The sequence below is a fragment of the Lepidochelys kempii genome, chromosome 8 (genome assembly GCF_965140265.1).
Source record: "Lepidochelys kempii isolate rLepKem1 chromosome 8, rLepKem1.hap2, whole genome shotgun sequence".
Lineage (NCBI taxonomy): Eukaryota > Metazoa > Chordata > Testudines > Cheloniidae > Lepidochelys > Lepidochelys kempii.
The window spans coordinates 106705488-107266271 of record NC_133263.1 but is presented as its reverse complement, the minus strand read 5'-3'; the positions used below and the strand labels follow the sequence as shown (position 1 = coordinate 107266271).

The following is a 560784-nucleotide window of genomic DNA, read 5'->3' as shown; positions in this document are numbered from 1 at the left end:
GCAAAAGTGCTAGCATGGACATAGCCTGAAACAACAGCTTGAGACCTGTGACTTGCTCCATTCAGCCCAACAGACGTTCTCGTCCCCCTATCCCTGCTTGTCCGCACGCACAAGCTGTACCGCTTTACCAGCCTAGTTAACATGGGACAGCCACCTAGCGTGGATGGAAATGTACTGCTATAAAAGAGCTTATGCTGGTATAGCGTATTCCTGGCTGGAAAGGGGTCTAAGCACTCATATCCCAGTGTAGGAATGCATCCGAGGAAGTGAGCTGGAGCTCATGAAAGCTCATGCGCAAATAAATTGGTTAGGCTCTAGGGTGCCACAAGTCCTCCTTTTCTTGATGTCCTCATACACTCCTGGCCCAGAACTGACTGGGAATCTTGCACCAGCCTCTCTGATGTCATTGTCAGGGTGGTAGCCAATCCCTCGCATTTTAGCCTAGCCCAACACCACTGGACCTGGCTTCCCCAGCTTGAGGGACTCTCACTAGCTGCACTCACATTATCACTCTAAAAACAGCTGCGTAACCACCACTTTGAAATTGGACTTTGGCTTGGGCTCTGAGGCCCACCCCTGTTCCTGGGCCTCAGGAACCAAGCCACAACTCAAAAGTGCTGTCTATGCAGGTATTTTTAGAGCACTAACATGAACGCAGAGCCATTGACCTGGGCTGGGAGGCTCCCTGCCATGGGCTGTGTATGCATAGCCTTATGGACCAGGCGGCTGCAGCTAGCCCTCCCTGTTCAATCAGGCCTGCCTGTGCCATAATTCCCTGCCTCCTAGCCTAAGGGGGCACCCTGAAACACCTGGGCCTCATAAAACTCCGTTTGGAAGAGAGATGACAGGGAGCAACCTGGGCTTCTGCAGAAGGGCCTAACTCCAGGGGAGGAGCCTGGGGGGCCAGAGCTCTATTCCAGCACAGAGAGACTTAACGGTAGCCCAGAGGGGCTGAGTGTGAGAGGGAAACAGTCTGGGAGTCAGCACTCTATCCCAGAGCCAGAGATGACGGTAGCCCAGAAGGGACTGGGAACGCTGCCTGGAGGGCAGGAGGAAGAAGAGCCTTTCTGTTTCTTTGGATCTGGGTAACCCTGAAATGAGACTGGACACTGACACTGACCCAGATGGAGAACCGAGCCATGTGAACTGCCAGGAGAGACAAAAAGTCCTGGTAAATTGTATAAAAAGCTCATTGGGGGGGCTGTATTGTGGGACCTACTTGTTCAAACAACCCCAAATTTGGATCTCTACCCCCCATCCCTCACAAACTGCAGCAGATTACAAGATAATCTGAATGTGCATGTGGTGGTGACCCTGCCCCACTATAATGTCATTCCCCAAATTACTCCCTGCTTGCTTGACCTTTTTTAGATCCTCAGCATGTAATGCCCACCACAGAGCCTATCTGCAACTGGTCCTATGGAACAGGATGTCATGGTTTGCATTCTATACGCCTTCCCTGCCCCATGGACGGGAAGAGAGACTCTGAAATGATAGTTCTCAGCAGAGACGTGCGCTACCCCATCCCTTGCAATGGGGTGTTAATGCCAAAGTCTGATCATGACAAGGCAAAGGTTATTCATTTATGATTGTTAAGAGCAATGCTTAGCAAATGTGTTCATCTGAGGGGGCTGGATAATCAGACGATGGTTTATTCAGCACCACAGCTGAGCAGAGTGTTAAGAACCACCAACCCATAACCCTGTGCTCTGATGGGATCTTCCAGTCTATTTTTAAATATTTAACTTCCACACAGTGAAGCACTGGGGTACTGCCCTTTGTAGTCTAGTCCGCACTCCAGTGCAACTCACTCCAAAGTTTCGCCTGTTTAAAAAACAAAAAATCTTAATTTCATCTCAATACTCCTAATCCAAGATTCTAGGTGAGCCACCAGGAAAAGGAGAAAGGGATCTCACTTATCAGAAGAGGTTTGAGATGGGTCCAGTCGCCACCAAACAGGAGGGAGGCGAGCAGATGAGGTGCCAACAAAGGTGGAGATGTCTAGTTGGCAGCCGGTATCTAGCGGAGTGCCCCAAGGGTCGGTCCTCGGGCCGGTTTTGTTCAATATCTTCATAAATGATCTGGAGGATGGTGTGGATTGCACCCTCAGCAAGTTTGCAGATGACACTAAACTGGGAGGAGTGGTAGATACGTTGGAGGGTAGGGATAGGATACAGAGGGACCTAAACAAATTAGAGGATTGGGCCAAAAGAAATCTGATGATGTTCAACAAGGACAAGTGCAGAGTCCTGCACTTAGGATGGAAGAATCCCATGCACCGCTATAGACTAGGGACCGAATGGCTAGGCAGCAGTTCTGCAGAAAAGGACCTAGGGGTTACAGTGCATGAGAAGCTGGATACGAGTCAACAGTGTGCCCTTGTTGCCAAGAAGGCCAATGGCATTTTGGGATGTATACGTAGGGGCATTGCCAGCCGATCTAGGGACGTGATCGTTCCCCTCTATTCGACATTGGTGAGGCCTCATCTGGAGTACTGTGTCCAGTTTTGGGCCCCACACCACAAGAAGGATGTGGAAAAATTGGAAAATGTCCAGCGGAGGGCAACAAAAATAATTAGGGGACTGGAACACATGACTTATGAGGAGAGGCTGAGGGAACTGGGATTGTTTAGTCTGCGGAAGAGAAGAATGAGCGGGGATTTGATAGCTGCTTTCAACTGTTCCAAAGAGGATGGCTCTAGACTGTTCTCAGTGGTAGCTGATGACAGAACAAGGAGTTTCAGAGTAACAGCCGTGTTAGTCTGTATTCGCAAAAAGAAAAGGAGTACTTGTGGCACCTTAGAGACTAACCAATTTATTTGAGCATGAGCTTTCGTGAGCTACAGCTCACTTCATCGGATGCATCCGATGAAGTGAGCTGTAGCTCACGAAAGCTCATGCTCAAATAAATTGGTTAGTCTCTAAGGTGCCACAAGTACTCCTTTTCTTTTTGAGAACAAGGAGTAATGGTCTCAAGTTGCAGTGGGGGAGGTTTAGGTTGGATATTAGGAAAAACTTTTTCACTAGGAGGGTGGTGAAACACTGGAATGCATTACCTAGGGAGGTGGTGGAATCTCCTTCCTTAGATATTTTTAAGGTCAGGCTTGACAAAGCCCTGGCTGGGATGATTTAGTTGGGGATTGGTCCTGCTTTGAGCAAGGGGTTGGACTAGATGACCGCCTGAGGTCCCTTCCAACCCTGATATTCTATGATTATATGACTTGTGAGGAGTGAGGATAGGTCCTGTACCAATTTTTTTGTCACATTTTGCCCTCTGGAGGTGTCATAAATATAAAGGGAAGGGTAAACCCCTTTAAAATCCTCCTGGCCAGAGGAAAAATCCTCTCACCTGTAAAGGGTTAAGAAGCTAAAGGTAACCTCACTGGCACCTGACCAAAATGACCAATGAGGAGACAAGATACTTTCAAAAGCTGGGAGGAGGGAGAGAAAGAAAGGGTCTGTGTGTCTGTCTATATTCTGTCTTTGCCGGGGATAGACCAGGAATGGAGTCTTAGAACTTTTAGTAAGTAATCTAGCTAGGTACGTGTTAGATTATGATTTCTTTAAATGGCTGAGAAAAGAACTGTGCTGAATAGAATAACTATTTCTGTCTGTGTATCTTTTTTGTAACTTAAGGTTTTGCCTAGAGGGGTTCTCTATGTTTTGAATCTAATTATCCTGTAAGGTATCTACCATCCTGATTTTACAGGGGGGATTTCTTTATTTCTATTTACTTCTATTTTTATTTTTAGTCTTCTTGTAAGAAAACTGAATGCTTTTTCATTGTTCTTAGATCCAAGGGTTTGGGTCTGGTCACCTATGCAAATTGGTGAGGCTTTTTATCCAACATTTCCCAGGAAAGGGGGGGTGCAAGTGTTGGGAGGATTGTTCATTGTTCTTAAGATCCAAGGGTCTGGGTCTGTAGTCACCTAGGCAAATTGGTGAGGCTTTTTACCAAACCTTGTCCAGGAAGTGGGGTGCAAGGTTTTGGGAAGTATTTTGGGGGGAGAGACGTGTCCAAACAGCTCTTCCCCAGTAACCAGTATCTGTTTGGTGGTGGTAGCGGCCAATCCAAGGACAAAGGGTGGAATATTTTGTACCTTGGGGAAGTTTTGACCTAAGCTGGTAAAGATAAGCTTAGGAGGTTTTTCATGCAGGTCCCCACATCTGTACCCTAGAGTTCAGAGTGGGGGAGGAACCTTGACAGGAGGGCAATGGCTTGTGAGGGCCCTGTCCTCACTTTATATGTCTCCCAGCAACAGTAAGCAACATGCTGCCCGAACGCTGGTCCTTTGGGACTCATTTGATTTAAAGGTTGTTTTTACTGGTACATTTGTTTAATAAGAAAAGAAATGGTTGCAACATTTAGCAAGTAATCTCTCTGTTTGCTCCAGGTAGACGTTTGGCAGCTCCTTCCCGCCCAATCCCAGGGTTTTTCTTGTGCTCAGCTGCTTGCATAAACATTTTCATTTGTAAAGGTTCCCCTGACAGGGACTTTCTTTTGCCTGTTCTGATCCAGCTCACCTTTGGGAGCAGGAAACATTCTGGTCCCTTCAACTAAAGCTGCCTGCTGCCCTCTTGCTAGTTTTAATAAGCAATCTCCACCCAAGTATCAGCCATTAAATGTGTCCTCAGATTTCTCTACCTTCACGTTTAGGCTCATGGTGACTCCATACCATTTACCATGGAAAAATGGCTTGCATCCTCCGAATATTGACAAGTTGGTCCAGGATTCTAGAAATGAAACAGTGTCCCTGCCCAAATGACACACACGCTGGAACACACAGTTCTGCTTTTCTGCTATCTTGCACCCTCCCACAATATAAGAAAAGTTTTTCAAACCATATCTGTGGAGGATTTTGGGTCCCCCATCCCCCTCCCCAGGGTCCCCCAGCACCAGGGGGGCGGGGCTCCGCAGCCCCCCCCCAGCACTAGGGGGCGGGGCTCCCCCTCCCCAGGCCCCCCCCCAGCACCAGGGGGGCAGGGCTCCCCATCCCCCCAGCACCAGGGGGGCGGGGCTCCGCAGCCCCCCCCAGCACTAGGGGGTGGGGCTCCTCCTTCCCTGGGCCTCCCCATCCCCCTCCCCAGGGCCCCCCAGCACCAGGGGGGCGGGGCTCCGCAGCCCCCCCCCAGCACTAGGGGGCGGGGCTCCCCCTCCCCAGGCCCCCCCCCAGCACCAGGGGGGCAGGGCTCCGCAGCCCCCCCCAGCACCAGGGGGGCGGGGCTCCGCAGCCCCCCCCAGCACCAGGGGGGCGGGGCTCCTCCTTCCCTGGGCCTCCCCCCAGCACCAGGGGGGCAGGGCTCCCCATCCCCCCAGCACCAGGGGGGCGGGGCTCCGCAGGCCCCCCCCCAGCACTAGGGGGCGGGGCTCCTCCTTCCCTGGGCCTCCCCATCCCCCTCCCCAGGGCCCCCCAGCACCAGGGGGGCGGGGCTCCGCAGCCCCCCCCCCAGCACCAGGGGGGCAGGGCTCCCCATCCCCCCAGCACCAGGGGGGCGGGGCTCCGCAGCCCCCCCCAGCACTAGGGGGCTCCCCATCCCCCTCCCCGGGCCCCCCCCCCAGCACCAGGGGGGCGGGGCTCTCCATCCCCCTCCCCAGGCCCCCCCCCAGCAGCAGGGGGGCGGGGCTCCGCAGGCCCCCCCCAGCACTAGGGGGCGGGGCTCCCCCTCCCCAGGGCCCCCTCCCCAGCACGCCCCTTCTCGCATGGGACCTTCCGCAGCGTCGAGTCTCTTCGGGCCGGTAGTGCCCTAGCAACTGCGCCGCCCCCAGCCGGGGGCTCTGTCATCTGCCTGGCAACAACATATTCTCCTTTCTGATTGGCCAACTCCCGCCGCCCCGGCTGGGAGAGACGCTAATTCTTATTGGTTGGAATCCCAGTCTGCGCTGTGATTGGCTTAGCCCGATTGAGAGGGCGGGAGGAGCTTGTCCAGTGGAAGCCCTCTGGTGGATTCTTTAGTCGGCACTCCGAGTGGAGGGATACAGCTCACGTCGCTGTCATTTCACCTGACGTAACATCGTCGCGCGCAGCCGTATATCCATCCGCGCCGGAACTGATTTCGGGATGCAGGAGAGATTCGTTCGCGGTGGGGGCGACACAGGGGGAAGAAGAGGAAAGAGATTGGCAGGTGCGCTCAGCCAATGAGAAGGCGCGGCTGATGCGGACCCTGTGGCGATTGGCCCGCCGCGGTGCTGCCTCACCAATGGAAGCGGAGGTTGGTACGCGGGGGGCGGGCTGTTTTCCCTTTCCTTCTTCCGAGGCGTATCGTGGCGGGGCCCTGGCGGAGGCAGCCGCGAGCGCCGAGTGAGGTGAGGCCGCGGAGCGCGCGGGGGCGGGGGGGCCGCCGGTCCCGGTCTCCTCCGGCTCCGCCCGGCCCCGCCCCTGAGGCGCCGGGCCCCGGAAGCGGCGCGGCGCGCGGGGAGGGGCGCGGGGCGGCGCGGGGCGGGCTCGCCGGGCGGGCTCGCGGGGCTCGGCTGCCGTCGCGGGCTCACTGGCTTCAGCTCTCCGCCCAGGGGGCGCGGGGCCCGCGCGGGCCGGGACCATGGCCGCCGAGCTGGAGAGCCTGAACCCCGGCGCCCGCATCCTGACCTTCCGCCCCACCGCCGCGCAGTTCCGCGACTTCGGCCGCTACGTCGCCTACATCGAGGCCCGCGGCGCCCACCGGGCCGGGCTCGCCAAGGTGGGTGCGGGGCGAGGCGGGCGGGGCGGGTAAAGCGGCCCCGTTAACCCTGGGGCGGGGGGGTCGCGCCCCGGCCTCCCCCGCCGCCTGCGCGCGGGGCCCGGCGGCCGCTCCGGGACCCGCTTCTGCGGGTGAGAGACAAGCCCCGGCGCCGCGCCCGCCCTGCGCCCTCCCTCGCGCCGGCGCCGCGCCCGCCCTGCGCCCTCCGCCCTCCCTCGCGCCGGCGGAGCTCCCGGGCTTGCCTCCCGCCCGCACAGGTGGGTGCAGCGAGAGGGGCGGCCTCCCCCACCTTGTCTCTCCGGCGCCCCGGCACCCGCGCCGGCGGCCCGTGCAGGTTGGTGAACCGAACCTTCCCGTTCTTGCTCCCAAACCGCAGTTAAAAGCAGTTCTAGGAAGCTTGACGTCGCCCTGCTCCTGCTGCGCTCGCTCCTTGCTGACCGTGGCTGACCCTTGTCCTCCAGATAAAGCTCCTCTCGTAGGCGGTGTTCCCTCTGATTCGTTACATCCATGTGCAGAGCGAATTTTGGTGTCTGCACCAATACGGAAGTGATGTGCGACACATCACCTTCATACTGGTGCCCATAACCAAATTAACGTGGTGGGGGGGCGGTCTCTGGGGTGGGGCCAGGGATGAGAGGTTTGGGGTGTGGGAGGGGACTTAGGGCTGGGACAGAGGGTTGGGTGCAGGGGGTGAGGTCCCCGGCTAAAGGTCAAGGCTTCTGGGTGGGGCTGGGGATGAGGGGGCTCAGGGCTAGGGCAGAGGGTTGGGGAGTGTGGGCTCTGGGGTGGGGCCGGGGGATGAGGCGTTCGGGGTGCAGGCTGCCCTAGGGCTGCAGTGGGCCGAGAGGACTCCCCCCAGCCCTCTCTAGCCACAGCAGCTCAGGGCTGGGGGACAGGTGCCTTTCCCTGGCTGTGGCAGCTCCGGCTGGGCTGGGCCGGGCCGAGGGAGGGGCTCCTCCCTGGCTGGCCACGGCAAATCTGGGGCAGGCCCACGGTGGGGAGGGGTGCCTTTCCCTGCGGCAACCCTGAGCCCTTGCACAGGGCTTAATAGGCAGCTGTGGGGCCATGCAGCTTAAAGGAAACTTAACTCATAGGTTGAATTGCTATGTTTTCTGATCTTTGCCTTTTATTCTGTGAACCATCAGGTAATTCCCCCAAAGGAATGGAAACCGCGAACATGCTATGATGATATTGATGAACTGGTCATCCCAGCTCCAATTCAGCAGGTGGTGACTGGACAGTCTGGCCTCTTCACACAGTACAACATCCAGAAGAAGGCTATGACTGTCCGGGAATTTCGAAGAATTGCAAATAGTGACAAGTAAGAGTGTTTGTGCCTGCATTTTAACATCTGTGGGGCTTATGCATCAGTTACCATCACACAGCTTTCTCTCTATTTAGTGTATAGTTAAATGGATTCTCTTGGGTAGAGGTATTTAGCTGGTTAACCATTAAAGAACATTTTAGCGATAACAAAATTTTCTTTAAAATGACAATGCAAAAATGGCATATTAATTAACAGATCTGTCCTGCTACACTTTACTTTTGTTAGTCCTGTATGTATAGTTAGGATTATGTTTTCCCATGTGCATTACTTTGCCTTTATCAACTTGAATTTCATCTGCCATCTTGTTGCCCAGATTTGTGAAATCCCTTGGTAACACTCTGCAGTCTGCTTTCAACTTAACTATCCTGACTGATTTCTGTGTTGGCTGCAAACTTTGCCACCTGATTGTTTGTTTGATCCCTTTTCCAGGTCATTTATGAATATGTTGAACAGCACTGGTCCCAGTACAGATCCTTGGGGGACCCCGCTATTTACTTCTCCATTCTGAAAACTGACCATTTATTCCTGCCCTTTGTTTCCTGTCTTTTATCCAGTTACTGATCCATGAAAGGGCCTTCCCTCTTATCCCATGATTGTTGAGTTTGCTTATGAACCTTTGAAGTGAGACCTTGTCAAAGGCTTTCTGAAAGTCCAACTGTATTATACCTACTAGATCACCCTTGTCCACATGTTTGTTGCTTCCCTTCCCTTTCTCCTCCTTCCCCCCCCACCCCCCCCAGATAATTCTAATAGACTGGTGAGGCATGATTTCCCTTTACAAAATTTGTGTTGACTCTTCCCTGACCTATTGCGTTCATCTATGTGTCTGATAATTCTGTTCTTTGTTATAATTTTCTACCAATTTGCCTGGTACTGAAGTTAGACTTAGTAGCCTGTAACTGCCAGGATCTCCTCTGGACCGTTTTAAAAAAAAATTGACATTACATTAGGTCTCCGCCAGTCATCTGGTACAGAAGCTGATTTAAGTAATAGATTACATACCACAGTAAATAGTTCTGCAATTTCATATGAGTTCCTTCAGAACTCTTTGGTGAATGTCATCTGGTCCTGGTGACCTATTACTGTTTAATTTATCAGTTTGTTCCAAAACCTTCTCTGCTGACATCTCAATCTAGGACAGTTCCTCAGAGTTGACACCTTAAAAAGAATGGCTCAGGTGTGGGCATCTCCTTCACATCCTGTGCAGTGAAAACCAATGCAGAGAATTCATGTAGTTTCTCTTCAACTGCCTTGTCTTTCTTGAGTGCTGCTGTAGCACCTTGATTGTCCAATGGCCTCAGTGATGGTTTGGCACGCTTCCTGCTTCTGATGCACTTAATATTTTTTGTGTTTTGTTGTTAGTTGTTGTGTCTTTTAACATAAGAACGGCCATACTGGATCAGCCCAAAGGTCCATCTAGCCCAGTATCCTGTCTTCTGACAGTGGCCAATGCCAGGTGCTTCAGAGGGAATGAACAGAACAGGTCATCATCAGGTGATCCATTCCCTGTCGCCCATTCTCAGCTTCTGGCAGACAGAGGCTAGGGACACCAACCCTGCCCATCCTAGCTAATAGCCATTGATGGACCTATCTTCCATGAATGTATACAGTTCTTTTTTTAACCCTTTTTTGCTAGTTGCTCGTCAAATTCTTTTTTGACCTGCCCAATTCTATTCCATAGCTTATGCTCCTTTCTACTTTTCTTCAGTAGGATTTGATTTCCAGTTTCTAAAGGATGCTTTTTTGCCTATAACTGCCTGTTTTACTCTGTTTAGCTGTGGTGGCATTTTTTGGTCTTCTGGGATTTTTTTTTGTTTGTTTGTTTGTTTGTTTTTTAAACTGATGTACAAGAAGGAAAGGATGGAAATTGACCCGCAGGCGCTACATAGAGTTTAAGACCAGAAGAGAGCACCAGATCATCTAATACGATACCAACATCACCCAGCACTTGCTCACCGAACCTAACTGAAATTACAAGTAGTTTACAGGGCTGGAAATTAGAAACAAATGGTGTTTCATGATTAACTGAGCACCCTTGACCTTGAGGTATTGAAAGACCACAAATTTGGAACCCAACAATGTTATTTTTATAGTCACTCATAAAACTGAGTTTTAGCTATTTTATTGCCGTGTTTGAAACCTCAAAAGTTGCATTACTACACTAGTTTCTGAGATCCAGAAAGTGAAATTTTCATTAGTTTCCATTGTTCTAGCTGAGAGAAATTGAAATCTAAACTAGACTTACATGCTACTTTATGAAATAAATGTAATTGTTAGTAAATTAACTTTTTAAAAAGATATTATTCCCTCGACAAGATGTGGCTTGACGACTAAAGAAAAAACTAATTAAATGTTCATTATTTCATTTTGTTCAGTGTGGGTTGTTCGTTTAAACAGTAAAGGATAAACTATATGCTTTGTAAACTTGTAACTTGCTGGGGGAGTTATGCTGGGGATTAGTATTTCAGTAGTACCTACGGATCCCAACTAAGGTAGGGGTCCCATTTTGCCAGACACTGTACAAAAAGCGGGTGAGAAGTGAAGTGACCTGCCCACTGTCACACAACAGGTTATGGCAGAGCAGAAAATAGAGCCTGGGTCCCCTGGCTCCTAGTCCAGTGCCCTAGCTACTGAGAGATACGCTAAATGTGCCTCTTTATTCTTTCATTAACTTTTTGAATATAACCTTCTGGCTGCTTTCTTAATTCTGGGCTGTTGCTCTAAACTCTAGTGTATTGAATTGCAAAATTTTTATTGCTTAAATGAGTTGACGAAACGGCTCTTTTTTTTAAGGTACTGCACACCCCGATATACCGACTTTGAGGACCTTGAGCGGAAATACTGGAAGAACCTCACTTTCAATGCCCCCATCTATGGTGCTGATGTTAATGGCACGCTCTATGAGAAGGTGAAGGAAAATACTTTGTCTTCTAGTGGCATAATCATCCTTGTGCATCTTGATAGGGTTTATCATGTAAACTCTCTGCCCTGGAATTCAGCTTTGCGAAGTTTCAGAAGTGTTTAATGGAGTTCATAGCAGACTTCTGTCTTCTGAAATATATTACGTGAGAGATGCAATCAGTTGTACCTCTAACATATTTGTAATTAAATCAAAATTATTGAGGCTGACTAGAAGACACTGAGAGTATTCATGTGTATCCATTCATTAGTGCTTTATTGTAATACAGTTGGAAACTCCTGGGAGCCAAAATTAATTAAAAATATAAATATAGGTAAGGCACAAAGCTGACTTAATGGTGCTAATGTACTTACGAATACAAAGGAGCCTGAAATGAAGACTAGCGGGGAACACGTATCGCCTGTGTATCCTGCTGCTGTACACAATTCCGTGGGGGACTCTTTGTAGTTTTGATAACTTAATTGTGGTGTGACTCACCTTGATAGCTGTGACATGCTGATAACCATCAGAACTGAGTGCATAATCATGCAGCAACGTTTTGCCAGTAAGAGTTTGTTAGACTAGAACAGTAGTTTTCAAACTGTGGTCTGTGGACCTCTGTCTGAGATTTCCAAAGAGGTGCGCACCTCCATTCAAAAATTTGTAGGGGTCTAGTCCAATCTTTTAACAGGGGGTTTGGAAGGAAACACAATGGTAGGAAGAAAAACATGACAGTTCTGGATGCTGAAGTCCTCTTCCCATTGGACAGGACCAGTGTAGTGGGTGGTGGTGCATGCTTTCTACACCTGTGCTGCCCGTCTCTGTGGCTCACCCTGAAGTGTTTGTCTCTAGAGCAGGGGTGGGCAAACTATGGACCGTGGGCCGGATCTGGCCCATCAGGGCTTTGGATCCAGCCAGCAGGATTGCCAGCACCGTGGGCCCCGCGCTGCTCCCGGAAGCGGCCGGCACCACATCCCTATGGCCCCTGGAGAGAGGGTGGCAGGGGCAGAGGGCTCAGTGCGCTGCTCTCCACTGCGGCTACCTCCCCCGAAGCTCCCATTGGCCGGGAACGGGGAACCGCTGCTAATGGAAGCTTCGGGGGAGGTAGCTGCAGGTGAGGGCAGCACGCACAGCCCCCTGCCTCTCCCCTCTGCTGCCCTCCCCCCCCCCCCCCCCCCCCCCCGGGGCCACAGGTATGTGGTGCCAGCAGCTTCTGGGAGCAGCACAGGGCCAGGGCAGGCAGGCAGGCAGCCTGCCTGAGCTCCGCTACCACCCCGGAGCTGCTGGAGCCTGCACCCCAACCGCCTGCCTCAGCCCTACATTCATGGCCCTGCATGCAATTTCCCCACCCAGATGTGGCCCTTGGGCCAAAAAGTTTGCCCACCCCTGCTCTAGAGGCTAGGGGATTTCAGATTCATGTCACGCACGTCCCTCTTTGATTTCGGCCTTTATGCTGAGATGTTAATGAGGGGTGTGATTAGTAGCAGTTAAATACAGGCTAATAGAAAATGAGACTTGTATTTAAAAGGCGAGTGGGGGGGGGAGTCACAGGGAGGTGAAGACTTCAGATTGCTCAGCAAAATTGAAAAACAAATCTCTGTGTCCCAAAGTACAGAGTGATGTAGGGGTGAGTGTTACATAACTGATGTCTTGCTAACATGTTGCTTTTCTTGCTTAATCTGAGCTCCATGTTTTGCAGCATGTACATGAGTGGAATATTGGCAAGTTGAACACAATCCTGGACGTAGTGGAGAATGAAAGTGGCATAACCATCGAGGGAGTGAATACTCCTTACCTCTACTTCGGCATGTGGAAAACCTCCTTTGCCTGGCATACTGAGGACATGGACCTTTATAGTATTAATTACTTGCACTTTGGAGAACCCAAGTCATGGTAAGGTTTGCTAGAGTAGCCTCCAAGATTCACTAGAGAGAGAATACCATAAACTATTGGAGTCCCTCGATAAATGAGAAGGGACAGATGGGCAAACAAGGGATAACGATTACTAGGAAAATTAGTGTTTTTTTTCCTCCGTCTCCTCGGGCTCCTGCTCCTTTACTCCCCGGGAATTCTGTGCCATTGCATGTGCGCATATTCATATCCCCCCACAGATTTATTTATTTTTCCTTCCCCGCAGAAAAATTACTTCTGGCAGGGAAGCCAAGGGAAGCTATACAGGGAACTTCCCTGGCTGCCCAACCCCCATGCATCCTGACGACCCAGACCTTCCCCTCCCCCCCCCCCTTGCATCTGGAGCCCTCCTGCACCCAGACTCCCCGTGGAGCCCCACCCCTCCCTTGCATCCAGACCCCTGCTAAGCCCCCTGTGCTTGAACTCCCCACCCTACTGAACCCCAACCCAGCTGCACCCAGACTCCTATCCCACCAAGCCCCACTCCCCCACCTCCCAGACTCACCCAGCCAAGTCCCAACCACCTTCATCTGGACCCCCCTGCAGAGTTCCATTCCCCTGCACCTCCCCCCTGCGCTCCCCCCCCCCCCCCCCGAGCCCCTGTGCATCCAGATTCCCGAGACTACTCACCGAGCCCCTGTGCATCCAGATTGCCCCAACAGAATTCTCTTACCCCACACCAGATCCCCCCCCCCAGTAAGCCCCTCTGCACTTGGATCCTGCCAGGAGGAGCCTGCCCACCCCACACCTGGATTGGGGGCCAGGGCTGGGCATGCGTGTGAGACTCTGTTCCTCTTGCTTTGTATCTGGGTGCACCTAGTGTGGAGAGAGACGGCGCACCAGTAGTGTGGGAACAAAAGGATGAGAACTGTTGAGCTAAATTATACTAGTCCTATGAGAAAAGCCTCTCACCTAGGTATTTTTAAGGTCATCAATGGAAAGAGTTAATTGTGTTGCACCTTAGAACTTGATTGCAATTGGCTGTTAGGTGAACCAATGAATGGTGGAAATTCTAGCTGCTTAGTGCTATTGTTTCAGTCTGGGACAATTAATTACTGTGGTTAGAAGGGTTGGAAACGGTTTGGGGGGGGGGGGGAATAGAAAGTGTGGAGTACGTGAAAGGAATATGCAGAGACACCCCCAATCCTTAAAGTGCAAAGCTTGTAGGAGTGCTTAATCTTCCTAACCCCTTCCACACTAGTGCTATGTTCGCTAATGTAGTTCAAACTTCTCCCTTTTTGTTATGCCTTTGGCTGCACAAACATGCCGTGATTTCAAGTAGTTCAGAGACTTCTCCCCAGACTCTTGCCTAAGCAAATGAGATTTAATATTTTAGTGGAAGTGATGACCAATTATTTTAGGTAGAATGCAATAGCAACATTTGCTTGATAAAAATTGTAGTAAGAGTATTTTATCAAACTAAGCAAATGTGTAGTGAGAAGATTTAAATAAAGCGAAGCATGATGGACAGACAGTTAAACTGGTCAGTGTATTGTAATCCTCAACAGTGAGGGGGATTTTAAATTATTGTAACTTACTGTAATTTAGAAGGGTGGTGGGTCATCCTGACCTAAATGCTTTTCTTCTGCATTTGGAAGTTTCCAGTGCCTCGCAATGGGGAGCCCTCTCACACTGGAGGAACTGTGCGTTTCCAGTACAAGGCTACGGGAGAGTTGGGTAGTACTTAGAGTGTATGGTTCCAAATGCCTTAGAAATAATGGAGTCCTTAGGGTTGCAGTTTGGTACCCTTGTCAAGCATGGCATTTTCTGCAGTGCAGAGACAGCATGAAGTTGGATACTTTTCAGTGACAGATATCTGCCAGGAAGGGCACCTATAGCAGAGGTGAAATTAAACATTGCTTTTTTTCTCTGTTTAGGGTGAATCCAGGTGGGAAACTGGCTTTTCCAGTGGGGAGAATAGTCTATATGGGGAGGTCCTCTGGGAGACTCATGGGCTCTCTTGTATGACCAGTGTTTCAAACCATGTTCTCCCAGCAATCTGTCTGCAACTAACAGGAGGCTCAAATGCCAGTTTGAACTAACAGGTACATTTCCCAACTTGTTCATGCTGGAAAGCAGCTGTTTGAGCTTCCAGGCTGTTGAAGAGAGAGAAATAGATGGAATTTTCCTGTATGTAACAGGGTCAAATCAATACTGTATCGCTGGCCTAACCAATCATTTCACCAGTAGTTCTCTCGTCCGTCCTTAGAGAAAAGAGAAAATTGAGTGAGCTAATATAGGTTAGTGGAATAAGTAGGCAATCTATATCTTGCTGACCATTCTATATTTGAAGTTGTAAATGGATTTTTTTTAAAAGAACCAAACTTTCTTGTCCCCTTTTTACTGGTTTGCTCTTGTGACTGCAGGTATTCCATCCCTCCAGAGCATGGGAAGCGACTGGAGCGACTTGCCAAAGGTAATCATTCAACTCTTCTCTGTCCTGATCCTATATTCTGCCTCTTACATGGGGTAGGGGGATAATTACGATAGGCTTCAGGTCTCTGCCAGACTGTAACATGCTTACGTGTTCACGTGGGTGTGGACCATAGTTCTGTATGTGGTGATACAATTGTTTTCATAACTTGTCACTTGATAATATGAGGTTATTTTTGTGTTTCTTGCTATAAGAGGAACACTCAAGACAAAAATGTTTTATAAATTAAAACTAAGGCTATAAAAACTACTCACTCCACTATTCATGTTCAAGTTTTTGCCCTTAGTTTAGCTTGGACTATGGAATTAGACTTGTTAATCTTGTATTCTGCCTGATGCACAACTGTGCTATTGCTTATGGGTTTTAATAATACAAGATTATCATTAAAGCCCCATGAGCTGTCTTCTTTGACTCTTACTAAAATTACAACACCTGTTCTGTTCGTAGTGGTTTTGTTGAACTTCTTTAAAAGGCTGCATTTTGAACATAAACTACTTGTTGCCATGTATTAAAAACTTACTTAATTTTCCAAAATAGGAAGTTACCCATCTGTTGCTGTCACTTGAATTTGCTTAAAAGGCAGGAAAAGAATATGCAGATGGTCTTTGCTCTTTTGATAAAGGTTTCTGTTGACTCGGGGAAGGTAACTGCACCCCATCCCCTATATTGTAGAGAAGGCCTCTTTAAGGCCTGCAGCTATATCTGCTTAGGTCACCAATCTGATTTCTGACCATGTCTTCCTTACATAGTACAGGTTTGTACGGTCCAGAATGGAATACACCTATTCTAGGCCAGAAGGGAGTTACTTTGTGTGGGCAGTAACTTTCCTAGTAGAGTACTGATTAATTAACTTATTCTTTCCTGGTTTCAGCAGCAGAGCATTCAACTTCTCTCCATACCCTTCTTTAAACAGGCTTCTTTCCAGGAAGTGCCCAGAGTTGTGAAGCTTTTCTCCGTCACAAGATGACCCTCATCTCTCCATTGATATTGAAGAAATATGGCATCCCATTTGATAAGGTGAAGGAAAAAGGCCTGGGATACTTTTAAGTATAGCAAGTCCAGTCAAAGGGTTCCCAGAATGTCCGCTTGGAGAGACGGTGGGGATTTCTGAGGAGGGCAGATGGGAAGGGATTTTTTTAAGCTAATCAACAAAAGAAAATGTTTAAAATGTAAATTCTTATGATGCACATGTGAGTAGGACTTCTAGAAGCATGCACTCTAACCTGTATCTTCTGTGGTCTTGGAGTGTCTGACTACGTCTGTTTATGCAGGTGAATTGCTGAGAACCTGAGTTTTGCCAACAGTTTTCTGCTGTATATTTAATACTGTACTATCTTGAGTTTTGGACTGTAGTTCATTGCACTGCAGTAGGGGACCTGAGTAGGGCATGAATCTATTTGCTTGCCTGGCCAGCATAGCTTGAAATAAACATTCTAAGTCCTTTTGTCTTCACTGCAATTTTACCAGCTACTGCTGAGTGAGTGTCTCCAGCATGTTAAGGAAACAGTGAAAATCCTTGCATAAGAGGAGAGCAAAGGCAGCTTATATGTCAAACCCAGGAGAATGAGAACTGTTTTGTGAACCAGTTAACAGTCTTTATGGACTTCCTTTCTTCTAGGTGACACAGGAAGCTGGAGAATTCATGATAACATTCCCTTATGGTTATCATGCTGGCTTTAATCATGGGTTTAATTGTGCTGAATCTACCAACTTTGCTACGCTTCGGTGGATTGAATATGGAAAGCAGTCTGTGTTAGTAAGTGGTCTACTGTCCTTTTTTTATTGCATATGAAAAAAAATCTGCTTTGGTGTATTTTTGACGTCTGGTTCTTTGACTGATCCTCTAGAACAAACCATTGTTCCTATCTCCTATAACTACAGGCAGCAGAGTCAAATGAGCCTCTTATCTAGGGTTTTGGTGCCCATTTCGACTCTGGGCAGCAAATGATGGAACACCGATCCCATCTGAGATATCCAGAGGAAGAGATCATGTTAAGGGTTTAGAGCATAAGAGATTAGACTGTAACTGCTGGGTAAGACTGAGCAGGTACTGGAAGGTTGCACATTATGGCAGGGTCTTAGGTTTTGTACCAACTGTAGCTGTTTCGCTTAGAGATGTTTTTGTACTGAGGTAATTAAATTTGCACAACCCCTAGTGGGACATAGTTATATCATTACAAAGGTGCTTTATACTAGTATAACTTATTCTGCTCCCCTTAGGGGAATAGGCTACATTGGTGTAAACCCCTTTATACCGATATAACTGGTGGTACAGCCCTACCTCTGCTAGGATAGTTAAAGCGATACAACTTGTGTGTAGACAAGCCCACAAGCAACAGACTGCTGTTTGCCAGAGAACTCAACTAAAAGTCTATTTATGAAGTGCTAGAACCTGTTCAGTCCAAATGATCGCTCCCTCTCACCACCATGCAAGGCCATCCTTACTTTCCCACCCTGGACACACACATTAAGATTTGCTAGCCCCGGAAGTGTAACTCTGGGCAAGAGGAGTCTAGAAGCTAAAGACCTGTCTCTGGACCCAACTGCATTGTCGTATAAGCTGCAGATATTATTTAAGCTTCATTTCTGCAATGTAAAGATCAGAGGGCCCAGAACAGAAATTTCTGTAAATAGGGAGGAGTTCAAACAATCTGCAAATGGGTTGGTGCTCTTAACTATGTGGATAACTCCGCCAATAGGTCGATGCACTCTGGTGTGGCTTTTCTTTCTGGCTAGCTACCTGCTCGCTCTCCTTGTTTCTGTTCTGTCATGTATGCTGACTTCCTTACGTGATCTTGTACAAGCCATTTAATCTTTGTCCTCACTGATTCCCCAGTTATAATAGGTGGATAATCCTGACAAGGGAGATTTTAGATGTATGAGTCTCACCACTTGGAGGTATTTTGGATCAGTTGAGATACAAAAGAACAAAGTGGTATTGGGTTGGAAAATAAAATGCTTATGTAATTGGCCTAGTGTCTTCTGTGTAACTGCAGTGCTCATGTCGGAAGGATATGGTGAAGATCTCCATGGATGTTTTTGTGAGGAAATACCAGCCAGATCGCTACAAGCTCTGGAAAGCTGGGAAAGATGTGACTGCCATTGACCACACACTTCCCACACCAGAGGCAGCAGAGTTCTTCAAGGGGGAGCTCTTCCAGAAAGTCAAGAATGGGAAGCAGTGCAGTGAGGAAATAGAAACTGGGGAGGCATGTAAAGAGGATGTGGACATGGATGAGAAGAAGAGGTATGTCATGTAGTGGTGAATGCTTCCCTGTTCAATGACAAGCCAGTGTAACCTGCTGCACTGGAATGCTTTACATTCCAATGGAACATAAGCAGCTGGGATTGGGCTGGTTCCTGTCTCAGGAAGAGGATTTGCTCTTTGCTAAAGTGGTTAGGTCCAAGCTGATGTGTATCTGTCAGGGGATAAATGGCAGGGAGCCATACAACAGCACTAGCTTGATCCACCATGGTTTGCCTACTTAGGTCATTGCTGCCCAAAGCCTGAAGTTGGGGAGGAGTGCTGTATGTTGGAGACAAGAACGAAGAAGCATTTTGTTGGGATTGTGTAAACATTCTCCATGGCCAAATTCCAGCAGCGTCAATGCTGGAGTTGCCATGATAGTACACAATTCCTATTCATTGTTGCTTAAGGAATAGTTTAACAGTGATGTCTAAGCTGGTGGTCTTGAATTTTATGTGAGGGGAGCCAATGTACTCCGGCATCTTTTAATTGTACATTGTGGGGCTGAGGGAATCTAAGGATGAGTGGTACTACACAAGGCTATTTTGAAATAGCTGAGAGTGCATGGCTTGCCCAGTGCTGGTTTCTAAAATTCCTGGCATCTGGCATATGACCCAAACCAGGCATTTCTTGAGGGTACTGACCTGAGATTTCACCTAAGTAATTCTGTGTGATCAACCACTTGTGGGTTTGTTTTCTGCAGTCTGCCCAAGCATCGCATAGGAACCAAGAGGCACAGGGTCTGCCTCGAGGTGCCACAAGAGGTGAGTCAGAGCGAAGCCTTTCCTAAGGAGGAGCTGAGCTCTGTGCAGTATGAGGTGGAAGTGGCAGAGCCTCCTGTCAGACCCTCTAGTGAGCTTGTGCAGCAGGGTGAAGATGGACTCCCAGTTTCAGGTAATTGCTTCTCAAGTTCTATCTTACTGTATAGTATGATAAGTTTTGTGTTTTAAAGGTCAGACCAGAGGCACTAGTGCTGAATCCCGGTCATCCCCTCTTATTTAAGAGGCCATTTGAGTTTGACAGCGTGTCACAAAGGCCTGTTTGAACCTTGACAAGCAGAGTGTTTGGAATATTCATGTGCCTTGGGGTTTCCTTCTCCAGAGTCCCTCTTTAGGAGGCTTTCAATTTATTGGCCTCCGCTCCTGGGTGTGTGGCATTTTTGACTGCACTACTGGTTCATATGGAGACCACTGCTTGCCTAAATGACTTTGTTAGCACCCGACATGTAGGTGGCACTTCTAGTTAAGAACAGGAGGAGGAGGAGACCAATATGAGCAGGGTGGAGGGAGGGGAAGAACAAGGGTGCAGACAACTGTCTTGTGGCTGCTTGGATGATGGAAAATGTCCTTGGAGCTTCTTATTTCCAAGGAGTCTCAAAGGAAAGAGGAAGTGTTTGAGATTTCTGTAAAAAAGCTGGCCCTTCTAGCTTCTAGAATTTTCTAGTCTTTCCACTTCATCATTTCCCTCTGTCTAGAAACATACTGGATGCTTCAACAGTCCTGGCCAGAGAGCTTCTATGACATTAGACAAGTGACTAGACAGAGAGGAAAAGGGCAAGGGTCAGTCGCTCAGTAAAGCACGTGCCTATCTTACCGTGGGTTCCTTCCTGCTAAGCAGTGTGTGAACTACCTGACAGGATGTTTGAACAAATCAGCTACTGTTTCCTGATTGTGCATTCCGTTTCTTTTGCACAGCCAGGAGCCTCCTATCTAGTGGTTGTCTTCTCCATCATTTCATGGTGCCTAATTCAAGGCAGTCTCCAAGCTGCCCTGACTTCATCAACAATCTGTCTTTGTTTCAGATTATGTGGATTCTTCAGAAGTCAAATTTGAAGAACTGAAAAATGTGAAACTGGAAGAGGAGGAGGAGGAGGAGGAAGAGCAAGAGGCAGCTGCGCTGGATCTTTCCATTCCTCATTCAATCAGTTCCACCTCAGCCCTCACTGCTTCTAAGCCGAGTTCAGCTTTCAGCCTTCAGTCCAGCTCTCCAGCATATTCTTCTACTTCAGACTCTGAGTCAGCTGAACTCTTGCCCAGAAGAACTCTTGGCCAAGCTGGGGTTCTTACTGTCCATAGCTATGCTAAAGGAGATGCCAATGGGGCTGACAGTGAACATGCCTCAGGGAAGAAAGCCAGCATTACAGCCAGTGTGAATGAACAGGAACTTGCAGAGGTATGAATGGCAGCTGTTGATGGGGAAAGTTCAGAACTGCATTAAGCTGTGGTGAATTTGGTGGGTCTGTTAAATTGTAAGTGTCCATCTATTGCACTCGTGCTTTCGATTCTACTGGTGTCAGTACAACAGGTCTCCTTACTTGGTAATTTCTCTGTCATTTAATCTTTACAATGGAAACCTGACTGTAATTTTAATTTAAATTAATCATTCAGACCATCAATGTATCGGTACTGTCACCTCACAAACTGGATCGAGAGAAACCTTTTTCGTTTGGATGTATAATACTACCAGGGACACAAGTCAAAAAGTCACACATTTTGAAAAACAAATTTCTTTATCACCTCAAATCTCTAAAAGTAAACATTTCAAAAATTTGTCAGATTGATAAAAGGTGTCTTGGGACCAACAACATACAAGGTATTAGTTAAAACCTTGTTTTATTCATGTCAAGTTATTGCTGGCTTACATTAAAACTTGTTACATTTTTACTAAACTCACAGAATATATATAAATAAATATAACGATAAGGTCTAAATTAGCTGTTACCACTCAAGAAAGATCTTTGAGTGTTTGTGGATAGATCTCTGAAAACATCCACTCAGTGTGTAGCGGCAGTCAAAAAAGCTAACAATGTTGGGAATCATTAAGAAGGGGATAGATAATAGCATAGAAAATATCACATTGCCTCCGTATCAATCCATAGTCCACCCACATCTTGAATACTTCATCCAGATGTGGTCACCCCATCTCAAAAATGATATATTGGAATTGGAAAAGGTTCAGAAAAGGGCAACATAAATTATTAGGGGTATGGAACAGCTTTTGTATGAAGAGAGATTAATAAGACTGCAACTTTTTAGCTTGGAAAATAAACTAAGGGGGGATACGAAGGAGGTCTATAAAATCATGACTGGTGTGGAGAAAGTAAATAAGGAAGCGTTTACTCCTTCTAACACAGGAAGTAGGGGGTCACCAAATGAAATTAATAGGCAGCAGATTTAAAACAAAAGGAAGTATTTCTTCACATAACACAGTCAGTCTGAAACTCTTTGCCAGAGGATGTTGTGAAGGCCAAGACTATAACAGGGTTCAAAAAAGAACTAGATAAATTCATGGAGGATAGGTCCATCAATGGCTGTTAGCCAGGATGGGCAGGATTGGTGTCCCTAGGCTCTGTTTGTCAGAAGCTGGGAATGGGTGACAGGAGATGGATCACTTGATTACCTGTTCTGTTCATTCCCTCCGGGGCACCTGACATTGGCCAGTGTCAGAAGACAGGGCTAGATGGACCTTTGGTCTGACCTAGTATGGCTGTTCTTACGTTCTATAAAAAATTGAAATTAAAATGAAAGCCGGTCAGCTTCTCTTGTTCCACTTCCCTTTTGTTGGATAGTCTTTTATAGTAAGAAACCCTTTCTTTAGTCTTCCTAAATGGTTTTACTGGTTGTATTTTAGGGGGGAGATTTTTAGCTCAGGTAGCTTTGAGGTGGTGGTGCTGAAACAGGCTCAATGTCCCTTTAAAACAAAATATCACAGATTGATCAAGAGAGCATGACTTGATCAGTCTGCGTGAACCCAAAAAATATAAAATCCAAACTGGTAATACATATACTTTGCTGTCTTTAAAGGGCCAGATTTACAAAACTAAAAAGTTATGAATCCAGTCAGGAACTGTATAAATGATATTGGTCCATTACTAGATGGAAATGGTGGAATTGTCGGTAGTGCTGAAGTGTTCATTTAAATATTTCTGTTCTGTATTTGGGGTGGAGCAGGGGAGTCAGATGTGTGCGTACATCACAATGAAATACTTCTCATTCCAGTAATAACTCAGGAGGATGTTAAACAGCAGCTACTAAAGGTAGACCTCTTTAAATCAGCAGTTCCAGATAACTTGCTTCTGAGTTTATTAAAAGAGCTGGCCAAGGAGCGTTCTGGACCATTAATGTTGATTGGTCAGTAACCCTTGGAATACTTGGGAAGTGCCGGAGGACTGGAGGAAAACTAGGTAAATGGGATGACCGTGATAATTATAGGTCTATCGGTCTGATATTGACCCTGGTCACAAAAATGTAACTTCTGATACAGGACTTGATTAATGAAGAATTAAAGGAGAGTAATTAATGCCAGTTAACAAGGGTTTATGGAAAATAGATTGTCAAACTTTTTTTTTTTTTAAGGAGAGTACATTTGGTAAAGATAATAGTGTGGATGTAATATACATAGGCTTTGGTAAGGCATTTGATTTAGTACCACATGACAGTTTGAATAAAACTAGAACAGTACAAAATCAACATGACACAAATTACGTAGATTGAGAACTGGTTAACTGACAGGTCTCAAAATGTAATTGTAAATGGGGAATCATTAAGCAGTTGTGTTTCTAGTGGGGTTCTGCAGAGATCAGTTCTTGGCCCTATACTATTTAATACATTTATCAGTGGTCTGGAAAAAAATATGCATTCATATGCAAAACTTTATTTGTAATGACCCAAAGATTGGGAGAGTGATAAATAATTAATAGGACAAGGCACTGATACAGAGCTGTCTGGATTTCTCTTAAACTGGGTGCAGGCAAATATGTGATTCAGTACAGCCAATGTAAGGTCATACTTAGAGGATGGTGGACTCTATTCTGGGAAGCAGTGACTCTGAAAAGAACTTGGGTTATGGTTGATGGTTGGTTGAACATATGTTCAACCCTGTATGATGCTGTGGCCTGAAGGGCTAGTTCAACCCTTGGATGTACAAAGTGGAATCTTGAATAGGAATAGTTATATCTGTGTTTGGACCTGGTGTGACTACTACTTGAATACTGTGTCCTGTTCTGGTGGCCACAATTCAAGGATGATGATAAATCAGAGAGGGTTCACAGAAGAGCCATGAGAATGATTAAAGGATTGGAAATATGCTTTATAATGAGAGAGTCCAGGAGCTCAGTCTCTTCAGTTTAACCAAGAGAAGGTTAGGGTGTGATTTGATCAGTATATAAGTACCTGTGTGGGGAACAGAAATTTGATGATAGAGGGCTCTTCAGTCTCACAGAGAAAGTTACAAGAAGATCCAATGACTGGAAGTTGAAGCTAGCCAAATTCAGACAGAAATAAGGCTCATATTTTTAACAGTTGAGGTAATTAACAATTGGAACCATTTTCCAAGGGTTGTGGTGGATCCTCCATTACTGGAAATAGTTAAATCAAGATTTGATGTTTTTTCTAAAACAGATTCTCTAGTTCAAACAGGAATTAATTCAGGAAAGTACTACTGTCTGTTATACAGGAAGTCAAACTGGAGGATTACAGTGGATCTTCTGGCTTTATAATCCATGAAACTTTGGAAAGGGGAGAGAAATCTTCTTCTATTTGCATCCTAGCTGCAGAGAAATTACAGACCTCGCATGTGGGCTTATCAGCCACATAGAGATTTGGTTTCAGAGTAACAGCCGTGTTAGTCTGTATTCGCAAAAAGAAAAGGAGTACTTGTGGCACCTTAGAGACTTCCTCAGAGGAAGTGAGCTGTAGCTCACGAAAGCTTATGCTCTAATAAATTGGTTAGTCTCTAAGGTGCCACAAGTACTCCTTTTCTTTATAGAGATTTGGCAAACTTTCACCAGTGTCAGGTTGTTTAAGGCATTGCTTTTAGCTCCCTTTCTGATCCCAGGCTCGTAGTAATGTTGCAAAAGTTGGAGTTATCTGAGCAAGCTAAGCCAAATTCTTGTCAGGAGGGGAAAAGGAGCAATAAGGTGGGCAAGAAGAAAAACGGAAGAAGGTGGATGACAGTAGGAACCTTGGGGTTATACTTCAGAAGTTCAGGATTTTAGCCAAAGCTAGAAGTGATGTAGTGAGGTAATCTGGTTACTTCTCTCTGGTTTGATCTAATCAGGACATCTTTTAGGATCAATATGGCAGCAGTGCGGGGCAGCACCAGTTCTAACAGCAACGCTCATTCCTTCCAGTCCATGCATCCTGCTGACTTTTTCAGCATCATGCACTTATCCCCCCAGATAAGCAATATCCAGAAGATCGTGGCAGCCTCAGCCTTTACCTCATCAAAACACACTTAAGTGACTTCAACTGGAAATGTTTTCTCCCATTTCTAGAATCTTTCAGCATGTCTTCATATTAACCCAGGACTTTACCTGGAACTCTGAAGACCCCTTATCACTGTTTTTAACTTAAACAATCCAGTTTGGGAGTGTGTCTTCAGCTTTAGCTTGCCTTATGTAAACAAACTTATATAATGGGCTGAGTTAGGATTTGTCCAGCGTAGATTACACAACAGATCTAACTTACTTTTCGCCATTAACTGGTGACTGTTTAACTTTGTGCATTTCACTCAGCTTGAACAATGAAAATGGTCACTTTTGCTGTCTGGCTATCCTATAGCAGTACAATGCTAAAATACTTGGGTTTCCAATACTTTCAGAAGCATAAATCCAAATTTTAATATACCTTACGGAAATATTTCTTTGTTTTAGTGTCTTGTAAGAATGCCCGCTTTTTAAACTTGTCAGATCCATTTTGGCCCAAAACTGGCTGTAACATGATTATTGCTGAGTTGCTGCTTTGCCTTGTCCAGGTGGCAGCGGAGTACCTGAGATCAATGAAAGAGAGTAAAAAGTCAAAGGGTCGTCGCCAGCCCTTGAGCAAACTTCCTCGTCATCATCCTCTTGTGGTTAAAGACTGCATCAGTGATGATGGTAAGTTCTACATACTTTAGTCGGGTGGAATTCAGCTATCTGGGGAGGCCTTGGATGGGAACGTGGAGAGTGCTCCAGATGTATGAGGGCAATATGGTATGTTCCATGAGGTAACTGAAGATATATGGGAGGCATCTAGGCATGTGACTTCTCTCCAGCCTAGGAGAGGTTCTTAGTTCTGCTTGGAATTCTTGCTTCGTTCTACAGTGCACGGCCTCGGCAGTGGAATTGTTTCACCCCCAGGTGTTTACCCTTTCCCACTACTTTCTTTGGAATCTGAATATTTTTTCCAGTCACAGAAAGTCACAACTGTACATACCAGTCAAATTCTAAATGTAGCTGAACTTCATTTCTGTATTCCACAGTTGATGTTTCCTTGGCGCTTTCCAATAATCCACTAAATATCCATATTTTTTTAAAACATGCACATTCTTGACTGACCATTTAGCCTGTATATGCTTTGGATCTGATTAAATTGTAGGCTTCTTGAAGCAGTATGAAGGGGTTCACCTCACTACAGGTGCTCCTCCTTGTAATTTGGGTTTGAGAATTAGCTTTCACTTCATGGATTGCTTGCACTGTGAGCTCCCCTCTCTCTCTCTCTGACTCAATGTGGTCCCTCTTTGTGACTTGGCCCTCCAGCTAAGTCACTATATAGTCCGTCCTGCCTTCTGGGATAAGAGTCCCACTAGACAAGCTGTCCAGACACTATCACAGACAGTCTTCCTTTCCAAGTCTGCTGGTCCTGTACCACTTTCAGATCCCTGGTAGGGGAACCCAGGCCCTCCCTCTACACTGGGTTCCACCACGGGGACCCTGTAACCAGCAGCCCAGGTCTCTGCAGTCCCACTCCTTGCTGCTGTTTCCCTGGGCTTCTTCCTATCCCACCTCTATCTCCTTGCTGATCTCTGGCTTGCCACTAGAGATTCCTCTGCTCCCTATTGCTGCTTCTCCATTCTCTGCCTCTTGTTGGACTCCCCACCCTAGGGCAGGAACCCAGGTTTACTATCCCCCTGGATCCCCTTTTTGTCCCTAGCTAACTCCCTTTCCCTCCAGGGAGTGACTGCAGACCTCTTCCCTGCAGTCCCTTCGTGCTCTCACTTCCTGGCTTATAATCCTGTCCCAGCTCCTTCCCCATATGAATTTCATTTGCCATTCCAACCAGTCCTTGGTTACCCTCCAGATGCAGCATATAAGGTTAATTGGCCCCTTCTAGCCCCTGTTCAGAGCTTGTGTGGGTTGGTCACCCCATTGTAAGCAGGAACAGGATCATGCATGCCTATACTTTTCATTTGTATGAATTTCTTTGTGGTGTACTCAGGTCATGTTTCTGCTAAATTCCCTTGTGTTTCTTCAGAAGGAAATAAACAATTTCTCACCATTCCTGGCATGTGCATACTTCCCACTGTCAGAGATTGAAGCCCCTCTCCTTACCATTCTTCATCTTGGTGGTTATCATAAGCTCTCCTTGCAACACAGTGGCAGCAGTAGGACATATCGCTAACACTAATGAAACCATTTCTTGTTGCAGAGATGTCAGAGCACCTAACTCCTGAAGAAGAGGCTGAGGAGACAGAGGCTTGGGCCAAACCACTTAGCCAGCTGTGGCAAAATCGCCCTCAGAATTTTGAGGCAGAGAAAGAATATAATCAGACCATGGCTCAGCAGCCCCCTCACTGTGCTGTATGCATGCTCTTCCAGACATACCAGGTAAGCATCCTGGACTTCTCCCAGAGCTGTTCTTTGTATGGCAGAAGCTGAGGGAGAAGGTAGCTGCCACATTCCTCAGGATTTTGTAAACTAGTAGGTTGTAAATTTATTTTAGAATAATGTTGTTTCAGTGTGTTGCTAAATAAGCCTGCAGATCTGTGTGATCCAGTAAATAGTATTGCTCTTCCCTTTACAACCTCAGGTTGCATCAGACTTCCTTGTTTGTTTCACAGCTGCATATATTTTGAAACTTCCCTCCTTAGCTCTGGCTGAGCTCAAACTTGTTAAATTCCTATCAAAGTTATATGCATAGCACCTCACTTTCAGATTAATTCTTTCCTGAAAACTAAATTTTAGAGACCCACCTTAATCTGCTTCCTGATGGCAGGGATCGGGAAAGAACATTCCCATAGTTTAAAATAAAAGGAGAGGACTGGATATAACCCGATGGCTGTCTAAGTACGTGCAAAAGCAGAAGCTTTCTTCTCTCAGGCATCTAGGGTGAAGGAGGACTGATGGGCTAAACCTATAATGGTTTTTGGGACCACCATGATTGTGTTAGATCTAGAAACTAATATGTTCACTTCTGTATTGGAAAGGAAAATTAGATGTTTTGGGCAGGTCCTTATTGAGGTTATGTATCCTAGGATGATCACTCTGAGTTTTTTTGAGAAGCATATAGAGCAGTGCATTCAGAGGGCTAAAATGTAAAGGAAAAAATAATCTCAAACAGGCATCTCTAAATTCGGCCTTGAAGAAGTTGGTTGCCCCAGGTCAGGTGCGAGGAGACTGTTCATGTTTGGCTCTTGTACTCGTTTTGATAACTGTGGACAACAAAATGCACAGGGATTTTAACTCCTGCAACACATACAGTCACCCATTTGCGCAGATAACGCCAGTTATTGTCATCTCGTCTTGATTTGTAAATGGCATAAACAGATACTTGGGCAAAAATAGTTGAGCAAAGGAGCAGCTAGAGGTGTCTGTTTACACTAGGCAGCGAAGTTTTTCCAGAGGACTGAACCTGAGAATGGGAGTTGCGAATGCCTGAGTTATCAGTGCTTGACCTCAGTTACCTAGTCCTCCAGAAGTTGGAGTCATAGTCCATTAGAACTGCATTAAATTTTAATTTGTAATGTTGCAGCCTGAAGAAGAGCTCTATGTAACTTGGAATCTTGCCTTTCACCAACAGAACTTGGTCCAATAAAAGAGATTCTCACCCATCTTGTCCCTTTAAATTTTAATTGGTGTCTAATTTGACATTGAGTTTATAAGTCTCTTGGTTTTTCAGTGGAGAGATGCATTTCCAGGTCTACCTGCCTAACAACAAATATCTGTTTGAGACAGTAGTCTTGTTCACAACTAGGCTAGATGGCTTGTCGAATACAGACGCTGCACATCTAGCTAGCATGGGTATAAATAGCCGTGTAAATGGTGAGACACTGCTTAGGCGAATAGAATACAGACACACCAGAACCTTAAGATATGTATCCTGCGCAGCTCTGTGTATGCCCAAGCAGTGCCTCCCATGTCTACACTGCTCTTTTTAGCAGTGTAGTGTCTCGCTGCCACCCTGCTGCCGGAGCCTTTCCCAGCCACCATGAAAAGCTCCGGCATGGGGGAGGTAGAAGGGAAGGGTTCCAGCAGCCCTCCCCTGCTTCCTCCACCCCCAGAGCCTGCCACTGCTGTGTAGCTACACACTGCTGTGTGGACACAGCCTAGTTTTCACTGCAGCATATCACTGCATGTACCCTACACACTGTTGCAAGTGTAGACAAGGCCCTAGAGTATGAAACAGCTATGGGGATGTTTAAACATGTTTGTATAAGTCTTTAGAATCATAGGCTATGTCTACACTACACAGCTTTTAGCGACATGGCTGTGTCACCACAGCCATGCTGGTAAAAGTAACGCAGTGTAGCCGCTGTTTGCCAGCTCTCCTGCTGACAGGACTTCTACCCGCAACAAGTGGCATTTGCGTTGTCAGCAGGAGAGCGCTTCTGCTGACGAGCTGTTCACACTGGCACTTGTGGCAAAACTTTTGTCTTTCGGGGGGATGGCAGGAAGGTAACACCTCTGAATGACAAAATTTTTGTTATTCAATTGCCAGTGTAGACATAGCGTAAGAGATCGGAGGATATAACTAAATGAACAGTACTCATATAGTAGCACTGCAGTCGTCTGACTCTGCATCTGTAAAAGTCTAGGCATTGTAAAGGTGTGCCACAGATACCCTTCTTGGGGAAGGGACAGACCTTGTGATTCCAGGGGGCACATACAGACAAATATATCTCATAGACTCATAGACATTAAGGTCAGAAGGGACCATTATGATCATCTAGTCTGACCTCCTGCACAATGCAGGCCACAGAATCTCACCCACCCACTCCTGCAATAAACCTCTCACCTATGTCTGAGCTATTGATGTCCTCAAATCATGGTTTAAAGACTTCGAGGTGCAGAGAATCCTCCAGCAAGTGACCTGTGCCCCAATCTGCCCTGGAGGAAAATTCCTTCCCAACCCCAAATATGGCCATCAGCTGAACCCTGAGCATGTGGGCAAGATTCACCAGCCAGATACCCAGGAAAGAATTCTCTGTAGTAACTCAAATCCCATCCCATCACAGGCCATTGGGCCTATTTACCATGAATAGTTAAAGATCAATAATTGCCAAAATCATGTTATCCCATCATACCATCTCCTCCATAAACTTAATCAAGTTTAATCTTGAAGCCAGATACATCTTTTGCCCCCACTGCTTCCCTTGGAAGGCTATTCCAGAACTTCACTCCTCAGATGGTTAGAAACCTTCGTCTAATTTCAAGTCTAAACTTCCCGATCGCCAATTTATATCCATTTGTTCTTGTGTCCACATTGCTACTGAGCTTAAATAATTCCTCTCCCTCTCCGGTATTTATCCCTCTGATACATTTATAGAGCAGTCATATCTCCCCTCAACCTTCTTTTGGTTAGGCTAAACAAACCAAGCTCCTTGAGTCTCCTTTCATAAGACAGGTTTTCCATTCCTCGGATCATCCTAGTAGCCCTTCTCTGTACTGTTCCAGTTTGAATTCATCCCTCTTAACATGGGAGACCGGAACTGCATACAATATTCCAGATGAGGTCTCTTGCTGCTTGTCACAGAACAATGTGTTTCAAACACCTTCAGTCTTACTCTAGATAGAATGGGAATACCTCTAGATTTGAAGCTGCTCTCGCTGAGAACTCTGTGGGCCCTGGGAGAGTATGGAACACTAGTAGAGTTTACTGAATTTTGTTTCTTCACACAAATGTGACTTGATTTTTCAGAAGCATGAAGTCCCAGCTGACACCAATTTTTAAAAAAAGGCTCCAGGGTGATCTCATTAATTACAGGCCAGTAAGCCTAACTTCAGTACCAGGCAAATAGGTTGAAACTATAGTAAAGAACAGAATTATCAGATGCATGGATGAACACGATTTGGTGTGGAAGAGTCAACGTGGCTTTTGTAAAGGGAAATCGTGCCTCACCAATCTATTAGAATTCTTTAAGGGGGTCATCAAACGTGGGCAAGAGTGATCCACTGGATATAGTGTACTTAGACTTTCAGAAAGCCTTTGACAAGGTCCCTCACCAAAGGCTCTTAAGCGAAGCAAGTGGTCATGGGATAAGAGGGAAGGTCCTCTCATGGGTCGGTAACTGGTTAAAAGATAGGAAACAAAGAGTAGGAATAAATGGTTGGTTTTCAGAATGGAGAGAGATATATTCATATATGATCTGGAAAAAGGAGTCAAGAGTGAGGTGGCAAAATTTGCAGATAATACAAAACTACTCAAGATAGGTAATTCCAAAGCAGACTGAAGAGTTACAAAAGGATCTCACAAAACTGGGTGACTGGGCAACAAAATGGCAAATGAAATTCAGTATTGAAAAATGCAAAGTAATGCACATTGGAAAACAACATCCCAACTATGCATACAAACTGATGGTGTCTTAAAATCAAGAAAGTTCTTGGAGTCGTGGATATTTCTCTGAACACATCTGCTCAATGTGTAGCAGCAGTCAAAGTTAACAATGTTAGGAACTATCAGGGAAAGGATAGATAAGACAGAAAAAATCATAATGCCACTATATAAATCCATGACCTGCTCACATCTTGAATACTGTGTGCAAATCTGGTCACCCCATCTCAAAAAAGATGTATGGGAAAAGTACAGGGAAGGGCAACTAAAATACTTAGGCGTACGGAACAGCTTCCATATGAGGAGAGATTAAAAAGACTGGGACTTTTCAGCTTGAAAAAGAGACGACTAATTGGCGGGTATGGTAGCAGTCTATAAAATCTTGTCTGGTGGGGAGAAAGTGAATAAGGAAATGTCATTTACTCCTTCTCATAACACCAGAACATGGGGCCACAAATGAGATTAACAGGCAGCAGGTTTAAAACAAACAAAAGGAAGTACTACTTCACACAAGGCACAGTCGACCTGTGGAACTCTTTGCCGGGGATGTTGTGAAGGCCAAGACACTAACAGAGTTCAAAACAGAACTAGATAAGTTCATGGAGGATAGGTCCATCAGTGGCTATTAGCCAAGATGATCAGGGATCCAACACTATGTTCTGAGTGTCCCTAGCTTCTGTTCGCCAGAAACTGGGCTTGGACGACAGGGGATGGATCACTTGATTTCCTGTTCATTCCCTCTGAAGCACCTGGCATTGGCTTCTGTTGGAAGACAGGATACTGGATGGACCATTGGTCTGACCCAGTATGACCGTTCTTATGGCTTGTACTTCTCTTTAAAGATGGGATCATGTTCTGAATGACGCAGGAAGTAAAGTTTATCTGGTCATTAGCTTGCTGTTGTGTAGTAGTTATCCTTGCCTGATGAAGCTGGTGGTAAGAATAATAATGTGAGAGGGAAATCTGAGGTTTTCAATATTCCCAGTAAAATTTACCTATGCTCCCCACCTCACTTTCATAGGTAGAATGTGGAGGCCATGGTCAGAGCTCTGGAGTTGCTCCAAGTACTGCCACCAGGAAGGTACGAACCAAACCTCTGATTCCTGAGATGTGCTTCACTGCAACTGGCTGCAGCACTGACCTCAATCTGTCAACCCCTTACCTGGAGGAAGATGGAACTAGTGTCCTGATCACCTGCAAAAACTGCAGTGTCTGTGTTCATGCTAGTGAGTACAGCCAGACCCCACTCCTAGGCACTAACTTGCCCTGCAGTCTGATCTTGTACATTGTAACAATTCCACCTACCAACCCCTGTTAGCTGTAATAAAGAACTGAGTCCGTTCCTCAGTTGGATCATGGAGATGGCCTTGTGAATGGTGGGGCAAGGGTGGTGTACGAGCAAACCTGAGGTGTATGGAACCCTCACGTGGGGATTGTGAAGTGGAGCCAAGGGCTGTAATTTTCATATTCCCTCTTTGACCTCCAAGGTGAGAGATCTGTAAGATTAGGCCAGTGCTGTTTCCATTATAGGTTGTTATGGTGTGTCCCCTGACAAGGCCACTGAAGACTGGATGTGCTCCAGGTGTACAGCCAATGCTTTAGAAGAGGTAAGAAAATTGCTTGTACAAGCCTCACTTCACTTTCTCTTTAAGGACTCAGGAGGATCCTATTAGTCGGGTATCCAAGCTGTGGGGAGCCCATGGGAGGGCAGGGGGAAAGGTGAGATGAAGGCTAGTTACAGAGCTCTTCCTGAAACCTTGCGTTATGCCATGTCTGCTCCCCTTTTGTGGTAAGGCTGTAATTTAGAGAACACCTCCAGAGTGTAATTCTCTTCCATTTGGCCTTTTGATTTAATGTCTTCTGGCTTAAAGAACCAGCTGCCCAGTGCAGTGATTCGGGCTGTTGTGGCGGTCAGAAATGGAGAAGGGAAGTTCTGCAGGAATGTGGTGGTCTCTCCTTGTATATGACGCCTTCTGCTCTACAAAATGCAGCTAACTTGTTGCTTAGCTGTGGCTGCAGTGGGAGAGGATACTGAAATCTAACTCATTGAGGAGGAAAGTGGCTCAGAGTAGAGGGGTTCTTTCAGAAAGTGTCATGGGCTCTCCACCAATAGAGTGGACCGCTACATCTCTTCCAGGGGCCAGCCCCTTGAATTGCATCCACCAGCTGGTTTGTTCCCAGCTTCAGCTATGCTGAGTTGGGAAAGGATTTTGTTTCTCTGGTCTGAGCTCACAACATTGGCTCTCAGTATTTTTCCCACCCATCTTCAGAGTAGCTCTCCTTAGTTTACTCCACCTCTGAGTATCTAGAGAACTATGAGGTGGGTCCATTTCTCAAAAGCAGAAGCCAGTTGATAACTCTTAATTAGGCTGTCCTCTGCAAAGTAATTGTATCTGTGGGGCTAATTGGCAACAAAGAGCTATTCCTCTAAATATGTGTTGTCACAGTGAGGCTCTCTGGCACAAGCTTACTGCTTCATTGACAGATAACATGGTTCCTCATTTTCTTCTTTGTGGCAGGACTGCTGCTTGTGTTCATTACGAGGAGGCGCACTGCAGAGAGCCAATGACGACAAGTGAGTATTCCAGCTTTTTCATTCTCTGTGGAGCAGCTTTTCTTGTAAGGTTGTTAAAAGTGCATTGCTTAGTGTGAGTGTGCTGCAGGGATGATGTCGTGTCCAAGGGCATCTGCCAGATGGATTGACAGGATGGATGCAGAGGGTTGTAAACATATATAACATAGTTCAGGATGTGACCACATGGTGCCTTATGCACCAGGACTTGGGTGAGTGGTGCAGTATCACAGAAACCCACAGCCAGTCACTGACTTCCCAGGGAGTTCCCCATCCCAAGGTGGTGATAGCTATTAACTGCGAAGTTTCTTATTAAGTAAAATTGTCTTTGGTTCCCAGAGCCACCTCGGGGGCCAGGAACTCTGAATACCAGGGTACAGAGAGATCATGCCCCATACAGCAACCAAAGGCTCCACATACCTCATCTCTGCCAGTAGACTGTCTAAATTTACACTGCTATTGTCTTCAGCTTGGGGCTTGGCTGGAGGCGTCTGCATCACAGGACAGCCACAAAGCTTCCTTTACTTTTCCCAAACAACACTTCACTGACTTGGGGAGGTGGGGCCCTCCTGCAGTGCAGCATGTTCTGGCTCAAGGCTGACTTGGGCAGCTGCAGCATGTGCGACTGTTAATGGACAAGGACACAGATTAACTTGGCTGGTATGTCTAAAGTTCTCGGATGCAAAATACATTGGTATTTAGTATCCAAACCTTAACTTGCAATGCCAAGGCGTAAACTATGGGAACTTGGCCTGAAGACTCTGGGAGTGGCCTTTGACCTCTAGGTCACTGTTTCAAAACCAGGTCAGTAGTGACTGTAAATAGTTATTATCTGACAGGTCCGTGGCCTGAGTGAAATAAGCTTGTAGGGCACATGTGCCTGCAGCATAAATACCAGCAGCACAAGTCTCACTCAATCGCTCCCTTGTTCACTTCAGTGGAAAGGCCAAGAACTAAATGGAATGAAGTCTAGTTTTGCTCCTAGATGTCTCCTTTATCAGGGCTAGTGTGAGGGAGGCTTGCACTACTTGAGTTCCAGTCTGCTGTATGGTTCAACAAAGGACTCCATTTTTAGGGCTGGAGGGATTGCCAATCTGCTACGCTTCGTTAGCACTAAACTGACTTAAATTCTCAACTGTCTTTTTCTTCCGTGTGTACTGATTTTTTTTTTCTCATCTCCAATTCTGGCAGGTGGGTCCATGTGATGTGTGCTGTAGCTGTACTGGAGGCAAAATTTGTGAATATTGCAGAGCGCAGTCCAGTGGATGTTGGCAAAATCCCTCTGCAGCGCTTCAGACTGGTAAGACATCTGGGATTCACTGTTAGGCTTATTGGTTTCATTGAAGTCCTATCTGTGGGGTCTTCTAGTCTCCTCCTGAAGGAGACAACTTCCCTCTATTAAATAGAGGTCTGAGAAAATCTGAACTCTGATGGTTGGGAGGTGGTTTGTTAAATAAATCCAGTTAGAGTACTCCCTACTCTCTGAAACCTAGCTTTGTTCTTAGGTATTAACACAGAGCATGATAATTACTTGAAGTTAGAATTAACAAAGGGGTCAGTATGGAGTCTTGTTATAGTTTAGCTAGTGATTTGAATTGCATAATACAGTAATACGTTGGTATCTTATGCAGGAATCTCTAGGCACTTTAAATAAAATAAAAGCTGGGTCTGTTTAGCTTGTCTACAAACTCAGTTTAAAGAATGTTAGACTCCCCCTTCCTCCTCTTCTATCTAAAGGAGTGAGTTTCCCGCAATCCAGAAGGAGAGAACTGAGCTTTGTATGGTTATATCGCATCATACCTTGCTATTAACTACCCAAGCCTGCAATCCAGTGCAGCACTAGCAGAAGAAATGGGGTGGGATTTGACCAGTGGACTTGGAGCCTCTGGAAAAGCAGCATAATAGAGGGGAGACCACTGCCAAGAGCATTCTCAGTCATTGAAGAGTCTGAGATGACAGCGATGAGCCTATTCTGCACGAGTCCTTGCTAACTGGCCTGAGTCCTGGGCGGCTTTATCATTTTTAGTGTTCTCTCTTTAAGGATTTCTACAGTCTAGCCACTCCATGAGTCTCAGACTGATGGAAGTAGGAGAAGGTGCAAATACTTAATGCGTAGTCCTTATATATTTTCATCAGCTGATCTCAAAGTGCTTCACAATCATTTAATTTATTCTCAAAACCCCTGTACCTAAAAATGACAATGGACTGAACCACTTCGTTGTTTAAAAAAAACCTTCAGTATTTCGGGGCAAACAAGGTGAGAACTATTAAATAAAAAGCTGTATGTTGACTTTAGCTGTAAGATATGGGACTTCCTGGCTGGCACGACTAATTTTTAGAAATACTTACATTTTAGAGCCTTTTCCTCCATTTGCTCAATCCTGCTCTACAGATATAAACCAGTGTTTGTGACATCCATCAGTTACGCCAAATCTGCTGGCCCAAATCTAGCTTTCTGCCTTTAGGGTAAGGGTATGGAATCTGCATCTGTACAAATTCTACTCAGTTCTCCTCCCTTCTGAAGTTCTGTCTCTGGTTCTGTGAAACCCTTTGGGTATAATGTTACTCTAGGCCTCTGGCCTGTTTCTGTCCTTGTATAACTACAGGCAGGAGTTGCAGTGGGCCATTGACTTTTGTCATTGCTGAAATGTGGTAGAATGACTCGTGTCCAGGTCACCTTCCCTTGCGGACATTTCAGTTCACATGTTTTGCTGTTAAGCTTGTTGGATTGGTATATTATGAACACTTAACTTTTTTTGCCTGTGTCCCTGTTTGTAACTCCTGAGATTCCTGCCCGGTTATGAAATAAAACAAGTGCCCTTCTCTCTCTAGACTATGATAAAGCATGGTGCCTTTCTGGGATAAAGAGTAGTTGCAATAATGTAGTAATGAAAAAAGGTATTTCTAGTAACACCTGGGGAGCCTGTCAGTCTTCTGTACTTGGGGAAAGCCAGTGCTGAGCAGTAATCTGTAGCTTCCTGTCTGCAGAAATGCATCTTCTGTAAGAAGCGGAGGAAGAGAATTGCAGGTTGCTGTGTGCAGTGCTCTCATGGTCGCTGTCCTACGTCCTTTCATGTCAGCTGTGCTCAAGCAGCTGGAGTCATGATGCAGCCTGATGACTGGCCATTCGTTGTCTTCATTACCTGCTTTAGGCATAAGATTCCATCCCAGGCAGAGGTGAGTATTTGGGACACAACTAGGATTTGTTCTGGAATAGGCCAGAGTATCAAGGGAAACTGGAAAAGCTTTTGGCTGTGCTAGAGAGATAAGGTGGATGAGTTTAATGTCTTTGACAGATTCATACCAATAAAAGAATTCCCTGTGCATTTTGGCCAGCATAGTCTAATGACCTTGGCTCCCATCCCATGCCAAGAGCTGAGCCCTGATGTTAGTCCTGCTGCTGACTGCATATGACCTTCAGCCAGTCACTTTTCCCTACTTTCTATAAAGTGACTGAGAACCACCTCCCCCCTGGAGCTGTTGTGAGAAGGAATAGCTAACGTGTGTGAAGTAAGTGATACTAATGTGCAGAGTTAGTACTGCGATCCCAGTGGAATGTCCTGTTCTGTTGACCAACCAGTGGATAATGTTCCCATGTAGCCCTTCTGCCAAATGAACTGCAGTATTCTGCTCGAGATGGGCCTGTAGAGGGCTTGCTGCAAAGTCCTCAAACTGTCTTGAGGAACCTACTCTAAAGACGGAGCGCTTGTAAGTCCCTAGGTGGCCTGAGCTATGCACTGCACTGTCTTGGTCGCTGCCGCTGACTGGTTTGGTTTTTAAGCATTTAAAGCACTCTGGGGGAAAACTCTTTTAAAGATTGACTTCAGATCACTGGTGGATCCTACGTTTAATTAAGAACTCTTGGCAGCAATGTAGTTCTGTCTCTTCTTATCTGCCAAGGCCCATGTTCAGTACCAGTATACTGACCTTCATTTTAGCTGTCTAACAAGAGCTCTTCTCCTCTCAGCGAGCTAAAGCTGCTCTTCAAGATCTCTCAGCTGGGCAAATGGTAATCAGCAAGCACAAGAACGGTCGTTTCTATCAGTGCGAAGTGGTCAGTCTTACAAAGGAAACCTTCTATGAAGTCAACTTTGATGATGGCTCCTTCAGCGACAACCTCTATCCAGAGGACATTGTGGTATGTTGTGAAATAAGGGAGCTACTCCACTAGAGGGCATGTGGTACAAGGAAACTGCATCACCATTGTGGGAGCAAATGTGTCTGTCTGCTAACATCTCTAGGAGGTTAATGACCGCTCATAAGGAGGGAAGTACTCTCATCTGAGCAAAGAATTTCTTACAGCTTTTTAGATTTTTTTTCCCGCTTAAAAACCTGTTATTGTCTAATTTAATGCTTTGGTTGCAAAGTGCCTGTATTGATCTTCTTTCAGACTTATGAACAGTTGTATTCATTAAAAAGAACAGGAGTACTTGTGGCACCTTAGAGACTAACAAATTTATTAGAGCATTAGCTTTTGTGGGCTACAGCCAACTTCATCGGATGCATAGAATGGAACATATAGTAAGAAGAAATATATATACATACAGATAAGTTGGAAGTTGCCATACAAACTGTGAGAGGCTAATTAGTTAAGATGAGCTATTATCAGCAGGAGAAAAAAACTTTTGTAGTGATAATCAAGATGGCCCATTTAGACTGACAAGAAGGTGTGAGGGTACTTAACATGGGGAAATAGATTCAATATTGTCATGACCCAGCCACTCCAGTCTCTATTCAAACCCCAAAAAAGAACAGGAGGACTTGTGGCACCTTAGAAACTAACAAATTTATTAGAGCATAAGCTTTCATGAGCTACAGCTCACTTCATTGGGTGCATTCAAACCCAAGTTAATGGTATCTAGTTTGCATATTAATTCAAGCCATGTGGCTAATACGCAGGGCTGGGTGGTGAAGGGCAAATGACAAGGCAATTCATTTGCACAGTTGTCACTGAGGGTGCAGATTGTGTTCAGGGTCTCTGTAATGAGCTGAGCCAGGAGAAGGAAAGGATCCAAGAAGCTTGACTTTGAAATTGCAGACCATTTGAAATAGCTGGGAGCAGGAAACACCCTGTGTTTGTGAACTAATGGTTTAGTTGTGGAACCCTGTGGCTCAATTTCCCTGCCTCTAGGTGGTAATATGCACCTATCTCAAGGGCTGTTCGTAAGGTGCTTTGGTACTCTGATGGAAAGCCCTTTAAAAATTGGATGGATCTCTGGGCCTGCTGAATCTTTATGCAAATATAAAGAAGTTGTTACTGCTCACTTCTCCACATCTCCCAACTTTCTTTCTTGTCCCATCAGAGTCGAGACTGTCTTCAGCTGGGTCCTCCTGCTGAAGGAGAGGTCGTGCAAGTCAGATGGACAGATGGGCAAGTTTATGGAGCCAAATTTGTGGCATCACATGCCATCCAGATGTACCAGGTACCGAGCTCCTACTCCTTACCGCTGCCCTCCACCTCTCACTAATTAGATAAAATGCTCATCACAGTAGTATCTAGACATCTCCCCACTGTCTATTTTAGAAGACCTTTTGTAGAACTGTGGTACTACTGGCAAACCAAGTCCTAGGACCCTCTTTAACTCCTGCAATTAAATCCACTCCAGAAGGGTTGGGGGCGGTTATGGGGTTTGTTCCTGGTATATTGGAAGGAAAGCTGCATAGAGAAGAGATTATTATATTTTTATGGCAGTAAAAATCTAAGCCTTTAGTCTGGATGGAGCATAAATGCTGAATAACTGGGTGCTGAGGACCCTGCTCTAGCCTAGATGTCCTTGGTGACCCACCGTTTTATAGCCAGGTACAGATGTGTGGGCTATTCATCCCTTCCCTTCTGCACTAGAAATACAGATCCATGGGATATACAGAGAAGTGATTCCATGCAGCGGGTTGTAGGAAAAAGTGGCATCTAGTCAGTGTCTGTACCGTGAGCTAAGCCCTTCTGCCACCCCCCCTCAGCAGTGAGTCCTGCGAGTGCGACTGTTGAGCTTCCAGATGTCCTGGGGGTCATGCTGAGCCTGCACAATATGGGCAGGTTCAGACTCGGGTGTGAAAAGAGCCTCGTTTTCGGAGGTGGGGAGCACCAGCAGCGCCACTGAAATCAGCAGCATTAGGGGTGGCTCATCACCTCTGAAACTCAGGCTGCTTCTATCTGGCTGCCTAGCTGTAGGCACCAATGTTCCCTCTAATTTTTAACAGGCCGTGTGCGCAAACTATTTCTTCCGTGCCACTGCCAAAGCGCCCAAAAAAAAAAAAAAGCCGGAGCGCACGCGATGTTTCGCGGGGTTTAAAATCCATGTGCATGCGTGCACAGCTTAGAACCGTGGTAGGCGCCCGTATTTGAAAATGGGCCCCAATATTTAAGCTCCTGTAACTGAATCTGGCTGAAGCAAAGTTTTATTTACAAAAAAAACCTTGAATTTTAGAGTACTCGTGTACACCTTGTCCTAGTCTCCCAACCCTGCTGCTCAGGTAATATCCAGAGTGGCATTGAAGCACCCAGTTTGCCTGATGAGTAAAAATCCCCAGTGAGGGGCTGGCTTATTGCAAAGTGTTGTGAGAATATTCCTAACAATGGTCATTCCCTTGACCCTAGGCAGATTGGGCCGTGCAACTTCCTGCTCCGCTCAGGATTGTTGCTTGTATAAAGTCTGTTCCCAGTACTAGATATAAAACTAGCTGCTGCTACCCCCCCTCATTTACACATGACCCCATGCTATGCCAGAAAGTACACGTATATTGAAAGCTCACTTAGAGAGCCGGGAACTGAACAGGGAGACTCTGTAGTAGTGTGGGGGTCTGGCTCTTGTGACTTCGGGCAGTACAGTATGATTTGTGTGTTAGGTGGAATTTGAAGATGGATCCCAGCTGATGGCGAAGAGAGATGATGTGTACACTCTTGATGAGGAGCTTCCAAAGAGAGTCAAATCAAGGCTGGTAAGTAGTGGGGGTGTGCATACGTACTAAATGTCCACTGCATAACCGTGATGTCCACGTGGCTTCCCCTGAGAGTAGCCTGCCTTCATGGGAGCAAACCCATTGAAGTGCACAGCAAGGGCACTGCAAGGTGAGACTTGCTCTGGGAGTTTGTTTGCATTCCTTGGCTGATCTCTCTCTTTCTGTAGATACATTACTTCAGCTCACCTCTAGCTGAGGTCTGTAGCCCTTCATTGCTTGCTAACTGACAATTTATGGGACTTAAATAGTGAAATCCTGCCTCTCTGAAATAGTGAGGTACACCAGGAAGTGCCTTGGTGTCCTTGGCCTGTATCGCTCCAGTAGGCCTCACATAGTAAGGCATTAGCTCCACGACCATTCACAACCCAGGTGCATTGCTGACCTGAGAGACAGGTCCTGTGCACCCATCTGACCTAGCTCAGTTGCAACACTCGTTAATAAGCATGCAGTGTGTCTGAGTCCAGGAAGGATAGGGTGGGACGTTCATGCTGAGTGGGTGTTTAAATCTGCCTGTCTCAGTAGAGCAGAGCATGCTGCAGACATCCCGGGTGTTTAGTTTGATCTTTGAACTGACTCCTTTAAGTCTCCTTCACGCTTGGCATTGAGCTAGAATCCTTTGGCCCTCAGTGTTGTTTTTCCCATTAATAATTTCAGTGGGTCTAGTGACTGCAGGTTTGTTAAGCTGTTTCTCTCTCCATGCAGCAGTGTCACTTGGGTTTGTACATAACAGTCCCCGCGCCCCAAGTGATTTCTCTGCCATGTGGGACCGCTTGTAGGTGAGGGGTAATGAGTTAATCTGAATGGCGCTGTGGGTGTCTAACCCTGCTTTACTCTTGCAGTCAGTAGCTTCAGATATGCGCTTCACAGAAATCTTCACAGAGAAGGAGGTCAAACAAGAGCGGAAGAGACAAAGAGTGATCAACTCACGCTATCGGGAGGATTACATTGAACCTGCACTGTACCGGGCCATCATGGAGTAAGCACTGCCTATGGTAGAGAAGGAGAGATGCCAGCCTCCCAATGGATTCTAACACTCCAGTGCAACAGAGGCCAAACTTGGACATTTCAAATCCATGGGTTTTTTTTAAAAAAGGAAGCTATGATACTGTACCCTGCAGTAGCTGAAAGGAGATGGTTGGATGGTGGAACCGTTCAGCGTTGCAACAGTGGGTGGATGCCTGCCTGCAGGCTCCTCACCTGAAGTTGTCTCCACCAAACAAAGATCCAGCAAGCCAGCTTGGGAGTTCTGCCTTCCGCAGCTTATCTCCTCAAACAGTCTTTTTGTTTCTTCTTGTCTGAGCCAAAATTGACAGGTGGCAAACTCTTCTGGGGACTTCACCCAGGAATCTTGGCAGCTGCAGGAGGATACAAAGTGTGTTGTTTTTGTTGAATAATGTTCCTGATTCTGGGAGTCTCTCCCCAATGGCCACGCCTGCACCGAGCAGGCAGTATTACTGGTGCTTGACATTGAACCTCTTTTTATATTTATACCTGTGTGTTTTGTCTGGAGCAGCTTCAGTTTCTTCTTTCTCAGCATCTCCCCTCTGAGGGTGGAGCCTCAGGCTGTGCAGAGCCAAGTGGATTGGAGGCGTTTGTGTGAAGAGATGAAATGTGAAAATCAAATCCTATTGGATGAGCTATTTAACTCTCTATTTAGTTTTTTGTTCTGATTTTGATATTTTGAGACTTACTCGTGTTTAACTGTAATGGTCTGTGCCTACGTATAAATAGGAATCTGTCTGGAGCCTCCTGCAGTGCAGCCCTCTAACAAGAATGTTCATTCAGCCCCCAAAGAGTACTTGAGTGTACACTTCACTAAGGCAATAAAGTCCAAAGGGTCCTCCCTGGAGAGCCAGACACCACAGTATTGGAGATGACAGGGCAGCAGTATTTGTAGCAATCCAGCAGCTTGTCTGTGGCCATGCTGCCACAGGCTCTTACCTAGGATAATTAGATCTGAGCATAGGACCCAGTTACAAGATGCACTGAACTGTACTTGTTAATGAATGGTGGTGTAGTGCCACTCAGAAGCTGAAGTACTGCCACGTTGTTCTGTCTGGCCACAGCTGGTAGAGCATCTGTTTTTAAATCCTGTGTAGAGCATTAATTGGCCACACTCTTAGTTGCATCGGAGAGACTTGACTATCCCAACAATGGAAAGCTGTCAGTTCAGGAGCCATGCATTGCGTGTATCCTGAAGATGTTCTGACATGCTCCTAGTAAAGCATTAACAAGTTAAAGCAGCAATTGTATAAGGATGTGGGGCTTTCCCACCCCCTGGGAAAGGGATTTTAGACTGTGGGCAGACTGGCTGCCTTCCAGCTGAATGGAGTGACTTGGGTAGTTTCCCTTTGAGAAAAACATCGTACAGATGTATTCAGTTATTTTCTTTTAATCCTCTTCACTGACACAGACCCATTGCTGTAGTAAAGGGACCTTGTATACACAAGACCCTGATTTATAGCAGTTTCCTCTTTGTTTAAAAAAACCCTATAAACCAAATTATTTTGAAATCTGGTGCATCAATTTGTGATTAGCAATAAAATGTAGTGTTGTGCAGTGACTTTTTATTACTTTGCTGATTAAGAGTCAAACAACAAGCTTTTTTGAAAAATGATCCTCTGTTTATACCAAAACTCGTCTGGGATCAGGATGCTGATGTGACTAGTGACAGTACAAATTTCTAGTGCTCAGGCTTGCTCTTGTGTCCTTCTCTTACAATGTGTGGGAGAAGCCCCTGTCAATCAGCATTTGGACAGATTCCTGAAAGGGACAGAGCCTTCACTTCCCAGTAACTTAATTCATTGTGGTTGGTTTCAAATGATGATGAATCATTCTGGTGAGCATTGGAATTGCTAACATGTAGAACTGGGACATTGTGAAATTGTCACAGTATCTGCAAGCGTGCAGGGTTATGAAACGAGAATCTGTTAGAGCTGCAAGTAGACAACTCCCCTCCTTTCGTTAGCCACAAGAAATGGTATCAAAAGGAAACTGCCAGCATCTCTCTGAATCTGCCCTCTAGTCTTCTAATGTACCTGGGATTCACTTTAATTCCCTCTAGACTGAATGCTGTCCTGTTCATCACTGGAAAACCTATTCTCTATTCTGCTTCCCCACCCCCAAAATGGTACCAGTTTAACTGTCTGGATGATGTACAGGCTTCCTACCCAATCTGCTATATTACCTGCATGGACTGAGTTTCCATTCTAGGGGGTGATACTACATGTCTGGTATAAATACCTATCTACAAAGAAGGCTCCCACCCTAAAATGAAAATGTAGTGCAAGGCAGCTGGGCTTGTGCCCTGCAAGCGTTCCAGTTCAGTTACGACATGCTTTGTCACCTGCCGCTCCCAGGACTGAGTGACTTTCAGGAGAGTTTCCATGCTCGGTGTTAGTTCTGGTCAGGGAGCTCTGACTTGATGTGACCCAAAGTGTTCTCTGTAAACAGACTTCAGACTGAGGGTCTTGTCGGCTGTCTGCACTGTCTTGGAAACCACTGCCATCCTTGCTGAGTTTCCTGCATCATTGGTTAAAGGAAGATTGTCCCATTTCTCATAAACTACATTGTTAAATGTAGTTAAATAAACATATATAGATGTAAATCTCATTTCAGGGAGTCCATATAATTTTTTGACTCCAAGTAAAATCTTTAAATTTTTAGACCGATTCTGTAGGCACATCCATTAATGTGCTTAAAATATAAGGGGCAGAAAATTCCCTTCCTCTGGATTCCTTCCAATCTCAGGACAAGTGTCATTAGGATGTCAGTTGGGCAGGTGCTTTTGGAATATATTTAAAATAGGATGTTACTTCTAGAAAAGTCTTCAAAACACAAATGTTGATGCTAATCCACCCCGCAGGGAAGCTCTGGGTGAGAGCTATTCATTCGCTCCATTTGCTGTGGCATTGCAGATCATGGGCTGCTTCCCCTCATGCTAAGTCTGATTTTTGGTTCAGGGTGGAGTCTTCGCAAACTGTAGAATGGAACTGTCTGGATGTAATCCTGGGAAAGATTGGCAAATCAGTTTTCCTTTTCCGAACAAGGAAGCAAGTGTCCTGTTTTGCGAACTACTTATTGTAGATCCCTCTTTGTCTCCAGACTTCTAGGAGAACTCCTGATCCACAAGCAGGGCTTTCTGACAGGCAGGGAAAGTAGTTTCAATGGTTACACCCATTTTCTAAGATCATCCTTCCCAATTTCTGAATGAGACAGAGCTCCGATCTGGGGCTAAATGAGTTCTGTATTGGCATGATCAGGGATGCCTGGGATGAGAGGGGTCTCACCCTTCTCTGGCCACCCAGCCTGAGGCTTCCATATGTATCTACAGTTCCCATGCGCCACTTGGGCTCCTGTTGTCTGACCTGTCTACAGCTGTGCTTTGTTTTTTTTAATGCGAACATGGGGAGAAATAAGACTCCAGCAGCCTCTGTATTTTTAATTTGATCTAGTAATAAACATAATTAACTTCAAAACAGAGAATCTCTGGACTGATTTTAAATCTTTAACAATTTTACTTGGAAATCCTCACAAGGCTTTTAATTTGTCTAGTCTTACTACCTATTAACCTCCTCCTAATCGTCCATTACACCCTCTCCTTGCATGTCTGTCCAGTGGTCACATGAAAATTTGGGTACCTTCAGTAAGAATGGGTGGTGGTTGCTGCCATTCCGGGGTTCATTCAAACTGCACTATGATCAAAGAAGCTAAAGGTAGGGACGAAAGCTGTGTACCCTTAACAGTTCACCACTGTCTGGGGGTTTTTTTGTTTTTCCTGGAAGAATAATACAATGAGACGAGATTCATTCTGCCATTGTTGTAACCAGTTCAGAATCCAATATGCTGGTAAAATGCTTAGTTTTATTTAACATATGAGTAAGTTATTGTGGTCTCCAAAGCCTCTTTTCTTACCTGCCATCTCCACCCCTCAGCAAAAGGGAACCAGTCACTCAGCCCAAGCTGTTCAGCAGTCTCCTTCCTCGGGAGCAGTGTGCCTAAGCACCATGCTGGGCAGCCAGCAGGAAAGGCCCTCTGAATGCTGGAACAAACAACCCAGTTCTTTGAGTGATTGCCCATGTCTCTTCCACTGGAGATGCGTGCACACCTCATGCACAGTTGTTAGAGAACTCCCCCCGCGTGGTACCTGTTGGGGTGGCTCGAGTGCTCTGTCACTACATACCCCGATGTGCTAGTATGAGGGTGGAGGTGCCCCAACCCCCTCTTAGTTCCTTCTTAACAACAGTGACCGTTGTTGAAGTACTTCCAGTCTTGTGATCTCAAGCTAGTGGTCCTCGTTCAGTGTACAATCAGATTCTTTTTTCATTGTTAGATAGAGTGCATCTGTAGGTTTTAGTTTTTACATCCTATTTGGACCAAATTTAATTCTCAGGACTGGAGTCATGCCTTGATCTCCTGGGATCAAATCCTGTCAGTTGTGTGCCAGACCGATGTTGGTCAGTGACCTACACCCCAGCTGCCTAAAATGTTTGGAAGAGCCCACATCCAGGGCAAGTATCATGTTTGTAGACAGTTTAAGCAGGGGTGGGCAAACTTTGACCCGAGGGCCACATTGGGGTTGCAAAACTGTACGGAGGTCTGGGTAGGGAAGGCTCTGCCTCCCCAGACAGCCTGGCCCCTGCCCCCTATCTGACCCCTCCCAGTTCCTGCCCCCTTCAGAACTCCCCACCCATCCAAACTCCCCTGCTCCTTGTCATAGAATCATAGACTATCACCGTTGGAAGGGACCTCAGGAGGTCACCTAGTCCAACCCCCTGCTCAAAGCAGGACCAATCCCCAACTAAATCATCCCAGCCATGGCTTTGTCAGGCCTGACCTTGAAAACCTCAAAGGAAGGCGATTCCACCACCAGCCTAGGTAACCCATTCCAGTGTTTCACCACCCTCCTAGTGAAAAAGTTTTTCCTAATATCAACCTAAACCTACCCCACTGCAACTTGAGACCATTACTCCTCATTCTGTCATCTGCTACCACTGAGAACAGTCTAGATCCATCCTCTTTGGAACCCCCTTTCAGGTAGTTGAAAGCAGCTATCAAATCCCCCCTCATTCTTCTCTTCCGTAGACTAAACAATCCCAGTTCCCTCAGCCTCTCCTCATAAGTCGTGTTCCAGTCCCCTAATCATTTTTGTTGCCCTCTGCTGGACGCTTTCCAATTTTTCCACATCTTTGTAGTGTGGGGCCCAAAACTAGACACAGTACTCCAGATGAGGCCTCACCAATGTCGACTAGAGGGGAACGATCACCTTCCTCGATCTGCTGGCAATGCCCCTACTTATACATCCCAAAATGCAATTGGCCTTCTTGGCAACAAGGGCACACTGCTGACTCCTATCCAGCTTCTCGTGCACTGTAACCCCTCGGTCCTTTTCTGCAGAACTGCTGCTGAGCTATTTGGTCCCTAGTGTGTAGTGGTGCCTGGGATTCTTCCGTCCTAAGTGCAGGACTCTACACTTTTGGCCCAATCCTCTAATTTGTCTAGGTCCCTCTGTACCCTATCCCTACTCTCCAGCGTATGTACCTCTCCTCCCAGTTTAATGTCATCTGCAAACTTGCTGAGGGTGCAATCCACACCGTCCTCCAGATCATGAATGAAGATATTGAACAAAACCGGCCCCAGGACCGACCCTTGGGGCACTCCACTTGATACCGGCTGCCAACTAGACATGGAGCCATTGATCACTACCCGTTGAGCCTGACAATCTAGCCAGCTTTCTATCCACCTTATAGTCCATTCATCCAGCCCATACTTCTTTAACTTGCTGGCAAGAATACTGTGGAAGACTGTGTCAAAAGCTTTGCTAAAGTCAAGGAATAACACATCTACTGCTTTCCCCTCATTCACAGAGCCAGTTATCTCGTCATAGAAGGCAATTAGATTAGTCAGGTATGACTTGCCCTTGGTGAATCCATGCTGACTGTTCCTGATCACTTTCCTCTCCTCTAAGTGCTTCAGAATTGATTCCTTGAGGACCTGCTCCATGATTTTTCCAGGGACTGAGGTGAGGCTGACTGGCCTGTAGTTCCCAGGATCCTCCTCCTTCCCTTTTTTAAAGATGGGCACTACATTAGCCTTTTTCCAGTCGTCCGGGACTTCCCCCAATCGCCATGAGTTTTCAAAGATAATGGCCAATGGCTCTGCAATCACATCCGCCAATTCCTTTAGCACTCGGATGCAGCGCATCCGGCCCCATGGACTTGTGCTCGTCCAGCTTTTCTAAATAGTCCCGAACCACTTCTTTCTTCACAGAGGGCTGGTCACTTCCTCCCCATGCTATGCTGCCCAGTGCAGTAGTCTGGGAGCTGATCTTGTTCGTGAACACAGGCAAAAAAAGCATTGAGTACATTTAGCTTTTTCCACATCATCTGTCACTAGGTTGCCTCCCTCGTTCAGTAAGGGGCCCACCACTTTCCTTGACTTTCTTCTTCTTGCTAACATACCTGAAGAAACCCTCCTTGTTACTCTTAACATCTCTTGCTAGCTGCAACTTCAGGTGTGATTTGGCCTTCCTGATTTCACTCCTGCATGCCTGTGCAATATTTTTATACTCTTCCTTGGTCATTTGTCCAATCTTCCACTTCTTGTAAACTTCTTTTTTGTGTTTAAGATCAGCAAGGATTTCACTGTTAAGCCAAGCTGGTCGCCTGCCATATTTACTATTCTTTGCACACATCAGGATGGTTTGTCCCTGTAACCTCAATAAGGATTCTTTAAAATACAGCCAGCTCTCCTGGATTCCTTTCCCCCTCATGTTGGTCTCCCAGGGGATCCTGCCCATCAGTTCCCTGAGGGAGTCAAAGTCTGCTTTTCTGAAGTCCAGGGTCCGTATTCTGCTGCTCTCCTTTCTTCCCTGTGTCAGGATCCTGAACTCGACCATCTCATGGTCTCTGCCTCCCAGGTTCCCATCCACTTTAGCTTCCCCTACTAATTCTTCCCTGTTTGTGAGCAGCAGGTCAAGAAGAGCTCTGCCCCTAGTTGGTTCCTCCAGCACTTGCACCAGGAAATTGTCCCCTACCCTTTCCAAAAACTTCCTGGATTGTCTGTGCACCGCTGTATTGCTCTCCCAGCAGATATCAGGGTGATAGTTTGTCCACCTCTGGTTTAAGCCTTGCTCTAAAAAAGATGGAGCAAGGAGACTTGTATCTCCTTGCTCTCCATCAGCACTGTTGGGCTCAGAGTGGGCTCCAAGCAAGGCACCATGAGTACAGAGTATGCCTCCTGAGACATCTCTGGCACTGTGTCCTGGCGTCCCCGGGCGATGCTCTGGAACTGCTCCCTACGAAGCCAGTCAGGACTCTGGGGAAGTCTCCTCTCTGTGAGCAGCCTGTCTACAGGACACACAGCTCACCCAGCTTCCACCTTCCTGGGTCTGACCTCGGAGCATTCAGCCTCCTCTGCCCCTCCGTGCGCTTCCCACAGCGAGTCCGCCCAGGCAGGCTCCTGGGGAAGCCAGAGGGTCCTGCCCCCCAATGCCGCAGTCAGACATGACTCTCAGCCAGCCAGTAAAACAGAAGGTTTATTAGGCGACAGGAACATGGTCTAACACAGAGCTTGTCAGTGCAGAGAACAGGACCCCTCAGCCGGGTCCATTTTGGGGGGCAGTGAGCCAGACAACCACGTCTGCCCTTCACTCCATGTCCCCAGCCAGCCCCAAACTGAAACTCCCTCCAGCCCCTCCTCCTCTGGGCTTTGTCCCTTTCCTGGGCCAGGAGGGCACCGGATTCCTTTGTTCTCCAACCCTTTAGCTCTCACCTTGCAGGAGGGAAGGGCCCAGGCCGTCAGTTGCCAGGAAATAGGGTGTTGGCCATTCTCTGTGTCCAGACCCCTGCACACACCTGCCCTCTAGGGCTCTGCAACGATCATACACTCTTATCCCGCCACCTAGATATATAAGAACTGCAGAGGGGAAACTGAGGCACCTCCACACTATTCAGAGGAAACATTAAGAACAGTTTTGTCACATCTCTCACCCTGTTGAGACCAAACTGAGCAGGGTCACTTTAGTCGATGGCCTGGGGAAGTTCGAAGCCACCAACATTCCCATGGATGCCCCAGCATCTCTCCCATTCCTTGGTGGGAGTTACACCAGGCCTTTCCAGTTTCACACCCTCCCTTAGGTCGGGGTGGTCCATAGTACTCGCATGCCGCATGTTGGAAGGTTTATGCGGCCTGTGCCCTTTTGCCACCCCAAAACCCCCAGGGGTCAAACTGGGATCAGGTCTTCTCCCAGCGCTTCAGTCTGGAGGGCTGCAATTCGGGCTCTCTTAGTTAAGAGCCCCCTCTTGACCTGGGCCACATACTGTTCACTTACAGAACTAGCATGGAGACATCCCTTTCTCAACAACCTTGTCTCCCCAACAAGCTGGCCAAACACAGCCACTTGGTTATAGGACTGTTTAACTTTCTTAACAGCTTTCACTTCATCTGAGACCTTCTCAAAGCTACCACACGGGATCTTTCAACAGGAGAGTCAGTGGATCCATTCACAACTGAAAATTTCTGGCTGTTAGGAACTGAAGCTTGTTTCTTAAATCACTTTCACACCCTTCAGCTGCAGTAAACTGCTTGCAAAGACTCCATGAGGATTCCTTTCCCTAGGGGCTTTTCTATGCAACAAATCACCCTTCACAGAAATTCTGCTCTTACCCTTTTTACCTAGGGCTTGCTCTAGAGAAACACTTTCCTGAGCAACAACAGACTTTCTGGGTCTCACTTACATCCAGAATTACCTCTGGCCCGTCTGGCGGATTCCTACACAATCCCCTTTCAGGCAAACTTACAGACTTCCTAGATAAAAGGTCAGAAGCATTCTCCTTCCCTTTGCCACACACAAGTTCAGGAATCTTTTCCTTCTTGTTATAGGCTTCCACACCCTCAGTAGGTAACACAATCACTTCATGCTCTCCTTGTGCCCTGGCTAGGATCTCACCCTGATTAGACACAGTTGCTACACCCTTTCCCAACAGCACACTAGCAACAGGCAAAATACAAGCACCAGGATTGTCCGGTCTCTGGGATTTTATATAGACACTAACTGGATGCGACCTAGTTACAGGGCCATTCTCCCGAGCAGACACAAACTTAGGACCCTTCCCCTCCTGGGCTTTAGCTGAATCCAGAACCAGCTCTGAGACAACTGCACGACCCTCAACCATCACAGGCTGAAAGGCCCCTTCTGTCTGCTCCACAGACGAAGAAGAACCAGACACACTTTCTCCTTTCCCAGACACACAGCTTGGGATCTCATTCCCCTGGTCCCAGCACACAGGGCTGGTCACAGACAACTGCTTGGAGACCGGGGTAGCTCCCTCCCTGGGCAAGTCAACACCCCTGGCAGACACAGGCACGTTTCCCTGGCAGCGTAGGAAGGGTTGCTGTTGGTACTGGCAACTGTGGTCCCCACGCCAGCTCTGCAAGAGCATGCAGTACCGAGGCCGGTTCCTGTACCGAGGAGGCCGGTACGTTCCAGGCGCAAGCCACCATTAACATCCCCAGTACCACCATCTCTGGGTTCAGCTAACCTATCTCCTGTCCACACTAGTTCTGCTCCACCAGGAGACTGATCCGCTTCATTAGATGTGTAAAAGGATTTGTGCCTTGTAGCAGATGGGAAGCTTCTCCTCCATCTGAGACGGGGGCGGGGGAGGGTCCATGGATGTCACAGCAGTTGGCACATCACAAAAGGCAATGGCCTGTGCAACCAGGGGGCCCCCCACCACCACACCAGTGGCCTTTCTGGGCCCTGTGGGGTGTCCCGTCCCCTGCAAGGACATCTTACCTGTCTGAGATGACTTCCTTAAAGGTGCACTGAGATCAGCACCATGCACCATGTTCTCTAACATCCAGTACCAGGACCTAGTCACTGGAAGTTGCTCAGACAGCTCAACCACGGCAAGAGGCAGACCAGCCATTGCCTCAGCATCCTGGTGCATCTTCTTCCTCCTCACCGGACAAGGCTGTAGAATTGATGAATGATTCACCACCACCAGAGGATTACAAGACTCACCAAGAATTGCTTAAGAGGGTGGCCTCAGTTTTAGATGTTGAAGTGGAAGAGGTCTGTAGGAAATGCCAAGACCTAGTGGACATTTTAGCATTTGTAGGGCCCTACCGAGAGGCGCTTCGAAATAACAAAGAATTTCTGGAATCGGTTAAAACGCTGGTAAGCCCCTTCTTCCTTCTCACCCATGGCTAAATGGGCAGAGGGCATACTATGTCCCTTCTAAAGGCTTCGAACACTTCTACTCCCCCACCTCCAGGCTCTTTGTTGGTGATAGCAAATGAGTGGGGGAGGCATGGACACCAAGCATTGACACCAAAGAGTAACGAATCAGAGACTGGACTTGTTTGGCCATAAACTATTTGACAGGAGGCCTACAGCTAAGAATTGCTAACAAGCTCTCCTAAGTTGCTAAAACTTAGTACTCTGAGAAAACATTGTGAAGTTGAAAGGCTACCGGAGGACTTCAGGAAGGAATAAGCTTTCATGGTAGAGGAGGGCAAGCTGGTGGCAAGGACAGCTCTTCAGGATAGTTTGGCTGTGGCTGACTCAGCAGCTCGATCCATGGCATCCACCATATCTATGATGAGGTGTTTGTGGCTGCAATCTTCCAATCTCCTTCCTGAAGTACAGCAGACAGCCAGGACTTGCCATTTCAGGGACTGTCCTTTTCAGAAAAGACAGATGTCAGGCTGCATAGCCTGAAAGGTACCAGGGCAGTACTGAATTTGCTTGGAATTTACACATTGGTGACAGAGGAAGCAATTTTGGCCTTAGCAGGCTCACAAATATCGGAGCTTTATTTTTCTGTCCCAAGACCTGCAAAGAAGAAGGGGCAGGAATTACATGAGGGGACCACTCATCTGCTACGACAGGTTCCTTTCACCCAGTGTCCCGGTCTAAAAACTTGCATTTTTGACAGGTTTGTCAAGGGCAGTATGCCCATACTTGCAGAACACCTTGTTCCTACCTGTATTTTTTGCCAACTGATTGTCCCACCTCCCCTGTGCTTGGATTTGCATCACATCAGATCCCTGGGTCCAAAGCATGGTGGATATGGGACATTCCCTTTCATTTGTTTCTATCCCCCCTTCTCACCCTCTTCCCCACACTCACAAGGCCATTCTTCAGCAGGAGATCCAGTCTCTCCTGGCAGGAGCCATAGAGGAAATTCCTCTACCTCGGGTGGGGGAAAGGCTTTTATTCCTGCTATTTCCTTATTCCCAAATTTTGGGATGTATAAGTAGGGGCATTGCCAGCAGATTGAGGGATGTGATCGTTCCCCTCTATTCGACATTGATGAGGCCTCATCTGGAGTACTGTGTCCAGTTTTGGGCCCCACACTACAAGAAGGATGTGGAAAAATTGGAAAGAGTCCAGCGGAGGGCAACAAAAATTATTAGGGGACTGGAACACATGACTCATGAGGAGAGGCTGAGGGAACTGGGGATGTTTAGTCTGCAGAAGAGAAGAATGAGGGGGGATTTGATAACTGATTCAACTACCTGAAAGGGGGTTCCAAAGAGGATGGCTCTAGACTGTTCTCAGTGGTAGCAGATGACAGAACAAGGAGTAATGGTCTCAAGTAGCAGTAGGGGAGATTGAGGTTGGATATTAGGAAAAACTTTTTCACGACGAAGGTGGTGAAACACTGGAATGCGTTACCTAGGGAGGTGGTGGAATCTCCTTCCCTAGAAGTTTTTAAGGTCAGGCTTGACAAAGCCCTGGCTGGGATGATTTAGTCGGGGATCGGTCCTGCTTTGAGCAGAGGGTTGGACTAGATGACCTCTTGAGGTCCCTTGCAATCCTGATATTCTATGAAAGCAAAAGGCAGTTTCAGACCTATTTTTGGATCTAAGAATTAAATACCTGAAATAAACACAATTCCACATGGTTATCCTAACTTTCATCATTCCTTCTCTGGAACAGGGTGTCTGGTTTGCTGCCCTTGACTTAAAGGATAGTTACGTCCATGTAGTGATCCATCCAGACTCCACCGCAGGTTTCTCAGGTTCATAGTGAATGGAACTCCTTACCAATTCACAGTATTTCCATTTGCTTTATCAGCAAAGTACCTGGCCTTGATGACTCTATATCTGAGGGAACTGGAAATCAATGTTGTCATAAATATAAAGGGAAGGGTAAACCCCTTTAAAATCTCTCCTGGCCAGAGGAAAAATCCTCTCACCTGTAAAGGGTTAAGAAGCTAAAGGTAACCTCCCTGGCACCGGACCAAAATGACCAATGACGAGACAAGATACTTTCAAAAGCTGGGAGGAGGGAGAGAAACAAAGGGTCTGTGTCTGTCTGTATGCTGCTTTTGCCGGGGATGGAACAGGAATGGAGTCTTAGAACTTTTAGTAAGTAATCTAGCTAGGTATGTGTTAAATTATGATTTCTTTAAATGGCTGAGAAAGGAACTGTGCTGAATAGAATGACTATTCCTGTCTGTGTGTCTTTTTTTGTAACTTAAGGTTTTGCCTAGAGGGATTCTCTTTGTTTTGAATCTAATTACCCTGTAAGGTATCTACCATCCTGATTTTACAGAGGGGATTTCTTTACTTCTATTAAAAGTCTTCTTGTAAGAAAATTGAATGCTTTTTCATTGTTCTCAGATCCAAGGATTTGGACCTGTGGTCACCTATGCAAATTGGAGAAGATTTTTACCAAACCTTTCCCAGGAAGTGGGGGTGCAAGGGTTGGGAGGATTTGGGAGGGAAAGACGTGTCCAAACTACGTTTCCCAGTAAACCCAGTTAGAGTTTGGTGGTGGCAGTAGAGATCCAGGGCCAAAGGATAAAATTAATTTGCACCTTGGAGAAGTTTTGACAAATGTCAAACCTTGACAAATGTGTTCCCCTACCTGGATGACTAGTTGGTGAGGGGTCCATCCCCGTCTCAAGTGCTGTCCTGTATGGCTGCCATTCAATCCACTATCAATGCACTGGGGCTTTTATTCAATGTGGAAAATCAATTCTGAATCCTGAGCGAAGAATAATTTCAGAGCACTCCTGGATGCTACACAAACCAGAGCGTTTCTGCCCCAGTCAAGATTCCAAATGCTCTGAGACCTTGTACTGGATCTAAAAGCATATTCCATTACTACACTGCTCACTTCCCTCAGACTTCTGGTGCACATGGCAGCATGTACCTACGTGGTACAACATGCCAAACTACATTTCAGGAGGCTTTAGGGGTGGCTACCTTGGTGTATCTCTCTTGTCAACATGGTGTAGACTGAGGTAATTTTGTCCTCCCTGGTCTGGTGGACAGACCTTCAGAACGTTTGTGCAGGAGTTCCCTTCATTTTGCTGCAGCCAATGCTCGTGTTGGTCACAGATGCCTTGTCCCTGGGATGGGGAGGCATACTTCAGAACCCTGCAGACTCGCGGGTTGTGGTCCTTGCAGGATATGAGGACTCAGGGAAACTACATGATATCCATCTAGCCTATTCAGCCTTCCGTCCAAGTATTCTGGGGGGTGGAGCCCGCTAGGCTATGGCTACACTTGCAGATGTAGCGTGCCGGGAGTTAACCAGCTCTCAGAGGCAGCAGCAGGGAAAGTGCTGTCGTGTGTTCACACTGTCAGCTGCAAGTGCAGTGGCATGCCCACCTTAGCAGCTCTTGCAATGCCACAAAGAGCAGTGCATTGTGGTAGCTATCCCAGTGTGCAAGTGGCTGCAGCGTGCTTTTCAAATGTGAGGGTGGAGTGTGACAGGGAGTGTGTTGTGTGTATGTGGGGGGGAGTGAGAGGGTGTTTTGTGGGGCTGAGAGGGTGTCAGCATGCTGTCTTGTAAGTTCAGACAGCAGCAGAGGGAAGGGGGAAACCCCGACATCAGCTCCCACCCCCGCCTCTCTCTCACACGCACAAATGCCTGTCTCGGCAGCAGCAGCAGCATTCCACACTGGTGGTTGCTTTGTCCTGGAGCAGAGAAGCAGCCGACTGTCAGAAACGGAGCTTTGAAAGGGAACGGCTGCAGGCATGCAGCCAAGTTCAAAACAGTAACATTTGTGGCCACTTGACTTCAGGGGATTATGGGACGTTTCCGGAGGCCAATCGCAGCGCAGTAATGCAACATGTCATCCACATGACACCCGGGCATGCCAGCCGGGGCGCAGCAAGCATTGTGCATCTCGTGGAGGGGGATTACCAGGAGCACTCCTGCTGCAGAGTCCAGGCACTCTACGTGCCTTGCCAGTGTGGACAGCTCAGGAATTGGGGCGCCCGGGGTTGAGTTAATGCACTCTGACTCGCAAGTGTAGCCAAGCCCTAGTGTTAACAGACAACACAGCTACAATGTTTTATGTAAACAGAGAGGGAGGGGTGTGTTTGTCCCCACTGTGCCAGAAGGCAATTCTCCTCTGGGAGTTTTGCAGAGCCAACTCCACCTCAAAGCAGCTTACCTCCCAGGAGTTCAGAACATGCTGGCAGATCACCTAAGCATGTCTTTCTCCACTCACCACAAGTGGTTGCTGCATCTGGACGTGACCAGGTCCGTCTTCCAGCTGTGGGGGACTCCCCAAGTGGGCCTGTTTGCAACAAAGACCAACAGAAAATGTCACCAGTTCTGCTTTGAGTAGTGTCCCTACGGGTGCTCCACGGCACCTTTGATCGGAGATGTCGCAGACCAGTGTCCGTTCGGCCCATGCATGTGTGTTGCTCAGCCCCATGCCGTTGCTACACTGAACTGTGTCAGCCAACCATCCTCAGTTCCTTCTCAATTGCACTGGCCTGAGATGGACCTTAACTAGTTTTCCAAATTGAATTTTGCCTCAACTGTGTTCTCTTAGCTTTTGTAGTTAGTATATTCTAGTAGTTATAGTTAGCTGTATTCATTTTTATATATAATATAACTTTTAGATGGTACTTCCCCACATCCCAAAGGGTATGCCTGGTTCTCCTGGATTCGAGCATTGTCTGTTGTGCTTGGAGGTAAACTTTAGTGACGGATGGTCCTGCTGCATCTTTTGCCTTGGGGAATCTCGTATTTTCCAAAAGTGCAACTTCTGGCTGGATTCTAAAATCTAGAGCCAGAAAGAACCGGGAGACAAAACTTTGACGCCTTATGGTGGAGAGCTTGCTGTATCCATCCTCTGTCCCAAGCCAGGAGTGCCCCTAGTACGTTGGTCTCTGAGTAAGTCAGCTGCCTCTTCTCTCTCTGAGCCACACTCGTCAAGGGCATCTCAGAGGAAGCCCCAAGATTCTTCTCATAAGTCTTCCAAAGTCCTTGCCCTGAGTTCTTCAGGTAGGGAATCTACCTTGAAGAAGTCGAAGTTGTTAGCTCCCCTGGATCCCATTAGTCTCCAATATGGTAACCAGAAGGTTGCTGGTTCCTCAGGTAGCGAGAGCTCTGGTAAGCATAGAGACCCTCATTGTCATTGGGCAGGCAAATACAGTAATCCTCTATTGGAGAATGGAAGGCCCTGACGGCTGTCAGATGAACTTGAATGGAGCTCAGCTAATAAACCCAAGCTCCTTAGTTCTAGAATGTAGTCCAGTGTGTCTTGCACTGATGAGGTTGTTGGTGTAACGAGTTCGAGATCACACCAGTTGGCACATCTTGTCCATTTTTGTGAGTGTGTTCTGCATGTGGACTGTTTTCTGCTGTGTAGAAGCACTCTTTTTACTTGCTGTGAACAGGCCGTTTCTATGCCCATGAGCCATCGACCAGCCATGCTTTGAGGCAAAGGATTCTGAGATTGGAGTGAAGGATCTTCCTGCTCTCTTGGGAGAGGAGAGGAAAAGCAGTGTGGAGAGTGATCAGAGAGAACACAGCCAGTTGTATCTGGTAAAGAAACCATGTTTATCTGGGCCACATCAGAATAATCAGAATAACTCTAGCCCTGTCCTTTCTTATTTTGAGTAGAACTTTAGGTATCAGAGGAGTTGGAGGGACATATACGCAAGACCTGGTGGTGAAAGGCATCCCCCAAGGATCGGTGCCCCGTCCTGGTTCTGGAGCAAAACTGGGTGCATTTCCTTTTTATCGCCATTGAAAAGAGGCCTATCTAAAAAGGAATATGTGGTGAAGTATGGTGGAATCTACCTCCCATGCTGGGTTTTGAGAGACATGCCTGCTGAGTATGTTTGTAGTCATGTTCTGAACTCCTGGAAGGTAAGCTGTCATGATAACCATCTGTGCATACTCCAATTCCAAAGCTTTATAGCCTCGGCTCAGATGGAGAGGGATCTTGCTCCCCCTTGCTGGTTTATATAAAACATTCATGATGTATTGTCCATCGTAACCTTTACTTGTTTGCCTCCGATTAGTGGCAGAAACTGGAGACAGACACATGCGACTGCTCTGAGTTCCAGGAAGCTGATGTGCAGAGTGGTTTCTTGGGGCATCCACCTGTCCTGAGCTGTGTGGCTGTCTAGATGCACTCCCCTTCCTAACCAGGAAGCATCTGTCATTATGACAACTGTTGGGGGAGGGAGAGTGAAGGGGACTATGGCACACACCTTGTGAGGATCTTTCCACCAATTGAGACATTCCTTTACAGAAGTGGATGTGGAAAGCACTGTGTGTTTAAACTGTGTCTGCTTGGTGAATAAACCATCCTGAGCCACTCTTAAAGGCATCACTTTTACAGTCGTGTGTGATCTAGAACAAAAGTGCCTGCCACCATGCGCCCCAGTAGCTGAAGACAGTCCCTGCCTGGGGTTTGAGGGCTGATCTAAATCATACTGACTAAGTTGGATAGGGACATCAATCTGTGTGTTGGGAGGGAGGCTCTCACTACTACTGAGTCAATATGAGCTCCTGTGAATTCCAGACACCCAACTCCCAATGGGATGCAAACCCCAAATAAATCTGTTTTACTCTGTATGAAGTAAACTCATTATACAGGGTAAACTCATAAATTGTCTGCCCTCAATAACACTGATAGAGAGAGATGCACAGCTGTTTGCTCCCCCAGGTATTAATTAATTACCCTGGGTTAATTAATAAGCAAAAGCGATTTTCTTAAATATAAAAAGTAGGATTTAAGTGGTTCCAAGTAATGACAGACAGAACAAAGTAAGTTACCAAGGTCAGCTAACAAGTTACTAACAAGGTCAGCTCCCAGACTGCTGCGCTGGGCATCACAAAATGGGGAAGAGATGGCCAGCCCTCTGTGGAGATAGAGGTGGTTAGGGACTATTTAGAAAAGCTGGACGTGCACAAGTCCATGGGGCCGGACGAGTTGCATCCGAGAGTGCTGAAGGAATTGGCGGCTGTGATTGCAGAGCCATTGGCCATTATCTTTGAAAACTCGTGGCAAACCGGGGAAGTCCCGGATGACTGGAAAAAGGCTAATGTAGTGCCAATCTTTAAAAAAGGGAAGAAGGAGGATCCTGGGAACTACAGGCCAGTCAGCCTCACTTCAGTCCCTGGAAAAATCATGGAGCAGGTCCTCAAAGAATCAATCCTGAAGCACTTGCATGAGAGGAAAGTGATCAGGAACAGCCAGCATGGATTCACCAAGGGAAGGTCATGCCTGACTAATCTAATCGCCTTTTATGATGAGATTACTGGTTCTGTGGATGAAGGGAAAGCAGTGGATGTATTGTTTCTTGACTTTAGCAAAGCTTTTGACACGGTCTCCCACAGTATTCTTGTCAGCAAGTTAAGGAAGTATGGGCTGGATGAATGCACTATAAGGTGGGTAGAAAGCTGGCTAGATTGTCGGGCTCAACGGGTAGTGATCAATGGCTCCATATCTAGTTGGCAGCCGGTATCAAGTGGAGTACCCCCAGGGTCGGTCCTGGGGCCGGTTTTGTTCAATATCTTCATAAATGATCTGGAGGATGGTGTGGATTGCACTCTCAGCAAATTTGCGGATGATACTAAACTGGGAGGAGTGGTAGATACGCTGGAGGGGAGGGATAGGATACAGAAAGACCTAGACAAATTGGAGGATTGGGCCAAAAGAAATCTGATGAGGTTTAATAAGGATAAGTGCAGGGTCCTGCACTTAGGACGGAAGAACCCAATGCACAGCTACAGACTAGGGACCGAATGGCTAGGCAGCAGTTCTGCGGAAAAGGACCTAGGGGTGACAGTGGACGAGAAGCTGGATATGAGTCAGCAGTGTGCCCTTGTTGCCAAGAAGGCCAATGGCATTTTGGGATGTATAAGTAGGGGCATAGCGAGCAGATCGAGGGACGTGATCGTTCCCCTCTATTCGACATTGGTGAGGCCTCATCTGGAGTACTGTGTCCAGTTTTGGGCCCCACACTTCAAGAAGGATGTGGATAAATTGGAGAGAGTCCAGCGAAGGGCAACAAAAATGATTAGGGGACTGGAACACATGAGTTATGAGGAGAGGCTGAGGGAGCTGGGATTGTTTAGCCTGCAGAAGAGAAGAATGAGGGGGGATTTGATAGCTGCTTTCAACTACCTGAAAGGGGGTTCCAAAGAGGATGGCTCTAGACTGTTCTCAATGGTAGCAGATGACAGAATGAGGAGTAATGGTCTCAAGTTGCAGTGGGGAAGGTTTAGATTGGATATTAGGAAAAACTTTTTCACTAAGAGGGTGGTGAAGCACTGGAATGCGTTACCTAGGGAGGTGGTAGAATCTCCTTCCTTAGAGGTTTTTAAGGTCAGGCTTGACAAAGCCCTGGCTGGGATGATTTAACTGGGAATTGGTCCTGCTTTGAGCAGGGCGTTGGACTAGATGACCTTCTGGGGTCCCTTCCAACCCTGATATTCTATGATTCTATGATTCTATACCAAGCAAAATAAAACAAAACATGCAAGTCTAAGCCTAGTACATTAAGAAACTGATTACAGATAAAATCTCACCCTCAGAGATTTTCCAATAAGCTTCTTTCACAGACTGGACTACTTCCTAGTCTGGGCCCAATCCTTTCTCTGGTACAGTTCTTGTTAGCTCCAGCTCAGGTGGTAGCTAGGGGATTTCTCATGACTGGAACCTCCTTTGTTCTGTTCCACCCCCTTATATAGCTTTGGCACAAGGTGGGAATCTTTTGTCTCTCTGGGTCCCCATCCCTCCTTCTAAATGGAAAAGCACCAGGTTTAAGATGGATCCCAAGCCTTCATTCTTCCTGGCCTGACTCACAAGAAGGCCTGCAAGTAAGCAGCCATTTACAGCCAATTGTCCGCGCTGTGCCCCAGAAGTGGTTAGTAGCAGGTCCGACTCTTAGGCAGATGTACTTGAGTGTCTCTGTGCAGCTCTCGCCCTAAGGCACCACCACCCCCTCCCAGCTCCCATTGGCCAGTTCCCAGCTAATGGGAGTTAGGAGCTGGTGCTAAGGGTGGGGGCAGCGTGTGGAGCCCTGTGGCCCCTTGCCTAGGAGCCAGACCTGCTGCTGGCCGCTTCTGGGTTGCAGCGTGGTGTCAGAACAGGTAGGGACTAGCCTGCCGTAGCCGGGCAGCACCACCAAGGGGTCTTTTAACAGCTCGGTCAGCGGTGCTGACCAGAGCCGCCACAACCCAGTGCCTTCCATTCTGTAACCTGGGTTGCAACCCATGGTTTGAAAACCACTGACCTAGAGGATCTCTAGGAGCCAGAAGGCTGCAACACCTTGCAGGGGAGCTGGAGGAGGGCACTGTGCCCCAGAGAGAGACATGACGGCTCTTCTCCCACCCCCCAGCCATGGAAATACTGAGACCTGCCAAAGCACAGAGGAGAAGGAATAGGACATGCATGGGAAGCAGTGCATTGCATTATTGCTGGGATGCAGGCAGGCATGTTGGCAGCCAGCACTCCCAGCTACCTATGCCAAAGCTTGCAGGGAGGAAAGAGCCTGGGTGTTCAGTGAGCGGGAGAGTTCGGGTCATGGGCAAATTCCCAGCCCCACCTGCCCCCTCCAGCTCCTAGTAACTCCTTGGAAATGCCTGTTTCACCTAGGGCTTCTCAGGATTAGCTCGTACTCCAGCTCCCGGTCTCACTGCTCCTTGCCTGTGTGACACTGATCTGCCCTCTGCCACCTCGCTGGGAGCTCTGGGAAGATTGTTCTCCTTCCTTCTTGCCCTGCTCCTTGGTGCTGACCTGGCACCAGCTCTAGCCCCTGGCCTCTGAGGCAGCCTTTCTTCAGCTGATGCGCTCCACGCTCCTGGCATTGCTGAGCAGCCTCCAGCGGGAATGTGCTTGACCTGGATTTATCTTGCTGCCCTGCTGTTCCCTAGCAGCACAGGACAGGTGCTGCCCTCGAGAGTGGGTGATGTACTGGCGAGGGTGGCATGGGTGGGGTGGGCAAGGGAACAGGACCCGCCTGCAAAGCCCACCTGTTTCCTCAGCTCTGCCCCATGCTGGGAGCCACGGGCAGCACGGCCAGTTCTCTGCTCGGCATTGGCCAGTGCCCAGCCTCTCAAGGGCTGTGACGCTCCGGCCCAAACCAAAGCTGCTCTCCCAATCTGGGGGGGGGCATGACCAGGGGACTCCTCGCATAGGAGCCATGAGGTTATTGGCCCGGTGCAATGGCTGCTGGGATCCTGTGTCCTGTGCTGGGGCTTCAAGAAGGATGTGGATAAATTGGAGAGGGGGTCAGAGAAGAGGTTGGATGTTTTCCTACAGAGGGGGTCTGGGAGTTGTTTTGGAGCTGTGCTATACAGGCGGGGTCAGACTAGGGGACCTGGACTCTGGCCTGTACAAAATCTCTCTGGGCTTTGCTGCACTGCACGCTTGTGAAATGCTCTAGTGAGTCTGCAGCCACCAAATCCCTCCCAGGTTTGTATTCTCTCTGCAAGCTCAGTATTCGTAGCTGAAAACATCATGTCTGGATCCTGCGGGGGAGGAGGAGACAGTCTGGGGCTGGGACTCGAAGCAGAGGGCAGAACAGCTGCCCTGGAGCCCTGCCCTCTGGCGAGTGCTGAGCTGCCCCATTTGCCCTAGTGACAGGCTGATGACTCCACCTCGAGTGGATGGGGGCCCCCCCTTGCCTTCAGCCCCCAGGGAAATGGGCTCCCTCTGAGCCTGGGCAAACACCCCCTTCCCTGGAGCCTGGATTCTCCTGTGCACTCTCACAGTCCAGTTGGTGGAGGGAGGGGAGGTGACGTGCTGGGTCTCCCTCCTCAGGTTCCCAGGGCCTGGCCTCTATTTGTCCAGTCCCTCTTCTGGGGGTTGTAGGGCAGCTGCTGCGGGCAGGCCCAGGAGCCGTGTGTGTCTCTCTGCTTGCATGAGGAGCAGACACAAGGCCCCGCTTGTGCTCCCAGGCAGCCCCGTCTTGGGGCCGCAGCAGTCGTGCTCTGTTCCTGCTCATGGAACAGGAAAGCAGCCAGCGGAGACAACCTTCTAGCATGGGCGGGGAGCACGCCGGGTGATCGGGGTGGTTCTAGCCAAGCAGCGCATGACAGGGGCCTGTCCCCCATGCCCGGGGCTGTGCAATATTGATCCTTCTCTCACAGGGGCGGCTGCAGGATGCAAAGGGGAAACTGAGGCATGTCTTGAGCCCTGATACAGGTCACTCAGTGATTGGCAAAATCAGGACTTCTGGTCTCCCGCTCTATCCCACTAGACTCCCTTCCTCTCCTACAGCCAGGAATAGACCCTCAGGAGCGTGGGTCCCCACTGGCTGTAGCCCACTAGACCCCACTGCCCTCCCAGAGCTAGGGATAAAACCTATGAGTCCTGACTCCCAACCCCTGCCCCATGCCCACTTTCACGGCTCAGTCTGACCAGCTTTGTTCTTCCGCTGCAGGCAGCGAGTGCGTCCCCGGGCTCCGGGAGTTGGTGTCTGAACAGAGGGGCCGTTTCCCGACCAGGAGCAGCTCGGCCGCGGGTCCACATGCCTGGCAGGGCTCATGCTGGTGCTGGAGCACCCGGAGGTGCTGATTTCCTCCTGCCCACGCAGCATGATCCCCGGGGCCAAGTGTGGGCGCAGGCATCAGAAGGCGGGCGCTGAGGCTGGGACCCAGGTGCCTCATCTGGCCCTTCATGGGCCAGTTGCGGAGACTGGCCCTGGTCACAGCCCGTGGGCAGGAGGCGCTGCCCCGTCCGGGCCAGACCCAAGTGTCTCCTCAATGTGGCAGGCTGGGCAGCCATCTGCCCCTCCCCGCACTGGGCTGGTCACAAGACCCATTATTCCTAGTGACTCAGCCTGACACTGGGAGAAGCCTGTGGCCAAGCCAGATGCGGAGTGAGGTGGGTGCAGTGTGCTGGGCTTGGTGCCAGCCGGAGAAGCAGGCTGGGAGGGCGGAGCTGCCCTTCTGGGGGGAGAGGGGTGTTGGACCTGGCACTGACCGAACCCACTAGGAACCACGGGGGTCTGTGCCCCAGCCAGGGCTCCACACACGCCCTGGGGGCTGCACAGGTCTGTGTTTACTGTGGGTATTTCTGTGCCAGCACCTGGGGGCAGAGGGGTCTGAAGGGGGTAGGGGGGGAGATGGTCGCTGCAGGGTTATGGTGCCAGAGCCAGGCTCCAGGAATGTGGGTTCAGGCCCTGGCTCTGCTGCGTGAGCCCCCAAGTCTGGACAGCTCAGCCTGGGGATCCATTGCTGTCCACAATGGGGCTGACCTAGCTGTGGCCCCCAGGGGAGAGGGTAAATCCATCAGAGCCAGGAGGGCTTTGTTCCCTTTAGGCTGGGCACAGACATGCTGGGCCGGGGGAGGAAAATGGTCTGGCTGAGTGCAGGGCCAGGGGTTGTGGTGAGCTGGCCAGGTGGCATTTGACAAGGAAGGCCCAGCTCACAGGACTAGTGGGGTGGGACAGGCCGGCATCTGAGATGTCTGTGACGGTGTCCAGCAAGTCAGAGAGATCCTGGATAAACTCCCCTCTCCTAGCTGTGAATCCCAGGGTGATATTAGCACCTGGTGGTGTGGGCTGCGGTTCAGGACTGAGGGGCACCAGCAGAGCCTTGCAGGGTGAGGGGAGCCCCGGGTCGGGACCGAGGGGGGCGAGGGGAGCCCAGGGCCGGGCGAGCAGGGGCTGCAGGTCGGGACCGAGGTGGGCGAGGGGAGCCCAGGGCCGGGCGAGCAGGGGCTGCGGGTCGGGACCGAGGGGGGCGAGGGGAGCCCAGGGCTGGGCTAGCAGGGGCTGCGGGTCGGGACCGAGGGGGGCGAGGGGAGCCCAGGGCCGGGCTAGCTGGGGCTGCGGGTCGGGACCGAGGGGAGCCCAGGGCCGGGCTAGCAGGGGCTGCGGGTCGGGACCGAGGTGGGCGAGGGGAGCCCAGGGCCGGGCGAGCAGGGGCTGCGGGTCGGGACCGAGGGGGGCGAGGGGAGCCCAGGGCTGGGCTAGCAGGGGCTGCGGGTCGGGACCGAGGGGGGCGAGGGGAGCCCAGGGCCGGGCTAGCTGGGGCTGCGGGTCGGGACCGAGGGGAGCCCAGGGCCGGGCTAGCAGGGGCTGCGGGTCGGGACCGAGGTGGGCGAGGGGAGCCCAGGGCCGGGCGAGCAGGGGCTGCGGGTCGGGACCGAGGGGAGCCCAGGGCTGGGCTAGCAGGGGCTGCGGGTCGGGACCGAGGAGAGCCCAGGGCCGGGCAAGCAGGGGCTGCGGGTCGGGGGCGAGGGGAGCCCAGGGCCGGGCGAGCAGGGGCTGCGGGTCGGGACCGAGGGGGGCGAGGGGAGCCCAGGGCCGGGCTAGCTGGGGCTGCGGGTCGGGACCGAGGGGAGCCCAGGGCCGGGCTAGCAGGGGCTGCGGGTCGGGACCGAGGGGGGCGAGGGGAGCCCAGGGCCGGGCGAGCAGGGGCTGCGGGTCGGGACCGAAGGGGGCGAGGGGAGCCCAGGGCCGGGCTAGCAGGGGCTGCGGGTCGGGACCGAGGAGAGCCCAGGGCCGGGCGAGCAGGGGCTGCGGGTCGGGACCGAGGGGGGCGAGGGGAGCCCAGGGCCGGGCGAGCAGGGGCTGCGGGTCAGGACCGAGGGGGGCGAGGGGAGCCCAGGGCCAGGCGAGCAGGACCTGCGGGTCGGGACCGAGGGGGGCGAGGGGAGCCCAGGGCCGGGCGAGCAGGGGCTGCGGGTCGGGACCGAGGGGAGCCCAGGGCCGGGCTATCGGGCTGCGGGTCGGGACCGAGGGGAACCCAGGGCCGGGCAAGCAGGGGCTGCGGGTCGGGACCGAGGGGGGCGAGGGGAGCCCAGGGCCGGGCGAGCAGGGGCTGCGGGTCGGGACCGAGGGGGGCGAGGGGAGCCCAGGGCCGGGCGAGCAGGGGCTGCGGGTCGGGACCGAGGGGGGCGAGGCGAGCCCAGGGCTGGGCTAGCAGGGGCTGCGGGTCGGGACCGAGGAGAGCCCAGGGCCGGGCAAGCAGGGGCTGCGGGTCGGGGGCGAGGGGAGCCCAGGGCCGGGCGAGCAGGGGCTGCGGGTCGGGACCGAGGGGGGCGAGGGGAGCCCAGGGCCGGGCGAGCAGGGGCTGCGGGTCGGGACCGAGGGGGGCGAGGGGAGCCCAGGGCCGGGCGAGCAGGGGCTGCGGGTCAGGACCGAGGGGGGCGAGGGGAGCCCAGGGCCGGGCTAGCTGGGGCTGCGGGTCGGGACCGAGGGGGGCGAGGGGAGCCCAGGGCCGGGCTAGCTGGGGCTGCGGGTCGGGACCGAGGGGAGCCCAGGGCCGGGCTAGCAGGGGCTGCGGGTCGGGACCGAAGGGGGCGAGGGGAGCCCAGGGCCGGGCTAGCAGGGGCTGCGGGTCGGGACCGAAGGGGGCGAGGGGAGCCCAGGGCCGGGCTAGCAGGGGCTGCGGGTCGGGACCGAGGAGAGCCCAGGGCCGGGCGAGCAGGGGCTGCGGGTCGGGACCGAGGGGGGCGAGGGGAGCCCAGGGCCGGGCGAGCAGGGGCTGCGGGTCAGGACCGAGGGGGGCGAGGGGAGCCCAGGGCCGGGCGAGCAGGGGCTGCGGGTCAGGACCGAGGGGGGCGAGGGGAGCCCAGGGCCGGGCGAGCAGGACCTGCGGGTCGGGACCGAGGGGGGCGAGGGGAGCCCAGGGCCGGGCGAGCAGGGGCTGCGGGTCGGGACCGAGGGGAGCCCAGGGCCGGGCTATCAGGGGCTGCGGGTCGGGACCGAGGGGAACCCAGGGCCGGGCAAGCAGGGGCTGCGGGTCGGGACCGAGGGGGGCGAGGGGAGCCCAGGGCCGGGCTAGCTGGGGCTGCGGGTCGGGACCGAGGGGAGCCCAGGGCCCGGCTAGCAGGGGCTGCGGGTCGGGACCGAGGGGAGCCCAGGGCCGGGCTAGCAGGGGCTGCGGGTCGGGACCGAGGGGAGCCCAGGGCCGGGCTAGCTGGGGCTGCGGGTCGGGACCGAGGGGAGCCCAGGGCCGGGCTAGCTGGGGCTGCGGGTCGGGACCGAGGGGAGCCCAGGGCCCGGCTAGCAGGGGCTGCGGGTCGGGACCGAGGGGAGCCCAGGGCCGGGCTAGCAGGGGCTGCGGGTCGGGACCGAGGGGAGCCCAGGGCCGGGCTAGCTGGGGCTGCGGGTCGGGACCGAGGGGGGCGACGGGAGCCCAGGGCCGGGCTAGCAGGGATTGCGGGTGGGGACTGAGGGGGGCGAGGGGAGCCCAGGGCCGGGCTAGCAGGGGCTGCGGGTCGGGACCGAGGGGAGCCCAGGGCCGGGCTAGGTGGGGCTGCGGGTCGGGACCGAGGGGGGCGACGGGAGCCCAGGGCCGGGCTAGCAGGGATTGCGGGTGGGGACTGAGGGGGGCAAGGGGAGCCCAGGGCCGGGCTATCAGGTGCCTGCGGGTCGGGGGTGAGGGGAGCCCGGGGCTGGGAGTTGGGGTTGAAAGGTGTTGGCAGGGTTGAGAGGAGCCAGGGCAGAGGGGCCTGGGAAGAGGAGGGAAATGCACGGCTGGAGGCGGGACTCAAGGTGTCTGCATAATAATAAGATGGGCTGTTTGGAGGGCAGGCGCCGCTGGCGAGCCAGCGTGACGGACGGGGAGTTGGACAGAGCTGGGGGCAGCTCCTGGCAGCACTCGCTGGCCGGGCGGCCCCGCTTTGTCCCGTGGCTCGGGGCAGCGAGCGCTCCTGGAGCAGAGGCCCAGCGCGAGGCCCTGCTCTCAATGGCTCCTTGTCACGGCTCTAGGCTGAAACGCCCGTTTCCCGTTCGCTGCGGGAGGGGCAGGTGTAGTCTCTGAGCTACCTGGGCCTGAACGTGTTGGCTCGGGGTGGAGAGATGCAATGGGCGAGTCAGCAGAGCTTGGCTGCCCCTCAGCGCCTCCGCTCCCAGGGCCCGTGGCTGCCCTGCCCCTGGGCTGCCCAGGCCCGTAGCCAGTCGAGCCAGGCGCTGCTGTCCAGGGCCCCAGTGAGGTCAGGGAGCGATGAAGCGCTGCTGAGGCTGGGGTGGGAGCAGGCGCTGGCATCGAGCGAACCCTGCAGGAGCTCGCCGCGGGGAGCAGATCTCCAGGTGAGTGTGTGCCTCGGTCTGCCCCCTATCCAGCCGGGTCCTGAGGGACGAGAGGCTGCAGCCTTGGCATGAGCTGTGCCAGCAACTTCCTGCAGGCTGGGCATGAACGTGCCAGGATCATCCGGCTGCATGTCTGTCCCTCCTGTGCCCCATCCGTGGCATGGACTAGCCTGGTCTCCCCTGGGCTGCACGGCTTTGGCCTGATCCCAGGAGCTGGGTTTGGGGTGCGGGTGCTGGCTGGTGCTGGGGGGCCGGTGACTCAGGTGGCCAGAGTGGGTGGCCTGGTGCCTGCTGGCCGTAAGCGGCCAGTGACTCTGTGACATGCTGCTAGAATGTCCCTTAGCTGCCGGGAAGGGTTACCCCCCACCCCGATGTAATGGGCACGTGGCTCTCGGGGCTGGACCAGGAGACTGGCGGTCTGGACCGTGGGGGCCTGGCCCTGCTCCTTATTGGATCCCCCCTCCAGCGTCAGGGCCCTGATGTGCCAGGTGCTGCACGGCACACGAGTCCCTGCCATGGCCTCCCTCCGCGGCGCCCTGCCCATCAGCGTAACAGGGCAGCAACGCAGCCGGTCCTGGGCTGCGTGCGGCTTCCTGTGCCAGGAGTCCGGAGCGGGTGGGGGGCTGCAGAGGACTCAGTGTCAGGCTGATGCTCATGGTGCTGGGCCCGCCCTGGGTCCCCGGCTGAGCTGACTCTTGGCTCTGACCGCCAGGTCTTGCCAGCTGCTCCTTTTTAATCCTCTCCCCTGGGCCCTGGACGTGCTGGTTGCCATGGTGTGGAGCTGGTTCCTCTCCAACCCCGCCCCATGCTCCCCGTGCACACGCCTGCAGGCCGGAGCTGGCTGGCTTGGGGGCTGCTGAGGGGAGCCCAGGGGAGCTGACCCCAACCCCAGTGTAGCAGGGGCTGCAAGCCACCAAAGGTGGGGGAAGCTCTGCCTCCCCCAGCCCAGCCCCTGTAGGGTCACCCCCCACTGCTCTGTGGGAGGGAAGCCCCGAACTGTCAGGACATGGGGAGGGCAGGAGCCGGCAGGGAGCAGAGGGGGATGGGCGCTGCAGGGGCTCTGAAGCTAACCACAGAGATGTGGGGGCCGGGCAGTGGGGCCAGGTCCTCCATTCTTTCTTTCTTTAAGCACCAGGCCCCGCCTTGCTCCCTGACACCCCCCCTCCCCCCCTGGTAATTACTGAACATAGTAGGGCCCGGCCATGGGCATCAGGCACCAGGGCATAGGGTGCCATACTGGGGTAACAGAACACGGGGTGACGGGATGTCTGGGGGGGTGGAGGGTGCCAGGCTATAGGCTGGGGTCATGGGGGGTGCGAGGGTGGGGGGTGCTGCGCTGGGGGTGTCAGGGCATAGGCTGTGTGTGTGTGGGGGGGTGCCAGGGTGTAGGGTGGGGGTGCTGCGCTGGGTGTGTGGGGGGGGTGCCAGGGGATTGGCTGGGTGGGTGGGGTGCTGCACTGGGAGTGGGGGGTGCCAGGGTGTATGCTGGGGGTGGGGAGAAGCTGTGGTAGGGGTGACAGGGTGCAGGCTGGGGGGACTGTGCTTGGTGGGCGGGGGCCGGGCATTGTCTGGAGCGGTGGGGTGCCAGGTTGGGGGTTGGGGACACTGCTGTGCTGGAGGCCACCAAAGCGCAGAACTTGTTCCCTGTCTGTGCTGACCAGGCTGGCAGCCAAACCTGTTCAATAGTGGGGTTCAGAGGTGGGGGGTGACCCAGTTCCCCTCACTCTGGGGCTAGGGCGGGGCTGCTCCCTTCAGAGCCGGGCGGGGGAACTCTAGGCACGTCCCACCTGTGGCCCCACTTTGTGGGCTCACCCCGGGAATCATAGAATCATAGAATATCAGGGTTGGAAGGGACCCCAGAAGGTCATCTAGTCCAACCCCCTGCTCAAAGCAGGACCAATTCCCAGTTAAATCATCCCAGCCAGGGCTTTGTCAAGCCTGACCTTAAAAACTTCTAAGGAAGGAGATTCTACCACCTCCCTAGGTAACGCATTCCAGTGTTTCACCACCCTCTTAGTGAAAAAGTTTTTCCTAATATCCAATCTAAACCTCCCCCACTGCAACTTGGCACGCGCCCCACTGCAACTTGGGGTGAGACAGAGGGCCCCTCTGTCTCACCCCACAGCAGCGAGAGCAGAGTCGTGGGGCTCCTGTTCCGGGGGGATGAACCGAAGGGGCAGGAAGCCCCCGCCTGTCCCTGCTGAGTCCCCCAGACTCTTTTGGCGGCCCCTTCGGCAGAGCCCATAGTAGCCCAGTCCTGCCGCGTTGCCAGCAGGGACAGCTCCTGCGATAGGCGCGTTCAGAGCCCGGGGCTCCGGGGTGCCCCCCACTCGGCAGCTGCCTGTCTGAGAACTGGGGGTGATGGTGAGTAGCCATGGCAACAGCGCCCAGCGCATCCCTGGGGCCAGCTGTGCGTGCGGTGAGCGGCTCCGAGGCGGCTGGCGAGGCCCGGCTGCCTGCGGGTGCCAGGCTCTCTGTGCGGCCCGCTTTGTGATGGCCCTGGGCCCAAGCACGGGGTGGCGGGGGCTTGAGGCCTCTGCACTGCTACCCCCATCCCTTCCAAAACGAGGGGCTGAGGGTCCAGTGTGTCCCCTCTCGGCTGTGGCTGACCCACCGTGCGCATTGCTGGCCGCCTGCCCGCTGGGCTGGAATCTAGCCCAGCAGTGCCAGGTAAGGCCCTGCCTCCGGGCGGCTCTGCCCGTCGCGGTCATCAGCGTGCAGCTGCGCGCTCCCCGGGCAGCCAAGGGTCAGACTCCGGCAGTGAGTCAGGCAGCAGAACACCACTTGGGACTGAGCCTTTCCCAAGCTGGGGAGCTGGCTCCTTTCTCTGGGGCGGCGTGGGGCCCGCGGGCTCCTTGGCTGGCGCTCCCACGCCCGCTGTCGGGGAGCCAGAGCAGGGGTGGTGGAGCTCTGAGCGGACGTGGGGCAGCAGTTGAAGGGACTGGGACCCATCTGAGGGCCCTGCTGGAGCCAGCCTGCGACAGTGCTGTGGCCAGCCGGCGCTCAGCCTCCCGAGGAAACGTTTGGCTCCGTTTGCGTCTAATTGCTCTCCGGCTGCAAAGCCCTTGGGGCAGGGCCGGTGCCTTGTGTACTGACGGCCTGCTCCCCTGGGAGGCGCTGCGCAGCCGGGTGTTAGCAGTTCTTGCTGCTCCAGCACCAGCCTGTTGCCCTGGGGTGCCCCTGCTCTGGTTTAATTCGCTGCGAGCCTCCCCTCGTCTGCCGGAGACAACGTGTCCCGCTTGCCAAGCGTCTGCTCCCGAGTCGCTGCCGTGGAAGTCGCAGGCCAGGACAGGCCGCCAGGTGCCAATTAGTTTGAAAGGGCTTTGAGGCCTCTAGAGGAAAGCCTCAGAGACGGGGGGTGGGGGGGTGCATCCCCCCATTTGGGACAGCTTTGCAGAAGGGGTGGCTTGGGCTGGGCCCGGTGTCCTGTCCACTCCTGTGTTCTGGTGAGTTACTCAGTCCCGTGATCAGGGCAAAGGCAGCAGACAGGCTTTCACTGTGTGGGGGGTGGGGGTGGGCTGCACGTCCTGCACCCAGCCGAGGCCCCAGGGGAGGTCCATCCCGAGAGAGCCCAGGCGAGGGTTAGCCGAATGCATGGGAGAGCGTGACCCCTAGAGAGTTAGGATCTCGTTGGTGCAGACGGGTCTCTTTGGCTGGGCGGGATGCTCTGCTCTGGGAATTGCGCTGTGAAGATTCTGTGCAGGAGGAAGTCCTTCTCTGTGGTTTGTGGTTAACGTTCGAGATGTTCTGAGGTTGCATTGAACCAGTAAAGCTCAAGGATAGTCAGGGGCTAGGTTGGCTGCTGGTGACTTTGGAGCCGTGGTAAAGATTGATTAGGGTCACATTCACATGGGTGGCCATTTGGGATGGTTTAATGTGAACATAGGGGACGGTCATTTAGTGTAGGCTCTGACCTGGCTTGTGATGGGGGCTGAGGCTGGGGATTATAGTTGGACTGGGATAAGATCGGGGGCCTGATTACTTTTTCCGCTAACTACGCCAGCTGGGAAGGAGAAAAGTGCTGGTGGTGGTTTTCTAAATCCCTGGGAGGTACTCGGGTACTGCGATGGCAGGCGTCTCATTGGTGGTAGGGGGGTGAGGGCCAGGGTTTCTGGGCAGATAGCGATCATCATGCTTTGGGCATGGGTTCTGGTTTTGGCTGGCTGGGCCTGTGGTGGGTTTGGTCTGAATTGTGTTTGTGGGACTCTCTGAATGTCTGGGGCAGGAGCCTAGCCGTGGTTAACTGGGGCGTGGCTTGACTGGGGTGTGGGTTTGCCCTGTGGTTGTGGCTGTACAGGTTGCTGACGGCTTTCGCAGCTGGGGCTGGCTGCTGGGGATGTAAAGCCGTCGTCCTGAGCTATTTGTGAGTAAAGCTCCCCTGGCTGGGGAGTAAACTGGAGCTGGGGGCCCCTGTGGGACCTACGTTCAGTGAGCGCCATGTGGCTGCCTGAGATGCAGGTTCCCTATTTCTGTCTCTGATGCCTGCATTTCACAGGTGGTCCTTGGAGAGCTGAACAGACAGGGCTGCCTCACCCCGCCCCCCAGCACTGCTCGGAGCCCACAATCACGGAATGGTCCTGGCTGGGGGGTCCCTGGCTCCTTTTGCTTCTGGGTCCTAGTGCGAGGACTGGTTCAGAGTAATTGTGCCGTGGTGCTCTGGCCTTTGCTGGCAGAATCTGCCCTGCCGCATCACCTGCTCCTGCGTCGTCCGGCAGTAAATATTGTGCCACCTCTCACCCACTCCTTGGGCTCCGGGGCTGCCCCACGCCGCTGCTGGCCCCTTCTGCCCTCATCACAACGGCCTCTGCAGCAATTGATGAGACCCCTCGTGGCCTTGGCCCCTGCTGAGACACGCTGGGCACACGCAGAGACGCACATGCCTGGGCCAGAGGCACGTGTGACCCAAGGCAGACGGATCCCCCCACACACACCAGCGGGTGACGGGCTTGGGCAGCGTGATGTCGCACTGTTCTTTATTTCTAGTGCACAAAAGCATGCCAGGCGCCCCCAGGAAGGGGGCCTGCTTCAGGGAGTGCCGGGTAGGAGGCCGTGAGCTGCCGGGGAGGGGCTGGCGGGGCGGGGGGACCACGCACAGCTGGGCCATGGCCGGGGTGAGGGGAACGCTAGGCTCCAGTGGGGTGCATTGGTTTAGTGACGGTGTGTAGAATGAGGAAGATGAGGCAGAGCACGTGGCTGCTAATGGGATGGAGCCTGGCCTCTCTGTGCAGCGGATTCACGTATGGGCCAGGTCAGTGCTCGCCAGGTCGTTTCTGACGTTTCTGGGCAATGCCAAGGGACTGGTTGGCTGTCCCAGCACAGAGGTGAGGACTGAATGAACCTCTCTTGTCCTAGGCAGTGCCCCCCAGGGCAGGGGAGAGGCAGCATGTGGAGGGACTTGCTCTGCCTTGGCTCTGGAAGCGACCCCAGGTCGCCTTCTCCCTCGCTGTCCCCACAGCACCTCGCGCTGGCCCTGAACGCACCACGGCTGGAGCTGTGCTGACAGCAGCTGTGGCAGGAAAGGGGAAGTGGTTCCTCTGTCTGCTGCCTGCTTCTGGCAGCCACACGCAGGCTGCGGATGCTTCCTGTCTGCACTAGCCAGAACCTGCAGCAGAGCCAGCCCAGCTGGCTGCATGGCTTCCAGAGGGCAGGGCCGTGCCCCCGCTGACACTGGGGCTGTCTGCCGCGGGAGAGACAACAGCGGGCATTGGCTGGCAGCTGCTGCGTGCACAAGTGGGACCTGCCTGTCAGAAGCTCCGAATGGAGCTGCCAGCCACGGGGCTTCCACTTGCCAAGAGAGTCAGAGCGGATGTGAGCCAGGTGACATCCAGTGGATTGAAGTCAGCAGCCACCTCTTGAATTGTCCTGCTGGGCCCTGGAGCCCCTGGATCTGTGAGACCATCAGGTGGCGCCTTGCTGGCAGCAGCCCCCAGGGTGTGTGTGGGGCAGAGTGGGGCAATAATGCCAGGCCCTCCTGGGTTGCAGTCACAGTAATGCAGGGAGTCCTGCACTCTCCTTACTCGAAGTGTGAGGCCGGAGCGCCAGGGGCTGCAGACTGAGTGCACACTCACACACACCTTGTGCACACGTACGCCTGGTGCACGCTCACCTTCGCTGTTGGGCAAGTGCAGCCCCACAGTGGGAGCACTGCTACAGGAGGGGCCCGGCTGGGACCCTGCAGGGCTGGGTGCAAGGATCCCCAGGAACCATCCCTGCAGCCCCCTGACCCTGGCTCTCCCCTTCCCACGCTGCTCTGTCCCTTGCCCACCAACGAAGATGACCCCAGCTGGGCTGCTCATCTCCCTGCCCACAGCATGGGTGAAGGGCTGTAAAGAGACACGCTCCCTGCTCACCTGTACAGGCAGCCGAGGTGCACACGCTTCACGGTGCACTGACCCCTCTGCTGAGCCAGGCAACACGCTGACTGAAGACAGTAGGCACCAAGCGCTGGGAGGAGCCTGGCAGCTCCCTGGTGCCCTCCTGGATCCGCATGTGTCATAAATATAAAGGGAAGCGTAAACACCTTTAAATCCCTCCTGGCCAGAGGAAAAACCCTTTCACCTGTAAAGGGTTAAGAAGCTAGGATAACCTCGCTGGCACCTGACCAAAATGATCAATGAGGAGACAAGATACTTCCAAAAGCTGGCGGGGAACAAGGGGTGTGTGATGTCTGTGTGATGCTTTTGCCGGGACCAGAGCAGGAATGCAGGTCAGAACTCCTGTAAAGTAATCTAGCTAGATATACGTTAGATTCTGTTTTGTTTAAATGCCTGATAAAATAAGCTGTGCTGGAGGGAATGGATATTCCTTTTTTTGTGTCTTTTTGTAACTTAAGGTTTTGCCTAGAGGGATTCTCTGTGTTTTGAATCTGATTACCCTGTAAGGTATTTACTATCCTGATTTTACAGAGGGGATTCTTTTACTTTTTCTTCAGTTGAAATTCTTCTTTTAAGAACCTGATTGCTTTTTCATTGTTCTTAAGATCCAAGGGTTTGGGTCTGTGTTCACCTATGCAAATTGGTGAGGATTTTTATCAAGCCTTCCCCAGGAAAGGAGGTGTAGGGCTTGGGGGGAAAGACGTTTCCAAGCGGGCTCTTTCCCTGTTATATATCTGTTAGACGCTTGGTGGTGGCAGCAATAAGGTCCAGGGACAAAAGGTAAAATAGTTTGTACCTTGGGGAAGTTTTAACCAAAGCTGGTAAGAATAAGCTTAGGGGGTTTTCATGCAGGTCCCCACATCTGTACCCTAGAGTTCAGAGTGGGGAAGGAACCTTGACAGCCTGGCAGGGCTGGATCTGACCTGGGGCACTGCAGGCAGGAAGTGGGAGGAGCTGGGCAGGACACTTGCTTCCTGTGGGGCACCTGTTCCCGTCATGCAAGTGCTGGCAGTGCAGTCACTGCACCAGGCATAGGTGCAGGCAGCCCCTGCCCAGAGGGCTCACATGCCACTGGGTGGGCAGAAAGGACCGATGCACGGCGGGAGGATCCTCTCTGAATTCAGTCTGCGGGCGTCTTCCCCACCCGTGGGCGTTGGGGCAGACATGAGACTTAAGGAGGAGCTTGGATGCATCCCTCCCTACAGTCCCCATTCTCCCCCTGCCAGGGTTGCAGGCCTGCAGGCTGCTGAGTGGGTAACCCACAGCCGTAGTCTTGCCCAGCCCGTGGTGGGAGTAGCGCCGCTCCCCCTTGCCTGGTTCGCTTGTTGCGTCTCCAGGCGCCCAGCCCTCACCAATCAAAGGTCCCATGCTCCTGGAGAGTCGGCATGGCAGACGTGCTCCTTTGCGCAACAACAGCAATACTGAGCATCACGCACTGTGTTGCAGGCATGAACGTACCTGGCTCCCAGCAGGTCAGATACAGCCTGCAAACCCGCACAGCTCCGCTATTACAAGGGCACAGGGATTAACGCGCTCCGTGTTTGTCTCGGGAACGATCACCCCTTCTCTCCTGGGTGATTCTTGTTTCCCGGCTGGTAAAGTGCAAAGGCTGAAGCGACCCCTTTTGCACCTGCAGCTGGGCAGTTCCTGTAGCTGCCACTCTCGCTGGGCTCCAGAGGGTCGGAAGGATCATTTTTCTGCCATGGATTAGCAATTTTTCTCTCTCTCTCTCTCAGCTGCCAGGGTAACAGATACAGCAGCATGACTTCAGTCAGCCCACTCCTGGGGCTATTTTTAGGTCTGCCTGGGCTGATGAACAGGAGATGAAATGACAATCTCTCTCTCTCAGCCCTCAGCTGCCTTTCACCGCCCGTGCACCAGGATTACAAACTGAAGGTTGGCTGCCCGTTGCCAAGAGGGAAGCGCTGGAGTCCAGGTGAGGCTGGGACACGACAGCTTGGGTATGAGATCGCTGCTGGGGCATGAAAAGGGACGCTCCTGATCTGGAAAGGAAGAACAAACTGTAATAGCAACATTATCTGCCATAGGTCTACTGCGTACGTGTGTGCATGGCAGAAATGCCCAACCCTGCAGTGTCTGTTCTATCGTTACGGAAGATTTCTGGTGCCAATGAGTCAGAGGAGGGAAATCCAGCTGTGTAATGTGTGTGGTTTGAATGTGTCTTATGGTGGCTGGGCATTAATTAGAGCTGATCACATAACACACCAAGTGGGTTGAAAATATTGCTGGGGATAAATGTGGTGAGTTCTCTCTGCTGCTGGTTGTGGGGAAATGGGATTTGTTACTCATGGTGGCTGCAGCTTGGAGGGAGTGTTTGTGAATCCCTGCAGTTTCACAGATTCTGTCACCAGTTTTATCGGAAGTGCTTGTGTGAAACTGTTTGGCATTCTCCTTTTTAAAGAGTCATGCAGTGAGCAGAAACAGTACCATGTGACTTACATCGCAGGCTACCAATAGCCCAGGGCAGGGAGTTGAAGTGAAGAGTTCTTGGACATTCCTTATGGGGCTGTTTGTCCTGGTAAGGCTTCCAGGCCTCAGACCCATGCAAATATTAAATTCCCCTCTGGGTGTTGGGTAAAGTCCAAGCACTTCCCTCCTGGCTGCCTCTGAAGTTGGAGGAACATGGATTTCAGGAGGGGAAGATAGTCTGGGCATCTGTCGGCAGTCATTGCCAGCTCTCTTCAATTGTGGTCACAATAACCAAAGCCTCTCCTCAGGGCACATGAGCCTGATGGGGAGACGTTCGTACTAAAGGCCTCCAGGGAAACAGTTTGCTCAGGAGGGCCCGTGTGCAGTTTGGAACAATCCTCATTTTACAAATGACAAGTCATTCTGTAACAAACCAGAGAGGGTTCAGAGGTAGTACGAGAAATCAGGCCAGGTGAGATGGTTACTGGATCTGTTCAAAGGACATTAAAGGTCCATACATGACTCCATCGGCTATGCTTTCCATCTCCTAACACGGGTCAATGTGCCACGTGCCCATTGACGGTATACAGATAGCTCGGAGGGAGCCATGCTATTAGTAGAAGCAGCTATGTACATTTTCTTTCCTCGGCATAGAGTACGCTGCCCAGGTACTGTGTGCTATTCCAAGATGGGGAAGTCCACCTGGGGATGCAGTGGGGAAGAATTTGGAAGGATGCAATGCTGGACACAGAGCTTAGATATCAAGGTGAGAGAGAAACTAAAAATACCAGACAGAGAGAGGGAGCAAATCCTGTCTCCCACCACATGCATGGTCCTGGTGAACAGAGGGGAACAGAGGTAGGACTTGGGGAACTTTCTCAGGGTGCCTTGGAACTCAGAAATGAGCTCAGTTGAGGGATTTTTGTTCACAGCAGGGACTATATTGCTGCCCTTCGGGGATCAGGTGTATTCCTGGGGAGAGGGAGGGGATATTCTACAGAATTTTACCCAGCCCTGTTCACTGGGGTATTTGAGCACTGTCCAAAAATGCTTTGTGACATGATTCACATGTGCCAGATGTGACATGTCCCTTCTCTCCCATGGGCAGAATTCTATGTGTAATGTGGGATGTTGCTTTGGTTTTTAGCAATTAGACATTGTGACAAAGCTCTGTCCCTGCCTCCATGGGTCCCGCGTTTTCTGGCTGATTTCGCTAGCCTCAGAGGCTCACTGTGACCCTCCACATAACCCTTCTCTCTATAGAGACAAGGGTCACAGTCTACTGAGCCATTTTCATCATAAGCCAGCGAGGGAGGTGAGGATAAGTTATCCTTCCTTGCACAGTCTCTGTTGTCTCCCAGTCTCAGTGATTAATCAGGGGGCAAAGGTGGAGGGGGGGGAGCCCGGGCCCGCCCTCTACTCCAGGCTCCAGCCCAGGGACCCCACAGCAGTCCTCATTTCCTCAAGCTCCACTTCACCCTTACCTCAGGGCCTCCTTCCTCATGCCTGATATGGTGTGTACTACTCAGCCTCTCCAACAGCGCAACTTCCTCCCACAGCTCCTGACATGCCCACCCACCTGACTGACTGGGAGGCTTTTAACTAGTGTCAGCCAGCCCCTGATTGGCTTCAGGTGTCCCAATCAACCTAGCCTTCTCCCTGCCTTCTGGGAAGTTCTTAATTGGCCCCAGGTGTCTTAATTGACCTGGAGCAGCTTCCATTTCACTTAACCTGGTACCAGGGATTTGTTTAGCCTGGAGCTAATATATCTATCTCCCACTACTTTTCTATAGCCCTCTGGCCTTGTCCCGTCACAGCGTACATTCTGCTCTGTGTTTATATCTGGGAAGGCTGGTTGGAGAAGGGCCTGGCACTGGGAGCAGTAGGTGGCAGTTTTGAGGGGCTTCTTTGGTTCTGGGGGAGCTCATTTCATGATCTGGAGCAGGCCCCCAAGGAAACTGTCTGCAACACAGACAAGCTTTACTCTTGTGTTAGACAGTCCTGTTGTTCCTGACAATATTGAAAAATTGGAAGGGATTGAAAGAAGAGCTACAAGGATGATTTAAGGTCTGGAAAACCTGCATTGCAGTAAGACGAAAGGAGCAGAATCTATTTAGTACATTCAAAAGGTTCAATGGTGGCTTGATCAAAGTCTGTTGCAGTCAGTTGCTGGCTGTGTGTGTTCTCCCTGTATGCTGCACTGGCTGTGGCCAGAGACCCCACACAGCAGGCTCTGATCCAGCTGCCCCAAAGACCACAAGCGCTCGGCCAGGTTTGTTGCCCATGGAGCACGCTCCTAGCTCCCCGGATCAATGTCTACATATACACTAGCATGTGTGACAATGGACGCAGCTCCCTGAATGCTGGGACTTTCCATTCCCCCCTCGGCCGGACAAAGACACCCCCTGGGAGACCCGTCTGTATACCGCAGCACCAACAAGTTATACATTGCCCCACTGGCATGTTTAGTTACCACCCTTCTACATGTTGGTTCGATCAAAACATCTCTATCCAGCATGCTGTCATCCTGACCTTCTCTCTAAGAGGGGTCAGCGTGTCCTTGTATCCTCTTTGGGGAGTGTGTTTACACCATAACCTTGGTTCGGGGTGTTCTGGTGTCACCCTTCTGCAATGTGTCCATGTGACTACTTCGTGCCTAGCAGTACTTGTCTGCAATGCCCGCCCTGTTCTTGCCAAGTTCATGTATTGGACAGTGACCCTGCAAGCAGGCAACTGCTTTGTAACGGGGCAGGACCTGACTTTAGTCAAAGCTCTTAGGCTTTGTACCAGGCCCTTATACTCGGCCTCAAGTCTCAGGCTGTCTTTCTACTACATCGGTAAGTACCGACATGGGGAGAGAGAGCTCCTTAACCTAGCAGACAAGGCCAAACAAGCTCCAATGGCTGGAAAATGAAGATAGCCAGATTCAGACTGGATCTGCCCAAATGTTTAACAGTGAGAACAAGTAATCCCTGGAATGACTTACCAGTGGAAGGGGTGGATTCTCTGTCACTTTTTCTTTCAAACAAGACCATTTCTAAAACCTATGCTTTTGTTCCACTACAAATTTCTGAGATCAGCGAAGGAATCACTGGATCAGGTTCTAGTACCTGTGTTTTGCAAGAGGCCAGACTAGATGAAAATAGTGGTTCCTTGAAAACGTTAGAATGGCCACATAGGGTCAGACCAAGCTCAGTATCTTGTCTCCGACAGTGGCCAGTGCCAGATGCTTCAGAGGAAATGAACAGAACAGCAATTATTGAGTGATCCATCCCCTGTCATCTAGTCAGAGGCTTAGGGACACCCACAGCATGGGGTTGCATTTCTGGTCATCTTAGCTAATAGCCATTGATGGACCTATTGTCCATGAACTTATCTATTTCTTTTTTGAACCCAATTATACATTTGGCCTTCACAACATCTGCTGGCAATGAGTTCCACAGGTTGACTGTGCGTTGTGTGAAGAAATACTTCCTTTTGTTTGTTTTAAACTTTCTGCCTGGTTCTTGTGTTATGATAAGGAGTAAATAACACTTCCTTATTCACTTTCTCCACACCAGTCATGATTTTATAGGTCTATGTCATACCCCGCCTTAGCTGTCTTTTCTAAACTGAACAGTCTGTCATTTTAAATCTCTCCTCTTACGGAAGCTGTTCCATACCCCATATATTTTTTTTATTGCCCTTCTCCCAATTCTAATGTAAGCAGAGTCTGAATGATCTTTCCCCTGACATCTAGTGATGAGCTGTGGAAGGGGACTTCAGGAGCTGGTCTCATTTGCAGGGCACATCCACCCTTCCTAGGTGCTCAGCATGATGGGATTGCTTGCCCAAATGGTCACTTTTGGCTGGTGTGGGAGCCCCAGTCTCCTTGTTATTGGGGCAGGAGTAATAAAGTGGTGTTATCCTTGTTGTGTGAATCGAGGGCAGCAGAACTGTACTTGGCATTTCCTGATTGAGGGACTCACCCTCAATTAAATGGCACTCGCTAGGCAGGGGGATATGGGTTCCAAAGCCCAGTGAGTTGAGAGAGGGTGGTGTGGGTCTTGCCTAAGGGTACCAGACACCATCTGACCCTTCCTTTCTCCACTGTGTAATAGCAGAGCTAATTTAGACTTGCCTGAAAGTCTTATTACATGCTGCAGAGCTGGAATCACTGATACCTAGGTCTAAGTATTAGACTTGCTCTGGGACAGTGTCTCTGGTGCAAGAGACTGCTCAGTGTGAACCAGCAGTAAGGCTTCCCCACTAACAGCTGAAATTACAGAGTGCCAAAATCACTGAGTGCTGTGTTAAGGGGGGGCCCCTTAAGATATCTTGGCATGGTGAGCAGCCAGCAGGATGGTTGGTGGAGTGTGCCAGAGCAGAGCCCTGCAGAGAGGGGCAGCGAGGGAGTGCCCGAGCACTGGAGCAAGTAGGGTGCCCCCCTCCACCAAGGGTGGGAGGCGAACTCTGCAGATGCACCTGTGAACTCTGGGGCTGCACTGTCCAAGGACAGCAACTGTGAGTGGGGTGCAGAGAAGGGACGGGCACGATGAAGGGACTTTTGGGTTGCTGGACGTAAAAACCTGAGGAGGAAAAGGACACTGACCAGCTTACATGGGGGTGGGTGTTTTGCTAATGGTTTATGTTTATCAATCCTGTTTGCAGTATTTCCCCAAATTAATGCCACATTATTTCCCTCCTTTTATTAAAGGTGGGTTTTTTTGCAACACTCAGACTCTGTGCTAGCGAGAGGGGAAGTATGGCCTCTCAGAGGCACCCAGGGTGTGGTGTGTAATTGTCCCAGGTCACTGGGTGGGGGCTCGAGCTGGTTTTGTGTTGGATTGTTGAAAAGGAACCCCTAGAAATTGAACCTGGCCCTGGTTGCTGCCAACTCTGACTGGCCAAAGGGTGACACTAATGTGTTTTTTCTGACATAGGGCAACCAGAATGACGGCAGTATTCAAGCTGTGGGTGTACCATGGATTTATATAGAGGCAATGTGATCTTTTCTGTCTCATTTTCTATCTGTTTCCTAGCAGTTCCTAACATTCTGTTGGCTTTTTTGACGGCTGCTGCACACTGAGCGGACATTTTCAGAGAATTATCCACAGTGACTCCAAGATCTTTTTTGAGTGGTAACAGCTAATTTATTCCCCTTCATATTGTATGTATAGTTGGGATTATGTTTTCCCGTGGGCATTATTTTGCCCTTATCAACTTTGAATTTTATCTGCCATCTTTTTGCCCTGTTGCCCAGATTTGTGAAATCCCTTTATAACTCTCCACAGTCTGCTTTGGACTTAACTATCCTGACTGATTTTTGTATTGGCTGCAAACTTTGCCGCCTCATTGTTCAGCCCCTTTTCAAGATTATTTATGAATATGTTGAACAGCACAGGTCCCAGTACAGATCCTTGGGGGACCCTGCTATTTATCTCTCTCCATTCTGAAAACTGACCATTTATTCCTGCCCTTTGTTTCCTATCTTTTAACCAGTTACTGATCCATGAGAGGACAGTTCCTCTTATTCCTCAACTGCTTACTTAGCATAAGAGCCTTTGGTGAGGGACCTTGTCCAAGGCTTTCTGAAAGTCCAAGTACCCTATATCCACTGGATACCCCTTGTCCACGTTTGCTGACCCCCTCAAAGAATTCTAAATGATTGGTGAGGCATGATTTCCCTTTACAAAAGCCACATTGACTCTTCCCCAACGTACTGTGTTTACCTACGTGTCTGATTATTCTGTTCTTTACTGTAGTTTCAGCCAAGTTGCCTGGTACTGAAGTCAGGCGTCTGTAATTGCCGAGATTGCCTCTGGTGCCTTTTTAAAAATCAGTCTTACATGTGTTACCCTCCAGTCGTCTGGTGCAGAGGCTGATTGAAGCAATAGGTTCTATGCGACCACTCGCAGTCCTGCAGTTTCACATTTGAGTTCCTTCAGAACTCTTGGGTGATACCATCCACCCCGGTAACTTGTTATCATTTTGTTCCAAAATCTCTTCTGTTGACACCTCAGTCTGCATCAGTTCCTCAGATTTGTCACCTAAAAAGAATGGCTCAGGTCTGTGAATCTCCCTCACGTCCTCTGCAGTGAAGACCGATGCAAAGAATTCATTTAGCTTCTCCACAATAGCCTTGTCTTCCTTGAGTGCTCCTTTAGCACCTCGACTGTCCAATGGCCCCTCTGCTGGCTTGGTAGGCTTCCTACCTCTGATGTACTTAAAAATAGTTTTGGTCTTAACATCCATGAATCCTTATGTTAATTCTCACCTTGGATCTGGAATTTGCATCTGTGCACACTGGACTATGAGAGACAAGTGCCTTTTGTGAGGAAGGAATATTTCAGGTGGCTGAAGGTTTCAGTTCTTTCCCAGTGCAGTGTCTGGTTGGCAGTGTAAGGCTGCTGGTGGGGACAACTGTAATGCTTTGATTCTGTGTATTTTCTTCTTGTTTTGACCTTGGCCTTCCCAGCAGACTTAACTTGGCCCCCTTCCCATGTGTGATCCTGTAACCCTGGGCAATACCCTATCCCATGGATGTGTGGCACGGACATGGGCTCTGTTATTGCCTGAGTTTGCAAGACTTGCCTAACTAGCAGTGCAGCTGACCTTGCGTGGAGCCCCTTTCTTGATTCTGGCTGGGTGCAGAGCTTGGGGGAACTGGTGGAGTTTGGGGTTCCCTCTTCCCCAGGCTGCAGCTCAGGCATGTGGACACCTGAGTGCTCACCAAAACATGCGAGTGGCTGACTGAGTGGCTGCAGGGCCACTGATCTCCCCGCTGTGCCTGGGGAAGTTATAGTCCCTGAGCAGACGCCACTTCCTCCATGCGAATGGGTCTTCTCCTAATCCAGCTTCCACTCACTCCCCAGGGGAAAGGGAACACTAATGTGCCAGTCCTCATTGCACGGCTGAGTGCTGGGACCAAGAAACCTTCCCCTCAAAGTGCTCTACTGTGCCAGCTGCAGATCGTCACCCTCCCTCCCTCCCCCACAGAGTGGTATGCTGTGGACCAAGGAGAATTCGACCTGGAGAGGCCCAGAAGGCAGACGTCCGAGGGGAATTAGCAGGGGAGGCACATTCCTGTACCGCGCAGTGCGTCTTTGGAGCTGGCTTCTGTCGGGCCCTCGGCTGGTAGTGCCCAGCGCAGTACGAGTGGCAGACGAATGCAATGGTGGGTGATGGGACAGCAGTGGGACCCTCCCCGGTGAGGGAGGGGCACACCACTCGTGAGTTGCAGTTCTGCCCTCCCCCACCCCGTGAGCTCCTTGGCCTCCATTCCACATACACCCCCTGGGGCCGGGATCTCTCCTCCAACAACCCAGCAATCCCGTCTTTGGGTTGCAGTGAGAGCCCCACCCCCAGGGTATTCCAGAGGGACACACCCAGGTCGACACCAGAAGAGGTTTGTGAGTACAGCTACCCCGGCAACCCCTCTGTGCAGAGAACAGCTTATACCAGCTATAACAGGGGCCTCTGCAGGGACTGCTTATGGCTGTTTGGGTGTGAAATAGGCCACACTGGTGACACATGGGCAGTGGCCCTTCACAGGAATTGTTTGGACTCCCCACCTGTGACTGATCAGCCAGTGTGGTGAGACAGGATGGGGTGACAGCTTGAACTCGCCTGGTGCTCATAAAAATCAGCAAGCAGCACAGGTGAGTGGGATCAGTGTAGGAAGGATCTTGAAGGAGTCCCTGTGGCTGCCAACTCTGGGACAGCCTGCACGAAGCAGCACAGGGAGGAGAAGGGAGCTGGGGTTTAGCCTCGACTCCCAGGCAGATGGCCTGCAGAGTGCCAGCCTGCAGAAAGCAGAAACACCTGGGCTGGGGGAAGGGGAGGGGCAATGACTGATGTGTCGAACTTGTGTTTCTTTTGAATAAATAAACCTGAAACCCGGAAGAAAAGGGACTGGAATCCTGTGGCTGGAGAGTGCATGGACCAGTGAGTTAGCTCACTGGCTTTCAACTGGCAAATGCACTTTTATGTGGGTATAGCCAGAGCCGTCCCCAGGGTACGGCGAATCAGGGCAACCGCTCTGGGCTCCGTGCTTTCCGGGGCTCTGTGGGCTGGCACGATTGGCCAGTGCAGTCGGTCCCGGAAGTGCGGGGTGGGGAGGACCCCTGGTTTGCCAGCCTGTGGCGGAAGGGATGGGAGGGGAAAGATGTTTGAGGTGGTGGGACATCCAGGAGAAGAGGGAGGCTGGACAGGGGATTGGGGTCAAGGTGAAGAGTGACCTGGGCGTTGTCTCCCCAGTGGCTATCTCCCTACAGAATCAGACCATCCCTGCTCCCCACTGAACTGGGCCTTGGTGTTAAACCTGAGCTGCACTGGGAAGGCCAGTGCAGCTCACGGTGGGCAAGCAGCGAGCAGGTGCAGGCTGAGAGCAGGTTAAGAGGAAGCGGTGTGGCTTTGACCAGCTGTGAAGTTTGTGCTTGGCAAGGGGAGTATGTCAGAAGCTCAGTTTAATCACAGCAGGGGGCTGCTTGCCAGACCATGATTATAGTCAGAGCCACAGGCTTACTGCTCTCTTCCCGGGATGCGCTCAGCATGTAGATTTCAGAGCTCAGAATTTTGTTTTAATCCAAACCAATCTATTTAAAAGTAGAGGAGTGGGCACTTTCCCATGGCCAGCCAGGAGAGCCTTCCCCGTGCACATGGCCTCGGGCACTGGCATTCTCCTCCTCCAGGAACATGGCCAAGGCAAGCATCCAGCTTCATCTGTGTTTGCTTTTGGCCCTTTTTAAATTAAGTGGTTAAAGTTTCTGTACCCTGGGAACCATTTGTTTTCTTTAAACTCAAAACCAGCTCTCTAGGTTTTGCTTGAACTTTCAAAAGAAGCCACTTCCCGGAGAAAACCCAGCGTGGGAAATGCCTTCCCACTCCTGGTGAAAATTTATACTGATCTCCATGGGGCTACAATGGGAACTGCACGGCAGGTGTAACTTGAGTCGGCCGCTGCTAGAACACACAGGTGTCAGCTCAGCCATGGCCACATTCTAGACTCCTAGCAGCCAAAGACGAAAAGAGTCTGTTTGATCACCTAGCCCGTCCCTCCAAGGCTGTTCCCTCTGGTATTTTCTAGAGCTCTGGCCAGTCTGGATTGAAATGCCTGCAGGTGATCCCCCCCCCTCCCCCAACCGCCCTTCCTGGGGAGAAGATTCACAGCCTGATTCATATCAGTGTCAAGAAATTTATTCAGATCTTTCACCCCACCCTTCCAGGTTACACCCCTTTGTGCTGCCTTAAATTATCCCTCCATCCCCACACTCCTTTGGGTTCACCCCCTGTCATATTTGTAGGCAGTTACTTTTGCATTACCTTTTCTAGGGATGCAGATACATTTTGGACCAGTCTTTACTGTCTGCAGATGGGCTTTTGCCCCAGCCTCCTTCCTCTCCTCCCCATCCTAGTTCCTCCACTGCCAGCCTCACTGCCCTGCCCACCTTCCTCCCAATCCTTCTCTCCCTCCCTTGCCTTCAATGGCCATTTCTCCCTCACCCCACTTCCGCTCAATATTGCAGCGCCCCTCTCCCCCATCAGAACTTACATGCTATTTGCCAAATGGCCTGACCATAGGGCTTTCCTTGTATCCCTTTCATCAACGCTTTGTTGTTTGTGAAAAGCCACCTTTCCCAGCCCATTTGTGTGTAACCAAGTCAGACTCGGAGCCGTTTGTTTTAGTGACAACAATACGATTCTACTGCTGTCAGCCCTGCAGAGCTCCAGGAGAAGGAGCTGGATTCTTTTGGGGCTTACACATCATCTGTGTAAATAACTGAGTTCCAACTGCAGAGTCCTGATTATGAGTGATAATGCCGAAGGAAAACCCATTTTTGCTTCCAGCCTCCATGTTTCATTTGCTGGCTTGGCTGTTAGAAACCTCTTGCATGCCAAATAACCAGGGGGAACTTGATCTGAAGTCATTAAGAGATGGACTTAAACACCAGAGGTTTTTCTATGTTGATTCCCACATGCTGTCGTCTTAGGGTACATCCACAGCAACTAAGCTGTGCAAGAGATTCATAAGGAAGGTGTAGGATTCATCAACACAGAGAAAGAAGAATGGGTTAGATAAGCTGTTATGAGAAGTTATTTGATATCCCATTTGTCTCAGTGGGTCTTTTCTGGACTCACTGCCTATGTTCCTTTTGAAGAGTCGAAATCCGTGGTGAATAGCAGCAGGTCTAATTGTGGTGTCCTGCCCTGCTTTGACCAGCTCTGGAACTGTGCAGAGTGATTTCTGGAGTGGGGATGTCTGCTCCCTGGGCCTTACCATAACCTCACTGGGATTTGGCCAGACTTGGTTCCAGTGGCCAGGTCCAGCTCATGAACCCTGCAGAGCAGCCCTTGTTCCTTTTGCTGCAGCCTCTGGAGGGGGCCCCAGCTGAGATGCTCTCCTCTGAAATGTGCCGAATTGGAGAAATCAGCAGCAACATGTGAAAGTGATCATCAGAAAGAGGTCCAAAAAGGAACAGCTATTGCAGCCTCTCTGCCAACATGTCTTCTAGTTCTGTGGTTCTCAGCCAGGGGTATGTGTACCCCTGGGGGACACAGAGGTCTTCCAGGGGGTACATCTACTCATCTAGATATATGCCAAGTTTTACAACAGGCTACATAAAAAACACTAGCAAAGTCAGTACAAATTAAAATGTAATACAGACAATGACTTGTTTATACTGTTCTGTGTACTATATGCTGAAATGTAAGGACAATAGTTATATTCCAGTTGATTTCTTCTATAATTATATGGTAAAAATGAAAGTATGCAATTTTCCAGTACTAGCGTGCTGTGACGCTTGTATTTTTATGTTTGATTTTGAAAGCAAGTATTTTTTACTTGGGGTACTCAAGACACATCAGAATCCTGAAAGGGGCACAGTCGTCTGGAAAGGTTGAGAGCCACTGCTCAAGTTGTCCCATCTCCACACCCATCCTGGTGGGCTGAATTCTCCTGGAACGTCATGCCCTAGAGCTACTGGGCAAAGAGCTTTCCTGTCTTGTTCATGTTGGTGTCATTTAGTAGATTCTGAAAGTCGCACTTCTCCTCTGAGATATCAGCTGTGTCTCTAGGAGATGGGAGAGCCCACAACCTCTGCAGAGCAGCGCAGAGGGAGACGACACTGGCATAACCAAAGTGCTCTGCAGAACAGATACGGTGCAGGAAATAGCAGGGCTATCTTCCTTGCCATGCCCTGGCAAAGAGCCTCACGCTCCTGATCAGTTTCTAGGTGAGAGTGTGCACATGCTGGTGACAGTGTCAGACACCAAAGATTAAAGCACAGGGCAGGGCAGACAATTAACCTACTTGCGCCTACTGGGAACTGCACTAAGATCACCAGCTCATTTGACCCAGGTTGTTGATCAGCTGTCGGATAGTGACCAAAAGTTGTTCCCTCTGATTTGTATTTCCACTTAGAAGGAAAGAGCTCCATATCTCATTACCATCCCCTGAGCCATCAAGCTCAATGACCTGGATTCAGCAAGTGCTGAGCTTGCAGTGTGCAAAGTTTCACTTACAGTATGTCTCTGTCCCTGGCTTGCCGTACAATGATTGGCAGCTCTCTGAGTCTCACTTTCCCCACCCTCCAGGGGGTGTTGAGGGTCAGTTAGTTAGTGTTTGCAAAGTGTGTTGAGATCCTGAGTAGATGCTGGAAAAGAAGCTGTGCTGTCATTTCCACTGACTACGGCAAAGGAAAGTGGGTAAAAGGGCTGTGTGTGGTGGTACTCTGCATTACACCACAACCTGTTTCTGAACCAGCGAGGACTCTGAACCAGAGGATATTGAATACTTAGGCAGCAGCGTGCTAACAAACCAAGCCCAGGAGGGAGTATGGGTGGGGGTCTGCTACAGACCCCTGCCTCAAACCAGAGAACAGGAGGAGTTGCTCTATATCTAAAGTGTGGAAAGAATAATACTATTGTTACGCGGGTTTCAGCGTGGCAGACGCGGGTGGGAGGTTTCATGCATCTAGCCGTAAAACAGCTTTCTAAAATGTATAGATGATTTTCTGATACAAACGGTATTGCCACCAGCATCGGGTGACTGTTTTGACCTCATGATGGATGAAGATGAATTAATCAGTGGGCTGGAAGGTGGTGGTTGACTAGAGACCAGTGATCATGACGTGATTACGTTCAATAAGGGCAAACGGAGAACAGTCCCAGCCAGTAATATATACGCTTGATGCTTCAAAAAGGCTAATTTCCCAAAGCTGAGGAAAAGTATGAACACAATTGATTGGGAGGTGAAATTTAGTTAGAAAATTGGGAGCTCTTTAAGATGAGTTTATTAGAGGGCAACCCTCCCCCCCGCCCCCCGATCCCACAATCAGGAAAGAGGACAACTTTGGTTTAAAACCCATCCTGGTTCAGTGGTAAAGTAAAGGCAGCAGTTTAGAAATAAAAATGCAATATATGACAAATGGCAGGAGAGGGGGGAAGAGAAATAGAAATCAATATACATTTGAAGTAATGAAGTGTAGAAAACTGATAGGGGAAGCTAAAGACATCAGGAAAAATCCATGGCTGGCAGGGATAAGGACAATAAGGAGTTTAAGTGTGCTAGGAACAAAATAAATTCTAACAATGGTATATGTCTGTTTCTAGATGGAGATGGTAATATTGTCTACAGCAATGCAGAAAAGTGTTCAATAAATACTTGTGCTCTGTATTTGGAAGGATGATGTACTCGTATCATATGAGGATAAGGAAGTACTTTCCAGTCCATTAGTAACTAAGGAGAATGTTAAACAATGTCTACTAGGGATAAAATTGTCAAATCAGCAGGCCTGTGCAATGTGCATCCAAGAGTTCTAAAAGAGTTGGCAGAGGAGTCCTCTGGCCCACTGATGTTAATTTTTAATAAATCTTGGAATAATGGGGAAATTTCAGAAGACTGGAATAGTGCTAATGTTCACCAATATTCAAAAAGTACAAGTAGGTGAGGCCAGTTAGCCTAACATCAATGCTGGGCAAAATAATGGAAAAGCTGATACAGGGTTAAATTGATAAAGAATTAAAGGTTAGGAATATAATTAATACCAGTCTACGTGGCTTTATGGAAAATAGATTTTGTCAAACCTGCTTTAACTCTTTGCTGAGATTACAAGTTTGTTTGATAAAGGTAACTGTGCAGATGTAAGCTTTTGTAAGCTGTTTTATTTAGTACCACGTGACAGTCTCATAAAAAGTTAGCACTATACAATATCAATAAAGTATACATGAAATAGCATAAGAACTGGCTAACTGACAGATCTCAAACAGTAACTATCTGTGGGGAATCATCATATTGGAGTGCTTATAGTGGGGTTCCCCAGGGATCAGTTCTAGGCCTGACACAATTCAGTGACATCTTTATCAATCATCTGGAAGGAAATATAAAATACCTGCAATGAAATTTGCAGGTGACACACAGATTGGCATAGTGTTTTCATACAGTTGAAAGGAAGCTCATACATCTAGAAACCAGGTGTGTAGGCCAGATGTACAGAATGGAGTATCCCAGGAAGCAGGGACTCTGACAAGCAACTCAATGTGAGCTCCCAGTGCTTTGCTGTGACAAAAAGGGTAATGCAAATAATCCTTCAATACAGACACAGAAGAACATAAGAACGGCCAGATTGGATCAGATCAATGGTCCGTCTAGCCCAGAATCCTGTTTTCTGACAGTGGCCAGTGCCAGATGCCTCAGAGGGAATGAACAGAACAAAGCAATTTCAAGAGATCCCCCCCATGTCATCCAGTCCCAGCTTCTGACAGTCAGAGGGTTAGGGACACACAGAGCATGGGGCTGCATTCCTGACCATCTTGGCTAATAGTGATTGCTGGACTTATCCTCCATAAATTTACTTAATTCTTTTTTGAACTCAGTTATGCTTTTGGCCTTCACAACATCCCCTGCCAAGGAGTTCCACAGGTTGACTGTGCATTGTGTGAAGAAATGCTTCCTTTTGTTTGTTTTAAACCTGCTGCCTGTTAGTTTCTTCGGAGGACCTCTAGTTCTTGTGTTATGTGAAGCGGTAAAGAACTTTCTCCACCCCTGTCATGATTGTATAAACCGCTGTCATAGCCCCCTTCATCATCTCTTTTCTAAACTGAACAGTCCTGGTCTTTTTAATCTCTCCTTGTCTGGAATTTGTTCCATACGGCAATAATTTTTGTTGCCCTTCTCGCTACTTTTTGGAATGCTAATCTGTCTTTTATTGAGATGCAGCAACTGGAACTCCATGCAGTATTTAAGGTGTGAGTGTACCATGGATTTATATATTGGCATTATGATGCTTTCTGTTGTATTATCTGTGCCTCTTCTAATGGTTCTTAACATTCTGTTCGTTTTTTTGACTGCCGCGGCACACTGAGTAGATTTTTTCACAGAACTATCCATGATGACTCTAAGATCTTTAGCTGTTATCATTCAAGAATTTAGACCCCATCATTTTATGAGTATAGTTGGGATTATGTTTTTCAATGTACATTACTTTGCATTTATCAACACTGAATTTCATCAGACATTTTGTTGCCCAGTCACCCAGTTCAGTGAGATCCCTTTGTAACTCTTCGCAGTCAGCTTCAGACTTAACTATCCTGAGTAATTTTGTATCGTCTGCAAATTTTGCCACCTCACTGTTTACCCCTTTTTCCAGATCATCTGTGAATATGTTGAACAGCACTGGTCCTGGTACAGACTCTAGGGGGACCCTGTTACTCACCTCTCTCCACTGTGAAAACTGACCATTTATTCCCACTCTTTGTTTCCTGTCTTTTAACCAGTTACGGATCTATGAGAGGACCTTCCCTCTTATCCCATGACTACTTACTTTGCTTAAGAGCCTTTGGTGAGGGACCTTGTCAAGGGCTTTCTGAAAGTCCAAATACATTCTATCCACTTGTTCACTCTTGTCCACATGCTTGTTGACACCTTCAAAGAATTCCAAAAGATTGGTGAGGCACAATTTCCCTTTACAAAAGCTGTGTTGACTCTTCCCCAACATACCATGTTCACCTGTGTATCTGATAATTCTGTTATTTACAACAGTTTCACCCAATTTGCCCGGTACTGAAGTTCAGCTTACTGGCCTGTAATTGCCAGATCACTTCTGGAGCCCTTTTTTTAAAACGACATTACATTAGCTACACTCTAGTCATCTGGTGCAGAGTCTGATTTAAGCGGTAGGTTACATAGCACAGTTAGTAGTTCTGCAATTTCACATCTGAGTTCTTCAGAACTCTTGGGTGATACCATCTGGCCCTGGTGACTTATTACTGTTTAATTTATCAATTTGTTCCACAAGCTCCTCTATTGACACCTCAGTCTGGTACAGTTGCTTAGTTTTATCAGTTCTGCGTAGGAGCAGGGAAGTAATTTTAAATCTTTATAAGACATGGGTGAGACCAGTCTTGGAATATTGTGTCCAGTTCTGGTGTCCACATTTTAAAAAGATGTCAAAAAATTGGAGAGGGTGCAGGAAAGAGCCACAGAATGACTGGAGAGTTGGAGAAAATGCCTGACAATGAGAGACTTAAAGAGCTCAATTTGTTTAGCTGATCAAAATGAAGACTGAGAGATGATTTGCTTACAGTGTTTTTCACTACATGCATCTGATGAAGTGAGCTGTAGCTCACGAAAGCTCATGCTCAAATAAATTTGTTAGTCTCTAAGGTGCCACAAGTACTCCTTTTTTTTTTTTTTTTTTTTTTTTTTTTTTTTTTACAGTGTGTCTCTCTTCACAGGGAGACAATAGGGGGTACTAAATAGCACTTTAATCTACTGGAGTGAGTGATACCAAGAACCAATGGCTGGAAGCTGAAGCTAGGTAACTTAAACTTAGAAATACGGTGTACAATTTTAAGTAGTGAGGGTGATTAACCACTGGAATAAATTACCAAGGGAAGTGGTGGATTCTCCATCTCTTGGTGTCTTAAAATTAAGACTGAGTGCTTTTCTGGAAGATATGATTTAATCAAAATGCAAATTCTTATGATCAATACAGGCATAACTGGTTGAAATTTAATGGCCTGCATTACTTGGGAGGTCAGACTAGACAATCTAATGTTCCCTTCTGGCTCTAAAATCTCTGAATCTTTGAAAGATTCTGGGAAGCGCGACCTGGCAAGACACTGCCATTCTGTAGCTGGTTGGTTTATGTTCCAGATATTTACCAGGTGGGGAAATAGTAACAGGGACTTCCTTCCCTGTAGCAACTGTCGGTGGCAGAATGTCTCACCTACGTTTTGATCATTATAACTTGTGATTCATATGGAACCTGTTTGTATTACTGTATTTCTATTGCAATAGTGCCTAGTGGCCTCCACCAGAGCAAGATCCCCTCGTGCCAGGCACTGTACATGCATAGTGACAGTGTGACTGAGACACCAATGAGAGGGGGAAGGGGAAGGACAGGGTAACAAAGGGTATGTCCACACTACAGCTGCGAGTATGCTGCCCCAGGTGAACAGCCGTGCTAGTTTCACTCAAGCTAGCAAACTAAAAATAGCAGCATGGACATTGTGACATGAGTGGCATCTTTATCTAGCCACCTGAGCTCAGACTCAGGGGGCTGGGCAGCTTGGACTTGGGTGGCTAGCCCGAGCTGCTGCCCATGCCTCAATGTCTGCACTGCTATTTTTAGCACGGTAGTGCAGACAAAGCTAGTGTGAGTGTCTCTCCCTGGGCTGGGTAGTGTAGACACATTCAATAATACCAGCATGTTTAAGCACAGATTATCTAAGAACTGAGAATGCAGTCTGCAGCAATTAATCACCATTTGCAGCCAATCATGGGGATTGTGGTGCTATATCACATTCCTTAACAGTGATCTGACTCATTAACGCCTTAGTTAGGGTGTGGGGCTTCAGTGAAAGTATTGGCAAGAGTGTTTGTGTGATGCAGAATGGCCCAAGTGAGACTGATTAATTGGGGATTGGTCCTGCTTTTGAGCAGGGGGTTGGACTAGATGACCTCCTGAGGTCCCTTCCAACCCTGATATTCTATGATTCTATGATAGCCCTAAAACAGAGGGAATCCAACAGAGTGATTTATATGTTTGGCAACCAACATGAACAGGTGCAAAGCGACCTTTTCATTCTGGGACAATTTACTGCAGAGAAGAGAAACACAAATGTTACTGGCTTTTACATTCTCCTAGCAATGGAAATATGCTCCAGCCCTGCTGATATGCAGCTCTTACAGGCAGCCGACTGCATCTTCTGAGTTAACGATTGTACATACCATATTGTGGTACTGCCGGGCTTGGGGGTTTGCTTTGCCAGAGTAGGTACTGGACAAGCACAAAGGCAGATACAATCCCTACCCCAAAGAGTTTACAGCCTCCTCTGTAGGAATGGCAGGAACGTTTTCATAGGCTAGGACTGATTGACAATCCCTGCCCTTTCACTTGGTCACTGAAAAGCTCCACAGAATTCTGGAAAAGGGGTAAAGCAATATGTTGAGATTTAATCAGATTTAATTATTCCCCAGCTGTCCATCTTCTAGCAACATCCAGCCTGACATCTGCTTGAGAATGTGTAAACTATGCAGGGACATGTTCATACTAAAGCTGTGGTATTTGAGCTAAATTACTCCACTAATCATTGCCCTAATTCATTTCACGGTGATTGGACAGCTGCCTGCAGAGGGGTGGCAGTACCTGTTTTCCATGGGTGTATAGTGCTTGCCTCCTCAGATTTTCAGTTTGGGTGCTTTCCAGTGTCCTGACACCTGATAATGTGGTGTAGTGTTTTCAGAGGGACAAACCAGAGGCTGACTAACAAGCCAGAACCTTTTTTCAGAGTAACAGCCGTGTTAGTCTGTATTCGCAAAAAGAACCTTGTCATTATTCACTTGACTATCTAGATTCTTGCTTCTCTGCCCTTTGTCAAAACCGGGTCATCTGCTCTGCCTGGAGACCATGTTGTTTAATTTCATAGACTCATAGACTTTAAGGTCAGAAGAGACCATCATGAACATCTAATCTGACCTCCTGCACATGGCTCATTGCACAGAGCCTCACCCCACCCCCCCCTTATAATTGACCCCAACCTCTGCCTGAGTTACTGAAGTCCTCAAGTCATGGTTTAAAGACAGAGAATCCATCATTTACACTAGCTAAAACCTGCAAGTGATCTGTGACCTATGTCCTATGCTACAGAGGAAGGTGAACTGCCCCCCCCCTCCAGTCTCTGCCAATCTGAGCTGGGAGAAAATTCCTTCCCAACCCCAAATATGGTGATAAGTTAGACCCTGAGCATATGGGCAAGACCCACCAGCCAGGCACCTGGGAAAGAATTCTCTATAGTAAACGAGAGCCCTCACCATCAAGTGTCCCATCAGCGGCCATTGGAGATATTTGCTGATAGTGTAACCCCCACACCTCCTGGGTGTGGTGCTCTGTCCCATCTAGTGGCATTGAGGCCACTTAGAGATTGAGTCTGCTACAACTTAGGCAAATAGCCACATGGCTTTTAGCTCATGCAGTACAGGCTCATGCATTTAGCTCCAGAGGTCCCAGATTCGATCCAGCTGACAACCGGGGTCTGACTCACAGATTGGCGACATGCCATCGTAGGCGTCTCATCGTACCGTCTGCTCCATCCACTTGTCAATCTCCATCCTGAAACCAGTTAAGTTTTTTCACCTGCACTGCTCCCCCTGGGAGGCTGTTCCAGAACTTCTCTCTTCTGGTGGTTAGAAACCTTCACCTAATTTCAATCCTAAACTTGCTGATGGCCAGTTTATATCCATTTGTTCTTGTGTCCACACTGGCTCTTAACTTAAATAACTCCTTCCTCCATGGTATTTATCCCTCAATGTATTTATAGAGAGCAGTCATCTCCTCTGAGCCTTCGTTTGGTTAGACTAAACAACCCAAGCTGTTTGCGTCTCCTCTCATAGGTAGGTTTTCCATTCCATGCAGTAGCTCTAGTCTTCTCTGCATCTGTTCTAGTTTCTCTTTCTTAAATATAGGAGACCAGAATTGCACATGGTATTCAGGTGAGGTCACACCAGTGCCTTGTTTAGCATTATATCATGGTAACACTTTCCAGTCTCTACAGGAAATACCTCGATTGATGCATCCTAGCATTGCTCTAGCCTTTTTCACAGCTGCATCACAGTTTGTGATCAATCAATACCTCCAGGTCTTTCGCCTCCTCTGTCACTTCCAACTGATACGTCCCCAGCTTATAGCAAAAATTCTCGTTGTTACTCCCTAAATGCATGACCTTGTACTTTTGCACTATTACATTTCATCCCATTTCCATCACTCTAATTTGCAAGATTGTACCGGGTTGAAGGAGCATGATCCTAGACTGGAGAGGAGATGGTAAGGGATAACCCGCTCCACCTAGGTGCCGACTCCATGGGTGCTCAAGGGCTGGAGCACCAACAGAAAAAAATTAGTGGGTGCTCAGCACCCACCAGCAGCCCCTCTTCTGCCCCCAGAGCCTCCTGCCCACCGGCACTGGCAGCTCCACCAATCAACTCCCCCTCCCTCCCAGTGCCTCCCGCCCACCCGATCTGCTGTTCCGCAGCATGCAGGAGGTGCTGGGAGGAAGTGGGAGAAGGGGGGACAGGGTGCGCTTGGGGGAGGGGCAGGAAGAGGTGGGGTGGGAGCAGGTGATTGGGCGAAGGGGTGGAGTGGGGACAGGGCCTGGGACTGAGGGGGGTTGAGCACCCCCCCGCCCCGGGACAACTGGAAGCTGGTGTCTTTATGAGGATTATTTGGGGTTTACAGAAGAGCTATGGAAGAGGCCAAGAGACTTTCCCTGGCCTTGTCCATAAACACCATTAGGGCACATCCAGCTGGAGTTTGCTGTGATAACATTTTCTCTCCGTTACGATCCCTTCTCATGTTTGTGTCTCATGTTTCTTTTTTTGGATAAACATCATCCCCCGAAAACGTGTCTCTAAGCTGCCCAAGCCATACTTTGACCTCTTGTATGGGCTGCACTCAGCTGTGGCATGGCGAACCGAGCTTCCCCTGTGTGGTGAGTGCAGGCATTTCATGTGCAGTTCTTGTCTGCCAATGGCTAGAGAAAAATGAAATCTTGCTCGCTAGACCTACTTCCTGCGTGTATTTGAGTTTGATCAACTGCCTTTACTGACAAATGTAAATTTCCAGTTTTTCTCCTGTTAGCCATATAGAGCTGACACGGCAATGGGAGAGGGAGCATAGAATCATAGAATATCAGGGTTGGAAGGGACCCCAGAAGGTCATCTAGTCCAACCCCCTGCTCAAAGCAGGACCAATTCCCAGTTAAATCATCCCAGCCAGGGCTTTGTCAAGCCTGACCTTAAAAACCTCTAAGGAAGGAGATTCTACCACCTCCCTAGGTAACGCATTCCAGTGTTTCACCACCCTCTTAGTGAAAAAGTTTTTCCTAATATCCAATCTAAACCTCCCCCACTGCAACTTGAGACCATTACTCCTCGTTCTGTCATCTGCTACCATTGAGAACAGTCTAGAGCCATCCTCTTTGGAACCCCCTTTCAGGTAGTTGAAAGCAGCTATCAAATCCCCCCTCATTCTTCTCTTCTGCAGGCTAAACAATCCCAGCTCCCTCAGCCTCTCCTCATAACTCATGTGTTCCAGTCCCCTAATCATTTTTGTTGCCCTTCGCTGGACTCTCTCCAATTTATCCACATCCTTCTTGAAGTGTGGGGCCCAAAACTGGACACAGTACTCCAGATGAGGCCTCACCAATGTCGAATAGAGGGGAACGATCACGTCCCTCGATCTGCTCGCTATGCCCCTACTTATACATCCCAAAATGCCATTGGCCTTCTTGGCAACAAGGGCACACTGCTGACTCATATCCAGCTTCTCGTCCACTGTCACCCCCAGGTCCTTTTCCGCAGAACTGCTGCCTAGCCATTCGGTCCCTAGTCTGTAGCTGTGCATTGGGTTCTTCCGTCCTAAGTGCAGGACCCTGCACTTATCCTTATTGAACCTCATCAGATTCCTTTTGGCCCAATCTTCCAATTGGTCTAGGTCCTTCTGTATCCTATCCCTCCCCTCCAGCGTATCTACCACTCCTCCCAGTTTAGTATCATCCGCAAATTTGCTGAGAGTGCAATCCACACCATCTTCCAGATCATTTATGAAGATATTGAATAAAACCGGCCCCAGGACCGACCCTTGGGGCACTCCACTTGATACCGGCTGCCAACTAGACATGGAGCCATTGATCACTACCCGTTGAGCCCGACAATTTAGCCAGCTTTCTACCCACCTTATAGTGCATTCATCCAGCCCATACTTCCTTAACTTGCTGACAAGAATACTATGGGAGACCGTGTCAAAAGCTTTGCTAAAGTCAAGAAACAATACATCCACTGCTTTCCCTTCATCCACAGAACCAGTAATCTCATCATAAAAGGCGATTAGATTAGTCAGGCATGACCTTCCCTTGGTGAATCCATGCTGGCTGTTCCTGATCACTTTCCTCTCATGCAAGTGCTTCAGGATTGATTCTTTGAGGACCTGCTCCATGATTTTTCCAGGGACTGAGGTGAGGCTGACTGGCCTGTAGTTCCCAGGATCTTCCTTCTTCCCTTTTTTAAAGATTGGCACTACATTAGCCTTTTTCCAGTCATCCGGGACTTCCCCGGTTCGCCACGAGTTTTCAAAGATAATGGCCAGTGGCTCTGCAATCACAGCCGCCAATTCCTTCAGCACTCTCGGATGCAACTCGTCCGGCCCCAGGGACTTGTGCACGTCCAGCTTTTCTAAATAGTCCCTAACCGCCTCTATCTCCACAGAGGGCTGGCCATCTCTTCCGCATTTTGTGATGCCCAGCGCAGCAGTCTGGGAGCTGACCTTGTTAGTGAAAACAGAGGCAAAAAAAGCATTGAGTACATTAGCTTTTTCCACATCCTCTGTCACTAGGTTGCCTCCCTCATTCATTAAGGGGCCCACACTTTCCTTGGCTTTCTTCTTGTTGCCAACATACCTGAAGAAACCCTTCTTGTTACTCTTGACATCTCTGGCTAGCTGCAGCTCCAGGTGCGATTTGGCCCTCCTGATAACATTCCTATATGCCCGAGCAATATTTTTATACTCTTCCCTGGTCATATGTCCAACCTTCCACTTCTTGTAAGCTTCTTTTTTATGTTTAAGATCCGCTAGGATTTCACCATTAAGCCAAGTTGGTCGCCTGCCATATTTACTATTCTTTCGACTCATCGGGATGGTTTGTCCCTGTAACCTCAACAGGGATTCCTTGAAATACAGCCAGCTCTCCTGGACTCCTTTCCCCTTCAAGTTAGTCCCCCAGGGGATCCTGGCCATCCGTTCCCTGAGGGAGTCGAAGTCTGCTTTCCTGAAGTCCAGGGTCCGTATCCTGCTGCTTACCTTTGTTCCCTGCGTCAGGATCCTGAACTCAACCAACTCATGGTCACTGCCTCCCAGATTCCCATCCACTTTTGCTTCCCCCACTAATTCTACCCGGTTTGTGAGCAGCAGGTCAAGAAAAGCACCCCCCCTAGTTGGCTCCTCTAGCACTTGTGCCAGGAAATTGTCCCCTACGCTTTCCAAAAACTTCCTGGATTGTCTATGCACCGCTGTATTGCTCTCCCAGCAGATATCAGGAAAATTAAAGTCACCCATGAGAATCAGGGCGTGCGATCTAGTAGCTTCCGTGAGCTGCCGGAAGAAAGCCTCATCCACCTCATCCCCCTGGTCCGGTGGTCTATAGCAGACTCCCACCACTACATCACTCTTGTTGCACACACTTCTAAACTTAATCCAGAGACACTCAGGTTTTTCTTCAGTTTCGTACCGGAGCTCTGAGCAGTCATACTGCTCCCTTACATACAGTGCTGCTCCCTTACATACAGTGCTACTCCCCCACCTTGTCTGCCCTGCCTGTCCTTCCTGAACAGTTTATAACCATCCATGACAGTACTCCAGTCATATGAGTTATCCCACCAAGTCTCTGTTATTCCGATCACGTCATAGTTCCTTGACATCACCAGGACCTCCAGTTCTCCCTGCTTGTTTCCAAGGCTTTGTGCATTTGTATATAAGCACTTGAGATAACCTGTTGATCGCCCCTCATTGCCAGTATGAGGCAGGAGCCCTCCCCTCACAGACATTCCTGCCTGTGCTTCCTCCCAGTATCCCGCTTTCCCACTTACCTCAGGGCTTTGGTCTCCTTCCCCCGGTGAACCTACTTTAAAGCCCTCCTCACTAGGTTAGCCAGCCTGCTGGCAAAGATGCTCTTCCCTCTCTTCGTAAGATGGAGCCCGTCTCTACCCAGCACTCCTCCTTCATGGAACACCATCCCATGGTCAAAGAAACCAAAGCCTTCTCTCCGACACCATCTGCGTAGCCATTCGTTGACTTCCACGATTCGACGCTCCCTACCTAGGCCTTTTCCTTCCACGGGGAGGATGGACGAGAACACCACTTGCGCCTCCAACTCCTTTATTCTTCTTCCTAGAGCCACATAGTCCGCAGTGATCCGCTCAAGGTCATTCTTGGCAGTATCATTGGTGCCCACGTGGAGAAGCAGGAAGGGGTAGCGATCCAAGGGCTTGATGAGTCTCGGCAGTCTCTCCGTCACATCACGAATCTTAGCCCCTGGCAAGCAGCAGACTTCTCGGTTTTCCCGGTCAGGGCGGCAGATAGATGACTCAGTCCCCCGGAGGAGAGAGTCCCCGACCACCACCACCCGCCTTCTCCTCTTGGGGGTGGTGGTCGTGGAACCCCCAACCTCAGGACAGCGCATCTCATGCCTTCCAACCAGCGGAGTCTCCTTCTGCTTTCTCGCCCCAGACATATCATCTGGTCCACTCTCCGCAACGATACCTGTGGAGAGAACATGAAAGCGGTTAGTTACCTGTGTCTGTGTTACTGGAACCCGGACATTCCGCTTACCTCTTCTGGAGGTCACATGTTGCCAAGCTTCTTCACTGGAGCAATAGTATTCTCATTAACTATCGGGCCAGGAGGGACAATTGTGATCATCTAGTCTGACCTCCTGTATAACACAGGCCATAGGACTTCACTGAATTAATTCCTGTTTGAACTAGAACAGATGTGTTAGAAAAAAATCCAATCTTGATTTTAAAATTGCCCATGATGGGACGATCCACCACTACCCTTGGTAAATTGGTCCAACGGTTAATTAATCTGTTTTAAAAAATGTGCCTTATTTCTAGTCTTCAATTTCCAGCCATTGGCTCTTGTTATACCTTTCTCTGATAAACTGAAGAGCCCATTATCGACATCATTCTTAAAATGTTGACACCAGAACTGGACACAGTATTCCAGTAGCAGTCAGACCAGCACCAAATATTACCTACTCCTGCTTGAGATTCCCCTGTTTATACATCCCAGGATCGCATTAGCCCATTTGTTCGCAGCTTCACAGTGGAAGCTCATGTTCAGCTGATTATCCATCATGATTCCCAAACCTTTTTTCAGAGTCACTGCTTTCTAGGATAGAGTCCCCCATCCTGCAAGTATGGCCAACATTCTTTGTTCCTAGATGTACAACTTTACATTTGGCCATATTAAAATTAATAGATTGACAGGTTCCAAGGCCAGATGGGACCACTGTGATCATCTAGTCTGTCCCCTGTATAACAGAAGCCAGAGACCTGCCCCCAAATAATTTCCTAGAGCAAATCTTTTAGAAAACATCCAGTCTTGATTTAAAAATTGTCAGTGATGGAGAATCCACCACAACTCTTGGTTAATTACCCTCACTGTCAAAAATGTATGCCTTATTTCCAGTCTGCCATTGGATCGTGTTAGACCTTTCTCTGCTAGATTGAAGACTCCATTATCCAATATTTATTCCCCATGTAAGTGCTTGTAGGCTGTAATCAAGTCACCCCTTAACCTTCTCTTTGTTAGACGCAAAGAGCTCCATCTATTTGGCTTATCACTATAAATGCATATTGTTTGCTTGTACCCAGCTCACCAACTGATCCAGATCGGTCTGTATGAGTGACCTGTCCTCTGCATGACAACTGTGGGGCACATTGTCAGTTTTGTGTGTCAGACCTGACTGATGCCCACGTGTCCCAAAACAAGTAAAATATAATACAAGTGCCATTTGGATAGGTTCTCTATATCCCCAAATCCTTTGCAGAATTAGATAATACAGTTTCCACATTTTTTTATATTTCTTTTGTTTTTGAGAGAGTGAGAGCTGCAAAGTCAGTGAGGTTTTAAAATCTGGATAGCTGAAAATAGAAGAAGAGCTGATGGGGTGTGGAGATGGCAGGAGCTGCAGAGAAAAAGGCTCTTAAATCCAGCGTGGAGAGTTGTGCTGAAAAAGAGAGAGTGGGTCAGTGCTACACAGGTGCTTCGAGTGGGGGAATAAGAGAACAAGAGAGAACTCTGTGGAGGATTTTTAAAGCAAAGAGGACACGTTTGAACTGGATCCTGCAATGACCAGAGACCCAGTAGAGTGTTTTGAGGATGGGATAAGGAATGTCTGGATGATGACTTCATCACAAGTGAATCTCAGGCAGTCGTATGCAGGAGGAAGATGGGGGATGCATGCATTTGATTAGCGCCAGGCAGAGCTCAGCTGGTGGATTAGATCTCTACTCTTTCCATGTGTTTTGCTAGGCAGTTTACCAGCCTAATAATATTTGCAGGTGCTGGCATCAGTTTGGGGGCTTTTGTTTTTTGAGATGTTTGGGAACTGTGGTACACAGCCAGAAAATGACATCACAGTTGACAATGCTGTTGACAGGTTCCTCAGAGAGAGACTGAATGAATGGTACCTGGAGACTGGTCACCCCACCAGGGGTCCATGTAGGACAGGTGGTGGGGGATATGTAGGAAGCTAGTGCTGCTATTGCTTAAGCTGTACTTATTCTGGGATAAACAGAGACCTTAGCAGTGGTATAAATCTGGAACCCTTCACGGAATGCATTTAAAAGAAAAACCATGGTGCATTATTTTGGGCTTATCTATGGCAGGAGAAGTGGGTATACTTTGTTTACTGCTCTCTCTTTCATCTGTGGGGCCTGCTGGTTTTCACTTAGTGAGCATATCTCATTCTTAGTATGGATCTGATGTGTTGGAGCAGAGAAGTCTAGTCTTGTTTCCATTCTGCAGCCATTCTGAAGGAAATGTCCAGGCTTAATAATTAATTTTAAGTGGATTTAGGGACATAGAGGGAGAAGCTTCATATGTTTGACATAGGCCCTAATTCTTAGGTTCATGGAGCTTTTCTTTGATTTCTTTTGTTACCAGTGAACCATGGGCATTAGAGATGGGACAATCCTAGTAGGTCCAATACAGTCTGTATGATGCAGGATTGTTCCCTACACTACCGCATCTGATATAAAGATTTTCCTGGTACCCCAATTTTTTCCTTTAACCCCTTGTTACTCTCCCCCTTGTGCCTACTTACATTCATATCCCTCCTTAAGCCCCAATTCTGCAAGGAGCTCTATTTTGGAATGGACTTTTTGCCCCTGTTGGTAGGGCTCTCTGCAAGCAACAGCGTCCAGCCCCGTGTTTTGTGTGCTCACCTTTCCAGGAGTTGTAGCCCATTGTGCTCCACCCACTTAACTTTTGCTTAAAGCCACGCTCTACAGTTAATGCTCAATCCTGCAGTTGCTGAGGGAACTCCATTCCTAGTGAGGGCAAAGGCAGTGGAGGAATCTACCTCTTCCCTGAAGGTTCTCAGCACCCTGAAGGATGATGGTTCTTCTAATCCAGTCTCTCCATGGCTTGGGCATTTTTGTTGCTCTGATCTGCATGCCTCCCACTTTTCCCAGCGCTGATGGCCTGGCCCAGGGGGCCGTGCCCCTGGAGCATTGTCTGCAGCGAGGCACTAGTGCCATATGGCTCCCTGAACAGAGTCATGACTGAACCTGCGCACAGGCTGGGACTGGGGTATGCCAGCTCTTCCCGTCTCTGTGAGGGGCTGGGGAATGAATGGCTGTCAGCGTTTGCTAGCACGGGTTCTGCCCGGACAGCATTGGTCCCTCCCGTGGGGGCTGGGACGGAGACAGCGCCATGGCCTGGGGTTCGATTCCTCCTGTGTGTGGCCGGACGGATGAAATGTCTTGCGATAGGGTACCACCAGCCAGGCGTGTCGGCTGCAGGGCTGGTGGAGGGGGCTGGGTCTCTGGCCCTCGCTCGCTGCCATGGACCCCTAAAGCTTGGACAGGCTCCTCCTGCCAGCGGGGGTGGTGGGCCCCCTGCGAGGTTTGGTGTAGGCAGTGTGGGGGGCGGCTGTGGGGATATGCAGTAAAGGGCATGGGCTGGGGGCGCTGTGTCGTGTGTGTGCGTGCGTGCGTGCAGTGGAGGGTGCTGTGCAGTGGGGAGTGTTGTGCTGTGTGGGTCTGTGTGGTGGGCGCTGTGTGGTGGAGGGGGGGTTGTGCTGTGTGTGGGCGCTGTGTAGTAAGTGTGTGTGCCGGGTGCTGTGTAGTGGGGGGGGGCATTGTACAGTGGAGGGGGGGTTGTGCTGTATGTGGGTGCTGTGCAGTGTGTGTGTGTGTGGGGGGGGAGTCGTTGTATAGTGATGGGGGGGGCGCTGTGCAGTAATGGGGGGGGCTGTGCAGTAATGGGGGGGCGCTGTGCAGTAATGGGGGGCTGTGCTGGGGTGGGGGGCGCTGTGTAGTAATGGGGGGGCTGTGCAGTAATGGGGGGCTGTTGCAGTAATGGGGGGGCTGTGCTGGGGTGGGGGGCGCTGTGTAGTAATGGGGGGCTGTGCTGTGGTAGGGGCGCAGTGCAGTAATGGGGGGGCTGTGTGCTGGGGGTGGGGGCGCTGGTGGGGGGGCTGTGCTGTGGGTGGGGGCGCTGTGCAGTAATGGGGGGGGCTGTGCTGGGGGTGGGGGGCGCTGTGCAGTAATTGGGGGGGCCGTGCTGGGGGTGGGGGGCGCTGGTGGGGGGGCTGACTCTGAGATAGCGCGTGGGGGCTGTGCTGTGGGTGGGGGGGCGCTGTGCAGTAATGGGGGGGCTGTGCTGGGGGTGGGGGCGCTGGTGGGGGGCTGTGCTGGGGGTGGGGGGCGCTGTGCAGTAATGGGGGGGCCGTGCTGGGGGTGGGGGGGCCGTGCTGGGGGTGGGGGGCGCTGTGCAGTAATGGGGGGGCTGTGCTGGGGGTGGGGGGCCGTGCTGGGGTGGGGGGCGCTGTGCAGTAATGGGGGGCTGTGCTGGGGGTGGGGGGGCCGTGCTGGGGGTGGGGGGCGCTGTGCAGTAATGGGGGGGCTGTGCTGGGGGTGGGGGGCCGTGCTGGGGGTGGGGGGCGCTGTACAGTAATGGGGGGGCCGTGCTGGGGGGTGGGGGGCGCTGTGCAGTAATGGGGGGGCCGTGCTGGGGTGGGGGGCGCTGTGCAGTAATGGGGGGGCCGTGCTGGGGGTGGGGGGCGCTGTACAGTAATGGGGGGGGCCGTGCTGGGGGTGGGGGGCGCTGTGCAGTAATGGGGGGGCCGTGCTGGGGGTGGGGGGCGCTGTGCAGTAATGGGGGGGCTGTGCTGGGGGTGGGGGGCGCTGTGCAGTAATGGGGGGGCCGTGCTGGGGGTGGGGGGCGCTGTGCAGTAATGGGGGGCCGTGCTGGGGGTGGGGGGCGCTGTGCAGTAATGGGGGGGCCGTGCTGGGGGTGGGGGGCGCTGTGCAGTAATGGGGGCTGTGCTGGGGGTGGGGGGCGCTGTGCAGTAATGGGGGGGCCGTGCTGGGGGTGGGGGGCGCTGTGCAGTAATGGGGGGGCCGTGCTGGGGGTGGGGGGCGCTGTGCAGTAATGGGGGGGCTGTGCTGGGGGTGGGGGGGCGCTGTGCAGTAATGGGGGGGCCGTGCTGGGGTGGGGGGCTCTGTTCCCTGGCCCCGAGTCCGAGTCCGAGTCCCGGTCCCCGCCGCGGGGCGTGAGGCGGGACCAGCTCTCTTCCAGCCGCCCCCTGAGGGTCCCCTGGCCGGGCTCCCCTCTGATTGGGTAGCGCGAAGACCCCCGCTCCGTTGGATTGGGGCAGCGCCGTGTCCATCCGCGCCCTGGGATTGGCTGGGGCCGCCCGCCCCGCTACGCGATTGGCGGTCGTGGTGCCTGGAGCCCCGGCCGGCCGGGGGCGCCTCCTGCCGCCGCCGCCGCTTCCCGGCCTGGCGGGGCCGCCGGAGGGGTCGCCGGGGGGGCTGCGCGCCGCGCCGGTGAGGCGGGGGCCGCAGCCGGGCCGGGGGCGGCGGGCGGGGTCAGACAGCGCCGGCCGGCGTGTGGGGAGCCGGGGCCCCCCCTCAGCGCCCCCCTCCGGCCCGCCCCCCCTCAGCGCCCCCCTTCCGGCCCGCCCCCCCCCTCAGCGCCCCCCCATTCCCCCTCAGCTCCCCCTCCCGGCCCGCCCCCCCGTCAGCTCCCCCTCCCCGGCTCGGCCCCCCGTCAGCTCCCCCCCAGCGCCCCCTTCCGTCCCGCCCCCCCGCGGCCCGCCCCCCCCCTCAGCGCCCCCCCATTCCCCCTCAGCTCCCCCTCCCCGGCCCGCCCCCCCGTCCCCCCGTCAGCTCCCCCTCCCCGGCTCGGCCCCCCCCTCCCGGCTCGGCCCCCGTCAGCTCCCCCCCGAGCGCCCCCTCCCCCCCAGCGCCCCCCTTCCGTCCCGCCCCCCCCGCGGCCCGCCCCCCCCTCAGCGCCCCCCCTCAGCGCCCCCCCATTCCCCCTCAGCTCCCCCTCCCGGCCCGCCCCCCCGTCAGCTCCCCCTCCCCGGCTCGGCCCCCCGTCAGCTCCCCCCCAGCGCCCCCCTTCCGTCCCGCCCCCCCCGCGGCGCCCCCCCATTCCCCCTCAGCTCCCCTCCCCGGCCCGCCCCCCCGTCAGCTCCCCCTCCCCCGGCTCGGCCCCCCGTCAGCTCCCCCCCGAGCGCCCCCCTCCCCCCCAGCGCCCCCCTTCCGTCCCGCCCCCCCCGCGGCCCGCCCCCCCCCTCAGCGCCCCCCTATTTCCCCCTCAGCGCCCCCCCGACTCGGCCCCCCGTCAGCTCCCCCCTCCCCCCCCCCCCAGCGGCCCCCCGGCCCGCCCCCCCCAGCGGCCCGCCCCCCCCCCGCCTGTGTCTACCCCCGCCAGCAGCGTTCACAGCCCCTGCGCCTGGCCCGTTTGGCTCCCCCGCCCCGGCCAGCCCTGGCCCGGCCCTCAGCACCCTCCCCCGTCCGGGCCGGCCCCTGTCAGATCCAGGGCTCCCCGCCCCGGCGGCAGAGGCCCCGGGGTCTGCTTCGGCGCGGGGCTAGAGCGGGGTGGGCACCGGCATTGTGCCCCCTTGGGGAGCCAGGGCCTGGGGCCATGTGGGCTGCCCCAGGGAAAGGGGGCTGGGTGCTGCCCCGCACAGTGACTGCCCGCTCGGGCCTGGGGAGCTGGGGGGGTGGGCTCGGCTTGGCAGCCTCCAGTCTCTTTCCGCTTCTTGTTGTGTCTGAATGTCCTGTGTTCCCTGACTCAAATTGCAGGAACCTTTCTGGGGGGTGGGTCTGCGGTGTCTGCTCCCTCATCTGCCATTGACTAGGACCTTGACTGGAGAGGCTAGGCAGCCTCCAGGGCTGAATGACGTTTCCTGCTTCAGTCCTGAACTGTTCAGTTCCAGTCTAAATGTTTCTGAGCTCTTCAGACCTAATGTGCTGAGCTTGGTCGCTTTGCCACTCAATAGGTGGGCTCCTGCTAAGCATGGCTGCGTGTGCATGGGGCTTGAGCCGCAGTTGGGCTACTGCAGGAGCAACAGGAACCAGCATCGCCTTTGTCTTCTCCAGAATGTATCTCCCCATATCCCTGTTGCAGCTAGTCTCCAGGAGGAAACAATTGCACCCCATGACTCTGGCCAAAAGGCATAGAGCTGACTGGTTACCGGAATACAGATGGACTGCAGACCCCTGCAATCTGTTGGCATCTGTAATTGCCCAGCACTGCCCTCTTAACCCTGTTGGAAAGCTGGGAAGAGAGTTGTTGAGAAGAATTCCTTCCACTCTCTAGAGATTGCCTAGGCCATCTCAGTTGACCTTGTGGTAAATGGTACCAAAGATTGCCATCAATAACACCAGACTTTTGCCTATCACTAGAATGATGATTAATGAAGTACATCAGTGCAGTCTCTAAATAACTATTCTTTTGGTAGCTGTGTGTTAAGAATGCTCCACTCTGAGATAGCGCGTAATCCATTATTGAGAATCTTTCCCAGCCATGTCTGTCCTCCAGTCTCCCCCCACACAAATGCTGTCGCTAGCTATCACCTGAAGGGCCTGGGTACACCTTATAAACTGTAGCCTAAATTTCGTCTGATGCGGGAACCTATGAGGAGAATGGAAGGGTCACTCTACTTAGTGGTTGAAGACACAAGATCACAGTATCATCCTTGGCCATTGCCTGGAGCATGACCTTGCAGTAATGTGGCTACCTCCCCCTTTTCCCTTGTCTTCAATCCTCTTGGTGAAGAAGGTGCTATCCTGTAGTGGTTCAAGTGATGTAGAAGAGGCTTGGGGTAGCTGCTGTTCTTATTTTCCCTCCAGAGGTCTATCTGTAGGCATCTTCTTTGGCAAACTAATTGTGACTAGGGCTTCCTGAGCTGCAGAAATGGAGAAGTTTATTTAATCATCCCCTTAATTTTAATCTTAACATTTCAAAGTGATCTGGGGGATTACTCTGAGATAGCGCGTAGTGGCACTGCTAAACCCTGTCACGGTGCTAGCAACTGTAAAGCTCACTGCCTTCTTTCTCTTTCATGTAGTATCAGATGGTCAAAAGACTGAACTAAGCAGTATGCAACTCTTTGCTTAATCTCATTCAGAAGTGTACATAAGGGAGTAACAGTATTCTGAGCTGCTTTCCCCTTAGATAGCTGCATTACGTGTAGCACTACTTAATATTACATTTGCCTTGCAAGTAGAAGGGTAAAATTTTTCTTCCAATGTACTTCTGTTCTGCTGGCAGGTAGTGATAGAACAATATAATGCATGCTGAACTGCTCCTGTGCTATGAATGTTACTCATGGTTTTGCGGTAGAGTGCTGTTTCCTTTAGAGACGCCCAAATGTGCCTTTGGGGTTATAGCTGACTGTTGGATGGGATACTGAGGGTTTTGCTCTGCACAGAGGCGGCAGGGTGGGTAGAAAACGAACCTGCAGTGATGAACGCTACTCAAAAGCAAAGTAGGCATCTTCAGGAAGTCTTCCTCGAGGATGACCTTTATATGATATTACAGAACACAAACCCTCTGGTTGCAAATGCACACACATATGGGAGGCCAAGGTATGGGAATTCTGTCAGTTCTACAGTAACTTCCATTGTTCTATGCAGCAGTGTTGTAGCTGTGTCGGTCCCAGGATATTAGAGACACAAGGTGGGTGAGGTAATATTTTTTTATTGGATCAACTGCTGTTGGTGAGAAACAAGCTTTTGAGGTACATAGAGCTCATCTTGAGGTCTGGGAAAGGCACTAGGGCTACATCTACACTACAGCACTTACAGCAGCACAGCTGCGCCTCTGTAGTGCTTGTGGTGGAGACGCTCTAAGCTGACGGGAGAGAGCTCTCCCGTCAGCTTAACTCCTGCTCCCATGGTGGGCGGTAGCTATGTTGGCGGGAGAAGCTCTAAAGCGGCGCTTAGGTCCATATTATTTACGTCGCTCAGGGGTGTGAATATTCCATTCTTTAATGAAGACAAGGTCTAAGAGTGTCACAGCTAAATACAAGACTGAACAGATAGTTTAGTGTAAGTAGTAAGTACATATTTAAAGGGACCACTCAAAGTGAAGTGGCCTGTTAACTCCCCTGTACTCACAGGACAAACGGGGAGAGTGGGTTACAGATTGTTGTAATAGGTCATAAATCCAGTGTCTTTATTAAGACCATGATTGTTAGTGTTCAGCAAGTTACGAATTTAAACTCCCAGACTTGTCTTTTGAAAGCATTGTGCAGGTGTCCTTTGAGGATGAGGACTGATAGATCAGATAAGGAGATATATGGTGTTTGTCTTTTATTCTTTTCCTGTGAAAGTTCATTTGAGAGCATAGTGATTGTGCTGTTTCACCCCCATAGTTGTTCTTGGGGCACTTAGTACACTGGATGTGATAACCACATGTTGTGATAGGCATGCGTAAGATCTGTGGCTCTCGAAAGGCGTGTTGGGGAGTATGTTGATCATTGAAGCAGTGGAGATGTCTGCATGTTTTGCATCTGTTGTTCTGGTAGGGTCTGGTGCCTGCTTTGAGATGTTGTGCCCTGGTCTGTGGAGAACTTTCTTCTGTTGATGAGGTTAGGGGGTTGTTTGAAGGCCAGAAGAGGGGATTCAGGAAAGATTTATTTCAGGATAGGGTCCCCATTCAGCATGGGTTATAGTTGTTTGATGATACCCCATATGGGTTCCAGTGTGGGGTGATAGATGACTACTAGGGTGTGCGCTTGGAGGAGGTTTTATTCCTGTTTTGACGCCAGTTCTCTAACTACTTATGCTAAGCGTGTCCCTCTAGTTATACAACAAAGCATTCTTGGGACCTTTCACTGGGGTTTTGTAGAATTTCTCCAGCATTTCTCAAGCCTGCTATTAAATTTAGGCTGAGGGGATGTTAGTGGAAGACTTCCTTGGTGTGAACTTTTGCTGTGTTTGAAACAGATAGTTTAGAACAAGGCTTGAGGGGGAAAAAAAAAAAAAGAACCAGGCACCATTTAGAAGTAGATATGAAAGACAAGATCGAGAAATGCCACATGAGTGAGAAGTCCGCTGTCCCTCCCCTAGCTGCTTGGAGGAGTGGTGGGATTTCTACTAGGATGCCTTAGGAGCCCACTTGTGGGGTTTTATCATTTGTATCGGCCTGTGGCTGGTAGTTTTCAGATATACTTAAAGATCCCCATTCCTCTTTTTGCTTAGGCCTGGTTTAAACATAGTTTTTGTATTGGTTTAACTACTTTGGTTATCGGTATGGCATTTTTTTAAATTGAAATAGTTATACTGGGGTAACAGATTTCACACTAGGGGGTTGTGCCCGTGTACTTTATTTGCCTTCCTGTAAAGGTACAGGCTCTTTTGGAAACAGCATTTTTATACTAATATAACTGGTCCACATTGGGGAGTTGTACTTCCATCCTTCCTTGAATGGGCTACAGGTTTTTGAATCTGTCCACTGCAACTGAGTAAATCTTTAATTGTCATTGCTGAGAGTTAGGGTATGTGTACACTGCGAAATTAGGTCGAATTTTTAGAAGTCGGTTTCTTAGAAAGCATTTTTATACAGTCGATTGTGTGTGTCCGCACACAAATGCTCTAAGTGCATTTAGTCGGCAGAGTGCGTCCACAGTACCGAGGCTGCCGTCGACTTCCAGAGCATTGCACTGTCGGGTAGCTATCCCACAGTTCCTGAAGTCTTCACTGCCCATTTGAATTCTGGGTTGAAATCCCAATGTCTGATGGGGCAAAAACATTGTCACGGGTGGTTCTGGGTACATATTGCCAGGCCCCCCCCTTCCCTCCCTCCCTCCATGAAAGCAACGGCAGACAATCGTTTTGCGCCTTTTTTCCTGGGTTACCCGTGCAGACGCCATACCACAGCAAGCATGGAGCCCGCTCAGCTCACTGTCACCGTATGTCTGCTGGGTGCTGGCAGATGAGGTACTGCATTGCTACACAGCAGCAGCTCATTGCCTTTTGGCAGCAGACGGTGCATTATGATTGGTAGCCATCGTCGTTGTACTCCTGGGTGCTCTTTTAGCCGACCTCGGTGAGGTCAGTCAGGGTGCCTGGGCAGACATGGAGTGACTCAGCCAGGTCATTTCCCTTTTTAAGTTTCATCTCATGAGATTTAGTCCTGCCGGCAGTTGTACTGCACCGTCTTCTGGTGAGCAGCCAGGAGATGACGATGGCTAGCAGTCATACTGCACCGTCTGCTACCAGCCTAAGATTTATAAAGATAGATGAAGTGGATCAAAACAAGAAATAGACCAGATTTGTTTTGTGTTCATTTGTATTCATTTTCTCACCCCTCCCTCCCTCCCTGAAATCAACGGCCTGCTAAACCCAGGGTTTTGAGTTCTGTCCTTGAGGGGGCCATTCTGTTTCTCCTTGATGCAAAGCCACCCCCTTTGTTGATTTTTAATTCCCTGTAAGCCATGTCGTCAGTCACGCCTCCCTCCGTCAGAGCAATGGCAGACAATCATTCGCGCCTTTTTTCAGCGAAGACGCCATAGCACTGGGAACATGGAGCCCGCTCAGATCACTGCGGCAATTATGAGCACTGTAAACACTGCGCGCATTATCCAGCAGGATATGCAGAATCATAACCTGCAACAAAAGTGAAACCAGGCGAGGAGATGACTGCAGCGCAGTGACAAGAGTGATGAGGATATGGACACAGACTTCTCACAAATTACGGGCCGCTGCAATGTGCACATCATGGTGCGAATGGGGCAGGTTCATGGCCTGGAACGCTGATTCTGGGCCTGGGAAACAAGCACAGACTGGTGGGACTGCATAGTGTTGCAGGTCTGGGACGATTCCCGGTGGTTGCGAAACTTTCACATGCGTAAGGGCACTTTCATGGACTTTGTGACTTGCTTTCCCGTGCCCTAAAGCCCAAGATTACCAAGATGAGAGCAGCCCTCACAGTTGAGAAGTGAGTGGCGATAGCTCTGTGGAAGCTTGCAACGCCAGACAGTTACCGGTCAGTCGGGAATCAATTTGGAGTGGGCAGATCTACCGTGGGGGCTGTTGTGATGCAAGTAGCCAACACTATCACTGAGCTGTTGCTATCAAGGGTAGTGACTCTGGGAAATGTGCAGGTCATAGTGGATGGCTTTGCTGCAATTGGATTCCCTAACTGTGGTGGAGCGATTGACAGAACCCATATCCCTATCTTGGCACTGGAGCACCAAGGCAGCGAGTACATAAACCGCAAGCACTGGTGGATCACAAGGGACGTTTCACCAACATCAACGTGGGATGTCTGGGAAAGGTACATGATGCTCACAATCTTCAGGAACTCTATGCCATGGTTCATGAAGCCATACACAGGCACCCTGGACAGTAGTCAGGAGCTGTTCAACTATAGGCTGAGCAAGTGCAGAATGGTGGTAGAATGTGCATTTGGACGTTTAAAAGCGCGCTGGCGCAGTTTAGGGTTAGCGAAACCAATATTCCCATTGTTATTACTGCTTACTGTGCACTCCACAATATCTGTGAGGGTAAAGGGAGATGTTTATGGCGGGGGTGGGAGGTTGAGGCAAATCGCCTGGCCGCTGATTACACGCAGCCAGACGCCAGGGCGGTTAGAAGAGTACAGGAGGGCACGGTGTGCATCAGAGAAGCTTTGAAAACCAGTTTCATGGACTGGCCAGGCTATGCTGTGAAAGTTCTCTTTGTTTCTCCTTGATGGAAACCCCTCCCCTGGGTTCACTCTACTTTCCTGTAAACGAAGCACCCTCCCCTCCCCTTCCCCCCCCTTTCGATCACTGCTTGCAGAGGCAATAAAGTCATTGTTGCTTCACATTCATGCATTCTTTATTAATTCATCACACAAATAGGGGGATAACTGCCAAGGTAGCCTGGGCGGGGTGGTGGAGGAGGGAAGCACCGGGAGGGGTGGTGGAGGAGGGAAGGACAAGGCCCACACATCACTTTAAAACTTATTGAATGCCAGCCTTCTGTTGCTTGGGCAATCCTCTGGGGTGGAGTGGCTGGGTGGCCGGAGGCCCCCGCATTGTGTTCTTGGGCGCCTGGGTGAGGAGGCTATGGAACTTGGGGAGGAGGGTGGTTGGTTACACAGGTGCTGTAGTGGCGTCTGTGGTCCCTGCTGCCTTTCCTATAGCTCAACCACACTCTGGAGCATATGAGTTTGATCCTCCAGCAGCCTGAGCGTTGACTCCTGCCTTCTTTCAGCAAGCTGACGCCACCTACCATCTTCAGCCCGCCACTTCTCCTTGCGGTCGTATCGTGTTTTCCTGCACTCTGAGATTGTCTTGCCTCCACGTATTTTGCTGTGCTCTGTCAGTGTGGGAAGACAGCATGAGGTCAGAGAACATTTCATCGCGAGTGCCTTTTTTTTGCCTTCTAATCTTCGCTAGTCTCTGGGAAGGAGAAATATATGCAGCTGGTGGAGGGAAAAAAAAAAAGGGACAGTGGTAGTTAAAAAAGACACATTTTATAGAACAATGGGTACACTCTTTCACGTAAACCTTGCTGTTTACGTTACACAGCACATGTGCTTTCATTACAAGGTCGTATTTTGCCTCTTATTGAGGGTATGCCGGTTTGGTGTGAGAGATCACTCATGCAGGGCCAGGCAACAGAATTCGGCTTGCAGGCAGCCATGGTAAGCCACAGTCTTTTGGCTTCTTTAACCTTTATAACATGTGGGAATGGTTTCAAACAGCAGCGCCCTCATTTCCCATACGAAGCAGCCGTTGGGTTGGCCATTAAAAATGGGTTGGCAATTTAAAAGGAGGGCTGCGGTTTCCCGCGTTAATGTGCAGCAGAAACCCAACTAACACCCCCCCCAAATTCTCTGGGATGATGGCTTCACCCCATCCCACCACAGCATGGCTAACAGCGGGGAAGATTTCTGTTCAGCCACAGGCAAACAGCCTAGCAGGAACGGGCACCTCTAAATGTCTGCTTATTAAAACCACCCTATTTCAACCAGGTGACCATGAATGATATCACTCTCCTGCGGGTAACACAGAGAGATAAAGAACAGATGTTGTTTGAATGCCAGCAAACACCGGGACCATTCGCTGCAATGCTTTGTTCTGCAATGATTCCTGACTACGTGCTACTGGCCTGGTGTGGTAAAGTGTCCTACCATAGAGGATGGAATAAGGCTTCCCTCCCCAGAAACCTTTTGCAAAGGCTTTGGGAGTACATCCAGGAGAGCTTTATGGAGATGTCCCTGGAGGATTTCCGCTCCATCCCCAGACACGTTAACAGACTTTTCCAGTAGCTGTACTGGCCGCGAATGCCAGGGCAAATTAATCATTAAACACGCTTGCTTTTAAACCAGGTATAATATTTACAAAGATATACTCACCAGAGGTCCCTTCTCTGCCTTCAGGGTCCGGGAGCCCGCCTTGGGTGGGTTCGGGGATTACTGGCTCCAGGTCCAGGGTGATAAACAGATCCTGGCTGTTGGGGAAACCGGTTTCTCCACTTCCTTGCTGTGAGCTATCTACAACCTCCTCCTCCTCATCATCTTCCTCGCCCCCAAAACCTGCTTCCATGTTGCTTCCCACTCCTTGGACGGAGTCAAAGCACAGGGTTGGGGTAGTGGTGGCTGCACCCCCTAGAATGGCGTGCAGCTCATCATAGAAACAGCATGTCTGGGGCTCTGAACCAGAGCGGCTGTTTGCCTCTGTTTTTTTGGTAGGCTTTGCCTGAGCTCCTTAATTTTCACGCAGCACTGCTGCGGGTCCCTGTTATAGCCTCTGTCCTTCATGCCACTGGAGATTTTTTTCAAATGTTTTGGCATTTTTTTTTTTCGAATGGAGTTCTGCCAGCACGGATTCGTCTCCCCTTACAGCGATCAGATCCTGTACCTCCAGTTCGGTCCATGCTGGAGCTCTTTGGCAATTCTGGGACTACATGGTTTCCTGTGCTGATGGGATCTGCATGGTGACCTGTGCAGGTGAGCTCGCCATGCTGACCAAACAGGAAATGGGATTCAAAAGTTCGCGGGCCTTTTCCTGTCTACCTGGCCAGTGCATCTGAGTTGAGAGCGCTGTCCAGAGTGGTCACAACTGAGCACTCTGGGATAGTTCCCAGAGGCCAATACCGTCAAATTGTGTCCACAGTACCCCAAATTCGACCCGGCAAGGTTGATTTCAGTGCTAATCCCCTCGTTGGGGGTGGAGTAAAGAAATCGATTTTAAGAGCCCTTTAGGTCGAAAAAAAGGGCTTTGTCGTGTGGACGCATGCAGGGTTAAATCGAGGTAACGCTGCTAAATTTGACCTAAACTCGTAGTGTAGACCAGGCCTTAGACTTCGGAAATCAACCATCTTCTTCCTCTAGTCTTTCTCATTTTCACCACGCAGGACACTAGTCTATTTTCCTTCCCTAGGAAGCTGTTTTGTGAACTTTCCCATATTGCCTTGCCTATGTGTTTCAGTCCCATATACAGGGCCCATCTATAGGAAAGAATGGAAAGTTCAATTTTATATTCTACTCAGTCTTAATCCCATCTGCTGACACTCTCAGGAAGGGTACCAGTTGTGATGGTGGCTTTTGGTATTGTGTACGCTCTTCCATCCATATTTTAACTATCAATTCCTTTCATACAGGTTACCACACAGTCTTTGGATAATGATTTTTGGTCACTGTTACTCTGATTAGACTGGCAATAGTATACGGAGTTTTTCACTTCTAGGAAACTAATGTCCTAAACCCTTCAATCCCCCAGTTACTTCAAGTTTTCTTTTAATTTAACCAGCACGTTGGTATAGAGTGCTTAATGTAGTCTATACTGCAAGATTAACTAATTAACACCTTGGGGATGACATCTGTTGAAGTCTTGAAATGGTATTTTTGTGCTGCCTCCTACTGGTGAGAGTAGTAGATGTAAAATTTAAGCACACAAGTGAGTTTTCCTCCACTTTGCTAATTAAGGAACCTGTAACAGGATTATGTGGGTAGTTGAGGGAAATGAAATCTATAATTCCAGACACCCTAATTGCAGAACTATTAACTGTGGTTTGTAACCTGTCCTTTAAATCAGCTTCTGTACCCAGTGACTGGAAGATAGCTAATGTAACGCCAATATTTAAGAAGGGCTCTAGAGGTGATCCCGGCAATTACAGACCGGTAAGTCTAACATCCGGGCAAATTAGTTGAAACAATAGTAAAGAATAAAATTGTCAGACACATAGAAGAACCTAAATTGTTGGGCAAATGTCAACATGGTTTCTGTAAAGGGAAATCATGTCTTACTAATCTATTAGAGTTCTTTGAAGGGGTCAGCAAACATGTGGACCCCTTCAAAGAACTCTAATAGATTAGTAAGGGAGATCCAGTGGACATAGTGTACTTAGATTTCCAGAAAGCCTTTGACAAAATCCCTCACCAAAGGCTCTTACGTAAATGAAGTTGTCATGGGATAAGAGGGAAGATCCTTTCATGGATTGAGAACTGGTTAAAAGACAGGGAACAAAGGGTAGGGAATGGAGAGGGGTAACTAGTAGTGTTCCCCAACGGACAGTCCTAGGACCAATCCTATTCAATTTATTCATAGATTATTTGGAGAAAGGAGTAAACAGTGAGGTGGCAAAGTTTGCAGATGATACCAAACTGCCCAAGATAGTTAAGAACTTCAAAAAGATATCACAAAACTAAGTGATTAGGCAACAAAATGGCAAATGAAATTTAATGTGGATAAATGAAAAAATAACCTCAACTATACATACAATATGATGGGGGCTAGTTTAGCTACAGCTAATCAGGAGAAAGATCTTGAAGTCATTGTAAATAGTAATCTGAAGACATCCACGCAGTGCAGTGGCAGTCAAAAAAGCAAAACAGGATGTTGGGAATCATTAGAAAAGGGGATAGAGAATAAGACGGAGAATATCTTACTGCCCTTATATAAATCCATGGTATGCCCACATCTTGAATACTGCATACAGATGTGGTCTCCTCATCTCAAAAAAGATATATTGGCATTAGAAAAGGTTCAGAGAAGGGCAACTAAAATGATTAGGGGTTTGGAACGGGTCCCATATGACGAGAGATTAAAGAGGCTAGGACTTTTCAGCTTGGAAAAGAGGAGACTAAGGGGGGATATGATAGGTCTATAAAATCATGCCTGGTGTGGAGGAAGTGAATAAGGAAAAGTTATTTACTTGTTCCCATAATATAAGAGCTAGAGGCCACCAAATGAAATTAGTGGGCAGCAGGTTTAAAAAAAATCAAAGGAAGTTCTTCTTCACACAGTGCACAGTCAACCTGTGGAACTTCTTGCCTGAGGAGGTTGTGAAGGCTAGGGCTATAACAGGGTTTAAAAGAGAACTGGATAAATCAATGGACGATAGGTCCATTAATGGCTATTAGCCAGGATGGGTAAGGAATGGTGTCCCTAGCCTCTGTTTGTCAGAGGGTGGAGATGGATGGCAGGAGAGAGATCGCTTGATTATTACCTGTTCGGTTCACTCCCTCTGGGGCACCTGGCATTGGCCACTGTTGGCAGACAGGATACTGGGCTGAATGGACCTTTGGTCTGACCCAGTCTGGCCATTCTTTTGTTATGCGCACACACAGTGGATTGAAAGGTATTCTGTTGGAGGAGAAAGTATGTGTATTTGTATTGGTATTTACAGAGGCTTGTCGGGGCCGTGTGCTGGGAGAGAAGCTGAGCCCTGATTAGGGGGCGGGGCTTCTCTGAGTAGGCATCCTATCAAGGCAGCCACCCAGCCAGGCAGCAGCACAGACAGCTGCAGCGGCACAGGAGCCAGCAAACAGAGCTGTAAACGGGGGAGTTTGAAAGGTGAGTCTGGGGGGAAGACTAAGAGCCAGGCAGAGGAACAGACAAGCTAAAGAAGGGAGTATGGGGTGGTCTGGTAGTGTTTTCATGCTCGTTGGGGGCTTGTTTTGCTGTGGGTGGGTGGTTTAGTGTGGTTTGTGTTTCCCAGACTGACAGGACTTAGGTGGTAAGGCAATGACAGACACAGAGGCAGCAATGGGAGTGACCCAAGCAGTGGAAGACACATTGAAGATGACTGGATGTAGAAGCTGTGGCATGTACATGATCTTGGAGGGGGTACCTGAAAACAATTTAGTCTGCATGAAGTGCCACCTGATAGAGCTGATGGAAACGAAGATCATAGAATCATAGAATATCAGGGTTGGAAGGGACCTCAGGAGGTCATCTAGTCCAACTCCCTGCTCAAAGCAGGACCAATCCCCAATTAAATCATCCCAGCCAGGGCTTTGTCAAGCCTGACCTTAAAAACTTCTAAGGAAGGAGATTCTACCACCTCCCTAGGTAATGCATTCCAGTGTTTCACCACCCTCCTAGTGAAAAAGTTTTTCCTAATATCCAACCTAAACCTCCCCCACTGCAACTTGAGACCATTACTCCTTGTCCTGTCCTCTTCCACCACTGAGAATAGTCTAGAACCATCCTCTCTGGAACCACCTCTCAGGTAGTTGAAAGCAGCTATCAAATCCCCCCTCATTCTTCTCTTCTGCAGACTAAACAATCCCAGTTCCCTCAGCCTCTCCTCATAAGTCATGTGTTCCAGAGCCCTAATCATTTTTGTTGCCCTTCGCTGGACTCTCTCCAATTTATCCACATCCTTCTTGTAGTGTGGGGCCCAAAACTGGACACAGTACTCCAGATGAGGCCTCACCAGTGTCGACTAGAGGGGAATGATCACGTCCCTCGATCTGCTCGCTATGCCCCTACTTATACATCCCAAAATGCCATTGGCCTTCTTGGCAACGAGGGCACACTGCTGACTTATATCCAGCTTCTCGTCCACTGTCACCCCTAGGTCCTTTTCCGCAGAACTGCTGCCTAGCCTAGCCATTTGCTGCTGGTACAGCCATTTGCTGCTGCTGCCTAGCCATTTGGTCGCCTGCCATATTTACTATTCTTTCGACACATCGGGATGGTTTGTCCCTGTAACCTCAACAGGGATTCCTTGAAATACAGCCAGCTCTCCTGGACTCCTTTCCCCTTCATGTTAGTCCCCCAGGGGATCCTACCCATCCGTTCCCTGAGGGAGTCGAAGTCTGCTTTCCTGAAGTCCAGGGTCTGTATCGTGCTGCTTACCTTTCTTCCCTGCGTCAGGATCCTGAACTCAACCAACTCATGGTCAGTGCCTCCCAGATTCCCATCCACTTTTGCTTCCCCCACTAATTCTTCCCGGTTTGTGAGCAGCAGGTCAAGAAAAGCTCCCCCCCCCCCCCCCCCCCCGTTGGCTCCTCTAGCACTTGCACCAGGAAATTGTCCCCTACTCTTTCCAAAAACTTCCTGGATTGTCTATGCAACGCTGTATTGCTCTCCCAGCAGATATCAGGAAAATTAAAGTCACCCATGAGAACCAGGGCGTGCGATCTAGTAGCTTCTGCGAGCTGCCGGAAGAAAGCCTCATCTACCTCATCCCCCTGCTCCGGTGGTCTATAGCAGACTCCCACCACTACATCACTCTTGTTGCACACACTTCTAAACTTAATCCAGAGACACTCAGGTTTTTCTTCAGTTTCGTACCGGAGCTCTGAGCAGTCATACTGCTCCCTTACATACAGTGCTACTCCCCCACCTTTTCTGCCCTGCCTGTCCTTCCTGAACAGTTTATAACCATCCATGACAGTACTCCAGTCATGTGAGTTATCCCACCAAGTCTCTGTTATTCCAATCACGTCATAATTCCTTGACATCACCAGGACCTCCAGTTCTCCCTGCTTGTTTCCAAGGCTTTGTGCATTCGTATATAAGCACTTGAGATAACCTGCTGATCGCCCCTCATACTCAGTATGAGGCAGGAGCCCTCCCCTCACAGACATTCCTGCCTGTGCTTCCTCCCAGTATCCCGCTTTCCCACTTACCTCAGGGCTTTGGTCTCCTTCCCCCGGTGAACCTACTTTAAAGCCCTCCTCACTAGATTAGCCAGCCTGCTCACAAAGATGCTCTTCCCTCTCTTCGTAAGGTGGAGCCCGTCTCTGCCCAGCACTCCTCCTTCATGGAACACCATCCCATGGTCAAAGAATCCAAAGCCTTCTCTTCGACACCACCTGCGTAGCCATTCGTTGACTTCCACGATTCGACGGTCCCTACCCAGGCCTTTTCTTTCCACGGGGAGGATGGACGAGAACACCACTTATGCCTCAAACTCCTTTATCCTTCTTCCCAGAGCCACGTAGTCCGCAGTGATCCGCTCAAGATCCTAGGATTGGAGATGCAGGTGGAGACTGTGGTTGAGTTTAGAAGGGGGTTCGAACAGATGATAGGGCAAAGACATGAGGAGGCTGAAGGGAAAAGCTCAGACTTGCAGATGGAAGCAGGACTGAAGTACTCTGAGGGGATACTGCTGGGTGAGGAAAGTGGACCGTGGAAGCATGTGACTAAGAGAACCAGGCAGAGGAAAAGACGGGGCAGTGAGGGAGAAATAGAGCTCAGGAACAGGTTTGTGGAGTTGGAAAATGAAGAAGGGGCACAGCAGGTGGTCACTGAAGGTGAGTGAACAAGGAAAAAGAGAAGAGCAGATCATCCTATTGGAAGAGGGCAGGAGTCAATGGAGATAACAGCACCATATATGAGTCCTAGGAGGATACGGGATGGGTTAAAGAGGATTGCAAGGGACAATAGGAATCGAGAGGACTTGCAGCCAGATGGAACAGAGGATAGACTGGAGAATCGCACCATCGCCAGGTAAAGGCAGGTCTACGTGATTGGGGACTCATTACTGAGAAGAATAGACAGGCCTGTAACAAGAGCTGATCCAGAGAACAGAAGAGTGTGCTGTCTGCTGGGTGCTAAGATACGGGATGTGGACCTGAGGCTGAAGAGGATCCTAACGGGAGCAGGAAAGAATCCATTGATTATCCTTCATGTGGGAACAAATGATACGGCTAGCTTCTCGCTGGAACATATCAAGGGAGACTATGCCAGGCTGGGGAAGACGCTAAAGGAAATTGAGGCTTAGGTGATCTTCAGTGGGATTCTGCCCGTTCCTAGAGAAGGGCAACAAAGGTGTGACAAGATTATGAGGCTCAACAGATGGCTCAGGCAGTGGTGCTATAAGGAGGGCTTTGGGATGTATGGCCACTGGGAAGCTTTCATGGTCAGAGGACTGTTTTCTCGGGATGGACTTCACCTGAGTAAGGTGGGAAATAGACTTCTAGGATGGAGGATGGCACAACTGATCGAGAGCTTTAAACTAGGAATTCGGGGGAGATGGCTGGGAGATGTCCAGGTAATCTCCATGCCAGTTATTCTTTTTGAGAGGGAAGAAAACAAAGTAAGAAAGGATACAGCCGTGGGTAGGAGAATGGACATAAGGCGGAAGGGCAGTGTACATACCAATCTAATAGGTAATATTGGTGGTAGAATGTCTGTGCCCAATCGGGTACAGAATGTGAGCGAGGCCAAACTGCAGGAATGAAGATGTTTGTACACCAGTGCGAGGAGCCTCGGTAACAAAATGGAGGAACTAGAGCTACTGGTGCAGGAAGGGAAACCGGATATTCTAGGGAGACCAGAAACAGGGTGGAATAGCCGTCAGGACTGGAGTACGGGTATCGAAGGGCATGTGCTGTTTAGAAAAGACAGAAATAAAGGCAAAGGTGGTGGAGTAGCACTGTACATCAATGATGAGGTAGACTGAAAAGAAATAAGAAGCGATGGAATGGATAAGAGAGTCTGTCTGGCAAAAATCACATTGGGGAAGAACGCTGCTAGAGCCTGCCCTGGGATAGTGCTTGGGGCGTGCTATAGACCGCCAGAATCCAATCTGGATATGGATAGAGACCTCTTTAATGTTTTTAAAGAAGTAAATACTGATGGGAATTGTGTGATCATGGGAGACTTTAACTTCCCAGATAGAGACTGGAGGACAAGTGCTAGTAATAATAATAGGGCTCAGATTTTCCTGGATGCAATAGCTGATGGATTCCTTCACCAAGTAGTTGCTGAGCCGACGAGGGGATGCCATTTTAGATTTGGTTTTGGTGAGCAGTGAGGACCTCAAAGAAGAAATGATAGTAGGGGACAACCTTGGTTAGAGCGATCATGAGCTAATTCAGTTCAAACTAAATGGAAGGATAAACAAAAATAGATCTGTGATTAGGGTTTTTGATTTCAAAAAGGCTAACTTTAAAAAATTAAGGAAATTAGTGAGGGAAGTGGATTGGACTGAAAAACTTCTGGATCTAAAGGCAGAGGAGGCTTGGAATTACTTCAAGTCAAAGTTGCAGAAACTATCAGAAGCCTGCATCCCAAGAAAGGGGAAAAAATTCATCGGCAGGAGTTGTAGACCAAGCTGGATGAGCAAGCATCTCAGAGAGGTGATTAAGAAAAAGCAGAAAGCCTACAAGGAGTGGAAGATGGGAGGGATTAGTAAGGAAAGCTACCTTACTGAGGTCAGAACATGTAGGGATAAAGTGAGAAAGGCCAAAAGCCATGTAGAGTTGGACCTTGCAAAGGGAATTAAAAGCAATACTAAAAGGTTCTATAGCCATATAAATGAGAAGAAAACAAAGAAAGAATTGGGACCGCTTAACACTGAGGATGGAGTGGAGGTTAAGGATAATGTAGGCATGGCCCAATATCTAAACAAATACTTTGCCTCAGTCTTTAACGAGGCTAATGAGGAGCTTAGGGATAATGGTAGGACGACAAATGGGAATGAGGACATGGAGGTAGATATTACCACATCCAAGCTAGAAGCCAAACTCGAACAGCTTAATGGGACTAAATTGGGGGGCCCGGATAATTTTCATCCAAGAATATTAAAGGAACTCGCACATGAAATTGCAAGCCTGTTAGCAAGAATTTTTAATCAATCTGTAAACTCAGGGGTTGTACCTGACTGGAGAATTGCTAACATAGTTCCTATTTTTAAGAAAGGTAAAAAAAGCAATCCAGGTAACTACAGGCCTGTTAGTTTGACATCTGTAGCATGCAAGGTCTTGGAAAAAATTTTGAAGGAGAAAGTAGTTAAGGACATTGAGGTCAATGGTAATTGGGACAAAATACAACATGGCTTTACAAAAGGTAGATTGTGTCAAACCAACCTGATCTCCTTCTTTGAGAAGGTAACAGATTTTTTAGACAAAGGGAACACAGTGGATCTAATTTACCTCAATTTCAGTAAGGCATTTGATACGGTTTCACATGGAGAATTATTAGCTAAATTGGAAAAGATGGGGATCAATATGAAAATTGAAAGGCGGATAATTGAGTCAGCAGTGTGCCCTTGTTGCCAAGAAGGCCAATGGCATTTTGGGATGTATAAGTAGGGGCATAGCGAGCAGATCGAGGGACGTGATCGTCCCCCTCTATTCGACATTGGTGAGGCCTCATCTGGAGTACTGTGTCCAGTTTTGGGCCCCACACTTCAAGAAGGATGTGGATAAATTGGAGAGAGTCCAGCGAAGGGCAACAAAAATGATTAGGGGACTGGAACACATGAGTTATGAGGAGAGGCTGAGGGAGCTGGGATTGTTTAGCCTGCAGAAGAGAAGAATGAGGGGGGATTTGATAGCTGCTTTCAACTACCGGAAAGGGGGTTCCAAAGAGGATGGCTCTAGACTGTTCTCAATGGTAGCAGATGACAGAACGAGGAGTAATGGTCTCAAGTTGCAGTGGGGGAGGTTTAGATTGGATATTAGGAAAAACTTTTTCACTAAGAGGGTGGTGAAACACTGGAATGCGTTACCTAGGGAGGTGGTAGAATCTCCTTCCTTAGAGGTTTTTAAGGTCAGGCTTGACAAAGCCCTGGCTGGGATGATTTAACTGGGAATTGGTCCTGCTTTGAGCAGGGGGTTGGACTAGATGACCTTCTGGGGTCCCTTCCAACCCTGATATTCTATGATTCTATGATTCTATGATAAGGAACTGGTTAAAGGGAAGACTACAGCAGGTCACACTGAAAGGTGAACTGTCAGACTAGAAGGAGGTTACTAGTGGAGTTCCTCAGGGATTGGTTTTGGGGCCAGTCTTATTTAATCTTTTTATTACTGACCTTGGCACAAAAAGCAGGAATGTGCTAATAAAGTTGTGGATGACACGAAGCTGGGAGGTATTGCCAATACAGAGAAGGATCGGGATATCATACAGGATGGATGACCTTGTAAACTGGAGTAATAGTAATAGGATGAAATTTAATAGTGAAAAGTGCAAGGTCATCCATTTAGGGATTAATAACAAGAATTTCTGTTATAAACTGGGGATGCATTACTTGGAAGTAACAGAGGAGAAGACGGAGCTTGGAGTATTGGTTGATCACAGGATGACTATGAGCCGCCAATGTGATATGGCCGTGATAAAAGCTAATGCGGTCTTGGGATGCATCAGGCGAGGTATTTCCAGTAGAGATAAGGAGGTGTTAGTACTGTTATACAAGGCACTGGTGAGACCTCACCTAGAATATTGTGTGCAGTTCTGGTCTCCCATGTTTAAGAAGGATGAATTCAAACTGGAACAGATTCAGAGAAGGGCTAAGAGGATGATCTGAGGAATGGAAAACCTGTCTTATGAAAGGAGATTCAATGAGCTTGGCTTGTTTAGCCTAACCAAAAGAAGGCTGAGGGGAGATCTGATTGCTCTCTATAAATATATCAGAGGGATAAATACCATGGAGGGAGAAGAATTATTTGAGCTCAGTACCAATGTGGACACAAGAACAAATGGATATAAACTGGCCATCAGGAAGTTTAGACTTGAAATTAGATGAAGGTTTCTAACCATCAGAGAAGTGAATTTCTGGAATAACCTTCCAAGGGAAGCAGTGCGGGCAAAAGACATATCTGGCTTCAAGACAAAGCTTGATAAGTTTATGGAGGATATGATATGATGGGATAGCCTAATTTTGGCAATTAATTGATCTTCGACTACTAGCGGCAGATATGCCCAATGGCCTGTGATGGGACGCTGGATGGGGTGGGATCGGAGTTACTATAGAGAGTTCTTTCCTGGGTGTCTGGCTGGTGAACCTTGCCCACATGCTCAGGGTTTAGCTGATCTCCATATTTGGGGTCGGGAAGGAATTTTCCCCCAGGGCAGATTGGCAGAGGCCCTGGGGATTTTTCGCCTTCCTCTGCAGCGTGGGGCATGGGTCACTTACTGGAGGATTCTCTACACCTTGAAGTCTTTAAACCATGATTTGAGGACTTCAGTAGCTCAGACATAAGTTAGGGGGTTGTTACAGGAGTTGGTGGGTGAGATTCTGTGGCCTGCGTTGTGCAGGAGGTCAGACTAGACGATCATAATAGTCCCTTCTGACCTTAAAGTCTATGATTCTATGAAAGTGAACTGAGCAGGCTTCTTGTTCTTATGTAGCGTCCTAATTGGCTCTTCAGAATGGGAGTTACTGACTGAGCCCAAAGTTATATTAATGTTACTTTCACTGGCATCATGTTTAGATAACTTGTATGAGTTTTACATTGCTCAGAACATTGACTTGCTTCTTGAGTTTCTCATGTTTATAGTGTACTTGCTCTTGAATGAATTGCAAGCTGGATGGTTCAAGGTTCAAACTGTTTTTCTTCTCCAGATCATGTAGAAGAGCAGATTTCGTATGAAGATGGGATTGTTGGTGTTTATGCGTAACCTGCTGCTAGCCCTTTGTCTCTTTCTGGTACTTGGATTTCTTTATTACTCTGCATGGAAGCTGCACCTTCTCAGATGGGAGGACACAAGTAAGTATAGGAACTCTTGCCGGTCCCTCTTTAAATGCTTATGAAGTAGTTGTTACATGGTGATGTGGTTTTGGTTTTGTGTGTTTCAAGTTTGATGGTAGTAGAGTGATGGGAATAAATCCAATCAATTGCTGGAGCTGCAGCATGCTGTAGGGGTTGAATTTGTAACGATTTACAGATCCTCTTCATGGCTTTGGATTAGCAATGGGTACAAGAACAAAGTTCATGCATCTAATATACCAATTATAGGCTTGCAATTTTTAGGTTTTATTATTTTTTTGTGGAATGGGATCCTTAATTATATTGTCCAAACTAATTGACCTTTGGAATTATTTGTATCTGTTCTGGGATGAGGTTTTGTTCACTGTGTATTTTTTGATCCTTTTTGCTTGTGGCAAACAGGTAAAGCAAGGTGGTCTCTCTCTCCAGGGGCTTTTGAATTTCTTCAGCGGGCTTCTCTTTCCATCTCTGGATTTTTACATTCTCTATCCAGCATCTCCTTATTTCTTCCTTACATCAATCCTCATTTTCCCTTTCTCTATTACCTTCAGTACTTGTCAGTTATCTGTCATCTTGAAGGATGTCTCCTCCATCCAATTGAAAAAAGCTTGTCCTTATTTTTAAGTTATGAAAGCAGTTACTCAAATACATGCTGATTATGTAATGTTCCTTTGCTTATAACTTTGGTCTGCAACTGTTTTTTTCACTACATTATTTCTGTAGTACAGGGTACTCCTCACTTCCACCTCTATTGGTTTCTTATTGCATCTTGTCTAATGACTGAGTTAGTGAGCTATAAGTACCCAGCTCCCCCTTACAACAACATTCAGACAGAAGGAATGCTGTTATGGAGTTTGTTTTTAACTTGTCTGGTATTCGAGTAGGTTAGAAGATACTTTAGATTGTAAAAAGAAAAGGAGTACTGTAGCTCATGAAGGCTTATGTTCAAATAAATTGGTTAGTCTCTAAGGTGCCACAAGTCCTCCTTTTCTTTTTGCGGATACAGACTAACACGGCTGCTTCTCTGAAATCTGTCTTTGGATTGTAAGACCTTCTGGGCAGGAATTGTCTTTGTATGTGTGTTCAGTAACCAGCACAATAGTGCTTCAGTCCTAATTGGGGCCTTTGGGTGCTACTACAATATAAATATGAATTGCTACTGCTATTAATATCCTGGGGGAAGTGCTTTCATTCTGAATGAAAGGAACAAGCTAAGTGAGGTTTTGAAATGAATGCAGTGTGCCTGTCAGTCTGTTGAGAATGCTGTGTATCTTCATTCTTCTCTTCTCTTCTCTTCTCTTCTCTTCTCTTCTCTTCTCTTCTCTTCTCTTCTCTTCTCTTCTCTTCTCTTCTCTTCTCTTCTCTTCTCTTCTCTTCTCTTCTCTTCTCTTCTCTTCTCTTCTCTTCTCTTCTCTTCTCTTCTCTTCTCAACAGCATCAAAAAGTGTTGAGGCTTTCCAGAGCCTGTTGAAAGACATGGTTCCTACCCAAACAGATCACAATCTGATTTTAATTTACGTATGCTATCTGTGCTTTGTACTGTACATGGTGCATGGCAAGATGTTAGTATAGGCTCTGAATTTCCTTGTTATTTTTTGTATGTTTTTATCTTTTGTTCATTTAGCTTTGTGTGTAGTATGCTAAAATGACTGATGATTTTAATTCCAACATGATTCTTCATGTGGTAATGACAAATGCAAACTTCTTGTTCACCCTTTTAAGTCAGTACACGTGACATCCCAGATCTCCAGGAATTTAACATGTGAATGCATGATACTGTTGGTTGCTACAGGACACAGCCTAGCAGAATAGCTTCTAAAAGGCCTGCTTTCTGAGCAGGTTTCTTATCCCTATAATGCCCAGACACAATGAGATGACTTCAGGATGAAGTAGCAGCTGTACAAATACACGGCAAAGGATCCTGTTTAAGATGCAGCTTACTGATCTCACAGACTGATAACTCTTTTTCTGTTGTCATCTGTTAGTACATAAGATGTTACCAGGAACATTACAGTTTATGTTTTATTGATCCAAAGGAGCACTTACAGTTACTGGTGTAAACTGCAAGCTTTCCTAAGTCCAGGCAAGCCGCAGGTTCCCTTTAGATTCTAAGTGTGTGTGTGGTGCCATGTAGTTGATTCCCGCCCCGCCCCCAATACTCCCGCAGCTTCTTCTTTCAGAGAGGAAGTTAACTTACATTAACCCCCACCCCACCCTGGCCCCAAACCCTAGGGGGAACTACATACAAAAACCTGTTAAAAGGAAGTTAAGGTTGTAAAGTCTTCAGAAATACCAAAAGTAGGGTTGCCCAGGCATTCAGTATTCTTTTTTCCTTATTATTCAGTGTGTACCCTTACCATGTAATTAATGGCTATACAGCAGACGCATGAGAGAACAGAATTAAGGTTGGCATTTACTGACTTAAGTACTTGACTTGACACCCTAAATATACTGTTTCTTTATGTAATTCTATATATTCTTTCTCCACCGTCTATAACCAATGGTTTTGTCCTGACTGAATGACTCTTCAGCTTTTGTGGTGTGGTGTTCATTTCCATTGCCATTCTGCTCCAGTCTTTGTACTACCAGCAGCATGAAATTTTCTGTAATCCTGGTGACTGACGCATCTGTGCTGTCTTCAGAGATCATGATTCTAGTGAGTTTAACTCTTACGTTGTGCTTGGCATAGAGTGGTATGGCGTACAGTGAAAGGTGTAGGCCCTGAAAGTGGCCTACTTCATAAACCTTTGCATGCACTTTGGTCTCTTTTCGGTGCATTAGAGTATGCTCGTGTACCAGACTGTTAGATGAGTGTGAATGGTGGCACAATGGTGACACTGTAAGGAATCTAGCCATACTAGGCTTTAACCTTTGGATATCTAAGCAGTTGCTGTACCATTTGAACTAAAGAAGAATGCATGGCCAAAAAGCTTCCTTAACAGACAGTTAAGGTTCCATCGAGTTTAAGGCCAGAAGGGACCATAAGATCATTGAGTCTGAAGCCTGCTGTGAATTCTGGGCCGTTCATCCCAATATCCTTATATTGGGCTCAATGACTTTAGCTAGACTAAAATGTTTCGGTCCTCAGAAGACTAAACACTGAGTGCCATAGGCAAAGAATAGGAGAGATGTCACCAATGCCTGAAGTCCCTGCCACGTCAAGGAATTGATTAGGTGAAATATGCCTAGATGATTCTAGCAGGGAATCCATGCTGTAGCGCAATGGTTTTCAAACTTTTTTTTCTGGGGACCCAGTTGAAGAAAATTGTTGATGTCCGCGACCCAGTGGAGCTGAGGGGTTTGGGATGTTGGAGGGGCTGCAGGGTGAGGGCCAGGAATAAGGGGTTCAGGGCTGGGGCAGGGGGTTGGGATGCAGGAGGGGGTCAGGGCTCTGGGCTTGCGGTACAGGCTCTGGGGTGGGGCCAGGGATGAGGTGTTTGGGGTGCAGGAAGGGGTTCCAGGTTTGGGGGGGGGGCTCAGGGCTGGGACAGGGGGTTGGGGCACAGGCTTGCCTCCAGCAGCTCCCGGTCAGCAGCGCAGCCGGGTGCAGAGGCAGGCTTCCCGCGTGTCCTTGCACCGTGGACTGTGCTGCGCCCTGGAAGCTGCCAGCAGCAAGTCCGGCTCTTAAGTGGAGGCGCGCAAGCGGCTCTGCGTTGCTTTTGCCCACAGGCACCGCCCTCCCCACAGCTACCATTGGCCAGGAATTGGCCAATGGGGGGGGTGGGGGCAGTGTGCGGAGGCCCGTGGCCCCCTGCCTAGAAGTTGGACCCGCTGCTGGCTGCTTCCAGGGCACAGCGCAGTGTTGGAACAAGTGGGCAGTAGCCTGCCTTAGCTGGGCAGCACCGTCAACGGGACTTTTAACATCCCAGTTGGCAGTGCTGGCCAGAGCCACTAGGGTCCCTGGGTGCTGAGCAAAGCAACCCAGTGCCTTACATGCTGCGACCCAATACTTTGAAAAGCACTGCTGTAGAGGAAGGTGATAGTGAGAGTCCTCCCGAGGTCCCTGCCAGTCTGATCTGGGGAGGGTGGGGTAGAATTCCTTCCCACGACAAAATCTGGTGATCACTTGGACCCTGAGCCTGCCTGGCTGGTGCATCTAAGAAATAGGATTATCTGTACCAACTCAAAAAGAAAAGGAGGACTTGTGGCACCTTAGAGACTAACAAATTTATTTGAGCATGAGCTTTCGTGAGTTACAGCTCACTTGATCGGATGCATTCAGTACCAACTCAGAGCACTAATCCATTCCATTCCATGTCCCATTACCAGGTCTGGCTAATCTCTGATCCTTTAGAGAAAGGCGGGAATATATCAGGCCAATTGTCCATGGGGGTGGGTGGGAATATCTTTCCTGACCCCTGTAGCATCTGTCTGAAGCATGAGATTTGATCACAGTTATTGTCTTAATGCAGAGCTACAAGTGTTATGAATATGTTCAGCGCAATGCATAGTTTCCTGTTCTCCCCATGGCCTGTGAAGGAAGGGAATGAACAGCGTGATTCACCATCAAGACCAACCAGCCTAAACTTCTCTGTGTCTCTTTTACACATACACTTACACACACACGAATTTATCCCAGAAGCTGAATTCAAGTATGCTTTTAGAAAGATATCTAATTACCTCTAATGACTCCAAGCGGTGTCAAAACTACCACCTTCCCTGGTAAGCTGTTCTAATGTTGAATTTTGTTTACTGCTAAGAGATTGCATCTTGTTTCAAGGTTGAGTTTGTCTAGCTTCAAAATCCAATGGCTGGAAGCTGTTATGCTTTTGTCAGCAAGGTTGAAAACTCCCACGCTATCAGATATCCTTTTCCATGTGTAAGTACCTCTACACAGAGATTAGGTCACCCCTGAACCTTCTCTGTGATAAGTTTAGTTCCTTAAGCCTCACAGTGTAAGGTTTGTTTTTCATCCACTGGATCATGTTTTGGGATCCTCTTTCAAAATCTTGCTAATATTTTTGCATCCTTTTTCAAGTGAACTGGACACAGTACTCTAGCATTGATCTTATCAATAAGAAGTACAGAGGCAAGATTTCTTCCCTACTTCTACTTTATATCCCATTCTTATACATCCAAGGATCACATTAGCCCTTTTTGCCACAGCATTGCAGTGAGTGCTCATGTTAGGGGTCATTGTAGGTAATCACCTCAAATCCCTTCTCCGAGTCACAGCTTTGCCAGCCAGTCTCCCATCTGGATAGATACAGATTGCATTCTTTGTTTCCAGATGTATTATTTTGTTAAAACATGTTTTGTTGGATTGTAATGGTCTACAAAGGTGAATCGCATCACTCTATCAGTAACCCATCTATCCTTGTTATTTAATGCCCCCCAATCTTTCTCATCTGCAAATATTACCAGCACAGATTTCATTTAATTATCTAGATTGTTAATTTTAAAAAAACACAACTGAATAGTGCTGGACCAAGCACTTATCCCTGCTAGAGACCCTGCTAGATATGTTCTGCTCCTTGATGTTTTCCCAATTAGCACCAATATTTTGAGATCTGTAACTGAGCCAGTTTTAATCCATCTAATGTGTAAGCCCTGTTAGTTCCATATAATGCAAATTTTTAAATCAAAATGTCATGTGGAACGAAGTCAAATGCCTGGGAGAAATCCAAGTATACTGTATCAGCATAGTTGCCTTTTATCAGCCAGACCTCCAACGAACCAAACAAACCAACAACCACCCAGGATCATTGGGCAAAATCTGCCTTCTGACTGGCATTAATTATATTTTTAGCCTCTAATACTTTGAAAGTCCTGAGTTAACCATTCCATTATCTTACCCAGGATTGATGTCAAGCTAACTGGTCTATAGTTCCCTGGGTCATCCCTTTTGTGTGCGCTCTCCCTCTCTCTCTCCCTCTTTTTTTATTTTTTTAAATGCATATTAACACTAAAGGGTCGGCAGCCCTCCAGTCCTTTGCAGTTTTGCCAGATATCCAAGGTTTTTGTTAAAAATTAACCTTAGTGATTCATAGAATCATAGAATATCAGGGTTGGAAGGGACCTCAGGAGGTCATCTAGTCCAACCCCCTGCACAAAGCAGGACTGATCCCCGACTAAATCATCCCAGCCAGGGCTTTGTCAAGCCTGATTCAGAGAGCTCCTCAGCTTGTTCTTGGAAGACTCTTGGGTGTAAGTTATCTGGCCTCTATTTGACATTGGTGAGGCCTCATCTGGAGTACTGTGTCCAGTTTTGGGCCCCACACTTCAAGAAGGATGTGGATAAATTGGAGAGAGTCCAGCGAAGGGCAACAAAAATGATTAGGGGACTGGAACACATGAGTTATGAGGAGAGGCTGAGGGAGCTGGGATTGTTTAGCCTGCAGAAGAGAAGAATGAGGGGGGATTTGATAGCTGCTTTCAACTACCTGAAAGGGGGTTCCAAAGAGGATGGCTCTAGACTGTTCTCAATGGTAGCAGATGACAGAACGAGGAGTAATGGTCTCAAGTTGCAGTGGGGGAGGTTTAGATTGGATATTAGGAAAAACTTTTTCACTAAGAGGGTGGTGAAACACTGGAATGTGTTACCTAGGGAGGTGGTAGAATCTCCTTCCTTAGAGGTTTTTAAGGTCAGGCTTGACAAAGCCCTGGCTGGGATGATTTAACTGGGAATTGGTCCTGCTTTGAGCAGGGGGTTGGACTAGATGACCTTCTGGGGTCCCTTCCAACCCTGATATTCTATGATTCTATGAATTGAAAGTGTTTAATCTGGCCTGTGGAATTGAAAGTGTTTAGCAGATTTTGCGTCATATCCTCCTTTGTTACATATGGTAAACTTTTTGTTCCATCCGCAATACCATATGGGATGGACATATCCTTCTGGTTTGTTTCAAATATAGACCAGTAGTATCTATTGAGTACTTCAGCCTCTTCTACATCACTATTTACAATTTTACAGTCTGCATCTAGGAATGGACCTGACACAGGGTTTTTCTTGTTCCTAATAATTGTTAAAAATTTCTTCTGACTATCTTTAACCCTGTTGGACATTAATATTTCATTAAGGGAATCCTTTAGCTTCCCTTAAGTCAACTACATTTTTAATTTGTAACTTATATTCACTGCAATTTACTTCCTCTCTCTTCCATTCTTATTTATTTTATTACTGCTTTTACGTCAACTTTTAACCAGGATGGCTTCTTGTCCAGTGTAACTTTTTTTCATGTCAGTGGAATCATGGCTGTTTAGGTATCTGGTAGGATGTCCTTAAACAGTTCCCAGTTTTCATTAACACTTCCCACTTTAAATTTAATGTTCTCAATTATGCTGACAGTTGTTTTAAACTTGGAAAACTGGCTCTTTTAGAGTTCCAAATATATATATTATTGGTCAGTGCTGTGTTCTCTTTGCACAAAGTAAATGTACCCTGATTGCGATCACTGGTGCCTAGGTAATTGCTTAGGTCAGCAAGTAATTCTTCCTTGTTTGTCAGAATGAGGTCCAATATTGATTTATGTTGGGCCTAATTGGGGGTGGGGTGAGGAGGGACTCTGTACATACTTTCTGTAGCATATTTGTGAAATGGCCCATTTATCTCAATGGGGTGTTGTCAGCTGAATGAGGACACCCTATAGAGATATTACATGTATTGAACATGCCTGTTCTTGTTTGCCTTCACAGACTCAGTCTGTCATGCCTAGTGAACCTGGCGGGAATTCAGTGAGCATCTCCCAGCACAGAATTGATCCACCTCTTCTTGTGTAATTTTTTCCATGGCACCAAGTCCCTCTCGTATCAGTCCAGTGACAAACTACCATACTAGGCTTTATATCATGGGCACAATAATGCCCCTAGCCTGTCCCAGGATGGGGTTTGGCACTGGAAAATTACTGGTGGACTGCTGAAATTCCTCAAACTGGCACTCACCCTTCTCTTCCAAAAGATAAATCTGCAATAACTTGAAATATTTTGTTTTCTAAACTGGTTCTTGATAGTGTTTAGTATTTGAGCTTAGGGGCAGTCCAAGGACAAATGGTTCCAAATATTTGAGAATTAAAAGCAGGTGATTTTGAGGTGCTGTAACGTGGGAGCTCCTTAACCAAATGACCAAAGACTTGCACTGTCAACATATACTCCAGCCCCTTAACTGTTACATGTTTCAGAGTAACAGCTGTGTTAGTCTGTATCCTTAAAAAGAAAAGGAGTACTTGTGGCACCTTAAAGACTAACAAATTTATTTGAGCATAAGCTTTCGTGAGCTACAGCTCACGTCATCGGATGCATTAAGTGGAAAATACAGTGGGGAGATTTATAGCAGTTTTCAAGAGACCTATGCATGTAGACTTTAGAGCTGATTTTTTTTCAAGGTGCTCTCACAAAGTTGCTCAGCTGTCAGCATGGAAATTACTATCGCTCCTCCATAATGCCAACCAGTGTCCCCTCTAAGTTTTTCCATCCAGGTGCAGAATGAATTTTGTTATGGGTAGCACCAATATCGAGGTAATATGTGGATGTGTGCCATCCCCTCCATGCTTTCATGGCAGCCCTTATCCCACTAAGAGCTCACAATGTCCTACTGCTAGTACCATCTTAGGGATGGTCTGTCTTCAGGTGACATCTGCAATACCTATCTGTTCATTCCTACAAGCCTCCTTCCACAAGGATCAGTACATGCTTAGCAAACTATACATATAAATGCACCACTGAAATGCAGCCACCTCTGAGGAGGAAAGTCAGCAGCCAGCTAGGCCAACAGCACAGAGAGCACTATGCAGTAGTTTGGAAAGAGAAGGGGAATTTTGGTGAGGAAGAATCTTTTCCTCTTATGCAAAATGCTTGAAATATTCAGTGTTCAGACTGGGTTTCATCTGTAAAGGTCCCATATGAATATAAAATATAATACCGCAATTTAGAAATCAAAGTAAATGTTTCTTTTTAAATCAGGACACGAAGGCTCAAAATAATTTTTAAAAAACACTCACATTCCCCTTACTACCATCCTCTTGTATTAACAATACAAAGCACTTTAAAAAGTTCTATAAACTATTCAACCTTCATGTTGTTTATATTTTTACACTGGATCAGCTTGGACAGTTAAAGTAGCACAGTCAAGTTCACCTTCAGATTCTCATACACAGATAAAATGTTCCAATGTCTCAGTTATTACAGTGAAACACACACAGCTCTGTAAATTTACATAGCACTTTACAAACACATGGACTCAGGCAAAATTTCACTTGACGTGAAGTTCTCCCACTTCTTTCCATGAGGCCACTCTCATGAGTAACGACTACATGAGTAATACTTTACAGGATCAAGCCCCTAGATAAACCATATGTCCTCCTTCCCACAAAAAGCTTTGCAAACACTACGAGGGGAGGTTTAAATCCATAACAGGGAATTGTTGTCACTAGAAATCAGACAAAAACAGTCACAAAAACATTTCCATTAGTCCTAGTTTTGGTAAAACACAAACCAAAAAGCCAATATTTAGTGTTTTTCATTTATAAATATTGGTGTTTTAGAGAGGAAGGCCGATATCATTATTCCCACCTTGAAAATGGGGAAACTGAGGCACAGTGTGGGTTGAGTTGGGGTACAGAATAAACATCCCAACCTGTGGCCAGAACAGATACATACCTTCTTTGCAGTTGCTGTACCAGACCCTGTGATTCCTGCACACTGGTCTGGTAACATTCCTTGCCATGTCCACTGGATACATGTAACCATGGACTTTTTCCATTCCTTGGCCCATTCCTTAAGCCCCTTTCTGTAGTGGCCTAGGCATAGCTAGTGTGGAACCCAGTTCTGTCACATGCAGGAGGTAGTGTCCTCTGTGCGTTCACTGAACAGTTACCCATTCACATGTAGTGTAACCATGACAGTTCTGCTGCACTCGGGGACTTTGTGTGGCAACCTATGTTCCTGGGTGAATTTCAACAAGTCTGTGCAAAGCTGACATTCACCCTAATGAGCGTTGCATATGGCAACAAATGGACCCCTTAGTTTTCCCAAGGGGAGCTCAACCAAAATATACTTGTTTATCATCAGAATTTGTCTTAACTTTATTTGTCTTACCTAGAGATTGTTCCTTTGCAATCTGTAATTGGGAAAGGCTCACTCCTTCAGGCTGATACTTAAAACTTTCATGGAATGCTTGACACATGCTCTTACTTCTGAATTCAGAGCACAGTTCAAATTGAGGGACAATGTTATATTGTTCCAGTGACTAACCTCAATGCAAGTAGATTTCTGCCAGCTGATCCAAGTAACTGGTCTCTCATGCAATGGTAAGCCAGGGACAATGAAGTACTAATTTTGCCATTTTTTAAAAGCATGAGAAAAAATAATGTAGATGTAGAGTAATGGAGAAAAAAATTAAATGTTAGGTAATGGCCAAGAATGAGGTTTATAAGACCTTTACATGAAGTTAAAACTTATCAACTGGTGTGGAGCTTGCTAGAAGCATCTCTCTGGCAGACTACTGACTGTTTTATCGAGGCATTATCTCCTGGCTATTCAGATGGTGACAAAACATATTCTGGTGATCAAGATACTATGTTGACCGGGGAGAGAGGCGTCTCTCTGGTCCCTGCCGCTGGCTCTTTGGCTCTAGATTGACAGCTGCCTTTGCAGTGGATGTTGGTGCTACTCCTTTGGCAGTGCCAACAGGTGGCTCTTCTGTTGAAAGCGTTTTGTTGCACACTCCAGGGCCCTCTTTCAGGAAAAGGGCTAAGGAAAGAAAACTGGTAGAAAAGTAGGTCAAATATGTAAACATCGTTGTTGGTTGACAAATTTAAGAAAGCTACTTGCCAGCATGCGGGTCACACCCTGAAGGCGTGTCTACACTTAAAACGCCGTCAAACTTCAGTGAAGACACTACTACGCTGATGGGAGACCTTCTACCATCAGCATAGTGAATCCACTTCTGCTAGAGATGGTAGCTATGTTGACAGGAGAAGCTGTCTACACTGTCTATGTAGTGCTGTATACAGTGGGGGTTAGGTTGGTGTAACTGCGTTGCTCAGGGGTGTGGATTTTTCATGCTCCTGAGCGGTATTGTTATACCGATGTAAGTTTGTAGTGTAGACCTGGTCTGAGTGTCTGTGTATAGCTACAGCCGTGGTCCAGCAGCTCTGACCCCAGCAGCCTCTCAGTACACATCCGTCATGCTCTGGCTTCCACTGGCTTTGGTTATCACTTGCAGGGTGACCCTAACACACTCCTAGTCCTGGATTTCCACCCCCAAAACATATGTTTATCACGGGACAGTGCAGACATATTAGATCCGTTGCCCATCTGAGGAGATCAAGATACAACAGTTTGCCACTTTAAATGGAGTTACTGCCACAGTTTACTACATTGGATTAGTTTTGATTAGAGGATAAAACAAGTTTATTTAACTACAAAGAGAGAGGTTTTAAGTGAATACAAGTACTAAGACATTAAAGTCAGAAATGGTTACAAGAAAAGTAAAGTTAAAATGCTATTCCTGAACAAACTAGCCTTGGTTCAAGGTGAAATTCTTACCGCATATTTCCAGTAGCATTGCTGACCCAGTTTCAGGTCAAGATCTGCTTTCAAGGTCCAATGACTGGCTTCTTTTGTCCTCTGAGATGAAAGAGAGAGCTGGATAAGGAGAGAGAACTTGGAGTGTTTTTTTTCCCTCACTTTTATAGTTGTCACCTTTTGAAGTGCATTTTCTAGAGGGAGACCCCTGCATTTTCCAACTCAGAGAAAAGAGGCTTGGAGTCTTGTGGGAAAGAGGTTTCATGCCATTGTTTGCTAAGATGCAGAATCTGTTTGTTCCTGTCCCCCTTCCTTACCAAAGAATGGCTACTTGATAGGTGATGGCCCATCAGCTTTGATGGCCCCAAGCTAGAGGCATCAACTTGTCCTTTGTCTTTTGAGAAACAGATTTACCCATTCCTCAGACTTGTCTGGTGTAAACACATTACTCATGATTTCCGCTTATGTTCATACCTCTACGTGTAATGTTGCTACATGCATTTCATCATGATATTGTTGACCAGCAACAACATCATGATTAGTTTTTAAATGATACTTTACAAGGCATTTTCTGTGCAAAGATTATTACAGTAGCTTGTTGGGTGTGAATCCAGGGGTTCATTCCAGCACAACCTCTTGGGTCAGAATTTTTGAGTTGGTTTGCTCTCTTGAGTTATTACAACATTCTTGGAAGAAGGACAGTATGATCCTTCAAGTTATTTCTCCATTTTATTTTCTTTCAGTTGTGTAATATTTCTATCAATATATCAAGTATAAAAAAAACCCTATCTGTGCTTTTGATACTCTTGTCAAAACTTAAATAGTCAAAACAGTAATACTGTGGTGTTGGACTCCAAAAACTTGTAGCTGGCTTTTGAAACCATCCCTTAGAGATATCTACTGATGTTGGCTTCATATTGAAATCAACAAGTGAATTCTTACGCTTTGCTTCATGTTCCTGTGAGTACCTTTTCCAGTGCTGTTTCTGCAAGAACAGTCAAAGGGATGAAAATAAGGGAAATAGACTTTGTTATAAGACAATTTTAAACATTCTGACATCGTTTTTCATGGGGACAGAAGTGAGATTTTTAAGCAAACTGTTGAAACTGGCTCAACTTCTGGTTGCAGGTTCTGGTTCTGCTTCAGTGGTTGCAGGTTCTGGTTCTGCTTCATTTCCCTAGAAATCCACATCCTTTTGAGATTATCTCAGATAATGCTAAGCTGTTGAAAAGGGAATTAAAAAAACCTTTATCTTACACTATCTACTGATTTTTTTTCCCCTCCTCCAACATAAAAATTGCATTTCTGCCAACTTTGCATTCTTGCATTAAAATCTATCTTAATCTTTTTAAAAACGAACATTTTAAGTAAACTGATTTTGTGCATGTTTCAAGATGTACATACTGTATCCCACCCTCTTTAAATGGCTGAAAGCTTTGCAATGTACCCGATTTGCGTGTAGGTCTGGTATAACTGTACATCTTGTGTTACTGTTTGCTGTATATGTTCTATATTAAGTGACAGAAGTATTACATGTACTGGCATCTGTTTCCTCAAATACTCTTCAGTAGATGCCCCCCAAAACCCCCACAACTGAGGAAGATGGTCAATTGGTTAAAAAGTTACTTGATTTAGAAAGGAATTGAAGGCAGCTAAAACTGTGTGTGCACATGCTCACATGCACTCACACACATGGGAGAAAGGTGATCTTGATAGTAATGAATATAAATCAGACGCTAGGAATTGTAGAAAATCATAACGGAAGCAAAGGAACACAAGGAGAAATCTATGGCTAATAGAGAGAAGGACAATAAGAAGGAATTAAAAATATATATGGGAAATAGAAAGTATCCTAACAATGGTATTGGTCCATTACTAGATGGAAATGGTAGAGTTATCAATAATTATGCAGAAAAGGTAGAATTGTTCCCTAAATATTTGTTTTGTGTTTGGGAAAAGACTGAGGATGTAGTCCTATCATATGATAACACTCTTTCTAGTCCTCTGGTATCTCAGGAGGATATTAAACAACAACTACCAAAATTAGATGTATTTAAATCAGTAGGTCAAGATAACTTGCATTGAAAAGTTTTAAAAGAAATGGCTGAGGAGCTTCCTGGACCACTAATGTTGATTTTCAATAAGTCTTGGAGCACCAGGGAAGTTCCAGAAGACTGGAAGAAAGCTAATGTTGGGCTAATATTTAAAAAGGGTAAACAGGATGATCTGAGTAAATTATAGGCCTTTGGTCTGACATGGATCCTGGGAAAGATAATAAATATTGGGATATTGACTGATATGGGACTCAAGTAATAAAGAATTAAAAGAGGGTAATGTAATTGATGCGGATCATGGGTTTATGAACGATAGGTCCTATCGGACTAATTTAATATCTTTATTTGATGAGATTACAAGTTTGATGGAGAAACGGGGTAATGTTGATGTAATCTACTTAGATGTCTGTAAGGTGTTTGACTTGCTACCACACAACTTTTTGATTTAAAAAAAAAAAAAAAAAACCTAGAAAGATCTATAATTATCATGGCACACATTAAATGGATTAAAATCTGACTGATAGGTCTCAAAATGTTAATTATAAGTGGAGATGCATACACAGGGGACTCTCAAGTAGGAGTAGAGAGGTTATTTTACCTCAGAATTTGGCAGTGATGTGAATGCTGCTGGAATACTATGTCCAGGTCTGATGACTACAATTCAAGAACGATGTTGATGAGTTGGAGAGGGTTCAGAAAAGAGCCACAAAATGATTAAAAAATTAGAAAATGTGGCTTAGATTCAAGGAGCTCAATCTGTTTAGTTTAGCAGAGAATGTTAAAGGGTGACTTGATCACAATCAATAAATACCTACATGGGGCACAAATATTTAATAATGGATACTTCAGTTTAGCAGAGAAGGTATAATGTGATCCCATGGCTGGAAGTTGAAACTAGACAAATTTTGACTGGAAATGCCTAAATTTTTAACTGTGAGAGTACATTGCAATAAAAGGCTGCGGCTGGCCTGGGTCAGCTCGAGCTTCGGGGCTATAAAATAGCAGTGTAGATGTTTGGCCTCAGGCTGGAGCCCAAGCTCTGAGACCCCATGATGGGGGAGGATCTCTGAGCTTGGCCTTCAGCCCGTGGTCAAACATCTATGGTGAAATTACACAGCCTTGGAGTATAAGCCTGAGTCAGCTGACCCAGGCTCTGAGAATCAGAGCCAGGGTGTTTTTTTATTGCAGTTCAGACATACCCAATGTCTCCTTTTGTCTCTCAAAGCTAAGAATGTATGAAATAATTTTAAAAAATAATAAACCTGAGTAGTTTCAGGTTTGCTCAGACAGATACCGTTGACATTGCCCTAGGTATGTCAAGAAAATGGGGGAATATGATTGCTTATCTCAGTCTAACACTCTTGCATATCCTCCATGTCCACTAGAACTCTATAGCTGCATTGCCATTCACTGAAGCCTCTCTGCCTCACCATTGTACTGGGGAATTCTAGCCAACTGTTGGCCTATATCACAGAGCAGAACAAGGCTCAGTCAGGGGCAGCCAAACATGGTGTCCTAGAGGGAATTCTGAGGCCAGGGATGAACATTTATCAATATCTGGCAACTCTTCAGGGATTTGTGAGGAGTAGGTAAATGGTTGAGTATAAGTCAGGCTTAGCTAGCTACTGTTTAAGTCTAACCTAATGTTGGCCAAAATCTAAGAGTTTCTTTTCCCCTCATTCCCCACTCTTGTGCATTTTCCCCACTGTCTTCTACATGTTTGGGAAGAGCACAGTCCTGTGATCTCTGACTGATGGGTTGGGACATTGCTTGGAGAGGGCAGGTTAGGTGAGTACCATAACTGTCTATTGCCTGGTTTTCAGAGCTTGTAAGGTTAGCCAGCCTCGTGTTCTGCAAGGTGCAAGGCAGTGATAGGCTTCATTAACTCTGTATTGACACTGTTTTTTGGCAGTGAATTTCCCTTGTCTTTTTGAGGAATTGATGATAGTGAGGGGGTGATTGAGGCACTTCCTGTGTGTACATCGTTGCTACTCACTAGCTTGAGTTAGCAACAGGCTCTCCGAAGTCTCTATTCCATTTATGGGGGAAGGGACACTCCTGCAAGCCTCCTGTGCTGAAGGGTGAAGCGGGTCATTTTCAATGGAATGAGAACACCCTTTTAGATGAATACAGCTCTGAGAGGTGTGAACTGTTCCATTCATCTCAAGCGGTTGTGACATTACACTCCATATTCTTTATGAAAATATGCTTATGATATGGATATGACAAAACTGAGATGTACTTTATGCAAGGTGGCTCATGTAAGGTATCATTAGAAAGGTTATGATTTACTGAATGTGATTATCCAATTTGTATGCCTGTATCATTTCTGTATCTGAAGTTAGAAATATTGACCATATATCTGTATTTCAAATGTGCTACTTTGGGTGTCGCCCACAACTAGCCCTTCAGGTACAACAGTGAAAAGCCAGACAGGGCTGATGGCCCATTACCAAAGACAATGGACTGTGAAAGGGCTTAGTTGTCCAGTGGATGCTCCAGACAGCCTACAAGTAATGGCTACCACAGCCCTGCAGAGACATGGGTCTGAGTTACATTGTACTCCCAACCCCCCTCCCTCCCCCCAAATGCCAGTGTTTTTCCACTGGAAGACAAAGGGTTCCCACCATACGCAAGAGCTGTATAAGGCAGGGGAGTGACATCATTGTGGTTCTCCTCTGCCTCCCCACCCAAAGAAACACTGAAAAACACCTGGAAGCAAGAACTGAACTGGGGGGAGAGAAATTAATCCCAAACTGGAAGGACGCCTGGCTTGTGAGTAATAATACCTAAAGTCTCAAGTTGCAGGCCAGTGCGGCTGCCTTTCAAGACTCTCTGTAATCTCCCTGTGACAATATTTAGGGTGAGAAATTACTATTCATAGCCAATTTCTTTAGTGAATCAAGCTTAGTTTGCATGTTTTGTTTTGTTTGCTTAGCAAACAGAATAAAGCAGATTACTATTTCTTTAATCACTTAAAATCTGCCTTTTATAGTTAATAAGATCTGTTTTGTTTATTATTAAACCCAGTTTATGTAATTTCTAATGGGGAGGGGGCAAGAAGTCATGCATCTCTCTCTTCACATTGAGGGAGGGGGCAAATTTATGAGCTTACGTTGTACAGATTTCTCTGCAGCACAAGACAGTATTATATTTGGTTTATTCTCCAAAAAGGGCTTATACATGAGTGCTGGGTGAGTCCTCTCTCACAGAGCTGACTTCAGTCTGTGTCTGCAGCTGGGTGTGGCCCTGTGTGTGTGTGTGTGTGTGTGTGTGTGTGCGTGCTGCAAGAGGCTGGAGAGCCTAATTCAGCAAAACAGGGAGAGGGAATCCAGGCTGGCAGGAGAGTGTCAGTGAAATCCCAGTACATCAGGTGGCATCCTGGACGGGGCGTCCAACCCGTCATCACAGTGGTGTTCTTATCTCCCTCCCTACTCTTGCCATTGTGTGTCTGGTACATGTACAGACCAGAATGCCTGGTCTTCCTTCCACAGCACATGTACTGACATTGGAATGATACAGAGTAGATTAGCATGGCCCCTGTGCAAGGATGAGATGCAAATTTGTGATGCGTTTCCATGCCTGTTTCTAGTTGCAAAAGTCGTCATTATGTTTAATGCTGCTCTGCAGAGAAGAGATTCATCCTGCCTGGGAGTCTTGTGCCAATCTCTCTGTTTTCTTTTCTTTGTGATCTCTAGGTCCATCCTATAGCAGCCTAGCCTCACGTCACCAGAGCAGTCAGCATATCCTACATGCAGTACTACTCATCAGACTGTCCTGGGTGGAACTTGCATAGATGACAGTGGGGATACATTTGTGGGGTGCTGAAGTACTTCAAAATTACAGACACTACTTACACTTTCAGAAGAAGCACCATGATGGCTCCAGGCACCAACCAGAAGCAGATTGAAAGCACTAAGGGGCACAGGAGATGCTTTGAGTCATGATCCTTGAGTTAAAGGAGCAGTGCTTGTTCCTCTAAGGCAGTGGTTCCCAAACTTGTTCCGCGCTTGTGCAGGGAAAGCCCCTGGCGGGTCGGGCCAGTTTGTTTACCTGACGTGTCTGCAGGTTCAGCCGATCACTGCTCCCAGTGGCTGCGGTTCGCTGCTCCAGGCCAATGGGAACTGCTGGAAGCGGTGGCCAGTACATCCCTTGGCCCGCGCCGCTTCCAGCAGCTCCCATTGGCCTGGAGCAGCGAACCGCGGCCACTGGGAGCCACGATTGGCCGAACCTGCGGACGCGGCAGGTAAACAAACCGGCCCAGTCCACCAGGGGCTTTCCCCGCACAAGTGGCGGAACAAGTTTGGGAACCACTGCTCTAAGGGCCGCTGTACACTGAAAACTTATATTGGCATAGCTATGTCTTTTAGGAGTGTGAAAAATCCACACCCATCAGAGGTGTAGCTGTGCTGACCTAACCCGTGGTGTAGACAGCGCTAAGGAGATGGAAGACTTTTTCCTTCTGTTGATCTAGCTACCACCTGTTGGGGAGGTGGATTAACTACAGTGATGGGAGAACCCCTCCTATCTCTGTACTGAGTGGCTACACTGAAGCGCAAAAGCCGCACAGCTGGGGCACTGCAGCTGTGCCTCTGTGGTGTTTCAGGTGTAGACTAGCCCTCAGTCACCACTTGAATGTGAGCCCAGTGTGTGTCTCGCAAAGGAATTCCTGAAGAAGCAGTAGGTCATGAGAATGCAAATTGTCTGTAAGCAGTGGTACTAAAGCTTTTCTGGTGTCATGACTTTTGTAATATTTCTCAACCAGTCCTTTGTATTGTTGAGCAGCTGGGGAGCTCTTGGGAGTCTCTTATTTTTTTTCTGCCTCTTCACCAAAAAAGTTATATGAATTGGATTATATTAAAAGTAGCTTTTGTGGTGCATGGGCTTGTTCCCTACCTCAGAATCTCCTTTCAAAATGATCCCAAACTTGCAATCTGAACTCTAATCCAGTTCCTGTTGTAGGTGAAATTTAAAGGCCTGTGTTATGCAGGAAGTCAGATTAGATCATCTCATTGTCCCTGCTGGCTTTAAACTCTGTGAACAGTTTGGCCACATGTGAATGTTATGAGAACAGGAACATTTTACTTTCCCTTTCTCACAGGTGCCATGTCTCAGAAACCGCTTGATCCTGTGACCCGAATTTGTACCACTAATACTACCCCAGACTCCACTGATCACATCACTTTTCAAGACAATCTGAGTATTCTTACGGATTTTGGAGCACTTTGAAAAATCAGCTGTTGAAAGGAAAGCTCATCACACTCTTACCTCTGGAGCTAAGGAGAGGCAATTCAGAGACCTGCAGAAAAGCTTAAGAGATCTGTTTTCCAACTGTAGTGAGTGGGATACATGTGATGAGTTCCTTTAATGAACTCACACAAAGTGAAAATGTGCTAACACTAAAACCAGTAAAGCTCTAGAGGGGTTTCTTAGAAAATGTTTAAAGACTAACTTTAAAGGGACATTTCCTATTAAATATCTATTTAACCTTGTGAAACTGCTTCCAGAAGCTGTTTATACCCAACACCAGAAATGAATTTATGTTTAAAAGCACCTCATAGTTCTGTATAAATATTATTATAGGAATGACTAGAGACCCCAGTCAAGTTTGTGGTCCCATAATGGTAGGCACTGTGCTAATGCATTGAGAAACCGTCTCTGCTCTGAGAGTTTGCAGTCTAAACAAACAAGACAAAGGGTGGGGAAGCAGAGCCATAGGGGAGTTGAAGTGACTTGCCCAAGGTCACATAGTACTCCTAGATCTAGTGACTTGCTGGCTAGATTATGCTGTATTCCCAATAATCAATAACTCTACATCTGCATTGTTCAGAGAACCAACAGCATGTCCAAATTGCTTTCTGGGGGCAGAGGTCTTCTAATAACCTTTGTTGCAAATGCAAGGATAACAATATTTCAAAATAACATATACACAGTATTCTAAAAGTTGGTAACAATCTAAATGGCTGACGGTGGTGTGATGTAGAATACCACAGCTATTAGACAAGGAGTAAGAACTTTGGTATAGGTTGCTTAAAAAACAATTTAAAAAAATACCCCAAGTACTGTTTGGAAATTGGGATTTTTTTTAACCTTTTGTAGTTTCTGGCTGTTTTAGCTGTCGAGCTTTTTAAAAAAAAATTGCAAGATTTTTTTTTTTTATAATGGGATAGTGTATTTTCATCTTCTATCCTCAGAAACGTTGAACTGTGTTTATTAAAACCTTTGTTAAAAAAAACACTTTCAGGCACAGACTAAGCCTATAGAATTATCACATGAAAGATGAGTGAAAATGAAGTTATCATTGAAATACTCGCGCAACCTTAACTATAGCTGTTGCTAGTGCTCTGGCTATAATTACAAGACTAATTACTATGAATTTAGTTGTCATGACTCTTCTGCCTTGTAAAGTTCTTCCCACGCAGTCTCAACACTTGACATCCCAAGTGGACCATAAGTAGCGCTCTACTTACATTGCAATGAAAACAGCAATATATTGTTTGTATGTCTAGCACTGCTATATGTCCATTACTGATTAGTGAAGTCTTATTTGGGATATTAAAAAGGCCAGTATCACTTGCAAATATGATTTATTGTTAAATTTTTGATATCCACATGTTCTAGTTTGATGTTTTTGTAGATGTACAATAGACTATTAAACATAAAAACCTAAGTTAATAGAACATTAAGATCGCATATTTAAATACTAGTCAGATAGTGAGAATGTTAAGATCATCATTGCTATGCTAACTGACTTGTATATTGTTCGTTAAAAATAACAGCATGTTACATAGATAAGAATTCAAAAGTTGGAAAATGTTCAAGTTAGATTTGCACATACTGTTTTAGCTTTGTCTGCTTTGTGTACATGCATTCAAAGTAGTCTCTAATCACATGAGCACATTTTTCTAATACAATATAATAAACTTTTTGTAGAGCTTTAGGCCCAAACTTCTATAGTTTACCATGTACGTCAGACAAATGTCATTTACGTGTGAGATGATCCATACAAAGTTGTGTGACAAATAACTTCTGAGGGCATTCTGCGCCAAAAAGTTAAAAATTCTGTACACAATATTTTAAAATTCTGCAAGCTTTATTTGTTAATAAATACATGCAGAGGCTCCAGCACGGCAGTGGAGAGCACAGGCCACTGGTTGTACGAAGGTGGGAGATCACCCTGCAGCCTCCCCACCCCCGGGACACAGACTCAGTGGTGAGGCTGCGCCTGATCCTGACACAGCACAAGGCCTGGGCCTGTCCCAGAAACACCCTGGGACCTTGCCCCTCTGCGCCAGATGCGGGGCAGGCAGGCTTAACCAGGCAGGATCCAAGTGTGAGCTGAGAGGATTCAGTGTGGGACAGTCTGGGTGCAGACAGCTCAGTGGGGGGTCTAGGTGTGGGGGGGTCTGGATGCACAGAGGCTTGTGGGGAGGGGGTGGGGGGGTTCCAGCTGCAGGGGCGATAGGACTCTTTAGGGGCTTCCAGGTGAAAGTAGTTGGGGCTCCGCAGAGGGGTCTGGATGTGGGGATATCAGCAGGGGGTGCTGGGGGAGTGGGGCTTGGTGGGTTGGGGGTCTGGGTGCAGCTAGTTGGGGGGTCAGTAGTGTGGATGTGGGGGCTCAAGAAAGTGCAGGGGTGGGGCTTGTCAGGGTGGGGGTTTGAGTGCAGGGAGCTCAGTAGGGGGTAGTCTTGCTGCAGGGAGGGGGATCCAGAGGCAGAGGTTGAGGTTCAGTGGGGTGGGGTTTGGGAATGGAGGGCTAGGGGGTTCTGGCTGTATGGGATGAGGCTTGGTGGGGGTGTCTGTGAATGGGAGGTCCAGATGCACGGGTGTTGGGTGGATGGGGGAGCAGCTCCCCATACAGTCACCCCTCCCCGGAGTAATGGGGGCAGGAAGCTGGGGAGGAGTGATGGGGGCAGGAAGCTGGGGAGGATGCTGAACTTCCTGCAGCAGGGGAAGGTTTCTGGGGGTGGGTCTGACACAGCCTAGCCACTCCTTGGAGGGGAAGAGGAAATTCCATCCTCCCCTGCCTCCAGCCCAGCTGGGACTAGCAGCTGATCCTGACTCAGGGTAGGAGCCGCTGGCTGGGGTGTCCCCAACCCTGCAGTGATTTACCTCTCTGTCAGCTATTCTGGGTGCCTGAAACCATGTACCTGCGCAGCTAGGGAGTGGCGTGTGACTGCTCTTGCAGCTTCCCTTCGCTTCCCTGCCAGAAGGTCATTTCCCTGTGGGGAACCAAAGAAATGTGTGGGGGACATGAATTCTGTGCACATGCAGTGGTGCAGAATTCCCCCAGGCGTAACAAATATATACTATGTGTGTTGCAGTATTTGAGAAATAGTATGTTTTCATGCAATTAAAGACTGTCTATTAAAACACACACAGAAAGAGGAGGAGGTAAGTTGATGTTTCCTAACTTGAGCGCTTAACTCCTCTAATTTTTCAAAATAGCTTTGTGCAACATCCTTGTTTTAAAAAATAGAAAAAATATTGTCTTGCTCCTTGATTAACTAAACTCCTCTACCGTATGCTGTGCCACTCGTCTCACATGGCGGTGCTTCAGAGGAATGAGTTGAAATCTTTGGATGGAAGGTGCTAGAGAAACCCAAGCTGCTGCTATTTGTATTTATTTGTTACTCCTCTTGTCTTCTCATACAGCCCTATGGAGGCAAAAATTTCCTGTTAGCACTTAGCAGAAAGTATTGCTTATGAGAGTTGCACCACAGCTATGAGTGAGGATGATGGCTTACCAACACATCTTCTATGAGAGGAACAACAGGAAGCAATGGTTGTAAGCATGCAAAAATCCAGGCTACCTGAGGAGATAATGCACCAGTCAGGGAACAATGCTTGCAGTGAATATAGCTGGTAATAAGGAACCTGACGTTGATAAAAATTTCAGTTTCAATAACTTTAAGAGCCACTTTCATTGACTATCTGTGAGTTTGAAACCTGTCTAGAAGGCTAAAAACTCCAGTCTCTGATGGATTAATTACTGTTTTTTTGTGTAGTGTTTTCAAGTATAGTTCGTTCTTTTACATCGTACCACTTTAATTGTTGTTGTACCTTTTCAAGGAGGGAGTTGTCCCCATAGCTACCTTTCTTCACCCTTTGTTCCCTCCAAGGGGCTAAACTAATCCCTGTTAAAGTTTTCTTAAAAGATTCATTAGAAAAAATCTTCAAGTATGTGATGGAACTGAGTGGAACCTGGGACAGTTTGAGGCTTGCTAACGTTAAATCTTTCAGTAGCTTAGCTAACAGAGCTAGACAAAAACAATATGAATCTTTGCTCAGCTGTCAACTTTGTTGCTTGTGATGTGAAATCAGTGGCTACACTGGCAGTGGGATGTGAAGAGCTGTTGATATTTATGAGGAAAGTGTTGTTTGCTGACAGCCATGTACCTCCTTAGGAACTCTAGATTCTGCCTTTTACGATATCCTGAGAACTATTACTACTTTCAGTACTGTGCTGTTTTCTTTCCTTCCTGTTTCAGTTTCTTATCTTTATATAAACAATGATTTTGAAAATGGCATGTGTTTTGTAAAACACATATATAACACTACTTGCATTTCTGTTTGAGGACTTTTATTTTCCCTCTTTGGCTTGGTGACTTTGTCCTCTGTCTGACTATTTTTTTGTTTAGAGATTTGTATTTCTACGAAGCCAGTGTAAAACTGCTGGGCCTATAGTGGTGGAAAAAATCCGACTTAGATTCTGGAGTTTGAAAAGTAGTAATACAAAGTGGCTTCGTGAAGTGTTTGCAATGATTGCAACATACCACTGGAGGGCAATAGATCTGTTTTTCTGCTCCTGTGCTTGATCCTACTTGAGTATCCGCAAAAAGAAAAGGAGTACTTGTGGCACCTTAGAGACTAACCAATTTATTTGAGCATGAGCTTTCGTGAGCTACAGCTCACTTCATCAGATGTTTACCGTGGAAACATCTGATGAAGTGAGCTGTAGCTCACGAAAGCTCATGCTCAAATAAATTGGTTAGTCTCTAAGGTGCCACAAGTACTCCTTTTCTTTTTGCGAATACAGACTAACACGGCTGTTCCTCTGATACTTGAGTATCGTTATTCTTTCATCCTGCGGCAGTGCAACATTAAATGTGATTGTTAGATACTTTGTTGCATATTGATCAAAGCTCTGCCATATTATATATATATATATATATATATATATATATATATATATATATAAAAGAGCATAGCATACGTCTCTTTTTTTCATTACAGTTCCAAAGCTATGAATCCTTAAAAAGTATGTGCTGCTCTTTGGGTACATGTAAAATATATATATTTTTGCCAAAACATTTTTGCCGAAACGTCATTTACGTTCTCTGCAGATCATTTCCTGTCATTCCTAAGAGTACAAAATTTTATCATGTTACTTTTCCTCAGTGATTCATTTAGTATGATTAATGGTAAGATTTTGTCATGGATATTTTTAGTAAAAGTCCAGGACAGGTCCCAGTTTCTGTGAATTTTTCTTTGTTGCCCATGACCTGTCTGTGACCTTCATTAAAAATATCCATGATAAAATGAGAAGGGGTTGGGCAGCTGTGGGGTGGCAGGGCACTCCGGGGCCCCCACAACTCATGGGGGCTCAGCTGCGGGGGTTACCCCGTCCTGCCGCAGCCTCTGGGGAGTTGCGGGGTACCCCCGCTGCCCATGGCTGTTCGGAGCTTGGGGGCCCGCTGCCTCAGGCGGGGTGGGGGGTACCTCACAGCTCACTGCTGCTGTGGGAAGTGGTGGGACCCTGCAGCTTCTAGCCACCGGGGCTGAAGTCACAGAGGTCTTTGGAAGTTATGGATTCCATGACTTCTGCGACCTCCATGACAAAATTGTAGCCTTAAATATGATATCTCAGGAATTCATGTCAGGGACTTTTGACAAGGTTGCTCTCCTTGCAGGGGGTTGAATTCACCAGTGAGTTGAGGACTAGTACAAAGTCTATACAATGTTTAAATTCTACAGGATCCTGGTCTCGATCAGTGCAGGGGATGGATGGGGTTTAGTGCACGAGGCAGCTGTTTAATATTTTGCTTTATCTTCATAAGTCAGTATGTGTCCCCATGCCTCATTTACTTCACAGCACACAAAGCTTGCATTGAATTAGGAATTTTTAAAATTTCCTCCTGGGCTTTTTAATTGCATTCATCACTCTAGTCCTAGAAACATTAATAAAATTATCTTCACAACATCTAGTGAGGTGGGAAAATATCATAGAAGATTAGGGTTCAAAGAGACCTCAGGAGGTCATCTAGTCCAACCCCCTGCTCAAAGTAGGACTAACCCCAACTAAATCATCCCAGCCAGGGCTTTGTCGAGCAGGGCCTTAAAAACCTCTTAAGGATGGAGATTCCACCTCCTCCTTAGGGAACCCATTCCAGTGCTTCACCACCCTCCTAGTGAAATAGTGTTTCCTAATATCCAACTTAGACCTCCCCCACTGCAACTTGAGACCATTACTCCTCGTTCTGTCATCTGCCACCACTGAGAACAGCCCTGCTCCAACCTCTTTAGAACCCCCTTTCAGGTAGTTGAAGGCTGCGATCAAATCCCCCCTCACTCTTCTCTTCTGCAGACTAAATAAACCCAGTTCCCTCAGCCTCTCCTCGTAAGTCATGTGCCCAGCCCCCTAATAATTTTCATTGCCCTCTGCTGGACTCTCTCCAATTTGTCCACATCCTTTCTGTATGGGGAACCCAAAACTGAATGCAGTACTCCAGATGTGGCCTCACCACTGCTGAATAGAGGGGAATAATCACTTCCCTCGATCTGCTGGCAATGCCCCTACTAATGCAGCCCAATATGCCGTTAGCCTTCTTGGCAACAAGGACACACTGTTGGCTCATACCAGCTTCTCGTCCACTGAAATCCCTGGGTTTACTCTGGTTTACATAGAGAACTGCAGGCACAGAAGGTTTAAGGCCAAAATTTGCAAAATTGTCTGCTAATTTTGGTTGACTTAATGATTAGGTGCCCCACTTGAGACGTCTGGGATCTGATTCCCTCCTCTCCCCTCCCTCCCCCCCAAAAGCCACTGAGCAGTCACAAATCCCATTGACTTTGATTGGCGTGATTGGTGCACTCAGCACTTTTGAAGATCATATCCTACAGGTTTGTATTTGGGAACCCAGAAAATGAGGATGGTCTAGCTAGTGGCCACCTCTGAAAATATTTTGGTGACTTGCCCAACATCCTATTAAAAAGTCCATTCCAAGCTCTGGATGCCATTGACACTTTTTTTCTAAATTATACAAAGTGTGAAATAAATAAACTGCAGTTTCCACGGTATGCATCCGATGAAGTGAGCTGTAGCTCACGAAAGCTCATGCTCAAATAAATTGGTTAGTCTCTAAGGTGCCACAAGTACTCCTTTTCTTTTTGTGAATACAGACTAACACGGCTGTTACTCTGAAACCTTAAATTACTCTGTATCTCCAGACCCAGGCAGAATTCATACAAGGGTACTGAAAGCAACTAAAGACCAAAGAATCAGAGAATTATAGAAATGTAGGGCTGAAAGGGCGCTCGGAGTCAAGTCCAGCCTCCTGCGCTGAGGCAGGACCAGGTAATCCTAGACCATCCCTGACAGGTGTTTGTTCAACCTGTTCTTAAAACATCTAATGATGGGTATAAAACAACTTTCCTTGGAAGCCTATTCCAGAGTTTAACTACCCTTATAGTTAGAAAGCTTTTCCTAATATCTAACCTTAATCTTCCTTGCTGCAGATTAGCTCTATTACTCCTTGTCCTACCTTCAGTGAACATGGAGAATAACTGATCACTATGATCTGTATAACAGATCTTTAACATATTTGAAGACTGTTATCAGGTCCCCTCTCAGTCATCTTTTCTGAAGAGTAAGATGCCCAGTTTTTTAACCTTTCCTCATAGGTCAGATTTGCTAAACCTTTTATCACTTTTTTTGCTCTCTTCTGGACTCTCCAGTTTGTCTGCATCTTTCCTAAAGTGTAGTGTCCAGAACTGGACACTTTATTCTAGCGGAGGCCACACTGGTGCCGAGTAGACTGGGACAGTTACCTCCTGTGTCTTGCGTACAACACTCCTGTTAATATACTCCAGAATGATGATAGCTTTTTTCGCAGCTGCATGATTTGGTTGACTCTCATTCGGTGTGTGATCCCAAGAACCTTTTCTGGAGTACTATCACCTAGCCAGTTACTCCCCATTGTAGAGTTGTGCGTTTGAAGTTTCCTTCATAAGTGTAGTACTTTGCTCTTGTCTTTATTGAATTTCGTCTTGTTGAATTCAGACCAATTCTTCAATTTTGTCAAGATAATTTTTAATTCTAATCCTGTCCTTCAAAGAGCTTGCAATCCCTCCTATTTTGATGTCATCAGTAAACTTTATAGCATATTATCCACTCCCAAATCCAAGTTATTAATTAAAATATTGAATAGTACCAGACCCAGGACTGACCCTTGGGGGACCCTCCCTGTTTCATAGAATCATAGAATATCAGGGTTGGAAGGGACCTCAGGAGGTCATCTAGTCCAACCCCCTGCTCAAAGCAGGACCAATTCCCAGTTAAATCATCCCAGCCAGGGCTTTGTCAAGCCTGACCTTAAAAAACTTCTAAGGAAGGAGATTCTAGCACCTCCCTAGGTAACACATTCCAGTGTTTTTTTCCTACCCTCCTAGTGAAAAAGTTTTTCCTGATATCCAACCTAAATCTCCCCCACTGCAACTTGAGACCATTACTCCTTGTCCTGTCATCCACTACCACTGAGAATAGTCTAGATCCATCCTCTTTGGAACCACCTCTCAGGTAGTTGAAAGCAGCTATCAAATCCCCCCTCATTCTTCTCTTCCGTAGACTAAACAATCCCAGTTCCCTCAGCCTCTCCTCATAAGTCCTGTGTTCCGACCCCTAATCATTTTTGTTGCCCTCTGCTGGACTCTCTCCCATTTTTCCACATCCTTGTTGTAGTGTGGGGCCCAAAACTGGACACAGTACTCCAGATGAGGCCTCACCAATGTCGACTAGAGGGGAATGATCACGTCCCTCAATCTGCTCGCTATGCCCCTACTTATACATCCCAAAATGCCATTGGCCTTCTTGGCAACAAGGGCACACTGCTGACTCATGTTTGACAGTGAACGATTGATAACTGCCCTTTTTAAAAATGTTGAACTATAGTGCCAACTACTATGTTAATGTATCATTATAAAAACACCTTCTGCCCTGGATGACTGCTAACTTCCTAGCCATTTTTAAAAAGAAGCAAGGGTGACTGCGTTCGGGGGTGGGTAGGAAAGTCTATTACAAAGTGCTTAGATGAACATCGGATGATTATAAATCAGCACAGATACTTCAAACTTTTAAGGTTCTTTGGAAAACTTAAAGGACGCTGGGGAATGTAGTTTAGACTTTTCAGAAGCTTTTGGTAAAAAGACTAGATGAAACTAAAAGGCCACAAATATAAAACTGATAAGAAATACTAGTTCACATAATGCACAATTAGCCTGTGGAATTCTCTGCCAAAATAGATGATTGAGTTCAAGAGTTTAGCAAGTTTCAAAAAAAGGAGGGGAGAACATCAAGAATTATTATAGTAAGAATTTAAAAATGAAGAGCTCTGGAAGGGATGTAAACCTTCCTGCTTCAGGGCATAAGCCAAGTTCGAACTGTGCACATGCCTTGGGTCTGTTTGCTGGATGGAAGAGCTAAAACAAGCTCAATTTAATGCTGCTGCTAATGAGCCATTAGGTGCCACTTATTGAGCCAAAGTGGGTGAGGTAATAGATTTTATTGGACCAACTTCGGCAAGGAATTTAGCAGTGACAATCTGAGTTAGTTTCCCAGACCTGAGGAAGAGCTCTTTGTACTCTCGAAATCATGTCTCTCACAACAGAAGTTGGTCCAATAAAAGATATTACCCACCTTCTCTCTCTCTGATATCCTGGGAACGACACGGCTACAACAACACTGCATACTTATTGAGATGGTCTGTCCTCCTCCACATGAGTTTGTGCCCTAATCTTGCAACACAGTCTGTTAATGACTGGCATAGGATGTCATTATGGCAGAATGGAGGAAATCTGGGTCAATTTACATTCGCTTTGTTTTTTTGTGAACATCATGTTATATTTTCAACCTACCTTTTCAGTGTAGTCTTATTTGTGGTTTTGAGCATTCATTCTGTAGCAAGAACTTAACAAATGCAAAGATTCTCACCTGGTCTACACTGGGAATCTACATTGGCATAGCTGTGTCTTTGCCATTTAATCACCAGAAACGGAAGAATACATTGGAGAGAGTGCAGGCAGGAGGGACCTTGCCTCCCCTGAGGAGGGTGACCAAATCCAAGGACTCACAGCAGTCCTGAAGACACTGCAGAAAGGAGCAGAGTGGGTCTTGTGGGACTTGTAGACCCTGAACCTCTGAGCCATGATTCTCTAGAGAGCTCAAACTAGTGGAACTGTTTGGAAGAAGAGAGCTATTGCATCCTCTTATGCAATCAGATGGCAAGAACCATGCAGGGATGGTGGATGGGAGGGAGAGAATGCAAATGGCAATTGTCATTTGAGATACATTTCACTAATCCTTATTAGGTACTTTCATTTTTGCACCAATGGAAAAACTGGATTGGCATGGGAACCTTTCGTTTCATTTGAACATATTCCATTATTGCCACCGGCTGTTAGTGTTGGGCACAGCTGGGTTGTGATTGCATGTATGGAGGAAATGGGAATGTTGGACACAGATCAACTCTTCACCAGAGTTGCTGTAAAATTATATTTGCAAGCTATTTCCCAAGCAAGAGGCTGTTAATAGTGCATTCCTCTCAAATCCAAGAAGTATAGTGACCTTGCTGAGGATATTTTCCCTTGTGAACATGTACCCAAAGATCATTTCTGCTTTTTCTCTGCTGAGGGATGTTGTGCATAGTTGTGGAGAGTAGGTTGGGTTCCCCTCTCTCCCCCAGTGGTTGAACACCCACAACTTCAGTGAACCTAAAGGAAAGCTGTGGGTGCTCAGCACCTCTGAAAATCAGGCTGTACTTTGAAATTAAAAAGTCTAAGATGTGGCAGGCAGGTGGGGTCTGCACCCACAATACATCAAGTTCTATATTTATTTGTCCTGAGTGCCAATCCATGGTAGCTGACAAGCTACTTCCAAAAGTAGAGAAACTTTACATTCACTGCGTTGTCTGTTCACGCACATTCTGTCCCTTTGCTGAATCTCTTCATTCACTGTACATCTGCCCTATCTTCTTCATCCCACACAGTGTGCCATGGAGAGGGTCATGGCAGGGTGACAGTTCCACATAATATTGAATCTTGTTGGACCTTGAAGTCCATCATCTTGCATTTCTGAACTTTTTCCAAAGAGCTAGTGTGGCAGTCCCACAACTTTCTAATGAGTATTTTGAGGCATTGTGTGTATTCATCTTTTCTAATGAAGTCCCTTTAAATAGTCTTTTAAAGTGTTTGTGTTTGTAAAAATGTATGTAATACAAAATGAGTTTTTCTGTTCCCCTGATGGCTATAAAGGTCTTTTCAACAGCAGAAAAAGAAACTGACTAAGGTCCTGATCCTGCACTTGAATCCATTCAGCCAGAAGAGTTAATTTGTGTGGATCCAATTGTGGGACTGGACTCTTACTTACAGTCAAATGCACAGATAACAAATTGAGAATATTTTGTTACTAACTTTTTTCAGTGTTGGTAATCTTGGTTTTTGCGTAAAGTGCATCACCATTGTATCTGAGGATTTACCTCCTCAAGAGTGACTTTTCCAACCCTCATGAAGTTTTAGCTTGGACACGGCACATAAAAAGGAGAGCAAGATCTTGGAGAAGATACCTTTGTGAATTTCCTTTTGTCTGACTAGTCTCACTTGCGACATTAGGGGGCACTGTTGCTACAAGCTGCTAATATGGTGCACTCACTACTGATGGAGAAATGAGCAGGGTGGATTTTTGTAGTCCTGTCTCTGTGTTGGTTTTTGGAGCTGTGTAATTGACTGTTACACGTTTTTCTTTCAAGTGTCACCATCCATGCTTCTGTCCCGTCCTCTGGCTTTGCTATGTGGTTGTACAGTTTCACGTCCAGCATTTAAGTAGACAGGGTATGGCTGAATTGTTCCAGATGCTCACTGGTTCTTCCAGATCTCTCACTGGGCTGTCTAGTATGTCCTGCAGCCTTTTTGCGTGTTAGCAGGCTTTTGGAACTTGAATGATGCCAGAGTTGTCTAGTTATCTTTTGCATTCTCTGTCTTGCAACTAATAGAGCCGGATCTAAGTGTTGTTTCTAGTTTGTTCAAATCAGGCACCTTTAAAGTTCAAGGACGCATTAACACAGGAGTACATACATACCGTTACAAGTTATCAGAAAGTGTTGACTTGTCCACCAGCAAAGCCCATCAGTAGGAAGGAGCCTGTCTGGAGAAGGAGGGTCAAAACTGATGTCCAGTAGGGAGGGAGAGATGAGATTTTTCTTCTCCTTTCCTCCCCCTCTCTTACCTTCTGCTGCTCCAGCACATAACAGATCCCCAGCCAGAACAGCAGTGAAACTGATGCAATTCTATAAGCTTCCTGTGTTCAGTTTGCTATTTACTTTGAGCACAGCAGCAGCAAAGTGAAATTTACTGTAAGAAGGTCTGTTTCACTTTTATGCCTCTGGGAGCTCTTTGCTTAAAGCTTCCCAACATGGGGATTTTTCTAGCATAATTTTTCTGGTATAATATAACTCCTTATGGGGCTATTCTTATTCTGGAACAGGTGTGTCTACATGAGGAGTTACACTGGTATAACTATGTGGTAAAATTCCCCATGTAGATAAGCTCTGAGGAAATTTGCCCAGGGACCACTGGCAGTAGGAGAGTAAGCTGGTGTTGGTTTTTTTTTCCCACATACTCTTTGGGCTTTCAGGGAAGAAAGCTCAAATCTGATAGGGAAAATCAGGTCCGCATCGTCTTTTACTGGGAAAGTGAAATTTGCACCAAAATTTCAGTGTTCTGAAAATGCTTTTACTCCATGGCTAGTTTGGAAGGTCTCACCTTGTGCTGTAGAAAATTGTTTAAAATTACGCCGGTTCCAAAAAGAGGTGCTGCAAGGTTATGGTTATGGAAGGATGTGGGCTCTCTTCTGGGTAAGGGGTCTATTCCTGCCGAGAGATCTCTCTTCATCCTGCGTTCGTGTCAGTACCCTAATGATAACATCACATTTTTCATTTTGTAAACTTTCCTATTGTGTCTGGAAGCATTCACTGTGGGTAATGCAACCACTGATGACTGATCAGACTCCCCGGTGAATACCAGCAAGGAAACAGTCTTCCCCAGGCCCAGCCAGGACTCGTCTCCTGGATTCCAACTGTGCTTTCCTATCCTCTGGACCCCCACCCTATGGCACAATGTATTAGAAAGATCTCAGATGAGATTACCCTACCAGATGCCAGAGGTATCCTTTTGCTATATTTAGTCAGTATCTGGGACCAGATCCTCTAGGGTAGGATCACACATCTTCCCAGAGCTGGCACACATACTTGGGGTGTTCCTCTCTGACCACTAAAGCCTTTGGCCGCATGGGCCAAGTGCAATAGATATCAGTGGTGGATAAGCATGATGGAAAATCCACATAACCCTGTCCCCCTGACTATGTGTGGGGTATTAAGAATTCCAAAAACTCAGCCAAACTTAAAAATGAAAGCCCGTGTGGTCTGACTGTGTTAACCGCACAAAGCAGCTGTCTCCATTACATTACTAGCTCTGCCATCAGCAGCACTTGAGCTTCAGCCCACACCCCAGATGGGCCAACTAGCCTGAGTTTAAAGCACCACTCACCTCAAGCTACAGGGTTTGTGTGTGTTCATGGGACTTGGGTTAGTGGTAACACTCGAGTTATGTCTTAGCGAACGACATTGCAATGAAGACAAGCCCAGAAACTAATTAAACCCCTTTGCAAGAGACTGCACTTTCTTTTCCCTGTTCATAACCTATGCTCATGGGTAGATCTGTTCCTAATATCTGCCAGTCTCATAATATGGTTAGTGCCAGCCCTGACACTACTGATCTCTGATCATGCAGCTGTCTTCCTGGATTTGCAATTTACCCTCATTCATAGATTCCATGGCCAGAAGGGACCCTTATGATCATCTAGTCTGACTTCCTGTATACAGGCCATAGAACTTCCCATCTGATTATCTACCACGACTCCCAAATCTTTTTCAGAGTTACTGCTTCTCAAGATAGTCCCTCGTCTAGTAAGTATGGCCTACATTCTTTGTTTCTAGATGTATATGTTTACATTTAGCCATATTAAAAGGCATATTGTTTGCTTGCACCCAGTCTACCAAGCAATCCAGATTGCTTTCTATCAGTGACCTGTCCTCTTCACGGTTTTCTACTTCCCCAAAGTTTGTGTCATCTGCAGACTTTATCAGTGATGGTTTTATGTTTTCTTCCAAGTCATTAATAAAAATGCTAAATAGGGTAAGGCCAAGAATTGATCCCTGCATGACCCCACTAGAAATGCACCCACTTGGTGATGATTCTATGTTTACAACTACCTTTTGAGACCTATCAGTTATCCAGTTTTTAATCCATTTAACGTGTTCCATGTTAACTTTATATCTATCTACTTTTTAAATCAAAAACTTGTATGGTAGCAAGTCAAACACCTGACAGAAGTCTAAGGCCATGTCTACACCACAGAGTTAAATCTACTTAAGCTATGTCAGTGATCATAAACTGCTATAATTACGTCACTTGTGCATGTTCACATAACGCAGCTTGTGTTGGCAGAGCATGTCCACTGTAGGTGCTCTAACACCGACAAGGAGAGCAATCAGACATTTTAATCCAGCCCTCAAGCTCCCACTGGGGAGCAGGGTCCAGGGCTTGCCCTGCTCCAGCTGGGGAGCGGGGTTGGGGGCTTGCCCTGCTCTGCACGTGTTGTGGTGCTGCATAGCTCCCGGAAGCAGTGGCATGTCCCCGCTCCATCTCCTACACATAGGAGCAGCCAGGGGGCTCTGTGCACTGCCCTTGCCCCAAGCACCAGCTCCACAGCTCCCATTGGCCAGGAACCGTGACCAATGGGAGCTCCAGGGGTGGCGCCTGCGGACAGGGCAGCATGCAGAGCTGCCTGGCTGTGCTTCCGCTTTGGAGCCAGAGCGGGGACATGCCGCTGCTTCTGGGAGCTGCGTGAGGTAAGCGCTGCCCGGAGCCTGCACCCCTGATCCCCTCCTGCTCCCCAACCTGCTGACCCAGCCCTGATCCCCCTCCTGCCCTCTAAACCCCTCGATCCCACCCTGGAGCACCCTCCTGCACCCCCTAGCCCGACCCCAGAGCCCACACCCCCAGCCAGATCCCTCACCTACCCCCATACCCAACACCTTGCCCCAGCCTGAAGTCCCCTCCCACAGCCCAAATGCCTCATTTTTTGGCCCTACCCCAGAGCCCGCACCCCCAGCCGGAGTTCTCACCCGCTCCCGTGCCCAACCCCCAGTTCCGTGAGCATCCATGGCCCGCCATACAGTTGCCATACCCAGACGTGGCCCTCTGGCCAAAAAGTTTGCCCACCCCTGACTTAGCATGGAACTGAAGTGAAAATTCTTTCTGGAGAGCAGTGAAGCCACAGCTTCCTCCCAGGTCACTGAGTGGGTGTCCACTGAAAGCCTTCCTATGTGGCAGAATCAGCTTGTGTGTATCCATGGGGAAAACCCCTGGTCCTCGTATTCGAGGAAGTGACTGCACAGCTAGACCAGAATATGTATATTATCTTACTCTTTCCCCTCCCTCTTCCTCAAGAATCCAGAAGCTGTTCAACACCCACTCCATGGGAAATAGGCTTTACACAGTGTGGGCAAAGTTTACATTATTCCACCTATGCCAGGCATACAACCCAGTAACCTCCTGGAAATATAGTTTTGTCAGTAGACTTCTTCCACAACCTTTCTGAAACATTTGTGCCTTCTCTCTTTTCTCCGTTACCTCTACATGTTTAATGAGGCCCTAAAAGGTGGTGGTGTCTGTCTCCCTAGTGACAGAGGATATGGAAAAAGCTAATATACTCAATGCTTTTTTTGCCTCTGTCTTCACGAACAAGGTCAGCTCCCAGACTGCTGCGTTGGGCATCACAACATGGGGAATAGATGGCCAGCCCTCTGTGGAGATAGAGGTGGTTAGGGACTATTTAGAAAAGCTGGACGTGCACAAGTCCATGGGGCCGGACGAGTTGCATCCGAGAGTGCTAAAGGAATTGGCGGCTGTGATTGCAGAGCCATTAGCCATTATCTTTGAAAACTCGTGGCGAGCGGGGGAAGTCCCGGATGACTGGAAAAAGGCTAATGTAGTGCCAATCTTTAAAAAAGGGAAGAAGGAGGATCCTGGGAACTACAGGCCAGTCAGCCTCACCTCAGTCCCCGAAAAAAAAATGGAGCAGGTCCTCAAAGAATCAATCCTGAAGCACTTACATGAGAGGAAAGTGATCAGGAACAATCAGCATGGATTCACCAAGGGAAGGTCATGCCTGACTAATCTAATCGCCTTCTATGATGAGATTACTGGTTCTGTGGATGAAGGGAAAGCAGTGGATGTATTGTTTCTTGACTTTAGCAAAGCTTTTGACACGGTCTCCCACAGTATTCTTGTCAGCAAGTTAAAGAAGTATGGGCTGGATGAATGCACTATAAGGCGGGTAGAAAGTTGGCTAGATTGTCGGGCTCAACGGGTAGTGATCAATGGCTCCATGTCTAGCTGGCAGCCGGTGTCAAGTGGAGTGCCCCAGGGGTCGGTCCTGGGGCCGGTTTTGTTCAATATCTTCATAAATGATCTGGAGGATGGTGTGGATTGCACTCTCTGCAAATTTGCGGATGATACTTAAGTGGAAGGAGTGGTAGATACGCTGGAGGGCAGGGATAGGATACAGAGGGACCTAGACAAATTGGAGGATTGGGCCAAAAGAAATCTGATGAGGTTCAATAAGGATAAGTCATGCACTTAGGACGGAAGAACCCAATGCACAGCTACAGACTAGGGACCGAATGGCTAGGCAGCAGTTCTGCAGAAAAGGACCTAGGGGTGACAGTAGACGAGAAGCTGGATATGAGTCAGCAGTGTGCCCTTGTTGCCAAGAAGGCCAATGGCATTTTGGGATGTATAAGTAGAGGCATAGCAAGCAGATCGAGGGACGTGATCGTCCCCCTCTATTCGACATTGGTGAGGCCTCATCTGGAGTACTGTGTCCAGTTTTGGGCCCCACACTACAACAAGGATGTGGAAAAATTGGAGAGAGTCCAGCAGAGGGCAACAAAAATGATTAGGGGTCGGAACACAGGACTTACGAGGAGAGGCTGAGGGAACTGGGATTGTTTAGTCTACGGAAGAGAAGAATGAGGGGGGATTTGATAGCTGCTTTCAACTACCTGAGAGGTGGTTCCAGAGAGGATGGTTCTAGACTATTCTCAATGGTAGAAGAGACAGGACAAGGAGTAATGGTCTCAAGTTGCAGTGGGGGAGGTTTAGGTTGGATATTAGGAAAAACGTTTTCACTAGGAGGGTGGTGAAACACTGGAATGCGTTACCTAGGGAGGTGGTAGAATCTCCTTCCTTAGAAGTTTTTAAGTCAGGCTTGACAAAGCCCTGGCTGGGATGATTTAATTGGGGATTGGTCCTGCTTTGAGCAGGGGGTTGGACTAGATGACCTCCTGCGGTCCCTTCCAACCCTGATATTCTATGATTCCCTCCCCCTCATGAACCATCCTTATTTAATTATAGCTGGAGCCTGACAAAAGCACGTCAGTGTGCCTGTTACCATCCAAGTGATCAACACAGTGGTAAGATATTGGCAAAATATGTGCAAAATGACTGGAGAAAGTTCTTGCTGTTATCCACCACAGTTGAGTTAGCTCATTAAATGTAGCTGTGGGTTGTGTAACCCAACAAATAATAAATCTAATTCCATTTCTCAAGATGCTGAATAACTGAAGTTATTGGTAGGTGTGTGCTTGGATGCAGTGAAGGCTTTAGTGTGGATTAAGGTTGCCTCTCTTTCACTACGCACGGTTTTAAACTTGGCCCCAAATCCTTCTCCTGGATCACTTTTTTCTACACAGAGACCATGGCCTCTCTGTTAGGCATTGTGTGTAGAATTGATTCCTGTCTGTTATATTTGTTGTCACTAAGTTATTGGATTTTATCTGGGGGAACTGATGGATCTTCTTCTTTTTTCAAGTTGTGTTTTGAAAGATTGTCAAGGTGTCCAGGTTTGGATGATAGGTGCAATTTTATAGTTTTTTAAAAATCCAAATAAATAAGACTTTAAACTATTTGGAAACGTGATGTTTTATTCCTTGAATGTGTGATCAGTGGTCCATTGTTATGCACTATAAACTTCTATATCAAGCTTCCACTTTTACTAATCATCCTATGGCATAAGTGCCAACTTCGGGTGGTACGGGGCTGGAGCACCCATGGGGAAAAAAAAGTGGGTGCCCAGCACCCACCAGCGGGCCCCACCGATCAGCTCTCCCCCTCTCCCCCCGTGTCTCCCGCGTGCTGCTGATCAGCTGATCTGCAGCAGGCAGGAGATGCTGGGAGGGAGGGGAAGAGCCGGAGTGAAGGAGGGGGCGTGAAGAGGTGGGGCAGGGGCCGGAGCCTACGGTAAGGGAGGGAGTGGGAGCAGGGCCTGGGGCAGAGCGGGGGTCGAGCACCCTCAGGGAAATAAGAAAGTCTGAGCCTATGCACTGTGGGCTAGCCGCCGCCTCCTCCTCACCGTACGCCTTTTCTTCCCTGCTTCCCAGGCTATTGGTCGTTTTTCCCCTGGGGAGCTGCATTCCTTCCTTTCACCGTATAATTGTATATCTGCATGAAATCAATAAAAACTTACTATTAAAAATGGAGAGGCTATGGGCTTGCCACAGACTGGGAAGTGGCCATTTTCCAGTCTGGACTGGGTGACAGGTCTGCCTGCAGCAAGTCTTTGTTAGCTGGCTAGCCAGGGGTGGTTGCAGTGGGTAGGGGAGGGGAGGCAGCTGCTTCTCCATAATAAGGTTAATAAAACAGCTATTGCCATTTATGAGGAGCTCTGCTAGTGGAATAATCCAAAAATGTGAAACTGTAAAGTTTGTTAATCTCAGTGAGTCTATGAAATCCTGGCTGGTGGTAGCAGGTGCCTAGAAACACTAATAAGAAATTAGGTTCTGTCACAGAATATTACCGAATGCTTTTCTTCCTGAAAATACTCTGGGTTTTCTTTGCGGAAATTGAGTACATTTCAAATTGGAAGTTACTCGTGGCAACTCTCAGTTTCTGAAGTTCCAACTCATGGTGAAATTGAGCTGGCAGTTTCTTATATGTCTAGCCTGAAGCCATTCAACATTCTAAAGATGTTCATGTTGAAACTGCTGTTCTTCTGCGAGTGATGGTCCCTGTTGTATTCCACTGTAGGTTACACATGTGCACCATGCTCCTGGAGCTGGAGAATTTGAAAGCAGTGGAAGTTGATCCTTATGTGTGCCCTGGCTCACCTCATGCCTACAATCTACAATCCCTGAGGGGTAAAGGGTGGGTGGACCGACCACGTTTCCTGTTCCTTCTCACCGCTGCATAGTTCAGGTTGGAACCTTTCGTGTCCGCAGCTTCGGCTTTGTTCTACAAAATAATCCTATAGGTTTTAATAGTTTTTACTGTTTAGCATTAGATTAGTCTAAAAAACCTAGGGAGATCTCCCCCTCAGTGCCCCATTTGAGTACTGGACTATGCCCAGGACTACAGGCTTCAAACTCTGTGCTTCCTGCCCGTAATTCTTCTAGGTCAGTGACAACCACCAACTCTGCTTGTACTGCCTGGGGGAAGCTCACATCACGGCAAGGTGCAGTATCTGCCAATCGTTCCCCTGATGTACCAAAGAAGGGCGGGAACTTCGTCTCTTCGCCTCTTGGAGAAGGCCATGATGCTTCAGTTGGACCCAGTCTGGGGAGCCCCCACTCCTGCCCCATACATCAGCCTGACTCAGCAAGGCATGCAGCTCCTGCTGCAAAGTCTGACTCTGGTTTTGGAGCGTCTACTCCCTACAGATCCCATGGCGGGGTCTTGTTGGGAAGCTAGAAAGCACTCTCACAAGCACGAGACTAAGTCTTCCTTTAAGTCCACTTCAAAGAAGTTTGACTCAGCTGTAAGCAAGCCCACCAGCTTGGCCCATGAGGACTTGGACGTACTAAGTCCCAGAGGCATGACAAGAAAGCCCATAAGCATTGGGCTCCATTGGTTTTGTTCTCCCCAGCTCCTCCCAAAACCTGGGATCTGTTATCTCTAATGCTACAATTTAGTCAGGGGTATTTTTCGCATAAGTCACGGACAGGTCACGGGCAACAAACAAAAATTCACAGCCCATGACTTGTCCATGACTTATACTATAAATACCCCTGCCTAAACCTGGGGTGGAGGGGGTGGGGTGCTGCAGGATGGGTTGTCTGGGGGGCTGCTGCTGGGAGGACGCCTGAGTGCCTCCCATCTGGGGACCGCTGCTGGGGGCTGCTGACAGCGCCTGCTCTGGCTGCCCCAAGGACCGCTGCTTGGGTGGTGCCTGGGGCTGATCCAGCAGCAGCTGGTGCGGCTGGCCTTGGGGCTGATCCAGCAGCAGCTGGTGCGGCTGGCTGCGGGGTTGCCCGAGTGGCTGGCTGCGGGGTTGCTCCAGCAGCAGCAGGTATGGCTGGCCCCAGAGCCACACTGGCCACTGCAGAAGTCTCAGACATCGGGGAAAGTCACGGAATTAATGACTTCCATGACCCCCAGGACAGACACAGAGCCCTACTCATCACCGACGAAGTCTGATCAAGTTTGGATACCACCATCCTTGCCGGCTCTGATGTCTCGAACAAATAGATCTCCTCTTGCACTGTGGCGATCTGAATCTGTTGCCACCCCACAGAACATTTTCGCTTTTCCAGATCCAGAATCCCCATCTCTATTGAGTCCCTCCGTTTCCAGGGAGATATCCTCTCCGAGAGAAGAAACTGCTGGAAGGATTTTATCACCCATCCCATACACAGAATACATCTTCCCTCCAACAGCAGCACTGGAACCAGAATGAGCCGCCTTCTCAGTGGGAGATTCTGAGCCATCTGATAAACCATTGTCTTCCCCAGCGAAGCAGTGAATTCTATGTCCCCTACCCCCAATCCTCCCTGATACCTTCCAGGACCTTCTCCGTAGAGTTGCTGGAAACCTTCAGATTCCTCTCAAGGAGATCCAAGACTCCTAGCACAAACTCTAAGACAGTCTTCATGCTTTTGGAGCCAACAGAATAGGTCTTCCTGTTAATGAAGTCATACTGGAGCCAGCTAGGATAGTTTTTGGCACACCCGTATCACCTGCACTCCGACCCCAGAAGGGGTGGAGAAGCATTATTACATGCCAGCCAAGGGTGTTGATTTTTTTGGTTTTGCACCGCGCTTCCAATTCTCTGGTTGCCCGTGCGGCTTCTGAAGGGGATAGATGGTAACATCCCCAGTCTACTTCTGCTGATAAAGAGGGTAAATGCCTGGATCTGCTGGGAAGAAAGCTCTTGTCTTATCCAGCCTCCAGTTCGGGCTAGCCAATTACCTGGCAGAACTCGTTTTGAAGCTCTGGTAGATGAAGGCAAACTGATAGCCAGGACCTCCCTCCAATCTGCAGTCAATGCCGCTGATACCTCCTCTAGAGCTATGCTACTACCATCGTCATGAGCAGGGAGTCCTGGCTCCATGTGTCGGGGGTCCCTAGGGAGGTCTAGAATACCACCAAGGACCTCCCCTTAGATGAATCAACCAGAAGACTGATGAGTCCCTCCATACCATGAAGGATTCCAGTGTTACCCTCCACTCACTGGGGATATACAATGCTGCCCGTAAAAGGAAGTTTCACAACCCATAGGTCAAATCTGGACATATGGCTCAGCAGTTTTTCCATCAGAGGCCCTATGAACCACCATGTAAGAGACACAGGGTTCAAAGTCCTGCTTTCTTACACCCTCTGCAACAGGCTTGGCATCTCAGTCTCAGCCCCCGGCTCAATGTTATTTTTGACAGAAGCATGAGAGCTGTGAAACTCTAAGCCTAACCCCTTCCGAGCTCTACCCCTCTCTCAATTTGGGGAGTGTCTAGTACTCTTTCAGTACTTAGAGTTCTATAACAACAGACAGGTGCATGCTGAACATCATTCACTCTGGTAATATGGTAGAGTTTGCATCCCTACCTCCTCCCAAACCTCCCTTCCTGCCCCATTTGGGAACCACTCTCACAAGAGTATTTTCAAACAGAAGGTGATCTCCTTACTTCTATGAGGAGTGACTGAACACATTTCTCTTCAATGTCAAGGGAGAGGGTTTTATTCAACCTACTTTTTGATACCCAAAAAGAAGGGCGGTTGAAGACCAGTCCTTGACCTCCACCAACTCTACTGCTTCATTTGCAAACTCAGATTTTCCATGATCGTGTTGGCAGCGATAATTCCATCTTTAGAAAAGGGCATGTGGTTAAGGGCTCTCAATGTAAGGGACACCTACTTTCATGTAGACATTCATCTCTCCAACAGACGTTTTCTCAGATTGATGGTGGGCTCCAATCATCTTCAGTACAGAATATTCAAAACAGTGACCACCCCCAAAGTCTTTACCAATATATTCTTGGTAGTAGCAGCCCATGTCAGATGTTGTCTCATTGTCTTCCCATACATCAATGACTGGCTCCTTGTTGCCAAGTCCCCACAGAGAACCTGTGCATCAACTTCCATGATGCAACACCTTCTCTCTTCACTTAGCATAAACTCTGAAAAATCTGCTCTCAGCCCCACACAGTCTCTGGACTTAATTGGGGCAACCTTAAATTCTACCACCTCAAGATCAGACCTGCCAAAGGACAGGTTCCAGTTAATGAACAATATCGTAGCTTATGTCACAAGCAGCCATCGAGTACTGGTCAAGACATGTCTGTCGCTCCTAGTTCACATGGCCTCACACCCCTGTGTCACCCCGTTTGCCAGACTCCACCTTTGTTGCCTTCAAAGTTGGCTGTAGTTGGTATATTTCTCAAGCTGCCATTCCATGAACCTCATGGAAGTTCCCATTTCATGAGGAGTGACCATTTCAGCCAAGGTAGTGTCTTCCCTGTTGTTGTGGACAAACCCTCAACAGATGTGTGGGCATCCCCTTTCTCTCTTCCTCTTCAGACAGGACCATTGTTATGGGCACATCCCTATTAGGTTGGGGGGCCCACATGAACAGCCACACACCCCAAGGTTTCTGGACATCTTGTGAGTCCAAGATGCACGCCAACATCCTGGAGTTGCGAGCAGTCCAGAAAGCATGTGAGTCCTTTCTTCCATTCATTTGCACTCACCATTTCCTTATAATGCCAGACAATGTTATGACTGCCTTCTATATCAACAAGCAGGGAGAATCGAGACCTCCTCCCTGTGCGCAGAAGCATACAGCCTCTGGAACTTGCATATCAGCAATCAAATCACCCGATCAGCAGCCTACCTTCTGGGGAAGTGAAAGGTGCTTGCAGATTCCTTCGGCAGACACTTCACAGTCGACCACGAGTGGGAACTCCATGACTTGGTACTGCGCAATATTTTCACTCGATGGGGAACTAGAGATCTGTTTGCCTCTCAAGCAAACAGGAAATGCATCACGTATTTCTCTGAGGAGCCCTACATTGCCACTCCCAGGGCGATGCTCTGCCTGTTCCTTGGTTGGACCAATTCAACTATGTATCCCTTCTACTACCTCTCCTGCCACAAGTTCTACACAAAATCCAGCAGGACAGAGTGTGGGTCATCCTGATTGCCCCCTTCTGGCCCAGACAGTTCTGATTTCCCAACCTTCCTTGCATGTCATCCTGACCACCAATCATCCTCCCAATGTTCTGAGCTCCTGACCTAGAGGAATGGCAAGATCAAGTACCCTGATCCATGTCTGCTCTACCTCAGGGCTTTGTATTTGGATGGACATCGTCCTTGGAACATCCACAGCCATACGAGACCACCTCTCTAATAGAGCGGACACTACTAGAAAATGTTACTTTGCTAAATGAAAATGTTTCTATTCTTGGGCACACCCAAGAGGCATTCCCTCAGAGACTACAGATATTTCTCTCATCTTGGAATACAGCGTGTCTTTGAAGACGTCAGGTTTGTCCATCAGCTCCTTGCATGACCGTTTGGCAGCAATCAGCACATACCATCCATCTTCTTAGGGCTATTCAGTCTTCGCACATCCACTGACCTATAGATTCTGGAAAGGCCTAATCAGAACCTTCCCATCTATTCAGAAACCTATTTCTCAGTGGGACCTAAACTTTGTTCTCTCAGTACTCACAAGGACCCCCTTTGAGTCTTTAGCTACTTGCTCCATGCCCTTCCTTTCCATGAAGGTTGCTTTCCTTGTAGCTGTCACCTCAGCAGGAAGGGTTGGTGAACTTGGAGCAATGATGGCAGATCCTTCATATGCTATATTCTGTAACAATAAGGTTTCTTTGTGTCTACACCCCAAATTCACACCTACAGTAGTTTCAGAATTTCACCTTAACAAATCCATTCCTTTACCTGTGTTCTTCCCAAAACTGCACACTTCCACAGAGGAACAAAGACTCCATTCCCTCAACGTTCAGTAGGCCTACCTACAGAGAACAAAACCAATCAGGAAATCCCTGAGACTGTTGGTTGCTATAGCAGAAAGAGTCAGAGGGCATGCCAAATCCACTCAGAGAATCTCCAAATGTATCTCGGTCTGCATTCTACTCTTAGCAGTTTTGGAACCTCCCTACTCCCGGTAAAAGCTCATTGCACCAGAGCGCAAGCAAGATCTCTGGCATCTCTTCAGGAGATACCCTCCTGGACATCTGTAAAGCGGCCACATGGGGCTACGTTCACACATTTATGAGACATTATGTATTGGTGCAAGACTCTTCTGCTGATGGCTGCATTGGTAAAATGGTACTCCGCTCAACCCTACTGTCTACATCCTCACCCTCCTCCCTACTTAGGTACTGCTTGTCAATCGCCCACTTTGGAATACAATAGGGACCATCACTTGAAACAGAAGAGGAGGTTATTTACCTGTAACTGGAGGATGTGTGGTCCCTAACTGTATTCCACTGTCTGCTGCCTTCTCCTCTTCTTCGCATCTTATCTGATGTGTGATAGAGAAGGAACGGGAGAGGCAATCCATTTGCCCCGCCCTTTATCCCAATCAGTTGGAGGCATGAGATGAGCCAGGGAGCATCTGTGGACCAAAGGACACTGCATTCAAGTTCTCTGGCTCCAGGGGCATGGCACGCATGCGTAACCTACAGTGGCTACAGATCGGGACCTGGGGCACTGAGCCGGCGAGGATTAAGCAACTAGCAGGCAAAGTGACCCAAAACCAATTTTTAAGAACACATTAGAGAAGTATTGAAATGGCAAACAGGGCCAATTCGTATAGATCGTTATCAAAGCCATGTGAAGTAGACTATATTCTCTGAAATGTAAACTTGTATTATCAGTGAATTAGAAGCATATACTAATTGCATTTGTCTGTGTTTACCTATATCTGTTAAAAGTTTATCCGTGTGATCTAATTAGCTTGTAGATGATAAACTTCTGTTTCTGTCTGTTACTATATTATATTGATTCAGAGATCAAAAAGGAATATTAACATGTAGATGAAACTTGTGGGGTCACAATATCATTTTCTATATTTCTCTTTGAAATTTGTAGTAAGCTACTTATGAACTGTTTGGATGGTTAATTACTTTCTGTTAATGAATACAGCTAGTTACTGGTGTGTGCATAGGAAACAGAGATTCATTTCGAAGCAGCAATGTGTATATTACCTATTCTTCATTCAGGGAATGCTTGCTGTGATGTCTGCTGTCAAGCAGCTATCATAGCCTGCTGGAGAACTATAAAAGAGCTCTAGGGCCTGATCCTTTTTATCTCAGCTCTGCTTAAAGTTTTGTCAGGGGAAGTTCAAGCTGCAACACTGAGGTCTCCAGGTATGTCCTGGATTATCCCCGCTATTTCTCACGGAAGAATTTGAACAAACTCTGCACATGGACGGCAACTTTTAAAACTGATTCCAGAAGGACTTTTACAAATCAGCAACTTCGCCATCTGTCCAATGAAACTGACCTAAGAACTTTATTCATGTCTGTATGTATAATAATCTTTTAACTACAGTAACTTTTTTAAAGTAAATCTTAGATTAGTTATTAAGAATTGGCTGTAAGCATCCATATGGGTACAATCTGAAATATTCATTGGCATGGTGGGTAATGTGTCTGATCTCTTGGGGCTGGTAGAACTTTATAGTGAATAAAATTTAAAGTAATCCTCACTATATTAGATTTGGCTGTCTGGGTGGGAGCCAGAGGCTGGATTGCTTAAAGGGAACTGTATTTTTGGCTTCTTGGTAACGAGTAAGTTATTACAGAAGCTGTTTTGTGATTGGCTCAGTGAATCTAATTATAAGAATAAACCACCAATTTTGGGAATTGTCTGCCCCATTTTTTGCAGTTTGTCCTGATTGAACATTCTCAGTGTGGTCGCTGGAAGGGCCAGGGTCACAGGACTACACATGTCAAAGAGTCTCTAGTTACAGGAAAGAAACCTCCTGTTCTTAAGAAAACTGCTCCACAGTCTTGACATAAAACAGCCCAGTGATCCAGTTTGTAAGAAGGAAGAGATGTTGGGCACTCTTCTACTTCTCTGGCTGCCCAGGGCCGTGCCTTCCAGTGCTGTGACTGCTTTGAAGAACAGTGTGATGGACAATGCAAGTGTTCCTGGTCTGTGGCTGCACGATTTAGAGCATTGTGCACAGAAGTAATAGAGGACAGGGTGACAGATTTTGCTATTAAAGCTGAAACTTTCTATTACACACAATCAAGAGATGTTAAGTGAAGGAATGTGCCGGTGAAGTCTTGTGACCAAACAAATGGAGCAGAACCCGCAATTTTCATTCAAGCAAACTTTTTAATTTTGTTCTTTACCTTCCATATTATTCTCTCCACCTTTATACAGCTGCTATGTCTTATGACTGTGTGATGCAAAACCATGGGGAGGTTTGTGGGCCTCCCACGCAGGGTCATCCTAGTTGTATCACAAAATCTGGGGCCAGAACAGCAGGTGGAGCCTAGTCAAATTTCTCCTCCTCTTACCTGTGCACAGGTAATCAAGAACCTCTTCCTCACACCTTTCTCTGTGCACAAATAGGGGTGAACTCTGCAATGTTCAGAGCTTTAGCAGTGTTGCTTATGATCAGCCAGGGAGCGATAATACAGAATCTGACAAAACTAGCTTTTTTTTTTTGCCCTCATACAACCTGGGGGAGCAAAGCATGGCAGCTGTGCTGTGTGCCCAGCCCCTGCCAGCTCAGAAAACTACGCTGAGTGCTGATTTAAGAGGGCTCTGTTGGTTCATGAAACTTGCTTTAGTGAGGTGCGTAGAGTTGGTTCTAAGTCCACTGATCCTTGTTCAGATCAAGTATTTCTCTGTATGTAACTTTTTGGGTGCTCTGGGAGTTTATTTTTCTCACTGGATTATTTCTTTGCCAAGCGCTAATTTAAAGGGATTCATTATACTTTTAAGTTCAGTATGGTGAATGGAATGTTTTTTCTTTCAAAAGGTTCCAGCTATATTTGTCCAGGGACTGCATAGTTTCAAAATCTGCTTCTGCATTTACTGCTGCACTTTCCATAGTTTTCATTGTCCTGCAGCTTTCTGCATATAGAGATGACCAGCAACTTAGTGTACCTCAAAGCTGTTCTGATGAAGAAGGTTCTTTTTCTTCTGAGATCAAACCAAAAAAACCCCCATAACCTAGAAATGGGAATCTCGGCACATGACTGAGCAGCGCTACCATGGTCTTTCTCTGATTCTGAATTTGACAGCTTTCAGATCTGTCAGAAACCATGTGTGAGAAGATCAGTTTTTAACCTGCTAAGAGTTGTGCTGTTCACATTTACTCTTAAGTGACTTTGTTCTAGAACATCTTTACTCCTGGTATGTTAGAGTTGCATTTTTAAAAAAAATTTTTTTTTTTGGAGGAACACACATTTTGCATCTCTCTGTATTTAGGGGTTAGAAATAAATCATGTTTCTTTGGTGGCTAGTGATGTGCAGTGTGTTTCTTTATTGTAGAACACATTAAATCACAAATTTCACTGCAGTATGGAGCCAGTGAGCCTGTAGGAGATGAAAAGCCAGTAACCTCTTCAAATTCAAATTATGGTGTTGCTGCCATGCAAAGACAGCAATGGAAAACAGATCCACAGGCTGGATCTGTTAAATATCAACTTTCATTCAATAAATGTCCTGTTTTGGGTCTTAGTAATGAAGAAGAAAGAAGGGCATTGCCACTTTCTACAGCGGGTACCTGTAAAGTGCTCTTAGTCAGAAGATAATTTATCCCTCATATGCCTCTTTCCTTGTACCTTAATCCTACCTGTCATTTTTTTATGTTCTCAGTAGAACTGAGACAGAGGGGAAGTGTCATTGTAAAGCTGTCTGTGAGCTTGCTGACAATTCTTTTGGCAGCTGGGCCAGATGTTGTATGCTTTATGTTTTTGGGAGGCTTTGGACCACTGGCTTCATATCAGAAATAGTAGATCATTTTGAGAGAAACTCAAGAGCACATGTTCTGTGATGGAAGTATTTAGGTTTCAGGAGTACTGGTTACTCCTTTTGATGTAATAGAACTTCCTTAATGTTGGTTTTCTTGCAAATGTAGTTAAAACTGAGAGAAATGTCAGTATTTTAAGAGTTATATAGTTTACCCTAAAGGGAAAGGAAAGATGAAAGTGATCGAATCCTGTGTCAGTGTAAGGGCAAGGATTGGATAGTACAGATACAGTGGACAGTAAAACAGGTTGAGGGCATGAAAACCCTTGTGGAGTTAATCTAATTTTCATTTAATTCCATATAGATAGAATCCTTTAATTAAAAAGGTGATTAATACATAACCTCATAAAGCTGTTTTGACAGTTTTGGATAAATAAGTGCAAAACATTATCACTCATATAATTCCCAGACAAAAAATGTGTTAAAATAGAATTAGCATTGAAAGTACCTGTCAGTAACTTAAGGTAAAAAACATTGCAACAAAACAAAACATTACATTTTGGATCATTACAAACCCAGGAAATTCAGACTTAAGATTACATTTAAAAGAAATCAAACATGTTGAAGTATGGAAATACACCAGTAAGGCACCCAAACAACCTTAACTCTGTCCTATAGCAACATCACACAATAACCATATGGTTTTGGCATTTTAGTGTTTGTGATTCCCACATTAGTTTTAAACTGATTTTTAAAGACAACTTTGAGTTTTTTTTCTATATATTTTTCTCTTCATGATGACAAGTCACTAATAGACACTCTCAGCCTTAATGCCCTTTTAATGTAGTTTTTTTTTGGTCTGGGAATTTCTTTGGCATTTTAAATAATTATTAAAAGATTCATTCATGAGCACCAAACAAGAAACCCAAAGGGAATGCTACCTTACTATATTGCTAAGGATCTGAAGACCTGTTTTATCACCCTTAATTTTCTTTTAATTTTTTTTATTTTTTAAGGACATATTAGAGCAACACGATGTGCTGTCCAGTTGATCTGGGTTTACATCTGCTTTGTGTCACCAAAGCAGCCAAAGTGTTCTGGTAACTTTGGCCTTAAGTTGCAATTGATTTATTGATTTAGAGGGCTATGTTACAGAGATAAGAGCTGTGTGAAAGGAGGGATGGGGGAGCCCAGTCCCTGAGTCCAAGTGTCTCTGTATTTTAACAGTTTCCCTGTTGTCCTGCTTCAGTCCCTCTAGCAGTCCTGCCTCTCTGACCAGTGGAGCTCAGGAAGCAGTGCCATAGGAAACCTTTTAAGCACTGGTGCCTAATCACAGAATCCTAGAATATCAGGGTTGGAAGAGACCTCAGGAGGTCATCTGGTCCAACCCCCTGCTCAAAGCAGGACCAACACCAACTAAATCATCCCAGCCAGGGCTTTATCAAGCGGGGCCTTAAAAACCTCTAAGGATGGAGATTCCACCACCTCCCTAAGCATTCCACCCTCCTAGTGAAATAGTGTTTCCTAATATCCAACCTAGACCTCCCCCACTGCAACCTGAGACCGTTGCTCCTTGTTCTGTAATCTGCCATCACTGAGAACAGCCCAAACTGTCTTGCAGCCATGTAGTCTTTAAAGAGCAGTGATAGTTGTCTACCAAGCTAGCAATGAGGACTCTTGATACCTGTCCAAACTTCATCATATCACTGCCTCATTACAATCGATAGGCTTGCAAAACAAATGGTGATTGGTTTGAGTTACCTCTGTTACTATGGCTTCTCTGAAGAGTCACCTGGGCTGTTGCCCTGATCTGCCTGCAGCCTATGTAATCATAACAATTGGGTACAACTGTCATTAACAACTTAGGCCTGGTCTACGTTACAAAGTTAGGTCCATGTAAGTCACTCTGTATTGACTTGTTTATACGTGTCTACACTCAAATTTGTCTCTGGCTAGCTCAAGCATCCCGCTACAGTGATGTACTAAAACCACGTCCCTGAATGGTGCAGATCTGTGGCTGATCTATTTTGGTCAATGCAGTGTGAGTGTAGACACTGCATGAGCTGGGTTGATCCTAACATTTCTCCAGCCAGTGTCTCACAATGCCCCAATCCAAAGCAGTCATTGTCACAGGGTCACAATTTTAAACTCTACTGCCCAGGAATCACAGACCAGAGCTCTGTTCTCCCCTGTAAAACCCTGGGTGTTTTCCTGGTTGCCTGTTTTGGCAACCACACCTTGCCGCTAACTTTTTAGTTGTATGCATCCAACTAGCCATGGCTCCATGTTCACACAGGGGTACTAGACATGCTCTTGCCTGGAGCAGGCAAGAAATGTTGGATCTCCTGGGCCTGTGGGGAAAAGAGGCTGTGCAAGCCGCTGCTATGGACCAGCTGTAGAAAAGTGGACGTCGCTGAGCAGATTGCATGGGGGATGCACGCTAAGGGATACAACAAGGATCAGCAGCAGTGCCATGTGAAAACAAAGGAACTTCACTAGGGATACCACAAGATGAGGGAGAGCAGCAAGAAATCTAGTGCCAATGGGTATTTCTTTTTCGAAGTATTTATGGGAATGTGGGAAGGGAGTTGTGAAACATCTCTTTCCCTTTCTGTTGTGACTGAAAATTTAATGGTGCATCTGTTCTTAGCAGCAGCTTCTGGAGTGGTGGCCTGGAGGGGAGCCCCTTCCACACCTGCAGAATTCCTGACCCTGATGAAGAGAAGGAAGAGGACTAAGGGGGGGCATGTTCTGTGAGATCCCACAAGCCAGGGCTTCCCTGGACTGTGAACAGAGGGCTTGGAGGGCCAATATGACTGAGAGCATGGAGAAGGACAGAGGACAGGCAAGAGGCCTGGGAGTCCCAGGGGTCCAAGGAGTGGGAAGTGCACCAGGACAATTGGTCTTCTGAGGCAGCAAACCCAAATGCTGCAGACCTGGTTGACGTACTGGTCCACAAATCCTGGACTCATCAGCCTTTGCACTCCTGGAAAAAGTCGATGGTTGCTGCTCCTTACACTTCGAGTATGCCACGTGGTATTAGGGCCGCATCCTTATCCCTCCCACTCCACACTGGGGGACAAGGAAAACTACAGCTTCACATATACTGACCTGTGCAAATCACAGATTGGTGTATGTGTAGCCACAATGGATGATGCTGAACAACCTTTATGCTTACACAAATAGACATAAATGTTTACTTCCTTTTCAACACAAATTTTAGAAGTTTCACCCTGTTAAGTTAGGGTAAAAGTTTGCAGGATGTATGTGTTTATTTGCATGTTGATTTTGTGCACTGATTTTTGTGAATTTTTGAATTTAATAAAGTTCCATTTTTGGAGAATCAAAGTATCTTTATTAGTTCAGAACAAGTATTACAGAATGCATAGCTGCAGTCAGGAAATCAAACAGTACTTATAAACGTGCATCAAGCACCACAGAATGTATAGCCTCAGGAAAACACTCAGCCATATTTATATCTGGACAGCAAGCACCACACAGCTCATAGTGGCAGGCAAAGTCTCAGGCACAGCAGTAGTTACCTTACAACGGGCAAAAACCAAAAAATACATCATTAAAATTACTAGTGAGGTCATTTGCCAATGACTGGATGAATGGACTATAAGGTGGATAGAAAGCTGGCTAGATTGTCAGGCTCAACGGGTAGTGATCAATGGCTCCATGTCTAGTTGGCAGCCGGTATCAAGTGGAGTGCCTCAAGGGTCGGTCCTGGGGCCGGTTTTGTTCAATATCTTCATTCATGATCTGGAGGACGGTGTGGATGCACCCTCAGCAAGTTTGCAGATGACACTAAACTGGGAGGAGAGGTAGATACGCTGGAGGGTAGGGATAGGATACAGAGAGCCCTAGACAAATTAGAGGTTTGGGCCAAAAGAAATCTGATGAGGTTCAACAAGGACAAGTGCAGAGTCCTGCATTTAGGATGGAAGAATCCCATGCACCGCTACAGACTAGGGACCGAATGGCTCTGCAGCAGTTCAGCAGAAAAGGACCTAGGGGTTACAGTGGACGAGAAGCTGGATATGAGTCAACATTGTGCCCTTGTTGCCAAGAAGGCCAATTGCGTTTTGGGATGTATAAGTAGGGGCATTGCCACCAGATCGAGGGATGTGATTGTTCCCCTCTAGTCGACATTGGTGAGGCCACATCTGGAGTACTGTGTCCGGTTTTGGGCCCCACACTACAAGAAGGATGTGGAAAAATTGGAAAGAGTCCAGCGGAGGGCAACAAAAATGATTAGGGGACTGGAACACATGACTTATAAGGAGAGGCTGAGGGAACTGGGATTGTTTAGTTTGCGGAGGAGAAGAATGTGGGAGGATTTGATAGCTGCTTTCAATACCTGAAAGGTGGATCCAAAGAGGATGGCTCTAGACTGTTCTCAGTGGTAGCAGATGACAGAATGAGGAGTAATGGTCTCAAGTTGCAGTGGGGGAGGTTTAGGTTGGATATTAGGAAAAACGTTTTCACTAGGAGGGTGGTGAAACACTGGAATGCGTTACCTAGGGAGGTGGTGGAATCTCCTTTCTTAGAAGTTTTTAAGGTCAGGCTTGACAAAGGCCTGGCTGGGATGATTTAGTTGGAGATTGGTCCTGCTTTGAGCAGGGGGTTGGACTAGATGACCTTCTGAGGTCCCTTCCACCCTGATATTCTATGACTCTTCGATCTTCCTTTTTGTTGATGTACTCAGTAGTGTGGTGGGCTGGTCCCAAAATAGGGATGTGTGTTCTATCTATTACTCCACCACAGTTCAGGAACCCCATTACTGCAAATCCAGCCACTATTTCTTGCACATTGCCAGGAGTCTCAGTCCTGTATAGCAGGAGACAATGGCCCTATATACTTGCATGACCTCCTCATGGATTTCCCAACTCCAAAATGATTTCCCACCGACTGATAACAGTCTGCCATTGCAAGTTTCCACTTGATTCTCTGCTATCAATGCTGGTCTCTTTCTGGTGTCCCTATGCCAGAGGGCTGGGGTGAGCTTGGCAAACAGATCCAGAAATGTGGCCGTTTGCACTCAACAGTTCTGAAGTCACTGCTTGTCGTCCCAAACCTGCATTTGGGACCAAAAGTGACACTCTGCTGTCTGCAGCTGCTCTGTGAATGCCACAAGCAGCCTAGAATGTATGTATGTATTTATTTTTGCTACATCAATCAAAAAATTCTCCTTGAAGATATCCTCATCTTCCTCATTGTGATCTCAGCTGTTGCAGTGCTTTCTGAAGGTCTGCAAATACAGGAGAATTGTGTGTCCTGTATTCGCAGCATTCATGATAACAGTGCTGAGCTCTGTGAGCTCCACACTTCTGTCAGAGATGACAGAGACAGAAAGCCACTGTGCAGGTTTGTGGAAATTTTAAAAAAATGGTGCAAAAATTATGGGATGTGGAATGTATTATGGTATGGAGAAAGTTGCATGCTGAGTACTTGACCCCAGCTCCCAGCAACCCCTGGGTGAATTGTTAGCATCTCATTGCGAAAATGTTCCAAAAGACATTGCTCCGGGTGACATGGCATGCTGGGATTATCTATCTGTGGTGCTCTGCACTTCATGTTGGCTCAGCCAAACGCAACGCCAGTGCAAGCAGCCAACTGTGCACGCCTCCAAGCACTATACGCACTTTGGTGGCTGTACACCAATGTAATCTGTATTGACCGAAGTTTGGCATGTATACGTGGCCTTCGTTTAACTGATGTCATTTCTTCTATAGACTATGTACAAGGTTTCAATTAATGTTAAATACATGGAAAGTGTCGAGTTTGTGGTGTTTTGTCTTTATTATTAGAGTGATTCAGGACAAAGAAAAGTCTGAAAAGATGCTGAATTTCTTAAAGGACTTGTTTTAAAATTAATTTTAACTCATAAGCTAAGTAATGGATTTACTTGAAAATTCTCAGAAAATTTATTCTCTACTTAAAAAGCAAGTGCTATAAGTTTGAGGGGGATGCACTGTATTTTCATATATAACAAATGGGCTGACTCTACATCAAATACAAAATGGAAATTAGCCTTAACTGTGGAGGTCATAATACTACTGTTTGGTTTTCTGGAAAACGAGGCCTAATCAGAAATGAAATATCAGAACATTTGAACTTTTAAGATCAGGTTTTTTTAGTATCTGCATGGGACTGATCGAAAGTTTTCTTTCTGTCATGAAGGGGAAAGTCTTCTGTGATTCAAGATCCTCCCCACCCCCCCACTACACTCTGGATCTTCCTCCGCTTAACAGAGGATTAAGGCTATGTCTACGCTATGGCGGTAAGTCGACCTATGCTACGTAACTCCAGGTACATGAATAACATAGCTGGAGTCGACGTACCTTAGGTGGAGTTACCGTGGGGTCTACACCACAGGGGGTTGATGGCAGAAAATCTTCCATCAACTTACCTTACTCATCGGGGGAGGAGGGGTAGAATATGGGGGTCAACTGGAGAGCGATCTGCAGTCGATTTGGTGGGTCTTCATTAGACCCGCTAAATTGACTGCCGGTGGATTGATCTTAGAGCATCAATCCCCGCTGTAGTGTAGACCTGCCCTATGTCTGTGTCTTCTCTGTCCTTTAAAATAGGGCTCCTGGAAGCCAAGCTTACCCCCACCTTGAGCTTCTCCAGCACCCTGGCAATCATTATACCTCTGGCCATACTGGCTTGTAGGTCTTCACCTTCTGGAGGGTGAGTCTTCCAGCGGAGTGGTACAGTCAAGCTCATCTTCCTCCACGATTCCTGAAATACCTGAGGACACCCATGGCCTCAGTGAGACCACCCTCTACTTCATATGTGTGCAGATGTTCCTTCTTGTAGGGGTGATGATTGGGATTCCCCAGGGGATTAGAAGCAGGACAGCTGGAGTCTCACCTGTCATCTCTGGACAGCAGGGTGGGCTCAGATCCTACTTCCCTGCAAGATGATATCTGAAGCTCTCAAAATCTGTTTGGATAGCTCTGGATCCTAATCTGTTGTTGGTCTAGGGGAACATCTGGCATTGGTGCTCTTCAAAGCTAGGGCTATCCAATCTTAAGAAATCAGTCCGCTTTTAATACAATTTTACTGAAATTCTGGATCTGAGAATAAGCAACAAGAAATCTGATGTTACTGACTTTCTGTGGAATTCATGGAGGCTGTTCTGGACTGTAAGACAAAAGCATTTAGGGACAAGCATGCTGTTTGGCATTCAGTAAATATATAATTTTTTTCACTGTTCTTTTGGGGTGAACTTCCTCTCTGACTTGCACTTTGCTTGCCCTGTCTTTCACCTCTGGTTGACTATCTTGTGCAATAGAAGCAATCAGAACCTGGTGTGTGTATGCTCCGATGCTTTGCAGCTCTGCTGTTGCTGTACAGCCTCTGCTTATGTGAAAACTGGATACAAGCATGAGCCCGGTACAGGGCTCCTGTCCAATCTGTGAAGGGCTATACTTGGGCCATGTTTGTACAGCAGTACTTAACTGGGGTCTTGCAGTTCCCTGATTCCACCTGCAGCAACTGTAGGAAGGGGACCATTTTTCATATTTTTCAAGGACAAACACCAGGCAACTGTGCCATGTCATGGCATTCCTGTGCTGATACCAAGAGAACTTGTACTTCAAATGTTGAGGTTTTTTTGTTTTTTAAATATGCCTTGAAACAAAAAGCAGAAAACATCTTAGGCAATTTCTAAAGCAGGAAATAGAAAGAGAAGTCTGTGGAAGATTCTGGGAACTACAGGGGAATGACCTGAGTTGTGTCTCTGAGGAGCTCCTAACACAGGAACACTGATAAATGAAGTGTCACATTATGGTCTCTCACACAGCTTCATATACTACTGAGTTGGGAAGGTTACATAACTCCATATTAATATTAGTCATGAGATTAAATCATGTCAAACTTCCCTGTTACTGAGTGACTGTTCCGGCACTGTCAATAAAATCCTTCTGAAACCTTTGCCAGCTGGAGCATGAAAACGAAAGGCTTCCATTGTGGTTACTGCTGGACAAAGGAAATCATTTTAAAATGCTTTAAGCAGGCTGAGCATGCAGCAGTGTTTTGAATATGAACATTGTACTTTGCTTTGCAAACACACTTTTTGTTCATGAATGGCCTGATGGAGAGTGGCCAAACATGACATCAGTAAACATAAGGATCGGGGAGGCTTTGTAGTAGTGCAGAGAAAAGGGAGATTGGTCACCTCTCCCATAATATAACAGCGAGAGAGGCTTGATTAAATTAAAAGGTAACATTCAGCATTGATAAAAAGAAATACTTTTCAGCTGATAATTAACCTGTGGAACTCAGTGCTACTTGATAACTATTGAGTTAAGTAATATAATCATAGAACCATAGGGTTAGAAGGGACATCAGGGGTAATCTAGTCTAACCCCCTGCCAAGATACAGGATTTGTTGTGTCAAAAGCATCCAAGGCAGGTGGCTCTGTCCAGCTTCCTTTTGAAAAACCTCAAGTGGAGGAGCTTCCACAACCTCCTCAGTCAGTTTGTCACATTGTTCTGTTGTTCTTACATTTAGGAAGTTTGTCCTTAGATTTAATCTAAATTTGCTCTGGTGTAGTTTGGACCAGTTGCCTCTTTTCCTGCCCTCTGTGTCAAGAGAGAACAACTTAAGCCTTTCAAGTATTTGAAGACCACTATCATGTCCCCTCCTAATCTCCTCTTTTCCGAACTAAACATACTCAATTCCTTCAGCCTTTGCTCGTATAGCTTTGCATTCCGTTCTTTTGATCATCTTTGTCGCTCACCTCTGGATCCTTTCTAGTTTCTCGACATCCTTTCTATACATTGGTGACCAAAATTGGACACAGTATTGCAGCTGAGGCCTAACCAATGCTGACTGGAGCGGTATTATCACCTTCCGTGACTTGCATGCTCTGCCTCTGTTAATGCAACCTCAAATTGATTTGCTTTTTTTTTTTTTTTTTGGAAATAACATCACGTTGATGACTCATGTTGAGGTTGTGATCCACCACAACTCCCAGATATTTCTTAGCAGTGCTGCTGCCAAGCCAGCTGTCCCCCATTCTGTATTTGTGCATTAGGCTTTTCTTTCCTAAGTGTAGCACCTCACATTTGTCTTTGCTGGATTTCATTGTGTTGTCTATAGCCCAGTTCTCCAATGTATCAAGATCCTTCTGAACTTTAGCTCTATCCTCCAAAGTATTGGAAACCCCCTGAAGCTTTGTGTCCCCTGCAAATTTGATCAGTCTGGTCTCTATTCCTACATCCAGGTCATTAATAACGATGTTAGACACCGACCCAGAATAGATCCCTGCGGAACCCCACTTGAGACCTCCCCCCATTCCGACATAATTTCATTACTAGTTACTCTTTGTTTGTGGTTGTTTAACCAAATATGTATCTACTTAATGGTAGTTCTGCTGAACCTCCAATTCTGCAGCTTATTTATAAGAATGTCATGTGGGACTGTGTCAAAAACCTTGCTGATGTCCAGGTATATTATGTCCAGCGCCTTCTCCCCATCCACCAAATCAGTTAACCTGTCAAAGAAGGAAATCAAGCTGGTTTTGCATAATTTGTTCTTAGTAAATCCATGCTGGCTGCTAGTGCTCACCCCTCCATCCTCCAGGTATTTTCAAATTGAATGTTTTATACCTTGCTCAAGTAGCTTCTCAGGTATCGAAATTAGGCTGACACAGCGGTTTTCATTCAGAGATCTCAAAGTTCTGTCCAGAGGTGTGAGTGTACACATTTTATATATGAGGAAATGTGACACAGTGAGTTTGAGTGACTTGGCCAAGTGAGTGGCTCACACAGTAAGTCAATATCTTAACTGTGGGGGGCGGGAAAACCTAGATGTCCTTGTTTGGTACCCTAGATGCATTGGTCCACACTGCCTTCCTAGCTTTGTAAGTTTAAAACTGTGATGTTTATATGAATAAGCATAGCATCCACAGAGAGGCTAGCTCGGATGAAATTATATGGGCATATCAATTCTCCATTCTGCAAGGGATAAGTGGATTGTCACTTGGGTCTGGGAGAAATTTTCCCCTGTTTTAATCTTTCACAGTAATGAGCACTATAGGAACTTTAAGCCTCTAGCTACCTCAGGTTAGGAAGTAACTTTCCCCGTTGTGGGGTTTGTTGCCCCTTCCTCTGAAGCATCTGGCACTGGGCACTATCAGAGACCAGCTGGATTAGAAGTACCACTGACCTCATCAACTATGGCAGTTTGTGCAAAGAATGAAATAACAAGGGAGGCGATGAGAGGGCGAGTGATGGGGAAAATTCATTCTCAGTCTGATTGCACAATTGACCTCTTACATTTTGATGCCATGAATGTGATGGAGGCTGTTTTCTGTTGCTTTATTGTGGTTGTGTTCTATGGAGAGGCTATACTGAGAGAGGATTTCATGTTAAGTTGCTGTGGAAATTGCATTAGTTGATACAGGTATGTATAATTTGGAGAATACATGCTAAAATACATCCTGTGTCCTTGTCTGAAATACTCGCTGGTGAAACACGGTCTGATATCCTGTTGGCTGCCCAAATTCTTACAAACAGCAAAGCATGAACAACAACTGATGGGTAATGGGTTGTGGGCAGAAGAATGATGCTCAAGAGCAAAGGAACTGGTGAACACATATCGGAGAGGAGGAACTCCATGAGAGTGAAGATATAAACCTTTGTCTTTCCCCATTCTTGCCTCAAGTGGGTAGCAGTCATTCTGAAATCAAGCCAGATGACTACTGGAATTGTCTTGGAACTTGCAGCCTGTGTGGGCCAAAACCAGAACCATCATCTTTTAAGAGGTCTTAAACTGCTGGAAGTGCAAGGAATGGGAAATGTAGCAGAAGATTAAGACTCCCGCTAAAAATCAGTAAGTGGTTTCTCAATACTTTTTGGTAGTTTTAGGGGAATCCTGTTTTGAGTCTAAGGGGCTCTGACTTATTTTGGATCATTTAGCTGTACATTATTTTTAATTTTTGTCTAATGGATTTATACAGTTGTTTTTTTTCCATACATTTGCTGTAATGGGACAAGCCTCGCTATTCGCTGAATTGAAGATTTTGGTTTTCTGTAGATTCATAACTTCCCTCTACCCTGTCTTTTTAAAAAATGGAAATTTTGTTTTGGAAACTTAGGTTGGTGTTGAGCAGAAACATGTTTCTATCTGAGCCAGAACTTGCAAACCTCCCTCCCCCAATCCCATGTCTGTTTCCCAACGCGGAGGTGGCCATGTGGTACCCGGAGCAGGTATTCCAATTTAATGAAACAGAAACATAGTAAGTATGGAATGGAACCTCATTTTGAGGAAGTTTATTAAAGTAGAAAATCTGGAATTTATTGGAAATAGTTTTTACAATCAGATGTTTCCTGTTGTTGGATTCTAAAGTGGCTTTTTTTCCTCTTGTAAAGGGAATAAGAATGAACTTTGGGCTCAGTTCTCCTATCAGTTGGAGACAATACTTGACCGAGGCTTCATTCGCATTGTCCACTTGCCAACACCTTGCAGTCCCCATGTTTCACGTCACCATGCACATCTGCAGTCAGAAGTTTGTGTGTGTGGTACATATGGTGTGTTTATATATTCACTCTTGTGCTCATGATATTGAAAATGTTGTAATAACTCAGCTGTGAAAATGTGTTTAAGGCTTTAATTTCTTGCAGTGCTTACGCATGGGAGTACTTTTTGTATTTTTTAACAGTGCGTGTGTGTGTAAATTGAGAAAATAATTGATGAGTAAAATCTTAGACTTAGTTCCAATAAACCTCACTGATAATGGGTAAAGTGCTATATAAATGACATTTAAGTAAATGCCCCAATTTTTTTTTTTAAGCAACAATTTTGCAACCTTGGTTACACTCTGCAGCTCCATTTTCGTTAGCAGTGGTGGAAGCTCTGTTGTAGATAAGGTTTCTGCAGCTACCAGTGTTCTTAAGACAGTGCCATCTTACTTTGCTCAGAAACAGGACAACAAAAGTGAAATGAATTAATGCTGCCAAAGGGAGTGAGGTGAATATAAAGAGCTTTAATGAAAAGACCAGGGGGAAAAGCAATGCTAACATGAAAGTAGGATCATCAGTAAATTAGGAGCATAAAATTCACACCTTTACTTGATTTGCCTTAACTTTCCTGCGTGTTTCTGTGTAGACATGACCTGAGAATGGTTAAATGGCTGAATTCCTTTTCTAGTCTGTTTAATAGGAAAAATAGGACACCTGGGGAAGCCATACATGTCCCCCAAAGGGGCCATGCACCCCCAGCTTCTGCATTCAGAAGTTACTCTCAGCCAGCTACCTCTCTATATCGGATGTAAAATGGTTAAATCATGTATATTAAAGTGACTAGAAATAAGTTTAATAGCCACAGGTGTGCTTTATCTCTTCGTCCACCACCCCCAAATTCAAATAGAGTTGCTTTTGCTAAAATGTTTCGGGTTATTTTTCCATAACTAGCCATAAACCTTTGGGTGCTTGGGAAAACTAGACGTGTATAGGGTCTAATTTAGAAGAGTTGTGGTAGCCGTGTTGGCTCCAGGGTATGAGAGAAACAAGGTCGGTGAGGCAATATTTTTTATTGGACAAACTTTTGTTGTCAGAGATGGTTCCTCACTTTTTCTGAAGTCCTTCTGCAGAGTTGGTCTCATAGCCTGGGACCAACACGGCCACAACAATAATGGAAGATACTGAATTTTGCTGTCTGAAATGGAAACTTCACAATGTAAAAAGGGAAGCCACATTTAACAGCAACATCTACTTCCTTACCAAATGCAAGAAACAAAACAACATCCCCAGAGGACTCACTAGCTATAACCCTCTGAACACTATCTACACCTCTAAATATGCCGAACAACTCTGCAAAAGGACTTCGGAAAAACTGAGGAATCATTTGCTGCATCAGAAGTTGGTCCAATAAAAGATAATACCTCCTCCACCTCTCTCGCTTAGAAGAATGAGTTACTCCATACGTGCCCTAACAAAACTTTTCAGAACATGTTTGTTCTGGGAGGTAGTTCCCAGATAGAATTTAAAGTGCATTTAAAAAAATCCTAGTATCTTATTTCTCATAGTTATTTTGTTAATGACTCTTACTGTACTTTCAATGCAGTCTGATTTAACTGCTTCCCTTGCTGGCTGACTTCCCTTCCCCAGCCAGGGCAGAATCTGTCTCTTGGCTAGTGATGGGGTACACTGAGCCACTCCTGCTCAACTCCCATTACCTTTGATTGGGAAGAATCACCTATGTTCATTGTAGGCTGGATATGTTACCAACTGGAGGTAGGAAACAGCTCAGATTTGTGATGTGTGCAGTTCTGATATGCTGTATAAATAAGATTGAGACTTTCTCTGCTAAGCCCACATGTGTGTACATTGATTTGAACTGTTCTAAAGCAGGCAATACGATGACTGAATTTGGCAAGTACAAGGAATGTTTACTAATACTCACCCCAAACTTGGGATCCAGTTGACGACTGAGGCCTTATTTTGTATTTTTGCAAATTATTGTTGGTCCAGTTCAGTGTTTCTTAAAAAAGGTAAAATTGCATTTTCATCTTTGACCCTGTTCACAGACCTTGTAACTTGGGGGTTGGATTTGGCAATAAAATTTGCCTCTGTTGTGTCATACCACAAGATCCTTCTCAGGCATTTTAACCATTCTTTACAGAATTAGTGGACAGGTAATAATGTGTGTAATCGAGTGCTGGATTGATCAGAGATGCAGTCTTGGGGCTGTTGTGCCATTTTTGTCAGAACAGTTTCTGTAAAAGTCTAATGTAAATTCACGTGGTAGACATGAACTCCAAAGGTGCTGTTACAGTTTCTTGGGCTTTTAGTTGGCAATCCAAGGGTTCGAGCACCTGTAATCAGGGTGGATTTGTTTTAAATCACTAGTCAGGAAGTCTCGATTTAATCATGGTTTTCTACATAAAAGTACATTCTTGCTGGTTGTTATAACCTTCATACCTGTTCTTCACAACTCCAAAAGAGACGTAGGCTTCATTTTTAGACGGTGCACACTATACATTTTTAAACAGTGATTTATTTTGAAAACTTTTCAGATTAGTTTTACAGCTATATCAAAAAACGAATGATTGTTTGGTTATGATTCCAGTCAAGGAATTATGATGTGATTGGAATAACAGAGACTTGGTGGGATAACTCACATGACTGGAGTACTGTCATGGATGGATATAAACTGTTCAGGAAGGACAGGCAGGGCAGAAAAGGTGGGGGGAGTTGCACTGTATGTACGGGAGCAGTATGACTGCTCAGAGCTCCAGTAAGAAACTGCAGAAAAACCTGAATGTCTCTGGATTAAGTTTAGAAGTGTGAGCAACAAGGATGATGTCGTGGTGGAAGTCTGCTATAGACCACCAGATCAAGGGGATGAGGTGGACAAGGCTTTCTTCCGGCAACTCACGGAAGTTACTAGATCGCAGGCCCTGGTTCTCCTGGGAGACTTCAATCACCCTGATATCTGCTGGGAGAGCAATACAGTGGTGCACAGACAATCCAGGAAGTTTTTGGAAAGTGTAGGAGACAATTGCCTGGTGCAAGTGCTGGAGGAACCAACTAGGGGCAGAGCTCTTCTTGACCTGCTGCTCACAAACCGGGAAGAATTAGTAGGGGAAGCAAAAGTGGATGGGAACCTGGGAGGGAGTGACCATGAGATGGTCGAGTTCACAGGGAAGAAAGGAGAGCAGCAGAATATGGATCCTGGACTTCAGAAAAGCAGATTTTGACTCCCTCAGGGAACTGATGGGCAGGATCCCCTGGGAGAATAACATGAGGGAGAAAGGAGTCCAGGAGAGCTGGCTGTATTTTAAAGAATCCTTATTGAGGTTACAGGGACAAACCATCCCGATGTGTAGAAAGAATAGTAAATATGGCAGGCGACCAGCTTGGCTTAACAGTGAAATCCTTGCTGATCTTAAACACAAAAAAGAAGCTTACAAGAAGTGGAAGATTGGACAAATGACCAGGGAAGAGTATAAAAATATTGCTCGGGCATGCAGGAGTGAAATCAGGAAGGCCAAACCACACTTGGAGTTGCAGCTAGCAAGCGATGTTAAGAGTAACAAGAAGGGTTTCTTCAGGTATGTTAGCAAGAAGAAGAAAGTCAAGGAAAGTGTGGGCCATTTACTGAATGAGGGAGGCAACCTAGTGACAGAGGATGTGGAAAAAGCTAATGTACTCAATGCTTTTTTTGCCTGTGTCTTCACAAACAAGGTCAGCTCCCAGACTACTGCACTGGGCAGCACAACATGGGGAGGAGGTGACCAGCCCTCTGTGGAGAAAGAAGTGGTTTGGGACTATTTAGAAAAGCCGGACGAGTACAACAAGTCCATGGGGCCGGATGCGTTGCATCCAAGAGTGCTAAAGGAGTTGGCGGATGTGATTGCAGAGCCATTGGCCATTATCTTTGAAAACTCACGGCGATCGGGGGAGGTCCCGGATGACTGGAAAAAGCTAATGTAGTGCCCATCTTTAAAAAAGGGAAGGAGGAGGATCCTGGGAACTACAGGCCAGTCAGCCTCACCTCAGTCCCTGGAAAAATCATGAAGCAGGTCCTCAAGGAATCAATTCTGAAGCACTTAGAGGAGAGGAAAGTGATCAGGAACAGTCAGCATGGATTCATCAAGGGCAAGTCATGCCTGACTAATCTAATTGCCTTCAATGACAAGATAACTGGCTCTGTGAATGAGGGGAAAGCAGTGGACGTGTTGTTCCTTGACTTTAGCAAAGCTTTTGACACTGTGTCCCACAGTATTCTTGCCAGTAAGTTAAAGAAATATGGGCTGGATGAATGGACGATAAGGTGGACAGAAAGCTGGCTAGATTGTCGGGCTCAATGGGTAGTGATCAATGGCTCCATATCTAGTTGGCAGCCGGTATCAAGCGGAGTGCCTCAAGGGTCGGTCCTGGGGCTGGTTTTGTTCAATATCTTCATTAATGATCTGGAGGATGGTGTGGATTGTACCCTCAGCAAGTTTGCAGATGACACTAAACTGGGAGGAGAGGTAGATATGCTGGAGGGTAGGGATAGGATACAGAGGGTCCTAGACAAATTGGAGGATTGGGCCAAAAGAAATCTGATGAGGTTCAACAAGGACAAGTGCAGAGTCCTGCACTTTGGACGGAAGAATCCCATGCACCGCTACAGACTAGGGACTGAATGGCTAGGCAGCAGTTCAGCAGAAAAGGACCTAGGGGTTACAGTGGACGAGAAGCTGGATATGAGTCAACAGTGTGCCCTTGTTGCCAAGAAGGCCAATGGCATTTTGGGATGTATAAGTAGAGGCATTGTCAGCAGATCGAGGGACGTGATCGTTCCCCTCTAGTCGACATTGGTGAGGCCTCATCTGGAGTACTGTGTGCAGTTTTGGGCCCCACACTACAAGAAGGATGTGGAAAAATTGAAGAGAGTCCAGCGGAGGGCAACAAAAATGATGAAGGGACTGGAACACATGACTTATGAGGAGAGGCTGAGGGAACTGGGCTTGTTTAGTCTGCAGAAGAGAAGAGTGAGGGGGGATTTGATGGCTGCTTTCAACTACCTGAAAGGGGGTTCCAAAGAGGATGGATCTAGATTGTTCTCAGTGGTAGCAGATGATACAATGAGGAGTAATGGTCTCAAGTTGCAGTGGGGGAGGTTTAGGTTGCATATTAGGAAAAAAATTTTCACTAGGAGGGTGGTGAAACATTGGAATGTGTTACCTAGGGAGGGGATATCTCCTTCCTTTGAGGTTTTTAAGGTCAGGCTTGAAAAAGGCCTGGCTGGGATGATTTAGTTGGGGATTGGTCCTGCTTTGAGCATGGGGTTGGACTAGATGACCTCCTGCGGTCCCTTCCGACCCTGATATTCTATGATTCTATGAAGTCATTGGGAGGTGAACTATCTCCAGTTCAACAGGTTAGTCATTAATATTTGAAGGATTTTCTTGCCATGCTGTATTAGAAGGAGAACATCAACAAACAGACATTTAAATTGTTTTAGTTAACTAAAACAACAACGTTAAGTATTCTGGATTTTTTTCTTCAACAGCAAACATATAATGTAACAAAACAAACATATGTCCCTCACTCCTTGTCCAGATCTATTCCACCCCCAACAATCTTCTGTTTATTGAACTTTTTGAAACTTTGCACTTTTAGAGGGAGGTAAGGGATTGACTCTGTGTACACAAATTTGCAGAGGGACAATAGAGTTGAGGTCTGTTACTTCTCACCTCTATATATTATTTATTTATTTAAAACATTTTTGCTGTTAACAAGCATGTTACCTCTGGGGATACAAATCCACTGTTTGAGAACTGCAAAACTAAGCATCTCTGATGGTATCTTCTAGACTGAGCACTGAGTCCCATTGGGTAGATAGAAAGATAAACCTAAATAATCTATACAGAAGCCCCTGGAACCCCAGAAGATTGGGTCCCTAATCCATGAACTACTGGAACTCATTTACAAAACTTTTCTTAAATATTACATGAATATATTGTCTCATACTATAGGATTAGAATTTATAATCCCTATTCCATGATGATACCTTTGAGCTATAACGTATCTTATTTAAAACTATCTTCAGAGAGGTTTTTTCCTCAAAAAGCATTTTATAAAAAAAAAAAATACGATTTAAATGGAAAAAATCTGATTTTTTTATTTAAAAAAAAATCATTGATTTTTATCCACTCTGCCTGTGATGGATTGCTCCTTTTTAAGAAAAGTAGTATTAAAAAAGTAAATGCATTATTGCTACCTATAATTAATTTAGCAAATTCCTGTAACTCCTCTCTTCAGCCAAAGCTCTCTCTTGGGCTGGCATTTCTTTTTTCCTTTTTGAGGTTTGGAGTGTTCTGGGACTGCTGGTTCTTTCTGCCAAGCGGCTCCACTGTGATGTGTCTACTATACAAAGTGGTGAGCTCTAATCATCCTCCACTTCCCATGCTGAATGGTGGAATGTTTCTCTTTATCATGGCTCAAACTGCTCCTGTGTTTTCACTGTGACATGGCCTTTGCAGAGCTTTGGAAAGGATCAGAAGACCTAAACCTAGTGAGCTGGGAAACCTACACACCTTCAAGTCACTAAACTAGTAAGAGATTAATAGGGTCTCCAACTATTTAAATTCTTGAATTTTCCCTACTATCTCTTAAACTCAAATAGGCGATAATGGTTTTGCTAACTAATGAAAAATATTGATCTTATCCTATATCAGTGTGCCATTGAAAATGAGAGGTCCGTGTTTGCATTACAGACAATTTCACTTACAGTACAATCTTCAGATTCCAAAGTGGAAAAAGCGATTCTAAAGCCACACTTGGACTGCAATAGTAGACTTCTGATTCAGGAATGTTGTCATTGGAATTGCCATCCCAAATTCAGGTAACTGAGTTCTGCAGAGCACTTGTGGTCTCTGGTGATCAAGCTTTGGATGTGGGAATTTTTCTTAATAGCCCTCAGTGCTCCCACTGGTTCTGTAGTGGGCCTGACAGGATATCTGGAGAGCAGTGTTATGGAATGAAAAACACTGCTGTCCTAACAATGTTCATGATGCACAATTTGGCAGAAAGCAATACAGTTTCTAAAGCCTGTACTTTTTTTAAGGAGATGTGCCAGAATGCGTCTCAGCATATTGCTGTGTTCTGAGTATGGCTTGGTTTGTGGAGCATATTACTATAGTGGTATGTGACATCCTGGCTGTGTTAAACCTTTATTACTAAGCTCTCATCACTCCTCTGAGACTAATAGTTTGTGTTTTTGTGATTTCTCAGGACCACTTCCAAAACAGCATGCAATATTAGTTAGTGAGCGTTGTTTTTTTTTTTTGGAGGGGGGATGGATTGTTGGGGGGTTAGTCTTTTACTAAAATCTGTTTCTGCTGAAAACATCTTCTCTGTGTGTGTGTAGGATATGAAAAGATATTACTTCAGCTTCTTTGGTTTCTGGTGGGATAGGACAGTCTCTCAAAATCCTCTGAGAGAATCTGGTAAAAGGAACAAAAAACCTGGGAAGTGACTTCACAAAGAAACTGTTTTACAGTAAAAGGTATTAACTGAAAAGGTGCAGCAACAGTTTAGAAAGGTGAACTAAAACCAGATTTGGCTACATCCACTGCACACTGCTATTGTTCACTATGCTCTTTGTCTTTTACCCCATCTTACATTCAGTCCTTGCTGCTGAAGACTCCATGGAGACATAGGTAATCCTATATTGCACAGGGCATCCGAATTGACTGAGCAGTGGTAATATTCAACAAACTGGTATCTTCACTGAATGATGAAATCAGTGCAGGGACAGCAGTTGCATAAAAGAATGGCTTCCTTACTTGTCTCTGCATCAGTTCAGTATGGCCATACAGCTCGCTGGCTGCTGGAGTTTTGTTCACATATTGCTCATCATCGTTGGTGTATCAGTACCGTCAGGGACATTCTGTGTTGTATCCAGAGTGGATTAATTTAAATCAAAACAATTTAAATCACCAGTTTAAATCATAATTTAAATCAGCAAGGAGGAAACCTTGATTTAAATTACTGATTTTAATCCTGTTTTGCATTTGTACTTTTTAGTTATTTTCCTAAAGAAAGATTGATTCTCATTAGTTGGTAATCATTAAAACATGTTGTTTGCAACTAAAATCTAGCCTTTACACTAAATTTGGTGCTTCTTTTTGCTAACCAGGAGGATTCATTATATCTATATTATCTCAATCCCCTTGTCTTAAATTTGTTTGAGCAATTATATAGCTTAACTTACTTTTATTCAGATTCTTAATTTGTACATTTGTACTATGTTAGAAAATGGTGAATGATGCATTTCTTATTTACTAGATGATAATGTAGTTGGGGATTGGTCCTGCTTTGAGCAGGGGGTTGGACTAGATGACCTCCTAAGGTCCCTTCCAACCCTGATATTCTATGATTCTATGATGATATTTTTACTAGTGATTTGTGTCAAGCTTTGTGGGTGGAAATTCAATTAAAAATACACAGAATTTTAAATTTTGTTCTGAAATAAAACACTTGATGATAAGAAAAAAGGCTATAAAAGGTTATCAAAATATGTTTTGTGTTTATAACTAACTGATTTATAAACAAAGGAAGTATTATCTGTAATTACTTAATTGAACTGATTGTTTCTGGTCACTGTGTCCTTCAAGATTTTAGAACTAGTAGATGTCATCCTCTCGCACTTAGGTTTTTATTAATAGAATGAAAAAGGAAAACAAGCTTCCCTGCTTTTTCAGCTCCCAGTTGGTTTTTTACTTTTGAATGAACTAGCCATTGAACTGAGCATGCTGAATAAACTGAAATAAAAAAACAAAACAACTCTTTGCATCTGCAGAAGAGGCTACTGCTGTCAAAAGCTGGTTTAGCACTTCGACAGACTCTGGTTCTAGGTGCTTAGCCAGAGACTTCCGCCAGATCAGTGGTCTGACTTACTTTAAAACTTGCAGCAAACATGTACAGCGTAATATTATTTTTTGTATTTAATTTAAATGATTTAAATAGATGATAGGTTTAAGCCTTAACATAAGTTGTCATAATTTCAAATGTAATTTTAATTGTTTATTTCAAAAAACGCATCTGTATTTAATTTAAATTTAAAAACAGATTATTGTGTTTTGTTTTTTATTTTATTTTTAACCACTTATTTTTATCCACCCTGTTTGTATCAAGTATCTGTTCACTAGTGCTCAGTAACTCTTACTTGGAGCAGAAGACTTGTCTAACTAGCTGGGGAGCTGATTTAAGCAAAGCTGCCTTCTCATTCTTGTCCACGTGCAGAACCTGTAAGAGCACGTGGAATTTGGGAATCCTTCTTTCCCATGCTGCAACTTCAGTCATATTGATACATGCTTACCAGGCTGTGTCATGCTGACGGAACTGGTGGTTATTGGGCAGGCAAATGTTTAGGGCGTGGTGATTGTTTGAGTGGCTGCAAGCCTGCAAGTCACTTATATGCTGTAGCTCAACCAGAAATTATGGGCTTGATGAAGGAATTACTGGGTGAAATTCTGTGGCCTATGTTATGCATGTGGACAGATGACATTGTCATAATGGCCCCTTCTGACCTTCAAATCTTATATAGCTTTTGAAAGAGAGATAAAAGTCAGATCCTGACCCCCTGAGTTTACTAAAAATCCCATGGCTAGAGCCCTGTGCGGATAAAAATTTGTATCCGCATCCAATCCATGATCCACAAACAGGGTCTGTTGATATAAAGCGGATATCTTCAGATTTGCAGGGCTCTAACCATGGCATTTTGTGTCTAATCTAAAAACTTCTGTGGTGACTGAAGAACTAGTGAAATTATGATTTCATCTAAAGAGATAAGACTGAAAGCTGAGCTGCTTAGAGGACAAGGGATTTTAAGACAGACTTTTAAAAGTTTTACGTTTTTGTTTTGTATTTCACACTATTTATTTCCCAGTGCTTAAGGAAAAGCATGTCTTTGTTTAAGATTCAGCATCCTTGCCTCCTCCGTTTATCTATCATAAAGAAGGGAAAGTTGTAGATGAAAATTTCCGAACTCAAAAAATGTTGTATCCAGCACATTACATCCAGCATGGGGGAATGCTATATAAGACCTCATCTTGGCTGATAAAGAAGAATTTATCTCAGAATTAAAAATTAATGGTTCCTTAGGTACCAGTGATTGTGACTTGATCATATTTACAGAATATAGTCCAAACCAATAATATATGTATTTGACGCTTTAAAAGGATCATGTTCACAAATCTGAAAACAATTATGAGCCAAACAGGTGAAACAGAAAATTATAAATGATAATTGGGAATTATTCAAGAACCTTTTACTAAATGTCCAACATGCCACAATACCACAATCCAGGAAGAAGGCTGTATTGGTTCAGAAACCAAACTAGTGTAGAGGGGAAGCAAAGGCAGCTATAAAAGAATGGAAGAAAGGGGAAGTTGATAGAAATTAATACAAATTAGAAGCTAGGAATTGTAGAAATTTGATAAGGGAAGAGTTAAGGACAATAAGGAATTCTTAAAACATATTAGGAACAAAACGAATCTTAACGATGGTATTGTTCCTTGACTTGATGTAAGTGATAGAATTGTGGAATCCAGACATGTTCCATAAGTATTTCTGTTCTGTATTTGGGGGTAAAAATCAGATGTATTCATCATCATGAGAACTGGAGGTTCATGGAGAATTGGGGCACAAGAGCCAACTATCCCAGTGTGCAGGAAAGACAGGAAATATGGTAAGTGATCACCCAGGTTTAACTTGGAGATCTTCAATGACCTGAAACTCAAAAAAAGAGTCCTACAAGAAGGTCCGATTACAAAGGATGGATATTAAAAAACAACACTGGCATGTAGGGACAAAATTTGAAAGAGCAAGGCACAAAACAAGATTAAATTAGCTAGGAGCATAAATGGTAACAAGAAAACATTTTACAAATATATCAGAAGCAAGAGGAAGACCAAGGACAGAGTAGGCTCGTTACTCAATGAGGAAGGAAAGACAATAGCAGAAAATGCAGCAATGGCCAAAATGTTAAATGCCTTTTTTTGTTTCAGATTTCACTCAAAAGGTTAGCAGTGAGCAAATGACTAGCATAGTCAACATCCATGTAAATGGGGTAGGGTCTGAGGCTAAAACAGGGAAAGAATAAGTTAGCCTTGGTCTACACTAGTAACTTACGTTGGTGAACAATCCACATCCCTGAGCAATGCAGTTCTACTGACCTAACTCCCGGGGTAGACAGCGCTACGTTGATGGGAGGGGTTCTATAGCCTCTCGGGGAGGTTGATTACCTGCACTGACAGAAGAAGGCCTCCCATCAGCCTAGATAGCGTCTTCACTGAAGCGCTACAGTTGCGCAGTTCCAGCCTTTTTAAGTGTAGCCAAGTCCGTAAGAATTACTTAGACATGTTGGATGTTTTCAAGTTGGCCGAGCCTTGCAAAATACGTCCTAGAATAGTTAAGGAACTGGCTGAAGAGATCTCTGAGCCATTAGCGATTATCTTTGAGAACTCGTGGAGGATGGGAGAGATCCCAGAGGACTGGAAAAGCGTAAGTGTAGTACCTATCTATGAAAAGGGAAATAGGGACAACCCAGGGAATTATAGACCAGTGAGCTTAACTTTGGAATTTGGAAAGATAGTGGAGCAATAATCAATTTTTACTCTCCTAGAGCAGTGGTTTTCAAACTTTTTTTTTTCTGGCAACCCAGTTGAAGAAAACTGTTTGATGCCCGCGACCCAACGAAGCTGGGGATGAGGGGTGTGGGAGCGGCTCAGGGCTGGGGCAGAGTGTTGGTGTGTGGGAGTGAGGGCTGCAGGGTGGGGCTGGGAATGAGGGGTTCAGGGTGTGGGAGGGGGTCAGGGCTCTGGGCTGGGGGTGCAGGCTCTGGGGTGGGGCTGGGGATGAGGGGTTTGGAGGGGCTCCAGGTTTGGGGGGCTCAGGGCTGGGGCAGGGGGTTGGGGTGCGGGCTTACCTTGGGTGGCTCCCAGTCGGTGGTGCAGTGGGGGTGCTAAGGCAGGCTTCATGCTTGTCCTGGCACCGCGGACCGCACTGTGCCCCGGAAGCAGCCAGCAGCAGGTCCACCTCCTAGGCGGAGGCGTCCAAGGGCTCTGCGTGGCTCTTGCCCTCAGGCATCGCCCCCTCCAGCTCCCATTGGCCGGGAACTGGCCAATGTGAGTGAGGAGCCCTTTGGCTCCCCACCTAGGAGCCAGACCTGCTGCTGGCCGCTTCTGGGGCGCAGCACTATGTCGGAACAGGTAGGGACTAGCCTGCCTTAGCTGGGCAGCACCGATGATGGGACTTTTAACGGCCCGGTTGGCGGTGCTAACTAGAGCCACCGTGACCCAGTGCCTAACACTCTGTGACCTAGTACTGGGTTGTGACCCACAGTTTGAGAACCACTGACCTAGAGGATAATAAGGTGATAAGTAGCAGTCAGTATGGATTTGTCAAGAACAAATTATGTCAAAGCAACCTGATTTCCTCCTTTGACAGAGTAACAAGCTTTGTGGATGGGAGGGAAGCAGTAGATGTGATGTATCTCGACGTTAGTAAGGCTTTTGATACTGTCTTTCATGAGCTTTTCATAAACAAAGTAGGGAAATACAGTCTAGCTGAACCTACTATAAGATAAGTGGACAGCTGTTCGGGAAAAACAACTCAGAGAGTAGTTAGCAATGGTTCAACAGTCAAGATGGAAGGACATATCAAGTGGGGTACAGCAGGAATCTGTTCTGGGTCTGGTTCTGTTTAACATCTTCATAAATGATTTGGACAGTGGCATAGAGTGCACTATAAGGTGGGTAGAAAGCTGGCTAGATTGTCGGGCTCAACGGGTAGTGATCAATGGCTCCATGTCTAGTTGGCAGCCGGTATCAAGTGGAGTGCCCCAAGGGTCGGTCCTGGGGCCGGTTTTGTTCAATATCTTCATAAATGATCTGGAGGATGGTGTGGATTGCACTCTCAGCAAATTTGCGGATGATACTAAACTGGGAGGAGTGGTAGATACGCTGGAGGGGAGGGATAGGATACAGAAGGACCTAGACAAATTGGAGGATTGGGCCAAAAGAAATCTGATGAGGTTCAATAAGGATAAGTGCAGGGTCCTGCACTTAGGACGGAAGAACCCAATGCACAGCTACAGACTAGGGACCGAATGGCTAGGCAGCAGTTCAGCAGAAAAGGACCTAGGGGTGACAGTGGACGAGAAGCTGGATATGAGTCAGCAGTGTGCCCTTGTTGCCAAGAAGGCCAATGGCATTTTGGGATGTATAAGTAGGGGCATAGCGAGCAGATCGAGGGACGTGATCGTTCCCCTCTATTCGACATTGGTGAGGCCTCATCTGGAGTACTGTGTCCAGTTTTGGGCCCCACACTACAAGAAGGATGTGGATAAATTGGAGAGAGTCCAGCGAAGGGCAACAAAAATGATTAGGGGTCTGGAACACATGACTTACGAGGAGAGGCTGAGGGAGCTGGGATTGTTTAGCCTGCAGAAGAGAAGAATGAGGGGGGATTTGATAGCTGCTTTCAACTACCTGAAAGGGGGTTCCAAAGAGGATGGCTCTAGACTGTTCTCAATGGTAGCAGATGACAGAACGAGGAGTAATGGTCTCAAGTTGCAGTGGGGGAGGTTTAGATTGGATATTAGGAAAAACTTTTTCACTAAGAGGGTGGTGAAACACTGGAATGCGTTACCTAGGGAGGTGGTTGAATCTCCTTCCTTAGAGGTTTTTAAGGTCAGTCTTGACAAAGCCCTGGCTGGGATGATTTAACTGGGAATTGGTCCTGCTTCGAGCAGGGGGTTGGACTAGATGACCTTCAGGGGTCCCTTCCAACCCTGATATTCTATGATTCTATGATTCTATGATAGAGAGTACATTTATAAACTTTGTGAACAATACCAAGCTGGGAGGGGTTGCAAGCGCTTTGGAGGACAGGATTAGAGTTCAAAATGATCTTGACAAATGAGAAATTATCCTATATAAACAGGATGAAATTCAAAGACAAGTGCAAAGTCTTCTACTGAGGAAGGAATATTCATTGTGCCAGTACAAAATGGGAAATGACTGCCTTGGAAGGAGTACTGCAGAGAAGGATCTGGGGGTTATTGTGGATCACAAATTAAATGAGGCAACTATGTAATACTGTTGCAAAAACACAAACAAACATACATTATTCTGAGTAATAGCAAGAGTGATCTGGCCTCAGCTGAAGTATTGTGTCCAGTTCTGGGCACCACATTTTGGGAAAGATGTAGGCAAATTATCAAAAGTCCAGAGGAGAGTAACAAAAATTATTAAAGGTCTACAAAAGTGACCTATGAAGAAAAATTGAAAAAATTGGGTTTGTTGAGTCTGGAGAAGAGAAGTCTAAGTGGGGAAGTGATAACCGTCTTCAAGTACATAAAAGGTTGTTATAAAGAGGAGGGTGATAAATTGTTCGCCTAAACCACTAAGGACAGGACAAGGAGTAATGGTCTTAAATTGCAGTGGGCAGGAGGAGAGGGGGATATAGGTTAGACATTAGGGGAAAACTTCCTAACTCTAAGGGTAGATAAGCACTAGAACAAATTACTGTCACTAGGGAGGTTGTGGAATCTACATCATTGGAGGTTTTAAAGAACAGGTTAGACAAACACCTGTCGTGGATGGTCTAGATGACACTTAATCCTGCCTCATTGCAGAGGACTCTGTCATGAGAAGACAGGACTCTGAAAAGTGAAGGGCTCATGATAGATAATCAGCTGAGCTCCCTGTGTGCTGCTGTAGCCAAAAGGGCTAATGAGACCCTTGGACATATTAACAGGGAAATATTGAGTAGGAGTAGAGAGGTTATATTACCTCTGAATTTGGCACTGGTACAGGTGCTACTTTAATACTGTGTCCAGTTCTGGTGTCCCCAATTCAAGATAAATTGGAGAGCGTTCACAGAATAGCCATGAAAATTATTGAAGATGATCACCTATGGCATATAGGGGCAGCATTAAATTCCCTTCAAGAGTCTGGTCTCATGGCCAACCCAACAAAATGTAAATTAGCCACCACAGAGATGACCTTTCTGGGGTAGAGCATAGGGGCGGTCTCTTAAAACCACTAATTGATAAAGTACAAGCTCTAACCACATGCCTTGTCCTCAAACAAAAAGGCAAATGAAGCAGTTCTTGGGCCTGCTGGGATATACCAGAGGTTTATCTCTAACTTCACTTTACTCATGGCCCTCTAACAGATCTTATAAAAAGACAGTAACCCCAGAAAAATCCAGTGGGATGGGAATTGTGAAGACGCTTTTAACACATTGAAGCCCCACCTGTCAGTCGCCCATCATTTTTAATCCTGACTTTTTGCAAGAATTTATATTACATACAGATGCCTCCGATATTGGAGTGGGCCCTGTGCTTTCACAGGACTTTGCAGGTGAGCAGCACTTGGTCCTGTATTTAAGTAGAAGATTGTTCCCTGGGGAGAGGGCCTTTTCAATTATCGAAAAACAAGCACTGGCAATTTAAGCGATTCATAGATTTTCTCAGAAGTAACTGCTGCGTAATCCCTTCTCATTGATCACTGACCACGCCCCCAGCATTGGTTGAATACCATGAAGGACTCAAACCCATGTATAATGCAGTGGTACCTGGCACACCAAACTTTTTGGTAAACATCATGTTTTTCCAAGGGAGGTCGGAGATGCGGACGCTTTGAACCAGGAACTGCTTCCCATCTTGACGGCTGGAGTATATGATGGGGTACACCTTAATCCCATCTGGGAAAAGGTTAATGGGGTCCTCTGGGCTCAGCTGACACTAAATAGGCATATCTGCAGAGCCTCCTCCACTGGGAGGAAATTAACTTTAAAGGGAGACTGTCACAGGAAGGGGTGGCAACCAGGAGAGAGACTGCTGTGCTTCAGAGTTTGCTGATTCCTGCCACAAAGATGCTGGGAGGAAGACCGCTTGTGAACCTCTGCTGCCTAGAAAAGCCCACCAGACGAGGCACAAGCTGGTTGCAGCACGGAGGGGTTGAAGGGCCCCACACTACAAGAAGGATGTGGAAAAATTGGAAAGAGTCCAGCGGAGGGCAATAAAAATGATTAGGGGACTGGAACACATGACTTATGAGGAGAGGCTGAGGGAGCTGGGATTGTTTAGTCTGCAGAAGAGAAGAATGAGGGGGGATTTGATAGCTGCTTTCAACTACTTGAAAGGAGGTTCCAAAGAGGATGGCTCTAGACTGTTCTCAGTGGTAGCTGATGACAGAACAAGGAGTAATGGTCTCAAGTTCCAGTGGGGGAGATTTAGGTTGGATATTAGGAAAAACTTTTTTACTAGGAAGGTGGTGAAACACTGGAATGCGTTACCTAGGGAGGTGGTGGAATCTCCTTCCTTAGAAGTTTTTAAGGTCAGGCTTGACAAATCCCTGGCTGGGATGATTTAATTGGGGATTAGTCCTGCTTTGAGCAGGGGGTTGGACTAGATGACCTCCTGAGGTCCCTTCCAACTCTGATATTCAATGATTCTATGATTCTAAGATAAGCCCTGGCCTGGAGTCTAGCCGTATTTAACCTTCATAGGCAAGCTAGGTCTATGTAGACTCTCTTGAAACACTCAGAGACTGAGTGTCCCCATAATTGTAAGGACTTTTAAAGGAGAAAGGGCTCTCCAAATACCCAAATGGGATCTAAAAAGACCCAGTTTATCACAGGATGACTTGATCACATTCTGTAAGTGCCTACATGGGGAACAAAATTGGATTATACTGTAGAATCCTCTTCAGTGTAGCAAACAAAGGTCTAATGAGATCCAGTGGCTGGGAGTTGGAGCTAGACAAATTCAAACTAGAAATAAGGTAAAATTATTTTATACCTCAACCACATCTCCCAGCAATGGGGCATTATTATTAACTATTAAAGATTTTTTTAAAATAATGTGTATTCTGGCTGTGCCTACATTTTGAGAGTGCTGTCAACAAATGCAGGCATGCCCAGAAAAACACAGTCCATGGCGCAAACAGGATCAGCATTCAAATCCCCTTTTTTGTATGATATAGATAGCAAGCTGAAGCTTCTCCTGCTTCTCAGCACATGTGAATCCTCTGGGTGCTCCAGCCATTAGACTTTTGCTGCGCTACACAGCTAAACAAATAAATAAAACCCATGCTGAACACAAGTGTACCTATCTGTCAGGTTTCACACGTGTACATCATTTCTTTTTCATCAGCTAATCACCATCTGAGATTCTCTAACTTCAAACAGCACCCTGCTTTTGCTAGATACCTGTTGTTCTCTATAACACTAGGGAACAGTGGATATGCATACCTGACTGGTGAAGAGGTTCATGTTCCTCCTGATGAAACACAACAAGGGGGATTACCTCCTTAAAATGAAAGAAAAAGGCAGAGTACTGCAAGCAAAACATTGCAATGACTTGGAGTTCTCTGCCTTGTAATGGCAATGTGGGTATCTCTCAGAGTGACATCCGTAGGGCATAGATGCCGGACTGTGGTGTATTTGCCCATGATATTTTCCAGATGGCATGTGGTTCCTGCCCCAGTACAACTAAATGTACTCGGAAGGTGTGGATTGATTCATATGCACATTAAAATGTGTTAAGAATGTTTCTGGAGTATGCAGTCTCTACATGATAAACGGGGAGAGGAAAGAGAAGCCTCTTGTAAACAATTCATGGATTTATTTAAAAGGGGAAAATGAACTTCTACTCTTGTGTTACAGATTCAATGGTTCTTTCCTTTGACTCCGTTGGACGTACAGTAGGCTCAGGTACAACATCCCCTTCTTCCCCCTCTATCTCCCTCACAAAAAGGCTTTTATTTAATTAGACTTGGTAGCCATGTTGGGAGGCAGATAACAATGAGTCAGATCTTGGTGCAGGATTACATTGAAAATTGGCTATCTAACCAAACTGGCTAAATATATCCTTGTGTTAAGAGCACTGGAAATGTCAAGGGACTTATTGTAGCAGGAGGTCTTGTCTGCATTTGAAATGCTACAATGGCAAAGCTGCAGGAATGCAGCTGCATTGGTTTAGTGCTTCCGTACTACTACCTCCGCCGATGGGAAGAGTTCTCCCCCCAGTTTAGGTAACCCACCTCCCTTAGAGGCGCTGTCTACACAGAGACTTAGGTTGGCTTCGCTACATCCGTCAGGGGTGTGGATTTTTCACATGCCTGAGGGGCGTAGATGGGTTGATCTTATTTTCTAGTGTGGGCCAGCCCTAACATGTGAAACCACTTCCAATACTCAGGCCACGTCCACCCTAGCACTTTTTTCAGTATAACTTACGTCCCTCAGGGGTGTGAAAAAAACAGCCTCTGGGTGACATAAATTACACTGACAGAAGCACCAGTGTGGACAGTGCTATGTCTGCAGGAGTCGCTCTCCCGCCGCTCGTCGGGGGTGGTTTAATTATCTCAAGGGAGAGCTCTCTCCTGTCCGCATAGAGTGGCTGTAGAAGTGATTGTGCAGCTGCATCGGCACAGCTGTGCCGCTCTGAGCTTGCTGCTGTAGATGTGAGGTCAGGCAGAGGAGTTGGGCGCACACAATGCAGTTAATGGACCGGTTTCCAGTGTGAAAGACATTGAATTGATGTTGCCCACTGACTGGGGAACAACGGTTTCATTCTCCCAGGAGAGTTTCTCAGCTGGACATGCGATTGAATTATGTGAGGGAAGGAATGCTCTGCGGAGGGGAATTTCTATAGTTTCTCAAGCAGGGCTGTGATCTTGTTTTCTGCAGAGCTAATGAACCCAAGGGGAGCGTCTGGATGACCACATTCTGGTTGCCCTCTGAGTATGACCATGTGTATTACTGGCCATCACATAATTACATTGAAGCAAAAAGCAAAATTGAAAGGTTCTTTTGTGCTTGGGCTGCTTCAGGGAACTAGTGACTGTTAGTTTGGCTGCCCACAGCACACCATGGACTGAAGCTCAGGCACAGTGTCCTGAGGCAGACATTTCTACAGCCTAGCCACCACTGTGGCTACAATTCAGTTGACACTGTTTATAGTTGTGTGTGCAAAGTACCCACACAGGGGTTCTCAAACTTCATTGCACTGCGCCCCCCTTCTGACAAGAAAATAAAAAATTGCTACATGACCCCAGCAGAGGGGACTGAAGTCTGAGCCTGCCTGAGCCCCATCGCCCCCGGTGGGGGTGGACCAAAGCCGAAGCCCAAGGGCTTCAGCCTCGGGGGTCCTGTAACCTTAGGTCTGCTGCCCAGGGCTGACACTGAAGCCTGAGCCCTGTTGTCCAGGACTGAAGCCCTTTGGCTTTGGCCCCAGGTGGTGGGGCTCGGGCTTCAGCCCTGGGCCCAGCAAGTCTAACATCAGACCTGGCGACCCCATTAAAATGGGGTCACAACCCACTTTGGGGTGCCGACCCACAGTTTGAGAACCGCTGACCTACAGTATTAGTTTGTGAAACAGAAGTCTGAAAAGACTGGGAGAGTCCTTTAAAAAAGTTTCAGTATAGGCATGACATGGGCTTAAACATGTCCTTTTATAGCTGCTAAAAGTCTGACCTGATTACCTTTCCTTTTCAAAAACGAAATTTGCTCCTGGATTTCTTTTGTCCGATACTCTTTCCTCCCAGGTTGGTAGGAATAGTTTGCTGCCTTCCAGCATGGTACTAGTCTTCTGCCTGCACGCTTATCAAAGAAAGCCTGCTGCCTGGCACGAACAGTGAAGCTTGTGCAGAGAACTCGTACTTATCCCGGCCTTGGTGTCATTTGGTTCATTTTTAAGCCCGAAATGCATTCTGATGTTCTTTCATCATTCTCTAGCAAGCTGATCTGTCAAGAGTGCATGATCCGATTCAGGAACAGCTTAGGGTTGCTGGCACCGTGTGCAGAATGGAAATGACGCCAGGTTTTGGTAAAAACAGTCTTCTTGGTGCTTTGCATTAACCCTTCCCACAAACCCTGCCATACTAATGGCTGTGCAGAGTTTTCGTTAATACTCAGATGTGGGCAAGAATGGAAAAGATTAAAAGTATATGAAATCTCTGGGTGAATTCAGAGGGGCATAATTTGATCTTGGTTTCCCCTGAATTATTGCTTAGCTACTTACCAGTTTTAAAGCATAGTTAAGTCCATGGATAATTTGAGTTTGGCATACCTTTACAGAATCCTGACCGGTTACTCATCAATGTGGAGTTACAATATTAGCTTCCTATGTGCCAATTTTCTATGAATGTTAAAAATAGGAGTATTATGACCAGAATGGGGTGTTACAATCTGAGAGAAGATAATTAGAAATTTAATTTATTCATGAAAAAACAAATTCTGTTGATCAGTGTCTCTGAAGTCATGTTTTTGTGAGGAGTGGGGAACAAGTCTAGTTGTAAGCAGGCTGGCTTGCTGGGACTTTTTGAAGAGACAAGTCTCTGCCCTCTGATTTATTACATCTCAGGGAGAGCAGTTGGAGTCCTGAGGAGGTCAGTAAAACACCCTTCTGTAACTCCATCTCCCCCAACAAAATCCAATTTCTCCCTTCTTATTATAAAGCAATCTGCTACTCAGGAGAGAGGGGCTCAGAAATGCCCAAGAGAACAGGTTTTCCAGAGATCTGTATGCTAAATTGCCCTTGTATTAAACACCTTGGATTTATTACGCTGCAAGTTCTATCTCACGCTGAGAATTGAGACCTGTTGTAAGACATCACTCTGTGTGTGGTCTCTGCCCAGCTGAGGGTAGCTTTCCTTGTTAAACAGGAAGGAGAGAGAGAGAAACTGTGACTCTTTTTCTTCCGCCGTCCATTCCATCACACCTTGCTGCGAACCCAGGAACTGGCAGTGCCCAGAAAGAACCGAAAGAAGCTATAGCTGCACCAGGCCCAGCCATTCCGAGTAGGTGTTGTTTCAGGTCGGGGTATAAAAGGGGGGAAAAGTTGAGTATATAAAAAAAATAGTTTAATAAATTAATTATTCAAGATGAATTAGCTGTCAATCACAACATCATTCCTAGGATTTCATATCATTTTAAACAAGCACAAGGAAACTTTCTGTTGTTACCTATCAGCTCCATGTTCTTGGGGAACCAGGGCATAGCGTCCAGCCTGTCTGACTCACGAAAGACCTTCCTGACCCCTCTCCCCCACTCCCAGCCTCTGCTTGAACCAAAGCCAATCAGAAGCAAGACTTACAAAAAGCAATGAAAAGGCGGTGGAAGACCCATCTAAACCCCTCGGGACAAGGGTGACAGCTTGGAAGTGCTGCTTGACCCAGCCTACCGAGTCGAGGGACATATAAGGGGTCAGCTTAGGAGTGCTGATTAACCCGGTCCTCTTAGACAAACTCTGTTAATGTGTGTGTTTTGTGTTTGTCTGATTCTGGGGCTGGAAGAACCCAGCCCTGTGGAACCTAGGTCCTGGTTAGCTCCATTGGGAGGGGACTAGAGCTCTGTATGAGAACACAAGTGACACAAACAGTACGTTGATAGAATTACCGAAACAACCCTCCTCCCGAAGAGTAACCCTAATAAATGAGCATACCCCAAAGTAATGGGCAGACTGAGTTCTTCATTTAACTTTTTAGAAGTGCTCAACTATAACCACTAATTCATGTCTTTCCATGGCCAGAATAATTTCTCTTGAATTGACTGTAAGACTTCACCTTGTTTTTGTATTTTCTGTTCTGTGTATGTGCAATTCTCAACTTTCAGGAGTGCCAAAAGACTGCTGCACTCTTAACTCTTCAGCTGGTGGAGGTCAGGGGCAGTCAGGATAATGCTGTGAAACGTGCAGAAGGTTTGTCCGGCGGTCACTGAGCGCCTACCTATGTGTTGATTCACAGAATAGCATTGGCATGGAGCCTGTGGCTAGCTGATGTGCTGAGAGATGGAGGAGTGAGGTTTAGAAGTGTAAAAAGACATATGGCCCTAAATAAAGGGGTCCCTGAGGCCACATCACGATCTTGTCTGATAGTTGGGGCTGGATGTTTCTGGGGTTCTCCTCTGGCCCATGCGTCAAAGATAAGATCTTGAGCAGCAAGGGAAGGTCCATACTTTAGTCCTGGGTGTGTTGTCAGGACCAGCTTTTTAGTTGGGGCCAGACATAATAAGAACCCGTATTCTGAACTTTGGGGGCTCCAAAGCAGAAAACAAGGAGAGCGGGAGTTTGCATGGGACCTGGAGTGGGCGCTAAGTGCGTTTTTTATAGTTGCTTTGCTTTACATTCAGATGCTGGCAGCACCCACTTAGAGCTTAAAAATCAAATTTATATCTCCACTAACTTTGTCCAAGAGGTTGTTGGGGTTTTTTTCTGTCTGAGAGCAAGCAGATTAATTGCTCTGCTCTAGGCCTGGGGAGGTTAAAGGTGCATTGAAGATATCTTTCCCTACAAAGACTGCTGGAAGCTATAGAGTGACCTTTACTCACCGCCTTGCTAACAGGTGGATTGAAAGCGATAAGAGTTTTGGTACACTATACGCCTGTGTGTAAATCATATCTGTGCACCTGAATTGGTGTCAGAACGTGAGTGTTGATCCACCGTTGCCAACTTTCACGCTGTAAATAATAAGCGCCCAGACTGTCACAAGAAGCCAAAAATCAAGCTAATCCCATTTCAAAACAAGGCCAAAACAAGCCAATCCCTAAGAACCCCAACACTCTATGTGACTAGATCTCCCTGGCATGCAGTCTGGGACTGTGGGGGCCCCCCCCGTGCTCTCTCCCTACCTTGCCCAGAGCCGATAAAAAAAAAAAAGAAGCAATAAACAAGTCAAACAAGCTACAAGCCAAAAACTAGCCCACAAGCAACTCACAAGCCAATTAAGCCAAAAACAAGCCCGATTTCTGCGTTTTTTTCATGGGTTTGGCATGCCTGGTTTGATCCCAGCAGTACCCTTTGGTATAATAGCAACCTCTCTCCTTACTAGCGTTACATTGCTGCTACGGGAGGGTTTGATTGTTGGCTGGTTTAAACTGCTCTGTTCAAGCAATTTAAATAGTGTACAGGTTTTGAACCTCCTGCATATTTTAAGGTAACCGTAATCTGTTGGTTTCTAATCTGACCCTTCTCCTCTGGGCAGTAGTGTGGACTGATGAATATAAAGAGGGTTTTTCAAAAATGCTTGAGTGATTTAAGAGCAAAAGACCTTTGGGGATTTAGGTGCTTGTGAAAATCCCACCCAAAATGTACCGTCAAGAAAAGCATGAAACAGAATGCAGTACAGAGCTAAGTGTCAGAAAGAGAGTCTGGGATCCTAAATGGCAAATTTTGGATGGACCCCTGTGATCAAATACTGACTGCTTAGCCGTTGCATGTTTGGGGCTGTGTTGATGTCCATAGCTCCTTCTACGGAAGTCCTGGACCCTGATTCTTTTCTTCGGGAGAGGCTGGAAGGTGTTTCTTTCTGTACATCCAAATAACTGAAGGAGATGTGGGGTGGGAGGAAATATGGCACCTTCTTTTGCAGCAGCCTGCTCTTTATTCCCTAAGGAACACACAGGGTTAATTTGGTGGGTCAGAGGGTTTTGTTTAGTACAGTGGATTTTGGCAGTTTATATTTACTTATTCTGCAAAACTGCTTTCCCTTTTTGTTAATCTTTGATTAATGGGACTCACTTCCTATTTTGTTTACCTGACTACAGACTAAATGGGAGATGGTGGATTTTTGCCAATGACTTTAATGTGCTGGTTGTCTGGTGTAGACAGTCTTTTCATGACTTGGCCAACATATTCAGTGTCACTGTCTGTTCCCTCACCACTCCTGTTGACCGTGCAGAGGTGAGGGTGTCCATTCGGAAATGCTGAGAAGTGGTTTATAATGGATCTTACAATAATAATACTTCAATGTCATTTTTCTTTGTCTTTGGTATCTCTAAAGATTGTCAGCCTCCCCTGTAGGTCACTGAGAGCTCATGCACATGACTTTTTTATTAATATTATCTTTGATTTTTACTAGGAAATATGATACAGCTTCTAAAATGGAGAAACAAATTCTCTTGAAAGATTGACTAAGAGATCATTAACTGTATTTATGCAAGTGGACACATGGCATTGAGTGAAATAACAGTTTATTTTGCAAAGAATGTGAATGGATTTAAGCAGATAACTTCTTGGGAGAATAAAGGGCATATGCAGTTCATGGGGTGAAATCTTTCACCTTCATATCGGAATTCATTGCCTGAATTCAGTCTAAACCAGACTAACAGATTTTCCTATCCATGGAAGTTACTGTAATTTATTAGGAAAGGAAAAAACTCTCAAGATGTACACATTCCATTCACTTTATTACGAAAACTGGAACCTCTCAGACTTTAATAGTACTAAAACATTGGGGTTGGAATGACATCACTTGTCTCATCCTCTGAACTAATGAAACTTGCGCCTATTTTGAGGGCAGGGTCGTGACTAAGGCTTTTGTCATGGTTATTTTTAGTAAAAGTCACAGACAGGTCACAGCTTCCTGAATTTTTGTTTATTGCCTGTGACTTGTCTGTGATTTTTGCTTTTCTGGCTCCATGGTTTTCTCCGCCACCACGGTAGCTTGGAGCTGTGGGGTTCCCCCTCTGCCCATGGCAGCTGGAAGCTGCAGGAGGGGGGGGGGGGCCCTCTGCCCACGGCGGCTGGGAGCTGCAGGGTGACCATATTTTCCAAAGAGAAAATGGGACACCCCCAGCCACTCACCCGAGGCGTCCCCCCTCCCCTGGCATGAGGCTGTCCCCCGTTGCTGGAACCTTGCAGGAGGCCACCTGTCGCTGGGTCCCTGCCAGGGTTCCACGAGCTGCAAGTTCCCGAGTCCTGCAGCCCCTGAGACTGAAGCAGGGAATGTCATGGAGGTGTCTAGAAGTCACGGATTTTGCCCGTAACATAAACGTAGCCTTAGTCATAACTGCTAACTAGAGACACCTCTCTTGATGGATCATCCATGGAGTGGGATTGACGACTGCTTCTCAAATCATTGCTCACTTGCTCTTCTTTCTGGTTGGGGGATGAATTACGTCATCACTTTGTCTAATGATGAGGACGTCTCCAGTATTTTGCTTTCTACAGCATATAAAGCCGGGCCAGATGTTTTAGGGGCCACCATATCAGGGATTACAGTGAAAAGCACATTAAGGGATATTACTTGCTTTTGCTGCCAAATTTGGAACAATAAATAGGAGTCGCATGATTTCTGGTGTCACTGGTATTCTCAGGGGGTTGGTGATAGGGTATGGAGTCTTTCCCCTTGAGTTCACATGTTTGAGTTGCAGCTGTGTTGGTAGGGATCAAAAATCATTGCCGCCAGATGTAACCCGTGGAAAATGAAGTATTGGTCTCAGGGTATTGGATACTTATTCACATTCGCTGGCACGATTATTGGCAATTTTAATAGACACTAAACGGGGATTATTATAGGCTGAGCTGGTAATGGCTTTCTACACTTAAGGTTGCCCAGCACGTCTCATTATTAGACCCTGTTTTCAGTTGCTTGTGACGGTACCAAATTTGAATTGTAGGGATTGAAATTTCCTGTGCTAGCTCGGCGCCTAGGGCTGAAATTTTGGGAAAGTTTCAGAAAAAAGGTTCAGCCATTCCTGAGAACAAGATGTGGGAAAAATGCATGGTTTTGTCCATGTTTTTAAAAATAAACTTATACCTGTTTCTTTGAGGGAAGCTCTAGTACCTCCTGTACTTTACAGAATTTCATGTTCTGACTCCAAAGGGGGATCGTCACCGTGGTATCAGGGATGGGCCTTTTGCTGTGCCAGTTAGAAACAGATGCCAAAATTTGGCCAAGTTTTGTAAGTCTTTGAAAAATCTCAAAAAAAGAACAGGAGGACTTGTGACACCTTAGAGACTAACACATTTATTTGAGCATGCGCTTTCGTGAGCTACAGCTCACTTTCAAATAAATTGGTTAGTCTCTAAGGTGCCACAAGTCCTCCTTTTCTTTTTGCGGATACAGACTAACACGGCTGCTCCTCTGAAACCTGAAAAATCTCAGTTCACGCATGACCAGTAGAGACTTGTTAGAACTTGACAGCTAAATTCCCCAGGTTTCTACATGTACTGGGCATGCTCCAGACTAGGGTTGCAGGGGCTGAGCAGGACTTCCTTTGCCATTGCTGCTCCTGACTGCTGTGCCGCCAGGTGCAGGAACGCTGAACAAGGAGACTGTCTTCTGCTCTCAGTGGTCCACCTGCTGGGGCTCAGGCAGTGAGCCAGAGGAAGCTGCCTGACTTGAATGCAGAGGGAACAGACTGGGAAGAGGAGCAGTGTGGGGCAGATGAAGTAGGAGCTGGGGGTGGAGGACTGGAACTGGGCCAGAAGGCTGGGCCTGGGATAAGTAGATCAGACCACCTTAATTCTGGCTTTTCCTAACTTTTGAGTGCTTGGTTTTGCAATCTTAATGTTTTTTTTTAAAAAAAAACACTTTTTGTGTTTAATTTATTTATATAACCCTCCAAATCATGCTACGTGCTTTTATAGCTTTAAACAGGTTCCTGCACCAAAGAGATTGCAATCTAAGCAGTAGGAAAAGGAATCAACTCGAGTCCCTCTTGAGCTTCCCCCAACACTTTCAATATTACCTTTCTTTAATCCGGACCTATGTTAAATATTGAAGTTATTTAACCCTTTGTTTCCCCCTTCCTATTTTAGTTACCTTTAACCCACTTACTCCTCTTCCTCGCTGATTCACATGTATAGTGACCCTTAGCCTATCCCCTTGCAGTCCTTCCTACCACTCCCTCTAAACAGTCTTCTCAATCTTGATGGAGATTGAACTGCACCAGGGCAGGGTTGACACATAGTTGGGGAGAACTGTTACTGCAAGAGGACTTTAATCTCCTGAGTTGTCCAACTTAATTCCTCTGACAATCAGTAAAATTTAAAATAACAAAAGAATTGGACTTGCCTTCCCACCATACTGTATAACAAGTTTAAAACTGTAATTCCATATGTAGGCCCTGATTTGTAAACGAGAAGCAATTCTTTCTCTATTTTTGTGGCACAAATCATTCTATTCACAGTTATCAAGTAGATGTTGAAGGGGTAGCACTTGTGCCTTCTGGCATGATTATTTCTGGCTAAATGTTTCAAAATCAGACTCATAGTTGGAGGCCAAAAATACTGTGAGCCAAATTCATCCCTGATATATTGACTTCAGTTGAGTCCACACCAGTAAAGAATTTGGCCCACTGTGTTTCTATATATCTGTGTTGCTATCGCTTGTTAGGGGGCTTATTCCTTCACCCACTTACTTCCCTGGTCCTTCTCGCATGAACAGAGAGCAACAATACCCAAAGTCCAAAGGTGCAAACAATTCTATGTTTATTGGGGTGAACTTCCAGCAAGCATGATTCTAGTTTCCTTCCTTAGTATCCTCCTTCCCAGCTCTGACACCACAGAGCCTTATGCCTGTGTCCCTGTTCCCATTCCTACCCTTAGCCAAACATGATTCCAACTTCCTTACTCCCATTCCCTGTTCCCATTTCCCCCTTTAGCAAAACATGATTCCAATTTTCTTACCCCCATTCCCTGTTCCCATCTCACACACCCACATGCCCACCCCCACCCAGTCACTTCCTCATTGACTACAGATTATATAGTAAAACTTGAGTTCTGCTTAGCTATACCTTAACCAATCATTTTCCTGAAATTTAACTAACCAATCCTAACATATTGTAACATGATTATGTAACCAATTATATCCCACCACCTTAATTAGTTTACACCCAGCAAAATTAATTATACAGCAGACAGGAACAATCACAGAACCAGACAGAGATTATACAGATAAACAATAGCAAAGTGGGAACTACAATGACAAGACAACACAGAAGTGAGGATTTCACATCCCAGCTATTGATAAGTGAGTTCTTGCCAGACAGGATGCTATCAAACTAAGTTTCCTTTTACATTTTCTAGGCACTTCCCTTTCTCTGGAGGTGATAGGATTACAATCCTGTCCTGATAGTGCCTAACAGCCCAATAGCACCTTATTTCAATGTGACTAGTTTGGAATGTGAGGATGTGACTGTTCGCTTCCCAGTTTATGGCTGCCTCTGCTGCTTAGCCAAAGGCCTGAGCCTAAGCACAGGGCCACAAACTGTCACAGTAAGAGAAGGCCCTTACACCTGCAGACAGTGATTTCTTTCTTTTATACCTCTAGAACTAGCCAAGCGATAAGAATACACCTAAATTCTTAGAGTATAGGCCTTTACAGACAGGCCTGAATATCTATATCCTAACACTGCTGTAAAACACAAATTTGAAAACTTGTATTTAGTTTAATCCTTCATGTCCTGGGACCGTCTGTTTGGGTGGTCTGTTCACAGTTTACAGACATTAGACTAAGCGCTTCCCACTCACAGACCAGCAGCTGGATTACTGTACGATGCTTGGGAGAAAGGTCCATATTTGTGCCAGCATTTAACTTGGCACAGGATTTGCATCATTTATAGAGATTGCTATGCTTGGCTGTACTTCTGTTTGTATAGTCCCTATTATACTTTTATTATTAAATTGTTGACAGCTATTAGGTTCTGATTCAACTCTGGTCTTCCCTACAGTATATAAACGTGTTTTATTTCTGACCTGAGGCGATCTCATGTTCTTCTGGGGTTGGAGGAAATTTATTTCCCATGTTCATTCAATTCTGGGCTTCCCCACACTACTCTGCCGTCCTTGGTCAGCTGTGGACTATAATTTCCTAGCATGAGTGAGAATGCAGTCACCAGATCTGTTCAGTTACATCTACCTCTCAGCATACTGCTTCTTTAGTATATTTCCCCTGTGGCTGAGAGGGGAAACCCTTTTCCAGATTCTCTCTCATACTGTTCTGCCAGTGAACCCACAGTAAGAATCTTTTTATTTGTTTGTTTATTTTAATATCTTCTTTTTTGGCATGTTATCATCCATTACAACAGGAGTAATGTATGAAATACAGCCACAGTGCCTTGGAATTAGTGGGAAATCCTGTTGTCTACACCAGAGTAGCATGAGAGACTATAGACTATGCAAATAAGCTATTACCAGCAGGAGAGTGGGGTGGGGGGAGAGAGAACCTTTTGAAGTGATAAACTCCCATTTTTTCATGGTCTGTGTGTATAAAACATCCTCACTGCATTTTCCATTTTATGCATCCGATGAAGTGAGCTGTAGCTCACGAAAGCTTATGCTCAAATAAATTGGTTAGTCTCTAAGGTGCCACAAGTCCTCCTTTTCTTTTTGCGAATACAGACCAACACGGCTGCTACTCTGAAACCTATGCAAATAGAGAAATCTGAGGGGCATCGCTCTCCGAGGGCAATACTGAGTTAGGATCAGGATGTGTTTTCCACACAAAAAGATGATGGTGAGGGCTGTCTAAAGAGAAGGACCTGGTTCATCTTTTCATCTTAAAAATGCACAAAGACACTGTAGTGGTAGGTGTAGGATAAGATTCTAGATAGAGCTTCGGGACTGTTAAGGCTACAAAGTACGCTCTATAGTACTTTGAGAATGGCTCTCCTGTTTTACCACCGGAGTATATAATGTGCAGTGACTGGAGACTTGATTTTGTATTAAAAATATGCTAAGCATAATTTAAAATAAGAATACTGCATGGACTTGGGCAATGTCTACACTGCACTGCAGTGTGGGCTGTGGGGGTGCGAGTTGCACAGCACAGCAGTGTGTTGCACTCCAGCTTCCGTGTATAGACACGGCTGATGCAAACTAAAAGGTGCCTGGTGCGTGTCTCCACGCAGGCCAGTCAGAGTGTGTCACTCTGGTGTGCTGTGCAGTTCACACCCCACACTGCAGCACAGCGTCGACAAGCCCTAAGACTGCCTAGGCGCTCAGATTTCCAAACCTGCTGTCACATACTGCTTTAGTGCCCCCGTTGTGGTTGATTCCAGTAGTATGTATGTTAATTATAAAGCCTCTGCATCCACGCAGCAAAGGGCTTGCTTGTACAATTGCACAGTATCATAAAGGCAGGTTAAAAACGAAGCAAAGTAAAATAAAAATCACCTTAAAATTAAAAGTGGATGAATATCTATGTACTGTGTAGACATAGAGAATCATTGTGTTCTTGTTTGTTCAGTGGAGCCTGAACAAAGAAGTCTTGTGGTACTGGAGTCTTGCGCTGAACAGTAAGGGTTGACTCTGACTGTGTTTGAATGAAGTTTGTACCTCAGAAAGGCCTATAAAATGAACTTCTGTAGCAGAACAGACAGCACCAAGTTTCTGACATCAAAGAGCTATCACAGGTGCTTATCTCTGAGTGCCTCATAATCTTTTAATGTATTTTAGCCTCACACCACCCCTGGGAATTAAGGCAGTGGTGTTGTCCTTGTTTTTCAGATAGGGAACTGAGGCAAAGCAAAGCAAAGTGACTTGCCCAAGGTCACGCAGGGAATCTATGGCAAAGCGGGGACTTCAACTCAGGAGACTCAGCCCTAGGCTGGTGCCCCAACTGTTGGACCATCCTTCCTCACTGTTAGTAAAGGTTAGGTCTATAAATAGCCATTGGTAGAAACAGAGGAATTCCCAGAGGCCCATCTAGTCTAGTATCCTGTCTCTGACAATGGCCAGTTCCAGATGCTTCTGCAGGGTGTTTACATCTTCCTCTGTAGGAGGTTGTGAAATAAGCTGCCCCCCACAGTAGGCCTCAACCTGATCTCCAGTAATTAGAGATTGGCTTAAGACCTGAAACACGAGGTTTAATATCCCTGCCAATCTTTATCCTTAATTGTAACAACTCTGGATATTTTTGTTATCCATACAATTCCTTTTGAGTCTTAAATTCTTGGCTTCTGTGTGGCAATGAGTTCCACAATTTAATTACATATTGTATGAAAAAGAATTTCCTTTTTTCAGTTTTGAATTTGCCACCTTTTAATTTGATTGACTATTTCATTGTTCTTGTATTATGGCCCTGGGAGGACAGAAGTTTCTGATCTATCTTCTCTGGATCATTGATTACTTTATACACTTTTATTATTCATAGATTCATAGTTTAAGACCAAAGGAAGGGACAGTAAGATCATCTTGTCTGACCTCTTGTGTATCACAGGCCATTAATTTTCACCCACTTATCTCTGTATTGAGCCCAATAACTTGTGTTTGACTAAAGCACATCTTCCAGAAAGGCAGCCCGTCTTGATTTGATCATGTCCCATCTTATTTGTCTTCTCTCTCAGGGTAAGCAATCACACTCTCTTCAATCTTTCTTCATATGAGCCTTTCCTGTGCCCTGGATCATTCTCCTTGTTTTTCTCTCAACTCCTTTTACTTGAATCTTTTTGAGATGGGGTGACCAGTTCTGCACACAGTATCCAGGTGCGGCTGCACCACTGATTTATAAAAAGGCATTAGAATACTCTCACTGGTCACTATCATATTCCCGATTTTTCCTAACATTGTGTTTGTTTTTTTGACCCCAGCTCCATGTTTGAACAGAGGTTTTCATTGAGCTGTCTGCAGTCACTCACTGGTCCCTTTCTTGGGTTGATTCAATTAATTTAGAACTCTGTAAGGTGTCTGAGTAGTTTAATTGTTTTCCCTGCTGATGTGTGTTACTTTGCATTTATTGAATTAAATTTCATTTGCGGTCATGTTACCCATTCATCTAGCTTGTTTATCTGTCTCTGAAGTCCCTCACAATCCTCTCTGGTCTTGAGTAACCTAAAAGACTGTGTGCTGTCTGCATATTTTACGCCTGGGGGAATTTTGTGCTACTGTGCATACATAATTAATTAGATGCACGTATTTTTATTTTTTTGCACAGAAAAAAAAGCTTTGCCTAAATGTTGCTGCAGTTCTGCCTTTTGCGCACCAGAAGGTGCTGTGGCAATAGAACAAAGCAGCAGCTCCCGGCCAGTGAGGGACTAGAAAGAGCCTGCCTTCTTTGCAGCACCTGTCAGGCCAGGCCAGGAGACAGAGGCTATGGGGAGACAGACAGCATGAGGTGCAGGGTCGGGGCAGCCATTTGGGCTAATTGGGGAGGACAGGCTGGGGCAGGGGCTGAATGGGAGTGGAGGTGCAGGGCCACATGGTGATGGGTGAGGGTGTGCAGGGCTACATAGGTTTGTGGGAGTGGCTGGGTGGGGGCACAGAGACAAATGGGGATGGGGGAGTGGGTGTCTGAGCGGGGGTGGAGGGACACATGTGGACGGGGGTTCAGGGACACCTGAGGATGGGGTAGATGTGCCTGACTGAATGGGAGAGGCTAGGGGTCAGCCAGGGTCTGAATCAATCCCTCCCTGCCCCCCCCCCCAAAAAAAAACAAAAAAACCCCTGTTCCTTACTTTTCCCACTCATACCCAACAACCCTCCAAGTTCCCACCCAGGCTCCTTCCCAGCAATTTACTTCCCCCTCCCTCAACTCCTCCATTACCCAACTCTCCCAAGCCTTTGCACTGCTTCTGAGTGGTGCGGGAAATACAGTTCTGTATTGTAATTTAAATGAATTATCACTCAGAGTGCTGTATTAATATACCTAGTAAAGAATCTAACTGTCAAAAAACATTTCCTGAATCTCTTTTTGTTGTCTGTATTGTTACAGACATACTTGCTTTATTTTGCAATAAATGACCAAAAATAATTGAAACTGGTGTGATTGTTATTTTGACAAATAAAATACGCAGACTTTTGCAATATTATGTGCAGAATTTTTTAATTTTTTGGTGCAGAATTCCCTCAGAAGTAATATTTTACTATCTCTCTACTCATTCCCTCCTTTCCCGATAGTAGATATTAAACATCACAGAACCTAGTTATGGAACCATAAGACCCCTGCTGTTAGCCTTTTGCAACAATTAAAATGACCTTTTAATTCTAGTCTTTGCTCTCTGTCTTCTAGACAGTTTTTTGTACATGAGAATAATTTGCTTCCCACCTCATGACATTTTAGCTTGTGTAGTAGACTTTTGTCAAAGGTGTTTGGAAGTCTAAGTAAATGGTACACATCAGGTTGTTCGGTCATCTAATCCAGTCCCTTGCACTCAAGGTAGGACTAAGTATTATCTAGACCATCCCTGAGAGGTGTTTGTCCAACCTGTTCCTAAAAGCCTCCAGTGATGGAGATTCCACAACTTCCCTAAGCAATTTATTCCAGTGCTTAACCACCGTGACAGGAAGTTTTTCCTAAGGTCCAACCTAAACCGCCCTTACTGAAATTTAAGCCCATTGCTTGTTGTCCTGTCCTCAGAGGTTAAGGAGAACAATTTACCGCCCTCCTCCTTGTAACAATCTTTGATGTACTTGAAAACTGTCATCATGTCCCCTCCCAGTCTTCTCTTCTCCATACTACACAAACCCATTTTTTCCAATCTTCCCTCATAGGTCGTGTTTTCTAGATCTTTAATCACTTTTTAGAGTAACAGCCGTGTTAGTCTGTATTCGCAAAAAGAAAAGGAGTACTTTTGGCACCTTAGAGACTAACCAATTTATTTGAGCATGAGCTTTCGTGAGCTACAGCTAAAGCTCATGCTCAAATAAATTGGTTAGTCTCTAAGGTGCCACAAGTACTCCTTTTCTTTTTAATCACTTTTGTTGCTCTTCTCTGGACTTCCTCCAACTGGTCCACATCTTTCTTGAAATGTGGCGCCCAGAACTGGACACAATAATCCAGTTGAGGCCTTATCCGCGTGGAGTCGAGTGGAAGAATTTCCTGTGTTGCCCAATCTATAAAAAGGGGAGTAAGGACACTATAATTGTCCTTTTCCAGTCGTCTGGAATCTCTCCCATCTTCTGTGAGTTTTCAAAGATAATCGCTAATGGCTCAGAGATCTCTTCAGTCAGTTCCTTGAGTATTCTAGGATGTATTTCCTCAGGCCCTGCTGTCCTGAAGACATCTAACTTGTTTACGTACTTTTAAACTGGTTTTCCCCTATTTAGCCTCAGATACTACCTCATTGTCACTGGCATTCACTATGTTAGATATTTGATCACTACTAACCTTACTGGTGAAAACTGAAACAAAAAAGGCATTTAGCAGTCCTGCCATTTCCACATTTTCTGTTATTGTTTTCTCCCTCCCACACTGAGTAATGGGCCTATTCTGTCCTTGGTCTTCCTCTTGCTTCTAATGTATTTGTAGCATGTTTTCTTGTTACCCTTTATGTCTCTCGCTAGTTTAATTTCGTTTTGTGCCTTGGCCTTTCCAGTTTTGTCCCTACATGCTCCTGTAGTTTTTTTTATTCATTCTTTGTAATTTGACCTAGTTTTCACTTTTTGTAGAACTCTTTTTTTGTGTTTTTGAGTTTCAGATAATTGAATATCACCTGGTTAAAATCCGGTGGTTTCTTGCCACACTTCCTGTCTTTCCTATGCAGTGGGATAGTTTGCGCTTGTGCCCTTAATGTCTCTTTGAAAAACTGCCAACTCTCTCAAACTCTTTTTCCCCTTAGATTTGCTTCCCATGCGATCTTACCTACCAATTTTCTGAGTTTGTTAAAATCTGCCTTCTTGAAATCCATTATCTTTATTCTGCTGTTTTCCCTCCTACCATTCCTTAGAGTCATGAACGCTATCATTTCACTTTCACTCAAATTCTCAACCAGTTCCTCACTATTTGTCAAAATCAAATCTAGGACAGCCTCTCCCCTGTTTGCATTCTCTATCTTCTGAAATAAAAAATGGTCCCCAATTCCAAGAACTTGTTGGATAACGTGTGCCCTACTGTATTATTTTCCCAACAGATAAGTCCCCCATCACCACTAATTCCTTTGCTTTGTATGATTTTGTTAGTTGTTTTAAAATAGTCTCATCCACCTCTTCTTCCTGGTTTGGTAGTGTATAGTTGGCACCCTGAATGACTTATCTCCTAGATAGAAAGAAAAGAAATAATAATGATTGCAGGGGTTGGGGGGAGCACACAGCACCTGGTATAGAGAGGACAATGGGGGATCCTGATATTGTGGGGGTGTTTGTGGAGGACATACAGAGACTGACCTGGGGAAATGGGGGACACCAAACTCCTGGCAGGGGAAGAATGGGGGACCTGGGTACAGGGAAAATTTGGGACTTGGAGGGAAAAGGGAGAATGGGGGGCGCACAGATCCTAACATGGGGGGAATGGTTGCAGTGGTATGGGGGAGACACAGAGCCTCAGCAAGGGGTAAGGAGATTGCAAGAGTCCCTGAAGTAGAGGGGGAATGGAGGAATGCAAGGAGCCTCTGCTCCATGCGGTAAACTCAGCCTACAAGTGCTGTGAAGTGTGCAACCCATTGTGAGCTTGGATCTTAATTCTTCTCATTTACCAACGGTGAAATCCTGGTCACATTGAAGTCAATGGAAAAACCTCCACTGACTTTGGTGGGGCCAAGACTTCATCCCAGAATCATAGAATCCTAGAATATCAGGGTTGGAAGGGACCTCAGGAGGTCATCTAGTCCCACCCCCTGCTCAAAGCAGGACCAATCCCCAATTAAATCATCCCAGCCAGGCCTTTGTCAAGCCTGACCTTAAAAACTTCTCAGGAAGGAGATTCCACCACCTCCCTAGGTAACGCCCAGGTACGTAGTTAAGCTGTCTCCTTCTGGCTGTAGAGAGTGTGGATGACCCGTGAGCTCATAAGCAATGTTTACCCCAGGGCTTCCCAAATCATTTTTGAATGAAGACTAACTCTTAGCAGTGAGGCTATCTTGTAGGCCACCTCTTCTCACCACCCTCGAGTTACTCAGCTTCACAATAACATGGGCTATTTTTTGCTTCTTTCCCCTGGTATGTGCAAGAGGAGCATTTTCATTCTTTTTCTTTAATATGTCCTGATTGTTAAACTCTTTGGAGCAGGGATCATGTTTTTGTTGTATATTTGTACAGCACCTAGTTCAGTGAAGCCTGGCTGAGACTGCACGTATGGGGGTCCCTAGGCACTCCCACAATACAAATAATACGTTCTACTAATAAGGAAAAATCAAGTCTCTTGGGATGTATCACCTGGATTCTCAGAGAAATCATTATTTTACTACAACTTTTTAATTGATTTACAAGATCACAAGGTATTTATAGTTGTTAAAATAAGTGTTTGCATTTAATTCTACACATGAATCATAGAAACAGATTTTCCCATGGGAATGTTTCTGTAGCTGTTCCCTGTTGTTCCTGAGAGGCACAAATTCTGACGCGCTCATCCCCAGATTCTCATTGCAGGGTTCCAGAGCTCCCCACTTCTCTCAGATGCAGTTCCTGCATTATCAGCTGTACCCAGAGTGTAACTATGCCCCTCTTAGCAACCCTAGTCAGGAGAACACTTGTTTAATCACAAGGCTGGAGGCTTGGGGTGGTCTTAGACAGTCAAGAGAAATTGGAAAGCTCTACTGGTTCCCGGAGTGAGGAAGACATTTACATGGGTGAGTTAGTAACAAGACTAGCCCCACGCCAATCAGGAAAGCATTATATGCCTTCCTATTCACTGTCTTGCATGGTGCTGCTTCTTCAGGCTCTTTCTGCAAAGATCTCAACTCGTTCTAATGACTTTGGAATTAATGAACCTGGAGATTCAGTGGTATTATTTTGAGGGAGTATGTTTAATTAATGTTACTCTATGATGTGTATAGGTTGACTATGCTGTACATTCAGCTGTCGTTGCCAATCAGAAATAGTTGTGCCATTCAGTGAGGAGCTGCTGTCCTGTTTTGTGATGGGAGAAGTGACTAGCTGCTGTTGTTTCATGAAGTCTCCTGCTTTTGTCTTTCAGAATATGACAAACTGGGCTTTCTTCTGAAGCTGGACTCAAAACTGTGAGTAGAACAATGGGACTGCAACTTTCCTTTTCCTTTTATGTTATGGTTTCCATTGCAGTCAACAAAAATTCTGGGTTACTCGCGTAGTGTGCGGATTGGTTGAGAGGACAGTGCCCTGCCAGATGGGAGAGCTGGAGTTTAGGAGCAGACTGAAGGTTCCTGCTCTCTGGGTGTCACTGCTGCATGCCTAGCCAGGCTGGCAGAGGCTTTGGTTCACTCCCTTGCAATTCTTGGTGGCTAATCAAGAGAATAGTAACATCAGCCTTAAACTATGGCTGTCTCTCTGCCCTAGGAGCCGTAGATTCTGAGCCTTCAAAATGAGGAGAAGTTAATTAAGCCTGTGGAACCATGGAAAATAGTAAGCTCTAATGTAACTCAGAGGTTGGAAACTGATTCCTTCACATCTGGGCCATTCACATATGACCCCAGAATCTTGTTGACAAATTGGAGATGGTGCAAAGAAGGGCCACAAAAATTATTTGGGGGCTGGAAACAATGCCTAAAAGCAAGAAACTTAAGGAACTTAATCCGTTTAGCTTATCAAAAAGAAAATCAAGAGGTGACTTCAGTAAAGTGTATAAATACCCTCACAGGGAGATACCAGGTACTAACTGGCTCTTTAACATAGCAGAGAAAGGCATAACAAGAATTGGTGTCTGGAAGTTAAAGCCAGACAAATTGAAATTAGAAATAAGGCACAAATTTTATCTATGAGGGTGATTAACCATTAGAATAAACAACCAAGTGAAGTGGTGGATTCTCCATCTCTTGAAGTCTTCAAATCAAAACAGGCTGCCTTCTAGGAAGATGCTTTAGCTAAACACAAGTTATTGGCCTCAGTACAGGAGTAATGGGTTGAAATTCTCTGGCCTGGTTTATCCAGAAGGTCTGACTAGGTGATCTAATGGTGCCTTCTGGCCTTAAAATCTGTGAAGCTGAGTTGTGTTTAGTGGCTGCTGTTGGTAGTAGATCAATTTGCCATGCCGTAGATGGGGCAAAAGTTACGAAGGTTGGTAGGTCTGATTGTGACATCAGATGGAATAGCCGTATACCAGTCAAATTTAGGCCAAATTTCCTGACTAATGGTGAACAACAACTCTGTAGTCTGATGTCAGTGACTGTCTAATCATTTCAAAAGAGGGTGTTAGTTGGCCTCCTCCTCCTATCTGTGCTAGGTGAAAAGGCATTGAAACAATCTACTGGTTGGAATGCCTTAAATTTGCATTACCTGTGCAATGGCTCAGGTCCACACAACAGCTGTCCTGGGTGTTTTGTAAGGATTGGTTTTATTGATTGATTGCAACATTTCATTGAAGTCTTAGCTCAGGGCTGGCTGAAATGCTGCAGTCTACCCAGGATCTCCCCATTGTGAATGGGAAGCCCCATAAAAGCCTTTATCTCATCCACTGCAAATATTGTATGGTGCACAGTGAATAAAAAGGTCTCTGTGTAGAAGCCATTCTCTTTCACTGTACATTTGGTATGCAAAGTACCATCATCTCTCTTTTTTCTGGCTTAAAGCGTAGTAACAAAGTAGTGAAAGATACTATGCATGTATCTGAGATAGTAGAAATAATTGTGTATTAGTTAATGTATACATTCCCCAAAAAACTGCATTAAAAGAATGTTAAGGTTGGAGGTCCAACTCCATCCTACACATGGGAAACTAAGGCACAGAGATTAAGGGAAAAATTGTTAACTAGTTATGGGTGCCCAATTTGAGAAGCCTTGGGCCTGATATTTCAAAGTACTTAGCATTTTATAGCACTTCCTATGTTTAGAGCAGAGGTGCCATTTACTTCAGTTACAGCTGTGAGTGTTTGGCACTTCTGCAAACCAGATCCCAGGTGTCTTAAATTGGGTACTCAGAAAATGAAGCTTATAACTTGGTCAAATTTGGGTAAGTTTTCTCGGGGATGGTAAAAGGTACATCTGCCAAATTTCAAGTTTCTACAGTAACTCACCACTTAACATCCTCTCGCTTAATGTTGTTTCACTCTTACGTCCCTGCTCAATTACAGAACATGCTCCATTTAAAGCTGTGCAGTGCTTCACTATAACGTCGTTTGGCTGCCTGCTTTGTCCACAGCTGGCAGCTCCCCTATGCCCCCTCTGACAGCACCTCCCGCCTGCCGGCAGATCCCACGTATCAGTGCCTTCCCCCTGCTCGCCCTGCCTCCTGCTCGCTGCAATCAGCTGACTTGGGGCATTCAGGAGGGAGTGGGGAGGAGCGAGGACTTGGCTCACAGGCTCCCCCTCCCTCCCCTGCCTCCCAAACACCGCAAACCAGCTGATTGCCGCAGGCAGGAGGCAGGGGAGAGAGGGGGTAGGCTGCACGCCGAGTCCTTGCTCCTCCCCGCACCCTCCTGAATGCTGCAAGCCAGCTGATTGCCGCGGGTAGGAGGCAGGGGAGGGAGGGGGGAGGAGCGAGGACGCGGTGTGTGGAGTAAAGGGGGAGGGGTGGAGTGGGTGGGCCGAGGGTTGAGCCCCCCAGCCCCTGGTGCTTGCAGAGTAGGGGAAGTTGCCGCTGCTGTTGCGCAATGTGCTTCTCCTAGCCTACTGCACCTTCAGCCTCCTTGCCTGCCTCCTTGTCCCCAGTGCCTGTGGGCTGTGCCCGTGTGGGGTAAGGCGGGGGCACCTTCCAACTGTTGTACTGGACTGTACGGCAAAAAAGAATTTCCCTGGAATCTAACCCCCCCATTTACATTCATTCTGATGGGGAAATTGGATTCGCTTAACGTCGTTTCACTTAAAGTCGCATTTTTCAGGAACAGAATGACAACGTTCAGTGAGGAATTACTGGACTTCAAAGCATGGAGACGGCAGGGCTCCTCAGTTAAACGTCTAAGATTTTTTTTTAAACATGGACAAAATAATGTATTTTCCCCTCATGTTGTTCTCAGAAATGACTGAAGTGTTTTGATCTAACTTTCCAAAAATATTCACCCTTTGTCTGTCGTGTCTGTTTAGATGGTAAGCTCTTTGGAACAGGGACTGTTTGTTGTTCTGTGCTGTGCCTAGCACAATGAGACCCTGATCTTGGTTGGGGTCTCTGGGTGATAAAATAATAGGGTTACCAGATAGCAACTGTGGAAAAAACGGGACAGGGGGAGGGAGGTAATAGGCGCCTATATAAGAAAAAGTCCCCAAAAATGGGACTGTCCCTTTAAAAACAGGACATCTGGTCACCCTATAAAATAATAATATATTTTCTCTACTGATTTCTTAAATAAAATATTTATATAGCATCATAAATGTCCATGTTTGGTGCCCATCATGTAAGTTAGTAAAACACTCCAGAAAAGCTTGCAGACTGAGGCCTGACATGAAGAAAACAAATACTGTGAAATTAGATTATGGTTCTGGGGCAGGAAGTGCTGCATGGTTAAGATCATGTGGTTGTTTACGGTAGTTACCATTAGTGGATTTGGTATTGTGCTCTCCTTGTATTTTGAATACATGCTATGAACTCAGTGAAAGGTAAAGCTTAAAAGCTAGGCTGTCTGATAAGTTTTCTACAGAACTTAATAATGAAGATAGGGTACTCTGGTGGGGGCAGTTGGTGTTGGTGGACACCTGGGCTCAAGGCCTGATAGATAATGTGATCTGTGTTGAAGACCCTGTTGACAGAAATGGCTTTATTACATGGCTGCGCTGTAGATGTGGTTGGTATTCTGAAGACCCTGTTGACAGAAATGGCTTTATTACATGGCTGCGCTGTAGATGTGGTTGGTATTCTGCCACTCGTGTGTAATTTTATAATATTGCCTTAACTATTGACAGCATGTGAAAACCTTGTGTGACCTGGTGAAACACTTGGGGCAACAGAACTCAGTTTCTCCTGATTCCCCTACTCTTTCAGTAGTTCCATGTCTGTCTTTTGTCATTAGTTGGTGACATTTAAGGTATTTGTGAAGGGCTAACCTCCCTTGTGAAGGTAGCCCTGCAGTAAGGCGTAAATGCCTTGGTTCACAGTTTAAACCAAATTATATACAGGAAGTTATTTAGCTGGTATAAATATAGGGTGGTATTTCACATTTGGCAGTTTAATTTTACCCTTGTTGCTATCTCTGCCTCTTTTACACTGCACATGCCCAGTCCTGGTTATTCAGATTGATTTATAGTGTAGTTGTTATAATTACAGCTATATAACAATTCTTTTGCTTTTGGAATTCTCCTGTGTTTATGGGAGTTGCACGGATACCAGATTTGTTTTTCCCCCTTTGTAGGAATATCTGGAATTGCTTTGAATTCTGTTTTCCTTTAAAATCTTGTTTCTGATGCATACCTCCCTGAAATATTTAGCAAGGCTGGCCTTGCAGGGGGAATCTGACTTGGAAGTGGAATGCAGATCTTTATAATACTATGCTGTTTGTCTTTTAAAGGGACATCTGGAAAATAGTTCTCTTTGCACAGACTGTTTCAGGCCAAAAACTTCGTCATTAGTGAAGAAAAATCACGCATCCTGCGGAACCCTCCTCTCAGCTGGGAGGAAAGCTTTGCAATATATATGTAAGAGGGAAAGACTCCTGGTTCTCTTCTGGCCTGTATTGGCTAAATATTACATAGACTCATTATTCTGTGGAAGTGCTTTTCATTTTTTTTAAAGGTTGGGTTTGTTAATGACCTGCAAGTGGCAGGAGAGAGGGGGGCGAGTGGCAAGGTGGACAAATTTGCAAACAACACACGGGTTCTGAATACCTTCGTGGATGCTCAGGGAAAGAGGTCTGTTAAATTACTCAGTGAGTTGTTTACTTTTATTTATTTACATTTGTACCTATCATATATGCAGTTGCAGACATTATAATCTCAAACCAAAAAATATGCATAGTGCATGAAACAAATTGGACTCCTAGAAGACCTTCCGATGCATCTGATGAAGTGAGCTGTAGCTCACGAAAGCTTACGCTCAAATAAATTGGTTAGTCTCTAAGGTGCCACAAGTACTCCTTTTCTTTTTGCGAATACAGACTAACACGGCTGCTACTCTGAAACCTTCCGATTCTAAGAATACTTTGATTTGTCTAGCTTCAACTTCCGGCCATTGGATCATGTTGTTAGACCTTTCTCTGCTAGATTGAGGAGCCCGTTATCAAATATTTGTGCCCCATGAAGGCACTTACAGACTGCAATCAAGTCACCCCTTAACGTTTTCTTTAAGCTAAATAGATTGAGCTCTTTGAGTCTATCACAATAAGGCATATTTCTAATCCTTTAATCATTCTCATGGCTCTTCTCTGAACCCTCTCCAATTTATCAACATCCTTCTTGAATTGTGGACACTGGAACTGGACACACTATTCTAGCAGTGATTGCAACAGTGCCAAATACAGAGGTAAAATACTCTCTACTCCTACTCGAGATTCCCCTGTTTATGCATGGCAGGATCGCATTAGCTCTTCTGGCCACAGCATCACATTGGGAGCTCCTGTTCAGCTGATTGTCCACCAGGACCCTCAGATCTTTTTCAGAGTCCCAGCTTCCCAGGGTAGAGTCCCCATTGTGTAAGTATGGCCTATGTGCTTTGTTCCTAGATGTATACATTTGCATGGAACCATATTCAAACTCATATTGTTTGCTTGTCCCAGCTTACCAAGCAATCCAGATCGCTCTGTGTTGGTGACCTGTGATCTTCATTATTTATTACTCCCCTAATTTTTGTGTCATCTGCAAGATTTTCAGTTTTGGAACAAGTTGATAAACTAAACAGTAATAAATCATCGGGACCAGATGGTATTCACCCAAGAGTTGTGAAGGAACTCATATATGAAATTGCAGCATTACTAACGGTTGTATGTAACATGTTGCTTAAATCAGGCGTTGTACCAGATGACTGGAGTGTAGCTAACGTAATGCCAATTTTTTATTAGGTTTCAGAAGTGATCCTGGCAATTGTAGAAGCCTAACTACAGTACCAGGCAAACTGGTTAAAACTATAGTAAAGAACAGAATCATCAGACAGCTAGATGAATACAGTATGTTGGGGAAGAGTCAACATGTTTTTTGTAAAGGGAAATCGTATGGAGCAATCACCATTCTATTGGAATTCTTTGAGGGTATCAGCAAGTGTGTGGACAAAGGTGATGCAGTGGATATAGTGTACTTGGACTTTCAGAAAGTCTTTGGCAAGGTCCCTCACCAAAGGCTCTAAAGCAAACTATGCAGTCATGGGATAAGAGGGAAGGTCCTGTCATGGACCAGTAATTAGTTAAAACATAAGAAACAAAGGGTAGGAATAAATGGTCAGTTTTCACAATGGAGAGAGGTAAATAGCGGGTCTCCCAAGAATCTGTACTAGGACCTGCTGTTCATCATATTCATATATAATCTGGAAAGAGGGTGAATTGTGAGGTGGCAAAATTTGCAGTCTCTAAAAAGTTACTCAAGAAAGTTAAGTCCAAAGCAGACTGCAAAGAGTTACAAAGGGACCTGGCAAAACTGGGTGATGGGTCAACAAAATGGCAGATGCATTTCAATGTTGATAAATGCAAAGTAATGCACATTGGAAAACATAATTCCATTTAGACATACAAAATGAGGAGGGGTCTAAATTAGCTGTTACCACTCAAGAAGGAGATCATGGAATAACTGTGGACAGTTCTCTGAAAACATCCACTCAATATGCAGCGATAGTGGAAAAAGCTAAGAGTGTTAGGAACCATTAGGAAAAGGATAGATGACAAGACAGAAAATATGATGACGCCACTATATCAATCCATGGTTCGCCCCCACCTGGAATACTGCATGCGGTTCTGGTCACCCACCCCATCTCAAAAAACATATAATTGGAAAAGCTATAGAGAGAGGCAACAAAAACGATCAGGGGTATGGAACAGCTTCTATGAGGAGAGGTTAAAAAGACGAACTGTTCAATTTAGAAAAACGATGATTAAGGGGGGATATGATAGAGGTCTATAAAATCATGAATGTGGTGGAGAAAGTGAATAGAGAAGTGTTATGTACTCCGTCACATAAAACAAGGACTAGGGGTCACCTGATTAAATTAATAGATGGCAGGTTTAAAACCAGCATAAGTAAGTACTTTTTCATACAATTTACAGTCAACCTGTGGAACTCATTGCCAGGGGATGTTCTGAAGGCCAAAAGTATAACTGGGTTAAAAAAAGAATTAGGTAAATCGTGGAGGATAGGTTCATCAATCACTGTTAGCCAAGATGGTCAGGGATGCAACTGCATGCACAGGGCGTCCCTGTACCTCTAAATGTGAGAAGCTGGGGCTGGATGAGTTGAAATTGCGCTTTCTATTTGTTTATTCTGAAGTACCTGGCATAGGATAGGCCATGGTCAAAAGACAGGCTACTGGGCCAAATGGACTGGATGTGGAAAAATTGGACTATATACTTGTATATAGTTTGGGCTTACATTAGCCTTTTGGGTGCTTATTTAAATAAAATGAGGGATGTTCTTTAAATCTTCTGGGCTCAGTGGCTTGACACTCTGTGGTACTGAGTAGTTGGCTTAGTTGTCTCACAATTTTATTTTATAGTGAAGATGTGGGAGAAGTTACAGAGATGTTCGAGTATTCAGTGTAATCACAAACCTGATCTCATAAGAAATAAAATGTGAAGAAATTGAGGTCTTTGTCAAAAATAAACGGAGAGCCAAAAAAACGAACTTTCACCCTCCAAATTCAAATGAAACTTGATCCAGACTGTGAGAGAGCCATAAAAATGGAGGGAGCCTGTGCTAGGAATACAGACAGATTGGATTTCTGCTGTTTGTTTAAATTTCTTCCCTTCAGAACTTTAATAACAGAGCTGAAGCAAACCCCTTTCTCTTCACTTTGTTTCTGGGGTGTGAGGTAGATTTGAAAGTGTATGTGTGTGTGTCTCTACGTGGTGCTTTGCCATCAAAAACTAGGTGGTAAACTTGTGGAATTCTAGACTTCCCTGGTACTTGTTGCTGAGAGATTTGTCCCTCCCTATCTCTACATTGATTTTTATCTTTTTCACCATAGACTCATAGAAATTAGACATATCAATTTTTTTCCAGTCTGCCAGGATAGGAATATTCTCTGTTGTGTATTTCTCATTATTTCCACAAGCCAATTTTTAACTGTCCAAGGTAATGGAGCTTCCATCGTTCCCCTTGGGAAACTATTCTACGGCATAATGCATCTCTTTGTTTGCATCACACAGAGAGGATATACACACTTGTTCTGAGGTCCAGAAGGAGGTGGGAGGCAGACCAGTTGAGAGTCTCTGGGTAAAGATAAAAGGGTTAAAAATAGGGCTGATGCCATGGTGAGGGTCTACATAGACCACCAAATCAGGAAGAGGAGGTGGATGAGGCATTTCTAGAACAAATAACAGAAATGGCCAAAACACAGGACCTGGTAGTAATGGAGGACTTTAACTATCTAGACATCTGTTGGGAAGGGAATACGGCAAAATACAAAATCTCCAATAAGTTATTGGAATGTACGGGGACAACCTTTTTTTCCCCAGAAAATGGGGGATATAACCAGGGGCACAGCCATTTTAGATGTGATTCTGACCAACAGCAGGGGATTGGTAGTGAATCTGAAGGTGAAAAGAAGTTTGGGTGACAGTGATCACGAAATGATAGATTTCAGGATCCTAACGGAAAGAAGGAGTGAGTGCAGCAGAATCAGGATAATGGACTTAAAAAAATCAAATGTTAACTAACTCAGAGAATTGGTCGGCAAGATCCTATGGGAAGAAAATCTAAGAGAAAAAGGAGTTCAGAAGAGCTGGCAGCTCCTCAAGGAAACAATATTAAAGGCAGTACTGCAACCTATCTGGATGCAAAGGAAAGATAAGAAGAATAGTAAGAGGTCAATATAGCACCACTAGGAGCTCTTTAATGACCTGAAAGTGAAAAAGAAATCCTACAAAAAATGGAAACATGGTCATATTGATGGGAAAAGAACAAAGCACAAGTATGTAGGGACAAAGTCAGAAAAGCTAAGGCAGAAAATGAGTTACATCTGGCAAGGGACAAAAGGCAACGAGAAGAGGTTCTTTAAATACATTAGGAGAAAGACGAAGGAAAGTATAGGTCCTCTACTTAGCAAGGAAGGAGAGCTAATAATTGGTGACATCAAGAAATCTGAGGTGCTTAATGCGTATTTTCCTTCAGTCTTCACTTAAAATATTAATGATGACCAGATACTCAACACAATTAATATTGACAATTGGGGGAAGGAATGCAAGCCGAAGTAGGGAAAGAACAGGTTAAAGAATATTTAGATAACTTAGATGTATTTAAGTCAGCAGGGCCTGATGAAATTCATTGCAGGGTATTTAAGGAACTAGCAGAAGCAATCTCGGAGCCATTAGCAATTATTTTTTAGAGCTTCTGGAGGAGAAAGGAGGTCTCAGATTAGAGAAAAGCAAACATAGTACCTATCTTTAAAAAGGGGAACAAGCAGGATCTGGGGAATTATAGACCAGTCAGCCTAACTTCAGTACCTGGACAATTCTGGAGCAAATTATTAAACAATCAGTTTGCAAGCACCTGGAAGATAATAGGGTTATAAGAAATAGTTGGCATGGATTTGTCAAAGACAAATCATGCCAAACCAAACTAATTTCCTTCTTTGATAGGATTCCTGATGTAGTGGATGGGGGAAGCAGTAGATGCAATATACCTTGATTTTAGTAAGCCTTTTGATACTTCCACCTGACGTTCTCATAAATAAACTAGGGAAATGTGGTCTAGATGAATTTATTATAAGGTGGGTGCACAACTGATTGACAGACCATACTCAAAGAGTAGTTATCAACTGGCAAACTGTGAGGGTATATCTAGTGGGGTTCTGCTGGGGTCAGTCCTGGGTCTGGCACTAGTCAATATTTTCATTAATGACTTGGGTAATGGAGTAGATAGTACGCTTATGACATTTGCAGATCATACCAGGTTGGGAGGGGTTGCTAGCACTTCGGAGAACAGGTTTAAAAGCCTCATATGCACCCAGATGAGCAAAAGCTTGATTTATTAGATGTAAGGAGAGCATTGGTCTTCTAGTTGGACCACATCAGACTATTTTGATCCTTAGTGTAGTTATTTGTGAGGATTGTGGACAGGGCAAAGGGCAAACTGGTTTCCACTTAGAGGATTTCCTCTTGCATTTGGTTGTGCTGCCAGTTAGCTAATATCACACCCACCCCCCCAAGAGCGTTGGCTCATTTGAATAGAGTACAAGTGGCTTCAGCAGTTTTCATAGAATCCTAGAATCTCAGGGCGGGAAGGGACCTCAGGAGGTATCTCGTCCCACCCCCGGCTCAGAGCAGGACCAATTTTTGCTGGGACAAGTTCTATTAAAGACATTTGTAAGGCAGCAGCCCGACCATAGTTTCACACTTTCACTCCTCATTTTGCCATTTCTCATCAGTTCAGGAATGATGCCAGTTTTGGATGGATTGTTTTTCAGTTGCTGTTTAGGTAGACTCCGAGCCCATCTCCACGTTAATCTGCTTGTGAGTCACCTGCAGTGGAATGGATTTATAGTCACCTGAAGAAGAAAAATCAGTTACCTACCATTGTGTAACTGTTGTTCTTTGTGATATGTTGCATATGTCCGTTCCATGACGCACCCTCCTTCCCTTCTATACTAGAGTCTACCCGGTAAGAAGGGACTGAGGGAGGTTGGGGATGGCTCCACCCTCTTATACTAGCATGCAATGGCAGATGACAATAGAGGGCATTCTAGCCACCCTGATGGGTACTGCTGTGGGAAAAAGTTCTCCGACGACTGTACGCATGTACAATGGAACAGACATGTGCAGCATATTCAAAGAACAACCGTTACAGAAAGGAGGTAACCATTTTATGTGAATGATCATTGGGAACTATTTAAGAACAATTTATTAGATGCCCCAAAAACACAATTGCACATTCAAGAGAGAAGACTACACTGGTTAAAAAACATGGTTGGCTTAGAGAGGGTAAGTGAAAACATCAATAAAAACATATAACAAAGGGGAGGTTGACAACAATGAATATAAATTAGAAGCTAGGAATTGTAGAAAATTTAAAGGGGAAACAAAAGGACTCAAGAAGAAATCTGTGGTTAGCAGAATTAAAGACAATAAGAAGTATTTTAAGTACGTCACCAAGAAAAGGAATTCTAACAGTGGTATTGGAACACTACTAGATGGAAGTGCATCAGTTGTCAATAATAATGCAGAAAGGTAAAAAGTGTTCAATAACTATTTCTATTCTGTTTTTGGGGGAAAAAGCGAGATGATGTAGTCGGATCATCTGATGACGCATAAGTACTTTCTATTTCAGTATTAACTCAGGAGGATGTTAAACAGCAGCTACTGAAGACAGACCTTTTTAAATCAGTCCATCTGGATAACTTGTATCCAAGATTTTTGGGGCAAAAACGGCTAGGGAGCTTTCTGGACCATAAATATTGATTTTTTTAATATGGCCTGGCCACTTAAAACTTAGGTTGAGATAGCTACAGTGTTCAGGGGTGTGAAAAATCTGTACCCTGGAGTGCTGTAGCTATGCTAACCTAACTCCTTGGTGTAGACAAAGTTGGGAACAAATAATGTGGGCCCATGTTACGGGATGGGGGGCTCTATCCTGGGAAACAGTGACTTGGGGCCATGGTCGATCATCAGCTGAGCATGAGCTACCATGCAACACAGTGGCTAAAAGGCGAATGTGACCCTCGGCTGTTTCAGCAGGAGTATCGAGTGTGAGTAGGAAGGTTACGTTACCTCTGTATTTGGCACTGGTGCAACTGATATGGGAATACTGTGTCCAGTTCTGTTCTCAAAAATTTAAGAAGAAAGTTGAATAATTAGATCGGGTTCATGGAAGAGCCATGAAAATGATCAATGGACTGGAAAACATACCTTATCTGAGACTCAAGTGCTCAATCTGATTAGTTTATCAAAGCGAAGATAACAATTGAAAGGATGGGCTAAGAAGAAGAATAAGATCTTGCGATTATCTTAATTTAGGCATGAGTACTGCTTCATGGGTCAGTAATAACTTTTTGGATCCTTTACACATTTTCTTGGTTCACGTTTTATGGGTATCATGGTAGAGGTTACCCTTAAGTAATTTAAATGATCAGACTCTAGTGTTTTGTTTATCTGAGATCTAAATGTGATATGTTATGTAACTTTAAGTAAGACTTTGCACCTTTCTGTGCCTCAGTTTCCCCATCTGTAACATGAGAATGAGAATACCTTCTTCCCAGGGTTATTGAGGCATATTTCACTATGTGTAAAATACTTTGACATCCTGCATTGAAAACTCTTCTATGAGGCATCTAGTCATAGACTAAGAAGATGATAATTCCTCTTTATATTTCTCTTGTGGTCACACCTGGAATATTCTGTACTATTAGGTACCTCATTAGCAGAAATACATTGGAAAATTGGAGGGAGTGCAATGTGGCAAGTTACTTCCTTCTCTTCCTCTGCCTCAGAAGGTGGAGGCCTGGAGTAAATCAATCCTACTCTCTTGGGTTTTTATTCTTCACTCTGGTTTATTGTTCAGTATATTTACAAGGTGTCCTCAGGTAGGTCCAAGTCGTTCTCCTAAGCAAAACAACAAACCCCCCAAACTCAGCACAAAAAGAAATACCTTTCCCTTCCCCCTTCCAGGGTGTTGTCTTATTACGCTGGCTTCTGGTGGCCAGTCCTTTACCAACAAATAGTTAACTTCCTATAAGGAGAACAGACAGCCTTCCATCCAGGAGTAGCCGTCTCTCCCTGCTGCCACTAACCCTGCTGCAGCTCACTTCTTCCTTCTCTTCCTCTCACCAGACAAGGGGTTTTTAAAGAAATGTTTAAAAATCACCAGCAGTCCTTAATTAGCCTCAGGTGTCTCTAATTAACCTGAGGTAATGTTTTTTCAGTTTATAGGGGAAAAGGGCCTTCACCATGTTGGGGCTGACATATCTGGCTTCCACCACTCTTATATCTGTCAGGTCTGACTTTGTCACAGCAGAGAGGAGACACAAAAATGACCAGAAGACTCTAGGGCTTGATTTAGGAGGAAAAAATAAATGGTGAAGGCCCTTAGCTGGGCTAAGTGATGATTAAGTGGTGAGAGGACACCACTGAAGGCTGTAAAAACCATGAATGTAGGTTAAATATGTATGATGGTAGGAGTGATGGGATGAAGCCGAAAGCAAAACGTAAGTAGAACGTCAGGGTAAATCTTTCTGACAGTGAGATTCATGAGGCTTTGGAACAGTTTTCCTAGGGAAGTGGTTGAAACCCATCACTTGGACATTTAAAACTAAGCTTGACAAAACCCTGCTTCTGTTGTGATCCTTGGAAAGTGCAGGTTTTTTTCCAGAACTGTCCTCCTGGCATTGAATCTTCTGCGAAATTATCACAAGAAGTAATTTTAATCTGTATCTCAGCATCACTCTCTTCCTGCCCTAAGTAGCTGAGGTTGTAAAAGCTCAGTGCCTTTCATCGTTTTCATTTAGACTAATAAATGTTATCTAAAACAACTTGTTCGTCTGCTTATAGTGTCCCTCTAGGTGCTCCACTTCAGGTGTGCTTGCACCCTATCCCTTTGATTGGAAATATTTGGTAGCTGTGCCCATTCGGCCTGCGTGTGTGCTCCATACATCCTCATGCCCCATGCCGAGACTATGTGAGACTGCAGCAGCGAACCCCCCTCAGTTCCTTCTCAACCACCTTTAGCTTGAGACAGTCTGTAACCTGTGCCTGTTCTCTATTTAGCATTTAGGTAGGCAGTTTATAGTTTCTTATCTTTCATGTTTCCTTTGTTTTTTTGGTCCGTGCATGTACTCTGACTTGCCTCATGGTTTTGTCCGAGGTGATAAAGGGTGGGGCAGATTGATCATGTCTTCAGTTTCTTCTCACTACTGCATTGTCTGGGTCAGAACGAACAATATCTGCTTCTGTGTAACGCACTTCAACAAACACAGTTTTATATTGCTCTTTTTTTACAAAGTTTCACTGTTTTTAATAGTTTTAGAGCGATTTTAATAGTTTTAGAGCAGGATAGGTAGTTTGGGGGCTTGTTTTTTTCTCCATAGCCTCCAGTGGAGTACAGATAGGGACCACACATCTCTCAGAAACTTCAGTTACAGGTAAGTAATTTCCTCATCCGCACATCTTTCAAGGGTTGCTCCCGAAAAAATAGGGAGATCAAGTTTAAACTTCTAATGATGGACCCTCACATCCAGTTGCATATTGAGGGGCAGAGGACTCCCCTGTACATAGACCTCCCCGTACCACTAGTACCCCGTCCACATCAAGATCTCAGTTACTGGAAACCACTAGAGAGAGAGACAGTACTGAGGCACTGAGTACTTCTACAATATCAAAGTCCTCATCTGTATCTTCCTCTAAACAGAAGGAGGCAGGGAGTAAATTTCCAAAAGGATCTCGGTCACCGACATGGGAGAGGGCTACTGAGACCTCAGGTCTCAAGAGGAATTCCATGCAGGCTCCAAGTGATGCCAGGACTGGAAAGGCAAAGAAGAAAACTCAATCTAAGTAGACTCGGTACTGAGTTTGGGTACCCAGACCCTGATTGGAAGAATATGGGTGAAAAGAGTTATAAACTCACCCCAGAACAATACTTGGTACCTATATCAAGGAAGTCAACTTTATCAAAGACCACTAGGCCTCCTCATACGGTATTGAGGGAGTCTGAGGCCAGGCACTTGGGGCTGGCTACATCAGTACCAATGTCACCCTCCACAGTCTCTCTCTTGGGCTAGGCTTTGTTACTGTCAGTACCACAAGCATTCAGACTTGATAGTCTCTGTGTCAGCTAACTGGGATGAGGGTGGGCAGCAGGCCTAGTGGCTGGAGTCAGAGCTGTAGTCAATCGCAAGAGCGAGGGGTCAAAACTGGAGGTCAGGAACTGGAAAGCAGAGCCAGAAGGTTGAGCTGGAGTCCATATTCAGGAGCCAGAGCCAAGGGTCTGCAGTGAGCAGGGTATCAGGCAAGGAAGGGCTCAAGGCAGAGATGGGACAGAGGCAAGGCTGGGTGCAAGGCAGGAGCAGCAAGAACTAGATAGGGCATGAGCATTGACAAGCCAGTGAGCTGCTGCTGCGGCTGTTGGCTTAAGAGACAGCCTGTTGGCCTCCGCAGCCAGTCATGTTGTGTGGCGAATCAGGCACCTGCTGCAGGCCAGCTCTACTGATGAGGCTGCCGGGAGACTAGCTCTGCTGCAGGCCCTGATTCCTGACTCTTTGGAGCCAGAGTCTACCCTATTAAGGAGTGCTAGCGGTTTGTCAGAATCAAGATCCTCTCGGTCCAAACCCCCATATCATGTAACAAACCATGTTCACCCTCGTTTGCTTTTCAAGCTGAACAGCTTCTCCCTCTTCCCTCTCCCTCCTCCACTGCCCCCACTGTGGAGTACGTGGAAAAGGACTTCAGATTCTCAGATCTCAGTGCCTGTCTATTTTAGAACCATCAGTCTCCCTCCTACACTGATGTTTTACAAGAGGATAGACCTCAAATGACTCTCTCCTGTGAAGAACACAGATGGATGCCTCCACCTTTTCCTTTTGGATTCCCTCAGTGACCTTGCTGGGATCCACAGGCATTTGCTATGAGATCTTTGTACCACCTGAGGGAACGGAGAAGGGTCCATTCGCCTCAACCCCCTTTAACCACCACCCATGCCAGAGGAAGAGACCTTTGAGGAGCAAGAAGCAAGAGCAGAAAAGGAGATGACATCTCTTACAAATATTTTGTCCTCTTCACCTGGTGATGCTGTCATGCCTCCACCACCTTATATGGCAGATGATTTCAGACAGATTCAGGTCCTGATGAAGCGAATTGCTGACATTCTTCAGATTCCTTAGACGAGGTTCAGAAGACTCACCATAAGCTGCTTAGATCTCTTACACACCTCGCCATCTATGAGAATTGCCATTCCAGTGAACAAAGTTCTTTTGTAGCCCACTATGACCATTTGGCAAATCCCAGCTACAACATCACCTACCCGCAAAAGAGTGAATAAAAATTATTATGTTCCTGCCAGGTAATTGGAGTTTCTATTCTCTTACCCAACTCTGAACTTCCTAGTAGTAGAGGCCGTTAATAAAAGAGGCAGCCAAGATACCTCTGAGTCTACCCTATACACCAAGGGCCATAAGAGGCTTGATCCTTTTGGCCTTAAATCCTACACTGTAGCCACACTTCAGGTCAGAATGGTGAACCATCAGGCAGTCCTGGCCAAATATGACTATGTAAATTATAAGAAATGTAATTCCTTTATTGGGCATCTGCCAGAGGAATATTGTGATCAGTTCCAAGCCACTATTCAAGAGGGTCAGCTTACAGCACAGACATCACACCGGGCCGCCTTAGATACGGCAGATACTGCTGCACAGTCTATACCTTCTGCAGTCGTCATGAGAAGAGCGTCTTGGCTGCAGATGTCAGGCTTTCTGCGAGAGGTTCAAAGTACCATTGAAGACCTCCCCTTTGATGGTTGCAAGCTCTTTGCGTACTCAACAGATGCTCCTTTACTCTTTAAAGGACTTGAGAGCCACGCTGAGATCTCTTGGAATCTATACTCCTGAAAATAAGAGAAAATTTAGTAGATTTCACACAGCACAAAGAGCACTCCTAGTCCCATATTCAACCCACTGTAGATCCTCTGAACCCCTGACCAAGAGACCATGGTACTAAGGAAATAAAAGAAACTCCCATCAACTACATCTTCCCAGACATCCATCTCCTCCAAGTCACAGTATAGATGGCTGGTCAAGAGTCTCAACCATCCAGTTGATGGGACTTTACAGCTGCGATATCCTTTTGGGTGCCGCTTCTGCCTTTTTCAGGATGCATGGTGGCATATAACATCAGACCAATGAGTTTTGGAATCCATAACTTCTGGTTACACTATCCATTTCAAGGCTATCACTCCTACCCATCCCTGTCCCTCCTCAGGAACCTTTCTCACCATCAATTATTAGAACAAGTAGTGACCTCACTGTTAAATTAAAGAGCAATAGAACCAGTTCTTGTACAACACAGAGGAAGGGGATTCTACTAAAAATACTTACTTATACCCAAAACATGGTTTGTGGAGACCAATTTTAGCCATCACGTCAAGCGCTGCCTCCCGATAGTCAGGCCTTGTGGGTGCAGCAGAGGTTGAAGCAAGGCATAGGGTTGGGACTGATCTGAGGGTAGTATTGGAACCAGGTTCTGGGGACAAGCAGGGGTCAGAACTGAGATCAGAATCCCTAGACAAGCCCAAATCAATACTGAAGCCAGAGACCACATGCAGGCCAAAGACCGAAGCAGTGTGATCAGAATCTGAGAGTCCAGGGGGGGTGAGGAGATGGAGGTAAGGCTGGAGCGAGTTGATAAAAGGGCTGGAGCAAGGTCAGAGTAGGGTAAGGACAAGGCTGGAGGAGACTGGAACAGGGCTTGGGCAAGGTTGTGGCAGGAACAGGAACTGAATCAAGAGCAGGCTGGGAGTCGAGAGAGTCTCCTGTGAGGCACCATGAGAGTTCCTGGTAAGGTAGTGCTTTTGCACAGGCTGATTTGCAGCTCTGGTGGGGTAGGGGAAATATCTAAGCCTGGGGGGTCATCTGACCTAGGCTCTGCTCAGGGATAGGCTGCTGCCGCATGCCTGAAGGCTGAGTCGCTACAGGCTCCCTTGGAAGGGTAAGTCAATGCAGATGAGTTGTTATAGCATGCCTGATTATTCACTCCAGCTCTGTTGGAGGGGTAGCTGAGCAAGCAGCCCTCGTTTGGCTGTGGGTTTGCCTCACATTTCAAGTCACTAAACAGATACGTAAAACAGCAAAAATTCAGGATGGTGACTCTGGCAGCAATAATTCCATTGTTAGAATTAGGAGACTGGTTTGTGACTCTTGATTTACAAGACACCTTTCCATGTCACTGTTCACCCATCACATAGGAGATGTCTTAGTGTTCGTTGCTGAGTTGGAAACACCCAATACAGGGTGCTTCCTTTCGGGCTATCTTCGGCACCCAGGGTGTTCTCAAAGAGTTTGGCAGTAGTTGCTGGCCACCTATGTCATTAGGGCGTAAGTGTTTTCCCATACGTAGATAATTGGCTGATAAAGGGCAGAACCTATTGGGTGATGTTGCACTCTGTAGATCACGTGTTCTCTGTTTCAGTCTGGACCTTCAAATCAATCTTGAAAAGTCTGTTTTGACTTCACTACAGAATCTAGATTTCATAGGAACTTCCCTGGATGCACTGACAGGGAGAACATACCTGCCATCCAGCAGATTTCTTGCATAGTGAACCTCGTCTCAAGGATTCCGGGCAGTCCTTGAGTTACAGTAAGAGATTGCCTTGATCTGATGGACACACATCCACATGTGTCTTTGTAGTACAACGTGCCAGGTTATGTCTCCAAGGTCAACAGGGATGGCTTTTAACGGTTTATAAACCCGGCAAACACAATCTAGGCAGGTTACTGTCTGTTCCCCAATGGGTTCTATACTAGTGGAAGGACGCAACCAACACTGTGCAGGTTTTCCATTTGTTCAGCTTCCACCTACCATGATGATAACATCAGATGCTTTGCTTTTTGGTTGGGGGACATATCTGGGACTTCCCAAGGTACAGAGCAAATGGTCGCCACAATAGCAGCTTCTCCACATAAATCTTTTGGAATTGAGGGCAGTCAAAAATGCTTGCCTACACTTTCTACCTCTAATCAAATAGAAATCAATAAAGATAATGACAGACAACGTGGCATGCATGTATTATATCAACTGTCAGGGAGGAGCACATGTCCCATCTTTTTGTGCTGAAGCAAGAAAACTCTGGAACTGGTGCATATCCAAACATGTCATCATCTCAGCTTCTTACCTCTCATGTATTCAAACCACCATGGCAGATGACCTCAGTAGATATTTCTCTTTAAATTACGAACGAGAACTAAACTCCAGAGTCCTTCCCATAACATTACCAGCTTGGGGTTGATCTGTTTGCCAGGGCAGCCAATGCAAAATGCATCACATATTGCTACATAGGAGGTCTCGATCCCCCATCTCTGTGAGTCACGTTTTCTCTCACATCGGATGCATCCGATGAAGCGAGCTGTAGCTCACGAAAGCTTATGCTCAAATAAATTGGTTAGTCTCTAAGGTGCCACAAGTACTCCTTTTCTTTTTGCGAATACAGACTAACACGGCTGTTACTTTGAAACATTTCTCTTCTCATGAACAAAAGGACTTCTCTACATGTATCCACCGACATCATTGGTCCTGCTTTGAGCAGGGGGTGGGACTAGATGACCTCCTGAGGTCCCTTCCAGCCCTGATACTCTATGATTCTATGATCATTTCTCCTGAAGATTCTCAACAGGATTGGGCCAGAGTCATACTAATTGCACCAATGTAGCCAAGACAAGTCTCGCCTCTTGTCCTTCATGGTAGCTTCTGATCATTCCTTACCTACTGACTCAAGAAGCAGGTCAAACACTTCAGCCCAGCTTACATATTGTGAGGCTCCAAGCAATGGTTCTCGGGGATAGAGAGGTTTTGTTGCTGAAATATACTACAAGTTTTATTAAATAGTAAAAAAAAATCTACAATATGTTACCTCCAGAAAGGAAAACGATACCATCTTTGGTGTAACAGTCTATCAGATTCCCCAACTCACTCTCCTCTTCCTAGGGTACTGGATTAGTTGTTGGAATTGAAGAAATCAGATCTTTCTATGAATTGTGTTATGGTCCATTTAGCAGCAATACCAGCCTTTCACACATCTACAGGGGATTTTTCTCTCTTTGCTCACTTAGCTGTGGCAAGATTCCTTTGAGATTTGTCAAACATCTTCCCACAAATCGGACACCCTACCCCTAGCTGGGACCTGAACCTAGTCCTTAATGGCCTTATGTACCATCCGTTTGAATCACTATGTGTTCGTTACTAGATTTATCTGTGAAGACAGCCTTTCTGGTAGCAATCAGCAATAATTTATGGTGTTTTTCAGAGAGAAAGTGTTGCTACGGGCCCATCTAAGATTCTTACCTAGAGTCCTCCGCTGCTCCACTTCAGGTGATTGCTCAGGAGTAACTGGAGTTCTTTGAGATGCATGTCCCTGTGGGAGCTACGACTACCTGTGCTCCTTCCCCTCTGCTTCAGAGTTGCTGTTATGGGACTTCGTGGTGAAAAAGGAACTCAGGACAGTTCATCCATGTAGCCCTGATAGCCTTGGCATGGGGCATGTAGATGTGTGGGGTGCATGTGTGGAGCAAACGGGCACCACTACCAAAATTTTCTGATTAAATGTGCAGGGCATAAATTCACCTGAAGTGGAGCACCCCTGAGGGACAAGCATCTTGAAGAACTCCAGTTACTGCACAAGTTGAGTAACCTCTCCTTTTCATCCTTCCCCTTTTTTTGACAGACGAATTCTTGTCAGTTATTTCCACCTTCTTTCTCAACATTCAATATCCCTATAAACACAATTCCCTTATTTTGCTCTGTATGCTGCTAATGTTAAAATGGATGTAGGGTGCAGTCCTATGTAGGTGGCATTGCAGTCATGTGACTTCGGGATGACAGAGGCATGAATTATAGTGAGAAGGTCTGTATTTGTGATGAAAAGTTGACAGCACTCAAAAACAAAACAATGTAAAACTTTAGAGCCTACAAGTCCACTCAGTCCTATATCTTCTTCAGCCAATTGCTAAGACAAACAAGTTTGTTTACATTTACAGGAGATAATGCTGCCTGCTTCTTACTTACAATGTCACCAGAAAGTGAGAACAGGCGTTCGCATGGAAATTTTGTAGCCAGCATTGCAAGGTATTTACATGCCAGATATGCTAAACATTTGTATGCCCCTTCATGCTTCGGCCACCATTCCAGACGACATGCTTTCATGCTGGTGACACTCGTTAAAAAAGCAATGCGTTAATTAAATTTTTGACTGAACTTCTTGGGGGAGAATCATATGTCTCTGGCTCTGTTTTACGTGCATTCTGCCATATATTTCATGTTATAGTAGTCTCAGATGATGACCCAGCACATGTTGTTCATTTTAAGAACACTTTCACTGCAGATTTGACAAAACGCAAAGAAGGTACCAATGTGAGATTTCTAAAGATAGCTACAGCACTCTACTCAAAGTTTAAGAATCTGAAGTGCCTTCCAAAATCTGAGAAGGATGAGGTGTGGATCTTGCTTTCAGAAGTCTTAAAAGAGGAACACTTTGATGCAGAAACTACAGAACCCGAACCACCAAAAAAGAAAATCAACCTTCTGCTGGTGGCATCTAACTCAGGTGATGAAAATGAGCATGCGACGGTCTGCACTGCTTTGGACTGTTGTCGAGCAGAGCCCATCATCAGCATGGACGCATGTCCCCTGGAATGGTGGCTGGAGCATGAAGGGACATATGAATCTTTAGTGCATCTGGCACATAAATATCTTGCGATAATGGGCTCTGCAATCTAGCAGAGAAAGGTATAACACAATCTAATGGTTGGAAGTTGAATCTATACAAATTCAGAGTAGAAATAAGGCCTAAATTTTTGACAGTGAGAATAATTAACTTTTGGAATCAGTTTACCAAGGATCATGGTGGATTCTCCATCAGTGACCATATTAAAATCAAGATTGGATGTTTTTCTGAAAGATCTGCTCTTGGAATTCTTATGGGGCAGTTCTCTGGCATGTGTTACACAGGAGGTCATACTAAATGATCACAACGGTCCCTTCTGGTGTTGCAATATATGAATCTGAATATGGTTATCTTGAGCATTTTTAACCCAATTTTCTAAGCAAAGGCTGCATTGTTGACAGGTTGTGAACTTGAGCATCTCCTAAGGTGCCCAGTGTAGATAACCAACAAGATTTTAAAGCAAGCAGCAAAAAATAGTAAGCTCAGATAATGCCATGCACCATGTTTTCTGCTGCCTCATGAAGGCCATCTTATAAAGGGCTCTGTGAATGAGGCCATATCTTCCTTTCATATAAAAGAAAAATAATTACAGAAGAAAGGAAATCCATGTTTGATCCCCAAAGAAGCAACTGATTCAGAAGTTACCTCTAAGTGTAAGGTCATCCCAGAGGAGGTACTTGTTTGTTCATTTTAATGCTCTTACTCATCTAGTAATCAGTGCATGCTTTTGTTATGTAGCTGTCTGGTTACTGGTGTCACCCAGATTTAAACCAGGTAATTGAGCGTGAATTCAATTGATGAATTATGTGTGTACTCCCTGCCCTCTTGTTCAGCTTCTTATTATAGAGGAAGAACTGTAGTCTGATTTAAGTAACGACTTTAATTCTGTGCCAGGATTTTGGATCTTGTTGAAAAATCATGGAACACGTTTATATAGTTAAATTGTATTCACTTGGCTAACCTCATGGGATACATGTCTCACTTTTGTGGAGGTCTCAAGGGGGCTGAGGGACAGCAGTCATACAGTCGTACTCCAGGATGTTTCTTTGACATGGCCCAAGTTTTGTGTTTTATAATTATTTCTAATGCTGTCTCTGAGCATCTTTGTAGCAGTTTCTTAAAATTTGAAAACTGTGGTGACTGACGTTAATGTGGTCTAAATGCATCATCTGGAGGGACCAGACAAATAAAAATGTCCCCACGTGAGATTAAAATTTAAAATTCCTATTTCAAGGCCCTGAAAAGGCTAGCCCAGTGTGAGCAGAGTGGGGGAGATAAACAAGTGCTAAATGATTTGAGATAGCAGCTGCTTATTAGCACTGTTCTGCCTCTGGCACTCTGGAACACGAGTTTTATCACTGCTGAGAAATGTTAACTGCTTTGCCTCTCAGGCATCAGCAGTTCTGGATATTTTTGTGGTTTTCCTAATTGACAGCTCAAACATCCGCTACATTGCACCCACTGGCCACCGTACATGAGTCAAATGCACTGAACACTTCAGCCTATTATTCTTTGGATGATGGCATTTTAATTTGACAATGGAGACAACAGTGTAGAAGCAGCATGGGGGGGGGAAATCTGCATGTTTTGTGGGAAGGGGATTTTTGTGTGAATTCTGGGATCATTTTCAAGTTGATCACTCTGGTTTAAATAGTTATGTCAGTCATTAGCTATTCAAACTGTATGCCAGTAATGACTCACTGCCATTGTGGCTACAGATATATTCCGGTTGCTTTAAATTTCACGTCAACTTTGCTGACAGTGTTTGGTAGTGTCCAGAGGCAGGTATTATAGTGCCTATGTGTGAGACAATGAGGAAGTAGATAGTACTAGTTCAGGAGATACTGTTACTCAGTAACAACGAGGAGTCCGGTGGCACCTTAAAGACTAACAGATTTATTGGGACAGAAGCTTTCGTGGGTAAAAAACCCAGTTCTTCAGATGCATGGAGTGAAAATTACAGATACAGGTATTATATACTGACACATGAAGAGAAGGGAGTTACCTCACAAGTGGAGAACCAGTGTTGACAGGGCCAATTCAGTCAGGATGGATGTAGTCCACTCCCAATAATTGATGAGGCGGTGTCAATTCCAGGAGAGGCAAAGCTGCTTTTGTAGTTAACCAGCCACTCCCAGTCCTTACTGAAGCCCAAATTAATGGTGTTAAATTTGCAAATGAATTTTAGTTCTGCAGTTTCTCTTTGAAGTCTGTTTTTGAAGATTTTTTGTTGAAGGATGGCTATTTTTAAATCTGTTATAGAATGTCCAGGAAGATTGAAGTGTTCTCCTACTGGCTTTTGTATGTTACCATTCCTGATGTCTGATTTGTGTCCATTGATTCTTTTACAGAGAGACTGTCCGGTTTGGCCAATGTACATGGCAGAGGGGCATTGCTGGCACATGATGGCATATATCACATTGGTAGATGTGCAGGTGAATGAGCCCCTGATGGCGTGGCTGATGTGGTTGGATCCTCTGATGGTGTCGCTATAATAGATATGGGGACAGAGTTGGCAACGGGGTTTGTTACAGGGATTGGTTCCCAAGTTAGTGTTTCTGTGGTGTGGTGTGCAGTTGCTGGTGAGTATTTGCTTCAGATTGGGGGGCTGTCTGTAAGCGAGGACTGGCCTGTCTCCCAAGATCTGTGAGAGTGAGAGATTGTTTTCCAGGATAGGTTGTAGATCATTGATGAAGTGCTGGAGAGGTTTTAGCTGGGGGCTGTACGTGATGGCCAGTGGTGGTCTGTTACTTTCTTTGTTGGGCCTGTCCTGGAGTAGGTAACTTCTGGGTACTCTTCTGGCTCTGTCAAGCTGTTTCTTCACTTCAGCAGGTGGGTATTGTTGTTGTTAGAACGCTTGATAGAGATCTTGTAGGTGTTTGTCTCTGTCTGAGGGATTGGAGTAAATTTGGTTGTATTTTAGGGCTTGGCTATAGACAATGGATCGTGTGATGTGTCCTGGGTGGAAGCTGGAGGCATGTAGGTAAGTATAGCGGTCAGTAGGTTTCCGGTATAGGGTGGTGTTTATGTGACCATCACTTATTTGCACTGTAGTGTCCAGGAAGTGAATCTTTTGTGCGGACTGGTCCAGGCTGAGGTTGATGGTGGGGTGGAAATTGTTGAAATCCAGGTGGAATTCTTCAAGGGCCTCCTTCCCATGGGTCCGTATGATGAAGATGTCATCAATGTAGAGTAAGTAGAGGAGGGGTGCTACAGGACGAGAGCTGAGGAAGCGTTGTTCTAAGTCAGCCATAAAAATGTTGGCATACTGTGGGGCCATGCGGGTACCCATAGCAGTGCCACTTATTTGAAGGTATAAGTTGTCCCCAAATCTGAAATGGCTGTGGGTGAGGACAAAGTCACAAAGCTCAGCCACCAGGTGTGCCATGGCCTCATCAGGGATACTGTTCCTGACAGCTTGTAGTCCATCCTTCTGTGGAATATTGGTGTAAAGAGCTTCTACATCCATAGTGGCCAGGATGGTGTTTTCAGGAAGATCACCAACGCACTGTAGTTTCCTCAGGTACTGATAGTGTAGACAATAGCCAGCGCAGTCTGCCTGCGGCAATGGATGCCTGGAGCTTAGAGTTGTATAACTTGACAAGTGGACAGTGCACCTGGCAACTCAAGTAAAAGAAAACATCCTTAAAGATAGAGAGCGAGGACGTTCGCACCATGACAACTGTATTTTCTGAGCACCTTCAACAGATCAATGATACAGGTAAAACTGTCGTGATCAGTGATGAGCTGAAACAACTCAATATGGATATCGCATCCCTCCAAGAAACACAGCTAACATCAAGAGGGTCTCTCAGAGAAAAAGATGACTACACGTTTTTCTGGCAGGGGAAAAGTGCAGAAGAAATGCGAGAGCGCAGAGTGGTATTTGCCATCAAGAACTCCCTTCTGGGGATGATTGAGCCACCTACAGATGGATCAGAGAGAATTTTGGCCCTATGCTTGTTCACATCTGAGGGCCTAGTCAACCTTGTGAGTGTTTATGCCCCAACACTCTCATCTTCTGACATCAAGGACCAGTTCTATAACCAGTTGAACACCACCATCAGCAAGATTCTGAAACACAAATATGTTTTCCCGCTAAAGGACTTTAATGCAAGGGCAGGAGCTGATCATAAAGCATGGACCAACTGTCTTGGTCATCACAGAACTGGTAAGGTGAATGGAAACGGCCAGAGACTGCTAGAATTTTGTTCCTGTTACAGTCTCTGTGTAACAAACTCATTCTTCCAGACAAAGCCACAATACAAAGTGCCTTGGAAACGTCCCAGATCTGGCCATTAGCACCAACTGGCTCTTATCATCACAAGGCGTACCAACCTTAACATCCTCCTCATTACTCACAATTATCAAAGACACAGACCACTCTCTGGTATGCAGGAAGGTCAGACTTAAACCAAAGAAAATACACAGATCTGAAGTAAAAGGATGTCCTTATATTAACATTGGTGCCATAGCAGACCAAGAAAAGTCACAGGAGTACAAGAACACACTACAACAAGCCCTTGACACCAGTGATTGTGACACAAGCGCCCAGCTGAATTGGGAGCAACTGAAGAACACAATCAATGATGCAGCTCTGTCAGACTTTGGGAAGAATGAAACAAGACCAACGACTGGTTTGACAGCCTATTCCAGTGTGTTGACACCAGTCAGAGAGGCCAAATGCATAGCCCAAACCAACTACAAGAAAGACCCAAATGAAAAAGCCTTACAAGAGGCAAGAACCAAGGTACAACAAACTGCTTGACGCTGTGCCAGTGACTGTTGGTGCACTTATGTGTAAGCATCCACGTAGCAGCTGATGGAGGCAACATCAGAAACACATATGACAAGATCAAGAAAGCCTTGGGTCCAACTTCAAAGAAGACAGCCCCATTGAAATCGACAACCAGGGAAACAATCAACAACCACACCAAGCAGATGGATTGCTGGGTAGAACACTACTCTGAGCTTTACTGTCATGAAAATATTATTACGGACGTAGGCATCAATGCCATGAAAGCTACCTTTTATGAACCAACTTGATGATGAACCAACTGTTGAGGAGCTTAGCTTTGCCATAGATGGCGTCCCCAATGAAAAGGCCCCCAGAAAAGGCTGCATACCATCCGAGGTCATAAAATGCGGAAAACCTATTCTACTGCAACATCTTCATGAGTTGCTCTGCCTGCAGAGAAGGCGAAGTACCACAAGAAATGAGAGATGTCAACTACGTCACTCTCGCTATATAAAAACACAGGTGACAGGAGTGACTGTAACAACTATTGTGGCATTTCCCTTCTTAGCATTATGCGAAAAGCCTTTGCCCGAGTTGTCCTGTACAGATTTCAGACTCTTGCAGTCAGTATCATAGAATATCAGGGTTGGAAGGGACCTCAGGAGGTCATCTAGTCCAACCCCCTGCTCAAAGCAGGACCAATCCCCAACTAAATCATCCCAGCCAGACCTTTGTCAAGCCTGATCTTAAAAATATCTAAGGAAGGAGATTCCACCACCTCCCTAGGTAACACATTCCAGTGTTTCACCACCCTCCTTGTGAGAAAGTTTTTCCTAATATCCAACCTAAACCTCCCCCACTGGAACTTGAGACCATTACTCCTTGTTCTGTCATCAGCTACCACTGAGAACAGTCTAGATCCATCCTCTTTGGAACCCCCTTTCAGGTAGTTGAAAGCAGCTATCAAATCCCCCCTCATTCTTCTGTTCCGCAGACTAAAGAATGCCAGTTCCCTCAGCCTCTCCTCATAAGTCATTCATCATTTTTGTTGCCCTCCGCTGGACTCTTTTTTCAATTTTTCCACATCCTTCTTGTAGTGTGGGACCCAAAACTGGACACAGTACTCGAGATAAGGCCTCACCAATGTCGAATAGAAGTGAACGATCACGTCCCTTGATCTGCTGGCAATGCCCCTACATATACATCCCAAAATGCCATTGGCCTTGTTGGCAACAAGGGCACACTGTTGACTCGTATCCAGCTTCTCATCCACTGTCACCCCTAGGTCCTTTTCTGCAGAACTGCTGCCGAGCCATTCGGTCCCTAGTCTGTAGCGGTGCATGGGATTCTTCCTTCCTAAGTGCAGGACTCTACACTTGTCTTTGTTGAACCTCATCAGATTTCTTTTGGCCCAATCCTCTAATTTGTCTAGGGCCCTCTGTATCCTATCCCTACCCTCCAGCGTATCTACCTCTCCTCCCAGTTTAGTGTCATCAGCAAACTTGCTGAGGGTGCAATCCACACCATCCTCTAGATCATTTATGAAGATATTGAACAAAACTGGCCCCAGGACCGACTTTGGGGCACTCCACTTGATACCAGCTGCCAACTAGACATGGAGCCATTGATCACTACCCATTGAGCCCAACAATCTAGCCAACTTTCTGTCCACCTTATAGGCCATTCATCCAGCCCATACTTCTTTAACTTGCTGGCAAAAATAGTATAGGAGACGGTGTCAAAAGCTTTGCTAAAATCAAGGAAGAACACATCTACTGCTTTTCCCTCATCCACAGAGCCAGTTATCTCGTCATAGAAGGCAATTAGATTAGTCAGGTATGACTTGCCCTTGGTGAATCCATGCTGACTGTTCCTGATCACTTTCCTCCCCTCTAAGTGCTTCAGAATTGATTTTTTGAGGACCCGCTCCATGATTTTTCCAGGGACTGAGGTGAGGCTGACTGGCCTGTAGTTCCCTGGATCCTCCTCCTTCCCTTTTTAAAAGATGGGCACTACATTAGCCTTTTTCCAGTCGTCCGGGACCTCCCCCGATTGCCCTGAGTTTTCAAAGATAATGGCCAATGGCTCTGCAATCACATCCGCCAACTCCTTTAGCACTCTCGGATGCAGCGCATCCGGCCCCATGGACTTGTGCTCATCCAGCTTTTCTAAATCGTCCCAAACCACTTCTTTCTCCACAGAGGGCTCACCTCTCCCCATGCTGTGCTACCCAGTGCAGTAGTCTGGAGCTGACCTTGTTTATGAAGACCGAGGCAAAAAAAGCATTGAGTACATTAGCTTTTTCCACATCCTCTGTCACTAGGTTGCCTCCCTCATTCAGTAAGGGTCCCACACTTTCCTTGACTTTCTTCTTGCTAACATACCTGAAGAAACCCTTCTTGTTACTCTTAACATCACTTGCTAGGCGCAACTCCAGGTGTGATTTGGCCTTCCTGATTTCACTACTGCATGCTCGAGCAATATTTTTATACTCATCCCTGGTCATTTGTCCAATCTTCCACTTCTTGTAAGCTTATTTTTTGTGTTTAAGATCAGCAAGGATTTCACTGTTAAGCCAAGCTGGTCGCCTGCCATATTTACTATTCTCTCTACACATCGGGATGGTTCGTCCCTGTAACCTCAATCAGGATTCTTTAAAATACAGCCAGCCAGCTCTCCTGGACTCCTTTCTCCCTCATGTTATTCTCCCAGGGGATCCTGCCCATCAGTTCCCTGAGGGAGTCAAAGCCTATCCTGAATCACAGTAAAAGCGACAGAGTCCTGTGGCGCCTTATAGACTAACAGATGTATTGGAGCATCAGCTTTCATGGGTGAATACCGACTTCATAGGATGCATGTCACAGTGCGGCTTTCAAAGCGGAAAGGTCTACTCTTGACATGATCTGAGATAACTACAAGAGAAATGCAGGAACAAAAGAAGCCCCTCTACATAGCTGTCAAGGTTCCTCCCCCCCTCTGAACTCTAGGGTACAGACGTGGGGACCTGCATGAAAACCTCCAAAGCTTACTTTCACCCGCTTAGGTTAAAACTTCCCCAAGGTACAAATTAATTTTATCTTTTGTCCCTGGATTTCCACTGCCACCACCAAACTTTAATTGGATTTACTGGGAAAACGTAGTTTGGACACGTATTTCCCCCCCAAATCCTCCCAACCCTTGCACCCCACTTCCTGGGGAAAGTTTGGTAAAAATCCTCACCAATTTGCATAGGTGACCACAGAACCAAACCCTTGGATCTGAGAACAATGAAAAAAATGAAAAAGCATTCAGTTTTCTTGCAAGAAGACTTTTAATAGAAGTAAAGGAATCACCTTTGTAAAATCAGGATGGTAGATACCTTACAGGGTAATTAGATTCAAAACATAGAGAATCCCTCTAGGCAAAACCTTAAGTTACAAAAAAGAGACACAGACAGGAATAGTCATTCTATTCAGCACAGTTCTTTTCTCAGCCATTTAAAGAAATCATAATCTAACACATACCTAGCTAGATTACTTACTAAAAGTTCTAAGACTCCATTCCTGTTCTATCCCCGGCAAAAGCATATAGACAGACCCAGACCCTTTGTTTCTCTCCCTCCTCCCAGCTTTTGAAAGTATCTTGTCTCGTCATTGGTCATTTTGGTCCGGTGCCAGGGAGGTTACCTTTAGCTTCTTAACCCTGTACAGGTGAGAGGATTTTTCCTCTGGCCAGGAGGGATTTTAAAGGGGTTTACCCTTCCCTTTATATTTATGACAATAGCCTTCATCAATATCACAAAGGCTTTTGACTTTGTCAGTAGAAGTGCACTGTTCGCGCTTCTAGGAATGATTTGATGTCCCCCAAAGTTCTTAAGCATGATTTGATCCTTTTATGAAAAGATGTACGGCACGGTCCAATACGATGGCTCAGTGTCTGAGGCTTTCCACATTCTTAGTGGAGTTAAGCAAGGTCTTAGTGGAGTTATGCAAGTACTTGCCCCAACTCTGTTTGGGATCTTCTCCTTCCTGCTACTGAAACAAGCTCTTTGTTCCTCAACTGAGGAACTCTACTTGCACATAAGATCGGGTGGAAAGCTGTTCAATCTTGCAAGACTCACAAGACTCGGGAGGCCCTAATCCAACACCTCCTCTTTGATGATGACACAGCAGTGACACCCCACACAGAAGCTCATTTTTAAAGCCTAATGGACAGTTTTCCAAAGACTGCCAATACTTGGGGCTTACTATAAGCCAAAAGAAGATGAACATAATGTGCCAAGGAGTTGAGGAAGCACCCTCCATCAAGATCAACAACTATGACTGTGAAGTGGTGAACGAGTTTACATACCTGGGGTCCACGATTACAGTCAACCTTTCACTTGAAACCGAACTCAACCTCCTCATTGAAAAAGCCACCACAACAATGTCTAGACTGAACAAGAGGGTATGGCGAAACAACAAACTGACAGAACACACAAAGATCTGTGTGTATCAAGCATGTGTTATCAGCACACTTTTGTATTGGAGCGAGACAGGGACCTTTTACTCTCATCAGGAAAAGAGGCTCAGCAGCTTTCATATGCGTTGCCTTTGTCGAATCTTTGGAATCTCCTGGAAGGACAGAGTCACCATCACTGAGGTGCTCAAGAGGGCCAGCATACCCAGCATGCAAACACTCCTCAAACAGAGACATCTCTGCTGGCTTGGGCATGTGTGGTGAATGAATGATGGGCGCATACCAAAGGACATCCTCTACGGCAAACTGGCATCTAGAAAAAGACCCAAAGGATGCCCCAAATTGTGTTTCAAGGATGTGTGCAAGCAAAGCCTCAAAGAAATGGACATGGATGTGGAGAAATGGGAAGATCACACTCAAGACCACAGGCTTTGGAAACAAGAGCTTAACAAAGGTCTCCGGAGTTCTGAGAGGAAGCCGTCCAGTTTAGCAGCGGAGAAAAGAGCTTGCAGAAGGCAGAACCGAAAGGGTCAAAACGTCACCTTTTAAATGTGACAGATGCGGCAGAGATTCTCTCTCTCAAATGGGTCTCTTCAGCCATGTTCGCGGCTGCCAAAAAGCCAACTGGGTAAATTCTTTACCTCTCAGGGGCACATACCCATGGTCTCTCGAGACTGAAGGATGCCTACTACTATTACAACATGACAGAATTGCTGGAAGTCTTCTCAATCCATTACTAACTTTCCAGAGACCCGGTGCACACCATCCGTCCATCTTTTCACTGGTTGACCCCCTACTGCCATGACCTTCCACCATTCCTTCCATAGTAACTTTCTTCAGGTTATTTCCATCTCTACTCCTAGTGTGACTGAAGTACGTAAGTTTGCATCTGTTGATTTCTGACATCAGGGTTCTCTCCAATAATATTTATAATGTAGGCATTTTTCTTTTTTTCATCCAGAAGATGCCCTAGAATCTGTGCTAGCACCACATTTCAAAAGCTTCAGTTTTCTTCTTGTCAGAAGCATTAACTTCCCATGATTCACATCCATAAATTCTGCACATATGTTAAAGAGGCTTAGGGACAAAATACAACCTTTTCTCACATTCTGGCCAGTGGAGAACCACTCACTATAATTGCAAAAAGAAAAGGAGTACTTGTGGCACCTTAGAGACTAACAAATTTATTTGAGTATCCGATGAAGTGAGCTGTAGCTCATGAAAGCTTATGCTCAAATAAATTTGTTAGTCTCTAAGGTGCCACAAGTCCTCCTGTTCTTTTTGCCAATACAGACTAACACGGCTGCTACTCTGAAACCTGTCACTATAATTGAACTCACTGAAAGTCTCTACCACCACCAACAGACCATGGTCTGAATAGTAGATTAATATAGTATTACAGTAAACCGGAAACAGCAGATTAGCAGTCTCAGCCATAGGCTTGGAATACCTAGACTCCCTGAAAAAAGAACAGGAGGACTTGTGGCACCTTAGAGACTAACAAATTTATTTGAGCAGAAGCTTTCGTGAGCTACAGCTCACTTCATCGGATGCATTCAGTGGAAAATACAGTGGGGAGATTTATATACATAGAGAACATGAAACAATGGGTGTGACCATACATACTGTAATGAGAGTGATCAGGTAAGGTGAGCTATTACCAGCAGGGGTGAGGGGGCGGGGGGGACCTTTTGTAGTGCCAGGTTCAAATCCTGGCAGGGATGACTCAGCTTTTTCTACTGACCTAGGTGAATTCTACATTATGTAGTTTATGATGTCTGCTGGAGAAACCCTTAACAAACTGAGGAGCTTTCTGTCCTGTCAGTACTTCACTGTTCAGGCAGTAAAGATCCAATGTCACTGCAGAGGTAGAGTTTGCCTGGTGCATCTAAAATGTTACACTCTTCCCTATACCTACACACAGTTTACCGTGTGCTGTGGTCTGGCTGACTGCCATATCACGTTCCACCTTCCGACTGCATTTTAGTGGTTCTGTGGTCTTTTGAGTTAAAGCCTCTTTATGTAAATGTAAAATATTTACCTCTCTCACAGTGGTCCCTGAGTTATTTGATGTTTGTAAACTACTTTGAGTTCCTTGATTGGACGGTACTGTCCAAGTCCACCCAATCATCCTTTTTTGTTAGTAGTACTGCTCTCTATTTGATAGGAGTCAGGCAGGCTTGGTGACTCAATTATTTATTGAGGGTGGGATTTTTCAAAATCTCCTAAGGAAGTGAAGAACACAAACCCCAGTGAAAGTCACAGTGGGACGTGTGCTGCTGACTCCTTAGGCACTTTTTAAAATCCCACCTTTATTGTTTTCCTTTGTATGATAGTAGCACCAAGCAGGAGAGGGACCCCGTTGTGCTAGGCCCTGCACATATACATAGCAAGGATAGTCCCTACTCTGAAGAGTTTACAACATAAATAGACAAGGCTACGAAAGGAAGTATTATTACTTTCATTTTATAGACGAGGAACAGATGGATTAAGTAATTTGACTTAAGATCTGGCAGATCTGAGAATTGGCCCCATATCTCCTGAGTCTTCAGCCTGTGCCTTAACCACAAGCTTATGAAGGTTCTAAGGGTATGTCTACACTACGAAATTAGGTCAATTTTATAGAAGTTGATTTTTAGAAATTGATTTTATACAGTCAATTGTGTATGTCCCGACTAAGAGCATTAAGTTGGTAGAGTGTGTCCTCAATACCGTGGCTAGCATCGACTTATGGAGCGGTGCACTGTGGGTAACTATCCCACAATTCCCACAGTCTCCGCTGCCCATTGGAATTCTGGTTTAAGGTCCCAATGCCTGATGGGTCAAAAACATTGTCGAGGGTGGTTCTGGTACGTCGTCAGTCGCCCCACCTTCCCTCCCTCTGTGAAAGCAACAGCAGACAATCGTTTTGTACCTTTTTTCCTGGGTTACCCGTGCAGACGCCATACCACGGCAAGCATGGAGCCCGCTCAGCTCATCGCTGCTGTTGTGAGCATTATAAACACCTTGCGCATTATCGTGGAGTATGTGCAGAACTGGGCTAAGAGACGCCAGCACGAGGACGATTGTGATGAGAACATGGACCCAGATGTTCCTGAAAGCATGGGCTGTGGCAATTGGGACATTATGGCAGCAGTGGGGCTGGTTGATACAGTGGAACACTGATTCTGCGCCCAGCAAACAAGCACAGACTGGTAGGACCGCATAGTGTTGCAGGTATGGGATGATTCACAGTGGCTGCAAAACTTTTGCATGCGTAAGGCCACTTTCCTTGAACTTTGTGAGTTGCTTTCCCCCGCCCTGAAGCACAGGAATACCAAGATGAGAGCTGCCCTGACAGTTGAGAAGTGAGTGGCGATAGCTTGCAACGCCTTGCTGCTACCGGGCAGTTGGGAATCAATTTGGAGTGGGCAAGTCTACTGTGGGGACTCCTGTGATCCAAGTAGCCAATGCAATCGCTGACATTCTGCTATCAAGGGTAGTGACTTTGGGAAATGTGCAGGTCATACTGGATGGCTTTGCTGCAATGGGGTTCCCTAATTGTGGTGGGGCGATAGACAGAACACATATCCCTATCTTGGCACCGGACCACCTTGCCAACCAGTACGTAAACCGCAAGGGGTACTTCTCAATGGTGCTGCAAGCACTGGTGGATCACAAGGGACGTTTCTCCGATATCAACATGGGACGGCTGGAAAAGGTGCATGACGCTTGTATCTTTAGGAACTCAGGGCTATTTGAGCAGTCGCAAGAAGGGATTTACTTCCCAGACTGGAAAATTACCATTGGGGATGTTGAAATGCTAATAGTTATCCTTGGGGACCCAGCCTACCCCTTGCTCCCATGGCTCATGAAGGGATCCTGGACAGTAGTAAGGAGCAGTTCAACTATAGGCTGAGCAAGTGCAGAATGGTGGTAGAATGTGCCTTTGGACGTTTAAAAGCTCGCTGGTGCTGTTTGCTGACTAGGTTAGACCTCAGCGCTACCAACATTCCCATTGTTATTGCTGCTTGCTCTGTGCTCCATAATATCTGAGAGAGTAAGGGGGAGATGTTTATGGTGGGGTGGGTAGTTGAGGCAAATCGCTTGGTGGCTGATTTTGAGCAGCCAGACACCAGGGCAATTAAAAGAGCACAGCTAGGTGTGCTGCGCATCAGAGAGGCTTTGAAAACCAGTTTCATGACTGGCCAGGCTACGATGTGACAGCTCTGTGTGTGTGTGTTCTTGCTGCAAACCCGCCCCCTTTGTTGATTTTAATTCCCTGTAAGCCAACCACCCTCCCCCCTTTGATAACAGCTGGCAAAGGAAATAAAGTAACTTTTGTTTTGAAACCATGCATCCTTTCTTTATTAATTTAAAAAAAAGTGAGATAACTGACAAGGTAGCCCGGGTGGAGTGGGATGCGGGAGGAGGGAAGGACAAGGCCACATTGCTTATTGTAGCCACACTACAAATCAAAACTGTTTGAATGACAGCCTTCTGTTGCTTGGGCCATCCTCTGGAGTGGAGTGGCTGGGTGCCCGGACCCTCCTCCCACGCCTGCGTTTTTGGGCATCCGGGTGAGGAGGATATGGAACTTGGGGAGGAGGGCAGGCTGTTATACAATGGATGCAGCGGGGGTCTGTGCTCTTGTTGGCTTTCCTGCAGCTCCAACAGACGCTTCATCATGTCCGTTTGCTCCCCCATTAGCCTCAGCATCGCCTCCTGCCTCTGCTCTTCGCGCACACTTAATGCTTTCCTGGCCTCTGCCACTGAATGCCTCCATGCATTAAGCTGTGCCCTATCAGTGCGGGAGGACTGCATGAGCTTGGAAAACATGTCATCGCGAGTGCATTTTTTTCGCCTTCTAATCTGCGATAACTTCAGGGACGGAGATGAAAGGGGGAGCATAGAAACATTTGCACCTGTGGGGAGACAAAAAGGGAGAGTAAAATTTAAGATGATACATTTCTGAGAAAAAAAGGGAGACTCTTTCACAGTGAATCAAGCAATTCACACCACACAGCACATGTGCTTTAGGTACAAGGTCGCATTTTGCCTTTTATATTGAGCGCCTGCTGCTTTGGTAACACATCACACACGGCTGGGCAACAGAATTCGGTTCCCAGGCAGCCATGGTAAGCCTTTTGGTATGTGGAGTTGGCTTCATCCACATTCATAACATGTGGGAATGGTTTCAAACTGCAGCGCCATCCTTTCCCATAGCAAGCAATGCCAGTTGGGTTTCACATTTAAAAGGAGGGGCTGCCCCCCACCTCCCCTCCACCCCACCGCATGGCTATTCTCTGGGATGATCCATTCACCCATCCCACAGCCGCGTGGCTATTCTCTGGGATGATCCGGTTTAGCCAAGTGCAAACAACCCAGCATGAACAGAGTCTTTTTACTGTTTCCTTACAAAAATTCCCCTATTTCAACCAGGTGACCATGAATGATATCACTCTCCTGAGGCTAACACAGAAAGATAAAGATAAAGACTCACTTCTCAACTTGAATGCAACCAAAACCCAGGACCATTTGCTGCCATGTTTTGTGCTGCAGTGATTCCAGACTACTTGCTCCTGGCTTGGCATGGTAAAGTGTCCTACCGTGGAGGACGAAATAAGGCAGCCCTCCCCAGAAACCTTCTGCAAAGGCTTTCAGAGTACCTCCAGGAGAGCTTCATGGAGATGTCCCTGGAGGATTCCCACTCTTTCCCCAGACACGTTAACTGACTTTTCCAGTAGCTGTACTGGCCGTGAATGCATCCCAATTCTTCAGGGCAAATCAAACCTTAAACACTATTGCTTTTAAACCCTGTACTGTAGTTACAAATGTGCAATCACCAGAGCTGTCTTCTCTGGCTTCAGAGTCGGGGATCCCGCCTTGGGAGGGTATTGGCTCCAGGGTGATGAAAAGGTTCTGGCTGCCAGGAAGAACGGATTCACTGCTTGCCTGCTGCGCATTATCCTCCTCCTTTTCCTCATCCACAAAATCCTCCTCCCTGTTGCGTGAGACTCCCCCCTTGCAAGTGTCCACGAACAGTGGTGGGGTAGTGGTATGGTCCCCCCTCCTAGAATGCCATGCAGCTGATCATAGAAGCGGCATGTATGGGGCTCTGACCCAGAGCGACTGTTTGCCTCCTTTGTCTTTTGGTAGGCTCGCCTGAGCTCCTTGACTTTCATGCAGCACTGCTGTGTGTCCCTGTTGTAGCCTCTCTCCACCATGTCCTGTGCGATTTTGGCATATATATTAGCATGTCGTCTTCTTGATCGGAGTTCGGCCTGCACAGATTCTTCTCCCCATACAGCAATCAGATCCAGTGTCTCCCTTTCGGTCCATGCTGGAGCTTGTTTGCGATTCTGGGGGTCATGGTCACCTGTGCTGCTGAGCTCGCTACGCTGACCAAACAGGAAATGAAATTCAAAATTTCCCAGGGCTTTTACTGTATACCTGGCTAGTGCATCGGAGTTCAAAGTGCTGTCCAGAGCGGTCACATTGGAGCACTCTGGGATAGCTCCTGGAGGCCAATACTGTTGAATTGCGTTTGCACTACCGCAAATTAGACACAGCGAGGTGGATTTTAGCGCTACTCCCCTTGCCAGGGAGGAGTACAGAAATCGATTTTAAGAGCCTTTAGGTTGATGGAACAGGGTTGGTTGTGTAGACGCAGTCATTTTAAAATTGACCTAATGTGGCTACATTTGACCTAACCCCGTAGTGTAGACCAGGGCTAAGAAAGGAAATTCCCAAGTAGCAATAACTTTTCTGCAACTCCCATCTATTCCCAAATGTGTATAAGCTACATTGCTTAGATGTAAACAGCTCTTCTTATAAAATCAACAGAAGGAAGCTGTTCCTTAAAATGCAGATTTTTCTGTAGCATATATGGGTGTTCCCTTGCCATGAGAGAGATTGTGATAAATGGGCCTAAAAATTTACCCTAATTGTTCAACTGTAAAAAGTGAGAGAAAGTTCATAAAGTGCCACAATAAGTGATCACAACAAATGTTGATGAGAAAAGACACAAAAAAAGAGACCGAGACTGAATTAGTCCGAACAGAAAGGGCTGTATTGATTCCACTCAAAGACTGTGTTAAGATGACTGGTAAACAAGAGGAGTAGAGGAATGGAAATCGGTGAACCAAAATTTGATGTTTAAAATTTGTCTATTGGAGGTCAAAATAATGAGAGGATGGAGTATTCTGCCCAACACTCCTTTCTGGGGTTCTTAAAAAGAAAAGACCTTTGGGAAAAATTAGCAGAAGAAGCATCTGTCTGCCAACAATTGCTGGAGCCAGCTTTATCGTCATGGCTGCCATCCCTACTGTCTCCTGGGACCCGGGACCTTCTTCATGCTAATCCTGAAAGATGTCCTGACCAGAGTGGGTCAGAGAGAGGGAACCCAAATGATATCACCACCAGCTCCATCTAAATCTTAGATGCCACCTGTGATGTGAGACTTTCTCTCTTGTCTCTCTCACTCACATATACACACACATACGCATCCCCCCACCCCCACACTGTGCCCTATTTATGTCTTCTTTTCCTTCCCACCTTATTTCCTCTTTCCTATCCTCTTTTTTCCTTCTGTCTGGTAAGTGTCTGGCTTAGTCAGCCAAGACTGTATATTTTGCAACACTGCTGTGAGCCTGTGATCGGAAAGAGGCAACTAAATGCAATATCCTCAACAGCCTGATGCTGATAGCAGTTCACTAGGTCTCAGAGTGGCTAGTAAGACTGAGGGCTGGGCCTGTGTTTCTCCAGAAGTGAGGTTGCAAGCTAGTCAATATCAGAGACAGAAGCTTCATTTTCTATCTCTGCTGGTCTTTTCTCTCCCTCTTTCGTGTTTGATTGTCTTGTTTTGTCTTCTAGGAAACAGGATCAAACTTTAACAACAGCTCCAGCCTGTTTTAATTAATGTCTTCTCTTTTCCCCAAAAAAGATAGTTTTTACCATCTTAAGAGACTTTAGATGGAAAACCCTCCATGTTTGCCAGACTCTCTTGGAAGAGAAAGAGAACGAGAACAAGGAATGTTGTTAAAATGAAAGCATTAATTAATACTTTACATTTCAAATGCTTTAACTGTTTTCCCCCCTCCCACCCACTGGTCTTTAATAAAAGGTTAAAAGGATTTTTAATGGTGTATTTGCTGTGGTACTAAGCAGCCTGTGGTCCCTTAACCTTGTTTAAAACTGTTCAGTGTTGATAGTGACTGGGTCATGTTAACACTTTAACTGTTTGGATCTGCATATTCAGTCTAAATTAATACAACAGATCCCAATGCCAACAGGTGTTGGAGGACAAAATAACTAGAGGGGGGATCCATGTAGGCAATGCTTGGAGAAGAAAGAACAGTTCTGGTGGTAACTGAGATTCTTTGAGGTGATTGTCTGCTACTTGCCTTCTGTTGCCGCTGATTTAGAACCTTATAAAGATGCCATTGTTGAATAGCTGCTGTCAGCGGTGCAGTATATCTCTGTAGCTGTAGGGCCATTTCTCAGCAGTACTAAGCTCCTGCTGCTTCCAGTGACTTTGAGTGGTTAATAGTGAAACCGTAAGGATGCAGTTTTTTGTATGGAATAATAATTATTATTTTTGTGTCGTGGCTTACATCTCGGTATCTACAGGTACCGTAAAAGCATTAATGATTGATGCCTTGCAGTATATCTGTCACATGGATGAGTAGTAGTATCTCCATTTTGCGGACGGGCAGAGGCACAAACAGTTTTGCTCAAGGTCCCACAGTAAGTGTATGGTAAAGTTGGGTACTAGACTCAAATCTCCTCTCTCCAAAAGAAAAGGAGGACTTGTGGCACCTTAGAGACTAACCAATTTATTTGAGCATAAGCTTTCGTGAGCTACAGCTCACTTCATCGGATGCATACTGTGGAAAGTGTAGAAGATCTTTTTATATACACACAAAGCACGAAACAATACCTGCTCCCACCCCACTCTCCTGCTGCTAATAGCTTATCTAAAGTGACCACTCTCCTTACAATGTGTATGATAATCAAGGTGGGCCCTTTCCAGCACAAATCCAGGGTTTAACAAGAACGTCTGGGGGTTGGGAAAAAACAAGGGGAAATAGGTTACCTTGCATAATGACTTAGCCACTCCCAGTCTCTATTCAAGCCTAAGTTAATTGTATCCAATTTGCAAATGAATTCCAATTCAACAGTTTCTCGCTGGAGTCTGGATTTGAAGTTTTTTTGTTGTAATATCACAAAGTTCAGTCACTTTGTCCTTACCCATAACTATTTTACATTTGGGGACAATGTATAACTTCAGATCAGCGACACTGCTATGGGTACCCGCATGGCCCCACAGTATGTCAACATTTTTATGGCTGACTTAGAACAACGCTTCCTCAGCTCTCGTCCCCTAACGCCCCTACTCTACTTGCGCTATATTGATGACATCTTCATCATCTGGACCCATGGAAAAGAAGCCCTTGAGGAGTTCCACCATGATTTCAACAATTTCCATCCCAACATCAACCTCAGCCTGGTCCAGTCCACACAAGAGATCCACTTCCTGGACACTACAGTGCTAATAAACGATGGTCACATAAACACCACCCTATACCGGAAACCTACTGACCGCTATTCCTGCCTACATGCTTCCAGCTTTCACCCTGACCACACCACACAATCCATCGTCTACAGCCAAGCTCTACGATACAACCGCATTTGCTCCAACCCCTCAGACAGAGACAAACACCTACAAGAGCTCTATCAAGCATTCTTACAACTACAATACCCACCTGCGGAAGTGAAGAAACAGATTGATAGAGCCAGAAGAGTTCCCAGAAGTCTCCTGCTACAGGACAGGCCTAACAAAGAAAATAACAGGACACCACTAGCCGTCACCTTCAGCCCCCAACTAAAACCCCTCCAATGCATTATTAAGGATCTACAACCTATCCTGAAGGATGACCCAACACTCTCACAAACCTTGGGAGACAGGCCAGTCCTTGCCTACAGACAGCCCCCCAACCTGAAGTAAATACTCACCAGCAACCACACACCACACCACAGAACCACTAACCCAGGTACCTATCCTTGCAACAAAGCCCGTTGCCAACTGTGCCCACATATCTATTCAGGGGACACCATCACAGGGCCTAATAACATCAGCCACTCTATCAGAGGCTCGTTAACCTGCACATCCACCAATGTGATCTATGCCATCATGTGCCAGCAATGCCCCTCTGCCGTGAACATTGATCAAACTGGACAGTCTCTACGTAAAAGAATAAATGGACACAAATCAGATGTCAAGAATTATAACATTCATAAACCAGTCGGAGAACACTTCGATCTCTCTGGTCACTCGATTACAGACCTAAAAGTCGCAATATTACAACAAAAAGACTTCAAAAACAGACTTCAACAAGAGACTGCTGAATTGGAATTCATTTGCAAATTGGATACAATTAACTTAGGCTTGAATAGAGACTGGGAGTGGCTAAGTCATTATGCAAGGTAACCTATTTCCCCTTGTTTTTTCCTACCCCCTCCCCCCAGACGTTCTTGTTAAACCCTGGATTTGTGCTGGAAAGGGCCCACCTTGATTATCATACACATTGTAAGGAGAGTGGTCACTTTAGATAAGCTATTAGCAGCAGGAGAGTGGGGTGGGAGGAGGTATTGTTTCATGCTTTGTGTGTATATAAGAAGATCTTCTACACTTTCCACAGTATGCATCCGATGAAGTGAGCTGTAGCTCACGAAAGCTTATGCTCAAATAAATTGGTTAGTCTCTAAGGTGCCACAAGTACTCCTTTTCTTTTTGCGAATACAGACTAACACGGCTGTTACTCTGAAATCTCTCCAAATGCTAAGCTTTAACCACGTAGCCTGTGTGTTAGTTACGGCTCTTTTCATTAGGCTTCTGCAGTCACTTCTCCACCCTTGAGTTATGTGACTGGCTGTGCTATTAGGCCACTTCCCAATAGAACAAGGGCAGCGCTGTCTATTTGGATGCCCAGAGGATCCATCCCCTTTAAAGTCTAAACAGTGGCTGATGACTGTCGGCCAGTAGAAATCTGCTTTGTAATTTGATTAAAATGTTTGAAACTTGTCCTGTAAGTAATACTTCCACTGAGATCTTACTTCTAGCATGTAGTAGAAAAATAGCCTGAACAAGTGGTTCTCTGTTACCTTTTAATCTTCACTTCCTTTTGGAGAGACAGAAGTCTGAAATAGTATCTAGATAGCTTTAATTCCTTCCTGGAGCTTCACCTTCCTAAGAGTGCGAAGTCCCTCAACAGAAGTAGTGATTTAGTGGTAAAAAGAACAGGAGGACTTGTGGCACCTTAGAGACTAAGAAATTAATCGAGCACAAGCTTTCGTGAGCTATAGCTCACTTCATCAGATGCAGCTCACGAAAGCTCATGCTCAAATAAATTTGTTAGTCTCTAGGGTGCCACAAGTCCTCCTTTTCTGTTTGCGGATACAGACTAACGTGGTTGCTACTCTGAAACCTGATTTAGTGGTGTTTCAGATATTTCTGACCCCACGGTGGTTTGATATTCTCCCATGTTTGTGTAAAAAACAAACAAAAAAAGTTTGTTTCTGTTAATAGTCTTCATAGCTGTTTTGGAGAAGCACGGTCAAGGAAGAGATTTAAATACTAAAGGATCAGTCAGGGTGACACACTCAGCACTTACATACCCTGGAAAGTCTTGACTCTCATTCTTTTTCCCACAGGCCTCCAGAGCTAGCATCAAAGTATGCAAATTTCTCTGAGGGAGTTTGCAGACCTGGGTATGCATCAGCGCTCATGACTTCCATCTTCCCAAAGTAAGTGATCAGTTCCCCAGTGTTTGTACTTTACAGCCCTGCTCTTCCCCAACTGCTTACCTCCTCTGCATGCAGGATCCTATGTCGGCCTGGCTTGATGTGAGTAATTGGCTGAGTGAGGCCTTCCATTTACCTCCCTAATCCTGTCTCCCCAGAAATGATCAGCAGGCTGGGAACAGAATAACTGTACTAGCTAAGATAAGGGGGGATACCCAGGGAACCATTTATAGTTGACAAGATAATAATGAATCAGATAAACCTGGAACATAAGGTGAAGTAAAGAGAGAGTCATGCATGGACAACGTGTGCTGTACGTGGATTGGTTCCTACAAAGTGACCAAGCCAATCCCAGAACATGTGATGCAATGTATAGTAAATACAATGTAATGTATAAATGTATATAAAGGAAGAGGTTTGCTGTGTGGCTTTGGATGTGTGGTATACTCTGTACCCACCCCCTATGCTTGAGCCTGATCAACTCAAACGTAATTTGATTGTATGTTAGTAAAGGAACCCAAGTGATGAGACTGGAATTGAACCGAGTTTGTGGGGAACCAAGTGGAAGAGGTCTCAGGGGAACCTCAATATGGTACTCATAGGTAGCTTGTCTCGTAGATGGTTGCTGCATTATTTTGCTATTCCCGTTCCAGTGGATGCCCCTTGTGAAATCCTGGCTTTATGGAAATCAATGGGGGTTTTGCCATTGACTTCAGTGGGGCCAGGATTTCACCCTATGAATATACAGTATGGTATCTTCAATGATGTAAGCAGTAGATCAACAAAGAGTGTAGGCTCAGGGCCAAATTCACTGCTGGTGTAAGCAGGTGCAACTCCATTGAAACTACAAGTGCAGCTCCACTGAGTTGCACCTTCTCAGTTAGTGGTAAATTTAGCTATCTGAGGTAGGAGGGGTTATAATCTCCTCTACCTGCACACAAGGGCAAACTGGCCCTCAAGTGCTCGGGAGCTGGGCAGCAGAGTTTTCTAAATAGTGTTTAGAGAGCCCAAGTCTGCTGGTCTTGCTGTATCTCATTCACTTTTTCCAATGAAATATCACACTAGTCTCCTCATCTTCCCCTCTGAACAAGTCTGCTGTGATATTGTCAACCCCAAGTGTTCAAAAACAATGAATCAGGTTCCCAGAATCATGAGATTGGCTTAAAAATAATGTTGGAGTTCTTTTTATTTGCCTTTTGTTTTTTGAGTCTTTCTGATACTTTTGGGTCACCTTTTCAAGCTTTTCCCAGAAATCATGATGTCTGGAATTTTTTTTCTTAAATGAAAGCTGAGATTCTTCTTCGAGTGCTGGTCCCTGTGTGTATTCCTTTGTGGGTGTGTGCATGCACGTGGAGTCAGAGAATTCTTGCAAGCAGTGTCTGTTTGGCCACTATGCGTCCTTTACGTTCCTTGTGCTTCCAACCAAACAAATAAAGGATGGAGTGGCCAACTGTCTCTCCAGTTCCTTCCTGCTCCCTCGTGGCTTGGCTCCGAACCTCCAGAGTCCAGAGCTCTCCTTCAATTTCTTTGCTCTGAATATTTCAAAGGTTGCCTTAGTGCTTTTTTGTATGGTTCTTTATAGTTAGTTTTTAATAGTTTTACAACTTTTAGCAGAGTTTTCTAGTTAGATAGAATCCCTGCCTTGGGGGCACTCCCTTCCCCCATACACCATTATGGGTATTGGATTATGGCCAGAACTCTGGGCTTCAAAAACTGTGTGTCATGTCCCCAGTCTTTCTCAGTCAGTGACAAGCATCAGCATTGTTTGTACTGTCTTGGGGAGGCCCACATCATGGCTAGGTGTAATACATGCTGCTTTTTCTCTAGCCATACCCATGAGGTGAGGGGACCCTGGCTTAGAAAACACCTTCTGGAGAAGGCCAGGAGGCTGCAGTCAGAACCAGGCTGTGGAACACTCCCCCACGGCCCCAGTACATTGGCTTGAATTGTTACACAGCATGCCTCCTGCTGTGAGGTCTGACTGTTGCTGGGGAATCCATACCCACAGACCACCCCGTCAGGTTTTCATTGGGCAGGCAGAGAATGCTTGCACAAAGCGTAAGAGCAGGTCTGCCTCTTAAGTCTGCTTCAAAGATGTCCAACGCAGCTCCTCCTAAATCGAGCAAATCTGCTCTTTCAATCCCTGAAGACTTATTATGTCCTGAGTCCCAGAGCCATGTCTCAAAAGCCCATAGACCAGAGTATTGGACCCCACCCCAGTGACACTCACTCCACCAGTACTGTCCAAATCAAAAAGTTGGAATCTGCTGGTTCTGCCGCAATCAGAGCTTCTACCACCAATGGCAGTGCTGCTGTCTCTCACTCCGGTCACATGGAGCCTTCTTCCTCCGACCCCACCAGCATGAACGTATCAGACTGCTTGCACTCTAGGGAGGCAAGACTTACACTGCACTGCAGGACATCTGTGCTCTCCCTGAGGTTCTGTTTCCCCCATCATCAGGGCCTTCTCGCACTAGGGAGATTGACTCTGCCAGGGGATGTTACCTTTGACAGAAGCCTATCCCCTCCTCCATCTTCCAACTGTGCCTTTCCTCTGTTGGAACTGCTGTTGGATTGAGACCTTTTCTTCTCTTTCTTGGGAGAGTCTGAATCTCCAGAGGAGTCACTGTCTCCTCCTCTGAGAAATAAGAAAAAGAGGACTTGTGGCACCTTAGAGACTAACAAATTTATTTGAGCATAAGCTTTCATGAGCTACAGCTCACTTCATCGGATGCATTCAGTGGAAAATACAGTGGGGAGATTTATATACATAGAGAACATGAAACAATGGGTGTTACCATACACACTGTAACGAGAGTGATCACTTAAGGTGAGCTATTATTACCAGCAGGAGAGCAGGGGGAAATAAACCTTTTGTCATGATGATCAAGGTGGGCCATTTCCAGCAGTTGATAAGAACGTCTGAGGAACAGTGGAGGGTGAGGGGCGGGGATAAACATGGGGAAATAGTTTTACTTTGTGTAATGATCAACATCCTCCCCAGCAAACAGGGAAAGATTAAGAATGAGCTCTCAAAACTGGATACTCTCATAAAAAAACAATCTTCCACACAAACTTCCTCGTGGCTGGACTTTACTAAAACTAGACAAGCCATTTACAACACACACTTTGCTACTCTACAAAAGAATAAGACACTAAACTATCTAAACTACTACATGCCACAAGGGGCCACAGCAATGGTTCCCTTAACTCACCCAGCAATATTGTTAATCTATCCAACTATACTCTTAGCCCAGCAGAAGAGTTTGTCCTATCTCGGGGCCTCTCCTTCTGCCCCTCCACCCCCACGAACATGATACAGTTCTGTGGTGACCTAGAATTCTATTCTCGACGTCTCCGACTCAAGAAATATTTCCAACACACCTCTGAACAACATACTAACCCACAGAGACCTTCCTACCAAGACTACAAAAAGAAGGATTCTGGGTGGACTCCTCCTGAAGGTCGAAACAACAGACTGGACTTCTACATAGAGTGCTTCCGCCGACGTGCACGGGCTGAAATTGTGGAAAAGCAGCATCACTTGCCCCATAACCTCAGCCGTGCAGAACACAATGCCATCCACAGCCTCAGAAACAACTCTGACGACATAATCAAAAAGGCTGACAAAGGAGGTGCTGTCGTCATCATGATTAGGTCGGAATATGAACAAGAGGCTGCTCGGCAGCTCTCCAACACCACTTTCTACAAGCCATTAACCTCTGATCCCACTGAGGGTTACCAAAAGAAACACCACCATTTGCTCAAGAAACTCCCTGAAAAAGCACAAGAACAAATCTGCACAGACGCACCCCTGGAACCCCGACCAGGGGTATACTATCTGCTACCCAAGATCCATAAACCTGGAAATCCTGGACGCCCCATCATCTTAGGCATTGGCCCCCTGACACCAGGATTGTCTGGCTTTGTAGACTCCCTCCTCAGGCCATACGCTACCAGCACTCCCGGCTATCTTTGAGACACCACTGACTTCCTGAGGAAACTACAATCCATCGGTGATATTCCTGAAAACACCATCCTGGCCACTATGGATGTAGAAGCCCTCCACACCAACATTCCACACAAAGATGGATTACAAGCCGTCAGGAACAGTATCCCCGATAATGTCACGGCAACCCTGGTGGCTGAACTTTGTGGCTTTGTCCTCACCCATAACTATTTCATATTTGGGGACAATGTATACCTTCAAATCAGAGGCACTGCTATGGGTACCCACATGGCCCCACAGTATGCCAACATTTTTATGGCTGACTTAGAACAACGCTTCCTCAGCTCTCGTCCCCTAACACCCCTACTCTATTTGCGCTATATTGATGACATCTTCATCATCTGGACCCATGGAAAAGAAGCCCTTGAGGAATTCCACCATGATTTCAACAATTTCCATCCCAACATCAACCTCAGCCTGGTCCAGTCCAAACAAGAGATCCACTTCCTGGACACTACAATGCTAATAAGCGATGGTCACATAAACACCACCCTATACCGGAAACCTACTGACTGCTATTCCTACCTACATGCCTCCAGCTTTCACCCAGACCAGACCACACGATCCATTGTCTACAGCCAAGCTCTACGATACAACCGCATTTGCTCCAACCCCTCAGACAGAGACAAACGCCTGCAGGATCTCTATCAAGCATTCTTACAACTACAATACCCACCTGCGGAAGTGAAGAAACAGATTGACAGAGCCAGAAGAGTACCCAGAAGTCACCTACTACAGGACAGGCCCAACAAAGATAATAACAGAACGCCACTAGCCATCACCTTCAGCCCCCAACTAAAACCTCTCCAACGCATTATTAAGGATCTACAACCTATCCTGAAGGACGACCCATCACTCTCACAATTCTTGGGAGACAGGCCAGTCCTTGCCTACAGACAGCCCCCCAACCTGAAGCAAATACTCACTAGCAACCACACAACAGAACCACTAACCCAGGTACCTATCCTTGCAACAAAGCCCGTTGCCAACTGTGTCCACATATCTATTCAGGGGACACCATCACAGGGCCTAATCACATTAGCCAGACTATCAGAGGCTCGTTCACCTGCACATCTACCAATGTGATATATGCCATCATGTGCCAGCAATGCCCCTCTGCCGTGTACATTGGTCAAACTGGATAGTCTCTACGTAAAAGAATAAATGAACACAAATCAGATGTCAAGAATTTATAACATTCATAAACCAGTTGGAGAACACTTCAATCTCTCCGGTCACTCGATTACAGACCTAAAGGTCGCAATATTACAACAAAAAGACTTCAAAAACAGACTCCAATGAGAGACTGCTGAATTGGAATTAATTTGCAAATTGGATACAATTAACTTCTGTGTGTATATAAATCTCCTTACTGTATTTTCCACTGAATGCATCCGATGAAGTGAGCTGTAGCTCACGAAAGCTTATGCTTAAATAAATTGGTTAGTCTCTAAGGTGCCACTAGTATTCCTTTTTTTTTTTGCGAATACAGACTAACACGACTGCTACTCTGAAACCTGACAAGGATATTAAACATCTAGATTTCTTGAGAAGCAAAGTTTTCACATCTACTAGTCTTCAGCTTTGTACAGTGAACTGTCAGACATTGTTGGCCGAGTGCTACTGTCTCAACCACTCAAAATTCACAGATTTTGTAGCCAAGTGACCACAGCAGGACGGAGCTCACTTCTAAGCTGTTATTGAAGAGGGTAGGCTGATGGCTAGAACCGCTCTTCAATTAGTGGTTGATGCAGCAGACACTTCACCTAGAACGATGGCAGTGGCCATCGTGCTGTGCTGTGAATCACGATGGCACACTTTGGGGTTTCCCAGTGAGATCCAAAACACCATGGAGTCCTTACACAAGGGTCTCCAGTGCCACCCTCCACTTCCTGGGTGTAGATACGCATGTCACAAAAGGGAAGTATCATAGGCAGCTTACAAACCTAGACCGGTATCTCAACAGTTTTATCACCAATGGTCTTATGGCCCTCCGCATACGAGAGATGACGAGTACAGAAGGGTCATTTGCCTGCAGCTCCCATGTCTACACTACCATGTCACTCCCATCCCCAGTAGAAAGATGTTTTTGACAGTTGCTCAAGAGCTGCACATCATTTATGATGCCACCAGTACCCAATTCCCACATATCATAGAATCATGGAATATCAGAGTTGGAAGGGACCTCAGAAGGTCATCTAGTCCAACCCCCTGCTCAAAGCAGGACCAATCCCCAACCAAATCATCCCAGCCAGGGCTTTGTCAAGCCTGACCTTAAAAACTTCCAAGGAAGGAGATTCCACCACCACCCTAGGTAACGCATTCCAGTGTTTCAAAACCCACGTAGTGAAAAAGGTTTTCCTAATATCCAACCTAAACCTCCCCCACTGCAACTTGAGACCATTATTCCCCATTCTCTCATCTGCTACCACTGAGAACAGTCTAGAGCCATCCTCTTTGGAACCCCCTTTCAGGTAGTTGAAAGCAGCTATCAAATCCCCCCTCATTCTTCTCCTCCGCAGACTAAACAATCCCAGTTCCCTCAGCCTCTCCTTATAAATCATGTGTTCCAGTCCCCTCATCATTTTTGTTCCCCTCCGCTGGACATTTTCCAATTTTTCCACACCCTTCTTGTAGTGTGGGGCCCAAAACTGGACACTGTACTCCAGATGAGGCCTCACCAATGTCGGATAGAGGGGAATGACCACGTCCCTCGATCTGCTGGCAATGCCCCTACTTATACATCCCAAATGCCATTGGCCTTCTTGGCAACAGGGGCACACTGTTGACTCACATTCAGCTTCTCGGCCAACTGTAACCCTAGGTCCTTTTCTGCTGAACTGCTGCCTAGCCATTTGGTCCCTAGTGTGTAGCGGTGCATGGAATTCTTCCGTCCTAAGTGCAGGACTCTGCACTTGACCTTGTTGAACCTCATCAGATTTCTTTTGGCCTGTCATAAATATAAAGGGAAGGGTAAACCCCTTTAAAATCCCTCCTGGCCAGAGGAAAACTCCTCTCACCTGTAAGGGTTAAGAAGCTAAAGGTAACCTAGCTGGCACCTGACCAAAATGACCAATGAGGAGACAAGATACTTTCAAAAGCTGGGAGGAGGGAGAGAAACAAAGGGTCTCTGTCTGTCTATATGCTGGTTTTGTCAGGGATAGACCAGGAATGGAGTCTTAGAACTTTTAGTAAGTAATCTAGCTAGGTATGTGTTAATTATGATTTCTTTAAATGGCTGAGAAAAGAATTGTGCTGAATAGAATAACTATTTCTGTCTGTGTATCTTTTTTGTAACTTAAGGTTTTGCCTATGTTTTTAATCTAATTACCCTGTAAGGTATCTACCATCCTGATTTTACAGAGGGGATTTCTTTACCTCTATTTACTCCTATTTCTATTAAAAGTCTTCTTGTAAGAAAACTGAATGCTTTTTCATTGCTCTCAGATCCAAGGGTTTGGGTCTGTGGTCACCTATGCAAATTGGTGAGGCTTTTTATCCAACATTTCCCAGGAAAGGGGGGGTGCAAGTGTTGGGAGGATTGTTCATTGTTCTTAAGATCCAAGGGTCTGGGTCTGTAGTCACCTAGGCAAATTGGTGAGGCTTTTTACCAAACCTTGTCCAGGAAGTGGGGTGCAAGGTTTTGGGAAGTATTTTGGGGGGAAAGACATTTCCAAACAGCTCTTCCCCAGTAACCAGTATTTGTTTGGTGGTGGTAGCAGCCAATCCAAGGACAAGGGGTGGAATATTTTGTATCTTGGGGAAGTTTTTGACCTAAGCTGGTAAAGATAAGCTTAGGAGGTTTTCATGCAGGTCCCCATAGCTGTACCCTAGCGTTCAGAGTGGGGGAGGAACCTTGACATGGCCCAATCCTCTAATTTGTCTAGGGCCCTCTGTATCCTATCCCTACCCTCCAGCATATCTACCTTTCCTCCCAGTTTAGTGTCATCTGCAAAGTTGCTGAGGGTGCAGTCTACACGATCCTCCAGATCATTAATGAAGATATTGAACAAAACCGGCCCCAGGACCGACCCTTGAGGCACTCTGCTTGATACCGGCTGCCAACTGGACATGGAGCCATTGATCACTACCCTTTGAGCCCGACAGTCTAGCCGGCTTTCTGTCCACCTTATCGTCCATTCATCCAGCCCATACTACTTTAACTTGCTGGCAAGAATACGGTGGGAGACCGTGTCAAAAGCTTTGCTAAAGTCAAGGAACAACATGTCCACTGCTTTTCCTTCATCCAAAGAGCCAGTTATCTCGTCATAGAAGGCAATTAGATTAGTCAGGCATGACTTGCCCTTGATGAATCCATGCTGACTGTTCCTGATCACTTTCCTCCCCTCTAAGTGCTTCAGAATTGATTCCTTGAGGACCTGCTCCGTGATTTTTCCAGGACTGAGGTGAGGCTGACTGGCCTGTCATTCCCCAGATCCTCCTCGTTCCCTTTTTTAAAGATGGGCACTACATTAGCCTTTTTCCAGTCGTCCGGGACCTCCCCCGATTGCCCTGAGTTTTCAAAGATAATGGCCAATGGCTCTGCAATCACATCCGCCAACCCCTTTAGCACTCTCGGATGCAGCGCATCCGGCCCCATGGGACTTGTGCTCATCCAGCTTTTCTAAATCGTCCCGAACCACTTCTTTCTCCACAGAGGGCTGGTCACGTCCTCCCCATACTGTGCTGCCCAGTGCAGCAGTCTGGGAGCTGACCTTGTTCGTGAAGACACAGGCAAAAAAAGCATTGAGTACATTAGTTTTTTCCACATCCTCTGTCACTAGGTTGCCTCCCTCATTCAGTAAGGGGCCCACGCTTTCCTTGACTTTCTTCTTCTTGCTAACATACCTGAAGAAACCCTTCTTGTTACTCTTAACATCTCTTGCTAGCTGCAACTCCAAGTGTGATTTGGCCTTCCTGATTTCACTCCTGCATGCCTGAGCAATATTTTTATATTCTTCCCTGGTCATTTGTCCAATCTTCCACTTCTTGTAAGTTTCTTTTTTTGTGTTTAAGAACAGCAAGGATTTCACTGTTAAGCCAAGCTGTTCGCCTGCCATATTTACTATTCTTTCTACACATTGGGATGGTTTGTCCCTGTAACCTCAATCAGGATTCTTCAAAATACAGCCAGCTCTCCTGGACTCCTTTCCCCCTCATGTTATTCTCCCAGGGGATCCTGCCCATCAGTTCCCTGAGGGAGTCAAAGTCTGCTTTTCTGAAGTCCAGGGTCCGTATTCTGCTGCTCTCCTTTCTTCCCTGTGTCAGGATCCTGAACTCGACAATGTCATGGTGACTGCCTCCCAGGTTCCCGTCCACTTTTGCTTCCCCTACTAATTCTTCCCTGTTTGTGAGCAGCAGGTCAAGAAGAGCTCTGCCCCTAGTTGGTTCCTCCAGCACTTGCACCAGGAAATTGTCTCCTATACGTTCCAAAAACTTCCTGGATTGTCTGTGCACCGCTGTATTGCTCTCCCAGCAGATATCAGGGTGATTGAAGTCTTCGATAAGAACCAGGGCCTGCGATCTAGTAACTTCTGTTAGTTGCCGGAAGAAAGCCTTGTCCACCTCATCCCCTTGATCCGGTGGTCTGTAGCAGACTTCCACCATGACATCATCTGTGTTGCTCACACTTCTAAACTTTAATCCAGAGACTCTCAGGTTTTTCTTCAGTTTTGTACCGGAGCTCTGAGCAGTCATACTGCTCCCTTACATGCAATGCAACTCCCCCACCTTTTCTGCCCTGCCTGTCCTTCCTGAACAGTTTATATCCATCCATGGCAGTGCTCCAGTCATGTGAGTTATCCCACCAAGTCTCTGTTATTCCAATCACATAATAATTCCTTGACTGTGCCAGGACTTCCAGTTCTCCCTGCTTGTTTCCCAGGCTTCTTGCATTTGTGTATAGGCACTTGAGATAACTTGCTGTTTGTCCTGCTTTCTTAGTATGAGGCAGGTGCCCTCCCCTTTCACGTTATCCTGCTCGTGCTTCCTCCTGGTATCCCACGTCCCCACTTACCTCAGGGCTTTGGTCTCCTTCCCACAGTGAACCTAATTTAAAGCCCTCCTCACTAGGTTAGCTTGTTTGTGAAGATGCTCTTCCCTCTCTTCGTTAGGGGGAGCCCGTCTCTGCCTATCACGCCTCCTTCTTGGAACACCATCCCATGGTCAAAGAATCCAAAGCCTTCTCTCCGACACCACCTGCGTAGCCATTTGTTGACTTCCACGATTTGACGATCTCTACCCAGGCTTTTTCCTTCCACGGGGAGAATGGACAAAAACACCACTTGTGCCTCATAGTCCTTTATCCTTCTTCTCAGAGCCACGTAGTCCACAGTGATCCGTTCAAGGTCATTCTTGGCAGTATCATTGGTGCCCACGTGGAGAAGCAGGAAGGGGTAGCGATCCAAGGGCTTGATAAGTCTCGGCAGTCTCTCCGTCACATCGTGAATCCTAGCTCCTGGCAAGCAGCAGACTTCTTGGGTTTTGTGGTCGGGGCGGCAGATAGATGACTCAGTCCCCCTGAGGGGAGAGTCCCTGACCACCACCACCCACCTCCTCCTCGTGGGAGCGGTGGTTGTGGAACCCCATCCCTGGGACAGTGCATCTCATGCCTTCCAATCGGCGGAGTCTCCTTCTGTTCCCTGCCCTCAGATGTATCATCTAGTCCACTCTCCGCATTAGTACCTGTGGAGAGAACATGAAAATGGTTGCTTACCTGTATTTGCGCTGCTGGTACATGGACACTCCCCTTTCTTCTTCTTGAGGTCACATGCTGCCAAATTTCTTCACCGTCCTCCTGTTCCTGCAGTGCAGCCTGCTCTGAATCTTCAGAACATTGTGGCCGTAGAAGCATATCCCAACGTCTGTCCAGGAAATCTTCAGTTTCTCTTGTGCAACGCAGGGTCGATACTTGTTTCTCCAGACCTTGAACCTTCTCTTCCAATATGGAGACCAGCTTGCACTTTTTACGGACAAAGTCGCTTCTGTCCTGTGTAAGAAAGACAAACATGGCACATCCAGTGCAGGTCACAACAGCTGAACGGTCCCCATCCATATTACCTTCCTTCTACGAGCTTCCTCAGGAGTTGTAGTAACTACTCAGAGAAACCAGCAAGATGTAAGCCTCAGTGGGCTCTCCCCGGGCGAACTCCCAGGCAAACTCCCTCTGTTAGCCTCTCTGCTGTTTGCCGCTCAGCTGGTTCACAGTTGACTGGCTTTTTATAACAGTTCAGGCCCACTCAAGGCTCACCTGGGACAAAGCACTCCCAATTCCCAATATCCTTTGGGGTCATTTAGCACTTTTTTTCCACAACTGGAGTGCTATAGCCACGGATGAGTGTGTGTTAGATATCACGTACAGCCCCCAGCTAAAACCTCTCCAGCACATCATCAGTGATTTACAACCTCTCCTGGTAAACGATCCCTCACTGTCACAGACCTTGGGAGGCAGCCCAGTCCTTGCTTACAGACAGCCCCCCAACCTAAGGCAAATACTCACCAGCAATTACACACCACACCACAGAAACACTAACCCAGGAACCAATCCCTGTAACAAACCCCGTTGCCAACTCTGTTCCCATATCTATTATAGCGACACCATCAGAGGATCCAACCACATCAGCCACACCATCAGGGGCTCATTCACCTGCACATCTACCAATGTGATATATGCCATCATGTGCCAGCAATGCCCCTCTGCCATGTACATTGACCAAACTGGACAGTCTCTCTGTAAAAGAATCAATGGACACAAATCAGAAATCAGGAATGGTAACATACAAAAGCCAGTAGGAGAACACTTCAATCTTCCTGGACATTCTATAACAGATTTAAAAGTAGCCATCCTTCAACAAAAAAACTTCAGAAACAGACTTCAAAGAGAAACTGCAGAACTAAAATTCATTTGTAAATTTCAAACCCATTAATTTGGGCTTCAGTAGGGACTGGTAGTGGCTGGCTCTCTACAAAAGCAACTTTCCCTCTCCTGGAATTGACATGTCCTCATCAATTATTAGGAGTGGACCACATCCACCCTGACTGAATTGGCCCTGCCAACACTGGTTCTCCATTTGTGTGGTAACTCCCTTCTCTTCATGTGTCAGTATATAATGCCTGTATCTGTAATTGTCATTCCATGCATCTGAAGAAGTTGGTTTCTTTCCCACAAAAGCTTATGCCTAAATAAATCTGTTAGTCTTCAAGGTGCCACCGGACTCCTTGTTGTTTTTGTGGATATAGACGAACATGGCTACCCCTCTGATACTTGACAAGGGGAGTTAGGCACTCCAGTGCTTAGCATTGCAATGCATAACTTTTAGGTGCCTTGCTACCTAGAGGAATTCACAGCCCTGAGTTAGGCACCCAGCGTCCCTATACAATACCTGGGGAGAGTGAGGTGTGTAAAAAAAGGGGATACGCACAAGCTGGCATGCTGAGCGGGGAGCCGCCTTAGCTAGCCAATAGGAAATGTTGAGGAGGGGGAGGGGCCAAAGCCCTGCTCCCCAAATGGAATTAGGCTGGAGAGAGGTGCTGTGAACCCTCTCCTGGAGTTCGATGTCTAACCCAGGTCAGCCCTTTCTGAAGAAAGGAGGAAGTGCTGGTGCCTCCCTTATGCTCAGGTTCTCTGGCCCAGGTGAGTGCCCACTCATCCCACTGAGCTGTAGTGTTGTTCTCACTCACTCTTTCTGGCCTAATGACCATGTAGTCCAGACAAAGTGGAATATCTTCAACAGGAGGGATTGAGAGAACCCCACTCCAAAATACCTCCTGTAGCCCACTGGTTAGGGTGCTCACCTGGGATGTAGGAGATCTGGGTTCAAGTCCCTCTCTGAATCAGGCAGAGGAGGGATTTGAACCCAGCTCTCCCCCATCCTGAGGGAGTATGCTAACCACTGGGCTTGTGGATGCCACCACTACCACCATATTTTGTGCAGAACCTGATCTGATAGGCTTGCTCTTAGGCAGCCTCTGAGCACCCCAACTAGAGCAGGTCCTGAAGGTAAGATGCAGGGAAACACCTAGTTTTTTAATCCTGTTGAAGCGTAGGCATGAGTAAAGCGCTGAGCTGCTTGGTGCTGTCAGAATTCAGGTGGCTTTGTGCATGCCCAGTGCTGCTGGTCTCCTCTGACAGTGGGGAGCCAGCTCTCATTTTCCCAGCCTGGTAGTGGGCCACACCAGAATGAGGCTGTTGCTGCAAGATAACAATATTTTCTTTGAAGCTGCTTCCATTCTTAATCTCCAGTCTCTGCCGTCTGTTACCTGGCCTATCTGCCATGGAAAATGTACATGCAAGAGACTGTATGTAATTCTAGCAACAATGTCACCAGCATTATAACACATTTGTAGTATGAGAGTAAAAAAATACATCTGTTGTAGAAAGGGGAGTAACTAAATAAGGAGGGGAGGATGTTAAAAGCTGAATAAAATAGTTACCTCTTGTTTTACTGAAGTAATGGCTTTGTTTTATATTCACTGATTCCGCATATTGAAAATGTTAAATTTGAATAAAGCCATACTTTAAAGTTTCTGAACCTAAAAGTCCTTTGTCTCTGCCTTCCCTGTCTGGGGGAGAGGTCTGGAACTGATAGGTGCGTATGTCACCTCTAGAAAAAGCAACCAAACAAAAAGCAGACCTCCCAATTTGCTGTGAAGGGAGATGAACAGCCTCTCTCAGGAATGTGACTGCTAAAAATCTATTTTGCTTGCTTGAGAGTAGATTTAGAGAATGATCACCACAGTATTTGCATATCAAAAGGGTACCCCTAACCTCTGAGAAGGGTTGGGCTGCAGAGGCTTTGAAATAGCTAACAGTGAGAGGAGAATGCTGGATTATGAGGCCTGAAAATTACTCTTCTGAATATCTGTGCCAGTGCTTCAGGGCTTGATTATTAAGGACTAGGATGAGAACTTCAGGGACAGGCAGACTATCCCCTGTCTGCCTGCTGGAGAGTTTTGTGCAACTTTCTGAGAAGTGTCTGGCGCTGACCAATGTCAGCAGCAGGTTACTGGGCTAGATGGTCTATGGGTCTGATCTAGTCTGACAATCCTTATGTTCCTATGTCTTCAACACCTTTCTTCCTAGTGTAGACAGGGCTTCAGAGTGTACATGGGTAAGCTAAGACCAGTACCTGTTTATTGAATACCAACTTGGCACTCTCTAAAGTACTCTGAAGAGATTTAGAAATCACCTGGTCATTTTTGATCTTTTCAGAGATTTGGAAGTTTTTTTTTTTTTTAAACAAAATGCTTTTCAGAAACAAAGTTGGAAAATAAAACAGAATTTGAAAGACGTATCAGTGTAACTCTAAGAATTTAATAGAAGTACAGTATACATGGCAATCATAAAAGAAGGCATTGGAGACATAATAAAGGGAAGCAGCTAAACTATCCAGCCTTGGTTGTTTTAGAAAAATTGTTTTGTTCAAATTCTAAAAAAGGAAGGCAAGTTGTACTGAAATCCATATGATCTATTTCTGTCCCAGACTCCTTTAAGCCAAGTAAGTTTGTCAGGAGTATCTTTCTTTTTCCAATACGCAGCTAAGGAGCATATTGTTGAACCAATCAGTGAGAAATTAAGTTTGGAATTCTTTAATTTATAATCCTTTTTCACAGGGAAACCCAAAGGTTTCCATAAAGTGTCCAAGAACAGTCTGGATCCATTGATTTCAAGGACTAAATCCAAGATACCAATCCAAACTTGGGCCACCTTCAGACACTTCCACCAAAGGTGGGGTAAAAGTACCACTTCCCAATGCCTGACAGTCTCTCAGCAAGCATGGAATTAACACTTAAACATTTATATTTGAAACTGCACTTCATAGTGACTTGCTTTGATAGAGATGCACATAGAAGGTGTAATAGGTCTTTTCCAAATCTGGGACCACTGCTCAGAAGAGTTGTCTCTTATAGGTTTTGCCCCTTTGTCATATTTATCTTATTGTCACTGTTGTTCCAGTTTTATGAGTTCTGTGTAATTATTGGAAATTAAACTTTTAGGGCCTGAAGAATGGTGTATTATTCCTTTTCTGTAATAGATGTCTGGAAACCCTTCCAACAGGTGTGTTAAGAGTATTATGTCTGAACTGTAGATATAGGAGAACAGGGATCTGGGGTAGTTTCAATGTGTCTTCAATATCTGTATCTAAACTATTCCTATTCTTAAATAACTGACCCATAGATCTTAGTCCCACCTTCTCCCCAGAGTTCAAATGTTATGTACTAGTTCTCTTGAGAAAAATCCAGGTTATTTCTAATTAGCATAGTGGGGGCAGGGCAAGACTATTTAATATAGCCATAAAGTTTAAGGCCCAAAGAGACCATTATGATCAGCTCGTCTGACCTTCTGCATAGCACAGGCTAGAAAACTTCACCCAGTGATTCTGGCATCCATCATATCCTAGTTATCTTGATTTAAAGATTTCAACTGATGGAAAATCTATTACATCCATTGTTAAACTATTCCACTGGTTAATCACCCTCACTGTCCAAAATGTGTAATCTTATTTCCAGTTTCAATTTTTCTAGCTTCAGCTCCCTACCATGGGATCTTGTGTCTTTTCCTGATAAATTACAAAGCCCTAAGTATTAGATATCTTCTCCCTGAGTAAGTACTTATAGACCATGATCAAGTCATCTTTAACCTTCTCTTCAGTAGCACTCCGTGTGTTTGGCTATCATTATAAGACATGTTTACCAGATCTCAGATCATTCTTGTCAAGTCTTTCCAATTTTTCAACATTCCTTTTAAAGCGTGGAAACACCACAGTAGTCCATTTGGTGTTTCACCACCGCAATATACAGAAGTAATGACACCTCCCTATTCCCAACTAGATATGCACCTGATTATGCATTCAAGAATCACATTAGCCCTTTTAGATGTAATATTGTACTGCAAGTTCATGCTCAGTTGATTATCTACCATGACTCCTAAGTCTTACTCAGAGTCACTGCTTTCAGGACGCAATTTTCCAATCTGTATATATGGCCTACATTCCTGTTCCTAGATATATGGCCGTGTATTTGGCCGCATTAAAATGCGTGTTGTTCAATTGTTCCCAGCTTACAAAGAGATCTAGATGTCTCTGATCTATCCTCATTCTCATTTTCCTATCCATCAATCTTTGTGTCATCTGTGAACTTTATCAACAGTGACATTTTATTTTCTTCCAGCTTGTTATTAAAAATATTGAGTAAGAATGTGTTGGGAATCAGTCCTTGCAGGAATCCATCCAGAGCATCCTCACTAATTTCTGATTCCTCACTAGCATGCACTTTTTGAGATTTTTCAGTTAGCTAGTTTTTAATCTATGATATGCGTTGTATTGATTTTGTGTAGTGTGAATGTTTAATCAAAACGTTGTACAATACCAAGTCAGATGCCTGACAGAAGTCCAAGTTTATGTGAACTCACTTACCTTTATCAACCAAATTTTTAATCTCATCAGAGAATATTAAGTTCTTTTGACAAGTCCTATTTTCCATAAAGCCATGCTGGTTGGCATTAATTATAGTACTATCCTTTAGTTCTTTATTGATCAAGTCTCATATCAGCCATTCCATTGTTTTGCCCAGGATTGATGTCAAACTAACAGATTTATACTTACTAGTTTATCCCATGTAATCTTTTTAAAATACTGACACAACATTGGCTTTCCTCCTGTCCTTGGGAACGTCCCCAGTTTCCCAAGATTTATTACAAATTGACATGAACAGTCCAGAGAGCTCCTCGGCCTAAACTCTCCAGTGCAAGTTATCCAGACCGGCTGATTTTAAAAAGTTTAATTTGGGTAGATTCTGTTTTATATCTTCCTTATTTACTGTTGAAGTAGAAAGTATTTCATCATCATTAGATAAATATATCAATGAGCTATCTTCCAACAACTGAGCAAATAGTTATTCAATACTCCTGCCTTATCTGCATTATTATCAACAGTTTGATCTAGTAACAGACCATTATCACTGCTAGGATTCCTTGTGTTCCTGATACATTTTTTAAAATCTTCCTTATTGTGCCTAACCTTATTGGCTACTGATTTTTTCATTAGAAACTTCAGCTTCCCTTATTATTAGCACGCAGATCTTAATTTCTATTTACATACATTGCAATCAGCTTCCTTCCCCCCTCCCCCATATTTATTTTTGATTGCTGTTTTCTCATGTCCCGTCTTAACCAGAATGTTTTTTGTGAACCAAAGTAGCCTTTTTTGTCACTGAGAATTATGGCTTTTTATGCATCTCCCAATTTTCATTCACATTTCTCTGTTTAAATTTTTTCTCCCAACCAACTTTGATCGTACTTATTTTTATCTTTGGGAAACTGGCCCTTTGAATTCTTACTCTGTGATCTTATAAAATTTTGAGCCAGGCTCCTGAGTCTGACCAGACTGGTTTATGCATTTCTCTAGGGGAGGGGTGGAAGATAGGCTTCATCCATTGAACTCCTGGTTTTGCCAGTTTGAACTCCAGGCAAGTGAATTTTGTCTGCAGCCATTGTTTTCGGTTTCTGCAGGATTTAAACCCTTGCCATCTTTTAGCCATCAATACAATAAGCACCAAAATCTCAGAGAGATCAGTATAGAAAAAACTTAATAGAAGCTAATACAGATAATTCTCCCACATTCTGTATACACTGAAATCTGTTCTATTTTGTCACCGAACTGTTTGCTAGTTTGTAGGTGAACAAATAAATGTGTATGGTAAACACTGAAATGCCTAAGGGGAGCTTTCCGAAATCATGGTTTGAGGAAGAATAGTTGCTGTCCAAGGGGAAATCCATACACTCTGACAATTCTGCACCTTTCCCGTTGCAAGGCTGTACTCAAAAACAACTGATATGCTCTGAAATGAGACTCCTGTAATCTTGCCCCTCACCTGCTAGAGAACTAGGGGCTCCATCTTTTACATGAGCCTTGATAGTATAACAGATAAAGGTGAAAGACCCGGGCGCAGGACTGCTGCCTGAGGAATGGTGTGGAGAAAATTAAAAGTAAAAGCACCCTCAGTGAAAATCAGTTACTCAACGGCAACTCTGGGTTCTGGTTCAATGAAATAAGCTATTTTTACTGGGACTTCGGTCCACTTAAAGATTTCAGTACTCAGCTAATGTTTTTACCTTTTTATGGGGAAAGCTAACTTGTTGCATTTGTGTTAACACCAGAGCGCTCTATATGCCTGGTCTATTTTGTGTGTGTCTGCACATGACTATCTCCCCTTTCTTTCTGTACACCCTATTTTTGATCAGAATAGAAAGGACACTTCTGCCCACAAACCACAATCTGCTGTTCATATGCTCGTTCAGCAGGGTTCAGCTGCCTACAGCTTTCCAACCACAGACTTGTGTGACGATGGCTAAGACCAAAAATAAGATTTGTGGTGAATTAGGGAAGGTGTGTTCATAGCCCATGAATGAGCCTGAATTTGCTGGTGAGAAGAGAGAATATGGGGAAAGGGTGCTTAAAAGTATTTGACTCAATGAATGAAATCCTTACATGCTGAATATCCCCCTCCCAAAAGAGGTGATCTCTTGAGACTGCCCTTTGACCTAGAGAGTGAAGTGCATTTTGACCAAGGATGAGAATTTCAAAGCAATGGTAGAGAGAGGAGGGGAAATTCAATAGCATGGTGGCACTGTAGGTCATAATGTGACCACAGCAATGAATGGACATATGTGGCAGTGGAAAAGATGTATATGACCACAGCTGTAGTGGTAAATCTCTCTTATGTAACCCAAGTCATTTACATGAATCATAGACTTTCTTATTTTGTTGATGTCAGGGAGCAGAATGGCTACAGTAGTTTGGTTAATTATTTTGATGCAAGCTTTCTAGAGATTCAGAGATTGTCATTCTCTCAGTATTAACTCATTCCATTCCAACTCCTTTCATCTATAAAACCACACCTCATTCTCCATGCTGCCAAAAACAACCCCCATTTGAACGCTGCTGGGTTTATATTTCCCTGCTGAGCTTTCTTTTTTAAATAAGTTTCAAAATACATTTTAGCTCTCATAAAAACAGAGGACCAATAGCACAGAGTAGAGCCATGCATAGAACGATCAGTGGCTGTGTAAATTTCCACCCACTGCAATTCTGTCAGTGCCCCTCAACTCTGTTCTGCAGCATCCCTTGCTATTCTCATCTTGGTCTTTATCACATCCCTTCTCTGTCTCTGTTGATGCACGTCTGTCCTGACCCGGACCCTGCTTCTCTTCCAGTCCTGGGCTTCTCCAAGCTCTGCAGATGATTCTCAGTCCTAACCTGCAGTACTCCCAAGGAGAGAGTGCTGGATCTTGACAAAATATATGCTTCTTTTTTTCATGTGGATAAATGGGAAAGTAGGATGAAAGCATTACACTCCCTTTCACTGGGTACCTGAGGTAGGATTTGAACTTAAGACCCACATAATGAAAAGCTGACGAATTAACAGACCATGCCACCAAACTCCATTCCACAGTGAGTTTTGCCACCTTTCCAAATGTTTCTTCTTCAAAGTTAAATGGGCATGCATTTTTTAAGACGTACATTTAGTGCAGTGTCTAGCACAATAAGGTCCTAATCTGGTTAACCCGATAGGTGCTTTCACAATTTACCTATTGGAAGAAGACAGGTTAAAAAAAATCAAGATTTAAAATCCTATGTGGAACACATTGTTTACCTTCAAATTAAAAATCAACATAGTTTAAACTAAAAGGTCTTTCTCCCTTGCCAGGGCTCCCCCATCACATGCTCTTGGCTGCTTGCAGAACAAAATCACATTCACCTCAGTTCAGCTACAACACAAGTGCTGAAGTAGCTACTGTTAAGAATCTATTCAATTCAAAGGCTCCAATTGTCCTCACAGATTAATTCAACTCATCTAAACTGAGCCAGTTGTATGCTGTGGTTGTTAACCCCTGCTGTGTTTTCTCTATCAGAGAGATTTATTTCAGTAAGGTTATTAGTGTAATATCTTCTTCACTTTTGCCACAAACCTATTAACTCACAATAGTCCCTCAAATCACAACAGGATATAAGTGAGGGAGCACTCCTGCTATAAAATCATAATGATTTAATTGTATCTAATGTGGAGCACCTGCCACTCCCCATCAACTTCCTATTCTCTTTGTGATATGTGTTCTAAGTGCTGGGATCTTGTGTCTGTTCTTACCCATGCAAGTTAGCTCTGCTGGAGTGGTCGGGTTAACAGTGATGCCATTGCTAATTATTAGGGCACAAAGACCCTGTATAGACAATGGGGTGAGGAGTTCAAATTGTTCACTGGTTGGTTTTTTGTTTTTTTTTAATACTTCAGTGCATTTTTTGATACATTTCAGAAAAATCTAAAAATCAACCCACCAATAATAATAATAATAATAATAGAAGAATAATGTTTAAAGCCTTTTAAAAAGAGACAGCTTGTCTGAAGTGGATATTCCAACTCCCAGGTACTGTAGCGCATCCTGTCCTTGAAGGTGAACTCACCTGTAAAGCTTGACCACCCCCATAATAGTACTGCATGTGCAACCTGTCTTCACCAACCCCATGATATCAGTGCTGAACAAGAGTGTCCAGGGAAACCTCTGGTTGTAATTGTTTCCTTCACATAGGGTTTATGAAATCTTTGTTTTAGAAAGCATTCCTCTGTTCAGTTTAGGAACCTCTTCAGAGTTTAGCATGGGAGTGTATTGTTGTTTTGAACTAGAGCTGTTGGATTTTAATTGGGTCTATAGTTATCTTGAAATTGTGTCCCTTCACCACAAATCCATTTCAGTTCTGCACTGAAACAAGGTCTTTGTACCTGAAGCTTAATGTCTAGTTCTAGGTACGGTATGGCCTCAAAATGTGTAAAGCAGAGACTGAAGTCATGTGGGTGACTTGTGTGGAACCAAGACAGATTAATATGAACATTGAGGGCCATTATCTAAATCTGGTTTCTGCGTTCATTCAAGTACTTTGGAGCTGGTTAGCAGCAAATGGCTGTAGGCAAGCCTGCTGAGCTTAGGGGAAGTCTGTCCCAAGATAAATAGTGCTTTATGATAAACAAATACCCAGGCTACTTAAGAGGCAACTATACAAAACCATAGTAAGGTCAGCTCTTCTAAGTACCAAAGACGTGGGCGACCAAAAAGCAGCACTTGAGAGGACATGAAGCCATTGAAATGAGATGTTTGAAGGCAGTAGGAGGGGTGACACTGCTGGAACACATGCAGAATGATGTCATCGGGAGAGAGACCAAGGTCTGTGGTATCCGGGTGAGGCTGCAAGAGAGGAGACTGAGATGGTGTGGGTATGTACAAAGGATGGATGAAGGGGATCCTGTTAGGACTAGAGTTTGGGGGTTAAGAACAAGAAGATAGCCAAGAAAATGGTAGTCCCATTGTGTACCAAGGGATGGAGTGGATATGGAGCGAGAGTTGGACTGGTGAGCCTGGAAAAGCCTGATTTGGCGACCCAACCCGTGCTAGTTGGGAAAAGGGAAAGAAGAAGAAATCTGCTCAGGACCATGTGATTGTTGGGCGTGACTGTATTATGTTGCTCTTCTTTGAGTTATGGTCCCTACTGTAGTCTACTGAGGGCTTACGCATGTGCACCATGCATCCGGAGCTGGAGAATTTGAAAGTAGTGGCATCTGTTGGTCTGCACTCGTGCCCTGGACTCACCTCATGGTTTCATCCAAGGAGATAAAGGGTGGGGTAGATCGACTGCATCTCCAGTTCCTTCTCACTGCCGCATGGTCCCAAGAACCTCCAGTTACAGATAAGTAACCTCCTCTTGTTACAGTCGTATCTAGAGGCCCCAGCTGAGAATGGGGTCCTCTTGCTCTAAGTGCTCTACAGACTTAGAGGTCTCGATACAATTTACTTTTGAAACTGATGGCATTCCTGTGCTAACATTCTAGAAAGGGGGCAGTATTCAGACTCCAGGTCATTCTTCAACTAAGATTTTCTGCCATGGACTTTGTTCAGTCTGGATAGTATATGATGGAGACAGAAACTGTTTTAATAGTTTGGGATTTTATTCAGCTTCCCAGTGACTGCTGCAATCGTAACTCACTGAGGAAATTTGCAAATAACAGTGGCAGGAAAAAGGGTCCTTAGAACGCTGATCTGGTAAGTTCAGCGTAGGTTCCTGGGCAGCTCAAACCATAGGCTGAAGCTTACTTTCCTCAGCGGTTCTGAGACAATGACCTACGGAGATAGATAACCTGCACACTCTTCACAGTTCCGAGGGTTGAGTTCTGGGTGACAAATCAATACAAGCATGTTTCCCTCAGAGGAACGCTAACTAGTACCCACTTCCTTAGGTAGCCCCAGCCCTCAGTCTGTCAGACGTCATCACATCCCAAACCAATAGAAATGAAGGATAAAATGGCAACTAAACAGAATAAAATATGCTCTGAGCTATTATACCAATCAGTATTTCAAACTGCTGTAAAAGTACCTGTTTCCGTGGCTGCTGAGTTACTGATGACTGGGACTCTTAGGGCTTCTCTACAAGTAAAATGCTGCTGCACTTCACTGTAGATGGGAAGTGTTCTCCCATTGGCGTAGCCATTCCACTCCTCCAAGAATTCTCCCATCCGCCTAGAGCTGTCCACACCAAGGTTTAGGTTGGTTTAACTGCTTCATTCAGCCCTCCCGCCCCCCAGTGACTTCTTATAACAAGCTAATTTCCTAGGGTAAATCAGGCCTAAGCTCTCTACCTCTACTACATTTCCCTCTCTTCCCCCAGCTATTCCAGGAATCTGTGTGTTGTATGAAACCGAAGTATGATCAAATTGCACAACCAGTCATCCAAGCAATTTTGTTGTTAGTTCCACATCAAACCCCAAACCGGTACTCAGTGGTACATACAGTCAGCTCCTCTCTCTCTCCTCCTTCTTCTGCACCTGCACTCATTAATTGCTGAATGTCTAAAAAACAAAAGCCAGCTCGAGTATTGTTGCCAGCTGTCAATCTTATGTCTAGGGGCAATCTATAGTTGAGCTAGGATTCAGAGTAGCAGCCGTGTTAGTCTGTATCCGCAAAAAGAAAAGGAGGACTTGTGGCACCTTAGAGACTAACAAATTTATTTGAGCATAAGCTTTCGTGAGCATCCGATGAAGTGGGCTGTGGCCCACGAAAGCTTAAGCTCTAATAAATTTGTTAGTCTCTAAGGTGCCACAAGTACTCCTGCTCTTTGAGCTAGGATTGAAATCTGAAGTCTTTTTCTATTCCCATCTCTGGTCACTATCCATGAAGTTTCCCATAGCCAATTTATGCTGGCCATGAATATAAGTAACGAAGACCTGCCAATATATGCAAGAATGTTAGGCAAATTAGGAACAGTCTGATTACGAATCCTCCAAAACTACAGAAGGCAAATGAGAGCATAAGAAACCAGCCACATTGGAGGAGCTCCTCTCCCAGTGGGAGAGCTGAAATTCAGAGGAGGCTCTTTTTCAGATCGTGTGGACTAGAAGCTGGGAATGGGTGACGGGATGGATCACTTGATGATTCCCTGTTCTGTTCATTCCCTCTGGGGCACCTGGCATTGGCCACTGTCGGAAGACAAGATACTAGGCTAGATGGACCTTTGGTCTGACCCACTATGGCCATTCTTATGGATAGAGGTTACCCAGACTGTACTGGATTGCAAAGGAAAACATCCTGGCTGCACTGCTGTCTGGGTTCCATCAGTACAGTGACCCTCTCCCCTTGTGCTTTTTACTGTAATCCTCGGCTAAATACTCAGTAAAAGAAAATCAAGGAGTGAATTAGGACAGTATTGTATTTCTTCCAAATCCTGCACGGGAACTGTGTAGTACCCATCTCCTCCCTAAGCTTCAGTGTGAGAAATAATCAGTTGGCAAACAGTCACACTCAGGATGTCCCAGGGTGGTCTTCTGTCACAGTGTGGTGGCTGCTTTCCATTCCAAAGATAGTTCTTGCTTCCTCCTTGGAAGAATGCTCCTCTTGGTTTCAGCTGAGGGAGGGAGTAGGGGAGTTAACATGCTGGAAAGAAGAGACGTTTACAGGAAAATTAAACAGCCTGGAGAATCTCCCTGGTTCCTGAAGGGCTTTTACAAACTGATGAAACACAAAACAATCTAAACTATCTAACCTTGAAAGCCAGCAGGGTCACTTTGCTACACACTGAAAACAGAGGGTGACTACAAGTGGATTGTATATAGGTGGCAGAATTTGATTTTTATTTCTTTATAATTTCAACAGATGATATCAATGTTTATTTTAAGAATTTTTTTATCAATTTAAATTGTCACAGTTGTACAAAATTGTGCTTTAATCCTTTTGTTTTAGATTTGTATTGATTACATTTTCAGTTGTGGGAAATTAAGGAATGTCAGACAATGGGGCTGCTCAGACAATAATTATTAAATGATAGTAGATGCTGGATTCAAAAAGTTAAAGATTTATAATTATTAAAACACAAATTGTCAACAGCACATGTCAAAATATACAAAGTACATATCTGTAAATCAGTAAGTTCTCAAGCAGCATGTTTCTTACTTTTCCTCTCTGTAAATTTCAGTTATTAATCAGTTAAAATATTTTCCCCATCAGTTTGTGTATGCAGTAAAATTGATATTTACCAATTAAAAATCTCATCCTTCCAAACCTATGGACACACAAACCTGCTTCACATAACCACAGTCAATGTGTGGAGCTTGTTGCCAGGGGATGTTGTGAAGGCCAGAAATATAATTGGGTTCAGAAGGGAATTAGACAAGTTCCTGGAGGATAGGTCCATCAATGGCTATTAGCAAGAATGGTCAGGGACACACCACCATGCTTTGGGTGTTCCTAAACCTCTGACTGCCAGAAGCTGGGGCTGAATGACAGGGGATGGATTGCTGGATAATTGCCTTTTTCTATTCATTCCCTCTGAAGCACCTGGCATTGGCCACTGTCGTCAAACAGGATACTGGGCTAGATGGACCATTGGTCTGACTCAGTGTGGCCGTTCTTATGTTTTTATAATTACAATAGTCTACACACACACACACGCACACACCCTCTGATACTCACAGCCTGGAAGCCAGGGACCAGGGATATGGGTAGGGGAGTTTGGCCTAGAAATTAGAGCAGAGGACTGGGGAGCTGGGACTCCAGGGTTCTGTTTCTGATGGTTGTGCCTTGACTCAGTGATTTTAAACAACTCACTTTCCTGTCTGTGCCTCACTTCTTAGCAAATGGGGACACCAATATGTCCCTCCTGGGTGGGATGGGGAGTTGTGAGGCTACATCCCTGAGTGGCTCTAAGGTGCTTTGGATCAGGGGTGGGGTGGGCACAGCCAGTGGCTACTCCATGCTCTCACGGTTTCACCCTCCCTGCCTGGTAAAGTATTTTACAGCCCTAGCAGACTGGCAGAGTGCTGGTCTCTGACTCTGTTCCCTTCTTCTCCCCAGAGCCAAGCAGCCATCAGGATAAGGAACAAAGAGCAGGTCCGGATGTGCTGGCAGTGGGTCTAATGGAGTGGGGAAGAGGCTGGGGGAGGATGCACCACCTCTGGGAGGGGTGAGCTGCGCAGAGCCGCTGGTGCGTGTCCCCTGCATGCTGCAGACCAAGAATAAAGGAATCTCGGCCCCAGGGTGGATAGGGAGGTGAGGCCTCAGGCTGGCAGTGGCTGCCCAGCCGTATGTGAAGTTGCCAGTGGGAACCCGCTGTGTGCTGGCTTGGGGGTCAGGGTGTGGAGGTGTGGGGCAGAGAGCCCGCGGAGGTTTGCACCATCCCAGGGCCAGGCTGGGGTGTGACGTGACATACACTCTGCTGCAGATCACCAGCTGTGGTGACGAGGAGGAGGCTTCAGGGGTGTGGAGCAAGAGTCCAGATCCAAACACCCCTTAATTTTAATTGGAGTTAGGTGCCTAAATACTGTGAGAATCTGGGCCAAGATCTTTAGTCACATGTCGTCATCACCGTGTGCAGGTGGACGATACACCAGGGTCACCTCCCACCCACAACGTTCCTGGCTGGCAGCTGGGGTATTTGCATGGCACCGTGCCGTCCAGCCTGCTTCGCCCTTTTCTGGGTCCCTCCATCCCAAGGTTTACAGGCAGCTTTAACTGTGGCCAGCAGAGTTAAATGGCAAAAACACCTCGTGTAGAAGCAGGTAGCCTAGTATAACATCACTGAGGCTGGTGTAGTGTATTCTGGTTTGGTGATGCCAGATACTTCACACCTTTGGAACGTCTCTCGTCCCAGTGCAAGGGCATCCATAGACTAGTGCTAAAATCACTTCCCAGCCAGTATGGTTGTGCTGAAAAATCACGATGGGTCAGGGGAAATGGGCTTTGTTGCCAGGTTATTCCAATTTAAATGCCTGCATGCGTCTGGTTTGATTTCTACTCCTAAATGAAAGTAGTTCCATGAAACTATGCCTAAATAATTAGAGGTGCCTCTGCTGTGAGGCCTCTGCTTTCTCATGTCTGCCAGCCATCTGCAGTGGTCGTTTACAGGCTTGGATTTATTTGTTTAAATTAATTGACTATTAAAGCAAGAGAAAAGAACTGTTTGGGGAAAGAGCTACTCCAGATATTAGGAACTGTGACAATTACTTTAGGCAAGGTGGAGTAGAAGCAACTGACCAGAGCTGGACAGTCTGTGGAGAAGCAGTATGGGGACATAGTTGCTTTCTTCATCATAATGAACGGTTGCCATAACAGGTCTGCTACAAACTGTACCAGGCCAACATCCTGGGCTAGCCTCTCACTGCTGAACCCTGCACCTGCAGCTCGAGTACTTTGGACAGCAACCTTTATGGTTCACAGCACAACGATCCTTAAGCTGTACATTTTACACTTTGGGGTTTTTCTGGGCGGGGGGAACAACTTCTGAAGAGTGCGCTAACAGGAATGCTCAAAGCTCCACCAAGTCATTCATCCGGCGGCAGAGGAGAGAGGAGCAACACAAGAAAGCTGTTCCTTGTGTCCTGTGTTTAGATTTCGATGTTGTTTAGTAATGTGTGGCCTGATGGATGGATAGATATTTAAAGCTACCAGCTCCAGGCTGCCTTAATGTGACCTGTGTCTTGGCAAACAGGCGCCTCCGTGGAGCAGGCTGTGGCACACACTGCTTTTGATTTGTGTTTCTTGTTTACTTAAACATCACCTGGAGGATTTAGACAGCTGTAATGGAAGATGTGGGGCTCAAAGCTCTGTTGAATAGGGCAGCATGCATTGTACCACTGCTGAACTTGTTCCTGCTGCCCTGTGTCTGTTGGCAGGGCAGTATCCAGAACCCAGGGAGGGCAGGGTAGATGTACAGGTCCTGGTGTAAGAGGAGAGGAGTGTGAAAACCTCGCCACCTTCCTCATAAAGCCTGGCATGCTTTCTGGGACTATTGGCCCCCGACAGAATCAGCCTTTGGCCAGCCCTGCTCTACAGGCAAACTACAACGAACTATTTATGGAACAACAGGATACTAAACAGTTTATAAAGGCAGAGTCTGTTTACTTCTGCTGTAGCTGGTCATTTCAAGTGGGGATTTCCTCATATGTCCAGGATAAAGAAACTTGGCTTAAATAAATACGAGTTTGTAAGGAAACTGATCACCCTACACTGGAGTGGCTCAACAGTTCACTGCTGTTAACCTATCCTGGATCAAATTCTGTTCTCACTTACCTTTGAACTTTTTTGTGTTGCATGAGAATAACAGTATTTGGCTCCTTGAATGTTGTGAACATGTGAAATCACTTGGGGGTTCCTTGATGGTATAGGAAGAGTAGAACTCCTTGCCAGGATGGGAGCAATTTCTGTGCCTTTCCTTTTGCTTTCAGAATGCTATTTGAAAAACATTTTTCTGTGCCCTCTGTGGTACACATTAGATCAAGAAAAGAGAAGTTAATTCCCTTCAAAAAGAGCAAGACAGTTTTCTGTCCTGCTCAGCCAGCCAAGTAGGATTTTCTCCTGGGCTCTGCAGGAGAGGTAATTTTAGCGGGAAGAGGAAGCGTCCTGTCTCTCCTCCCAGCTCAGTGAGGCAGCCAATCTGGGAAGTTCCCACACCCCGTCCCAACTGGAGGGCTTGAAGTGTCTGAGATATACTGACTGTGGAGGCACCCCTGGGTGACATGCTTTTCTCCCTGGCCACACAACTCCGGTAGATGAGAGCTAGGGCACTCCCAAATCAAGCCCAGCAAGGTGGCATGGGGGCATCTGGAACTAACGGCTTTGTTCATATCCAGCAACAGGATTTGGCTTCCTCCATGTGGGAAGGCAACAGAGATAGGCAGGGCCTAGACTAAGCCCTGACCTAGGATCATGGAGAGTTTAGGGAATGAACTGAGCTACCCTAACCAGACAATGATGTCTCTTTCTAAAGACACTTGGATAGATCATTTATTTTCCTTTATCGTTGATGGCTGAAGAGAGCCTGCCTGGATTTGGCAGAAGACCCTGTCTGGGGAATGAAGCTGAGGGAAGCCTCAGGATCCCTTTCTATAAACTGGTTAACTCTGGGAAGCTTGTGCATTAAAGTATTTCTCCTTTAGGGTCTTTCCAGCGTTTGATGCTATGACCCTGGCCACTCTAATAGAAAACAGGTCCCCTTCCTGCAACCCTTCTCTTCTTTGCTTCTTGCTTTCTGTCAGATCAGCTGTGTAGCGATGAAGCTCTTGCAGGCGTGTAACACTTCAGCATGTGGTGTGTTTTTATTCCTGGAAATCCTGGACGAGGAAAGAAGCAGCCCCCGCACTTCCCTCCCTTCCATTGGAAGGCCATTGTGCACAGTTAGCATCCAGACACTGCTCTGCTTTCTGCGTCTGAGGCAGCAGTGACTGTAGCTGGCCTTCTGACAGGAACAGGAGCTGTACTGTGAATGAAGTTGCAACCGGTGGCTGTAAGATGCAGAAAGAACCCACTCTGAGTATCGGATTCTAGGTGAAGTTTATCATGCTGGACATTAGAACTATCATCTGTCAGTATCGAAACCAAACACGTGTACTGGGGAAGTCACGGAGTCATTGTGACAGATGCCATTCAGTGGGTCACCCGCACAGACTCGTTTAACGACTAGAGGCGCACTTTTTAAGCAGTTTGTTGTCTTTGTTGTTAAATGTTTGTCTTTATTCATGTACTATTTGTTTCATTTTGGTGAAGGTACTTAGCTTTTTGCAGCGAGGGTCAGTGAGCTGAAAGTCCCCCCCACCAGTGAGTTTATTATGGATATTTTCACTGACAGGGCTGTCTTTATTCAGTTAAATTCAAAATATTTGAATGTCATTTTATGATTAACAGTTAGAAGATTCCATAATTAAAACAAGCTAATACCAGGAGGGTGGTTTATTCTGAGATAATCCTGTCTCTAGTTAGACGAAGGGAATGTTTGTCTCGTGGGATTGCAAAGCCTTCCTTGTCCAGTACCCCCTTTACTCCACTGAAGTCAAATCAGCTGAGTTGTTTCCCAGCAGACTAATTGCTCTTGGTTTATTATAGAGACTCTTTGGTGCCCTTTCTGGAGGACTGTTTGTTCCGGACAGCATGGTTTTAGTATATGTTTGTATGTGCTGGCAGATTTTTCAGGTTTTTATTTTTTTTAAAAAGGTCACCCTGGGTTTAGGAAAGTTTAGAGAGCAGCAACAGCTAAAATAGACACTAGTAATTCAAACAAATCTAGAAGGTGGTTGGACTTTGGAATTCTCTTCATTCTAGATGCTTCTCAGTCTGAACTGCCCTAGAATTGCTGAATTACTTGACTGAATTGACCCGTTCAGAGCTGAACTCTGTTTCATTTGTTGCTTTTTGTGCATCACTGCCTTAGGGCTTTCATAGTCTTCTAAGCCTGCAGTCGGTTATTGGTTTATCTCTGTGCTGCATCATTCCATTCGTTCCCGGTGGCCACTGCACTAGCTCCAGTCCCGTCCCATCCCCCCCCACGCCCAGAAGCCACTCTGTGCATGCTGCTGCCTCCGTCTCCATGCTGCACCGCTCCTGTGGACTGCAGGTCAGGCTGTTCCGTGGGCTGCCAAGCCTCCGTCTCCATGCTGCACCGCTCCTGTGGACTGCAGGTCACGCTGTTCCATGGGCTGCTGCCTCCGTCTCCATGCTGCACCGCTCCTGTGGACTGCAGGTCACGCTGTTCCATGGGCTGCCAAGCCTCCGTCTCCATGCTGCACCGTTCCTGTGGACTGCAGGTCAGGCTGTTCCATGGGCTGCCAAGCCTCCATCTCCATGCTGCACTGCTCCTGTGGACTGCAGGTCAGGCTGTTCCATGGGCTGCCAAGCCTCCGTCTCCATGCTGCACCGCTCCTGTGGACTGCAGGTCAGGCTGTTCCATGGGCTGCCAAGCCTCCGTCTCCATGCTGCACCACTCCTGTGGACTGCAGGTCAGGCTGTTCCATGGGCTGCCAAGCCTCTGTCTCCATGCTGCACCGCTCCTGTGGACTGCAGGTCAGGCTGTTCCATGGACTGCTGCCTCCGTCTCCATGCTGCACCGCTCCTGTGGACTGCAGGTCACGCTGTTCCATGGGCTGCCAAGCCTCCGTCTCCATGCTGCACCGCTCCTGTGGACTGCAGGTCAGGCTGTTCCGTGGGCTGCCAAGCCTCCGTCTCCATGCTGCACCGCTCCTGTGGACTGCAGGTCACGCTGTTCCATGGGCTGCCAAGCCTCCGTCTCCATGCTGCACCGCTCCTGTGGGCCGCAACACTGTTAGCATGCCCCTTGGGCCACTGTTCAGCTTGCAGAGCAGTGTGCCATAGATTCATCACCTCGTTCCCTCACACGGACTAGTGCTGGTGTAGCATTACTTTGTTGTCTCTCAATGTGTGAGACCTGTTCAGATAACGATCTGCTTGGAAGAGTTTGATGTGCTGCCCTGGTAAGCAGCACTGGAATGCACGTTGGAAACACCAGAAATGTGTCTTGGCTGGGACTTCACAATGCAACCCGACAGGCAGGAAATAGCAAATAATTTTAATGGGCCTGAACCTTTCGAGTTCTGGACTGGCTTCTGAAAATGGAAGATCAGCAAGGTGATGTGGGAGCGTGGGATCCAAGCCACTGAGTAGTGGAACCAAACTGTCACGTGAGCGAAATTACATATCATACGGAGCCATACACCACGGGATCCCATTCAGGAATTGCTTCACAAACAACCTCAGAATATTTCTAAGATTTGACCTTTGCCTTCTATCTGCACAGCTCAGCTCCCAGCTCATCCTTAGGGATGGATGCAGAAGACGGGGAAGGAAAGACAGAGGAAAAGGAGGGGAGTGAGAATGAGGCAAAAGGGTCCTGTGATGGAGTGTCTACCGACATTCATCCTGCAGGGTTTAATGCAGGCCAGATAGGCCTGTTAACCAATCTGGCAGCTAATTAAGGAGGCTCAGCTGGGCAGGAATGGGCGGGGCCTATAAAGCCCAGGAGCTGAAAGGAAAAGGGGCTGCTGGGAAAAGACAGACATTCCCAGAAGAAAGGGAGGAGTGAGTGGAGACTGCAGACTGCAGGCTGCAGTCACTCCCTGGGAAGAAGGAGGCTGGGAACTGGTAGGCCCAGGAAGACAAGGCGATCCAGTAGTAGGAAGAAGCCCAGGGATAGCGTAGTGAGGGCAGAGAGACAAGGCCCAGACTGCTGATCTGAGGGCCCCTGGGCTGGAAGCTGGAGAAGAGGGCAGGCCCGGATTCCCCTACCAGCCACTGCGTGAGTGGCACCAAGGCATTGAGCAAGAGGACTGCCTAGGACTACTGATGAGCTAAACCCTCCCCAGAAGGGGGGAACATGGACAGTGTCACGGCTGGAGGGCCAAGCCGTGAAGTGGACACCGTGGTTCTTGAGGCTGCAAGAGGGGTTGCAAGCAGACTGCAGAGACAGAGTGATGGTGTGCGAAGCATGGCTGGGGGGCATCAGCCTCGAGCTAATCCCCAGAGTACCAGGAGCAAGTGCCATTCTGGCAGTGAGTGATGTGACCCGTGACAGGTCCTAATGTGTCTGTCTGGAGTAGGGAGGTACCCCAGTTTGAAACAAGTGATCTACCTCTGCCAGATGCTTCCACAAACCAGCCTGGGATGTTGACTAGATTGTCCATCTTCAGGATAGAGCAGAGGAAGGATGATGCTTTAAGCTGGGATATCACCGAATTGCTGTCATTAATCAGAGGGTAGTGAAACCTGCTGAGTGTGTTCTGGACACTTCTGGAATGCAGGACAAGAGAGAACAGAAGATCAAAAACCAAACTCCATTTGGAATAACAGAAATCCACAGTGTTGAGGGAATTCACTCAAAGGTGACCCAAAATGTTATTTGTCAGTCTCGTGAGAAGATTCTGAATCAGAGAATCATAGAAATGTCAGGCTGGAAGGGAACTTGTGAGGTCTTCAAGTCCAGTCCCCTGCGCTGAGGCAGGACCAAGTAACACTAGACCATCCCTGACAGGTGTTTGTCCAACCTGTTCTTAACAGCCTCCAGTGAGGGGGATTCCACGGCCTCCCTTGGAAGCCTGGTCCAGAAGTTAACTAACCTCATAGTGAGAAAGTTTTTCCTAATACTGAACGTGATATCCTAGATCAAAAAGTGTTACATGCAGCACAGGGGAAATCTGTATTAGACCGCACTGTGACACATAAAGAGGAATTGATCACAGAACTAAAAATTAATGGTAACTTTTAGGTACAAGTGATCATGACAAAATTACATTTGTTATGTGCAAACACAAAGTCCAAACCAGTGAGAAATGTGTATATTCTTGATGCTTTAAAAGGGTCAATTTCATGGAGCTGAAAACAATTATGGGCCAAATTAGCTGTGAGGAAGAATTTAGTGAGAAAAATGTGAATGATAAAAATGGGAATTGTTTAAGAACACCTTACTAGATGCCCAAAAAGCTACAATCCGACAGTCAAGGAAGAAGGTCATATTGGTTTAAAAATTACTTGATTTAGGGAGGAAGTAAAGGGAGCTATAAATATATAACAAATGGAAGAAAGTGGAAGTTTATAGTAACAAATATAAATCAGAAGTTAGGAATTGTAGAAAATTGGTGAGGGAAGCCAATGGACACAAGGCAAAATCTATGGCCAGCAGAGTTAAGGGCATTAAGAAGTTATTAAAGTATATTAGGAACAAAAAGAATCCTAACAATAGTATTGGTGCATTACTAGATGGAAATGTTAAAATTGTCAATAATAAAACAGAAAAGACAGAAGTGTTCAATGAATATTTCTGTTCTGTATGTGGGAAAAAATAGATAATCTAGCCAGGTCATATACTAACATTCTTTCCATTCCACTAGTATCTGAGGAGGATGTTAAACAGCAACTATTAAAGTTAGAACATTTTTAAAATCAGCAGGTCTGGATAACTTGCATCCAAGGGTTTAAAAGAGCTGGCTTAGGAGCTCAATGGACCATTGATGGACCAGGGAAGTTTCAGAAGAGTGCAAGAAAGTTTTTGTTGTACTAATATTTTAAAAGGGTAAATGGGATAACCCAGGTAACTACAGGCCTGTCAGTCTGACATCGATCTCTGGCAAGATAATGAACAGCTGATACTGGACTCGATTAATACAGAATTAAAGGAGAGTAATATAATTAATGCCAATCCACATGCGATTATGAAAAACAGATCCTATCAAATTGACTTGATATCTTTTTTTAATGAAATTACAGGTTTGGTTGATAAAGATAATAGTGTTGACTTTTGTAAGGCACTTGACATGATACCAAATGGCATTTTGATTAAAAAACTAGAACAATGTAAAAGTAACATGGCACATATTAAGTGGATTAAAAACTGTCTGGTTTCAGAGAAGCAGCCATGTTAGTCTGTATCCGCAAAAAGAAAAGGAGGACTTGTGGCACCTTAGAGACTAACCAATTTATTTGAGCATAAGCTTTCGTGAGCTACAGCTCACTTCATCAGATGCATTCAGTGGAAAATACAGTGGAGAGATTTATATACACAGAGAACGTGAAACAATGGGTGTTACCATACACACTGTAATGAGAGTGATCAGGTAAGGTGAGCTATTACCAGCAGGAGAGCGGGGGGAGGAGGGGAACCTTTTATCATGATAATCAGGGTGGGCCATTTCCAGCAGTTGACAAGAACATCTGCGGAACGGGTGTGGGGGAGGGGGCATAAACATGGGGAAATAGTTTTATACAAGAGAGTCCACACAAGAGATCCACGTCCTGGAAACTACGGTGCTAATAAGTGATGGTCACATAAACACCACCCTATACCGGAAACCTACTGACCGCTATTCCTACCTACATGCCTCCAGCTTTCATCCAGACCACACCACACGATCCATTGTCTACAGCCAAGCTCTATGATACAACCGCATTTGCTCCAACCCCTCAGACAGAGACAAACACCTACAAGATCTCTATCAAGCATTCTTACAACTACAATACCCACCTGCTGAAGTGAAGAAACAGACTGACAGAGCCAAAAGAGTACCCAGAAGTCACCTACTACAGGACAGGCCCAACAAAGAAAATAACAGGACACCACTAGCCATCACCTTCAGCCCCCAACTAAAACCTCTCCAACGCATCATCAAGGATCTACAAACTATCCTGAAGGACGACCCATCACTCTGACAGATCTTGGGAGACAGGCCAGTCCTTGCTTACAGACAGCCCCCCAACCTGAAGCAAATACTAACCAGCAACCACACACCACACAACAGAACCACTAACCCACGAACCTATCCTTGCAACAAAGCTCACTGCCAACTGTGTCCACATATCTATTCAGGGGACACCATCATAGGGCCTAATCACATCAGCCACACTATCAGAGGCTAGTTCACCTGCACATCTACCAATGTGATATATGCCATCATGTGCCAGCAATGCCCCTCTGCCATGTACATTGGCCAAGGTCATTTTGAATTCTAATCCTGTCCTCCAAAGTGCTAGCAACCCCTCCCATCTTGATGTAATCCACGCATTTTATAAGCATATTCTTCACTCCACTCTCTAAGTCATTAATGGAAATATTTAATGGTACTGGACCCAGCACTGACCCCTGTGGAACCCGCTTAGATATGTCGTCCCAATTTGACAGCAAGCCTTGATCATTACTCTTTGGTATTTCAACAGATTTTGCACTCACCTTGTAGTGATTTCATGTAGACCACATTTCCCTAGTTTGCTTATGAGAATGTCATGTGGGACTGTGCCCAAAGCTTTACTAAAACCAAGATATATCACATCTTCTTCTTTCCCCCATCCCCCTAGGCCAGTAATCCAGTCAAAGAATAGGGTTAATGTCCAGTCCTGCATCACAAAGGTCATTTCAGCTCAAAACTCCTATTTACAGACACTTTTAATTTGGGGGGGGTCCTTAATGGAGGGTTCACAAACTTGCAGATAGGTGGCAATGCAGGTTGGTCATGGAGAAGGGAAAGTCTTACTTCTGATCCATGTTGAAGTATACACTACTGCAAGTTACACTTGCCTTTGTAAACTAGATTGACTCCTCTGGTTTGGACTGAAATGGCAGCCTGCAGATGAGAAGACCAATTGTGGAACATTTTGAAGGCACTAATTTTGGTATGGTTAATTAGCATTCTGTGTACTGCCTGGATGCACTTTTTGCATTGAATTGGTGCAGCTCTGTGTTTACTGTCATGTATTTTTTCCCATGTCCTCCCCTCAGCGTGGTGGTAAGGAGGGTTGTTTCTCTGAAAGAACAGCAATAGGGGCTATAGCTTCTTACGTAGGAGGATGAAGGAAATGTAAAAGGATGATAATTCTGGTGCGAAGGTCAAACCTCTGCCTGCTAGGTACGTAGGGGACTCACATTAAAGGAAAAGGCAAATCTTTCCCATTTCATCCTAAAGGAGAAGCATCTCTTGAGGGCACAGCAGGTACAAGGGAGCCAGGTGAAGTAGCAAAGCCCATGCCCAGTGACAACCACTGCATTTTCCAGCAGCGTTATCTGTCGTGTGTCATATTGAAGCTACCTGTTATTAGCATTAATAATTGTATGCAAAAATGAACATTAATACTGGTAAGTGTATGGCAGATATTTAATAACCTGAGTAATTTTAGGTAAATTTTTCAGAAGTGCCTAAAACTTGTGTGTCAGAACAAAAATATCAATAGAAAATGTTACATGTGAGCGGTGTTGCTTAGTTAACGTTAAAAAGCTGAACTTTGGAATCTCTTGTCTTTTGTGTGGTTGTATTCTCAGCTTAGTGCAATATTATATTAATGTTAGTTTTTAAAAAAAAATTTAAAAGGGAAGAGACAACAAAACAGCTCAAAAATCCTGCACTGCATGCATTCAACATTCTAAGCAGTTCTAGCTTAAAGGTGCCAGAAAAAAATGAATAGAAAATACTTTTACAAGCTGAGAGAATTTTTGCTATCTCGAACCATTCATACCTTTTGAAAGCACTGAAATGCTTTTCTCCAAACCTGTATTGTTTCCTGTGATCACAAACTCTGTAAAATAAACTAAGCTTGAGGTCTCTAGATTCAAGCCATCATTTTCAAAGTTGGATGCCTATAAATTAAGTAATCCAAGTCCATAGTTTAGGCATGTGAATAAACAATTGGCTGATTTTTTCATAGGTACTTTAGTCAATTAGAGCTGCATGGGTCAGTACCTCTGAGCACAAGACCTGTTTTAGTTAGGTGCCTAAAATGGGATCTAGCCTGCTTGCCTCTAGGAATCCATGGTTGAAAACGTTGCCCTCCATCATTGCTGAGTAGGAATGCACAACATTCTATTGGGAATAAATGTCTTTCAACTCCAGCAGGCATTACTCAGAAGTGACTTGACTAAGTATGTGCTAAAGCTTTCTAAAATAAGTCCCCTTTGGGGTGAAAGCTATTATGGATCAATTCAGCTAAAAAGGCATTTCATAGAATCATAGAATATCAGGGTTGGAAGGGACCCCAGAAGGTCATCTAGTCCAACCCCCTGCTCGAAGCAGGACCAATTCCCAGTTAAATCATCCCAGCCAGGGCTTTGTCAAGCCTGACCTTAAAAACCTCTAAGGAAGGAGATTCTACCACCTCCCTAGGTAACGCATTCCAGTGTTTCACCACCCTCCTAGTGAAAAAGTTTTTCCTAATATCCAATCTAAACCTCCCCCACTGCAACTTGAGACCATTACTCCTCGTTCTGTCATCTGCTACCATTGAGAACAGTCTAGAGCCATCCTCTTTGGAACCCCCTTTCAGGTAGTTGAAAGCAGCTATCAAATCCCCCCTCATTCTTCTCTTCTGCAGGCTAAACAATCCCAGCTCCCTCAGCCTCTCCTCATAACTCATGTGTTCCAGACCCCTAATAATTTTTGTTGCCCTTCGCTGGACTCTTTCCAATTTATCCACATCCTTCTTGAAGTGTGGGGCCCAAAACTGGACACAGTACTCCAGATGAGGCCTCACCAATGTCGAATAGAGGGGAACGATCACGTCCCTCGATCTGCTCGCTATGCCCCTACTTATACATCCCAAAATGCCATTGGCCTTCTTGGCAACAAGGGCACACTGCTGACTCATATCCAGCTTCTCGTCCACTGTCACCCCTAGGTCCTTTTCCGCAGAACTGCTGCCTAGCCATTCGGTCCCTAGTCTGTAGCTGTGCATTGGGTTCTTCCATCCTAAGTGCAGGACCCTGCACTTATCCTTATTGAACCTCATCAGATTTCTTTTGGCCCAATCCTCCAATTTGTCTAGGTCCTTCTGTATCCTATCCCTCCCCTCCAGCGTATCTACCACTCTTCCCAGTTTAGTATCATCCGCAAATTTGCTGAGAGTGCAATCCACACCATCCTCCAGATCATTTATGAAGATAATGAACAAAACCGGCCCCAGGACCGACCCTTGGGGCACTCCACTTGATACCGGCTGCCAACTACCCGTTGAGCCCGACAATCTAGCCAGCTTTCTACCCACCTTATAGTGCATTCATCCAGCCCATACTTCCTTAACTTGCTGACAAGAATACTGTGGGAGACCGTGTCAAAAGCTTTGCTAAAGTCAAGAAACAATACATCCACTGCTTTCCCTTCATCCACAGAACAAGTAATCTCATCATAAAAGGCGATTAGATTAGTCAGGCATGACCTTCCCTTGGTGAATCCATGCTGGCTGTTCCTGATCACTTTCCTCTCATGCAAGTGCTTCAGGATTGATTCTTTGAGGACCTGCTCCATGATTTTTCCAGGGACTGAAGTGAGGCTGACTGGCCTGTAGTTCCCAGGATCCTCCTTCTTCCCTTTTTTAAAGATTGGCACTACATTAGCCTTTTTCCAGTCATCCGGGACTTCCCCGGTTTGCCACGAGTTTTCAAAGATAATGGCCAATGGCTCTGCAATCACAGCCGCCAATTCCTTCAGCACTCTCGGATGCAACTCGTCCGGCCCCATGGACTTGTGCACATCCAGCTTTTCTAAATAGTCCCTAACCACCTCTATATCCACAGAGGGCTGGCCATCTCTTCCCCATTTTGTGATGCCCAGCGCAGCAGTCTGGGAGCTGACCTTGTTAGTGAAAACAGAGGCAAAAAAAGCATTGAGTACATTAGCTTTTTCCACATCCTCTGTCACTAGGTTGCCTCCCTCATTCAGTAAGGGGCCCACACATTCCTTGGCTTTCTTCTTGTTGCCAACATACCTGAAGAAACCCTTCTTGTTACTCTTGACATCTCTGGCTAGCTGCAGCTCCAGGTGCGATTTGGCCCTCCTGATATCATTCCTACATGCCCGAGCAATATTTTTATACTCTTCCCTGGTCATATGTCCAACCTTCCACTTCTTGTAAGCTTCTTTTTTATGTTTAAGATCCGCTAGGATTTCACCATTAAGCCAAGCTGGTCGCCTGCCATATTTACTATTCTTTCGACTCATTGGGATGGTTTGTCCCTGTAACCTCAACAGGGATTCCTTGAAATACAGCCAGCTCTCCTGGACTCCTTTCCCCTTCAAGTTAGTCCCCCAGGGGATCCTGGCCATCCATTCCCTGAGGGAGTCGAAGTCTGCTTTCCTGAAGTCCAGGGTCCGTATCCTGCTGCTTACCTTTCTTCCCTGCGTCAGGATCCTGAACTCAACCAACTCATGGTCACTGCCTCCCAGATTCCCATCCACTTTTGCTTCCCCCACTAATTCTACCCAGTTTGTGAGCAGCAGGTCAAGAAAAGCGCCCCCTCTAGTTGGCTCCTCTAGCACTTGCGCCAGGAAATTGTCTCCTACGCTTTCCAAAAACTTCCTGGATTGTCTATGCACCGCTGTATTGCTCTCCCAGCAGATATCAGGAAAATTAAAGTCACCCATGAGAATCAGGGTGACTCTCAAGTCACCCATGAGAATTTGAAAAGGTGTGCGACAGGTGCCGAGGCCCTTCTTGGTCACTAGGAATGAGGGGCTTCACTCAGCTCTGCTTCCTCCTTTCCTCACGCAGGTGCTGGGGAAGATAATAAGGTAAGGATGGCTTCTCCTGCAGGCTAATCAGCTTCCGCAGGAAGACAGCAGACATCTCCATGAAGGTAGCTTCTTGGGAAATAGGAGTATGAATTAGAGGTGTGTCTTTGGCCTGTGTGCAATGGGTTGTGTAGATTGGTCTGTATATAGAGTATGTGATGATGTATTGAGGGTAAGCAGGTTTTATGGGAGTTTGGAGAAAGTGCTATGGGGTGCGCCAAAGGTTTAGGAAATGGGATGGTTGGGGATTCAGCTGGTGGCAAAATGTGGATGTGTGTGAACCTTAACTCTGAATTTCCCCACGTGTAATATAGTGTGTTTCCCACCCTAATTCTGTCTTAACAAAACGTCTTGCTTGGGTGTTTCACAGTCATAGTAGAGCTTACCAGTGGCTGTGTTGGACCCACATGCTGGGTACATGTGCTCTGAAGATCCCCTGGGTCTCAGCAGGCTCCAGTCACAGTCTCAGCCTCTGGCCTCTTGGGCACACTTCCTAGGCACAGACTCTGCCTGGTGCCACCTCTAGGAATAGAACCCTGTGGTCCAACTGCCCTGGATCCCCATGATCAGAGCTGATCCCTCGGTTGCTCCAGCACATCTTCCCCAGACCTCCATCCTTGTGGGTTCTCGGATTTACAGTTTAACCCTTCAGGGACTTGACAGTTGAAGCAAGTAGGACACAGATGTTGCAGAGTAATTTCTAAACCAATCTCTCTTTACTCACAAACTGAGCAAAGGAGATACATAGATGTCGGCAAAATAAGAGACACCTGTAATCAGTTAGTTCCCTCCCTCAGAGTCCTCACTACTCCTGAGCGTTCTTTAGGTTTGGGTTGGTGCCTCTGGAGTCCCAGGTTCTTTCTGCTGGACCCTATTTCACCAGGCTCAGGCTTCCCTGACACCTGCAGCAAGCTCCCTTCAGCTGGTTCAGATCCTGTGATTACAGGTTTCCTCACTCAGAGAGCATGTCCCATTGTGTTCCCAGAATCTGTCTTTTAAAGCCAGTTCCAATACCTTGTTTCTTTGTTCCTTCTTTTCTGCTGGGGATTTTCTACTGCTTCTACATCTCCACATTCAGGCAATCTGGATAGAACTGGTTTCATCTGTGCTATGGCCATCCCGTTGTTCTAAGGTTCTCCAGTTTGAATGGCAGGATATTCAGGTTAATGACTCAGTTGTACCTGATCTGGAAGATGCATGACGCCAGCCCTAGTAGCAAATGGGTGATTCAGTATATACCAAGACTTTCAGTAGTTTTATAAAATCAGTAGGAATTTATAAGTTTCATATAGACAAATTTCCCAAATATCACGGGGAGTATAAGTTTATATCTGAATTTTGCTCACCACGGGCTCCATGAATGTTGGAAGTACATTAAATATGGGAGACGTATGTATGTTCTTTGTGGGTTGGGTTGGGTACTCCAAGACTAGCTACCTTTTGAATGAGCAGGCTGTCTGCTCTAAACTACTTGCTGGTTGGATGGATTTTGCAACTCCTGAGGGCTTTGCCTACAGGGTGACCCTTCTGAGATCATATTGGGATCTCTATCGGGATTTGCCATGCTTTCTGGTGACTTTGTTCCTTATTGCTTTATGCACAATGCAATGAATTCCTGTCCTTGATTTCTAAAGAAGGATTGAACACTGGGCTGCTTCTCCTTCTGCGATACAATTCTGTACCGTCCTGTGGATCTCCTGCTGAAACCCTCCACTAATGAAAATACTAGCTCAGTGTGGAGAAGGTTTTGCTTGAACTCCGGGACATAGAAAAATGAACATAAGACCTTTCCATACAGCCAGCAATTACAGGGTTTTTTTATCCTAACAACCAGATACCTAACTATCACCTCCCCAACCTTCCATTTTTATTTATACCCCCCTCCCCAGCTGCCATCAGGAAGTGTAACAGTCCACAGACATGTGATTTGAATTAAACTACTGCCATGCACCCCATGTTTTTGTTCTTGAAAGGCTATTTCCTGGGGAGGGGAAAGCTTTCTATTTCTGTCTGCCATTTATTTAAACTGATCTCTTGCTTTGTGCCTTTGCCAATCCAATAGGCTTGATGCTCAAATGATGTTAAAAATGAAACGCTCATACCAGAGAAGTGGGAAAACAATTACCTCCTCTATTAGACTTCAGAAATGTCATGCTTTTTTCCTGGTTGACCCCACAGCTAGGTACAAGGTTTTGAAGCTAGGTCATATGCTCTGAGCTGTGCCCTTTTGGAATGTAATCGCTTCTGTGCCAATCACTGGGTGAGTCATAAAAAGGCTGTTGAGAACTAAAAGAGAAGCTGATGGATTTCTGAACTCTGCTAAAATAATCCTAGGACAAACCTGAGGGCGTTCAAAGTTTATTACCCCTATTCCTCAGCTTTGTTGCTACTGCAACTCAATCCTGACCTGCAGCACCCCACCATTCCAGCCCTGGATCTCTCTTCAGTAAGCACAGTTCCAGATTGTGTGATGTATTCTGATGTAAGCTTATGTGTAAGTGCCTCCGAGGTCACCTCTGTTAGCGTGAGAAGGTGCTGAGCTATCTGAGTCAATCTGAGGTGTTAATACAGTTATGAAGCAGGAAAACTAAACCATAAAAGAGAGAGAATCACTTTTTGTCAACTAATTCCTCCCTTTTCCTCAAATCAATCGAAGTGGAATAATCTGTAGCCTGTAATAATAGTTCCTAGGCAACAGCGATAGAGAGTATTTTCTTTTAAAACAAATGGTGTTCGCATTGTAAGGGCACCCTCAGTTCAAAGTCTGAGGGTTCGGAGTGTTTAGCTCAACAAGTGCACTGATTGCTTGGGTGCTCCTTAGGTGCTTTATGATGGGGACAGATGCCCCCTTGGAACTGGATTAAGGTACCCCACTGCTTTTAGTTGTGATAGATGCCAGACTTGGCCTGCGGTCTCCAGAGGTGAATGTCTCTAGCCCATGACTCCAATGTACCTCAAGTTCTGTCTGTCCTAGTATTCGCTCATTTGAATAGCTCCCATGAAAATCAAACACCATTTTTCTATCTTGAAATCTCATCACTGTTGAGCTGGTTAGCTGAGAACTGCCAGAATTTGTCAGACATGTAGGTGTAGCAATCCATTGTTTCTGAGACTTGTACAGGGGAGGAGCTTGACTAGTCTGCTCTGAATGTTCCTCATTATGTAGGGTGCAAGCAGGGCAGGTGCTGACCAGTGTACAAAGAATCCATGAGGAAGACTAAAGGAAGCCTTCACTTTCTTCTCTAAGAGTTGTCTTTCAGCTCTTTGCTCTCACTGTCCTTAGCTACATTCCCTGGCACTCGCTTTAAACGCTGGTGAAGAACTGCATTAACTATACAGTGTCTTGGGGAGTCGGACGTGGAGGCAGGACTGAGGGACCCTTCCCTTTTTACATTCTCCTCCAAGTAGCTACAGAAGGTAGATAAAAAAAGTTGTACTTGAATTTTAAGTAAAATTGGGCTCTTTTGTAACTGTGCGTATGTGTCTGGGGAGAGAGGGAAATAATCTGTTCCCCTGTTCACAACTCATGTCTCTTTCATAGTACAGGATGATCACTTGCAGGTACTGAGTGGCAGGAACTTTGTAACCTGACCTCCTGCCTCTCGTCTTCCCAAGTCCCTGTGGTAGGAACTTCAGCCAAGAGCAGCGGAAGCGCCCTAAATGTGTGTGTGGGGGGGCCCACTGGTGCCTGAACTGGGGCCCCACCCTCGTGCCTCTCCTTTCCCTGAGGCCCTGTCCTTGTGCCTCCCCTCCCCCATGAGGCACCCCGTCCCCCACTCACTCCTCTCTGCCCCCTCCCCTCCATCGCTTGCCCTTGCGGCCAGTAAAAAGTGGGAGGGCATAGTCCTCCCAGATTTAAAAGTGATGGTGCCATGGCCCCCTGGTTCCCCTGTTCCAGCACCCCACAAAGCACTGCCAGAAGAAGAGGTTCTGGGCCGAACCGATACAGTCACCACAACAGGATGGCATTCATTCAACAGTTCTGTGAGGGCTTAAGAATGAAGGGACTGAGTGGCTAACGAAAATATGCAATCTCTCATTAAGTTTCTGTACAGGAGGACTGGAAGTAGCGAATGCGTTCCCTAAATTTAAAGAGAGACAATAGAAGATGGTACTGGACACTACAGATCAATTAATCATACTTCAATAAAAGAATAATTAAAAATAGAATTATAAGACACTTGGATGGTCATGAGATGATAGCAACAAATGAGCAGAGTTCTGTAAAGGAAAATTGTGCCACTCTAATCGACTAGAAGTTTCTCTGGCTCTTGGTCTTACCCAGACGTCCAGTCAATCAGCATTTGACTTGTCATCTGCTCTCAGTCTTCTCCTTCCTGCCCTCTCTTCCCATCTTCCATGATACGGTTATTGATTCTCTCCATAGATTCTTAGATTCCAAGGCCATAAGGGCCACTGTGATCATCCAATCAGACCTGCTGTGTAACACAGGCAAGAGAACATCCTTGAAATAAATCCTGTTAAAACTATGGCAGATCTTTTAGAAAAATATCGAATTTTGATTTAAAATCGCTAGTGATGAAGAATCCGCCATAGCTCTTGTAAACTCTGAAACCTGTTCAAATGTTAATTATCCTTACTATTAACAGTTTACACCTTATTTCCAGTCTGAATTTATCTGGTGTTAACATCCAACCATTGGATTTTGTTATATCTTTATCTGCTAGGTTGAAGAGCCCATTATCAAATATTTGTGCCCTAGTGGATATCATCCCTTAACTTTTTCTTTGCTAAAATAGATTCAAGGAGCTTAATCAGTTATGCTTTCTAATCCTTTAAGCATTATTGTGGCTCATCTCTGAACCGTCTTCAGTTTGTCAGTATCCTTTGAAGTGTGAGCACCAGAACGGGACACAGTACTCAAGAAGCAGTTGGACCAATGCCAAATGCAGAAGTAAAGACCCCTGCTAAGGGAATCATCTCTCAAAGACCAGCCTCTTGTTCTTCACTTTGCTTCCTGCAGCCCTTCATTCAAACCTGGAACAAGAGGGCTTCACACAGCATTCCACTCTCACAGGCTAACCAGAACTCTGTATCTCCCTTGCCCCTTTCTCCATCACTGTGGAGAACACCACCATTCTGCCTGTCACTCAGGCCTGTAACCTGGGTGTCATCTTCAACTCGGGGTATGTCTACTCAGCAACTAGAAACCTGAGCTGGCTTGTGCCAGCTGATGCGGGCTCCGGGGCTCAGATTATGTGGCTGTTCCATTGCTATGTCGACTTCTGGGCTCTGTCTGGAGCCTCCCACCTCGCAGGGTCCTAGAGCTCAGGCTCTAGCTCAAGCCGAGAGGTCTATGCAGCAATGAAACAGCCCTGCAGCCCAAGCCCCGCGAGCCCAAGTCGGCTGGCATGGGCTAGTCAAGGCTTTGTCTTTGCTATGTGACATACCCTGTGACCTCTCCCCAGGTCCTCGCATCCAGGCTATCTCTGAATCTTGCCAGTTCTCTCTGCAGAACATCTCTAAGATATGGTTTTTCCTGTCCATCCACACAGCTAAAACCCTTATCCAGGCTGTTCTCACTTCTCAAGTACTGCAATAGTCTTTACTCTGGCCCTGACAAATGCCGTCTGCCCCGCTCACCTCCATTGGAAATGCTGCTGCAAAGATCATTCTCCTCACCCCTCATTTGGACCACCTCATTTCTCTCTCTGCACCCCCACTGGCTCCCCCTTCTCCATTGCATCAAACAAACTACTAGTCTGTACTTTTAAGCCCCCTTATGCCTGTCTCCACACTAGCAACTTTCCTTCATTATCGAGATGTGGAGTCCTGCCTTGGATCAGCAGTGATGCCACCCTTCATCACCCACGTGTTAAATGTTCAAATAAGCATCTTTGTGCTTTCTCCCTCCTGCGCCTGATGCTTGGGAGGAGCTTCCCACAAATTCCTGCAGAGTTGTCCCCTTAAAATTCTCTTTTGCTATGATGCCTACAAAAAACTGGGTAATGGTTAGGCTGGCTCGTGCACAGACAGTTCAAGCCTGGTCATCTGCCTGTGTTGGGGTTACCTTGTTGGGACCATGGAATTACACTACGAGACTGGTTCATAGCTACCAGGGAGACACTTTTTCACTCTCCTTCCTGTGTCTCAGACTTGTTCATATGCCAGCTCTTTGACAGCTGCTGACACTGCTACAGAGACAGTTTTCCTACCGAAGTTTGTTCCCACGCTAGCTGTGGGTCAGGGGAGGGCCTGATCTTGTGGCTATTTGTCATTTGTAACTACATGTGCTCCCCATTTCCATGTGAAAAATTTGCATTCAAAAAGCCACGTTTTACTTCTCATGGTGCTGGACAACGTTGTTGAGATCTACTCAGAGCTGCTGATGGAAGACATGGTTGCTTTTTCCACCCCTTCCTGTTCAGAACATCGTGTTCTAGGGACTCGCTGGCGTTGTGTTCTTTACAAAGCAGAAGCACGATTTCCTTGACTTCCATCCATTGTTGGCATTCCCCGGAGTGTGTCGTGTTTTGTACAGCTCTGATGAGATGGCAATGCCATTGTAAACCTTTATGTTCAGTTGCTTACAACTTCCTTGAAATTGTTACCTTTCAGGCTAACAAATTTCATGCTTGGTCTGGGGCCAGAAGTAGAGGTTTTTGTGGGGAAAGAAGGCTTAATAGCATTTGGTTCAGTGGGTTTTGAAAAGCATGTAGTAGAGAGTTTGTTTCAAAAGTTCCCAAAATTTCAACTTCTCTTTGGATTATTGAAAACCAACTTTCCCAGAGTTCTGAGTGACTACAGGTGTGCTTTGATGTGTTTGAAGAAACTAGATCTTATTTAATCGTCCCAATTAGTGTTCAAGACTTGCCATTTTTGAATTGCATGCAGAGCTTAGTTTTACACTAACTTCAGAAAGAGGCACCCGGCTGCAGTGCACTGCGGGAGCAGATGTTGGCTATCTGCATTTCTTAAGGTCCATCACTGTAGTATCTAGGTTGATGTGACTAAGACAAGGGAGATTTTCTGACATGGAGACCGTGAGGTATTTCACTACATGATTACATATCTTCTACAGACTCTGGACACTTCACTTGGCGCAAGCAATGCTCTTTGGCTTTTAACTACAACAGTAACTCTTGGTCACACTTGAGTTTGTCGTCTGTGCAGCATTTGAAAGCTTTTTAATATAGCGAATTGTATCTCCTGGCTAGGTAGGCTATGAGCTGGGACTGTCGACTACTCTGTGTTTGTGTAGTGCCTAGGCACTACTGTAATAAACAGAGCTAATAATATTAGCTACCGTTGTGGTTTTCCTTTTATTCAGAATTCCTATTCTCAGTTGCTTACAGAGCTACAGTATAAGTAGGAATTCCAGATTGAATTAATAAAACTTGACTGGATCTTAAGTGCATCTGTTTTCTTGATGTTTGTTGCTTTTAGACCAGCTAGTACCAGAAGGTTTGTTGATTTGATCCACCTCAAGCCTGACATCTAGAACTTGAGAAACAATAATTGTTTTCTGCAAAACAGAATGACAGCTGAGGAATGTCACTGTGGAAAAATACCAGGGAAGGTCAGAACCCTTCACCACATGCATACCTAGAAGGAGGCATGTAAACAAGTGACCTCATTTTCAGAGGGACTGAGGACCTGCAGCTCCCGTTGAATTCAGGGAAAAAGGCAAGTGTTCAGAACCTCTGAAAATCAGACTACTTTATTTATGCATTTAGGTACCTAACGTTAGGCCCTGATGTTCTGACAAATGTTGGCCTGTTAACTTGAAAGTTTTAATTCTATTGTTTCTGCACATCATTGCCAAGCATGCTCAACCTGCAGCTCAGCTGAAAAGAGAAGTTGGGAAACGGAGGTGGAAGGGCGGGATTGGTATTACTTTTGCTTAGCCTGATCGTTATAGGTTTTAATAGGAGATGTGAAGTAAGGTGAGATATTACTTAGGTGTTTGCTCGTGCCATGGGTCAGTCTGGAGCCAGTTTGAACAGTTGTGCAAGTGAGCACCTGTAAACATCCATAGGAAATATTTCATTTAGCTTTTGAATGAGGGCAGTCAGCATGGATTCACCAAGGGCAAGTCAAGCCTGACTAACCTAATTGCCTTCTATGATGAGATAACTGGCTCTGTGTATATGGGGAAAGCAGTGGACGTAATATATCTTGACTTTAGCAAAACTTTTCATACCGTCTCCCACAGTATTCTTGCCAGCAAGTTAAAGAAGTATGGGCTGGATGAATGGACTAGAAGGTGGATAGAAAGCTGGCTAGATTGTCGGGCTCAACGGGTAGTGATCAATGGCTCCATGTCTAGTTGGCAGCCGGTATCAAGTGGAGTGCCCCAAGGGTTGGTCCTAGGGCCAGTTTTGTTCAATATCTTCATTAATGATCTGGAGGATGGCATGGATTGCACCCTCAGCAAGTTCGCAGATGACACTAAACTGGGAGGAGAGGTAGATACGCTGGAGGGTAGGAATAGGATACAGAGGGCCCTAGACAAATTAGAGGATTGGGCCAAAAGAAATCTGATGAGGTTCAACAAGGACAAGTGCAGTGTCCTACACTTAGGACGGAAGAATCCCATGCACTGCTACACACTAGGGACCGAGTGGCTAGGCCGCAGTTCTTCAGAAAAGGACCTAGGGTTACAGTGGACGAGAAGCTGGATATGAGTCAGCAGTGTGCCCTTGTTGCCAAGAAGGCCAATGGCATTTTGGGATGTATATGTAGGGGCATTGCCAGCAGCTCGAGAGACTTGATCATTCCCCTCTATTCGACATTGTTGAGGCCTCATCTGGAGTACTGTGTCCAGTTTTGGGCCCCACATTACAAGAAGGATATAGAAAAATTGGAAAACGTCCAGCAGAGGGCAAAAATGATCAGAGGGCTGGAGAACATGACTTATGAGGAGAGGCTGAGAGAACTGGGATTATTTAGTCTTCAGAAGAGAAGAATGAGGGGGGATTTGATAGCTGCTTTCAACTACCTGAGGGGGGGTTCCAAAGAGGATGGAGCTCAGCTGTTCTCAGTGGTAGCAGATGACAGAACAAGGAGTAATGGTCTCAAGTTGCAGTGAGGGAGGTTTAGGTTGGATATCAGGAAAATCTTTTTCACTAGGTGGGTGGTGAAACACTGGAATGCGTTACCTAGGGGGGGGGTGGAATCTCCTTCCTTAGAAGTTTTTAGGGTGAGGCTTGATAAAGCCCTGGCTGGGATGGTTCAGCTGGGGACTGGTCCTGCTTTGAGCAGTGCGTTGGACTAGATACCTCCTGAGGTCCCTTCCAACCCTGATATTCTAGGATTCTATGATTCTATGAATAAGAATAATAGTGTTATTTTGCTAACTAATGACAATCTGCACCCTCTTCCCCCCCAAAGTATCCAGGGATAGTCGGCTACACCGGTCCATTTCATCCTTCCAGTTCAGCCAGGAAAATTGAGTGGCCTGACCGGATTATGTTGTGTATTTTAGCCCTTTTAGTGCAATGCGCAAATACGGGAAAATTGTTTTTAGAGACAGACATTTTTGGAAAGGATTTCCAAGGACTCTCTTAAAATACACTGTGGAATTTTGTTGTGGCTTTGAGCTATAAATGAATTTCACTTTAAAAAAAAATTGTTTTTTTACTCTTACTACCATTTTGTATTAGCCGTCTAACATACAGTCTCACAAGATAAAAATGTTGTAAAAGATAGCTGGGGAGTTCAATGATGGTTAACGTTGCCTGAGTATTTCCAGTACAGTCCCCCTATTTTTATTCACCAGTCCCTTCCCAAAGTGTTCCATTGTAGGTGTGCGCGCGCCCACATGCGTGGCCATCAGAGATTTTTGCCTTGGCGCTATCCACAGGGCTGGCTGCGTTTCCCCCATGAGTGCTACGCTCATGCCCTGGTATATCAGGTGCTGCCAGCCCTACGCCCTCTCAGTTCCTTCTAACCACCTGTGGTGGTCAGTCGGAGTGCCTTCCTGGCTTGTCACCGGCTAGTGCTTTCTTGTCTTGGACTTTGTGTCTTAAGGCCTTGTATATAGTTATCCAGTGTAGTTAGTGTTAAGTATCTGTTGATTAGTTGTTTAAGGTCTCAGTGGGGACGTTGCTCCAGGCAGGGCCGGCCCCAGTCTCCAGGTTTCAAGCCCTGAGACTCCTGTAACAGGCCTATGCCTGTCAGGGACCCCCACGGCAGCTGTCTCAAGTGCCTGGGGGAAGCACACATCAAAGAGACGTGCCAGATTTGTCAAAACTTTCGGCCCCGCATGCAGAAGGAGCGGGACATCAGGCTTAGAGCTCTCCTTATGGAGTCTGCCCTTCACCCACGTCGAATCTCCAGGCACCTTGACATTGGTGTGAAGTGCGGCACCAGCAGTGGACTCTGGCTGGCCCTGCTCTTCATCACCGGACTGAAAACGAGGGTGAAGAAGCATGGCTCCCCGGCACCAGCAAAGAAGAGCCAGGGACACTGAGCAGCCAGCCTGCCTCAGACCACTTGCCCATCCCGGAACCCTGCAGTCGGCCTTCTCCATTTGGGGCCATTAACCTAGTGAAAGGTCCTCCTCCTGCGAGTGGGACTGGACCAACTCTCCTGCTGGCACTGATGCCTTCGAGAGGTCCTCAGGCATTGAAGGAGTACCAGCCTCCACCCACACTGCCAGCGCAGCAGTTTCAGAAAAGGCTCCCCAAGAGGGCAAGCCAGCTGATAAGGCTCCCCAGGGAGTTGTGGAGCGCTGCTGATCCCGCGAGAAGATGGCACGCTCTCCACCTCCACGCCACCGGACACCAGTGCTGCCACAGAGATCGGCACAGACTTACCATTGGTGGCCAAGAACTTGGGCCTGGAAGTGGAGGAGATGGCTGAGCAGGAGGATTCCTTGTTCAATATCCTGTCAAACTCGACCCCTACCCATGTCGCACTACCGGTGCACAATAGGGTCCGCAAAATTGCCCAGGCCATCTGGCAGATGCCTTCCTCCATCCCTCCCACCTCAAAACGGGTGGAAAATAAATACTTTTTCCCAGCCAAAAGTTTTGAGTATTTGTATATCCACCCTCCCCCAGCTTGCTGGTGGTCTCTGCGGCCAATGTAAAAGAGAAGCAGGGGCACTCCAGCTCGACCCCGAAAAATATGGAGGCCAAGTGACTGGACTTGTTTGGAAGAAAAATTTATTCCACAGCAAGTTTACAGTTCTGGGTGGCGAACCACCAAGCCCTTCTGGGCCGTTATAATTTCAACTTCTGGGACTCCCTCCGTAAGTTCAAGGAGTCCCTCCCACAGGATCAGGCCCGGGAGTTTGACACCCTGGAGCAGGAGGGCACCACAACAGCCTGTAGCACCCTGCAGATGGTGCAGGATGCGGCAGGTTTGGCAGCCAGGGTGGGTCCTGGACATAATAGATCGGGGTTATACCCTGTAATTTTTGGCTGCCCCTCCTTCCCACCTCCCAACTTCCCCATCCCTCTTCAGGGACCCTAACCCTCGTTCAGGAGTTGAGAGCCTTCTGTGGCTGGGGGCCATGAGGAGGTTCCTCAGGACATGAAAGGAAAGGGGTTCCACTCTCTTGGTACTTCCTATTCCCAAAAACAAAAGGGGGCCTCAGACCCATACTGGACTTGCATCGCCTCAACAAGTCTCGCAAGAAGTTGAAGTTTTGCATGGTCTCCCTGGCCTCCATTATCCTCTCCCTGGATCTGGGAGACTGGTACGCCGCTCTCGACTTGAAGGATGCTTATTTCCACATTTCTGTATTCCCGGGCCACAGGTGTTTCCTCCAGTTTATGGTGGGAGGGCATCATTTCCAGTTCACAGCACTACCCTTTGGCCTCTCCTCTGCCTTGAGGGTGTTCACAAAATGTGTGTTACCAGTGGCGGCTTACCTCAAATGTCGGGGCGGTCCACCTGTTTCCATACCTCGACGACTGGCTCATCAAGGACAGGTCTCCAGATCAGGTGCAGAGGAACCCTGACCTGGTGCATTCCACCTGCTGCGACCTGGGCCTGTTGATAAACACAGAAAAGTCCACATTAATGCCAGTCCATTGCATAGAGTTCATCAGTGCAGTTCTCAACTCCACGCGGGCCAGGGCCTTCCTTACGGAAGCACAATTTCAGGCCATGTCGGACCTGATCTCCCATCACTGACCCTGGTCTCCAGCACCTCGGATCTGGGCTGGGGAGCCCATCTGAGCAAGCTCAGCATCCAGGGCCTACAGGGCAAGCTAGCCCTTCATATCAACATAAGGGAACTCATAGCGGTTCTCCTGGCCTACCAGCTGTTATTGCTCCACCTGAGAGGTAGGGTCATGTAGGTTCTGACTGACAATATCACCGCGATGTATTTCACCAAAAGGCAGGGAGGGGCCAGATCCTCAGCCCTGTGTCAGGAAACGCTCTGAGTGCTGCATGCCATTCGTCTGAGCGCCGCCCACCTACCTGGCTCCAAGAACGTGCTAGCAGATTGCCTCATCAGGACCTTCTCATCTTGCCACGAGTGGTCCCCCCATGCGGAGATGGTAAAAAGGTGGGGACTCCCAAAGTGGACCTGTTCACGTCCAGACAGAACAGGAAGTGCCACCAGTTCTGCTTCATCCAGGGTCCGGGCAAAAGTTCCCTTTCGGACGCCTTCCTCATCCCTTGGTTGGGGGTGCTCATGTATGCCTTTCCGCTGGTGCCGTTAATCCACAGGGTCCTGGTGAAAGTCCAGCAGGACAGAGCGAAAGTCATTTTGTGGCCGCTGCGTGGCCCTGTCAACACTGGTTCAGCATGCTGATGGACCTGTTGGCAGCGGCCCCTCTTCCGCTGACTCTTCAACTGGGTTTGCTGTTGCAGAACCATGGCAACCTGCTGCATATGAACCTCATGGTGCTGCATCTGATGGCTTGGCTCCTGCCTGGCTAAGCGCAGATGAATGGGTGTGTTCGGGCCACGTCCAGCAGGTTTTGCTGGGCAGCAGAGAACCTGCAACCAGGGCGACCTACCTGGCAAAGTGGAAAAGGTTCGAGTATTGGGCCTTGGAACAGCGCCTGCAGGCCTCGCTACAGGATGTCCTGGACTACTTGCTGCATCTCAAGCTTCAAGGGTTTTCCCTCTCTTCCATTAAGGTCCAACTGGCAGCCATCTCGGCATTGCATTCCCTGGTCCAGGGAAGGTCTCTCTTCGCCCATCCCATGACGGCACAGTTCCTGAAAGGACTGGAGCACCTCTACTCACATGTCCTGGACCCAGTCCCCTGGGACCTAAATCTTGTGCTGTCGAGCTCATGGGCCCTTCCTTTGATTCCTTGGCTTCCTGCTCTCTCCTGCTTCTCTCCTGGAAGCTTTCTTTCCTGGTAGCTATAACTTGGCCTTTAGGGTGTCTGAGATCAGGGTGCTCACCTTGGAACCACCCTATACGGTCTTTTTCAGGGACACTGTCCAGCTGTGCCCACACCTGGCGTTTCTGCCAAAGGTCGTTTCCCAGTTTCATACTGGCCAGGATATATACTTACCAGTCTTCTGGCCGAAGCCTCATGTGTCAGATGAGGAGTGCAGACTGAATACCCTGGATGTCAAGAGGGCGCTGACTTTCTACATAGATAGAATGAAGCCATTCCGTAAATCGGTGCAGCTGTTCGTGGCAGTGGTGGATAGGATGAAAGATTGCCCAGTGTCCACTCAAAGAATCTCAACCTGGATCACAGCCTGCATCCGCTACTGCTATGAGCTGGCAAAGGTGCCCCCGCCGGTGATTGTGACGGGTCACTCGACTAGGGCAAAGGCATCATCGGCAGCCTTCCTCACTCAGGTGCCGATCCAAGAGATCTGTCAGGCTGCGACCTGGTTGTCCATCCACACATTTGCATCTCATTATGCACTGACCCAGCAAGCTCGAGGTGACGCTGTCTTCGGCAGAGCAGTACTCCAATCTGCAAGACTGTGAAATCCGAGCCCACCTCCGCAGATTCTGCTTGTGAGTCCCCTACAATGAGCAAGCACTCGAAGAAGAAGAAACAGTTACCCACCTTCCATAACTACTGTTCTTCGAGATGTGTTGCTCATGGCCATTCCATGACCTGCCCTCCTGCCCCTCTGTCGGAGTTGTCGGCAAGAAGGAACCGAGAGGGCATAGGGCCGGCAGCGCCTGATATACGAGCACATGAGCATGGCACTCAAGGGGGCGACACAGCCAGCCCTACGGATACCGCTAAGGCAAAAATCTCCAATAGCCGCGCACATCTCCAATGAAATGGACATGAGCAACACATCTTGAAGAATAACAGTTACGAAAATGTGGGTAACTGTTTTTTCTCCACACATCTCAAATCTCTGAATGAAATCCCGTGAGATCTACAGCAGCAGTGGTCAAGGAGCCTATCCACAGCTGACTAATCTGCTGATAAATGCATATTGGGTTTTGACTCAGGGTAGCAAGAGATTGAAGGATGTTAGTGTAATGAGACCAGTGAGTATAGTGGCTGGAAAGGTAAGTCAAATTGCCTGGCACCTGCAGTGGAAGTGGGACAGGAAAGATCATCTGGGTTCAAGATTTTTGTTTGTTTGTTTTGTCATTTTAATCAAGTGGAACCTCCATTAGCCAGTAGTTCTCTCCCCGGCCTAATCTTTAAGCTCATCTCACAGGTCTTAGGAAGGTATTTGCACTATAATGTGATGGGAAAAGGGCAGCATACCCTTCTTGTTCCCTAATTTGTATTAATGTGTATAGAATGTGATAGCACCATTTCACCTGGAAATTAGAACCAATTTAAATTGACATCGGTGTCCATCCCACGAGCACAAGGATGTCCAGTTCGGAGATAGCTCTTTGCGCCTCCATCTTTGTCTGGTAATTTCCCCCACCTTTTGGGTAAACTTGAGCCATTTCTGAAGGGAATGGAAAAGCCATTTGCTCCATTGTTGTGTGACCTGTCTAACTATCATGGGCACTTTCTTCAGTATCCGCCGTATCTCTCAGAGCAGTTCTCAGAAAGAGATTTTACAAGCTCAGTGTCTTACCCTTGTTTTGTTAAAATATTTGTTTATTTTAAAAAAAATTTATATAATGTCCCCAAGTCTCAAAGGAGAGAGGGTTATATTAAACAGTGCCGATGTTATCTGGCAGATTCGAAAGCATGTTGCTTTACTGATAACTGAGTCTGGGGGCTGGAATTAGTAGGGCAGGCAGACAGAGAAATACATGGAGCTGGGCACAGGGTCCCTATCTCACATATCAATCACTCTCTGGAACTGCAGGGAGACCTGCTGGCACTAGTGCCTGAGGAGGCTGCCTTTTAAAACCCCTTCTCAGAAGGCTCACTTTTCACTTGGCGTGTATATTTTCGTTTGCTCGGCCTATCTCTCTCAGCCAAAGGATGGAGGATACAAAAATCACTGGGGATTCTTATATATGCCCAGAAGGAAAAAAATGGTCTCTCTCTGGACTTTAAAACAGCCACAGTTGGCTGACACCAGTGGGTCTTGCAAATGCAATGGATAGCGGATTTCCTTAGTTGAGTAACATCTGGGATATTTTCCTGTCCAAATTGGGATGGATTCAATAAAACTTGCTTTTTAGTTTCACTGTAACACAATCATTACATTCTATTATTAATGAATTCTAGTACATGTTTTACAAAACGCTGGCTTGACCATCCTTCAGTTAAATCACCCTGCACCTCACTATTAGAGGGAACAACCTCATTCTAGAAGCAGGTGAACTATGCGCCTTTGATTGCCAAAACTGTTTAAAAGTTGCATGTGTGTTCCTTAAACAGCCCTATGCAAGAAGAAGCATGCCCAGGTAAATTCTGTTGGCACTAGGAATTTGTCCAACAGAAACCATTTCCACCCACAATGTTAGTTGGGGTATATTTCATGTTCTGGATGTCGGAGTATGCCAATGCTGATCCCAAGCCGGATATCCTTCCTACCCAGTGATTAAAAATGAGGCTGTCACACAAAAGCAAACTGGATAAAAGAAATCATGTGTACAAAGAGAAATGTACTTATCCAGTGTCGTGTGTGTGTGTGGTTTTTTAACCTTTTCCTTTTATTGTAGAATTGTTTTGAGTAGGTCTTTCTCCTTCCCAGCTCAGATTTCCTCCTCCTTTCGGCGGTGAAATAATAATCCTGTGTTTAAAATCAGTTGACTACCATGGCAATAACTGATGTCATAAAAACAGCTTTATGAAATGGGGGTGGAAGCCTCCTGAGTTATACATAAATTGACTTGATAGTTAGCAAAAATGCTAACTAAGAAACATCACCGTTGCAGTATCCGTGTGACCCTCATTGCATGTTCATTTATGCAGTGGCCTGACAAACTGAACAAACTTTCTTTCCCCTTGCCTTGGTCCTTCTGGGTTTAATTGCCTGCTTATCTTGAGTGCTGTTGGTGGATAGCCTTGCAGTGGCCTCTCTAAACCAGTTTCTGCAGCTCTTCTCCTCTGTCACTTGCATTGTTCTGGCCCCCTTCCTTTGCTTTGCTTACATCTCCATCACAGGCTCTGTTTCTCTGTAACACCTTTAAAATGGCCGTCAACCCAAGTCTTCAAAAATCATGAGTCAGGCCCCCAAAACCCTAAGCTGGTGTTTTTTTTAATTTTTTTTTTTTTTTTTTGAATGGAAAGTTGGGTTCTTTTTATATGGCTTCTGGTTTGTGAACCTTTAGCATGCCCCTGGGGTATCTCTCCAAGCTTTTCTTTCAGTCATGAGGGCTAGAAGCTTCCTTTCACAAAATAACTTGACACTTGGAACCAGGGCCTCAAAAAAAGTACCAAATATTGTGATAAAATTACAACAGTTGGCGACATTTCTCTTAGTATCTTGGTGCAGTTTGTAGCCTTTTATGTCCCTGTTTTCACACCCCACAAACAGAATTTCTGGCGAGCCCAGATTCTTCTTTGGCACTCATCAGCTGAGCCTGAACAGTGCCCTTCCAGACAAGCCTTTCCATTATAAAAATATCTCAACCCCAACACTGCTTCACCACAGAACCCCTACCAATTAAAACATCTTACTACAACGCCCCCAGGAACCCCACCCCCAGCAGCTCTCTGACCCTGAAAAGGGGAGAAGTATCAGAGACTTTTTGAAGTCAACTAGGGATTTAGTGTCTGCTATTGATTTGTATGTGGAAGTAACTCAGACTGTGGTGCTGGTCAGCAGTGTCGAATCCCCAACTAGACCATACAATAGGAGTAGGATGGGAGCAAAGAACTCGTGGGCAGTGAATGCAGGTTAGTATGTATTTTCCATGAAACCTCCAGTGCAGTTCAGGACAGTCACATGCAATCACTGCAGCAGTGACAGGTAGTGGAGAGATAGCTGAAGCAGTTGGACAGGGAAAGGCTTTCATGTCCACATTTGTCTCTGCATACAGAGTGAAGAGCACTGAGAGTGAATCCTGTAAAAACCTTTGACTCTGCACAGGGATAGTCGCTGTTTTAACTGCCCAGAATACTTCTGAAATACGCTTAGTAAATTGTTCTTCTGATTGTGTTGTGATGAGGGACAGGGTTAATGATAATGTGAGCTGTGCCCCTTGCTTGCATTCCCTATCATATATACTTTCCTCTGCCCTAAGGCCTCTTCAGAAGGGATTACACGCCCTTTCTCTGTAGTGCCATTAACACGAACTCTTGAGTAACAGTACAGGCCGTGTCCAGCTGATGACTGCTCTCCCACTTCCTCTTTTCTGTTCATTCATTAGAAACAGCAATTGCCCTCCTGTGCTGGTGAAATGTGATCTGGAACATAATTGTGCTAAACTTTGGCTGACTGATGGAATTGCCGACTCCAGGCTGTGCGTGACTGGGCATGCCAATATCTCTGAGAGCTGAGCCCCTGTGCCATGGAGTACGGATTGAACACTTGCTCTCCCGCTCCCCGCGTCTCCCTTCATTGCTTTGCACAGAAGGCTTTACCCACTCCAGGCTGCAATCTCACTCTGTTTTGCTCACCTTCATCATGTTTCCAAATACCATAATACTGTAATCTCATCCCTTCGGCTTATTCCTCTCTCAGAGGCCCTGAACGCCCCACCTGGCTTCTGGTAATAAAGACTAGTTGTAATTGAATCTTGCAACATTGACAGTAATACATTAAATACAAAACGTGACACTGAAATAATGTTAAGGGACTGGTTTTTAAACCAACATCATTCTAACCCCGTGTCTGAAACTCTGCTTTTCATCTCTTGCCTCATGGTGCTGGGTATCAGAGGGGCCTGCAAACAATGGCGGATTTTGCAAGCTGCAATCTCCAGGCATAATGGGGCAGGTCAAGACAGCATTTTTCTGCCTTAACTGAATTTCCTGGCTTTTGTCAAGTTGTTGCCAAACACTCAAATACAAAACCTCTCTCTATAATAATGTTACTTCTATTTCTCGTCTTTCAGAGTGTTTGGAGAATTAGTGCGGCACACACTAAGGGCTTTTTCAGAGCAGGTGAATTGGTGACTTGTGTTTTTAATTTTGTAGTCGCCATATCTCCAAGAGTCTCCATTACCATGAGTAGTCATTTCCATTGCACAGAATCACTGAAGGTTGTCTGTTCCTGCACTTTGTTAGACTGGCTTGCACACGTCAAGACATACACAGCGACAGTCATTAGCAGAAGAGATTGGATCCTCCTAGGACTGGATTGGTGTGCATGATTGTGTTCCCGCACGCGTGTGAGCAGAGGCTAAGTGTGAGGTAAGGTTAAGTGTGAGGAAGCAATCCCAGCTGTGCTCCTCCAGACTTGATGTCACCTGCTGGGGAGGAAACTGCTTTACAACTCTACCTCCAACGTGACTCCCTTCCTCTCTACCTCCCTTTCCAAGCATTAGAACATAGGAACATAAGAATTGCCATACTGGGTCAGACCAAAGGTCCATCTAGCCCAGTATCCTGTCTTCTGACAGTGGCCAGTGCCAGGTACCCCAAAGGGAATGAACAGAACAGGTAATCATCAAGTGATCCATCCCCTGTCGCCCATTCCCAGCTTCTGGCAAACAGAGACTAGGGACACCATTCCTGCCCATCCTGGCTAATAGCCATTGATGGACCTACTCTCCATGAATTTATCTAGTTCTTTTTTGAACGCTGTATAGTCTTGGCCTTCACAACATCCTCTGGCAAAGAGTTCCACAGGTTCACTGTGCGTTGTGTGAAAAAATACTTCACAGGAGCAATGGCCATCATGACAACAGATATCATACATCAGGGATACCATATTTCATACCAAATACTTCACAGGAGCAATGGGTGTCATGTGACAACAGATACCATATTTCGGGGGAATGAATGTCTGATGCCATTGATGCTTCCTCCTCCTGGGGTCAACCCTACCAATGACTATCAGTATTAACACTGTTTCTATTAGTGCTTTGCCACCATGTTTCCAGCACACTCACCGCTACTCCAGGAACCTACTGCTCCAGCTCTGCTCATTCTCAGCCAGATTACAGTTCCAAAAGGTATCCAACAGACCTGCCTTTCCCATGACATCTGATGAACCAGACAGCTGTTATTCTACTCAGACCATCCCTTAGCACAACCCACTGAATCACCTAGCATAGTCCAAACTGTAAGGAACAGCCCAAAGAAACAGAAAAGCAGACATAGGAAACCAGATTCCAGACCTCTAACATCTGTACATTGCACAGGACCACTTTTAGCTGGACATAGACTAGAGCCAGACAGCACATAGCTACATGAACTAAATGTGATGCTGATCAACAACAGGCTCTGCTGCAAATAAACCATACGCTACCGCATCAGTAGTGAGGCACCCAGCATAGCCTGCATCATCGAGACCTGACTGGATGACACCACGAACCCTGTGCAAGTTGCCTTGTCTCCTCAGGATACTTGGTACATCACAGACCTATGCAGGACAAGAAGGCAGGTGGCACTGTGTTAATCTTCTCTGCAAATGTCAAATCCAAGAGAGATACCTGAGGCAAGACAACTTTATTTGAGTTCATTCATCTGGTAATAGAAATCAGAGCCAAAGCTAATGTAATTTTTTATGCTCAGGTACAGACCACCACACAGTGAAAGAGATTAATGAAGGAGCTCACTGGAACCTTATTAGTGAAGATTTTGAAATACCCCAGACTTGTTGTCCTGGGAGGTCTCCACAATCATACTGACAAGACTGCAGATGCAAAAGCCCTTCCCTTACTTCCCTAGGACTTAATGTGGGTCATCTCTGGTCCAACCCACGCAGCCAGTCATATCTTTGGTCTAGATGTCAAGACTGCAGACATCGCAACCCAGCCGCTGTCTTGGACAGACTATCACCTTATTAACACAGTGGTCAAAGCGCTTCCAGCTCCCAGGCAACAAGAAAGACCAATGAGCCTGATATGATCACAAAAACTCATGGACTTGAACAAATTTCAAAGACTGCTAAATGACAGCTGCACTCCGCCCATAGGTTGAATAGCTGAGGAAGGATGGTCCGCCAGTTAGAGAACTAGCCTGGGACCTCGGAGACCCCGGTTCAGTTCCCTGCTCCATCTCAGACTTCCTGTGTGACCTCTGGCAGGTCACTCAGTTGTTCTGGCCCTCTGTTCCCCATCTGTGAAATGGGGATAAAAGCACGGCCCTTCTTCACAGGGGAGTTATGGGCTAAATACATTAAAGATTGGGAAGTGCTTAGAAAGTATGCAGGTGGGGGGGCCATATAAGCACCTTAGAGGACCTTGTGAATCATTATCATTGTACCCTAGCCTTGTCCATTGACACAGTGGCCTAAAATGGCCCCTTCCTTCCCATCACCGATGCAGATTTGCTTGGTTTACCAACACCATGTGACAGATGAAGAGAGCATGGAAACTCAAGCAATGACAGTAGAAAACAAAGGCTGAATCAGACAGGATCAAATATAACAAATGTCTCCAAGTCTGTGTTGAGCCCGTATTATAGGCCAAAAGAATCTTCTTAGCCTCCATTGAAGCTGCCGACTCCTGCCCCAAGGAGCTATCCAGAGTGGTAAACCACTTCATCAATTATGAGTGACCACGACCTGCATTAGATCCCAGCACCAAGTGTGGCAAAGAACTATCATATTACTGCAGTGAAAAGATCATTCCAGAAGCCTTCTCAAACACCTGCAGCCAACAACCCCCTGCATTACAAGCATTCAGTACTCACTGAGAAGAGCTGGACACCCTAAAGGAGTCTGTACCCAAGATCTGTGAATCTGACTATGCCATTCCTGGCTTGTGAAAGAGAGTCATGAACAACTGTTGCTACTCCTGATCAAAATAGCCAACCCCTCATTCAAAGAAGGAATCTTCCCTTCCTCCTTGAAACATGCAGTAGTCTGACCAGCACTGAAGAACCCCACCCTGGGATACATCTGTTTTAACCAACTCCCGCCCAGTGTCAAGCCTCCATTCCTGAGCAAGCTCATAGAGAAGCTAGCCAAAGGCCAACTATAAGCTCCTCTAACTGAAGCTAACGTTCTAGATCTGGCACAGTCGGGACTCAAGCCAGGACATGGAACTGAAACCATGTTAGTGGCACTGATGATTTGTCAATAGATGGAGGGCAAACATCCATTCTCATTCTCCTGGGCCTCTCTGCACTGCACTTTGACACTGACCTTGAAATACTTCTTTCTCAGTTGAGAGGTGGCAGGGGTCCACATTAATGCACTAAATGATTTGATTTCTTCCTGGAGGGACACATCCAAAGAGTTGTAATAGGAAATTGCACCTCCACCACTAGACTCTGCTCTTGTGGAGGCCCACAAGGAACAATTATCTCTCTCCAAGTTCTTCTCAGAATTTACATGCAACCATTAGGTGAACTGGTCAGATGACATGGACTCAAGTGCCAGCAATATGCAGATGAGACACAGCTCTACTTTACCCTAAGAGGCTCTTTCTGGTGGTAGGTTCTTGTGGCTCTCCTGGAGCAAATCAGAGACTGGGTGTTAGGTTTGGGGAAGACACTCCACCAAGGCAGAAGCCTCCTTTCACAGCTTAACTAACTACCAGTCACGAAGGCCTGTTACCCAGCAGCAGCGGTTCTCAAACTTCATTGCACTGCGACCTCCTTCTGACAACTCAAATTACTACATGACCCCGAGGGGAAGGGGATACCAAAGCCTGAGCCCACCCAAGCCCTACCACCCCAGGCGGAGGGGCCAAAGCTGAAGCCCAAAGGCTTCAGCCCCAGGCTGGGGGCCTGTAGCCTGAGCCCCGCTGCCCAGGGATTTTGCCCTTGGGCTTCTGCTTTGACCCTGGGTGGTGGGGCTCAGGTTTCGGCTTTGGCCTCAGGCCCCAGCAAGTCTAACACCAGCCATGATGACCTCATTAAAATGGGGTTGCGACCCACAGTTTGAGAACCCCCCTCTCCTACAGTAATACTGTCGCGCCATGGGCTGGAAACCTCCTCCTTAGAATCAGAGCTACCATCAAAGCTGGTTGTGCTAGAGCAGAACACTGGGCAGAGCAGGACAAAAAGGGAGAGCCTTTAACCTTCTTGGGGACAATATATTACCTTTGATCTCACACAGCTGCAAAGATCTACTCAACGTCAGAGAAATCTGTGGTTAGTCTGTGACTAAGTAGAACCCTATATCTCTCGGATTAGCTGCTGTTCTCACTCAGCTTCCACCTCGTAGTTCTCTGATATCAGAACCCAAGAATCCAGCAAAATCTGGCAAGGTATAGACACTGGATGCGTGGAGATTCTAGGTGCAGAAGGCACTGGGAACATCAACATTGAGACCAATACCTCACATGCAGACAGAGAGCCCCTCGGGTGCAGATGCTGCCATTGATGAAACAGCACTTCAGTTCTGTCAATTTCTGAGTCACCGCAGGGTAGAGTGTGATCTAGTGATAAGGTTGTTATTGGGAACTTTGAAGCCATCGACCTCTGTGGCTGCGGTCCAAATTGGGTTTCCTTTGGAATGTCTATCAAGGGCTTCAAAGGAGCCACCCAGAAGCAGCAGATTGTCTCATCAGTGCTCTGTGCCAGGTGCCCAGATGCATCAGCTAGCCCAGGATTCTGGAAGGAACTAACTGGGATGTTCACAGGGCAGCAGCTTGAAGGTTCAAGAAGGGGCTTTGTTGTCAGCCTGGCCCTACCGCTGTCTGTGAGGCCCAAAATCCGTCTAGACCTTGGGTGTTCCTCCTGTCTCATGCTAAGAAGCAGAGACCTTGTAAAACAATCCTGCACAGATGGTATCTTTAGAGAAGAAATCTTTCAGCTTTTCCTCTTCCAGCCAGCCATTCATGGCACAGCCTGCCATACTGAGTGAGGAACGGAAGTGTGTCGTTTGCAGGATGGGGTTAATCCTTTTACATACCGTTCCTTACATTACTTCACCTCCCTGGAGCTTGAGGAACCTTCAAGCTAATTTGATTTTTGACAGGGGATTAATGTTAGGAAGAGATGTGAAGTCAGGCTAGGACAAGCTTCCCCCTTCCCCTGCACTATCAAACCAAGCAAGTTCTCTAAAGGAAGGGGATGAGGAGCAGAATGTAATTCGGGGGCTGGTTGGGAAGAGCTCTCTTACTGAAATTAGCCTTTCTCTTCATGCTTTTCTAAGTGCTGGTATCTCGAGAGCTGAGCCAGTTATTCTGGGGGGCGATGTTGGGTACTTATCAGGAGTTTGTCAGGTTTGGTCAGTCTCCCATTAGCCATTTTATTACCAAACTATCTAGCTCTTGTGCCTGCTTTAGAAGGTGTTGAGCTAATCCTGAGTACATCTGGATGTGAAAAAACAGAGCAGGAGATAGGTTTCATGCCAAAACAAATAAGTTGTGTGTCTGTTTATTTTAGAAATCTGATTTTGGAGGCTATATGCTGCCTTTCTAATCTTTGCAGACAATCACACCTGGAGGTGCAGCTAGCAAGCGATGTTAAGCGTAACAAGAAGGGTTTCTTCAGATATGTTAGCAAGAAGAAGAAAGTCAAGGAAAGTGTGGGACCCTTACTGAATGAGGGAGGCAACCTAGTGACAGAGGATGTGGAAAAAGCTAATGTACTCAATGCTTTTTTTGCCTTCACGAACAAGGTCAGCTCCCAGACTGCTGCACTGGGCAGCACAGCATGGGGAGGAGGTGACCAGCCCTCTGTGAAGAAAGAAGTGGTTCGGGACTATTTAGAAAAGCTGGACAAGCACAAGTCCATGGGGCCGGATGCACTGCATCCGAGAGTGCTAAAGGAGTAGGCGGATGTGATTGCAGAGCCATTGGCCATTATCTTTGAAAACTCATGGCGATTGGGGGAAGTCCCGGACGACTGGAAAAAGGCTAATGTAGTGCCCATCTTTAAAAAAGGGAAGGAGGAGGATCCTGGGAACTACAGGCCAGTCAGCCTCACCTCAGTCCCTGGAAAAATCATGGAGCAGGTCCTCAAGGAATCAATTCTGAAGCACTTAGAGGAGAGGAAAGTGATCAGGAACAGTCAGCATGGATTCACCAAGGGCAAGTCATGCCTGATTAATGTAAGTGTCTTCTATGATAAGATAACTGGCTCTGTGGATGAGGGGAAAGCAGTGGACATGTTGTTCCTTGACTTTAGCAAAGCTTTTGACACGGTCTTCCACAGTATTCTTGCCAGTAAGTTAAAGAATTATGGGCTGGATGAATGGACGATAAGGTGGATAGAAAGCTGGCTAGATTGTCGGGCTCAACAGGTAGTGATCAATAGCTCCATGTCTAGTTGGCAGCCAGTATCAAGTGGAGTGCTTGGTCCTGGGGCCGGTTTTGTTCAATATCTTCATAAATGATCTGGAGGATGGTGTGGATTGCACCCCCAGCAAGTTTGCAGATGACACTAAACTGGGAGGAGAGGTAGATATGCTGGAGGGTAGGGATAGGATACAGAGGGACCTAGACAAATTAGAGGATTGGGCCAAAAGAAATCTGATGAGGTTCAACAAAGACAAGTGCAGAGTCCTGCACTTAGGACGGAAGAATCCCATGGACCGCTACAGACTAGGGACCGAATGGCTATGCAGCAGTTCTTCAGAAAAGGACCTAGGGGTTACAGTGGACGAGAAGCTGGATATGAGTCAACAGTGTGCCCTTGTTGCCAAGAAGGCTAACGGCATTTTGGGATGTATAAGTAGGGGCATTGCCAGCAGATCGAGGGACATGATTGTTCCCCTCTATTTGACATTGGTGAGGCCTCATCTGGAGTACTGTGTCAGTTTTGGGCCCCACACTACAAGAAGGATGTGGAAAAATTGGAAAACGTCCAGCGGAGGGAAACAAAAAGGATTAGGGGACTTGACTTATAAGGAGAGGCTGAGGGAACTGGGCTTGTTTAGTCTACGGAAGAGAAGAATGAGGGGGGATTTGATAGCTGCTTTCAACTACCTGAAAGGGGGTTCCAAAGATGATGGATCTAGACTGTTCTCAGTGGTAGCAGATGACAGAACGAGAAATAATGGTCTCAAGTTGCAGTGGGAGAGGTTTAGGTTGGATATTAGGAAAAACGTTTTCACTAGGAGGGTGGTGAAACACTGGAATGCGTTACCTAGGGAGGTGGTAGAATCTGCTTCCTTAGAAGTTTTTAAGGTCAGGCTTGACAAAGGCCTGGCTGGGATGATTTAGTTGGGGATTGGTCCTGCTTTGAGCAGGGGGTTGGACTAGATGACCACCTGAGGTCCCTCCCAACCCTGATACTCTATGATTCTATGAAAAAAATAAAAATTCTGGGTGCAATATTTTAAAAATCTTCAAAATTCTGCATATTTTATTAGTCAAAGTAACACAATATAATCTCACTGGTTTCAATTATTTTGGTAATTTATTTAAACTACAATACAATGGATGGAGAATGGAAGTGGGGTGCCTTGAAGGAAATCTCCAAACCCCCTTTGTCTCATAGTAAAGTAGCTAGGTTTGAACCTTTATTTCTAGTTATTTGTCAACAAATATATGCAGCCATATGCTCAGTGTTACATCATAGATAACTGAAGAGCAAGTGAGGGTTGGGAAATCAAACTCACAATTTATATTCGCTACTGACCATCTCCAGAAAGGTCCGTAGGAAACAGTTCATGGAGCAAATTTTGATAGGAAATTTTTTTAGTCCAAAAATTCAGACCAGTTCTAATCACTAAAGCATCATAAGCATTTATGAGGCTATACTGTCCTTTACCCCACTCTGGCAATATAAAGGAGCCTTAAATCTTTTACACCTGTTTTATACTCCTGGGAGAATTCACAGAGACAATTCACTAAGCAGGTAGGCTGCTAAATTCTGTTCTGTCTGAGGGGACACAACCTGCCCTACACCTACCTCCTTAGAAACACCCCGAATCCCTGCCCTTCCACACTGAGCATGCTGCAATCGCGAGCCAGAGGGACAGAGTCTCTCACACACACACGCGCGCGCGAACGACTGCCCAGCCCTCCTCCCTCTCCGGCAGTGATTTACATCTCTACCAGCTGCTCCAGACGCCCAAACCAACCTGCCTGCGCTGCTGGGGTGAGGCGCATGACTGCTCTTATGGCTTCCCTTTCCTTCCCTGTCAGAAGTCATTTTTCTGCCGGGAAGCAAAGAAATCTGTGAGGCACATGAATTCTGCACATGCACAGTGACGCAGAATTCTCCCAGGAGTAGAGGAGAAATTATAAGACTGGGACTTTTCAGCTTTGAAAAGAGGCGACTAAGGGGAATATGATAGAGGTCTATAAAATCATGACTGGTGTGGAGAAAGTGCATAAAGAAGTGTTGTTTATTCCTCATAACACAAGAACTAGGGGCCACCCTATGAAATTAAAGCAAACAAAAAGCGGTATTTGTTCACACAATGCACAGTCAACCTGTGGACTCTTTGTCAGAGGATGTTGTGAAGGCCAAGACTATAATTGGGTTCAAAAAAGAACCAGATAAATTCATGGAGGATAGGTCCATCAGTGGTTATTAGCTAGGATGGGCAGGGATGGTGTTCCTAGCCTCTGTTTCCCAGAAGCTGGGAATGGGCGACAGGGGATGGACCACTTGATGATTACCTGTTCTGTTCATTCCCTCTGAAGCACCTGGCATTGGCCACTGTTGGCAGACAGGATGCTGGGCTAGATGGACCATTGGTCTGACCCGATATGGCTATTCTTATGTTCTAATATCAGAAGCTGTAAGTGGAAGACGGGTGGATCACTCCATAATTGCACTGTTCTGAACACTCCCTGATGCTTTGGCCATGGTTGGAGACAGGGTACTGGGCTAAACAGACCATTGGTCTGACCCAGTATGGCTGTTCTTACGACAGACATGATGCCGGTGTTAAAAATTCATAGTTTTATCAGTGCCAGTCATGCTACTTTTTCAAATCTTTTCAAGTTTATGAAAGTTGTTTGCTGCTTTATGTATTAGTTGCTTGACTTCTAGCATGGTGTCACCAACACTGCACATCTCACTCCCTCAATAGGTAAAATGACTAACTTCTTCTAGTGTTTCTCAATCTACTCTGATGGTTGCTTTTGGGACGTTCAGAGCCATATATTTTGTCTTCCCCTTGTTGCAAACATACAAACTTGTTGGGCTGTTTATGCCAAAACTGGGCCTTTTTTCCCATTAACTTGTGTGTTGAACTAAGCAGTGTCATCAGCAAACCTAAGGTCATCCAACTGTGCTTTATCATTTGTCCATCGAATTCCTCTGTTGCCTTGTGTGGTTACTTTCCTCATGACAGAGTCAATGACCAGTGCAAACAGAAGGGGGCCTTAGTACATCCTTTTCTTACTCCAGTTGTCATTGAAAACCATTGGCTGATGTCGTCACCATCTCTGACTGCATATTCAGCATTACAGTAGCCAAGGATCAGTATGATCATTATTTTTCTGGTATTCAGTAACATGCCATACTGTTTAAAGCAAATGATGACATTTTCCTTGGTTTTTGAATAAATATGGAACAAAGAAAAGAACCCAGCCCAATGGAAGGGAGGCCTTCTAATAAAGTTGCCAAAGAAGGGTGGCCTTACCAATTGCAATAACTGGAGAGGAATCGCATCACTCTCAGAGCCTGGGCTAATCATGTGTGGCATTCTCCTGAAAGGTAACAAGAAACAAATGAATCTCCAACTCAGAGACAAAGTCTATCTCTGCGTGCGTTGTCAAAAGCATTCTGGAAATCTGTAAAAATGATCACAAGGGGTGTTGGTCTGAGAACAACACTGTGGTCTGCATGTGATCCCAGTGTTCTAAGCACTGCTTGTTTCTCTGAGTTGGAGATTCATTTGTTTCTTGTTACCTTCCAGGCGGGTGCTGCACGTGATTTCCCCAGGCTCTGAGAGTGATGTGATTCCTCTCCAGTTATTGCTGTTGGTAAGGCACCCTTCTTTGGCAACTTTACTCTAAGGCCTCTCTTCCATTGGGCTGGGTTCTTTTCTTCATTCCATATTTTATCCAAAAACGCAAGTAAAGTTTCATCACTTGCTATAAATGTCTCTCCAGTAACGATGTCAGCATCTTCCCCGTTTTTGCATTTACTGATGACTTTTCTAACGTCTTCCATTGTAATAGCTGCTCAATCAATATCAAACTCCAGAGGTGGGTCTTCATCACATATTTCTAGTAGTTCACTTGGGCATGGTCTATTGGAAACAGTCTGAAAATGTGTGAAGTACCAACTTCAGATTATTTGAGATTCCTCAAAAAGTGACGTGCAGAACAGCTGGTCATATGCGTGTGTAGGAGGGGAAGAGCTAGAGTATAAGGTTGTCACAACTTCTGCTTAATAGCCATTTTTCAAAAAGTTTCTAGGGGCTTGTATTTTTGTTTGTTTTGGAGGGTTTTTTGTGCAGATTTAAAAATCCAGCTATTGATGTCATGCAGATCAGAGCTGTTTCAATGGTGCTGTCCATTTTTACGCAAGGTAGTGCATGGCGCCCTCTAAATCTTTGGGGGACCTACACTGAGAGTGATAGTTAAGAAAATATACATTTTTACAGTGTGCATACACCAATACAGAAAAACGGCTAGTGGGTTTCCAGCCCACCATTTTATATGTTTTAAAGCTCGACTCTTTTAAGTGCTCTAAAATGTGAATGGTTACTTGGAGTGCTTTGAAATTTGATGTGCCTCATGGGCCACAGGGTAGTATTAATGATCCAAATTTGGGGTCATTTGACAAAAAGGTTCCCAAGTTACAGGCTGTCCCAAAAAATTCAGTTTCCTTCTGCTGCCTTGAGCTGTTAAACTGAGAGGTACTGACAGCTGGATGAATCACAGACCGAGTTGAGATTACTGGCTGTGAACTCACCTTTCAGGTAACATAAGGAAGGATAAGTTAATCACAAGCCCCCAAGTAAAGCAAAAGGAGTTTTAGACTGAAAGGCTGGAGGTTGTTACAACTGGTGCATAATGATGTTAATTTTATTTTGGGGGGAACAGGATCAAAGCCTTCTTTGGTCCCTGCTGGACTGACACTCCCTGCCTGAGGAAAATCCATTCAGAGTGGGTAGCCAAGAAGACAATCCTGCAGAAACCGAGAAGGGCCAAGAGGAACACGGACCAATCAAGAACCAGTAGGCCAGTTTTGCTCAGAGGCAGAGCTGGGTGAGACTTGCCCAGGCAGGGTCTTGGTCTAAATGCTGCACTTAAGTGCTTGCATTTTGAAGGTTTGAGGGAATTTTTCTCTTCGTTTAAAGGTGCCGACAACTAATCCTGAGTTGCTGTTTTGTTACTTGATTGTTTAAAGACTGACGCCAAGCTTACGGCACAGGCTGCTAACCCTTGGAGGTGAGGGTGGAGAGCATCTGCAGTACCACCCATGGAAATCGGAGGGTTCGTGGCTGACCAGAAAATGTACAGGGTGGCAGAGAAACATTAGGATCTCTGACACTTCACTGGTTCTCAGAGAGGGTGTACGCCTATTGATCAGTAGTCAGAGGTTCTCTCTCTCAAACATAAAGCTGTCAATGTTTTGGAACAGAAACCCAGTCTGTGATGTCTCTTGCCAGCCATGCCACAAACTGCCCCCACCAACCATTCTGAAACACGACCAGGAACACCATTCGGCTGTAACGTGCTTGTCCTTTGCTCAAGGCACTGTCTGTAAGTCAGGTTACAAGAGGGTGGGGAGTAACAGCAGTAGAAACCTTTCTATACCAGGGAGCGAACACTTAAGGGAGATGTGTTTCCTTGCAGTGGGGGGGGCCTTGGTACAGAACTGGCATGAGGGGCAGGTTGGAGAGGGGAGTGAATGGGTCGGGACATAGCTGCGGAGGTGTGCCAGAGCAGGGCCCATGGGACCCAGGTGATGTAGGGAGAGGCGGGCCTGGTTGGCTCAGTATACAAATTGCAGGAGATGATATGTACAGCTACCTAAATGACTATTAACTCCTACCAACAACACCGCTTTTCCTGTTCAAAAACCCTTTGTTGTTGTTGTTGTCCTTTAACAGCAGTAGGTGGAATCCTGTGTGTGACGGTGAAGGGTTGTAAAAGGAGGTGAACAGGTCATACATTTTAGTACTGTGGGGTTGGCAGAGTAAAGGTCTGTGTGTTAATGAGGCATATTGGGGCATTACTGGAAGAGAGTAGCGTTAAGGTTGCATGGGCAACTAATTAGAGGCAGATGCAGCTGGGAGGGAACAGGAGGGGCCTGTAAAGAGCCCAGGAGCTGTAAGTAGCAAGGGGGGGCTGCAGGAAGGCAGGCTGTAGTTACTCCCTGAGAGGAGGGAGTTGGGAGGCTGGTTGTGTTAGGATCTGAAAGTGGCTGTGTTGCCTTTCTTTCCTAGCTTCACCTGCAGCTTTCATGCTTTTTCACAGCTTGCTTTTCAGTTTTGCATTGGTAGGCTGCTGCTGCTGTGTTAATGCTCTGAAATGAACAGATTTCTGATAGGGTTTGTATACAGTAGAACCTCAGAGTTGCGAACTGACCAGTCAGCCACACACCTCATTTCGAACTGGAAGTGCACAATCAGGCTGCAGCAGAGATCAAAAAAATGCAAATATAATACAGTGCTGTGTTAAACATAAACTAGTAAAAAAAAAAATACGGGAAAAGCAGCATTTTGCTTCTGCATAGTAAAGTTTCAAAGCTGTATTAAGTCTCTGTTCAGTTGTAAAACTTTTTCAGGAACAACCATAATGTTTTGTTCAGAGTTATGAACATTTCAGAGATACAAACACCTCCGCTCCTGCAGTGTTCGTAACTCTCAGGTTCTACTGCACTTCCTGGGGAATGCTCCTGCTGCACTCCGTGCTGACTGGTGTTCCCGCCAGGCCTCTAAATCTGTCCTCGACTCCGGCCTCTCTTGGGAGCTAATATTTCCAGAGTTGCTCCTGGATGGTAGCGTGGTGACCTTTTCCTTCAGACTGGCATTGTCTTAGCTGCAGGCCAGTGATTCTTCATCCAGAAAAGAACAAACTGGCGGTTGTCTCTCCCTAGCGGGAATGTTTCCACAGGCTTTCAGTCCCAGTAGTTAAGGGCAAGTTCTCTTTCATTTGTAAGTGGTTCTGGAGGCCGGGTTTGGCTTGTTGTGGCAGGTCTCCTGGATCATTTATAAGTTTAGTGACTGGATATTCCTGATGAGAGAAGAGAAGAACTGCATCTGTTTCCAGGCTCTGTAAACTACTGAGTGCTATTTCACAGCCTCCTCAGCCACGTTTGCCTTCTTGTATTTGTGTGCTGGCTCAGATAGTAGCTCTGCATGCAGAGACCAGACGTAAGCAGCCACCTATGTAGATGCCCCTTTATCTACTTTCACAACTCACCCTGCACGTTCAGATACTCACAGAGTCATACTTGTGCATCTGTATCTAAAATACACCACAAACACACTGGTGCAGCTCTACCTACCTGTACATCTTTGCACCCAGGTCTGCGTGAGCACCCACGCTTGCCTGTGCCCTCGCAGGTGGACCTCAACTTCCAAGAAAAGTGCTCCAGGCACTGCTGTGCCCACAGAGGCTTGCCAGAGTGCCAGTCCTGGCAAGCGTCAGTTATCCCAGACAGACAGGCTTGTGGTTTAATTGATTAGGGATTAAGTCTTTGCTGCTCATGTCTGTGTTGTCTTGCTGAGCAGCCCCTCTCTGCTATTTTAATCAGAAGGTCATTGTTATATGAGATGAACAATTTAGGCTCTCCGTCTACTCCCCTCTGCCGCAGCAGATTCTGTGTTAAGAACATGGCAGCGTCTTGTTAGCATCAACTAAAACTCATTCTAACTTGGATAGTTTCGGTGTCTCTGAGAGTCTCCTGACTTGCGGTAACTAAGCTCACCTGGCAGGGCTTTCTAACCTGCTGAGTGGGAAGTGAGTTGCAGGTTTGTGAAGTGCCGCAGTTGTCTCAGAAAACCCAGCTCCTGCATGAAACTCGTGTTGGTTCCTCTGTGGGTGGATTCCAAGGTAGTAATAAAACTTGACAATAGACCTACAGTTGTTTTCCTTCTGAGAGTATGCAATCAGCACTTGGGCAGTGAGTCCCCAGAGCCTCCTACAGAAAGTTATTCCTCCCCTGGTTCACATTTGTGTGTCTCTTGTTTTGTTTTTCAGGTTCTCCAAGCCAGCACCAATGTTCTTGGATGATTCCTTCAAAAAGTGGGCACGGATCAGGGACTTTGTACCTCCCTTTGGAATTAAAGGACAAGGTATGATGAAACTGTATGTCAGGGGGAGAGCAGATACGGTTGTGGAGTCAGGAAATTTGCCCTGCAATTTTTTTTTGTTTTGTAAACGCAGAGTGGTTTGATCTGTTGTGCTGTGGTTTCTTTCCAGTTTGAGTATGGTGAACTTACGCATGTTCTGAGAGACCAGACCAGCCCAGCCAGGGCGTGTGCCCTAGAAGCTGGCGTTTGGGAGCACAGTTAAGACCCCAGTGAAAATCGAAGTGCAGCAGTGCCCGTGTTATGCAGAGCACTCTACTAGTATGTACAATATTCCAGTGTTACCAGGGGTGTTGGTTTATAGTAATATGGCTGGCAGAAGCAGCCGAAATGCCCCTTCAGGCACCAAACTGATTTGAAAATCATTCTAATTGGCCACAGACAGAAGGGCAAGTAGCACTGCTTGCCGGTAGGTTTGCAGAGCCCTGGTGTGACCACTGGCTGATGATTATCTCTGTGTACGTGCCTACATAGTTAGTTACTTGTGGGATCCCTGAGGATCCACAACGGACCCAAAAAACCCACTCAGGTACCACAGTGATGGGCTTAGTATAAGAAAGACAAAAAATGTGACCCTTATCATTAGCTTTTATTCCTGTGGCTGTGATATTTGGAGCCGTGTGGCTGGTGGTAGAATACACTGAAAGCAGTGAGAAGAGCGCTTCTCTCTGTGGGGTAGTAATCTGGTCTAAAATCTCCTTGTTGGAGATAAGGCAGGGCGGGTCACATGAAAGCCAACTGGGGCCCTGGGAACATCATAACATGGTGATGATGGTGGGGCACGGGTCCATTCCCATGGCCCTGCCCAGCCATTTGGAGTGCTCCCCTTCTCCTTCCTGAGAAAGTCAGGTGTGGCAGCAGGGAAGCGTGGGCAATTACCTGCCCCTGTAGCCAAGGTGTGTGCCTATTTGCGTGAGTGGAACAGGCCTGCTTTCATTCTTCTTCTCCTTCCATGCCACAGTTCTCTACTAGTGAGGTGTTGGTGTGCGTGGTCGTCCCCTTCCCTCGAGCAGTGGATCTCAGGGTTACCACCCTAGTGACATGAATGGAGCAGTTCACACCTCTGAGCTATCATTTCAGATTGTCAGCAGACCCTGGCAGATGTTGCTGCTTCACTTACATGTGGGTCACATTTTCAAGTTTTTTCACAACCATGAGGGCTAGAAATTTCTTTTTTCCTGCTTAAAGTTAAAGCTTTAGATTAGATTCTGATGTAACCGCGAACTGGGGCGGTCTTAGGCATGGCCCTAGGGTGCCTGTGTCTTAGTTGAGCCTTGGTGGCGGGTTCAGTTAGCTGAACGTGGCAGTAGTAGGAACAAAGGGTCTCTGACCAAAGCTCAGACTTCGTTGACCAGGTTCTTCTGACGCGCAGTGTAGTCCTTCTCCCCTCCGGTTTGTATGTTTGCCTCCCAGCTCGGTGAGAAAGTGATTACTGCTGTGTACGTCAGCCAGAAGGGATTGCTGTACAGGCCACTAGAAGCAACAGTGGAAGCACAAGTGGGAATGCTACATCAGCCACAAGAGGGGATCTTTGCTTGAAGCAGGCACCCGAGGTGTACAAGGGCAGGGGCAGGCGTCCTGACTGGGCTGGGGATGAGGTTTGAAGATTACGCATGACTGCAGCCAGGCCTAATAAAACTCATTTTGCTAAACTGAATCCAAATGGAGAAACTTGCCAGAGAGGGATGACTGAGTGGCTTTGGCAGCTTTTGCTCTGGGTTTCCTGGCTGCTGCCAGCTTGTGTCACCACCAGTGTTATGTAAATCTGTTGTTTTATATTGGATTTCCTCAGTTAAGAAGAGAAATAGAAATTGCCATTATTTAAATGGCTGAGAGCTGAAGCAATGGGATGGAAACAGCTGAATGGGTTTTTTTAATGCCCTCCTGGGACTAAACTTTATGCCAAGTTTCAGTCTAGAGCAATTTCTGTGTGTGGGAGGGATGAATTATAAATCTGTGTAAAGCAGGGTTTCTAATGGCTGTGCTGACAGGCCGAGAGTTCTAGCAATGTGAATGGCGCCCCTTTTGTGTCACACGTCACTTGGAATTCGTGCATCAGTCTTTTCTAGCCATCCCACGGGACACGTTCTGGATTAATTGAGTGACTTGATGATGGGATCAGCACCTCATTAGGGCCTTCAGTCAGAGCACGTCTAATGATATCCAAACAGCTGACCTAGGCAGGCAGTGTGGAGATAAGTCACCATGCTTGTGCAAGCTGAAGACTGTCAGAGCTGTGGTGTGCGTGGGAAAGACAGAGCAGACTGGATAGCTCAGGAAATTAGGAGGAGATATGCGTACGTTGAAACTGATAGGGTGGGGTTCTGTTCGGTGTGGTAGGAAGCCCCTTAATGCTGAGAGTTGGAATTTTCCTACAAGATCTACCTTGTGAAAGGTATTGGGTATTTATTGGCACCAGCTCCACCTAGGCTGAGGTCGGAAAGGTTTTATTGAGGACTTGTGAATCTCATCATGGTCTAGTCCACATGCAGGAGGCTAATTTTTGAAGTAATGTTACAGGAACGGTTTGCTGTCCTCCTAGTATTCAGGGCATTCCTGGAGATTCCTACCCAATAATTACACTCTGATCTAATTACTTAAAGGTAAGTGATACAATGGAATCAACAATTTTTCAGACAGAACCCTCCCATTCTCCCTTGTATTATTGAAGCTGCTTTCTGTGTTCCAAGCTTTGAACTCTGAAGGGCTTTTGAATTCATGGCCTTTTGTTCAGTGCTTGTGTCTTTGAAATGAACCCTGTAGCAGGCCCTGTATCACCTAGTCTCTGGTTTATTCATGAGGGTTCCAGGCAGGAACGATCTTGCAGAGTCCTGTTTACAGAGCTGCACTACTTTGGGGTAACGTGTCTGTGTAAGTTGAGAGTCAAAGGCTAGAACGGGGTCAGAAAGGCACAGGCCAGTGTTACAAGCTCTTCATACACTATCACATCAACAGAAGGCAGCATGCTGATTATTCTGACACAGTTCAGGAGGAATCCTAATTTTCTGTGAGAAATTTCATTGTAAAGACAGTTCCATCTCCAGATGTGAAACATTCACTTTGCACACTCCATTGCAGAGACCTCCACATAGCTGCACCAGTAAGATCCTCCTTTCCTCAGGGCTTCACTTCTTAATTTGGCCATAGGTTGTGAAATCCCTCTTCACAGGCTAATGTGCTGAGTCACGTCAAGAAGAACAGCTGCCCATAAAGGTCCTCAAGGTGAATGTAGCCCTGACTAGGTGAGGACCTTCAGAGACTGGGTGTGGCTGTGAGCCCATCATATGTTCTTCATAATCAAGCGGTGAGGCATTGGGAGCCCACCTGCTCTGCCAGGAATGCCTACAGGCGTGGCAGTTTGCAGTGCAAACTTTCCTGGTGATCAGTTACCTGCTAGGTAAGAGAAACACACATGCAAACAGGCTAAGCTGCTCAGTAGTAGACTCGCCATGAATGGTCCCTGGAGCAGGAGGTAGTGGGCAAGAACTTTTTCACCTGAGGTACACAGTTGAAAGTCCTGTGGAGAGCTTTGCTGAACAATGAGCTACCAGTTCTTTTATACAAGTCATTGGAAATAGACAGTATTGTGGAGAAATCTCTCTGGCACCTGTGCTAAGCAAAGATCCTGACCATGATAGAATCAGAACAAAGTTTGATCCCGTTGCCCCAAGTCCCTCAAACTGTCTGAGACAAATATACTTCTCATCTATTTTTAGGGGTGGTTGTATAGTTATTTCTGATCACACAGAGCCAGGACACCTGTTTACATCCCAACCTGGGATCCCTCTCCCTGTATGTCTGGTTCCCAAGAAGGTAGATATCCAGATAGGTCATGTTTCTGAGCAAATGTGTCCAGTCATAGGTTTTAAGACCAGAAGGGACCATCATGATCATCTAGTCTAATCTTCTGCATGGGGTTGCCAGGTGTCCAGTTTTTGCCTGGAAAATCCATTCGAATAGAGGACCTGGCAGTGTTCATGGGACCCGATACGAAAAGTCTGGTTACCCTAGGCGGGGGTGTGTGCCAGATCATCAACCCACAACAGCCCCTGCTCAGCTGGGGCCCTTCCTACCTGCATCTCGTGGGTGGGCAGGCAGCAGGTGCCATGTCAGGCTGCAGCTCCCATTCTAGCCCAGAGCAGAGGGAACCCAGCTGGGGTGGGGGAGAAGTGGAGAGGATTGAGGGATGAGGAGGTGGGAGAGCAATGAGTAATGTGGGGGAAGTGGGAGAAGAGTGAGTGGGGAGCAGGGCATCAAGGAAAGAGGCGGAGCAGGGACGGGGCTTTGGGAAAAGAAGAGGGGCGGGGCCTCTGGGGGAAGAGATGGGGTGTGGAGGTATTGGTTTTCAGAACTTAAAAAGCTGACAACCCTACTTCTGCATAACACAGGCCCTAGATTTCATCCCGTGATTCCTGCTTTTACACCAATAATTTGTGGCTGAACTAGATTGTCTTTTTAGAAGGTAATCCAATCGTGATTTAAAGACTCCAAGTGCTAGAGAATTTGCCACATCCCTAGGTAATCCATTCCAAAGTTTGGTTACACTTGCTATTAAAAACGTGCATTTTATTTCCATTGTGAATTTCGCTGCCTCCTTGTAGTGACTTGGCTAAAGCCTGGAAATAGGATGCATAATTGCAAGTGGCAGAGTTTGCAGTCTGGTGCAGTCACAGACTCAGATCCCTGATGAGCCATCCAAGAGATCAAGAATTTTTGTATATTTAAATTCTGTTCAATAATTTCTCCTTAATTGGCCTTGTGTTTCTATAAATTTACTTCCCCCACCTCTGAGGTGAAATGTGGTAGCTGTTCTGGGACAGGAAGTGAAGGATATAATATCTAATTGAAATTGCTACGGTGCTTGGAGGCCGCAGAATGAAATTACCCAGATTAAAATAGCCAAGGATACCGAAACTCTGACACAAAGTGTCCTGGGAACTCCTAGTGCTGACCTCTCCAGCGGCACCGTCCCCTCTGTGTTATGGCACTGGTCCAGTATGTCTACACTGCAATAAAAGACAGCGTCCTGGCTGCGGTTGGCCTGGGGCTGCTAATTCAAGCTTGGAGCGTGGGGCTAAAAATTGCAGTGTGGGTGCTCGGGCTGGAGCCTGAGTTCGGAAACCCCATGATGCAGCAGGGTCTCAGCTCCTGAGTTCGAGACCAAGCCTGAGCCCTGCAAGCCCGAGTCAACTGACCTGTGCTCTGAGACTTGGTGCTGCCGGTACCCTGGAGGTGCCACCTACCGGAGAACCATCACCATTTCCTATGCAGGGTCTAGTATCCGAGGGGGAGCCGGGTCAGTCTGTATCCACAGAAACAACGAGGAGTCCGGTGGCACCTTAAAGACTAACAGATTTATTGGGGCATAAGCTTCCGTGGGTAAAAACCCCACTTCTTCAGATGAATGGAGTGAAAATTGCAGATATCTATGCCAGTATCTGTAATTTTCACTCCATGCATCTGCAGTGTTTTTTAACCCACAAAAGCTTATGCCCCAATAAATCTGTTAGTCTTTAAGGTGCCACCGGACTCCTTGTTGTATCTTTATACAGTGTCTAGGTTTTCCCTTAAGGGTGTTTCCCACCAAGCACTATCTGAGTTCAGTCCCGGGGCTTATTTTATGAGGAAAGAGGCAATCACAGCACAGGGTGGCATGGTTCCAGGAATCCTGAGCAGTTTAACTGTTTGGGGTTTTTTCAGATGAAATTTCTTCTTTTCTCTTTGTACAAGTTTCTGGCCGCACTCCTCTGTTGGCATGGAAGGTTATACTGGGGTGAGTGTTGCATGCAGTGTCAAGGGACCTCTGGGGTTTCTCTGACATGTACACTGCTTTATGGGCAGGATTCTTCAGTGAACAAACCGTGCAAAAAGGGCTTACAGCACCAGTGAGACTAGTTACAGACTAACACAGCTACCCCTCTGAATCAGCAAAAACGAGGAATACATTTGTTAGCCTCTAAGGTGCCGCAAGGATTCCTCGTTGTTTTTTCAGTGAGACTAGTAACACTAGAGGAATCCACCTCCCTCAGCTGGGTTATCTGGAGTATAGAGGGACAGTGAGCAGGAGGACTCCTTAGTTATCAATCAATAGCATTTGTCACTAGATGCATCTTAAGTTGTATAAAAAGTGATTAAGCAGAGAAGTGCGGCTAGTATCTGTCTGTGGTCTCTGATGTGAGAAAGGGAGAATTAGCAGGTTTCTTTGCTGGATCTCCGTTTACACTGTGTCAAATGCTTTTGGCTTAAAAACTAAACAAACATAATTTAATGTGTTAATCTCTCCTCCGTGTATTTAGCCAGGAATCGTGTCATTGTTTAGCAGTCATTGCCACTCTTCAATTATCTTTGTTTCCTTTAGAGCTTTTTTTATGCAGAGGGCCTGCTTTGCTGGCGCTGAAATCTGTTTGCCTTTTGAGGTGATATCTGTTCCACTGGGCGGGACGGTCCTGTCACCATCCTAGAATTTGCATTCTACTCTGGGATCTAAATGGTTTTTTTTTTTTCAGCTGTAATAAGAAAATAGGAAGTTCATCTCTGATGCATTTTGGTTTTATTTAATGTAAAATACAGCACTGAGAAGGGGACTTGCTCCCTCCCCGCGGCAAGAATGACATCCGGAATTAGTGACAGATTGCATGACAAAGAAATCTCAGGCTTTGCCTTGGCACACAGCCTAATTGCTGTCTTCTGCAGTGGTTAATTGTTGTTCTTGTGCCTGGTTGTATGTTTGGATGGTTTCCTTGGTCTGTCAGTGCATCTGGGAGAAACTCTGGGTTAAGAGCTGCCCAGCTACTTTCTGTTTTTTATCTGACTAGAAAGCTCTGCTCTCTCAATGGAAATACAGGGTTTGTCTACACATCAATTAGACACCCGCTGCTGGCCTGTGCCAGCTGACTCCGGCTGTGGGGCCCTTTCATTGCTGTGCAAAGTTCCGGGCTCAGACTGAAGCCCGGGTTCTAGAGCCTTATGAGGTGGCAGGGTCCCAGAGCTGCCCGAGCCTGGAAGTCTGCACTGCAGTGAAATGGCCCCTCAGCCTGAGCCCCTCGAGCCCAAGTCAACCGGCATGGGCCAGCCGGGGGTTTCCTTTGCAGTGTAGGCACGCCCATTGAATTCAAGGGCAGGCTAGAGCTAGCATATCAGAGTACCATCAAAAAAGCTTGCTCCCCTTCCCTTCTCCGTGCACTCTAGTTGCATAGCAATGTCTCCTGCACATCTGGCTTTCTGGCATGAATCATGTTTTATCTCTGTTGATAAAACAAAGTCACTTTGACATCAACCCCCCCGCCCGCCCAGCCTCCAGGACTGTGCCTCCATAGAAGTTACAGTGGTGCATGCAGGAAATTTACCAGGCTTTTGATAGGGCCCTCTCACAGCCAGGACTCTCTTCCCTGGTTTTTCTCACCACTCCAGCTGGCGAGATGGGTGTCTTTTATATTTATTTGCTGGGCAGGTGCTGTTGCACTTCTGTCTGTCCCAGATCGAGCATTTTGGCCCTGCTTGTATCCCCTCTAACAAACAAAAAAGAAATGCAAGGATGTGACGTCTTTAGTTCTGTCCAAGAAGAACTTGGGATTGTGAGCCACATTAGCTGTTAACACATAGTTGTTTGTCCTTCTCCGATGATTGGTTGAGGCAAAATTCTGAGTTAACCCCAAACTTAGAACCCCAAACTTTGGACCAAAACTGGGAATTGCTCTGTTTCATGCAGATTTCCATGTGATAAAAGTTGCTCTTTCCCCAGTTCAGCTAGTTGAAAAGGCCACAGGAAGGAAACTTTTAAATGAAGAAGATGAGGGCAAGAAGCCAAGGATTCTACTGGAGAACAGGCACTGGCTTTTGGTTACTAAACGAAGACTCCAAGGAGAGGTTATTTTGTGACTGTTGGGGGTAAAACAATAGATCTCCCTGAGCAATCTCTGGAGAAGAGGAGAATCCCCTTATGGAGTCCCCTATTTCAATCAAGGCTGGTGCCTTGCTCAGTAGTGGGCTTGTCTAAACCTGAGGAGATTTTTCTGAACAACAGTCAGAAAGAGCAGGGACCAGCTCTTGGGTGAGGTCTCAAACCCTGAGTCCATAGTTAATCAACTATGCTGGAACAGTTTTTATAGTGGGGGTGCTGAGAGGCATTGAACCAAACTATAAACCTGGTATATAATGGAAACCACTTCAAGCCAGGGGATGCAGCAGCAACCCGTAATTCCAGCACCAATCTAATCAAATGACTCGTGAACTCCGAATTAAAATTCCTCCTGGATGTGTCCCTGAGTGACCAAGACATGGGTAATTCACTTTCCTGCTGACTTTTAGGAGGTTCTGTTTTGTTTTGTTTTTTAAGGGAAATGTAACCTCCTGATGCTTTTGTGGGCCTTAGAGGGATGAGAGGAGGTCAGGCATTGAGATGTGGTGGATATGGCTTCAGGGTCATGTGATGCTCCAGGGCAAACAGAGAACCTTGTGGCTAGTCTAAAAAACTCATTATTTTTAAGGTAATCACATAATTTTTGGAACCTAACTTATGATATTTGAATGCTATGGGGTTAACAATACTGCCACCAGGACTTGCTGTTCAGTGAGGAATGTGACTGATAGGGACATACTTACTGCAAATTCTCTTAACCATTTTACCAGGAAAGAGTGCAGGAAAGGCCTGAATCGCTCACTGCCAAGGCAGAAACTGGCTCCTGAGAGAGCCATGGGTGACCCAGTAATAAAAGTTGCTGAAGTTCACTGGTTAGTCCTGCAGGAAAGTTTTCTGCCTTTCCACTTAACTGACGTTGATGGAAATAAGAAAAGGAGGACTTGTGGCACCTTAGAGACTAACCAATTTATTTGAGCATGAGCTTTCGTGAGCTACAGCTCACTTCATCGGGTGCATTCAGTGGAAAATACAGTGAGGAGATTTATATACACACTGAACATGAAAAAATGGGTGCTTATCATGCACACTGTAAGGAGAGTGATCACTTAAGATGAGCTGTTACCAGCGGGGGTGGGGAACCCTTTGTAGTGATAATCAAGGTGGGCCATTTCCACAGTTAACAAGAACGTCTGAGGAACGGTGGGGAATAAACATGGGGAAATAGTTTTACTTTGTGTAATAACACATCCACTGCCAGTCTTTATTCAAGCCTAAGTTAATTGTATCCAATTTGCAAATTAATTCCAATTCAGCAGTCTCTTGTTGGAGTCTGTTTCTGAGGTCTTTTTGTTGAAGAATTGCCACTTTTAGGTCAGAAATCGAGTGACCAGAGAGATTGAAATGTTCTCCAACTGGTTTATGAATGTTATAATTCTTGACATCTGATTTATGTCCATTTATTCTTTTACATAGAGACTGTCCAGTTTGACCAATGTACATGTCAGAGGGGCATTGCTGGCACATGATGGCATATATCACATTGGTAGATGTGCAGGTGAACGAGCCTCTGATAGTCTGGCTGATGTGATTAGGCCCTATGATGGAGTCCCCTGAATAGATATGTGGGCACAGTTGGCAACGGGCTTTGTTGCAAGGATAGGTTCCTGGGTTAGTGGTTCTGTTGTGTGATTGCTGGTGAGTATTTGCTTCAGGTTGGGGGGCTATCTGTAGGCAAGGACTGGCCTGTCTCCCAAGATTTGTGAGAGTGTTGGGTCATCCTTCAGGATAGGTTGTAGATCCTTGATGATGCATTGGAGAGGTTTTAGTTGGGGGCTGAAGGTGACGGCTAGTGACGTTCTGTTATTTTCTTTGTTGGGCCTGTCCTGTAGTAGGTGACTTCTGGGTACTCTTCTGGCTCTGTCAATCTGTTTCTTCACTTCAGCAGGTGGGTATTGTAGTTGTAAGAATGCTTGATAGAGATCCTGCAGGCGTTTGTCTCTGTCTGAGGGGTTGGAGCAAATGCGGTTGTATCATAGAGCTTGGCTGTAGACAATGGATCGTGTGGTGTGGTCTGGATGAAAGCTGGAGGCATGTAGGTAGGAATAGCGGTCAGTAGGTTTCCGGTATAGGGTGGTGTTTATGTGACCATTGTTTATTAGCACCGTAGTGTCCAGGAAGTGGATCTCTTGTGTGGACTGGTCCAGGCTGAGGTTGATGTTGGGATGGAAATTGTTGAAATCATGGTGGAATTCCTCAAGGGCTTCTTTTCCATGGGTCCAGATGATGAAGATGTCATCAATATAGCACAAGTAGAGTAGGGGCATTAGGGGACGAGAGCTGAGGAAGCGTTGTTCTAAGTCAGCCATAAAAATGTTGGCATACTGTGGGGCCATGTGGGTACCCATAGCAGTGCCGCTGGTTTGAAGGTATACATTGTCCCCAAATGTGAAATAGTTATGGGTGAGGACAAAGCCACAAAGTTCAGCCGCCAGGTTTGCCGTGACATTATCGGGGATACTGTTCCTGACGGCTTGTAGTCCATCTTTGTGTGGAATGTTGGTGTAGAGGGCTTCTACATCCATAGTGGCCAGGATGGTGTTTTCAGGAAGATCACCAATGGACTGTAGTTTCCTCAGGAAGTCAGTGGTGTCTCGAAGGTAGCTGGGAGTGCTGGTAGCCTAGGGCCTGAGGAGGGAGTCTACATAGCCAGACAATCCTGGTGTCAGGGTGCGAATGCCTGAGATGATGGGGCGCCCAGGATTTCCAGGTTTATGGATCTTGGGTAGTAGATAGAATATCCCAGGTCGGGGTTCCAGGGGTGTGTCTGTGCGGATTTGTTCTTGTGCTTTTTCAGGGAGTTTCTTGAGCAAATGCTGTAGTTTCTTTTCGTAACTCTCAGTGGGATCAGAGGGTAATGGCTTGTAGAAAGTGGTGTTGGAGAGCTGCTGAGCAGCCTCTTGTTCATATTCCGACCTATTCATGATGACGACAGCACCTCTTTTGTCAGCCTTTTTGATTATGATGTCAGAGTTGTTTCTGAGGCTGTGGATGGCATTGTGTTCCGCACGGCTGAGGTTATGGGGCAAGTAATGCTGCTTTTCCACAATTTCAGCCCGTGCACGTCGGCGGAAGCACTCTACGTAGAAGTCCAGTCTGTTTCGACCTTCAGGAGGAGTCCACCCAGAATCCTTCTTTTTGTAGTCTTGGTAGGAAGGTCTCTGTGGATTAGTATGTTGTTCAGAGGTGTGTTGGAAATATTTCTTGAGTCAGAGACGTCGAGAATAGGATTCTAGGTCACCACAGAACTGTATCATGTTCGTGGGGGTGGAGGGGCAGAAGGAGAGGCCCCAAGATAGGACAGATTCTTCTGCTGTGCTAAGAGTATAGTTGGATAGATTAATAGTATTGCTGGGTGGGTTAAGGGAAGCATTGCTATGGCCTCTTGTGGCATGCAGTAGTTTAGATAGTTTCGTGTCCTTTTTCTTTTGTAGAGAAGCAAAGTGTGTGTTGTAAATGGCTTGTCTAGTTTTTGTAAAGTCCAGCCACGAGGAAGCTTGTGTGGAAGGTTATTTTTTTAATGAGAGTATCCAGTTTTGAGAGCTCATTCTTAATCTTTCCCTGTTTGCTGTAGAGGATGTTGATCAGGTGGTTCCGCAGTTTCTTTGAGAGTGTGTGGCACAAGCTGTCAGCATAGTCGGTGTGGTATATAGATTGTAATGGATTTTTTACCTTCAGTCCTTTTGGTACGATGTCCATCTGTTTGCATTTGGAAAGGAAGATGATGTCTGTCTGTATCTGTATGAGTTTTTTCATGCAGTTGATAGATTTCCACTCCATACGGCTAAATGCAGTGCCTTGCATAATGACAGGTTTCAGAGTAGCAGCCGTGTTAGTCTGTATTCACAAAAAGAAAAGGAGTACTAGTGGCACCTTAGAGACTAACCAATTTATTTGAGCATGAGCTTTCGTGAGCTACAGCTCACTTCATTGGATGCATTCAGTGGAAAATACAGTGAGGAGATTTATATACACACAGAACATGAAAAAATGGGTGTTATCATGCACACTGTAAGGAGAGTGATCACTTAAGATGAGCTATTACACAAATCAGATGTCAAGAATTATAACATTCATAAACCAGTTGGAGAACATTTCAGTCTCTCTGGTCACTCGATTTCTGACCTAAAAGTGGCAATTCTTCAACAAAAAGACTTCAGAAACAGACTCCAACAAGAGACTGCTGAATTGGAATTAATTTGCAAATTGGATACAATTAACTTTAGGCTTGAACAGAGACTGGCAGTGGATGGGTCATTACACAAAGTAAAACTATTTCCCCTTGTTTATCTTCCCCGCCCCCCCCCTTCCTCAGACGTTCTTGTTAACTGCTGGAAATGGCCCACCTTGATTATGACTACAAAGGGTCCCCCCCCTCCCCGCTGGTAATAGCTCATCTTAAGTGATCAGTCTCCTTATGATAAACAACCATTGTTTCATGTTCTCTATGTATATAAATCTCCTCACTGTATTTTCCACTGAATGCATCCGATGAAGTGAGCTGTAGCTCACGAAAGCTCAAATAAATTGGTTAGTCTCTAAGGTGCCACAAGTACTCCTTTTCTTTTTGCGAATACAGACTAACACGGCTGCTACTCTGGAACCTGTTGATGGAAATGTTAGTCAGACTCCGGCTGGTTCTCTCTGTGTGGTCACTGCCTGCCTGCTTCCTTACTATTTACTTTTAGCTTTTTCCAGAAGCCTGCAAACTTCAAGGTCAACCTGAAGTCAAGTCCAGAGAAACTCTGCAATGCTGCCCTGCTTTTGAATCTTCTGATATCTGGAGACAAAACCTGGCAGAATATATCACAGCAACTCAGGGTTCTTAGAGAATATCTAGCCAGGATGGAGCAGCTTCCAGCATGGCCTGGAAATGTAGGGAGCTTGCTGACATGGCTTTGGGTATGGTGACTGTGCCCTTCAAAGGATGCAGAAGCCCAGCTGCGGAATCATTTCATTGCTTGGAAATGACACAAAGTGAGTCGTGTGTAGCTCAATGGAGGGGCAGGGAGCTCCAGGGAGGTAGATGGGAGACTCCTTGAGTAGTGCCAGAGGGAAGTGAGGGATGAGTAATTGAGCTTCATAAACAAATGCAGCTGGTCCAAAGGGCTGTTCCTATGTTTCCTCATTCTCGCTCCCCTGGTGTCACGCAGCAGCCTCTGCATCCCCATGCCGGCAGGAGTAGGGGTGCATCTCTGGCTTCCTTGGGAGGTGAGTCAGAGGCTGTCGCGCAAACGAGGGCTAAGGGGGGCGGGGGAGTTTAAGCTTTTAAGAAGGGAAGAAGCTAGTTTATGTGGTGTAAAAAGAAAAGGAGGACTTGTGGCACCTTAGAGACTAACCAATTTATTGTTGTCTGGGAGATGCAGCATCACATGGACACACTTGGCGTGGAAATATTTCCAGCAAAGGTATTTGAAGGGCCCTGGCTCCTATTATGTGTGAGTTGAGGTGCTCATGAGGGAAGTCCCCACTGTGGCATGTTGCACTCACAGGAGCCTGCAAACATCCACGGCATCCGTAAGCATTGTTGCATTGTCCAGCCCATTGGGAGTATAATTGGCTGGCTGGAGAGGGAAGGAGGGGGTTGATGCTGAGTAATTTCCTCAAAGCTGCCCTGGCATTTGACTGCCCACGTTTCATGGGAGTCGCTGAAAGCTGTGACCATCAGATGCTGTTCGGTGACCTGTGTGAAACAAGTTTGGTGATTTGAGTCCACTTCCCAGTGGGAAGGTGTGTGCTTCACAAAACCATCAGAGCTGTTAATATGTACAGGTCCTTTTGTTGGCAGGCTGAGGAGAGAGGCCAAGCATTGAATAGGTTTTGGAGCATGAACTCCCCTTCCACCTCCACAGGGCAGGGGAGACAAATGTTGGCAGGGGCTGGAGAGAGCTGTGTGGTGACGCTGACCATGCTTTGCCTGTTCTGTGGGCACAGGAGTTCAGTCTACGAGTTAAATGGAAAGTGCTAGGGAACCTTCCCATATGTGTATTTACTGCTCCTGCTCTCATAATTTTCTTTTTTTTTAAATAGCCCAATACTAAAGCAAGGAGCAGAGGCAGCTAAAGCCCTTCACAAAATGAAAATGCAAGGGTAACCAGGAACAGATCCTCCACATGTGCTCTCTGAAATCTTGCACTGCTCCAGTCTGTGATTCCCCATTCCTTACTGTGTTGAACTCAAGTAGATCAAGCTTCCTTCTTGGGCCTTGTCTACATTTGAGAAACTTACCATGCTAAATATCATGTGGTCAGTCTCTTCATCTCAGCATCATCAGGATTTGAAGCAGCCGATTTGACTCCTGTGTCAAGGACAGCATACTACCCAACCTAGATCTTGCTACCCTTCCCCACCTTTCCGGGATAGGATATCCTATTTCCTGGATGCCTGGCAGTCCATCACCTTGGCCACATGGGAGCTAAGCACAGTGGAATCAGGATATCCTGTATTTTCTTTATATCCTCCCACCTGCCTAGCCACTCCCTCTTCAGCAACCCCTCTCACAAGTCTTTACAAAGATGAGATGTGCAGACCCTACGTTCCTGGGAACCATAGCAGTGGTTCCATTTCTAAATGCATAGAATTACAGGGTTGGAAGGGACCTTAGGAGGTCATCTAGTCCAACCTCCTGCTCAAAGCAGGACCTAATCCCCAACTAAATCATCCCAGTCAGGGCTTTGTCACGCCTGACCTTAAAAACCTCTAAGGAAGGAGATTCCACCACCTCCCTCGGTAACCCATTCCAGTGCTCACATGAAACCCTGACCCAGAATCAGGTAGTCTACGAATGATTTAGCACCAGGTTCCCCACGAACATCTGGTGCGCAACCAGTGAGAGGCGGCTCCCTTCTGTCCGCACTCCGGTCCTGACATGAATGGCTTTCATAGAATCATAGAATATCAGAGTTGGAAGGGACCTCAGGAGGTCATCTAGTCCAGCCCCCTGCTCAAAGCAGGACCAATCCCCAATTAAATCATCCCAGCCAGGGCTTTGTCAAGCCTGACCTTAAAAACTTCTAAGGAAGATTCCACCACCTCCCTAGGTAACGCATTCCACTGTTTCACCACGCTCCTAGTGAAAAAGGTTTTCCTAATATCCAACCTAAACCTCCCCCACTGCAACTTGAGACCCTTACTCCTTGTTCTGTCATCAGCTACCACTGAGAACAGTCTAGATCCATCCTCTTTGGAACCCCCATTCAAGTAGTTGAAAGCAGCTATCAAATCCGCCTTCATTCTTCTCTTCCGTAGACTAAACATCCTCAGTTCCCTCAGCCTCTCCTCATAACTCATGTGTTCCAGTCCCCTAATCATTTTTGTTGCCCTCAGCTGGACTCTTTCCAATTTTTCCACATCCTTCTTGTAGTGTGGGGCCCAAAACTGGACACAGTACTCCAGATGAGGCCTCACCAATGTCGAATAGAGGGGAACCATCATGTCCCTCAATCTGCTGGCAATGCCCCTACGTATACATCCCAAAATGCCATTGGCCTTCTTGGCAACAAGGGCACACTGTTGACTCATATCCAGCTTCTCGTCCACTGTAACCCCTAGGTCCTTTTCTGCAGAACTGCTGCCTAGCCATTCGGTCCCTAGTCTGTAGCGGTGCATGGGATTCTTCCATCCTAAGTGCAGGACTCTGCACTTGTCCTTGTTGAACTTCATCAGATTTCTTTTGGCCCAATCCTCTAATTTGTCTAGGTCCCTCTGTATCCTATCCCTACCATCCAGCGTATCTACCTCTCCTCCCAGTTTAGTGTCATCTGTAAACTTGCTGAGGGTGCAATCCACACCATCCTCCAGATCATTTATGAAGATGTTGAACAAAACTGGCCCGAGGACCGAGCACTCCACTTGATACTGGCTGCCAGCTAGACATGGAGCCATCGATCACTACCTGTTGAGCCTGACAATCTAGCCAGCTTTCTATCCACCGTATAGTCCATTCATCCAGCCCATACTTCTTTAACTTACTGGCAAAAATACTGTGGGAGACCATGTCAAAAGCTTTGCTAAAGTCAAGGAACAACACGTCCTCTGCTTTCCCTTCATCCACAGATCCATTTATCTCATCATAGAAGGCAATTAGATTAGTCAGGCATCACTTGCCCTTGATGAATCCATGCTGACTGTTCCTGATCACTTTCCTCTCCTCTAAGTGCTTCAGAATTGATTTCTTGAGGACCTGCTCCATGATTTTTCTGGGGACTGAGGTGAGGCTGACTGGCCTGTAGTTCCCAGGATCCTCCTCCTTCCCTTTTTTAAAGATGGGCACTACATTAGCCTTTTTCCAGTCATCCGGGACTTCCCCCTATCGCCATGAGTTTTCAAAGATAATGGCCAATGGCTCTGCAATCACATCAGCCAATTCCCTCAGAACCCTCGGATGCATTCATCTAGACCCATGGGCCTGTGCATGTCCAGCTTTTCTAAATTGTCCTTAATCTGTCCTTTCACCACTGAGGGCTGCTTACCTCCTCCCTACACTGTGTTGTCCAGGACAGCAGTGTGGGAGCTGACCTTGTCTGTGAAGACAGAGGCAAAAAAAGCATTGAGTACTTCAGCTTTTCCCACATCACCTGTCGCTAGGTTGCCTCCCCCATCCATTAAGGGTCCCACACTTTCCCTGACCACCTTCTTGTTGCTAACATACTTGTATGTTCTTGTTACCCTTCACATCCCTTGCTAGCTGCAAATCCAGTTGTGTTTTGGCCTTCCTGATTACATGCCTGCATGCTCGAGCAATATTTTTATACTCCTCCCCAGTCATCTGTTCAAGTTTCCACTTCTTGTAAGCTTCCTTTTTCTGTTTAAGCTCATTACAATTCTTCATCCTGCCCTTTGGCCTGTCATCAACACCAAGGATCTTTACCAGGTACTTGGCAGTAGTGGCAGCTGACTTTCATTAAAGAGACATCACATGTATCCTTATCTACATGACTGGTTGGGTCGGGGTCACTCCAGACACCAGATACAGGTAGCTATCCATCAAACTTTGTCTGTTCAATGTCCTGGGCCTGAAATGAAACCAAGAAAAGTCAATGTGATCATCTTTGCAAAAGACATAATTCATCAAGATTACCTTGGACTTGACCTCTGCCAACACATTTCTGCCTGTTTCCAGATTTCAGACCATATGAGACCTCCATGTGTCCCTCAAGGACCATCCTCAGACCACTGTGAGGGGATTGTCTCAGGGTCCTAGGTCATGTGGCAGCCTGTGCTCGAGTTGTGCGCAATATTCTGTGCACGTGAGCACTTCCTGCTTCACATTCAGGGCAAAACTGTCCAGGTACTTAGTGACAAACTCGGTGGTAATTTATGTGAGCAAGCAAGGGGGTGTGAGATCAGACAGCCTCTGTTGGGAAACAGGAAAGTTGTGCAGCTCTTGCATTGGAAGCTCAGTTGCTCTCAGGGTGTCTCACTTGCCAGAGGGACAAAATGACCTGGCAGATCTTCAGAGCAGATCCTTCAGTTCAGACCATTCTGACAAAGTTCCTCCTCTGCCTTGGTGGGTCCTGCGCTTATTGGCGGATTTTCTCACCTCAGAGGTTCACGGCAGCCCTCAGTTTGGCCACTTTCATGGCTCAAATCTGCTGTTCACTCAGTTAGCCTCGTCACTGGCCAGCATGGGGAAAGGAAGAAGAACAATCCCCGCAGTCTCTGCTGATCCACCTAGTGGATTGGGGAGCAGGCCAGAGACCTTCCCCTCTGGTGGAACCCAGAGTCCAGTTCAACTCCTCCGGTATCAAGTAGGGAGTTGGGGGGGAATGGGGGGAATCCGGACCCGCCCTCTATTCTGGGTTCCAGCCCAGGGCCCTGTGGATTGCAGCTGTCTACAGTGGCTCCTGTAACAGCTGCGTGACAGCTACAACTCCCGGGGCTACTTCCCCATGGCCTCCTCCCGACACCTTCTTTATTCTCACCACAGGACCTCCCTCCTGATATCTGAGAATGCTTGTACTTCTCAGTCTTCCAGTAGTATGAGTTCTCACTCTCAGCTTCTTGCTCCGAGCTCCTTGCACGCACCACAAACTGAATTGAGCTCCTTTTTAAACCCAGGTGCCCTGATTAGCCTGCCTTAATTGATTCTAGCAGCTTCTTGATTGGCTGCAGGTGTTCTAATCAGCCTGTCTGCCTTAATTGTTTCCAGAAAGTTCCTGATTGTTCTGGAACCTTCCCTGTTACCTTACTCAGGGAAGAGGGACCTACTTAACCTGGGGCTAATATATCTGCCTTCTGTCACTCTCCTGTAGCCATCTGGCCCGACCCTGTCACACCGTGCATGGTCTCAACACAGATATTCTGTCTTGGATGTTCGGTAAAGGGGGGGTTTCTGTCAGTGAATCTATTTGTGACTTGGTGGAACAGTAAGTGTCCTTGGTTCTGTTCCAGGGTGGGTCAAAGCCCTAGATCAATAGCAGAGGCTATCTTGATTCCACGGGACAGAGATCTGCTGTATGCTTACATGCTAGTATCTCTGATTCTTAAGGTCATTCTCAAGTTCAAGAAAGATCATGGCAGAATGATCCTTGTAGCCCAGCCAGGCCGAGGCAGATGTGGTATTCAGACCTCTGCTAGCTCAGCAACCCTGGCCGTTACTGTTAACTGTAGACCTCATACCCAGGGTCTTGGCCAGGGGCTGCACCTGAATCCCCAAGTGCTGGTCTTGCAGCATGATGCATCAGTGGTTCAATGCAGAGGAGGCACATTGCTCAGTAGCAATCCAGAAAGTTCTTCTTAATGGCCTAAAACCACCCACAGGAGCTACTTACCCAAGTAGCAGAAGTGTTCTCCATCTGGGCAGCTTCCCATAAAGGGTCCCTAGCTCAGACAAAGATTTAAACAGTTCTGGACTATCTCTTGCATCTTAAGGTGTCAGGTCTAACCATCAGCTCCATTAAGATGCATCTGGCAGCCATCTCAGCAGCCCACCCTCACATAGATGGTAAGGCTGTTTTCACTCTCCCTATCACGACCAGTTTCCTGAAAGGTCTCAGTAGATAGCTTCTGCCTGTCAGGGACTCAGCTCCTTCTTGAGATCTCAATTTAGTTTTGTGTGCTTTGATGGACCCTCCTTTCAAGCCTATAGCCTCATGCTCCCTGCCATACCTGTCAGTGAAGATCGCTTTCCTCATGGCCATCACCTCCACCAGGAGCCATTTTTTCGAATGATCCAGGAAGGTGGGAGAACTGAATGCCTTGGTCACTGATCCATAGTACACAGTTTTCTACAAGGACAAGGTTCAGCTTAGGCCACACTCAAGTTTCTCTTGAAGGTGGTATCTGATTTCCACCTGAATCAGTCTATCTACCTGCCAGTGTTCTTCCCAAAGCCACGTAAGCCGAAGGATAAGCGAAGGCTCCACACCCTAGTCATGCATCGAGCTCTGGCTCTTCACTTGGATAGGACAAAGCCCTTTGGAGTTTCTTCCCAGCAGTTTGTTCCTTACACAAAGCATACGGGAGGTCAACGAGTCACAACTTAACGATTCTTGACACCCTAACCCTGACCCTCTTGACAAGCTCACAGCACACTTAACCATGTTCAGACTTGGCAGCGTTTGTGGCTCACGTCCTCATTGTGGATGTCTGCAGGGTGGCAACATGGTCTTCCATCCCTACGTTGACCAGACATTATGCACTGTCTGCAGCATCGAAGGAAGAAGCAAATGTAGGGAAAGCAGCTGTCTGGTCCCTCTTCCATGAGACTCTGAGCCCCACTGCCTGGAATAACAACTTGCGGGTCCCCTATAGTGTAATGGACGTATATAAGCACTCAAAAAAGAAAAACTGGTTCTCTGAGATGTGTTGCATATGTCCATTAGAAGACCCGCTCTCCTTCCCCAACGCGTTGGACTCTGCCATCGGCTTCCAGTGCGAAAGAATGGAAAGAGGGTGGGAAGGCTCCACCCTTTATACCTTCGCTTCAGAGCACAAGGACCTTGCCTATGGGCAGGACTGCGAAAAGCATGAGGGAAAACTCTCAAGCACTGTGCACAGGACACTCACGGCGTGATGGACGTATGCAACACATCTCAAAGAACAACAGTTACGAGACGGTAACACTTTTTTCTGGGATCCAGGATTAGGCACCCAAAAGGCATTACAGCTGAAGATGTGGAGAGCAGCACTAGTATGGACATGGGGCAAAACTGCAATGGTTCAGAATGCAAATTGGCATAGCTAGTGGGAACACACCGTTTGTGGCTACACTGGTACAGTCTCACTGATTCAGTTCACTAGAACAGCGGCAGCCTCAGTCTTACATTATCCAGCACTTCCTTCCAGAAAGGCTATTCCTCTGGTTGGCATTACTTTTCTGGGTTACAAAATTGTCTGCCATGCAGTTTAGGAAGTTCTTGAGTCTGAATGTTGGGTTGTGATTGTTGTTCAGCAAAGCTCTCCCCCATGGCCAGTCTTGGTGCTCTGTAATAGATGACCAGAATCATTTTTTGTTGTTTTTCCATCCATCCTTGTATCATTACACTGAGTTTCACCACCTGACCCTTTACTCCCAAGCAGCTCTCCCAGTGCACCTTTATCCTGCCCTGCAGGAGAGGCTGCTAATTTAAGTGGTGGGATGAGAAAAATGGGGGATTTCATGATAAGTGCTGTAGTCCGATGTAACCAGTATGCTGTACAGTATAGTATGGGTTTGACTGGAACATGCCAGGCACCACTGGATGTTGGCTAGAAAGGTGACAGAATAAAACTCAGCTGAATTCATCATCCATTTGATGATTAGCTGGGTGGTTTTGCTGTCTGAAAAGTTGGAAGTGGACTCTGCAGCTCATGAAAGACTGCCCTTTTATGCCTTTCTGGGAGACAGCTTGGGAATTGCAACCCTCATAATGCATGCTTTCCAGCAAATGTCAAAGTCTGAGCCATGAGAAGTAGTGGCCTATGGCATGGGGCCTTCTGTGGTCACAAGCAGCCTGGCACTGTCACAGGAAGGTGGGCAGGAGACCAATGGCTGGAGAGGAAGTCGGAAGGCAGCTGCTGTGATCAGGGCAGCAGGAATCCTTCAAAGGAAGCAAAATGGAATAAAAGGGGCTGTTTTGGTGGTAAAATATCCATCTTTTGTAGTAAAAAACAACCCAGCATGGTTTCAAAGCCTCCTCCGATAGTAAATCTCAGGTTCTACCAGTGAGGTAGGTGGCTGGCAGGGACGACCACCATTGCTGATATCTCTTTTTCAGAACAACCCCCATCCTGCTAATGGAGCACATGGCCTTTGTCTTGGTTACCTCCACGTGTTAGTCACACCACCTTGTTGCGGCTTTTCTTTCTTTAGATTGTAAACTCTTTGGGGCAGGGACTGTCACTTATATGTATATACAGCATCTAGTGTGTTGTGGTTCTGATACTCTGTACTCTGCTGTACTGCAAATAATACATAACAGGTTTCCTTTACTAGGCAAATTCTCATTTTAATTCTCCCCTAAATGTGCCAAATTCCGATCCCCCTGTAGTAGACGATCTCTATTAGGCACCCATTTATGTTAGTGTGTGAGTGGTCGTTAAACAGATTTCACTTCAGTGAATCTTTTTTAACATTACAATGCCTTTGTGGGGGGAGGGGAATAACTCTGCTTCTACAGTTTGTGGTGTGAATTCTAAGTTGGTGTAACTTGCACTTTCTTCTGGCTCCTTCAACATGAATGAGACACCAATTTAGACTGTGTTAGACTTGCTTATTCAGACTCGTATCCCCTTATCAACGACATGTAACTTACACCTCACCTCTGAATGTGGCACATGAGATCCCCTTGAGTTCAAGTATCTCACACCCTGAGGATCTAGACTTAGAGCACCAACTAGGAGGATATGGGAACATGTAAATTTCAGTGGGTTACCACTACTCCTAACCGACACTTACCGTCAGCTCCTCTGAGTGTAAATTGCACTTGTAGACTCCCTGACTTACTCCACCTTGCACATGAACTTCATTAAAGGTGAAAACTTGTTTGGAATGGTCTGACCTTTCTAATGCCTTCTTTCCTTTCTCCCCAGATAATCTTATCAAAGCCATCTTGTCAGCAACCAAAGAGTATCGCCTCACTCCAGCCCTTGACAGGTAAGACGAGACCCTTCTGAAGCAGAAGGAGCAAATAGTGACACTTCATCACATTTCCTACACACAGTCTCCCAGGAAGTGTCTGTGCTTTGGACATAGGTCAGGAGCTGCGAATAGAGTTCTCATTCCAGTGAATTCTGGAAGCTTTGTTAGCTCAAACATACAAAAGTATGTTTACGTTTTGACTGCTTCCTAATTGTTTGCTTCTAAAAGCACAAAAATAGCGTGCACCATTGCATAGCTACCTCCTCCTACAGCAGTAGACTGGCAACACAACCAAATCACGCAAAGGTATTCAAACAAAAGAGAAGGGGTGCAGCTTATTCTGACAAGAACAGTTCACTAATATCTCACCTGAAAGCTGGTGGTGTGACTGCAGTGGTTGAGATGGTGACAAGATGGATGTAGGAACTTGCCTGGGGACTTGGAGGTTTGAGCTGGTATAATGCATATTTGTGTATTCAGAACACGCTCCTTCAGATTTTCTGGTCTTATCATAGAGCTTGTTCTGGAAAATCCTTGGCATGTTTATGATCAGCTGTCTGATTCTTTACCCTCTGCATTCTGACCCTTCCCTTCTTTTTTGACCTTCAGCCTTGAATCATAGAAGATTAGGGTTGGAAGAGACCTCAGGAGGTCATCTAGTCCAACCCCCTGCTCAAAGCAGGACCAACCCCAACTAAATCATCCCAGGCAAGGCTTTGTCAAGCTGGGCCTTAAAAACCTCTTAGGATGGAAATTCCACCCCATCCAGTGCTTCACCACCCTCCCAGTGAAATAGTTTTCCAACCTAGACCTCCCCCACTGCAACTTGAGAACATTGCTCCTTGTTCTGTCATCTGCCACCACTGAGAACAGCCGAGCTCCATCCTCTTTGGAACCCCCCTTCAGGTAGTTGAAGGCTGCTATCAAATCCCCCCTCACTCTTCTCTTCTGCAGACTAAATAAACCCAGTTCCCTCAGCCTATCCTCGTAAGTCATGTGCCCCAGCCCCCTAATAATTTTTATTGCCGTCTGCTGGACTCTCTCCAATTTGTCCACATCCTTTCTGTAGTGGGAGGCCCAAAACTGGATGCAATACTCCAGATGAGGCCTCACCAGTGCCGAATAGAGGGGAATAATCACTTCCCTCAATCTGCTGGCAGTGCTCCTACTTATTCAGCCCAATATGCCGTTAGCCTTCTTGGCAACAAGGGTGCACTGCTGACTCATATCCAGCTTCTTATCCACTGTAATCCCCAGGTCCTTTTCTGCAGAACTGCCGGTTAGCCAGTTGGTCCCTAGTCTGTAGCAGTGCATGGGATTCTTCCGTCCTAAGTGCAGGACTCTGCACTTATCCTTGTTGAACCTCATCAGATTTCTTTTGGCCCAATCTTCAAATTTGTCTAGTCATCCCGGACGCTATCCCTATTCTCCAGTGTATCTACGTCTCCCCCACATCTCAGTGTCATCTGCAAACTTGCTGAGGGTGCAATCCATCCCATCATCCAGATCATTAATGCAGATGTTGAACAAAACCAGCCCCAGGACAGACCCCTGGGGCACTCTGCTTGATACCAGCTGCCAACTAGACATTGAGCTGTTGAGCCCGACAATCTAGCCCACTTTCTATCCACTGTGACGGGACAAGGCCAGATGGCTATAGAAAAGTAGTGGGAGATAGATATATTAGCTCCAGGCTAAACAAATCCTTGCTACCAGGATAAGTGAAATGGCAGCTGCTACAGGTCAATTAAGACACCTGGGGCCAATTAAGAACTTTCCAGAAGGCAGGGAGAAGGCTAGGTTGATTGGGACACCTGAAGCCAATCAGGGGCTGGCTGAAACTAGTTAAAAGCCTCCCAGTCAGTCAGGTGGGTGTGCATGTCAGGAGCTGTGGAAGGAAGTTGCTCTGTTGGAGAGGCTGAGTAGTACACACCATATCAGGCATGAGGAAGGAGGCCCTGAGGTAAGGGTGAAGTGGAGCTTGAGGAAATGAGGGCTGCTGTGGGGGAAGTAGCCCAGGGAATTGTACATGTCATGTTTCTAAAAGGTCAGCTACCATAGCTGATACTATTAGGGTCCTTGGGCTGGAGCCCGGAGTAGAGGGTGGGCCCGGGCTCCCCCTCCCCCCCACCTTTGCCCCCTGATTAATCACTGAGACCAGGAGACAACAGAGACTGTGCAAGGAAGGATAACTTCTCCTCACCTCCCTCGCTGGCTTATGATGAAAATGACTCAGTAGACTGTGACCCTTGTCTCTAGAAAGAGAAGGGTTACGTGAAGGGTCACAGTGAGCCTCTGAGGCTAACGAAATCCGCCAGGAAACACGGGACCCATGGAGGCAAGGACAGAGCTTTGTTACACCACCCTTATAGTCCATTCATCCAATCCATACTTTTTTAACTTGCTGGCAAGAATACTGTGGGAGACCATATCAAAAGCTTTGCTAAAGTCAAGATATATCACATCCACTGCTTTCCCCGTATACACAGAGCCAGTTATCTCATCATAGAAGGCAATCAGGTTGGTCAGGTGTGACTTGTCCTTTGATTAACTCCCTCACTAAGTGTCAATTTCTGGACCTGGGGTAAATTTTTTCAGAAGCTCTTAGGTGACTTAGGAGCTTTTGAAAAATGTTAGCCCTGTTCTTTACTGAACATTCTCCTGCTTTGATCTCACACTAATAAGGCTCTTGCTTTCTGACCAATTCATTTTTTGCCTCCTGACCCCTTCTGAGCTTCCAATCAGACTTTCCATGATCACCAAACTCATCAGCATTCCTGACATCTCTGCAGCTGCCAGCTGCGTCCCCATTCCCCTCTGCTCCCTTGCTTCCAGAGCAGTAGCTCCGCTGTAGTTAAGGTGGGGAATTGCTTACTGTTTAAAATATCGCTAGTCCAGGTGCTCTAAAATGCACATCTGGGTCCAAAATCTGCTGACTCAGCTTATGCTGAAATTTCCTGTGCCTCATGGGAGTGTGGGGTGGGCAGGCTTAGCGGTCCAAATTTGGGGTTATTTGAGAAAGAGGCTCTTGAGATACAGCCGCCTTTTTAAAAATCATGTGTTTAGAAAATTACCTGGCTCTTAACAGGGGGATTTTGGCTCACACGTGGGGCTCATACAGTTGCTCTGATCCTCCCCAAACTGATCTCACCCACTCAGAAATTCTCTCGGGTAGTGCACAGCTTGCACTGCTCCTTTGGGGAAGCGATATTTCCAAAGGTGTTGGGGGTGAAGTTTGTAATTCCAGCTCAGTTTGAGCTGAACTGACACACAAAAGACTGTGAAGTGCACATGTGCCACAAGACTGATGCTCTTTTGCAGGTCAGAGGCTTTGCAGGCAGACTTATGTCACAGTAATTGGGTGTCTCGAGGTGACATGCTGTGGCCCTTTAACCTGAGCAGCATCTATGGCCTGTGATTTTGAGTCCTAACCATAGCAGTTTGTTGAGAATGTTGTGCGTGTTATGTCATGTCTCTGCCTGCGTTCATTAGAAGGAAGTACGCCCTTGTTAAGGAAGTTTTTCCCTGAGACCAAAACTTCTGGTTTAAGAGCCAATATTTCAGAGTTCTCTAAAATCCACCTGCAGACTCTGATTCTACTGTAGATGTGTTGTCAAGGAAATTAGCCTTAATTTAACAGAGAAGAGAAAAGACTCTAGTAAGCAGTTAGGGTAATATAATAGCAAATCATGTTCCTCACCTGTTTCTTGAACAATGCGACTGAATGGGATCAAAGGAAAGCAAGTCATCAAGGGAAGTTCTAGAGAGCTGGAGAAGCTATTGTTGCACCATTATTTTAAAAGGGAAAATGAGATGACATGAATTATTATAGACTGATGAGCTTGACATCAGTCCTGGGCAAAATCATGGAAAGGTTAATATGGAATAGAATCAGTAAAAAGATGGTATCTTAACGAGTGCAGATTAACATGGGTTTTATGGAAAATGAATCTGGTCAAGTAAATTTGGTATTTTTTATGAGATTACAAGTTTGATTGATTGATAAAGGTAAATCTGTTGTGTCGTTAGACATCTGTAAGGCATTTGACTTAGTCCAAATGACATCCTGCTCTAAAACAAGTGTCACTATACAAGATCAATGTAGCCCATATTATATGGATTAAAAGCTAATTAAATGAGAGATTTCAAAAATTAATTATAAATGGGAAATCATTATCTAGTGGGTGTGTTTATAGTGTGTTCCGGCAGGGATCTGTTCTCGGCCCAATGTTGTTCAACATTTTCATCAGTGATATGGAAGAAAATAGAAAATCAATGCTGGTAGAACTTGCAGATAACACACAAATTGGTGGAGTGGTAAATAATGATGTGGACAGGTCAGTTATAAAGACTGCTCCAGATTGCTTGTAAACGGGGCTCATTTGAGCAACATGCATTTTAACAGAGCCAAATGGAAGATGAGATATCTAGGAGCAAAGAACATGGGTCACACTGATAAGATGAGAGATGGTCTCCTGAAAGTCAGTGACACTGAAAAGGACTTGGGGTTGATGGTAGATAACCAGTTGAACATGAGCTCCCGGTGTGATGGTGTAGCTAAAAGAACAAATGTGATTCTGGGATGCCTAAGCAGGAGGATATTGAGTAGTAGACAGGTGGCATTACCCCTCACGTGGCACCAGTGAGACTGTTACTGGTTTCAGCACTTCAAAAAAGATGTTGAGAAATGGAATGAGTTCAGAAAAGAGCTATACGAATGATTCAAGGTATGGAAAATCTGCCTGAGAGTGAGACACTTGAGGAGCTTAATGTCCTTGGTTTATCCAAGAGAAGGTTAAGAGGTGACTTGATCGTGATCGAAAAGACATCTTTTAAAAATTGGCAGCCAGATCCTACTGAGGCAAACAGAAGGGAGCATAAATCCTGGTAAGTCAAATGCAAAAGTAGAATCAGGCCGGCCCCAAAAGAATTTGAAGAGCAACTAGCAAAAGACACAGAAACTAACAGCAATTTTTTAAACAAATATAATATTGCATGCAGGAAGCCTGCCGCACAGCCAGTGGGGCCACTGGACAATCTAGGTGCTCAAGGACGATAAGGCCATTGCGAAAAGCTAAATGAATTCTTTGCATTGGTCTTCATTGTAGAGGACGTGAGGGAGATTCCAAAACCTGAGCCATTCTTCTTAGGCAGTGTTTCTCAAACTTCATTGCACCGCGACTCCCTACTGACAGCAAAGTTAGCACATGACCCCGGGAGGAGGGGTGCCAAGGACAGAGCCCAAGCCCCGCTGCCCTGGTTGGGGGGAGAGGGGGCCACAGCCCTAGCCCCGCTGCCTTGGTTGGGGGGAGAGGGGGCCGCAGCCCGAGCCCCGCTGCCCTGGTTGGGGGTGGAGCTTGGGCTTCAGCTTCTGCCCCGGGGCCCAGCAAGTCTAATGCTGGCCCTGGCAACCCCATTAAAATTGGATCACAGCCCACTTTGGGATCATAGAATCATAGAATATCAGGGTTGGAAGGGACCTCAGGAGGTCATCTAGTCCAACCCCCTGCTCAAAAGCAGGACCAATCCCCAATTAAATCATCCCAGCTAGGGCTTTGTCAAGCCTGACCTTAAAAACTTCTCAGGAAGGAGATTCTACCACCTCCCTAGGTAACGCATTCCAGTGTTTCACCACCCTCCTAGTGAAAAAGTTTTTCCTAATATCCAACCTAAACCTCCCCCACTGCAACTTGAGACCATTACTCTTTGTCCTGTCCTCTTCTACCACTGAGAATAGTCTAGAACCATCCTCTCTGGAACCACCTCTCAGGTAGTTGAAAGCAGCTATCAAATCCCCCCTCATTCTTCTCTTCTGCAGACTAAACAATCCCAGTTCCCTCAGCCTCTCCTCATAAGTCATGTGTTCCAGACCCCTAATCATTTTTGTTGCCCTTCGCTGGACTCTTTCCAATTTATCCACATCCTTCTTGTAGTGTGGGGCCCAAAACTGGACACAGTACTCCAGATGAGGCCTCACCAATGTCGAATAGAGGGGGACGATCACGTCCCTCGATCTGCTCGCTATGCCCCTACTTATACATCCCAAAATGCCATTGGCCTTCTTGGCAACAAGGGCACACTGCTGACTCATATCCATCTTCTTGTCCACTGTCACCCCTAGGTCCTTTTCCGCAGAACTGCTGCCTAGCCATTCGGTCCCTAGTCTGTAGCTGTGCATTGGGTTCTTCAGTCCTACGTGCAGGACCCTGCACTTATCCTTATTGAACCTCATCAGATTTCTTTTGGCCCAATCCTCCAATTTGTCTAGGTCCCTCTGTATCCTATCCCTGCCCTCCAGCGTATCTACCACTCCTCCCAGTTTAGTATCATCCGCAAATTTGCTGAGAGTGCAATCCACACCATCCTCCAGATCGTTTATGAAGATATTGAACAAAACCGGCCCTAGGACCCACCCCTGGGGCACTCCACTTGACACCGGCTGACAACTAGACATGGAGCCATTGATCACTACGCATTGAGCCCGACAATCTAGCCAGCTTTCTTTCTATCCACCTTATCGTCCATTCATCCAGTCCATACTTCTTTAACTTGTTGACAAGAATATTGTGGGAGACCGTGTCAAAAGCTTTACTAAAGTCAAGAAACAATACATCCACTGCTTTCCCTTCATCCACAGAACCAGTAATCTCATCATAGAAGGCGATTAGATTAGTTAGGCATGACCTTCCCTTGGTGAATCCATGCTGACTGTTCCTGATCACTTTCCTCTCATGTAAGTGCTTCAGGATTGATTCTTTGAAGACCTGCTCCATGATTTTTCCAGGGACTGAGGTGAGGCTGATGGGCCTGTAGTTCCCAGGATCCTCCTTCTTCCCTTTTTTAAAGATGGGCACTACATTAGCCTTTTTCCAGTCATCCGGGACTTCCCCGGTTCGCCACGAGTTTTCAAAGATAATGGCCAATGGCTCTGCAATCACAGCCGCCAATTCCTTCAGCACTCTCGGATGCAACTCGTCCAGCCCCATGGACTTGTGCACGTCCAGCTTTTCTAAATAGTCCCTAACCACCTCTTTCTCCACAGAGGGCTGGCCATCTATTCCCCATGTTGTGATGCCCAGCGCAGCAGTCTGGGAGCTGACCTTGTTCGTGAAGACAGAGGCAAAAAAAGCATTGAGTACATTAGCTTTTTCCACATCCTCTGTCACTAGGTTGCCTCCCTCATTCATTAAGGGGCCCACACTTTCCTTGGCTTTCTTCTTGTTGCCAACATACCTGAAGAAACCCTTCTTGTTACTCTTGACATCTCTGGCTAGCTGCAGCTCCAGGTGCAATTTGGCCCTCCTGATTTCATTCCTACATGCCCGAGCAATATTTTTATACTCTTCCCTGGTCATATGTCCAACCTTCCACTTCTTGTAAGCTTCTTTTTTATGTTTAAGATCCGCTAGGATTTCACCGTTAAGCCAAGCTGGTCGCCTGCCATATTTACTATTCTTTCGACTCATCGGGATGGTTTGTCCCTGTAACCTCAACAGGGATTCCTTGAAATACAGCCAGCTCTCCTGGACTCCTTTCCCCTTCATGTTAGTCCCCCAGGGGATCCTGGCCATCCGTTCCCTGAGGGAGTCGAAGTCTGCTTTCCTGAAGTCCAGGGTCCGTATCCTGCTGCTTACCTTTCTTCCCTGCGTCAGGATCCTGAACTCAACCAACTCATGGTCACTGCCTCCCAGATTCCCATCCATTTTTGCTTCCCCTGATAATTCTTCCTGGTTTGTGAGCAGCAGGTCAAGAAAAGCTCCCCCCCCTAGTTGACTCCTCTAGCACTTGCACCAGGAAATTGTCCCCTACGCTTTCTAAAAACCTCCTGGATTGTCTATGCACCGCTGTATTGCTCTCCCAGCAGATATCAGGAAAATTAAAGTCACCCATGAGAACCAGGGCGTGCGATCTAGTAGCTTCTGCGAGTTGCCGGAAGAAAGCCTCATCCACCTTATCCCCCTGGTCCGGTGGTCTATAGCAGACTCCCACCACTACATCTCTCTTGTTGCTCACACTTCTAAACTTAATCCAGAGACACTGCAGTTTCGTACCGGAGCTCTGAGCAGTCATACTGCTCCCTTACATACAGTGCTACTCCCCCACCTTTTCTGCCCTGCCTGTCCTTCCTGAACAGTTTATAACCATCCATGACAGTACTCCAGTCATGTGAGTTATCCCACCAAGTCTCTGTTGTTCCAATCACGTCATAATTCCTTGACATCACCAGGACCTCCAGTTCTCCCTGCTTGTTTCCAAGGCTTTGTGCATTCGTATATAAGCACTTGAGATAACCTGCTGATCGCCCCTTATTCTCAGAATGAGGCAGGAGCCCTCCCCCCACAGACATTCCTGCCTGTGCTTCCTCCCGGTATCCCGTTTTCCCACTAACCTCAGGGGTTTGGTCTCCTTCCCCCGGTGAACCTAGTTTAAAGCCCTCCTCACTAGGTTAGCCAGCCTGCTCACAAAGATGCTCTTCCCTCTCTTCGTAAGGTGGAGCCCGTCTCTGCCCAGCACTCCCCCTTCATGGAACACCATCCCGTGGTCAAAGAATCCAAAGCCTTCTCTCCGACACCACCTGCGTAGCCGTTCGTTGACTTCCACGATTCGACGGTCCCTACCCAGGCCTTTTCCTTCCACGGGGAGGATGGACGAGAACACCACTTGCGCCTCAAACTCCTTTATCCTTCTTTCCAGAGCCACGTAGTCCGCAGTGATCCGCTCAAGGTCATTCTTGGCAGTATCATGGGTGCCCACGTGGAGAAGCAGGAAGGGGTAGCGATCCGAGGGCTTGATGAGTCTCGGCAGTCTCTGCGTCACATCGTGAATCCTAGCTCCTGACAAGCAGCAGACTTCTCGGTTTTCCCGGTCAGGGCAGCAGATAGATGACCCAGTCCCCCGGAGTAGAGAGTCCCCGACCACCACCACCCGCCTCCTTCTCTTGGGAGTTGTGGTCGTGGAACCCCCCATCTCAGGACAGTGCATCTCATGCCTTCCAACCAGCGGAGTCTCCTTCTGCTTTCTCCCCCCAGACATATCATGTGGTCCACTCTCCGCAATGGTACCTGTGGAGAGAACATGAAAGCGGTTAGTTACCTGTGTCCGCGTTGCTGGAACCCGGACATTCCCCCTTCTTCTTCTGGAGGTCACATGTTGCCAAGCTTCTTCACTGGCCTCTTGGCTCCGCTGTGCAACCTGCTCTAAATCTTTAGAGCTTTGTGCCCGTAGAAGCATATCCTGACTTTTGTCCAGAAAATCCTCCGTTTCTCATATGCAACACAGGGTCGTTATCTGTTGCTCCAGACCTTCAATCTTCTCTTCCAATATGGAGACCAGCTTGCACTTTGTACAGACAAAGTCGCTTCTGTCCTGTGGAAGAAAGACAAACATGGCACATCCAGTGCAGGTCACAACAGCTGAACCCCCCCCCCCCTTCCATATCACCTTCCTACTATGAGCTTCCTCAGAGAAGTTGGCAAGATGTAAGCGTCACTGGGCTCACTCTAGGCGAACTCCCAGGCAAACTCCTGCTGTGTGCTGCTCTGCTGTTCCCCGCTGCTCAGCTGGTTCGCCCCTGACCCACCGTTTGAGAACCGCTGTTCTTAGGTCACAAATCTGAGGAACTGCCCCAGATTGAGGTGTCAGTGGAGGAGGTTTTGAAACTAATTAATAAGTTAAAAAGTCAGACGTCACCCCGACCAGATGGCATCACCCAAGACATCTGAAGGAACCCAAATATGAACTTACAGAACCAACTGGTATGTAACCTATTGCTTAAATCAGCTCCTGTCTCACATGACGGGCAGCTAGCTAATGTAATGCCAAAAAAAAAAAGTCTCTAGAGGTGACCCCGGCAATTGCAGGCCGGTGAGCCTGGCTTCAGTACCAGGCACATTGGTTGAAACTGTAGCAAAGAACAAAATTGTCAGACACATGGATGAACACCATATGTTGGGGAAGAGCCAACATGGCTTTGTAAGGGGAAATCATGCCTCAGAATTCTTTGAGGGGATCAACAAACGTGGATAAGAGTGAAACAATGGATATAGTGTACTTGGACTTTCAGAAAGCCTTTGACAAGGTCCCTCACCCAAGGCTGTTAAGCAAAGTAAGCCGTCATGGGATAAAAGGGAAGGTCCTCTCATGGATCAGTAATTGGTTAAAAGATAAGAAACAAATGTTAGGAATCAGCGATCAGTTTTCACATTGAAAAGAAGTACATAGTGGTGTCCCCCAGGGGTCTGTTCTGGGGCCAGTGCTGTTCAACATATTCATAAATGATCTGGAAAAAGGGGTAAACAGGGAGGTGGCAAAGTTTGCAGATACTAAATTACTCATGAAATTTAAGTCCAAAGCAGATGGCGAAGAGTTACAAAGGGATCTCACACAACTGGGTGGCTAAGCATCAAAATGGCTGATGAAATTCAATGTTGATAAATGCAAAGTAATGCACATTGGAAAACATAATCCCAACTATACATACAAAATGATGGGGTCTAAATTAGCTGTTACCACTCAAAAAAGAGATCTTGGAATCATTGTGGATAGTTCTCTGAAAACATCTGCTCAATGTGGTTGGGGTCATCAGTGTGGTTAGATGTTGATAGATGTTTGGCTGCATGTGTGTGTTTCTTTTGTGTACCGCTCCAGTCCTGTGCAGACAGCTGGCACGGCAGACCTCGGGTGAACTGCCCAATGACCACAAGATTTGTTAAGGGATGAAGGCACCCAGCTAGGTTTATTGTCAATGAAGCACTGTACTAGTATTCTGCAGAGTTTACCAGACCACTAATACATGTATGCCCGTAACAATGGGCCAGCTTAGTGAACGGCGAGACTTTCCATTTCTCCCTAGGCCAGACAAAGATACTTCCTTTGAGATACATTTTTATACCCCGATACAAACAAGTTAGTACTACCCCTCTGACATAGTTAGTTATTGCCCCCTTATTTGGCTAGTTATCACCCATTACCTTGTACATGTTGGTTTGATTAAAACATCTCTCTCCGTACTGTCCTCCTGACCTTATTTTTTAGGAGGGGTTAGTGTGTTCCTGTTATCCTTGGGGAATGTTTTTGTACCATCCTTGATATCGGAATGTTCTGGTACCACTTAATATCGGGGTGTGTTTGTGTAAGTACTCTGTAACTAGCACTTTTAGGAATGTGTATTTTCTGCAATATCAGCCCTTTTCTTGCCAAATTCTTTAAGCAGATCCTGCCTCATACCAGGCCTCTAATGCAAGGGTTTATGTCTCCGGCTCTCTTCTTACTACAGGGATCAACACTGACTACTTCCTCTCCTCCTTGCCTCATGTGCTGGCTATTACAACAAGTCCTACCACTGCTTTCTCCACGTCATTTAGAAAATATATCCTTTCCTTTCTCTCCCATTGTCTAAGGCTCTTGTTCATACCCTGGGTAATCTTCTGCCTTGACTGGTGTAACTATCACATCCTCTGTGTCCTCTATGACATATATATTGCATTCTCCAGTCACTCCAAAATACAGTGGCCAAAATTATCTTAATCGCCAATTAATCCAACCATATCATTTCCCTTGTCACATCTCCATCTTGCTGTCTCTTGGTTAGCATGTCCAGTTTAAAATTCTGGTCTTCCCATCAACGCTATGCACAGCTCTACCCTGGCCTACAGCTTTTATCTTGTGATGTATCACCACCCATCACTTTTACTTTCCCAGCAATGCCAGTCTTTAAATCCCTTTTAGGATCTTCTCCCACTCCAGTTTCAGTGCCTTGATCCCCGCTTCTTCCCATTCGTGGTATGCCAGATCCCCATACTCACACTGTTATTGGGGCCTCTGGGAGCCACCTCAGTACCTGCCAGGACCCATTGCGTTTGGTGCTGTATCAAAGACATAACATGCTATTTGGGGCAGGGGTTATCTAAAGCAGCCTCCCAATCGGAGTAGTGGGGGCGGGCAAGCAACCTAACCAGTTTTAAGATGGATCTAGATAAGTTTATGAATGGGAAGGGATGATATGACAGGGTTGCCTGATCTAGCAGGGGACTGGACTCGATGACCCAGGAGGTCCCCTCCAGTCCTATGTCCCTATTCTAAGACTAGATGCAAACAGCATGAGGGAAGTGGGAAAGCCAGCTGTGGGTAATGAAGATAGCTTATACCTCACATGCTGAGTGTCTTACAGCTTGATGATTCCTGATGGCTCCAAACCAAAACAAAACAAAAAAACCCTAAAAGGGTGGTTTTAATTTTAAAAAAGCCTAATTACCTTAAAATCCGCCCTCCCCCACTAGTCCATGTCTTAGCTCTTGCTGGCTGGCTGATTCCTTTTAGGGCTATTTCAAAGGAGAAGGTGGCCCTAAATTGGGCTTCCTGCCCATGTTCCAGCCCCATATTAGCTGCTTAGAGATGTTCAAAGAGACTGACCCTGCCAGAAGCTTTCACAGCTGGAATAGCGGGATTTCTGGCTTTAATTAATATGTGGTTTGGTTGTGCTGAAAGGCTCAGTTCCTGTAGTTCTCTAATATCTCTTTAACTGTGCTTGGAAGTGGTTCCTGAATATTCCTGGGGCACTGTATCTGTTAGCTCTGTGCGAGTCTCCCCCTGACAGGCCTGTCAGCAGGTCAATCCTCAGTTCTTTAACCCAGACCAGGATGTTCGCTTCAGGCCCAGTCTTCATGAACAGCAGCTAAGCTTGGCAGGGGCTGGGTTTTCTGCACAGTTGTGTTAGGAGTGGTTACAGCAAAGTGAACTCTTGGTGATATCAAAGGAGTCGTTTCAAAAGTTGGCTAACCTAATCCCCCTTCCCCTGTTACAGCCGTGGCGCTGCGTCTTCTCTTTGGACTGATGTATATTTTTTTAAATCTCAGCCATGTGCTATAGCTTTTAAGGCACATCTCGTGTTGGGGAGAGGGTGTGGTGACGACACCCAGGAGAGAGAGCCCATGGAAGCATTTTGGCTGGTTGTCCCAGAATTCTTCTGGAGGCTCTGGAGAGAGCACACTTGAGCCACTGCCCTCCCGCTTCGGAAGGTCCGGTGTACACTCCCCTCATTGACAGCTGCACTGGGCCCAACCCTTTCTAGGGAGACCAGCACTAGGCTGAAAGGCCCAGTGTTCCCTGCTGTGAGTGTGGGTGGCCCCTTCTGTGGGAACCCAAAGGGGAAGGTCCAGCCAGTGTCTGGCCCTTATTTTTTTCTGAAGTACATTACACAGGTTATGAAAGAATGTGCAGGTCTCTTAAATATGTGTTTGGTTCTTATTAGTCTTTGATAAGTGGTTACTTTTCATGCAGTACTGTCATTTCTTCCATATGCAAGATGGGTGATTTTTGTCTGAGCATTTTAGTGGCTTGTATTCCTGCAGGATAATAGAACAACCCCCAGCTCTTACATAGTGCATTTCATTTGTAGATCTTAAAGTGCTTCATAAAGGAGTGGTCAGTATCATTGTCCTCATTTTACAGATTAGGAAACTGAGGCACAGGGAGGCAAGTGACTTTCCCAGGGTCAGCCAGCAAACCGGTGTCAGAGCCAGGAATTGAATTTAGGTCTTCTGAATCAAGTGCTGCATCATGATTGTGTGAGAAGAGAGGCTGCCATTTAATGTCCCCATCCTGTGCATTATCAGATACTGTCTGTCAAACAGCTATTCATTTCTAGCGTACAAAGACCGAACTATTTACATTTAGTGTAGTCTATATAATGGAGAGAAGGGACGTTTTATTATTTATGCATTTATTTCATTATGAAGTGGGGGTTGGGTAATTGTTTAAATAACGAATGGGTTTCGTTTGCCCCAAGCAGAGTGAGGAAAGGATGAGAGGAGATTGCCGGTCCTGGAAGCCCATCTCCCCATGCTGCCTGTGGTGTGAAATACCAGGCCATTTGTGCGGGCCACCTCGGCACCGTGGGCAGCTCCGCCCTTCGTTTCGTTCTGAACGTTGCCAGAGATTTCCTGTAATGTCTGGAGAGATGCAGGCTGCACGGAACTTGACTCTAAGCAGCTGTGTGATAGTGAATTTTAACATGTTGTTACAAGCAACCTTTCCCTGCGTTTCCTCCTCAGTCTCAGCTGCCGGCGATGTATCATTGTGGGAAACGGTGGAGTTCTTGCAAATAAGTCATTGGGGTTGAAAATTGATGACTATGATGTTGTCGTCAGGTGAGTCCTCGGTATCCTATTCTGGATATTTTTTATTCATTTTCAGTATAGCACAAATAGACTGTAGAGCGGTTCAACCTCCATTGTTCACACATTGACCAGGAACAATCGCCATTGGTAGGGGCACTTACAATGAGGTGTAAAATAAACCAAGAATGTACAGATTGTCCAAATTCTAAATGTTCGTGGTGGTCTTGACGGGGAAGGTAGTTTGTCTCACTTATCCCACAAGTGCCTCCATGCTGTCCCTTCCATCATTCAAGCTGTGACCCTCTCCTTACTGCAGTTCTTTCCGAAGAGTCTCCTCTTCCATGATGCCCGCAGTGTGTGTGCATCAATATTATTGAATTAGCTGCTATTACAGAGCTGCTCCTAGTTAGATTCCATAGGCCAGGTACTGTCATACACACATGCGCAGCGTTGTCCAGGACCTACCGCTTAAGAGCAAGGCAGGAGCAGAGCTGTGTCCTGCCCAAGAGAGGAGAGTCTGCGGCAGAAGCTGCTCACTTCTCCCCTCCCTTGCCCTGGACACTGGGAAAAGTGCTCCGAGTGGGATAAATCTTTTCCACCCCGCACCCCCTGGCAGTATGTGCTTAATTCTTTGCGATGGTCTTGTGATTACTGTTCCTTTGGGCTGCACTGTTCTCGTAGGGCCCCTCCAGGGACTCCGCCTCTGCTCAGAAAGCAGGAGGAGGAAAGGCTTCAATTCTTTGCACTAAGCCACCCACTTAGATTTAAATCCAAACTACCTCCAATTTAATTTCAAAATGAGAAACTCAATGAGGAGTTCAGTGGTCTGGCAAAAATAAACCCATTCCTATCACTAATAACTGGATGGGTTGCCTGTAGTGGGTCGTTTCCACACCCAACATGACCCTTCTCCTCACATCAGTAAATCTGAAGCTAGTCTGTGGCCTGGGATGAGGAGGATGGTATTTGAGCATCTGTGCTGGCAGGGAGCTGGGATAGGAAGTGAAAAGGCAACCTTAAAGGTTAAGTGAAGCCAGGTGCTCAGCTGTGTGAGTGAGCGGGTGAGAGCAGACATCTTCTTCAATGTCTCCACCTGCTTGCTTGAGTCCCATGGAAGTCGGGGGAAGGAGAGGTGCATTCATTCTGGGCTGCTTGGCTGCATTAGCAGGCTTTGCAGGAACTAGACTTGGGAGCTAGGAGGTGGATCTCTGCGGCAGAGAAATATAGAGAATCCATTGGTGCAGCTAGCAGATAATGCAGGGGCCCAGTCACATAGTGGGGTTCTGATTGACTCCTCACAGGGCTTGGACCAGTTTTCCTGAGGTAAAAACAGAGGCAGACTTGCCCTGGCAATCCCAGACTAGCGCCACTTGGTGCTCCATGAAAAGAGGAGTATGAGCTGGTCTGAACTATGACACTCAACTGACGGGGGCAATCCCCACACGCTGTTCAGTGCAGAAGTGCCTCCTTTAAAGCCTGGGCACCTCCAGGGGCTCCTCCATGGCATAATATTGACAGTTTGGTTTAGGGTAGCATTTGGAGGCTTCAGTCAGGGATTGGAGCCCCGTCATCTAGGGGGTGCATATCCATGAAATGAAGACAGTCCCTGTGTGAGCTGGCTGGAATTTGAAGCTAGACAAATTCAGACTGGAAATAAGACTTACATTTTAAAGAGCAAGGATCAGGGGAGGCGGAAGCTCCCTGTGAATGAGAGGGCAGAAGCTTAGCGGGAGAGGGAGTGAGGGGAGGTACTGAGTAGTGGGTGGGGTAGCCAGGTCCAGGCCTGGAAGGGGGATCCTGAGGGTTCCAAGTCAAGAAAACAGCAATAATGGAACCAGGCTCTGCTCCTCCACCGGGAACACAGCCTGAAGTCACTGGGACTCTGCACCAAAGTCAGATGGGGCTTTTGAAAATTCCACCCTTACGTGCCCAAGTATGGACTTGATTTCTTAAATCAAGTGATTGAGTTTTGAAATTTTTGGCCTGTGTATAAGAAGTTCCCAATAACTTTAATTTCTTGAAAGTCTTAATAACTTTTTACTGTTAATACTGTAGGAATTTTGTTTTAAAGTGACAAAGATTTTGTGTTACTGAGAAAAGTTTTAATAGTACAGACTAAGCCCAGTATGCTGTAAACACTTTAAGCATATGAATAGTCCTACTGACTTAACTCTTCACGCGAGTAAAGTTATGCACCTGCTTAAGTGTTTGCAGGGCCTTAATTCTCAGTATTTTGTTTGTCTATAGCAGTGTTGTGCAATTCAGATATGTCACTTTAGCCGTAGTGGCTCTTAAAACAACACTATTTATAATAAGAAAAGGAGTACTTGTGGCACCTTAGAGACTAACCAATTTATTTGAGCATAAGCTTTCGTGAGCTACAGCTCACTTCATCGGATGCATCCAATGAAGTGAGCTGTAGCTCACGAAAGCTCATGCTCAAATAAATTGGTTAGTCTCTAAGGTGCCACAAGTACTCCTTTTCTTTTTGCGAATACAGACTAACACGGTTGTTACTCTGAAACCAACTATTTATAATTTACTCCATAATGATCTTTGTCTAAAATTTCAAGAGCACAAATTTTCCAATTAGTTTTCCAAAGCCCTAGCCTGATTTAAATCATTGGAGCTGTTTTTTGGTTTCTTAAATCAAGTGTTTTACATTGACTTGACTGGAATTGCTTCATAATGAACCTGACTGATAATAAGCTATGGCTGTGGTTAGGCATAGTGCTGGGTTTTGTGGTCAAGGAAATCACTGCCCAATGGTTGCTACCTCACCAACCATATGTGAATGTAAATGAGAGTCTCTGGTAGTTTATCCTCTTGTCACCCAACAGGCTGAACTCTGCTCCAGTGAAGGGTTTTGAGAAGGATGTGGGTGGCAAGACAACGCTGCGGATCACATACCCTGAAGGGGCCATCCAGAAACTGGAGCAGTATGAAAAGGACTCCTTCTTTGTTCTGGCTGGATTCAAGTGGCAGGATTTCAAGTGGCTCAAATACATTGTTTACAAGGAGAAAGTGGTAAGACTTGGTCTGTGTCGCTTAGGTGGATGGGTTGGGGAAATATTAGTATGTCATGATTTTACCGACAACATTTGGATCGGGGCCCGGTTTCTCTGTCTGCCCCTGCCCAGGTGTCTGCATTTCGTTGGATGGTCTGTCACTTCCATGGACCCCGTTTTTAATGGAATACGCTTTGTAATGCCAGCTCAGTGGATCTGGCTGCCCCTGTATAATCTGGGCTCACGCCATAAGAATGTAAGAATGGCCATACTGGGTCAGAGCAAAAGACCATCTAGCCCAGAATCCTGTCTCTGACAGTGGCCAGTGCTAGATGCTTCCGGCAGTTGGAGGTTTAGGGAAACCTGGAGTATGGAGTTGCATCCCTGCCCATCTTAGCTAATAGCCTTTGATGGACCTGGCCTCCATGAATTTACCTAATTCTTTTCTGAACCCAGTTCTACTTTTGGCCTCCACAACATCCCCTGGCAATGAGTTCCACAGGTTGACTGTGTGTTGTGTGAAGAAATATTTCCTTTTGTTTGTTTTAAACCTTCTGCTTATTAATTTCATTGGGTGACGCCTAGTCCTTGTGTTATGTGAAATGGTCATTAAAACTTCCCTAGTCACGTTCTCCCCACCAGTCATGATTTTACAGGCCTCTGTCCTATCCCCCTTAGTTGTCTCTTAACAGTTTAACTTCTAAACTGAACAGTCGCAGTCTTTTTAATCTCTCCTCACAAGGAAGCTGTTTCATGCCCTGAATCATTTTTGTTGCTCTTCTCTGCACCTTCTCCAATTCTAATGTATATTTTTTGAGATGGGACAACCAGAACTGCACACAGTATTCAAGGTGTGGGCGTACCAGGGATTTATACAGTGGCACTGTGATATTTTCTGTTGTATTCTCTGTCCCTTTCCTAATGGTTCCTAGCACTCTGTTCGCTTGTTTGACGGCCGCTGCACATTGAGCGGATGTTTTCAGAAAACTATCCACCGTGACTCCAAGGTCTCTCTCATGAGTGGGTAAGAGCTTATTTAGACCCTGTCATTTTGTATGTATATTTGGGATTATTTTTCCAAACAGAATGACGGGGTCTAAATTAACTGTTACCACTCATCAGTGCTTGACTTGCCCAGAGTTTATGCCCCTTGAATGAGTCTCACTATTAATCTTATGAATCTTGTTACAAACAGTGAATTTAATTGTATACCGATCCCAAATTATGTGAAAGGGCGAGTATTGATTTTAATGTATTTCATGGGTTCATAGAGTTAAAGGCCAAACTGGACCGTTACAGCGTCTCACCTGACCACCTATATATCACAGGCAAGAAACAAGAACCAATGGCTGGAAGTTAAGACAGAAAATTCAAATCAGAAATAAAACACAGATTTTTTAACAGTTTGGGTGATTAACCACTAGAGCAAGTTAGCACGGGAAGTGGTGGATTCTCCATCTCTTGATGTCTTCAAATCCAGACTGATACCTTTCTGGAAAGTATGCTGTAGCCAAACACAAGTTATTGGGCCAATACAGGGGTAACTGCATGGAAAAGTAATGGCCCGCGTCATAAATATAAAGGGAAGGGTAAACCCCTTTGAAATCCCTCCTGGCCAGGGGAAAGCTCCTCTCACCTGTAAAGGGTTAAGAAGCTAAAGGTAACCTCGCTGGCACCTGACCAAAATGACCAATGAGGAGACAAGATACTTTCAAAAGCTGGGAGGAGGGAGAGAAACAAAGGGTCTATGTGTCTGTCTATATTCTGTCTTTGCCGGGGATAGACCAGGAATGGAGTCTTAGAACTTTTAGTAAGTAATCTAGCTAGGTACGTGTTAGATTATGATTTCTTTAAATGGCTGAGAAAAGAACTGTGCTGAATAGAATAACTATTTCTGTCTGTGTATCTTTTTTGTAACTTAAGGTTTTGCCTAGAGGGGTTCTCTATGTTTTGAATCTAATTACCCAGTAAGGTATCTACCATCCTGATTTTACAGGGGGGATTTCTTTATTTCTATTTACTTCTATTTTTATTAAAAGTCTTCTTGTAAGAAAACTGAATGCTTTTTCATTGTTCTCAGATCCAAGGGTTTGGATCTGTGGTCACCTATGCAAATTGGTGAGGCTTTGTATCCAACATTTCCCAGGAAAGGGGGGGTGCAAGTGTTGGGAGGATTGTTCTTAAGGTCCAAGGGTCTGGGTCTGTAGTCACCTAGGCAAATTGGTGAGGCTTTTTACCAAACCTTGTCCAGGAAGTGGGGTGCAAGGTTTTGGGAAGTATTTTGGGGGGAGAGACGTGTCCAAACAGCTCTTCCCCAGTAACCAGTATCTGTTTGGTGCTGGTAGCGGCCAATCCAAGGACAAAGGGTGGAATATTTTGTACCTTGGGGAAGTTTTGACCTAAGCTGGTAAAGATAAGCTTAGGAGGTTTTTCATGCAGGTCCCCACATCTGTACCCTAGAGTTCAGAGTGGGGGAGGAACCTTGACAGCCCGTGATATACAGGAGGTCAGACCAGATGATCTAACGGTCCCTTCTGGCCTTAAACTCTATGAAATCTATGAAAGCACACACAGAAGTTTGAGAAGAGAGGTGGGGGATCTCTGTGGAAACCAGCTTACCCAGAGGGGTTTAGCTACTTTGTCTGATGTGCCACCTTCGCGGGCTGCTCTGTGTCACATCTCATGTGCTTAGTCCTGATGTTCTTTCTTTAGCTGCTTGAGAATAGATACGCAAGCACATGGTGTGGAGCTTCAGATCAGAATCTTCAGAAATGTGGAGGGGAGGCCAGAGAAACAATAGTCTCTTCTTCAAGTGATGGACCACGTGGATTCCACTTACGATGCCAGGCACCTGAGATCAGATGCTGTTGAATATCAGTATCTGGGGCCACCCCTGTGTCCTGGATGCTCTTGTGCCCTTCCCACCCCAGGCCATAAAGGGAAGACCTGGCCCAGCCATCATATCAGATCCTTTTTACCATCCGTGGCTGCCTCTTACTGTTATAGCCAACAGAGGTCATCAGCACAGCCAAGACAAAGATAGCTCCTGAGAAGGAGACCCTCTCCCCTCTCTTCTGCCAGATAGTCTGTGCTGACCTCTGATCAGCAGATTTAACACTATAGTCAAGAGCCATATAGAACCATTGGCTCCATCCTACCCCCTTGCGCCTCTTTGTCAGCTCTCTCTCTCTGGTTTTGGGACACCTGGAACCAAATAACATCTGACTGGTCGGTCCTGGAGATGATAGACTAGGAGTACTCTGTCCAGTTCCTCCCTGCCCCCTTCCCTGTCCCTCCTCAGGAACCAGTCTCACAGGACATGGCTAAGGAAGAAAGTAAACTCCTGTCTGCAATTCGGAGTGCCCTGGGAGTTCCAGGGCCAGGGAGGTTTATTCACATTATTTCCTGATCCCAGACAAGAAAGAGGGGGCGCCCCATTCTGGACCTTTAATGTCTCAACAAACCCCCTTTGTTTCAAATTCAGGATGGTGACTCTAGCATCCATAATCACCACTGTCGATCCTCAGGACAGTTCATGCCTCTCGACTTGCAAGATGCCTGTTTCCATACAGCTAGTCACCCAGCTCACAGGAAATACCTCAGGTTCCTGGTGGGGAAGTCCCACGATCAGTCCAGAGTGCTTCCCTCCACGGCTCCCAGAGTACTTACCCAAGTGCCTGCTGGGCCATGGCAGCCCTCCTGCAGAGACAAAGGATACATGTATACCCAGACCTCGCCAGCTGGCATATTCGAGGGCAGTCACCTGAGCAAGTGAACAGCTCCAGCCAAGTAACTCTAGTGCTCTTCGCTGCTCTGGGTCTCCGTGAGCAGAGGTGCCTGTTCTTACTCCTACTCAGAGGATAGCGGTCATAGGAGCAGTGTTAGATTCCAAAGCAGCAAGAGTTTACCTACCGCAGCAAAAGTGCCACTCGATACTGAACCCTGTCAGTCACCTCCAGGCGCACATGAAGACCTCATTTAGAGCCTCACACGCCTCAGGCTCCTGGAGCAAAAGATGTTTGGTGAGATCTTAGAGTTGTTTCTAATTTTCACTTGAACCAAGTAATCCATCTGCCAGTTTTCTTTCCTAAGCCTCACATTAGCAAAGGGGAAGCTAAACTTCACACCCTTGATGTTGTGAGGTCCTTCTCCTGCTGCCTGGAGAGGGCAAGACCCTTCAGAAACTCTCCCAGGCTATTACTGGCCTTTGTTGACAGGATGATGGGTCAACCTGTGCTCACCCAAAGACTATCCAAATGGGTGTCCGACTGTGTGTGTTCCATGACTGTCCCTTCCTTGCTACTGCAGAGGCCTGTGTCATCTGGATTCTGTCTTAGTGAAGGGACTGAGGGGTAATGGAGCTTACTCCACTTTTTATACCCTTAAGTGAGAGAGGATGTGGGCACCCAGGGCACAGGCGTGGTTCCAACAGACACTGCTCTTCAAAAGATGCTGATCTCACACCAGAATCTCATTCCACCAGAATCAAAATCCATGTGGACCACACATCTCCAGGAACCAGTTACTGAAAAGTAACTGTTGGTTGGATAGTTGTTCTGGCCAGGAGGTGGCCAAGTGGCACGCCTGCTCTAGTCAGCCAAAAAAAGCCAAACAAACAGAATAACAAATCAGAAAATGAAAGATTATGTATACTATGTTCAGAGCAGAGTTCCTGAAACCACCAGACCAGCATGTGCACACCCTTTTGCAAACTAGTTATATAAGGGAATGGAGTTGGGGCTGAATCAAAGATAGTTCTTTGTGCATCATTTCATCAGAACAAGTTACTGCATTTCATACATCCATAGATCCCAAGGCCGGAAGGAACCACTGCTGTCACCTAGTCTGACCTCCTGCATAGCACAGGCCAGAGAACTTCTCCAAAATGATTCCTGGAGCAGATCTTTCAGAAAAACATCCAGTCTTGATTTTAAAATGGCAGTGATGGAGAATCCATCAAGACCCTTGATATATTGTTCCAATTGTTATTTACCCTCACTGTTAAAAATGTACACCTTATTTCCAGTCTGAATTTGTCTAGCTTCAACTTCCAGCCATTGGATCATGTTAGACCTTTCTCTGCTAGACTGGAGAGCCCACTGTCAAATATTTGTTCCCCATTTAACTATTTATGGACTGTGATCAAATTACTCCTTACACTGCTTTTCATTAAGCTAAATAGATTGAGTTCCTTGAGTCTGTCACTATAAGGCAAGTTTTCTAATCCTTTAGTCAGTCTCGTGGCTCTTCTCTGAACCCTCTCCAATTTATTAACATCTGTCTTGAATTGTGGACACCAGAAACGGGTACAGGATTCCAGCAGTGGACGCACCAATGACAAATACGGAGGTAAAATAGCCCTTTTGGCCACAGTGTCACACTGGCAGCTCATGTTCAGCTGATTGTCCACCATGGCCTGCCAAATCTTTTTCCAAGTCCCTGCTTCACAGGATAGAGTCCCCCCTCCTGTATGTATGGCCCACATTCTTTGTTCCTAGATGTGTACGTTTACATTTAGCTGCACTAAAACACATACTGCATGCTTGCACCCAGTTTACCAAGCAATCCAGATCACTTTGTATCAGTGTCCTCTTCATTATTTACCACTCCCCCAATTTTTGTGTCATCTGCAAACTTTCTCAGGGATGATTTCTTTTTCTTCCAGCTCATTGACAAAAATGTTAAATAGCCTAGCACCAAGAACCAACCCCTGCAGGATCCCACTAGAAACACACTGATTTCTGATGATTTCCCTGTGTACGATTAAATGTTGAGACCTACCAGTCAGCCAACTTTTAATCCATTTAACGTGTGCCATGGTAATTTTTTAATCAAAATGTTGTGTGGTCACAACTGAAATGTCTCACAGGAGTCTATTACATCAACACTGTTACCATTATCAACAAATCTTGTATTCTCATCAAAAAAAATACCAACTTAGTTTGAGAGGATCTATTTTCCATAAACTCATGTTGATATTAATTGTTACCCTCCTTTAGTTCTTTATTAACCGAGTCCTGTGTATGCTGCTCTGTTATCTAGCCTAGGATCAATGTCAGACTGACAGACCTGTAATTACTCTGCTCATTCCATTTACCCTTTCTAAGAATTGGAATAACATGAGCTTTCATTCCAGTCGTCAGGAACTTCCCCAGGGTTCCAAGACTTACTGCAAATCAACATCAACAGACTGAGTAGGCTCTCTTCCCTCAACGTTTGGCACATGGTGGTAAAGAAGCCAAGTGAGGGCAAAGGTTTCACTGGAAATCGGCAGCCTCCAGACTTCCTTCTCTTGTAGTAATACCCGTGCTAACACTTCCAGCTGCAACCTGAAGCACAGAAGGAGCAGCTTGTGGAGTAAGTGCCTGAGGCATCAGGAAATTCTTTGATAGTAAAAGTCTGGAGGTGAGTGAGCCTGCTTGCAAGTGAGGCCAAGTTCAGGTTTTTGCCCATTGTATAGGCATGTCTGTCTGGCACACTGCACTGTGCAATGACAAGAGGGAGAGGGAGCCAGGTGCAGCTGTTCTCCAGCAAGTATCCGCACTGCAACAACAGGCAGGGCATATACTCTGCCCCTTCTAATCCTGACGTGCATCTGCTGCCTGTCACCTGCAGAGATTCAATAAGGTTGATCTCTGAATAATGCTTATGGATGAGGGACATTCAAATGCATCTCTCTCCTTTGAAGTGGAACATTTCCCCTCCCACCACGTCTTGGTGCTGAGGACTTTGGGAACCAGTAGTGGAGGAGGACTTTGGTTTCCTTTTCACTTGAAATAAATACTCTTGAGATTCCTATTTCAGAGCCATGTTTGTGTGTTTAGTCAGTAGGCTGTTCGTGATCGCAGCTGAATATAGAGTTGGTAAGTGCCTGGCTCCCTGGCTGGATTTATCATGCCACACCATAGCCAGACTCCTCAGGGCTACAAGAAGACAGACTATCTGAGCGCTTTTTCTGGAGGTTCCCTTCTTCCCTCGTTTGGTAGCCCTGCCATATTACCTGCTTGCTGGGGTTGACTGATAACTTTGCTGCTCCTTACTACATTGCACGTTTCTGATCTCTGACTGATAGGGTTTGTCTGAGAGCCTCCATCATATGCTATCTCATACCTCTGGGAAAAGCTGGGAAAACCACCTAGTTGGGCCAAAGCAGCAGCTGATTCTGTAGGATTAAAAGATTTTCTCTGCTGTGCACTGAAAAGGAAACTGCTTCATTAGAGGGATGGAAGGTGAGTCCAAGAGCAGAGAGGGAAAGCCCAGAGATTCCCCACCTGTGTGTTACTCTTATGCCTCCAAATCTTTGACCAGTCAGCTTACCAGGGACAGTTCAAACAGTCAGAGGTGAAGACTAAATGTTGCTGTCCCAAGAGGTCTCTTTGGAAATGGACCAGTGTCTGTGCAGCTGCAAGGTCCTACTTTCAGGCTGTAGCACTCCCGGTGAATAGCTTCCTGAGGTGCTGATGGGTGCTGCCTGGGATTGGTGATGTGATTCTCGTGTCAGCTGCTAACGAGCCACTGAGTGGCACAGTACAGAAGAGCCTCTCTTGGCTCTGGCTAGTATTGCTTATATTATGGCGTACCTGGGTCCCATTCGGGATCCCCAAGTGCCACAATTGAGATCAGCATTGTTCCCTCAGTATACAGGGGGTGACGGTGGGAGGGCATTCTCTGCTAGCTCCCTCACCTGGTCTGGAATAGCTCCTGATCTGTTTATGCGGCTTTTGGACAGAGTGCTGCTTGAAGGTAGGTATTCCCCTTGTTTTCCTTTACTGATAGCATTGGCATCAACTCAAAGTCTCTGTTTGTTTCTTTGGACACACCTTCTGCATACTGCTCCTTTCTCTCCTGTGCCCTGCAGAGTCAGGGAGTAGGGAGTGGAGGTATGTGAGGTGGCGGGCTGAACAAAGGCTTCACTGTTCTGTGCCTAGGCATAACCTTTGCTGTCACTGGAGCCTAACAGCCCTGGGCGGGCGCCCTCTCTCTGCTGCTGACTGCTCCGGCACTAGTGCACTTCCAGTATCGAGTGTGTGCAATGGCTGTCTTCTCTTGGTGCACGCTTTCCCTTGGCTCCTTTGCTCTTTCCCACTTGCTGCCTGTTAGGTTTGTTCTCGTTAAAATTGTAAAGCAAACAGGTAATGTGTCTCTCCCTCTGAACAGACAGGTGAGATGCTCAGTGGGAGACATCAAAGTCAGCCCCGCAGCTTTGATTTATTGGAGAGGCTCGTGCCTGGTGATGCTCAGCCAGGTGGGGGTGCTCTTCAGCTATTTGTTGGACTTAGGACACTGCAGCTGGACCCTGTAGTTCCCCCTGAATTTTCAAAGACGACACTAAACCAATTGCTGCAGCTTCCTGAGCTGGGTAATCAAGTCTTGGAATCTCTCCGCAGTTACTGTGCTTTCCAACCTCTCGGGCGCTGCTCTTAAACCTATTTTTAAATTTAAAAAATTCCTATGTGCTGCAGTTAGCAGAGTTTTTCTGAGGGTCTCTCTTAAGTGAAGCTAGGCTTTGGGATAAAGCCCTGGTCAGCAGAGGCCAAGAGCTGTTCTGACAAGAAACATGGGACCAGTTTATCCAACACAAGAAGCTGGAGTTTGGAAAGTAGCTTTTAAAATCAGAGTGTGAGTGGAAACTGTGTACAGGTGGGTCCCTCCCCCGTTGTTGGTGATCATCTCCGATGTGAAGAGCAGGCACGAGAGGCTACAGGACTCTGAACAAACCCAAGTGCAGCGTTACACCCCACACTACATCTGCCTGTTCTGGGGTAACTGTCCAATGGGAGAGGACAGGCCCTGGGCTCCGGGGTGTGTTGTTATTGAGGGGAGGTGGTTGATATGGGAAATGTACTTAGCGGTTGTGCCTGTAAGCAGGAACCTTTCCACTGAAAACCCCTTCGCAAACTGTGTCCTTAGGGGAGTGCACTGGGAAGGCATTGCTGGTGACCAAGACAGTTTGTATGCACAAGGAGGCTTGCAACGTGCCTGGGTCAGCAAAACCCTCTTCAGGTTGTGGTATTTCCAGGAGCGCAGCAAACAGAAGATCATTTCCACCCACAGGATTTGGAAGCATTCCCAGGAGCAACAGTGAAAGAGAACACGACAGTCCTTGTCTCAAAGTATTGCAGTGCCAGACTCAGGGCAACTGAAGTGTTAAACGTGAACCAAAGAAAACACCCGCCGCAACTCACCTTTCAAATCTGGGGGGTGCTACAGCAGCATGGCTGCACTCAGGCAGCTATAGCACGTCCGGTGAAGATGCTCTATGCCAATGAGGGAGAGCTCGCCCGCTGACATAGTGCTGTCCACACCAGCTGTTAGGTCAGTGTGACTAATGTCGCTTGGGGGGTGGCTTATTCACACCCCAGAGCGACATAAGTTATATCGACATAAGGGGTAGTGTATGTACAAGCCCTGAGGTTTTAAATGCAGAAAATTATAGTGACCCTGGACAGCAGCTGTATTGCACATGGGGAAGAGATTCAGGACCACAGCATCCTGAGGCATGAAGTTTCCTGGAGCCCTTATCACTCAAGGTTCTTTTTATAATTCAGTCTGCGTAGCTGTTTGTCTGTCTGTCCTCTACAGCCATGACTCCCACATTAGGAAGTGTTTTTACCCTTTGTTCTTAATTCACCTGCTGTTAACTTAATCCAGTGACACATTCTTATATTATGGAATGGGAGGGATTTATCGGTTATGGGCTCGGTGGGGAAATCACTGGGTTAGATCTTCTGGCCTGTGCTTTGCAGGAGGTCAGCCTAGATGGTCATAACTGTCCCTTTTGGCCTTAGAATCTATTAAATGTCCTAAGGCAGCAGTTCTCAACCAAAGGTACGTGTACCTCTGGGGTACATAGAGGTCTTCCAAGGTGTATGTCAACTCATCCAGATAGCTGCCTAGTTTTACAACAAGCTACATAAAAAGCACTAGCGAAGTCAGGACAAACTAAAATTTCATACAGACAATGAGTTGTTTATACTGCTCTATGTACGATAGGCTGAAATGTAAGGACAATAGTTACATTCCAGTTGATTTATTTTATAATTATTTGGTAAAAATGAGAAAGTATGCCATTTTCAGTACTAGCGTGCTGTGACACTTTTGTATTTTTAGGTCTGATTTTGTAAGCAAGTCATTTTTAAGTGAGGTGAAACTTGGGGTACTCAAGACAAATCAGACTTCGAAAAGGGGGACAGTCGTCTGGAAAGGTTGAGAGCTGCTGACCTAAGTGATGGGGCCTCCATGGAATCCTTGGAGAGACTGAGCCACAATTTAAAAGAAATCACACAGATTTCCCCTTAGGATAGCATCCCTGAGCCATAACACCGTGCAGTGTTGCAGCAGCCCCTTGGCCTGGCCTGTGGCTCGTCCCACTCTGGGAGAAGCTTCTGGGGGGAGGGGGGGGCTTATTTGTGAAACTGGTATGTTGGGGGTGGTGTTTCATGCACCAGGGAGGCTGTCAGCTGTGACTGTTGCCCATGGGCAGGGAAAGGAGTCAGAGAAGAGGAAGAAACTTTGATTTTATTTAGTAATTCATGTTTCCTGGGAAATTTGTTGTTGTTACGTTATTTTGGTTTGCCAGTGCCTGTGCTATATCTCAGTCTGAAAAGAGACTCCCTCACTCGGCTCCAGGAGTTTTGCTATCTGCATTTGCGTTCTGTACACCAAAAAAGTCTGAACAAGAAATATTTATCCAAGCTGTGTGGTGGTTAAAACAATCCAGATTTCAGTCATTTGGAACGGTGTCATGATGACAGATGTTAATTCAGAAAGGAACAGAGATTGGATGATTTATGCCTGAAATACGTGTGTTCCTTGGTGGGTGTCAAGGTTCCTCCCCCACTCTGAACTCTAGGGTACAGATGTGGGGACCTGCATGAAAAACCTCCTAAGCTTATCTTTACCAGCTTAGGTCAAAACTTCCCCAAGGTACAAAATATTCCACCCGTTGTCCTTGGACTGGCCGCTACCACCACCAAACTAATACTGGTTACTGGGGAAGAGCTGTTTGGACGCGTCCTTCCCCCCAAAATACTTCCCAAAACCTTGCACCCCACTTCCTGGACAAGGTTTGGTAAAAAGCCTCACCAATTTGCCTAGGTGGCTACAGACCCAGACCCTTGGATCTTAAGAACAATGAACAATCCTCCCAACACTTGCACCCCCCCTTTCCTGGGAAATGTTGGATACAAAGCCTCACCAATTTGCCTAGGTGACCACAGACCCAAGCCCTTGGATCTGAGAACAATGAAAAAGCATTCAGTTTTTTACAAGAAGACTTTTAATAAAAAATAGAAGTAAATAGAAATAAAGAAATCCCCCCTGTAAAATCAGGATGGTAGATACCTTACAGGGTAATTAGATTCAAAAACATAGAGAACCCCTCTAGGCAAAACCTTAAGTTACAAAAAAGATACACAGACAGAAATAGTTATTCTATTCAGCACAATTCTTTTCTCAGCCATTTAAAGAAATCATAATCTAACACATACCTAGCTAGATTACTTACTAAAAGTTCTAAGGCTCCATTCCTGGTCTATCCCTGGCAGAAACCAGCATACAGACAGACACAGACCCTTTGTTTCTCTCCCTCCTCCCAGCTTTTGAAAGTATCTTGTCTCCTCATTGGTCATTTTGGTCAGGTGCCAGCGAGGTTACCTTTAGCTTCTTACAGGTGAGAAGAGCTTTCCCCTGGCCAGGAGGGATTTCAAAGGGGTTTACCCTTCCCTTTATATTTATGACAGTGGGCTTCACAGATTACTTGTATAGTGAGGGCTGTTGGAGCAGTTTGTAGGGCTAGCTCTGCCTCAGAAGACCAAAAGCTACAGGACAGGAGTTAAAGCTACATCTCCAGTTTGCTGTAAGAAATGCTGAGGTAGCCATGTGCCCTGTCTTCATTTATCTGCCTGGCTGCTCCCAGTGCTGCTGGTGTCTCCCTGGGAGGGGAGCGTGTTCTCCTCTGAGAAAAGGAAGCTGGCCTTAGAACATGAGTCCTGAATGCCTCATCTGTGGCTCTCCGTAGGCTCAGCGTTCTCAGCCCACCCATTCCGAGTACACACCCGCTCTATTGCCTACGTTCTAGTCTCTGACAGTTGTTAGTGAAGATAAACCAGCTCATGTGAAGCTCTGAGCAGGAGAGGAAGGTGTGTGCTGACACGCTGCACTTCGTCTTTTTAGCACACTGAGTTTTTCCGTGGTTGGGAAGTTACGGAATATCTAGGAGGAACTCTCTTCATGCCTTAACTGGTGCAGCAGTCTTCTGCTGCAGTCACCCGTCTACAGGGGGCGAAAATACCCACAGTTCACAAAGTACAGAAAACACACAACTCCCGGTATGAGTGACCAGATATCCCCATATGATCGGGGCCGTCCCGATATTAGGGGCTTTGTCTTCTATAGGTACCTATTACCCTCCCCCATTACTCCCCCACCAACCCAGCTTTTCACACTTGCTATCTGGTTCCCCTACACAGGTGGACCAGCTCTTTTATTCACTGTGAAACAAAGACTTGTAAACTTAAATGTAATCTAGAGTGGGGTTGTGTCCTAGTAGCACACTTTGTAAATAAATGACTTTCGGACCACTCACACCTGTGCAGAGGCGTCAGACTTGATGTCAGGGTTTTACTCAGCATGTTCACACTACAGATCTGAATAGCTTGTGCTGGGTTAATTTATTCCTGTTTAGTAAAGGATTGGAGTCATCTCCTTACCAAGCTATTTGGTAACTGGCTTGTTCATGGTCAGCTAGAGTATGTAGATGTTGAACTTCTTCCTTATTTTATTCTTATTACTAATGTGAATGCAAAAGATAAAGCTGGGTAAAGCACAGACTTTAAGAGCCTGGAAAGCCTTTTCCTATTTCGTTGTCCCTGCCTTGCTTATCTGAAAGAAGGACACTAAATAATTTGTTTATGTAATGGTATGTAATAATACATAATAATACCTTGTTTTTAATGTCATTTTATAAAGTAGCTAAGAATATTAATATCACCCAGCAAATAGACTGTTTCTTCGCCACTGTAGGGTGCCACACAAATACTGATAGTGTTTCATATCTGCTGCTCTTTGCGACTTTGCTGAAACCATATGTACTTCTCCACTGCGTCATAGAAACACGCCGGTTGTTCCCAGACAAACAGTTTGTTAGGACACAGACAAGGTTGCAGATGCTAATGGCTCATCCAGCTATTGTCATCATTTCCCCCAAAAGCTCCTTGCATCTTTCTTAAGGGATTTCAGGAAGACTAGAACATTTCTTCAGAAAGTTAGCACCAAAATCCAATTTATCACAACACTGTACATCTTCCTTGACCATGGAGTCACTTGCCTGGATCCATGATACTTCGCATAGCCTCTGCTTAGCTCCTCGCTGCAGGCAGCATAGCCATGTCTTCAGACAAAATAATTAGGCCGTCTTTCAAAAATGCCACTTCTCCCCTTGCCTGTGGGATACAGGATTAATCAGAATAACGTTCAAACGACGTTTGTTTTGCAGCTGACTTTAAGGGTGTCGTCTTGATGTCCAGTTTCTTCCCAATAATCTCTTTCCTTCAGTGTCCTGTCCTCTCACACACTGCGGGCTACTGGCTTGTCTGCATTACACGTGGGATTGACAGGCAGCGATCGATCCAGCGGGGGTCGATTTAGCGCATCTAGTCTAGACGTGATAAGTTGTCCGCCGAGCGCTCTCCCGTCGACTCCGGTCCTCCACCGGAGCAAGAGGCGCAGGTGAGGTGAAGACACCGTGGTAAGTCGATCTGAGTACATCGACATCAGCTAAGTTCATGTAGCTGAAGTTGTGTAACTTAGATTGATTCCTCCCGCCCCCGCCCCCCCCGCCCCCGGTGTAGACCAGACCTACGTTCTGCTCTTGCCTGCACCGTTGTAACACCAGACACCTGTTAAAACCAGCGGTGTTGCTGGGGATTTACACTGCTGGAACCGAGCTGAACTGGGCCTCCTGGCTCTCTGAGGCAGGCTTGTGCCTCGCTCTGTCCGTGCACAGCTAACTGGAAGCGAGCAGGCAAGCCAGGAGAGGAGGGTTGCTCCATCGGCACCTGGCACGCACCACAGGAGCGTTGCATTTTTCACCCAGCTCAGCTCAGCTAGAAAATGCTCTGCTGTCAGGAGGAATGCTCACAAACCCAAACAAAGTCTGAAATTCAGGGGGTTGTTTGTTTAGTTTGCCACGTGTTCACAATGTATGTTTATGTGTATGCACGGTAGAACTGTCCCAATATCAGCCACAGGAATGCACAGGCAGTCGTGGGTGCCGTAAAAACGGAACTTGTGCTCGATACATCCATGCCACACCCACGTCGCCTCCCCGCACCACTGAAGTTGGTGCCCATTGTGGGAGCAGTTTCCTGGAGGGGGTGCACTGCGAAGTCTGTATCTAGAGGATGTGGTCTTGCTTGTTCTTGATGTGATCCTCTGCATGCTGAGGGTACTGGTCAGATCATATGTAAAGTAGTCCATATATTTAATCCACTTGAACTCAAAAGCCTAAGACTACTGCTTGGAAATAATACTCTGCCCTTCCCCAGTGCTTTCCATCCAAGGATCTTTACACACTTGGCAGAGATTAATGAATCAGGCTCATACCAATGTGGTGAAGCATGATTAGCCCCCTGTACAGTGGAGACGCATAGGCACAAGATGATAGGTACTTGTCTAGGTCAGGGGTTCTCAACGTTCTTTCTGAGCCCCCCCAACATGCTATAAAAACTCCACAGCCACCTGAGTCACAATTGTTGTTCTGCATATAAAAGCCAGAGCCGGCATTAGGGGGTAGTCAAGTATCAGGGGGTCGCCGGGTTAGTCTGTATCCACAAAAACAGCAAGGAGTCCAGTGACCCCTTAAAGGCAAACCAATTTATTTGGGTAAAAGCTTTTGGGGGGAAAAAAGCAGTTCTTCAGATGCATCTGAAGAAGTGGTTTTTTACCCACGAAAGCTTATGCCTAGCTTGGCAATTGACTGGGGCCCCCGTGAATCTATATTGATCAGGTTTTGGCTTTACCCCCCAGATGGCGGGGCTCAGGGGCCCGGGCTTCAGCCCCATGCGGCAGGGATTCCGCTTTTTGCCCTGGGCCCTAGCGAATCTAATATTGGCCCTGCTTGGCAGCCCCTCTGAAACCTGCTCGCGGCCCCTCAGGGGGCTCCAGACCCCTGGATGAGACCACTGGTCTAGGTTGCAGAAAAAGCCTTAGAAAGAGCTGGTAATAGACTTTGGTTTTCCTGACTCTGCCCTGTGTCGTCTTCTCCGTCTCATTTGGGGGTTGCTCTTGCTGTGGAATCCCCTAGGAAGAGTTCTTCACTGAGCAGAGAGGGGAGGGGTGAAGGTGGAAAAGAGGTTAAAGGTAAGTTTGGATTTGGTGTGGCTTGTCAAGAATTCTCTTCACTAGAATCACTCCTTGTTTAGCCATCACTCCCCTGAGAGTGTCAGGTGGGAGACTCTTGCAGGGGAATATGGTGAGGAGTTAGAACAATGAATTCTTGATGTGGAACATGAGGGAGAGTTTTGAGAAGAGCCACAAGAATGATTAAAGGATGGGGGTGGGGGAGAAATGACCTGTAGTAAAAGACACAGGAGCTCAATCTGTTCAGTTTAACAAGAAGGTTAAGAAGTGATTTGATCACTGTCTACAGGAGGTGTCTCGGTGGGAAGAGAAATTTGAAAATAGAGGCCTCTTCAATTTAGCAAAGATCTAACGCAATCTACTGGCTGGGAGCTGAAGCTAGACAGACTCAGGTTGGAAATAAGGCTCACATTTTTACCAGCAAGGGTCATTAACCCCTGGAACAATTTGCCAAGGGTCCTGGTGGATTGTTCATCACTGGAATTTTTTAAAACAAGATTGGATGTTTTCTAAGTGATGTGCTCTAGTTCAAACAGCAATTAATTCAGGGAAGTCCTGTGGGCCTTGTTAGGCAGGAGGTCAGGCTGTATGAGCACAGTGGTCCCTTCTTTATAATCTATGAATGTATTTCAAGAGGAAACTTTTTGTAGCAGAAATGAACAAAAGCCAAAGAGGCCTTGACATACACAGCAAGCGCTGGACTCTGAGGCTGGATTTCAGAAGTGCTTAGTGTTGGCCTCACTCTGCTCCCACCCCTCTCGCTGGAAATTTTACCATCAAGTTCTGTGGGATCAGCCAGTGCTTCGAACTTTCAGAACATGGGAGGAGTGGTAGATACGCTGGAGGGGAGGGATAGGATACAGAAGGACCTAGACAAATTGGAGGATTGGGCCAAAAGAAATCTGATGAGGTTCAATAAGGATAAGTGCAGGGTCCTGCACTTAGGATGGAAGAATCCAATGCACCGCTACAGACTAGGGACTGAATGGCTAGGCAGCAGTTCTGCGGAAAAGGACCTAGGGGTGACAGTGGACGAGAAGCTGGATATGAGTCAGCAGTGTGCCCTTGTTGCCAAGAAGGCCAATGGCATTTTGGGATGTATAAGTAGGGGCATAGCGAGCAGATCGAGGGACGTGATCGTTCCCCTCTATTCGACATTGGTGAGGCCTCATCTGGAGTACTGTGTCCAGTTTTGGGCCCCACACTACAAGAAGGATGTGGATAAATTGGAGAGAGACCAGCGAAGGGCAACAAAAATGATTAGGGGTCTAGAACACATGACTTATGAGGAGAGGCTGAGGGAACTGGGATTGTTTAGCCTGCAGAAGAGAAGAATGAGGGGGGATTTGATAGCTGCTTTCAACTACCTGAAAGGGGGTTCCAAAGAGGATGGCTCTAGACTGTTCTCAATGGTAGCAGATGACAGAACGAGGAGTAATGGTCTCAAGTTGCAGTGGGGGAGGTTTAGATTGGATATTAGGAAAAACTTTTTCACTAAGAGGGTGGTGAAACACTGGAATGCGTTACCTAGGGAGGTGGTAGAATCTCCTTCCTTAGAGGTTTTTAAGGTCAGGCTTGACAAAGCCCTGGCTGGGATGATTTAACTGGGAATTGGTCCTGCTTTGAGCAGGGGGTTGGACTAGATGACCTTCAGGGGTCCCTTCCAACCCTGATATTCTATGATTCTATGAACATCCCGCCCCAGGCTCCACAGTGAGAGGCAATTTTCTAAGAGCTTGTCCCTAAGGGAAATTGACTGGCATAACTACAGCGGGCTAATGACTGTGTGATAGCTGTGAGGTGTAACTCCCTTGGTGGGCCACTGCCCCTCCCTACTCCTTAAACAAGAAAGTAGTGGGGAGAGAAAATCAGTCCCTGAGGGCTCGTCTATGCTGTAGGTTATGTCGGTACAGCTTATGTCACTGCAGGGTGTGAATAGGCCACCCCCGAGCGATGGAAGTTACACTGACAGGTAAGTAACACTGACGTAGTTACACCAACCAGCATAGAGAGCGCTGTGTCGGCAGGAGAGCTTCTCCTGCTAACGGAGCTGCAGCCGCTCGGGGAGGTGCTTTGATCACGCGGACTGGAGAGCTGTCCCCCGGCAGCAGAGCACATTTTCCCCTGGCTGCTGTAGAACTGCTCGTGTAGACTGGCCCTGCGTCATTCCTGTGGGAAAGCAACCCCAGCTCTAATTCCAGAACAGGCTAGTGCTGCCCTACTGCATTGAGTGGGAGTCCTAGAATTTCTCTGCAAACGTTTGCTGCAGCTTTCAGACGGTGCTGTGGGCCTGCACTTGGTGGGGATTTGTTGGTTTCTTTTGAAATTCCCTTCAGTTGATGAGCTGAATTTTAGTGCTTATGAAAGTGAGGCCCTAACAACCAGGCTCTGCTGCCCCTGCTCTTCCAGCTCGGGTCTCCCCATGTGGTTCTAACAATACAGCCCCTGCCCCTCAATCCTGACCCGCTGCACCTCCCTCCCCCCGTTCTCACTGCTGAGCTGTTTAGTGGTCATGATGCAGTTTTATTTCTTTTTCCCATTTATAGCATAGCATTTTCTAGGCCTTGGTACCTACTTGTGCTCCTCAGACATGCAACGTGACCGGGAAAGCGTGTAATTCCCCAGTGGGAACGCACTGTCCAGATCTAATCCAGTTACCTCTGAGCAGAAACCTTTTCAGAGCCGCCACGGGTGGTATCGTAACACTCCTGTCTGTTCCTTGTGACAGTGCGTGTTTGTGCGGAGACGGGGCTTGAATGGCCACAGCCCTACCTGAGTGGGGAGAGCTAGGAGGTTCTCAGTGAGCTGTGCAAACCGGGGCGCTGCAGGGTCTTGTGACCTCCACAGCTCTTTCCTTCTGTGGCTTTTTCACCTCCTCATGCCCGCCTTTCTCCCCATTTCAGGCAATACCAGTTACACTGCCAGCTAATTGCTTCAGGCTTGGTCTACACTCCCAGCTTATGCGGGTAAAACTACGTTGCTTAGGAGAGTGGAAAATCCACACCCCTGAGCAACACTGTTATACTGACCTAACCCCTGGTGCAAACAGTGCTGTGTTGACGGGAGCCCTTCTCCTGTCGGCCGTGGTGCTGCCTCTTGGGAAGAGGAGTATCCATGCCAATGGGAGACGCTCCCCTGTCGATGGAGGTGTGGCTCACTAAACGGCTACAGCAGCTCAGTTGCAGCCCTGTAAGTGTGGGACAGCTCCTGGAGGCCAGTAACAGTCGTCATAATTAACACAATGTCTACACTAACACTGTGTCAACCTAACTACTACTATACAAAATTATTCAAGTTACTTAAATCCAAAGCAGACTGCAAGGAGTTAGGAAAGGTTCTCACAAAACTGGTTGTGTGGGCAACAAAATGGTAGATGAAATTCAATGTTGATAAATGCAAAGTAATGCACATTGGAAAATCTAATCCCCCTTATACACAAAATGATGGGATCTAAATTAGCTGTTACCACTCAAGACCGAGATCTTGGAGTAATCGTGGATTGTTTTCTGAAAACTTCCACCCAATGCACAACACCTGTCAAAAAATCTAGCAATATATTAGGAACAATTAGGAAAGGGTACGAAAATATAATAATGCCACTAGCTAAATCCATGGTGCACCCACACCTGGAACACCTGGGCCTTCATCTCAAAAAGGATACAGTGGAACTAGAAAAGGTTCAGAGAAGGGCAACAAAGATGATCAAGGGTGTCAAACAGCTTCCACATGAGGAGAAACTAAAAAGATTGGGGCTGTTGAGTTTAGAAAAGAGACAACTGAGGAAAGATATGACAGAGGTCAATAAAATCATGCCTGGTGTGGAAAAAGAGAATAGAGAAGCGTTACTTACCCCTTTCGCACAGTACAAACACCAGGGGTTAGCCCATGAAATTAATAGATAGCAGGTTCAATACTAACAAGAGGAAGTGCTTTTTCACATAATGCACAGTTAACCTGTGGAACTCATTGCTATGGGTTGTGAAGGCCAAAAATATAACTGGTTCAAAAAGAATTGGATAAGCTTATGGAGGGTAGATCCACCAATGGCTATTAGCCATGATGGTCAGAGATTCAACCCCATGCTCGGGGAGAGCCTAAACTTCTGAGTACCAGAAGCCAGGAGTGGAAGACAGACGGAGCTCTCCATAATTACCTTGTTCTGTACACTCCACCTGAAGCTCTGGTATGGGTCGCTGTCGGAGACAGGATACTGGGCAAGATGGACCCTGATCTGACCCAGTTCTTAGGTTTTTAAATATGTGCCAGAGTCCACGCTTTCCAAAAAGGATGAAACAAAATCAAACTGAGGATGAAGCCTGATGTCAGATCAGTTGGATTTCTCTAATGTGGCTTCTTTTAAAACTTCCTTTCTAAGGTGTGGCATTTATCAGTTCAGTACTTGGGAAGGTCTCCGCTTCATAATGGGAAAACATCAGGGGGACACCCATCCAGTGAGAGAGAATAACTCTCTGAGGTGCCTTGTTTTCTTGGAGAACTTCCTATGCTGTCAGCCTCAGAGCATTTCTGTTTGTTGCTGTAGTGCAGGCAGTAAAGAAGCATATGGGGTGAAATCGGAAATACACAGCTGAAAGCAGCAGGTTGAAAGGTAGGGGAAGCCCCGCAGTATTTCACGTCTTCGTGACACAAATAATGTACACATACAGTGATCCAGCAGCGTCTGCCTAGTGCTGGAGCCTAAGATTTCCCAAACTGGTTCACAATTTGGAGTGCCTAGCCTGAGCTACCAGAAAGGGGCCTGATTTTCAGACAGCACCAAGCTTCCAGCCTCTGGAAGTCAAAAATTGCTGGTTACTTTTGATAATTGGATGTGTCTGGGAACCTAGCCAAGGTGCCGCTCAGGTTCTTGTGGGAGGAAGGTCTTGCCATTTTTCTCCTTTAAGAGTGTCTTGCAAAGATTCAGCTCATGACTGGGAGGGGACCTTGGGTGATGGTGTCAGTGTAAGGTACAGAGGTCAGATGCTGGCTAACTGGAGAAGTGTTTTCCCCAGCCATGGGGCAGGTGATCTGCTTTAGGAAGGTAAGACGGGGGGTGGGAGGGGGACTGCATACCTTCACTAGCCAAGGAGCCATTGTGCTCGATAAGGATGGAGGAGTGGGGAGCATGGGAGATATGGGGGCCTTTATCAGTTTTCTGTGTCTGGTAGTGCCCCACTGCTTTTACTACTGGAAGGCAGAGAGACGTGCTTTAAGCAATTCATGGCTGGGTTCTTCCACCTTACCAGATTGTCCTAGCTGAGTGAGGTGGAGTTCCTCATTAAAAAGTACTGGAGTACTGTCATGGATGGGCATAAGCTGTTCAGGAAGGACAGGGGGGCCAGAAAAGGTGGGGGAGTAGCACTGTATGTAAGGGAGCAGTATGACTGCTCAGAGCTCCGGTACGAAACTGCAGAAAAACCTGAGAGTCTCTGGATTAAGTTTAGAAGCCTGAGCAACAAGGGTGATGTCGTGGTGGGAGTCTGCTATAAACCACCGGACCAGGGGAATGAGGTGGACGAGGCTTTCTTCCAGCAAGTCTCAGAAGCTACTAGATCGCACGCCCTGGTTCATTATCTTTGAAAACTCATGGCGATCGGGGGAAGTCCCGGACGACTGGAAAAAGGCTCATCTTTAAAAAAGGGAAGGAGGAGGATCCTGGAAACTACAGGCCGGTCAGCCTCACCTCAGTCCCTGGAAAAATCATGGAGCAGGTCCTCAAGGAATCAATTCTGAAGTACTTAGAGGAGAGGAAAGTGATCAGGAACAGTCAGCATGGATTCACCAAGGGCAAGTCATGCCTGACTAATCTAATTGCCTTCTATGACGAGATAACTGGCTCTGTGAATGGGGGGAAAGCAGTGGACGTGTTATTCCTTGACTTTAGCAAAGCTTTTGACACGGTCTCCCAAAGTATTCTTGTAAGCAAGTTAAACAAGTATGGGCTGGATGGATGCACTACAAAGTGGGTAGAAAGTTGGCTAGATTGTCGGGCTTAACGGGTAGTGATCAATGGCTCCATGTCTAGTTGGCAGCCGGTATCTAGCGGAGTGCCCCAAGGGTTGGTCCTGGGGCCGGTTTTGTTCAATATCTTCATTAATGATCTGGAGGATGGCTTGGATTGCACCCTCAGCAAGTTTGCAGATGACACTAAACTGGGAGGAGTGGTAGATACGCTGGAGGGTAGGGATAGGATACAGAGGGACCTAGACAAATTGGAGGATTGGGCCAAAAGAAATCTGATGAGGTTCAACAAGGATAAGTGCAGAGTCCTGCACTTAGGACGGAAGAATCCCATGCACCGCTACAGACTAGGGACCGAATGGCTAGGCAGCAGTTCTGCGGAAAAGGACCTAGGGGTTACAGTGGATGAGAAGCTGGATATGAGTCAACAGTGTGCCCTTGTTGCCAAGAAGGCCAATGGCATTTTGGGATGTATAAGTAGTGGCATTTCCAGCAGATCGAGGGACATGATCATCCCCCTCTGTTCGACATTGGTGAGGCCTCATCTGGAGTACTGTGTCCAGTTTTGGGCCCCACACTACAAGAAGGATGTGTAGAAATTGGAGAGAGTCCAGCGAAGGGCAACAAAAATGATTAGGGGACTGGAACACATGAGTTATGAGGAGAGGCTGAGGGAACTGGGATTGTTTAGTCTACGGAAAAGAAGAATGAGGGGGGATTTGATAGCTGCTTTCAACTACCTGAAAGGTGGATCCAAAGAGGATGGATCTAAACTATTCTCAGTGATAGCAGATGACAGAACGAGGAGTAATGGTCTCAAGTTGCAGTGGGGGAGGTTTAGGTTGGATATTAGGAAAATCTTTTTCACTAGGAGGGTGGTGAAGCACTGGAATGCGTTACCTAGGGAGGTGGTGGAATCCCCTTCCTTAGAAGTTTTTAAGATCAGGCTTGACAAAGCCCTGGCTGGGATGATTTAGTTGGGATTGGTCCTGCTCTGGGCAGGGGATTGGACTAGATGGCCTCCAGAGGACCCTTCCGACTCTGTTATTCTATGATTCTATGAAAAAGTGTGACCGTGCTTCCCTTAGGTGACGCGCTTGCAGGATCGGAAGTACGGGGGTTTGTTTGGGCTCTGAAGAGGGCCCAGACTTTGAGTGGGGCTGGCCCTCCCTTTGAAACAGGCTCTGGAGAAGAAAGGGAAGGGCCCCTATGCAACCCTGCCCTGCTGGGCCAACATTGCAGTGTAGTCTGGCCCCCCCAGGTTGTGCTTGTGGGTTGGCGCGCGTTGCCTATTTATTCACTATTTAGCTAGTGCCAAAGATGTGCAGAGCATGTTACAGGGCAGCTGGAGCCAGGTAGCTGACACTGTGTGCAGTGATGTTGGAGCCATGTCGGTCCCAGGATACTAGAGAGACAAGATGGGGGAGGTCATATCTTTTATAGGACCAACGTCTCTGTGGTGTGAGAGAGAAGCTTTTGAGCCATACACCACTCTTCCTCAGGGCTGGGAAAGGTGCTAAGGCTTGTCTCTCACCAACAGAAGTTAGTCCAATAGAAGATATTACCTTAGGCACCCAGTCAGTGGTCTGAGGGAAGCAGATAGACACAGGAGGGGATGGCAAGGGTAGGGAAGGGAGAGGGAAAGAATACAGCCTCACAGCCACTTGGGTGTGTAGTTCACATGCCTGGAGGGTTATTTTCTCTTGTTTAAAATCCCCCTGTCTTTCCTCTGGGGGATTGAAAACTACACCTTGAACCCTATACTGAGAGTGGGCCCCCAGGTCCATCCCTCAAGGAATAGCATTTGTAGCTACTGAGCGCATACCCCTCCCTCTGCTGACCCTGCCCTCCTAATGCTGCTGGGAACTCCCCAGCCCCCAGGACGTTTGTGTTTACAGGAAAACACTCAGACTTAGATGCCCTTAACCATGGGCGGGGGGTATCATAGGCACGGGATGGTGCTGCCTTCCCAAACAGCCTGAGATCCCCCTGCCCATGCTCCACCCTCAGGCCCCATCCTGCCTGCCATTCCCTGGGGCAGGCAGGCCGGGGTCCGTGCCGCGTCACATCACCCACCCTCCTGGCGCTGGGGCCAGGGCCGATCTGCCTGCCCAGCGCTGGGGCGGGCAGCTCAGCTAGGGGGCGCCTTCAGAGGCGAGGAGGCTAGCCAGCCGGGGGTCGGGGCCCCGTGGCACGCCCCAGGGAGGCTGGGGCATGCCGGCTGGGGATCGGGCCCAGCAGTGCTGCCCGGCGCTCTGGGGCTGGGGGGGCAGAATGCTGGGGGCACTAGCCTGGGGCAGGGGCCAGCAGCCCCAGTGTGGGGGTGGGGGGGTTGGGGAGGCTGGCCTCTGGTGGGTGCAGAAGGGAGCTAGCCTCCTCCTAGCCAGGGGTTCACCCACTGCCCATGCCCTTAACAAGTGTTCTGCTTGCTTCCCTTGCAGGGCAAGTGCTCCTAGGTTCAGTGGGTTCACTGTGTCCCCATGGGCAAGGCAGCATCGCCCCTCGCTCTGCTGGGATCTACTGCTGTTGCTAAGAGTGCTGAGACTGGCCTCTGGGCTGGGGCTCAGCCAGCTCAGATCCTTCTCCCACTTGCCCGCCGTGTGGTGCCTCCCCCTCCGGCCTCTTTCCACCAGAGGCCCCACCCCTCCCCTACAGCTGGAGGACCCCCCAGGATGGCCAAGGGCCCCCCCACGGCTGGAGGACCCCTGGCTGGCCAGACCCCCTCCCAGCAGCACCTCGCCTCCCCTTCTGAGACCCCAAGCCGCCTCACGGGAAAAGTGCGTCTCTTCCCAAAGAACCACCCGAGCTTTTCCTATGCCCCGTGCAGGTTGTGGGGCAGCTGAGGGGGCCGTATCTGCTGCTCAGTGTCCTGGATTCATCCGTCATCTCCCTGGATTTCCAGGAGATGACTGATGAACTCAGGACACTGAACAGTGGATACCGCCTCCTCAGCTGCCCCGGACCTGCATGGGACATCATAATAAGCAAAAACGTCCTCCTGCAAACCCCGCAACCGGCGTCCTGCAACGGGAGCCTGAGCCTGCCCTGGCCTATTCTGCCCACCACCTGTGCTGGGATTCCATGAGGGGGAGAAAGGAATTGCTCTGGAAACTTCACTGAACAGCTGTGTCCAATCAAGTGCACATCTATACGAGACAGGATCGTGGCTGCCCTGGGTGAACGCCGGCAGCAAGGAGGCGTGGAGCGCGCTACCAACTCCGGAAAGCTGGCGGCATTCGTAGCAGGCTGCCTGTGGTTTGCATTGTGGTGGTGCGCTGCAGTGCAGAACCAAACCATATTGGGGAGAACGCCAGTAATTGTGGGCCAGGAACTAGTTTCCTTCGGCTCTCTGACAAGAAGGACAATCCTGAGACCTCGCCTGCTGCACACGTAGCAAGGTGAGGAGCGCTCTTCTGACCGTCTGTATTTTCTTCCCAGATTCAGTCTAGTGAAATTCCCGAGGAAAAGGTTTCAAAGAGAAAAGATTCCGCAGGAGGAGCTGCAAGAAGTGGAAGGGAGTGAGATGAGGCAGATAGTGAGAGATGAAAGGGAGACTCCTGAACCGTTGCAGAGCCACAAGGAGCTGAGAAAGAGACAAAGGCAGCTAGGGAAGTAGCACTAACAAAGGGCCAGAGGAACAGCCAAATCAGGCAGGTGATTCGCCCAGAGCTGGGTAATATCCACAGGTATTTTGTATCTACCCCAAGCTATCTGAGAACACCACCGGTATTTGCCCAGCTATTCTTGCAGGGCCACCCACGTGTAGCAGAATCCTCTGTGGCATCTCCCCTTCCCCTCTATCCCATTCCTGTTCCAATCTACTCCCTTTGGCTTTTCTGCCCCTTGTAAACCTGATCCATTGTTGCTGTTGGGTTAAACCTCACCCCAGTAACACCCAGAGTCTGGTAAAGCCACACAGATGTATGTGGGATGGTGAGAGTTCCACGCTGGCCCAGGATGGCTGCAGCCTGACTTGTGGTTCTGTTTCTGGGGGATGCGGACACATGCCCTTTAATGCGTAGTAACAGCAGCATTTGAGACCTTGCAAAGCAGCCTAGGAAATGCTGACATTTTAGAACAATCAGATGCAAGCTGGCTTTGCTCAAATGAGTGCGTTCAGCCTTGCTCTCTGCGTCATTCCAGGGCAGTGCAGGTGCAGGGCCTACTCCCAGGGCTGCAGAGGGAAGCCCGTTAAGGCTGTAATTCAGGGAAGGCGCGGGAGTATGGGAGGAAGGAGAGCTTGGCCGTCACACCTGGCTTCCGTACGGGTGCTGTCAATTTCCCATCTCCCCTTCGTGTGTAGGGCTGTCTTTCTCACACTCTGTCACTCTTGTGAGGAAATCCTGATGTAATAACTTGCAAATGGCGAGAGAGCACTGCAGTGAGGAATGCAGAGAGCCCTCCAAAAGCAGGAGCAGCCAGATGCCCAAACAGCCACGTGGGTAGGTGACTGACAACTTCTGCTTAGCTGTTCAGTGTCAATCTGATCACAGAGCCCTCTGCTGGATACCTCCCAGGGAGTGCGGGAACCATTAGCTACTTCCCACAAATTCCTCCATTCCCTGGTGAATACCTCAGCTCAACCCTGCGGTCCTCTCCACCCACAGGACCCCACCTTCAGCCAAATTCCCATTACACTTCCTCCTTGGCATCCCGCTGTGCCAAATGTGCACATGAACGCAAGGAACACCTGTGCTCTGCATCTGGAGACTTGCTTTCATCTGGCTGCAATATGGGGTCTTGGCAACCATCTCCAAGGCCCTGAACTTCCTGCCCCCCAGGTGCCTGAGCTGATTGCCTCGCCCCTTACGTCCCACTGGCCATCAGCGGGTGAGTGCTCTTCGTAAAGGGCTGTCCCCCAGGGCCCTTCCTTTGGCTGATGACTCTTGACAATGAGCAAGGGTGTGCGCAGCTGCCAGTTTCCCAGTAATAGCAGTTTATTTGGCTACCAGAGGTGAGGCCTTATCTGGTTTTGAGGGTGGTTTGTTCTTAGGAACCAAGAAGCCCAGAGGCTGACATAGAAAATACTTGTAAAACTAAAGTGAAACACAAACCTCAGGCTGCTAACATTGCTCTGTAAGGGGCCACTCTGAAGCTCTGGTCCCGATAGCCTCAGGCAAGAGGGGAGGTTAAACCAAACTGTTATGTTTTTTAAGTCACCTTTTTATGAAAAGTGCAAAGCAAAAAGCTTTGGTGGTGGTGAAGGTTTTGTTTGTAGCTTAAAACCAGTTTCCATTTAATTCCTGTAACCTGTGCAGAAACTGCTGGAGATGTAGTCCAGGCAATCGATAGTTCAGAGGTGACACATGCGCCCCCCCCCGCCCCCATTTCTGCCTTCTATTTAGCAGCAGCTCAATGTTCCAAGGGGACGCATCCAGAGGGACCACTGCAGACTCTGCCCCCTAGGGCAGTGGGAGCGGGCAAGGCCTCGGGCTGCCTCTCACCCGGACGCCCTGCAGCGAGGAGGCAGCCGTTCCCCCTGATGGCAGCACTCCCCATGTGCCCAGCGTGGGGAAGGGGGAAGCAGCAGGTCAGCTGGTTGAGGGCTGATCCCCCCCCGCTACATGGGGCTGCTTCTCCTTCCCTGCTGCACTTCCCACCGCCTGCTTTCCCGATTGCCCTGGGGTGGATGCCCCGTGCCTGTTCCCAGGGCAGAGGCTGCTCTCCCACTTCTGTAGCAGGAGCTCTGCCCAGGGAAAACTGCTCCCCTCATACTGCAGCCCTGCCTTCCATTTGGCTACAGCTTCTAAGGTGAGTCGGGGTGCAAGTGGCACTCCCTCCCTGAGCCCTGCCTCGTGGGGCTGGCTGAGCTGCATGGCATAGCCACCAGGCCTCGCTGCTCCTCCCACAATGTTCCTCCATGCCGCCTTATGGGGTGCGCCCCACAGTTTGAAAAACTTCTGTTCTACACCCCTAAGCAATGCATGGGGCAGTCACAGGCCCCAACCCCCCGCAACTATCAACAGTTCTGTGTTGCCTCTGAGATAGTTACTGCTCTTTCTAGATTGTTTGCAAAGTCAAGCACTCAAATGTTAGGAAAGGCCGTAATTCAGGCTGTGCGTGTAACCTGGCTTCTACCCCTTTGGGCTCATTTTAATTACAGGATCACGTCCTCCTACCTCATTCTGTGCACAGGATGGTGCTCACTAAGTCAGTAGCTATTCAGGATTTCTTTCTGTCATCCTCACTCATATGCGGTGTCGGGTAAGTTTCACAGTTGTTTACTGGCAGCAGAGAAATGTTGGGAATCAGGGCTCCCTGCTTATGTTCCAGCTTCTGAAGAGGAGTGTTGTTAGTGGTTACAGACCCCATGTCCTTCACTCCCGCCACTCCCGAGTGTCCCATGCTGCCCTTGTCTCTCCATCCTCAGCCAACCCATCTCTTCTCTTCATCCCTCTTCGCTCCAGTCAGGTTGCACCACCTCCTCCCTGCTGCCTCAGTGTCAGTGCAGCAATGCGATTGAGAGTACAGGAGAGAGAGAGTCTCCCTGCTCTCAATGACCGTGTCTCAGTAGCCAAAGGCAGTTGGGGTGGAGCAATTGCAGAGAAAGTTCTGCTCCAGCCCCGTAGTCCGGGACTTGAGCAAGCACATGCTTAGATTTTGTTTTCTCAGCCAATCTCTAGCAGATCTCTACTGATACATATAAAATATTTCTGTTGTGTATTTGTGGAAAAAACAGATGAGATAGTCATAGCATATGATAAATGCCTTCTATTCCACTAGTATCTCAGGAGAATACTAAACAGTAGCTACTGAAGTTAGATGTTTTGAAATCAGCAAGTCCAGATAACTTGCACCCAAGAGTTTTAAAAGAGCTGGCGTAGGAGCTTGCTGGAGAATTATTGTTGATTTTCAATAATTTTTGGAACAACATGAAAGAAAGCTAATGTTGTGCCAATATTTAAAAAGGGTAAATGGGATGACCTGGGTAGCTATAGACCTGGCAGTCTGACATCAATCCCAAGCAAGATAATGAAGCAGCTAATATGGGACTTAATTAAGAAAGAATTTAAAAAGGGTAATGTAATTAATGCCAGTCAACATGGGTTTATGGAAAATAGATCCTATCAAACCAACTTGATACCTTTTTAGATGAGATTACAAGTTTGGTTGACAAAGATAATAATGTTGGTGTAATAGACTTAGACTTCTGTAAGGAATTTAACTTTTTCCTGGATAACATATTGATTAAAAAAATAGAATGATTATAAAATTAACATGGCATACATTAAATAGGTTAAAACTGGATAACTGATAGGTCTCAAAATGTAATACATGGAGAACTCATCATTGAGCAGGCGTTTCCAGTGGGGTCCCACTGTCACATATTTTACCAGGACAATAATTGGCAAATTATAAGTTTTCAAATGAGCCATTATAGTTTTGTAAACAGGATGAACATAGGGACACAGACTCATAGTGATGTACTGGCCATGGGTCAAACTCCGTGATTGGAAATTGCTTTCATGCTTGAAATCAAGCCATTCAAACAGGCAGAGGTGCTGAGACCTTGCCCAGTCCCACAAAGGCCTTATGAGAAAGTAGGCACTGATTTGCTTACCTGGCAGTCAAAGGATTAATTAATAGTCACAGATTATTGTTCTCTGTATCCAGAAATGTGCACGCCGCATAGTACTGGCAGTAAATCAACGATAGCTGGCGTGAAGGGAATCTTCTCCAGACATGGAACCCCAGATGAAGTCTTTAGCAATATTGGGCTTCAGTTTTCCGGTGAATGGACTTTGGAACAGTCTATAGGGATAATAATGAACCTTATGAAAAAAACTTTTGACAGTGTGGGTATGTATAGTTGGGATTATGCTTTCCAATGTGCATTACTTTGCATTTATCAACATTAAATTTCATCTGCCATTTTGTTGCCCAGTCACCCAGTTTTGAGAGATTCTTTTGTCGCTCTTCGCAGTCTGCCTGGATCTTAACTATCTTTAGTAAGTTTGTGTCATCTGCAAATTTTGCCACCTCACTGTTTACCCCTTTTTCCAGATCATTTATGAATATGTTGAATAGGACTGGTCCCAGAACAGACCCCTGGGGGACACCGCTATTTACCTCTCTCCATTCTGAAAACTGACCATTTATACCTACCCTTCTGTGACAGGTTCGATCACAGAAACCCCCTTGGGACTGTCACCTGATGTGCTGAGACTACCTCAGAGCCCATTCTCTCTGCCAGTTTGGGCCTCCAGAACCCTGCCTTGTTGAGCCAGACACGCCCGTCTGCTCCAACACAGACCCAGGGTCTGAACCACATGCCCCCAAACTGCAGACTTAACTGAAAAGAGCTTAAGAAGTGCTCCTGTCTCCAGCAACCAGACACCCATCTCCCAGTGGGATCCAAACCCCAAATGAATCTGTTTTACTCTGTATAAAACTTATACAGGGTAAACTCATAAATTGTCCACCCTCTATAGCACTGATAGAGAGATATGCACAGCTGATTGCTTCCCCAGTTATTAATTACTTACTCTGGATTAATTAATAAGCAAAAGTGATTTTTTTAAATATAAAAAGTAGGATTTAAGTGGTTCCAAGTAATAACAGACAGAACAAAGTAAGTTACCAAGCAAAATAAAACAAAACATGCAAGTCTAAGCCTAATACATTAAGAAACTGAATGCAGGTAAATCTCACCCTCCGAGATGTTCCAATAAATTTCTTTCACAGACTAGACTCCTTCCTAGTCTGGGCCCAATCCTTTCTCCTGGTACAATCCTTGTTAATTTCAGCAGGCATCTTAGGTGAAAAGCAGGGGATTCCACATGACTGGGACCCATTTGTTCTGTTCCACCCCCTTCTATAGCTTTAGCACAAGGCAAGAATCCTTTGTCTCTCTCTGGGTTCCCACCCCTCCTTCTAAATGGAAAAGCACCAGGTTTAAGATGGATTCCAGTACCAAGTGACATAGTCACATGTCCTGTGAGACCCCAAGCCTTCATTCTTTCTGGCCTGACTCACAGGAAGGCTTGCAAGTAAACAGAGCCATTTACAACCAATTGTCCTAGTTGATGGGAGCCATCAAGATTCCAAACCACCATTAATGGCCCACACTTTGCATAATTATGATAGGATCTCAGAGTTATATTTCATATTTCTAGTTACAGATACAAGACTGATACATTCATACAAATAGGATGACCACACTCAATAGGTTATAAGCTTTGTAATGATACCTTACAAGAGACCTTTTGCATAAAGCATATTCCAGTTATATTCACACATACTAGCATATTTTCATAAAATCATATGGAGTGCAATGTCACACCTTTGTTTCCTACCTTTTAACCAGTTAACAGTCTATGAGAGCACCTTCCCTCTTATCCCATGGCAGCTTACTTTGCTTTGGTGAGGCACCTTGTCAAAGGCTTTCTGAAAATCTAAGTACACTATATCCACTGGATCCCTTTGGTCCACATGCTTGTTGACCCCCTCAAAGAATTCTAGTAGATCGGTGAGGCATGATTTCCCTTTACTAAAATCATGTTGACTCTTCCTCAACATATTATATTCATCTATATGTCTGACAATATTGTTCTTTACTATAGTTTCAACCAGTTTGCCCCATACTGAAGTCAGGCTTACCGGCCTGTAATGGCCGGGATCATCTCTGGAGGCCTTTTTAAAAATTGGCATCACATTAGCTATGCTCCAGTCATCTGGTACAGAAGCTGATTTAAATGATAGGTTACAGACTACCGTTAGTAGTTCTGCAATTTCACATCGTAGGTAGGTAGGTGTAGGTAATTCGCCTCCTTGAGAGACAGTAACTAGATTGACAGGAGAATTCTCCTGTTAGCCTAGCACTGTCTGCCCCTGGGCTTAGGTTGGTTTAACTGCATTGCTAAGGGTGCAGATTTTTCACACCTCTGAGTGACACTGACCTAATTTCCTAGTGTAGATCAGACCTTAGGGTAATCCCAGAAAGTTCTGAAACACTGATGGTAGATGTGGACTCTGGCATTCACCAACTGACTGACTGTTTATCGTCAACAGACAGAGGAGAAACTGCCAAGGAAAAAAAGAATGAGGCAGATCGTAATGAAAGGTTGATACTGAGATCAGCAGTGGAGATTAAACCTCCTGCAAGTCTCATAGAGATTTGCCAACCTACCTGGAAAAGGGGTATTTGAGGAAAGTGAGTGGTAAAGACTCCCTCCAGCGTGAGGTGCTTGTAACCTCTCCTCTCTTGGTAGCTGACATGCTGGGTTTATGGAAATGTACTCGAGTTGAGAAGGTAACGTATGTGTTATCAGATAATAGTGAGCTGTTTCTGTATATGTATGTGAGAGCTCATTGGTGTTTTTAGGAGGGAAGATGTAGAGATATGTTTGTACATGAATATAATCTAGAGAGCCTCCCTCATAAGGGACAGTATTAGGAACACAGGAATTTTGAGCCATGCCCTGGAAGCAAGGGGTGAGAACGCAATGTAGCTGTGTACCGCAGTTCACCGCACACATTCTCTAGTTTGTTTTTAAAAGTTTTGTGCCTTTCTCATTCACTGGCTTGTTGTTTAATGAACCCCAAGATCATTGCAATATCTGCTAGATACTAAAAATCATGGACTGAGTGGTGACACTGGGTTTATGGCTGATGACAACAATCTGTAATTCACTTAACCCCTCCCTTTCTTTCCCTCCTATGATAGCAGGGGTGTTAACAGGCCCCTTCACCTTGAATGGTCTCTTGAAATATGTGTTAATGCTTATGCTAATAAATCGCAGAATGATGTTTCCAAGGAGCTGACTGAGGACATATGTGAGCCATTAGCAATTACCTTTGAAAAGTCATGGAAGACCAGAGACATTCCAGAGGACTTGAAAAGGGCAAATATAGTCCCTATCTATAAAAAACGAAATAAGGACAACCTGGGAGAAGTGGGCAGTGGAGTGGCTGTGAGCTCGTCACAATGCTCCCGCCATGTTCCCTACAGCATCGTCTTTTCCAGAAGACTGGGCCTGCAGAAAATGAGTCCCCCCACATGCAGTGTTCCGGTGCCATTCCTTCCCATCCCCTCCTGCTGGTAGAAGCAGTGACTGTTTATGATGGATTAGTCTAAAATAGCTGAGAATGGGTTTGACAGTCTCTTTGTTTAGTACCTTTGTAATTAGGGCCCTACCAAATTCATGGCAATGAAAAAAGTGTCACGGACCGTCAAATCTGGTGGTGTGTGTGCTTTTACCCTGTACTATACAGATTCCACAGGAGAGACCAGCGTTTCTCAAATGGGAGGTCTTGACCCAACAGGGAGTTGCAGCGGGGGTCACAAGGTTATTTTAGGGGGTCGTGGTATGGCCACCCACCTTTACTTCTGCGCTGCCTGGAGAGCTGGGTGGCGGGAGAGCGGTGGCTGTGGGCCAGATACCCAGCTCTGAAGGCAGCACCCTGCCAGCAGCAGCCCAGAAATAAGGGTGGCAGTGGTGAATCCACCCTCCTCAACAATCTTGCAACCCTTCCCCTACAACTACAACACCCTGAAATTCCAGATTCAAATAGCTGAAATCATGATATTTACGATTTTTAAAATCTCATGACCGTGAAATTGACCGGAAAGGACTGTGATATTGATAGGGCCCTATTTATAATACGGGGCATGTGTTTGTTGGAGCTGTTCTTTTTGTGGTGTTCTTACCCCAAATGTGGGTACGTTCTCATACAGTCAGTTTTCCCAATGGTCTGTAAAGAAGTGGACACCACACTTGGAGAAAGCAGTAAATAAAGATGCTTAATCCAGTTTAGACATGAGTCAAAGGCCCCACTTCCTTATCTGTCAGGGCACAGCTGTCACTGGATTTATGAAGTGTTCCACTCCGCAGTCAATTACTCTTTCCCACAGCTAGGGTATGAAAGACTCAGGCAGTCTGTACTTTTTGCTGTCAGAGTGAGGGAAATGTGTAACTGACTGCAGAGGTCAGTTTGGGAGGCAGGCAGGCAGGATTTCACTGTTTTTAAGTTCACTGTATCTTGTGCTTATATTCAGCTTGGTGGTTTTGGGGGGATAACAAGAGTTTATCGTGACAAAAGTAGTGGAATTGTGGAGGGAGTAGCCACGGTCCAGAGCTAATGTTCCAAGTACTTGAAATGGTTCTAGATGCACCTGGCATTTTTTGGGCAGTACCTCCCAGGCCCTGCCCTTCAGCATTTGAGGAGGAGTTGTGTACTTACTAGACACGTGCTGCATATACGTATTTGAAGTCCGTGTTTCTGTTGTTTCTGGTCTGGAAATCACAGAATACATGGCTCGATCCTTTGAGGTCTGTGACTGATGCTCCCTAGGGGCATCCAGGGTTGTGAGGCACCTCACCACCACCTGCCCTTAGTGTGAGGCAGCTTTGTCTGTGTCTGCTGTGGGTCAGCTCCCCAAAACCACCAGCCTCTGGCAGCACAAGCTCTGCCTGCCAGGCGTCTGCAGGCCTCGCGCTCTCTGTACAGGTAGCACACGTCAGCCCCCGAGTTCACAGAGCGTTCCCTGCAGTGTCCAGCCCTTCTCCACTGAGCACTGACAGAATTACCAGCCCTGCTGTTCCCAAAGGAGAGAACACACCAGCTTGTCTGGGTTCGCTCAGGACCACCACCTTGCTTAACCACAGCACTTAGATGCATTTATAGTGAAAACAACCGTAAGTTTATCATCAAAGATTCAAGTAATAGTGAGTAAGAATGTAGGAAACAAATGGTTAAATATATAACAAAATCATAATACTTTCTAGAGAATAAACCTAACTAACACGATAACCTCCTGAAGCTTTGTCTCACCCAAAATTCTCTTCAGCATTTTCAACCAAGTCTGGTTGAGACCTCTTTTCCATGAAGCAAAAGCACTTGTCTTTCTTTCTTCCTTGATGAAGGGTGCCTGGGTGTCTTCACTGCTCGCCGCATACAGTCAGGCAAACCTTTGAAGTGCATCTCCAGATACGGTTCTTCCTCCCCCATTATCTCTCTCACACTCTCTTTGACTGTGTCTACACTTAGGGCTTGTCTGCACTTGAAACACGACAGCAGCAGAGCTGCAGCACTTCCGTGTGGAGACTCCCTGTGCCGAGGGGACTGTCCTGTCTGCATAGTGAATCCACCTCCCCATGACGCAGTAGCTAGATTGGTGGAAGAATTCTTCCATTGACCCAGCACTCTCTATACTGGGGGTTAGGTTGGCTTAACTGCATCTCTGCGAGGTGTGGATGTTACACAGTCCTGAGAGATGTAGCTATGGCGAGGGAACTTTTCACCGTAAACCAGTCCTTTGTTCTCTCTCTGAAGTCCTCACACTCAATTTACATATTAACAGGTCGCTGAATAAACATTCTTGTCCGACAGAAAACCTGTTTTTCACCTTCGCGGTGACCAGTACCGACTGACTTCAGGAACATAACTTCCGTATATACATACATTTCTCCTTGTATAGTTTGTGTACATGTCGCAATGATTTTGATGACCAGAGTGGCTCAGGCATTTATTCAAGACCTCACCTGACACCCTTTGGTGAACTAGAAAGGACACCCCAGACCTGGGGAATCATCATTGAGTGGGTCTGATTCCCCAGGGGATCCCGCAGGGATCAGGTTTTGGCCTTATGCTGTTTAATGTCTTTATCAGTGGCCTGGAAGAAAACATAAAATCATCACTGATAAAATTTGCAGATAACACAATATTTGGGGGAGTGGTTAATAATGAAGAGGACAGGTCACTGATTCAGAATAATCTAGATTGCTTGGCAAACTGGGCACAAGTAAACAATATCCGTTTTGATACGGCTAAATGCAAATGTATACCTCTAGGAACAAAGAACATAGGCCATATTTACAAGATGGGGGAACCCTAGCCTGGGCAGCAGTGACTCTGAAAAAGTTTTGGGGGTCATGGTGGATAATCAACTGAACCTGAGCTCTTCGTGTGACACTGTGGCCGAAAGAGCTAGTGTGATCCTGGGCTGCAAAACCAGGAATCTCGAGTAGGATCAGAGAGGTTATTTTACCTCTGGATTTTACACTGGTGTGACCGCTGCTGGAATCCTGTGCCCAGTTCTGGTGCCCACAGTTCAAGAACGATGTCAATAAATTGGAGAGGGTTCCCAGAAGAGCCCTGAGAATGATTAAAGGAAATAGATCCAAGGATCTCCATCTGTTTAGCTTAACAAAGAGACGGTTAAGGGGTAATTTGATCACAGTCTGTATTTAACTGGGGAACAAATATTTAATAACGGGCTCTCCAGTCTAGCAGAGAAAGGTCTAACTTGATCCAATGGCTAGAAATTGAAGCTAGACAAATTCAGACTGGAAGTAAGGCATCAATTTTTAACAGTGAGAAGAATTAACCACTGGAACAATTTGCCAAGTGTCACGGTGGATTCTTCATCGCTGAGTTTTTAAATCGAGATTGGATGTTTATCTAGAAGACGTGTTCTAGGAATTATTTGGGGGCAGGTCTCTGGCCTGTGCTATGCAGGAGGCCATACTAGCTGATCGCAATGGTCCCCTCTGGCCTTAATCTATTAATCTAAAATCTGTGACCCACGAGAGGCCTGTAACCTTCTGCATCCCCTTGCCATTCGGGATTAAGAGATTCCCGGGTCACTGTGGCAAACACCTCACCTCACCTAGCAAGTCTGGTTACTGCATTGTGGCTGCTAATGGGTGAAAAGCCCTTTAGTTCTTCCCATGTTTAAATTCTGCTTTCCTCTGATGTAGAGAACCAGAATGCTACCAGGTAGTCATGGCCTAGATCCCCCAGACATGATTATTTCTTTAGCAGTTTTATTTTACACCTACAATGTTCTATCTGGGTGTGTCTTCCTAAGGGTGAATAATCCAGTAAAGAAGCTGAGGACAAGGCTACCTGTGCATTGAAGGGCTGTGTCTGCCAAGAGCGGGCGAATCCCTGAAACACTCAGCACTGCTTAGTTGTTGCCCAGAAAAAGTTCGTCCTTTCACATGTGCGAGATTTGGTGAATGCGAAAAGGGATGGCTATTGAATTCAAACGGAGAGAAACTATCCATGGTCATTATCTCTCATTTTATCAGCCACCTTCTCTCTGTTCTTGTTATGATCATGAATGTTCTCGCTGTCTCTTTTCTTCTATTGCATGTTAATTCCAAGTAGTTTCCCAGTGGGAGGACACTGGAAGGCGAGTAGGACAGTTCTCTCTAAATTGGCCCCATCCCAATGTCCTGTGTTTCTCCCTCCTTTTTTATGTTTTCCACTCTCTGCAGCTGTGGGATATTTCTGGAGGCTAGTGGCTCCAGAGTAGCTCTGAAAAGGCCAGCTTGTCACAGAATGAGAAGTGCTCATAGGGGCAGCTTCCAAAGCAAAGTGGCTGCGTCCATCCCCCTGGTCTCTCAGGTTTGCTGAGTAAACACTCTAGGAAGACCAATTTATGGGGAAGACACAATTGTCCTATTTATGGTTTGTTTGGGTTTTTTTATTCTGCACCGTGCGCATGCATGGCAGTTTACAGAGCAAGATAGTGCCTTATAAGCGTACAGCCTAATTCAAGTATGACCCAGCGAGGGATGACAGTACATCTAGGGTAGAAGTGGGACATGGGAAAATGTGATTCATGCACAGGAGGAGTATGCGGCAGACGGCATCAGTTAGAGATTTTCTTGGATGTTTGGCTAATGATTTTTGATCAGCTGTGACCAGTACTAAGGCTGTGTCCAAGGGGAGAATGAGAACAGCTGTCCCTGGTGGATTTTCAGAGGATGACAGGGACATGGCATCTGTATTATCTAACCACCTGTGCTTGTTTTGCTGTCTCCATTCCCTAGAGTGCATCTGATGGATTTTGGAAGTCAGTGGCAACCCGTGTCCCAAGAGAAGCTCATGAGATTCGCATCCTGAATCCGTACTTCATCCAGGAGGCCGCTTTCAGCTTCATTGGCCTGCCTTTCAACAGCGGCCGGATGGGCAGAGGGGTAGGTGCAAGGTGGGGCACAGAAATCGGAGGGGATGGAAGAAGACGACACCAGAACTTGGTCTGTTTACACATCTGCTGCTGGTTGAAAAGGAAATACGAAGTATGGGGTTGCTGATAACAGAACTTCTCCTATTAAAAGTGTGTCAGTAAAGATTGATTGGAGCATTAGAACAGGGCACATAGTGTAAACAAGCAGAGTGAAAACATTTCAAGATCCCCATGTGTGTGAGGACTTAAAGAAACATGTATATCATAATGTATAATTTGGGAGACAATCTGTGATCATTTAATCAGACTGTATCATAATGCTGTATGTACACAAGGGGGCCGTTTGGCATTGCCGACTTGTGTGTGTTCTACCATGCTATTTTAATGTTCCGTTAATTTTTCCCCCTAGATTAATTACTCCAACCCCGTGATCAGTTATTCCTCTTCTTCTGACTCCCTTCAGTGGGTCAATATCTTTCTGGTAATGAGAAGGCCAGAATTTGAATGCAACGCTTTAGGTGTAGTTACCACAGAGTCATGCTGTGTGGTGTGATGGCTTTGCATACAGCCCCAAACTGCATCCCAAATTGGGTCCCAATCTTCAGTGTTGAGATGTGAGAGATTAATATGCTTTGGCTCATGTCCTAATTAACAAGAGTAAGTATGACTCTACCCAGGACCCTTTCATCAGCTCCTATAACCTGACCTTTTCTTCGGGAATATAGCAGTTGACAGGCCAGATCAGACCAAGAGGCCTCTGTAACGAGGCTGGTTCTGGCGGGACCCCACGGAGAGGTGCCAATTCAGGACAAATTGCTTCGAGCAGGGCAGTTACAGCCCAAGGCTGGGGTTTTTCCACCTCTAAAGCAAACCAAACCAGCCAGACAGAGAGGACTTTGGTTTTACCCCACTGGCTAACCATAAGTCACATAAGCAATTCCCTTAGACACTCCAGTTTCCCAGTATCCCCACCAGTGCCACTCATTATGGGGACAGATGGTTATGAAAACCAATACCCCAGTAAAAGAAAAAAAGGTTCACTCGATCTCAAAGGACCACGCCCCAGATCCAGGTCAATATACAAATCAGATCTTACCCACAAATAACGCTGTTGCCAATCCTTTCGAATCTAAAGGTTTATTCATTAAAGGAAAAAGACAGAGAAGAGAGCTAGAATTGGGTTCAATGGAATCAATGACATACAGTGATGGCCAAGTTCTTGGTTCAGGTTTGCAACAGTGATAGAATAAACTGCAGGTTCAAATCAAGTCTCTGGAGAACATCCCCAGCTGGGATGGGTCTTTCAGTCCTTGGTTCAAAGCTTCCATGTAGCAAAGTCCCTCGAGAGGTAAGAGGCAGGACTGAAGACCAGATGGAGGAGCTGCAGCAGGTTTGTATAGTCTCTTGCCATGTGGTCTCTTTGTTTGTTCCAAAGACAAGCTGCCCATCCCATGGCCTGGAAACACCTCAGAGTTCTGTCCATGGGCAGGTCCCTGCATACCTGGCTGAGTCCCAAGGTGTGTCTGCCTTCTCTCTGTGGGTCAGTTGTGTAGCTGAGGGTCCTTAATGGGCCACCCAGCAGGCTAGGCAGAGCTGACACCCACTTGTCTGGGGTGTCCCCCAGAAGCAGAGCATAAGTTTGAAATACAGACAGTATAGAGCCAATACTTATAACTTTAACTACAAAAATGATACACACATATAGACACCATAATCCTAACCAGCCAACCATAACCTCGTCTTAGACACCTTATTAGACCCCCTATATACAAGATTGGTGCCACTACAGGACCTTAGTTGCAAGAATGATCTATACGGTCCCAGATTATGTCAATAATGTCACAGCCCCCTATCCCAATACCCGGTCCCCATAGTGGTCAATGTGAGCTGTTCTGGAAGAAGGTGCAAAACATACATATCACACACAAAAACTACATTCAAATAAGATTGCAGGGTCAAGCTCTCAAAACTGAGGAAATGCCAGAATTAAGGCTGCCTGTGCAATCTTAATTCAGCCCCTTTGTACAGCTACATTAGGTCAATCATTACTTATACAATCACATACTGTCATTTCCAGACAAATCCTGCCTCATTCAGTGCATAGGATGGACGATGCTCACAGAATGAACAGCTGTTCAATAATCTGTGTTCTCCTTGTTGTTCAATGTGTGGCCCTATTCCTTGTTTATTGCACACTTCAAACCTTGCTCAGAAGACAGAATTACAGATTTCCCCACTGGCATGTCTCTGGGGTCACCACTGTAGTACTTGAATGCTTCGTATACATTAATTTATTTATTTTCACAACACTTCAGTGAGATGAATGGGTTTTATCCCCATTTTCTCCTTTGAGTGTGCTCTGCCTATTCCTACTCATGGGCTGCTTTGACTGGCGCAGCCTGAAGGGTAGAACTCTAGCTAGCAGCAGCCTTTGGAGTGCTCACCTGTCTCCCTCACCCTGTCCTCCGTGAACATGGGAAATTCCAAGGTGAGGGTACAAACAGGATGCGGCGCTCCTACAGCCTCGTTTCCTTCTAACCCTGAGCAGGGGAATGGTTTTGTGTGAGGTGCCAAAATCCCCTCAGAGCTGTGATTAGTTAGCTGGTTTAAATCCTAGTTATGAAGTAGTTAAATTGTTGTCAGTTAGGTAATAATATAGTTACAGTAAGTTAGTTACCTGGTATGGAACTGAGGAACAAGCCTGATTTCAGAAGATGTGTATTTTGTCTGGTAGTGTTCCTGGCATCAGATACACATGCTTGATCCCATGTTTATGTGAAGGATACTCACCCTCCAAGTGTTCAGTTTGCTCAGTGTTCACAATGAGATCAAAGAAGAAAAGACAAAAGAGGCTTCAAGCAATTCTCTTACAAGAAGCACAGTTGGCAAAATCCTCCAGAACTTGGAAAGGACAAGATTCCAGGAAAGCCCACAGGCTGGCACAGACATGTCTACTAGAAAGAAAGATAAATCTTCCTCCTCTCCATCTAGTGCTCAAAAAATCTGGTGGCAAGGATGAGAAAAGGAAACCCACCAAGGTGCGGGCCTCTTTGTTTACAGACAACCTTTTGGATAAAGTTTTGACTGGCAAGACAGCTCTCAGCAGTGTCAGCCTCTTTGAAAAGAGCCAATCCATGGGAGAAAGATTTTTCTAAACAAAACATATTTAAGGAGCCCATGCATGATATATATCCTCATGGGAAGGTGAGGAAAGATTCCTTTCCGCAAAAAAGAACAGGAGGTCTTGTGGCACTTTAGAGACTAACAAATGTATTTGAGCATAAGCTTTTGTGATTCGATATTCTTGGATCCGGATGAGCCAGTTCTGAAGGTGAGACTTAAGTAACAGGTGAGATGAGGGAATGCTGCAGCACCACAGCAGATAGTAGTCAAGGTTCGTAGATCAGAACCATCCCTGGTTCAGGAAGAGATCAGATCCATCCCTGGTTCAGGAAGAGATTGAATCAGGTATAGTAAGAGAACAGGCAGAAGATGTATGCAACAGCCTCAGATATGTGTTTCTCCAGAAAGGAGAGGATGTTTAGAAGAATTCTGAATTTCTCCTCTAGTTTCACCACCTAAAACACCCTCTGTTTTCCCAGCGAAGAATTTTTCTCCCGTTTCCTTGTCCAGCCAAGGGTATTGCTGTCTCCAGTTCTTTCTGAACCGAGAATGACCACAGTGAGGAGTAAGAATATTGATTGCAGACCAGATCCACACAAGAAGTATTATGGACAAAGGCACTCCTATACCTCAGAACCGTCTGGACAAAGTTATGTACAACCAGAGCCAAAGATGGTTTTCTGGCCTGACTGGCAAATGCCACTTTATAGATGGGCCTGTTTCTTTTACTGGTCACAGCTATGGGTTCATGTCTCCATGATTGGCTTTTCTGGCAACAGTGCACAGGTGTGATCGGCCTGATTGCTGTAAGCAGGGAAGACTGTCCTCTCCCTTTTGCCTGTGCTCAATGTGGGGCTTGTAAACCCCATCACATGCCCAGATCCTTTTCAGCAGTATGACCACCTAGCCAGCAATTCCCCATTTCGTATTTGTGCACTTGAATTTTCCTTCCTAAATGAAGTACTATGAACTTGTCTTCATTGAATTTAATCTTCTTGAATTCAGATCCGTTCTCCATTTTGTCAAGGTCGTTTTGAATTCTAATCCTGTTCCCCAAAGTTCTTGCAACCCCTCCCAGCTTGGTGTCATCTTCAAATTTTATAAACATACTCTCCATTCCTCTATCCAAGTCATTAATGAAAATATTGACTAGTACTGGATCCAGGACTGACCTCTGCAGGACCCCACTGGATACACCCTCTCCTTGACAGCGAGCCATTGATAACTACCCTGTGCATATGGTCTTTCTTCAGGCTCTGCTGACTTGAATACATCTAACTTACCTAAATATTCTGTAACCCGTTTTTTCTCTGTTTCAGCTCGTGTTCCTTCCCCCGGGTTGTCAGTATTACTTGTGTTGAATCTCTGGTCACCATTACCCTATTTAGTGGAGACTGAAGCAAAACAGGCATTAAACACCTCAGCTTTCTTGATGTCGTCAGTTATGAGGTTTCCTTTCCCGCTTCATCTTTCTTTTGCTCCTTATGTATTAAAGAACCTCTTCTCGCACCAGGTCTGCCTCCGTCTGGACCTCAGAACAAGTGTTACCTTTAACACTGTTTACTTGTGTTATTTTCTCATTTCAAAAAAGGAGGGGGGCCTTCGTCCCAGTTTGGATTTAAGGAAATTAAACACATTTAAAAGTTTCATTTCCACAAGCTTTCTCTAACTTCTATAATCCCTTCTCTTTCCCTTCTGGATTGGTTTGCAGGTCTGGACTTAAAAGACGCATATTTTCGTATTTCAGTAACACCTTGTCAACGGAAATGCCTGCGCTTTGTGGTAGGGAAGGACTGGTTGTGGTGCAAGGTCCTCCCCTTTGGATTCAGTGTCCTGGGTATTTACAAAGTGCCTGTCTGTAGTAGCAGCATACCTAAGAAGGCAGGGGATGTTTGTTTATCCATATGTGGACAACTTGTTAATATAAGTGTCGTCCAAGGCAGACATCATAGAAATATGGGACTGGAAGGGACCTCGAGAGGTCTCTAGTCCAGTCCCCTGTGCTGAAGTAGGACTAAGTATTATCTAGACCGTCCCTGACAGGGGTTTGTTTAACCTGTTCATAAAAACCCCCAGTGATGGAGATTCTACAACTGTCACGACTGTGACATGGGGGTCTGATCAAGAGGTCAGAGCAGGAGTCAGGTTTTGTCCCTAATTCTTGTGTTGTTTTTTTATTAGTCATCCTTTGTAATTTGAACTAGTTGCCACTTTTTATGTGACTTTTTTTTTTTTTTGAGTTTCGGTTTGTTGAAGATCTGGTTAAGCCAGGGTGGTGTCTTCCCACATTTCCTTCCTTCCTACACATTGGGATAGTTTGCTCCTGTGCCTTTAAAAAGCTGTGAATTTTCCTGAACTCTTTTTTTCCCCGCAGACTTGCTTCCCACACGATCTTATGTACCAATTCTTTGAGCTTGCTAAAGTCTACCTTCTTGAAGTCTATTGTCTTTATTCACTGTTTTCCTTCCTACCATCCCTTAGAATCATGAACTCTATCATTTCATCATCACTTTTACTCAAGCTGCCTTCTACCTTCAAATTCTTAACCAGTTCCTCCCTGTTTGTCAGAATTAGATGTAGAACGGCCTCTCCCCTAGTTGCTTGTTCCACCTTCTGCAATAAAAGGTTGTCAACAACGCAGTCCAAAAATGTGTTGTGTAATCAGTGACTTGCTGTTTTATTTTCCCAACAGTTGTCTGGATAGTTGAAGTCCTCCATCATGACCACTGCCATCATATTACATGTAAAGCAGATATTTTCAATTTGCCATTCTGGGATTACAAATAAATTGGGAAAAGTCATTCTTAAACTCGACTCAGAGAATCCTCTTTATGGGGCCATATAGTGACCATACTGTGGCAAGAGCCTTTCTCCCAGAGGGGAGAGATGTAAAAATAAAAATCTCTCTATATCTCCGTCTCCAATGTCCACCCCAACAGATTCTCTTTTTTCTGGGTTTACTGGCACCAACCATGGCAGTGACACCATATGCTCGTCTTCAGCTGAGGATCTTCAGCACTGGTTAGCAGTCCTGACAATCTAGGCTCACACCCCAGTTCCCCCTACACACAGCTAAGTTCCATCCCAGTCTCCTTGTCTAGCCGGTCCCAGTTCCCCCTGTCCCTCTGGATTTCCAGGTCCTCATCCAGCCTATCTTTCTCCCCCAGCCTGGCCTCCAGTCACCACCCCCAACCCTGCCCATGTTCCCAGTTCCCACTGGCTCCTGGTCTCAGCTTTCCTTTCCAGGCTCAGTGGCTTTGCCCAGCCAGTCCCAGTTCTTCCCCTGTATCCTGGCTTCTCATGAGATCCGTTGTCTCTCCCCCTTTACCTCCTTCCTCCTCCCCCCAATGCTCCCCAGTCCCACCTACTGGCTCCCAGTGTTCTTTCTGCCCCATTTCCCTGCATGGCTCCTAATCCCAGTGTTCTGGGACACCCAGTCCCAGTCTCTCTCCCCCTGCCAGCCACCAGCTCCAGTTTCTGCCTCCCCCCAGCTCCTTGTTCCATCTCTAACCCTCCCCCACCCCACCCCCACCCAGTCTGGCCCCGGCATTCAAATCAGGTCGCTTCCTTCCCCCACGCTGCCTGGGTCCAACGAGAGAGGCACTGAGAGTACAGAAGAGACTGGCTCCCTGCTCTCAGTCAGGTGCCTGAGACTGGCCCTGCCCTAGTCCATAGCAGCATAGACCTGCAATTGCAGGGAAAGCCCTGCTCAGCTCTGGACTGGAGCTTCTGTGGACAGGCTCTTCCGGGAATTTAGCTGCTAAAATCTGAGCCTCTCTTGAGCAATGTTTCAAAGGCTTATACATTGCACGAATTTGGACAGATTTTCACAGAGTTGACAAAATGTCAAGTTCAGTGGTGGGCAACCTGCGGCCCGTCAGAGTAATCTGCTGGCGGGCCAAGAGACAGTCTGTTTACATTGACCGTCAGCACACATGGTCGCCTGCAGCTCCCAGTGGCCGTGGTTTGCCGTTCCCGGCCACTGGGAGCTGCGGGCGGCCGTACCTGTCAACAGTCAGTGTAAACAAACTGTTTCGTGGCCCGCCAGCAGATTACCCTGATGGGCCGCAGGTTGCCCACCACTGGTCAAGTTCCTTCTTCAACACTTGGCAGGGCTCGAGATTTTTCAAAGAAAACAGCATCAGAATTTTTTCATGTGGGGAAACAACATATTTTCTGGTTTCAGAGTAGAAGCCTTGTTAGTCTGTATCTGCAAAAAGAACAGGAGGACTTGTGGCACCTTAGAGACTAACAAATTTATTTGAGCATGAGCTTTCGTGAGCTACAGCTCACTTCATCGGATGCCACAAGTACGCCTTTTCTTTTAACATATTTTTCCTTGGCCTCATTCTCAGAAACCATCGAACCGTTTTGGCAAAGTTTCTCCCTACCCCCACCCCAAAGTCAGTCTGAGGCAGTCACCCAGCATGGAAAATTTCAGTCCGGATTGTTAAAGCTTGGCAAAATTATAAGCAACTGAAAACAGGGTCGTATAATGGCAAGTGTTGGGCACCCTTAATAATGGGCAGTGCTCCCAGCCCTATTTATAAGTAGCCTTCCATAGACTGTTACAGGATAACCTGCCGCCTAGGAGACTTCTCTCCTAACCCCTATAGACGGTGCCTTGAGCCCTGAAGAAGGGTCCAAATCTCTTCCAAAACTCTTATTATTTTAATATTTACGATTATCTCTCTGTCTATTCTTGTTGCCCATATAAATATCTAATCTTTATTTTTATCCTGCTGAGCTTGTCTCTAATCATATCCAGTGGCAACGAGTTCCACAAGCCAAATGCGCATTATGTAGGGCTTGTCTACATAGAGAGTTAGTGCACGGTAGGCCAGAGTGTAAACCAACAGCACACTAGCTTACCATGCTCTAACTCATCGCGTGGACCCTGCTACAGTGAGCTAAAAGTTCAGTGGTGCACTTTGACGTACCACCACTGAAGTGCGCTAAGGAACTTCTAGTGCACTGTAGCCAGGTCCACATGGTGAGATAGTGCTCTGCAAGCTAGTGTGATGTAGATTCACACACTGACTTGCTGTGCTTTAACTCTCCATTTAAACAAGACTGGGAGGGGCGGGGATCACAGCTCCTTTTATCCATTTTGAATTTGCTGCCTTTCGGTTTCATAGACTGCTTCCTGGTTCTTGTGTTATGAGAGAAGGTGACTAGAAACTCCCAATCTACCTCGTTTAAACAACACGTTGTTTGTCTACTTTGGCTTTATCATGTTCCCTCTTATGTGTCTCCTATCTAAGATAACGAGTGCCAGTCTTTTCAGTCTCTCCCTGTAGAGGAGTTTTCTTATGCTCCTAATTACTCTCCTTGCGGTTCTTTGGATCTCCTCTGTTGCTGCTCTGTCCTGGGGAGACCAGGAGTGAACACTGTATTCCCAGTGAGGGCTCTAAAGGAGAGTCTTCTGCAGAGCTACATGTATGTGGGGTCTGAGAAGTAGGGACGATGCTGCCTACAGATTGGGAACATCATTCCCCGCCGTGCACTCTGCCCACCAGAGCTCAGTGTTCGGTGGAGCATCATGTCTGTAACAGACCAGCTCCCCAGGCTTGCTGCCATTTAGTGAGCAGTAGGGCAGTTCTGTGCTCACAGATTGGTTGGGAGGGAGACCACAGCCGGCACTCTGGGTTCCCTAGCTGTGTGCTTTCGGGTGATGGTTTTATATTTCCTCTCCCTGTGCCGGCACACGTCGACCATTATTCATTAATAACTAAGTGCAAAGAGAGAGAGAGAGAATAACAAAACCAGTTAAAAATCTCAGACTTGCCTCAGAACGGCATGCCTCAGACAGCTCCTGGAACTGGATCTCCCTCGCCTCTCACAAAGGCACTGTCTCTGCATTCGTCTTACGACACTGAGTCCTGCACCTGGCACGTGGTGAGCTAGGGAGCTGGTGCCACTGACTGGTGCTCGGTTAGCCGACCTGCTTGCTCCTAAATGAGCCAGCCCGGAGCATGTTTGTGCATTTGATCTGACTGACGAACAGCATTGCTTGTCATGCTGTGAATGAAGAGTGAACTGTTTGGAATCATTGGGAGTTCAGTGCTAGATTTTTGTCCAAGTGCTGATAGGTGGATGCCCAGAGATAGGAAACCCTTCAGAACCAGCCAATGTGCCCCATTAAAGAGCTGCAGACAGATTCAGTCTAGTAGGACTGATCTTGTGCAGAGGTTTGTATGCCTCTGGTGGCGTTCTGCAGCAAGCGCGCACACGCAGTTCTGGATGCACCGAATTTCTGCTCTAGCAAGTAGAGTTCCCTACACCAGCCATTCCCTCCCGTAGGAATCCTGACTCTTGCTGGTTACTCTAGTGGCTATCCTGGGAAGGAGGTGTCTGACAGGCCCTGAGGAGGGACAGAAACCACCAGACCTTTATTTTCTCTGGACTTGGTTTTATTTTTAAGCATGGTATCTTAATACACAAGATATTTCATTTGCTCTGAGAGGAACAGCAAGTATCCGGAAATGAGAATGCTGTGAACTGAAGTTTATGAGGTTTTGATAGGTTGTTTAACACACATCAGATTGGGAAACCAAGAGGGCTTAATTGGAACCTGATGTTTCACTTCATGAAAGTCCATTTGGGCATTTAGAAGAAAACTAGTTTATGAGTCTTTCTGAGAAGCAGGCTCTGTGGGTGCCCGCTGTCGGATTGTGTAGCTGATAGTTCGCTGCATCAGCAGGCCTGCCTGGGGCAGCGAGAGCCCTGCAGGTGCAGGAGAATGGGGAGCCGGGGTAGGTGGGGGCAGGTAGGAACTGGAACATCATGATGCAGTGATTCCATCAGAGCTTGTCTGAAGGGAAGGGAAGAAGGTCCCATGGGTGCAAATATGATGTTTAACGTCATGCAAACTCTTCCATCAGTGAACTTCCAGGGGTGCCCAGGCTGCCTGCACTCCAAAGGAACATGGCTGACTTTTGCAGCAGCCCAGAAACGGAGCAGTTACAGAGGGGAGGAGGAGGGGAGTAGGACCCTGTAGCTACAGGTTTGACATAGCCCATGTCACTGGAGAGTTTAAATGGGAGAAGGAAATGGGACCGTGCAGGGATTGGTATTGTGACTCATTCTCCCAGACCGGGAGCGTTCCTGCGAGGGAATTTGGCCCCTATAAAGCAGGGTCATCAATGAGCATAATCCAGATAATTTCACCAGTGAGACTGCTGGGAAATAGAACCCTACAGCTGCATTACTGCGGCCAGAACTGCTCAGTCCGGAACTGTGCTCTAGAAACACCTGCCCTGGAACCGCTGTGAGCGTGCGAGGGCTCTGTGTTGTCAGGAGGGGATGCAGGGGAGGGCAAAGGAAAGCCCTGAGGAGCTGTAATAAAGCTGTATCACGCTGCAGGGTCAGGCTCTCCACTGGGGAGTCTGCTCAGGGGCCGATTGGTGTCCTGCACTGCTCATGCGTATCAGGTATCCTCGCTCAGGAGGATCAGGGCTCATAGACTCCTCAGGAACCAAGGCCGACATGAAATCCTCATCAAGAGCAGTAATAGTCCACTCATCTTTGTTTGCAAATGCTTAAATAAACGTCCAGACTCTTCTAGCACTCCACATATGGTAACAATATGCTGCCAGTTACCATGGTAATGTTTGGGCTTTTGCAGTGAGGTTGAGGAGGGTAAGTAAATGGCTCAAGGCTGATCTCAAAGCGTTTTTTCCAGGATTTAATAAAGGGTGAATTCAGGAACTTCCTCTGCTTTGCTAATGTAATTGGGGCCAGATGGGCCCGGAGGATGACAGCAGGTCCAAGGAAGAGGCGTGTTCAGGTTGCATGCATAGCACGGGTGTCAGAAGGTTCCTTGAAAGCAGCGTGGGGTTAGAGTGGGACATAAGCTCACTGGGAGGGAGAGTCCAAGGCTGGACCGACAGGGAACAGTGGCCCCTCTTTGGGGATGAGCAGACGTTCCTGAGGCTGCAACAGTCCGTTTGCCACATTCTTCCTGGGGGTTAGCAAGGGCTGGGGAGCACAGTTAGTCCAGACTCCTAAAAAGTAAGCAAACCATTTCCAGTGCTTTGCTGTCTGTGCGTTGGGGGACAAGTTGGAGGCAAGGTTGTTTGGGATCTCAGTGAGGTCCAGGGGAAACTGTTTTCTTGGCAGGAGCTGTGGCCTTGTTACCGCATGAGGGCGGTGTAATGCAATCCTTGGGTCCTACCAATGTGTGTGGTGGGGTGCAGAAGCAGCGTAAGGAAGGGAGGGATCTGACTGGTCTGACATCCCCATTATTCCAGTCTCAGCTGTGCTTCCTTTTTCTGCACCATATGTCGTCATAGGAGGCAAATAGAGAGCCAGGGAAAGGGGCCACTCAGCTGCATTTCCAGTTAGTTATAGCAATGGTTCAAGTTAAACACAAGCTTTGAGTCTGCAAGAGAGTGAATGTACTTCTCTGCAGTGTGTGCTGGACTGATAAATCCATCAGCACTGCTGGGCAAGCTACTGAGTGTCAAAAGAGATCCCCTCTTCCTGATCCCCATGCTGTCCTCTGCAGTGCCAATCATCTGTCCAGGAACCCTCATAGACAACAGAGTAGGGAGTAGGGTTGCAAGGTGCCCAGTTTTCAACCAGAAAGTCTGGTTGAAATGGGACCTGACAGTGTCCAGTCAGCCCTACTGACAGGACACCCAAAGTCCAGTTACTGCAGGCATGGAGGCACCAGGTCATTACCCATGCCAGCCTCTACCCAGCCGGAGCCGCCTCCTACCTGCATTGGGCAGCTGCAGCTCCCAACCTCGGCTCTGCAGGCGAGTCCCTCCCAACCCAGGCAGAGAGGAGAGGGGAAAAGCAACTGGGGATGGGAGTGGGAGAAAGAAAAGCAAATGGGGGCAAAGCCTCAGGGGTAGGGGCGGGGCCTTGGGTGGAAACGGCAGGACCTCGTGAGAAGAGGCGGGGCAGAGGAAGGGCCTCGCAGGGAAGAGGCAGGGGTGGGGTGGAGGAAGTTCTGGCACTCCTGCTAGAGTGTCCAGTTTTTAAAGATTACAAAGTTGGCAACCCTAGTTGGGAGAGCTAGTTCAGAAGTGGTCAGAGGCACAAATCATTCAGGAAAGAGAGTGGGGGGCTCTCCATCTGCCATTAAATAGGAAAGCTAAAATCTACTGGGGCATCACATTTCCTCTATTGGCCAGTCACTATTTTGTCCCTTCTCTCTACCATCTAATCGCTAACAGGTTCAGAAGAATCCCCCATTTACAGAAAGAGATGAGATGGGAGGCTGGGGAAGGGACGGGGGCACGGAGGCACGGAAAGCAAAGAGACACTTTTGTTTGTTTCTGATTTGGGTTTTGTCCGCACGGAGTCAGCTGCAGCCCTGGATTTTGAGCTCCTCCGTCAGGGACCACGTCTGTCTGTGTGTTCTGTAGAATGCTGAGCACTTTCTCGATACTTAGTAAGTGACTAACTTTCTATTTAAAATGGTGCGATTTCAAATTCTGGACCTTTTTGGTCGTAAGACCTACTCGTCAGCAACATTTCAGTTCAGGAGAGCTGACCACCAGGCACCGTGTGACCACCTGAACTATGGGAAGTTTAATGCTTTTAGTGACCATTTACCATGGGAACGTCTAGAACAGCTCAGCGCCATAATAAAGGAGGGTCAGCTCCTGGCAAAAATTTCACAGCAGTCTTTACTTGATGCAGCAGACACTGCATCCAGGTCCGTTTCCACTGCAGTAGTGATGAGGCAAGCTTCCTGGCTTCAGTTGTTGGGTTTCTGCGGGAGCTACAGTCAACGGTGGAAGATTTACTTTTCGATGGCCAGAAGCTTTTTCCAGATTCCATGGACAACTCACTTCATACTCTAAAGGACTCTAGAGCGACACTTGGGTCTTTAGGGATATACGCACCTGCAAATAAAAGAAAGTTTATCAGGTCTCAGTTGGCACAAAGATCCTGCCCTGCTCAATTTTCCAGCTTCTATGGGCCACCAGAACCATTGGCTTAAGAGGTCAAGGTTCCCCCCCCCGCCGCCCGCAAAAAGACTTGTAGCTACCTCGACTGCTTCAGCCCAGCCATCAACATAGTCCAGACTATAATGTCAGACAAACGGGTGTCAGAGGCCATTACTTCTGTTTATTCTATCCATTTACCTCCATCCCAGCCTTCCAACCTCTTCAGGGACCTGTCTCATGATCAATTGCGGACACAGGAAATCTCATTGCTCCTTAGTCTAGGAGCCATTGACCCAGTCCCACTTCAACATGGGAAAAGGGTCCTGTTCAAGATATTTTCTGATACCCAAGAAAAACAGGAGTTGGAGGCTGATATTAGATCTCAGACAATTGAACAAGCATGTCCAACATCTGAAATTCAGGCTGGTGTCCCTAGCAGCCATAATTCCCTCCCGGAACTAGGGGACTGGTTTGCGACCCTTGACCTCAAAGATGCTTACTTCCACGTAGCAATTCATCCTTCTCACTAAAGATTTCTTTGTTTCACATTCAATCACGATCATTACCAGTGCCAGATTCAACCTTCTGCCTGTCATCCTCCCCAAGGGTGTTCTCCAAAATCATGGAAGTCTTTCCCTACCTCAGCAACTGGCTGCTCCAGGATCAATCATGTCAGGAGGAATGGTCGGCAGTTCAAACAACAACTTTATTATTCCAAAGTCTAGGCCTGCAGATAAATCTCGAGAAATGGATCTTGACCCCCTACACAATGAATTCTCTTTATGGGGGCATTTTTGGATTTGCTGATGGGCAGAGCTTATCTCCCTCTTGACAGGCTCCTTATGCTAAAAAAGAGTGTGACTCAGCCTCACTTTTCAACAAGGGCATGTCTGCAACTGCTGGGGCACATGGCAGCTTGTGTTTTTGTGACACATAATGCCAGGTTGTATTTTCAATGTCTCCAGAGGTGGTTTAGGACAGTTTTTGTACCCAGCAAACACAGTCTGAACAAGCAGGTATCAGTACCCAGCCGGGTCCCACAGTCACTCACCTGGTGGATGAATCCTTCCAAGGTTTCCTGTTCAACCAGAATCCCCCTATGGTCATGATAACGTCAAACACTTCCCCCTTGGGATGGGGAGCACACTTGGGTCCTCACACAGACCAAGACACATGGTCACAACAGGAACAGCACTTGCACATCAATCTGTTGGAATTAAGAGCAATCAGAAATGCTTGCCTCCACTTTTTTCCCCTACTCAAAAACAAGACCATCGAGATCATGACAGACAACACAGCATGCATGTATTCTATCAATTGTCAGGGCAGGGTGCAGTCCCCTTCCTCTGCACCAAGCAACAAAGCTTTGGAACTGGTGCATAGCTAATCATCTCGGCTTCTGACCTCCCAGCTACACAAAACACCATGGTGGATGACCTCAGCAGACATTTCTCCCTAAATTACAAGTGGAAGTTGGATTCTTCAGTTCTCAACAAAATATTCCTAGCCTGGAATTTCCAGACATCAACCTCTTTGCCACAGCAGCCAACACAAAGTGCAGGAAATTCTGTTCCAGAAGGTGACAAAATCCCCAATCTCTAGGAGATGCTTTTCTCATTATATGAACAAAAGATTTTTTTATGCATATCCTCCAAGTCCATTGCTTTTAAAGATCACACAGGACCATGCCAAAGTCATTTTGATTGCACCAACTTGGCCAAGACACGTTTGGTTTCCTTACCTCATCAAACTCACCTCTCACCCTCCATGGTGGCTCCTGATCATACCTCGGCTAGTATCTCAGGGTGTGGGTCAGATGCTTCACCCCAGTCTGGACATTCTGTAACTGCAAGCTTGGTTCCTTAGTGGTTCTTGGGACTAGAGATCGCCCATTCATTGGAAGTACAAAAGGTACTTTTAAATAGCAGAAAGGAAACTACAAGGCATACGTACCGTCAGAAATGGAGAAGATATCTTTGGTGTAACAGGTGCCACCTTTCTCCTATCCACTCATCCCTTTCCACAATCTTGGATTACCTGTCAGAATTGAAAAATGCAGGCCTTCCTATGAGTTCCATGAAGGTTCATTGAGGTGCAATAGCAGCTTTCTATGTGCCAGTAGAAGGTTTCTCAGTATTCACTTGTCCAAGCACAGCGAGATTCCTGAAAGGACTTATCCAACTTTTCCCATACATTAGAGCCCCTATTTTGGGATCTCAGCTTTGTTCTTAACTGTCTTATGAAACAGCCCTTTGAGCCACTAGGTACGTGCTCGCAGCTACATCTGTCTATGAAGATGGCCTTTGTGGTGGCTATCCCTTCTGCTTGAAGGTTTGGGGCGATGGGGGCTCTAATGGCAGACTGTCCTTTTACTTTGTTCTTCAAGGAGAGGTTATCTTTACAACCCCATCCAAAGTTTTTATTTAAGAAGTCCCCTGAATTTCACATCAACCCAAACTATTCACCTTCTGGGGTTTTTTCCTAAGCAGCATCAGTCCATACAGGAATCTGCCTTTCATATGCTAGATGTTAAGAGGGCATTAACCTTTTATTTCGACAGGACTAGGCCACTCAGAAAGACCCCCTAGACTCTTTGTTTCTATTGCAGACAGGTCTAAGGCACCTGTCTCCACTCAGAGGTTTTCTAAGTGGATCTCTGGATGTGTTATTGCTTGTTATGGTTTCTCTGAGGTTACACCTTCCCTACGGGTGCCTGCACTTTTCTAGATCGCAGTCTACATCTGTAGCCCTATGCAAAGACGTTCCAGTTGCTGAAATCTGCAGGCCTGCGACATGGCCCTCAATGCGCACATTTTCCAACCATTGTGCCCAGTTCATGCTGCAGGATCAGATGTGGCAGTGAGCAACACAGTTGTTTCTTCAGTGACAGACTCTACCCTGAAACTCCCACCTCCTTAAAGGGTTACTGCTAGGGAGTCACCTAAAGTGGAGCGCCTACAGGGGCGCTGCTCAAAGAAGAAGGAGAGAGTGCTCACCTTCTGCAGTAACCGCATCCCTCTGTGGGGGCTCCACCACTTACCCTTCTGCTTCGGAGCTGCCCCTGTGTGCTTTGCTGTAGAGAAGGAACTGAGGGTGGTTTGCCCACACAGCCCTAGGTTGCCTCACTACAGGGCACAAGGATGTGTAGGGTGCATGCTTGGGCCGAACAGGTACTGCCACCAGAACTCTTCAGCCAAAGGCCCTGGGGTACACAAAATGGAGGTGGAGGACACAGACCTCAGAGAACTCCCGTGTAGCACCCACAGGGACACAGACCTCGGAGTGACCTCTCCTTTTTGCCAAAGAAATAAGGCGACATTAAGTTAATGTATCAGTTAAAGTCAATGTTAATATTCGGTTGTCTTTATGCTGCTTTTCAGAAATGTAGTTTAACAACACTTGTCCTTTTATTTAAAGACAAAGATAATGGAAATATTTGGAAAATTTAGTATTTCTTTAACTGAACTAGGTTAAACCCCATAAATGACTGGAACTCATTTAAGGTAAGAAGAGTGTCAAATATTTCGAAAAACAGATTTACAGCAGTCATTTCCTTCCAGCCCAAAAGGCAGTGACACCGGAATGACCCTGCCAAGGCATTAAAAGCAGCAAGAGATTTCACATGAAGCAGTTAAAGTTCAGTGAAAGTTTCAGTCGGGTCCTGTTGCTTTTAAACAGCACAGACTCTGTGGACCCAGACTGGTGGGGCATATGGCATCCACCTCATTTAAACTTGCAGGATGGGGATGGAGAGTGAAGGGAACTGTGCAGTGTACGGGGTGGAGTTCTCTCTTAGGGGGCAAGGGACGGGAGCACAGCCTCCAAACCTCACAGACAGCAGGGATTCACAGGGGATGGAAACTCCAATCCCTTATAGGAACACCCTGTTCTCCTCTTCCTGTAGCATAGGACAGTGTGGAAGGAACAGGCATCTTCTAAGAACAAGCCACATAGAGTAGCTGCTCCCTGGTCCCAGTGAACCCCCAGAGCTGCCATGCCTCAACTGACCAGAGCTGAGAGGTGCTTTCACTGGGAGTGGGGTGGGGAGGGACGTGCTGCTATATTGGCTCCTCTGTACTTTGTAGAAGAAGAGCTGGGCCGGGGGGCACCCACAGGATCCTAGGGCCTTCACTGCGGAATTGAGAGCTCACTTCATTTTTTAATGGAGGGAAGAAAACCAGAGACCCAGGGTTGTCTGGGGGCAGACAGAAGAGTTAACGTTCATTTTCAGTGAGGCTTCTGGTGGATCTCCCGTAGGCGGTGGGGTTTCATGCTTTGAGATTGTGATACTGTAGCTCAGCAGCAGTGGTGGCTGCATATTTCTCTTGGCTAGCTGAGAGCCACAGACCTGGGGGACTGAGAAGAGGGATTTAGTCGTTCTTTAGTTTAACTGTGCTGTTGCAAGGGAACTATCTAGGCATTGCTGCTTAGTTAATGTAAAAGCTGCTGCCACAGAGGCAAGTCTTCTAATTTCATGTTATTTTAGGGGCCTACACAATTGTTTTTCTGAGGCCAGTGGGTCAGTTCTGAGTGTAATGGGACTAGACAGATGTTTCTGGTGTAATGTTAGAAATCAAGAAATCTTTGTGGGTTGTTTGTTGGGGTTTAAAGAAGAGCAGCCAAAGACGTGCTCAGGTATCCTCATGATAGGGGCAATACAGGAATTGTACAAGTTACAGCCAAATAGGTACTTTGCTCAAATTTCTGTGACCTGGAGAAAATTCACCTTTTATTACTAGAACCTGTGTATTAACAAGCTGTATGCGAACAGAATCAGGACTGTGTTTAAAAAACATAAAATTCTAACAGTTTGGAAATTCCCAGTGAAGACTGAGTGTGACGATCAGTTCTCATCAGTTTATACATTTCACACTAGAATGTTTGCTCTTAAGTGTTTACTTGGCCAGTAAAAATCCCTGCAGGCAAAGGCCCCAGTTCTCCCATCAGCTACCCCGTGGGAATGGGGCCCAGGTAAGTGGGGGCAGAGTCAGGCCATCAGATTCTTCAACAGCTTTGTGTTCTCATAAACATAACAATTTGCATGCTGCTGCAACACAATGTGTGTGTGTGACACTGCAATGAATGGAACTACAGTGTCGCTAATGGACGGGTTTTATGGGAAGTACATAGAATTGTAGGGACTTCGAGAACTCATCAAGTCCAGTCCCCTGGGCTGAGGCAGGACCAAGTAACCCTAGACCATCCCTGACAGGCGTTTGTCCAACTTGTTCTTAGAACCCTCCAATCATGAGGATTCCACAACTTCCCTTAGAAGCCTGTCCCAGACCTTAGCCACCCTTAGAGCTAGAAAGTTTTTCCTTATCCGAACCCGAATCTCCCTTGCTGCAGATGAAGGTGATGACTGCTTGTCCTACCTTCAGTGGAGGTGGAGAACAATTGATCACTGTCCTCTTTATAACAACCCTTAACCTATTTGACAATTATCATGAGGTCCCCCCTCAGTCTTCTTTTCCGAAGACTAACCAGACCCAGGTTTTTTTAACCTTTCTTCATAGGTCAGGGTTTCTAAACCTTTTACCATCTTTGTTGCTCTGCTCTGGACTCTCTCCAGTTTGTCCACATCTTTCCTAAAGCGTGGCGCTCAGTACTCCGGCTGAGGCCTCACCAGTGCCGAGTAGAGCGGGACAGTTACCTCCCGTCTCTGGATGCTCTGCTGGTTCCGTTTTCGTTTCAAGTGAACACCCTTCTAGTTGCATTTGGCAAGTTTGAGTTTAATAAATGTCATTATTTTAGTCATCTGTAGTTCTTGCCCTTTCACAGGTACCCCCAATACACTACAACACCCCGAAACCTGCTGTGCACCCCATCCTGCCTGAGCCGAGGAGCAGTGCTCTTGGTTGCTGCTTCCTCAGGAGCAGGTCGGGTGGAGTTCTGTGTGTGGCAAGTGCTGGGCAGATGAATAGTTCTTTGCCAGGACAGTGTGGGGGCTCTAGAGATGCCAAAGCTGGGACAGAATAAATCAATCTCTCGCTGTCTCTCGAGCTTAGGCAGAGCTGAGTGAGAGGCAGTGCAGCGGTACCTGCTTAAACTGCTTTGAGAGCTGCTGGAGTTGAGACTCCATGCAGAATCCCAGGCTTTATGTTCCCCGTTCAGCACTAGTATTCCCCCTCTGTTAACTCAGAACCGTTCCTGGATTTAGAACAGCAGCTCAGTGCTTATGGCTATTTTAATCTCTGAAAACAAATTTACCCACTTCCAGCAAAGAATTGACCTATTTCGTGCTTCCTCTCCCAGCAGTACTCACTGTCCTATCCCCAAGATCCAAAGGCTGGAGAAGGGGAGGTTTAACCTCGTGCGTGAATCGCTCTGCCTTGGTATATTTATGCAGGAAAGGCCGAGCATGGTCGCGTGAACAGGAGCCTCTGCTTGTGGGCCGGGTGTTTCAGGTGGCAGGAAGCAGCTACCTGGCAAGCCGGATGTATTGTTGTTGTTTGAATTGCTGTAGTGCCTAGGAGACCTGAGTTTTCTCTAGAGATCCAGAGGCTGTTGACTCTAGAGTTAGCACTAGCTGAGGTGCAGATGTGGCTGAATGCCTTACCCTTAACTTCCCCGCAGGGGCAATAAATGTCCCAGAGCCATTCGCTGGACATCGGGGTTCGTTCTGAGGCTGACAACCTGCTAACAATTGATATTCCTTCTTTTCCCTACCTCAGAACATCCCCACCCTGGGAAGCGTCGCAGTCACCATGGCACTGCACAACTGCGATGAGGTAGCAGTGGCCGGATTTGGCTACGACATGAATTCACCAAATGCGCCACTACATTACTACGAGAGCATCAAGATGTCTGCCATAAAGGAGGTAAGGCGCCCGGGTGCTCGCTGAGCCCCTGAGTCCGGGGCTGTGAAATTGGGGATCATGGCTATTGCTTTTGCTGTGTAGGAGCGTGAGCCCAGGATGTCCGGGCTCCAAGCCACTGCCAAGCACACGACAACCAGGATGTTGGCACTTACGCGTCCAGGGACACTCTCAAGCAGAATCCATGTAGCAAATGGTTACAGTCTGCTTGGGAAAGTCCTCTGGCACGCACGCATGTGTGATTCCTTCCCCTTCTCAGAGCTAGCGCCAGAGGCCAAAGTAAAGGGTGGAGAAATTACAGATAAATGTGAACTAGAACTGCACTGGTGCTGGGGAGATGGTCTCAATGGGGGCTGGTAGGATTTTTCCATCTGTTTCATTACTCTAACCAATATACGTTTTTGCCATACGATCCTCTCCGCTCCTGCTGAGAAATGTGGAGGAGAGGACTTTGCCAACGCCTGTTGTCTTCCCACTGGCTATGGAGCCACAAACTAATGTATACACACGTCCTTACAGCTCTACAGAAGTATTTGACCCGGCCAGAGCTACGCTAGAAACTTTTACTGGGACAGTAATCTGGGGCAGGGGTGTGACTTTTGCAACATTTCTATACTGAGAAAATCCAAGGTGTAGGCTCAGTTGTTCTGGCATAGACATGGTGTTGCTGATGTAGTTTATTTCACCCAGGGAACTGGTGTAAGTTACACCGGTGAAAGCGCCTGTTTGCTGGTTTGAGCTGTGTCTGCACAGGAAGGGTTTGCTGATGTAGCTAAACTTTTCTAGCGTAGACCTGGCCTCAGTGTTTTTAAAGGTGCCTCCTGTGGTTGCCAGCTCGCCGTGGCATAGTGAGGGGACAAGGGCCTGGCAAAGGGAAGGATGGTTCAGTGCTTAGGGGTGCTAAGCTGGGACTTGGGAGAGCTGGCTTCAGTTCCTAGCTCCTGATACAGATGTTCATGTATGAAGATACCTTGGGTAAGTCACCCAGTCCCTCTGTGCCTCAATTTCCCTCTGTAGCCACTGAACAAGGAAGCTTCCTTCCCTCACAGGGGCATTGTGAAGAGAAATATCTCGGAGTGCAAGATACTCTGGTGATGAGGGGCCAGCTCGGTAACCTGCGATAGGTAAATAGTGGGTTGTGGCAACTCTCCTTCTTGTTCAACCTCTGAGCCCATCCACTGCCAGGGCTTCTGTTGCCACATCTGGAACTGACCTCCAGATCTACCCCACACCTGTGGCCATGTGCACTGTTCCCCTTGGTGCTCTTTCCTACATCTCTTCTGGGTTGTCCAGCCCTCATAGCTAAACCAGAGCTCCCATCGTTCTGGTCTCCTCACTCCACGCCAAGGGCTCCCCATCCTCTCCACATCCCTTCCAAATGCCTGGTCCTCACTTCCAAGGCTCCTCCTTGCCAGCCACTCTCCTCTTCCGGTTCTGTATTCAGTCTGCTTCCCCCAGAACAACCTCCTGCCCCATCCATGCTGCCCTGGAGTCCTCCCTGACCCTGCATGCCATACAGCCCCCCTCTCCGCTCTCAGATTCTCCACTGTCCCACTGACTCCCCTAAATGATCACACATGCGGAAAGCTGCCTAGGAATGGGCATGCTGGGACGGTCCAACCCAGGCCGCCCCAGAACTTTGCTCTGTAAGTTCCTGCCTCATGCCGAGCCCCTGGCTTTCATCTCCCACGGTGTCTTGCCGCGATCCCTTTGCAGTAGAAACTCTTCAGGGCAGGACCCATGTTCTCACGTGAGCTGTAAAGCGCCCAGCATAGCTCTGACCCTACATCCAATGCTCTCTAATGTCACAGCCCACTGCGGAGGCACCGGGGTGCTCAGCTGTTCCTCACAGACAAGGGTTGGTTCCTGGCCACAGCCAGTCAGCTCCCCTCCGTGCTCCTGCAGCAGAATCGTTGCTGAGACCTGCCCCTGTCCGGAGAGCACGCGCACAGCTGCATGCATGCAGGGCAGGCGGCGCTGGAGAACGGGGACGCTGCATGCCACCGTGGGCATTGCTGCCTCTGTACAAAGTGACCGTTGCTCTGGTACAAAAGGGCCGGGAAGAGATGCTCACCTCTCTGCTCTTGCGTGTTCTCCATACGCTGCTGTTACATGTCACAGGAATTTAATTCAGGTGTGTAGGGGTCTCCCACTGGCGAAGTCCTGGTGAGTCACAGACTGCGTGGAGGTTAAGCAGAGCTCTCTCCAGAGTGGGAGCAGGAAGGTGTGCTCTGTCGAACGGAGTGAGCCCAGGGCTTTGCTGTGTCAACACTAGCATAGTTTGTGATGCAACTGCACTGATGTAGGCAGAGGTATCGGCACTAATATGGAGAGTCATCTCCAGCGCCCTGTCCTGAAAACATCGTCTTCTGCTGTAGGGACAGGTTTGGAACGACTAACAACTGCTAGCAAGGAAGGTTTTGTCTCTTCGTGTATCTGAGAGCACTTTGTGCAGAATCTGATTAGCTGTTTTGTTCAGTTGCCCTTCCTGTCTCCCATTTAATGACATCCCTCTCTTGCCGTGTCCTGCCCTGGGCATGGGGAGAGCTCACGGGAGAGCACTGGGATATTTAATCTCTCACCAACAGAAGCTGGCCCAATAAAAGACCCTAACCCTCGCCCTCGCCCACCTCGTCTCTCTGAGTTTGATTCTGGCAGCCTGGGAAAGAGGTGCACAGATTCCAAGGCCAGAAGGAACCATTGTGATCATCTAGTCTGACCCCTTCTACAGCACAGGCCAGAGACCTGCCCCACAATCATTCCTAGGGCAGAGCTTTAGAAAAACATGCAGTCTTGATTTAAAAATTGCCAGTGAGCCACCATGACCCTTGGTACATTGTTCCAATGGTTAATTTCCCTCCCTGTTAAAAATGTACATCTTATTTCCAGTTGGAATTCATGTAGCTTTAACTTCCAGCCATTGGATTGTGTTTTACCATCCTCTGCTAGACTGGAGAGCCCATTACCAAAATATTTGTTCCCCATGCAGGTACTTATATACTGTGATCAAGTTACCCCTTAACCTTCTCTTAGTTTAGCTAAATAGACTGAGTTCCTTGAGTCTGTCACTGGAAGGCAGGTTTTCTAATCCTTTAATCATTCCTCATAGCTCTTCTCCGAATCCCCTCCAATTTACCAACATCCTCCCTGAATTGTGGGCACAGAATTCCAGCAGAAGTTGCACCAGTGCCAAACAGAGAGGTAAAATATCATCTTGTCTCCTATTTGAGATTCCCCTATTCATGGATCCCACAATCACATTAGCCCTTTTGGCCACAGCATCGCACTGGGATCTCATGTTCAGCTGACCATCCACCATGACCCCCAAATCTTTTTCAGTCACTGCTTCCCAGGATGGAGTCCCCCGTCCTGTAAGCCGACATGTTTTGTTCCTAGATGTGTACACTTACATATAAGCCATATTAAAATGCATAGTTTCCTCGTGACCAGCTTACCAAGCGATCCAGATCACTCTGTATCAGTGACATGTCCTCTTCATTATTTCCCACTCCCTCAATTTCTGTGTCATCTACAAACTTTATCAGTGATGATTTTATGTTTTCTTCCAGGTCATTGATAAAAATATTAAACAGCAAAGGGCCAAGAACCAATTCCCCTGGAAACACACCTGTTGGATGATGATTTCTCATTTTCGGTTAGAATCCTAGAATATCAGGGTTGGAAGGGACCTCAGAAGGTCATCTAGTCCAACCCCCTGCTCAAAGCAGGACCAATCCCCAACTAAATCATCCCAGCCAAGCCTTTGTCAAGCCTGACCTTAAAAACCTCAAAGGAAGGAGATACCACCTCCCTAGGTAATGCATTCCAGTGTTTCACCACCCTCCTAGTGAAAAAGTTTTTCCTAATATCCAACCTAAACCTCCCCCACTGCAACTTGAGACCAGTACTCCTCGTTCTGTCATCTGCTACCACTGAGAACAGTCTAGAGCCATCCTCTCTGGAACCCCCTTTCAGGTAGTTGAAAGCAGCTATCAAATCCCCCCTCATTCTTCTCTTCCGCAGACCAAACAATCCCAGTTCCCTCAGCCTCTCCTCATAAGTCATGTGTTCCAGTCCCCTAATCATTTTTGTTTCCCTCCGCTGGACATTTTAAAATTTTTTCATATCCTTCTTGTAGTGTGGGGCTCAAAACTGGACACAGTACTCCAGATGAGGCCTCACCAATGTCAAATAGAGGGGAAGAATCACGTCCCTCAATCTGCTGGCAATGCCCCTACTTATACATCCCAAAATGCCGTTAGCCTTCTTGGCAACAAGGGCACACTGTTGACTCATATCCAGCTTCTCGTCCACTGTAACCCCTAGGTCCTTTTCTGCAGAACTGCTGCCTAGCCACTCGGTCCCTAGTCTGTAGCGGTGCATGGGATTCTTCCGTCCTAAGTGCAGGACTCTGCACTTATCCTTGTTGAACCTCATCAGATTTCTTTTGGCCCAATCCTCTAATTGTCTAGGTCCCTCTGTATCCTATCCCTGCCCTCCAGTGTATCTACCTCTCCTCCCAGTTTAGTGTCATCCGCAAACTTGCTGAGGGTGCAATCCACACCATCCTCCAGATCATTAATGAAGATATTGAACAAAACCGGCCCCAGGACCGACCCTTGGGGCACTCCGCTAGATACCAGCTGCCAACTAGACATGGAGCCATTGATCACTACCCGTTAAGCCCGACAATCTAGCCAACTTTCTACCCACTTTGTAGTGCATCCATCCAGCCCATACTTGTTTAACTTGCTTACAAGAATACTGTGGGAGACCGTGTCAAAAGCTTTGCTAAAGTCAAGAAACAATACATCCACTGCTTTCCCCTCATCCACAGAGCCAGTTATCTCATCATAGAAGGCAATTAGATTCGTCAGGCATGACTTGCCCTTGGTGAATCCATGCTGACTGTTCCTGATCACTTTCCTCTCCTCTAAGTGCTTCAGAATTGATTCCTTGAGGACCTGCTCCATGATTTTTCCAGAGACTGAGGTGAGGCTCACTGGCCTGTAGTTCCCAGGATCCTCCTCCTTCCCTTTTTTAAAGATGGGCACTACATTAGCCTTTTTCCAGTCGTCCGGGACCTTCCCCGATCGCCATGAGTTTTCAAAGATAATGGCCAATGGCTCTGCAATCACATCCGCCAACTCCTTTAGCACTCTTGGAAGCAGCGCATTTGGCCCCATGGACTTGTACTCGTCCAGCTTTTCTAAATAGTCCTGAACCACTTCTTTCTTCACAGAGGGCTGGCCACCTCCTCCCCATGCTGTGCTGCCCAGTGCAGCAGTCTGGGAGCTGACCTTGTTCATGAAGACAGAGGCAAAAAAAGCATTGAGTACATTAGCTTTTTCCACATCCTCTGTCACTAGGTTGCCTCCCTCATTCAGTAAGGGGCCCACACTTACCTTGATTTTCTTCTTCTTGCTAACATACCTGAAGAAACCCTTCTTGTTACTCTTAACATCTCTTGCTAGCTGCAACTCCAGGTGTGATTTGGCCTTCCTGATTTCACTCCTGCATGCCCGAGCAATATTTTTATACTCTTCCCTGGTCATTTGTCCAATCTTCCATTTCTTGTAAACTTTTTTTGTTTTTAAGATCAGCAAGGATTTCACTGTTAAGCCAAGCTGGTCGCCTGCCATATTTACTATTCTTTCCACACATCGTGATGGTTTGTCCCTGTAACCTCAATAAGGATTCTTTAAAATACAGCCAGCTCTCCTGGACTCCTTTCCCTCTCATGTTATTCTCCCAGGGGATCCTGCCCATCAGTTCCCTGAGGGAGTCAAAGTCTGCTTTTCTGAAGTCCAGGGTCCATATTCCCCTTTCTTCCTTGTGTCAGGAGCCCGAACTCAACCATCTCATGGTCACTGCCTTCCAGGTTCCCATCCACTTTTGCTTCCCCTACTAATTCTTCCCTGTTTGTGAGCAGCAAGTCAAGAAGAGCTCTGCCCCTAGTTGGTTCCTCCAGCACTTGCACCAGGAAATTGTCTCCTACACTTTCCAAAAACTTCCTGGATTGTCTGTACACCGCTGTAGTGCTCTCCCAGCAGATATCGGGGTGATTGAAGTCCCCCATGAGAACCAGGGCCTGCGATCTAGTAACTTCTGTTAGTTGCCGGAAGAAAGCCTCATCCACCTCATCCCCCTGGTCCGGTGGTCTACAGCAAACTCCCACCACAACGTCACCCTTGTTGCTCACACTTCTAAATTTAATCCAGAAACACTCAGGTTTTTCTGCAGTTTCATACTTGAGCTCTGAGCAGTCATACTTCTCCCTTACACACAATGCAACTCCCCCACCTTTTCTGCCCTGCCTGTCCTTCCTGAACAGTTTATATCCATCCATGACAGTACTCCAGTCATGTGAGTTATCCCACCAAGTCTCTGTTATTCCAATCACGTCATAATTCCTTGACATCACCAGGACCTCCAGTTCTCCCTGCTTGTTTCCAAGGCTTTGTGCATTCGTATATAAGCACTTGAGATAATCTGCTGATCGCCCCTCATTCTCAGTATGAGGCAGGAGCCCTCCCCTCACAGACATTCCTGCCTGTGCTTCCTCCCGGTATCCCGCTTTCCCACTTACCTCAGGGCTTTGGTCTCCTTCCCCTGGTGAACCTAGTTTAAAGCCCTCCTCACTAGGTTAGCCAGCCTGCTTGTGAAGATGCTCTTCCCTTTCTTCGTTACATGGAGGCCTATCAGTCAGCCAGCTTTTAATCCATTTAGTGTTTGCCATGGTAATTTTATATCCTTCTAATTTTTTAATCAAAATGTTGTTCAGGTCTAAGTCAAACTCCTTGCAGAAGTCTACAATATCAACTCTCTTACCTTTATCAACCAAACTTGTAATTTCATAAAAAAAATATCAAGTTGGTTTGACAGGATCTGTTTTCCATTAACCCATGTGTTTGGCATTAATTATAGTACCCTCTCTAATAGAGCCCTTGGAGGGCCAGGTGGCCTGTTGGGTAGCGCACCAAGTATCGTGTCTCAGAGAAAGGCCTTTCAATTCAGTTCATCACCCAAGGATGGGTTTAGCTTCACCTTGGGTTTGCAGTATCCTTGCCCTCTTCTTATCGGAGGTGAGTGAGACTGGAATGAGGCTTGTGCCCCTCCCGCAGCGGTGGCAGTTGGAAGGGGAGCCTGGGCCCCTCCACTCCACCAGGTTCCGTTCCTATGAGAAATTACAGTGTCCAGCTCCCTGGAGTGCCCTCAGAGTTACCCTCCCTGAGTCACTTCCTACCACCTCCCTCTCCCCGCAGCTCCAAGTCCAATATAAGGTAACAAAAGAAAAGACCACTAAACCTTCAGCCCTAACCAGGCTCAGCGTGCAGTCCTGTTCCCCACAGTGAGTTTTCTTCAGCGCCCTTGTCCAGGAGCCCTCAGAGCGGTCGGTCTTCCTCCCCACCCTCCCACTTCTGAATGGAGTTGCTCCCTTTTAAGCTTCCTCTCCAGCTGGAGCACACTTTGCAGGCCTGGAAGGGCAGGTCTATCTGGGCCCTGTGTTATCCGTTAACCCCTTTGGGCCCAGTGTGGGTTTTGTACACCTCATCGCACTCTCCTTTAATTCTTTATTAACCGAGTCCTGTATCAGCTGCTCCATTATCTTGCCCAGGAACAATGTCAGACTGACAGGCCTGTAATTACCCAGGTTGTCCCATTTTTAAATATCAGCCCAACATTAGCTTTCTTCCAATCTTCTGGAACTTCCCTGGTGTCCCAAGATTTTTGGAAAATCAGCATTAGCGGTCCCGCGAGCTCCTCCACCAGTGATTTTAAAACTCTGGGATGCAAGTTATCCACACGTGCTGATTTTAAAATGTCTGATTTTACCAGCTTCTATTTAACATACTCCTCAGATACTAGTGGAATTGAAGGAATGTTCTTATCATCATACTACATTACTACATCATCATGACATACGACATCATCATGACTACATCATTTGTTCTTTTCCCAAACACAGAACAGAGGAATGTATTGAACACTTCTGCATTATTGATGATTCTATCATTTCCATCTATTAATGGATCAATCCCGTTGTTAGGATTCTTTTTGTTCCTAATATATTTTTAAAACTCCTTCTTCTTGTCCTTAACGCTGCTGTCCATAGATTTCTCCTTGTTTTCCTTTGCTTCCCTTATCAACTGTCTACAATTCTAGCTTCTGAAGTATATTCATTATTATTAACTTCCCCTTACTTCCGTTTGTTATATGGTGTGTGTTGGTTCAAACCCACCTTCTTTCCATAATTGGCCTGATGGTTCAGTCTTTGTATGGGAGCATGACACCTCAGATTTACACTCCTCTGCTCACTGAGAAGCTATCTGTCACTCTGTCCAAGGTGCTCTGTACAGGTGAGGGAGAGTTGGAAGCTCTTGACATAAGAACGGCCATACTGGGTCAGACCAAAGGTCCCTCTATCCCAGTATCCTGTTTTCCGACGGTGGCCAATGCCAGATGCTTCAAATGGAATGAACAGAACAGAGCAATCATCAAATGATCCATCCTCTGTCATCCACTCCCAGCATCTGACAGTCAGAGGTTTAGGGACACCCTGAGCAAGGGGTTGCATCTCTGACCGTCTTGGCTAATAGCTATTGATGAACCTTGTCTTATTCTCTGTTGAATCCAGTTATAGTTTTGGCCTTCAAAGCATCCCCTGTCAAAGAGTTGCACAGGTTGGCTGTGTGTTGTGTGAAGAAATACTTCGTTTTAGGGCTGTCAGTTAATCACAGTTAACTCACGTGATTAACTCAAAAAAATTAATCACGATTAAAAAAATTAATCGCTATTAATCGCAGTTTTAATTGCACTGTTAAACAATAGACTACCAATTGAAATGTATTAAATATTTTGGTTGTTTTTCTACATTTTCATATATATTGTATTCTGTGTTGTACCTGAAATCAAAGTGTATATTATTTTTATTACAAATATTTGCACTGTAAAAATTATAAACAAAAGAAATAGTATTTTTCAGTTCACCTTATATAAGTACTGTAGTGCAATCTCTTTGCTGTGAAAGTGCAATTTATAAATGTACATCTTGTTTTGTTATATAACTGCACTCAAAAACAAAACAATGTAAAACTTCAGAGCCTACAAGTCCACTCAGTCTTACTTCTTCTTCAGCCAGTTGCTAAGACAAAGAAGTTTGTTTACATTTGCAGGAAATACTGCTGACCACTCCTTATTGACAATGTCACCTGAAAGTGAGAACAGGCATTCGCATGGCACTTTTGTAGCCAGCATTGCAAGGTATTTACATGTCAGATATGCTAAACATTCGTATGCCCCTCGTGCTTTGGCCACCATTCCAGAGGACATGCTTCTATGCTGATGACGCTCGTTAAAAAAATGTGTTAATTAAATCTGTGACTGAACTCCTTGGGGGAGAATTGTATGTCCCCTGCTCTGTTTTACCTGCATTCTGCCATATATTCATGTTATAGCAATCTTGGATTATGACCCAGTACATGTTCATTTTAAGAACACTTTCACTGCAGATTTGACAAAATCAAAGAAGGTACCAATGTGAGATTTCTAAGGATATATACAGCACTCAACCCAAGGTTTAAGAATCTGAAGTGCCTTCCAAAATCAGAGGGACAAGGTATGGAGCATGCTTTCAGAAGTCTTAAAAGAGCTACACTCCAAAGCTACAGAAACTACAGAACCCGAACCACCAAAAAAGAAAATTAACCTTGTGCTGGTGGCATATGACTCAGATAATGAAAATGAACATGTGTTGGTCCACTCTGCTTTGGATTCTTATCGAGCAGAACTCGTCGTCAGCATGGACACATGTCCCCTGGAATGGTGGCTGAAGCACGAAAGGATATATGAATCTTTAGTGCATCTGACAAGTAAATATCTTGCAATGCCGGCTACAACAGAGCCATGCGAATGCCTGTTCTCACTTTCAGGTGACATTGTAAACAAGAAGCAGGCAGCATTATCTCTTGCAGATGTAAACAAACTTGTTTGAGCGATTGGCTGAACAAGAAGTAGGACTGAGTGGACTTGCAGGCTCCAAAATTTTACATTGTTTTAATTCTGAATGCAGTTTTTTTGTACATAATTCTACATTTGTAAGTTCAACTTTCACGATAAAGAGATTGCAGTACAGTACTTGTATTAGGTGAATTGAAAAATACTATTTCTGTTGTTTTTTTACAGTGCAAATACTTGTAATAAAAAATAAATATAAAGTGACCACTGTATACTTTGTATTGTGTATTGTAATTGAAATCAATATATTTGAAAATGTAGAAAACAGTCAAAAATATTTAAATAAATGATATTCTATTATTGTTTAATCGTGTGATTAATCGCAATTAATTTGTTTAATCGCTTGACAGCCCTACTTTGTTTTGTTTGTTTGAAACCTGCTGCCTCGTAATTTCATCACTAATCAAAGCAGAAGGAATCCCCTTTTTCTTTTGATTTGTTTCCAAAGCTGGGGCTGTTGGTGAGAGCCCTGAAGGACCATGAGCTGCTCACATTTGATCTTTGTAGACAGGGTCCTGTTCTGTTTGAAGTGTGGTTATTCGATATGTGGCTGCCAGTCTAATCCTCACCTCACACACAGGTTCCTCTTACATTTTAGTTCCTTGCTACAAGAAAAGCCACCTGCTCTCAACTGTCAATAATTGATGCCCCACCGAGCCTCCTTGCCTGCCCCCATGACAAATTGTGATATTGTGGAACCTGAAGAGAGGCGGGTTGATTGCATTTCTTCCTCTCGTGTTAATAGTCATGGTAGCTGGTGCCTGTTAGTCACCTGGGGAGAACACTGGGCGATGAAGGGGACAGTTGCCTGGACTGGGCCTTCTGCAGCGTCTCTCAAAGAGCTCACAGGCGTAGGGTTGACCAAACCTGAATAGTAGATGTCGGGTGAAGACGGCATTCAGAGAAGATACCAATATGTTGTTCACAACCAGAAGGCTTTCCCCAACCTCCCAAGTTGGTAGCCTGAGCGAAATGCTGCTCTTAGCACGAACAGCCCAAGCTGAGGTGAGACTTGTCTCTGCAATCGTTACTGTGGTAAGGCTGTGTCCCCATGGAGGCTTCATCCCACAGACCTAGAGCATCAAGTGCACTTACTTCAGCTCTGCCAGTGGGCTTCTGTTGGCCCAGCCCTTCCAATACTGCCCCTGTGTCCCAGCCCGTCACGTGCCCAGAGGAGCCATTCATGCAGGTTGCTGTATTGAAGCCATTTGTATACTAACTCTTTTTAGTTTGACAGAGATCTGCAGAAATGGGAGGGAATCTAGTGTAGGGAGCAGGGGAGGGACTTTGTGTGTCGCTCTTAGAACACAGCTGAGTGTAGCCATGGGTTAACATTGAGGCACACTGGCGCGAGTGTCAGGTCCGTTCTACAGGACTATCAGCGTGTCACAGAGAGGAGCCTTCATAGTTTGTTCTGGACTGACTTGGGCAGAGTGTCTCTCTAAAACGGGCTCTCCAGAGAGCCTGGGGCTGACCCCAGTGGTGCTGAAGTAGCCATGCTGGCTGATACTCTGCATGACAGAACTGGGTGGCGTGAACCAGTGAAACTTGAATTCCTCTGAGTTGTGCATAAGGCAGAGCCATAAAGCCCAGGATTAAACGAGTCTAGGGACAATTTCCTGTCCCTTCTTTCTCTGCCAGGAGGCCATTGAAAAGAAGTCAGGATTGATAAGACATGGGACTGCAATCAGGAGACCTGGCTTCTCGCTTTGCTCTGCCACAAACTTGCCATAGAACCTGGAGAAATTTGCTGTGCCTCAGTTTCCCTCTCGTTCAAAGAGCTTTAAGAGCTGAGAATGAAAAGCACTAAGGGAGGGCTAAATTCTAATAACTGAGACTGCATGTGGCTTGACAAGGACTCCTTTGGTGTAATATTGAGTTGTGCGAAGATATTGGAGGTGGGGTTGTGATGGGGTATGCACCCTTCGTCAGCCATCACGGGGTTAATGGAGACCTTAGAGAGGGAGGACCGGGGTTACCTGAAAAGGATGCTCAGCTGGGGCAGGGCTGGGCCAGCACATAAAGCCCGGGAGCTGGGAGCAGAAAGGAAGGAGGCTGCAGTCAGTCCCTGGGATGAGGGAGGTCATCAGGGATGAGGAGTAAGTCTGGGAGAGAGTGAACCCTGAGAGCTGTTCTGGAGAAAGGAGTCTGGCAAGGAGCTAGAGGGGCTGAAGCAGCCACAGGGAGTAGAGTCGGCTCCTGTGGTAAACCCAGAACAAGGCGAGAGAAGATAGAGAGGCTTGGTCGGAAGGAGCCCAGGGAAACAGGTACTGGGCCTGAGCGGACCTAGATTCCTGGTTCTAGGTCCCTGGGCTGGAACCTGGTGTAGCGGGTGGGCTGGTTCCCGCTCTAGCCTCTGGTAGAGTGGCACAAAGCCCCAGGAGGGGCTGAACACCCCCTAGAACCAGCATTTGGACAGTTGCCTGGTGGACATTGTAACCCCAGAAGGCTGGACTCTATGGGGAGTCAGAGGGCCAAGTTACCAGAAGAGGGGCTCTTGCAGAGCGACCAACGAGCAGCAAGGGATAGGGACATTTCCAGACACAAGGTGGCGTGCGGTGAGTGGGTGACAGCCCCGTTCCAGGGTTCCTGCCAGGTTCTCTTCTGGTCCTATTGCTATTCCGAATAGTCCATAACAACTGTGAGGGTGCAGTGAACAATGAGCCGGTCAAATCTGATTCAAAGCTGTGGGGGATGTCAGAGGATGGCCTGGATCCCCTACGATGGGCTTGGCCCTGGTGTGGGGGGGCTGGCCTGGGGGAGCCCCCATTGGAGATCTCTTCCAGTGTAAAAGACTGTGAAACCTTTACAGTGTGTAAGCACCAGTTAGCAGCTGCAGAAAGATGCGAGAGCTCCTCCCCGAAACCACTGTTATTCTTACAGAGAACGTAAATACAAACTTTCTCCCGCCTCTGTGTGTGTGTGTGAGAGAGAGAGAGAATATCTCTTTGGGAATGTCCATCAAACCGACTGTTCATTGTGCTGTGTCTGGAAGGGAACAGGCCTGCAGGCTACAGCGTGTGTTTCCCAACCACAGGGTGTGTCACTCGTTTACATGAGATGCCTACTTGATATCTCCCCGGACACCCCTGAAAGCCCCGTGACTCATCTCTAAGGAATTGGTTCTGATTACACAAAAAGGCCAGTGAAACACACTTGTTGGCTCACTGCTGGGTGGGGGATAATTTTTCACTGTAGAAATGCTGAGTGACATGGAGCTGTGCAGAAGAGGTGAAGCACAGTCTGAACAAGTGTGTACACTTGCTTGGTCACTGCTTTCCTCAAGGGACAATATGTCATGGTCCCTTGATGTCCCCGGAGGCACCATTATCTGTGTGCAGAAGGCTTCTCCCTGCATCGTGTCCTCCAGTGTCCTGTATGGCTGTACGAACACTGCAAGCCCTGCCACCAGGAGGAACAGCTGAGAACACCTGAATGCTGTGGTTACTTGGCCATCAGAGAGCTCTGTGTGTGTTTTCTGTGGGCAGAAGTCTGGGTTTGGAACCATTGAACCCATTCCTTGTGTGCCCCTTAGTACAGTTTAGCTGCCCAGCAAGGATCCCTGTGGAGCAGAACACTAGGGATCGCTTCTGAGAACTCCTGAAGGCCTGGGGATTAATTTCCATCAGAGAGTTTCCTCGAAGGTGAGCTTGCTTCCCTCCTCATGGGGCGGGGAGCAGATTGACTTTAATGGCGCTAAGGCAGGTTAGCCCAGCTGAGGATCTGCTAAGAAAGGGCTGTTTTCCCTAGTCCCTTTTGTGCTGGTAGGTATGCTTTGGAGGATGGTGAAGCCAGGGCAGCCATCTCCACAGTGGTTTCTGGTGGTCTTGAATATTTCTGATGATGAGCTTTGTGGTTGCCTCCTGTGCAGCACCTGTGCTGCTGGTAACTGCAGCAGAGCACGGCCTTCCGGTGAATGGCGTCCCTGGGGCTGCATAGTTCCCCAGCAGGCAAGAGAGGCTGACTGTGGAATTCACTTCTGTTCACAAGGAAATGTGATCATGTGTGAGAAACTTCAGGGTGAAAGCCTGCTGCTGCTCAGCTGTCCATCTAAACTCCTGCTGGGGGACAGCCAGGTCCCCACCAGAGTGTGTCCCATGCAGAGGTGTCCCTTGCAGCCCAGGCCTTCACAGAATTGTGGTGCTGTTTGGCAGTGTCTCCTGCTGGGGGTGACATGGAGGGTTGTGTATGATCTGTGTGAGCTTTACCTGCAGCACCATCCAGGGGGCTCATGTTTCCATCACAATTTCTTTTGCTAACAGCTCTGGCTAGGACTTTGGGTCCATGTTGTTTGGAACGGCTTGCAGGCTTTCAGCAAAACTTGTTTGCAGCGCTCCCGAGCTCTAGACAGGGTTGTCTCATTCTAGACTTTTTTTTCCTGTGCAACTTTCTCATCCCACATTGCTACTGCAGTAAGAAACAGGATGGCACCATAACGGTGTCGTGCATCTCTGCTTTCTGCATGAGACCAGATGATGCATTTTTGAATAAGAAGATACCCTGTTGGGGGGGAAGTCAGCAAGGTGTCAGATAGAAGGTTTTGGTGACCTGCCCAACACTGAAGGACCTGGCCTTACCCTATTAACATCCCCTTAAAAGCCAGGATTCCCTCCCTCAATCCCCGTGCATTTCTTCCCAGAGACCCCCACCAGTTCCACTCTCCTCCTCGTCCAATATCTTCACACCTCGGGGATGTTCTCTCCCTCGGCTCAGCCCAGTGACCAGTCTGAAGCATTTTCATCCCATTATAAAAGAGCTGGATTATTTTGATTTCATTTCATATCCAAATATTTTTAAAAGATTAAAAAATGTAACTAATAAACTCATCTTGGTGGTGATCCAGCTGAGCCTTAGCAAACAATCATCTTCCAACACTGAAAGCAGGAGAAACTAGACTGTCTCGGAAAACTAATAAATGTCTCTGAAGATGCACTTGCTCCGGTTACCGTTTAATGAGAGACTTCTACTGTTTGGGGTACTGGGAAATGCCCCCAATTTTCACAGCTTGATTTAGAACAATACGCCGTCTTGGTTAAGCAAATGTCAGTTCTCAACCCTGTCTCAGCCATAATTGCTTAAAGGACGTTTTCAGCCCACAGAGAATAGCAAACGAACAAAGCCACACAGCATAAACAGCAGCTCAGCTACCACGAGGCTTAGCAGTTCTGGAGGTATTTTTGATTCTTCTTTTCCAACAAACTGCACAACAGACCAGCTGGTCCCAATCTGGTAATACCATCTCTGTTAACGGCAGCTATTGCAAGACGTGGACACTGCTGAACAGAGTCACTGTGCAGACATAGAGGAAGACATAGGCGGTGCCCCTGGGGCTTCTGTTCTAAGCTTATCAAACAGGAACTCACCCGTCTGAATTGTACTCGGAGGTGGGCGGTGCCCTGGGGATCTGTGTGTGTAGGAGATCCTGTGTACCCATCTCCCCTGCCCACTCGGAAGTCACCTCCAGCATGCTGTCTCCAGACTGTGGAGAATGCAGGGAGATGCATGTTGTGAGGGAGGGCCCTGCGGGGGGACCCCTCTTCATGTGGAATATCCTGCAGCAGTTCCCTGTACAGGATTTGCATGCACCATCACTTGGTGGGAGCTGGAGGGAGGAAGGAGGCACAGAACCTCTGGATGGGTGTCACCAGCTGATTCCAGGTAGTCAGCAGAGCTGAGGAGCTGGACCTGCTGCTACTTCAGAAGATTTTTATGGGGAGGAGACAAATCCTGCGCCCTGGTGGAAGAAGTTGGGGGAAAGGGATGGATACATTCTGGACAATGGATTACACCCTTGGGAGCTGTGGCCTATAAGTGTATCCGTTTGATAATTCTGGAGTTACATACCTCTCACCTATTGATACCCGCAGAGCTTGTTCCCAGCAGATCATGCATTCACCTGTAAATCTTACTGACATCATATCTCAGGTTCTGATTTTTACGTTCTGTCTCCCTCTATTAATTCTTACAAAACACAGAAGCCCTGAGCAGCTCATCTCTTAGTGAACCTTTTTTTTGTTTGTTTGTTTGTTTCCAATAACTTTCTAGCAACTTTTGACCCTCAGCTGCCTCTGTGAGTGCTGTGCAGAACAGAGAAGCAATCCATGGCCCCTTGCCAGGGTGCGGGTTTCTTACTTGTTCTGCCTTCATGGTGATCAGCTCATTGGCACTGAATATTAGTACAGTTTGCAGTAGCTCATATTTTTACCTTCTGTTCAGGCCTGCTCAGGGTTCCCACCCTTTCTCCCAAAATGCCCCATGAATGTATATTTAATCTCACAAACCACTTTTACTAATAAAGGGCAGGGGAGACCAAACGTCCCCAGGAAATATACATATAGGGAAGAATGAGGCTGGAGGAGAGGAAGAGGGAAATAATTGTAAAAGAGTAAAACTGGCCATTCCAACCAAGAACACAATAGTAAGAATTATAGCCAAGGGTTTCGTTGCTATCATGTTACCAAAAGAATCTTCTGCTTCATGGAGAAATGAATTCAGGGTGGACAAATGACAGCCACTGAAACAGTAAAAATGTGTTCATGGAACATGAGGTGTGAGTAAACCAATGGGGCAATATAAGGTGAAATTCACCCCTGTGCACAAAAGCAGGCCAGGGCTCAGACTTTGAGGTCATGGTACAGAGACTGTGGCTTGGCCCCTCTTGGCAGGGGTGACTTTCCCCCTTAGGATATAAAAAATACTGATATTTTCCCGCAGAGCTTAATTTAAGTACAGAACTGCCTATCAGGGTGTCAAGGGGGAGGAGTTAGGCCTTCTCAGCAGAAGGGCCCACCAGGGCTCTCTAGGAGTTGGTAAAAAGAGGACACTTCCTTCTACTAAAATTGGTAAAAATGGGCAGTACATGGTCGCCCCTGTCAATCTGGTCCCATCTGGTTTTGTCCTGAAGCCTGCACTGGTGGTGCTGGTCACTGATCTCCAGCTCTGCAGTAGAGCAGGTGCCCACGCTGACATCATTCGAGCTATCCGATGCCTTTGATGCAGCTGGACATGGGCTGTTGTTGACTTACTCCCATCCAGACCTGGGGGGTGTAGAGGGCGCTGCCCTTCCGTGGCCTCGTTCTCCCCTGGCCGAGATAAGCGGGCAAGGGCTCAGCTCGCCTCTGAGCTCTCAAGGCGCTTTCTTGTTAGCCCTGGGTGCAGAGCTGTCCGTGTGCAGGTGACGCTCAGCTTTGCTCTGTCTCATGCAGCCAGTAGCTACCTCTCCAATGAATCCATAATGTAACATTGCCTTTGTCTTTAAAGGGACAAACAATAACTCTGTGTTACCATCCGTCCGCTGCGTTTTAAATCAGCAAACGTAGCTTGAGGGGTGGGGGGGCTGCTGCAGGTATCTGAAGGGTTCAGCATCAGGCAAGAACAAAACTCTTTTGAATACAGTGTAGATGTCTAGCCTGGTGATGTATGGACTAAGAACATTGCCATTCGAGCCTGGCTGATGGCTTGTCACTGGCGTGCAAGAAATGGTGGTCAGCGTCAGAGGGGGGCTTAGGGTTGGGGGCCAGGGGACTTCCGAAAGGACGGTCCGTTTTGTGCCGTGATGACTGATGAGTTTGTCTAATTTTAGCCATTGTTTAAAGCCACCTGTTTGACTCTGCCATCCGCTTGATTAGATGGAGGCCTCAGGCTCTGTTTGTATGCGTAGGACAGAAATGTGCTCCTAGAGACACCCAGGGAGTGAACAGTAGCTGCCTAGCACAGGAATGAATCAAGTGTACGCAGTGTGAACTGCTGGGTTAAAGACATTGGGGTAAGAGAAATGAAAGCTGCTGGCAACACAACTGCAAATGAGAGTAATGGGAGCCCTTCGAATGAGAGGTCTTTTACTATGAGATCTTATCCCTGGCAGAAGAGATTTCTTGGAATGTCGAATCCAGGATCCATTTTATCTTACCCAGCTACTGCTTAGGAGGAAGGGTGAACCAAATCTGTACTGATCTAGCTGAGCTGCATGTTCTCCTCCCTCCCCCTCAGTGCTGCCATCAGACAGGACAAAGATACCAAGACGGGGGAGGAATTTCATGGTACAGGGGGCTCTAACGAGGGAATATGGGATGCAGCTGAGCAAAGAGAAAATCTCTAGAGGCATTTAAAATTAGACTGACCAATGCCTGGGTGAGTGAGATGCACAGACCCACCAGGAGATGGACTTGCACGGATCTCATGGATTTTGTTCATCCCTAATTTCTACCATTTTCCTTATCAGGGACATTTAATGGCCACTGTTCCCACAGTGAAAGCTCAGGAATTGTTCAGGGATCTGTGAGTTGGGGTGTCTCTGCCCGTCTGCCTGTCCTGGCATCTCTGCCCTTGTGTTCACCATGCTATTGCAGTCCCTCCTCCCCTTCCTGTACTGATGCCTGGAAAGAAATGAAAGCAAGCAATCTCTGAGTGACTGTGGCAAAACTTCTTCTGTCCTGGGCAATGGGATTGGAACTAAGAATCCCTGGCATGACCAGTGGCATGACCGGTATTGTCCAGTGTAATTGCCCCACAGCTCTAGGGTGCCCTGTAGCACCAAGAGTGGGAGCATCCAAGCTGGCACATGTGGTCTGAGGTCAGTAGCTGGCAGGGTCTGTGTTCTTTTGCTTGTGCTGGTTGCTTTGTTTTTGATGTCCCCAGTGGATGCTGCTTTATGTAAAACACAGCAGAGGGGGAAAGGCACCAGGGCTCCACAAGGCATCAGATCTGTTTAACCCATCAAACCCAGCCTGGCAGCAGTGAGGATCCCAGATATGTCTCACTCGCAATATATCTTGTCGCTCATGAGAAGGCTTCCGCAGGACAGCATCGGGGCAGGGTGAGAAGCAGAGGGCATTGCTTCAGAGACTGATGGGAAGTGGCACTTGGGCTTTGCCAGACCAGTCCAGTTTCCTGGTGTGACGGGTTCCCTGGGGTGCAGCCTGGGGACCGTGGGACAGCTGTACCCGCTTAACTCTCTCCAGTCTGAGCTGTGTCTCACAATGCCTTGCTAGTGACAAGCAGCAAACCACTCCAGGCACTGTGATCACTCAGCACAACCATATGTGGAGCCCCACACCCAGCTAGATCGCATGAATGCTCCCAGAGCCACTCATGAATCACCCAGAGAAAGGCATCAGAGCTACAACCCCCCCAGCTCCCAGCCTTGCACCTCAGGAATATACCATCTTGCACTGCTTGTCTTGAGCAGTGCAACTTTATTAATTGGTTCACCACTTCATCAGTGGAAAGTAGACATACACCAGCATTTGCAAAATCTGAGCAGATTTACCACACACTTCAGGCAAACTCACTGGTAAAGATAAACAGTTAAACAAATTTATTGACTACAAAAGATAGATATTAAGGGATTATGGGTGATAGGCAAAAAGTCAGAGTTAGTTACCAAAATAAAATAAAATATAAGCACTCAGTCTAAACTCTCAACCCTATTAAACTGGGCTTAAGATTAAGGAGCTTTTCTCACCCCACTGGATATTGCAGTTCATAGTACACAAATTTTATCCTTGAAATCTGGGCCAGTCTTCTCTGTTGGAGTCTCAAGTCTTCAGTGTCCTTGTTGCTTGCAGCATAGGTGGGGGCAGGAGAAAGGCCAAGCCTGGGCCCCCTGTGTTCAGTTTTATACCCTCAGTCCCATGTGCTTGGAAAACACACGTCCAGGCATGTGTGATGGGCATTGCTGAATTTCCAGGCAAGGTTGAGCAATTCCCCTGGTGTGGCCTCATGCAGGTGAGTCATTGCATTATAGCTCCCTTGCTGGACAATGGCTGTTGATGGTTGTTTAACACCCGCCCAGGCGTTGGTGACTTTCCTTGCTGTTGCCTCTGGGGAGCTACTATCTGGCTGATTCCCCAACTTTTAGTGACTACCGTACAACACACATCTCATAACTTCATCTGCATCAATGATCCACATCTATGGACAGAGACGTGACTTCCAGCAGATCATGACCTTTCCCCTGATACTGCACAAGGCCTGCTTTCTATGGGAGACCACGATGCTGTGAGAGAGGCAACGCCAGGGAGGTTATTGCACGTACGTTGTGACTGCTGTTCTGAGCTCTGCATTAGAGCCCGTGTGACCCGGTGGACAGAGCACTGGCCTGGGCCTTAGGAACCAGCTTCTGCTCCTGGCTCTGCCGTGGGCCAGCTGGGTGAGCAGGTCACTTCCCTCCTCTGTCCCTCACTGTCCCCAGCTGTAAAAATATCTGCTGCTTGTGTGAAGCACTGTAAGTCAGAACCGTGTGTAAGAGAGCTGGGAATAGCTGGCAGGAGACTGATCGCAGCTTGCCCCAGCCCACACTGACTGCAGAGTCGACGTCAGCACGGTGTCAGCTAGCTCAGTTCCTCACAGCCGGAGCAGCTTTTAGTGACCCATTTACTGCCGCATGCCGTCTCGCCTCTGTTGTAGGGCCTTGTGTGTTGTGATGCCGAGGCCCTACAGGCCTTCCCGGAAGACTCTGATCTCTCTACCTCAACTAGGGTCTCGGGGGGCTTTGATTCGTAAGGGCATCTTGCATTTCAGTTTTTCCTCTTCAAACAGTAGGATACGGCTGTAGTGGGGAAGGGGGAGTGAGTGTCTGCCCTGGTGCTGGGGAGGGGAGGGACCTGGGGGGGCCTGCTGCTGGGGAGGGGAGGGGAGGGGGTGTCTGCCCCTGGTGCTGGGGAGGGGGCTGTGAGTGCCTGCCTCTGGGGAGGAGCGGGGCAGGGAGGGGGTGTCTGTTCCTGGTCCCGGGCAGTGGGCTGTGGGTGCCTGCCGATGGGGGTGTGGGGGGGGTATTTTGCAAGGATTATTGCATAAAGTCAGGAAGCTCCGAAGAAGCTCCACGTGAGCCGTACCTGTGCTGGGGGGGAGGGGCCGGCGGGGTGCATCATAACAGCTGCACCCCAATGGGCAGCGCATCCTAACCTGTGAAGACGAGCAAGGAGCCCCCGTAGCCGCACACGGTAGCGCTTAGCTCAATGGCAGACGTGTTGTAAAGGGCTCGCTGTCAGGGCACGGCTCGGATTTCCCTGCCCCAGAGACAGTACAGTCACACCCGGCCCGTGACGGGAATGTCCTCTGCCACATGCCACTTCCTTTGCGTTGGTGCTCGTCAGGCCCGGACCCTGCTGCTGAGCCCGCCCCCAGGGCCAGTCGGTGCGGTTGCGACAGCGGCTTTGGGAAAGGGAATAAAGGACGTGTCAATCCACAGCTGGACAGGGTGGAACTGAACCGCGGGTCGTGGTACACAGGTGACACAAGAGCTGCAGCTGCCAAGTGCAAAAATCCCTACACGTGCCTCAGGAGCAGGCCCGTGTGGGCAGAGAGCGCGGTGCGGCGACGGGCAGGGAGAGAGCGCGGCGCGGCGACGGGCAGGGAGAGAGCGCGGCGCGGCGACGGGCAGGGAGAGAGAGAGAGAGCGCGGCGCGGCGACGGGCAGGGAGAGAGAGAGAGAGCGCGGCGCGGCGACGGGCAGGGAGAGAGAGAGAGCGCGGCGCGGCGACGGGCAGGGAGAGAGAGAGCGCGCGGCGCGGCGACGGGCAGGGAGAGAGAGAGCGCGCGGCGCGGCGACGGGCAGGGAGAGAGAGAGCGCGCGGCGCGGCGACGGGCAGGGAGAGAGAGAGCGCGCGGCGCGGCGACGGGCAGGGAGAGAGAGAGCGCGCGGCGCGGCGACGGGCAGGGAGAGAGAGAGCGCGCGGCGCGGCGACGGGCAGGGAGAGAGCGCGCGGCGTGGCGACGGGCAGAGAGAGAGAGAGAGCGCGGTGCGGCTCGGGGACGGGCAGAGAGAGAGCGCGACGGGCAGGGAGAGAGCGCGCGGCGCGGTTCGGCGACGGGCAGAGAGAGAGAGAGCACGGTGCGGCTCGGGGACGGGCAGGGAGAGCGCGGCGTGGCTCGGGGACGGGCAGAGAGAGAGCGCGGCGCGGTTCGGCGACGGGCAGGGAGAGAGAGAGCACGGTGCGGCTCGGCGACGGGCAGGGAGAGCGCGGTGCGGCTCGGGGACGGGCAGGGAGAGAGAGAGCACGGTGCGGCTCGGGGACGGGCAGGGAGAGAGAGAGCGCGGTGTGGCTCGGGGACGGGCAGGGAGAGAGAGCGCGGTGTGGCTCGGGGACGGGCAGGGAGAGCACGCGGTGCAGCTCGGGGACGGGCAGGGAGAGAGCGCACGGCGCGGCGACGAGCAGAGAGAGAGCGCAACGGGCAGGGAGAGAGCGCACGGCGCGGCGACGAGCAGAGAGAGAGCGCGACGGGCAGAGAGAGAGAGAGCGCGGCGCGGCTCGGGGACGGGCAGGGAGAGCGCGGCGCGGCTCGGGGACGGGCAGGGAGAGCGCGGCGCGGCTCGGGGACGGGCAGGGAGAGCGCGGTGCGGCTCGGGGACGGGCAGGGAGAGCGCGGCGCGGCTCGGGGACGGGCAGGGAGAGAGCGCGGCGCGGCTCGGGGACGGGCAGAGAGAGAGCGCGGCGCGGTTTGGCGACGGGCAGGGAGAGAGAGAGCGCGGTGCGGCTCGGCGACGGGCAGGGAGAGCGCGGTGCGGCTCGCGGACGGGCAGGGAGAGCGCGGCGCGGCTCGGGGACGGGCAGGGAGAGAGAGAGCGCAGTGCGGCGCGGCGACGGGCAGGGAGAGAGAGAGCGCAGTGCGGCGCGGCGACGGGCAGGGAGAGAGAGAGCGCAGTGCGGCGCGGCGACGGGCAGGGAGAGAGAGAGCGCAGTGCGGCGCGGCGACGGGCAGGGAGAGAGAGAGCGCAGTGCGGCGCGGCGATGGGCAGGGAGAGAGAGCGCGGTGCAGCTCGGGGACGGGCAGGGAGAGAGCGCACGGCGCGGCGACGAGCAGAGAGAGAGCGCGACGGGCAGGGAGAGAGCGCGCGGCGCGGTTCGACGACGGGCAGAGAGAGAGAGAGCGCGGTGCGGCTCGGGGACGGGCAGGGAGAGGGCGCGGCTCGGGGACGGGCAGGGAGAGAGAGATCGCAGTGCGGCTCGGGGACGGGCAGGGAGAGCGCAGTGCGGCTCGGGGACGGGCAGGGAGAGCGCGGTGCGGCTCGGGGACGGGCAGGGAGAGCGCGGCGCGGCGACGGGCAGGGAGAGCGCGGTGCGGCGCGGCGACGGGCAGGGAGAGCGCGGTGCGGCTCGGGGACGGGCAGAGAGAGAGAGAGAGCGCGGTGCGGCTCGGGGACGGGCAGAGAGCGCGCGCGGTGCGGCTCGGGGACGGGCAGGGAGAGCGCGGTGCGGCTCGGGGACGGGCAGGGAGAGGGCGCGGCTCGGGGACGGGCAGGGAGAGCGCGGTGCGGCTCGGGGACGGGCAGGGAGAGAGAGATCGCGGCGCGGTTCGGCGACGGGCAGGGAGAGCGCGGTGCGGTGTGGGGCAGGGCCTGGTGCGTATTGGGGGACACCTCTGCTGTTGTAGCCTAGGCCTCAGCAGGCCCCAAGGAGTGCCTTTCAGCGAGATGCTCTGGTCCATTGTGGTGTGACTGGCGTGGCATAAGGTGCCAGTGAGAGGCGCTGGTCCCTCTGCTCCCCCAGGGTGCCCTTGTCTGCACAGCTGCTCTCTGATCATAGAACCTTTGGGGTCAGAAAACCCTGTCTGTGCTGCCCCAGAGACAGCCCTATTGATTAGCCTCCCGGGTTCGTGCCCCAGACTTGGCCCGCCCTCTCCCCAGGTGCACCGGCCGGCAGGGTGCTGCTCCGGTTGCTGGGCAGATGGGGGTGAGTGTGAGTCCAGGGAGGTGGGGGGCACTGCTCCTGCCCAAGCTCTAGGGAGCGTTGAGACTGTGCAGTGGAAGGAGTTTGGTTCCCAAAACCCCCAGGAGCCAGGAAGGAAGACGGGGCCGGGGGGTGTCCCTGGGCCCTGCTCCCATTCCTCATCCTCCCGCCAGTTGTGGCTCAGGGAAGGAGCAGAGAGCAGCTCTTTGCCTGGCCAATAATAACCACGTCAGAAGTGTTCAGCGTGATCAACCTGCTGAGCTCCCTGCGTGCCGGGGCACAGCTCCACTTCATCTTCCCACCTCCAAGACAGCAGCACGCAGGATGGAAACCAGGCGAAGATTACAGGCTGCGGGCCCTGGGCTCAGGAGGCTAAGAAAGCAGGAAGGCAGCACAGAAGGACTGTAGCATGCAGGAGGGGACGTGAACGCTGGGTGTCGTGGGAAGTGTAAGCTAGTAGCTAGAGCACTGGATTGGGAGTCAGGAGACCTGTCCTCTCCCCCCGGCCTGCCTTGTCTTCATGGCGTGGGGTGCAGAGGCCGACAGTGAAACTGCAGGGGTAGGAAGGGAGGGAAGCACTGGGCTGTAGGAGGGAAATAGAGCTGGGGGCTCCAGCCCAATGGGCAGGTCACTCTGTAATTGTCCACTGTGAAGTTCTCTGCATCTTGTGGCGTGTGTGGGTCACGGCTTTGCCCCGGCCTGGCTGCTCTTCGAGTGCTGGGCAGATTTGTGGGAGCAGAAGGAGCTATTGTTGGGAGAAGGATTTGGGAGGGATTGATGGGGGGGGAATGGGGCCCGTGTAGGGAGGAGCCTGTTCCCTTAACTTCTCTGTGGTGCTGTTAACCCCAGGGGAGTCTCCAGGGCAGCCAGATTCTCTCTGGAGGGAGACCCAGGAGACAGGACACAAGCAGTCCCAACAGCACAAGCCATGAGCTTTCTGGGGGAATGAAGAACCCCACGATCGTCTCTGTTCTCAGAGAAGCTGTTTCAGTTTACAAGGCATGTTCCTTAGAACGTATTGTTCGTTTGATCGGTCACTGTCCTGCAGGCAGTCTGGGCCATTCCTAATTGTTACCCCCCAAAAATCCAAATCAGCCGTGAGAACTGGAGCACACCCCACCCCAGAGCAGTGGCGCCCAAGACAGGCCACCCTGCATGAGCTCAGCACTGGTGAGAGCCATCGCCTGACAGCCTCACTCCAAAACAGAGAGGGCTTGGAGGATGGGGTGGGAGGTGTTGCTTTCACCTGGGGCTCTCCCCGGGGCAGCAGCCACCATTGCCCTGAGGCTGGGTCTCCACGCTTCCTTCCTCTGCATGTGTGAGAACACTTACCCTCCTGTCTGTAAATCGCTTGTGAGAGCACCAAACCCAGGGTGACTGCCCCCGTCCCTTCCTGAGGGGCCCCTCAGCTGGCCTCTGGGCTGGATCCTTTCCTCGCAAGAGGGAGAAGAGGCTCAGCTCTTGTCCTGTGTACCTGCTAGCCCCAGAGGGATGCAGGATGCATGGCTGGCCCTTCCGACCTGGCAAAGTGTGTAAGGAGCAGGCTCTTCTGGCTGAGGGGCATGTGTGGACGCAGGGGACGTGGCTAGGAATCCTGATGTTATTCCAGGCTCACCCTGTCCCTGACTCAGGTCAGAAACAGCTCTTTTCTGCAGGCATTGCCCCATTCCCCATGGCTACAGGATGTCTGCACAGCCCCTGACGAGGGCGGGCCTACCCCTGCAGCAAAGCTGCTGTTTGAGGAAGCCTGGATCAGGTTTCATCCACTCTGCACTGGCAGCCTATAAAGTGAGGGATTAGCTTTAAATTAGCCTGTTGATTTGCAAAGCTCTTGTCAGAGAGCGGGGGACTTGTCTGCAAGGCCTTCCATGGGGCCTGCTCCTGGTAGGTGTCTGTGTTCTGAGGGACCTCCCTTCTGCCAGAGCCCCCTGTCCCCACTTCAGTGCCCACCTCCAACTCCATTCGGCCTGTGTGCAACACCCTGCCCCCGGCTCGTTGCTGCTCTTGGGCTAGTTCGGCGATACGCGGCCGGGGCCTGGCAGCCATGATCATTATTCTTTCCCCGAGACGGGCGCTCAGGCTCCTCACGCACCTGGGCCTTGCTGTCAGAGAGAAACGCTCTGGTCTAGAGCAGGGGAAATGCCCCGAGAAGAGGCACAGCCAGGCTTTAAACATTGGGCCTGTCCCTGGGGATGGAGCACCTCCAGCTGAAGAGCTGGGGTAAGGGCTGTGAATTCTTGAGAGCCGCGCCGCCTGCATGGCGGTGGTGTAGGTCCCTGGCTTGAAGATGGCTGCTTAGGGACTGGGGCCGAGCCGCCCAGTCTCATTCCCAGGCTGGCTGTCGGGAATGCGCTCGTGGCATGGCGGCGTGTTTGGGCGGCGGGACGTGTGTCAGTGAGGAAGGTTGAAAGGCCAGTTTGTTAGCTGGTATTGGAAGGTGCTGTCGTGAAAAGATTGTGGAGGCAGAGCTCAGGGCAGCTGCTGGCGGGAGGTGGCTCCCTGCAGAGCGAACGTGGGACTTCGTATTGCTAGAGGCCCCCAGTACAGGGGCCACAAACCCACACTGGGCAGGAGAGTGACTCGCTTCTTGTCTCTCCTTTCAGTCCTGGACGCACAACATCCAGCGAGAGAAGGAGTTCCTGCGGAAGCTGGTGAAAGCCCGAGTCATCACCGACCTCACCAGTGGAATCTGAGTTGTCCCAGATCCCCGTCAGAGGGAGGCAAGAGACACACACCACAGCGAAGGGAGCAGGCAGTGGGAGAGCCACACAGGAATCCCAGCTCAAAGGAAACACAAGAAATGCACAGGTGCTCTGGGAGAGACTTCCCGGATCTCCAGTCTGCACCAGTGCTGGGCCTGCTGCATCCCTCCTGGGGCTGGGTGTGGGGCTGAGGGCGGTTTCTTGACCTCAGCTCTGCAGATAGAACCTTTGTGTCTAGAATGAGCTGGAAAAGACTGCGGAGAGAAAGGAAGACAGGTCAGTCAGGCAGAGAGTGCCAAACGGGAGGGCAGCACCACCTGAATGTACAAAGTAATATTTTTTAAAAGACACTTTGTGGAATCATGCTAATAATATCATGGTACAAAGCGAAGACTGGCTTGTGCCCACGTCCAGCAGAAGCCTGGCCTCCCCACATGCAGTCTGCAGCTCCTGGGCCTGGGAAAACAACTCCATCCGTGACTTGACTCTTGTCGGTGCTGCTATCGTTGAAAGGGACAATGGCCTTCCGCTGTTCTCCACCCAGGGCTGCTCGTGGGAGCTGAGCATGGGTTTGTTTTTCTGCACTTTCCTTGCTTCCTGCATAGAAGCTGCAGCTGCCATTTATCCAGCTGCATTTTCCACAGCTGTTTGCTCCACCCTGGCTCTGCCTTGAGCCAGGAGCCAACTGCCTCCTCGGCCTTGTGTCCTGGAGGAGTGGCAGAAAGGACCCTGCCTTGAGCTGAGGGGCATCCGGCCCTCGGTCTGAGCCAGCCGACGGCACGCTGTGGGCAGGTGGAACTGTGTTCAGTGGTACCAGGGTTTCTCAACAGTGTCGTACTTTATTTTTATGTGGGGAGAGGGATAATTTATTTTCTGAGTGAGGTCAGAGGCCATGTTGCGATCCAAAGCTTCACAGTGTTCAGCAGCAGACAGTTACAGCCATGTTAATTTTATGTTCCACCCCTGGTCTTGTTCCCTGCTAATGACTCTCTGATGATGGAACCCCCTGGCGAGGGGCAGGGGAGTGACCTGACTGGAAACCTGCACTTCTTGTCCCCTTCCCGGGCATTTTGCTTTCTTTATTTCCTGGCTGCTCCTATGTGGCTGCTGTTGTCAGCTGGGTACCAGTGTGTCCGTTACTTTGCCAGCGTGGCTTTGGCATGCAGTATTTGCACATTTGGGTTCTGTTCCTTCTGCAGAGAAGTTGGCAATGGACTGAGCAGAGCGACGGCTGGGCGGGGAAAGAGCTGGCCTGCGTTACTCAGTGTCTGCGGAAGAGGGGGGCGCTTGGGAGGGGATGGATTCCGAGCAATGGAACTAACCTTTCCCTCCTGTACTGTAAAGTGAATACAGCAGGCTGGGTTGTGGGGCAGTGTGTGCTCTGGGCCTGAGCCCCAGTGCAGAAATGGACTGGCTACTGGTCTGGGATAACCTGGCCCCACTCTTCTCCTCCTGCTGCTGGCCGCACTTCTTGTGCTGCTTGATTTGGGTGCTGGGGAGGAGGCCGTGCAGGGGTCACAAAGCCGAGGCAGAGACAGTGCATGGGTCACTGCACTTTGCCTGGGGTGTCCCTGTAATTCGTTTCCAGAGCGGTCAGGGTCTTGCTCTGGATTGCAGAGCGAGAACTTGGTCCCAGGATGTGTAACTAACCCCAGGGCAAGGGGCACTTGGAGCAGAGCCTCACAAAGCCTACAGCTCGACTCCTGCTCCTCCAACCTTTCCTGGGGCAGGGCTCGTAAACATGGCAAGGGAGAGAGACCCAGGCAGGTTTACCAGCGCAAGACACACAGCCTGGGTAAGAACAAAGAACCAGAAATGGGCGAGTTGAGCTCCAGAAGGGATTGCGTTAGAGCTGTGTGAGTGGGCTGGTGCAGTAGGCAATGTCGCCTGCGGGGGTCGAGGGACGGCCTGACACAGGCCTGGTGAGACATGGCTTTGGGTGCGGGCATGGGCTGCCCTCAGCAGCGCTGCACTTCTGTGCTCCCGAGCATGAGCTGCCTGCTTAGATCACTGCAGGGAGAACGAGCTGTCTCCTTGCAGCTCCCAGTCTTGGACATCACCTTGGCTTTGTGTCTGGGGCCGCTCTGGGGCGTGTCTTCTCTGAACAGCTTGCCGAGACCTGGCCCTGTTCCAGTCCCTCGGAGACAAGGCAGCTGGGGGCCCTTTCCTGCTCCTCTCTGGAGGGTGGGTCTGTCTGTCTACACCTCCCTGCTTTCTCTTTTGCCTCTGGCTCTCTGTCCCTGCTGTGTCAGTCCATCCCTCCCCGTGCTGCCCAGAGGAGTTTGCAGGACACTGGGCTTGTGCTGTGGTGGGAGCTTGTTTGAATATTCTCCTGAGTTGTTTTTCCTGTTCCATTCAGCCCAGGGATTGTGTTTCAGAAAATGCCACACGCAGAAATTTACACTACATTTCCCAACCTTCCAAAGCAACCCTTGTGCGTGGGGCAGAGTCCCCAGCCCAGCCCTCCTGCTTCCTCGGCCTGCCCTGCTCAGAGGGGCTCAGGGCACCTCCAGGCTGCATCCTCCCTCCTGCATCTGCTACAGCAGGGTGGGAAGCACTCGCCCTGAGAGCTTGGGAGCTTTGTCCAAGTGCTCTCCAGGCCGGACCGTACTCGCTTCCCTCCCTCTTGTCGCGTCAGCTCCGCAGCTTTGACCGTGTTGTTACCTTTGCGGTAGGGCAGGACCCAGTCAGCTGGGGAGTGCAGGTGCACTGTAGCCCAGCCAGCCGCAGGAGATGCTTTCCTCACACCTGTGCCAGGGAGGGTGTCAATGGTCGGAGGAAAGGGGCTGCTTGCCCCACCTACCTGATAACATCAGTATTACACAACAGGCAAGTGTGCTGGACCCCTTCCCTCCTTCAGCAACTGTCTGACTTCCTGTATTCCCCCAGCCGTAGCACATCCCCAGACCAATTCCTGCTGGAACCAGCACAGTTCTTCGCAAAACTTCTCCTCTAGGTGTGCAAGGGATGTGAGAAAGGGAAGTGACTTCCTTCGGCTAACCCCGTTCTTCAGCTGGGTCACCTGCATAGCGCCCTGCTATTGATCCTTCTTAGAGCAGTGAGCAGTCCTCTGAGACCTCTCCTGCCCTGGGCTGAGTGTAAATACGCTGCCCCCGGGAATGGCCCCATAGCCTTTCAGTGCCAGAGCAAACCAGCCACAGCCCCGTGATCTCTCCCCAGTGTGTGCGAGGAAAGAGCCCTGGGGGAAGTTGCCCTGCAGCGTAGTTCTAGGTGGATTTTGTGAGCGATGATTGTGCACGCCCTTCCTGCCACCTCTAGATCTACAATTCCTGCCACCTCTAGATCTACCGCACACTCTCTGCCCATCACCGCACAGAGCTCTCTCTGCCCATCACCGCCACCACTTGTGATGACTCTATAATGCCACCCACACCTGGAGCCTGCAGAGAATGGTCCAGAGCTGCCGTTGCCGGGGTCCCTCGGAGCTGTATAGCCGTCTCCCACAAACACACTGCGTGCACCACAGACAGTCAGACTAAAGCATCTCGGGAATGGCTTGTTGGGCATTTGCCACTGACCATCTGGGTGCGGCATAGCAGCAGGGTGAGAATACCCTCCAACCAGAGGCTGCATGTGGCAGGAATGGAGGAGGTGGGAGCCCATCAACTGCAGACATGCCTGAGAAGTGGTGTTGCAGGAGGGGAAAGGGGTGAAAGCTGGATGCTATGGCCGGGAGCAGGCACTGCATGGGCAGTGGTTACACGCTGTCCAGAACAGCTTCTCCTGCTGGCATTCGGCTCCCTGTGCTGGCTGCTCCCGGCTGTTTGGAGTAGGCACAAGGCTCCCTTCGTCTGACAGAAAAAAGGGCTCCCATGATCCTCAGTATTGCCAATAAGATGGATCCACCAGTGGAGGGGGACCCCATGGCATAGGGGTTCTACCTGTCCTTTGGGCAGTCATGTTTGGTTGGGGGTCAGAGTCTGTCGAGGGCTGCCTTGCCTTGGTGCCACAGAGACTCCTTGGGAGCCTCTGAACCATTGCAAGAGAAGGCCAGATTCCTGATCACTGGTGGGACTGACAGTATAGATGGCTGCTCTTCAGGGCTGGTGGGTGGAATGGGGGAATGACTGTCTCCTCGTGATATATTCCTCCTCCAATTAACGATGTCCTGGGATATAGATGGACCAGACAGGAGTGGTGAATGTGTATAGGGGAGAGCAAAGATTTTGTCTGGGGAAATGTATGTTTCGACTGTCTTGGAGTACGAGGAAAGTGGTGGCTGCTTGGATGAGACGAGAAGGATTTACAGTCTTCCCATACCTCCATGACTGACTTCTCACAGGCAGCTCCGATAAGGGTGTCCATGGGTCAATCTGTGTTCTGCTCAGCCTTTTACCTTCCCTAGATATCTGAGTCAATCACGACAAATCCACATTGACACCCATGAGGTGCATAGACTTTGTAGGGGCGACGTTTGACTTGACTACAGCAGGAGCGTAGCTACCTCTCGAAAGGTTTCAGGCCACGAGCACTGTCATACTGCAGATCACTATCAGAACCAGGACATCAGTCAGAACTTGCCTTTCCCTCCTTGGCCACATGGCTTCCTGCACACACACGACACTGTTCTCCAGGCTACATATATGATGCCTACAAGCCTGGCTTCTCTCTGTGTACTCACCCAAAAGGTCACCATAAACAACAAGGTCACGATTTCGCCCAAGATATTAGGCTCTCAGTATTGTCTGGTGGACAAAACTGGAGACGGTTTAGGTAGGGATCCCTTTCCTCAAACCAACACCTCAAGGAACCATCTCAACTGACCCTCCCTTTTGGGTTGGGGTGTGAACACAGGCAATCATATGGGACAGGGTATCTGGACCCTCCTGACTGTCTGTGGGGCACGCAGAATGCACATCAACTTACTAGAATTCATGGCAGTCTATTGGGCCTGCAATGCTTTCCTCCCACTCATCCAAACCAAACGTTCAGATACTGTTGTTTTATTGTCTGATATTATTTTATATAAAGCAAGGGGGAATGCAATCTCTCTCTCTGTGCATAGAGGCAGTCACCCTCTGGAACTGGTGCATCAAACATCACAGAACCCTATCAGCAGCATAGTTATTGGGGGTGCAAAATTCCCTAGCAGACTGCCTGAGCAGACACTATTCTGTGAAATACAAATGAGAAATTCACGAATTATTTCTCAATGACATCTTCATTCAATGGAGAAGGCCGGCCTGGGACCTTTCCACCCCAGAGGTGAACAGGAAGTCCTCAGTACTTCTCCACTACAGCCATGGGCAAAGACTCATTGGGAGATGTCCTCTCGATGTCGTGGAAGGGTCACCTGTGGTATGCTTTCCCTCCACTTCCTTTGATACCACAGGTTCTACAGAAGAGCCAAGAAGACAGAGCTCTAGTCATCCTCATCACACCCAACTGACCAAAACAAACAGTTCTGATTCAGAGATTTGTTGGAGCTCTCAGTACAGCTATCCATGAACATCTCCACATTGCTGGACCTTCTAATGCAACACAAGGGGAAGGTCACACACTCCAACTCAGGACTGCTGAAACTCAGAGCCTAGTATTTGGATGGGCATCAGACATTCATGTTTCAAGAGAGTGCAACCCATCCTTAACCAAAGTAAAATGTTTTTAAGGGAAGCTGTTACTGAGCTAAATGGAAGCGTTTCTCTGCTTGGGCTTATCAATGCAATTTGTCTCCAAACTCTGTTGGAATCTCCAACATCTTAGAGCATCTACTTACTCTTAACTCTTTGAGTCTTGCATTCAGTTCCCTGCAGAGGCATTTAGCAGCAGTCAGCACTTTCCATCCTCCAGTGGATAACCGTGTGATCTTCACTCACCTTTCACAACTAGGTTTTTGAAGGAGATTCTCAAATACTTTCCACCAGTGGTGAAGTTTGCACCTCAGTGGGACCTCAATTTTGTTCTGTTGTGTCTCTCTAAGACTCCCTTTGAGCTGCTGGCCATGTGCTCTGTGACCCATCTGTCTGTCAAGGTGGTCTTTCTGATGGCTATCACGTCAGCCAGAAGAGTCAGTGACCTGGGAGCACTTACAGGGGTCCACAATGTACTCCCTTCAATAAAGAAAAGGTCTCGCTACACCCCCACCCCAGATTCATATCCAAGGTAGTTTCATGAGAGCCAGGTCATCATACTTTTTCCTAAACTACATGCCTTGGTAGAGGAGAGATGACCGCAGCCTCTGGACTTCCAGAGGGCTTGGCTTTTTGTCTGCAAAGAACAAAGGATGTTAGAAAGACACCTAAGCTATTTGTTTCCATAGCAAAGTGATCAAGAGGTCAACCTATATCAGTGCAGACACATTTGAAATGGATCTTGGGTTATATTGGATCTTGGGTTGTATTGCCTTTTGTTATCTATTAGCTGGCATCCACCGCAGAAGTGATAAAAGGGCAAGCTACTTCAGCTGCATCCCTGAGAGACGTCCTCATCTTAGAGATATGTAGGGCAGTGGCTTGGAGCTCTTTGCATGCCTTCATGAGACACTACACCCTGGAACACTCATGAGCTGTGGATATGGCTGCGGGGACAGCAGAACTGCAGTCAGCTATTACTTCTGCATCCTTGCACCCACCATCCGTTCGACTACTGTTTGTTCATCTTCCACGCATGGAATACAATAGGGACCACCGCTTGAAGAAGAGGAGGTCACTTACCTGCAACTGGAAGTTCTTCAAGATTTGTGGTCCTTCTCTGTATTCCACTGCCTGCCCTTCGTCCCCTCTCCTGCATAGTCATTGCACTGCCATGAGAATGGGAAACGGAAGATGCCAGCCTACACTGCCCTTTATGCCATTGGCTGGGAGCAGAGCAGAGCTGCAGCACATGTGCTGGCCAACGGACACTGCTTGCAAGAAATTCCAGAGTCAGGCGCGTGGTGTGCATGCGTATCCCAGGCATGGAATACAGAGAGGGACCACACATCTTGAAGAACCTCCAGGTACAGACAAGTAACCTTCATGTATTTGCTGAGCTCTCATCTGTGCCCAGTCTAGATGTGATGGGCAGGGGGCACCATTTGCCCTGTCCTATCTCTGCATTTCCCTTCTCATTGTTGCTCACCAGCTCCCTCTGTGTCTTCTTGAGACTCCCATCTCCTGTGAGATGCTGTCAGGGACCTCCACACTTACTGTTGTGATCTTCCCACCTCGATGCAGGTGCTGGGAGGGGAAGGGAAGTGCAAAGACAGGACATGGCACCAAAGAGGGGCGGGTTAAGGTCTGTTAATTGGCATTCACCCAACTGAAATGGTGGCCAGGTGCTCAGCAACTTCAGGGAAGCCACTGAGAAAGGGATAGGGCCAGTGCTTCACAAAGCCTGTGAACAAGAACAGAACCAGCCAGAACCCAGTATTCACAATGCACAGTCTGCATGAAAGCCAGCGGTACAATCAAAGCACTGCAGAGACCCTTCCTTTGGTCTGAACAAGCAGCAGGCCCATACCCTGACCCCTAGATTGTCCTATGCTGTGGTTTCTCATGCCAAAGGCTTGGTGGCTCTTTGTATTTTACCCAGGTGAAGTATTCGAGCTCGTGGAGTTTTTAAAATAGTTTTCGTTTCTATTTTTTGAATTTCCCCTGTAGGCACAGAGGCCTTGCAGGGAGAGCAGAACTTTTGTGGGCTTCTCCATGGCTTGTGTCACATCAATTCAGTCATATCCCAGAAGCAATAAAACTATCGATCTGGTCTTGGTTGGTCTCTTTATTCTGCTCGTTGGTCTCCCTCCCCTAGAGGAAGTGTTGGGAGGAGGGTCTTGCCTGTATCTCTCCGTAGGCATTGCACCTGCATGTTCATTAACGCTTCAAGTCCTCCACGAAAAGGTAACTATAGGGCACCTGCTACAAGGGTGCAGCTCACTCCTGACCTGCTATCCTGGATTCAGTACCTGCATGTCACTGGCATTCCATGGAGAGACCATGGGCGTTAGACTGTCAGTACAGACTGTCCTGCTCCCGGGTGGTGTGTGGGGAAGATGGGCAGGATTTTAACTGCAGCCAGCAGCGAGGGTTTCACCTAGCACTGTGGGACCCAGGCATGCTGGGTACGGGTTGGAAGAGCCAGCAGGAGAGCCATCCCGGGAAGAACATTTCTAATCATCCTCGGCAGCGGTTGGTACCAGGCAGAAGCTGGGCTTGTTTTAGGGGTGGCCTTGCCATGGTGCTAGGCTGCAGGAGAATGAGATTGGTAAGGTCTGTACAGCCGGGCTTTGTGCTGCTGCTGGCAAGGCACATCGCACACACACACATACGCACACACAGAGTCCGCGCGCCCTGAGCAGTGCCTCCCGCTCACGTGCGTTGCTGCTAATGGGGGCTCTGACGCCTGGGTTCTCCAATTCCGCTTGTCACCCAGGATGCACGTTCAGAGGCTGTTAAAATGCTTTGACACCTGGTGCCAGGTCTGACTCCTGGCTAGTGTCTACGGGGTGTGGGTGGGAGGATTTGGGGTAGGCTGCCTACGTAGGATTCTCAGCCAAGCCACACGCGCCTGGAGAAAATCACTTCTTTGAAGTGAATCTAGAGGCGCTCACCACCAGCAGCACAGAATGGAGCCTGAGGAATGGGGTAGGTATTGAACAGCATTGAGCTTCTTCACGAATGTTACTGGGGAGTGGGGCCCGACGGTGGCCAGGCCTGAGCGTTTGTCCAGGCCTGTACGCTGGGAAACGTCCACCCCATCTCCAGCCACCAACTGCTGCTCCTGGATTCAAACTCCTACCATCTCTGCAGGCTTCTGTACCAGCATCACTGTTCCGGGCAGCACGACGAACAGCAACGCCTGGCGGAGGGGCCTGTCCTTCCTCCCGCTTCTGAGAGCTGCCCCAGTGACCAGCTAGCAGCTTTGTGGGGGATAACCAAACAAAACCTTTTCCAGCGATGGTCTAACGCAGACAGTCCCCCTGCCAGCCCTTATACATGTGGTGACTTTGTGTTCTTGACTGGCGAGCAGCGTGGCTGGCCTGTAACCACACACACAGTAGCAATGGCTGGGTCGGGAGCCAATTAGCCCAAAGGAATACAAGGCTAATTAGGATTAATGAACATTTGAACAGCACGTTGAAATGCTAACACGCAGCATGAGGCCTCAGGAGTAGTGCTGCTGCGAAGAATGTGTTTGTGGCTGCCTGCCGGTGGGCATCATGGAACCCAAAGCAGCTCAGCATCCGTTCTTCTCTATGGAGGACGAGCCAGGCGACCTAGCTTAATAGAAACCTGGAGAGCAACGCCAGTCAAGGTAGGAAGAGCTATGCTGTCCCTGACTCTCGCTAGGAATCGGGGCCTTTGTCTGACACGAGCACGCTCTGGCTGGCTGTCCCGTTTTGTCATGCTGTTGCCACGTTGACAACGTCGCCTGCGTTGGGGGAGCCATGGGAAGGCCAGAAGATTTGTATTCTCATGTTTGTGATGAAGAGGACAACACACAGAGCAAATCCAGTGGTGACGCAGGACACCAACCTGCTTAACCCACATGCCCATGTCAGGGGGAGTGTATGGCTGGAGAAACAGGAGGTGGTGAGTTAACACGGGGCACACTAGACAGAGAGACAATGGGAAGGGGGCGTAGGGACAACTCCTCAAGGTCATTGGGCTTCCTCTTCCCAAAGTCTTAGCCTGAATAACAAAATGCCCCTAAAAAGGCTTTAGCCCCCTGGAAAGGCAAACCCAGGGGCAGGCACAGAAGTGTCTCCTCACTGTCTTGCAAAGTCTGCAGATGCTGGTTCTCCAGGGAGCACTGGGAGGAGGAAGCACAGATCCAGATTTTTCAAACACAGGAGCCAATCAGCATCCTGCTGGAAGGAGGGATAACTCTCCGACTCAGAACAGGACTCACTGGGGAGGGAAAGCAAAAAAAAAATCAGTTTAGATCCTTTGAATACATGCTTAGGAGCGCAGTGTCCAGTTTAGATCAACCTCCTAATGCAACCCCTAAGAAAGGCAAAGAGGGGGAATCAGAGTAGAAATCCCCCTGACCAGCCCCAAACAGAACCTTACATTCCTCTCGATGCTGCCTTGATCGATATGAGAAAAGCCATACTGGGTCAGACCAATGGTTCATCAAGCCCAGTATCCTGTCTGCCGACAGGAGCCTGTGCCAAGTGCTTCAGAGGGAATGAATAGAATAGATCAGTCATCAAGTGATCCATCTCCTGTTGCCCATTCCCAGCTCCTGGCAAACAGAGGCTAGGGACACTCAGAGCATGGTGTTGCCTCCCTGACCATCTTGACTAATAGCCATTGATGGACCTATCCTCCATTAACTTATCTAGTTCTTTTTTGAACCCTGTTATACTTTTGGCCTTCACAACATCCCCTAGCAATGAGTTCCACAGATTGACTGTGTTGTTTGAAGAAGTACTTCCTTGTATTTGTTTTAAACCTGCTGCCTGTTAATTTAATTGTGTGACCCCTGGGGCTTGTGTTTATGTGAAGAGGTAAATAACACTTCCGTATTTACTTTCTCCAAGCAGGAAGGGGAGTTCTCACGAAAACCTAAGAGACGGAACAAGGTTGCAGAAACCTTATAATTAAACCAGTCTAAATCAGATTTCGTTTCCCTTCCTAAGATCAGTGCTGCACTGACATCCCTAGCTAAGGACACGACAATACCTACAGAGGGAGACTCAAGTCCTGGGAATCCCACAGATCTGAGGATGGACATTCCACTCGGGACACACTTTGAGACACCTGCACATCTCCGAGACCTTCCACTGAATCCACATGCTCAGTCTGAGCCATATGGAGCTGTGTTAGAGGGCTTATTCCTTCACCCACTTACTTCCCTGGTCCTTCTCACATGAACAGAGAGCAACAATACCTGAAAGGTGCAAACAATTCGATGTTTATTGGGGTGAACTTCCAGCAAGCATGATTCCAGTTTCCTTCCTTAGTGTCCCCCTTCCCAGCTCTGACACCACAGGGCCTTACCTGTGTCCCTGTTCCCATTCCCCCCCTTAGCAAAACATGATTCCAATTTCCCCACCCCCATTCCCTGTTCCCATTTCCCCCTTTAGCAAAACATTATTCCAGTTTCCCCACCCCCATTCCCCACTCACTCACTTCCTGATTGACTGCAGACTATATAGTAAAACTTGAGTTCTGTTTAGCTATACTTTAACCAATCATTTTACTGAAATTTAACTAACCAATCCTAACATATTGTAACATGATTATGTAACCAATTATATCCCACCACCTTAATTAGTTTACACCCAGCAAAATTAATTATACAGCAGACAGGAACAATCAAAGAACCAGACAGAGATTATACAGACAACCAATAGCAAAGTGGGAACTATAATGACAAAACAATACAGAAGTGGGGATTTCACATCCCAGCTATTGATAAGTGAGTTCTTGCCAGACAGGATGCTATCAAACTAAGTTTCCTTTTACATTTTCTAGGCACTTCCCTTTCTCTGGAGGCGATAGGCATTATCAGGACAGGATTGTATCCTAACAGCCCAATAGCACCTTCTTTCAATGTGACTGGTTTGGGATGTGAGGAGGTGACCGGTCGCTTCCCAGCTTATGGCTGCCTCTGTTGCTTAGCCAAAGGCCTTAGCCTAAGCACAGGGCCTCAGACTGTCACAGGGAGAGAAGGCCCTTACACCAGCAGACAGTGATTTTGATTCTTTCTTTTATACCTCTAGAACTAGCCAAGTGATAAGAATACACCTACATTCTCAGAGTCTAGGCCTTTACAGACAGGCCTGAATATCTGTATCCTAACAAGCAGGATGGATGGTCTGTCTGACTCTGTCCCCCTCAGATGCAGAAAACGCCCTGGGTGTGGGGCTGCCTGCAGTTCGGACTCTTCTTTTGGTGTCCTCAGGCACTCAGCAATAGTCATGGGCTTCAGTGCTGCTGTCCGTTGGCATATGGAACTGCCTCATACGTCAGGCAGATGTCCAGATGAAGTGACTTTGCCATCATTTAGCATGCAGGAGGGAAATGATACAGGGAATCAATCGATGGATGAAGTGGTGTCTGACTCCTTCGATAAAGCAAACACAACTTTAGCTCCTGCCCAGCCCCACAGGGGGGAATAAAAGTTCCTGTTCCAAACCCAAGCAGTCTTTCTAAGGCTTCCAAACCAGCAGTTTAGCAGACGAAACGATTCCAGCTACTCCAGGAGAAGATGGCCTAGAACCAGAGGTGGCTGCTCCAGGGGGTAACACATCCACTCGACTGTGTGGTCCTCCCTGACACCCAGCATCTCCTCCAGGTTGCAGAGTCTTGTCCTCAAACCCCCAACAACAAGTGGGTTCTGGAGATTGTCCAGCGAGAATGTGCCCTGGATCTGCTCAGTTCTCCTCCCAGATGTCTCCGCTTAACGAGATCCCGAGGATGCTGAGGTTCAAGACAGAAACGTTAAAGTCCCCACTGGCAGCTATCAACAAAGGAGAGGGTCTGTTGTCAACAGACAGCCCATTCGTCCATCTCCAACCATAAGTCTCACCGAGTGCTCTCCGTTTCCCGCTCTGGATCTCAGCATGTCCAGTACAGGTCGTCACACTTCGGCCTTGCCACGGCCTGCAGGGTGACTGCAGATGTGTTCCTGGTCTTGGTAGCGACAGGCAGGAAGGAAGGGGTCAGTTCTAGCCATTCCTTGACAACCTGTTGCTAAGAGCACCAATCAGAGGCCAAGTGGCACAAAAGGACAACCTGGCTCCTCGAGCACCACAGGGTTTTGTTTCCCTGAACTAGGAAAAGCACCACCCAGCACACGGCAAGAGCTCCCCTCAGCGGTGTCGTCCCCTAGGCCAATACGAAGATGCCCCTGCTTCCACTCTTCTTTTATACACTGATACAACCAAGTTATGCATTATGCTCAAGCTGCTTTCCGCTATCACCCTGTACCTGTTCATTCAAACAACGTGTCCTCATCCATTACCCTGTCAGTCCCTTCTGATCATACGAGGGGCTGTGTCCCATCTCATAGGAAGGTGTGTACATAGTTACCTGAGAGCCATGTACCAACCTCTCCACTGAGCACTGGGCTGACCTGGTTAGCTGACACCTGGTGTATTACTATCCTGCCAAGGCTGCTTTGGTTCATACGCTCAGTTGTGCCCAGGGCTCCAGCAAGGCCTATGGGGGAAATCCACACAGCCTCACAGGGGGGTTAGCTCTCAAGAGACAGAACAAATTAACTTCTTTGGCCAGGACAGTCAGCAGCCTCCAGGACACTTCAGCCCAGCCCCGATGTCCCTGCTGGGATGTTTGTATCACATGGACGGTGCAGTGGGCTTGAGCACACATGAAATCGCTCCACTCCTTTCTGCAGTTCCTGTTTCCTCCCACCCAGGAGAGTCCAACTTCCCCAGAGCCCCATAGTGCAGAACTCATCGTTTCTGGTAGCTGAGCTGGACAGACCCTCGCTTGCACTGATGCCAGCCGTGAGGGATCAGTAGCTCACGTGCAGATGGTGAAGTCAACACAGGGAGTTTGGGCAGCGCAGGGGATGCAAACACAGTATAAATTGGTTAGTGCTCAGGGCAATTCCCTAGAGACTCAGCCCCCCACACATGGGTGAACAGCTCCCTGGTCCTGATCATGACAGACAATGGCCAGTGCCAACCAACAATGGCCAGTGCCAACAAACAAGATGGGGCGAGGTCCTCATCCCTGCAGAGGGAATCCTGATGGCTGATGTCCTGGGCAGAACAAAACCTCCAGGCTCTGTGAGCGCTAGGTGTTCCAGGAAAGAAAACACTGTGGCCGAAGACGGAGTGGAGTCTTAAACCAGAAATGTTTCCATTCCCAGTGAGGAAATTCAGGGTCCCACCAAGACCTGTTCACAGGACACGCACTTCAAGCTCCCACCTGCCCACGTTCCCTCCCAAAAGAGGGTTCCATGGTCATCTATTCAGAGCTCCTCCAAATTTCACAAGTTGGACAACTCAGGCATCCCTGAATGCTGCCTTCAGTGGGAGAATGCTCTGCACTGTGGGATCCCAGTAGCAGAGGAGGAGCTGAAAACCCTGTATGTACTTCCTTGTGACGCCTCCTTGAGGGCTCACTGCTATAAAACCCTGTTGGGTAGCAGGTCTGTGGACCTTGTAGACACAAGAAAATAGGACAATTTTATTTGACTTACTGAAAATTTCCTTTCTCTGAGTTAGAAGGCCCACAGCTCCCCCCTTCTTTGGAGGCTGTCCTGAGCCAAAGGATAAAGAGTTCTGTTTGGTTCGTTCCAATTGGCTCAGAAAGTTCTGCTCTGCAGTAAAAAGAACGAGGAGGACTTGTGGCACCTTAGAGACTAACACATTTATTTGAGCATAAGCTTTCGTGGGCTAAAAGCCACTTCATCAGATGCCTGCAGTGGAAAATACAGTAGGAAGAGATAAATATACACAGAGAACATGAAACAATGGGTGTTGCCATACCCACTATAACGAGAGTGATCAGTTAAGGTGAGCTATTACCACCAGGAGGAAAAAAAACCTTTTGCAGTGATAATCAGGATGGCCCATTTCCAACAGTTGACAAGAAGGTGTGAGTAACAGTAGTGGGGAAAATGCTTATTTTCCCATGCTTATTTTTCCCCTTAGAGCCAGGAAGCTGGCAGCCGAAAGGGGCTCCCAGCGTTTAACCCCTTGTGCGGCTGTGTGCATCCAGGCAGCTGCCTCCGAACTGACCACTCACAGCCACCTGCAGCGCAAGGTGCCTGCCCTGGATTCAAAACATCGAGTTTGTCCTCGGGCTAGAATCCCCCAGCTCCCCCGTGCTCCAGCCCAGGGGCTAGCACGCTCCATGCTGGTCTTCAGCACCTTCTCTGCTGTAGGTTTCAATGTCTCCAGGGCAGGGCCTCTGCCTTTGCCGGGGGAGCCTCTGGCCCAGCGACATCACAGCATCTGTGCTTGGAGCGATCCTAGGGGCCGTGTGCCCAGCCCAAAGCTGCTGCGGGAGCGTCTGGCCATCCTGCTGTGGTGCTGGGGCCCTGCGGACCTGGGCCCTAGTGCTGTGACTTATACAGGACAGCATTCTGCCAAGAGCCCCTTTAGCCCAGTTCAGTGGCCAGGAATGGATCGGATGGGCTGGGCCCAGTTGCTCAGGGGACAGACGCTGTCCCCAGTCGTGGGCAGGGCAGTGGTGGCAGGAGCAGCAGCCAGGACCGAGGTGGGGCCAGGCCGCAGCCCCTTGGGATTACGACACCCCTGTAATCTCTCAGTTGCCCTGGATCCCGCTCTTCAGGGGCTGGTGCTCTACTGCAATTCCTGCGCTCCCAGACCCCCCATTGCACCCCGCAAAGGAGAGAAGGGCTGGCCCAGCGCCGCAGAGCAGGGCCGGGCCTGTCCCCTGAGCTAACCCCCCCGCCCGGCGGGCCCCAGCGGACTTCCCAGCCCTGGCTCTGAGCTGCAGCCACGGCTGGCGCTGCCCGACAGCCAGCATCCCGACCACCAACAGACCCTGGGGTGCGCTCTGCAGCTTCTCCTCTGCCCTGGTTCCCTCCAGGGACCCTGCCTGAGGAGCCGAGTCTCTGGCCAAAGCCGGCAGGTTTCACCGCGCAGCCCCGGGGCCGGGAGGCTTCCCCAGCCCGGGCTCACCAGGCACCATCAGGTCAGCGTCTGTCACGCAGCAGGCCAGGAGCAGGACGAGGAAGGGGCGTCCTGCAGCATCCAGCCCTCAGCAGGAGACGGGCCCGCAGCCGGGAGCCGTTCAGCTTTGTTTCCACGCACCAGGGCCCAGCACTTTCCAGCCACCCCCAGCTGCTGCCCTGCCAGAGTCCCCAGGCCTCTGCCTTCCCCAGGGAACTGCACAGCTGTGACTGGTGCTGGGTGCAGAAGGACTGGGGTGGGGCCAGGCCCTGCTCCCACCAGCTCCGGCTCACACGGGCGAGATAGTGCAGGGGGGAGGCGCATGATGCTGCCTCCCTCTCCTGCGGCCCCATGCACAGACTGGAATGGTGCTGGCGAGCGGGTTCGCCGCTCCCAGGCCGCCAGCCACGTCCAGCTCTACAGAGCAAAGCCAACAGGAAGCCGGGGCAGTTGTCAGAAAGCTGCTGTAATCATAGAATCCTAGGATCTCAGGGTTGGACGGGACCTCAGGAGGTATCTAGTCCAACCCCCTGCTCAGAGTAGGACCAATCCCCAACTCCCAGATCCCTAAATGGCCCCCTCAAGGATTGAACTCACAACCCTCGGTTTTGCAGGCCGATGCTCAAACCACTGAGCTGTCCCTCCCGCAAATGATGTGATGTGGTGTGACTCACACTGCTTAGTACGTGGGCAGCTGGCCATGTGCCCCAGTTACAGAGCTACTGCAGGGAGCCCCCCTGCCCGCCCCTGGGGCCTGGGTCGCTGCGGGGAGGGTCTGGCTCTAAACAGACTCACATGGAAATAGGCCCCCTGGCACGCACCGATCCCAGGGAGGCTGGAACTACCAGCCAGCCCCTCCCCATACCCTACCAGAGCACCTTTCCTGGGAGCCAAGCCCAGCCCTGGCATGCTACCCGAGGGCCCCAGCCCCTCGTCTCCCCGAGCGGCTCACTGATGCTCGAGAACCAGGGCAGCTCAAGCAAGTCCCTCTGCTTTAGGAGGGGGCACTCCTGGGGCTGCGGTACCAGCAGGACAACTCATCCGTGCTGCTGCAGCAAACGGGTCATTCTCCAGGCAGGTGGGGTCCAAGGCCGTGCAGCCGCCCTGCGGGCTGGGGGCAGGGAGAGAGGGGGCATCCCCCAGCATGGCAGTGCCCAGCCTCCCCGAGAGCCCCCGGGGCAGGGAAGCAATTGGCCCCACTTGCCCTGTGGGATTTCCATGCGAGGAATGACTGGAGTCGCTCCCCCGCCATGCCCCGAAAGCGCCCGGGTGCTCCCATCTGCCAGGGACCCGGCAGCGCCTGTCAGCCCATCGGGGCCGTGCCCAGTGCTGCCCCCAACCCAACAGGGAGCTATTACGGGAACGACACCAAAGGGCGTTAGCGGGGGCTGCAGCCCCAGGCCCTGGCTGGGAGGGCTCCTGGACCCCGGGCAGGCTCTGGGGGAAAGGAGAGGCAGCATGAGTGGCCGGGCGGGAGCAGATCTGTTAGAAACCAGCCAAGCCTGATTTAAACATTCTCAGGGCTGGTGACTCCAGCATGGCCCCCAGCACTTGCTCCAGAGGGTCACTGTCACCGTGTTCACTGCGTCCACCTTCGTGCCAGGCTGAGCTGGGCCCCGGGCAGGGCGAGTCCAGCGCCGTAGGCCCTGGCTGGGGGGTTGGGCCCTGCTGGGTTTGGCTTCAGGCTGTGGGTCTGAAGGGCCACGCCAGGTTGGCTCAGCACGCTGCAGGGCAGAGCAAGAGGGACACGGGGACACAGCTGAGCCTCAGGGCTCATAGGCTAATCCTGCTGCAGTAGGCAAATGGGTCCTAAGGAGAAAATGCCTCTGGCCGCAGTGTAAGTGGTGCCAGGCCTCAGGCCAATGGGCGGCAAAGGGGCAGGCTGGGGGGGCACAGACCCAAAGTGGCCACGTTCAGTAAGGCGCAACTGGCCTGGCACCAGCCCAGCGTGTTACGTAAACCCGGGTTCCCTACGCTTCGCGTGAGTGGCTCACACCGAGCACAGGGCCCGGCTTGGCTCTCCCTGTTGGAAGCACTGGTTAAAGTGAAGGGAGCCCAGCCCCGGGCAGCTGTGCACCAGCGGCAGAGCGAAGGGGGGTCCCTGCCGAGGGCCGCACTGCAGAGACAGACATTTGCGGGACAAACGGCCGCGGGAAAGCACAGAACAGCCTCGCGCTTTGGCCCCGCCGAGGAGACCAGCCGCAATGGGATTAAGCACAAAGGTGCCCGAGAGGTGACGCGACTATTTACGTGGGCTCAGAGGTGTGAGCGGATTACGCCGTATGGTTTATACGGGGTCCGGGAGCGCCGGTAAGGGTGCAGGGCAGAGCCTGGCAGTGGGGTCAGTGGCAGGGCTGGGCACACAGAGGGGCAGAGGTTCTGCAGTAATGGAGTGAGAGGCGCTAGGAAGGGAGGACTCAAAGAGGCATTCGGGAGCTTTGTCCCCGGGCTCTGCCGCGGGCTCACACCCTCTGCTGGGATGGGCGCTGGCTGGGTCAGCCCCACCCACTGGAACAAAACCTGAGAGAACATAAAAGGCCCTCGTGTGGCTGTTCGAAGGGGGGCATCAGGCTGGAGAGGCGGAGCTGGGCCAGCCCTGGCGTGGCCCAAAGCGCCGTGGCAGCTACTGGGATCCTGGTGGCCAGACATTCCCAGAGCAGCTGCCCACCCCAGTCTCTGTTACCCAGAATCCCCAGGGGCCCCACCTTCGCACCCCAGTCTCTGTTACCCAGGATCCCCTGGGGCCCCACCTTTGCCCCCCAGTCTCTGTTACCCAGCATCCCCTGGGGCCCCACCTTCGCCCCCCAGTCTCTGTTACCCAGCATCCCCTGGGGCCCCACCTTCGCCCCCCAGTCTCTGTTACCCAGGATCCCCTGCGGCCCCACCTTCGCACCCCAGTCTCTGTTACCCAGCATCCCCTGCGGCCCCACTCTAGCACCCCAGTCTCTGTTACCCAGGATCCCCTGGGGCCCCACCTTCGCACCCCAGTCTCTGTTACCCAGCATCCCCTGGGGCCCCACCTTCGCACCCCAGTCTCTGTTACCCAGCATCCCCTGGGGCCCCACTCTAGCACCCCAGTCTCTGTTACCCAGCATCCCCTGGGGCCCCACCTTTGCCCCCCAGTCTCTGTTACCCAGCATCCCCTGGGGCCCCACCTTCGCACCCCAGTCTCTGTTACCCAGCATCCCCTGGGGCCCCACTCTAGCACCCCAGTCTCTGTTACCCAGCATCCCCTGGGGCCCCACCTTTGCCCCCCAGTCTCTGTTACCCAGCATCCCCTGGGGCCCCACCTTCGCACCCCAGTCTCTGTTACAGTCTCTGTCTCCGCCTGGTGTGTGTGTGGGTGGATGTGGAGTGGTGGCAGGGTGTCCGTGTGTCTGTCCCAGCTGGTGGGGGGGGGTCCGTGGGTCTGTCCCGGCTGTCGGGGGGAGGTGTCCATCTGTCTGTCCCGGCTGGCGGGGGGGAGTGGGGTGTCCGTGGGTCTGTCCGGGGGGGGGGTCCGTGGGTCTGTCCCGACTGGCGGGGGGAGGTGTCCATCTGTCTGTCCCGGCTGGCGGGGGGGAGTGGGGTGTCCGTGGGTCTGTCCGGGGGGGGGGTCCGTGGGTCTGTCCCGACTGGCGGGGAGGGGTTGTCCGTGGGACTGTCCGGGGGGGGGGGTGTCCGTGGGTCTGTCCGGGGGTGGTGTCCATGTGTCTGTCCGGTCTGGCGGGGGGCAGTGGGGTGTCCGTCGGTCTGTCCGGGGCAGGGGGTCCGTGGGTCTGTCCCGACTGGCGGGGAGCGGTTGTCCGTGGGACTGTCCGGGGGGGGGGTGTCCGTGGGTCTGACCGGGAGTGGTGTCCATGTGTCTGTCCAGTCTGGCGGGGGGGAGTGGGGTGTCCGTGGGTCTGTCCGGGTGGGGTGTCCCTCTGTCTGTCCCGACTGGCGGGTGGGGGTGTCCGTGGGTCTGTCCCGGCTGGCGGGGGGGAGTGGGGTGTCCGTGGGTCTGTCCGGGGGGGGTGTGTCCGTGTGTCTGTCCGGTCTGGCGGGGGGGAGTGGGGTGTCCGTGGGTCTGTCCGGGTGGGGTGTCCGTGGGTCTGTCCCGGCTGGCGGGGGGTTGTCCGTGGGTCTGTCCCGGCTGGCGGGGGGGAGTGGGGTGTCCGTGGGTCTGTCCGGGGGGCGGGGGGGGTGTCCATCTGTCTGTCCCGGCTGGCGGGGGGGAGTGGGGTGTCCGTGGGTCTGTCCGGGGGGCGGGGTCCGTGGGTCTGTCCCGGCTGCCGGGGGGGGTCCGTGGGTCTGTCCCGGCTGCCGGAGGGTGTCCGTGGGTCTGTCCGGGGGGCGGCTCCTGGCCCGGGGGTGCCCCCAGCTCCGCCCCGCCCGGGGATCAGGTGACGGGGCCGCTGGAATTTGACACCAGAAGCGGCCGGGCGAGGAGGATGGAGCCGGCTCCTGCCTCCCAGAGGCCGCCCGCGAGCCCCGCCGGCAGCCGCAGGTCCGAGCCCGCCCGCCCGGCCCCGGAGCCGCTTCGCCCCGCTCGGTGAGTCCCGGCCCGGCCCGGCCCGGCCCCGGGGGGCGAGCCCCGGCCCGCCCGGCTCTAACCCGCCTCCTCTCCCGCGCAGGGCGGCGCAGGCAGCGCCGGGCACCTGCCCCCCGGGGCTCGCCATGCGGACAACGTGAGCCGGCCGGGCGGGCGGGCGGCGAGTCCCGGAGCCCGGCCATGGCCCCCGGGGCCGGCTGAGCGCCAGAGCCCGCCGGGGATGCGCCCGCACCGCAGCCAAGAGGTACCGGGTGGGGCCTGGGGGTCTGCCCCGGGACGGGGGGGTCGGTCGGTCGGTCTGTCCGGGGCCTGGGGGGGTCGGTCGGTCTGTCCGGGGCCTGGGGGGGTCGGTCGGTGTATCTGGGGGCGGGACGGGGGGGTGGGTCGGTCGGTCTGTCCGGAGGCGGGACGCGGGGGGTCGGTCGGTCTGTCCGGAGGCGGGACGCGGGGGGTCGGTCGGTCTGTCCGGGGGCGGGACGGGGGGGGTCGGTCGGTCTGTCCGGGGGCGGGACGCGGGGGGTCGGTCGGTCTGTCCCGGGACGCGGGGGGTCGGTCGGTCTGTCCCGGGACGCGGGGGGTCGGTCTGTCCGGGGGCGGGACGTGGGGGTCGGTCGGTCGGTCTGTCCCGGGACGTGGGGGGTCGGTCTGTCAGGGGCGGGACGGGGGGGTCGGTCGGTCTGTCTGTCCCGGGACGTGGGGGGTCGGTCTGTCCGGGGCGGGACGGGGGGGTCGGTCGGTCTGTCTGTCCCGGGACGCGGGGGGTCGGTCTGTCCGGGGCGGGACGGGGGGGTCGGTCGGTCTGTCTGTCCCGGGACGCGGGGGGTCGGTCTGTCCGGGGGCGGGACGGGGGGGGTCGGTCGGTCTGTCCCGGGACGCGGGGGGTCGGTCTGTCCGGGGCGGGACGGGGGGGTCGGTCGGTCTGTGCCCCGGTGCCGGGAGCCCCGGTGATTTTGTCCCTCTGGCGGCCGCAGGGAGCGGACTCGATGCCCGCCAGGGACCGGTGCCCGGGGCCAGGGGGAGGCGCGTCCCAGCCGCGACCCCCGGAGCATGGTCCGCAGGCTCCCGGCGCGCACGGTGAGTGGAGCGGGGCTGGGGGCGGAGGGTTCCCGGGGCTGGGGGAGCCCGGGCCGGGGTCGGCTGCAGCCGCTTCCCCAGCCTGAGACTCGAGCTGCGGCTGTCCCGCCTCGGCAGCAAACGTGGGGTTGTTGCGGTGGGGTCGCCCCGCGGCGGGGGGGGGGGGTTGTTGCGGTAGGGTCGCCCCGCGGCGGGGGGGGGAGGGGAGGGGAGGGGAGGGGGGGGGTTGTGGCGGTGGGGTCGCCCCGCGGCGGGGGGGCGGGGGTTGTTGCGGTAGGGTCGCTGCGGTAGGGTCGCCCCGCGGCGGGGGGGGGAGGGGAGGGGGGGTTGTTGCGGTGGGGTCGCCCCGCGGCGGGGCGGGGGGGGGAGGGGAGGGGAGGGGGTTGTTGCGGTAGGGTCGCCCCGCGGCGGGGGGGGGAGGGGAGGGGAGGGGGTTGTTGCGGTAGGGTCGCCCCGCGGCGGGGGGGGTTGTGGCGGGGGGGGAGGGGAGGGGAGGGGGGGGTTGTGGCGGTGGGGTCGCCCCGCGGCGGGGAGGGGAGGGGGTTGTTGCGGTAGGGTCGCCCCGCGGCGGGGGGGAGGGGAGGGGGGGGTTGTTGCGGTGGGGTCGCCCCGCGGCGGGGGGGGGAGGGGAGGGGAGGGGGTTGTTGCGGTGGGGTCGCCCCGCGGCGGGGGGGGGAGGGGAGGGGAGGGGCTTGTTGCGGTAGGGTCGCCCCGCGGCGGGGGGGGGAGGGGAGGGGAGGGGGTTGTTGCGGTAGGGTCGCCCCGCGGCGGGGGGGGGGAGGGGAGGGGAGGGGGTTGTTGCGGTAGGGTCGCCCCGCGGCGGGGGGGAGGGGAGGGGGGGGTTGTTGCGGTAGGGTCGCCCCGCGGCGGGGGGGAGGGGAGGGGGGGGTTGTTGCGGTAGGGTCGCCCCGCGGCGAGGGAGGGGGTTGTTGCGGTAGGGTCGCCCCGCGGCGTGGGGGGGGAGGTGGTTCACTCTGGGGCCACCCCCAGTCAAGGCACACGTGGCCCTGCACACTGGGCCCAGCTGAGCCGAGCCAGGCCAGGCTAATCCCCTGTTTAGCCGCTGGCAGCTGCCCAAATTAGCTCCCGGCAGGGGCCTCCCTCCTCCGCTCCCTGGGGCGGCCCAGCCGGGGGCCCAAGGCCTTGTTCCCCCCTAGCATCTCCTTCCCAGCATTAGGGGCAGCCTGGGGCCCCCCAGAGCAGGGCACTTCTTTCCCCTGCCCATGGATCTTCCCTGCCCCAAGAGCTGGGTGCAGCGGCCAGGCTGGAGGCGGCCTGGCTCGGGATCTGTGGGGCAGCTGTGTCCCCGTGTACCAGCTCTGGGCCCCGAGGCGGTGCTGGGGTCCCTCTCCCAGAGCGAGCCCCTGAGCCGGTGGATTGAGGGACGAGAGGAAGGGAACAGGGCTGGGGGCTCGGTGCTGCCTCGTTCCGGTTCCCAGGGTTGATTCGTGGCTCGGCTGTGGGCGGCTGGGACCTGGCCGTTCTGTCACCGGCCGCTTGACGGCTTCCCGGGTGGCGGGAACCTGCCAGGGCATATCCTGCCAGGGTGATGCCCCTCTGCGCCCCGCAGCGAGCTGGCCGGGGAGAGCGAGCGCCGGCCTGGGTCGCTCCTGACGCGGGCCCAGCCTGACCTGCCAGCGCCCCTTGGCCTGGCTGGAGAATGGCGGTAGCACATGGCTCCTCTGGCCCCGGGCGAGGCCTGGGGCTGCGGGAGCCCGGCGGGCTCTGGCTGCGCTTTGGGGGGCGCGCAAGGCTGTTGGGTTGGCCCCATGCAGGAGGCTGGTCTGGGCACTGGGTTCCCATCTCAGCCGTGGAGCCGGTGAGCTGGGCCCCAGGGAGGCAGCTGGGCTGGCGGGCGTGAGCCGTCCTGGAGGCGTCGGTTGGGCTCTCTGTGAGGTGAGCTGGACACCAGGCCCTTGGGCGGCTTCCAGGCAATGGAAGGCTTCACGCTGACATTTCCAAGTGTTTGTGTAGGAACGTAAACATAAATCTCCCTCCTCCCTTCCTCTGGAAAGTTTCTCCGGGAGCAGCAGCCGGAGCTCTGGCTTGTCCGGGCAACGCACGGTCCTGCAGCCCCTTTCTGCAGCATGCTGCCTGCCGGGGGGGGGGAAGCCCCGGTCGCTCTTCCAGCCGCCCCTGGTGGGGGAAGGGGGTGTCCCTGAGGCAGTCGCACCCGGGAAGAGTGTGTAAACATCCTCTCGTCTGCCGGGACGATTCTCCAGCTGGCTCAGAGGCTTCGTCTCCTTCCTCCCGCCCCAGCAGGAGGGTCCAGGGACCCCGTCTCATCTGCCTGGAGCCGCCTTCCTTCGCTGCAGCGCCCTTGCGGTCTGTGGAAATCAGCCGCTGGCAGGGACCTGCTGGGAGTGCCCAGTCCCTCCCGCTCCGTCAGGCCTTTGTCCTTCCCTGTCTGCGATACTCGGGTGTCTCGGCTCAGCCAAGACTAGAGAGAGCCCTGAGGGTCAGGGCACAACAAATCCACTGGCAAAGGGGGTGCCGGAAGCCTGGGGTGGCGGGCTCTGACACACCTGTTTCTCCAGAGCTCTGGCAGAGTTAATGAATATGCATATTTGCTGCAGACGCTCGGCTAATCCTGCTGAGTAGCACCTGCCTGCCGAGCTCTATGCAGCGTGGTCTGCCTGAGCCAGCAGCCAGCTCCGGCGTCTCTGCCGCTGCTCAGCATTGCTCTCCCCTCCCCCACAGCCGCCTGCTGAGATTACCTGGACCCTGGTCGGGTCGGCTGCTGCTCTCCAGAGCCCTGGGGGGCACTTATGGGGCCCGGAGGCATGTTGACTTTTCTCAGCACTGATCAGCGGCAGGCGCAGCCCTGGGGCTACTCGGGGACTGGGAGGGTAGCTCCACAATCCTCTTTCTGCAGCAGCCAGGAGACCCAGGGAGGGCTAGAGTCACAGCCATGCCCCCCAGCAGCCCTGGTCTCCGACAGGATGCACCTGGCTCCCCCGGACCTTAGGTGGGATAGCTCCAGCAGGGGTCCTGGAGCCGGTCTCCCCCTCCTCCCGCGCTGCCCTTTAGAGCCAGGAGGCTGCTGGGGGCTGGGGAGAACAGCAGGCAGCTTGGGGTCGTGCTAGCCAGAGGCTGGCAGTGTGTGTGTGGGCAGGGAGCTGTCACCCATGGAACTCCCCTTCCGTCCCACCCTGGCCCTGCGGCCTTTATGTCCTGTCTCCAGCCAGCAGAGCACAGCCAGGCCGAGGGGGAGGGCCGGAGAGGTGCACGCTCATTTTCGGGGGCCAGGCGTCCTAAAGGCAGGTGCGCTCCTTGTGCGTCCTAAAGAGCCTGTAGCCTGAATCCACCCTGCTGCGGCCTGGGGCTCGTGAGCTGCGTCTGCAGCACACGCCACAGCGGCAGAACAGGCCTTGGGTCTTCGACCCCCCCCCCCGTGACTCTGGGGACCCCAGCTCCTCCGCACTGAGCGCTCCCCAGTCCATCCCTGGAGCCTGGCAGAGCCCAGGGCAGTGGGATAGAGAGAGTCCAGGTTACGTGATGGCCCCAAGAGAGTGTCATGGCTTGGGCCCAGCCCAGAGCCCCCAGTCCATGCCTGGGGCCTGCCTTCCTGCACGAGCCCCCACCCGCTTCCCTTCACTGGTTGCTTCTGCTTTCGGCCCATTTCTGCCATTCCTCTGGCATGGGCTGCGCCTGAATGTGCCCCGCCTGCACGCCCTGCGGTCTGCCTGACCCCCGCCAGCTCCGGGTCAGCGCCTCTCTGCCTTCGTCGGGAATCTCCCGGATAACTGGAGTCCCCTCCACTGCCCGGTGCAGTGTCTCTGGCAATTGCTGGGCTCCATGGCTGAGCCGGTGGCTGTTCCAGCCAAACCCCGTGGCACGATTCTCCAGCTCAGGGAGCATCTGTGTGCCCCGCCGTCTGCAGCTCAGCCCGTATTCTGCCCGTTGTGGAAAGCCATCGCTCACTCTGCTGTGCACGCCTCCCAGCCGCCTGCTCCGGCTCCTGGGCCCGCTGCCCAGCTGCCTTGTCCCCTGCTGGTGGCAGACGCCCCCGCACTGGCCCCATGGGGGAGCAGCTGGGCTGGCTCTTGCAGAGAGGCGAGGAGCCAGGAGCCCGCAGGTGCAGCTTCAAAGGGAGGAGGAGCCAGCCCCATGTGAGCAGCCGCTCTCCAGGGGGCAGAGCTTGGCAGCGGCTGCCCTGCGCCCAGCTCTCCTGGCGCTGCGGGTATCGGGTACCTGATGCTCCAGGATCCCCGTCCCCCTTGTACCGTCGCTGTCCTGTCTCCTTGTGCTGCCTCTGCCCCATGCTGTGTCCCTGCCTTCCCACAGAGGCTCAAGGTGCCCCAGCCTTGCCCTCCTGGCACCCCCCGGCTGCCTGCCTTTGTGTTGTGTCCTGCTCTTGCTAGACCTGCTTGAGCCACTAAAGCCTGTCGTTGGCTAGCAGTGCCGGCCATGCTGTGCTCTGTAGCCCCACCAGCCGGGTACTCCCTATGGAAGTTGTTCTCCAGAGGCCCGTCGAGCCGGGGAACCGGGGCCATGAGTGGCACGTGCCAGTCCCCAGGCTGAGGAGCAGTTGGAGGAGAAGCTCTGTTGGAGGTCGCTTTGGGGCTGGCTCCAGCGGCAGGAGGGGCTGGGAATCCCGTCTCTGGAGCGGCTGCCCTTTCATGCTGAAGGGGTGGCGTGACCTTGGCCAGGTCTGCCCTCAAGCGGCAGCTCCAAGCCTACCAGGGTGGGTGCCCGCGGCAGGTGTTCCCCGCAGACCTGCCTGTCTCTGTTGCCCAGCAGGAGGGAGACAAGCCCGGAGCCCAGGTCTCCTGTGACTCGGTGATTGAGGCAGGGGCGGCAGCTGCAGCTAACAGGCCTGCTGAGAGGACAGCTGGGCCAGCGCCCAAGGCAGGTGACTTGTGGGTCTTTGTGTCCTTGTGTTTCCTCCAGGGCGGGGCTGCAGCCCCAGGTGTGGCTCTGCCCCCATCCCAGTCCCCCAGGGTGTGGGCACAGCGAGGCGGGGGGGGCGGGGAAGAGATTCGGTTCTGTCCTGGGTTCCCGCCCCAGGGCCCCTGGGAGGGGCGGAGGCTGCATGCCGGGCCCCTGGGTGTCTGCACTGCCGGTGGCACCCTCGGGTGCCCACAGCGCCCTGGCAGCTGGCACAGCTGGACTCGCTCCTTCCAGCAGAGCTGGGCTCTGAGTTCGGCCTCTGCTGGCTCCGGCAAGGCAGCCGGTGCAGACTAGGGCACGTGGGCCCCCTCCGGATGACAGACTGCCCGTTCGCCTCTCTAACCTGCCCACCCATCCCCCTCAGGTCAGGCTGGGGCCAGAGTCCCCTTCGCTGTGTTGAGGGGGGTGACCCTGAGGGCTCGTGTCTGCCAGCACTTTGGGGTCGCTGGGTGCCCCTCGGCCCCTGCGGATCCTCCCGCCTGCGAGGAGCTGGCCCGTTAGTGCGGGATTGGAGGTGACTGCGCGTGGGGCTGGCTGACCCCAGGGGCGTGGGAAGGGGGGAATTCTCTCTGGCTTGGGTTTGCCGTGACACGGTGAAGGGCCAGCACAGGCTGGGTCTGTGCTGCCCCCCTCAGGGCTAGTGGAGAATTGCAGCTCAGCCAGCCATGGGATACCGGAGGGGGACCAACCTGGCAGGGCAGGTGGCGTCCAAATCCCCGCACGGGGAGGCTCCCAGCCCCCCCAGGACCAGCTGCGGCTGGGCAGAGACCCTGCTGGCATCTCTAGCAGTGCTGGCCCCACAGCCAGAGGTGATGTCACCAGGCCCTGTCTCCCCTGAGGCTTCGGAGGGGCCCAGCTGGAGGTGACTGGCCCGCGCACTCGCTCCACGCTGGGCCTCAGAGCAGCTAGGGGCTAGGTACCCGCTGCAAAGGCCTGGCCCAGGCCCTCTTCTCTCAGGCTGGCATCTCCCAGCTCTGTCCCAGAGGGAGCTCGCCCCCTTCTCCTGCGCAGCTGCAGGGCCTTGGCACTATGGGTTACGAATGGGGGGGCTGGGGCCGAGTCCAGGCATTGGCCGGGGCTGCCTGGTGCCGTGATGGTCACAAGGACGCTGTGCGGCTTTCCACACGCTGCTCAGAGGGACTGAACTGCTCTGGCTGGCCCAGGACAGCTAACGGGCTGTGGAGGGAGTGGTCACCACCCAGGGGGTCGCCAAAGGCCTGTGTGGATTCCCTTGGCCAAACTCCATCCACGGTTGGTTCTGCCTTCCCGCAGCTCCGGGGCTGGGGATGCAGGCCGAGCTGTGCGGCCCATGGAAAGGCAGCTCAGCCAGCAGGGAGGGGTTTGCTCTGGGCAGGGCAGGTAGAGAGGGCATTGCCCATCCCCACTGACCTCCAGGCCCACCATGGGTGGAGCGGGGAGCAGCTGCAGCCCCCAGGTAAAGAGGGTTTCCAGCTGGATGTGACGAGCTGCCTGTGGGCTGGGAGCCAGGGCACTTGTGTAATCACCTGGCTGATTTCCTGCTCTGTGGATCTGCTGCCAGTGGGCTGGGCTTGTCTGGCCACTGTGTGTGGGTGGAGAGGGCTGGGCCTGACTCCTCCTCCCTCTCCCATCAGGGCACAGGCCAGGCCAGGGCTGCAGGTGCTGGGCTTGGGGCTAGGGGCGGATCCCTCTACCCAGGCCCTGCACCTTGCTCTGGGGCTGGAGCTGGCTTGATGGTCCCCGTTCTCCTGCGGTGCACATCTCTCACCAGCCATCAGCCTGCAAAGGCAGGCAAGCCTGAGTCCTGCCATGGCCGGGCAGGGGTGATGAGACCCCATTCGCGGCTGTGCACAGTTCCTGGGTTGTGATGCATTGTGGGTGATCCAGTGCGGTCCCCTGGGGCTGTTGGTGATGGCCAGTTAACACTCACAGACCCCAGCCAGCTGTCCTGCCCCATTGCAGATGCCCGAGTGCCCAGCAGCACCCATTTCTCCTTCTCCCAGGCACAGAGCAGGAACGGGCAGAGCTGGACAGAACAGGGTGTGTGGGGGGGTGAATGGGGTTGTGGCAGGGGCTGGGGGTTCTGGGCTGGGACTGGGATACTCGGTTCCCGGGAAGGAGGAGCAGGGAGGTGGCAGCCTCTGCAGACACACCGCTAGCAGGGGAACACAGCTCAGTGCTGGGTCATGCACGTCGGACGGGACGATTCGAGTGTCTTGCCAGGCTCTGGACAAATGGTGGGTGGGTAGGGCTGGGCGGGCAGCTCCAGCGAGCCTCTGTGCAGGAGAAAGGGCTGCAAGCCCAACGGCAGCTGCAGGGGAGGCCAGCGGTGCACGGGGCTCGGCCTGGCGCACGTGCGTGCGGGCACTTGCCCCTGCACCTGCCTTGTGCGTGGGGTTGGAGCCCGGGGGCAGGTTGCCCCATAGCAGGGGGCCGCCCCAGCTGCTCTCAGGGCCAGGTGAAACAGGCAGCATGGCTGTCTGGCGAGGAGCTCTGTTCTGCCCCCAGGCCCTGTGGGAATCCAGCCACCGCGGCCGAAGGCGCTGTCTGGTGCTGGGGCCCTGTTCTGTGCCGGGGGGGCGGGGGGGGCTGTGGGCTAGCTTGTTGCTGGGCTTGGCTTGGCTTGCTCAGGCACTTGGTGCCTAGGGGATGAGTGTCCTAGAGCTGGTCTCTAGCTTGCTCAGGCCGCCTCCCCGGGCTCCCCTGTTCTGCTCCCGGCTTCTCCAAAGCACAGTGAGACTAGGGGAAGGAGGGACTCAGGGAGTGGCATTGAGGTGGGTCAGAGGCCAGGAGAGATGGGCAGGACTAGGGGAAGTACCAGATGAGCCTGTGGAACTCACTGCCACTAGATCCCATAGAACCCCAGGGGGTCACCAGATTCAGAGAAGGACTGGCCATTCCTATGGAGAAGGAGGTCCTCAGTTATGCTAGTGAGGAGTTAAACCCTCTTGCCTGGGCCGTGAGCCTGCCAGAGACGTGCGGGGCAGGAGGGGCCCAGGCTGCTCCATCCTGACTCCCTCCCTCCCCGGTGCTGGTGTGAAGGTGGGGGGGGCTTCTCCCCGGGGGTGTGGTTCTCGCTCCCCAGTGACCAGAGTGAAACGTGTGCTCTGGGCACAGACAAGGCTCCCGGCAGCGCTCAGTACTTCCCACCCTCCCGCCACTCGTTCCGGGGGGGCTGGGAGCAGAGCTGGGCCTTGCACGCGCTCCCCCGAAATTCTGCCTTCAAACTGAGCCACTAGAGCCTGGGGCGGGGGGCACCTCCAGCTGACCCAGGAGCCTCCCAGGGCTACCCAGAGGAGCTGATGGGCTCTGGGACACCCCTGCTCCCCCCCGGCTCGGGGAGCGGCTCCCAGGCTCTGGCTCAGCCTGCTTCAAGATTGTGGGGACACAGCCCAGCCTGTGCCAATTAAGGGAAGCCGCTGGGAAGAGGGCCCAGGCCAGAGGGCTGGCATTAACCCCTGTTGGGAGGCCATGGGACAGCTGACCAGCTGCTCGTTGCAGCCCCAGGGACCAACTGGGGGGGGGAAGGGGGAGGATATTGGGGGTTGGAGGGCTGTGAGGGAGGGGGTGGTGGGTGTTTGGGGGGGTCAATGTTGGGGTGGAGGGCAGTGGGGGGAAGGTGGTGGGGGTTGACGTTGCAGATGGGGGGGATGGGGCTGTGTTTACCAACAGGCTGGAGGGAGCTGTATCCTGACCCCCCACACCCCACATTAATCCAGCCCTCTCTGGGAATGCTGTCCAGAGCGAGGCAGGGGCCAGGCATGTGGGGCTGAGGGGTGAAGGCGCCGTGTGTCTGGGGCAGGGGGTGGTTGGCCCCAGCCCCGTGGGTGGGTTTCCTTCCCCGGCATCCGCAGCCCAGGAGCGTTCACACTCACCCCCAATCTTTGTATTTGCAGACAGGATGGAGCAGACAGCGGGGGGGCCGGCCTCCCCCCACGCGAGGACTCTGCGCCAAAGGCCCAGGGTGAGTACAGCCCCACGGGAGAAGGCCCGCTCCAGAAGCAACGCACAGAGGGGTGGGGGCAGCTGTGGCCCAGGCAAGGGGTATGCAGCCTTGGCTAGTCTGGCTTTCCCCTGTGGGTCCTGCTCCCCTCTCCTGCCCGCCCCCCACCGACTCTGGCCCTCTCCCGGGGAGGCTGGGAGCCCTGCCTTGGGGGCTGCAGCATGGAGCGCCCCATCCCCCCCTGCGCCCGGCCTGCACCCCGTGCGTGTTGCTGCCATGCTGAGCCCGTGCTGTGTTCCAGGAGGGGGTGCTGTGGGGTACCCTCGCCATCCTGTCGCTGCTGAGCAGCGTGGCCACGGGAACCCCGCACACCTGGCACCACAACACCACCCTGGGGGCTGCACCCACTGCGGGTGGCATGGGCACCCCCAGCCCCGGAGCAGAGGACAGCCTGGAGGCACCGCTCGCCAAAGCCTGGAGCCACCTCTCCGGTAGGTGTGGGTGGGGGAAGAGGGGGAGCGGGAGGGCATGGGGCAGGAGAAGGGCCAGGCACGATGGGGGTGCCTGGGGTCAGTATTGCTCAGGGCAGTTCAGGCCCCTCGTGCCCCTGTGTCATGCCTCCCGTTCCGGGAGCAGAGAGCCCCGTGGGCCCCACATGCCCAGCACTGCTCAGGGCCTGGGGGCAGCAGGGCTACCGGGAGGGGGCAGGCTCCTGAGCTCAGGGCAGCTGGTGACCCTGAGCCCCAGAACTGAGGCAGGAGTGTGCCCCCCAAAGGGCCCCTGGCCACCCCAGGCGGGGATGGGCGGAGCCCAGGGCAGCGGGGCCCTGCCCCAGGCTGACGCTAGGACTGAGTCCTGGCTGCAGGAGCCGGTTGGCATCTACCCGCCCCGTCCTCTCTGAGCCCTGGCTGTGTGCGTGGGCCGGGTGGGCTCTCCCCGTGCTGTGGGTCCCGCGGGCACCAGACAGCCCCTCTGGAGGCAGGAAGGAGTGGGGGGGGGCGTACTCTGGCTGACTATCCTGTGTTCCCAGGGGACAACGTGACGGCAGCGGGGCCCGGGGAAGGGCAGCTGGCCAAGGACCTGCTGCTCCGGGCCGAGCGCTCACCCCTGAGCCCCACCAAAGAGAAGAAATTAGGCCGGCACAGGGACGGCCCCAACTGCACCGTCCGCAGGCTGATGGTGAAGGTGCGTGACCTGGGGCTGGGCTTCGACTCGGACGAGATCGTGCCCTTCAAGTACTGCAGCGGGTCCTGCCACCGCAGCCGCAGCAACTACGACCTGACGCTGGCCACCCTGCTGCGGGAGAAGGCCATCAAGCCGGGCCCGCTGGGCCATGTGGCCAGCCACCCCTGCTGCCGGCCCACCCGCTACGAAGCCGTCTCCTTCATGAACGTGCACAACACCTGGCAGACGGTGGAGAAGCTTTCTGCGGCCGAGTGCAGGTGCATTGGCTGACTGATCTGCAGGGGCGCTGCCCGCCTGGTGCTGCCCAGGCTCGGGCCCCATGGCACCTAGAGAGCGGCGGGGATAGGCGAAGGCTGCAGCATTGCCAAACCTCCCGGAGGAGCGGCTCAGTGGGGGACGAGGGTTCACCCGGCCCTCCCCCTTCTGCTGAGGCCGAGCGGCAGCGGGACCCCCAGCGTGGGGCTGGTGGCAGCAGGGCGAGTCTCGTTGCTTGGGCCGGCCAGCGCCCCTCCTTCCCCAGTCACTGGCCTCCTGCCAGCTGGCGCTGCCATTGGCGACCCGGGAGGTTGCCGAGCATTGGCAGGGAGCCTGCCAGCCGGGCCCTGCTCGCTGCTCTGCCATGTTCACTCAGCAGCTTCCGAGCTGCCCGCTCCAGTGCCAAACAGCCAGCCTCGTCTGCCTGGCGTGGCCTTCCCAGCCCTCCCTGGAATGCCAGCTGCAGGGCTGGCGTCGGCTCCGGTCCCAGCTCCACAACGGGCTTCCGGGGCCCCCGCTGCCCAGGCTGGTGGCTGGTAACCTGAGCGCATCTCTTGCGGAGTAAGGTGCGTGAGAACCGTCAGCCCCTGTGCGCGCTCTCCTGGCCCAGCTGCACCCCCTAGCACAGGGGGATGAACTGCCAGGCTGGGTCCTTGGCCGCATGGGCTCCCTGCTTGGTCCAGAGCCCTGGGGGATGCGTGGCCCTGCGGGGGGCTGCCCCCCAGCTCTGGCTGGCTCTAGCCCGGCTGCAGTGCGTGGGAGGCAGTTGGCCCCAGGGCTCGGGCTGGGGCAGTGGCAGTGTGAGGAGGGGCTGGCCCTAGCCTAGAGGCTGTGGTGATCTCTGAGCCACTTGCTAGAATTGCCCCCCATAAAGGGACAGGCCCGTCAGTGTGCTTTGGGGTGCACCCTTCCTAGCTGCTTGTGGCCTGGCCCCTTTCCCTGGGATTTATACCCAGGACCCCTCTGCTCCTGGGGTGGCAGTTTTTTGCCCTGTATTTCTGGGGGAAGAGCTGCCGGTGCTGTGGGAGTGAAGTGGTGCGGGGGCCTCGCAGACGCTCCCCACCTCCTCTCACCTGCTGGCGGAAGCTGGAGCTGAGTGTCCAGCCCAGCAAAGGGGGCATATGGGGCTAGAAACCAGGCAGGCTGAGCCCGTCCCCTGGCATCTTACCTGTCCCTCTAGAAAAGATCCCCCTCCCCCAGCCCCTTGGGACAGGGCGATGGGGGGAGGCAGTGAGCTGTCCTGGGGGGCCCATTGGGGAGCAGGGTGGCTGCAGCAGAGGAAAGTGCTGGGGGCCCAAGGGCTGCTGGGAGAGGAGCAGGTACCAGCCTGGGGGTGCAGGTGGCCAGGGCTCCCCGCAGGTGCCTAGGGCAGAGGCCACAGCCAGGCACGGGCACCCACTGCTGTGGGGCTGGGCAGCCTGTGTCTGCCCCCATGGGGAGCAGCGTTAGCTGCCCAGTGCTGGTGCCCATGCAGGGGAGCCGGGCCGGCAGGGCACCCCCCGGCCATGCTGGGCCCTGACTATTTATTACTCTAAGTTATTTATTTATTGGTCTTGAGCAGCGGCTCCTATTTATGACGTTGTGGGGGAAGGGGGGTCGATGTAAAGCTGTTGCTATGGAGGCCTGGGCCTGTGGCCAGCAGTCCCACGTGCCCCCCCCCTTTATATTATTCTGACCGGTATCTGCATTTGTAAAGTTGGATAAACTCTATTTTTGTACAGTTGTATTTTTCTGTAGCAATAAAATGATGGGCTGTGCAGCTGACTCTGGGCCTGGGCAGAGGCTGTGCCATGGGTGAGGAGGGGGGACAGGGGAGGTTGCCCCCTGCCCCATGTCGCTGCCCCGACTCCCATGCTCCCCCCGTCTAATGAGCCTGCCACTGGGCTGTGATCTCATTTCAAACCATCCCTCCTCAGGGGGCCCTGACCTGGACTTCCTACCTCTGGGGTGCCCCTGTCCCCTCTCTGGGACCCCTGCCCACCCCAGTGTGGGAACTCCACCCCCTTCTGCTCTGCCCAGGGGCAACATCTGGGGCTGTCCCTCCTCTCCTCTCGGTGCTGGGCCCTGGCCCTCTCCCCTGGGCAGAGCAGGACCCACACTCCCCCTGGCAGGGGGCCTCAGATGCTGTTTCCTAGTGGAGGGCGGAGTAGCTGCCTGGCCTTGGCCCAGCAGGTGGGGTCTGGTATGTTGTGGGTGCATTTCCTCATGCAGGCAGGTACAGCCTCGCTGCAGCTGCCATGTCCCCACCCGCATTAGGACCTCTGTGCCCGGGAGAGGGGGAGCTGCGGCTGGGCAGGTAGCAGGTAACCCAGCCAGGCCCTGCACCCGTGTTGGAGTCAAATGCAATTCAGCCATGGTGCTTAGGGGGGCGGGGTGGGGAGGGGGCGCTGCCAGGGGCACGGAAAGCAGACTGCTACTGTCTGACCAGAGAGGCCAGGTGCCAGGCCATCCAGGCAGCTCTGCCCCTGCCTTGCAAAGGTGAAATGTGCTGTACAGACACAGGATGGCCAGGAGTGGGACCCAGCTCAACAACTGAATAATTCACCTGTGGAACTCTCTGCCCCTGGATAGGCAGCAGGCCAGGAGCTAGCAGCAGTCCTGAATGGAGCAGTGTTTCTATGGAAAATGGCAACTGGAGTCACAGCCCCCTGCTCCTGGGCATGAATTCACCAGTGACTGATAGGGTCAGGGACACGTTCCCCATGCATGGGGGGGGGGGGTTTCCTACCCCACTCTCCGGAACATGCAGCAATCATCCCATGAGAGCCAGCAGGCTGGCCAGTGACCCTCACCCCATGTACCCCCAGCACAGCCCTCCAGTGACCCCCCCAGCACAGCCCCCGCTCCATGTACCCCCAGCACAGCCCTCCAGTGACCCCCCCCACCCATGTACCCCCAGCACAGCCCTCCAGTGACCCCCCCACCCCATGTACCCCCAGCACAGCCCCCCAGTGACCCCCCACCCTATGTACCCCCAGCACAGCCCTCCAGTGAACCACCCCTCCCCACCGTGCCGCCCCCAAACCCCGGCGCTGGGCTGCAGAGGGCGGAGCCCAGCGGCACGCCGTTCCCCTCTGGCCGCCAGGGGGCGCCGGAGCGGCCGGGAACTACAACGCCCAAGATGCATCGCGGCTCGGGGTCCTCATTGCGGCCGGCCGGGCTGCGCCTGCGGGGAGAGGTGCCGGGGCTGGCGGCGGCAAGAGCGAGGGCCGGGTCCGGTTCTGGTTCTGTGGCAGCCGGCGAGGCGAGGCGAGGCGGCGGGCCGGCCGGGCCGGGCCGGGCCGGCAGCGCGGCGGGCAGACCCCTCCGGCGAGGCCCCCGCCCGGCGCCGCTGTCAGGCAGCCAGGGCAGCAGCGCCGGGGCGCGAGCGCGGCGCCCGCAGGCCTCGGACCCGCCCCCCTCGCGCACGCGCCCTGCCCCCCGCCGCGCGCGCCCGCGCCAGCGCCCCGCCGCGCGCCCGCTCGCGGCTGACTGAGGGCGCGGACAGGCGGACGGACGGACGGACAGCCCCCCCCCGCGGCGCCTCGCGCCCCCCCGCCATGCCGCCCCCGCCGGGCCCCCCCGCGCTGGGCCGCTGAGGCGCCGGCAGCGCGAGCCCCCGCAGCCCCCCCGCGCAGCGATGGAGCGACGGGGGCCGGCGGCGCCGCAGAGCCTGGACTTCACGGTGGAGAACGTGGAGCAGGTGAGCGGGGCGGGGCCCGGCCCCCCCCGGGATCGCCCGCCCCCCCGCTGTGTCTGGCCCCCCCCGGATCGCCCGCCCCCCCGCTGTGTCTGCCCCCCCGGGATCGCCCGCCCCCCCCGCTGTGTCTGCCCCCCCGGGATCGCCCGCCCCCCCGCTGTGTCTGGCCCCCCCCGGGATCGCCCGCCCCCCCGCTGTGTCTGGCCCCCCGGGATCGCCCGCCCCCCCGCTGTGTCTGGCCCCCCCCGGGATCGCCCGCCCCCCCCGCTGTGTCTGGCCCCCGGGATCGCCCGCCCCCCCGCTGTGTCTGCCCCCCCGGGATCGCCCGCCCCCCCCGCTGTGTCTGCCCCCCGGGATCGCCCGCCCCCCCCCCGCTGTGTCTGGCCCCCCCGCTGTGTCTGGCCCCCCCGGGATCGCCCGCCCCCCCCGCTGTGTCTGCCCCCCCGGGATCGCCCGCCCCCCCCCGCTGTGTCTGGCCCCCCCGGGATCGCCCGCCCCCCCCCGCTGTGTCTGCCCCCCCGGGATCGCCCGCCCCCCCCGCTGTGTCTGGCCCCCCCCGGGATCGCCCGCCCCCCCCGCTGTGTCTGGCCCCCCCCGGGATCGCCCGCCCCCCCGCTGTGTCTGGCCCCCCCGGGATCGCCCGCCCCCCCGCTGTGTCTGGCCCCCCCGGGATCGCCCGCCCCCCCCGCTGTGTCTGGCCCCCCCGGGATCGCCCGCCCCCCCCGCTGTGTCTGGCCCCCCCCGGGATCGCCCGCCCCCCCCGCTGTGTCTGCCCCCCCGGGATCGCCCGCCCCCCCCGCTGTGTCTGCCCCCCCGGGATCGCCCGCCCCCCCCGCTGTGTCTGGCCCCCCCCGGGATCGCCCGCCCCCCCGCTGTGTCTGGCCCCCCCCGGGATCGCCCGTCCCCCCGCTGTGTCTGGCCCCCCCGGGATCGCCCGCCCCCCCCGCTGTGTCTGCCCCCCCGGGATCGCCCGCCCCCCCCCGCTGTGTCTGGCCCCCCCCGGGATCGCCCGCCCCCCCCGCTGTGTCTGCCCCCCCGGGATCGCCCGCCCCCCCCGCTGTGTCTGCCCCCCCGGGATCGCCCGCCCCCCCCGCTGTGTCTGCCCCCCCGGGATCGCCCGCCCCCCCCGCTGTGTCTGCCCCCCCGGGATCGCCCGCCCCCCCGCTGTGTCTGGCCCCCCCCCGGGATCGCCCGCCCCCCCGCTGTGTCTGGCCCCCCCGGGATCGCCCGCCCCCCGCTGTGTCTGGCCCCCCCCCGGGATCGCCCGCCCCCCCCCGCTGTGTCTGGCCCCCCCCCGCGATCGCCCGCCCCCCCCCGCTGTGTCTGGCCCCCCCCCCCGCGATCGCCCGCCCCCCCCGCTGTGTCTGGCCCCCCCCCGCGATCGCCCGCACCCCCCCCCCCGCTGTGTCTGGCCCCCCCCCGGGATCGCCCGCCCCCCCCCCGCTGTGTCTGGCCCCCCCCCGGATCGCCCGCCCCCCCCCGCTGTGTCTAGCCCCCCCCGGGATCGCCCGCCCCCCCCCGCTGTGTCTAGCCCCCCCCGGGATCGCCCGCCCCCCCCCGCTGTGTCTGGCCCCCCCCGGGATCGCCCGCCCCCCCCCGCTGTGTCTGGCCCCCCCCGGGATCGCCCGCCCCCCCCCGCTGTGTCTAGCCCACCCTGGGATCGCCCGCCCCCCCCCGCTGTGTCTGGCCCCCCCCGGGATTGCCCGCCCCCCCCCGCTGTGTCTGGCCCCCCCCGGGATCGCCCGCCCCCCCCCCGCTGTGTCTGGCCCCCCCGGGATCGCCCGCCCCCCCCGCTGTGTCTGGCCCCCCCCGCTGTGTCTGGCCCCCCCCGGATCGCCCGCCCCCCCCCCGCTGTGTCTAGCCCACCCCGGGATCGCCCGCCCCCCCCCCGCTGTGTCTGGCCCCCCCCGGGATCGCCCGCCCCCCCCCCGCTGTGTCTGGCCCCCCCCGGGATCGCCCGCCCCCCCCCCGCTGTGTCTGGCCCCCCCCGGGATCGCCCGCCCCCCCCCCGCTGTGTCTGGCCCCCCCGGGATCGCCCGCCCCCCCCCGCTGTGTCTGGCCCCCCCGGGATCGCCCGCCCCCCCCCCCGCTGTGTCTGGCCCCCCCGGGATCGCCCGCCCCCCCCGCTGTGTCTGGCCCCCCCCGGGATTGTCTGGCCCCCCCCGGGATCGCCCGCCCCCCCCGGGATTGTCTGCCCCCCCCCCGCGATCGCCCGCCCCCCCCGCGGTGTCTGGCCCCCCCCCGCGATCGCCCGCCCCCCCCCCGCTGTGTCTGGCCCCCCCCCGCGATCGCCCGCCCCCCCCCGCTGTGTCTGGCCCCCCCCCGCGATCGCCCGCCCCCCCCCCGCTGTGTCTGGCCCCCCCCCGCGATCGCCCGCCCCCCCCCGCTGTGTCTGGCCCCCCCCGCGATCGCCCGCCCCCCCCCGCTGTGTCTGGCCCCCCCCCGCGATCGCCCGCCCCCCCCCGCTGTGTCTGGCCCCCCCCGGGATCGCCCGCCCCCCCGCTGTGTCTGGCCCCCCCCCGGGATCGCCCGCCCCCCCGCTGTGTCTGGCCCCCCCCCGGGATCGCCCGCTGTGTCTGCCCCCCCCCGGATCGCCCGCCCCCCCCGCTGTGTCTGTCCCCGCCGGGATCGCCCACTGTGTCTGCCCCCCGCTGTGTCTGCCCCCACCCCCAGGATCACCCGCCCCCCCCGTGCTGTGTCTGCCCCCCCGCTGCCTCTTCCCCCTGTGCTGTGACTGCCCCCTGGCTGTGCCCTGGGCTCCCCGGGGCATCGCTTCCCCCACGCCCCCAGCGCTGCAACTGTCCTGGCCCCCCGCCCTGGAGCATCACCTGCCCCAGCACAGTGACTGCTCTGGGCATCCCGGCTGGGGCCCCCCTGCCCTGGGGCATCGCCCCCCCCCCTTGGCAGCCGGGGCTTGGCCTGGGTGCCAGGGCTGGTGCACAGCCTGCCGGTGCCGTGCTTTGCCCAGCTGTCGCAGCTGGTGGCTGAGCTAGCAGCAGGGGGACTCTGCTCCCCACGGGGTGACTGCGCGTCAGTGTGGAGGAGCCTCGCCAGGGCGGCTGGCATCCCTGTGGAGCAGCCAGACTGGGTTTTTCTTTGGTTTTTGCCTCCACCAAGGGGTGTGCTGCTGTTGGGGTCAGTGACAAGAGCTGGTGCAGGTCAGCGGGTTTCACCCAGCCGCGGTGGTTTGCTCCTGCCTGTTTGCCTCACCGTGCCACTCCCCACTGGCCTTCCCTCGGGCTGTGACCCCCAGGGCCCTCTTTGGAGACAGCCCTTAAAGGTGACCCGCAAAGGGGACAAAGAACGTGGGCTTGTGGCCTTTCTTGCTGATGGACATGAAGGGCTGGAAGGTGTGTTTCTTCCCCTGCTTGTTTTGTACATTGGACATTCAGATGCTGTCTGGCATGCCAGTGAAATGACACTACAAGAACCAGCCTTCAGCAACAGACCCGGGGTGGGGGGGGAGGTGTTGTCATCATAACGTTCTGGAGAAAGGCCCTCTCAGTAAAAGATTCAGCATCTACATCCTTCCAGTGCACATCTCTGAGGCCCCCTAAGGCCTTGTCTCTGCGAGGGAAATCGGGGCCCAGAAGTCCCTGCTGGTGCCACACTAATTGTGATCACAATGATGGAAATTGGAATGCAGACATTGGTCAGGTGTCTTTTAAAATGTCACTGTCTTTTGAGCAGGGTTAGTGGACATGTGGCTGGTCTGCCCTGGGGAGCTGCTGTGGTGGGAGAATTTGAGAAAACCTCATAGTGCAACCTGTGAAGTAGGTCAGGAGCATTCTCCCCATTTCACAGAGGAGGAGATCCAGGCCCAGAGCAGTCAAGTGATATGCCAGAGATCAGTGGCAAAGCTAGGGGTAGAATTTGGGCGTCTAGTGTTTTGCTGAGAGATGCAAGTTATTTAAACTTTTAATTTCTCTCTTCAAACCCCAAATTCAACAAAACAAACCCCTCCCAGGAGTTCTGACTCCCAGTCCTGTGCTCTAGTCACTGGCGTGAGCACCACAACTCTCCCCACGGCCCAGCAGCTCTTTGAGCAGAAAGCTCCTCTCCTCTTCTGCCCCATGGAGCAGCAGTGCCCGCTTGCTCATGACATTGGTGTGTGTTTTAACTGATGATGCTGTTCTCCCAGGGAGGCTCCTAGCATTTCTTGCAAATAGGCCAAGGGGCCACGAGCTAGTTACTTTCACCACCTCCTGCAGTTCCCACCCGGTCCTCTGTTTTTTTTTGAGGAATAGGTCTTGTGGCCAACTGGGTGATCCATGTGCTGCAAACCCTACTCCGGTGTCGCCAGATTCATGCCGTTCTTGGGGTGGTGGGTAACTATAATACGCACTTCTATCGTGTCGGTTGCTATAGTATTTGTGTGCGGTAATGGTCAGTTCGTTATGCAGCAGCCCAGTGGGTTATCAAGAAAACAACCTTGTTAGCCTGCCACTCCCTTGGCTACAGAGGGTCAGATGAGCAGACTTCTGTGTATAGTCTTAGAATCGTAGGACTGGAAGAGACCTTGAGAGGTCTAGACCAGTCCCCTGAACTCAAGGTAGGACTAAGTATTATCTAGACCATCCCTGACAGGTGTTTGTCTAGCCTGCTCTTAAAAATCTCTGACAGTGGAGATTCCACAACCTCCCTAGTCAATTTATTCCAGTGCTTAACCACCTTGACAGTTAGCAAGTTTTTCCTTATGTCCAACCTAAACCTCCCTTGCTGCAATTTAAGCTTGTTGCTTCATGTCCTATCCTCAGAGGTTAAGGAGAACAATTTTCCCCCTTCCTTGTAACAACCTTTTATGTACTTGAAACTGTTATCACGTCTTTCCCCCCCCTCCACCGACCCCCTGCAGTCGTCTTTTCTGCAGACTAAACAAACCCAGTTGTTTCAATCTTCCCTCATAGGTCATGTTTTCTAGACCTTTAATCATTTTTGTTGCTCTTCTGTGGACTTTCTCTACTTTTGTCCACATCTTTCCTGAAATGTGGTGCCCAGAACTGGACACAATACTCCAGCTGAGGCCTCATCAGTGCAGAGTAGAGTGGAAAAATGACTTTTTTTGTCTGGCTTACAAGACTCCTAATACATCCCAGCATGAGGTTTGCTTTTTTTGCAACCATGTTACACTGTTGACTCACATTTAACTTGTGGTCCACCCTGACCCCCAAATTCCCTCTGTAGTAACATAGTCCTCCTTGTACAGGACACTTCATCTGATGATGATAAAGCACTTTATAAACGTGAATTAATCATCAGTCTCTCTGCAGAGAAGGTGAATCCTGTATAAATAGAGAGAGATGGTGATGCGACTGGCCTCAGGCTATACAACGCCAGAGCTGGGAGTAGAACCCAGGTATCCAAGCCCTGTATTTGTATAGTGCCTAGCACAGTGGGCTCCTGGTCCATTACTCGGGCACCTGGATGCTATGGTAATGTAGAGAATAATTAATAATCTCTCTCCTGCTTTAGAAACAAAAGGACACTGGCAGTTAGCTTTAGACCACAGTTATGTTTTTAAAAAGGCTTTTCAACAGAATAGAAATATTGTTAAGAATGTTCTACAATATCAGTGAAAAGAGGGTTCTGGTTGCACATGTCCTCCTTCAGGGTTGTGGATCACACTAGAGCCTGGAGACCCCCAGCAGTGGGGGGCAGTGTCAAGCATTGTGTCAAGCACTGGACAAATACATGAAAGAGGGAAATCTTACAACCTTCTATAAGGCAAAATAATGATTACAGGCAAGGAAAAGCTTCCATACAAAGAGAGCAGTTCTAAAGGGGATGTGGTAGAGGGTATAATAAGTGATGACTGGGCTAGAGATGGTGGCCATCTGCCACGAGAACAAGAGTCAGCCAATTCCACTGAAAGATGACAAATGGAAAATTAAGCAAAAGAAATAGTTGTTTATGTAATTAACTTGTGGAACTCATTGCTACAAGGGGTCGTTGAGATCAGGAGCTTAGTAGGATTAAGAAAAACTATTGGACGTGCATATGGATAATAGAGGATCCATAAATACAGCTTTACTGATGGGAAGTGTGTATGTGTTGTGGGAGGTGCCAAGCAGTCAGGTCATTCCCTAATTGCCCAGTGGGTGGTTTCTTGTGCGTTCTGCTGAACCATCTGGTCCTGACCACTTGTGGAGACAGGACACTGGCATAGCTGGACCATGGGTTTGATTGGGTGTGGTGGCTGCTCTGTCCCTGAGAGACTGCAGTTGTTTGTAACAATTATACACTAGCCATGAGCACAGCGAGAGTGTACAGAGTCATTCAGGTAGTAGGTAATATTTGGTATTTGCCCCTGCAGGCTACTGGCTTAACCATTGTCTGGAGCTAGAGAGCCAGAAGGTGACGCTGACCTGTCTGTTGTTGCTGTCTGAGACAAATTAAACATGGTAAAAAATGAAGGACAGGAAGTGGGAGCTGAGTGGCCCAGTGCACAAATGTTCTTCAGGACATTGTTACAAGGACCCAAGGTGGGGGGGAATATGGCTCTGTTTGGGGCTTGAGCACCCCACTTGTCTACTTGCCTCTGGTGAGCGAGAGGATCCTACACCAGCAGTGTCTGCAGAACTTAGCTTTCGTTGTCAGAAAATCAACCTGTTTCTAGCTCTTACAATTGTGAAGCGCTTTCAGGGTGTGATTGATAAGGTGAGATCTGCCTCAGCCTGCAGCCAGCTGCAGTGCCTCTGCTAGTGCTCAAGGCCTTCCTAAGCAGTGGCAGAGTAAAATGAACGAGTCTGTTGCACTGATGCTATCTAGAATCCAGTGAGCATGCTCCTGCTGCTTCTGGAAAAGCTCTGACCAGTATCAAGGCCAGCCAGGCATTTAAGTTAACCATGGAGTTGAGGACAACACACAAATGACTGCTGGCGAAGGCAGAGTAGCAGAGAACTTTCCTTACAGTAGCCAAACGGCTCTGGGGCTTGGTTTGAGGGGTGAGGGGTGGGAGACAGAGGTTCTCTTTCACAGCCGTATCTGTGGGATGGGTGAGCTTAAAATGGATTAGACATGCACTCTCCAGGGGCTGCTCAACAGATGGATCCAGTAACAAGCTCCAGAGACAGCCAGTGGGAATCCCAGTATCCTCCCCTTTCTCAGAAAAAACAGATATTGGTTTTCTCACCAAGGCGTTGCCCCTGGGCTCGCTCGAGGGCACCTCATTCATGTTTGTCCCGGGTCTATGTCTGGAAGGCTTACTCCTCTGCTTAGTAGGTGGCCTTGGTCAGGACTCTAATCCCATCTCCGACACTGCCATCCTTTGTGCCTTGGGTGAATCTCATCACCTCTGCCTGGGCTGTCCCAAGTCCACGGATCTACAAAGTGGGGACAATGCCCCTGGGAAGGGTGTGGGGCTGGTAGTGAGGATTAGTGAATCTCTGCAAAGTGTTCTATAAACGCGGAGCTCTGCAGTCTAATCTGCATACGTTTTAGTCTACTGGATCATTCTGCTCCTGAATTTTCCCCCAAGGGCGCACGCAGACAGAGATGGCTCTTTTGTTTGCGCCAACAATAGAACAAATGTTGGCTCTCTGAAAGGTCAGTGGCACTCCGGGTGGTGATTAGCCTGGCATGTGCTGGGTGAGTTGCTGGTGTGCAGAAATGGAGCTCTCCATGCTGCTCTGGAATGAGGCTCCCTGCAATCTCGGAGTAGGTAAATGTGCTCACTCGGATCTGCAGCTTCCCTTCCCCCAGCCTGCCTGAGCCTTTCCCTTTGCAGGCCTGGCAATCTCAATATTGTGCTTTCCTGTAGCTGCAGCTCCGTGCTGGATGGGCTCAGAACTGCTGGGGAGCTGTTCTGGATGAGGGGCTTCACAATTTGGGGGTGTGGCCCTGTTGGTGGGAGTGGGGTTTCGGGGGCAGAGCCCCAGTAGAATGAGTCACTGCCCAGATTGGGCATCAATAAGAATTAAAGGCAGCTCTAGAGACATGGGGCTGGAATCACTTAGTGCAGTGTAAGCAAAGCCCTGGGGTTCAAAAGCCCTTTGCAGTGACAGCAGGAAAATCTCCTGCATCTCTGCTTTTCCAGAGCAGGGTTTTGGACTATTCTGAGACAAACTAAGTAAGAAATTGGGTCTTGCTGGGGGCTGGACTCCTGGGAGGGCTACTGGGGGAGCAGCTTTGTCTGTTGAGTCTAACAAATAGACAGCGCTCCTACTGGGCTGGGTTTTCTCTGCCGTTTGAGTTTTATGGCAGCTCTAGTAATGACATCTGACAGGACTAGAAATGTGAGGTTCTGACTCCCATCTGGGTCAGGTTAATGCAAACACTGGTGCTTGGAATATGAATGGTTTAAGGGAATTGGGAGTGGATTATGGAGCCTTTCAGCTCCAGGCCACTTGATCTAAGCCAGCCCCGAATAATGGTGGAACGTTATTATACACTGAGTGTTGATGGTGCGGCCTCCATCCAGACAAATGGCTGCAATTTAAACACTTTACTGGTGTCTCAGTAGAGCCCAAGGATAAGTCGGGAATCTTCTTTTGCCTGTATAGGGGGCAGGTGCACTTGCGGTCTGTGCTGCACTTGCTCTGTGGATATACAGGCTCTATAGTGTGTGAATCCAGCACCTTTTGCTTGCATGAAACTGCCAAAGAGAGAGAAAACTGGTGGGCAAGGTGGGGCTGTGAGGTTTTCCTAGGCACGGCAGCCATGGGCTTGGCCAGGTCTCCCTTTCACCCTCCTGCTGGCGCCGTTGGTTTATCCTGAAAGCTCACTGCAAACAGCTAAGCAGCAGGTAATGCTATTGGTTCCCAAGACAGTGCCAAGGACTACACCCACCCCAGGTGCCTGGGAGAGCTCTTTGGAACCATATTGAAATGTGCAGCCCATAATCTTGCTGTGGTCTCTCAGTGCTGAGCTCCTTCCTGGCAGACGGGAGGGGAGAGGCCCCCATCTCTAGCTGATGAGGCTCAGGAAGGTTTTCCTTGCTGTCAGAGGGTCTCCCAGCTCCTGGGCTCTAGAACTTCATTGCTTTCTTAAGCCAGGCTTTACAGGGAGAAGCTGCACTGGTTTAAGTTAAATCACTTTAAAAGCCAAATTACTTAAACGAGTGCAAGCCGGGGTGGCCGCGCATGCATCAGTCAGTCCTGGCTGCTGTGCGCTCCCAGGGGGCCTGGGCTGGCTTCCCCTTCCCCTCACACCTGCTGGTGAATGAGGCTGAGCTCGCGCAGGTGGAAGAGTCGGCTTGGTGACAGGAAGGGCTCAACAAGCCAAGAACGCCAGCCAGTCCCCAGGGCCTGCTTCCTGAGGCATAGCCTGTGCGTAGGCAGGTAGGCAGAGGCATTGGGTCTTGCCCAAGGCAGGGCTGCCCCGATGGCACCAGCCTCGTTTCTGGGAGGGAGGCATACACCACCCTGCAGTATGGCCTCCTCTCTGGTCTAGCTGGATTATTGCATGCTGATACCTGACTCTGCTGGCCACACCTCCATGTGAAAGCAGAGTCAGCAGGCTGAATTGTAGGACTCTTGTCTTGCCTTTTGGTCCTCGCTGGGTTGAGATCTGCAGTATCCAGCACTGCAGCTGGGGGACAGGGAAAGGAGGCTAAACCTCTCTTTCCCTGCTTTAGATGTATTTCATCTGCCCCAAATACCTCGCACCTTTGAAAACAAAGAAAAGCCCACAACTTTCCTGGATGATTCAATATCCAGGCTTCTATGGAAACCCCAGTTGCACCTACTCCCTTTCTGCTGGAGCTGTGGCTGATCTCCTTTCTGCATCCTGCACTTTGCTTCCCTGCCTTTCCCCCTTTGCAGTGCTGGATCATTTTGCTGATGTGCCCTCTCTGACACACTATGGTGCGCATTTATAGGGCTGTGTATGTGACAGGTTGGTCACAGAAACCCCCTTGGGGCTGCCAACTGATGTGCAGAGACTACTTCTGCCCCTGCTTTCCCTGCCCTCCCAGCTTGGGACTTGAGTGCCCTGCCTGGTTTGAGCAGGGCACCCCCCCCCCCCCCCCAGCAGGTTCTCGCCTGCAGCCTTTATGCAGTTTCCCGGGCAGGGGTGTTACCTCCCCACTCCTGGCTCAAGTGACAGGCTCTCAGGTCTCCCATCCCCAGTGAAACTCCCCTGCCACATTCCCACGTCAACACTCCCCCGTCCGTGCTGCATCACATCTCTCCCCCCTTCAACACTGAACTGAGCGGGGTCACTCTCACTAGTGACCTGGGGAAGTTCAGGGCCCCCTCTCCAGGACAGCGCATCCACTATCAGGTTGGCACTTCCCTTCATGTGGACCACGTCCATGTCCTAATCCTGCAGGAGCAGGCTCCACCTCAGGAGTTTGGCGTTGGCTCCTTTCATCTGGTGTAGCCAGGTCAGGGGAGAGTGGTCGGTGTACACGGTGAAGTGTCGTCTGAAGAGATATGGCTCTAGTTTCTTAAGGGTCCACACCATGGCCAGGCATTCCTCCTTGATGGCTGCGTAGTTCTGCTCCCGGGGTAGCAACTTCTTGCTCAGGTACACGATGGGGTGTGTCTCCCCCTTTTCATCCTCCTGCATTAGCACCACCCCCATCCCATGTCTGAGGTGTCGGTGAACACCACAAAGGGCTTGTCAAAGTCTGGGTTTGCCAGAACTGGGTCACTGACCAGAGCCTCCTTCAGCATCCGCAAAGCCTCCTGGCACTGCTCGGTCCAGACGACCTTCTCTGGCTTCCCCTTCTTGCATAGCTCAGTGATGGGGGTGGCTATGGCGCTAAAGCGGGGCACAAACCTTCAATAGTATCCTGTCAACCCAATAAAAGCTTGGACCTGCTTTTTGGTGTGGGGAGCGGGCCAGCCTCTGATCACCTCCACCTTGGCTGGTTCCGGCTTTAGGCGGCCGCTCCCCACCCGATGGCCCAGGTAAGATACTTCAGCCATCCCCACCTTGCACTTCTCCGCTTTTACAGTCAGCCCAGCCCCCTGGAGTCTGTCCAGCACTTGTCTAACCTGGGACACATGGTCCTCCCAGGTCTGGCTAAAGACACAGATGTCATCAATATACGCCACGGCAAAACTCTCCACCCCCCTCAGGAGCTGATCCACCAGGCGCTGGAAGGTGGCCAGTGCTCCCTTGAGGCCGAAAGGCAGGGTCAGGAACTCATAGAGCCCCAGAGGGGTGATAAAGGCCGATTTCAGCCGGGCATCTGCATCCAGCGGCACTTGCCAGTAGCCCTTTGTAAGGTCCATGGTGGTAAGGTATCGAGCTCCTCCCAATTTGTCTAGGAGCTCATCAGGCCTGGGCATGGGGTAGGCATCAGATACAGTGATGGCACTGAGCTTCCGATAGACCACACAGAACCGGACCGACCCATCCTTTTTGGGGACCAGCATCACCAGCGAGGCCCAAGGGCTGGCAGATGGTTGGATCACCCCCAAAGCCAGCATGTCCCGGACCTCTCTTTCCAGGTCCTGAGCAGTTTTCCCTGTGACTCGGAAGGGGGAGCATCTTATCGGCGGGTGCGACCCTGTCTGCACCCGGTGGACAGTCAGATTAGTGCGTCCAGGCTGGTTGGAAAACAGCTGTCGGTACGGATGCAGCACCCTCCTGATCTCAGCTTGCTGGGCAGGGGTTAGCTGATCCGAGAGGGGAATTGTTTCCAGGAGGGAGCCAGCCCTGGTCTCAGGGAATATATTTACCAAAGGGTCATCTCCCTGCTCCTCCCACTGTCCACACACGGCCAACACCACATTCCCCCTGGCATAATATGGCTTCATCATATTCACATGGTATACCCGGCGGTGGTGCACCCGGTTAGACAACTCCACCACATAGTTTACCTCATGTAGCTGCTTGACAACCTTGAAAGGACCTTCCCAGGCGGCCTGTAGTTAGTTTTTTCTCGCGGGGATGAAAACCATCATCTGATCCCTGGTGGCATAGGTGTGGGCCTGCGCCGTGTGGTCATACCAGACCTTCTGCTTCTTCTGGGCTCTGGCCAGATTCTCCCTGGCCAGGCCCATGAGTTCAGCAAGTCTCTCTCGGAAGATCAGGACATACTGCACCACTGACTTTCCATCGGGAGCGGCCTTCCCCTCACGTTTGTCTCTCATCAGGTCCAGGGGGCCCCTTACCCTCCTTCCATATAACAGTTCGAAAGGCAAAAATCCGGTACCTGGGGTACCTCCCTGTACACGAACAGCAGGTGAGGTAAGTCCTTGTCCCAGTCCTGCGGGTGCTGGTTCATAAAGGTTTTCAGCATCATCTTTAGCTTCTCATTGAACCTTTCCACCAGCCCATTGGACTGGGGATGATAGGCTGAGGTCCAGTTGTGCCAGACCCCCCATTTCTCCCACAAGCACCGGAGCAGGGCCAACATGAAGTTGGAGCCTTGGTCTGTCAAGACTTCCTTGGGGAACCCCACTCGGCGATACTTCTGGGGGACCACCAGCTGCCTCCTGATCCCACAGGACTCCACTTCCCTTCGGGGAGCCCCTTCTCCCACAGGAACCTCTCCTGGCAACCTCTTCTCATGGTCTGTCCCACACTGAGGTCGGCCAGGTCCCTGAGCTTCCACAAGGAGGGATCTTTCTGCAACTCGGCCTGGAACTCAGCGGCTGGGGAAGGGATGGGGTGGAGCTGGCCTGGGGTACTCTTCCCTCCTGAGCAGGTGGTAAGCTGGCAGTCCCCCTTGCCTGGGCCGTCTGCCCCTCATCGAGCTGGGTCCCTACCCAGTTAACTGTGGGTAGGTTGGGTCTGCTCAGTCTGTCCCTGAGCCTGGGGCACTGGGGTCCGTATGTGGCCTCTCTGGCCACAGTGATAGCAGCTCATGTCACGTTGGTCCCCTTGAGCGGGTCGGATGGTCCTCACGCCAGGTGTTCCCCTTGGGGAAGGGGGTTCTCCATATTTCCCCACTGTGAGGTCCCATGCTGACTCTCTCTCTGCATCGTGGGGGGTCCTGTTCTTTTGGGACTCCTCCCTGCTGCCCCGTGACCGACTGTTCACAAACTCGTCGGCCAGCTGCCCTGCGTGCTGGGGTTTCTCTAGCTTTTTGTCCACCAACCACAGCCTCAGGTCGGAAGGGCACTGTTCATACAGTTGCTCCAGTACGATTAGGTCAAGCAGGTCCTCTTTAGCTCGGGCCCCAGCTGTCCACTTGCGAGCATATCCCTGCATTCGGTTGGCCAGTTGTAGGTAGGTGACCTCAGGCGTTTTACGCTGACTCTGGAACCTTTTCCTGTACATCTCAGGGGTCAGCCCAAACTCACAGAGCAGGGCCTGTTTGAACAGTTCGTAGTTCCCTGCCTCTGCCCCTGTCATTCGCCTGTACACGTCCACAGCTTTGGGGCCCAGTAAGGGGTTGAGAAACTGGAGCCTGTCTGCAGGGTCAACCCTGTGCATCTCGCAGGCATTCTCAAAGGCCGTCAGAAAGCTATCTAGGTCCTCCCCCTCCTTACGCTGGGCCAGGAAGCACTTATCAAAGCTCTTTGCAGTCTTGGGTCCCCCCTCACTCACTGCAGCCAGGGCCCCACTGCTCCTCAGCCTGGCCAGCTCCAGCTCATGCTGATGTTGCTTCTCCTCCTCCTGCTCATGCTGATGTCACTTTTCATGGTCCTCCAGCTCCCTCATTTTCATTTCCCTCTCCCATTCCATCTGCCTCCGCTCCAGGGATGGGGAGCTCCGCCGGGAGGATCCCCTGCTGGCTGCCAGAGTCAGGGTGCCCTCGGTATTCACTGGGCTTCCCCAACCCCTCCCCTAGGCATAGGTAGGAAGGGTCTCGGGATGTCCTCGTCAGCAGTCTGACTCCTCCCAGCCCGGTCAGGCCCCAGGGCCCACGCTGCGTCCACCGGGCGGCTTCCCTCAGGGACAGGGATCGGGTCATCCAAGCGATCCTTCTCCTCCAACTGGGCAATCAGCTTTTCCTTGGTGGACCTCCCAACGTGCAGCTCCCTCTGCCTGCACAGCTCCACCAGGTCACTCTTAAGGCGTTTAGCGTACATCTCCCTGCTGGCCACTCGCAGGCCTATGCAGCTTTCCACGGTTTCCAGGAAGAACCCCTCATGTGCCAGTCCTTCTTGAGGTCACCACCTCTTTGCCAGGGTCGAGCTGCAGACTCCTCTGCCCCTGGGACCACTTGGTGCAATCCCCCAGGGGACCCTGTTACTGCAAAAGTCCTTCTCTCTGGTCACACACTCCCGGGGTTAACCGCCCTCTGAAACCGTCTCTCCCTGAATCTTCAGCACTCCTGGTCCCCGTCAATCCCCCTTCGTTTTACTGCTCCCCAGTCACTTACTGCAGGAAGCGCCGTTCACGGGGTGCAGTACATCCCACCACTGCCACCAGTTGTCACGGAGTGTGGGGGAGTCCGGGCCCTGCACCCCTCTTCCTGGGATTTACCGTGACTCTCAGCCAGCCAGTAAAACAGAAGGTTTATTGGACAATAGGAACACAGTCTAAAACAGAGCCTGTGGGTACAACCAGGACCCCTCAGTCAAGTCCTTCTGGGGGGCAGGGAGCTTAGACCCCAGACTTGGGGTTCTCTGTGTTCCACCACCCAGCACCAAACTGAAACCAAAACCCCCCCAGCAGGCTCTCGCCTGCAGCCTTTGTCCAGTTTCCTGGGCAGAGGTGTTACCTCCGCCCTCCCCCCACTCCTGGCTCATGTTACAGGCTCTCAGGTCTCCCATCCCTGATGAAACTCCCCTGCCACATTCCCAGGTCAACACTCCCCCCTCCCTGCTGCGTCAGGCCTGCTGCAAACCCAGACCCAGCTCTGAACCAAGTCCCCTAACAGCTGTAGGCTTAAACTGAAAGCAGCTTAAGAAGTGTTCCTGTCTTTAACACTCAGATACCCAGCTCCCAGTGGGGTCCAAACCTCAAATAAATCCATTTTACCCTGTATAATGTTTATACAGGGTAAACTCACAAATTGTTCACCTTCTATAACACTGATAGAGAGATATGCACAGCTGTTTGCCTACCCCCTCCCCCTCCCGGTATTAATACGTACTCTGGGTTAATTAATAAGTAAAAAGTGATTTTATTAAATATGGAAAGTTGGATTTAAGTGGTTCCAAGTAGTAACAGACAGAACAAAGTGAATTACCAAGCAAAATAAAATAAAACAAAACACTTAAGTCTAAGCCTAGTACAATAATAAAACTGAATACAGATAAAAACTCACCCTCAGAGGTGTTTCAATAAGTTTCTTTCATAGACCGGACACCTTTCTAGTCTGGGCATAATCCTTTCCCCTGGAACAGTCCTTGTTCCAGCTCAGGTGGTAGCTAGGGGATTTCTCATGATGGCCGCCACATTTGTTCTGTTCCACCCACTTATATATCTTTTGCATAAGGTGGGAATCCTTTGTCCCTCTGGGTTCCCACCCCTCTTCTCAATGGAAAAACACCAGGTTAAAGATGGATTCCAGTTCAGGTGACATGATCACATGTCACTGTAAGACTTCATTACCCACTTGCCAGGACAGACGTATATAGTGAATGCATCCGACGAAGTGAGCTGTAGCTCACGAAAGCTTATGCTCAAATAAATTGGTTAGTCTCTGAGGTGCCACAAGTACTCCTTTTCTTTTGCGAATACAGACTAACTTGGCTGCTACTCTGAAACACGTGTACGGGAAGACTTATAAGTAAAACAGAGCCATCTACAGTCAATTATCCTGGTTGATGGGAGCTATCAAGATTCCAAACCACCATTAATGGCCCACACTTTGCATAACTACAGTAGGCCCTCAGAGTTATATTTCATATTTCTAGTTTCAGATACAAGAGTGATACATTTACACAAATAGGATGACCACACTCAGTAGATTATGAGCTTTGTAATGATACCTTACAAGAAACCTTGTGCATGAAGCATATTCCAGTTACATTATATTCACGCTCGTTAGCATATTTTTATAAAATCATATGGAGTGCAACGTCACAGCGTGAATTCCACTCAGCCTTCCCAGTGGGTCTTTGGGGAGCAGACACCCCAAGTCTTTTCCGTGGATAGTGAGATTTGGTTTTGATCACCTCCTTTGAGACAGGGCAATACTGGACCTGCATGCTGTGACAGTTGCCGTGGCTGCCTTCAGATGAGGAGACTGAGGAATAGAAAGACAGGTGCATCTGTTTTCTTCAGAAAATTTTACTGCCCATTTACTGATGCCAGAATAGAGAGATCTGCAGAGACTTCTGAGGCACACGGCTGGATTTGGAGGGGCTTTCTCTTTCCCAGTGTGTTGCTGAGAGCAGCAGCATCTCCTGAGCTGCATCTTCTCCCAAAGCAGCGGAGACATGACTTAGATGGATGTATGGCCTTGCCAGAGGTGAGGGCAGGTGTTTGCGGGGAAGTGTTTTGAGGGTCCTGGGACATTCACGATTGCATCAAGTTCCTTTGCTCCCAGTTAGTAATATTAGATTTATTTAAACTCGATGAGTCGAAAGAATAGTAAATATGGCAGGCGACCAGCTTGGCTTAATGGTGAAATCCTAGCGGATCTTAAACATAAAAAAGAAGCTTACAAGAAGTGGAAGGTTGGACATATGACCAGGGAAGAGTATAAAAATATTGCTCGGGCATGTAGGAATGTTATCAGGAGGGCCAAATCGCACCTGGAGCTGCAGCTAGCCAGAGATGTCAAGAGTAACAAGAAGGGTTTCTTCAGGTATGTTGGCAACAAGAAGAAAGCCAAGGAATGTGTGGGCCCCTTACTGAATGAGGGAGGCAACCTAGTGACAGAGGATGTGGAAAAAGCTAATGTACTCAATGCTTTTTTTGCCTCTGTTTTCACTAACAAGGTCAGCTCCCAGACTGCTGCGCTGGGCATCACAAAATGGGGAAGAGATGGCCAGCCCTCTGTGGAGATAGAGGTGGTTAGGGACTATTTAGAAAAGCTGGACGTGCACAAGTCCATGGGGCCGGACGAGTTGCATCCGAGAGTGCTGAAGGAATTGGCTGCTGTGATTGCAGAGCCATTGGCCATTATCTTTGAAAACTCGTGGCGAACCGGGGAAGTCCCGGATGACTGGAAAAAGGCTAATGTAGTGCCAATCTTTAAAAAAGGGAAGAAGGAGGATCCTGGGAACTACTAGCCAGTCAGCCTCACCTCAGTCCCTGGAAAAATCATGGAGCAGGTCCTCAAAGAATCAATCCTGAAGCACTTGCATGAGAGGAAAGTGATCAGGAACAGCCAGCATGGATTCACCAAGGGAAGGTCATGCCTGATTAATCTAATCGCCTTTTATGATGAGATTACTGGTTCTGTGGATGAAGGGAAAGCAGTGGATGTATCGTTTCTTGACTTTAGCAAAGCTTTTGACACGGTCTCCCACAGTATTCTTGTCAGCAAGTTAAGGAAGTATGGGCTGGAAGAATGCACTATAAGGTGGGTAGAAAGCTGGCTAGATTGTCGGGCTCAATGGGTAGTGATCAATGGCTCCATGTCTAGTTGGCAGCCGGTATCAAGTGGAGTGCCCCAAGGGTCGGTCCTGGGGCCGGTTTTGTCCAATATCTTCATAAATGATCTGGAGGATGGTGTGGATTGCACTCTCAGCAAATTTGCGGATGATACTAAACTGGGAGGAGTGGTAGCTACGCTGGAGGGGAGGGATAGGATACAGAAGGACCTAGACAAATTGGAGGATTGGGCCAAAAGAAATCTGATGAGGTTCAGTAAGCATAAGTGCAGGGTCCTGCACTTAGGACGGAAGAACCCAATGCACAGCTACAGACTAGGAACTGAATGGCTAGGCAGCAGTTCTGCGGAAAAGGACCTAGGGGTGACAGTGGACGAGAAGCTGGATATGAGTCAGCAGTGTGCCCTTGTTGCCAAGAAGGCCAATGGCATTTTGGGATGTATAAGTAGGGGCATAGCGAGCAGATCGAGGGACGTGATGGTTCCCCTCTATTCGACATTGGTGAGGCCTCATCTGGAGTACTGTGTCCAGTTTTGGGCCCCACACTTCAAGAAGGATGTGGATAAATTGGAGAGAGTCCAGCGAAGGGCAACAAAAATGATTAGGGGTCTGGAACACATGAGTTATGAGGAGAGGCTGAGGGAGCTGGGATTGTTTAGCCTGCAGAAGAGAAGAATGAGGGGGGATTTGATAGCTGCTTTCAACTACCTGAAAGGGGGTTCCAAGGAGGATGGCTCTAGACTGTTCTCAATGGTAGCAGATGACAGAACGAGGAGTAATGGTCTCAAGTTGCAGTGGGGGAGGTTTAGATTGGATATTAGGAAAAACTTTTTCACTAAGAGGGTGGTGAAATACTGTAATGCGTTACCTAGAGAGGTGGTAGAATCTCCTTCCTTAGAGGTTTTTAAGGTCAGGCTTGACAAAGCCCTGGCTGGGATGATTTAACTGGGAATTGGTCCTGCTTCGAGCAGGGGGTTGGACTAGATGACCTTCTGGGGTCCCTTCCAACCCTGATATTCTATGATTCTATGATTAAACTCCACCCAGGGCAAACCTTTGCCACAGTTCTTAGTGCCTTCCTTTGCCCTGGTAGCTGAATAAGTGGGATGTCAGCGTGGCTGTCCAGTTCCCAGCTCCGGTGCTCTGTCCTGGCAGGCCTTGGGCTGGAACCTTCACTGCCAGCTGCATCCTGTCCTGCGTTCCGTCCTTGTTGCAAGGTGGGGGAATCTCTGTCAGGGAGGCCAGCGGGAATTCTGTCTCTTATGTGTTTGCCTGAATTTGTCCCTGAAAGTGACAAAGCTGTTGGAAAGACGCGCTGTGTGTGCGTATGCTGAGGAAGCTCCTCTCACCATTAGCCCTCTGCCGAGGCTGCTCGGTCCCTGACCCACAGTTTCCCTGCTGTTCCGGTCCTGCGCTCTCTTGCAGCTCTGCTGATGCACTTGTGCCATGCAGGTGTTTTCCTATCCTACCTGTGCTGCTGCAATAGGGTGGGCTGTTGCTGCTGTAATTATTCTCCCCCTTCACCTCCACCGCAGAAATAGCCAAGCCTAATGCCATCGCCTCGGGATGGTCTACTGAGGCTTCAGGCCCTCCCAGGCCTAACCTGCCATTGCTGAATTGAGAATGATGTGCCTGAGGAGTAACTGGCTTGGCTGGAGGCCCCTCAGTGTGTTGTGTAGGGAGGGGACGATGTGGTTACTGCAGGATTGACCCAGCGTCATTGGCAAGGCCTTTGTCACCCCACCTTCCACTCACCTGGGGAGGCAGTGCTGGCTGCCAGCAACCCTGCAGGATCGCTGGGCCTGGCTGGCGGGAAGCAGCAGACTGCCCATTTGGTCTGAAAGAGAATGGACTTGTACATGGGGAGCCCTAAGAAAATGATACTGGCTTGTCCCCAGTGACTGTGCTTGATGAGGAATGAGCTGGGAATTTCCATTTTGTGCCCTGTGTTTGACTGCCTGCTCTCGTTAGGCAGAACAGAGAGTATCCCTATCCAGTCGTGGGTGGGGGGGGGAAGGTGGTTGGCTTTCCTGGGGGGCCTGGAGCTCTGGTTACTTGGTGTAGCCATGGTTTCCGTTGCTTGGTGGCAGTAGGCAGGGCTGACGCAGGAATAGGATGTTGGCTGCGTGGGTCTGCCTTTGGCCAGTGGGAAGGGAGCATCTTCTGCAGGAGACAACGCAAGAATGATTCCTTCTGGACATAGCAGCATGATAGCTTCTGCCAGCCAACAGTGCCGTCCTTTAGAAGTGCAGCCCCCACTGTCTTTGCTTTGTGGGGGCTGCCAGTGCTAGGTCGCTGGGGCCATGGCTCGCATACAGGCACTGTGCTCCTGAATTCGCTGCCTGATGTCTTCCAGACCTGCTTCACAGGCATTGCACCAGCACCTGCATTATCTCTGTTTGTTCAGCCAGATAAACCCCCTGAGGTGCGGCATCTTGCTTTCATGAGGCTCCTGGGGGATAGCAGGCTAGTGTGAGAACATACAGTGAGTTCCTGGTATGTGGGGTGCAGGCCTGACTCTGTACCTTACCCCCTACTGCAGGGCACTGTGAATCCTATCAGCCCTCCGACTCCACTGACTGGTCTTGTCTGGGCACCCATCTCTGGTGAGCCGGCAGCCCCCACTCTTATTTGTTTACCTAGAGTGCTGTCAGGGAGACAAACTGCTATTTTTTTTTTGCTCTGTGCAGAAGCTCATAGAAGGTGAAGAAAGGGAGGGGAGGGCTCCAGGGATGCTAGGTCTCTGGCAGGTTCCAATGCTCCCTTCTTAAAATATTAGTACTAGGATGAAAGCTCTAAAGCCATCAGCTGGCACTCAGGCTCCTGGGGCTTGCTTGTTACTCCTTTCGCTGCCCCCCAACATAACCAGATTAAAAGCCCTGAGCTGTCTCTAGTGTGCACCTGCCCTGTCACAGTGGGAGGCTTGTCAGAGTTCCCAGGTGGCTGCTATGCTGTGCAGGTAGCTAGGACCTTACCAAAGCTTAATGCACAGCATTGTAGAGCAGAGACACTCCCAGCTGACAGCAGGCTTACCTTACTTTCACTCCAGCGGAGTTCTGAGATGTTGGAGAAACCTCATCCTCTGGTCGAGAGCATGCCAGGCCGGCCGGGCTGTTTACAAGGTCTAAGGTTACCTGGTCAGCTGTGGAGAAGCCAGCTCTGGTGTCAGACACACAAACAGTGGGCGGGGCAGAATCCACAAAGCCCTCCCTGGAGCTGTCACTTCCCTCTCTATCCACCCCTCCCTGCCCCCCCCCCTCTGAGTTTCGTTCCTTTTTCTTTTCCTGGCATCAGACTAATGTGCTTGTGCTGGTGATCAGGAGACTTCATTGTAGAGCCGAAGCCATGGTCCAGCAGGACTGAAGCAGCCTGGAGTGACAGTCAAACAGCAGCAGGTGCCAACACTTGCCTCTCAAGAGCCCTGGCATGAGAACTTCGCAGTGACCTTGTCTTCTCTGCCTGGGGGCATGGGTGCACATGCACTGAGGGGACATTCTGTAGAGCGCAGGTCGCCCTGAAGCGTGCTCTCCCAGCTCAGCATGCCCTGGGTAATACGTGGTGGGGTAAAGAGAGAGCACTGCTACACCCAGTGTAAGAAATTGGGTCAGATTAGACCAGATTTCAGTCGGTGCCTGTCCCAGTGGGTCTGCTAGCTGGATTTCTCACTGGCATGCTGCAGGCAGTGACAGATTCCGGGCACAAATGCAGCCAGTCAGAACACTCCACATCAAACCCAAATCAGCAAGCCCCAGCGCAAACACCTCTTCTTGTCTCTAGCTGCCTTCCTGTTTGGTTTTTTAATGCAAGTTCTGTTTCATAACAGGAGTGAGGTTCTCCAGGTAGCACATTGTTGGGTGAGGACTGTGCTTCTCAGGAGGCTCCTAGCTGCTATAGCTAGATGTGTAATGCTATGTGGAGATTTCAGAGTGGTTAAGCACTCAAACGTCAGGAAGTGCCAATGGCAAAGTCAACAGTGCAGCCTTAACTCTACCCCCATACCTGTGTGCAGCATTTGGATTGTCTCATTACCTGATTGCACACTGCTTCCAAAATATCGCAATATAATGTAGACATGTGCCTTGCCTTTGCCTCACAGCAGGGAGCTCTTGTCCTAGCTTTCATTTTATGCACTCACATTTTTCTCAGTGTCACAGTGCACTAGCCAGGTGTGGATTTAGACTGTGTGCCAAGGTCTTTTGTGTCTAACACAGGTACAGTATTTTAATAGTTTACACTGCAATCCTGCAGCTGATTCTGGCTGGTCAGCCCCCTCTGAAATTGGTGGGGTCCATGCAAGCACCAGGCTCTGCATGCTGAGAGCCAGTGGCAGGATCAGGCTCTCGTCAGCAACTGTGTATTACGTATTCTTTAATCAGAACCCACTGCCACCTCAGAGGATGGGCTTGCACCTGCATTAGCTTCATAGTTGGGTGGGCTGTCTGTGCCAGCACATTTTCACCAGTCGTCTGCCATGTTGTACTTAATGTGTAATGTTGTGTAAGAATTGTTTCCTGCGCGCTTGTCGTTTAAATGACTTTAATGGACACTGTCTGACATACGCACAGGAGTTCACTGTACTACAAATTGCTGCACCCAAGCTTGTCGATGAAACTGCATGAAACCTTTGTATTTTATTTGAGAAACTGTATGATTGAGTAATCGCAGACTCTGATGTAATGCATAATGGTGCGTGCAAAGGGGCAGAATTAGGGTTATATCTTCGGCCTTATCTTTGGCATCTCCTAACGATTATTATTCGACGCTTGTAATGCAGTAACATCTAAAGGTCATGACCAGGTTGGGTCCCGTTGTGCCAGGTGCTGTACAGATGTGATGGTCCTTTAGCAGAGTACTCACCAGGTTCTCCAGTTTGATGTGAGATTTTTTTAAATCCCCTGATATAGAGGTACTCAGCAGGACCCCTTGGACTGGCCTGACCACACACTTTGGGATGGCACAGGAGGAAGCTCCTCTCCTGCGAGCCTGGTACAGCTTCTGCCTTGCAAAGGGCACTGTGACAGCAAAGAAAGTGATTTTTTTTTTGACTGCAGGCAGCTGAGTTCTAGTCAATCAATGCTGGTTTCATGCTATCCCTCTTGCTTCCCTTCCAGGGTTCTCCAGCCACACTGAAACGCACAGCCTCCCAGAATCCTGCTGTCTGCTTTCTTACCCAAACTCCATCCTCTCCAGTCCCAGCTGGGACCGCTTTCATTTCAGAATTGCTCTCTGGAGTCTTAAGGCTCTGCATGGGCTTCTGCCAGCCAGCCAGCCTCTCAGGACAAGTCTCTCCCTCCCTCCCACCCCTCCTTTCACTGCTCACTCTTCGTTGAGGACAAGCCTCTTCTGCTGACCAGACAGCAAGTGTGAAAAATCAGGACATGGGGTGGGGGGTAATAGGAGCCTATATGAGAAAAAGCCCCAAATATCAGGACTGTCCCTATAAAATCAGGACCTCTGGTCACCCTGCCCCCACTGGAGGTGCAAGAGCCTTCTCCTGGGCATCTCCTGCCATCCAGAACAGCCTCCCTGTATGTCTCTCAGAAACTCTCTCCTATTTTCCCCCCTCCACAAATGTTGTCTAAAACACCTTCGTTGCGTAAACCTCTTCCTTTATCCCCCTTCCTGCTACTGCCTTAAAAACAAACGCCCTGGACCATGTCTTCACCCTGCCGTTTTCTGTAACATATCCACCCCGCTGCCTGATCTCATGCTGGGAAGTGGGGAGGTTTGGTCAGGAGGGTTTACTCCTCTCCAAGGCCCAAGAGCCCCATGGGAATTCCATAGGTTTTCGAGGCTGGAGGGGGTGGGGGGGCGTGACCTGTGAGCCCCAAACTGAGGAGGAGGTGTTGTGCTAGATCTTGACAAGCAGCAAATGACAGTGATGAGTCAGAAATGAAGCTGAGCCTGTTAGTGTCATGATCCAGACTAAGTGAAGGGCCTCAGCGGTGAGCGCAGACGTGTAAGAGAAGAAAAGGTTCTTAGCATCTGGGGATGCAAGGAGAATGGTAATGTCTCTCCAGCTCCCCCTGTCTCATGCGCTGTGGTACAGTCCAGTGAAGCCGGTCACTTAAACCAGCTGCTCTAATCCAAGACCTGGGAAGTGGGGTGGTGTCTTTGGAGACCTAGAGACCAAGTGCTTGGAGGGCTGGTTATGGGGCCTGTCCCTTGTGCTGTTGACTGGCCATGGAGCGGGGGGTGAGCCATGGCCCAGTCCTGCTCCAGTTCCAATGTGCTCTTCTCTCTCTTCCAGGCACTCCATCAGTTATATTACGACCCAAATATTGAGAACAAGAACCTGGCTCAGAAATGGCTGATGCAGGCACAGGTCTCACCCCAGGCATGGCACTTCAGCTGGCTCCTCCTCAACCTGGACAAGGTGCCAGAGATCCAGTACTTCGGGGCCAGCGCCCTCCACATCAAGATCTCCCGCTACTGGAACGACATCCCTGCCGACCAGTATGAGAGCCTCAAGTCGCAACTCTTCAGCCAGATCACCCGCTTTGCCAGTGGCTCCAAGATCGTGCTTACCCGGCTCTGTGTGGCACTGGCCTCGCTGGCACTCAGCATGATGCCTGAGGCCTGGCCCTGTGCTGTGGCGGACATGGTACGCATGTTCCAGGCGGAGGACTGCAATGTGGATGGACGGGCACGCTGCCTGGCACTCCTGGAACTGCTGACAGTACTGCCGGAGGAGTTCCAGACCAGCCGCCTGCCTCAGTACCGCAAGGGGCAGGTGCGCAGTGTACTGGCCCAGGAGTGCGGTTCTGTCTTCCCTTTGCTGGAGCAGCTGCTGCAGCAGCCGGACTCCCCCGGTTTCATCAAGCAGAAGGTGCTGAAGTGTTTCTCCAGCTGGGTGCAGCTGGAGATCCCGCTAATGGACTGCGAGAACCTGATCCAGGCAGCCTTCACCTCCCTGCAGGACCCAGAGCTCTTCGACACGGCTGTGGAGGCCATTGTCAATGCAATTTCCCAACCGGATGCCCAGAGGTAAGAGTGGCATTCCCCACTCCCTGCGCAGGCCGGGTCGTTTGAGCCTGTTTGCCTACAGGGGTGGTCTGGTCCCCTTGGGTATGAGAGTGGAGGGGAAGCCTCTGGATTCTAGCTCACTGAGCTGGCTGCAGACGGAGGCATGTCGTCAATGGCACAGGTGGGCATAAGAGCCTGGGGGAGGGGAAGAGAAGCCTTGGCCTTGAGGGTTTCAATGCGGTGCTAGTCTGTCTTGGTGACTTCTTACCCTGCCTTACCCACAGGCCCGGAGGTCAGGGCTGCCAGCTCTCTACATACATGTTACTGCTCCTGTCCATCCCACTGCAGGCTGCCCAGATGCCTGCATGCTGAGCTGGCTCAGGCTGGAGAAGAGGGACATGGTTAGCCATTTAGTCTTTCTAGTGACTGGAGAGCAGGGCCTTGAACTCCATGGGTGCCGTTCAGAGGCTCCTTGCCACTGACCCATGAGCTCTTCCTCAGACTCCTGCTTTGACAGACGCTCTGTCTGGGGCTGTCTCTGAGGGGCAGCAGCTGCCAGCTCTCAGCTCTCTGAAGAGCCCTCAGGAAGTAGATGCTATGCAGCTCTGCCCTTCTTCTCTCCTGTTGCCTCTGTGTCTGAGGAATGAAACACCTGGCTGAGAAACAACTGGCTCAGCTCAGTCCAGGGAGAGCTCCGCTTGGCTGCACTACAGACTCCGGGCAGCCAAAGAGCATATTTCATGTAGGCTTGTCTCCTCTCTCTGCGTCCCTAGCGGCTTTGTACGTCCAAGGTGTGTTGATTCCCCTTTGATCTTGGTTGCAACTCTCTCTGGAGAGCGGAGCCATGAGACAGCGAGGAGTAGGGGAGAGGCCCCCTCGGACCATGGCTCCAGCGCCCTTTGACCCTTATTAGGCCGTATCTGAGCAGCAGCCATCTTCCAGGCCATGGCGCTGATACCCACAAAATGGAGAGTACGTGGGTCTCATCGGTCACGTTCCCGCTTCATTGCTTAGCACCTCTCCCCATTTTCCCTGGGAGGAGAAGGGCTGAATTACAGATCTGGGTGGGCTAGGTGTTGCTCTGCATCAAACTATGGCTCTTCCACAGGAGTCTGCATAACTGCCGGGATTCCCAGCATTGGTGCAGACGCTGATTCTAGAGCACAGGTTGCTGAAGTCTAGGCCAAGGTTCACAGGGTCTTCTAAGAGACAGGTGCTGCTTCTGGAGACTAAAGGTCCCAGCATGCCTGATTGTTTGGATGGTGATGGAGCATTGCTTCCTGGGAGCTGTAGTCTTCTTTACCAGCACTAAATGAGAATGGGCACAGTCTACTCCAGGCAAGCTCAGACACTGTGGTGATGGGCGTGATATGAAAACCAGAGAAGCTGCTGTCATGTTCGGTTCTGTTAGTTGCCCCAGACCATCGCCCTCTTTCCAGGGCCCCAGCTGACTTGCTGACCCAGTGTGCCCTCCTTCCATCCTGCCTGTCCCCAGAAACAGCAGCAGGCACCGTTGGGGAGGGGAGCCCTGGATACCAGCTAGCATCCTGTGACTTACGATAGCTTCTCCTGGAGTGATTCCTCCAGCCCTTACCCTTCCCATCTCATGAGCCTGTGGCATGGTGTTTTGGGGTGTGATGACCTTACAGCTGGGCTTTGGATGTGAATTTGGGCCTGGTGAGAGGTGTTGGACTGACAGCCTGGGGAGCCATAAGGAAAGCCTTGCCAAGGACACAGGTACCTGGAGGGGGTTTCTAGCATCCACTACTGGCCCTCACAGCATTTCATAAACCAGTCCTCCCCAAGCCCGTGATGGAGCTCTGTGTTCTCCCCACCTCACAGATGGGAAACCAAGGTCACAGGGAGCCAAGTGACTGCCCAATGGCACATGGGAATTGGCCTCAAGGCTGGGACTAGAACTCAGGAATATCTGGTTCCCAGCCTCCTACTTGGTCCGCTGGACTCTGCAGTCTGACCGTCTCCCCTGGAGCAGGCAGGAACTTTAATCCCCCTCTCCCATGGTGTGCAGGGATGAGATACCCAGGCTTTGAGCGCACTGAGTTTTTATCACTTACTAATATGTAAAGCACCTTGCACTGAACACTATGGAACGTGCGCAAACCTGACCGTCCTGGTCAGCGTGCATCGTTCTGGGGCTGCCGCGTCAGGAAAACAGAGAGGAGACGTGTTGTCGGCACAGACTCGGTGCCAGGCACTGCGCAGCACAGATCTCCGGGGGCGGGCATACCGCTAGAGGGGCAGCGTGAGGCACGAGGCCTTGCTCTGAGACATTGTTCTGAGCTGGCAGCTGCTCAGGAGAGGGATTGTCCTTAGCTCTTCACACAGTGCTGAGCGCGCACATCTGAGCAGTCAGTACGCTGTGATAATGAATGGTGGGGGGCTGTGGGGGCTGATCCTGATGCAACAGTAGTAAATATAAGATGGGGAGGCACCTCATGCTGTCAGTCAGCGGGCAAACATCAGTCTGTTTGAGTTGGGCATTGTGGGGTAGGTCAGTGTTGTCGCTGCTCTGTGGATAAGGGAGCTGAAGTGCTGAGGCGGTGATGTGACCACGGTGACAGTAGCAAAGGACCCAGCCCATCAGGACATACCAAGGTGGCAGATCCCAACATTGGGGCTGGATAGTGGGACTCCACTCCCCTTCTCTCCGCCTGCTGTTTCGGTCTGTCTGGCCTGCCAGGGTGCATGAACCTGGGGCCTGAGTGCTCCTCCTTGGTGATGTCGGGTGTTGGGTCTGAGCTGCTGCTGCTGACACCGTTGCTCCTGTCTGTCCAGAATAGCAGGTGCTCTCCCCGTAGGCTGTAGGTCTGTGGATCCTTGATCGTAGCCTCAATGCATTACCGCTTGTATCAATCCAGCAGCCAGTTTCCTCCGTTCACTTTACGCTGCTGTCCTGCTCTTCCCCCGTCCTGGTTCTTTTATCATGCTGGTCGCTCTTGTGGTCCGAGGGGCACTGAGATCCGTCAGCTTCCTGCCTGACATTCACAGTCCCCTCCCTGCTGCCCTGCGTCCTTAAGTCTTATAGAACCAGAGCAGGCTAGTGGATGTCTGCTCTTTCAGGGTATGCCTATGCTCCAATTAGACCTGTGGCTGGTCTGTGCCAGCATGCTTGGGCTAAGGGGATGTTTAATTGTGGTGTAGACATTCAGGCTTGTCTGGAACCCCCCATCTCACAGGGTCCTAGAGCCCAGGTTCCAGTCAGAGCCCGAACGTCTATATGGTAATTAAACAGCCCCTTAGCCTGAGCCCCTCGAGCCTGAGTCAGCTGCCATGGGCCAGCCATGGGTGTTTAATTGGTTATGTCTACACTGCAGTGTGTCCGTCTTCATCATCGTTTGTTCTGTGGGACACCAGCCAGCCATCCCTGTGCATCTGTCACACCGGCGGGAACATCTCCCTGCTTGTTAGGTATGACTCCCCACTGCGTTTCTCCCTGTGTCTATCTTTGGGAGCATAGGAGAGACATGAGGTTCCCTAGAAGGGACTCCATTGGCCTTGGGAGGGGACAGGGTGTGTTGGATGGGGGTATCTGACAGTATCCTGGGGCCAAACAGTGTTTTGTCTTGTAACAGCTCCTCCTTCACTGCATCCCCAGGCTCCTTGCAGCACTCTGAGTGGGCAGAGTCACCACGAGCAGCTGGCACACAGCGTTGGTCCACCCTGGCTCTGCCCCGCTTGTTTCTTCTCCTTCCTGGGTTCGCTCGGCCCCACCCACTCCTGTCTGTGTTGCTCAGCGGTGAGAGGAGCCGCAGCCCATCCAGTTCTCCCAAAAGCCTCCAGGGAGTCTCCTGACCTTTTTGTCTGTCTGGCTCTTTCCACATCCATCTCTGAGGTTCCGGTTGCTTCTGAGCCACATTCCTCCCTGCTCTCCCATCTTCGTTCTTGCAGGTGCCTAGCCCTGGCACCTGTGCTGCTTGTGTATCCTCCCTGCCTCCCATCCTGGAGCTGCGGGCAGAGACCATCCTTAGTGTTCCTCCGCTGACCTGGACCCTGATCGAGTGGCAGACTCCACACAGTGAGTCACTCACCTCCCCAAGGAGGGCTGGTTCTGGCCTCCTGGGAAGCAGGGACTCTGTAAAAGATTTGGGGTCTGGTGGACCGTCTACTCCTAGGGGAATTCTGCGACACTGCGCATGCACAGAATTTATGTCCCCCACAGATTTCTTTGCTTCCCTGCAAAAAAATGACTTTCTGAGGGGGAAGCAAAGGGAAGCCACAAGAGCAGTCATGCGACCGTCCCTAGCAGTATGTTTTGGGTGCCCATGGCAGCTAGCAGAGAGGTAAATCACAGTAGGGCAGAGGGAAGGATTGGGGAAGACCTGGCTGGTGGCTCCTACCCTGCGCCGGGCTCAGCTGCTAGTCTTGGCTGGGCTGGGTAGGACAGGACTTCCTCTTCCCCAGCACGGCATCCAGGGCAGACCCACCCCCAGATTTCCCCCCCAGCTGTAGGAAGCTCTGCAAATTCCACCCCAGCTTCCTGCACCCATCGCTTCTCAGCTGCAGGGGAAGGGATCACTGTACGGGGAGCTGCTCTCCCACCTGCCCAACAGCATGTATCCAGACCCCCTCATACTCAGACCCTCCCGCTGAGCCCCACACCCCCATGACGAGCCCCACTCCCCCTGCACCTAGACCACCCCGATGAGCCACCCGGATCCCCACCAGACCGAGCTCCAACCAGCTGCATCTAGATTGCCACCCCACTGAGCCCTACTCCCCCAGCATCTGGCTCCCTCCACACCCAGACCCCTCTTGCCGAGCTCTATCCCACCACATCTGGGACACACACCCCCTCGCTGAGCCCCAACCACCTTCACCTAGACCCCCCCTGCAGCGTCCCATTACTGTTGGATCCAGAACCCGCTAACAAGCCCCTGTGCATCTAGATCCACCTGCACCTGGATCTCCCACTGAGCCGCCTACACCCAGATGGCCCCACACAGAACGCTCTCAACCCACACCTGGATCCCCCCACACTAAGCCCCTCCACACTTGAATCCTGACAGAGTGGGCCTGCCTGCCCACACCTGGCACGGAGGGGCAGGGCACGGCACGGCACTGGGGTGTTTCTGGGGCAGGCCCAGTCCTTGCGCTGTCATGATTGGGTGCAGCCTCACCACTGAGTCAGTGTTCTGGGGGAGAGCTGCAGAGTGATCTCCCACCTCTGTGCAGCCAGTGCCTTGTGCTCCATGCTGCAGCCTCCACATTTATTTGACAAAATGAGCAGAATTTTAAAATATGGTGTGCAGGATTTTTTTTTTTTTGCTTAGAATTTTTAATCGTTTGGTGTAGAATGCCCTTGGGAGTAACAATCAGCGGATTCTATTCTCCCTGTACCTTGTTTGCAGCTTCAGATAAACTTTTCTGCTTCTCTACCCCATTGTGATTATTGGGTGACGCACACCGGGCAATGAACCTTGCTGTTGTTCGCCTCTGGCACTGGGTGCCGGCAACAACCTCTTACCACGACAGCCCCACTAGGCATGGTATGTTGGCATTTCAGACTGTCAGGAGCTTCATTCAGAGAAACATTGGGTACATCTACACTGCAGTTAGACCCCTGCGGCTGCCTGTGCCAGCCAGCTCGGCCTACGGGGCTGTTTCCTTGCTAGACACTCGGGCTGGAAACTGGGCTCTGGGGCCCTGCGAGGGGGGAGGGTCCTAGAGCCCAGACTCCAGCCTGAGCCCAAATATCTACACTGTTGTTAAACAGCCCCTTAGTCTGAGCTCCCGGAGTCAGCTGGCACTGGTCCACCACAGGTGTCTACTTGCAGTATAGGCATACCCAATGTGGCCTGGGAGCCCAGGACTTCTGGGTTCTGTTCCCAGCCCTGACACTGACTTACTAAGTAATCTGTTATCTCTGCACCTTACTGTCCTTCTCTCTAAGAAGGGGGGAGTAGTGCGTGCTTTGCTAGCTCGTGTGAGGTGGGACAAAGATCTCTGTAGCAGGAGAGCACATTATCTATTGTGGCAGTTTGCAGCCCTCTGTGCTTTACCAATGAATGGCAGCATTGACGAGGCAAGTGGCTTTGTGTCCCTCACCTTCCCACTGGCAGTGGTGCCAGGGAGGAGAGCAGTGCTGTGTGGGCTGACCTGGTAAGGGACTTGCTTAGAAACTGCTGGCTCCAGCATCTCTGCACAGACTGGGGGAGCCTTGGGAGCTGCAGGCAGCTCCTGCGTAGACTTAGGGCCGGTGTGGGGAGAGACTGACTGAACTGGTGCCAATGAGAAGGCTGGGGTGGACCTACCTCCAGTGGTTGGAGAAAGGGGCAGAACTGGGTCTCTCCATCTGCCCAGCCCTATCCATAGGCTGGGGGATATTACTTCATTTTTTGGTCTCTTTCTGCTAGTAGGATGACACATCGCCACTCCACGCCAGTATGTGTGGAGAATGGGAGCCAGGAGCTAAGGCGCGCCATTTGAAATGGGCAGTTCCTGTCCCCTGAGAAAGTGCTGGGTGGATCACTTGGTGTCCTCTTTTGCTGTTCTTGGTCTGTCCTCTCCAGTAACCAGGCTACTGGATTCCCATCCCAGAAGAGGAAGCTTCTCTAGAAGAGCAGGCTCAGATCTTCCCCTGGTGGAGTGCACACAGATTCTTTGATCAGAAAACCCTTACGCTTTGCTGCTGGGTTGCTGGTCAGGGAAGATCAGATTGTCCCTCATTGTTCAGCCATTCTTTCTCTCCTGATAGTTAGATAAAGGATCTGTCCACAGTTCGATTGCGCTGGAATTTGATAGCAGGGCTCAGCAGAGAGCAGCCTCCTTTATACTGAGGCTCAGTTAGATGAGAATTTGATCTTCCACCAGGTCACTCAGGGCAACAAAATCCATCTTCTCCGGCACAGAATCCTAATATCTCGCTTTGGGGTGCCAGCTCTCTGCCTGTCATTACACGTTGTCTCAGTGCTCGTTGCTTAGTGCAGATTCCCCAGGCCCAGTCTCTTCTATGTTTTGCCATAGGGTAAAGGCACACTCCCCGGTTTTATTTTCATAGGTCCCAAGGCCAGAATGGACCATTATGATCATCTAGTCTGACCTGTATAACAGGCCAGAGAGCTACCCCCAAATAATTCCTAGAGCAGAGCTTCTAGAAGAACATGGAGTTGTGATTTTAAAATTGCCAGTGATGGAGAATCCACCATGACGCTTGGTAGATTGTTCCAATTGTTAATTCCCCTTCCTGTAAAAACTTAGGCCTTATTTCCAGTCTGAATTTGTCTAGCTTCAACTTCCAGCCATTGGATGGTGTTAGACCTTCCTCTGCTGGACTGAAGATCCCATTTGTAACTATTTGTTCCCCATGTAGATACTTAGACTGGAATCATCACCCCTTAACCTTCTTTATTAAGCTAAATAGATAGAGCTCTCTGGGTCTGTCACTAGAAGGCAGGTTTTCTTGTCCTTTAATCATTTTCGTGGCTCTTTTCTGAACCTTCTCCAGTTTATCAACATCCTGCTTGAATTATGGCCACAAAACTGGACACAGGATTCCAGCAGCAGTCGCACCCAGCTCCAAAGACAGAGGTAAAATTACCTCTCTGCACCTACTCAAGGTTCCCATTTATGCACCTCAGGATCCTATTAGCTCTTTTGGCTACAGCATCCCACTGCAAGCTCGTGTTCAGTTCATTATCCACCATAACTCCGCAATCTTTTTCAGAGTTGCTGCTGCCCAAGATAGAGTCCATATCCTGCAAGTGGGGCCTGCATTGTTTGTTCCAAGATGTGTACATTTACATATAGCTGTATTTAAACACTGCATTGTTTGCTTGTACTCAGCTTACAAAGCAATCCGGATCGCTCTGTATCAGTGACCTGTCCTCTTCATCATGTATTGCTCCCCCAATATTTGTGATCTGCAAACCTTATCAGTGATGATTTTATGTTTTCTTCCAGGTCATTGATTCAAAGAAATTAAATAGTGTAGGGCCAACACCTGGCCTTGCGGGATCCCACCAGAAACACGCCCACTCAATGATTCCCCTTTCCCAGTTACATTTTGAGATCTATCGGCTAGCTTTAATCCATTTGAGATGTGCCATGTTAATTTTCTATTTTTCTATCCTTGTCCCTGAGATCTCCACACCAGTGTGGTTTGAGGAGACCACGTTGCTGTTTCTGGGTTCTGGGAGGTCTCTAAGTGGTTTGCAGGGGGGTCTCTTCTCGGTCTTCAGGGTGAAGGCTGCTTTTGAATCCAGCAGAGCCCTCAGCCCGGTCCTGCCAGCTCCACAGGCTTGTAAAGAGTCTTTCAGCATTTTAAAGGCTTTCCAGAGTCATGGCTCGGACACAGGAAAGGGTCTGTGGGGGAAGCACATACCTCCACTCTTCATCCTGCCCTTGGAGCCTTCACTTGGAAAGTCCTAACTCCTTTGCCATCAAATCTCAGCCTTCAAGTACATTATCGTTCTTTGCATTTCCTTCTCTTACAGAAGACAATAAAAATGCCCCCAGTGAGCACTCTGCTCTGGTCCTACCCATACTTCACTGGCCATTCCTCGTTCATTGGCAGCGGCACTCTCAAGTAAGGGCCGGGGGTGCTGGACCCCGCGTGGAGCTTGTGCGCCTGCATGTTCTCTCTTGCTGGGTGAGGGTGGTAGGGGAGCGCGGAATAGCTGCATCTCCAGATATTGTGCCTCAGTGACCAGGTAACTGACAGACTGCATATTAGCCTCCTGCACTGCCTCTCTCTGGGGGCCCATCAGCTGTTCTTCCCTGTCACTTCTCGCTTGTCGCCAGGGTTATAATCACTTATTGGCAGCCCTGAGTAGATTGACAAGGGTGGAATTGCTGCATGGTCTGGAATGCTGCTGTGCCGGGCAGCTATCAGGGGCCTAGGCACGGGAGATGGGCATGCATGCAGTAGTTGATCCTGGGAAAAGGGGGCCAGCTTGGCAAGTGGGGCAAGAGCCCTCCATGGCGGCCTGGGGAAGGGAGAGATGGGACAGGAAGCATGCAGTGCCTTCTCTGTTGTAAAGCACCACTGCACTGCGCACGCAGGAATGCCTGCTCAGAGAGCTCTGTTAGTGCCAGCTGTGGGGTGCCCGTAATTCAGGTGTGGCAGGCACTGCCCAGATGCCATGACCTGCCTGCTGCAGCTTGTGTAACCCTGATGATGTTGCTCCCTAGAAACTTCTCTCACTCCCCTACTTGGGGGCACTGGTGCAAACAGTGTCCATGTGGTGTGGGAGCCGTCTGCCTCAGTGCAGGTGCAGCAAGTGTGAGTCTCCCACATGCAGCGTGGTGTGTAATGGTGGTGGAGGTGCGTGGTGTGCTGAGTGGGCATGGCGCCAGGGGATTGCCACCCCTGCTCTCAGGGCACTGTCTCTAGGCTTGGGTGTTCTGCTCACTTGGAGTTATGAAGTGGCTTTCCATTACAGATGGCCCAGAAAGTACCCCCCTACTCCCCGGAGCTCCCTGCTGAGCAGGACTGGGGAGTCAGCGACTGAGGGGCAAGCGTCTCCTTGATGTACTCGAGAGATTTGTGTGAACACTGACTGGTGTGATGCTGCTGCAAGGCAGGCCCCTGCGTGTGAGCTGCCTGAGCCTCCTCACAGGGCCAGTGTATGGTGGCTGGGACTCTCCCTAGAGCTGCTGCCAGCCCACCCTGTCTGGGGAGGTGAGGAGCATGGCAGAGTGATCCATGGCTCCTCCATGCACACAGAGTCTGGAGGGGAGGATGACTAAACCCACCCCCCCTCTGCTTCTTCTGGGGCCAGAGCTCCCATGGCTCGTGCCCAGGGCAGCACGTGCTGCTGGAGAGTTGTTGGGGAGCCTAGAGGTGACAGAGGACCAGGGACTACCCCATCAAGCCTGTTCTGTATTGATGCTGGTTCTGGGCTCCTCTCTCCTGCTGCATGGGCTCAGCTGTGGGAGTGGTCCAGAAGGGCCTTGGCTCCTGCGTGGCCTTCCTGGCTCAAGCCCATCTCCCGCTGATGGGAGGAGGGCATCCCTCTGGGGATGAGGAGCCAACCACTGGCTCGTCTGAGCCAAGGAGAACATAAGAACGGCTATACTGGGTCAGACCAAAGGTCCATCTAGCCCAGTAGCCTGTCTTCCGACAGTGGCCAATGCCAGGTGCCCCAGAGGGAATGAACAGGACAGGGAATCATCAAGTTGATCCATCCCCTGTCACCCATTCTCAGCTTCTGGCAAACAGAGGCTAGGGACATCATCCCTGCCCATCCTGGCTAATAGCCATTGATGGACCTATCCTCCATGAATTTTATATAGTTCTTTTTTGAACGCTGTTATAGTCTTGGCCTTCACATCATCCTCTGGCAAGGAGTTCCACAGGTTGACAGTGGGTTGTGTGAAAAAATATTTCCTTCTGTTTGTTTTAAACCTGCTGCCCATTAATTTCATTTGGCGGCTCCTAGTTCTTGTATTATGAGAAGGAGTAAATAACACTTCCTTATTTACTTTCTCCACCCCAGTCATGATTTTATAGATCTCTATCATATCCCCCCTTAGTCGTCTCTTTTCCAAGCTGAAAAGGCCCAGTCTTTATTACTCTCTCCTCCTATGGCATCCATTCCATACCCTATATCATTTTGTTGCTCTTTTCTGAACCTTTTCCAAGTCCAATATACCTTTTTTGAGATGGGGCGACCACATCTGCACGCAGTATTCAAGATGTGGGCGTACCATGGATTTACATAGAGACAATATATTTTCTGTCTATTATCGATCCCTTTCTTAATGATTCCCAACATTATTCACTTTTTTGACGGCCACTGCACATTAAATGGATGTTTTCAGAGAACTATCCACAATGACTCCAAGATCTCTTTCTTGAGTGGTAACACCTAATTTAGACCCCATCATTTTATATGTATAGTTGGGATTATGTTTTCCAATTTGCATTACTTCGCATTTATCAACATTGAATTTTATCTGCCATTTTGTTGCCCTGTCATCCAGATTTGTAGCTCTTCGCAGTCTGCCTGGGACTTAACAATCTTGAGTAGTTTTGTATCATCTGCAAATTTTGCCACCTCACTGTTTACCCCTTTTTCCAGATCATTTATGAATATGTTGAATAGGACTGGGCCCAGTACAGACCCCCTGGAGGACACCACTATTTACCCCTCTCCATTCTGAAAATGGACCATTTATTCCTACCCTTTGTTTCCTATCTTTTAACCGGTTACTTTTAACCAAAGACTTGGCCGTGTGGTGGGTGGGAGGGAGGGAAGGTGAGACCATCTCCTGGCAGGGGACAGGGCCTGTGGGGTGGGTGAATGTCTCCTTGTACCTGATGCAGACTCTCCTCTGCTGGCAGGTACGTGAACACCCTGTTGAAGCTCATCCCCCCTGTGCTGAGCCTACAGGAGCAGCTGCGCCAGGCCGTCCAGGGTGGGGACATGGAGACGTCGCATGGGATCTGCCGAATTGCTGTGGCCCTGGGAGAGAACCATTCCCGGTGAGTTGGGGATCCAAGGGCTTGGCACTGCCCTGGAAGTGCCCATGCTCTTGTGGAGGGGGAATGTTCGCTTGGGCTGATGCCATGATGTCCCCTGGGGATGGGGGAGTGGGTACTTGGTCTCTACTGCACCCCTCCTTATCGCTGTGGCTGGGCAAATCTGCATGGTGCTGTGTCAGATTTCCTGGGGGAAGGGGGAATGTCGCCTTCAAATGCTGAGCTGAACGGGCCATCCCCTGCTGCTCCTCCCACCTCGCCTCTGAGTGTGTATGGAGGAGCCCACGGGACCTGTCATCCTCCCCATCCCCTCCTGGGGCAGCCTGCTGCACTGGTTAGCAGGCCTGTGGGCATACCGGGGCCTGCACCTTACCCGAGCTTCTTCACTAGAAGGGAATTTTAAGGGGGACTGAGTCCAGACTAGCCAGCTACACCAGCACAGCCTCACTTCAGAGATTGCGCCCAGCCACGGTGGCATATCCGTGCTCTCGGTGGGGCTTGGCCTTGCCCTGGGTCCTTATTAGCGTAGGGGCCTGTTATATTCATTTAGATGGAATATATGGGCCCAAAAAGCCAAAGATGTTAACTAGGGCTGTCAAGCCATTAAAAAAATTAATTGCGCAATTAAAAAAATTAATCATGCAATAAAACAATAATAGAATACAATTTATTTAAATATTTTGGATGTTTTCTACATTTTCAAATATATTGATTTAAATTACAACACAGAATAAAGCGTACAGTGCTCACTTTATATTTTTCATTACAGATATTTGCACTGTAAAAAACAAAAGAAATAGTATATTTCAGTTCACCTAGTACAAGTACTGTAGTACAGTCTCTTTATCATGAAAGTTGAACTTACAAATGTAGAATTATGTACAAAAAAACCTGCATTCTAAAATAAAACAATGTAAAACTTTAGAACCTGCAAGTCCATTCAGTCCTACTTCAACCAATCCTCAGACAAACAAGTTTGGTTTCAATTTGCAGGAGATAATGCTGACCACGTCTTGTTTACAGTGTCACCTGAAAGTGAGAACAGGCGTTCGTATGGCACTGTTGTAGCCGGCATCGTAAGATATTTACGTGCCAGATGTGCTAAAGATTCATATGTCCCTTCATGCTTCAACCACCATTCCAGGGGCCATGTGTCCATGCTGATGACGGGTTCTGCTCGATCACGATCCAAAGCGGAGCGGACCGACACATGTTCATTTTCATCATCTGAATCAGATACTAGCAGCAGAAGGTTGATTTTCTTTTTTGGTGGTTTGGTATCTGTAGTTTCCGCATCAGAGTGTTGCTCTTTTAAGACTTCTGAAAGCATGCGCCGCACCTCGTCCCTCTCAGATTTTGGAAGGCACTTCAAATTCTTAAACCCTGGGTTACGTGCTGTAGCTATCTTTAGAAATCTCACATTGGTACCTTCTTTGCGTTTTGTCAAATCTGCAGTGAAAGTGTTCTTAAAACGAACAACATGTGCTGGGTCATCATCCGAGACTGCAATAACATGAAGTATATGGCAGAATCCGGGTGAAACAGAGCAAGGGACATACAATTCTCCCCCAAGGAGTTCAGTCACAATTTTAATTAACACATTATTTTTTTTAACAAGCATCATCAGCATGGAAGCATGTCTTCTGGAATGGTGGCCGAAGCATGAAGGGGCATATGAATGTTTAGCATATCTGGCACATAAATACCTTGCAATGCCGGCTACAAAAGTGCCATGTGAACGCCTGTTCTGACTTTCAGGTGACATTGTCAATAAGAAGCAGGCAGCATTATCTCCTGTAAATGTAAACAAACTTGTTTGTCTTAGCAACTGGCTGAACAAGAAGTAGGACTGAGTGGATTTGTAGGCTCTAAAGTTTTGCATTGTTTTGTTTTTGAGTGCAGCTGTGTAACAAAAAAACCCTACATTTGTAAGTTGCACTTCCATGATAAAGCGATTGCACGACAGTACTTGTATGAGGTAGATTGAAAAATACTGTTTCTTTTATCATTTTTACAGTGCAAATATTTGTAATAAAAAAGTAGTAATATAAAGTGAGCACTGTACACCTTGTATTCTGTGTTGTGATTGAAATCAATGTATTTGAAAATGTAGAAAAACATCCAAAATATTTAATACATTTCAATTGGTAGTCTATTGTTTAACAATAATTAATCACCATTAATTTTTTTAATCAGTTAATTTATTTTAGTTAATTGTGTGAATTAACTGTGATTAATCGACAGCCCTAGTGTTAACATGACCCTGAAACTGTCCAGCATTAAACAGTGTTAAACAAGGGGTCAGGGTTTGCTATCCAGAGACCTCGGACTGCTCTGTCCCAAGGCAGACACCAGGAACAACCCTTCAGCCTTTCATTAAAGATACAGAAAAAGAAGGAAAACCAGTTGAAGCCTTTGAAATGTGAAGTATTTAGTCAGGTTTTCGTTGTAACAACATCCCTTGTTTTAGAAAGCCCCCGTCCCCTCACTCGACATCCTGGTAGATGGTGTCAGAGACGGGAGTAACTGGCCTTTTGGGGTTAGTGGAGCTGGCCTGGAGCTGCTGCTGTTGAAGTTTGATCCTGTTTCCTAGAAGATGAAACCAGACGAACATACATAAAAGTGGGAGAGAAAAGAGCAGCAAGGAGAGAGGCTGCAGCTCCTGTCTATGATATTGACTCTCTTGCATCCTCACTGCTGGAGAAACACAGGCCCAGCCCACAGGCGTATCAGCCACTCCAAGGCTTGGCAAACTGGTACCGGCATCGGGCTATTTAGGGCATTGATTTTAGTTGCTTCTCTGGTCGCAAGCTTTCAGCAGCATTGCAGAATAGACAGTATTGGCCAGCTCAGCCAAACTCTGCTGAGCCAGAAGGAGAGCTATAGGAGAGAGAAGAGAGAAAGTGGGAAGAGAGAGGACACATGGGGGATATGATAGTCTCCGTCTCAGGAGGTGGTTGGAAGATTAGCCAGAACCATTAGAACCATTAGAGACAGAGGTGGCAATGTCATCTGGGTGCCTCTCTCTGGCCTGGCCTGGCTGGGATGTCTCTCATTCTATGATTCTATGATTCAGGCCCAGGATGACAAAAGTCTGTTCCCCACCCCCCGCTTAATGTTAGGGTAGATCCTGGGATCCCTGGAGACAGTGCGAGTGGCAGCCATGATAAAGCTTGCTTCAGCAATTGTCAGTAGACAGCTTATTCTTCTGCTGATGATTTTCCCCCCGAGTCTTTTCTCTGCAAGCACCTGAGGGGAGTGGTGTGTGGAATAGCCCATCCCCTCATTATTTTGTTCACCAGTTAGGCCTAATTTCTGATACGCCCATTTTGGCCTTTGATTTCTGGTCTCGCGCTGTTCTTGTGTGCCAGCCGGGCTGTTAACGCAGGCCTCGAGTTCCATTAGGGGGCCTTTTTGTTTGGAGTAGTTTTGGCTGCCTTGCTGTTGGCACCTTTCCCCAGCAGCATTTGTAGTGGTAGGCTATTGAGAGTCTGTAGCTACCACTTGCTTCTTCTGTGGGCCCGGTTATCACAGCAGTCCGGGTGCCCTCTGCTGTCCCCCCAGAGCCCTGCTGGACCAGGTGCAGCATTGGCAGAGCTTCCTGGCGCTGGTCAACATGATCATGTTCTGCACTGGTATCCCCGGGCACTACCCTGTCAACGAAACCACCAGCTCCCTGACGCTCACCTTCTGGTACACGCTGCAGGTGAGTGACCGTCCCTTGTGCAGTGGCAGAGCTGTGGGGAAGTGGGCAGCTGGCTGGGGGTCCAGGCACTGCCCAGGTCACTGCCATGCTCCCTGTTCTATTAGCACCTCAGAGCCCACACTGCAGCCCTGCATCTGTTTGGAAGGGGGGGCGAGAGCTGGGAGTCCTGCCCTCCCCAAGCATGCATTGCACTGGGCAATGTAGCCTGGAGCAGCTCATGGCCAAGTCAGGCCTCAGCCTCCTCTTGCAACTAAGTGTGGCTCGGTGGCAGAGCTGGGGGGCAGGCCCATGCGTGCAGGAACATACGACACTGCTCTCTGGCCCGGAGTCGCTGCTGTGTGGGCTAGAACACCTGGCGTTCCCCGACCACGTGTTCCCAGGCATGTCAGGGTAACTCAGTGGGCACTGGCTTGGTGAGGGACTGCGCACAGATGGGTATTGGGCTGCCTCCTCGTTTATGGCTCGAGCACTGCACCCAGGCCTTTACCCTCCATGTGAATGTCTGAAATGGGCCCTTTTCCCTCCAGTACTGCCCCTGTCGGGGTGTGGCTGAGCAGAGCTGGGAACAGAGCCCAGCTCCAGCCAGGAGAGGTTGCGGGGGGACCTGCTGGGAACTCGCTGGGGCACGTCACCAGTAGGCCATGGTAGAGGAGAGGCTGCTGCTGTTCCCTTTCCTTAGCTCCCTCCCTCATGCCAGCCCAAACCCAGACACACGTTCTAGTGCAGGGGAGGGGAGGCACGGGTCTGCTTGTCCTTCATAGAACTCCTGCCATGGCCGCCAGAACTTGCGGAGAGGGGCTTGGTATGTGCCAGCCGGGGGCTCTCTGGGCAGGCCTGTCCTCTAAGTGTCTGCCTCCCTGCAGCTCTGCATGGCCAAAGTTTGGCCCAAGCGGTTCAAAGCCATTGCAGGAGGGTGAGATTAGGAGCATGGGCCCTGTGGCTCGGTTTCCCCACCCCCACATTCCCTTGGGGTCTGAGCTGGAACAAGAGCCCAAGCACTTCCAGGGCCTCATTAGCATGGCTAATTAAAACTTCACACCCCTGCTTTGCCCAACAGCAGGCCTGATTGTCCAGCCCCTGGCTGCGTCTCTGGCTGCCAGCTGCAGAGGGAGCTGGGGTGACACATTATCTGTTGTTGGGCCTGCAGTCTTGTCTTCTCCTAAGCTGAAGAGGCTTCTGGCTTGGCCTCCAGGAGCACCGCCTGTCTCCTGGAGCTGGCCTGTTAGAATCTGATGGCCTTACCCCTGGGCTGTTTGGGGTCTGTGCAGGTAGCACGACTAGTGGATAGGGCTGGAGTTTGCTACAGGTCTCCCTCCTCCTGGGCTTTTGCAATCCCCCTTTTCCTTGTGATGACACATCAGCTCAGTGCAGAGGCTCCAGGCCTTAGAGGCCTCCACGCCCTGGCAGGCTTCGCTGACTGCCTCACCCTGTGTGCGCCCTTCCCTTCCTCCGCCCCAGCATCTACATTCGGATGAGGAACAGTCAAATGAAAAAAAAGTACCATTCAATTACATCACGTAATGGCAGACAGCTGAAAAGTGACACGTTTTTAAAATGCTTATATACCAATGCTAGGAGTCTAAATAATACGATGGGTGAGCTAGAATGCCTCATATTCAGTGAGGATATTTATATAAGAGGCATACAGAAACTTGGTGGAATGAGGATAATCAATGGGACACAGTAATACCAGGGTACAAAATCTTTCAGAAGGACGGAAGAGGTCGTGCTGGTGGGGGAGTGACATTAGATGTGAAAGAAAGTGTAGAATCAAATGAAGTAAAAATCTTAAATGAACCAAACTGTACCACAGAATCTCTATGGATAGTAATTCCATGCTCGAATAATAAGAATATAGCAGTAGGGATATATTACCAACCACCTGACCAGGATGGTGATAGTGACTGTGAAATGCTCAGGGAGATTAAAGGGGCTATTAAAATTAAAAACTCACTAATAATGGTGGATTTCAACTATCCCCATATTGACTGGGTGCATGTCACCTCAGGACGGGATGCAGAGATGAAAGTTTCTTGACACTTTAAATGATTGCTTCTTGGAGCAGCTGGTCCTGGAACCCACAAGAAGAGAGGTAATTCTTGATTTAATCCTAAATGGAGCACAAGATCAGGTCTAAGAGGTGAATATAGCTGGACCGCTTTGTAATAGTGACCATAATATAATTAAATTTAACATCCCTGTGGCAGGGAAAACACCACAGCGGCCCAACACAGTAGCATTTAATTTCAGAAAGGGGAACTACACAAAAATGAGGAGGTTAAAGAGAAACTAAATGGTACAGAGCCTGCAAGCTGTATGGAAACTTTTTAAAGACACCATAATAGGGACTCAACTTAGATGTATACCCCAAATTAAAAAACATAGTAAGAGAACCAAAAAAGTGCCACCCTGGATAAACAACAAAGTAAGAGAACCAGTGAGAGGCAAAAAGGCATCCTTTAAAAAATGCAAGTTAAATCCTAGTGAGGAAAATAGAAAAGAACATAAATTCTGGCAAATGAAATGTAAACATATATTTAGGAAGGCCAAAAAAGAATTTGAAGAACAGTTAGCCAAATACTCGAAAAGTAATCGCAATAATTTTTTTTAAGTACATCTGAAGCAGGAAGCTGCTAAACAACCAGTGGGGCCACTGGACAATCGAGGTGCTAAAGGAGCACACAAGGACGATAAGGCCATTGCGGAGAAACGAAATGAATTCTTTGCATCGGTCTTCACGGCTGAGGATGTGAGGGAGAGTCCCAACCCTGAGCCACTCTTTTTAGGTGACAAATCTGAGGAACTGTCGCAGATTGTGTTGTTATTAGAGGAGGTTTTGGAACAAATTGGTCAGTAATAAGTCACCAGGGCCAGATGGTATCACCCAAGAGTTCTGAAGGAACTCAGATGTGAAATTGCAGGACTACTAACTGTAGTCTGTAACCTATCATTTAAATCCACTTCTATACTAAGTGACTGGAGGATAGCCAATATGATGCCAGTTTTTAAAAAGGGCTCCAGAGGTGATCCCGGCAATTACAAGCCGGTAAGCCTGACTTCAGTACCAGGCAAACTGGTTGAAACTATAGTAAAGAACAAAATTGTTGGACACATAACATAGGTAAACATAATTTGTTGGGGAAGAGTCAACATGTTTTTTGTAAAGGGAAATCATGCCTCACCAATCTACTAGAATTCTTTGAAGGGGTCAACAAGCATGTGGGGAAGGGGGATCCAGTGGATAGAGTGATTTAGATTTTCAGAAAGCCTTTGACAAGGTCCCTCACTAAAGGCTCTTAAGCAAAGTAAGCTGTCATGGGATAAGAGGGAAGGTCCTTTCATGGATCAGTAACTGGTTAAAAGATAGGAAAGAAAGGGTAGGAATAAATGGTCAGTTTTCAAAATGGAGAGAGGTAAATAGTGGTGTCCCCCAAGGGGTCTGTACTGGGCCCAGTCCTATTCAACATATTCATAAATGATCTGGAAAAAGGGGTAAACAGTAAGATGGCAAAACAGTAAGATGGTAAACAGTAAGATGGCAAAATTTGCAGATGATACAAAACTACTCAAGATAGTTAAGTTCCAGGCAGACTGTGAAGAGATACAGAAGGGTCTCTCAAAACTGGGTGACTGGGCAACAGATAAAATTCAATGTTGATAAATGCAAAGTAATGCAAATTAGAAAACATAATCCCAACTATATAGCTGTTACCACTCAAGAAAGAAATCTTGGAGTCATTGTGGGAAGTTCTCTGAAAACATCCACTCAATGTGCAGCAGCGGTCAAAAAAGTGAACAACGTTGGGAATCATTAAGAAAGGGATAGATAATAAGACAGAAAATATCATGTTGCCTCTATATCAATCCATGGTACACCCACATCTTGAATACTGCATGCAGATGTGGTCCCCCCATCTCAAAAAAGATATATTGGACTTGGAAAAGGTTCAGAAAAGAGCAACAAATATGGTGAGGGGTCTGGAATGGCTGCCATATGAGGAGAGATTAATAAAACCTGGGACTTTTCAGCTTGGAAAAGAGACGACTAAGGCGGGATATGATAGAGATCTATAAAATCATGACAGGTGTGGAGAAAGTAAATAAGGAAGTGTTATGTACTCCTTCTCATAACACAAGATCAAGGGGTCACCCAATGAAATGAATAGGCAGCACGTTTAAAACAAACAAAAGGAAATATTTTTTCACACAACGCACCTGTGGAACTCTTTGCCAGAGGACGTTGTGAAGGCCAAGACTATAACAGGTTTCAAAAAAGAACCAGATAAGTTCATGGAGGGTAGGTCCATCAATGGCTATTAGCCAGGATGGGCAGGGATGATGTCCCTAGCCTCTGTTTGCCAGGAGCTGGGAATGGGCGACAGGGGATGGATCACTGGGTGATTCCCTGTTCTGTTCATTCCCTCTGGGGCACCTGGCACTGGCCACTGTCAGGGACTGGGCTAGATGGACCTTTGGTCTGACCCAGTCTGGCCGTTCTTACGTTCCTCCGAATCCTCCCAGGACCAGTTGTGGGGTGAGCTGATGACTGGGGTAGTGGTCTTGGGAGCCCTGGTTTCACCGGTGGTTCCTTGGCTTCCTTTAGCACACAGCCAACGGCATTGTTGTCGTCCTTAGTGTATCGTGGCTAGGCTGAGCCCGCCAGGCTCCAGCGCTCAGCCCCCCGTGATAGGGCTGGTGAAGAACCTGCACGGGACAGCGAGATCTGAAGCTGGGCTGCTGATCCCCTGCCACTCCCAGCCCCTTGTGCTGCCGTGTTGGCCAGTACCTCTGTGCTGAAGCAGGGAGCACAGCTCCTAACTTCCCGAGCAGTGCGTGCCATGCATCCTGCTGCCAGCAGCCAGATATGGGGCAGGAGCTCCCCACTACTGTGCCGAACAGACTGCCTGAGGCTAGCCCTCACAGCTTGGGAGACCCCTGGGACTTGGAGCTCCGGCTGATGGCCGAGCTCCTTGGCCTGATCTCTCTCTGGCTGTTGTGTGGAGGCAGGGCACAAAGGCACAGGGCCATGGGCTGTGTCCCTGCTGGTTGACGTGCCCTAGCCACTCTGCAGTGCAAGCCGCGCTTCCCTTGTGTGGCAGTGAGGAGAGACAGCGGGTCCCTCAGTGGCACAGGATTAACCCTGGACTGGGATGTGCCCTGGTGTCTGCCTGCTGTGGGAATATGGCCCTTTGCAGGCAATCTCTGCATCTCTCCAGGAGACAACTGTGCTCAGGCACTGGGATCTGTCCTGACTGCGGGGCGAGCGTCCCAGCCTGCAGCTCCATGGCAGTATTCACCAGGCGCCAGCCCCTCTTAGCAGGTGTTACAGGAGATCACAGCCCACATCTTGCTGTGGGGGTGGGGAGAGCCTGAGGCTCTGTCTGTCCTTGCTGGGAATGGAGCTGAGCAAACGCTCCTGTCTGCCTCTGTCCCCCGCTGGAAAGAGGCAGCAGAATGTCACCACCAAGGTAATGGTCTATTTTTAGCCCCTAGTTCAACCTCTGTGCTCCTTCCTTTGCTTTCTGTGCTGCAGCTGCCAAGGTGCTGCTGATTGTGGGCGGGGGAAGGGGGGTTGTCAGCTCAGTGCTGGCTGCTCTGACGCCAGCCAGGGCTCAGCCAAGTGGCTGGTCTCCAGGCAGCCCCGAGGGAGAACGTGGAACCCTTAACCTTTACTCTGAGTCCGCGTCATCCCCCTGCTGTCGCTCACAGAGTGGGGAATTCTCGGGGCTTGGGTCTGAGGGTGCTGTGAGGAGGAGGAAGTTGCCCCCTACCTGGGGCAGAGTCGGCTGGGTCTTGTGAGCCTTCCGTGAAAGCATTGGCTAAGCAGAGTTTGCATGCAGGGGGAGTGTGTGCCCTGGATCCCGAGCCTGGAGCCCAATGAAGAGCATGCTAGGGGGCGTGACATGGGCCATGCTGTGGGCTGTGAAGGCCAGCAGGTCTGCCACGGCCCTTGGCATCTCCTCCAGGGACACGGCCCCAAGAGCTATCCTGGGCTGGGGCTCCAGCAAGTTCTGCCCAGGCCCTGCCAGCCCCTGGAGGGGCCTGTTCCTCCAGGGCCCAGATCCTGCCAGCCCCTGGAGGGGCTGTGTTGGTGAATCTCCAGCAGATCCCTCCTAACATTGGGGAGACAGCTAAGGGATCCTGGGATGTCAGTGCTGTTGGACCCAGAGGCGGGCTGCCGCCTCCTCTCTGAGGTGTGGTTTGTTTCTGCCCTCCCAGGACGATATCCTGTCCTTCGAGCCCGACAAGCAGGCCGTGTACCAGCAGGTTTACCGGCCCGTCTACTTCCAGCTGGTGGACGTGCTGCTGCACAAAGCCCAGTTCCCCTCCGACGAGGAGTATGGGTTCTGGTCCTCGGATGAGAAGGAGCAGTTCCGGATCTACAGGTAGGCTGGGGCCGTGCCATGGGGGGTGCCAATGCCCCTCCCTGCCTGGAATCGTTTCCCCTGGGAGTGACGGGAGGAGAGCATGCTGTTCTGTGCCCCTAGGGGCAGTGTGCATAACAGGCAGCGGATGGCATGGGATAACCGCCTGTCTGGCAGGGTGGCCTGACCTCTCCAGGAAATGCAGAGCCCCCGGGGGGATCCCTATGGATGGTCAGTGGACACTTTGCTTCCTCGGGGAGGAGTGCAGCGTGAACCTCTCTGGGGGCACGAATGGCTCTCTTGGGGAAGGGGCTGCGGGGGTGGATTGGGGTTTGGAGCTGACCTTGGGGTGCTGACGGCTCAGAGCGCCTCCCAAAGCGGCTGGGAGATGGTAGAGCAGTCTGTGACAGGAGGGGCAGTGCTCAGCCGTGTGATTCAGATGGGTGGAGGCACTGCCCCCCTTCTCCCCTGCCAGAGACCCAGAGGGCAGAGCTCTTTGGGTGCGGGGCGCTGCCAACAAAGTGCCGGGGGAAGGTGGGCAGCGCTCGGTGACTCCCATGGAGGCTTCCCTCCCCTAGGGTGGACATCTCCGACACCCTGATGTACGTGTACGAGATGCTGGGAGCGGAGCTGCTGAGCAACCTCTATGACAAGTTGGGCCGCCTCCTCACCAACACAGAGCAGCCGTCCTCGTGGCAGGTAAGCAAGGAGCCACGCTGGCCCCTGGGGCCTGGGTCCCCCTCTTTGGGCAGGGCTTAGCACAGGAAGGGAGAACAAAAATACCAGCCTGCGTGGGGACCGAACAGCCAAAGCCGTTACCCCTGGGTGTGTGCTGGGGGGCATGTGCCCGGTGCCTCGTCTACAGGCTCGCCATAAACTAGTTAGGCAGCATCGGGGCCGGGCCAAGCCAGCTCCGGTGCTGCGGCATGGGAGCTGAGGGAGGGCCAGGGCGCTGCTGTGTGCTCATCCACATGTATCTCCTCCCCTTGGCCTCCCAGTCAGCCCGCGAGCTCTGTCAATCGCACCTCCTTCATCACTATCAGCCGGTGGGAGTGCTGATTCGCAGCCCAGCCACTGCCAGCACTCAGCAGCTGATGGCTGCAGCCTCCCTGGGCGGGCTGCCCCTGCAGCCGGACTGTGTCCCATCTTCCCGTCTGGTCAGTGTCCATCCGGAGGGACTGCGGGCAAGTGGCCAGGCCCCTGCTCGGGCATACAACAGCGATATGGAGGAGCAATGGCTCTGAATCACGCACCCAGGGTAGGGGCTCTGGGGGCCCAGCCCTGCCCTCAGTTACCATGTTTCTGTACTGACGGACACAATGTAGACATTGTCAGGGGTCAGAGCACCCTAGAGGCTGGAGCAGCTGGGAAGGGGGTAGTGGGGCTTTTGGCTTGTGGGGTCAGCTGGCTGTTTCTGCTAAAGGGGAAACAGCATGGCCCACCTACACACTAACCTTCTCACTACATAAGGGCACATAGTCAACCCTGGAGAGATGGGACCGTCGGTGGCAACACCCCTTTAGCAGAAACAGCCAGCTGACCCCACAAGCCAAGAGGGCAGCGTTCTTCCTTGGGAGAACACCGGGGACTCTGCTTTTCACAGCCTAGCAGCCCTGCAGCCCCCTTCTAGCCCGGCCCTGGGTTCCCCTTCCCCCCACAGCTCTGCTGGTGCCTCTCTCTCCCTGTGCGCAGCCCCTGCTAGCCCAGCCCTGGGCTCCCCCACAGCTCTGCCAGTGCCCCTCACTCCAGACCCACAGTCTCCTGCTAGCTCAGCCCTGGGCTCCCTGTTCTCCCCCACCTCACTTGCAGGCAGTGAAACCAGGAGTCCTTTTGCCCATGTGGGTAACTGTTTAACCCTCTGACTGAAATTCACTCACCAAGCCCCAGCAGCGTGCAAAGGAGCTGGAAGGTGCTGCAGATCTCCGCACAGGACTGGAACCTGAGCAGCTGGAACCTGGGTGGGGTGCTCCTAGGGGTGGAACAGGGCTCTGACTCGGTGTGTGTGTCTGCCCCCGGTAGCACACGGAAGCCTTACTCTACGGGTTCCAGTCCATCGCAGAGACCATAGACGTGAACTACTCTGACGTGGTGCCGGGTCTGATTGGCCTCATCCCCCGGATCAGTATCAGCAACGTGCAGCTGGCCGACACTGTCATGTTCACCATCGGTGAGATGTCTGGAGGGGAGGTGCGCTCGCCGGGGGCTAGGGGAGGGAGGGCGCCCTGCAGAGAAGCTGACCCCTTCCCTCTTCTCCTACTTCCAGGCTCCAGCTGCTAGGCCCTGCTTCCTCCTCCCCATTGGCAGCACTTCATGGTGCAGCCGCTCACAGCATTGTGCCTTGAGAGCCACAAGCCACTGGCTGCAGGGCCAGGCCTTCTGCTGCCTTGACACTGAGCGTCTGCCCCTGCCCGCCCCCGCCCTGCCCACCTGCCTTTCTGGGGAGCCGGGCTGGGGTCTGGCAGGGCTCTCCTGGGGAAAGAGGCTGTAGGCTGTTGCAGTGAGAGGCACAGAGTGGGATGAGTGGCCTGCGGCATGGTGGCACCGTTCTGCAGTCTGACCCTGCCTCCCATCCGCTGTGCGCAGGGGCCCTGTCCGAGTGGCTGGCTGACCACCCCGTCATGATCAACAACGTGCTGCCCCTGGTGCTCCAGGCCTTGGGCAACCCAGAACTCTCCATCTCCAGCGTCTCCACCCTGAAGAAGATCTGCCGGGAGTGCAAGTACGACCTGCCCCCCTACGCCGCCAACATCGTTGCTGTGTCCCAGGTAAGGCAACGATGGTGTGGCCCGGCAGTGAGGGGGAGCCTGGAGCACGCGGTCATGGAGCCCGTCCTTGTTCTCCTGGGCCAGGCCAGAGTCTGGGGGCAGGGAGGGGGGTGGGGCTGCCCAGCATAGGCCCATGTACCCTGCACTGGCCCAAGGGTGCAAGGGCAGCATCGGGCTAGGGAGCAGAAGTGGACAGCGGAGTAGTACTGGGGAGACGACTTGCCAGGCCACTGAGCCAGTGACACCAGCAAGGGGGGCTGGACTGCACTGAATTCAGCCTGGGCCTGGTGGTGCTGCATTCGGTGGGGACTGTTCTCCACGCCACGAGGAGGGGCCCTGCCCACCCAGAGGGCTGCTTCCTGAGCCCTGAAGGAGGCACCTATCAGGGAAGCCCAGCACTTCTTAAGCTGCCTGCTGAGCTCCCTTCTGCAGTGCCGCTGTGGGGTGTTCCCTGGGGCCTGCTCGGTGCCAGAGATCAGCCGCTCTGTGCATTAAAGATCTAGGAGCAAAGAGTGGGTTCGTTTGCTTCTTGTCCAGCCTTACGCCCTGCCCAGCTCTTCCAGGGCTGCCTTGGGGCTCCTGCCGTGCCCTACCTGTGAGCAGAAAATGGCAGGTAGAGGTCAGGAGCTCACAGGAGCCCCGTCCTGGCTGTTAGAAACCAAGGAAGGCCCCGCCCCTAGAGCCCAGGGCTCACTCTGCCCTGGCGCTGCAGGGCCGGCACTCAGAGCACAGACTGGTGCACACCTAGCATCAGCACGTCCCACCCGGGAGAGCTGAGAGACGGGGGGGCGCGGCTTGAGTTGTCCAGCCACGTAACTGGGCCACAGCATGGGGTCAGGTGCAGCGGGAAAGCTCCGAGCGCCCAGATCAGCTGCTGACCTTCCTCTGGGACTTGGACTGATAGGGCCAGCAGGTGCGAGTCCCTGGGGCTCCAGAGCTTGGCCTGGTTCAGCCCCACAGCCAGGGCCAGGGTAAATTGTTTTGGGTCTGGTGGGAGACTTTGGTCAGGTGCAGAGCAGGTTCTGTGCACTCCTGCGGGGCCTGCAGCTGGTCTGGTCTGGTCGACAAGCCGGTGTTCAGGTGGCACCAAGGGAAGCGCGGGTCTTGGCCCTGCAATCCTGCTGTGCTCTGACCCAACCCTGGGGCTCCCCAGCACCTGTCACTGCACAGGGGAACGGAATCGGCTGGAGAGCCCCTGTCCTGGCTCAGGAGGCTCTGCTGGGGAAAGAGGGATGGATTTAATTCCTCCTCCTCCTGCTGGTTGTGAGGGGGCCCCAGCAGCGCTCGGGTGCATGGAGAGCCAAGTGCCGTTCCTGTCTGCCAGGTGGCACAGAGTTGAATTTGCTCAGCAGTTGTAGCTTGCCCTCCCGAGATTCAGTCTCTCTCTCTCTCTCTCCCCCCCCCCCTTCCAGGACGTGTTAATGAAGCAGATCCACAAGGTAAGGCATGCTCCTTCCCCTCTTCGGTAGTGCCACCAGGCTCACCCAGGGGCCCTGCTCCCATGGCACAGCTCAGCATCCTGGCAAGGCAGAGAAGGACAGAGACCTGGATGGGGAAAGCCCAAGGCAGTCGTGGGAAAGCATGGTCCACAGGGCGACCTTACGGTTGCCTCGGTGGCACAGCTCTTGTCTCCAGGCTGCCTCCCTAGCTTGACCTGGAAGCAAACGGCATTGCAGAAAGGGACTCGGTGTGACATAGGAGCCAGCCTGGAATGGGCCTCACAGTTCCCCTGACCTTAGCGTCTGTGATGGCTCCCTGCCACTCTGGGGGCTGCCCACCAGTCACCCCCGGCAAGAGGGGATGGCAGGTCTCTACCTCTGTCCAGACAGGAACCTCTCCACCTAGCCCATTCAGCGGGAGGGGATCCTTTCAAGCAGGCAGGCAGAGGGCAGATGTCAGCCCAGAGATGAGTTAGCAGAGGCAGGTGGCAGCCAGAGCGCGATTGTTGTTGTTTGGGACATGGCTGTCCCTCTACCCAGCTCGGGGCAGGCACCCCTAGCATATCTTGTCAGTGCTGGGCCTCTCAGTCCCGGCAGGGTGCTGCAGCACACCAGAGTGCCCTGGCCTCTCCCCTGGCCCAGAGTTCTTAGCAAAGTGCTGGCCACAGTGTGTGCTCAGGGCAGGGGCTTGAAGGTGACAGGCTGGGCCATGACCTGTCCCCCAAATCTTCTCCCCAGACCAGTCAGTGCATGTGGCTGATGCAGGCTCTGGGCTTCCTGCTCTCGGCGCTGCAAGTGGAGGAGATCCTGAAGAACCTGCATTCTCTCATCACTCCCTACATCCAGCAGCTGGAGAAGCTGGCTGACGAAACAGTGAGTCCCCAGCCCCTGGGGTTCCTCCTCTCTGGCCAGTTCTGCTGCTGCCCTTAGCCCTGCCCGGCCCCACTCCCAGCTTGGCTGGCCGAGGCTCCCTTTGGAGGGAGGAGCTGCTGAACAAAAGGTGCTTTTCCTCCCAGCATAGCCCCCCGTCAGACCCAGAGATGTGGAGCCCTCGCCATGGGGTGCAGGTTGCCTTTGCTGCCCCCATGGATCTGCAAGCCTCCATCCTGTGCACCAGAGACTCCCTGGGCTCTCATGGGCAGCAGTTCCCTGGCCCCTCGGGGTCGTGTCATGGGGCAGACTGGTGCCAGACAGGCTGCGTGTTAGCTCTGCCACCTGGCTCACAGCAAGTGTCCGTGACGGCTCTCTCCCCCCCTCCTGCTGCTGCCAACAGCTGGGACTTTGCTCCATCCAGGGGAAGTACACGGGGCTCCCTGAAGTCACTGGGGCTCCTCAGCTAGGAGGGTGTGGTGGGGTGAAGGTGGGGGGTGCATTGGCCCTTGACCAGGTGTGGGGAGTGACTTGGGTGGGGCTGTCTGCGGGAATCCCAGTGCGGTTCTGGGCTGGGAGAGGCTCCGTCCCATGTGTGGGCAGGCTGATGGCTTTGCTTCCCCTGCCAGCCCAACCCCTCCAACAAACTGGCCATCATCCACATCCTGGGCCTGCTCTCCAACCTCTTCACCACGCTGGACATCAGCCACCATGACGACGACCACGAGAGCACAGAGGTCAAGAAGCTGCCCATGCCGCAGGGACCCAACCCGGTAGGTGCAGCAGATGTTAGGCTCCAACACTTCCCCACCCTCCCTTAGTGACAGGCTCTGAGCAAAGGGCAGCCCTGCTGGGGCTGTCTCACTGTCACCTTCACCAGCCTATGGAGCAGCTGGCCTGCAGCCCATCCAGAGCCACCCCTGCAGGCTGGCTGCGTGAGGCTGGTACAGCCAGGCAATGGAGAGGTAGCTAATGCAGGTCATGTCTTGTTGATGATGGTGCTGGGAATCCAGCTGCGCTGCTTTCCTCGCCTCTCCTGCCTTGCTGAGCGCAGTGGGCTTTAGTAGGATCCTTGGTGGCTGCTCTGGCTGGTGGCTGCATTGTGGGTTGCCCATCTGGTGGGGGAGACGTCTGTCTGGTGTGGAGGAGGGAAGGGTGTTGCAGTCTCTGAATGCGCAAGGGTTTGAGTCTGGGCCTTGTTTAACACCCACCATCCACACAAATCCCAGAAGTGAGCAGAGCCCTGTCCGTGACAGGGGACTCCGGCAGGGCAGCTGGGTGCGGTATAGCCGAGTGACTGGGCTGTTCCCTCTCCTCCCTTCAGGTGGTGGTGGTTCTGCAGCAAGTCTTCCAGCTCATCCAGAAGGTTCTGAGCAAGTGGCTGAACGATGCCCAGGTGGTGGAGGTAACTGGCACCTGCTGGGTCAGACTGATGTGCCGCAGTGCAGCCTCGCCCAGAGAGGGCAGTCCGATCGGCAGGGATGGGCAGGGCGCTGGGTGACACCACCGGCCACCTGCTGTGGGCAGAGCCTTTCTGTTCTGCAGATTGAGGGGCACCGGCAGAGCTGGGGGAACCCTGGGCAGGGATAGCAGGGGGCTGCGGATCGGGAGTTGCTGGCAGAGCTGGAGGAGGGGGGGCCAAGGCTGGGATAGCAGGGGCTGCAGGTTGGCAGTGAGGGGCATCAGCAGAGCTGTGTGTGGGAGCCCAGGGCTGGGATAGCAGGGGTTGCGGGTCAGGAGTGAGGGGCACCGGATGGGCTGGGATAGTAGGAGCTTTGGGTTGGGAGTGAGGGGCACCCAGGGCTGGAATAGCAGGGGCTGCGGGTCGGGAGTGAGGGGCACTGGCAGAGCTGTGTGTGGGGAGCCCAAGGCTGGGATAGCAAGGGCTGTGGGTTGGGAGTGAGGGGCACCGGATGGGCTGGGATAGCAGGGACTGTGGGTCGGGAGTGAGGGGCACCGGATGGGCTGGGATAGCAGGGGCTGTGGGTCGGGAGTGAAGGGCACCGGATGAGCTGTGGGGAGCCCAGGGCTGGAATAGCAAGGGCTGTGGGTCGGGAGTGAGGGGCACCGGATGAGCTGTGGGGAGCCCAAGGCTGGAATAGCAAGGGCTGTGGGTCGGGAGTGAGGGGCACCGGATGGGCTGGGATAGCAGGGGCTGTGGGTCGGGAGTGAAGGGCACCGGATGAGCTGTGGGGAGCCCAGGGCTGGAATAGCAAGGGCTGTGGGTCGGGAGTGAGGGGCACCGGATGAGCTGTGGGGAGCCCAAGGCTGGAATAGCAAGGGCTGTGGGTCGGGAGTGAGGGGCACCGGATGGGCTGGGATAGCAGGGGCTGTGGGTCGGGAGTGAAGGGCACCGGATGAGCTGTGGGGAGCCCAGGGCTGGAATAGCAAGGGCTGTGGGTCAGGAGTGAGGGGCACCGGATGAGCTGTGGGGAGCCCAGGGCTGGAATAGCAGAGGCTGTGGGTCGGGAGTGCGGGGCACTGGCAGAGCTGTGTGTGGGGAGCCCAAGGCTGGGATAGCAAGGGCTGTGGGTCGGGAGTGAGGGGCACCAGATGAGCAGTGGGGAGCCCAGGACTGGGATACTGGGTGGAGGGAGGGAGGTGCATTGCCAATTAAGTTAATCTGCACAATGCAGCATGCTTCTCGGTCTGGCTAGTCTCTGAGCCCGTAATGCTGGCTCCTTCCCTCCCACTGGACCTGTTCTGCCCTGCGTGGTGCTGGGTGTGTGCTTTGAAGTGTGAGTCACAAGGCCCCTCCTGTCTCTGCAGTCCGTCTGCGCCATCTTTGAGAAGTCCGTGAAGACCCTGCTTGATGACTTTGCCCCCATGGTTCCCCAGCTGTGTGAGATGCTGGGTCAGATGTACAGCACCATCCCCCAAGCGTCTGCGCTGGACCTCACTCGGCAGGTACATGTCAGTGCTGCCTGGCCACAGCGTGTGCCAGGCACTGGGATTTCAGATCTGGGGCCAGAACCCCACTTGCTGTTTTTGCTGGCTTGGCCTGTTCGCTTCTCGCCAGTTGCCTCTCTTGCTCCTGCTGCATGAGGGCATCCCACGCAGGCCTTATGATCCAGCCCTGCTGCTGGGGCTGATCCCCTGACCTAGGAGAGCAGTCTGTGTTGTAGAGGTGACCCCACAGCTGCTCCCTTGGCCTCCAGCTCCCTGTAAGCGGGGAAGGGCAGGGGTGTCTCTGCCTGTCCAGCCTGGAAGCAGGCAGGGCATTGCTTTGCGTGCTGGGCTAGAACGCCTGCTGCTGGTGTGCCCCTGCAGCGCGCGTGCTGGGGACAAAGCAAGGCCTGCAGCTGGGCTTGCAGCTCCGTCTAGACTCCCTGCAGCCCTGGGTGGCTCACAGGCCACCCATAGCTTCCATTCCTCTCTCTCTTCCAGCTGGTTCACATCTTTGCTCACGAGCCTGCCCACTTCCCTCCCATCAAAGCCCTCTTCCTGCTCGTCACCTCCGTCACACTCACCCTCTTCCAGCAAGGTACGTGTACGAACTCTCCCTCCTGCTGGGGGCCTGGTCAGCCTGTTACATGCATGGGCTCTCAGGTGTCTTCCCAGAAATGGCCATTTTCACTCCTAGCCGAGCTCACGGGGCCCCCTCTGCTCCTGGGAGGCGGGTCCCTTCCCCTCCGGCCCAGTGGAAGTGACCGACGTCTCCTCCCCCCAGTACAGAACTGTGAGTTCGGCTCACAGCCCAGCCCCACGCAAGCTGCTGAGAGCACATCCCTGGGGGCTGGTGTACGTTGAAGGAAAGCAGAGCCTCAGTCCAGGGTTGGTGGTGCCCTGCAGTGGGGAGCGGCCCTGCTGGCAGTTCTAGCCGTGCCTGGGCTGCTCTCATGGGACGTGTAGTGCTGGCTGGCATCAAAGGGTTAATGTAAAGCTGGTATTGGGGTGGTTCTCACAGGCCAGTGGCGTTCTAGTCACCCCGGCATCCAGCAGGTGCAGGAGGAGACAGGGACATCCCTCTTCAAAGCTCCTGCTCCCCTTCCATGGGCCAACCCCAGAGCCTGGATTCCTTAGGGGCAGGGTCGCCCCCGACCCAGCCCGGAGCTGAGCTCTCAGGAGTTCTGTTCCCCTGGGGTGTGGTGGAGCTAGGAGCTCTGGAGCAGCTCTCTCTCACTGGTGGAACCGGGTGCACGGGCCCCCTGGCCTCTCGGACCATGTCAGCTGTGCTTGGGTTTGGGGACATGCAGCCAGCCCTGCACTGGGGCGAGGCAAGGGCCCTCCCCGGCGTGGTGTGTCCCGAGCCCAAGGGGGCTTGCTGGGGTGAGGGGCCTGTGCTAATGATGTAGTTCTGGGTCTCTGTCAAAACGGCTGGGCCTGCTCCCCTGGAAGTCTGTGCAGAACTCTGCTTATGTCAGTGGGAGCAGCTTTTGGGGGGGGGCGTGCCTATGTCCAGTAGAAGCTCTTGGCCCAGGGCAGCGATGGTCCTGGCTCTGAGGAGCGGTGGGTAGAGAGCCTCACTCGTTTCAAAGGGCTGGGAAATGAGCACGGTCCAAAGCTGCCGAACCAGCACCAGGGGAGACCTCCTGCCGGAGTGCAGCTCAGCACCCCCTGGCCATGGGGGCTTCACCCCCTTCAGGAGCTGGGGACCCTGTTCTGTGGCAAACAGCCCTGAGCCGAGCAAGTGGATTCTGTGTACAGGGAGCTGGACTGAATGCCTGACCTGTGTTAGCTGAGAGAGGCTTGTGTAGAATCAGAGGCCAGGTGGCCGTGCCGTGGAGTTCTCGAAGCTGAGAGCGCAAGCACAGAAGGGAGGCGGGGAGCTGGCTCTCGGCTTCCTGCACGCAGAGCGGATCGCAAAGCCAGCCGAGCGTCTGGGGAGCAGGGCCGGGGAGGGTGGCTGTGCCGGAGACTCCGGTGACTCGGGAGCCTGAGCCCCCTCCTGGCCTGTTGAGCACTTGCTGAGGTTTGTCATTTATTTGCAGTTATTTTTCAGGACTGAATGGTTTTGCAGACGTCCGTTCAGTCCCCCAATGCAAACGCTCTAATTCTCCTCGTGGAGATGGTGCCCAGCTAGTGCCCCCGCTCCTCCTCCACTCCTCCTCCTCTCCAAGACACGAAGAGCTCCTCCTGGGCGCTTGGCCGCAGTCCCTGGGGGCTTCGGACCCTTTCTTTTGCGGTTTCTTTTTGTTCTTGGGTTCTCCAGTTTCATGATTTTTGTATGTTTTGTTTCTTTAACTTGCTTCAAGCTGCTCATGTCCCCCCTCCTCCCCCCTCGCACCCCTCCCCTGTCCCCCCACACTCCTGTTTTCACTTGTAAATTCTTTCCGTATCACATAACTATATGATGTTGAGTTGCTGTTTGTATGATTTTCTCTTAAGTTACATCTTTATTATATTTTTAGGGCCCAGGGATCATCCTGATATTGTTGATTCATTTATGCAACTCCTGGCACAGGTGTGTTTTAGTTTCTTATTCATTCACTTTCTGTTCTCTCTCTTTCTCTTATTTAATTCAATTTAAACCTATTTTTAGCTTTCTGTTGACAACGTTTTTTTCCTTTTAGTTGAATATCGAGTTTCTCCATCTGTTTCCGTGGAAGTTGAAAACAAAACATTCTCCTTTAGTTCTGGGTTTGCGCCATCCCCCGGGCAGTGCCCTGCTCTGCAGGAGCCTTGGAGCTGCCGCCTCCCGGCGAAATGCTGGGGGGGGCGGCCGGAGCCGGGACGGGATACCTCGTGCTGCTGCGAGCTCAGACTTGTTCTCAAGAAAACTAGAGCGTGTTCCACTCCTCCAGCTGCCTCTCTGCCACGTGGGAGGTCCTCTGGAGCCGAGTCCAGCCTAGCTAGATGGCTCTCTGGTTGGGAGTAGCGACCCCAGCCATTGCAGCGTGACCCCAAACTGCCCTTTAGCGAGGCAGTCTCCCTCTAAGCCTGCAGGGGGAGCAGCATCTGGGGTTCAGTCTGGAGCCATGGGGTGACGGGAGCGAGATGTCTGTGGTGGCAGCTGGGCGCCAGCCTGTCTGCCCCGTGGGTCCAGGGAGCCTCTTCTGCCGCCTGGCATCCGGCTCGGGGAGAGCCCTGCACTCGTCCTGTGCCGCCCACCCGCAGCCTGCTCTCACGCTGGGGCACTGGCTCGGGGATGCTGAGACCCGAGCACAGGGTGGTGCTGGAAATGCAGTTTCTGAGGGCAGGCCCTGAAGCCACATGGGGGATGCTGCCTGGCTCTTTGGCACGGGAGCAGATGGGGCGGAGACAGGGCGGTCTGTCCCAGGGACGGCAGAGTTGGTGTCTGCAGGTCTCTGACACAACATGTGCTGGCCGACCCTCTTCAGATCTCTGGGCTCGGTGCCTTTCTCTTGGCTGCTGAGTCTCGAGGTGAGGGCAGGCTCCCGCCCGCCGGAGGCTGGGCCACGCAGGGCTTTGAGAGCTCTGGCTCTGCCGCGTGGCAGCGTGAAAGGCCTGCTTCGCCAGAGGCAGCACCGGCTGCCGTCACAAGGGGCGCTGTCCGAGCCAGCCCAGCTGTCAGAGCGCCCGTGGTTTGGAGGGGCTGGAGCGCAGCGCTGCGTGGAGGCAGGAGTCTGTGTTATGCTGGTGTGTATATACACCTCTCGGGGAGACAGAACGCTGGCACCTCGCCCCACCCAAAGGGAACCTCTGACACCCTCAGCAGGAGCAGGGCAGCCTCTGGGCGCAATGCTGTGCGCAGCTCCCACTTCCCAGGACAGGGGCACCTCTCACCAGGGCCTGGAATTGGCCTGGGCCTCGCCCTCATGGTGGGTTTGAAGAAGCCCCACCAAGGAGCTGGCACGCTGCTGTCCTCAGTAACAAAATGGCCAGGCCTTTGATGTGTGCCTGCACTGCCAGGAGCTGGGCCGGGCCTCTCCGGACTGATGGGTGGAGCAGCCTCCTGACTGGGTCGGCTGGAGCCCAGCCTCCGGGCCCTACAGACATGGTGGCCATGGGCTGGCCTAGGCAGTCAGTGGGGTAGGGTTGGGCTGGACGCAGTTGCGATGAGCGGGCCCCATGGCCCGCTGCGACACAGGCTGAGTCGTGTGTGGGTCCAGCCTGGCTGGCTCACTTGCTGTGGCCATGTCCGCCATTGGGAGCGGATCGAGACGGCACCTGCTGCTCCAGGAGAGCCAGGCTGGTCAGCGAGTCACAACCCCTAGCCCCCAGGCCAGGGCTGCCAGGCTCCAGTGTGTGGTGCCCGGGACCCGCCCTCTGTGGGGAATGCTGGCACCAGCTGCTTCCTCCAGTCTGATGTTCTTACAGGTGCTCTGTCTGCCTGCACAGTGATGCACCAGCGCATGTGTCTGGGCCCCACAAACCCGCGTGGCTGGAGCACACACTGCAGTGGGCTGTAGATACAGGTACGTCTGTCCTGCGCTGCTGCTCACTGAGCTCCGCTCCCTCCTCCTGCGCTCTCTAGCATAGAACAATACAAGCCCAGTCACCACTTGGCTTTTGTTTTCCAGCTGTGCGGCACCTCCCAGCCTCTGCCCTAGCTGCTGTACCCTGCAGCCAGCAAGAGCACTGGGCAGCCGGGGCCTGGGATCTCGAGTGCAGCGTGGAGGGGAGTGGGGTGGGGGCCTTGTGCTAAAGCTTCGGCCAGCGCCCTTGTGCCTCTGAAATGTGCCCAGTTCTTTCAAGTGCAGAACTGGCTGGTGCTGGAACGGGGCAGTTAGTACGGGGGGCGTCCTGGCAGCCCTCCTGAGCTCTTCCTAGCATTCCCGGCTACCAGTTTCCTGCCAACTTCCTGCCCGCCCTGGCTTTCCCCTGTAGATTGTCCAGCTGCCCCCTCTAGTGGGTGGAGCTGGCAAGGGAGTGGGCGGTGAATTATCTTGCATTTCACAGATTCACTTTGCCTGACATTGGTGTAATGAAAACTAATATATAAATGTGGTGTTTTGAAACTCAGCCTTCTGACCCCAGCCTACTTCTACCCACCTGACGCGAGAGGGACTTCCCAGGGGCTGGTCACTTCCCACTGAAATCCATAACAGTCATGAGACTATTGCGGTGTCTTGAAAATGTTGTCTCCTCTGAGCCCTCCCAAACTGCCGTGACCCCTCCTCTGTGCAGGGATGCAGCAAAGGCGCAGCCTGGCTCCTCCACCCATCCCGGATAATGCCACACCCGCTGACCTCCCAAGGCTGGAAAGAGCAGGTTTCTCTGGGCATTGCCCCCGCCCCACCAGAACTTGGTGGATGCCCATGCGCCCAGCCTTCCTGCCCCCAGGAGCACTGCTGGCAGCTGGCACAGTGTCTATTTCTCCTGGGAACATCTCTCTCCTGCCTGCCCCAGCATCTCTGTCTGTGGAGGGAAGGACTCCGCATCAGGGGTGGCTGTTAGGGTCAGGTGGGAGATGCAGCGACTGCACCCCACCCCTCCCAAAGCCAGCCTCTGCCTCAGCATCTGTTGGATGCTCATCATCCCCCTGCCCTTCCTCGCCCCTCTCTGGCAGCCCCATGCAGCCTCTCCATGGGGCACAGCGTTTCTCCGCCACAGGTTACAGCTGAAGGCCACGTGTTTTAATGCAGTCTCCCAAGCCCTTCCGGCTTGTCCTAGCCGTAGCTGCCACCACTTCTCTGGCCACCTCTTTCTCTACACAGACTCTGAGGAATTGCCTTGTGCAGAGGAAGGCAAAATCTCCTCCTCCTGAGGACTCTGATTCCAGGAGCTGGTCTGACGACGTGGGCCTGGACGGGCCTCACTCACCACATCCAAGTGCAGCTGATTTCTGACGGAGAATCCACCGTTGCCCAGGCACTTTGGTCCAGCAGTTAATCACCTTCCCCATTCAAAACCTGGGCCTGATCTCTGACTGAATTTGTCTGGCTTCAGCTTCCAGCCCTGGGTCCTTGGCCAGCCTTTCTCTGCTTGGTTCAAGAGCCCTTCAGTACTTGGGATTTTCTCCCCAGGAAGGTACCTGCAGATAGTTGTCAGGTCAGCTCTCGGCCTTTGTTTTGATAAACTGAACAGACGGAGCTCTTTAAATCTCTCACTGTCAGGCATTTCCTCCAGCCCTCCAAACAATTTTGTGGCTCTTTCCTGCACCCTCTTCAGTTTTTCCACATCCTTTTAAAAATGTGGCCCCCGGTGCAGGATGCAGTGTGCCAATGTGAGTCTTGCCATTGCGGCGTACAGAGCTGTAATCCCCACCCTACTCCCACTCCCTGCTCTTCTGTGGCTTTATCCCTTTGTGCCACAGCAGGGCACTGGGAGCTCCTATTGAGGGGCTTGTCTGCTATGACCACTGGATCCTGCTTTCCAGGGTATCGCCCCAGGCTGCAGGGGCGGCAGGCATTCCTTGTTCTCTGATGGATGATTTTGCATTCGGCTTGCTTCCCTGGGCCCAGCTTGTCAAGCCATCCGGTTTGCTCCATATGACTGTCCTGTCCTCATTACTTAACATGCTGCCAGACTTCGTGCCACCCAGAGATCTTCTCAGCAGTGATTCTGTGTTTACTTCCAGGCCACTGACGATGGTGTCAGGCCTCGAGCTGGTTCCTGGGGGACTCCACTAGAAACACCCCATTTGATGAGTTCTGTCAGCCAGCCAATTCTTTTCTTTAAGAACATGACAACATGAGAATGGCCAGACTGGGTCAGGCCAGTGGTCCAGTTAGCCCAATATCCCATCTTCCAACGGGCTGATGCCAGGTGCCCCAGAGGGAAGGAACAGAGCTGGGCAGTGATCCATCCCCTGTCGCCCATTCCCAGCTTCTGGCAGTCATTTATTTAGTATGTATAAATCTAGTTTATATTTATTTATTTTTTTCACTTTCTTATACTAACCCAAACATTCTAGGTGCCAGCCTATAGGAGCACTACACACCAGAAGTGAGAGAGCAGCAGATTCATGAAACCTTGGGTTCCCGCATGTTTCCAGAACATGGATTTTTATGGCACGTGTTGGGGAGGAGAAAGAGAAGTTAACTAGTTCTTAACCCATTTATCATGTGCTTTCTTGAAGGTGTGTAGTGCTAGTTTTTAATCCGAATTTCATGCCAAACGTCTACAAAAGTTAAAATGTTCCATCTGTGCACTCACCTTCATCAGCCAGACTTGTGGTCTCAGCAAAGAATGGAATCCGATTTGTGTAGCGGAGCCTGCTTTCCATAAAGCCGTGCAGGCTGGCATTGATTACATCCCCATTCTTTATCAATTGAACCCAGGCCTGCTTTTCTATTATTCTGCTTGGGACTGGGGTCTCCTCCCAACCTGAGCAAGCCTCTGGCCATGTCTGCCATGTGCTTTATAAAGTCCAGAAGCACTTGTGCCTCCAGACCAATGTGGATGCCTTGAGCCCGAAGCCACCCAGAGTGTTTGGGTTTCTGGCTGAGGGCTCTGCCTCCCGCTCAGACTCAGCGGGTGCACGTGGGAGCGGTTGCTCCGACACCAGCATGGGGCCCCCCTGCCTCTTTTGCATTACGCTGGCCCTGTGGGACACAGATCAGACTCCCCTCCCCTTAGCCCCTAGCCTGGAGAAGGAGTAGAGGCCATGTTTTTCATTGTCTGGGCAGCCCTCATTCCCACTGGCTCTGTCTCAGCGGAGCCGTCTGTCAGCAGCAGGAAGAAGCGCACTCTTGCTCCTTCCCAAGCTTTGAGCTGCCTGGGGGCCCGGTTCCTGGTGCAGCAGAGCCCCTTCTTCCATTCAGCAGTGCCTCCAAGGCCCCGGGCATGTTCCAGGCCTGCCTTTCCTGTCCACATGTGTCAGCAGGCCAGGGGCTCAGGACTGCGCTGCAGGTGAGGCCTCTCCAGGCCTTCTTCCTCTCTGGCCTGGTGGTGCTCTCCGTCCTAGTCTGTCAGTCTCTGGGATGGGGGCTGCTGGGGAGTCATGTGACTTCCAGGAAGCCTCACCCAGAATCCCAGTGGATGCCAGCCTGCCCAAAGGGGACAGGACTGGGGCGTGAGCTCCCAGAGAGAGTCCAGAGGGCCCCAGCCCCTTTGCACTTTCTCCACCACACTTGATTCAAACAGGATGTCGCAGTTGGGCAGCAGGTGCCTGTTACTGCCTGGGCAGCCCCAAGAGCTTCTTCCTCGGCACCCAGGCTCTCCACATCTCCGCCCAAGTAGAGCGCACCCATTGGACCAGGCTGGCCCCCTACGTCCGTGGGAAGCTGGATCTAGGCAGATTGGAGGAGCAGAATATCCCTTCGCTCAGCTGAATCCTGCAACCCTCGGCAATGCTGCTCCATGTGGGGCCTCCGTCCCAGCTCAGCAAGCAGCTCCTGGTGCGCCCACCACAGCTGGCGGACACACACCTTCCTCTTCCATTGCTTGGGGCTTGGGCAGACCTTTCCCAGGTAGGTCAGAGGGTACTGACTGGGGGTAACTCTCATTGCCTTCCCCAACCCTTGGCCCTGCTGGGCCATGGCCTCGTCTCCGGGGACTCCCCTCTGTCAGGAGCCATGCTGCAATGGGAGGTGGAGCTACTGAACTTACGGGGCTGGAGGTTGACTGCCTGCTCCCATCTCTCAGCTGATCCCTGAGAGAGAGAAGGCATTTCACACAAGCCATCGGCAGCCTGGCTGCTCTTTCCATGGCATGAGACTCAAAGCGTTTGTCCTTATGGGTGTAGTGATTTCCCCAAGCTGGGTTTAGTAGGGGGCCCAGCTACGGGGCTCTGTAGGAACTGCTGCTGCCTTGGAGCTCAGCTACAGAGCCCATCTGGGCAGCTGCTCATGTCTCAGGCCCGCTCGCAAGGGCCTGTCGAGAAGTGGAGTTTCAGTTTGGCCCCTTGTGTTCTCAACACGGCTTCTGTGAGCCTCCTAGAAACACTTTTCCATCTCCACCCACAGAGCAGCTACCTCTGAGCAAGGAGCCCTTCTTGGAGGGGCCCCTGCCCGGGTGAGCTTCCCAGCTCCCACCGGCTTGTCCCCTCAAGAGCTGGCTGCTCCCTCTTTTGCCCTACCCCATCCTCCAAAGGGAGCCGCTCTGCCTCATTTGACAAGCCAAGCCTGTGGCCACTGCACTAAGGGACAGCGAGACCAAGGCTCTGTTCTCTGTGCAAAGTGCCCCCAGAGCCCTCTCCTGGACTCGGCTCGCTCCCATCGGCCTTGCCCTGAGGAGGACAGAGTCTCCTATGGCCACAGCTGTGAAGCTGCTCCCCAGGCCTCTGGCTGCAGCCTGCCTGCCTTCCTCCCCTGTTCTACTGCGTGCTGCTCCACACTCTTCCGGGCCTGCACCCTTCCAGAGTGTCCCTCTTTGCCTGGCTCTTCTCTGGGGCTTTGGGCGCCAGCATGGTCTGAAAGGTACATCTACACACACCTCCTGGGTCAGCTGATTTGGGCTCAGGCTGTGGAGCTGTACAATGGCTGTGCAGATGGTCGGGTGCAGGCTGGAACGTGGGGGCTGGGACCACATGAAGGGGGTGTACCGCACGGGATGTGCATGGATACTGTGCCTACATACAAGGAATATGATGGATCATCCAAATGTTACACTGAGCTGTCTCCCGTGGCATTATGGTACATGGCTGAGGTGGAGGCAGGGAAGTCAGCTGCCCCAAACCAGTGCAGAGAAATCTAGTTCCAGCAGCAGGCTGCGCGGCTTGATTTATAGCACACCTGTGCTGTGGGCCCACAGACCGGGTAGATGGCTCTCATTCCTCGGGCCTGTGTCACTGGCCGACTCCCGTAGTGCCCAAGAGGTCAGTCTTCGCAGAGTGAGACGCTGGTCACAGCAGCAGGTCATGCAGGCGGGGAGCTGCCCGTCAGCAGAGACTGATGTCCCAAATTGATGAGAACAGCTGCAGCGACACTATGCTAGAAATGGGGGGTCTCAGTGCTCACGCTCCAGAGCACAAAACTTCCATGCCATCCTACAGAGAGGTGCAACTTCCTGCAAACACGGGCCGTTGGCCTGTCATGTAGGGATGTCGGGCCAGCCAGCCCGCTGCTCTGATGTGGGGAGAGCCCCGTGCAGTCACCACAGCTGCTCTAGGGGAAGGGTCAGGGAACTATTTTATTTATTTTTTACGGTAGACATCCCAGCCTTTCCCACTGCCCTGTGAGCAGACGGGGCTGCTGGCTGCCATGGGGCATGGAGAGCTGCGTCCTGTTTGTCTATACACACCTGCATAATCAGACCCCCCCGTCACAGCTGTAGAACCAGCCCTGTTTAGGAGGCACACAGCTCATGGCTGGCCTGTCACTCAGCTGGCTCAGGCCTGGTGACGCGCTGCAGATCCTGAGGCCAGGGTGGAGCTTGTGAGAAGGGCAGGGGGCAGTCTGTTGGGATCGCGGGTGGTGGGCTGCTTGCCAGCCTGCAGCATGCTGAGGGGCTGGCATGATCCAGGGCAATGGGAATCGGGCAGCGGCAGGTGTCTAGGTCTGTGGCTGCCCCAGCAGCTGGGCACGCTGCTCAGCGAGAGGCTGGTCAAAGGCCTGCCGGGGCAGAAGCCAGTTTCCCGGTTGGTGTTTGTCACTGGTAGCTTGCCCCTACCCTCCGGCTATGTGCACAGGGCGTGGGTCCTGTCTGCTGGCCAGTGTTTCTCTGGGCATCGAGAGCTGCAGCTGCTCGGTGACCAGGCTGGGAAGGATGGTCCGCTGCGCTGTCCGTGGTGCTGGTGGGCCGCGCTGGGCACTAGCCAGGCCAGCAGAGTGTATCCTCCAGGCTCCCTTGCAGGCTGTGGAAACGGCATACGAAGCTGCCCCTCTGCCCGGCCAGTCCCTCCTGCCGTGGGAGGGCTCTGGGATCAGGGAAGTCCTTGGCTTTCTTCCGCTGGGCAGAGGCTCTGCCCTAGAGAGGGCTGGGCCCACGCCACAGCAGCTTGGTTTGAATCCCTCCATTTCCCGTTAACTGGCGACAGAAATCCCCTGCCTCTTCTCTGAAGGCCCGTGTCTCAGCGAGGGTGTCACAAGCCACCTGGCTGGAGGTGGCCTGGCGTGCCAGGGCGTAGGGCACCTCTCCCATCAAGGGGGGTGGCTGAACAGCAAACGTCTGAGCCCGCCAGTCAGCAGAAGGCCGAAGCTCCTCACGCTACAGAGCCGCTTGCTAGTCGGGAGATGCCAAGCAGCCTAGAGCTGCTTCCCCTTCTCCAGTCCCCCCCTTGATCTCTGCCCCCCAGAACCAAGGTGTAAGGGGGTGACATGTTCAGACCTGGTGGCCTGGAAGCAGGGCTGTTACTCTGACCCGGTAAACCCCGTTAGCCCCACAAGGGGAAACCCCTCTCTTCGTAAGGAAAGGGGTGGCCAAAACCTGAGTGTTTCTACCGCCCCTGCTGAGCCGGGCTCTGCTCGGCCCTGGCAGCGTCCCTCTGCCGTGGTGGGAAGAGACAAGCTCCGTCCGCATCTGTGTGCCAGCAGTGTGCACGGAACAGCCGTGGCCGCCGGCCGCAGAGTCCCAGGGCCTAGGGGAGCACCGGGATGGGCTCGATGGGTGTTTTCTGGGGGAAATGGGTTTTCCCCTTTCTGCTGTGGGAAAGATGCTCTTCAGACTGGCTGCACCAGGTAAGTGTGTGCCCAGTGGTGGGGCAGTGGTGAGCTCTGGGTTCGCTCTGTCCGCTGGCTCTGCAGAGCGGGTTATTGTGGCTGTGTGTCTGCTTTGCAGGCTCTCAAAAGGAAGCCCGACCTGTTCCTGTGCAGCACCCTGGACGTCCAAGCGGTGTTCCAGTGTGGTGAGTAGCCCTGGCAGCCAGGACCGTGGCAGCCAGCCCCAAACCCTCTGGGGAACCGCCACCCCCTTGTGGGGAGACTGCAGAGGGCCGGGGTAGGCGTGGGGGGTGTCCTGGGGAAGAGGGGTGGCTCTTCTGGCTGCTAACCCCGATGGTTTCTGCCCCTCAGGTGTCCTCTCCCTGAAGTTCCCTGAGGCCTTGACCGTCAAAGCCTCCTGTGGCTTTTTTGTGAGTGTTGTGGCTTCTCTCTCTGGCTGGTGCTGGTCGTGTGGCTGCACTACAGGGGCCTGCTTCGGGGGAGCTGTTCCCCTGGGGCTCCCAGGCCGACAGGCCCCATCCCAGGGTATGGAGGAGGAAGGCTTAGATGACCAGGGCTCCTCTCCTGCTGCAGCTCTGGGACTTGGTGCCCTGACCCTAACTGGGTCCCCTGCACCCTGGGGTTGGGTGCCGTAATCAGCCGGGCCCTGCCGTGCAATGTTCTGTGGCTCTGCAGGCACCGGGTGTCCTGCTCCTTTGGGCCCTGGGGCTTCTCTGGGTTCTGCTCCAAATTCACTGACCCTGCTACGGAGGAGGGGCTAGAGGTGATGGGCTTGGGGGCTCCTAGGCAAGTGACCGCCCTGTGCCCTGGGGGTGGGGGAATAGCGGCTCTCTGGGCCCACTGCTTGGGCGCTGCCTGAAGGGCTGGTCTCTGGGGCTGAGCTGAACTCCCCCTGTCCTGTCGCAGACGGAGCTGCTGCCTCGGTGTGGAGAAGTCCCCCCTGTGGGGCAGGTGGTACATGAGCATGGCAAGCTGCTGCTGCAGGCTGTGCTGGAGGTAAGGGGGCAGGCCCCGGAGATGGGGGAGGGGCAGGGTTTGGGCCAGGGCCCCGGGGGGCACAGCAGGAGTTGGGGGGCAGACCCTGGGGCACGTATTATCTGCCAATGTAGCGTCCCCTCAGCAGACCTTGGCCAAGCGTTGAGTCCTCCCTGCGTGGACCTGTGCCGGGTGGGTCTTCCCACAGGCGGGTCTGCACTGTCCCTGGCAGCTGCTTGCGCCCTGGGCAGTGCATTGTTGGTGCTGCTACATCAGGGCTCCCCCCAGGAGCGGGGGCTCCGAAAATCGGGCCCTTGGCTGGTGCTGCCAGGCCAGCACTCCTCTGGCACGCGCTCAGCAGGGTCTGTGCTTCGCAGGGCGTCGGGGGCCAGGCCTCCCGCAGCCTGATGGATCACTTTGCAGAGATCCTCTTCACCCTGAGCAAGCACTGCTTCAGCTACCTGAGCGTCTGGATGAAGGAGGCCATGCAGCAGGAGGGCTTCCCCTCGGCCCGCGTCAGCCCGGAGCAGAAGGACACCTTCAGCCAGCAGATCCTCAGGTGGGGCTGACCTGAGGAGCTCACAGCCCAGGCTGATCCCAGAGGGGAGACGCCCCTTACAGGAGCAAACCTCTTTCCCCCCCGCCCCCCAAGCTCTGCATGCCAGCTGGCCCTGCCTGGGGAGCCCCCCTGGCTCTATGTGCTATCCAGCCCCGCAAAGGGAGCCACTGGCCCCACAAGGGGAGCCCCCCGGCTCTGTGTGCTATCCAGCCCCACAAGGGGAGCCCCTGCCCCCCCAGCTCTGCACACCTGCTGGCCCCACAAGGAGAGCCCCCCCAGCTCTGTGTGCTATCCAGCCCCGTAAGTGGAGCCCCTGCCCCCCCCAGCTCTGCACACCTGCTGGCCCCACAAGGGGAGCCCCCTGGCTCTGTGTGCTATCCAGCCCCACAAGGGGAGCCCCTGCCCCCCCAGCTCTGCACACCTGCTGGCCCCACAAGGAGAGCCCCCCTGGCTCTGTGTGCTATCCAGCCCCGCAAGGGGAGCCCCTGCCCGCCCCCCAGCTCTGCACACCTGCTGGCCCCACAAGGAGAGCCCCCCCCCAGCTCTGTGTGCTATCCTGCCCCGCAAGGGGAGCCCCTGCCCCCCAGCTCTGCACACCAGCCGGCCCCACAAGGGGAGCCCCCCGGCTCTGTGTGCTATCCAGCCCCGCAAGGGGAGCCCCTGCCCCCCCAGCTCTGCACACCAGCCGGCCCCACAAGGGGAGCCCCCCGGCTCTGTGTGCTATCCAGCCCCGCAAGGGGAGCCCCTGCCCCCCCAGCTCTGCACACCAGCCGGCCCCACAAGGGGAGCCTCCCCGGCTCTGTGTGCTATCCTGCCCCGCAAGGGGAGCCCCTGCCCCCCAGCTCTGCACACCAGCCGGCCCCACAAGGGGAGCCCCCCGGCTCTGTGTGCTATCCTGCCCCGCAAGGGGAGCCCCTGCCCCCCCCAGCTCTACACACCAGCTGGCCCCGCTAGGGGTGCCCCCAGCTTTGCATGCTGCCGCCGCCGGCTCTCCCATGCTGCTGGTCCCTTGGGCAGCGGGCTGGCTGTGGGC

The 560784-nt window shown here is 48.9% G+C and overlaps 4 protein-coding genes and 1 non-coding gene across 19 annotated transcripts in view; all 5 read left to right on the top strand.

The window, feature by feature from the left end:
* Nucleotides 1-6243: 6243 nt before the first annotated feature.
* On the top strand, nt 6244-45026 carry KDM4A (lysine demethylase 4A). Of its 6 annotated transcripts, XM_073357977.1 has the most exons (22): nt 6244-6303; nt 6496-6674; nt 7820-7995; nt 10795-10909; nt 12600-12793; nt 15178-15227; nt 16159-16262; nt 16864-17001; nt 18242-18492; nt 19196-19386; nt 20294-20664; nt 25246-25366; nt 26898-27076; nt 32041-32245; nt 32550-32626; nt 33539-33594; nt 34783-34891; nt 36580-36768; nt 37559-37729; nt 38895-39014; nt 40435-40527; nt 41388-45026. In XM_073357977.1, exons 2-22 carry the CDS (start codon nt 6537-6539, stop codon nt 41526-41528), a joined length of 3189 nt encoding a protein of 1062 aa, XP_073214078.1. In that variant the 5' UTR covers nt 6244-6303; nt 6496-6536; the 3' UTR covers nt 41529-45026. The 6 variants fall into 6 exon arrangements, with proteins under 6 accessions (XP_073214078.1, XP_073214083.1, XP_073214080.1 ...); XM_073357978.1 differs by lacking the exons at nt 6244-6303; nt 7820-7995 and having other exon boundaries at nt 6583-6674; XM_073357979.1 differs by lacking the exons at nt 32550-32626; nt 36580-36768; nt 37559-37729; ... (1 more) ...; nt 40435-40527; nt 41388-45026 and having other exon boundaries at nt 6249-6674; nt 34783-34873.
* Nucleotides 45027-75574: 30548 nt separating this feature from the next.
* Nucleotides 75575-465547, top strand: ST3GAL3 (ST3 beta-galactoside alpha-2,3-sialyltransferase 3). 3 transcript variants are annotated; one of them, XM_073357969.1, is made up of 13 exons: nt 75575-76125; nt 125704-125848; nt 202116-202163; nt 205115-205249; nt 221021-221063; nt 263299-263391; nt 335159-335253; nt 357197-357260; nt 371297-371392; nt 374203-374389; nt 411471-411617; nt 431310-431456; nt 457744-465547. In XM_073357969.1, exons 2-13 carry the CDS (start codon nt 125728-125730, stop codon nt 457831-457833), a joined length of 1266 nt encoding a protein of 421 aa, XP_073214070.1. In that variant the 5' UTR covers nt 75575-76125; nt 125704-125727; the 3' UTR covers nt 457834-465547. The 3 variants fall into 3 exon arrangements, with proteins under 3 accessions (XP_073214070.1, XP_073214071.1, XP_073214072.1); XM_073357970.1 differs by lacking the exon at nt 205115-205249 and having other exon boundaries at nt 75577-76125; XM_073357971.1 differs by lacking the exons at nt 202116-202163; nt 205115-205249 and having other exon boundaries at nt 75578-76125.
* Nucleotides 142844-142949, top strand: LOC140916681 (U6 spliceosomal RNA). The gene has a single exon (XR_012160595.1). It is a non-coding gene; the product is annotated as a U6 spliceosomal RNA (small nuclear RNA).
* Nucleotides 458219-491007, top strand: ARTN (artemin). Of its 4 annotated transcripts, XM_073357974.1 has the most exons (5): nt 477954-478158; nt 478886-478988; nt 487757-487824; nt 488105-488294; nt 488834-491007. In XM_073357974.1, the coding sequence occupies exons 1-5, from the start codon at nt 478135-478137 to the stop codon at nt 489256-489258; spliced, it is 810 nt and encodes a 269-aa protein (XP_073214075.1). In that variant the 5' UTR covers nt 477954-478134; the 3' UTR covers nt 489259-491007. The 4 variants fall into 4 exon arrangements, with proteins under 4 accessions (XP_073214074.1, XP_073214075.1, XP_073214076.1 ...); XM_073357973.1 differs by lacking the exons at nt 477954-478158; nt 478886-478988 and adding an exon at nt 458219-458411; XM_073357975.1 differs by lacking the exons at nt 477954-478158; nt 478886-478988 and adding an exon at nt 480009-483843 and having other exon boundaries at nt 487761-487824.
* A 1613-nt stretch (nt 491008-492620) lies between these two features.
* IPO13 (importin 13) overlaps nt 492621-560784 on the top strand; it is a 68760-nt gene continuing 596 nt past the window's right edge. The window contains exons 1-19 of one of the 5 annotated variants that reach the window (XM_073357966.1): nt 492627-492925; nt 516527-517263; nt 528548-528688; nt 532250-532391; nt 538611-538777; nt 539335-539455; nt 540776-540923; nt 541340-541521; nt 542934-542960; nt 543699-543833; nt 544460-544603; nt 545155-545235; nt 546600-546737; nt 547218-547314; nt 549182-549234; nt 558336-558402; nt 558569-558627; nt 559124-559213; nt 559570-559751. In XM_073357966.1, the coding sequence (XP_073214067.1) occupies nt 492863-492925; nt 516527-517263; nt 528548-528688; nt 532250-532391; nt 538611-538777; nt 539335-539455; nt 540776-540923; nt 541340-541521; nt 542934-542960; nt 543699-543833; nt 544460-544603; nt 545155-545235; nt 546600-546737; nt 547218-547314; nt 549182-549234; nt 558336-558402; nt 558569-558627; nt 559124-559213; nt 559570-559751 (2774 nt within the window). In that variant the 5' untranslated portion in view covers nt 492627-492862. Of the gene's footprint in view, nt 492926-516526; nt 517264-528547; nt 528689-532249; nt 532392-538610; nt 538778-539334; nt 539456-540775; nt 540924-541339; nt 541522-542933; nt 542961-543698; nt 543834-544459; nt 544604-545154; nt 545236-546599; nt 546738-547217; nt 547315-549181; nt 549235-551051; nt 551150-553590; nt 554963-558335; nt 558403-558568; nt 558628-559123; nt 559214-559569; nt 559752-560784 lie in introns of those variants that run through there. The other 4 variants (XM_073357967.1, XR_012160517.1, XR_012160516.1 and 1 more) reach the window with 4 other exon arrangements.

Bases quoted from the DNA above. Each gene is read 5' to 3' on its own strand.
- KDM4A (XM_073357977.1), top strand. From the start codon at position 6,537: ATGGCCGCCGAGCTGGAGAGCCTGAACCCCGGCGCCCGCATCCTGACC. The intron at 15,228-16,158 runs GTAATCATTCAA...TTCTTTAAACAG, and splicing joins ACTGGAGCGACTTGCCAAAG to GCTTCTTTCCAGGAAGTGCC. The intron at 25,367-26,897 runs GTAAGTTCTACA...TTCTTGTTGCAG, and splicing joins AGACTGCATCAGTGATGATG to AGATGTCAGAGCACCTAACT.
- ARTN (XM_073357973.1), top strand. From the start codon at position 458,219: ATGGTACAAAGCGAAGACTGGCTTGTGCCCACGTCCAGCAGAAGCCTG. The intron at 487,825-488,104 runs GTGAGTACAGCC...GCTGTGTTCCAG, and splicing joins CTCTGCGCCAAAGGCCCAGG to GAGGGGGTGCTGTGGGGTAC. The intron at 488,295-488,833 runs GTAGGTGTGGGT...CTGTGTTCCCAG, and splicing joins AGCCTGGAGCCACCTCTCCG to GGGACAACGTGACGGCAGCG.
- ST3GAL3 (XM_073357969.1), top strand. From the start codon at position 125,728: ATGAAGATGGGATTGTTGGTGTTTATGCGTAACCTGCTGCTAGCCCTT. The intron at 335,254-357,196 runs GTATGATGAAAC...CTTTCTCCCCAG, and splicing joins CTTTGGAATTAAAGGACAAG to ATAATCTTATCAAAGCCATC. The intron at 357,261-371,296 runs GTAAGACGAGAC...TTTCCTCCTCAG, and splicing joins CTCACTCCAGCCCTTGACAG to TCTCAGCTGCCGGCGATGTA.